This window comes from Ceratotherium simum, chromosome 21 (genome assembly GCF_057802395.1).
Source record: "Ceratotherium simum simum isolate JZ-2026a chromosome 21, ASM5780239v1, whole genome shotgun sequence".
NCBI lineage: Eukaryota > Metazoa > Chordata > Mammalia > Perissodactyla > Rhinocerotidae > Ceratotherium > Ceratotherium simum.
Genome location: NC_141920.1, coordinates 43,514,226 through 44,060,594, shown reverse-complemented (window position 1 = coordinate 44,060,594; position 546,369 = coordinate 43,514,226). Strand labels below are relative to the sequence as shown.

General features: G+C 44.0%; 4 protein-coding genes and 1 long non-coding RNA gene across 18 annotated transcripts; 3 read left to right on the top strand and 2 right to left on the bottom strand.

Moving 5' to 3' along the window:
* Nucleotides 1-3,183: 3,183 nt before the first annotated feature.
* On the top strand, nt 3,184-70,560 carry RRBP1 (ribosome binding protein 1). Of its 8 annotated transcripts, none has more exons than XM_087445650.1 (24): nt 3,184-3,322; nt 26,814-28,752; nt 42,118-42,266; nt 43,588-43,710; nt 48,027-48,179; nt 49,114-49,232; nt 51,563-51,716; nt 53,630-53,768; nt 56,154-56,323; nt 56,490-56,524; nt 59,414-59,504; nt 60,306-60,398; nt 62,451-62,543; nt 62,624-62,707; nt 62,832-62,921; nt 63,638-63,730; nt 64,182-64,253; nt 64,853-64,948; nt 65,544-65,627; nt 67,452-67,559; nt 68,360-68,443; nt 68,730-68,828; nt 69,373-69,516; nt 70,017-70,560. In XM_087445650.1, the coding sequence occupies exons 2-24, from the start codon at nt 26,835-26,837 to the stop codon at nt 70,050-70,052; spliced, it is 4,227 nt and encodes a 1,408-aa protein (XP_087301776.1). In that variant the 5' UTR covers nt 3,184-3,322; nt 26,814-26,834; the 3' UTR covers nt 70,053-70,560. The 8 variants fall into 8 exon arrangements, with proteins under 8 accessions (XP_087301776.1, XP_087301775.1, XP_087301774.1 ...); XM_087445649.1 differs by having other exon boundaries at nt 67,452-67,568; XM_087445648.1 differs by having other exon boundaries at nt 62,421-62,543.
* A 4,824-nt stretch (nt 70,561-75,384) lies between these two features.
* Nucleotides 75,385-109,680, bottom strand: DSTN (destrin, actin depolymerizing factor). Its single transcript, XM_014790066.2, has 4 exons — nt 109,518-109,680; nt 81,736-82,043; nt 78,732-78,808; nt 75,385-76,597 (listed from the first exon to the last, which is right to left on the bottom strand). Exons 1-4 carry the CDS (start codon nt 109,518-109,520, stop codon nt 76,488-76,490), a joined length of 498 nt encoding a protein of 165 aa, XP_014645552.2. The 5' UTR covers nt 109,521-109,680; the 3' UTR covers nt 75,385-76,487.
* A 480-nt stretch (nt 109,681-110,160) lies between these two features.
* On the top strand, nt 110,161-136,814 carry LOC147914296 (uncharacterized). Of its 7 annotated transcripts, XR_015555658.1 has the most exons (5): nt 110,161-119,743; nt 120,865-124,353; nt 128,124-128,243; nt 134,206-135,856; nt 136,307-136,814. It is a non-coding gene; the product is annotated as an uncharacterized LOC147914296 (long non-coding RNA). The 7 variants fall into 7 exon arrangements; XR_015555659.1 differs by lacking the exon at nt 128,124-128,243 and having other exon boundaries at nt 110,162-119,743; XR_015555656.1 differs by lacking the exons at nt 128,124-128,243; nt 134,206-135,856; nt 136,307-136,814 and having other exon boundaries at nt 110,162-119,255; nt 119,347-119,743; nt 120,865-126,871.
* Nucleotides 136,815-140,531: 3,717 nt separating this feature from the next.
* On the top strand, nt 140,532-178,759 carry BFSP1 (beaded filament structural protein 1). The gene is made up of 8 exons (XM_087445645.1): nt 140,532-141,079; nt 146,138-146,198; nt 156,402-156,497; nt 158,537-158,629; nt 162,919-163,026; nt 172,087-172,307; nt 174,301-174,386; nt 176,254-178,759. Exons 1-8 carry the CDS (start codon nt 140,706-140,708, stop codon nt 177,252-177,254), a joined length of 2,040 nt encoding a protein of 679 aa, XP_087301771.1. The 5' UTR covers nt 140,532-140,705; the 3' UTR covers nt 177,255-178,759.
* An 8,651-nt stretch (nt 178,760-187,410) lies between these two features.
* Nucleotides 187,411-430,424, bottom strand: PCSK2 (proprotein convertase subtilisin/kexin type 2). The gene is made up of 12 exons (XM_004433731.3): nt 430,016-430,424; nt 397,721-397,825; nt 304,609-304,722; nt 302,528-302,636; nt 295,593-295,630; nt 252,611-252,687; nt 238,396-238,484; nt 229,920-230,095; nt 211,266-211,481; nt 209,044-209,144; nt 198,931-199,158; nt 187,411-188,111 (listed from the first exon to the last, which is right to left on the bottom strand). The coding sequence occupies exons 1-12, from the start codon at nt 430,190-430,192 to the stop codon at nt 187,625-187,627; spliced, it is 1,917 nt and encodes a 638-aa protein (XP_004433788.1). The 5' UTR covers nt 430,193-430,424; the 3' UTR covers nt 187,411-187,624.
* Nucleotides 430,425-546,369: the final 115,945 nt, after the last annotated feature.

Sequence of the window (546,369 nt, the reverse complement as noted above, 5' to 3'; positions counted from 1 at the left end):
CCTCGCCTTCACCCTTCAGGCTTTGGCAAACACAACCACTTGCAGCTGCCCCTCAGGCATCAAGCTACCTGAGATCACCAGGCCTCTGCCTAGGCTGCTCTCTTGCCAGGTGTGCCCTTCACCCACTTTCTGGCCTGGCTAACTCCCACTTCTCTTTCGAGCTTCTGCTGTCACCCCCTCTGCTCTCCCCAGTCTGGTTCATGCCCCTGCCCGTGGGCTCCCACACCACTTCAAGCTTCTCTCTCTGACCACACTGCCCATTTGTGTTGAAATGACCTGTTTACACGTGCCAGCCTCTCACTGGACTGTCACCCAGGGGGATGGCAGGGACCGGATTCCCAGGTTCTAGCCTGGTGCCTGGCCCTGAGCAGACAGTACCTGGAGGCTGGACTGTGCCAGGTGGGATCTCTCTCCTGCCGTGGAAGGCTGTGTGACTTGGCAGATACAGGCCTGGGGTAGATGTAGCAGGACCAGGGGCTCTGAGCCTGGGGGAAGCCCCTTGCTCCCCCCACAGGCACCCACTGTCCATCTAGTCCTGGGGTGGTTCTGGTTTTTCCTAGACACATCTTGGGAGAGCACAAGGCTGAAACGTGCTGATGAGGCTGAGCAGGGCCAAGGATGGGTTCCACAGGCACAGCTGTGGCTGTGAGAGTCAGGCCAGGACAGGGGGTGGGATGGGGGGATTGGAGGGGTGGGGGCTACCTCCTCATGGAGGTTGGACAAGGGGCAGGGAGGGAGGAAAGGCAAAGGCTCAGGCCGGGCCACTCTTCCATGCTGAAACGTATGTTGTGTTGAGGCCAAACCAAACATTAAACTATGGGAGGGAACAGACAGAGAGCCCCTTTTTTGTAAACACCCCTTACTCTTAAGGACTTTGTAATCCTGTAATTTATTTAACAATATTTATGCAACATCTATTTCCTGAGCCTCTACTCTGTGCAGGTGCTGTGTCAGGCACAGGGTCACAGTTACGTAGGCTACACTATCGTGGCCCCCAGACCCCCTAGACACTCACCCTCTGGCTTCTTACGGCAAGCAGCTGCTTCTCTCTGCTGGAAGGCTCTCCCTGCCTGGTGGGGTGTGGGGGGAGTGAAAGTCCTCCCAGAAGAAGCATCAACCAGCAAGGACCGGGAGGAGGTGGGTAAATAATCTCCCCTCCCCCCTCGGGTGGGCCATCTCCAGGGAGTGTTCCACACGGTCCCAGCATGCCCGGCGGCACTGAGCCCTGGCTGCCCACAGAAGTCACTTGCTTGACATTGTGCTCTCTGTCAGCTCCTTCCTGTCCCATTTCTCTACCAGGTTTCCTGTGATCGTACCCCAAGTGAGTCACTTGAACCCAAACCCTCCTATCAGGATCTGCTTCTGGGAAAACCTAAACAGTGAATAAGAAGAAGGAGGTCTCTGCCCACAGCAAGGCCCTCAAGGGCAGCGGAGTCTTTTCTGGGTCTGTATGTCGCTCTAGGCTGCTGGCCAAGCCTGGCAGTAAATACCAGGCACTCAACAAACACCAAAGAATGAATGAATGAATGAATGAATGAATGAATTTCCTCTCTAAAACCCAGAGGTGGCGGTGATCATCCCAGTGGAGTACACCCACATTCAGAGAGGTTCACTGCTTTACCCATGGTCAATTAGAACTAGTTGGTAGCATATGACAGCCGGAAACTGGGATTCTTGACTTTTATTTCAAGCCGGGGCTCACCACTGGAAAAAGACTGAGTGTCGAAAGCTAATCCAGGTTAATTCCCACTGATTAATCATTAATGTGCTAAGGAACGTCTGAGATTAAAAATAGGAATGAACAGTTTAATTTCAATTCAGCCCCTCTTTATTCCCTCAGGACGGCTTGTATTTTCCACATCTTTCTAACAACAAGTAGTGCAGTACCAGTGACAAAACGGAGGGTATGTGAAATTGTCCAAGAAATAAATATTAGGAACAGGATTCTGCAGCCACAGGGGCCAGGGAGGTGGTGTGGGGCGGATCAGGCTGCAGCAGCCCTTTTGGCCTCTCAGAAACCTCTATTTCAAAGAGGCTGGCTTTGGCTCAAGTTCAAAGAGTTAGCTTTAAGAGACACTGATATAACATAAAATATAAAAACCAGGCTTAAAATTATCTTAATTGAAAGACATTTGGTTATGAAGACAGAGTGTCAGCTTATACTGGGGTGGGGGAGTCATGTAATGAGGAAGTACCATTTGCTCACTTTTCTGGGAAATGGGTGAGTTTTCTTGGGTCAGATCTTCTCACGCTCCCCATTCCATGCAGTAAAATGCCATAAGGTGGACTTATGCTTAATTATTGCTCTGCCAGCTGTGGTTTGGCCGAGTGACCCTAACAGATTGTGTGTGCCTCAGTCGTACCCTCCCTAAAAATGGGTGCAATGACATGCACCTCGATTCCTTGTGCACCTTCTGGTCTTTCCACCCTCATCCCTCCATTTACTTAAGAAAATTCTTTCTGGTGATGATTGCAATCTCTCTGAAGATAGGGACTTGTCCTCCCTGGGCTGACCGGCAGCAGAACCTGTCCTCACACCCGAGGCCCAGAGGGGGCGCTGCTTCGGGGGAAACCAGTTGGGTTTAAATAAAGCATTTCTCCGGCTGTTCGCGGGTTGCGCAACCCTGCGCAGGGTGACACCCACCGCCACCTCAGCCCGGTGGGGTCCAGGGGCCCAGGGCTGGCGCCGCCGGGATTCGAACCTTCCGCCCCCCTCCGGGACAGAGCCGGCCTAAACTCAGCGACAGCTGGCAGCGCTGCAGGCCCGGAGTGGGCGGGGCCAGAGGCGCCCCCTCCCCCGTCTGGCGGGGCGTTCCGGCCCCGCCCAGCCCCCGCGCAGGGCTGAGCGCCGCGCCGCGCGGCCCCGCCCTCCCGGCCCCGCCCCCCGCGGCTCCCCGCGGCTCCGCCCCTCTCCCGCTGGCCGAGGCGGAGACCCTCGTCTCCCCCAATGGCCGCCGCCGCGGCTCGGCCGCGCGCGCTCTGACTGGCCAGCGACCGGCGGAGTGGCGGGGCGCGGGCCAATGGGGAGAGGCGGCTCGATGAATGGCTGCCCCGGGTGGGGAAGGCAGGAGGCGGCGATCCTGGCGGAGGGGGCCGTTCGCCAGCTCCGAGGCAGAAAGTGCCACGACTCCACACGCGCGCACGCAGCCAGCGAGCGGCCGGAGCGGACGGCGGACGGGGCGGGCGGCGTCGGGGTCGCGGTGCCTGCAGCTGCTCGGGGGCGGCTTCCTGGCGGAGGCTCGGCCGGCTCCTCTCTCCCGGTCTTGCGGCGGCGGCGGCGGCTCCTGCCCTCTCGCTCTCCCTCCCGCGTCTCCAGCTGCAGGTGAGAAACTTGAACGGGCCCTGCAGCGGCGGCCGCGGTGGCGGCGCGCGGGCCGGGCCGTCGGGGCGCCGGGGCCGGCCGCGCCGCAAGTGACACGTCTTCTTGGCGGCCCCTCCCCCGGCGGCGCCGCCCGCCGTCGCCGCGGCCGCGGCCCCTCGGGTCGGGTCGGACCCCGGGGGGCGTGTGCCGGGCCGAACCCGGCGCAGGGGCGTCGGCCGAGCGAGCCCCGCGGTGTGGACCCCACGCCCCTCGCCGTCAGGGGCCCCGCGGCGACCCCGCGGCGCGACGTGGCGCCCCCACCCTCCCCCCCGCCCGGCCGTCGGGCCGGCCCGCGCGCTCCGAAGTTGGGCGAAGAAAGTTGGCGGCGGGGCGGGGCGGCGCACAGCTGGCGGAGGAAAGGGTTAAGTTTCGGGAAGCGGCCGGATGACGTTGCCAGGCTGGAGTCCGGGCTGGAGTCGGGCTGGAGGGGTGGGGGGGCGGGCGGAAGGCGGCGGGGTGGCCGGGGGGAGGAGGGCGGGATGAATGGGGGGCCCGCGGGCCGAGTGCGCCCGCCTGCCGGCTGCGGCCCGGAGGCGCTTCGGGGGTCGGGCGGCCCCCGACGGGGCGGGCCCGGGACGCGGGGCTCCGGGGGACGCCGTGCGGGGACGGGGCTGTCCGGGGTCCGGACGCCCGGCGCCGCGATGGCAACTTCCCGGAGTGCGGGAGGCGGCTCCCTGCTCCCCCTGGCGGCGGGGCCGTGGGCACCGTTTTCTCGGCCAGGCTGCGTGGAGCCCGGCGCGAGGGCGCCCGGCGTGGGACGGGGCACCCCGTGCCCTGCCAGGCCCGGGCGGAAGCGGGCATCTCCGGCCCGGCCGGCCAAGCGCGCTGGCACCCGGCTTGCCGCCCGCCGGTCTCCCCGGCCGCGCGCCCTGGGGCAGGGGAGGACGGGCTGGGGTCCGCGCGTCCAGTGGGGCGTCCGGGAAGCTTGAGGACCTCTCCTCAAATTATAGATCATAAATGGTAGCTCGGTATGGTGTAATGGTTAAGGGAGTGGGCTACTCTTGGGGATGACCTCAGCCAAGCTGTTGAACTCCGGGTGTCGGCTTCCCTGTCTGAAAAACGGGGCTGCTGAGCGTTTCTACTTAAGAGAAAAGACGTGAAGACCCAGCACACGTAGGGAGCAGTCAACAGGTATTGGCTGTGACTGTTGGGACGAATTTTTAGGGACGTGCGGGGCAGGGGAGGGAGGTACAGTCTGGGTCTGGCTCCAGCCGGCCTGCTGCAGACACAGGGCTCTGGAAGTCCCAGGGTCTGGATTTCACCCCCCATGCCACGCTTACAGACTCTCTGCGCAGATCCCTTAACCTCTCTGAACCTGGGTTTCCTTATCTATAGCCTGGAGATAGCACCACCCTCTCACAGCAGGGTCCAGACAGCCTCGGGGGCAAATACCACCCACTCACGATAGGGTCCTCCCAGGCCAGTGCTGGGACTAACTGGGACCTTGTGCAAACACAAGGCAGTTTGGCAATAACTCCTGGAGGTCGGAGGTCAGCAGAGACTAGGAAGCACCAAGGAAATGAAACTTCAAAAGCTCTTGGGAGCCTCCCACGTTTGCCTAGTATGCTGGAACCTTGGGGGTGAGGGGTCTGGATGGCTGCTGCTGGAGTTTGGGGAAGTAGGTCCAGTAGGGCCTCACATCCCAGGCTAGAGATCTCTTCAGAACTCTGGCTGCTGCGTGTCCCCAAGCGCCAGGTCTTCTGTCCAGCACTCCCAGGAGGGACAGCTGCACGTCTTACACCAGCCTTACACAATGCGGGAGCATACATTCTACCCCTGCCTCCTGCCTTACACTTTCTCTCTGTGCCTGGTTGTCTTAACTTCCTGTTAATCTGACACCAGAGAAGTCTTGGTGATCCTGCAGCATGCTGCTTACTGTGGTGACGTCTCAGTTCCTTTATGAACTTTCCAAAGGTCAGCCCCACTATGGGCTGCCAACCTGTTTCCCTTCCAGAAAGAAGCTTCCGGTTCTGAGGTCCTGGAAATGCCACTTCTCTCTCTGTTTAAGCAAAGGAGGAAAGGTGGGGACAGACCTCCTGGTAGATTAAGTTTTCCCTTCACATGGAGCAGTGCAAACCTGGCGTGTGGGGCTCCTGGGCCCGTTGAGGCTGTCTTGGGGTTTGGATAGAAGATGTCCAGTGGGTAGAGCTACAGGCATCATGCTGTAACAGAACTCTTTTCTTTCATAGTTAGGAATCGGCCTCTGAACATCTAAAAAGAGATTAAAAAGTTAGAGTGGTACCTTGGTGCATGAATATTTTTCGGTGATGCGAGAGTTTTAAATCTCAAATCATTGAGTCACATTTGAGCAATTATGCTCTTTGCTGAAATGAGCCCTAAGTCAGCAGGCTGCAATAATTATACAGCACCAAATTCCGTTTAAGTGGTTGACTGCAAATGATTTAATGATTTAATGATAAAGTCTCAACTTTTGAGACGCCAGATTTTTTTTTTTTTGCTAAAATCTTGTTTCGAGAGAAAAAAATAATGGTCAGTCAGGATTATGAAAGCAGAGACTGTGCTATCCGTCTGTACATCCTGGACCTGCGACGGCCAAGGCCTGGCGTATAACACAATAATTGTTGACTAAATGAGGTTGATTGCCAGACCCGTTAAAATATTCTCATTAGTTATCCAGCTACTAACTCACTGGACAAATGAAGCTGAACCCAACTTGATTTTTAAGCCTTGCAGCCACCCCATTCTGTAAAGTAGGTATGGTTGTTCCCATGCTGTGGATGAGAACATGGAGGCCCAACCAGTCAGGCGGATGTCAGGCCAATTCCTGTTGCCCAGCTGCTGGGTGATGTGGGCATGGCCTTCTTAATGTTCGCCTACAGGGCTGTATAGTTCCATACTTGCTGGGACTGTAACTGTCCTGGTAGGACACGGAACTAGAAGATCAAAATTAAGAGCTTCAGTGGAAGGAAGGTGGGGGAGTCAGTTGAAAATGTGGTAATGGCGAGAAGATACGTTTAATTTCATTTCCTTTCTCAAGCATCTCCTGTGTGCTGGGCCTTCGAACACTATAAATATGAACGAGTGAGACCTAGTTCTTGTCTGAAGAAGCTACTGTCTAGAACTGTGTTGTCCAATATGGTAGCCAGATAGAGTTATTTAAACTTGAAACAATTATATTGAAATAAAATTTAAAATTCAATTCCTTAGTCACACTGGCCACATTTCAAGTGCTTGGTAGCCACGTGTTGGTCCGTGCAGATTTGGATCATTTCCATCATCACAGAAAGTTCTGTTGGACAGCGCTGGTCTAGAGGTGGCTAGTATTCTCTGTTCCTCTTGATCATTTAGAAATATTATCATGCTGAACCATATGAAATTGCCCATTCTATACATCAGAAACACTTGACTAGCGGCAGTTCATGCGCTTCAACCTAATGAGATCTCACCTTTAGAAATCTCATTGTAAATTGCATACCAAGGGAAAAAAGCGGGGAGTGTTTGGGGGGGCAGCACAGATAGTGGCCCTGCCCTGGAGAGATTCTTACTCATACCAGTAGCATCGAAATGGTCAAATGTACCAAAATCGGAAAATAGGTGTTCGGCAGAAAGCATATGGCGTGTAGGGAAAGTAAATATTTAATTCCAAGTGAGAGACCCTGGGCAAGAGAGCCACATAGCATTATGGAAAATTAACTCAGGGATGTCCTAAGAGACTGTTTTCTTAGCAGACAAATTCTGATGAGTCTTCTGAAACAGGCAATCTGACTCCCACATCTAAAAACCAGACACATCCAGTGCATTTCCTTTAAGTGCTACGAGTGGCGTGTATCTCCCACCTGTTTAGTAATGGAAGCAGCTTTAATTTGTAAAGAAAGTTTGGTAATTTCTAAATTTATTTGGGCAAGACTGGAACAGCTGCTGGTCCCTAAACCTTACACGTTCCAGTATACTGGTGTTTTCATACTTGGCTGGCATGAGTTGTTTCCTGGGTGACTGTTTGTAGGACTCTATTATGCTCCTCATAATTTTGAAAGGATCATTGGATAGTATCTGGGGGTAAAGGGCACATGTGTACAGTGACAGATGGCAATTAGACTTTGGAAGGTGAATATGATGTAGTCATCACAGAAATTGAAATATGATGTACACCTGAAATTTATATAATATTTAAACCAATGTTACCTCAATAAAAATTTTTTTTCATTAAAAACAAAGAATTTTTGAGTTCTTGGCTGTACGAGTGGGCTCACCTCAGTTCTCTATCTAGAATAACATAAAACCAAAGTTAATGAAGAACCTCAAATGATGGGGAGCTATTTACTCTCTTGGTGGTTAGAGAGGAGGTCCACTAAGATTGTGCTGGAAGTTATCAGCTATTTATAGTGATAATGAATATCACTGCTGGCTCAAAAGTTGGAATGAAAGACCATCTTAACCCCAAAGCTTTAATTGCATGCCCTCACCTGGTGGAGGTGCGAGTGAATGAGGTCTTTTGTAGGCTGTCTGGAGACTGGTTCTGAGCTGGTGGCCTGCGTGGACTGAACTTGGCCTGCCCATGAGATTTGTTTGGCCAGCCCTATATTACTAAACAATTGAGACAGTTTTTAAAAATGGAGATTTTTTTTGTTAAAATCTAGATTTTGGGGTTCTCCTGGGGAAAATTAGAATTTCTGGGCACACCAGGTCTGCTTTCTTGCATAACAACCATGGACTGTGGTCGCCCTCTCTGGGCAGGGCCTGAACTCCTGCTCACCAGCATGCCACCCTAATTTACATCACATGCTTGGGGATTGGCGGTCCCTGAGGGGGCACTGTCCAGTCCAGTATCTGAGCAGAGAGGACTGGAGGGCATTGGGTGCCGCCTGAGTGGTCACCAGTGTCTCCCGCTGGGCTGCAGCTCGGGGAGTGGGAGAAGCGCTGGTTGGGGGTTCTGATCCCAGAAGTAAGTGCTGTGACCTTGGGCATGACTTTCCTCCTCCCTGGGCTACAGTTTCCTCCTCTTGTAAAGTGAAACTAGGCCAGATGGCTCCGTCTTGCAGGCCACAAACCTGGGTTTATCCTTAACTCCTTGCTTTTTTGTCCTGGTGTCCTGCACAGAGCACATCCTGTCAGCTCCACCTTCAAAGTAGAGCTGGAATTCAGCCATTCTCACCACTGCCACCAGTACCCCGCTGGTCCAAGCCCCTCTTAGCTCTCTCCTCAGTTATTTCACTAGCTCTGAAGTGGTCTCCCTGCTTTTGCCCTCACCCCCTGCCTTCTAGTCTATTCCCAGAGCAGATCATGTCACTTCTCTGTTCAAGACCTTCCTTGGCCAGAGTCTTTACGGTGGCCTCCAAGGGCTCCGCTTTTGCTCTGGCTTCACTCCTACCATCCCCCTTGTGCTCTGCTCCAGTCACACTGGCCTCCTCCCTGTTTCTCAGGCTTTTTCTGCTTCAGGGCCTTTGCACGGGCTGTTGCTCCCCATGGGGCACTTTTTCCCAGATGGCCACGTGGCTTACTCCCCCACTTTCTTCAGGTCTGTGAAACGTTACCTCTCTGACCACCCTTTTTAAAGTGACAGGCCCTGACTGTCCTCCACTTCCACTCCTTGTGCCTCCTACTTCTCTGGATGGCTTTCTCTTCATTATCACCACCTGACATGCTGCATACGCGGCTGGCTTTGTCATCTCTGTCTCCGGAGCCTAAGCTCTACCAATGCAGGGATGTGTCTGTTTGTTTCCTGAGGTATCCCTAATGCCTGGCACAGTGACTGGCACACAGTGGATGCCCATCCTTGCTGAGTTGATGCAGAGAGGATTTTCTAGTTGCTCGAGTTCTACGAGTATATTATTATTTAGCCTGAAGTAGTCTGGATTCCTAGAGCATCAAATATAAACACGAAAACTGTATTCCACAGCCAGGTGACTTTTGGATTCCCTCCAGCCTGACTCCAGTTGGGAAGTTGACAGTTGTTGACACTTGTGGAGGGCACTGTCAAATGCGCACGATCCTGCTCTGCCAGCAGAGGCCAGGGGGTTGAGGTGACCCTTAGGGGAAGGTGTGGGCGTTTGCTCTCTCCCAAAGGCCATGAGCCTTCAGGCCAGTGATGTTTATCTCAGTGCTACCTGTTTCTCCACAGTCCATCCTCCATGCAGGGCCTCACCAGGACCGGCCGCCCCGGTGCTCGGCCCGCTCGGGGAGAGTGGCAGCGAGCATCCTGTAGCGCTACTGTGCCGCTGATGGGCGTTCGCGGGCCTCAGAGTAACTCAGCGGATCAGCAGCAACGCACTCACTGGGAGACAAAACGTTATTTTTGATTTGAACAATGTGCTGGCTCGCTCTGAAAAGTGGTGGATTTTGTGTTTAATGAGCAAGAGTGTTGCTTAGTGGTAGGAGGGAAAACTCTTCTTGTAGTTGGCGCTTCATTCTCTCTCCTTTGAGTAGACCTCCTCAGGCTGAGGCGTCAGAGGAGCCCATGAGACGACCCCCCGCCCCCCCACGTGGGCTTGCGCAGGAGCGGGGAGGTGGGGCAGGTGGCTGGTTGGAAGAGTCGTCCCAGGCCTAGCCCCAGGCTTCATTTTTCCTCCTCTCCTCCTGCTTTTGCTTTTAAGCAAAGAAATGACAAGTAGATTCTAGATTCCTAGCCCTTTCTGACGGCAGGATCTGGCCGACTCATTTTACGTGGAACACTGAAAGACTAGCTTCTGGCCCTAAGCCCAGGCGGTTGCTTTTCTGGAACTTCTCATTCAGTGGTTACATGTACAACTCAGCTACAGCAAAACTATTTCCTTTTCAATTAAGACTCATGCTGAATGGAATTAGATGTAGCTTTATTTCTGTTGAATACATTTTCATTTCTTTGTGAGTTCTAGATATTTATAGTAATAAGATAGAAAAATGTAATTTTTGGAATTTAGTAGTAATCACAGTGATTGAGGGAAGGAAAGAGTCAATGCTGAAGAGTAAATGAATTATCGACACCCTAAATGAAAGTCTTTTTAGTAATGTGTCGAGGGACATTTAAAAGGTCAACTTTAGCCACGACTCTGAAGCCCAGCCACTCTCTTCTGTGTTAAATCACTTCCCTCTTCGACGGGAAGCTCCTGAGCCGCCTTCTGAATTGTTTGATTTTTACCAGTCGGTGAGGAGGACAGCGCAGTGGGCATGGCCACGGACGGTGGGGGTCTGTGGGACAGTGAAGGCAGGAGTGACTGCCCACCTTGACCCTGGCCCAGCTGCCCCCCTGTCTTTGGTGTGGGCGACATCGCGTATGCACGTGAGAGGGCTGGGAGGTCGCAGGAGTGAAAGTGCTCTAACAGATTCTCCGGGCATTGAAGACGCTCCTCCTTCAAGAGCCGTGTGATATATTCTCCTACCAAAGTTGGCATATGTTTTTTTTTTTAACTCTTTCCTAGAGTAAAATACTCATACACAAAAATGCATTGTCATGAGTCTGCAGCTCAATAAACCTCCACAAACTAAACACCCTGTTTAACCAGCAGATCAAGAAGTACCATCTCCCACAAACTCCTCGTGTGCCCCCTCTAGTTGCTGCCCATCCCGGAGGGTGACTACTCTCCTGATTATTCCAGCGCACAGATTGTTCCACCTGTGTTTGAACTCGACGTAAACAAATCACATGGCATATGCTCTTTTGTGTCTTCCATTCACCATTATGTGTGCAATTCGGGCTAGTTCTCTCTCATTGCTATGTAGTACTCCAGCGTGTGACTACGTCAAGTTTATCCATTTCACTAGGGATGGGTTCTTGGATAGTTTCTAATTTAGGCCTTAAATGTAAAAAAAATTACATTATATTATAAAGTATAAAGTCTTGCCTCTGACTTTGGTGAGCACTTGTCCACTTTTCCATTGGGTCTGTTCCTAGGAGTGGGATTGCAGGGCCACAAGGAGGCATGTGCCCAGCTTTAGGAGAGAGTGCCAGATTTTTTCCCAAGGGCTGGTACTAATTTATACTCCCACCAGCAGTATATGAGAGCTTGGAGTATATTATACAATGGCTGACTTCTAACAGGAACCAGAATGAAGTTTGAGTTGCCATTGTTATTAATAAGAAGTAACTTGGGGCCGGCCCGTGGCTTAGCGGTTAAGTGCGCGCGCTCCGCTACTGGTGGCCCAGGTTCAGATCCCGGGCGCGCACTGACACACCGCTTCTCCGGCCATGCTGAGGCCACGTCCCACATACAGCAACTAGAAGGATGTGCAACTATGACATACAACTATCTACTGGGGCTTTGGGGGAAAAAAAAAGGAGGAGGATTGGCAATAGATGTTGGCTCGGGCCGGTCTTCGTCAGCAAAAAGAGGAGGATTAGCATGGATGTTAGCTCAGGGCTGATCTTCCTCTCACACACACAAAAAAGTAACTCACTCTTGCTGCAGTTCTCCTTTGTCATAGAGAAGCGGGGGTTTGGCTGTGAAATTCCTTAATAAAAGGTGGGCTTTCCAAAGGGCCTGTGAAAGAGGGTCAGATTTTATTGCCAAAGAACAAATGCTGTCTCTTAGCCAGCAGCTCTTCTGGTGGTAGTTAGGGAAGGGAGGAGTTCAGCAGAGTCTGGTATGGAGATTGAGTTCTTCATCAGGTCCCGCCCCCCCCCCCCCCCCCCCGGGTTAATATAATGAGTGCTGGAGTATTAAGTGGATTTCTTAAAAACACAGGAGCCAGCAGTTGCGGACCAGATGTCATTCAGCCCTGACCCACACATTTCTAATCTGAAAGGCCGCCCACCTCCTGCAATCCCTGTGCAGAGGCCGGGGTTGGTGGTGCAGGGACACTCCCCTCGTCCCGGGATTGATGGATATGCAGATAGGGATTTGGAAGTCTCCCGTGCACAGCCAGCCCTCCTGTCACGTAGCAGGGATGCTCTCCTTTCTCTTTTCAGAGTTTGGTTGGCTGGGATTTGGTTTGTCGAGGAGTGACAACAGTGCCAAAGGTCCAAAGCTGAAAGAAGGAATGGGCACTGTGTTTCTGGTGATAGGGTAGACTGGGTGGTCTGGACCAGTCTCTGGGGTGGGGTGGGGCAAGTGCTACATAACAGATAAAAACACCTTCTGAAAGCATTGAATGGCTTGGAATATAGTGAGGAAGATAGTTGGGAGGCCAGAAACTCAGTAAAAGGAGTGACTCTGGACGGTAATGCACAACCCTGAGGGCGTTTGGCAAATTGGGCAAACCCTGAGGTTTGATGGCACCTCTGGGCAGAGTGGGCAGAGATCTAGGTGGGCAGCTCTATATAGCTGGAGCCACAGAGGGCTGCTACACCTCCAGGGAGAAGGCGAGTCAGAAGTAAGCCCATTCCCCTCCTGAGAAGTTGTCCTCACAGCTTGTCCCTCATGCAGATCCCATGACCTAAGTGGTAGGAAATTCTCAAGCCGATTTTAAAATTCTTTATTTTACAGTCCACCCAGGCAGATAGTGCCCCTTGGTCAGTCTACAAGCAAGCAGATCTCTGAAGGACTGCACCTGTATCCTAGGCTCAGGGAAGCCCCAGGTGTAATTTTCACAGGAAAACGAGCAGTCCCTAGGTAAGGGTAACTAAGCACAAAGAATGCAGAGCACTGTGAATGAGGACCAGCAGAAACAGATCCGTGAAAACACAAGGCAGTGGAGGGGTTGACACCGATTGCAAACAACACTTCCTACTATTCTTAAAGTACTAGACGAGATCGACAGTGCCTCCAAGGAAAGGAAGCAGTAAAATGACCTAGCAAATTTGAAAAAGAAATCAGGTACAACTTCTAGACATGAGCAGCTCAATAATTGTAATTAAAAACCCAGATTGAAGAGAATAAATGAACTGGACGATCGAGCAGAAGGAAATATACAGATTTCATCCTACAACCAAACAGATGAATAATTTGTAAGACCAATTAAGAATCCAGGCAGGTAGACTGAGAAGTGCATTTAATTATGGTTCCAGGAGAGGAGAGATTATGGGACAAAGTCAGCATATGATGAGATAATGACTGAGAATTTTACAGAAGGATGAGACACCCATCCGAAAAAAGAAAAAAAAACCCATGTAGACAGTATAGTGATACAGCAGCCGAAGGAAGAAATCAAGAGTCAGGGTGAAGTGAAGGTCACTTTTTTTTTTTTAAAGATTTTATTTATTTATTTTTTCCCCCCAAAGCCCCAGTAGATAGTTGTGTGTCATAGCTGCACATCCTTCTAGTTGCTGTATGTGGGACGCGGCCTCAGCATGGCCGGAGAAGCAGCGCGTCGGTGCAGGCCCGGGATCCGAACCCGGGTCGCCAGCAGTGGAGCGCGCTCACTCAACCACCAAGCCACGGGGCCCGCCCCGTGAAGGTCACTTTTAAGACGAAAACCGGGACGGTTACTTACCGACAGATCTTCACCAAAGGAAATTCTCAAGGATGTTCTTCGAATGAAAGTAATGCCAAATGGGGAGAGTGAGATGTACAAGCAAGGAAGGATAGAGAAGGTGGTAATATTTGGGCAGCTCTAACTAATGTAAAAGAATAATAATAATGTTGGCAGTGGGGAGGGGGCTGAAAAGGGATAGGATTAAATACATGAAAACAATAACATGAAATTAAAGGGGTAATGGAATTAGTGGAGAAGAGTAAAGTTTTGTTTAACTTTGAACTTTGTGAATGCTGCATGTTATTAGTTTTTAAAGGTAATTACTAAAGAATAGAAAGTGTATTCTGTAATAGTAGAGGGGGAAAAAATAGTGTGATTAAAAAACAATCCTGGGCTGGCCCCGTGGCATAGCGGTTAAGCACACGCGCTCTGCTTCTGGGGCCCAGGGTTCGAAAGTTGGGATCCTGGGCACACACGATGCACCACTTATCAGGCCACGCTGTGGCGGCGTCTCATATAAGGTAGAGGAAGATGGGCACAGATGTTAGCCCAGGGCCGGTTTTCCGCAGCAATAAGAGGAGAATTGGCAACAGATGTTAGCTGAGGGCTAATCTTCCTCACAAAAAAAAAAAACAAAAACAAAAACCGGAAAGGAGATAAGAAAGGAGACACAAAGAACCCTAGGACTGGTGGGAAAATAGCTCAAAATAAGATTATAGATTTAAACTCAAATATATCAGCATTCATATTAAATGTAAATTTACTAAATACTCCAGTTAAAACATACAGATATATTGGATTTGAAAAATCCAGCTCTTGTGCTGTTTACAAGAAGTAGGATGAAAATAAAGAACAGAAGAAGATATACTATGGAAATATTATTTCAAAACACTAGTGTTATTATTGTTATATAAAATAGACTTCAACAAACAAAAAATATTATAGAGAGAAAAGGTCACTTCATAATGGTCACAAAATATATAAAACAAAAATTGATAGAATTACCAGTAATGGTCAAATCTTTAATCGTAGTAGAGAATTTTAGCACATGCTCTCATTAATTGACAGCTAAGCAGACAAAAATCAAAAAGGATTAGAACTTTGAACAAAATTAGGAATGTGGTCTATCTATGACTATATATAAATAAAACACTGCAGCCCGCTAATGCTACATATTTGGCTTCAAAATTTTCAAAGATTGGCTGTATACAGGGTCTTAAAGTAAAAGTAAACAAATATCAAAGGATTGAAATTATATAGAGAGAGTAGATAGTCTGACCACAGTTGAGTTAAACTAGAAATAAGAATAAAAAGATAAATAGAGGGGCCAGCCTGGTGGCTTAGCGGTTGAGTGCGCGTGCTCCGCTACTGGCGGCCTGGGTTCGGACCCCGGGCGCGTACCAATGCGCCGCTTCTCCAGCCATGCTGAGGCCGTGTCCCACATACAGCAACTAGAAGGATGTGCAACTATGACGTACAACTAGCTACTGGGGTTTTGGGGAAAAAAAGGAGGAGGATTGGCAATAGATGTTAGCTCAGAGCCGGTCTTCCTCAGCAAAAAGAGGAGAATTAGCATGGATGTTAGCTCAGGGCTGATCTCCCTCACAAAAAAGTAAATAAATAAATAAAACTATTTAAAAAAAAAAAGTGTAGGATGTAGCTAAAATATTATTTACAAGGAAATTTATAACTTTCCATACGTTAAAAAAGAAGAAAAGATGAAAATGAATGAGCTAAGTAAGCATCTGTCTTCAGAACTTACAAAAGGCGAAATAAACCAATCAGAAGGAAGTAACAATGAGAAGGAATTAATGAAACAGAAAGTAAATATGCAGTAGAGAAGTTCAACAAAGCCAAAACTTCATTCTTACAAAATATGAATGATGTTGACAAATATCAAGCAAAATTGATCAAGAAAAAGTGAAAAAGATCAGATAATCAGTATCAAGAATGTAAAATGGGACTTCACTGCAGATATGGTTGACATTAAAAAGATACATGATTATTATGAACAACTTGTGCAGCATAAAAATAAATTAAATCAGTGTCATAGGTATTTATTAAAAATATCTGAAGGATCCAGAGGAGGGGGCTGTACCATATATCATACATAGAAGACCTTCTGTACATTTGAACATGGTAATAATTTTGCAAGTTCTGATAACATGTTATATTTTCCTAGAAATTTATTTATCAAGACTGAACCAAGAACCTGATAAAAAGGATATCTATAAAAAGCCCGTAGCAAACATCACACTCAGTAGCAAGACACCTAAATCTTCACCTTTGACGTCAGGAAAGACAGGCTGCTGTTTCTTCTCTGGAGCGTCGTGTTGCAGGTCCTATACCCTGTGCAAAAATTTAAGAAAAGTGAAGCAGAAGATATGAAGATTGGGAAGAGAGGAGCAAAACTGTGATTCAAAGGCAGTGCGCTTAAATATGTAGTAAAGTTGTTTAAAAATCTACAAATATGTTACTAGAATTAGGCAAGGTTGTTGGGGGAAAAAATCACCCTACAGAAATCAATTACTTTTCTATATACCAGCAACAAAAAGAAAATGGAACTTAAAAGAGACACCATTTGCAATAGTGTAAAAACTATGAAAAACTAAGAAATAACTGTTGCCAAAATGTGTAAGACCCCACAGTGCGTTATTTTCCTCTACCAGGACACCTGTGTTTTTCTGTTTAGCTGTGGTCTATGTAAGCATATAACCCTATAAATGAGTGACCCCTATCCTGATGTCATGTTTAGTAGTGCCTTCATTCAGCAAACACTCGATAAGTGTTGGTGTGCTGAGGTTTGCTTGGATACGGTGCTGAAGTTTGATGCGGGCTTTCTGGGAACGTGGTGTCTTCTGCACTAAGAGTTGTGTCGTGGGCCAGCATATCTTGACTGTGCGTGTCCATTTTGAGAAGTCAGCGTTCCCGATTCCTACCTTGGAGGCGTGCTGTCTTCATTAATGAGGTGAAGCCTGTAGGCTTCTTGTAAGCTCTCAGAAGATTTAGATCTGTTTAAGTACCTACTTTTCCCAAGACTGTCATTTTGGAGAAACACAAAAACATGTCAATTCTTTATTTTTTCCCTTAGGCATAGAAATTGAATCTGAAATGGCCGATAAATAAGCAAAAGCTTAAAATAGAATACATTTCTATTTTTAGCGTTTCAATCTTTCTTTAAAATAAGTAGCATTGTTTCTTTAAAGTAGGAAGTCAGTTATTTTCATCCTCTGAAAACATGATATAAATGATTTCAGAATACGTCTTTTAAATTACTGTATTTTCTCTTAGTTTTCTCTGGGTTAAAAAAAAAAATCGGAGATTACACTTAACATTTTAGATCAGATGATCTGAAAACTTTCTTCTCCAAACATTTAGAAATGTCAGATAAAGTAAACGAGCATTCTTTAAAAAGCATAGCTGAGCTTGTAAAGTAGTAGAAGAGATTACCAGAGGCCATAAACCAAGGGTGAGGGGAGTGACTGGGACCAGGAGTAAACTGACCCTGAGGTGTGGGTGGGGCATTGTCTTTGGCCTTCCGCTTTAATGTCCAGGTGGGGACAGGGCTTTGTCTAAGGTGGGGAGTGAGACCTGAGCCTCCCCTCATACACCCATGTAAAACCTGTGCCCTTGAAGGGGCACAGGCTCAAGGAAAGGACAGACCGGTGTCTTCGGTGGCAAGGTGGCAAGGGAAGACAACACATGGAGCTTATCTGTTTGTCCTGAGGCAGGGGAGGCAAAGTCTCTGAAGAGTTGGTAACCGGAGGTCCATGCCTCCTGTAAAAATTAGTGCTTGGCTGCTGATTTCTCTGAGCACCTGATTGAAGCAAAGATAAAATAGTTCTTTAGAGACAGTCCCACAACTCAGCCCAGACAGATTGCCACTGATAAAATACCATCAGAGACATGCTACAAAATCACTACTAAAGATATAAAAGTGGGTAATGAAAAACATTAATGGAAAACAATAATACTAGGAAAAAAGCCAGGCTGACTTGAAAAAAACAAATAAAATACCTCAAAAGACTGATTATAGAGCTGGTTAAATTCAGCTGAAGAGACAATTGGTGAAGTGGAACATACGTCTGAGGAGTTTCCCAGATGGTAACACAGGAGACTGAGGTCTAGTGAGGAATTATACCACAAGGAAACAGGGGCAGGAAAGTTTTCAAGGAACTAAGTGGCCAAGGGTTTTCCAGAACTGATGAAAACATGACTCTTCAAGCTCAGCATAATGAGCCTGAATAAAGTAAATAAAAATAAATACACACCTAAAAATACTTTGTTGAATCTATAGAACCCCAAAGATGGATCTAAAAGTATGAGAGATTTTTTTTTTAAATGGTATTATAAAGGAATGACAGATTGAGTGACAGGGTATTTCTCAGTAGTACCTACCTCCTACCCCCCAAAAAGCCAGAAGACAAAATAATATCTTCAAAGCAGTGAGAGAAAATTAACTGTGAGCATGGAGTTCTATACTCAGTTAATCCATTCCTGAAGAATGATGAGGGTGAAGTAAAGGACTTTTTTCAGGGCTCTAAGGATTGAGAAAGTTTATCAAGTAGAGATCCAATGGGGGCCGGCCCCGTGGCTTAGCAGTTAAGTGCGTGCGCTCCACTACTGGCGGCCGGGGTTCGAATCCCGGGTGCACACCGACGCACCGCTTCTCTGGCCATGCTGAGGCTGCGTCCCACCGTACAGCAACTAGAAGGATGTGCAGCTATGACATACAACTATCTCCTGGGGCTTTGGGGGAAAAAAAACAAAAAGGAGGAGGATTGGCAATAGATGTTAGCTCAGAGTGGGTCTTCCTCAGCAAAAAGAGGAGGATTAGCATGGGTGTTAGCTCAGGGCTGATCTTCCTCACGATAGATAGATAAGATAGATAGATAGATAGATAGATAGATAGATAGATAGATAGAAGAGATCCTTGCTGAAAGAACTAGTTGAGGATGTACTTTGGGAAGACACAGAAAGAAGGGAGTGGATCCAGGAAGCAGTGATGAGCAAATAAAGGGGTAAACATTTGGGTAATTTAAACATCAGCTGTCTGGAAAAAGTGACTAGTTTTGGTGTGTGTGATGGAGAAGGAGCTCATGGCAGATGGAAGGGCACCAGACTCAGGCCTTTTACGGGTCTTCCACTGGTGGGGAAGTGGCATTGGTGAAGTCAGGTCAGGGATGCATGTTAGGAAGATATAAGGATAAAAAACATTTTAATCATAATTTTAGTACTCACTAAAAAAATAGAAATAGAATGTATAACTTCCGAACACCATGGAGGAACAGGGGATAAAACTTAAGTAGATTAGTAGAATGCAAAAAAGAAGGGAAGAATGAGCTAAGAAAAAGTATTATAAATAGGAATCACAAGATAAGGGTATAAATGAGTCCAGTTGTATAGGAAATCACAGTAGATGCTGATGAAGTAAACCTACCAGTTAAAAAGACAATTTGCTACACTGTTCCTAAAATAAATCTGGCTATATGCTATTTTTAAGAGCTCCACTTACAACATAGGAACACAGAAAGGTTGCAAGTAAAGAATAGAAAATGATTCTAGGCCAATATTAACCCCCAAAAGTTGGTATAACTTTTAAAATAATCAGACAAACTAGACTTCAATGAAAAAAATCATTATTATGGACAAAGAGGGTCACTATATAGGCGGGAAAAATAGTGGGTACTTTATCAGGAAGATGTAACACTTCTGATCTTACGTTCACCTAATGAGATGGCCTCCAAATAAAGCGCAAGTTGACAGATTTCCCAGGAGAAATTGGTAAATCCATTGATCTTGGTGGGAGATTGTTAAAGCTCTCAATAGCTATTAGATTAAGCAGGCAAAAAACAAGTATGCTTCTGTAGAAGATTATTAAGCCAGAACTAAGAATACACGTAGAAACTTTCACTCCATAGGGTACATGTGTATTTATAAAAATGGACCACAGTCTAACAAAACTCACCAAATACAATCTAAATCAGTGTTTTTCAAACTGTAGGCCCAGTCTACTGTGGGCTTCAAAGTCAATTTAGTTGGTTGTGAAAAACTTTTTAAAATTTTTTGGTGGCGTAGAAGATACCAGTGCATCACACATACTAATATTGAGTTGTTTCATGAAAGTTTTATTATTTATATGTATATACATACATATACCTGTCATATTAGTGTGCATTTATGTGTGTGTGTGTCCTGTGTCATGTAAAAAATTATTTTTCTGGATCATGGTTAAAGGTCTGAAAGCTTTGACCTATATCACACAGAACGGATTCTCTGATGACAGTGTGATTAAATTAGGAATTATCAATGATAATTCAAAGCCCCAATGTGTTAAGGACACAGCCACCTCGCAAGTCAAAGAGATCATATAGGGATTAGAAAATACTGACAACAGAACACTAATGAAAATACTGTGTGTTGTGGCTTGTAGAGTGAAGCTATGGCAGTACTTCGAGGGAAATTTATTGCCTTAAATGTTTGCTACAAGAAAAGAGAAAGCCCTGAAAATTAGTAAGTGTCCATGTCAAGAAGGTAGAACAGAATAAACCAATGGAAGTTGGAGGAAGGAATAATGAAAATTAATTACACAGGCATACCTCAGAGATAATGCAGGTTGTGTTCAGACCACTGCAGTAAAGCAAGTCACACACATTTTTTGGTTTCCCAGTGCATATAAAAGTTATGTTTACGCTATACTGTGGTCTATTACGTATGCAATAGCATTACAGCTAAAAAAAAATGTACTTACCTTAATTAAAAGATACTTTATTGCTAAAAAATAGTGGCCATCATCTGAGCCTTCACTAAGTTATCATCTTTTTGCTCGTTGAGGGTCTTGTAAAAGTAATATCTGCAAAGTGCAACAAAATGAGGTATGCCTGTATGGATTGGATCGCACACCCAAAAGCTAGTTATGGAGTCATCCTTGAAATTGAAACAGCAGTTAAAAATCAGCTCTCTACCTGCCCTCCACCCTCTACAAACAGGTCTGTAAACACCAGATCCTGACAGTTTCATAGGCAAGTTCTTCCAAACCTACAAAGAACAGGGGAAAGGGGTGATCCTTAATTAGCTCATTTTATGAGACTTGAGTGACCTTGCAGCCAAGACCACTAAGAACCGTCTGTGTGACCTCTGACTTTCCTCGCTTAAATGCACACACACAAGGCCCACATAAAAATGTGAATCACGTCTAGTGATATGTTAAAAAAGACCCACCATCAAGAAGTGTTTATAGTATAAGAACCATCTGTGAGTTAACATTACAATATATATTATTGTAATTCAACCCATTTCAGATTAGAGAAGATGTCAAGTGATAAAAAGCATTTGCTAAAATACAGTACTCAGTTGTCAAAAGAAAAGAAAAGGTAACTAGGAGTGTAAGATAGCTTAACCTGATAAAAAGTTTCTACTAAAAACCCACGGTCAACACCACATCTAATAGTGAAACTTAGAAGTGGAGACTCGGGTGAGACCAGGAAGTCCCCCCTCTGACCCTGACCAGCACTGCTGCAGAGGTCTTAGCCAGTTCTGTGAGACAAGGAAAAGAAAGGAGAGCTAGTGCAGCTTAAAAAGCAAGAAACAATACTGTCTTTTTTCTTAGGTGATTTTCTTTTTTTTATGAGGAATATCCAAGAGAATCTACAAACTTCTAGATTTGACAAGTTTAGTGTACCTGGGTAAATGGCTCATATGCAAAAGTGAATAGCTTTGCTGGTTGTCTACAGCTAGAAACAGAAAAAGTAATTTACAAAAGATGTCTTTTCCCAGTACATTTAAAAATAGCGATAACCTAAATTTAACAACAAACAAGATGGGTAAGACTTTTATAGAGAAGATCATAGAAGCTCTTTGCAAGTAAGGAGGAACATTTTAATCAATGTAGTGCTCTAGCATACTATATTCATTGATGGCAAGCTCCCACAGTTGTACAGTGTCAGTTCTCTCTAAGTTCTTCTGTAAATTCAGCACGATACCAGTAGAATCCCAGTAGAATTTTTGGAGGGGATGTATAGGCCAAAAATGTGGTGTTGATGCAGGGCATAGATAAATATAGCAGTGGAACAGTGTGGAGTCCAGTAGGAGATCCACACATATTTCAGACTTGTGGGACAGAGGGTGGCTGTGTAAGTTGGGAGGGGCTTGGGGGTAGACCAGTCAGGAAATGGTGCTGGGTCATTAAACTGATGGGGAAAAGTTATGACACTATTTCTTATCATTTGCCAAAGCAAATTCCAGGTGATTAAAAAACCATGAAAAGCATTACTGAGGTTTTTAGAAGAAAATAATTTCTAAACAATAAGATGACTCTGTTCATAATGGTTGGAACCTGGGTGGCAGGGGGTCACGGGTGTAAGGGAGATTTTTCACTCTATATGAACCATCTCGTTCTTTTTGAGTCTTGACCTGGAGGGATGTATTGCCTCTATCCAACATAAATGAGTGATTATTTAAGTTTAAAGGATAGTAACACTTTTTCCATAAAAAAAAGAGAAAGGAAACTGATTCTCCCTATGGCAGTAGGGTAGTAGCTGTGAAACAAGAATGACAAACCATAAAGGCAAATGTTAGTAAATTGGACTCCATTAATAGGTAATTTGAAAACCACTATATTGGTTGAAAGAGAAACCATAGACTTCAACATGTCTAAAACAATAAATGATTAATATCCAAAATATGTAAAGGACACCTATAAATCAGAAAAAAAAAAGACAACCCACTAGAAAAATGGGCAAAAGATATGAGCAGGTAGCAGACAGTAAAAGAAATCGGAAGGGCTAGTAGCCGTGGGAGATACGATGTCACCTCCATTCAACTGGGCCGTGTCTCAGGTTTGACCACAGTAGGAAACATTGACAGAGAGGTGGAGGGAGGAGGCCTTTGCGGAACTACGCCTTTGTGGAGCAGTTGGGCAGCGACTGGTGGCGTAACCATGCCCCCCCCGTGACCCAGCAGGTCCAGTTCTAGGTACATCCTTGAGGAATCTGTACAGGGGACAGGGAAGCTGGGACACATGTCACATTACAGTTCTGTGTGAATAGCATACGTTTTTAAAACCTAAATGCCTGGTAGGAATATGGACCCATTTCCATTTGTGATCTGGTTACATAACATAGGAGTTAAAATGAACTAAAACTGTGTATTTATACAAATAAATATCAAAAACAAAGTTTAATTCAAAAAGTGTTGCCCAATGATAACCTACAGTAGTGTCATTTCTATAGCATTAACCAACACTGAAGCAATACTGGGTTTTGTTTGTGGAGATACATTTGTAATGTAAGCGTAAACATGAGTGGAGGTGCTTAGTGACACATTCTGGGTGCTGGTTTTCTCTGGAAGGAGAGATGATAGACATATTTGATAAACCTGGGTGGTGGGTAAACGGATATTCACAATATTATTCTTACTCTTTTGTCTATTTGAAATATTTTATAATATTCAAAAAATCAGGAGGTGGTGATCCTGGTGCAGCTGTATCTGTCAGGGTCTCTGGTCATTGTCATTCTGTTTTGGTTTCCTAAACTTTTCCTGATGGGTCACCTTGTGCCCAGGAAATGGATCTGGAGCCCCCCCACACGTGGCCCACGGCAGAGCAGCTGGCTAGTGATGAGACCTAGCCCCAGGCTTCTTTCATAAAACCTACCCAAATCCCAATTACCAAACTGGACTGGACTGGCCAGGCCACAGGCCTATATTCCATGTCTAAAAGATTTGGGGCTTCCACTTATTTTTGTTCCCTCAACTCTTACCCCTAGGAACAGAAGAAAAGCTATTCTCTCAAGACCCTCAAGGTGGGCCAGTGAGTTTCCACCAGCCAAGCCTGGGAGTGGTCCCCGAGCCCACTGGTGGCCTCCTGCTTTCTTCACCTTTCTGCTTTACACTCTAACCGTGCTAGCAATAGTAAGTCAAAGTACATATTTCGTAGAAGTTTCTGGAATTGACAGAATGTGGGTTCTTTGTGGTCAGCCCATACAGGATATGGGCGGGCACACATGTGGCCTAATTCTTTGCCTACCTGGGTGTGGCCGTGGGGGAGATTCCTGCTGGGGGTCCTTCTGTCACAGTGATGAGTGGTGATGAGTTCAGAAGCAAGGCCCCTCGAGTGCTGATCTTAGAGCACATTTGGAAGCATTGCTGGCTCTGTCGTGCCCGTGAGTCAGGGGTCTCCCATGGTGTGTCTACCCCAGCTGAGCTGACGCTGCAGAGTGGCAGGAAGGCTGGCTTTCGTTTAGATTCTGAGGTGACATGGCCTTAGCCTTAAATGTTTCAGCATATTGCTACTTAACACTAGGGCTTTTCATTTTCCTGTGAAAGATTTCTTTTAAAGAAATTCTAACTCAGAAATTAGTGGTGAGGATGTAATTCCTTTTTGGAGCAGCCCATTCTGCAGAAATTGGGAAGACACATTTGTGCTGCTATCAAACATACAGTTATGTGGGGGTCCGGCCCTGTGGCGTAGCAGTTAAGTGTGCGCACTGTGCTGCTGGTGGCCCGAGTTCGGATCCCTGGCACGCACTGACGCACCGCTTGTCAGGCCATGCTGTGGCGGCGTCCCACATAAAGTGGAGGAAGGTGGGCACAGATGTTAGCTCAGAGCCGGTCTTCCTCAGCAAAAAGAGGAGGATTGGCGTGGACGTTAGCTCAGGGCTGATCTTCCTCACAAACAAACAAAAAAAACAAAAAAAAAACCGTACAGTTAGGTGCGCCACAGAGGAAAAATGTTCTCCCAGGCTTGCTTTTCTCAATTCTGTTCTCTCAAAAGAGAATATGTTTTTGTACCCATGTTTGCCTAACCTAGTAAGATTAAAGGCTGATTTTTCAACCCTGGCTTTTCTGCCTAAACCATGTGTCTGCACAGAGCCTGCAGTGCTAGGCAGGGAGCAGGCCCCACTGTAGGAGGCCCGTGACCTCATCGGCCTGGTGACCCTGCGGCTCCACGGGAAACCGCCCCTCGAGCGCATAGTTGTTGGTTGGGAAGCCACTCAGGGCTATGGAGCCAGGGGGACCCAGGTCCCTGACGTTATGCTGCCTCTGGAGACGGGGAATGTTTCAGAGGATTTTTGTCATCTGAATAGACTGAATATAGTGATTATAATGTAGTTTTTGCACGTGAATGTGTCCACATTGGCAAAGTTCTGAGAGGTCCTTGTGAGGACCCAGAGTTTTGGTTGGTGGATGCCCACCAAGAAATGGAGGTTGCACATAGAACGTTTGAAGCCTTTTGTCCCTGTCTTCCCACCCACAAGATCCCTCCAGGGCTGAGTGGGGCATAGTTTCCTTTTCAGCAGTTAGCTTGTGAGTGTATTCCTGGAAGGGCCAATTGGGGACAGCTTCTCTTGACTGTCACATATGAGGGCACTGTGGCTGTGGATCATGCTGTTGTAACCCATGGCCAGGGGTCAGAATCCACTTGCCTAGAATTCAAAGGCTCCATGAGCCCGCCTGGGACTTCTTTGCAGAGGTTACTACTGGAATGAAGAGTTTGACTGGGTCCTGCAGACCCAGAGTGATATTCTGGAAGAAGTAGGTGTCACAGCTGCAGCTGGTGGAGTTACCACTGTGGAAAGCACATGCTGTGAAGTTTTGTCAGGAGTGCATTTTAAACCCTCTTGCAAGGGTTTTATTTGAAAGGCACAGTGAAATCGTGTGTTGTTCGGTGATGAAAGTGATTTTTCTTAAAACATAATGCTGAGACATTTAAAACAATCTCTTAGTCCCTTTACAATGCCCTAATGTCAAAATTTGGATTTCATGATTGTTATTTAGAAATTCCCACTCTGTTTCCCCCCCACTCCCAACGGGAGAGAGCCCTGGACCTGGCCTACCACAGAGGCTAGAGATTTTGGGGGTTCATGCAAGTGGGGTACCGATCATGCCGTTCACTTCTCCCCTCCACTCCCTTTTCTCTTTCCACCTTCCCTTAGCCCTTCTCACTCTCGCATTCTGTTCACTGATTCCATCGCTGATCTTCTTTAAGGGGCGTATGCTCTGTTTCTCACTCTCCAGCTCAGGGGACTGGGAATTTGGTAATAGCATCAAAATTAGTTGGTAAAAGTTGAGTGTATCCAGGTAAATAAGACCTCTTGGAGTTCCTCACTGAAGTTGAACTTTGCCTGGGCTGTCAGTCAGGAAGGTGTGGACCTGGCTGCCTCTGACCCTTTGGACTTTGGTCCATGGGCAGTGAGAAGGGGTGGTTTGTCCTCTTGGTTTGGAGGGTGTCGCCAGGCAAAGGGCCGCCTCCCCAGGGCGAGGATTGGGACTGTTGGCACTGTCCTCCCTCCCTCTTCGAAGCCTCTAGATATGAAATTCCAAACCTGGAGTCTTTTGTGTGGTGGGCTTCTGAAGACTGATACTTCCTGTTTCCTAATGTGTGAATTGCAGGTTCCGTAACTCTTCACTGGCAAAAGGCCATTTTTCCTCCCTAAATTCTTGATCATCTTTCAGGATTGTAGTGCAGAGTTTCTCATCTCTGACCGTGGGTGGTTGTGTTTATTAGCACTGGGGAAAGGAAGGCAACAGAGTAGTGATGGCATGCTAGGGGCCTGCTGGCCAGAATGCATGCAACTGAGAGCCTGCAGACGGGTTTGGTTTGCTTGATTTGGGATTTCTTAAATCAGTCAATTTCACATTGAGAAAAAAAGATTTCTGGCCTAATGTGAAAAAGCAAAAGATCTCTCAACACAGTGCTTACATTTCTACAACAATTAGCTAGGGCTTGGTGACACTTGCTCCCTAATTTGAGTGGGGCATTTTTGCCAGAGTCCTCACTGCTCCCCATTTTATCACACCTGGACTGTGCTTCTGCTCATGTGCATCTTTGACCCCTGCAGTAGGGAATATCCTGAATTGTGATCATGGCTTCTAAGTCTTTTGGGCGCTATGTGCCCCAGTTATAGACCTGCACTCTACCATCTCTCTATGCTTTGTAGCTCCCAACACTAATAGGGCCTGCTCATATCTTGCATAAAAATCTCTCACTTCTAAAGAGGGGCAGGTAAGAATGTGTGACATCAAAGATTGCCTGGGTTTTTTTCTTCTTTGACTTTGTCAGTCTAAAGAATTAGTGAAACGTTACCTTTGGGGGTGGAGGTGGGGATGGAAACTGTCAAATGCCTCAGTTTCTACAAAAAGTAATCTACGTGTATGTATCTGGCAGGTGAAAGGAAAGCAAGCCAGGATGGATTTTTACGACACTCAAACCTTGGGGGTTGTGGTCTTTGGTGGATTTATGGTTGTTTCCGCCATCGGCATCTTCCTGGTGTCAACCTTCTCCATGAAGGAGACGTCATATGAAGAAGCCCTAGCCAATCAGCGCAAGGAGATGGCGAAAACTCACTACCAGAAAGTAGAGAAGAAAAAGAAGGAGAAAACAGTAGAGAAGAAAGGAAAGACCAAGAAAAAGGAAGAGAAACCCAATGGGAAGATACCTGACCATGAGCCATCCCCCAACCTGACCATCCTCCTCAAAGACCCAGTGCGGGCACCTGCAGTGGCTGTGGCACCAACCCCAGTCCAGCTGCCTGTGGTCTCTGCTCCTGTAGCCGCGGTACCAGCCATGCCCCAAGACAAGGCGGCCTCCTCCCCTAAGGACAAAAAGAAGAAGGAGAAAAAAGTGGCAAAGGTGGAACCAGCAGTCAGTTCTGTAGTGAATTCCATCCAGGTTCTCACCTCCAAGGCTGCTGTCTTAGAAGCTGCTCCCAAGGAGGTGCCTATGGTGGCTGTGCCCCCAGTGGGTGCCAAGGCCAGTACTCCAGCCACTGGCACTGCACCGGGCAGAAAGGCAGAGGGGGCCCAGAACCAGAGCAAAAAGTCAGAGGGAACCCCAAACCAGGGTAAAAAGTCAGAGGGAACCCCAAACCAGGGCAAAAAGTCAGAGGGAACCCTGAACCAGAGCAAAAAGGGAGAGGGAACCCCAAACCAGGGCAGAAAGTCAGAAGGAACCCCAAACCAGGGCAAAAAGTCAGAGGGCACCCCGAACCAGGGCAAAAAGTCAGAGGGTACCCCAAACCAAGGCAAAAAGTCAGAGGGAACCCCAAACCAGAACACAAAGTTAGAGAGCAACCCAAACCAGGGCAAAAAGTCAGAGGGAACCCCTAACCAGAGCAAAAAGGCAGAGGGTACCCCAAACCAGAGCAAAAAGGCAGAGGGTACCCCAAACCAGAGCAAAAAGGCAGAGGGTACCCCAAACCAGAGCAAAAAGACAGATGGGGCCCAGAATCAGGGCAAAAAAGTGGAAGGGGCCCAGAACCAGGGCAAAAAGGCAGAGGGAACCCCGAACCAGAGCAAAAAGGGGGAGGGAACCCAGAATCAGGGCAAAAAAGTGGAGGGAGCTCAGAATCAGGGCAAAAAGGCAGAGGGGGCCCCCAACCAGGGCAAACCAGTGGAAGGGGCCCAGAACCAGGGCAAAAAGGCAGAGGGAACCCCGAACCAGAACAAAAAGGGGGAGGGAACCCCGAACCAGAGCAAAAAGGGGGAGGGAACCCCAAACCAGAGCAAAAAGGCGGAGGGCACCCCAAACCAGAGCAAAAAGGCGGAGGGCACCCCGAACCAGAGCAAAAAGGCGGAGGGAACCCCGAACCAGAGCAAAAAGGGGGAGGGAACCCCAAACCAGAGCAAAAAGGGGGAGGGAACCCAGAATCAGGGCAAAAAGGCAGAAGGGGCCCAGAATCAGGGCAAAAAGTCTGAGGGGGCCCCTAACCAGGGCAAAAAGGCAGAGGGGCCCCAGAACCAGGGCAAAAAGGCAGAGGGGCCCCAGAACCAGGGCAAAAAGGCAGAGGGGGCCCAGAACCAGGGCAAAAAGGTGGATTCGGTTGCTAATCAGGGCACAAAGTTGGAGGGTGTTGCGAACCAGGGGAAAAAAGGAGAGGGGGCCCCTAATCAAGGCAAAAAGGCAGAGGGGACCCCGAACCAGGGCAAAAAGGCAGAAGGGTCCCCCAACCAGAGCAAAAAGGTGGATGCATCTGCCAATCAGGGTAAAAAGGCAGAGTCAGCTCCTAGCCAGGGCAAAAATGCAGATATGGTCCAAAGCCAGGAGGCACCAAAGCAAGAGGCTCCTGCAAAGAAGAAGTCTGGTTCAAAGAAGAAAAGTGAGCCTGGTAAGTAGCTTTGATTTCATTGTGAACTTGGAGGGACAAGCTGTCTTTAAATGGCTTACGGATTCCCTTTGGGAAAGCCATCTGTATTGGTCATCTATACCACAAGGCTGTGTAACAAACATCCCAGAATTCAGTGGCTTACAGCAACAGTCGTTTATTCTTGATGATATTTCTGTTAAATTGGCTGGAGATTGACTGATCTGGGTTGTCTCAACTGGGTGGCTCTGCTTCATGCTCCAGTTTAACTGGGTTTGGCTCCCTGCTGCCAGTCGAGCATAAATCTGTTCCACATGTGTTCATTCAGTGACTCTCGAGGGCAGAGGTCCTTCTCATCATTATGGTGGAGCTATAAAAGGCACATTTCAAATCAGCATCCTATTGGCCAGAGCAAGTCATGTGACTGAACCTAAGTCAAGGGGCAGAAAGTCCACTGCCCCTAGTGGGAGGGATTGCAGAGTGGCGTGGGAAAAGGTGTGACTAGAAGGAGAGGTGAGGTATTGGGAACAGTAACCCCATCCACCACACAATCTAGAACAGTTCCATGTCTTGGCAAGTCTTGTTTAAACATCTGGCTGCGTTCTGTCAGCCTGTTCTGTGTTTTCACCTCACCTGGTACCTTAGCACAGATTAATGCCTTTCCTTTTTTTGTGAGGAAGATCAGCCCTGAGCTAACATCTGTTACCAATCCTCCTCTTTTTGCTGAAGAAGATTGGCCCTGGGCTAACATCCATGCCCATCTTCCTCTACTTTATATGGGACGCCGCCACAGCATGGCTTGACAAGTGGTACATCGGTGCGCGCCCGGGATCCGAACCTGTGAACCTCGGGCCACCGCAGTGGAGCACAGGCACTTAACTGCTACACCACCGGGCCAGCCCCAGATTAATTCCTTTCTATATGTTTGTTGAGTGAATAATGGTAGGATAATGTTTTTAAAGAGCAATGGCATCCACCTCCCCCTAGCCTCCCCTCTTCGCTACCCTCACCCCTCTTATTTAATGGAGCATTAGTATAGATATTATATATAAGATAGATATATTAGATAATGTAAAACATTAATTTTCTGTTATCTTTTTAGTGCATATTACTATAGAAGTTAGGCTAGTGAGTTCCTATTTCATGTTCATCATTTATTTGATACACTGGTCTTATGTTTTCTTTCTATTCTCTTTTTTTAAGCCTTTCACTAGCATTAGTCAATGTGGAAAATTAATTGCATTTGTCTTGATGAGGCATCTTAGGGAGTCGGGAGTGTCTGGACCTGTGCTGGGTAGCACAGGGCCCTGTATTTTTAGCTGGATTTCCCTCTCTTGCCCCTTTGTGAAGCTACATTACCTTTTCTTGGGTGTTTCCTCCCCCAGTCTTTGGGAGGAGCATTGCTATAGCAGCACCGTGCTCCGTGCGAGAGCACCTGTCCTCTGTGAGTGGGTGCAGGCTCCTACTGAGGGCGAAGGACCAGCCCATCTGACCCCACAGGTCAGGTCGACCTCTCAAGCCCTTTGAAAACCCAAACAGTCCGCCTCAGCCCTGCGTCCGCAGGCTGGAGGGAGGCACACTGCCCTGTCTTGAAGGTGACGTTCCACCTGACCTAGGCACAGGGGCATTTGAGACACAAAGACAGGGATGGAACTGAGAACCGGCCTGTTTTCTGGCTCTCTCACAGCAGGTGTGTTCAGAATGGAGCTTCCTGTGTCCTAGGCTATTATTACCATGTATGGCTTTGGACATTTGAAATAAGGCATGAAACAGAAATGTGATGACAATATTAGAAAGAAAGGCAAAATGGTCCTAATTGGAAGGTAATGAAGAACCTTGTTAGGAGGAAGACCTAACTGATGATCTGTGTGAACCCACACAGCCACTTGAGTGAGGTGGTATAAGAGAAAATTTAAACAGAGAAAAGAAATTCCATGGTCCAGGATAAGAAAGATTAAATATTGTAGATAAAATGAGTTATTCCCAAGTTAACTTAGTGGTTTATTATTCTTCCAGCCAAAATTTCAAATGGGATTTCCCCTCTTAACTTGTTTTTTTTTTTTTAATTTTATTTATTTATTTATTTTTTCCCCCAAAGCCCCAGTAGATAGTTGTATGTCATAGCTGCACATCCTTCTAGTTGCTGTATGTGGGACACGGCCTCAGCATGGCCGGAGAAGCAGTGCATCGGTGCGCACCCGGGATCTGAACCTGGGCTGCCAGCAGCGGAGCGTGTGCACCCAACCGCTAAGCCATGGGGCCGGCCCTCCCCCCTTAACCTGATAAAACTATTCTAAAAGTCCCATCTGGAGGGAAAAATAGGTAAGAATATTGGATAGATTTTTAAGTGGCTTTGGGATGGCCAGTTCTGTCTGATGTCTGAACATATTCCCAAACTGTTGTCATTGCAAGTAGGGTGCTGGCCCAGGGCCAGCCAGGTCAGGGACTAGAAGGGTCCTGAAGTAGACCACGTCATCCCTAAGAGCTTCAGTGAGGGAGGGAGCATCATTTCATTGGGGAGGAGAAATGTCCCGGCAGTGGTCTTGGGCAGCATGGTCAAGATTTGGACGAGTCTGCTTAGACCAGACCCCTCTAAAAATGTAGGTTTGGATGAATTAGATTTAATTTAAAAAGAAATCAAACCCTAAAAAATATAAAAGACAGCTGAAATTAACAGCGATCAGCCCAGATGTTGGGAGACCTGGTGTCACTTTGAGGTTGCAGTGAGAATATCACAAAGGCCTTTCTGTCAGAAAGGACCAGAATGAAAACACATTCACACAGGGTAATAGGGGCAGCTGATATGACACCTGAAAGGTGAATTTCTTTATTCTTCAGAGGGTCTGGAGCCTGGAGACATGGAGAAAATACTTTCTATACTTGATTTTTCGTTTTCCTGAATTTGCACCATGTGATCTCAGCCCTTGTCCTCTGGTTGGTGTGTAAAGCCGTCCTCGGGGCCCTCGCAGGTGATGCAGGCCACTCCGCACCCCAGCTCTGTGAAGATTGTGAAATGGTCGTGTGTCTTCAGAGACAGTGGAGGTTTCCCCTCGTGCAGTGCTTCTCAAGCTCTACCATGCAGATGAACCACTGGGGGTCTTGTTAAGCTAAAGATTCTGACCCAGTTGTTCTGAGTGGAGCCTGAGATCCTGCATTTCTAACCACCTCCCAGGAGATGCTGATGCTGTTAGTCCAAGGCCCACACCTGAGTGTAGTAAGGACGCTTGACTCACTGCCAGGGTGACAAGAATGCAAGGCAGGCTGTCTATAACGCCTGGCTTCATGCAGGTTTGCAGCTCTTGTCTGTGAAGGACCACGGCCCTGTGGGTGGAGGAAGTGAAGTGTGTGCGTTTCACCTCGTAATCAGTTTGGGTGTTCCCAAATACAAATATGCAGCTCAGGGCTTGCTCTGAACACCCGCTCCGAAGTCATGTCAGTGATGGGCTTCAGGTTATTGGCCGTTTTGTGTCCTCGAGGAGCCTTGGGTCATTTGCAGCGATATTCCCACCTCTCTGGTGCTCCCTCTGGCTTCTTTCTACATTTTCAGCAGTGCTGCGTTAGTCACAAGCCATGATGATTGAGGGTATGAGGAACGAATCTTTCGACGGCGTGGATTTTCCCAGTGGCTTATGGAATGGGGCTCACACTTCCCTTGTAGTTAATCTTGTTCGTGAAGTTTAGCGTTCCAGAATTAACCGGACTCGTGTTTAGTATTTGCGGCTGTGGCCGTGTTACGAGTGAGAAGCCAACCACGTTCTTTTCATGCTGTTACACCTCATGTCCCATGTTCCTCTGTTTGCTCAAAAGGCTGCCGTCAGCCCAGCCTCCTGCCCTTGACCTCCTTGCCCGCCAGCTGGAACTGAGCTTCTGTGTCCATCCAGGGACTGTCCACCCCCAGTTTCTCCAGGGCCACGTGCACCCAACTCGGGGGAAGTGTGGGCAGAACTTCGCCTGGGCTGGCTGGCCCTGGGCATCCAGAAACTTGGGGGCCTGGAGGTATGAGTAGCTTTGTGGGGGTGAGGTGTCCTGATGACCACACGACAGAGATCAGGGAGATGGTTGGGGAGTGAGTTCTGGATCACTGGTGTGGAGCAGGCCAGGACGAGAGCTCTGTCTCTGAATCACAGAGACCTTGACTTAGACGAGGGAGGGCTCCAGAGCCATGAGGTTTTACCCATGAGCACCAGAGGTCTAGGGTCTAGGGCTGTGCTGTCTAGTACAGGAGCTGCTGGTCACATGGGGCCATTTAAGTTAACATTCAAATCAGTCAAAAGTCAATAAAATGAAAGATTCAGTCATACTAGCCACATTCCAAGTGCTTGGTAGTCACATGTGGCCAGTGGCTACCCTTTTGTACAGTGCAGATGAAGACCGTCTCCATCAGCACAGAACGTTCTGTTGGACTGCACTACTCTCAACAGGAGCCACTGGGAGGGAGGTGGCCCTGTGAAAACGAACACATATTTGCAGCCCTGTGTTGGCGCCACACAGCTCTCCCCCTGCTTTCTTCTGTCTGCCTGCGTCCTGAGTGTGGTGGGGGTGAACCCCCCAGCCCATTGTCCTCCGTGCCACAGTGAGAAGCAGTGAGTGAGATCACAGAGGCTGTGGCTGGCCTATGACACATGACATCAGCAGCAAAACCAGCCCCAGAGCTGGGGTCCACCAGAGACGGGGTTTCCTCAGTCGTCTGAGCCTTACCCACCACCCAGTCATCCCACAGGGCCCTCACTGACAGGAGCCCCAGAGGGAGCACTGGCAGGTGTGGAGGCAGGCACAGGACACGCTTCTGCAGGCCCGAGTTGGAACTATTCCAGAACTTCTGATCTGATTTTCCTAAAGAGCAAATCGGGGTCGTGTGACAGGTTTTTACCACTTGTCTAAGGCCGGATTTGACAGCGAACACCTGCCTTCCTAATCCCTTGCTTTTTAAAATGTATTATTGTAAATAAGTATGTGCTTCCAGCAAACAAAATTCAAGCAATATAAGAAGCATGGAAGGTGAAAATTGAAAGTCTTCCTTTCCACTCCATCCCAGTTACCACCCACACTTCCCAGAGGAGCCCTGGAGGTGCTCTGCTTGTCACACTGGCACACACAGATGGGGACCTGCAGTGCACACAGAGTTGAAACTTGCTTTCTTTGCTTACCAGTGTCCTGGTGACGTCTTTTCCATATTGCACCTACAAGGCTGCGGCTTTCAGCTGCATCGTAGTCCATGGCATGAGTGTATCAGAATTTATTTAAATGACATTAAGTAGTATGCAGTTTTTTCTGCTGCTAAAATTAATGCTACAGTCACATACGTATATCATTGTGTGAGTATCTCTATAAAGTAAATTCCTAGGTACGTAATTGCTAAGTCAAAAGGTAGGCACGTTTTTAATTTAGGAAGACAGTGCTGCATTGCTCTCCAAAGACATTTCACCATTTACCTCTATTCTCGAAGAAAGATGCGAGGCCCACACAAGTGTTTTCCAGCACCCTCCATCTGACTTTACTGCTCACATGGAGCTGTGGAAATGTGATAATTTCAGGGGGCCATTATAAACCCAAGTGTGGAATAAGGAGAAAACAATTGCTATTGAAACGAAAGGCACAGATTCTTTTCTAAATGTTTGGAGAAGAGGGAGTTCACAGAATCATAGAGAAGTGGAAAGTTCCCAGAACTAAAGCTTCCACGTGTTTGCAGCACCGTCCAGGCCTCTGCTGGTTCCTTCTCCAGTAGTTCCCTCAGCAAGCGTTCACGGTGTTTATTAGGAAAGCCATGCTTCTTGCACAGAGGTGTGTGAATGTGGTGGCGGTTTTCTAAAATCTATTTTTGTCCTCGGATTTAGTCTTTGCCTGGATAATCATGCCAGCCTGCGTCCCTGCACCATGGGGTGCAGATGGATGCACTAGTGTTACACTCTTAGGAGAGCCGTTCGTTCCCGAACCTGGAAGTGAACCCAGTGTGGACGTGGGTCCCAGAGAAACCAAAGACAGACTGGGGAAATACAGGATGCACATTCTGGAGACTCCTCATTCGGCTCAAGTCTGGAATGGCGGGCTTCTGCTGGAGCTTGCTTCACGCAGTGTTGCTGCTGAGCAAGGCGGAGACCAGGTGGGCGCTGGGCCTAGCCCTTCCTTCTTGGACTGGCTTTATGCCAGACCCCCGTTCCCCTTCTGTGGATGCAGGCCATTTACTCTGGGGCCAGAAGGCCATCATGTCAGGCCCAGGAGAGCCCAGCCATCCAGGAGGTAGAAAATGCCCTTAGCACAGGCGTTTACAACCCCCCAGTGACTGAGTTGTCAGACTCATGCACAAGTCCATGTTGGAGAAAGAGGCCATCTTTGGGGCTAGGACTATGGGTAAAGTTTAATATCTTCCCTTCACCCTTCTGCATTTTCCAGTTTTTCTGTGACGTTTTATTTTTTTAATGGAAAAGAAACAAAAACTTTATTATTTGTCTATGAGTCGACTAAACAGGCCGTCATTGTACCAAAGCGCAACTCCTATCCTTCTGGGTGCTGTGAGGCAGCCCAGCCCTGACCACAGGTTCCTGAGCGTTCTCTGAGCAGGAGAGAGAAGGCTTTGCTCCTTCTCGGGGGAGGGTACCAGATTGAGGAAAGAAAGTGGCCAGTTCTTCTCATGCCTATCCCAGCCCCTGGGTGCCCAGTAAAGGGTCATAAGTGAGATCAGATGGAGAATTAAAGGTGGTTCCCGCATCTGTGACCCTGGCGGCATCCTGGGGGGCCTGTTGGCTCCATGTGCGAGGCCTCACAGGGCTGCTTCTACCTCTGCCAGAGCAGGTGGAAATGCAGAATCCTACAAATGCACAAGTAGGATCATGTTCTGTAACCTAATGGAGCAGGAGTTTCCAGAGGTTGGGATATAGGGAAGGATTTTCAGACCTACCAGGAAAACCTTACTCAAGGTAGCTTAGCAGGGGCACTCATCTTAAACCGTGCAACTTGGTGGTAACAACACCCCTTCCTCCCTGCTAGCCCGTCTCCCCCGCCCACTTGTCCTTTGTGCACTGTGGGCTCGCTGTGTCTGGGGCCTGGTGCTGGGTCACCACCGGGAGTGTGGCACCATTGTACTCCTCAAGCAGATGTTTGGTTAGGTGCCTGGTTTATGAAGCTCCTTTCCATGCATTTACTTATCCCGCTAGCATTCTGTGAGATGGATTTGTCTTTTTACCTGTTTTACAAAAGCAGAAACCAAAGCTCAGCTCTGTTTTGTGACTTCCCAGAAGCCACACTGCCATCAGGCGGCAGGGCAGGGGCCAGAGCCCCGAGCCTCAGTCTCTCCATCTGCGGCCCCTCGGCCCGCCTGCCTCAGCAGCCTCTCTGCAGCCCCTCAGGGCCGAGGCACAGACAGGTATGTGTGGAGATGAAGTGTGACGCTCTTCCTTTTGAACTTCACTCTGTTTCTCAGGGTCTGAAGCTCTCAAGAAAACTCTCTGGGGCTTTTGAGCCTTCATTCACTTTCTGTATAAGTTCTTCAAACCCAACTTTGTCTTTTCTTCTTTTTTAAAAGAACAAAAGCATCCCCTAGGAAAGCAAACCAGGTATCAGTGTGGCACTGCCGTGTCTTAGGGAGGCTGCCAGCTGGCATTCTTCCGGAACTCTCCCTTCAGTCGTCTTAAAGCACGGCGGCTCCGGGCCCCAGTCACTGCCCCGGGCTGTGTGGTCAGGGAGCCCCCGTGGTACACCTGCTGTCTTCTGCAGGCACTCCATAACCTCTCGATTGTCATTTACCTCTTCTCTTTGGACCTCCCTGCATGCCTGTGGAAGCCCAAGGAAGGATCTTGTCCAGAGGTCCTCCAGGGGTGGCCTTTCTTCAGGGAATATTCTGATGTGTTATTTATTTTTCAGATAGAAAATTGATTTTGTTGAAATTTGGGGGGAAAAATACAAAAGTATAATGAGAAAAGTAAAATCATTCAACCTATAGGATTTTTAAATTCCATTAGACATTGTTAAATGCACAACTACCAATTAGTTAACAGATTACTTTTTCCTCCACCCAAGGAAAGGGCCTGATTCAAAGGCCCCAGGTAGGGTTGCTCTTGACATTACCGTCATGCATCACTTAACAACGGGGATACGTTCTGAGAAATGTGTCGTTAGGTGATTTCGTTGTTGTGCAAACATCATAGAGTGTACTTACACAAACCCGGATGGTATAGCCTGTTACACACTTTGGCTGGATATACTAATCTTATGGGACCACTGTCATATACGCAGTCCGGCGTTGATGGAAAAGTCATTATGTGGCGCAGGACTGTCTTTGTACTTGGCTCTAGCACTTAAAACACCAGATGGTCGTGTCTGTGGCAGTCGGGTCGAGTACAGCTGCTCCTCTGAGGCCTGCGCCTGATCAGGAGGACAGACCAGCCTGTCCTTGCCGCTCCCCTCCCCAAAGCCCCAGCCCTCGCCTTCTCCTTACCCAGTAGTGCTTGCCTCAAGCATCCTCTGCTTTAAAAGCCTTTCCTGGCGTAGCTACCGTGGCTGCTTCCTCGGCAGTGCGCACTCCCTGGGTTCCCTTTGTGTCGCTCAGATGCGTGATTGCCACGTGTCCTGTGTCTCCTCCGCCTCTCCTAGCTGGCAGTTCCACCTCTAACTTACCTTCCCAGGCCCGGCATTTTGCAGACTGCCAGGTACACAGTCGGTGCATACTTTGTGTCTGGAGACCACTTGGACCTGCCTGCCCTGGGAAGGGCTGCTGGGCACCCGCAGCAACAGGTGGAGTTGAGCCAGAGCCCCTTGATGGCCCCTCCAGGGCTGTGGCAGTAATACCTGCATTGGTGACCAGCTGTCTGCGCCCTCAGGAGGCAGCTCCTGGAGCAGCTCTGACACCCCCCCTGTTGGTTGAGTAAGCCAGGCATGAGCCGTGCAGGAGCGTTCCAGTAACTGCACACTGGAAGGGCTGCTGCCGAAACAATGCTGGGCTGTGGAGCCCCATGAGTCTCCTTTGGCTGAGGCCCGGCCATTGGGATCCTGGTAATTATGCAGGCAGAGAAAATTCTCCCTGAAGGACCCATAGTTGACAGTGAGAGAAAAGACTCCTAAGTGCCTTTTTGCAAGACAAGTTTGATTTTAGGTGGTTAAGCCTCCCAGCATGGTCGCAAAGGGGAGCGTAGTTTTGGAACTTGAGGCATTTCGCACATTATCCCGGTGTTGCATGCTTCTTGGCCGAGAGCCCAGGGAGGCAGGGGGCTCCTGGCTTACCTAAACCCGCGGCCCCTTTGGCCTCGTAAGTGAGGATGATGGTGTGAGGCAGGAGCCAGAGGGTCCGAGGGCTATGGTGCTCTGTCCGTGGAAGGCTGGCTCCCGGGCGCCTCCTTTGCATGACTTTTCCATTCCGTTGGTGGGAGAAGGAGCAAGGGCAGAGTGGCTTCAGCTACCTTGAGCTCTTGCCTAGGTGCGCTGTCTGTTCAGGGAGGGGTCAGGGTCTGGGATTCTCCTGTGCCGGGGCCTCTTGATTGATTCTGCAGGGCATTACCCTGGGCCGGGTATGGTTTCACGCACATTGCAATTGAATCTTTACAGTGAAGCTGTGAGGGAGGAACAGTTATTACCCCCATTTCACAGATGAGGAAACAAAGGCAAAGGGAGGTGAAGCCACTTGCCCAAGGACACACAGGCAGGAAGGAGCTGAGCTGGAATTCAAGCCCAGGCCACCTGGCGCCGGGGGCCTTGTTCTGACCACAGTGCCCCATTGCCCAGGGGCAGAGGCGACCTGCAAGCCGGGCCTGGCCCACTGATGTGTTTGTTCAGGCCCACAGTGGTTTTCTGTCTTTATTTTTCACTGAGCTAGCTGTCAGCACTAAAGGTCAGGAGATGGCACGTAACAGTCTCGTTTCAGCTCTCCTTGACAAGTCCACAGCTCTGAGGGTTCCAGCCCAGACCCTGTGGGAGCCATCACCTGGAGGGGAAGGAGAATGTCCAAGGCCACCCTGCTCAGGAGAAGCTGCCCCCTGAGTCCAGGCCTGTCCTGTCCCTGCAGGGCCTGGCCCCTGGAGCTGTTTGCTGTGTCCCCTGCCAAACAGGGGTCTGGATTACTCCCTAGCAGTGAGACCCAGCCCTGCCTCTCCGCTCTGTGCTCTCCTGCCGCCTCATTCCTCCTCCAGGCCTCCCTGGCCTGTCCGTTCCTACTATTTCAGACTCAGCAAAGTCGGCAAGCTTTGGCTGCTGGAACAGGCCCTCCGTGAGCTGGTCTCGCTGGAATTCCCTGCCTCCTGGTCTTTACGACGTCTATGGGTTAACAGAGTAGGTGTTGAGTCTTTGATGAATTTATTTTAGTGCCTTAAGAGTTCACAATACCCAGGATTATTTCTAGTCTTCCAGTATTTGCAGGAGACATGCGTGATGTACCGGCACATATCAGCCTCTGTTAGTACGTTATTTGTTGGTGGCATCAGTGTGCCTGTGTCCTGGAGATGGGTGCCCTGTCATGGTGAGCTTGGTGCCGCTGCTCGGTGAGAGGATCCTGAAACCCGGATGTAAATGCAACTCCCACAGAAGTCCAGAAGTTCTGGTTCCTACTTCCAAGTACTTTATTTTTGCTTTCAGTTTTACTTCCCCTGAAGCTTTCTTGAAAATGGTGAGGAGTAATAATGTAATGCACAAACCAAGTAATAGGGCTACAGAACAGGCTGTGGCTGCGTTCCAGTCTCCTCTGGCTGTGGCAGAAGCTTTACCAACCAGAACGCTGTGGAGAATGAAATCTCCTCATCCAAGTTTTGCTCCCCTTTGCCCCGGGTCCTGACTGGCTAGGGTACTGCTGGAAAGTTCCTGTACAGGGACTTGAGGAGAATAGAGATGGCACCATTCTTACCCAAAGACTTAATAAAAAAATGTAAAATTATGGCTCTCTAAAAATAATTTAAAAGATAGTGTTTATATGAGGTTGGAGAAGGCCATGGAAGTTTCTGTGGGGGAGTGGGGGATGGGCAGCAAAAGTTAAATTTTGCTATATATAGCTTTGGATTGTTTCACCTGTTACAAATTTTTATTACTTTGATCACTAAAATATGTAATGAAATTTAGTGTAATTACCTTAGGAAGTTTTAGTGAAGCTGTGTTAGAATGACACTCCCACAGAATACTCTCAGAAATGTTTTATGGACAGGGCATCTCAGGGTTCATCTCCCCTGGCCCTCCAGGAGGGAATGCACGTTTGTCAAGACCACTGGTGACGCAGAAGGAGTCTCTGGGTCCACCGCAGACACCACTGGGTGTCTCTGAAGAAGACGGTGGTCCATCAAGAAATGTGGCTTTGTTCTCCCCGGCAGTGCTGTAGGGCCACGCGGGCCTAGGAGGATGGTCTTCAAGGAGAATGTTCAAGAGAAGCCCAAGCCCTCAGTCACTTTGAGACCTCTGCAGGCACAGGGGCTGCCAGGACTTCAGCAGGGAGTGCTTTGGGGTTCCCAGGGCTCGAGAGGAGTAGACTAGCCTGTCCAGTAGAAATACAACGTGAGCCACTCGTGTGAGCCACGTATGTAATTTTAAACTTTCCTAGTAGCCATGTTAAAAAAGGCAAACAAAAAACAAATGGAATTAATTTGAATAGTACATTTTATTTAACCCAGTTTATCCAAAATAGTCCTTTCAACATGCAATCAATATAAAAAATTATTACAGATATTTTACATTCTTTTTTGTTCATACTAAGTCTTCAGAATCTGGTGTGTACCTGCACTTGTGGCACACCTCAGTTCACACTAGCCACGTTTCAGGTGCCCAGTAGCCACACGTGGCTGGCGGCCAGCATATTGGACAGCATAGGAGTAGACCTTTCAGAGTCAGGAGAGGAAAATGTCTGTGCCGCAACCGGCTCAGAGAGGCTGGCCTGCCCTGTCCAGCTCCAACCGTGTCTTTGAAACGAGTAGACCTCTCTCTTCCAGAAAACACTGGCAGTAAACATCTGTCTTACAGGCTGAGGGGGAAAAGCAGAAAGCAAATAAACCAAAATGCTGACAGTGGGGTTTTCTCCCAGTAGTGAGCTCGAGAGTGGTTTTTATTTTATTTTGGCTTAACTGTACTGAGAATTTTTCCTACTGTGTATAAATTTACCATTAAAATTATTTTATATTATATACATATTTCAGTGAAAAGAAAGAAGGCTGAAGGGGACACCCCCTGTACCCATTTTCATGACACCCTTGCGCTCTTCAGCCTTTAGTGTCAGTGAGGTTATTTGTAATCTCCCAAGCTTCACTGAGGTAAGAGGTTCTAAAATGAATGTGCTCATAGCAACCAGCTCGCCCACATCCCACGTTCCCCCTATTAAGGTATCATGCTAAATGCTTTGACTTGTGATGAAAATACTGTGACTAGGAAGTGAAAATATTGTGACAGGCCAGAGAATTTAGGGTTGCCATGGAAACCTTCCCATTCACTGTCCCCGGAGAGGGACGGACAGCTGGAGGTGCTGCTGCAGGCCGGCCTGCCTCTTTGTTTCGGCTCATTTTTGACCCCGTCATTCAGCTGTGGGGCGGATTTGGGCTTCAACGTAAGGCGTTGCCGGGACATTTCAGGCGGGGCTTCTGTCCGCCGGACGGGGCACCTCAGTTCACCCTTCCATGCCTTCAGGGCTGAAGGACAGCCTGCGATGAGAGGGAAACTTTGGAGGGGGCATCAGGAGTGTTTCAGAAGTGGCAGTTGGTTGTTGGCAAATGGCTCTTTGTCCTTCAGGAGGTCACTAGTGGACGGACAAGTGGGCAGGCCCATCCTGGAAGAACCCAGCCCAGCCTTCCCTCTCACAAAACCTGCCTCAAGCTTCATCCAGGGAGAGCTGGAAATAGAGTGTTTGAACCTGGATATGTGGGAAGCAGCCTTCTTTTCCCTGGACCACAGAGAAGCAGGCGTGAAGACACAGGCCTTTTGCTTCCATCCCTCTCGCCTGACTGCGGGGATGCAGCTGAGGGGTTCTGTGTTGTTGGCGAGTGATGGGCTCGCCAGTCAGTCAGGACCCTCAGGGCCAAAGGGCTTAGTCACAGCAGTGGGATGGGGGTGAACCCTGCTGGGCCATGCAGGGCAAGAACTGGACCAAACGGTTTGCTGGAAAAAGAAGGAAGAACAAAAGCACCTTTGGGAAGAGTATGCTTTGCTTAATTCTGCTCATTTTGATGATAAAAAGCAGGGAGGCATCTCCCCCAACCCAGGAAAGCTCAGCCTTTCTTTACTCGGGGACCTTCCCCGTTGGCTGTCTCTGGGCAGTTGGGAGGGTTGTGCAGGAACCTGTACCTCAGTCCATTTCTCAGTGCTCTGAGAGAGTTCCAGAGCCGCCGGGCAGCTGGACAGAGTCCTCGGCTCTGACCGGCCCCTGCTGCTTCCGGGTGCGATGGGCTTGGTTGCTGGTGTCGGGGTGTAAATCCCTGCTCCCGCCCTCTCGCTGCACAGGGCCCCCGGACTCCGACAGCCCTCTCTACCTGCCCTACAAGACCCTGGTCTCCACGGTCGGAAGCATGGTGTTCAATGAGGGCGAGGCCCAGCGGCTCATCGAGATCCTGTCCGAGAAGGCTGGCGTCATTCAGGACACCTGGCATAAGGTGGGCCCACCCTCCCCTTGGCCACATTTAGTGGCCACTGCAGTTGGCCAGGGTGGTTTTGCCCCTCCCTCCTTTCCCTCTCAGGGGCTGGCGAGTTGCAGTGGTTACCTGGTCCTGGGTCCCCAGCCTCCACTGGGCGATACCCCTCGGGCTGACCACACCCGGCTTGCCAAGCTGCACAGTGTTCATGACGCAGCCTCCACTTACCTCTCTTGGCAGAACCCTGCACCCCGTCCCAGGCACAGGCTACACGAATCACTCTGCAAATGCTGTGGTTTCTGCCACAGCCCAACTATGGCCCAGCCACTGAAACAGGAGGCTGTTAAAAGCCAAGGCACAGCTCTGTGTTACAGGGGGTTTGGGGTGGGACAGAGGAGCTGGGGCCCAGCTGGTTTGTGGCCAGGACTTGGGGTGCAGGAAGTGGGGTGTACAGACACACCGTGTGAGGGAATCCTGTGACAGGCCCAGAAGTGTCTTTCTCCAAGTTCCCTCCTGCGGTTGGGGGCCAGTTCAGAGGCTGGCACCCACCCTCTGGTGCTTGTGGTGAATGAGCTGTCCCCAGGAGATGCTGCATGGACATGTTTGTTTGTTCCTTAATCAGAGTTGGAATTGTAGGTAATTTTGCTGGAGAATTTTGTGGCACCTTAGTGGTTAGAGATGTTGAGGTATCCTGAGAGCCAGGCCGGTGGCCCCTGCCCTGAGGCCAGTGGAGGTTACTCCCCTCCTGGCCCTCGCTGAGGTGTGGTGTGTGTCACACAGTCGCAGGAGATTGTCGCTCAGTGAGTATTTGGGGGTGATCTCCTGGGCGTGAATGGCTGGTGGAGGTCAGGAAGATGACACTTCCTCCCAGAGAAGCCCAGACTCAGCTTGGGCCACAGTCCCCAGAACACACCTCCCCTCCCACAGCCTCTACACCTCAGCTGGCAGCCTGCAGGCTGCACACAGTGGCTAAGGGGTGGGCACCAAGCCAGAAACAATGGCCAACTGCCCCTCAGCGGGGCAGGAAGAGGCCCTGGCCACCATCGACCCGAGTTAGTGGGAAACACCACAGTCCTGAAAACTATACCAGAGATCAAAGCCTGTGTCCCAAACAGCTCCTGTGCACACCTGCCTGGAGGCCCTGGCAGACTGGGTGGCTGAGGCAAGGGTGCCTTTCCCCCGGAAGGGTCTGGAGTCAGGATGGAACCCACTCCTCCTGAAGCCCCTGCTCCCACTTCAGCAGGCCGCTGCTCTTGTTGTGGGTCAGGGTCTGATTGCTGGGGTGGGGGACAAACCAAGTGTCTGTCTGTCCCCTCTAAGATGGCTCTGTGGACATTTCTAGGCCACTCAGAAGGGTGACCCTGTGGCAATTCTGAAACGCCAGCTGGAAGAGAAGGAAAAGCTGCTGGCCACAGAGCAGGAAGATGCAGCTGTCGCCAAGAGCAAACTGAGGGAACTCAATAAGGTACGCCGAGCACTCACCCTGTCCTGAGAACCCCCTGTCCTGAGAGCCCCGGGAGCGGCCAGCACTGCTCCTGCATCGTGGGCTTGCTTTCCCACCACGGCTGCTTGGGTCTGCCGGCAGGTAACTACCTCTCAGACCAGCGAGCGTGCGATGGCGTGAGGGCCGTCGCTGTCGGAGAGCCTAACGGCCAGCGGCTCGCCTGGAGCAGAACCTGTGTAGCTCGGAGGGGTGGGGTCCCCTCTCAGACCGTCAGAATGCATGGATGTTGGGGAGGGGGTGGGGCCCTCAGTTGTGAGGGAGATGGACCAAAACTTTACTGGCTGCTCCCACAGTGGTGGGCCATCTTTTTAGGGTATGTGCTCTGAAAGGAGGATGCGCACAGTGCATCCAAGGTTGTTTTCTTGAGAACTGGAGCAAAAACTCATGGGGAGGGGGTGGAGGGGCTGCTCTTCGCCCTTTTCTGATGTCAGTGGAGCGGTCCTGCAGGGAAACGCCTCTCGCGCCATGTACCATTTGTACTCGGTGAATGACAGTTGGCAATGGATCCGTGCTGCGGTGACGGGCTGGGGGCCTCATTCAGGATGAGTCAGGACACGTGGCAGGAGGGGCCACTGTACCTCTGCCGGAACTCACTGGGGTTTCTCCCTTCCGCAGAGTAAGTCTGGTTCCCCAGCCCCATGGGACTGTTCACACCCAGTGTGAAAGCTGTCTTTTCCCAGCAAAATGCTGTAGGTTGCTCTCACCCTCTCCCTGCTTACCTGCCTCCTCCATCAAGGCAGCGGGTACAGGGAGATGACCTGGGCCTTGGAATGTCCCACACCATCTGGGCTGCGGCCCTTCTTCTGGGCATCTCCATTTGTTCATTCTGGAAGATTGGCAATGCGGCACCCTGAGTTTCTGTCCTAAATTCGAGGGACGTGGCTCTGAGCCAGACAGGAAAGTTCATTTGGTGGGGGCCAGCGGGAGCAGGTGACAAGCCTTTGAGTGGCTGTGCTTGGTTAATGCTCTGTCCAGGAGAAGAAAAGAAAAAGGCAGGTCTCTGTGGCTTTCCCTAGAGCTTGGTAGCCTTCTGACTGCAGGCCTCCTCATCTCTCTCTAGGCTGTCCACACGTGGCCTTCATGTGAGCCTGTCTTGGGTTGTTGGTTAGATGCAGGGTGGCTGGAGCCCCTGGCCCTGCCCCCAAGAGCTGATTGTGCACATGTCTTCCTGCCCTGGCTGGGCCTGTGCCATCGGCTGGGAGCATTTACACCACAGAAATGGGCCAGCAGTATAAGTCAGAGTCCTCGCACCCCCAAGAGCCAGCCAACCAGCACGCCACTGGTTAAGAGTCTGTGGTTTCAGGGAGCCATTCTTCCGTACCTTCTTTCTGGACAAACTGAAAAATCCCTGTGAAAATGTGTTGACCCCCAAAATAAAGCTCAAGTGAGAGGAAACGGGAGTGAGTGTTCCCGTGGCTGGTTGGCTGTGGGGTTGCCCGGCTAGCTCCTTGTGCCTGCCCCCTTGAAGTCCCCTTAGAATGGGCTGGCGGTGTGGGAGTGAGTAGGAGCACCCTCTGACAGTGACAGTGGCCTGTCCCTTCCCCATCGCTGGGGTCTCTGGCCACTGTGGGCAGGCCAGCAGGTGCAAGGTGGGGTGAACCCTGTGGAAGGAGGCCCTTTAGATGCTGCCCCTCTTGGCGGACGCTTACTGCTCTCCCTCAGTGGTGGCTGCCTGACAAGATTTCCAAAACCACAATGGCAGCTAGCCCGCAGACACCCTCCTCAGTCCAGATGCAATTCCAGCCTCCCCTGGTGGACTGTCCCCCGGCTGTGAGCTGCAGGGGCCTGTGAGACACGCAGGGCTGCAGCCCTGGGTTTTTATTACCCAGCTTGCCCTCCAGGGCTCCAGGCCTTGGCTCTGAGGCGAGGAGAAGGCTGACGCGTCCAGCCAGGGCCCTCCCTCCCCTGACCACATCCTCTTCCCTGCAGCCCGAGGAGGTCCTCCTGGGCTCTCAAGTGCTCGTCTGGTCCTGGGAGGGCCTTCTTTAAGCTCTGCTAGTGGCTCCTAAACTTTAGACCCGAGTCTGCACCCCTGAGCACACCTCTGGCCCCCACCCCGTCTGCTCCCCAACGTGCTGCACCCATCATTCCTCCTCTGGGCCTCTCCTCCTACTCTTCCGTTAGTGTCAAATGCTCTTCCCTACTTGCTGGCTGGAAATTTTCTCCTTAACCTTAAAGACTCAATTCGATCTCTCTCCTTCGAGAAGCCTTCTGGAGCCCCCATTTTCCTGTCCCAGCACAGAGGTCATCGTTGCAATTGTACGTCATTGTATCTGTCCCCTGTGACTCTGGCCACCTTGCTTGGCTTGGCTAGAGGAATCCTAGGATTCTGAGCTCATAGGAAAAAAGAAGCCATGGAGGGCTAAACAAATGCCCCGAGGAAAGCTAGCCTTTCTCTGCCTTTGAAAGAAGCCCAGAGGCAAAAGGAAAGGAAGTCCCATTGAATTCTGGTGCCCTTGACCCTGTCCCCAGGGATCAGGACCTTTGCGCCCTGAGCCCCAGTGGATGCCCAGAACCGTAGGAGGCCTGCCTGGGTGGGGGAAGGCTGTCCCCAGACATATGCTCAGCGCCAGCCTCTGGGTTTCAGGCGTGGCGAGCAGAGGCAGGCAGGGGAGCCCCACACATGGCAGCAGCACCCACTGCTGGTGTGGCTGTGCGCACGCAGGACCTCTCTGAGCTTTGGTCTCTTCTCCTGAGGCTGGACCGTGTACTTCAAGGGGCCGTTGTCTGGGAAACCCAGCAAAGAGAGTGGCCTCCCCACATTGCTGGTGTGTGGAGGCTCTAGCCATCCCCACCACGCTCGTTCTGCTGGTGGGGCATCCGTGTTAGGGGAAGTGCGGGGAGCCCCGAGTCTCTGCTAAGTTGCCCTCTCCTGCTTCCTTAGAGGTGCCCAGGCCAGTCAGAGGGGCAGGACCCTTGTGGGCTCCCACAGTCCCAGGTTCTAGCCCCACTTCTGCCACTTACAGCTGCTCCTCAGCCTTGGACAACATATCCTCCCGAAGGCTCAGTGAGCTCAGCTTTAAACTGGGGATCATGATCTTCATGTTACTGAGAGAATCAAGCGAGACACTTGCTTGTCCCAGAGTGGGCACACGATGTTAGCCACCCCTCCCGTTTCTGTAGATAATCAATGAAGCTTCCTTAGCGTGGACTTCATGCTCCTGTGGGCTCTCACCCTGGGCAGAGCCAGGAAGATGATTGTCTTTGAAAAGTGGAGCCAGTTCCGCCAGGCACATGGAGCAGCCCTGGTACCCAGTGGCCACCCTGATTCACCCAGCCCCTCCCCAGCCTCCAGTTCTCTCCCATCTCAGGAAGGAGGGACACTTGCCCTTCAGGATGGGCCTCGCTGGCAGCCCTGGCCTGGAGAGGAAGAGAATTTCCCACTTCTCTGGTCCACTGCCCAGGACAGGGAAGGGACAGGGCCGTGAATCTCATGGGACACTTGCACCCCGGTCACCCAGGCCAGCTGTGCCCAAGTAGCTGCCAGTCTGGCTGGAGGCCCACTGGACAGGGAGCACCCCCACCTCAGGGGCCCGTTGCACCAACCCTTCCTCGCACTGTCACCCCCTGCTTCCCCGTGGCTGCCATCCACTGCCTTTCCTTCTGGGACGACACGGACCCCAGCCAGCTCCTCTCCCTTGGCCAGCCCTCCCCACGCTGGGCTCTGCCCTGCTGGAGGCTCTGGGTCCCAGGCCCAGCATCTCATGTTCATCGTGGGCTTCTGACACTGACAGGACCAGACGTTCCCTGGGCTGGGGTGGAGGACCGAGCAGCTTCCCACAGAGACCCAGGGCCTCCAGGAGTGCGGCTGATCCCCCAGCCATGGTGGGATGGGCAGCTCTCCGTGTCCCTACCCCAGCCATCAAGGCTTGCTGCCCTCTCGGTCCTGACAGAGGCGCTCAAGTAGAGTGGGTATTCCAGGGCCTGGATGTTGGAGACTGAGCCAAGCTGGGGTGTTGTAATCCCTGCAGGCTGAGCCGGTGTCTCTAGAGAGCCCGAGGACAGCGCGCTGTGTTTACACAGCTCCTGCCTGTGTCCACCCCGTCCTCTGTGGCCAGGTCTGACAGCCAGCCCTCCACCTGTCAGGCCAGCAGGATTTTGAGGGATCCCTCGTCTACTGCTTGTTCTCTGCTGTGGCTGGTTCGGGTCTGAGAACTCAGGAGGAGGGCTCTCGGGGCTCTGCAGGTGACACTCTGAGTTGTGATGGTCTTGGTCCCATCTGATAAGCTCCTGCCCTGCCTGCCTAACCGCCCCCTCTGCCCTCTGCTTCCTCCCAGGAGCTGGCAGCAGAAAAGGCCAAGGCAGCAGCCGGGGAGGCCAAGGTGAAAAAGCAGCTCGTGGCCCGGGAGCAGGAGATCACGGCCGTGCAGGCGCGCATGCAGGCCAGCTACCGGGAGCACGTGAAGGAGGTGCAGCAGCTGCAGGGCAAGGTGGGCCGTGGCTGCGGGGGCATGGGGCGGGGCAGGGAGGGCTGGAGCAGTCCCCACAGGGCGGGGGAGGATCTGGGGGGGGGGGGGTCTTGAGGATCTGGTTTGTTTTTGGAAGGTTTGTTTTTGTTTGTTTCATCTGGCCAGATGGTGACAGCAGCCTACCATGTGTGTGTTCAATGTTAATAACCAGGAAGACGTAAAATACATTTTAAAGAACACTTTTTGAAAACAGCCTGGTCCCCAGTGGCCAGCCCTGTGTCCCATCTCGCATCAAGTTCTCAGCCTCCACATGACCCTGGAGTAATGCTGGGTCTGCCTTCTCCACTCAAGGTTGGGAGGATCCCATAAAACAAGAGGGTTTTATATACAGCTGAAAACTGTGCAGCTGTGGCCTGGGGCTCGAGGCCGGTGAGTGCCTGTCCAGCCTGGCCTGTGCAGTCAGAGTCCTGACCTTACCTCCGCCAACCTGCGCTCTGCTCCTGGTGGGCCACGGCGTCCTCCCCACTGCACATCTTGGGATGTGCCACTGGAGGTCAGAGGACGGGAACAAGGCTTCCTCAGGGTAATTACAGGTTGTGGCTTGTGGCCGTATGCTTTGTCTCAGGACAGTAACCCAGGGTGGCCTCAGAGACACAGTGCATGGAGCACACCTGGGGCTTTGGCCTGAGCCTTTGGCCACCCGGAGAGCATAAGCCATGAGGCAGAGGAGAGAGAAGGGGCGTTGTGGCTGGTGGTCACTCTCGGCCCCAAGCCCCTGACGCTGGAGCTGTCAGTTTCTGGCCCCTTGTTCTCAGGGGTCCTCCAATGTCATGTGGAGAAGATGGAGCTGTCAGGGCTTTTGTCTGTGGGCTGTGTCCTCGCTGACCTTGCCCCAGAAGTTGGCTCTTTTTGTAAGGCCCAGTGGCACTCTGATGCCCCATCAACGACTTTTCAGATCCGGACTCTTCAGGAGCAGCTGGAGAACGGCCCCAACACGCAGCTGGCCCGTCTGCAGCAGGAGAACTCCATCCTGAGGGACGCCTTGAACCAGGCCACGAGCCAGGTGGAGAGCAAGTAAGCTCAGCGCTCCGGGTCAGACACTGACGGTGCATCCCGGGGGTCTCCAGAGTGGGGAGGGTCCCCAAACCTCGCGAGGCTGCAGCGGGTACCCTCCAGTTTCACACGGAGTCTAGGGCTGGCTGTGCTTCTGCACGCCCCCATTCAGGGCTCCGTCCTGATCCTCCATCTCTTGTCTGGGTCTGAGCGGCTGAGCCTTCTGACGTGGGGCCCACGTGCTCTCAGGCGGTCAGGCCCCAGGGAGAGCGAGTGAGCTCCAGCTTGCCCGTGTCCCATGGCCATGTGATCAGTGCCCCTCAGTCCTGGCTGGTGCCGGCGTCTTGCTTTCCTGGAAGAGCAGATTCTTTTTCCATGTCTGTCTTCACAACATGCCGACGTGAGGCTTTTAAAAACTCCTGATTGTGGCCCAGAGTATCAAGGCCGAGCAGATTGTTCAAGACAAGAGTCACATGTAGAGCGGGGCTGCTGTGGGCCTGAGTGCCTGGATTCTGCACTGGGGATGGGTTCTCCTGTGCTGGAGGAGACAGTGGCTTCTGCTGCACTGGTAGTGAGTGTCGTCTCAGCACACAGGCTGGCAGCCTGTGGAGTTCTTGTTGTCAGTATTGCCTCTCGGGTGCTAAGTGCTGGGACGTCACAGTGAGTGGGCCGAGCCCAGAGGCAGCACTTCACATCACCGTGTTAAGGACACCTTGGCTCTCTTCTCAGTCCCTGGGTTGACCATCACCGTCTCCACAGGCTGGCCCAGAGGAAGCCTCACTGTGTTGTGTTTTGATTCATATTTCTTTGTCTTCCCTTGGCCTGAAGTGTCCTGAAGGGACTTCCTGGGGTTCTGCATTATGCCTGGAGCGCCCTTTCTTGCCAGGAGGAGAACTGACTAAAGCAGAGAGTGCAGGCACCCTCAGTCCTTGAGCTGGAAGTCGGATGGGAACATCGGCCCGGGAGCTGGACCGGGAGGGAAGTCTGTGCCCACGTGTCTGTTCTTGCTGGTGGCCCCACTGGTGCGGAGTGAGGTCTGAAGGCCACCTTCCCCAGGCCAGTCCTTTGGTCTGGAGGTCTCCTCTGGGTGTGTGTGTGCGCACGTCTTCATATCCATCCTGGCCCAGTGACGGGTTGGAGGTTTGGGGCTGTGGTTTCCTCAGCAGCCACAAGCAGAAGGTGAACGTGGGGACAGAGGAACACTGTGGTTCCCTCTCATGTAGAATCTGCTGCGGCCTCCATCCTGGGGGCTTGTCACCCTGAAGTGGTGGCCGCTGACTCAGTTTGTGGAAGCTGTGCCCCTGTGGGATGGGTGTCCCCTGGCCTCTCCCGGAGCTCGAAATCTGTCCCAAGGGGCCACCCACCCAGCCTCCCGCCTCCATCCCAAGCCGCTGGAGTCCAGCTCTCACGTAAGCTCTCCAGTGTTGAATCTTGGTGGTGTAAAGCACAAGCTGACTGCCTCACAGAGGGCTTTAGGGTGGCCTCCCCTGGTGCAGATGAGGAAACCCAAGTCCAGAGAGGTGGGACCCGCCCACCTCCCCAGCCAGCAGAGCAGAGCTGGTCTTGGCCAGGTTTCCTGCCTCCTGGAGTTGTGGACAGTCTTGTCTGTCTCCTTCATCTTGTCTGGTACTGTCCCTTGGCTGGACAGTCGGTCCTCCCTTAAAGAGGCGTCTTTTGTGCTAGTGAAGGAGGCTAGCGTCTAATTATGCTCCTCACGCTGGAAAAGGCGGGTCGTGGAGTGCCCCTCTTTTCCTGTCAATCAAGTCTCCTTCCCCAACTCGTGAACTCCCTCCCCCGTCCCGAGACCCAGCTTTTGTGCAGCGTTGGAGGGTGTTTTGTACAGTACCTCCGCCTCCCACTTCGGGTGGCCTCCCAGCCTGGCCGTTTTCCAGCCAGCCAGCAAAGCAGAGCACATGAACTACAGCGGGCGCTGCCTCCGCCCTGCAGGGGGTGTGGAGGCGAGTCAGCCTGCTTCCTATGGCTTGTTTGGACCCAGATCAGCAAAGAGAAGGGTGTCTTGCCTTTCTTCTGTCTGAATCTCCAGCCGTTTCCGGGAGAGGCTCCGTGGGATGCTTTAGTGCACACCCTGCTCTTTGCTCTCACTGGTCCGTACACCGTGCTGGTAAAATGACATCTTCAACAAAATACACATCAAACCCCACATGGCTGATAAGGCAGGAGGGGCTAGGTAATGGCTCTGAGACTTGGGCAACTACTTAGAAAAGAGCAGGTGCCCTGGAGGGAAGGCTCAGACCACCAGTCCCGTCACCCAGGGGCAGCTCTCAGGGCTGGCAAGGGCTGACTTGAGCCCTCTTCTCTCAGTCAGTCGGGGGCTGGTGACTGTCTTGCAGGCAGAATGCGGAGCTAGCCAAGCTCCGGCAGGAGCTCAGCAAGGTCAGCAAGGAGCTGGTGGAGAAGTCGGAGGCTGCCCGGCAGGAGGAGCAACAGCGGAAGACTCTGGAGGCCAAGGCAGCCACCTTTGAGAAGCAGGTCTTGCAGCTGCAGGTGAGTCGGGGTGGCAGCCACCTCAGAGCCCCATTCACCCCTCTCACCCAGCCTATCCTCAAAGCAGGGATGGGCCAGGGCTTGCCCGGCCACGCCAGGTCATCTCTTCCCAGCCATGACTGTGACAGCTGGCAGCTCCTGCAGGGCTGGGGCTGGCACCCTCGACCCTGACCTCGTTAATAATAGTGATAGCTAGCTACCATCAAATGGGTGCCTTCCATGTGCTAAGCATTATTCTAAGCGCCTTACAAGCCTTAAGTCAGCTGATTCTTATTGGAACCTGTGAGGTCAGTACTCATATTATCTGTAATTCATCCATAAGGAAACTTGCACAGAAAAGTTAAGCAACTACCCCATGTTCACACAGAGACAGGATGTGAACCCTGGGCCTAGCCCCGGAGCTGTTTGTCCTCCCATACTTGCCGCCACCTGTGGTACCACAGCTCCGCGGCCATAGCCAGCCAAGCTGACGCAGCCTCTGGCTTCAAGGCCGGGTCGGTGTTCTTCCTTTTAGCCTCTGGATGTGGCCTGGAAGCTCTTATTTTTCCGGGAGGATGCCCGTTCTCCAGAGGGTGAAGATTGTCCCCCTGTCCCCAAAGTGCACTGGGCAACATCCAGGGTGGTGTTACCCTAGGGGCTTTGCCGCCCATTGGCCTGATGACTCCTGGATCCCCCAGCTGGCCCGTTTGGGGGCAGGATGACTGGGCGTGGGGCAGTTATCACGGGTGTGGGGAGCCTTGATGTCACACCTGCTGTGCATTTAACTTTTCTGGATAACGAGGAAATCCTGGTGACCTGAAGGGCTTTGGGGCCTTTATCGGCTCAGTCATTGGAGCTAGGCTGGAGCACATGGGGCTGTGGGGCTGTCTTGTTGAAGGGACTAGAATGACAAGCACAAAATTAAGACTGATGTTTGAGTGTGTACAAGGGACTACAAGAGAATAGGGACAAATAAGCATGGTGTGGATTGTTTGGGTAGAATTGAGATGGATAATTTGGTGTTTGCTGATTTGCATATAAAGCAGACCCACCCAGACCAATGAGATCAGAACCACTGGGATGGGCCTGGCTATGACTATTTTAAAGGTTCATGGACAGTTCTCTGGCTTCTGGGGTGGAAACCTCCACTCGGGTGCCTGGGTTGTCACCATCACGTGTGCCATTTCTAAGGACCCAGCCTGGGGCCAAAGCCTGGCCTGGCTCTCACCAGTAAGCTGCAAACTCTGAGCATCTCCTACCCCCTCAGGACTTAGGGTCTTTGTCCTCAGCCTGGGGCCACACGAGAGTCCGTTCTTTCCCCTCTGACATGAAAGATTCTGGGAACAACTGACCACGGGTGGTGAGGGAGGCCAGGGTGTGTAGTTGCCTCGTTGGCCCTCATGGCATTGACAATGAGGCCCCTGGTGGCTGCTGCTGGATTTTAGAGCCTCAGTTCCCCCATTTGTAACGTGGGCTTGAGTGTAATATCTGTCTCATGGGATGGGTGGGGATTAACCATGATGACACGCACACAGAATGCTTAGAACAGTGCCTTGCACAGAAAAAGAGCTCAATAAATGTGAACTTCATAAGGTTCCACTCAGGAAATCGCCAGGTGAGCCTGGAAGTTTAGGTTACAGGAAGCATCTCTGTGTGTCATACTGAAGTGAAAATGGAGCTTTTTCTTTATTGTGACTGCCCTTCACCTGAGGCCCCTTCACTGTGAGCCCACTCTTCAGGGGCCAGGGTGGGTGTGGCCCCCTGGCCTTTTCCAGTGGATCAACTGACTTTAGAAATGCAGAAGGTTTTGTAAAGCTGGCTGGGGTAGGATGGCAGGGTGTGAAGAGCTCTCTGCTCTCCTTGACCTCAGAGCTAGGTGAGAGTCCAGTCTCCCTCCAGCAGCCTCATGGCCCTCTTCCCTTCGCGGTCCCCAGGCATCTCACAAGGAGAGTGAGGAGGCCCTGCAGAAGCGCCTGGACGAGGTCAGCCGGGAGCTCTGCCGCTCGCAGACCAGCCACGCCAGCCTGCGGGCAGATGCTGAGAAGGCCCAGGAGCAGCAGCAGCAGATGGCCGGTGAGGGCGGCGTCTCAGCTCAGAGGCTCCAGCGGTGTCTGTGCGGGGTGCGGGTCCGTGTACCATCCCTGCCCCACTGCCAGGTCGGAACCGTAAAATGGGCCAGCCCTGTTGGCAGTGAGGACAGCACTGGAGCCTAGCCCCTGCCCCTTGGGAAGTCCCAAGTCAGGGATTGCGTCCTATCAGGGGAGGGAATGGGGGCAGGGGACGGAGCCTGTGAGGGCTGGAGGTGGGGGTGGAGCCTGTGGGGGCTGGGTGTGGGGCGGAGCCTTGGGGACTGGGCTTGGGGGCGGAGGCTGTGGGGGGCGGAGGCTGCGGGGGTAGAGCCTGTGGGGACTGCATGCGGGGGCAGAGTCTGTGAGGGCAGGGGCGGAGCCTGTGAGGACTGGAGGTGGGGGTGGAGCCTGTGAGGGCTAGGGAGGAGGGAGAGCCTGTGAGAGGTGGGGGTGGAGCCTGTAAGGAATGGGTGAAGGGGCAGAGCCTGTGAGGGCTGGGCTCGGGGACCGAGCCTGTGGGGACTGGGTGTGGGGGCAGAGCCTTGGAGACTGGGCTTGGGGGCGGGGGCGGGGGGGGGGGGAGGCTGTGGGGTCTGCAGGCGGGGGCAGAGCCTGTGGGGGCAGGGGCGGAGCCTGTGAGCACTGGAGGTGGGGGTGGAGCCTGTGAGGGCTAGGGAGGAGGGAGAGCCTGTGAGAGGTGGGGGTGGAGCCTGTGGGGAGTGGGGGCGGAGCCTGTGGGGAGTTGGGGCGGAGCCTTGAGGAATGGGTGAAGGGGCAGAGCCTGTGAGGGCTGGATGGGGGGGGCGGAGCCGGCGGGGGTGGGGCAGGGGTGGTGTACCTGGAGCTGTGGTTGTGGGTGAGCTAAGGGACTGCTGAGGTTGTCACTGACCTTCTCACCTGACTTCTGGATCTTTCTGGTGCTCCCAGCTCGCTCAGCCGGAGAGGCAATGTTTGGAAGGTGGGCCTATGGTCCCCATGGGCACACAGGTCGCTTTCCCAATCAGGAGAGGGTGGTGAAGTCGGGGGTACTGAGGGCCCCTGGAGAAGTTGGGCAGACAGTGACAGCTCAACAGTCGCTTGCTCACAAGAGTATTTCTTGAGGGACTGCTATGGGCTTTGCACTGTTGTGGGCACCTAGGGCTTGGCCAGGAATGAAGCAGCAGTGGCAGGGCCACGTTTTAGTAGGGGTGACAGACATAGGTAGACAGACAAACTCCAGCAGGTTTCACAGCCCTATGCTCTACAGATTTCAAATAGCCAGCATGAGCTAGAGCAGGGTTGGCAAGCTGTTTCTGTGAAGGGCCAGATAGTAAATGATTTTGGCCTTGTGGGCCAGACGGTGTCTCACAACTGCTCAGCTCTGCTACCATACAGCAGACAATATAGAAACAGACTGTTTGTGTTCCCGTAAAGCCTTGTTTACAAGTCAGGTGGTGGGCTGGGGTGGCCTGTGGGCCTAGTTTGCAGACCTCTGCTCTGAATGGTCCAGGTGTGGCTTTAGATTGGGTGGTCAGCGAGGCTGCTATGAGGCAGAGGAGATGTTTAAGCCAAGGACTGAATGACAGGAAGGGGCCGGCCTCACAGACACCAGGAAGGGGCAGAAATGGCCATCACAGGGCCCCTGAGAATGGGAATGAACTTGAACTTGACCTGTATAAGAAACAGACACACAAGGTCAGCAAGCATGACTGGAGCAAGAAGGCAGGTGCCCGGTGTGGGGCGAGGTGGGCAGAGCCCAGTGACCCTCCCTGTGAAGAGTTTGGGTGCTGTGTCATGTGATGGGAGCATTTGGAGCATTTGAGACAAGGGAATGGCATGATCCTATTTGCACTTCTGGATGCTCCAGCGCTGTGACGAGGGGAACGGGAGCTCGGGAGTGCTGGCTTCAAGTTGCCTAAGCACTTCATTTGGAAGTGGCAGGCGGCTAAGCCTGGGTTTGGGGATGAGACCAGGGCTGGGAGACTTTGCAGAGTCATAGATACATGGATCATGTTTAGAGCCATGGGATGACTTGTCTGAGGTCACTCAGGGAAAAGGACACCCCAAGAAGACTCGTGCAGTTGGTCTCAGCTAATATGAGCCAGTCTCCTAGAGAACGAATTTTTAGAAACTGCAACTGAAATCCATTTTAGATTTCTATCATTTTCCCATGAGTGATCTGAGGCATTTCATTTTGCCCTAATGTGTACTGGAGAACAGAACCAGAGTGTGACTTGGTCTCCAACAGCCAGTAAGATGCCCCATGATCAGAAGTATGTCTACAGCCCAGACACACAGAGGAGGCAGGGGAGGGAGCCCCGGTGCCGTGTGCTGAGGGGCAGCAGGGGGTGGTGGTGTCCCGCCCAGGCATTTCCTGCCCCTCACCTGCTCTTGGTCCCCTTCTCCTCAGAGCTGCACAGCAAGTTGCAGTCCTCCGAGGCGGAGGTGAAGAGCAAGTGCGAGGAGCTGAGCGGTCTCCACGGGCAGCTCCAGGAGGCCAGGGCAGAGAACTCAGAGCTCACAGAGAGAATCCGGTCCATCGAGGCCCTGCTGGAGGCGGGCCAGGCCCAGGATGCCCAGGTCAGCTGGCACCTCCCTGGGGCCGACGGGAGGGGAGGGAGAATGCCATGGAGTCCTGACCTGCTGACGTGTGGAGAGAGCAGAAAGTGAATGAGCCCCGCCCTGACTAGTTGCCGTACCAGTCAAGTCTCGTGGTGACCAAAGAACTTTCTGTCTCTTATTCCAGGCCAGCCAAGCAGAGGCCGACCAGCATCAGGCCCGGTAAGCAGAGACAGAGGGCTGCGGCCTCAGCACGGGCCAGCCCAGGACCCCGGGCCCCCGGGCTTTCAGCGGGGCACCCAGTTCCCCTGGGGAAGAGGCCCTTTCAGAGGCCCCTGCCTTTCCCCCATTCCTCCAGTGACTCTGAGGACGGGGGATAGGCCTGGGCAGAAAGCAAGGCAGCCTTGCAAATAGGTCCTTGCGTACACTCGAGGAGCAAGACTCATCTGTGTGGAGAAAGGCAGGCGCCTCAGCAGTGGGTCGGACCTTTTGCTTCCTGCTCTTGATTGGAAAGGACTAGCTGGTCGGAGGTTCTCTCCGTTTCTACAAGGCGAGGGATTTTAGGGACTGAGATCATAAATGGAATAGGAAAAATGGTTACACACCTAGAATGGAGAGCCTGGGAGGTCGCCCCAGCTTTTTGCACAGATTTGGGACATCAGTGCAGTTCAGAGCTGACTAGGTCGCAGGGTTGTCCGCGAGGTAACTTCACTGCTGGCAGACATTGTTTTCCCCCACTGTCGCCAGCCCCAGCACCAGGCCGCCCTCTGGGACTGTTTGCTGTTACTAAGGCCGGAGCCAACCCCTGGGTGGGGCAGCTCAAGTCTGGGAGCTGGAGTCCTTGGGACCCTCATCGCTGGTGTGTGCGTCCCTAAGCAGATACCCTTGGGCTTGGGAGGTGGGTCCTGGCTGCCGTGCCTAGGGCTCCACAGGGCAACCACCAGGGGGCGAGGCACGGAGGGTGTCTTCCATCCCCATGCAGATGGTCAGATGAGTCCTGGGCCATCAGCCGACAAAGTTCCCTTGTTCTGGCTGCTGCCACCACTGAGTCACCTCCCCTCTGCCTTCCCAGGCCACAGCTCATGTTCCCTGGCCTCAGGCTCCTTGGTTTGGGGGCTGGGGCAGGAAGCCAGCCACCCAGAGGGCCCAAAACACCTTGTAGAAGACCCAGAACCAAACCTTCTCTACCTTTCCCATTACACTTTTTTCCAGAAGGTTGGGCAAATTTTGTTTCTTGTGATATTTGTTGGAGTAGAGAGGTTGTGTTTGGGTTTTTGCTCTTGTATTTTAAGATCAGATTCTTAGATCACACAGCAAATTACTTACTAGGGCACTTAAGTCATGTTGCAAATAGTGTTGATTCTAATTTTTTATGTTATGCAGATGTTTGCCAGAAATTGGCTTTTTTATTACCTTCTTAGACAATTTATCTGAAAGTTGTGTCTAGGCCAGGCCATCCTGTTCTGGGGTGGAGATGAGTGATCCAGCCCCAGATGTTCTGGAACTCGGGCAGTCACCACCAAGGGGGTGTGTCTATGTGTCCTTGCCCCTGGCCTGCTGACTTCCTCCTCGGGGCCTCGTTCTTTTGGGGCCGTTTGCTGGAGGCAGGCTGTTGCATAATGCAGAGGGCTTGAGGGAAAAGCTGTGAGGGGTCCCAGTGGAGCTTTGAGGGTGGGGTCAAGGTCTTGTGGGCTTGAAACCAACATCCAAGAAGTCAACAACTGTCTTCAAGGCGGCATGCAAACTGTATTTAGAATAAAATATGAGGTAGTGCCACGGCAGGAGTCCGTTCCCAGATAGGGTGTGGGGACAGCCAGCACGCTCAGCCCACACTGAAAATGAAACGTGCAGTCCTAACGTGCATGAGAATGGTGTTTTTCAGAAAGTTTCTGAACCTGGCGCACGATAAGAAGTGCAAACATACATGTCCCTATCTGGTTGGCAGTGGCCAGCGCCCGCCTCCCCAAGGCTGATGGCAGCCCCTGTGGCAGGGACGTCCTCCAGCGGGGCTTCTTTCTTGTTTTCTGAGCTGGTCTAGTCGTGCTCATCACTTCTGGACTTTAGATTTCACATGGCTCTGGGGCCTTCCCTTTCCTCAGTCTTAATGCAGAAGATGACATAGTAAAGTGTCCTTTTGAAGGCTGTTCCTCAAGAACCTGCCCTGAACTCATCAGGAGGGAGCTTAGCCACCTCTTTAGCTCCCATCGTGCTACTCACAACTGAAAGCCCGCCTTCCTCGGGGGAGTGGGGGGCCTCCCTCCTCCTCAGGTCCCTCTAGTACTGTCAGCCTCTCACTTTCTGGGTGATGAGAGTGGGTGAGGCCCACTAGGCCCTTGAATCTGGAGAGAACCGTGACAGCATGGGACCGACATCTCACCAACCCCGTGAAATGGGTCATTTCAGGCAGATTCCTCAGAGCCCGGGTGCAGAACTGAGGGAAGCCGTTGGGTCTCAGCAGTTAGGTTTTGGACAAAGGATGGTCCCACCCTACCTAGTGGGGAGCCAGTAGTGGCCTTTTTTGAACTGATGAGGGCCATAGCGTCCAGAGGCTCAATGGGTGTGCAGGTGACAGCACCATGTGAGTCTCTAGCTCAGGTATCCTCTGAGCAGGGCTAGCCCGTGTCTTTTGAGGCCAGGTGTGACCACAGGGAAGAGCCAGCCAACATGTTCTGTGGGGACAGAGCAGGACCAGGTTGAGCAGGACCAGGTGCCACATACCAGGCAGCAGGACTCAGTTCACTAGAAGAAAAAGCATCCTGAAAATCCAACTGTCTGGGGCCCATCCCTGCACTGGCCACTGTGGCTGCCCTGACCTCTGCAGTCCCAGCAGCCAGCATCACCAAGTGGGACTCTAGTGGCCTCTGAAGTCTGCACCCTGGCCCCTGGGCTCTCTGTATGAGTGGGAGGAGGGGCTGGGGCAGCTGCTCAGGCTTCCCTGGAAGATTGTGCCCTGCGAGGTGGTTGAAAGGAACGGGAAGGGCCTGACCCCAGCCTGGCAGGTACTCCTGGCTGGGCCGGGCGCGTGGGTGGAGGATGGTACCCTCCCGACACAGGACGTGTGGGCGCTGCGGCTCCCTGGAGCCCAGCAGTGAGCCTGCTGTCTCCCTTCAGCCTCAAGGAGCTAGAGTCCCAGGTGTGGTGTCTGGAGAAGGAGGCCACGGAGCTCAAGGAAGCAGTCGAGCAGCAGAAAACGAAGAACAACGTGAGTGTTGAGGGGTGTGTGTGGGAGCTGAGTTTGAGATGGTGGGCCTGGTGTGTAAAAGCTGCCCCGAACTAGTCAGGAAGGGGCTTAGCGACCTCTTTCCATCCTATCGGCTACTCACGGCTGAAAACCCTCCTTCCTTTGAGGAACTGGGGGCCCCCCTCCCCCTCAGGTCCATCAGAAGTTCCAGGGCTGACTCCCACTGGGTCAGCTTGGGTCAAGTGCCCAAGCGTTGCATCCCCTCCACGGGGACAGAATGTGCCAACTGGCCTGGGTCATGTGATTCCCTCGGAGTGGGAGAAGAGGGTGGGGAAGCTCTTATTCTCTGTGAGGGGTGCAGAAGAGCCTCAGCTGCGTCCTCCCCACTGGTCTGCCTGCCCCCGCCCCTCACAGAGCCCGGGCTTGCCGGCTGCCTGTCTGCTGTTCCCCAAGGAACCCTCGCCTGTGCCTGGGTTGGCCAGAGCCGGCCGAGAGGTCAGGGCTTGCTGTTTGGTGGTGGGAGCCTCTCCTCTCTGAGGAGCCCGGCAGACTCTCCTCGCTGCTCCTTCAGACCAGAGTCTCCCTGAGAGGCCACCAGCATCCTTATGCCCTATGCCACGGCGCCCCGTAGCAGGCTGTGGCACCTTGGCCTGTGTTAGTGCTGCCCGAGAGAGGCCCAGTGGACATGGCCAAGAGAAAGAGCATTTTGTCCCTTTGGAAGCCCCCTGTGCAGTCTCTGCTGAGACCGACAGGCAGCTCACGGGCGCTGTGTAAGCGGCTGATCCGCCTGGATGCTGACCTTTGTCATGTCTCCCCTCCCAGGAGCTCCGAGAAAAGAACTGGAAGGCGATGGAGGCACTGGCCTCGGTGGAGAGAGGCTGTGAGGAGAAGCTGCGCTCCCTGACCCGGGCCAAGGTCAGAGTCCTGTTAGCAGCACCCGTGTGGTTTAGCAGACCACGCACACTGTGTGCAGAGCAGCCCCAGCCTGGGAGTGTCTCGGAAATCCACGCCAGGGGCTACGAGGCCGGCACACAGGCCGCTCCTGCGTCCTCCTCCTTGCCCTCCTCTCTCTCCGTCCCTTCCTTTCATTTCTCTTTAAAATTAAGGGGGAAAATGTACCTCAATTGCTTTTTTTCTGCTTGGCGCTTTGCCGTCAGGGGGCACAGGCTGAGAGGCCGGGGGAGCCGCGAGCCCGCCTGGCTGCCTGCCTCTGAGTGGGCCAAGAGGGGGCCGTCTTCGTGGACTTTTTTCCTGTTGTTTTTCTCCCCTGATGTTCTGAATGATCCTGCTGCTTTCTCAGGCCCTCTGAAATCATGGCCCAGGGGCCTCTGTGATGGATCTTGACAGTAAGTCAGAGGGGAAGGACGTCTTTAGCCCCAAGCATTTAGGCCCTGAAATCCATGTTGGTCCTGTACTCAGTGCCACCAGGTGGGGGAGTGCAGGCATCCCAGTGCCTGGGGCCCCCACATCACCCCTGGAGCCTGCACTGAGGCTCTGGCTGGGGATGTGTCCTGCAGCCGCAGCAATTGGAGGCCTCGCCCACCCACTTTCACCACACACTTCCGTCCCTGGTGACAGGCCCTGGGCAGCCAGCCCTCCTTCCCCTCCCAGCCTTGTTCATGCAGAAGGAATGTCTGTCCTGTTATCCACAGCTTTGCCATGATTTTTCTGAGCCTCCCAGGAAGCCTGAGGGTTGTACCAATTGAGGCCCCTAGACAGGCGGGAGGTGGAGGGCTGGCCCTGAGTCTTGCTGTGGCAGCTGCACTTAGACTCCCCAGAGGTGATCCTGGAGCCTGTCTGGCCTTCTCCGGAGAATGCAGAAGCTGTGACCAGAGGTGTCGCCTGACTTGTGGTCATGCAGCCAGATGAAGACAGAAGCCAGGTCCTCTGGCTCTCGCCTCAGGCTCCCATGACTGGGGAGCCTGAATGGTAGTCGGGGTCCATGGCAGGCCATGGCCATTGTCTGTGGATCACTGGGCTAGCCAAGAAGGATCCACTTCTGAGACTTGAGTCCAGACCATGTGGGTGCTGTGGTCAGGCTGGGCGTCCATTTGGCAGCCATCCTCCATATGCACGGTCCACTCGACAGCTCTAATCCAGTCGGAGTTCCTAATGCCATCCTGGGGCTCAGGCCGTGCCAAGATCATGGTAGGGCTGGCGGCAGCTCTCCTAGCTGGGGACAGGTTATTAGATAAGACTCCATTTTAGCCAGAAATCTTCTGCAGCCACCCCGCAGGGTGTGGGGAGGGGTGTTATCTGTCCCCAGGGGACACTGCTGACTAGGCTTTACTTTATAGCTCCTTCAGTCCTCCTCCGGTTCCTTTTCCATGCTTTGAGTGGGAGCCTGAACGAGGTCGGATGGGGGCTCTGGCCCAGCATGGCCATGGCGTGTGTCAGGCTTTGGGAGAGATGTGACCCCGACCGGCCCTTATCCCCACTGAGCTGGTTTCTCGCCCTGCAGAGTGGATGCTGCTCCTCCCTCCCTCCGGGGGGCCGGGCTGGCCGCTCCTAGTGGCCGGTAGCTCCCAGCTCTGGTGGCTGTTGGGAGATGTGCCTCTCCTCTGCGTCTTCCCTGGCTCCCACAGTAACTTGGGTGCCCATGCGTGCACACGTGTGCACACGCACACACGCACGTGGAGACCTGGGAAATCGAGGGCTGATGGAGCCAGAGTGCCTGCTGGGTGGTGTGGGAGAAACCTGCACCCGCCACGTGGGCCGCCCCTAGCCCCCTTCACTCAAACTGAGTTGGTTTAAAATTGACCTGGCACAGGCCCGGCTGGCCAGACCCTGCCCTGAGGTTAAACACCCCTGCCGCTGCCCACGGAGCCACCTGTCTTCTTTGATCCTTGTCCCTGAAGAGCTGAGGACGAGCCTTCTGGGGAGTGGAGACGCAGATGTCTCCATGAACACTCCCTGGGGCTTGCCTTACACCTCCAGGCTGAACAGCGCCCTCCCCCTGCCCCTCAGGAGGAGTCAGAAAGGCAGCTCAGCCTGACTGAGGCACAGACCAAGGAGGCCCTGCTGGCTCTGCTCCCTGCGCTCTCTGACTTGACACACCAGGTAGGAGGGCAGGTGGCTCCTGCAGGACCCGCTGCTAATAGGGAATGTCGCTGGGCCCACCTTGCACGTTTTTCCTGCAGAATTATGCCGAGTGGTTGCAAGAACTCAAAGAGAAAGGCCCTGAGCTTCTGCAGCAGCCGTCAGCTAACACTGAGCCTGTCTCGGTAAGCGTGGGTTGCCAGGGCTGCCCCGTCCCTGGGAAGGGAGGGTGCCCAGAGTTGCATTGGGCAGCTGGGAGAAACCTTAGTGTTCAGCTAATCAGATCCCTCTTCTGCCCTCTGCCCTCAGGACCTGGCCTCTAAGCTGAGGGAGGCTGAGGAGACCCAGAGCACCCTGCAGGCCGAGTGTGAGCAGTACCGCACCATCCTGGGGGAGACGGTAAGGCGTGAGAGGCGGGGCCTGTGGCGAGGCTCTTGGCTAGGCATCCAGCAGGGGGCTTCTGGGAAAGAGAACTTTCGGGGCCTGCAGGTGGTGGTGTGGAAAAGCCCACTGGCCCCCTGGGATTGAATGGTGGCTCTGTGACCTTGGGCAAATCACTGCCCCTCTCTGGGGCCCATTTTGGGTGGTAAAGGGGATGGATAAGGTGCTCAGATCTTCATTGCTTCTAGGCTGAGGAGAGGGCCGAATTGAAGGTTTGGGGCTGGCTCTTGGGATGGAGACGCTTGGTCATAACAAGGAACAGTCTGGGAAAGGAAGAGGGGAGCGTTTGGCTGATGGTGGGTTTAAAGCCTCTGTCTCTGTGACTCCAGAAGCAGTGCTAGGTCCAGCCCTCCCACTCTGACCGACCTTGTTCTGTGTTCCTCATCCTGGGCCACTGAGGTCGGCGCTGGTGGCAAACTCTTTCTGGTCACAGACCTCATTCCCCTGTGTGGTCCACAGCCAGTGTTCACACATTGGCCAGAAGGCCCTACACCAGGGCCATGGCCCACCCTCCTCCCTACATGACACTGCCCATGAAGAAATCAGAGCAGGGCCATGCTGGTGTCTGGGCGGCCATCATGGAGGAGCTGAGGGGACAGGAGGCGGCAGTTGTGTGTTTATGTGGGGTGGGGCCTCAGCGGAGAGGGCCCTGCCTCAGTGCCCCGTCCCCGCAGGAGGGCATGCTCAGAGACCTGCAGAAGAGTGTGGAAGAGGAGGAGCAAGTGTGGAAGGCCAAAGTGAGCGCCACGGAGGAGGAGCTCCAGAAGGTACGGGCGGCCCTCTGACTCCCTCTAGGGTCCAGCAACATGAGCATCGCTCCTGGGAGGGCCACCTTCCCTAGGAATTCAAACCGAACGTACTCGAGACAGACAGCTGGGTCAGAATTCCGTAAAATCCCGGGGGAGAGCTGATGGGATCGTGGGGGTCTCTTGGGAGACGGGAGTTCAGTCTGCTGGGTTCTGGTGACAGCATATGAAGTGTGATTGCAGAATGACAGCTAACTTCTCAGTCTTAGAGAGACACCCCCCCACCCGGCCCACCCCCGGGAAGAGGCTGCTGGGTCACGCTCAGAGTGGGCGGGCACCACTGGGCCTCCTGAGAGGTGGGGCCCGTCCTGCTCGGGGCCCAGGACAGTCTGTGAGGAGACGTGGTGCTGTGTCCCCAGACAGATCCCCCCACAGGGGCTCATGTTTGACGGGCCTTCCCCTTACCTTGTAGTCACGGGTCACAGTGAAACATCTCGAAGAGATTGTAGAGAAGCTAAAAGGAGAACTTGAAAGTTCAGATCAGGTATGTGTGGGGGGCTCTGCTCAGAGAGCTGCTTTCCTTAACGTTATTACAGAGGCTGCTGTAGTTCTTTTCCCTCGTAGACCACATGTCTTAAGAGAGGCTAAGGGATCTCATCAGGCCTGCTTTTCCTTAACGAGAGCCGCTTACAAGCTCAGAGGGGCCTGGGATGCTGTGGGCCCTGCAGAATGCCTAGCCCTGGGAAACGGCTTCTGCAGTGGCCTTCTGGATCATGGGATGTGTGCGGGGTGGCCCCCCTGCTCTCTCCAGGCATATAGTCAGCCCAGGCCTTTGAGAAGGTACCCCTGGTATCCACCTAGCAAGTCAGTCTAAAAGCTCTCCTCTCCCCGACTGCTGAGGTCTGGGAACACGTCAGGACCCGGGAGTGCTGAGGTTCGGGGTACCGTTTCCAGTGAGGTATTATGTTGCCCTGGGCTCACTTCTGCTGGCCTTAGTTTGTCCGATAGCTGATGGGCCATGGAGGTGTCCTTCGGCCCTTATCCCAGGGCCGGCCAGACTTGTCGCCCCATTGCCCTATTGCCTGAGGTTGGTGCCCTCTGCTGGCCGACTCGAGCCTCTGACACGTGCACGTGCCTGTCCAGGTTAGGGAGCACACCTCGCAACTGGAGGCAGAGCTGGAGAAGCACATGGCAGCGGCCAGCGCTGAGTGCCAGAGCTATGCCAAGGAGGTGGCAGGGGTAAGTCTGCCCAGCGGAGTTTCGGGCCTGCCCAGAGCTGCTCTTCCTCACAGCTCTCGTCAGCAGGGGTTCAAAGTCTGAGTTCTCAGGCTTCTGGCCCAGGCCTTGCACCGGCCAGCCTAAGGAGGCGTGTCACGGGGCAGATTTCCAAAAGGCAACCCTGCCGACAGGGCAGGGGTGAAGCCAGGTCAGCCTTGCAGCAAGAGAATTCTCTGTCTGCTTGGTGACACCCTTTCTGGGCAGAATGGATTTAAATCTGATACTGGTTTCTGACTGTCCGGGAGCAGAAAGCACAAACCTGGCGTCCCTGATTCTGGTTTGATCTCAGATTGTCGGCCTTATTTTGCAAGAGACAATCGGAAACATTTGCAAAGGCCCAGGACCAGGTGTGTAGTGATAAGGTCCTTCCGCAGCCTCAGCAAGCAAGGGCAGCTGTGGGCAGCCCTGCGCCTGCGTGCCACCCTGCCCTATGACGCCCTCATTGGTGGGCTCCGCGGGTGTGCAGGGCTTTGCAGGGGTGTGCAGGTGCCGACTCACAGGAGCTCGTTTTCTGCTCTCTCCTTTTTCCCTTCCCCTGGGTCTGTGTCTCTCCAAGTTGAGGCAGCTTTTACTAGAATCGCAGTCTCAGCTGGATGCAGCCAAGAGTGAAGCCCAGAAACAAAGCGATGAGCTCGCCCTGGTGAGTGAACCGGGTGTGGGGCAGGGGTGAGCGCCAGTGGTTATGCGCGTGGGAGACCAACGTCCAATCGGGCTTGTAAGTCCCATCAAACGTAAGCGGCGTGGTGGGGGATGTGCACCGAGCTACTGTGCGGGCAGCCTTTCTCGGGCCTGCTGGGGCCTCCTTGCCTGTTTGCCCAAACCCCCGAGCTGGGCCTGTGGCTGCTGGGACCACCGTGCTCACGCTCTGCTTCCCGCCTGCCTGGGTGCAGTCTGGCCCCCAGTCAAGGCATGGGAGCTCAGGGCTGGGACCTCTGGGTGTTTGACGCCCTGTGAGCCCAGTGTCACCTGAGGCCCCTCTGGGCTTGAGCACCTGTCCGCCCTCTGGCTCTCAGCACATGCCTCGCCCTTGGTGGAACTCAGGTTTCTTCTCCCCTTAGCGGTGGCTCACACCAATCCAGCGAAATCCCCAGGCTTGCCGGGGGGCCTGCTCCACGCCCGGCGGTACCCGGTGCCCGTTCACAGATGTGCAGAGCTCCCTGGCCGTGCGGGTGGCCTCTGGGTCCGCCGGGTTTTCAGCCTTGGCGTCTGAGCCGGTCCTCGCTCCTCGGCAGGGTCAGCGCAGCCTTACAGAGGCAGGCGCCACCGTCCCAGCGCCAGCTTCGGGGCTGGGGCTGCAAGCAGGAGCCCGTAAGGTCACAGCCGTGTTCTGTTTGATCTGCACGTTTTTTTTTTTTTTTACATCTTGAATTCATTGTCAACATTTAGAAATTGGGAGCTTTTGAGTACAAATGTACACGTCTGGTTTTCTGCGAGGAGACCCGAGGTCTGGTCCACGGGGATGACATTCCCACAGCAGCCGCACACCGTCTCCGTGGGGGACCCCCCTACTGGTCATTCGGGCCTTACCTAGGACTGTCGCAGTGGAGGGTGGGGACTGCCCAGGCCAAGTCACCACCTGAGCCCAAGGGCCACTCACGGAAGCCGTTGCCGAAGCCGGGTCTAGGGGACAGGCAGAGGCAGCGGGCCCAGGCCAGGGGCACGTGCGGAGGAAACACCCCTGCGTTTCTCATCGTCGCTGGACTGCACAGTTTGGCCTCCACCTTGGGGGGCTCTTGGGAAGGAGGAAGTGTGGGGGTAGGGTCCTCGGAGCAGGACCTTTTGCGTGGGGGCTGAGACCACGTGCGTTCCCTGGGGAGCTCATGCCAAGGGTCCCTCCAGACTCCCTGACTGGAAGCTTTCCCTGAACTTCATGGGGACGTTGCTGCCTCCAGATTTGAGGCTCCGTGGTCTGCAGAATCGAGGGAGACCAGTTGTGTCACTTGCCCCCAGCAGTGGAGCTCAGGGGTGGGTGTACCTTATTAGGCAAGAGGGACATCTCGTAATCTTTTTTAAACCCTGGAAAGGGCTCTGAACTGCATCTTGAAGGAGGAAGCCGGGGCAGAGGTGTGTTGTCTGTGCCGAGCCCGTCGGTGCCCCCACTTCCTCTTGGCTCCCTTAATGCGGTGTGCGCTGCGTCCGTCAGGGCCGCCCGCTCCTGGGAGGGCTCTGTGCCGGCTGGCCTGGGAGCAGCACATGGGTCTCCATGTGGGGCCAGCCTGGGCCCCTCGTTGGCCCCTAGGCCTCAGTTTGGCTCAGGGGAGGGGTCGTGGCGCTGGCCCCCTGCCCCAGTGAACCTGCACAGGAACTCTGACACAGGTCACAGCTACCAAACCAGGTGCCCCTTAGAGGCTCCGGGTGCTGAGAGTCTCAGCGGTCCTCCCGAGGGGTCTGTGTGTGTGCATGCGTGCGAGGCGGGCGTGCACCTGGCAGTGTATGTGCACAAACCCACCCCTCCCTGTTTCAGGTCAGGCAGCAGTTGAGTGAGATGAAGAGCCACGTAGAGGATGGTGACGTGGCTGGGTCCCGGGCTGCCCCCTCAGAGGCCCCCCCAGCAGAGCAGGACCCCGTCGAGGTTAGGGCGGTGAGCTGGGCCCCAGATGTCTGTCACTAACCGCCCCATGGGTCCCCTGCACCCCCGTCAGAGCGCAGGGACGGCAGGACTGTACTGAATGGACACCAGTACTTGCAGCCTCCACGGCCCACCCTCCCCACCTCGCTCTGCTCACGTGCCCAGGCAGCAGTCACCCAGGTTCTGAGGAAGCCACAGAGCAGAGGAATGGGCAGGGAAGGTGGCCAGGCAGGGAGGTGCCGGGCTTGATGCTGATAACGTGTGCGAGGGGCTGGAAGAGGGATGCAGGGCAGCCAGGCCTGCGATTAGGGCTCTGATCCCCCGCTGTGGCCCTTGCTGGGACGTCACTAGCAGGGCGCCTGCCCTCTAGATGTTTAACCCAGTAACTGCTGCCGAGAGCCCTCTCCAGGAGGCAGGGGCCTGTTGCCAGAGGAGCAGTGGTGTGGCTGCTGGGTGGGGAAGCCGCTGTGGGGCCAGGCGGGGCTTGCACGGTGGCTCTGAGGCACCTTGTCCTGTGGGTCTCGCTAACAGTGCCCGAGGTTAGCAGAGGTCCCGTCAGCATCTCTCTTCAGCCACCCGGGGGCTGAGGCACCGTCTCCCCGAAATGGGGCTCTGGAAACGACTCATTTGGCTGGCCGGTGGGCAGACAGAGGCCAACCCTGCTAGCAGAGGCAGGGAAGGGCTGGGGGAGCACTAGAAGCAACTAGAAGGTCGAGCCCCCAGGTCTCAGCCTGCCCAGAAGCCCCGGCTCCCAAGAGGGTCCTTCACCAGGTTCTCACAGTGTTTGCGGTGTTTCCACACAGCTGAAAACACAGTTGGAGCGGACAGAAGCCATCCTGGAGGACGAGCAGACACAGCGGCAGAGGCTCATGGCCGAGTTCGAGGAGGTCAGGCCCTGCCATGCGGCCCTAAGGCATCAGCTTTTGGGCCACAAGTGTCAGGCCTTCTGTGTGTCAGGAACGGTGGGAGGTGGGCGCAGGTCTGTGGGTGGGCCGAGCCTCATCCCTCCCCATGGGGTGTGGCTGCGTGGTCGGTCCCCTGCCACCTGTCCACAGGCTTGAACTGTTGTCCTGTCATGCTGGGTGCCCTCCCGTCCCCAAGCAGGCTTGTCGGGTTTGAGAGACGTCTGGCGCAGCCCCCCTCCTCTGACCCCGCTGCCCCCTTTCTGCCAAGGCCCAGAGCTCGGCGTCTCGGCTACAGGAAGAGCTGGAGAAGCTCCGCAGCGCCGGCCCCCTCGAGGCTTCAGAAGCAGAGGAGGCCACAGAGCTGAAGGTAGTGGGTGGGGCTGCTGCAGCGTCCAGAGCAGGGCTGGGAGGGGAGAGCCAACGCCACTGATTGTCAGCTCCTGGGGTGGGGGTGGGAGTGGGAGAGGAGTCATCCAGAGGCCCCTCGAGCAGGGTCCAGCCTGATTTGGTGGGGGGAGGTCCCTAAACGTCTAGTGTCACTTACAGCAGCCACTAGTCAATGTAGCTATTTAAATTTAAATATTAAAATTGAAGTTCAGTTCCTTAGTCACTCTAGCCACGGCAGGTGCTCAGCAGTCCATGCGTGTGTCCAGTGCTGTGTTGAACAGTGTGCATGAGAATGGCCCCAGTGTCACAGGAAGCTCGCCGGGCAGCGCTGGTAGACGGGACACAGACAACTGTAATGCAGGCTGTTGGCTCCCCGCCGTCTCTGCCTGTCTCTGGATGACGAGGATACAGCATCCTCACACCCTCAGGGCCTCCCAGGGCGTCAGGTCCCATGGGCATAGCCAGGTGGCCTTCCTGCTGCGTGTCATGTGAACGCTGATCCCCTTCGACCCTCTGACCCACAGGAGAGACTAGAAAAAGAGAAGAAGTTAACAAGTGACCTGGGCCGCGCTGCCACCAAGCTACAGGAGCTTTTAAAGACAACCCAAGAGCAGCTAGCAAAGGAGAAAGACACAGTGAAGAAGCTGCAGGAGCAGCTGGATGAAACAGTGAGTGTCTGGCCAGGCCAGCACCACTGGCCTTAGCTCAGCCCCACTGGGGGTGGGCCCTGCCCCACAGCAGGGTGGGCTGGGAGTCAGGGCTGGGCGTGATTCTAGGAGCCCCAGGACTCCTGGGGGAGGGAGGGGGTGGGGACAGAGACTTCTGAAAGCAGGCATGGGCACGCAGCCTGCCAGGCCCAGCCCCCACCCTCCTGCCACTCCCCTCGGTGGGCAGCATGTCTCTGACCCCCACTGCCAGCCCAGGTCCTCACTCTGTAGCCTGCGGGTCCAGGCCCCTCGCTCTCCTCTGCATCCTGCCTGAGGGTCTCCTCCAGCCCCAGGAGTCAGCTCTGGGTCTCCAGACGTGCTGGGCTGGCTGTGCTCTGAAGGGAGTGGAGTGGTGTGGGGGTGTTATCCAGGGGACTGGAGGTCCCTGGGAGTTTGGGGTAACTGCTCCCCTTGGCTCCTTGACCCCAGCCTCTTCCTCCCCCTGCCCACTTTGTTCGCAGGACAGTAGCAGCTCAAAAGAGGGCACCTCTGTCTGAGTCGTCTCTGTGGAAAAGAAGTTACCGTTCAACTTACCAAAATGCCTTACACATTCCTTACGAATAAATAAACCAACCGACACAGCGTTATCCAGGCCCAACTTCCAGTAGGTCGGAGAAGCCATTAGAGACGAGAGTCTCTTAGAACCACAGAAATAGATCTTCCAGACCCCCAGTTTGTAAAAGAACCTTTGTCACATTCGATAAACACTATTCCCCAGGACCAGCCCTGGCCCACCGCCGAGCAGACGCCAAAGCCCTTATGGGCTCTGTGACAGACCCCAGGGTGTGTGCTGGGGAGGCCGGACCCTCGAGGTATCTGTATGGCAATCAGTGCAGTTGTTTTGTTGTTCAGGGGTGGGGTCGGGAGGCGGGCAGACGGGGGGTGAGTGTAAGGCTGTGGAGCAGACTGGAGGGTCCCAGCCCAGCCAGGCGGCAGCCCCTCAGCCAGAGCCGATGTGTGACCTCCTGGATGTTAATGCCATTAAAACCAACACTGTCGCCCGGCGCTGCCGTCTCATCTGGTCTTCTGCTGGGACGCCCCACCTGGCGGCCGGGCCAGGATGAGGAACGAAGAGGGGCTGGCTCCCTGGGGAGAGAACAAGTGTGCTTCTTGGTTTCTTTGAAGTCAGGGGAACAGCAGCTCTGTCTAGAGTGGGGGTGAAACTCATTGCTTCCTGGTTCCCCCCATGCATTTCTCACCATGCCAGCGCAGCCCCACTGCCCACCTAACAGGATGAGGGAGCAGGGCCTCTGATCCCTGGTGGCTAGATGCACTGGCCACAGTCCCCATCCTTGAGGATCTGAGGTGACCTGAGCAGAGCTGTGGGTGGCCTAGGCTGTTGTGTGAAGTGAGCTCTGTGAATGAACAAGGGGGTCTCTGTCTTTCTGGCTGGAGCTTGGACAAACATCCACGCTTCAAGACGGGTGGGCCAGGGCCCAGGCAGCCCACTGCCTGCCCTCTGGAAGCAGGGTCACTGGTGGAAGCCAGCTGAGGCTTTCCGTGATTCTCAGACCCACCGTGCCCTCGGTGACCCAAGACCATGGTTCAGGAGAATCTGGGGCCAGGAGGTGTATCAGGGGCACTGTAAGCAATAGGAACCTGGACCTTAAGCAAAAATGGATTCAGAGGCTGAGTCACAGGAGTTGAGCCCACCCAGGAATGGAAGGTGAGTCTGAGCAGCCCCTGGGTCTTGGTGGCAGGCATTAACCAATCCTGTCAAGGGGCTGCCTCAACCCAGCACTCATCCACTTCCATCTCCCTCCCAAGCCTCAGAATCCTGGGAGAGGGGGTCTGATTGGCTGAACTTGGCTTGAGGAAGGCTGAGCACTTTGATAGCAGGTCCAGCCAGCCAGAGGGGAGGATGATGCTTCCAAAGAAAGGCCGCCCAAGAACGGGAGTCTCTGTCACCTGCTTTGGGACCTTTGCATCTCATGCACCGTTTTAGGTGGTGGGTTTGACTCCTCTCGGGGGTAGTTGTCGTGGGAACGTCAAGATCTAGGGAACCAGCATTGTGCGTGTGTGTCCTCTAGCCTCCTTCCGCCCCCACACAGGCACCTGCTAGGGGTCGGGCAGTGCTGACCTCAGTGTGCACCACCCAGAACTGGTCCCGGCTTTCAGGGAGCGCCTGGTGTGCGGGCCACCTAAGCATGCTATGTGGCACTTGTGTGTTGCCACTGTCTGTCTTGGGATCAGGGTGCTGGAAATTCTGAGAAGACTCCCCATAGATGTGAGCTTAAGCTGGACTTCACCAGAGCAGGAGAGGGGAGGGTCAAGACTGAGGGGACGGGGGTGCAGAGGTGCAGACGTGGGGACTGGAGGAGGGCAAGCAGGCATTGTGAAGCGGGTTGCCAAGAACAAGGGATCTGGACGTGGAAGGCAGGAAGCACTGAGGTTTTAAGCAAGGGGAGATTATTGTACCTGTTCTAGAACTCTGGAGGGGGCTGAAGTGGAGCGGGAGCCATGGGACTTGGGACGTGGATGCCATGGTTTCTTGCCGGGAGACTGAGGAGGAAGTAACCAGTAACACCTGACACCTGCCACGTGACCAGTCCCGTGCTTGGTTCTCACGGGAAGTCTCAGTCCCCCGGTGAGGTGAACCGCGCCCACATTTTGCAAAGAATCCCCAGGGAAGTGAAGGGTAGGTCACCTGGTGGAAGGCAGGGCAAGTTTCTAACACTTGGCAGTGCTTCAGGCAGCCTGGGGGGGGCCAGTTGGAGGGAAAGAGTTCAGTTTTGGAGTGTATGTCCCCATAAACAGCGGCCCCCGAGCCTTGTGAACCTGTGGCCCGTGACTGTACCTCCTGGGTGCCCTGTGCATCAGGAGCAGGGGCTCAACGCTGGAGGGCTGGCCCTGTGGGAGGGGAGTTACAGCTCATCCTCCCACACACACGGGCTTCATGCATGGTCAGTGGTTTGGGGCCCTAGTGAGTTTCCTGGTGGGAAAGAGGCCAGACATGTGCCCTGCACTGGGACTCCTGCATCAGCATCACCACCTGGGGCCTGGGAGCCTGCGTTTCCAATAACCTCCCCTCCCCCTGCCACACTGCAGAATTGTGAACCCCTGTGCTGGGCAGGTACCCTCTGAGGGCCCAGGAATGGGGGCACCTGGAGGAAAGGCACGAGACCCTGGGGGTACCAAGCGGCTGCCTTTGGGCTCTACAGGACCATGGCTGCTCCATCCTTAGACCAGCTGGTGGGGCCGCTGTCTACCTGTGGGGAGGAGGTGAGACAAGGGCAGGCACAGGGCAGGGTGTGCGGCCCCATGGGGATGAGCTGGGGCTCGGGAAGATGCCACTTGGGAGGCCTCGCTCCTGCAGCTCAAGCTCTAAGGGCCCATCAGTCCTCACCACCATCCCCAGCAAGAGCTGAGCAGCCGAGGCCCAGCAGTGGCATCTCCCAGGCCGGCAGAGGGAGCCCAAGTCTACCAGGCAGCATGCCGGGCCTTACGTCAGCCTGGCCTTGTCACCACCGCTGCTCCTGGGCAAGGTTCCATCATCAGACTAGGGAAGACCCTTCAGGAAGATACCAGAGGCAACCGCCCTGGGCAGATTCTAGGACAAGAGGCTGACAAGCCCCCCCTGGGTTCCTCCACATGGTACAGACAACCTGGGGCCCTGGCTCACTGGCTTGGCCGATCACAGTCCCTGTCCTGCAAATGTCACGATGCCCCTGCGCCACTGGAGAGCTTGTGGTTGCCTGGAATGACGTTCACTGAGGAGGCAGGAATCAATCACCCAGGCTGGGCTAGAGCCCTTACTAGAAGGCCCTGGTCAGCCTGCCAACAGGAACCACTGCTCCCCTAGGCCTGGCTTCAGAGGCGGGAGCCTGGGCTTGGTGCCACTGCTGCATCTCACACCACCAAGAGCGGGGAGGGTGAGTTCTGAGAACACCTAATCTAAACTACTCCCTTTAGAGACTCCTGGAATTGACCTGAAGCTCCAGGGTCACACGGCCCATAAACGGTACCTCCAGGCCTGGAAGCCCCAGGGTGCCACTGGCAGCTTTTCTGACAAGCTTCCCCTGGTTATCTCTGCTGCGTGATATTTAATAAAATGCACAAACACCAAGATGTCTGGCCTGTAGGCAGAGATTTTTAGAAACCTCTAGACACGCTCCATAAACCCCTTCTCTCTGAGCTTCCTTCAGGTTTGGGTCTCATAGGACTCAAAGACGAAAAGAACTGTATTGTTTTCCTTCCTGCCTGCCCCAGTTCAAGCCTCAGCCCTGGCACTGAACAAGATCTAACCTTAGAATTCCAGATGTTAGAAATGAAGAACTCTTCAAGGGTGCAATGGGAATAGAATACAACCAACCAGAAAACAAGAGACCCCAGGCGTTGTCCCAGTTTTGCTGCCTATGAGCTGTGTCACCATAGGCAAGTTGCTCCACCTCTCTGGGCTGGCTACTGAGGGCACTGGCTACAGGCTTGGTAACTCCTTTCCCCACTGCCCTTCTGAAACTGGGCAGAGCCCAACGAGTCATGGCCAGCCAAACACGGCTCAAAGTACCTAGCTCCTTCCCAAAAATCCTGACTCCTGGAACTTCCCCCTCTCCCAGCCACAACAAAATTAATGACCCTTTTTCCAGCTGCAGCCCAGCTGGAACTCAGTCTGGAGACTGTTAGCATATTTCAGAAATGCCCCAAATCATAAGGAAGTGATGTGTCCTTGGGCATATCCAGTCTCTGACAGTCCAAAGGGCAATGAACCAGTCAAGAAACAGAAGCTGCACTTCCTGTGTGTGGACCAGCCAGCACTCTGGGCAGTTCTGCAAAAAGAAAACCACTCATCTAAGCCTGATTCTATTATTCAAGGCACGGTGTTCACTGTTTTCTCAGAGGTTAACATTCTCTGAAATAAACTTCACAGTCAAGCTCTGAATGCCTGTTAGCAGTGGCTCTGCTTCTTTCTAGATGAACCCTACAACAGCTTCCCACAAACACACTTCTGTAACGTATTAACACTGGTAGAAATGTCAGCGTGCTGGAGGCAGAGCAGACCTGCAGTTTTCTGCCTCATCACTGTCAGCAGAGATCTCAAACTCTCATTTTGCATCAGAATTACCTGGAGTGCTCCTAAGCAGGATTCTTGGGCCCCAACCTCAGGAATCCAATAGGACTTTCTCTCAAAGTTCCCCTAGGTAGAGACACAACTATTAGCATCTTCCCAATTTCTGGAGTGAAAGTGGAGTGGGAGGAGATGTTTACATTCTGTTACATCCCTGTACACTGTCTGAAATCCCCCCATAGGCACCTCCCCCCGACACACGCGTGCAAATGCACACACACTTGCGTGGACTGGTGGTTATACAAGTCCTGCCACACGTCACGAGCTGAGACCACGGAAAAGACTTTCTCCTAAAACCCCTTGACCCAATACCTGGCTCTGTCTACATGGCTGATTCTTGAGTAGGTCAACCTTGGGCCCGCGACGCTTCTCAGGTGGCCTGTGAACGTACACAGTTATGAAATACACTGCTTTGCAGTAGAGAAAACAAATTCAAGGTGAAAGAATGACAAGCAGCTTATCAGTAAACCAGAAGCCAGCACTATTTTCTAGACAATTTTGAAAGAAGTATTTTGATTAAAGCATAAGCTTTTTTGCCTCCCAAATAAATCACAGAGCAGATAAAAGCCTGGCATTTAGATCAACATTTGGAATAGGAAAAAGATTCCCAACTTTTACACTGACTTCTTCATTCAATCAGAGGAGGAGGGAGCTGTGACCTTAACTCTAAGTGTCCAAAATACCCAAACCTCCTCCACGACTTAGCCCAGATGGAAGGCAAAATCCTTTATCCCCAATTCACACGTGAATAATTACACGAGAGATAAGTTAAAAACGCTTCCTTTATTACATAAAGCCAATACCGCTGCTTCTAAGTTCAACTGTTCGTGCATCTCTACAAAGTGTGATGCCTGTGATGTGAAAGACGATCACTTCCAAGTGTCGTCAGGTGGTGGCTTCCTGTGGGTGTCATCCGTCATACCTGCTCCCAATTTCACACACAGTCGACAAACCGCTCTAGGAAATTACGCTCTCCCAGGCCCCAGAGTAAACATAATGTTCTTCCGCACCTCATATTGCACCAGAAGCAACAAAGTTCTGAAGGAGACACAATTAAAGATATCACAGGTGTCCCAGCTTGTCAATACACTGATTTATCATTTTCATTAAAGTGTATCACAATGGAGCCCTAATTTGCATTATAATTAGTTGTTACAAGATACTGCACATTCTCCTGAGGACACACCACGATTTCCAAGATGCAGGGTCACTCTCAGAACAGTCTCCCACTAGCGAGTGGAGAGCTTGCTGCAGGAGCAGGGAGCTGCTCCCTGCTCCCACACTGCGTGCTGGAAACTGCTCTGCAAGGTCGGCGCGGACGAGAGGCGTACACCACAGCGCGGCAGTCTCCACGACACATCTGGTGAGTCAGGAGACTGCCTGACTTCAGCTTACCGTAGTTAGTATATTAGTGCTGTTCTGTGTTGTGAGCAGAAGTATTTTCCATTATTCAGTTTAGCTCAAGAGAGTATAAAGGATTTGGGCTAAAATTATAACCAGATTGTTACCAATTCTCTAAGCAAAAGAAACAAAGTAACTGCTGAGGTTAACAAGATGCAATAATTCTCTTCATGTGGCCTTGTACTGCTCTGTGAACTGCATTATTAAAAATCATTAGCTTAATCTTTACAAGCCAACTCATCAAAACAGGCATTTGGCCAATAAAAATTTAATTTCACATCAATAAAACTTTAGATTTTAGATTTATTTAGGGCCTTTTGCACATGTTTACAGAATGTTTACTCTAACAGGTGACAAGACAGTTCCCCCTCAGTGAGACCCTGGCCTAAACATATCTGCTTTACTTATATAGCAAGAGGATAACATTAAACATGGAAGCTTTCAATTTGTGGCACTGAATGACGATCTACACAGGGCATCCCTCAAAAGCTACAATTAAGGATCCACCTAGCTTTTCAGCAATACAAGCCCGGTTGAGGTCTTCTGGCCCATTTGCTTGACATTCGTGTTTTATGCCTAGGAAGGAAAAACAACAATCTTATTTAGAATTATGGCAGTAGCTTACCTATTTCCCCAAGATAAACTGCTTTAAAAGACTAGCTCTAATATGGATAGATAAGCTTGGTATACACAAACAACAGACTACTACATAGTAATGAGAATAAATAATCTGTAACTACATGCATCAAAATGAATGGCTTTCACGAACATAAGAAGCCAGACATAAAAGCATACATTCCAGATGATTCCATTTGTATAACACAAAATCAGCCAAAGACAGTTTATTAGAAGCCAGGGTATTGGTTACCCTGTGGGGGAAGGAGTAAGAGGAAGCGGTGTGACTGAAGGGGGCACGACTGAGACTTCTGGGGTGCTGGTCACAAACGCAAGAAACAACCATTATGTTCGGTTTGTGAAAATTCATTGAGTTCTACAATAACTTATGATTTATGCTTTTCTCTAGATACCTTGTACTTCAATAAAAAGTTACAAAGCAGGTCTAGTAGTCATTTTTCTTGGTTTTTAAAGTAGAAGTAAAAATATGAATTCAATGTTTTGATTGCACAGCTGATTTATTCAACTGTATTGAAGAGTAAGAATATTTACAAATGGTATTGCTTTTGCTCTAGAAAACAGTTAGCTCTCCACTGATACTATACTATACACTTAAGAAATCTATCACAATGAAAACTACATAAAATGTTTTACTGACTGCTTTCTCAGAATTACATCACCACACTGCAGAATAAGCTCAATTACAGAATTATATACAGTGGCTTCTCTGTAAACAGCTGTTACCTTTTAAACAGCTGCACTGTTTCTGATTTTCCATAATTTTAAGACCATTTCTTGAGCTGCTGAAAGCACAGCAGGTCAGCTTTTAGGCCACTGAGGACTGATTAGAGAAAGCCAGTGCAAGTTTCACTAGGAAAAAAGGCAACAAGGTGACGGTCTTGAATATCACCAGATCAAGTCTACGTAGCAATTCCCTTTACTGAAAGCCAACGCAGAATAAGGATGATAAGAAATCCACTCTGAATCTTCTTCAATTGCATTGGGGAAGTGTGAAGCTAAGGAGTCATGTTAAAACATGTTAACCAACTGGTGAACACAATTCTGGGGAACGGCCCAACATGACATCAAACACATGTAGAACCTGACAAGGCCTGAACTATGCAGCAGCAGGTTTCAGGAAAGGAAGCAAGAATTTTGTTTTCTTGTAAAACAAGCTAGGGCAAACCTGTTCAACTACAAGAATATAAAAATCAGTCACAGTAAAACAAACAGAAAATGAAAGCCACACTGGGCCAAGCCCTTGTGACCTTGGCTCGCCCAGCTGTTTGGAGCTAGCCATGGCAGGAAGGTAGTGGGGCAACCTCTGAGACTGAGCTCCCACGATCCAGACCAAGCCTCCCCCTCTACAGCTGAGAGAATCAAGGCCCAAGGAGGTTAAGCAGTTGGGCCAAAGACACACAGCAGTTAGACGAGAAGCTTAGCCCTCCGTGCAGGCCTTTGGGCACGTGCCCCATGCTCTTTCCATCATACCAACATTGCCTCCTTGCTGGAGACAGTAAGTATGGTCAGGCCATCTCAGCAGGATCCCAATCACCTAGTGGCAAGTCAAACATAACTGGCCAGCTCAAGGAGTGAGGGTACTTTCCTTTCGACACATATGACTCAATTACCTAAAATCATACCATTCCAAAGTAAAGCTAGAGATAAGAGTATCCCTTCTCATTTATGAACATTTCCTTTTTGCAATTCTGTTATATCAACTACATTCAAAGGCAACAGCAAATTTATTATTTAATATGACCAGTGTAAACCAATTCGTCTCCACCTGCTATGTGAGAAACTTGGCAGCATCTCAAACTATTTAAAATGAGCCTGAATGAGTGATATGCTCACAATGTGGGGAAAACAGGGTTATTAAACATGGGCAATTCAGACCCAGAGTGACCAGCACAAGGCGGAAGACACGCTGAAAGCCAGGTTCAACCTTCCGGGTTTTTTCTCGAAACACACAGTGCTTCCCTTCTTTATGGCCAAGGCTCTCCGAAGAAAATAAGGTGCTTCTCAGAAAAGATGTGGCCTCCATTCCAGGGGCTCATCACACCTCTAAATGTTTGGGAGTAAATCTAGACCATACCTTGAAATTTCTTTTTGATTGCATCCTTGGAGCTCGCATAGATCATTTTACTTTTCAGAGGTGCTAATTCTGGTGCCCTGGATAGAGATGGCAAAAACAAAAAAAACTGATTCACAGAAAGCACAATTTACATTGTGTTAAACATTTGCATCAGTGATGGGGGAGGGCCCTCAGAATCTCCTGAGTTTTTCTAACTACAGAATTTTTTTTATTGCCCACTCCTCCTTGGAGAGAAACTATTATGGATGGGCAAACACAGAATCGCTCAGCCTGACCAAGGTGAAAAAAAAGTAGAACCACTCATTAAAGATCAGATTATCCAACAATGAATAATTCACTGTATTATCCAATTCATTTTCTTTAAAATTTTTTTTCCATTTTTATCAATAAAAGGCTTGAGTTCAGGCTAATAAGTTTTTTTTTTTTTTTTTTTGGTGAGGAAGATCAGCCCTGAGCTAATATCTGTTGCCAATTCTCCTCTTTTTGCTGAGAAAGACTGGCCCTTGACTAACATCTGTACCCATCTTCCTCTACTTTATATGGGACGCCGCCACAGCATGGCTTGACAAGTGGTGCATGGGTCTGTGCCTGAGATCCGAACCTGTGAACCCCGGGCCACCCAAGTGGAGCATGTGAACTTAACCACTACACCACTGGGCCAGCCCAATAACCATTTTTATACAAGGCTTTTTTTAACACTTTCTAGTTGGAAAAAAGTTTCAACATACAGAAAAATATAGAGAATAATCTGTAAATCAAGTATTTGCCACCTGGAATTAAGAAACGTTAGCAATTTTAGCATTTTTGCTTCAGATTATTTTCTAAAAAAGAATATATTACAAAATAAAAGTCCCCTTTTTACCCACCCCCAGTCCCTTCATTTACATCTATCCAATAGCAAATTCTGAGCACATGAGTACTTGTTTTCCATCTTAGTCTAACATTATAAAACACGTCACAAGCTTTTCTTTTTTTTTAAGCTTAATGGCATTTCAGCAATAATTATGTCTCAATTTACAATATTACTATTATCTTGTATTTACAAAATTTTTAGTGGCTCCCTCCTCTTGAATGAATACTGGAAGCATAGCATATGCTTCACCACTTTCTTCATCAGCAATATTGAAAAATAACAGAAATATTAACAATAAACAGACAAATCTCTTCCTTCTCAAACTGCTCATCTATGAATGCATTATTTACCACTATACTGCCAAACCCAGGCCCGCCTCCCCACTCCACACTACCCAGGTACCAAAGGGTAAATGGAGTGTAGTTAAACCCTTTTAAGCACTTAATGATTCCTTTTAGCTGCCATACATCCAGGACATGCAATAGTCATCAACACCACGGGGTGGCATGAACCTCACCTAGCCCACTCCTCCCACAAGGGGCATGGATTCTGTTCTTGGGAACCAGGAAAAAGACAGTCCCTATGTCTCTCAGATGTTTATTCCTCCCAATTCTAAGGTCTAGGAGGGGAGACAAAGCCGCGACAATAACCTGAGGTGTGCAGATGCCTGCCCTGCAGAGTGAAGTGGGTACTTTTGCAAAATAGGCCAGGGACAGGCAGCGCAGTAGCTGCTCTGACTTGACTCTAACCAGATATTTAAAACACTTTAAGTAAGAGCCCTTCCCTGTGCCCTAAACAGAGCCTGTTAAGGACAACTCCTATAACAAGGTTTTACCTTTTCTTAAAAAAAATAATAGTGCAAAATAAAACACTGCACTAACACTGCATTTCCTTTCCTTCTTTCTACTTTTACTTTCCAAACGTTCTTTAATAAGGATGTATCATTTGCACAGTAAGCTGCCCCAATACATGCCCTCCTGACCTCGTATTTGCATTCCTCACAGCATCGTGGTTTAATCAAGTGCAACAAAAGCTTGCAGAAATGGAACTGAGGTGTGGTCTAGAGTTACATTCCTTTGAACCAGAATTCTTTTGACTTCCTAGCCCCACATCTCAAAGCTGTTGGTGGCACACAGCTAAAAGCTAAGCCCCTCCTTACCTTGCCCTGGCTCAGGTCAAAGTATCAAGAGGACTCTCACTCCCCCAAAATCAGAGGCTGTTACCAATTCCCCCTCCCCTTAGAAGCTAGAGAATATTCTCACTACGTAAGAATTCCATATCAAGGAATATAGTATAATACAATCAAATGAGGGAATGAGGTGTGACTTTTAACTCAAGCTTAATCTCAAATATTAACTTACTTGAAAAGACCAGAATAACTAATTTATACAGCCTTTCAAGAAAAAGGCCATCTAAATCACTTTACGGCACTTTTCACCATTTAGAGCAATGCTGTCCAATAGAGCTTTCTGCCACGATGGAAAGAAATGTTCTACATCTGTATTACATGATAAGCTAGCCACTAATCAGGTAGCCACTAATCACATGTGGTTACTGAGCATTTAAAATGTAGTAATTCAACTAAGAAACTAAATTTTAAATTTTATTTAATTGTTTTAGTAGCCACAAGTGGCCAGTGGCTACCCTACTGGACAGTGTGAACGTAGAACATATTACAGTTGAGGGAATGATAGTACCAACTTCAAAAGTAGCAAACCACAGAGGCACAAGTAAAGGACGGGTGTTTAAAAGGAGGCGGGGTTCCTGGCGTGGCATGTAGGAGAACTTTGGTAAGGTAAACTTTCTTCTCAGTATTGTAGGAAGAATTTTTAGAGAAATTTTGGCTTCTAAGGAGTGAGTTCAGAGGATACACAGAAATCTACCTCCTGCCTCTTCTCCCATCAAAAATTAACTACTGAAAGTGATGTTCTTCCAAGCAGACAAAGAGTGGTTAAAATTTCGTTTTGGTCCCACAAACATGAGTCCAGCTAAGATCTTATTAAACTCTGTAAATAAAAATTAAATGACAATGATTGCAGATAGTTTGATTGAAAATTACTTTGGTCCCAGGAACTGGTTCTCCCAGTGCTAAGCTAACAAGAGATTAACTCTTGAGTTTTACAGAGGCTCAACACTTCTAATGATGCTTACCACAAGAAAAACATCAACTCCTCTTTTCTGGATTCCTTGGTTTCAAAGCTTGCATCATACAAAGCATAGCGACAATCTTTTTCAGGAAGCATTCCCACAAAATGCTTGAAAGGATCAGTTATGGTTACACCAACATCTCCAACCAAGATCTCTTTGCCTTCTTCTACAATGATGCACTTTTTGTCTGCACTGAGACAAAAAATAACAGCCTTCTTTCTTTTCTTGATTTCTTCTGGTGTGGAGCACTTCCGAACTTTCATGTCATAAAATATGCGACATACTTCATCAGCAACTTGCACTCCTGAGGCCTATAATGAGGAAAAAAATCAGAAAGAGGCTTACAACTTTTATTGTCCAAATATAAAATACTATGTTGTAACTTTTGGCTATAGACTAGCATACACTTAAAATTTTTAAGGCATACTTATCCAGTAGGAAAACTAGAAAATCTGAGCTGCGATCACTAATTTCAGTCACTGAACTTTTTAAAAGATTACATACATAAGCCATTCATCACTATTATGTGGGAGTAAGGAAAGCTATACAGCCCCTCCTACCCTAAAACCTGGAAAAGAAGTGCTTCCTGAGGTGCTGGATTATCTTCTTCTTATAGAAAGGTTCTTCAGAGCCCTAAGTGGGGGGTACAGTCATCTCCCCAGTTAACGGGGTATTAATAATACCCAATATTCTTTTCATAATGCATTACAGATGGTCAGAGTGGCAGAGTTGGGAAAATTCCATTCCTACAGCATCTCTTTCTCTAATAAAAGAAGAATTAAAAGTTCTTTGTAGGCCGGCCCCGTTGCTTAGCAGTTAAGTGCGCTCGCTCCGCTACTGGTGGCCCGGGTTCAGATCCCGGGCGCGCACTGACACACGGCTTCTCCAGCCATGCTGAGGCCGCGTCCCACATACAGCAACTAGAAGGATGTGCAACTACGACATACAACTATCTACTGGGGCTTTGGGGGAAAAAAAGGAGGAGGATTGGCAATAGATGTTAGCTCAGGGCCCGTCTTCCTCAGCAAAAAGAGGAGGATTAGCATGGATGTTAGCTCAGGGCTGATCTTCCTCACAAAAAAATTAAAATAAAATAAATAAAATAATAAAAAAATAAAATTAAAATATTAAAATAAAATTTAAAAAAATAAAATAAGATAAATAAAAAAAAAAAGTTTTTTGTTTTGGGAGCCGGCCCCATGGCGTAGCAGTTAAGTGCACACGCTCCGCTTTGGCAGCCCAGGGTTCACAGGTTCAGATCCTGGGCGCGCACTGATGCATCGCTTGTCAGGCCATGCTGTGGCGGCCTTCCATATAAAGTAGAGGAAGATGGGCACAGATGTCAGCCCAGGGCCAGTCTTCCTCAGCAAAAAGAGGAGGATTGGCAGATGTTAGCTCAGGGCTGATCTTCCTCACACACACATAAAAAAGTACTCTTCTTAAACCTTCTTTTACTGCTTTAGGAGTAGTATTGTTCTTATCTTCACAGTTCATCTATGTTAAGCAAGTTAAGAACCTTCATTTTGCTTTTTTTGAACAGAGATGAATAAAATTTTCAAAGTAACAAAAATTAATGAAGAACTAGAAACAGACTCCAATTCGCCCAACTCCCTAGTCCATAATGTTGATCTCTAAGTCACATTTGAATAACCCATGTTTAAAAACACGAAGCCAACATCTGAAGCCTTATATCCAACCCATCAGTATTTGAATGTATCTGTCAATATCTAAGTGAAGCATCTCACACGACACTTTAAAATCTGACTTGGAAATTAATCAAATTAATCATGTATCAGTAATTGAAAATAGAAAGTAAATGTGTATTCTGCAATTATAATGCAACTAATCTCAGCCAAATCTAGCTGTAACTTACAGGCACCTTAAAAGCCTCAGTAAGGAGGGGTTTGGGCTATTACCAGAAATGAGGTCTGTGGAGGTTTCTGATGAGAGGAAAACTAAAGACACTCTGCTTGAGGAAATAAATACTGAAAACTGTGAAGGAGAAACTGGCAAAGACACTGGAAGCAGGAAGACCACTTTTGAGGCAATTACAAATATTCAGAGGAGAATAAAGCTCCGATCTACAGCAGTGGGGTTGAAAACAAAAAACAAATCCAAGGACATTTCAAAGTCAAACCAATATAGCTGAACGACACATGAACGGGTAGCAGCAAAGAAGACCTAGGATTCTCTAGACTGGCGACTAGCAAGACTGTGACGTATAACAGAGGCGGGAGGATGGGTACAGCTGACATGTTAATTTCGCAGGATGTGCACAACATCCAGGTAGAGATGATCAGTCAGCAACTGGAAATATGAGCACGGATCTAACAGGAAGGCTGCACCTGTAAGATATTTTGGACTACAGTCGATACCATGGAGCTATCAACATTAAGTAGCAAAAGAGAAGTCAAGTGGACTAAGAAGAAATGATCAGAAAGCTAAGAAGAAAAAGCAAGAAGGGAGAAAAAAGCATCCTAGAAGCCAAGGGAGAGTATTTTGAGGGGGAGGTCATCAATACTAAAAACGTCAAAGTTTCAGAATGACTGAAAACAGATCAGTGGGCTTGGCAACCGGGCCTCTGAGCATTTCAGAAGACTGAGGAAGGCGGCAAACGTCCAGGACAATGGGCTGAGGATCCACAGGGAATTGAGGAGGTGAAGACAGAAAACACAGACGGTTAATGGCGAAGGGAAAACGGAAGATTGAGTGCTAACTTCAGGGACACTGTCCTATGACTGGAGAAATTTGACCACGCTAAAAGGTTAGGAGCTTGAAGGAACAAGAGAAGGAAATCCAAAACACTAAAGAAAAACAAAACTAATATTGAGTACTCACTATCGTCAGACACTTTTAAATCACAAAAATTCTATGAGATAGCTACTATTATTATTTGCATTTTACAGATGGGGAAATTGAGGCATAAAAAGATTAAGTAGCTTGGCCAGGGTCACTCAGAAACTGGTGGTAGAACTGAGATTTGAACCCAGGAGATCTGGCTCCAGAGGATACTCTAAACACTCATAATTAAGAGTCAGAACGCTAAAGAGACCAGACACGATGGGGCAGTTAGTTTTAGAAAAGGATATACATTTTTTCCTCTAAAATAGGAAGAGGACGGGTAACAGTTTAGAGGAGAAAGTAAGAAACTGCTAAAAACTGTGCTTGAAAGGCTCCATTTTCTCTATGAAACATAAGCCAGGAGTAGGGCAGGGGTTTGAGGGCATATGAGATAAAGATTCAGAATCACCTAAAGACAAGCAAAAGGGCTCTGAGGACCACTAAAGATTCAGCTGCGGTCAGAGAGGTAGAGCAATTTGGCAGAAAGCAGATGCTGATGGCAGTGCAGGTGCAAAGGAAGGACTCTGCATTCTCCCTAGCAGACTTTATCCAAGCTCGAGGTTTCAGTCATCTAATCCAAATGACTCATACATTGTTCAGACTTCTGCTTTTCTGAGTTCCCAGCCTTTAGACCCAATTTCCTATCTAACATCTCCAGCTGGATGTGGCAAAGGGATCTGACACTCAGCATGTCCAAAGTCCCCTTCTAGTCAGCCTTCCTTTCTCAGTACACATCACCATCCTAGTTACACAAGCCCCAAACCTAAGAGACATCCTCAATAATTCCTTCTCCCTCACCTCACTTAGCTCTTTGGATTTTCATATTTTGTTCTTCCAAGATATTCATTTCTCTCCATCTCTGCTGCCATTCTCCCAGCCCAAGCTACCACTGCCTCTTATCTGAACTGTTACGATAACCTCCCAAGTTGTTGTAGGGGAGGGAGATCAGGATATGTGTGCACCACACCGTTTCCTCTTCCTGGGCACACAGGAAGACTACATTCTCCAGCCTTCCTTGCAAGTTCAGTTGGGACCATATGACAGTTCTGCTCAGCAAGAGTTGGGCACAGTGATATAAACCATTTCCAGGTCCAGCTCTTTAAAAGTGATCTTCAAACCCTGTCTTCCCCTGCCAAGACGACCCTGGTGGACACACTTCAAGATAGAGGAGGGCTGCCCAACCCCGCTGGACTCTGCATGATAAAGATAAATCTTTACTATGTTAGGCCACTGAGATTTGGGGTTTAATTTGTTACCGCAGTTGTTCAAATACAACAGACAGGCCATGCCCGGTGCTGATCCCCTCCACTCTCCAAGTCATTCTCCACATTGCAGCCAGGGATCTGAAACACAAATCTGACCTCCGTGCTTGAAACACTTCAACGGCTTTCCACTGATCTGAGGGTAAAAACAGTAACAATGCTTTAACATGTGTGATCTGGCCCTGTCTACCACTCCAGCCTTATCTTACCCTGCACACGCTCTGCAGTCTCACTATTCTCGCCTTCTTTCAGTCATTTGTATTTGCCATGCTCCCTCTCACCTCAGGGCCTTTGCTCATACTGTACACCCTGCCTAGCCAGCATTTCTCTACCCTTCTTTGCCTAATTCACTCTTCAGGTCTCAGATCAATTCTCACTTTGCAAAAAAGTTGTCTGGGTCAAAACCACTATCACATGCTTGCAAGAGATCATGTATCTACCCTAAAGCACTTACCAAGTTTTAATGTTCTGTCTTTAAGATTATTTAATGACTGTCTCCCCAAGTAGGATGTAAGTTCCTTAAGACTGTAAGCTCCTTAAGACTGTGTCCATCTTGTTCACTATTGTGTTCCTCTGAGGAAATCACAGATGAGTCAGAGCCCCCAAGGAAGTTTACGTGACTAATGGAGAAGATAAAGACAGCATATACAAAGCTTCAACACTCCGTAAAACTGTCATTATTCCTTGATAAACTCCAATGGAAGGGAGTTTACAGAAGGCAGGGTTTAAACTGGGAGGGAGGAGGGACGCAGGCAGGTATGGAATGTTTCACACGTGAAGTAAGCTGACTTTAAAGCACTCCAAAATAAGGGGACTGAAAGAAGGATGAAAAGACAGTTCCTGACAGAGAACTCAGCACATACATTATGAGAAGAGGATAAGGGAGAAGGAAATTGAGACACGGATTGGGTACAAGTGGAAGAGGCCACAAACGGCAGGTTCAGGAGTTTGGAGACACTAGATATTTTTAAAAAGAAAAGTAAGGTGACCAGCTAAAGGCTAATTCAGTAAGCAAGTTAAGATGTTCACTAGGGGTGAGAGCAGTAGGAAGAGGCGGGCTGGGGCCGATGCTGTATAGGCACAAACAGTTGTACGTGACAACCACTGCTGGGAGAAGGAAGGTGGAAAGGAAGGAGTCAGGAAACAGTGTCTAGAGGTTGGTTAACGTTGCCAAGTGCTCCTATTCTCTCGTCTTTCCACTGTGGTGGCTTTAGAGGCTTTGATGTTAGAGAAGTATGATTCTTTATGACTGGTAACATTATAATACTAAATTTTGCCTGTGAAAATAATCAAAATATCTACCAGGTAAAGTGTGTATTAGATTCAAATGTAATGAATAAATACACTTAAATTTGTCAGACCCTGATTTACTTACTATATCCTTGAAATAGCACTGATAGGGAAGATTAAACAACAGGTTGCTCGAGGCCAGCTGGGTGGCATAGCAGTTAAGTTCACACGCTCCACTTCGGTGGCCCAGGGTTCATGGGTTCAGATCCCGGGTGCAGACCTACACACCACTCATCAAGCCATGCAGTCGTGGTGTCCCATACACAAAGTAGAGGAAGATTGGCACAGATGTTAGCTCAGTGACAACCTTCCTCAAGCAAAAAGAGGAAGACTGGCAACAGATATTAGCTCAGGGCCAATCTTCCTCACCAAAAAAAAAAAAAAAAAAAAACCAACTGGTCCCTAGATTCTTGATAATGATTTTTATAAACTAAAACTAAACCCATGAGGGCAGACTGAGAAAGCAAGGAATACTGCTCCTACAGCCTGGCCCGACACTGGTAGCTCTTTTACCTTAGATATTTCTGGGGGGTGAACTGGAAAGCTGGGGTAAAAGTTAGTGGGATGGAAAGAAGACAAAGCAACCCTTGAGTAACTGTAGTTTATTAACCTCCTAGAAGCTGAAAGAAGACAACTCGAAGTTAAAGCACCAGAACTATGAGAGCAACCGCTCCAGCCAAGCTTCTCCACTAACCAGCCGTGTCAAACTTGGGCATGTCAGTGAACAGCCCTGAAGCAAATCAGTTCCTTCAACTATTTATTCAGGGGAGTGCACTGGATCAGTGATTACCAAACTTTAAAGTACACAGGAATCACCTGGAGATCTTGCTAAAATGCAGATTTTGCAGATTCTGATTCAGACTATCTGGGTAGAGTCTGAGATTCTGCATTTCCAATAAGCTCCAGGGGAAGACCAATAAAATGCAGTTCTAAAATTTCAAAAAATATAATAAAATCTTAGCTCACTGCTATTTTATTTCCTGGCCTAGAGGTTTAGTTTTTATAGTGAAGCAGTAGTGATAAGAGCACTTTACAAAAATAGGCCCAAAGTCAAAGCATTATCTGTGCCATGGACCCCTGGTCAAGCCTATGGGTCCTTTCTCAAAATGATGTTTCAGATAAAACAAAATATATAGCATTACAAAGCCAATTATATTGAAATATAGTTCATCTGCAATCATGGTTAAGAATTCTTGTATGGGGCCGGCCCTGTGGCTTGGTGGTTAAGTGCGCGCGCTGCGATGCTGGTGGCCCGGGTTCGGATCCCGGGTGCGCATCGAGGCACCACTTCTCCGTTCATCCTGAGGCCGAGTCCCGCATACAGCAACTAGAAGGATGTGCAGCTACGACATACAACTATCCACTGGGGCTTTGGGGGGAAAAAAATAAAATAAATAAAATCTTTAAAAAAAATAAAAAATAAATTAAAAAAAAAGAATTCTTGTATTAATTTCGGTGGATTTATCACAAAGAGACATTACGGTGAATCTCAAAACAAAAACGGCTGTAACAGTGATGTACAGAATCATTTGTTCTTTACACTGTGCCTTTACCTAACAGAAAAGGTCCTCTCCCATCAGCCTCATTTTCCAGTATTTCTCTAAAATGTTACATTTTTAAGATATTAACTGCTCAGCTGTCAAGAAACCTAAGGTTTATTTTAAAAAGCAAAGTCATATTTAGTTTTGATTTTAAATTTATTTTTACAAAGTTGTTTATATTCAATTGCAAAGTTGTTAACAAAGGCCATTAAAGGATACTCTGAACATAGCACCAGAATTTGCTGCACAGTTGGGAAGGAAAATCTTGAGAGCAAAAATAGATTGCTATTACAAGAGCTTTGTGATTACCTTAAAAAGCTATGTTACCCACAACTTCAGTTTCTCTGTGTTCTGTACCAGCGACCACTGGAGAATAACAGTTGCTCTTAGAACTCCACCCCCATGTCAAAACAGTTGCTTTTAAACAATCACTGCACTGTATTTTATCTCACTTGACTACCAGTTTTTAACTTGTTCCTGCAGCATAATGGGTCTCAAACCTGTCTGAGCCTCCTCTGGCAGAGCTTGTGTAAAACAGTGACTCAGAGAGTAAAGGAATACATCTGAGGCACTGCCTTTGTACTCAAGATTCACTCAGCGTATGCTTCTTTAAATAAAGCTACTACTCACAGACAGAGGGGGAAGCGAATGCTACAGAGAATACATAACACTGGGTATGTTCAAGTTGCCATGACAGAACACACTTACAACATCAATTTTCTCAATTCTAGCATAAGAGTGGTAATCTTTGAAAGGAACGTTAAGTTTTTTTATTCAATTTTTGTAAACAACGGAACCAGTCCAAAAACTAAATGTAAGGACTTACAGCAGTCCATCCCTAATCCAAAATATCAGAAACAATGGTCTATTTCTATACTACTAGCTCAAGTAGGATACCTGACTTGGGCTCCATAATTAACACCAACTACACTTTACCTAATCCTCACTAGAGAAAACAGGAATGAAAGCTATTTTCCTACCTCAAAAAATTTTTTAATTCTTGAAAATTATTTGTCTGAGAGTCTGAAATATTTCTAAGAAGCATATTGCATAGCAGACAAATACAATTTCATATTCACAAACACCTGGCAGAAAACAGGCATTAGTTCCTTTCTCAACCTACCAACTCACACAGCATAACTGTTAATCAAAGGACTTGGGGAGTTTAAAAACAGGTTCACAATTCTCCTTTATTTACACCAAGACTTGCACAAGGGCCAAAAGGACAGAAAAATGACTTGACTACAAAATATTTGGGCTTTTGGCCACTACAACTGATGCCTCTGAGCAATAATGTTGAGACAACAAATGGAATGCCAGTGCCACACGCTTCAGGCACATTTCTACATAGAAGTGTTAAGTTCCCCACAGGTCCTGTGTTACCATGAGGGGCTGAATATGTACATCTAATTTATCTCCCTACCAAAACGCCACTGAAAGTACAAAAAGGAGATTGAAAAAAAAAGAAAAAGAACATAAACCCACAAGGACAAGGAGAACAGAAGAAATATGGAAATTCAAATAAGGAAGAATGAGTGAAATTAGTTTGAGACGCACTTAGGTCCCTAGATACCCCCTGAACTCCACCCTGCCACCACCCCCATATTCCTGGAATTCTGGAGTTTATTCTCTGGAAAGGGTAAACAGCAGATCTTTCTGGCTTAGTCATCATACTGCAAACAGGAAAATAGGTGACCATATGTAACTGAACACTAAGACACTCCCCACCACCACCACCTTGAAGTCTGACTGTGAATTACTAAATCCTTAGTCCCACTGTTCCTGAGAGCCATGCTGTCAAATAGAATCTTCTGTAATGATGCAAATGTTCTATGTCTGCACTGTCCAATATGGGAGCCACTGCCACCGTGGCTACTGAGTACATGCAATGTGGCTAATGCAATTGAGGAACTAAATTTTTAATTTTATCTTATTTTAAATAATTTAACATAAAATTAACTCTCAAAACTAAAATAGTACATTTAGGGTAAACAAATTTATAAAATAAATTGCATAGCTTTCTGCCTTGGACTCATGTCATCAGGAACCTCAGTGACTATAATATGCAGTGACAAAATAATGCCTCCAAAGGCAAGGATTTCAATTCTAGTTTACCACAATAATTATGGTCAACTACTTCTGGGGGCAAGGAAGCAATCTTGGGGGGAAATTCAGATAGACTGTTTGTTTGAAATATCCTGAATATTAATTTAGAAGAGTCAAAACAACCAAAATGAAAACCGGTGCTAGAGCTTCAGACAAGAAGGCTTGACTTTAAGAGCAGATTTTAAGTCTTTCAGATGGCATAACAAACAGTTCTTTTACTCCTTGAGGAAAAAAAACCCCTGGATATTGGGAGAGAATTGAAATAATGAATTTTTGTTGTTGTTGTTTTGTTTTGTTTTTGTGAGGAAGATCCATGCCAATCCTCCTCTTTTTGCTGAGGAAGACTGGCCCTGGGCTAACATCTGTGCCCATCTTCCTCCACTTTATATAGGACACCCCCACAGCATGGCCTGACAAGCAGTGCATCAGTGCGTGCCCAGGATCCGAACCTGGGCCGCCAGCAGCGGAGCACACGCACTTAACCGCTACGCCACGGGGCCCGCCCTGAAATAATGAATTTGATATACAAGGTTTATATAATAGCAATAAAGATTATTTTATGTAATATTACACAGGGCTATTCCAGATGAATTTTATAATTAATTGGGAATACGTTTTTAAAATAAATTGACCAAGTCAGATACTGAATTTTTTAATTTGCTGTGTTCTCCTTCTCATGGATAGAATTTGGAACATTTAACATTTAACCTAACTACAGTACCTGGCAATGGTATCATTCAGTAAACGAAGACTTACATTATTATTTACCACAAAACCTGATTAGAGCTTCTTCAACTCCTTTTAGTTACCAATGTGGTCAATTTTAAATGAAGCCTTTGGGTAACAGAAGGCTATAGATAAAAAAAATCCAGACAGCTTAAAACTTATATTTGAAACAGTAATTTCTATCTGTTCTCTAAGGACCAGAACTACAAATTAAAAAACCATATTGACATTTGACGTCTATCTTTCTTTCTTCCCATGACTATTAAATGGTAGAGTAGCAGAGACATGCAAAAGCAAAAAGGATGACAGGATGGTAACAGTGGTCTAACAGTTAAGATTCAGTTACACTACCTTTTACCATTCTCCTAAGCATACCTATCACCTACAGCCATAAGTCAAAATCCACAAGGATGAAAACTGGGGCCTATGGGGTGAGCTAATAGGTTTTGTCCTAAAAATTTGTCCCTGCTCCGTGTATCAGTCAAGCAAGCATACAGCAAATCACCAATCCCTTAATAAGTTCAAAATGTCCAGAGCTGCTGAGTACAGTTTGATGGATTGTGCCTTGCTTAAGGGTGCCTGGCCAGTGGGGCAAGACAGAGCCAAAATCAAGTTCATGTTCCACCAGCCAAGGGATGTGGCTGCAGGGCTTCAACCGTTTGATGGAGTGTCATCTGCTTGTCTCCTGAGGTCACCCAGAAGGAGCACTATTCTGTAATTTGCACAAAGTCACTACATAGGCTATCAGTGATCCAGAAAATGTTCCAAGTTAACTCTGCCTCAACACAATGGTTCATTCCCCAAAAGCAGGGTGACTAAACAGGGTTGAATTTACAACCAATCTCCAATTATAAAGTCCTCCCTCCATTCACCTCATAGCAAAGTACAGAGAACGTCCTTGAGATAGCCTATGGAGACCAAATACAACTCTACTACCTATATATTTTATGGTTACACTTTATTTAGTGGGGAAAAAATTCACTTAATAACCTAAACTCTAAGAAACACTACCTACACTCCTATCAAAAGAAAAAAAAAACCTTACAGAAAAATGATCTCAACAGCCAAAGTGGATTAGATATAACAAAGCCCAGCTCCCAAAAATAATCTACTATATTCAGATTGTATGCAAGCTTATATTATAGACAATCCTAACCGGTTTGTTAACAGATTTCCCACCCCACTGGGAGGCAGGAAGTCAGAAAGGGAGGATAGGAATAGTGGTATAATAAGGGGTTTTATAAAAGCCTAATAGAGAAAATAATACTCCCCCCTACTTCTCCTCCTCCCAAAAAAAACTAGACAGAAAAATGGGAAGGAAAAAAACCCTAGCAACTAGGGATAGTAAGCACACTGGCAAATACTCCTACGCCTTTACTGTTTTCTTTCGAGTTTCCAATTTCCTTCAGGATAAAATCCATGCCATATCAAGCTCCTTACGCCCTCTCTCTCCAGCCTCCCTTCCCACTTCTCCCTATCACGCACTGCTTAACTCCTGTCATGGAATTCAGTCATGTACAACTCTCTGTGATTCCCTGAATATACCATGTTCTCTTGCGGTGCTTTACCTTCCTCCTCTGCACCTCGTTAAGTCCTTCAGGGCTCAGCTCAGACATCACCTCCTCTGGGAGGGCAACTCTTACTTGGCCCCTCTATCCCCACCTCTGATATAAGTTATGAGATCCTTCTATGTGCTAACACAGAATACAATTATTTCTATCTATTACTGTAATTAACTGTCTATTGGCTGTCTGATTCTCTCATTAGACTGTGCTCCTTAAGTGCAAGAACTTTTTTTTTCAACCCTAGTCTACCTAGGAACTATCATCTACTTTTTAATCAGGCTTTGAAAATGATTATCCCTTAAAATTTGTAAGAAATGTACTGCTGCCTTTAAGATATTTTTTTCCCATTCTTTATGGTACAATTCTTCAGTTTACACCAAGGAAAATCTTCCATCTCAAAACTTTAGGGTTTTCAGAAAAAAACAAAGCAAAAAAGCTTCTACGCAATTTTTATTGATCTCCTTTGGAATATTTTGGTCCTGATGAGATCTTCTATTATTCTCTTTTCCTAAAGGTATAGAACTTCACTCCTCTGAAATACTGTTTGCATAAATTTATAATGTTTCTACTTTGTTTTTTAGACTCCTCATAACTGACTGACAAGAAAAAACTTGTAAAGATGGAAAAATTTTACACTATTTGATTTTCAGTGACAACTCACTGCATATCACATCACACAAACATGAACATCCTCCTCATGATGATAAAACTGAAAGACTTTTTTTTTAAGCTATAATTGACATACAACATTATATTAGTTTCAGGTGTACAACATAATGATTCAGTATTTGTATATATTCTGAAATGATCACCACAATAAGTCTAGTTAACAACCATCACCACACAATTTTTTTTGATGAGAACTTTTTAGATTTACTCTCCTAGCAACTTTCAAATATACAGTATTCTTAACTATAGTCACCATTTTGTACATTACATCTCCATGATTTATTTATTTTATAACTGGAGTTTGTACCTTTTGACCCCCTTCATCCATTTCACCCATCCTCCACTCCCCGCCTCTGGCAACCACTAATCTGTTCTCTGTATCTATGAGTTGGGGGTGATTTTTTGGTTTGGTTTTTTAGATTCCACATATGAGTGAGATCATACAGTATTTGTCTTTCTCTGTCTGACTTATTTCACTTAGCATAATGCCCTCAGGGTCCATGTTGTCACAAATGGCAAATTTTCCTTCCTTTTTACGAATGAATAACATTCCATTAGTGTATATATATATGCCACATTTTCTTTATCCATTCATCCATCCATGGACACTTACATTGCTTCCATGTCCTAGCTATTATAAATATTGCAAGGAACATGGGGGTACATATATCTTCTCGAGTGTTTTTGTTTCCTTCAGATAAATACCCAGAAGTGGAGCTGCTGGATCATATGGTAGTTCTATTTTTAATTTTTTGAGGAACCTCCTTACTGTTTTCCACAGCGGCTGCACCATTTTCCCACCAACAGTGCACAGGGTTCCCTTTTCTCCACATCCTCACCAACATTTATTTCTTGTCTTTTTCATAATAGCCATTCTAATGCAAAAATGGTCAATTAATTTACAATAAAGAAGCCAAGAACGTACAATGTGGAAAGGACAGTCTGTTCAACAAATGGTGTTGGGAAAACTGGACAGCCACATGCCAAAGAATGAAAACGGACCGCTATCTTACACTATACACAGAAATTAACTTAAAATGGATTAAAGACTTGAACGTTAAGACCTGAAACCATAAAACTCCTAGAAGAAAACACAGGCAGTAAGCTCCTTGACATAAATCTTAGTGATGATTTTTTGAGTTTGACACCAAAAGCAAAAACAAGTGGCAATACATCAAACTAAAACACCTCTGCACCACAAAGGAAACCATCAACAAAATGAAAAGGCAACCTACCAAATGGGAGAAAATGTTTGCAAATGACATCTGATAAGGGATTAATATCTAAAATATATAAAGAACTCATACAACTAAATAGTAAAAAAAAAATCCAATTAAAAAACGAGCAGATGATCTGAATAGACATTTTTCCAAAGAAGATATACAGGCAGCTAACAGGAACATGAAAAGGCACTCAACATCAGTAAGCACCAAGGAAATGCAAATCAAAACCTCAATGAGATATCACCTTAACTCTTAGTATCTTTATCAATCCCTTCTGTCCAACACATACACACAATTCCTCATTTACCCAGAAGTGTGAATCTGCTTAATAAATGCTGACTTGATCAATATAACTTCTTTACTTAGTATTCTGTTTTAAAAGTCATGAATATATACTTTTTAAGTGTCTGATATGTAAGCATCACTTAATTTCAAGATAAATGCTAGATAAGAGACATTAACATATACAGTAATTCATATGCAAAGAGCATGACCTTTAAGAAATCAATATCCCATAAAACATACTGACACATTTCAAAATTTCCACAACGTTATAATCTGTTACGACCTCGATAAAATAATTTTTTAAAAAATTTCTGCAATCTACACCTTTGGTTTTTTTTTTTTTTTTTTTTAAAGGTTTTATTTATTTATTTTTCCCCCAAAGCCCCAGTACATAGTTGTCTGTCATAGCTGCACATCCTTCTAGTTGCTGTATGTGGGACGCGGCCTCAGCATGGCTGGAGGAGTGGTGCCTCAGTGCGCACCCGGGATCCGAACCCGGGCCGCCGGCAGCGGAGCGCACGCACCCAACCGCTAAGCCACGGGGCCGGCCCTACACCTTTGTTAAATAACCATTTGACTCTGCAGTCGAAAAAATTAAAAGCACACTATTTAATAAAAAGATGTATCTATTAGTAGTTTTATCTAAAATGGAGAGAATGACTATTTCAAGTATTTAACAATATTAGAAAAAGATCTTTACAATATTCTGCTTCATCCTTCACTAAGACAGGAAATAAATAAAAAAGAATCTATTCCTCAACTGGGCAATGGAACACTACTCAAAATAAAAAAGGAACAGACTGCTGACGCACCAGTGCCTTATGCTAAATGAAAAGCAGCCAGGCTCAAAGCATATGATTAGACAATTCCACTCACGACACACCGGCAAGGGTGAAACTACAGGGACAAGAAGCAGACCTGTGGCTGCTGGAGATGGGAGAAGAGATCAACATGCAGACATTTTTTGGAGTGAAGGAACTATTCTACACTTTGATTGTGGTGTTAGTTACGCAACTGCATACATTTGCCAAAACTTGAAGAACTTACACTAAAAATGGTGAATATTACTTTACGTAAATTATCCTGAATGAAAAAAATTTATACATTATTTCTAGTCTTTATTTCAAGAGAGTAACAATATAAAAAATATTCTACTGTCATTTTGAATACACAATAAGCTAAAGGTAAAAGATTTCTCATTGGCTTCTCTGATTAATCTCATGATCAGCATGTCAGGTTAACTGACCTACCTCTGTTCCTTGGTCACACTCAGTTTCTAAGCCCTACCAATTCCTTGCTAAATGTGTATTTCAAATCTATTCCTTCTCGTCTACTCTTAAAATCTCACATCACTCCCAAGATTAAAAATCTTCACCAATTCCCAAGCATCTACAAAATAAAGTCCATATTCATTAACAGAGCATAAAAGACCCTTTATTATCTGAACCAACCTACCTTCCCAGATTCATCTTCCACCATAGGCAATCATATTACTCACTCATACCTTTCAGAAAGCAATTTGGTTATTTATAACAAGATCCTTAAAATAATTCAAACCCTTCAATCCTTTAAACCAGTAACCCCACTTCCAGGAATTTATTCCGGGGAAATAATCTGCGTTGGGGAAGAGGGAGAATCCCCCTTCACCTTTTCCCTTAAGGTTCTTATGGCTGGCCAAATAATTAAAAGACAAGTTAGCAGGAGAAAATAATACCAAGTTTAATAACACGTATACATGGGAGAAACCAGAGAAACTGAGTTTCTCAACGAAATGGCAGAGATTCTCATCTTAAATACTATCTTCAGCTAAAGACAAAGGAGGATGTTGGTGGTGGGGGGAGTCCATTATGGGAGATTACCAGAAAAGCACAGTAAACAAGAGTAGGTTATTATGCAGATTTAAGGTCTCACCTTCCACATTGATAAGTTTCTAGAAATGAGGTCATCCCCCCTCTTCCTAGTACAGAGAGGGAAATACCTTTACAAATGGAGACTTCCCTTATAAATGTAAATGTTTGTCTGGCAACTCTTTTCAGGGTCACCTAGAGAATGTGGCCGGGAAGAGACAGAATTTTTGATAAGAGGGGCTTGGTGTCTTTCCTATTGTAACATCTATTTTACATTATGTTACAGCCATCATATGGTATTGGCTCCTTCCTGAAACAGGTCTTCTATGTTAAATTCTTTAGGCAGTTTGGGGGAGGTCAAATGTCCATCAGAGAAAATAATCAAGGTAAAGAGACATATTTCGGGATGGTCAATTTTGATCTCCCCATCTGCATAACACTAAAAACCAGACAGCCCAAATAAATAAAAACAGAGGAACTGCAAAGGAAATTAGAGAATATCCACAGGACAGTTTCTGATGCAGATGTTAAAATCACGTTTATGGAAAGTTTTAAATGACATGGGGGAAATATTTATGATTTGCTTTAAGTGAAAAAAGAAGCTGGATATAAAGTTAAGTACAGTGTAATCTCAACTATGTAAAATAGACAAAAGAAATTCTCTAACAGTGGGAATGTAAGTGATTTTTAACTTCTCTCTAATTATCTGTATTTTCCAAGTTTTCTATGATGAGCGTATTTTTAAAATTAGAAATATATACACACAAACTTTTTGACTCAGTGACTGCAAACCTAGTACTCTATTTTGAAGAATAATGCAAAAGCAGACAAAAATTAATATGCAAAGATGACAGAAAATTACTAATAATAATGGATTTAAGTTTAACAGGGGGATGATTTAATATCATCACTGTATACGCCACTAAATAATTTAGTTTTTACAGATATATTTAATATGCCATAAAATCACCCACTTAAAAGTGTAAGTTCAGTGGGTTTTAGTACATTCACCAAGTTGTACCTTTATCACCACAATCTAATTTTAGAACATTCTGAACAACCCAAAAAGAAACACTGTACTCACGAGCAATCACTCTTTCCCACTCTCATGTACCCCAGACCTAGCCGACCACTAATTTACTTCCTGTCTCTATGCATCTGCCTATTCTGGATATTCTGTAGAAATGGAATCATAAAATATGTAGTCTTTTTTTTGACTGGCTTCTTGCACTTAGCATGTTTTCAAGGTTCATTCATGTTGTAGCATGAATCAGTACTTCATCTCTCTTTACTACCAAATCACATTCCATTGTATGGAATATTGTGAACTTGGGTTAGGCAGTATTTTTTTGGCAAATTTCTGTCTGTTTTATCTATCCAATCAGTTGGATACTGATAGACAGTTGAGGCACACTTGGGGTGTTTCCACTTTGGGGCTATTGTGAATAATGCTGCTATGAACATTTGTGTACAAGTTTTTATATGGACATATGTCTTCATTTCCTTTGGGTATATAACTAGGAGTGAAATCGCTGGGTTATATGGTAACTCCTGAGTTTAACTTCTTAAGGACTGCCAAACAGTTTCCCCAAGTGGCTGCACTATTTCACATTTCCACCAGCAATATATGAGGATTTCAACTTCTCTACACCCTTGCCAACATTTGCTACTGTTGTCTTTTTTTATTATAGCCATCCTAGTGGGTACAAAGTAGTATTTCATTGTGGTTTTTTTTTAAATAATTTATTTATTTATTTATTTTTGTGAGGAACATCAGCCCTGAGCTAACATCCATGCTAATCCTCCTCTTTTTGCTGAGGAAGACCGGCTCTGAGCTAACATCTATTGCCAATCCTCCTCCTTCCCCCCCACCCCAAGCCCCAGTAGATAGTTGTACGTCATAGTTGCACATCCTTCTAGTTGCTGTATGTGGGACATGGCCTCAGCATGGCCAGATAAGCGGTGCCTTGGTGCGCGCCCGGGATCCGAACCTGGGCTGCCAGCAGCGGAGCACGCGCACTTAACTGCTATGCCACGGGGTCGGCCCTCATTGTGGTTTTGATTTGCATTTCCCTAATAGCTAAGGATTTTGAGTATCTTTTCATGTGCTTATTGACCATTTGTATATCTTCTTTAGACAAACGTCTATTCAAAGCCGTTGTCTATATGATTGGGTTGTCTTTTTATTTTTGAGTTATAAAAGTCCTTTATGTATTCTGGATACATGGTCCTCGTCAGACACGATTTGCAAGTATTTTCTCTTATTCTGTGGGTTGTCTTTTTACTTTCTGGATGGTGTCTGATGCAAAAAAGGTCTTTCATTCTAATAAAGTCCAATTTATGTATTTTTCTTTTGTCATTTGTGCTTTTGGTGTCATTGCCTAGAAACGCCAAGAAAACTGCCAAAAAAACAGTGCCTATCCCAAGTTCACAAAGATTTATGCTGATGTTTTCTTCTAGGAGTTTTATAGCTTTAGCTCTTACATTTAGGTCTATGACCCAATTTGAGTTAAATTTTGTACACAGTGTGAAGCAGGGCTCCACTTCATTCTTTTGCATGGGGATACGCAGTTGTCCCAGCACCATTTGTTGAAGACACTATTCTTTCCCCAACTGAATTAGTTTGGTACCTTTTTCACATTGGGATATGGGAAATAAAGGATATAAAACTGTTACAGATTAACTCAACTGTATGAGAAAAATCTATATCAGTAGTCTCCAGATATCTACTTTCTCCCTTATTTCCATTATAGTACTTATTACAATCTGCAATTATCTCATTCGTTTGTTTCTTACCTGTCTCCCCCATTAGAATGTATACTGCATAGGGACATGGACTTTGTCTTGTATACCGTTGAATCGCCAGAGCCTACAACAGTACCTAGTTCCTAGAAGCCACCTAACAATTATTTATTGAAAGAATGGGCATACATTTAAAATGGCCTGGAAGGAAATGCGCCAAATGCTAATACTTTGGCTGGGACTGCCATTACAACTAAATTTTTCTTAACGTTCTACAATGAACATACATTATTATTATAATATGACATGCAATTAAGGTATTTTAAAGATTAGTAATACTTCTGGATCAATGTTAGTCCTCAAGTTCTAAGAACCTCAATTTTTGCCAAACTATTTTATTTTAACCTCTTTTCTAGGTCTCCAGCACAATGACACCAACTACCTAGTATCTCAAGCCTAAATCATACAGGTTATCCTTGATGTCTGTCTTTCCCTTATGCCATACATCCAAATTATTACTAAGTCCTATAAACTCCATCCCCAAAATATATAACCAATCTAATTACTTCTCACTATCCCACTACTAACAATCCTAATCTAAGCTCTCACCATTGACTGTCTGAATAACAGCAATAGTCTCCTAATCGGTCTTTGTCCCCATTTGTATATCTCCACACAGGAGCCGCCGGGGTAAGTCATATCTTATTCCACTACGTAACACCTTAACACTTCCCTACCACCACACACCCAATGGCTTCCTGGTGCCGTCAGAAAAACCTTCAAATTCCTCACCTTGGCCTAAAGGCTCTTCCTGTTCTAGCTCCTGCCTATAATCCATTTCCTCTTTCTCTCCCCCCTCTTCACTGAATTCCACCTACACAAACCTTTTTTCACCTGGCATGTCAAGCTCTTTCTCTTCTCAAGGCCTTTTTACTTACAGAGCTCCTTCTGCCTGAAATGCTCTTCGCGTGGCTAGCTCTTTCTTGCCATGCAAGTCTTAGCTCAAACGTCACCTCCTAAGAGTCCTTCCCTAACAATCGAGCTACAAGTAGCCAACTCTTCTAGTACCCCCTATTGCTCACCCTATTTCCTTCTTACCACGTACCACTATCTGACACGATCGTGTCACCTTCTTTTTGTTTTCTCTCTCTCCCTCCCTCTCCCCCATTAGAATGTAACTTCCATGAGGAAAGGACTTTGTTTTTCAGTACTGTATCCCCAGTATCTGGATCGTTCTTGGCATATAATAATTTCTCAACTACTTATTGAATAAATGATTGCCATTCTAAACCTTGAGGGCAATGAAAAACTGTGTTTGAGTCTCCATTAATTACTTCAGGAAAAATATAACTAAGAGTAGAAGGCAACATATTTTACATCAAGAATCAAGTCACAGTCCCGCCCCGTGGCGTAGTGGTTAAGTGCGCACGTGCTCCGCTGCTGGCGGCCCGGGGTTCGGATCCCGGGCGCACACTGACGCACCGCTTGTCAGGCCATGCTGTGGCAGCATAAAGTGGAGGAGGATGGGCACAGATGTTGGCCCAGGGCCAGTCTTTCTCAGCAAAAAGAGGAGGACTGGTATGGATGTTAGCTCAGAGCTGATATTCCTCACACACACACACACACACACACACACAAAATCAAGTCACCTAAAAAATCAAATTAAAAAGTTGTCATAAAAAAAAAGTTAATCATATATGATTCCAAGTAAAATAATAGTTTAAAGAAATAATAAAACAATTGGAAACATGTTCTAATGTACTCCTCTCACGCTTTTCATTTTATCTATAATTACTGAAGCATGCACTGGTGCAATTAGAATATAAAGAAAAAAGACTGTTTAACTAGGATCTAAGGTTTTTAATATTATTTTAGCGAACACTGATAAGCACTTTACTATGTACCAGACATTGGTTTAAGTTAGTTATACGCATCACCCAAATTGTTGTGCCGGTAGATATTATTATCATTCCCATTTAAAGGAATGATGAAATTGAGGCCCAGAACAGTAGTAACTCACCTAAGGTCATAAGGAGTAGAGCCAAGATTCAAAAAACCTAGGCAGCCTGACTCTTAAGCCCATGCTCTTAACCACTTCTCAGTACAGTTTAATAGGAATAACAATATCTAGCTCATTGGGTTGCTGTAAGGGTTGAATGAGATAAACTAACACAATGTCTGACACATAGTAAATACTTATAAGTTATCTAAGATGCCTAAGTTATCCAAGGCATTCTTGAGCCTTCATTTGTAAGTGCTTTTCTATGGTTCAGGATATCTCAATGAGCATCAAACACCATTCAGTTTCACATTTAAGGAAAGAAAGAGAACTGGCATTTACTGAGGGGTTTCTGTATGCCAGAATTATTTTAAAGGTACTATTCTAATAAGACTTGCCTTATCTATTTCAGAGGATTTTCACTGTAAGACTCAAATTATATTGCAATGCAGTATACAAAGGGGAGGTACTATTTAATTAGTTTAGTACTTAAAACTCAATTTCCATCGTATTAAAAAAAGGTATGTGGGAATAGAAGGTATAAAAATTAAAGTAACCCATCTCCATGGGAACCTGTCCCTGCCATAATTAAGAATGCCGTCTCATTCACTCATTCATGTTCATACAATAACATCTGTTGTGGGCCTACCATGAGAGAGGCATCTTGTTACTGAAATATACAAACCCTATCTTAAGGAGCTCCACAGTCTAGTTCCACAAAACATCTTAAGAAGTGCCATAAAAGGAATTCATATGCGATCTTAGCATTGTTTCTTACAAATGTGCAGAAATGCAGACAATTAACACAGTGTTGGTACCTACACTAACTTCCCTTACAAATTACATAGGCCAATCCACAAAGTCTGAGGCTGGTCCATTAAGGTGGCCACTAACCACATGTGGCTTAGTGAGTCCATTAATTGTGGCTGGTGTGACTGAGGAACTGCATTTTCAATTCTATTCCATTTTAATTAACAATTTTAAAACTGATGATCAATTCCATTATAAGCATGTATTGCTTAATGACAGAGATACATTCTGAGAAATGCATCATTAGGCAATTCTGTGGTTGTGTGAACATCACAGAGCGTACTTCACAAACCTAGATGGTATAGGCTACTACACACCTAGGCTATATGGCACTAATCTTACAGGACCACCATCATATACGCAGTCAGTCACTGACTGAGACATTGTTTTACGGCACATGACTGTACTGGAAAACTTTTAAGTAGACTTGGAGCAACTTAGGTATGTGAATCTACTTTTTCAACTGTAAATTTTATATCTAAATATATTACCAAATATTTCCAATGAAAATTAAGCATTTGACATATGCTGTGAGTGTAAAATATACACTGGATTTCAAACAATCTGTATGAAAAAGGAATGCAAAATGTCTCCTTAATTTTTTTTTTTTTTTTTGTGAGGAGATCAGCCCTGTGCTAACATCCGCCAATCCTCCTCTTTTTTTGCTGAGGAAGACGGCCCTGGGCTAACATCTGTGCCCATCTTCCTCCACTTTATATGGGACGCCACCACAGCATGGCTTGCCAAGCAGTGCGTCGGTGCGCGCCCGGGATCCGAACCAGCGAACCCTGGGCCGCCGCAGCGGAGCGCGCGCACTTAACCGCTTGCGCCACCGGGCCGGCCCCTCTCCTTAATTTTTATACTGATTAAATGTTGATATAATATTTCAGATATATTGGGTTAAACAAATTTCACCTTTTCTTTTTATTTTTTTAATGAGTTACTAGAAAATTTCAAAGTAACTCGTATTTTATTTCTATCCGACAACACGGGTCTAAAGATTACTTACAACATTCTTAAAACAAGGTTTCAATGACTTGAGAACTCCTCAGAGCTCCAGAGCTTCAACAACTGACTTAAGAGACTGCTCTCCAGCAAGTTGGAGGAGTCTTACCTGCATTGGTCTGCGCTTTAGTTTTAGCTCTATTACTACATGAAAATACCACCACCAACAAAAAATGTGAAAGCATTTTAAAATAGACACTAATTACATTTACAAGTTGGTGATTTTCTGAAAGCAAGCCGAGATAGGAATATGTGTAGGAAATGCATCTTTCTTTTCTGTGATAAGGCAAACAGGAGTAAACAACCTATAAAGTTATACAAAAATGTTGAAAGGAGTAAGTTTTCCTTAGATGTGATCCAAACCCAAAAACAAAATGATAAATTAGTTTTAAATGTAGATTTCCTGTTATAGTATGCACTGAAGTTTCTAGCTTTCAAGTGTTCATCCTATGCTTGATGCAACAGAACACGAGTTGACGCTCCCCTCTCATGTTAAAAAAAAGTCAAACATCAGCTTTTGCTCACCTTCAATTACCGATTAAAATTTGAATTTTAATTGCATTTTTACTTAAATCAATTGCTTTTTAAAGATCTACATAAAAATTGATTCTTCAATTTTAACATACCAAAGCAAATCACAAATAGGGTAAACAGCACATAAGCATTACAATGTCAGCTACTGGAAGACTTATCCTAAAGAGCTAAGAATCACTGTAGACTAAAACTACTCAACTCTAGGGGGTCCGTGTACAGAAGATTCCATGATGAATCTAAGTAACGAGTTTGTCAAAGTTTACTGAGATGAACCATTCTGATGTTTATTTTTCTCTACTTCTCCCAATGTAAAATTTCAAGAAAAATGAACAGGATATAGCTTTTAGAAGCACAATTCCAAGTGAAAACACACTTTTAACATAAAGGCAGGGAGGCAGAGACAGAAGAAAAACTATGATTAAAATATTTCTGAAGTGTTAGGTGTAAATCTTTGGGTATGTCTTTCACATGAACAATCTAGAGAGGAAGATTATGCTACAAGAAAAGGAAGCTCAAGATACTTAAATAACAACCTTCTACTTATTTCTTTATTATACTCTGTGGTTTATGTATGCAAATAGCCAACACTGCAAAAAAGAGACTAGGCCTAGTTACTTAGAGACTAGAGCAATAGATAAAAACAATGCATATATATATGTTAAATCCACAGTTTTTCATATTTCAAATGTGGTGTTCATCTCAAAGTATCTTAATTATTACTGAAAGAAAATATAAAGTTACATTAACCAAAACATGTTTGGAGTCTTCCCATATACTAATTTGAACACTACTTTGATTTAAACCAATTATATTTGCGAAAAAGTCCTAGTTGTTTTGCTTGTTCCTTTTTTTAAATAAATTTTATTTTTTAGAGACATTTTAGGTTCACAGCAAAACTGAACAGAAAGCACAGAGTTTTCCCATATATCTCGTTTGTTTTTAACCTTCTGGCTAGACAGAACTGCCCAGGAAAAACAGAGAAAGGGATAAGTATAAAGCAGAGGATGTTAATCTCCATGGCCCTTGGCAAATAGGGAACTCTATCCTAGATCACCCTGCATTCTAACACTACCAGGGCCTGGCAAGGGCAGGTGGCTAGAATTAAGAGTGAACACTGAACTTCTGCTACTTAGCAGCTCCAGGCACGCAAAGGAACAGAGGTGTCAGATAGGGATATTAGTCCTCAGTATGTGGTTCCGGCATTGACAAACAACGTTCTTGCTAATTTTCTTATAACACTGGACTGACTTATGGCTCCACAGATAAGTTTAGATGAAGACATGATGAGTATTTACACAATGTCAGGTTCACTGGATGCGCGTGCATGTAAAAACATAAGCTGTAATAAACAAATGAAAAATACTCTACTACTAATCAGAGAAATGCAAATTAAAAGAATACGAAATCATTTCACAATCATCCAATTGGTAAAGATTTTAAGTCTCATAATACCAAGTGGTGAAAAGAAATGGAGAAACAGGCTCATAAATGTAGCTGATGGGATGCAAACCAGAACCACCACTAGTAGAGTAAAAAGATATACATACATGCCCTCCAATCCAGGGCTTCCATTTCTAGATATATACCAAGAAGACCTTCACTGGGGCTAGAGAAGTAACATAAAACGTGGAAACCATCCATTGCAGATAAACAGTTTAAGTTCAGCAGAAAAAAAAAAAGATAAAAGAGCAAAAAATGGGGAAATGTCCGAATGGCCATCAGCAGGGGTATGGATAAACTTAAACAGTCATAAAACAGAAACTATAACGTTAAAAAAGAAAAAGAACCAGAGCTACAACTAAAACCAAAAATCATGCACCTCCACAAAAAAACCTCACCCAGTTTAATCTTTTTTTAAAGTTGCAAAAGGATACATGAAGCATAACATTTATATAAATTTAAAAATACATCAAGGCAATACATATTATTACAGATGCATACATATATAGCTAAAAAGTATGGAAATATTAATGAGCATGAAATATGTTAATTTCAGGTGACTATAAAAGAAATGCAGTCACCTGGAAAGCAGTGATGGTCAAGAAATCCACCCCCATTGTTCTGTGTTCTGGGAAACATGTAACAAAAGGATCCTGCCCTTGCTTACTGCAAGCTAAGACCTTCCCCATGCTTCCTCCAGACTCCCTGGTTTACACGCCCCAGGTCCCCGTCCTTTTTTTTTTTGAGACATTCCTCATTAATTAATGTTCTCCCAATTGCAACAGCCTGAAAAAATCACCTCCTTAATTGGCTAGTACATTATGTCTTTGACACAAGAGTGGTTATCTCTGGGGAAGGAGGATGAGGAAGAAGATGCATATTTAGCTGTAATGGTAACTCAAGAACCTGAAATATGGCAAAAAGTTAACCTTTTTTCTTTCTTTCTGTGAGGAAGATCAGCCCTGAGCTAACATCCGTGCTAATCCTCCTCTTTTGGCTAAGGAAGACCGGCTCTGAGCTAACATCTATTGCCAATCCTCCTTTTTTTTCCCCCAAAGCCCCAGTCGATAGCTGTATGTCATAGCTGCACATCTTTCTAGTTGCTGTATGTGGGACGCGGCCTCAGCGTGGCCGGAGAAGCGGTGCCTCGGTGCGCACCCGGGATCCGAACACCGGCTGCCAGTAGCAGAGCGCGCACCCAACCGCTAAGCCACCGGGCTGGCCCTAACCTTTTCTTTTGAACAAAGGGATCTGTTATTCTGTGTACTTGATTCTAAAACTTGATGTGGAGTCAGAAAAGGTCGCAAGTCAATCCTTTATAGTCTGGTTTTCTGATGTTCAACAGGCACAAGAACACACGCCCAACCTATTCCACTGGGTTGTTATAAGTAAAAGTGTTTTTGCTAATCATCAAGTAAGTGGTAGACTACATATGTAATTCAGTCTGAGCCAGTCAGCTCAGTCTGTTAGAGCAGAGTTCTGATTACGGTAAGGTTAAGGGTTAGATTATCATGTAGACCTTTTGCACTCTGTTTCAGGAGCAAGACTACACTCCTGCTTCACAGAGAGCCATACAGCTATGCTGCAAATGTGTATGCCACTGATTACCAGAGGAGCAGGCACGTCTATGTGTGATGTCTCAATCCATACCCAACAGAAAGAACTACTGACCAGATGACCCTAGGAACTTGATGGTGGGCTGGTAAATAATCTTTGTACGAGGAAGCTGGCACACCCAGTACACACACACCAAAGTTTTGTTTGGAGTGTGTAGATGTGGTTCCTGTGGAGGATAGGCTTTTTTTTGGCACTGTAAAGTGAGACTTTGAAAACATGAAATCTCATCTTAAAGTGCCCAGGGTGATCTTTTGAGTTGGTTTCAAATTTCTTCATTCCTAATGCTTCTAGAAGACTTGGTGAGTATCAGGAAGTGATTTTGTTACTGTAGAACAAACCCATCAGCAGTTAAAATTTAATCTTAAAAAAAAAAAAAACAAAAAAAAACTTAGAAACCTGGAACCAAGCATCCAGCCAACAGATCTAAAGTTTCGAACACAGACGTATAATGCTAAAATCTGGGATAATAAAGGAACTTTCCATCTTCACAATATTCTCTAACGGCTGGACTGAAGGGAGATGCTCTGTGCTCACAAGGCTAAATATAAGAGTAACCTTTAAAAATGGTCAGTCTATATTCTGGACTCTCTCTTTGCAAGCATCCAAACAAGAGCAGCCTATAAGGTCTACTTGACTCCCCTAAGGCCAACAAGTTAGAAATGAATTTGGAATCCACCCATCTTGATTAATGTTTATTTCTGCTCCTTCTCCAAGAACCAATAAATAAAACACTCTTCTTTCACTTTATTTGAATGTATACAAACATGGAAGCTACACTTTAAAGTTTAAGCATTTAACTAAAGTGGAAATGCTTGATCCTATTTTCAAAAAGAAAATAAAGTTTGTATTATAGCAACTCAAAAAAATAAAACGTCAAACCAGAAAACCCTAAAGCAGACTCCAGCCTGGTTCAAAGCACTTTCATCACAGTGGATGGTCTTAAATTTATGAGAACTCAAAACCCTTAGATTAAAACTCTATTAGTATAAAGTAGTATATAGAGCTATAATCTTAAAAAGGTTAAAAACTCTTAGGATGCTGATCCTCTTTGTAACTTACAGAATTAAACCAAAGAACCAAAAACTGAAGAATATCAAATTCCTACTATGTATCTTCAGTCACCAAGAAACTACTGGTTAATCTCTTTTTTTCCCACTAATGAGCCAGTCTGCAGTCATGAAAGTTGAAATATCTTAAGAAAACCAAAACTGTTATTCAATGAAAACATTTCGTACGCAGATAAGCTGGTACCAACTGCTTCCAGGCAGACAGATGCAGTAACAGTGTACTAAGTCTAGCAAAGTCTAGTAAGCCTTTGCCTGCAAATCATTGACCAAAAATGGTAATAGCGTGTGCAAACTAAAGAAAATGACAAAACGTTCTACTTGATCGTCCGGTTAAGAATACTATTTTACAGCAAACTAGAACTGCAGTGCACAGAAAAAAAATAAGTAAATTAAGCAAGGTGTCCATCACCTAGAATCTACTGAGCATGTTTACTTTCTAATGAGTTGGATAATTTAATAGACTTTTTAAACAGCTTTTTCATTTGCTTTTATTAGCATCCCAGCATCATGCCCACACCTTGCACGCTAAATTCTAGCAGAGCCAAACCATTTACAGATAAAAGAAAATTTCTAACCATACATGGTGAGATCGGGCATGCGAGGGTTAAGAGAGACACTGCCAAGCTTGACAAGCACGAGAATGCTGCTGGAAGCTGATTGCCAGATACGACAAACAAAGCGGCTGCAAGGCCACCGCGTTCTTAACCATGCCTGGGTCACTCTCCTAGTGATGATTCCGCCCTCTAGGGTTGTTCAATAAAGGCCTTATTTTCCTTATCGAGACGGAGAGACCTCACAGGCCGAAACTCGAACGAGTCCCTGACCGCCTCCGTGCCCGGGTTTGAGCTAACAACGCCGGCGCGGATTCCGACTTCCCCACCCCGGGCCGGCGGACCCCGGTCGGTCTCACCCAGGGGTAGGGTGCCCGACCCCGGCTGTCGAACCAAGACTCGGCGGGAACAAGAGTGAGACGGCGCTCCGGGGCGGCGGCCTCGCAGCAGCTGCGGGCGACGCAGCGGCCGGGGAGCCGCCCCGGGTCGCGGGGCCCGGCGCGTGCGCGGGCGGCGGAAGCCGGGAGACCCTCGCCCGCCGGAGACCGACTGCAGCAGGCCCGGGGCCAACCCCGGGCGGGGGCGCGGCGCTCGCCCTCAGCCCCGACCCCCGCGGCGCCCCGGAGCCCCGCCGCCACGGCCGCCTCGGGCTCCCTCCCACTCACCATCTTCTCCGCGGCGGTCGCAGGGGTAGGAAGCCGGCCGGAGCCGAGTCTGCGGGGTGTCCTGCTCAAGGCAGCGGGACCGAGGCACCGAGCGAGCAGGCGACGCGGCGCGCGAGCCTATCAGGGGGCGGGCGCGCGGGCGCGCGACTCGGGACCAAACACGGCTGCGCACGTCACGCGCTGCGCGCCGTTGCTACGCAACCGGCCGGCCTGGCAACGCCCCGCCCTGGACTGGAGGGCGGGGGTCCTCCTCACCGTCTGGAGAGTGGGGGACCCGGTCCCGCCTCACCAGCTCGGGTCTATGGAGGTGGGCGTGGGTCCTCCCTCATCTGCTAGGGATGAGGAGGCGGAGCGCCGGCGAGGGGCCGGCAAAGGATGATGCTGGGCGGGTGGGCCTTCTCCTCCCCCCAGCCGGGGCGGGGCCACGTGGCTCCCCGCCCACTGCGCCGGCGTTGCCCCTACATGGAAGTAGCCACCTGGGCAGGTGTGAGCCGCCACTGGGGGCGGGGCCTGAGGGGGGAGGGGGAGGAGGGGAGGGGAGGGGGAGGAGGGGGAGGGGGGGAGGGGGAGGGGGGCGGAGTCGCAGAGGAGGGGGACGGGAGGGAGGACCCTCGGGAGCCGAGGCGCGGGCCGCCGCGGAGGGGACGCATCCCGCATTTTTTACCTACTTTGGTCCGATTCCCGCCATCCTCCCCTGATTGGCTCAGCCCTGCACGTCGGGCTCTCGGGTGAGGGGAAAAATCTGCACATTTTTCCTCCTTCCCGAGGCGACTGTGGCCGTTCACTGTGCTCTGTGAGTCACCGCTAATTTCAGGTCTGGAAAAAACAAGGAGTGATTTATTTATCTTTGGGAACAGCCTGGGGAAGGAGGCCCGGCAGTCCGCAGGGGTGTGGCTGGGAAACGGGATGTGTCTTGGGATGATGGCGCCAGCCCCGCTGCTCCGTCTTTTGGGTTTTTAATTTGGGATTGTGTTTTTTTTAATGGGCGGTTGCATCAGAAACACAATTTTCAGAGAGCCAGAAGTAATGCCAGCGTTTTTCCTGAAGGTGTTTTTGTGGGGAATAAAGGGAACACAAAGAATTTGCAACTGGGATGATTAAATTTTACTTAATTTAGATTACTGAGAACATCACGGCCTCTACCAAAACTATTTTAATTCTCCAAATATGAGGTCTTTGGACAAGATGGTCAGTAAGTTTTTTGTTTTCTCTGGCACTATATAAAATCTAGGTTGTATGTGGCTTTTTTCTGCCCACTCAACGTAGAAACTCTTCTCATTATTCTCGTTCTGTTTCTTTGTTTTATTTTTAAGAAAGGAAGCAAGTTGTGGCAATGCTAAGCCTTTACCACCTGCTACAAGATTTTGGGGAGCTAGAGCAGTGGTTCTCAACATTAAGGAGAACTTGTTCAAAGTCAGATTTGTGTGCCCCACCCCCAGGGTTTTGGACACAGTATATCTGGCGTAGGAGCTGATAATTTGCATTTCTAACAATTCCCAGGTGATGTTACTGCAGCTGGTTGGGTACCGCACTTTGAGAAGAAAGAACCCACCTGTACTCAACTGCAGCTGCAACCCTTTATTTCTCTTTGCCTGGGACTTAATGCTCCCCCATCCCCCACCTCTAAGTCCTCAAGACTTCCTTTCTAGTCCAAAATTGAATCGTGCTCATTTAAGGACACAAGTCCGCCTGCTCCAGACTCTCTTCTGCATTTCATTCTCCACTGTGCCACCAGAGTTATATCCAAACATAAGAATCTGGTCCTGTCACTTTCCTGCTTAAAATTTTCTATGGCTTCCTCCAAAATGCTCAGCCGGTCAGTCTGGCTTTTTGCCTCTGGCCTCAGCCTACCTTTTCTGCCCTGTCTCCCACATCTCCCCAAGTGCTCAGTTTCCTTCCAGACTAAACTTCTCCTTCCAGAATTCTTGCTCTTTCTAACTGCCATAATCGTGGGCCTGCCCCTTTCTCAGCCTAGAATGTGCCTATCATCCCTCCAGTTTGAAGGCCTCTGGCCAATTCCCAACAGATCAATAGTGTTCTTTCTATAATCCCACTGTTCATCACTTCTCAAATTTTGATAAACATCCAGATCACTGAGGAGCTTGTTAAAATGCAGATTCACAGTTTTAGGGATTGTGGGGGTGGGTCTCAGGTGCCTCCAGGTAATTTGGATGCTGCCAATCCTCAACTTTGAGTAGGGAGACCTTCTGGGTTTTTCGCTTCTGTTAGTATAGCTCTGTAATTTTTTTGTTCTATATAGACAGATATTACCACCACCACCAGATTAGACTGAGTTCCTTGAGGATGAGGGGTATTTAGGATGTATCTTATATATGGACTAGCATAGTCCAGGATCTGTAGTAGGTGTTTAATACATGTTCAGTAAGTAAACCAATATCTGAAGATGTTTTACAATTCATCAGGCAAACTTCTGTATCAGTTCATTGTAACCTAAGATGAGCACCCATTTTTCTTGAGGTCCCATTGAACTTTAACCTTTGCATTTACACACAAGTTTCCTAGATATTTTCATTCTTCCTCTGTCCCACAGAGGGATAAGTCTTTAACACAAGGTCTCTCCTTAAATATGAGATGGGTGTATTCAGTTTCTCCTTTAGAAAACATATTTAACAATATGTTCTTGCATACTTAATCTGTGATCATATAGGCACTTTCATTTAAAACCATTAACGTGAGTAGCAGGGAAGAATAAATTATACATTAATGAGGAGCTTGAAGAGAGATGTGTGTTAAATCAATAGCCTGGAAAAAGCTTTTTTGCAAGACAATATAACCCTGTCAGTATATAGTGTAGAATAAACTATTTTTAGTTTCTCCTCTGCCTGCCCACAAAATCACCTGTCCTCCATCCCCCACCCTTGTTTATGTCTGTAGTCTTTTTAAAAAATAATTTTAATCATATAAGTAAGACATGAATATATTCTCTTTATAAAAGATTGGAACAATACGATAAAGGAGAGCCCCTTGAGTACCCCTACTCTCCATTCCCGTAGTCTCAGTCCCCTCCTCAGAGGTGACCAGGGCTATCACTTTGGTCTATGGCCTTACAGAGGAGTAAACCTTGTGAGTGTGTGTTGTGTAATGGTTGTATGCTGGGTGTGTGGTGTCTTGTAGCTTGCTTTATGTTGTTCTTGATTTTCTGCCTGCCAGATCTGTCCTTTTCTGATAGAGGAGTGTGAAAGTCTTCCACCATGACAGTGGATTCATCTCTTTCTTCTTGCATTTCTATCAGTTTTTGCCTCACTTGGTTTGACACTCTGTTGTGAGGTGCATGCACGTTGCACCTAAGAGTTATTATGTCTTCTTGGAGAATTGACCCCTTCATCATTATATAATGCTTTCTTTATCCCTGATAACTTTCCTTGCTCTGAAGTCTACTCTGTCTAAAGTTAATATAGCTACTCCCACTTTCTTTTGATTAGTGTTAGCATGGTATATCTTTCTCCATCCCTTTACTTTTCATCTATATGTGTCTTTATATTTAAAGTGGGTTTCTTGTAGACAACATATAGTTGGGCCATGTTTTTTGATTCACTCCGAAAATGTCTCTTTTAATTGGTGCATTTAAGCCATTGACATTCAAAATTATTATTGGTATAGTTGGATTAATAACTACAATATGAGTTACTATTTTCTATTTGTTGCCCTTGTTCTTTGGTCCTGTTTTTGTCTTCCACTCTTTTTCTGCCTTTTGTGTTTTTAATTGACCATTTTTTATGATTCCATTTTCTCTCCTTTCTTAACATATGTTATACTTCTTACTTTTTTTTTTAGTGGTTGCCCTGTAGTTTGCAATACATCTTTACAACTAATCCAAGTCCACTTTCAAATAACACTATCCTACTTCACAGTGGTGTATCTTATAATAACAAAATAATCCTAGTTCCTTCCTCCTGTCCCTTGTATTATTACTATCATTCATTTCACTTATATATAAGCATACGTTAGCATATATACATACACACAAGACATATACATAAGCATGTGTGATCAAATAGATTGTTGCTATTATTATTTTGAATAAACTATCCATTAGATCAATTAAAAATAAGAAAAATAAAATTTTGTATTTTATCTTCACCTTTTTTCCTTCAATATTCTTCCTTTCATTACATAGATCCGAGTTCTAACCTGTATTATTTTCCTTCTCTCTAAAGAACTTCTTGTAACATTTCTTGCAAGACAAATCTACTGGCAACAAATTCTCGCAACTTTTGTTTGTCTGAGAAAGTCCTTATTTCTCCTTCACTTTTGAAGGGTGATTTTGCAGGGTACAGAAGTAGAGGTTGGTGCGGTTTTTTTCTCTCAACACTTTAAATATTTCACTCCACTCTCTTCTTGCTTGCATGGTTCTGAGGAAAAGTCAGATGTAATTCTAATCTTTGTTCCTCTGTAGGTAAGGTGTTGTTTTGTGGCCAGCCTTGTGGCGTAGCGGTTAAGTGCTCGCACTCCACTGCTGGCAGCTCAGGTTTGGACCCCGGGCACATACCGACGCACCACTTGTCAGGCCATGCTGTAGCTGCATCCCACATAAAGTGGAGGAAGATGGGCATGGATGTTAGCTCAGGGCCAGTCTTCCTCAGCAAAAAAACAGGACGATTGGCATGGATGTTAGCTCAGGGCTGATCTTCCTTGCAAAAAAAAAAAAAAAGATGTTTTTTTCCTCTTGCTTCTTTCAGGATTTTTTTTACCTTTGATTTTTCTGTAATTTGAAAATGATATGCCTAGGTGTAATTTTGTGGGGTTTTTTGGCATTCATCCTGCTTGGTGTTCTCTGAGCTCCCTGGATCTGTGGTTTGGTGTCTGACATTAATTTGGGGAAAGTCTCAGTCACTCTTGTTTCAAATATTTTTTCTGTTCCTTTCTCTTTTTCTTCTTCTGGTATTCCCATTACACATATGTTACACCTTTTGTAGTTGTCCTACAGTCCTTGGATATTCTGTTCTGTTTCTTTTCAGTCTTTGTTCTTTTTGCTTTTTGGTTTCGAGGATTCTATTGATATATCCTTTAACTTAAAGATTCTTTCCTCAGCTGTGTCCAATTTATTACTAAGCCCATTAAAGGCATTCTTCATTTCTGTGATTTTTGCCTTTTAGGCTGCCATGTAAGTTTTTCTTGACAGCTGGACATGATGTACTGGGTAATAGGAACTGTGGTAAATAGGCCTTGGTGATGTGGTGGTGAGGTGTGGGAGGGGAAGCATTCTATACAGGCATACCTCATTTTATTGCGCTTCACTTTATTGTGCTTCACAGATAATTGCATTTTTTACAAGACCTTGAACTGGCCCAAAGATTACAACTTGGTGAAGCCTCAGATGATAGCATTTTTTAGCAATAAAGTATTTTTTAATTAAGATAGGTACATTGTTTTTTTAGGCATAATGCTTGCACACATAATAGACTACAGTATAGGGTAAGCATAACTTTTATATGCACTGGGAAACCAAAAAATTCATGTGACTTGCTTTCCTGTGATATTCAGTTTATTGCAGTGGTCTGAATTAAACCCACAGTTTTGCTGAGACGTGCCTGTAGTCCTATGATTAGGTCTCAGTCTTTTAGTGATCCTGTGCCTCTAAGAAACACTTACACAAGTGTTTCTCGGTTCTCGTCCGCTCCCCGCCGTAGGTGGGGCAAGATGGCCCGAGTGGGCTGCAGTTCAGTATTTTCCTTTCCCAGGTCAGTTAGGCCCTGATGATACCCCAGCAGGTTAGGCTCTAGTAACTAGTTTCCCCTGAGGGCAGGCCTTGTTAAGAACAGAGTGCTCTGGCATATTTCAAAATGGTTCTTTTTCCCCCTCCCACTGCCAGAAGCCGGAGCGAATTTTTCTCTGATATTTACTGTGGGAAAGTGGTAGAGCTTCTGGAGGTAAAACTCACAAAAGTGTGGGAGTCCCCCTATGAGTGAGTCTCCCTAGAGTTTTTAATTCGCAGACTTGTCCACACTGACCCTTCAGCAGTTTGTCAGTTACAGTTCAGGTTTTCCTACCCCAGCGCTGGTTCCCACTGCACTTTCTACTCGTGAGTCTCTGCTCCAGTAAGCCGCAACTCCCTGTGTTTGCCTGTCTGTCTTCAGTTATGGGGGCATTGGTTTGCCCTGTGTCCTCCCCTCTTTTATGGATCCAAGAAGAGTTGCCTGTTCAGCAAAAGGCAAAAGTTCTACTTGTTGTTAGGACTGAGTGGCAACTTCTAAGCTCCTCACATGAGGAACTGGAAACCAGAAGTCTACCCTTTGCCTTTCAAAGAAACTTCCCAGAAGTATCCGACAGGGCTTCTACTCTGATCTCCTTGACCAGAACTTAGTCGTATGGCTGCAAGAGAGGCTGGAAATGTGGTCTGTTCTCTGAGCGGCAGTGTGGTCAGCTAAGAAATTGGGGTTCCTTTACTAAGGAAGAAGGGAAAAATGGGATATTGGGAGATAACTAGTGGTGACTGCCATAGGTAGATATTATTATCAGTCCCATTTTTTTTTTTTTTTTTTTTTGGTGAGGAAGATCAGCCCTGAGCTAACATCCGTGCTAATCCTCTTCTTTTTGCTGAGGAAGACCGGCTCTGAGCTAACATCTATTGCCAATCCTCCTCCTTCCCCCCCCCCAAAGCTCCAGTAGATAGTTGTATGTCGTAGTTGCACATCCTTCTAGTTGCTGTATGTGGGACGCGGCCTCAGCATGGCCAGAGAAGCGGTGCGTCGGTGCACGCCCGGGATCCAAACCCGGGCCACCAGCAGCGCAGCGTGCACACTTAACCACTAAGCCACGGGGCCGGCCCTATCAGTCCCATTCTAAAGATGAAGTAAGGTGAAGACACATTACTTAGTAGCCCAGAGGAATGAGCAATCTGCTCCCAAGCTCATGACCTTTACCATCAGGCCACATGACACATTGCTCATGGATGATGCTGAACAAGAGAACTGAGATACCTTTTGTTGAACACCACAGAGGGAGTTTATACAAACAAAGCAAATGGAAGCTGTAGAAAATACATTCCAGACATTCAGGCAGCCCCAAGAGCCCAGGCATCTATTTTAGGAAAGGGCTAAATATATTTAAGTATATTCATGGGAAGGATACAGTACCACATGGTAACACTATTGATTTCACTGTTAGTCCTTGTGGTAGAGAAAAAGTCATACCACTATTTTATAACATTAAAAATTGAACAACTATGATACATGTTTTTCAGGTAATGTACTTCTTGAGTTAAACCCTAAGAAAATGGAGTAGAAAGTGGCACAACAATCTTGACTAATGGTTATTAGCCCTACTTGGGCCCTGTGCTGCTTTTGAGATTCTGATGAAAAGTATAGACCCTCTCTCTAGAAAAGTAGACATTTGCTCCTCCTCACAAAGCTTGGCCTACGATTTCAGGGAGCCCATGGACTGCCCTGAAGCCCATCCATTAAACTGGAAATTTCAGGAAAGGTTTTGGGAAGTGCTCTAAAAAGGAAATTCAAGATAGGAATAAATGACCAGTCCCACCATTCCTCCCCCACAACCCACAGGCCAAGATCGGAGTTGGTATCACACTGGTTGTCAGTTTAGCATGAAACCTTCCAGGTCCTTACAACGTATAACATTTTTTTGAATGGCTCAACAATGCATATAGGAATAAAAACAATGCAGCTTGTTTTCATTCACTCATTCAACAGTATATCTTGGGGATCTCTCCATGTTATCTCCCCGTTTTTCAGAAGCACAGTACATTCTCTCCACAGTTCTGGTTGGGTTGCTCTACTTCTGGAGAAGGAAAAAGGAGCCACCAAAGATTCAGAAAGGGACAAATAAAGGAATCAAGTATTTGATTTAAGGATAGACTGAATGACTTTAAACTCTTCAGAATATAAAGAAGCCTGAGTTGAGTGTAATCATAAGTTATAAAATTGTGAAGGGTAGGAAAGAAGTGAATAGAAATTTTGCAGCAATACAATAAAAATAGGACTTAAATCTCAAAAGATGTAATTTATTGGGAAAATAAGAGGACTATTTTACATGGTGGGTAAGGACAGGAGGAAGATGGCAGATGGAGGAGAAGGAAGGTATGTCACAGACAGTAACCAGCTGGTAATGGTGAGCTCTCTGGTTGAGGTTCCTTTTTCCCCACCCCCATTCCATTATTCTCTGCAGACCTCTGCCTTTCCCACAGTTACTGTAGGGCAGGAAAACCTTAGAACCAGCCAAGTGTCCACCCCAGAGGCTGCCAGGTAATGTCTAGGCATAATGGCAAGGCTGGAGCCCTGCTGGGGTGTGGGGAGATGATACGAACACATGCAAGTGGGCTGCCCCAGCTCAGAACTTTCCCTCACCCTGCTCCCACCTCCCCTCCACTGAGAACTAAATAATTATGTCCTGGAACAGAGAGGGAAAGGAGTGTTGTGAAGTCATCTAGAAGGGATAGGGCCTCCTGGTTGATGTGGGCAAGAGGGTGTCGAGTGCAGGTTGCAGCATCAGAGGTTCCCCAACTTGGCACATCCCCACCTGTCTCCCCCCAGACTCTCCAGGAGTGGCACCAGTTCTCACTCCCTCCCCCAGGTATTCTGTACAAGCCCCGCTAGAGGAAAATCCTGAGGATGTATGTATGAGTCCATAGGTAAAGATAATGAAACACGGAAGGGATTCAAGCATTATAAGACAGCAAGTTGAATAAACTCAAGCAGCAGAAGAAGCAGGGCAAGAGATTAAAATGAGCATAGTAAATATTCTCAGATAAGGAGAGAAATTGGGAAACCAGAAACAAGAACAAGCAGTTAGGAAAAAATTGGAGACGTTAGGAAAGTATAATATTATTCTTGATCTAAAAGATTCAGTGGATGGGCTGGAAAACAGACTGGATATATCTAAAAAATGAGGATGTGAGTCACAAGATGAGGTCAAGGAATTAGTTAACTCTTTCAGAAGGTATCAAGAAAGGATAAAGAGATGCAAAAAATAAGAGAAAAATTTAAGAGGCATGGATGATAGAGGGAAAAGGGCCAGTATCTATAAAGGAAATTCAGGATAGTGAAATTAGTAAACCAAAGGGAGAAAATATTTGAAGAAATAATAACCAGCTTTAGTTCTGCTGTATTTTAAAAATTAATTGCTGAATTCATTATTTCAACATTTATGTTGTGCCTACAGCGTGCCGACTCTGTTCAGAGCATGAATAAGGCAGACAAGTTTCCTGCTGTCCTGGGGCTTAAATTCTAGTCAGCTGCAGGCCGACAATAAACAACAAAACAAAAAAGTACTGCATAGTGATGGGTGCTTTGCTGACGATAAGACTGGGTGATGTGACAGAGGGTATATGGGTACAGGGAGGACACATTCAAATCGGTGCTCCGAGAAGTCTTCTCCCAAGAGGTGGAATTTAAGTTGAGACTTAAATACCAAGAAGGACCCAGCTGTGTGAAAATAGGAGCAAGGAGCATCCCAGGTGGAGGGAAGGAGTTTGGCGTGTGCAGAGGACAGAAGGAAGACAGCGGGGCTGGAGCCGGGCCGGGTGTACCCAGATGAAGCTGAAAGTAATCACATCATGTAGGACTGTGTAGAGTGTAGTAAAGAGATCCTAGGAAATGGACAATGTTCAATTATCTTTGACCTATAAAAACAGGAATTTCTTACGGTTCAATCTAATACACGCTAAACTAGTAGGAGTCCTAGCATTCTGGCTTTTTTAAAGAATGTTTCATCATCCCATCATCTACTATTACCACCTGACTTTCTCATGAAAATGATGAGGTAAGTGTTGAAAAATAAAAGTTTGGGTTTGGAGGCAAAACAGGTATCTTGTTTACATTCACAATGGGATGCCACTTTGAAATATTTTCAGTTAGACTTGACAGATGTTTACGGGGATCCTACTGTGTGCCAGCTGTGGCAGTGTGAGCTACCAGGAAGACGAAGATGAGTAAGTCATGGGCCCTGCCACAAGGAGATCAGAGTGAAAACAGATCAGCACCAAGCTAAACATGGCCCAGGTTCCCCTGGGAATTCTCAGCATCCTAACTGGTGGGGCAGATCATAGCAGGGAGATGTGACTGGATCTTAATGAGCGTGGCATCCAGAGAGGAAGGAAGGAGCACTTGTTACCAACATGCTTTCTCACTTAGGTTGGTGAATATGGGTACAGAAGAGATGGCTAGAGGCCTCACTCAGAGGTTGATGTTTGGAGGAAAGAACACCAAATCTTCCTACCAAAAAGTTCGAGTCCATGGACCAAGATACAGGTAGAAGATTTTTTCTTTTTTCAGGGGGGCTGCTCTGGCTTGCTTTCTACTTTTCCCTTCTGGGGGTGGGAGGAGGAATGTTAACTGGTAGTTCAGCCAAAGCAACCCAGCTCTGCCGGATGAGGGAACTCGGAGCAAGTTCAAGGACGGCTCCACCAGAAACAGCCGGGAAACAAGGGGTGAGATGTGAAATTCCAGTGCCTTTTAATATAACTGTTTTGCTTGTATCACTAAGACTCCAATATTTCTATCACTAGTCTTTCAAGGACGTATTTGATACCAATGTCACAGTGCTAGTTTTGGCTGGCTCTGACCCCCTGCGGGGTTCACCTCTTTGGGGCTCCTTATCCTCACTTGCAAACTGAAGGTGTTGATGAGGGTCACCCCTTTGGCTCTATAGTGTAATGCCTGTGCTATTCTTAAGATTTATTGAGTACCTAGCACAATTTTAGCAATTTGTGGGGTATCCTATTCTAGTAATACTAAGGCAGACCCCTAAATTTTGATCTATAAACTCTAGGCCTTGGGTTTTGACACCGGGCCTGTTTTTACAGCAAAGTCAATAAGTTGCTATCATTGTCCAGTTTGTGGACTAACAGGGTTCTCTCAGCTTCCACATCTGGGGAAAGGGAACTGACTGGCACAAAGGGAGCAAAGAGCATTAAAGGTGTCACACACTCTTACATGTAAACAAGAAGCAAACATGTCACATCTTGCAGTCATTTCTTTTTTTTTTTTTTTTTGGTCAATACATTCAGGCCCAGTCGTTAAGAGGTGGTCCTCTCAAAATTTTCCATGCTGGAGGTGGAAGGAATCACTTGCTTATTTATATTCTCACTCCTGTGGAAAACCTTCCCTCCCACTCCTTGAGCCAGTGAGTCACTTCCTCCCTTCAGACCTCTATGGCTTCCTCTCTTTCCCAGCCCAGCCTGGCCCTCTGGAGAGGGGTTGGGGCTTTTGGGTAAAAAGCCTGCTTCAGGCAACAGCTAACACACCTTGAATGGCCTTGAAATATCAGAGAAGGATCCTCCCTGCAGGAGAAAGTATGTGTGTAGTCTTATAAATGCCGAGTGTTGGATTCCAGATTCATCATTTTTCCCTTTTATTTTAAACAACTCTAGGAAAGAAACGCCCATAGAAGGTACAGCAGATTTCGGGTTTATTTTATGACTCATGGAAATTTCTAAAATGATAAATGTTGGCTGAGCAGTAGCCTGACATAAGAAACACTCAACTAAACCAGACTCTATGGTTACAAGAAACAAGAAGAGTGTATTCAACAAATAAACTGTGACTCCACTTCCCTTCCAAGCTTTCAGAGAAAAAAGAGCAGAGAGCGTTGCCTGGATTCTGTGAGGTGGCCTTCCTGGCTGGCCACGAGTTCATTTGTTTTTCCTGAGGCCAGAAACTTTCCTGAGATGACTGCAGTATCTTCCTGGCCAAGAAGCCATTTCAAATGTCTTTGGGTTTATACTTTATTTAGTCCAGACTCTTTTTGGCTAATATAATGAAAACACTTTAGCAACCATAAAAATTAATGAGGGTGAAGTTGGAAATATTTCCCCTCAGAAAGAAAAAAAAAAGGAAAATAAATATTGTCCCTCCTGAGTAAAAATCCCTCCTCTCTGTGTAGAAGAAAATAGGCATTCGGGAGAAATGTTTGGAATCCAGAATATCAACTTGTTTCAGAGAAAATTTAGAAAGTATGAGCCATAAATAATGGTTGGGATCCTCCTGAGTAGAATTTTTATTTCTCGTGAAACAAAGTCAGATTACCTTAACTTCCCATCGGCTGATTTTATTTCCTAAAGGAAATATAATGTACTAATATTCATACCCAATGAAAAGGCTAGTGTAACAACTTACCAAAACCTAGTAATGAGCAGCTCGAATCTGCCTTTCAGCTGGTTTATCCTGTATCACTGTTGTAGGTTTATTAACAGAGCAGCGTTACTTACTAGTAGCGTTCTTTAGAATCGGCTATCCCCATAAACACACACACACACATACTTTACAGTCTGCAGTTGTGGTAAATATGTGGTGAGGAGGATTAATAAATAAAGTGAGAAAAGAATCAGGCCACAATTCCATACTTCAAGTAAAATGGCTAAAGGGACGTTAAGCCTGTGAGGGTCCCAAGGCAGGGACCCGAGAGGAGGAACCAAATCTGAAAAGGTGTTTTGGTAAGTCTGCTAGGTTATGTTGATGATCCTCCTACTTCCCTTGAGAAAGAGGAGGCCGTGTTGGGATAGATGTAGATACCCAGGACCAAGACTCTAGAACACGTTGTAGGAGAGGTTGGAGGGCAGAGAAACTGCTAAAGCCATTCCATTAGCTCTTGTAGAGAATCTACCTTGAGGTAGGAGGGAAACAAGGTGCCCGGCGTGGTCTGGAACATGGTATGGAACAGTCAAGTGGGAAGGGATGTGCAATAAGACACTGCATCTGACTGCCCTTTGACAGAGCTGCTGGGAAACTTATCTCAAGTTTCTCCAGAGAGAAACTTCGAGAGCCAGATTAATCAGAGAGATGTGTCGATACTGAGGAGATGGGACTTCTCCTTTGGAAGGCCTGGACCTCTGTATTTCTCCTCCCTTTGCTTCTCCACTCATCTTATATTAATAAGCGTTGCAACCCGATGGGGAGGGAGCTCTCCCCAGCTGAGAGGCCGTGGCAGGAGTGTCTCTGCAGGTAGCCAAGGTAATGCTGGCACCCACAGGCAGCCTGTTGTGGGGGTGGCTCCAGCAAAACACCTCTCTGGCTGCCAAGAGAGAGGGAGCCCCCTGGGCCCTGGATCATTCTGCTGGTTGAGCCAAGGAGCAGTAAAAATAATTACAGAATGGAAATCACTTTGTTGCATTTTTTCCTGGTTATTAAAAAATGCAGGTTTATTGGGGGAAAAAAAAAACTCTGAAAATATATAAGAACAAAGCCAAGTGTTCCCAGTTCATTTTCCCATCACGTTTTTATCCAATAATAAAAAAGGTGATTTAAAAAATTTTTAATTACACAAATTATCTGGGAATACCTTCTCCTTATTAAAAAAAATAAAAATAAAAAAGGCCATATAGAAAACTTCACCATCACTCCCCTGCAATTCTTTGCCCCTCACCAAAATTAAACCCTATCATTGGTTTGGAACATGTCCTTCCAGAGTTTGTTCTGCACATTTACACATCACACCACACACTGATCAATTGATAGACAGTTTCGTATTCCTGTGATTTTTTTTAAACATTAATAGTATCGTATTCCATCATCAACAGCTTCCCTGTGTTTGGAAGGCACGTGAATGGCTTACCCCATCACTTCTCTCAGTTCTCTGCTCAGATATCACCTCCTCAGTGAGGCCTTCCCTGACCACCCTGTCCAAAATCAAAATGATCACACACATACCTATCCTTCCAGTTTCCTTCTCTGCTTTATTTTTCTCCATAACACTCATCGCCATCTAACTGTATATTTTCCCCTGGTTTATATTATTTACTTTCTATTTTCCCCATTTAAATAGAAGCTCCACAGAACAGGAATTTTTATATATTTTTTCACTCCTGTATTCCCAGTACCTAGAAGAGTGTTGGCACATAATAGATTGTGAATAAATATTTGTTGAGTAAATAAATGAATCAGATTCCAAAGAATTGGTGGAAGACCCTGCAGGTGTAGACACGATGCCTAGAGGGCAGCAGCCATCTTGTGAGCATTGGCACCAAAGCCACCAACATTAGGACAGCAGAATGAAGAATGGGAAGGAATCTGGGTTCCATGCGTCCACCATACCAGCCCTGAACTGCCTACCTCTAGACTCCATGTTATAAGACAAAAAAAAAATCTTACTTGGTTAAGCTATTGTTAGGTGCCTGAAATGTGCATCTGACTGCCATCCTAGGTGACACCAGTCAATGGCCCAGAAAGGTTGAGAACTATTCTGAGGGTGAAAAGAGAAGAGGGCTTGGGACAGAACCCACAGCAACTCCAGTAATTCAAATATGTGAAGTTGAAGAGGATCACTTCAAGAGGCTAAGAAGGAGTAAGAAATGGAAAACCCAGAATCAAATGGAATTATGGAGCTAAGAAATATAGCTTCAAGAAGGGGGATGTGGTCAACAGACTCAAATGTTGATGAGAAGTCCTGGGAAAGGAGATGTGCTGTTGGACTGAGAACTTAGCGGGCAGAAGTTGAGAGAGTGTCTTTTTGATGACTCCTGTTTTCTCCATGAAGTGGCAGGCAGGACCATCTGTGGTGGTTAATTTTATGTGTCAACTTGGCTAGAATATTGCACCCGGTTACTTGGTCAAACACTGGTCAAGATGTTGATATGAAGGTATTTTGTAGATGTGATTAACATTTATAATCAGTTGACTTAAGTAAAGCAGATTACCCTCCATAATGTGATGGGCCTCATCCAATGACTGAAGGCCTTAACAGCAAACACTGAGGTTTCCTGGAGAAGAAGGAATTTGCTTCAAAACTGTAACATTAGAAATCCTGCCTGAATTGCCAACTTGCTAATCTGCCCTATGGATTTCAAACTAGACTGCAACATCAACTCTTACTGGAATTGCCAGCCTGCCAGCTCGTCCTACAGATTTCAGACTCGCCAGCCCCTGTAAGTGCATAAGCCAATTCCATAAAATAAATCTCTTTATATGTATATACATATATATAGTATTGGTTCTGTTTCTCTGGAAAACCCTGACTGATACGGCATCCATTGAGAATATAGAAGGTTCAGACTCTTGTCCAATTATTTCCTTAGGCTAAATTCCTGTAAGTGTTACCGCACAAGGGTCACGATCTGCTGGCCAGGAGACAAAAGCCAATCGTCAAGAGGCAAGATGGTGGAAAAGAAAGGGCACTTTATTACAGCTTGCTAGCAAGGGGGAAGATGGCTGACTAATGTCTGAAAGAACCATCTTAAGGGGGCATAAAATCTTACAGCAGTTATATACGCCATTGGGTTATAGGGGAGGGGTTAGGAATGTTGACCTTCTGGTGTTACATACTGGGAGTGCCGCACCAGATCTTTCAGTTTTCATTGATGATGGCTATCAGCATAGACTCTCTGTTCAGGGGTCATCACATTCCTAAGGAACTCAAAAGAACCAAGTTATCATCTTATCGCAGCTGGGAGGTACATGCACAAGCAGGGATCATAAAATGTACAGAGCAGTTAGATCTCCTGGAGGATGCATATCCAGTTGGGTTAGTTTGTCAGAGGTCATTCAAAGTTATGATTGAGTTTCTTTTCTACAATATGGCTTCCCTTATGTCAACCTTGTCTTGAGCCGGTATCATATGTACAATTGCTAGGTCAAAGTTCATGAGCTGTTTAAAGAGATATGAAGTGGGGCTGGCCCGGTGGCGCAAGCGGTTAAGTGCACGCGCTCCGCTGCGGCGGCCTGGGGTTCGCTGGTTCGGATCCCGGGCGCGCACCGACGCACTGCTTGGCAAGCCATGCTGTGGCGGCGTCCCATATAAAGTGGAGGAAGATGGGCACAGATGTTAGCCCAGGGCCGTCTTCCTCAGCAAAAAAAGAGGAGGATTGGCGGATGTTAGCACAGGGCTGATCTCCTCACAAAAAAAAAAAAAAAAGAGATATGAAGCATGTTGTCAGTTTGCTTTCTAGAAATGTTACATCAGTGTATATTCCTAGGACTAGTGTATGGATGTCTAGGTCCCTAGACCCATATCCACATCAGGTAGATATTTACGATCTTTTTCATCTTCACCAATTTGTTGGGAGGTACCACTTTCTCATTTTATAGTTGCAGTATTCTGATAAATAGAGAGGTTGAACATCTTTTCATGTTTTTTGACCATGTGCCTTTTTCTTTAAACTTTAACATTTCATGTCAAACTGTAAAGTAATTATTTGCTTTAGAAATGGGGGCCACTTATATATGGCTCTTTTTCGTTTCATTTGAAAAGATCGCAAATGGTCAGACTCGGTAACAGATAAAATTTTCAACTGCTTTTGTCCTTTGTCCACTTTTCTACTGGATGTGTTACCGAACCAAGTGGGTTCACCTCCTGGTGAGTTAAATAAGGATCTACACCAGTGGAAGTTGTCTCACCAAGTAAAGTGTATTTGCAGCAAATAGAAGGCCATGAGGAATCATTTCCAAAGTCATGGCATCCCCGAACAAAGGGGAAGAGGGACGTTTATTTCAGATGGCGAATGAATATTCAAAAGGGAGAGGTGGGTATTTGCTTGTGCAGGCTTAATTGGAAAACATGCTTCCACATACACTGCAGGTTATGGTGATAAGGTCTAAGCTCCTCCTGGAGAGACCTTAGCATTAAAAATAAGGCAAAGGTCATCGGCCTAGCTCTTGTGGTGACGCTTGGTCAGTTTAAGAGTGGTTGGTGGTTACATCTCCTTAACATAACAAAAGGGAAAAAAACAACTTGGAAAAACAGTTAAATGCTTCCAAACCCACCCTTGAATTTCTCAGGACACCTAGTCGTGACAGATGTTTGTCTTTTTCTTATCCATCTGTAATCTTTAGACAGTACTTTGTCTTTCATCTAATATGCAAACTTTTTCCTCATTTTTTGATTAGCCTTCAGCATTGTTTAGGATTTGGTTTTTTGTTGCTGGTTTTTTTTTTTTTTTTGTAGCACAGAAACATTTATATTTTGTGTAGGCAAAGCTACCAATCTTTTCCTCTGAGGCAATTATTTATTTTAGAAGCGTTGGCCACATGTACGGACTTTCCTCTTTTCACATGAAAAAGACACAGACGATCAGATGATGTAACAGATACATTTCTCAATTTAGGAATGGAGTTGATAGATGTTAATTATCGTTTTAATATTTGAATCTCTGTCTGGATGCATGGGAAAGCCTTAACATGTTATTTTTCCTAAAAACTTGAGTGGTTTCAGTTACTACGGAAGCCTGTTAATCTAGCTGCTAAAAGCTTGGTGATTTTTGGAAATCACCAGCAAGATGTTTTCCTTTTTCATGAAGGCTTGGCTATTCCACAGTACTGTGACAAATATTAGTTGCATCCTCAGCTTCAGGCGACGGATATTGAAGAAGAGGTAAGCAATTCAAAGCAGAATTAGGGTTTAAACTCCATATGTTATTCCCAGTGCTGTGTGTTGATTTGATGGGAACTTACACACAATTTTTTTTTTTTTTTTTTTTTTTTTTTTGCTGAGGAAGATTGCCCTAAGCTAACATCTGTTGCCAATCTTCCTCTTTTTTTTGCTTGAGGAAGATTGGCCTTGAGCTAACATCTGTGCCAATCTTCCTCTGTTTTGTATGTGGGTCAACGCCACAGCATGGCTTGACAAGTGGTGTAGGTTTGCACCCAGGATCCGAACCTGCGAACCCAGGCCACCAAAGTGGAGCATGCCAGATTTAACCACTACACCACAGGGCCAGCCCCCATACACATTTTTTGAAGTTGCATAATTTATTTCTTGTCTTAGTCCCTCCATTAAAACCAGCATAGAATGAACACAGGTTTTTGTTTTATTTTGTTGCATTATTGTCACTAGAGGGTTGACGCATTAAAACAAATATATAGAGGAACTTCAGCCCATTTGATGATCTGAACACAATGATGCAGGGCTCCAGCAGCCACTGCCAGTGTCCCTCTTGTGTCCCTTTAGCATGTACCTCTGACGCTGAAGGCTGCTTACTCTGCAAGACCTGCTATTTTCTGTCCCATGTCCTAGAGTGTTAATGCCCTTGGGAGCAGCCCTCAACCAAAGATGGACAGGAAGCTGGTGGATAAGTACCCAGCTGCCTCCTCCTTGGGTGGGACATCTCTGTGGAGTGTGCCCCTCTTTCTCCTAGGGTCCCCAGATGCAGTGAGCTCCAGCCGCCCACAGTGGTAATTGTGGTGACACCCCCCATGACTGGCTGCCTTCCTTTCCCTGCCTCACTTCCCCATTCATCTACTGATGTCCCAGATCCCCTCCCAATACACTACTTGTACTTGGATCCTTGCCTCAAGGTCTGCTTCTAGGAGACTCCAAACTAAGACAAATGTTTAAAGTAAGTCAGGATACATGCAAAAAATAATGGCTAATATTTATTAAGCACTTACTATGTACTACACACCATTCTAAGCACATCATTTAACCATCACAGCATCTTCTGGGAACTAGTATCACCTCTAGTTTACAGATGAGGCATGTAAGCCTCAGCAAGATTAAGTCTTTTTTCTGAGATTGCATAGCTGATGGGTCATGAAGGATTTAAACCTAGACTATTTGACTCAAGTGTCCATGGTTTTAATCCATGTGTCCTATGACACAGTATATCAGGTTGTTTGAAATAACTTCATGGTACACATTTAATAGGCTTTGGGAAGGCATTTTGCTGGTAGTTGAGCTGATAGATTTTTTGCACTATATCAGCAATAAGCATGTTGCCCAGCTTGGATTGTCTGCACTCATCCAACTGAAATAGGAGGCACTGCAAGAAGCTTTCGTTTTCTCCAATCACGTCAAGAAGTTGTCTCCTGGCTCTTCTAAAATGTAAGTCTGTTTTTGCAGCTAACCACTCTTCCTGCTATTTTGGTCCAAACTAGCTGCCCAGCTTACAATTCATTGTATGATAAAGGTCGCCATTTATGCCCTAATAACTGGCTGAGCAGGTCTAGGATTTGAGCTGGTTGTGATGTTGTGTGAGGCATGCTCATTACTGGTTTGAAAGGCAACATTTCACGGGCTCTGGATGACCCTTATTTGAACTGAAATACTCTTCCAGCCACTGACCTTCTCAAGTTTTTTCTTTGTTATAAGGCAAAATATTATGCTCTCCTCCTAGTCCCACTGCTGGTCTTCAGAAAGAGTAAAACAAATGTTTTGTGGTTCCTAGAAAATGTTGTAAAATTGTTTCCCAAGTTAGGTCATTGCAGTTGCAAAATTCTTGTTTTGATAGAAAACTTGGCCAAAAACAACAGAGCCAACACTCAGCCATTATTTCAGGAAAAAAAAAAAATCTCAAGGTTAGCCAGGGATTGCTCTCTCCCTCTCCGCTGAGATAGAAACCAATTCCTCCAGCGGGGCCTGAACTATTTTTGAAATAAATCTCTTTCTCTCCTTATAGAAATAACACTTTAATTTATTGGCTGACTCCCTCAGTTTTTGAAATGGCCCCATAAAATTTTGGAAGGCATTTTAACTTTATAAGGCAATTTATCATAAATGAATTTTCAGAAACTTTTTGAGCCAACTTGAAGTCAAAACAAACCATTTTCTCAGGCTGTGTACTCTAATTCTAGTCTAAATTTTTTTTAACTGAGCATTTAAATTTAGGGTACAATTTTAAATAATGTACTTCAGAAGACTGATTCTCTTCTTTGAGCTTGTAGAGATTGAAGAAATGACATTGAAAGTTTCTCTCCATTAATTTCAACCACTGGAGAGATGGATCTATGTTATTTCATAGGTAATGTGATGCTAGTAAATGTTGAAAACTGACTTTCAAGGGGAGAAATGTTCTGAAGTGTCTTCATAGTGTTTGTCAATTCCTGTGGTGTAAATAGTCCCACTATGGCTGATTTCAAGCTACGAATGAGATGTCAACAGCTCCCAAAATTCCTGAAAATTTAACAGTTCGGTCTTATGAACTCCTAAGAGGCAGCTCGAGAACAATTCTCAAGCGACTCAGCCAAATAGTGCCCCGAATGTACCCAGGTGGTTTGTTGGCTCTGCGATGCCCTGGAATTGATGTCAGAGGTCACTAGGACATCATGTAGCAAATCCTGGCAAAGTGACACTTTCAGATCCAGTGTGTGTATTACCCAAAAACTCAGGTTACCTTGAAAAAATAACATAGCCTGGGAGAATTGGGTCCCAAGTATCCTGTTTAATTGTTGTCCTTGCAGATTCTAAGTCATACAATTAGGGTCGATGAGGACAGTCCACAGGCATTTTAGAGACAGGGGCCGCTCACAGCTTTGTGGCTTGAGTTTAAACTGCTAGGTTCAGCAACGGCTGACCACAGAACAAAATAAGGCATCCAGAATTGGACTTGAATGCTACCCTTTGTAATGGATTTTGTTTTAGGTTTACATCTGAAAAGCCACAGCCTTTGAGGTCGCCTGAGAAGTATCTTCATTATCTATCACTTGAAGACATCTCTTTTTTTTTTTTTTTTTTTTTCCTCACCTTCTTAAAATAGAAAGCTCTTTCCAAGGAATTAATTTTTCCTTTTAGTGTGACTTGTAACTACAGTCATTCTGCTGACTGGTGCACTGTTTTCTTTCTTAATGAATGTATTTTGTTCTGCCCCTCTATATTTCCTCTAATGAGGAAAGATGACGTAAACCCAGCCATCACAGTGGGGAGCAAAGTAAATTTCAACTTCGGCTGTTACTAAATTTGACCATGCCCTTTGTAACAGCCCAGGCAACAAATGTGGGGTGAGAGGGCTAGACCTTCCGTACAGCTGTTGATAAGAGCTTCATGCTTCATCTCTGGCCAAGCAATATCCAGCTTCCACATTTAGAAGTTTCAAGATGAACCTCCCAACATTCAAAAACTTTGTCTTTCATTTCAAGTTTCAACCTAAGATTCATTCATTCTTTAATTCATTTTATCAGGCATCTACTCTGTGTCAGAAGCTTTACTAGTTGACATATTGTATCTGTCAGGGTTCTTCCATATCTCGAAGGAAATAAATGGCATAAACAAAAGATTTAACTGGATAGAATTTAGTGAAGGGACAATTTCCAGAGTTGTGAGCACGGTTAAGGTGTTGCCAGCACCCTGGATTCTTGTAGTCTCCCAGGAGAGAAATCAAGAGAGACAACGAGCAAGAGTGAGATGCGAGAGCCAGCCCTGAGGGCCTAGTGGTTCAAGTTTGGCGCTCTCACCGCTTTGCGGCCCAGGTTTGTTTCCCAGTCGCAGAACCACACCACCCATCTGTCAGTAGCCATGCTGTGGCGGCGGCTCACATAGAAGAACTAGAAGGACTTGCAACTAGGATATACAACCACGCACTGGGGATTTGGGAGAAAAAAAAAAAGAGTGAGATGATAGAAAATTTATTAGCTTGTGCACAAGGGAGCCAATCATGAAAAGGGAAGAAGGGACAGAGAGAAGTGAATGGCTCCCCACACAGCCACACTGCAAGGTTTTTATCAAGCTGGGATAGGGGATGTGCCTTCCGTCATACCATGTAGAGGTGGGGTTGTGCTTGTGCCTGCGCTGTTGAGTAGCTACTACATTCGATGCGTGTATTGTTAGCATGCTAGCTCTCCACCCTTGGGTGTGATTTCTACTATGGTAATGGGGCTGAGGTCACTTTTAGTCCACTCCTGGGTGTGACAGCACATGCTACGGCGCATGTGTAAGACCAGGAAAGTCCCAAGGCTGCCGAATGTGGATCTTGGTTGTCTCTATCTGATTCTCTTAGTTTGCTGATTGGTTAGGGGCCTTATGTTGTTAGGCCAGGGCCTTGAGGACAACCCTATCTGATTAGGCTGGTTCCTGTCTCAAAGGGATTCAACAAAGCGTGGTGAAGCACGAGGATCTAGCAATAACAGGAAGCTCTTACTAACCCGACACTGAAAGGAACAAGAGAAGAGAACCATGAAGGGGTGATTATGCTTAGAGGGAGAGGGAAGCAGGAAGGGAGTCTCTATGATCTCCTGCCAGTGACCCCCATTTGCCAAACTCTGCAGGAAGTCAGAGGACACGGGAAGCAGGTGATGCAATCTGGGAGGGCCAGCCTTTTAGGGTTTTGAGGAGCCTAGGGAAGGATGGAAGACGGATCTCTGGGATGTTCCTCTGGTGGAGGATGGCCACTGGGGAATGAACAGCACTGATATCAGCCCTGCTCTCAAAGAGCTGCAATCTAGATGGAATAATCATGTGGCCAGGTCTACCAGGATAGTGGATAGGTGGAGCCTTAGCCATAAGGGTATCTTGGCTCAGCCTATGGGGGGCTTGGGTGTGTGAACTGAATGCCTCTCTAGACAGCCATTTTCATACATTAATATGCATGAGCTGATGAGTGGGAGGTGCAAAGGAGTGAGGGAGATGTTGGTATCCAAACCGAGGGACACAGGCAAATGAAGAAAAGGATCACATCCGCTGGGTGAGAAGAAAAGCCAGTTGACAAAAACTCCTTCAACAATGAAATCCTGGTTTCTGAGACCAAATACTGTCTGGTGAAACAAAGGAGCATTTTTGCATTGTCTTGCTATCATTGAGAAACACCTATTCTCAGCATAATTTTCCCAGGGGTGTTTGAGATTTTGGGGGGTAACTTTTTCTTTCCTTATAATTTCAAACTTACAGAAAAGTTGCAGGCAGAGTACAGGGTACTCCCATATAAACTTTACCCAATCTACCAATTATTTACATTTTGTTCCATTTGCTTTATCATTCTATTTATATGTGTGCATGTTATATATATGCAAATATATTATTTATTTTCTGAATCATTGAGAGTACATTGTGCCTCATTATTCCTTAAACCAGTTTGTATTTCCTAAGAATAAGGTCTTTTGCTTACATGCCATAGTACAATTATCAAAATCAGACGTTTTAATGCTTACAATATTATTATTTAATCCATATTCCATATTCAGATTTCATCAGTCATCACAATAAGGTCTCTTTATAGCTTTTTTTGTCTTTTCTGGTCTAGAATACAATCCAGGATCCTGCATTACATTTAGTTGTCGTGTCTTCTGTTGGGGCCTGTCAGTCAAAGACCACCAGGAACACCTCTGTCGTCACGCAAATGTGAGCTTGTTGAGACTCACTTCAGCTTCTGTGTTAGATCCCAAGAAAAGCAGTTGGGATGCTTAGTGTGCTCCTTCCTTTGATGATGTTTGAATCTACGGCTTCACTTTCCAGAAAGACTTCAGAGTCAACTATGTGTGTGCAGATGGAGAGAGCCTTGTTTCTGAGTGTGTTTCCCCATCTGTTGTCCCCCTTCATGCTGACTCATCACTTACGGGGCAGCTAAGCCTACTTTACAGCCTGTCTTTAGAGACTGAGGCTTGATGGGGAGACAAGCCTAAGGGAGCAGGGGTCAGGGAGGCAGGGGTCTGCCCTTTCACTCTGGGGTTGCTGGCCACCTTCCTCGAAATGAACCTTTCCAGGCTGACTTGCCTTTTCAGTTAATCTAGTTTAGTGGAAAGACTTCACGCTGTGCGTCTGTCTGCCGGTTCTGCAATCTGTGATCACCCCCTGGGGCCAGGAGGCAGGTGCTCGCTCTTACAGCCGCATGGCCCTCTTGTGGCAGACTTGTGTATGTCCTGGGAAAAGGAGGGACTATAAAAGGACATCATGCAGAATCAGAATGTTAGAGCAGTGTATTAGTTTGCAAGGGCTGCCATAACAAAGCACCACAGACGGGGTGGCTTAAAAAACAGAAATTTATTTTCTCACACTTCTGGAGGCTAGAAGTCAGATCAAGGTGTCGGCAGGGTTGGTTTCTTCTGAGGCCTGTGTCCTTGGCTTGTGATGGCCATCTTCTCCCTGTGTCTTCACATGATCTTGTCTCTACACCTGCCTATGTCCTAATCTCCTCTTCTTATATGGACACGGGTTATATCAGATCAGTGCCCAGCCATATGACTTCATTTTACCTTAAATACCTCTTTAAAGGCCCTATCTCCAAATATGTCACAGTGTGAAATACAGGGGATTAGAACTTCAACATATGAGCTCTGGAGGACAATTCAGCCCATAACCAACAGGAAGGAGACCTTAGAGATTCTTTAGCTCAAATCTATCATTTTAGAAAACAGGTTAACTGAATTGTTCAAGGCCACACAACTAGTAGACAGCAGAGACCCAATGTCTACAGAATTCTTTCCACTACCCTTTGTGTCTGTAAAAAGCCCAAAGCAAACTTAGACTATATCTTAACTGAAAGGGAGGCTCAGAAGTCTAGAGTATGAAATTGATTAAAAGGTAAATCATCTATGTCTATTTTACTCAGGCTTTTAAAAATATTTGTTCAGTGGATAAAAATGTTAAACTTTTTAAAGAGAGTCATATATTTAAACAACTTTAAATGGAAAAAATGTGATGAACATAAAACCTGGTATATTATACTAATTTCTGATTTTATATATATGTTTTTATATGGCTGTAATCACCATGCATCTGGTATTTTATTCTTCAGATCTCCTTCACGTTTGTTATAAACATTTGTATCGTCACATATTCCACATGATTAAAATTATTCAGTGGTCATAGACCATTTTCTCCTATTGTTACTGCACAGTTGGCTAAACCATTCTCCTCTTCATCCTTCTCCCTCTCTTTGCCATTATACTCATATACAGCTATAAAGTAAAGCAAGTAGTATTTATTAAATGCCTACACTGCAAAGTGCTTAACATATAAGGTGGTCATTCAGCAACACTTTCTTCCTCACGCATGTGGTCTCTATTCCTACTGAATAACTTCCAATAGCAGTGTAGTCATGAGGGTTGTTGACAAATATGCTCACTCTTGCTCCTTCCAGGCACATGGCAAGATTGCACTTCCCATCGTACTTGAAAATAGCTGAGGCAGTGTGACTTTCTTTGGCCAATTTGATGTGATTGGGTGGAAACTTTAGAAGCCAGAACATGCTCCCACTTTTTCTCTCTGATGACCAGCAATGTTCAAGACGATGGCTGCCCCAATAGCCTGTGTGCTGGAGCGAGGATGACATGAAGCAGAGGCCCCGGTGGACCTTACATGGGCATGTACCACAAGTGATAAAGAAACCTTTGTTGCTTTAAGCCCCTGAGATTGGGGGATTGTTTGTTATTGCTGTATAAACTAACCTATATGTGCTGATTCACCAGCCTGCCTTGTTTTTGTTTTCAATTTCAATATTTTTTATCAAAGTAATGTATTAAATATTTTTAAAGTCAAATAGTGCTACAAAGTTTAATTTTATAATGGAAAAAGAGCTGCCTTCTGTCCTGTTCCTCCCCTCTCTGCTCTTCTCTATCCCTCTGCACTTCCCAGAGCTAATCACTTTTAACCTCTGGTATTTAACTCTATATTAAATATTAAATTCTCTATAACTCTATATAATAAGCAAATACTGTTATTTCTTGTTTTATCTATTGTAGGCATTATGTATTATCTTTCTACTATGAAAGATGAAGAATGAATCCCTTTACACATATACACCTCTCATCACCACCCTGTTCTCCTAATTATTTATATCAGAATTTTTGAATAAATCAATAATTAGTGTTTCATCAATAGGACGATGTATATATGGTTTTTCCACTGAGTCAAGAGGGATACTTTGCTTATACTGCATTTCCTCCTCAATTTTTTGTTTTTCCTGAAGTTACTAATTGCCTTGTTTTTTGTTTGCTTATTTGTCTAGGCACTTATTATTAATCTCCTCAAACTTTCTTTCTTTCTTTTTTTTTTTTTTTTTTGAGGAAGATTAGCCCTGAGCTAACATCTGTTGCCAATCCTCCTCTTTTTGCTGAGGAAGATTGGCCCTGGGCTAACATCCGTGCCCATTTTCCTCTACTTTACATGGGACACCGTCACAGCATGGCTTGACAAGCAGTGCGTCGGTGTGCACCCGGGATCTGAACCTGCGAACCACTGGCTGCCCAAGCAGAGCACGCGCACTTAACTGCTATGCCACTGGGCCGGCCCCTCCTCAAACTTTCTAAGAGAAATATATAACCTACCTTAATACTCATTTCTACATGTTAAAATGCATCAGTTAACTTATTTTCATTTTTTTCCTTAAAAACTTAGAAGAAAGCATTAATTGCCAATGAAGCTACATACTATAAGAAAGTAGAGTATCATAAATTAATAAATTTCAATAACTGGTGTGAATTCATGTATATCCCAGCTCCATCCCTTTGACAAGTGGCTAAGGCTGCAGCAATAGCAGCAGGGCTCTCACCTACCACCAACTTGTATGTGCATCCAGAGTGCCCAGAAGTCAGTTCTTTACCTAAAGAAAACAGAACTCCTTTGATAGAAATTGATTCCATGTGTTGGGGAACGAAGATGTGTTTAGGATACCTTGTTTTTAGAAAGCAGGGATGCGTTCAAGAGCGTTAGGGACATCACTAAAAGGACAAAGGAGCCAGCCAGTGGGACTCCTGCTGACCACCTTGGAATAATGTGCACATGAAATAAAGGTAATGCCTAATTAAAACACATTAAGCCTATAAAAATCTGTATTTATGATATTGATCAAAAGGGAAGTTAATATAAAGCGTTCTAAAAATATTTATAAAACAAATGCAGAATGAATATAATAGAAGATATTTAATTTTTATTGATCTTAACACGTAGGAAAATGTATGCATAGTTTGCTTCTTCCGTGAAGCTTGTAGAAGTGTATAATATATAGATCCTTGGGGCCGGCCCCGTGGCTTGGCGGTTGGGTGCGCGCGCTCGCTGCTGGCGGCCCCGGGTTCGGATCCCGGGCGCGCACCGACACACCGCTTCTCCGGCCGCGTCCCACATACAGCAACTGGAAGGATGTGCAGCTGTGACATACAACTATCTACTGGGGCTTTGGGGGAAAAAAAAAAATTAAAAATTATAATATATAGATCCATACCTGTTTCTATCTGTTTAAACAGGAAAAAGCGAGTCCAGGAAATGCAGGAACCATACAGGGACTGGGAGCAGCTGTGAGCACTGCCGTTCTCCTTTAACTGTTGCCACAGCTGCTGTGGACGCCCTGACTACACCCCTGAGCACCAACCATCTCTCTGCTTCTGCTCCATCTCCCCACTGCCAGCAGCTGCGGATCTTTCCCGCAGGGCTTCTTCTGGCCATCCGAGTCCATGAGGAGCTGACTCGGCCCACATCTGTGGCAGGCCAAAGTGCCCCTGTGATCAGCCCTCAACCTGTGGGAGTTGGTGGGTGAATCTCCAGCTCCCTCACCCTTGGGTGGGGCGGCTCTGAGGTGCCTGTTCTGTCTCCAGCGTCTCCAGCAGGGTTAAACTGTTTCCCCACCACAGTGACTTGGTTCTTATCACAAACCCTGCTTTGCCTTTCCTGTCTCCCTCCCACCTCCCTACAGGGCTTCCCGGGATCACCTCCCAAATAAACTACTTGCACTTGAACTCTTGCCTCCAGGTCTGCTTTATGGGAACCGAAACTAAGATAACCAAACTGAAGGGAAATCCAGCTGTGGATCTGCACTGGTTGTCATGTTTTACAGCCAGTTAAGAAACAACAGAATTCAATAGCAGGTTCCAAAGTCACAAACGAGCCAAATGTCCCACAGAGAAGAGCTAACTACACCAACTTAGTCTCTTTTCTCATGAGATGAAAACCCTACTAATCATAGCCAAATTCTAATAGGAAATATTTACACTTTTCATAGCATCAACAAATGGGGCAGGATATCATGATAGTACCATTGTCCACTGATAGAGGACAATATAAGTTATACAAATCTTAGAGAATCTATATTTTTGGGGAAAAACCACTAAGTTTCAAAACCAAAAATCTGAGTGAAAAAGAGAGATTTAAAAATCCTATATGCTGTAACAAGTAAACTTTATAATAAAATGGGTCTTAGATGATCAATGGCTTGGGTTTGAATTACCTTGGACCACACAACCATGTCCATGTTCAAACCAAAAGCCAGTCAGTCAACATTCCAAATTCAGTATCTGGAGATCTTTTTCTCAGAAGTCATTCACTTTCTCTAGAGAATAATCCCAAATCTCCTGCCTGGGGAAATATATGCCAGACGACCAGCATCCTGAGAGTGGGATGGGAGTGGCTTTCCCGAATGGGAAATAGAGGAGAGTACAGCTCATCCTTCTCTATATATCTGCTGCCTTAACCCCCTTGTTTTCAGTATGACCTCATCCCGCCCTTGGCTGTGCCCGGAGACCTTGAACTCAAGACATCTCTTGTTCAATTTCACTGGAGAATAACCTCCAGGTCTCCTGTCATGATGGGGGTTGGGTAGTTGCCTGGCTGTGCAGGAATGGGGTAGGAGATCTGCAAGTTTAACTGCTCCTCATGCAGACTCTTAGCCAACCCTCTGGTTTTCAGCTCTACCCTTCACCCCCACCTTCTGCCATCTTTGGTACATCCAGTTCCCAAGATTTTCTGAGATTATCCGGTGCGAACCAACTTGTTTTCCTTTCTCATTCACCTCTGCAGGCACTGGTTTGAGCTTTCTCCTCTCTGCTAAGTCAGTCTCCGTTAATCTTTCTCTGTTAAGCCTTCTGAAAATTTGTTGACATCTCTTATCCACTGTGATCTGTTCCTCCTTATTTTGTGGTGTTTTAATCTAAAAAATTCCTTGCTGCCATTTTTGGTGGGGCTTGGGGGAAGGAGTAGAGGTAATGTCCATCTTCAATCCACTATAACTAATGGGAAGCCCAGCCCGCTTCCTTTTGGGGATGCTTCTTGCCAGGCCCGGCTCAATTCAGCCTCACCACGTTCGGAGAGCTCATGGCTCACTCTGCTGCACCTCACACCAGTTACTCTCACACCTTGTTTATGCTGTTCTGTCTGGAATTCTAACTTCTCTACCTACTCACACACTCTACTGCTGCTGCCCTGACACAACCACAACATTTTGTTAAGATCTCTGTTTTAGAACTTATCCTAGATTTCCTTGTGTCTTAATTAGTTGAGTAGGAATTTGTCTCCTGCACCTTAAGTAGACAAATTCTTAAGGTGCAGGAGACCTTGTTCAATATTTAACTCCCTGAGACTACACTTTGTGAGTAGATATTTTCTAAGTGTTCATTCCACTGGATTAAATTGAAATAATATTTTTTCCTTCATTATGTTTCTGCGAGATATTTTTCTCAAATGGGATTACTATGTGTGGTAGACTGACCTGCTGGTCCCAATTCTTCCCTCCAGCGTGACAGTTACACACCCACACCCTTGTGATGGCCTCGGGGTGGGCCTTGCCTCTTCCCTGCTTCTTTTTTTCTTTTTTTAATCCCCCCTCCCCCACCCCCCACAGCTTTTCATCCTTCTCCTCCTCCTTTTTATTATTTATTTATTTATTTTTTTTGTGAGGAAGATCAGCCCTGAGCTAACATCCATGCCAATCCTCCTCCTTTTTGCTGAGGAAGACTGACCCTGGGCTAACATCCATGCCCATCTTCCTCCACTTTATATGGGATGCCGCCACACCACAGCCTGACAAGCGGTGCATCGGTGCGCGTCCAGATCTGAACCCGGGCCGCCAGCAGTGGAGCACATGCACTTAACCACTACGCCAGGGGGCCGGCCCTTCCCTGCTTCTTGACTTTGGCTGTGGCTGTGTGATTTGCTTTGACCTATGGAATGTTAGCGGACATGATGCAAACAAAGGCTTGGAATGAGCTTGTGTATCTGGGCTTGCTCTCGTCCTTCTGTCATTGCTAGTTCTAGGAGGATGAGAGACATTTGGAGCAGAGCTGCCCCAGCTTATCAGAAGACCTAAGCTTGAAGGAGAGCTACCCAACTGACCTGCAGACCTGGGAGTGTAGTGATAAATACTTCTTCTTGTGTGCCGCTTAGTTTTGGGGTCAGTTTGTTCTGTAGCAATATCTGACTGATATATGATGTCACAGGGAATGAACAATTCTGTAACTCTGTTCTACCGTTGGTTTTGCTCTCTAGGAAGCCCAAAACCAATTTACCATGCTGTCTGCATGGTATATGAGTACCTACGAAAAACCCTCATGTGGCTCTCCTTGATTTGATCATAACGTCTATTTTTAAATGGCTTATGAAAAGAAAATAGAACAATAACTATACCCCCAGCACAACTTCGAACCTTAGGTAGCTTCATTCCAGACTGAATTCATTGTCTTACAGTCTTTTTGGAATAATAATAAAACCTAATAAACCCAACAGAGATTCTGTGTAGTTTTCTTGATCTTTGATAACTATGACTTTAATTTGTAGTATAATTATGTACAATCTATATAGTCGTTAATTATATAGTACTGCTAATCCTTATTTTTATGAAAACAGATTTTTGATAATGATTTTTAAAATTGGAGATATGACAAAATATTTATATTTAGGAAAATTCTCATAAAATGCTATTAATTTCCTTCAACACCCACAATTTACTTTTAAATTTATCAAAGCCTAGCTTTGTTATTTCCATAACAAATTTGTTTCCAAAATGAAACACAGTGGCAAAAAAATTCTTTTATACTCTCTGCGAGTTGGCCAATTTATTAAATCTTCAGGCTGTAAGGATTTTTCCTTAGTTCAAAGAATCAGTTACGCCAATGTCCTGATGGAGCGCTACTTGTTTCTTCCACTCCAAAAAGGATGCTAGAATCCATGAGAGCACGGGTGACATTATAATAATGACAACCACGCATCTGCTTCCTAAGTTATCCTACAAACAGTAGATTCTTCACGAGTATGCGCAAGCGTTAGTAAGAACTTACTTGCAACACACCTTACAATTTATGGAGACGTGCCATGTAATTTTGCATCCACGGTTAAGAACCCCTGACCTAAGGAGGGTTCCTAAGTGTCATGTTGTAATTACGAAAAAGAATTGCTTAAGTAATCAGAAAAATGGTATTGTTAGAAAGTTCTATAATTGAGAGCTGACTGAAAGAGAAGGAAGAGACAAAGCGAGGGGTCCTTGGACTCTTGAGCTCGTCCAAGTTTAACAAGCTCTCTTGGGCTCCCTTCACAAATCCCAGTGAAGCCAATGAAAAGCAAGTTCATGCCTCTCTTGTCCTCCTGACCCTCCATTCAATCACAAAGCAACACGCTTTAACAATCACGGAACAAAAACCTTATTGCCCAATTTAACATTCCACTTCCAGAGCTGTATGGTCCTCTCTAATCTAGCTCACAAAAGCGGCCTGCTGCTCTTTTATTCTTCCGAGGCTGGGCACGGCGTTGAGCTCAACAGCTGATCAGCTCTGGAACGTCCCAGCAGCGTGCCGGGGGCCCCCGATGTTTATTTAGCGGGCTGCTGGCTGGGCGAGGGGCCTCCTGGAGCGGGCTTTGCGCGCGCTCGCCCGCAGACGAGCCATGTACCGGCGCAGCTACGTCTTCCAGACGCGCAAGGAGCAGTACCAGCGCGCCGAGGCGGCGTCGCGCGCCGCCGAGCCGGACAGCCTGGCCGAGGGCCGGGCCGCCGCGCCGAGCCTGCTGGCGCTGCAGGGGCTCGGCGAGCGCGTGGCCGCCCACGTCCAGCGGGCCCGCGTGCTCGAGCAGCGCCACGCCGTCCTCCGGCGGCAGCTGGATGCCTTCCAGCGGCTGGACGAGCTGGCCGGCCCGGAGGACGCCCTCGCCCGCCACGTCGAGAGCAACCGCCAGCGCGCCCGGGACCTGGCGGCCGAGCGCGCCCGGCTGGAGCGCCAGGGTGCAGAGGCGCAGCGCGCGCTCGACGAGTTCCGGAGCAAGTAAGCGTCGGCCGTGGGGGGAAACTGAGGCAGGGTGTGGGCGGCTCCCGCGGCGCGGTTCCGGGAACACTCTGCCACCTAGGGCTGGAAGGCCATCTCAGGTCCCCTGGCGACCGATGACTTCATCCCTGCGGAGGGCAAGCACGTGGTGTATTTCCTTAAGATAAGACTTTTCCATTTTGATAGCACTTCACAGTTTACATGAAATGGTGTCATTTACTTTTAATGTATTTTATATTTAGGTATAATGTACATACAATAAAATGCACAGATTTTAAGGGCATAGTTTAATGTTTTCACATTGTATATACCCGTGTAACTAACAAAACAAGCAAGATATTTCCTCTACCCCAGAAAGTTCTTTCCTGCCCTTTCCCAGTCAATCTGCACCCTGCCCCCCCCCCCCCCAAAAAAACGCAGAGGCAGCTAGGGTTCTGATTTCTATCACCATGGGTTAACTTTGCCTATTCTAGAATTTCATAAAAATGGAATCTTACAGATGTACTCTTGTGTGTCTGGCTCCTTTTACTCAGCACAGTATTTTTGAGATGTATTAATGTTATTTAATGCTCACAGCCTCATCCTGTTATGGAGGGTACTACCTGCCCCTATTTTACAGAGGAGGAGACTGAGGCTCAGAAAATGTTGGGATTTGGGGCAGGCTCATTAAGCTAGTGAATTGCTGTCCTGGACTGGAACTCAAGTGCTGGACATGCTAAGTCTAACAGTCTTCACCGCATCATAGCCGACACCTGGAAATTGTTTCCGTGTGTGTCCTCCAGGGGCTTGCTATTCAAAATGCCGTCCGTGGACCCCAGCAGCATCCGCATCACCCAGGAGCTTGTTAGAAATGGAGACTCGGGCCCACCCCAGAGCTCCTGAGTCAGAATTTGCATTTTAACAAGACCTCCAGGTGATTGGTCGTTTAAGAAGTTAAACATTGAAGTTTCAGAAGCCCTGGTCCAGGGCATGGGACTTCCTTTCAACAGACTGAATAGTGTGTTAAAATAGCCTAAAGAGCTATTAAAAAGAAAAAAGATGCTCAGCAATTTGTCAGCGTCTTTCCAAGTTATAAATCATGTGCTCTTTGACTCAGCAGGGCCACGGTAAGGAATTTATGATCCTCCAGCAGGTGTTAAATGGTGTGCCTACAAGCAGGTTCATTGCATCGTGATCTGCGATAGCAAAACTTGGAACCAACCTAAATGCTTCTTAACAGGAGACAGGTTATAAAATTCTGCTTCATTCATGCACTGGAATACTATGCAATTGTTAAAAAAGAATAATGTGTTATTTATTTAAAAAAGAAAGGGGGAAGAGTAGAAATTTTTTGCTTGCATAAGGAAAAAGAGGGCATAAGCACACACCAAAAATACCAGTGACTGGTTGCGTGTTGGGGAGAAGGGAGTGGGAACTGGGCAATGGGAGACAGAGGTGGGAGGGAGACTTTTAGGTGAGCATGTTTTTATGTAATTTAAAAAAATTGTCTAACCATGTAAGAGATTTATCCATTTAAAAATTATATAAATTAATTTAAAAAATACAGATGTCCAGGCCCCACTCTGGACTTCAACTGGAGCCAGGAATTTTAATTTACGAACTCCACTGGTAATTCCAGTGAACAGCCAGATTTGGGAACCCCTGGTCGAGGGTAGCCAGAGGGTTTTCTCCAAATGTGCTCTGTGTTTGAGTTCCACCTTCTCAATCCCAGTCTTGGTCAGGTATTCACCGTTGTGTGCTGAGCGTGTTTATGAGATCATAATCATTGATTGCATTCGGTCCTTCAGTTTCTGGTTTTGATCCATAGAAAACAGATTTGGAGCTGGAAGAAGGGACCTGAAAATCCTGTTATGGCCCTTCGTGGGAAAACTGAGGCTTGGATTGGGCCTAGGGGTGGCAGGACTTGAACTCTGGTTTCTCACTTTGGGCCCATACTCTTTCCAGAACACTGTGTCTTGGAGAGAAGCCATTCTTGGACTCCTGTGGAGTGAGGCCCAGAGATAGGACCTCATTCAAATGAAGCTCATTTTCTCTAAAGTAAAGGGAAGTGTGCCCTGGTTCAGACACCCAGGGTAGCTCCATGGGCCAGCAGGATACCCTGGATCCCCAAATGGCCTCTACCTGGTCATTAGGCCACAGTCTACTGTGATTTGGTTGGACAAGCATGACTCTCATCAGCCCTCTTTGAAGGAATGGCCAAGTTGAGTTTTCCTGGTCTTTTCCTAATTTCACTTGGTTCTGAGTCATTTCTCCATCATGGAGCAGTCCCTTCAGGCTCTATGATTTATTTAATAATTCCCATTAATTTATTCCCTCCCATTGTCCCCTTGGAGAAGTTTTGAAATTTTGACTGGGGTGATGGATTTGAAAGTTATTATAAAAATCATTCTCATCCACATGCATGGGAACAGACACACCAGGTTTGTTTTTACATTCCAGAGGTGAGTTGATGACTAGCCAAAGCCGAGTGAGAATAATGCAGACGTGGGAAGGTGTATGCAGCCTTGTTAGGCATATTCTCTACTTGAATAGTTGAATAATTTCAAAATCAGGTCTTCAGCACATCAAACAAAGACTAAATAAAACAAGAATGGAATAAAAACAAATACAACTATCAAAATACATTGATGAATACAGCCAATTATTCAAATTGCTGAAAACCAAAAATAATTATGTAAAAACAATCAGATAATTGAAGCCAAAAGATTTTTTTTCACTTTATGAATTCACATATATATTCACTTATGACTACATATTAATAGATCATGAATTCTTTTTTTTTTTTTTTTTAAAGATTTTATTTATTTTTTTCCCCCCAAAGCCCCAGTAGATAGCTGTATGTCATAGCTGCACATCCTTCTAGTTGCTGTACGTGGGACGTGGCCTCAGCATGGCCGGAGAAGCGGTGCGTCAGTGCGTGCCCGGGATCCGAACCCGGGCCGCCAGCAGCAGAGCGTGCGCACTTAACCACTAAGCCACGGGGCCGGCCCCGATGAATTCTTATTATGGATTTTTTATAATGAAATCACTTGTCTTTAATATATTATCTAGATTTGTCTTTATAGCATGAAAATTAGCCATGTTGCCACACTAATGTGTTTCTCATCAAACATGTTTTTAAGCTACAGAAATTCTTAGATGTTTCTAGCATGAAAGAGCAATGAGAAAATGAGATTTTGTTAACAGTTTTCTTCTCAAAGGTAATTAACCATTAAAAAAAATAATTTCTGGCTCCATTAGAGCCACACACAAAAGAAACTGCTAAATGTGACATCTTGGTGTGAAATGTAAACCTTGTGCAAGTATGCTTTGTTGACTGGTTATAGCTGAGCTTTAGTTGGCTTTAGAACTGGGAATGTGTGCACAGTGCACATAATCCTAATTGTTCCTCCCTGAGGTCAGGACTCTTTAGTTCTGAGGACACAGCAGCGTGGTTTTCTGGCACCTCTAGCAGTGTCAAGTACTTGACTTGGGCCTATGGCATGAGTGTGCACAGAAAGCTATGCTTTGTGGGTTGGGCTGAGTGCTAATGAGGATTAGTTTCAACCACAAATGACGTAAACTCAAAAGTGACATTGGCTTATCCTGGATGGAAGTTTGTTTCTTTTTTGCATAAGGTCTGGGTGACTGGTTTAATATGGTGCTCTACAGTATTCGAGGCCCAGAAGGCTCTGCATGGCTTCCAAGAAGGCAGCACCCATGTTTTAGGTGTAGGATGGAGGAAGGGATGCAGAAGGGCACACCTACAGCATCTCTTATCAAAGACATCTGGAAGCCACCACAGACTTATGCTTATATCCCATTGGTCAGGACGTAGTCACATGGCCAAACCTAGCTGCAAGGAAGGCTGGGAAATGTAGTGTCTCCTCCAGGCAGCCCTGTGCCCACCAAACATTAAGGGCTATAACTCCTGGAGGAAGGCCAGAATGGATATTGGGGCAGCTTACAGGGCACAAGGGGGTTATTTGGGAAGGGGCCTTCTCTCTTAAGGGGGTGAAACTTCTCCTAGAGTGAAACTCTCCCACTGACTAGAATGATTTCTAGGGTCTCTGCTTCCTTGATCTCTATCATTTTCCAGAATTCCAGGGGAGAAATTGACTAGGAGAAAAAAATACAACTGCTCCTAGTATTCATTACTTGATTAATCTTGTGTATGTTTAAATTTGGGGAGTTCCCTGCTCTACGCAGGCAGTGTGGTGTGGCTATCAGAGCATAGTTTTGTTGTTAGACTCAAATCTAAGTCCTGACTCCACCCTTCACTTAGTTTGCTGTCCTCCAGAAGCCAAGCCTGAGACAGGAGTTTGAGGGCAAGTGATTTATTTGGGAGGTGACCTGATGGAGCATCCTGTGGGATGGAGAACACACCTCAGTTGTCCTAGCTGAGGGCAAGGGAGTTGGGGTATTTATGCACCCACTCACCTCTGTCAGAGGTTGAGGGCTGCCCCCTGGAGCACTGACTCTGCCCTGTCCAGCTGCCCGGCCCACTGGCCCAGAGGGGGCCTTTGGTGCGCAGGGGCGATGCCCCAGAGATGAGGGTGATGTGGCCGGAGCATCTGTTTCAGGTCTTGGGCCAGTTTCTCAGCCTGTTTCCTCATCGTTCACATGGGGGTAACAATAACTGCTCTCTTCTAGGTTTTCTGAGGATTGATGGCATAATCCAAAAAAACTGACACATGTGGATCAATACAGTAGTATAGGAACCCCAAACAAAGTCGGGTTAATAGTGTTCTAGACCAGGTAGGGCAGCCTCCCAGTCTCCGTGCTGCTGCTGCATCGGGTTTCAGATACGCTGAGAGGGGGATTCCTGTTCCACTTACTGTTCCCAATTCCCCCGGGTACCGTGCCCGTGTCAGCACTTTCCTTGTGCACCATGATGTGAAAAAGGTTGGGAAGCAGTGAGCTCAGAAATGCAGTGTTAGCTCCTGCTTTAAAATGACAAATCTCTCCTTAAAGAGAGGGCGTAGTACTCATCTTGGATTAAATTGAATGCTGATTGTGTGATCAACACGTATGGAATCACAGAAGCTGCCTGACTCTCACTTATGTGTCAATTTGCAGGTATGAAAATGAATGTGAATGTCAACTGCTGCTGAAAGAAATGCTCGAACGGCTTAACAAGGTGAGCCGAGTGCATCCTTGGGCTTGAGTAGAGTAATGACAGGATTGACCTGAATGACCGGAATGGTTGTTTGGCACACCTCCTCTTTGTGTTATGTCAGGACCCACCCATTTCTTTTGCTGTCAATCTCTTCCTTTTTTTTTTTGTGAGGAAGATTGGCCCTGAGCTAACATCTGCCAATCCTCCTCTTTCTCTCTCTCTCTCTCCCTTTTTTTTTTATTTGCTGAGGAAGACTGGCCCTGGGCTAACATCTGTGTCCATCTTCCTCGTCAATCTCTTTCTTGACTTCGACTTTCAACTAAATCTTTGTGAGTGAAATCACACCCCAGACATACACTCCTCTATCACAAGATGCAGGGTCTCATGAGCAAACTGTAGACTGTTCAATTTATTGGTTGCGCTAGACTATTAAGATGTGCCAGCGTTGCAGTGACCAGCTGTTGCTTTGTCATTCTAACGTATTGATCCCACACATCAAACATCAAACTTTGAGCAGTGGTTGTCTGGATGCAATGATACCTCCATCCTGTTGGCTAAGAGTCTTGAGATTAGTGTTCCACAGGAAAACTCTCAAGAGAACAGAGGAAGACATTTCCTTTTCCCTCAAGCTCCTCACTCTCCGAGCATGAAAAGTAATCAGGTGGGGGGCACCAGGGCTTCTTAGCTTCTTGCTGGAGAGCCTCCTGCAGAGGTCATGTGGAGTTGTTCTCTGCAGGGGTAGTTTCCTTCTTCAGATCCTCCATCATCATTCTAACAGACTGGATTTTCTGCTTTGGCCAGGCAGTCTCGACTACCAAATAGCAGAATAATCCTGGACCACAGAGGTTGGACAAAACCAGGGATGGCAAATAGCTGATCATTTCAGAGCTCAAATGTCTGAGTGGAAGGACCCATGGAGACTGTTTAATTGAAGAGTTGCTTCCTCGGGGCACGTGGCTGCCTTCCCCCTCTCCCTCCCTTTCACAGACAGAACCTCATCAGAATTGCTGATAAAACATAGCCCCCCCCTTCTCTGCTGTGCCCAGATGTGGTCTTAGGATTTTCTCCACATGGAACTCCAGGGAGGCACTTCGGACAGTCAGGGTTGGCTCAGGATGTTGCCTTTCCCTGTCCAACCTCAGTTATCTAGGATTATTCTGCTGGTTGGTGGGAAAGTCAGAACTACAATCTTGGGAAACTGAATTTTGCTTTGTCTATGTTACCTGCCACTTGATACTTCTGTGCCCTTCTCTCTGTGAGCATATAATGTGTTGTCCAAACCAGGACACCGTGAAAGGAGGTGCTGTCAATAATATGCAGGTTGATTGATAGAAACTGGGACTTTCTCAGGCCAGCTGGAACATATGAGCACCCCAATGAGCGTGTGCTTCACGAGAGCCCCAAGCACACGGGCTCAATGATTGGCCTGTATTGGATTGGGTTGCAATGACCACAAGCCTGTTGGAGGTCTCAGCTGTGATTTGAGTCTTATTAGCATCCAGCATCACCCAGGTATTCTACTGACTCTTGTAGTTCATCCCCATTCTTGTTTTTGGTGGTGATCCCAGGCTGCCAGATGGGGCCGCCTGGGATCTTGCCCACAGAGCACTGCCTTCAGGGACATAGGTACCTGACACTCTTCACTTAGATGCCAGTTCAGCCCCTCCCCAACACCACCACGTTTTGCTTGGTGAGTATTTTTCTTCACAGCAAGCAGGGCTCTCTCTGGACTTAACCTCTAAGGTTGTCACTCGTGCAGTGCCATCTTGGGCACTCCTCAAAGAAGAAGAAGAAAGAATGTAGTCCATCTTTTTACCGTTGGTAGAAAACAAGCTGAAACCTTCTGTTGTGTTTCTCTTACAAAGCAATAGTATTCTCAGTAAAAAAATAAGAAAGTAGAGATAATGAAAAATAAGGAAAGGCATCCCACCATTTCACCCCTCTAAAGAACACAGCTGTAACACCTTCATGTGTATGATGACATAGAGTGCGCAGGACTGAAATATCAGCCCTGCGAGAACGTTACGAAGATTCTAGGGAAAGATGCTACCAAGAAAATGGGCCAGCACAGGGCATAGGCATGGCTGTTCCCTGGGTCCAGGGAAGGACACTTCCGCCCACAGTAAGCTGTGCAGTCCAAAAAAGGAGTATAGCCTGTTAATGGGACCCTTCACGCTACTGCTGAGTATCTGTGAGGCTTTGGGTGAATTGCCTCATCTCGCTGAGGCTCAGCTGCTTCATCTGTGAAATGGGGTACAGTGACACTTCCCACCACCATAGGCGCAGATGTCTGTCTACGTGCATCATGAGAATTAAATGACATAATGACGTATGTGACTTGCCTGTCACGGTTATTATTGGAGGGCACTTGATGTAACCAGTGCCAGCTTTGTTTTTTCCAGAGTGTGGGATGCATAGCCCTGGTGGAGTGGAAGATGATTTAGCTGGTGCTGGGAGGAGCAACTATTTTTTTTTTTGGTGAGGAAGATTAGCCCTGACCTAACATCCATTGCCAATCCTCCTCTTTTTGCTGAGGAAGAGTGGCCCTGCGCTAACATCTGTGCCCATCTTCCTCTACTTTATATGTGGGACGGCTGCCACAGCATGGCTTGACAAGCAGTGCGTAGGTCTGCGCCTGGGATCCGAACCCGCGAACCCTGGGCCACTGGAGCGGAGTGCGCCAACTTAACCACTACGCCACTGGGCCAGCCCCAGGAACAACTTTTTAATAGTTGTGAATTTATTTTTATGATTACCTTTTCTCTATAGAAGGTGACATGAAAAGTTCCTTTTTAAATACATGTAAGTAAAAATAATCAATTTGAAGAAAAATACAGGATGAATAATAGTACAAGCGAAACTTGGGATATAGCAGAAATCACGAACAAAGCTCACAAATGCAGGGAGTTGGGGAAATCCGTGCACTAGCTAGGGGGAGCCTCGGAACAGCTTTGTGGTTATTTATTTTCCCCCCAGAAATGACCCACTCCAACCCCCTCTCTTTGCTGGTGAGGAAACTCACCCTTGGGGAGGTTAAATGACTTCAGAGCCCCACAGCCCGTCTGTGGCAGATCTAGACAGGAGTCGGGGTCTTTTGTGTTCATGCCTCATTCTCCACCTCCCAGGGATAGTCAGGGAATCTCTGTCTCTCAGGAGACAGACACAAAGCCAGGCCTGGGGAAAGATGGCCCCTTAGCACTTGATGTTGGTGCCCTGTCCATATCCCCGGGGCCACCCACAAGGGCATCAGACACGCTGAGCACGCTGGCGGTTTCCTGCATGTCTCTGGCTGTGGGGACATGTGTGATCCAGAGGAGGCACAGTCCAGAGGTGTGGGCGTTAGCACCTCAGGAGCAACCCTTGGCCACTGAGGAACAGGAGGATGAGGATGAGTGGATGAGTCCCTCAGCTGGCGCATCCCTCGTAGCAACAATTCAGAGGTGAGTTCCACAGTCTCTCAGAGGGTCCCCAGCAGGACTGAGCCCCGGTTGTCCACGGTGAGAACCTGCTCATTACACACCTATATTAGCTTTTTTCCCTTCCATGTATCACCTCCCCCTCCCCTTCCAGTGCTTCTCGGAATCACCTCTCAAATAAAGGACGTGTACCCAATCTTTGCCTTGGGGGAACTCAAACTAAGACCGCCCTTCAAGGGGTCAGCCAGGTGGAGGCTGGACCTTCTTGTTCTCTGTCATTGAGATGATCATGTGAGAAGAAAGAGTGAAAATGGAAGAGTAGAATTCATGTCTTGTTGGCTGGTCATGATTTTGGTTAATAAATCTTTGAATGTCTACGTATATCAGATCAATAACATTTTGACTGTCAACGCATTCTCAGTGTCCATTTCCTTTGGTGTCATGGAAAGAATCATCCCTGAGTGTGGCCATGGGAATGGGATACAGTGGAAATCATTGACCCAGTCTTTGAATCTTGCTTGGAAAATATCACAGTGTATGTGACAGGACTGATTACTATTAATACTGCCCGTGTAAATCTCCAGAACAGACCTCCTGTATTTTTAACAACCAAATAAGCTAAAGCAAGCCACTCTGTGCTGTGCGCTTTGAAACGAAATAAATTCCTCAACATACTACAGTTGATCCTCCATATCCATGGATTCTGCATCCCCAGATTCAACCAACCGTGGGTGGAAAGGCCTACGATGGTTGCATCTGTACTGAACGTGTACAGACTTTTTTCCTGGTCATTATTCCCTAAACAGGACAGTATAACAACTATTTACTTCGCATTTACATTGTATTAGGTATTTTAAGTAATCTAGAGATGATTTAAAGTATATGGGAGGATGTGCATAGGTTATATACAAATACTACACCATTGTATATAAGAGACTTGAGCATCCTCGGATTTTGGTATCTGAGGGGGTCCTGGAACCAACCCCCCCCTGGATACCAAGGACGACTGTACTTAGATACTATGGCCAAAGTTGTTCAGATTTTAAGACTTTTGATATAGCAAGAATTCCTGATGACTTTTAAATATTTGGGTTTGGCTAACCTCTAGGACTCATGATAGATAGATAGATAGACAGACAGACAGACAGACAGATAGATAGATAGAGATGGTTATTGGTCCCAATAATTCCTGAGGTTGCTTATCCTAAGAAAACTGTAAGGAGCAGACTTTTGTTTCTCTTTTTGCCTTTAAAATCCCCACAATTTTAAAATGATATAGGTTCTACTCAAATGCTTTCACTTAAAAACAATTTTAAGAAATACTTAAAGCTGCCGCAGGTGCTTTTGCATGTGATTTGTGTATCTTAAACACATCTGGAAAAGAGCAAGAGGCAAGGGAGTTTAGGATGACAGCGTGGGCGTGAAGCTTCGCCTTTGGGCTACAAGCCTTCATATGCCCGAGAATTCCTCTGAGACTGGAAATAAACTTCTGGAGAAGACGAGGGAACTGGGAAGGAGGAGTGTAGGATGAGGCTGAAGATGGGGAGGCCCAAAGAACAGAAGGGCAGAGGAGGAGTGAGGAAGAGTGCAGAGGGAGAGAGCAGAGGCAGGAAAATGCAGCTGTGGGCAGGGAGAGGGTGTGGGGTGGTAGAACACCCCCAGCACCTTCCTCCAGGCCAGCCTTAGCACCTGGAAGGAAAGCGACCCTAAAATTTTGGAAAGGTTTTTGACATCCAAGATTCAAGTGTTTTTAAATTAAACCCTAATTAACTGGAAATCTTCATGAACTTTGAATACTAATCTTTAGCAGTTGGTTTTTTTGGTTGGGTTATTTTTTGAGTTGGGCTGCTAGGAGGTTGGATTTGGGGTGGAGTGTAGATAAAACAGTTGAGTTTTTTAATGGATTTCTAGTATCTCTGTGAATGGGTTGGCAAGGCTGATTTTTCAAGGGTACATTGGACTCTAGTTATTTCTCTGGTTCCTTTCTCAGTGGTTTGGACCAGGGGTTCTGAACCTTCAGTGTGCATCAGCATCACCTGGAGGGCGTTTTAAAACACGGATTCCTAGACCCTGACCCCAGAAATTTTGATCCAGTGGGTCTGGAATCTACCAGATAGTTTACATTTCTAATTATTTCCCAGGTGGTGTGGTCCAGGGACCACACTTTTTGAGAACAACCAGCCTAGATCTAAAACATAGACAATATCACGGTTTGAATGTTTTCTAAAGTTACACTATTGACCTAGAGTCTCGATTTGGAAAAATCTAGATGCTTCTGCTGGTGAGCTTTTGAAAATGCAGCTGACAGCATCCAAAGCATAATAAAAACACATGCGTCTACACATTTCTGAGTTCTGCTACAAACAAAAGAAAACACTTTCAAATGAATTCTTCTCAACGTATCAGCAACTGCACATTCCAGTGGCACCTACTCACCTTTGGGAGTTTTCCCGGGCAGTTTATCACATGATTGTCTTCAAAACAAGAAAATGCGCTTGCGGAAGCATCTGGTTAATCTCTCTTTTAAGAACAAATATTGGCTGGCCTTTTATTATCACCATGAGCGTTTTTAAAGGCTTGGCTGATGTGACCTAAGAGTGGTTATTTTGGCACGATCCTGAGAGGGAGGTGGGGGAAGAATGGCAGGCAGCTTTTGGGATGAGATCAGGACTCAGCACTCAACTCTTGACTAGTAGAAGCCCGAGACAGATGCCAGTCCCATTGTCTTCCATTAACCTCCATTAACTAGCTGAACGACCCACTGGATCCGTCTGACCTCAGCCTCCCATCTGTAAGGGGAGGCTCTAGTTTCTGAGCTGCATTTGGCAGAGCCTCAGGTTCCATAGAGTTCCTTGAAGGATCTCTGAGGGAGGAGGGTTGCTGGGTGGATGGGGGTGCCTGTCCGCCCATCATGTCTTTCAAGAAGAGCATCTCTGCTTTGCCTCTATACATTGGCTTCCCTGGGATATTTCATTTGAAGGATAACATGTGTGGCTTAAAAAGGTTGAGGACCAATGGCCTTTAGGGTCCCTTCTATTTCTAAATTTCTAAAATTCTCAGTGTTTGGTCGCTTTATAAATAATAACACAAAAGGTCCTTGAAACCCTATTTCCATTTCTTCAGCTCCAGTAATTGTGTGTCAATTGTGGATGAATTTTTGGTAAAAATTAAGATGTTTGGGAATTCTCCACCCCACCCCATTTTCAGCAGTCTTAAGAGGGGTGTGAGGGGGTGGGGAAGGTGGAAAATATCCAGAGGGCCTGGCTCAGGTCCTCACCTGGTACTCCCTCACCTTGCCCCAGATTTAGCCATGCCCTTCTAAGGGGTGTTTCATCCCCAGGGTTGAGAATCACTTCCACAGGAACCACTGTGCCTGAAGGGAGGGAGGCTGTGTCCCTGAACACTTGGATTTTCCTTCCCGTCAGTGTTGTCCTGGTAGGACTGTCAAGCAAGATGACAGTCATGTGACTCATGTTGGCCAATCACAGCTCTCTCCCAGAAATGTGACTCCTGAGGCCCAGAGATGAATTCGTTTGGAGCTAGGTCATTCTGAGGGCAGCACCCTTAACTCCTGCTGCTTAGATTCCTGGGACTGCCCTGGTTTCTGTCATTCCTGAGGCCTGGCTGTTTTTCCTTTGGGTTCTATGAATTACCCTGGATCTTTCTGGTTCCTCAGCCATTTCTCGTTGCTTGAAAGACACCCAGGCTTTCTTTTCACCACCATTTCTCTCCTGAAGGGGCTTAACCAGGCTTATGTGATAATTCTGGGTAATTCAGAAAGCCAGACACCAGGACCTCCAAGGGATCTGCCCACCTTCCCTGGGGAATTAATGCCTTATTCGCACAAGTGCATCAATAAGATTCCATCTCCCAGGGATGGGCAGCGTCTGTCTTCTGAAAGAAGAAACAGTGCTCTTGAGTTTTCATTGAACTCGCGTAACTGTCCCTGTGCACAGGATCTGAGGACCCTTCATTAAGCCCCCAGAATGGTAAACTGAAGGCAGAGCTCATCAAAAGTCAGCAACTGATTAATTCATTAATCAAAAGAATAAGCCCAGAAGCTAAACACCCATGGTTAGATTTCACGTTTAGTTCAGTTTGGAGCCCTGTACCTGGAAAGATGCATTCCTTTGTGTAATTTGGTTCATTCTTTTACTTCTGATTAAAAAAAAAACAATGGGGCAGGCCCGGTGATGTAGCGGTTAAGTTCATGTGCTCTGCTTCGGTGGCCCAGGGTTCGCAGGTTCAGATCCCGGGTGTGGACCTATGCACTGCTCATCAAGCCGTGCTGTGGTGGTGTCCCATATAAAGTAGAGGAAAATGGGCACTGGTGTTAGCTCAGGGCCAGTGTTCCTCAGCAAAAAGAGGAGAGTTGACAATAGATGTTAGCTCAGGGCTAATATTCCTCAAGAAAACCAGAAAAAACAAACTTCACACCATGTGTGGGTCTCTTGAAGGGAGAGATTTTCCCACACTCTCTTGCTTCTCCCAATGGGTGGTGGTGCTGGAGGCAGCAGAGACCCAGCTCCAGGGCTGGGAAGTCAGCAGAGCCTCTGAGAGAGCAGGCAGGAGAGTCCAGGGGCCATGGGCAAGGAACTAGCTCTGGGCCTTGGCGTCCTTCCCTCCTTCTGTCTCAGGTTTCACTCCTGGTCACCCCATGTTGGCATCCCTAGTACCCAGGAAGAGATTTCAGAGTCTTCAGAGGAAAGGATTTGTTAACCAGAAACTAGAGGATAGGGAGACTGGTGGGATTCACCCTGGAGCAGAACCCTGGAGGAGACGTGGAGGAAGGATGAGATGCTCCATTGTGCCTAAAATCAATCCTCTGGAGTTGTACTGGCCAGCTGGGGAACCACTAGCCACATGTGGCTGTGGAGCGACTGAAACGCAGAGCGTTCAAATTGTGATGTGTTATAAGTGTAAAAGACACACGAGGTTTCAAAGACCTAGCCAGAAAAAAAAAATGTAAAATATCTTATTAGTAACTTTTAAAATATTGATTACATGATGAAATGATAAGATTTTGGGTATATTGGGTGAAATAAAATATATTATTAAAATTACTTCCACCCATTTCTTTTAATTTTATTTAATGTCGCTACTAGAAAATTTAAAATTATGCCTGAGACTTGGACAATGCTATATTAGAATAACTTATTTAATTTTTACTTGCATAAACCTATGCAGAAGGAATGCTTTAAGATACATTCCCAACGGTTGCAAAGTGACCAATTTGATCTTGTGTAACTCTTAAATTCTTTAAGATAAAGTCTAAGTTCTTTTTGGTAGATAAGATAGCTTCAGAAGTTTGAGTTGAGTGAGTGTTAGCTGCTCCTCAACAATCCTGCTGAAGTTTCAGACCAAATTCACACTGTCATATAATTCTTAAATAAGCATTTATTCTGATGCAGGCCCCAAAGTTTGTACAGCCTGTCCTCTGGGCTCCACGAAGTCCTAACTCTCTGACGTTTAGGTGCTAAGGCAGCACTTTGCATGAACAGCTCATTCAAGGCGGGTGATAGAATAGAGTCAGAATTCTGATGTCCTGACTGTCAGTGTCAGATGATCATGTATCTTCCTACACCAGTGGTCTGTTACAGGAACGATTAAGGAATCGAGTGCCTTTCCTAAGAGTGCAGGCCAAGGGCCTCCCTGGAACCTTGGGAATGTCTCAAAGTATCTTGGCCAGTCCACATACCTGTCTTAACTCTGTACACACAGTGGGGGGAAAGTGTCTTCAATATTGTAGCAAACCACGTATCCACCTTTATTAATGAGAGACCATTGCTAACATTCATCATGCTTTTTAACATGTTATTAGTAAATCAGTAACAATTCACTTCGCAAGGCCTCAGGTATTGGCACGTGTGGGTGGCAGAGGTGTCTCAGGAGGGTGACAAGCCCCCTGAACCCCAGTAACGCGCACCTGTAATCGCACACTGGGCCGCTGGAGTATTTAAGTCAAATCCAGTCATCACAGCACTGTCTTATTAAGAGCACAAACAGTTCTTCAATCTATTTGGTTTATCCAAACAAGATCCATGAGATAAAAGTCGTGAATTATCAAAAGATTTGGTGAGAACATTCAACCTTCTGTCATAAATGTCGTTTCCAACTTTAAAGGAACAAACGCTCTTCACAACAATCATTCTAAAACATGCATTTTGTATTAAAGATACATGGTCTCAAGGTAAGTGTCAACAGTCTTGGGGAGAAAATTATTAAAATGAAGTGTTCACTGTTAAGGGAAAACTATTCTTAGTCTTAGAAACTCAAGTCACTGATGAGGAGATATAGAACAAATATAGATGTAATTTAAATTTTAAGATTATTGGTATGTAAATATGCCCTGACTTTCTCCTTGATCTTTCTAGATCAAGGTTTCTCAACCATGGCTCTATTGACATTTTGGACTGGAGAGTTCTTTGGTGTGTGGGGCTGTCCTGTGTATTGTAGGATGTTGAGCAGCATACCTGGCCTCCACCCACTAGATGCCAGTACTGGCACCCCACCCCTCAAGTGGTGACAATTAAAAATGTCTCCAGACATCGCCAAATGTCCCCTTGAGGGCAAACTCACCCCCCGGTTGAAAACCACCATTCTAGACCAGGTCCAATGGGCTAACCCAGTGCCTTGCTAGAAATGCAGAATCTCAGACTGCCTCCCAGACCTACTGAGCAAGAATCTGCGTTTTAATAAGACCCCAGGCGGTCCGTGTGTTCAGACACCTGGCGAACTTCACACCCATGCGCGATGCCTCCACTGTGCGGCCCAGCAGAGTGGGATGTGTGACTCTTTCTCGTTGCAGGAAGCCGATGAAGCCTTACTGCATAACCTGCACCTTCAGATCGAAGCCCAGTTTCTGCAGGATGATATCAGTGCAGCGAAGGACAGGTACAAAAAGGTAACCATGACCTTCTGAAGCCCTTGTCCTGGAAAACCCAGTTTGGGTTTGGTCAGACAAGTCCAGGGCACTGGTGGCTGAAAAATGAGATGGTTGGAGTGGTATACTTTTGTGTGCATTGCCCTTGAACCACGTGGGCAATGGGTCGGTTGCTGGACAGCAGTTGGTGGGCCACACGTGTTTAGAGGAGGAGGCAATGGTGGGTCTTGGGGGTGTTGGGAGCTGATATCTGTGTGGTACTGAGGCGGATCAGAATTTGCCACCCAAAATGTGTGTCTTTGGCTTGATTATTTTTAAGAACAAAGTCTCAGAAGGAAACTTTGACCCTCCCCATAACTGCCTAAAAGAATTTCAGATAGAAGGCCTGTCCCAGGAAGGAGTTATTACCACAGAGAACTCGAGTATACTATGAACTAGGTGTGGTAGACAGGGAGGAACCTAGCACAACCCATTTGATCAGAGTTCTCATTGTCTATAGATGGCTCAGCAAACATTTGTTTACCAAACATTTGCTTTTTCATCTTGTAAATTATCTTCCTCCCCTCTGAAGTCCCAAACCAGTACCCCTAACATCTTCCTTTGTTCTTAGCTGAAGATGGTATTTAAGGTAGTGCCTTCCACCATTTTGGTGAGTTACTCAGTTTTCCTGGATTTCTCCCATGTGTACATGTTATTAAATTTGTTTGATTTTCTCCTGTTATTCTATCTCATGTCAATTTAATTCTTAGACCAGCCAGAAGGACCTAGAGGGTAGGGGAATAGTTCTTCCTCCCCTACAGTACATTGCAGTTCACAAAGGGATTTTACATAGATCTGTCTTGATTAAGTTACAGCCTGTCAACTGTTTCAGCTCTGAAAATGCAGAAGATGCAAAAAATGTAATTTTTTAGCACTGCCTCTGAGCCGGTTAATTGTGAGAACACGGCATTCAGGAGCCTCCTCTCATGTGGGCCTGTTTCCTCCTCCCCACCTGCCTTCTGGCCTCTGCTGTGCTTTGCGGGAGTCCTGGGAGCAGTGCCCGAGGGGCAGTTTCTAAGCAGCTCAAAGCATTCTTCAAGGCCATTTAGAAGAAGAAGAAGAAGGAGAGCTCACACTATGAAGCTTCCACGCATGATCTCATTGGATCCCAACAGCAGCCTCATGAGATATTGTCTCAGGCCAGGTTCCCCATCAGCAGAGCTCAGGTGGTGATTTTTGTGGGATTGCTGTTAGTGGAGAGCTCTCAGGAGAAGCGGAGGTTGGGAGAGGGGAAGCAGGATGCATGGGGAGGCACTGAGCAAGGGTGTGGGCTCAGGTGGAGTCCAGCCTCAGCCTGATCCCAGGGGGCTCTGGAGCATGGATCAAGGTCCCACCTTGAGGTAAGAGGGTTGGTCTTTGGTGTTCCTGTGCCAGGGTGTCACTGGCTTGGGTTGGGCATGAGGTGGGATTGGGGGCAGTTGCGTGGCTTCCTGGACAAGGTGGCCATTGGCTGGCTGAGGGCAGTGCTCTGGAGAGAGGGCAGCTGTTCTGTGTTATCAGTCCTCATGCTCAGAGCTGGGCGCAGGTGCTCTGCTGGTAAGGGGGATCGGGCACCCCCTCTAGATTGTTATCCCTCTTTTATAGAAGAGCCTGAGTTTTAGGAGGTTTAAATAGCTTGCCGGAGGCCATGTACAGCTAGTAAGTGATTTAGTCCAGGCCCATCCTTGAAGCACTGCGCTGTTCTGGTGTCAGTAACGGTCCTTTGTACCCCCCCGGGCCTCTTTTGTCCCCATCTCCGCTTTTCTCTCATACTTCTGCCATCCAGGGCTCTATGAAGACAGCAGCAAAGTATCCATGTAACTGACGGGGCATGGTGAAATAAACCAAGCCTCAGTTTATTCATCTGCCCCGTTGTTCTTGTAAAGATTAGGAGACATAAAGTGCCCCTTGCACAGATCACGGTCTGTCCTATTTGTGGCGGTGAAACATGTGAAAGCATTTATCCCTGGGGTCCCCTAGTACTGGAGGGAAAAACTCGGGCAGCTCAGGTGTTAACAAGAATGCTTTCCTTGCTCCAACAGAATCTTCTGGAAATTCAGACCTATGTCAGCATCCTGCAGCAGATTGTCCAGACCACTCCCCACGTATCCGCCATTACGAGTGGGATGAGGGAGGTAAGAACTGGGTCCCAGGCCTGCAGGGCAACCACATCCGGAGATTCTTCGTGCAGCCCCGTGGGCCTAGTTACCAGAGACCCCGGGGAAGGCGTCAGGTCAGACTGCAGGGAGCGCGGTGGGTAACTCTTCCCTCTCCCACGTGAAGGGTGCTCTTCTGTTCTTTCCCTCGGACTGTGAACGCTGGTACTGAGACACCTGCAGATGTAAACTGTGTTCGTGACCATTTTCTTAGGTATTTCCTCTTGAGAATTTCCGGCTCTTCTTCCTTGCATAGTTTATAGGAAACTGCCCGACTGTTTCCCAGAGCCGTGTGGCGTCGCTGCATGCCCACCGGCAATGCGTGCGAGGTCCTGTCGCCTTTGTGCCAGCACTGGGCCTGTCGGGTTTTTATTTTGTTTTTGCTTTTTGCTGTTCTGATAGATATGTTGTGTGTCTCACTGTGGTTTTAACTCGCATCGCCTCATGACTAGTGATGTTGAGCATCTTTTCATGTGCTTATTTGCCGCCCACATGTATCTTCTTTGTTGAAGTATCTGCTCAAGTCTTTTGCCCGTTTTTTAGTTGGGTTGTTTGTTTTCTTATTCTCCTTATCAATTTGACCATAACTTTTGAATACAGAGAGCGTCAGACAATTAGTGACTATATTTTCAAGGTTGGGCTCTGCTAATGATTATGTGAGTTTGTGGCGTGAAAACTATTGGGAAAAGATAGAGATTATTGAAACTGATTTTTTTAAAATGGGAATTTAGATGTAAAACATTATTCCTAATATAATGTTTCACGTTCCTTCTTCACTTAGCTCTCTAGCTGTTCAACAGGATATTGTCATAGGTTTTTCCTAATGTGTTTTATGGGATTTTGTGATGTATAGTACGATACGTGTAAAAATAAACTGAAAGGGAAGCAGATTGAAACAAAATGTCATTGTGTCCCTTCTCCAGAGGCTGTGGTAAGCTGCTCCAGGGTTTGGTGGACTGGGCAACTGAAAAGAATCTGGGTTTTTCTGCAGGATGACTTAGGACAGTGGTTCTCAACCCTGGGGACACTTGGAATTGCCTTAGAGGTCAGCCCAGGCCGTGCCCCAGGTCAACTAATCAGCCACCTGCAGAAACAGTGGGCTAGCGTGGCTGCTGCTGGAGGTTTTCGTTTTGTTTTAACCTAATTTTTTTTCCTCCCCAAAGCCCCAGTGCATAGTTGTATATGCTAGTTGTAAGTCCTTCTAGTTCTTCTATGTGAGCTGCTACCACATGGTTCCATGCCCGGGAACCCAACCCAGGCCACGGAAGGGGTGAGAGCGCTGAACTTGAACCACTAGGCCATCAGGGCTGGCCCTAACTTAATTTTTTTATATCAAAGCTAAAGAAATCCCCAAATTTGCTTTTGAAGACACTTCTGAACACTGCCAAGTAACATCTAAGCAGTAGGAAAGTTGCCTTTTTTGGCCTTCATGAAGATATTTTCCTCTAAATTGCCCACCAGTGACCATTTCACGTGCCGGCTCTCCTTAACTGGTGCACCTGAGGCTGCTGCAAAGGCCTAAAATAACTGTTTTTAAAGCCTTAATTTTCTTTGTCAGGGATTTCTCTCCAGATGCCTTATTTTTATTTTGAAAACTCATTTTTTCCTCCAATTCAAAGGTGTTTTACATCAGAGCACACTTTTTAAATCATATCATCTGTTCCCTTGTAACAAAATTCTTCAGAGTTGTGAGAATATAGAGACTGTCTGGATTTGTTTTGATAGCAGCAAGGGTCGTCAGTGATCCTGAGCATCGCTAGGAGCTGGTTAGAAATGCAGACCCTCTCGCCAACCTCCAGCAGACCCACAGAGTCAGAATCTGCATTTCAGCCAGAACCCCTGGGATTCGTGTGCATCTTAAAGATGGAGAAGCACAGTTGAGAAAGCATCACATTCTTTATTAACCTTAGCTTAAAAATTCTGTGTACTGGTTAGACGGTCACTTTCAGGTTTGTTTCCTGTGCTAAAAATTGTGTCAGTCACCTTTGCACAAATGAGGATATAATTAGCATTGCTCCCTAGGAACACAGGTCAACTGGTAGTGTGTCAGTAAAGTATACTGTCAGTGCCCTCTAGCCGGAGGCCACTGGGGACACACCTGTGGTCAAATAAAGCTAGGTTTATTATTCACTGCAGCAGGGGAGGGTGCGCGCTGTGGAGACTCGCAGGGCGTCTCAGGGAGGAGGGACGAGTGATGGGATTGGAGCCTATGTTAGGTAATCTTGGAGGAGCGGTCAGGTAGGCGGGGCCCTGCGCTGGGTTGAGTGCGCTCAGGAGGGGGCTGGTCCTGTGACTGAGCATCCTGATTTGTTTCTGGGAGGCAGAGGGATGGAGTGCGGCTAACGCTGTTACTTGATAATTAAGCAGCATCATTTGTGTTAGTCTGGGGAGTGGACGTTTGGCCATTTTTGTGGTTGCACAGTGGTCTTTTGGTCTGAGCTCAGACACTATTATAGAGCGGTCTTGTTTCTGTCTCATTCCCCCATGGCCCCAGAGTGACATCTTCGGATGTTGGGCATGGCATCGTTTATAGGTTTATAGGTAGGGAGCGTCATGGCCTGGCGGTTACTGCCAGCTACCAGCTGACAGCTGCAGGGCTGTCTTCCCTCCTCTTCAATAAGTATCTGTGTGAGGCTTTGCCAGAGACACCCCGTGGGCAGGCGTGAGGAGGGACATAAGATGAAGAGGAGCTGGGCAGTGAGGAGAGAGGGGACTAGACAAGCAGGCAGGGCCCTAGTGGGGAGAGGGTATAATGTGTTTGCACTGTGTCTGCCTCCATCCTGAGGCTGCAGGTCTAGAATTTGCGAAGTGTGGCATATTTGCACATCCTCCATAGACTGGTACCCCTTCTGCTCCCAGCCACCCCCTTGTCTGTGTCTTTGGAGCAAGGAGATGGGGACTGAGACACAGAGAAACAAAGAAGATGGAAACAGAGAGAAACAGACACTGAGAGACACAGAGAGAGACCGAGAGAATGCACGTCTCCATGCACCAGGAAACAAGAATAAACACACACAGTCGAGGGGGACCTTCTGCAGTTACACCTCTCTCAAGTCCCGCCTTCTCCATGGTCAGACCATGGGACCTGGACCCACGCTTCCTCCCTTTCTGCACGTCTGTCCTGCTCTAGCTGTCTCTGTGTCTGTGTTGTCGCTCCAGCCACTTTGCAGGTGTTGGAGAGCCTTGCACGTGTGGCCTTGAGCATGGGCGCCGGGGGCACATGCTGTGCTTTGACTTTGCCCGGCCGGGAGGCAGCGTGCTCCACGTCAGAGGCGTTACTCTGAGCAGTCAGGCTTCTCTGCAGTGATGTGGATGTTTTTGGATAGACAGGGAAGAGGACGGTTGGAGAAGGGCACCCGCTCAGCAGAGTGTGGAGAGGTGGAGGGGGATCTCCTTCCAGGAGTTTCCGTGGAGTGTTGATAGGGTGATGCAGCTCCCTCACCAGGGCCCCTGCCTCCCTTTCACTCTTTGGAGCCCAGTGCTCCTCTCTGAGCAGCAGCGATGTCTTAGCGTGGTTGATGCCTTGGGCTCAGACTGAGTGTGCCATGCGCATGGACACAGAATAGAACCCAGTGAGAGTCTGCATTCTGAGTTTTCCTTTTGACAGAAGGGAAGGTGCCTTGTCCAGGGTCTCTGCCAGTCCGTGGCACAACCAGCTCTAAACACGGGTCTCCTGACGCTCGGTCTCCGTGCTTCACACTCATGGCATTTATGGTTCAGACTTTGAAGGCAGAGTGAAGAGGCATTTGGAGTGGCCCCTGTGGGCCTCTCTCAGTCACCTCGGGCTGCTGTAACAAACATCACAGACTGGGAAGCTCAAACAGCACACATTTATTTCTCACAGTTCTGGAGGCTGGAAGTGCCAGATCTGCTGGCAAATTTGGTTCCTGGTGAGGGCCCACTTCTTGGCTTGTGGACAGCCACCTTCTCACTGTGTGCTCACATGGCCTCTCCTTGGTGCATGCTTAGAGAGAGAGAGAGAGAGAGAGAGAGAGAGAGTGCACTCTGGTGTCTCTTCCTCTTCTTATAAGGACACTAATCCCACCACGGGGCCCCCACCCTCATGACCTTATCTAAACTTAATCACCTTCCAAGGGCCCTACCTCCTCTTACCGTCCCATTGGGGGTTAGGGCTTCAGCATATGAATTAGAGGAGGATACAAACATGGAGAACGTAACAGGCCCCACACCTTCTCTGACGCTTTCCTCTTTGGGTTTCCTCGAATGTCAAGCATGTGTGAGTGCTGAGTCTGGCCTTCTTTGTGCAGGAGAAGCTCTTGACAGAACGGGAGGCCGCCGCCCTGCAGAGTCAGCTGGAGGAGGGCCGGGAGATGGTCTCCTTCCTCCAGGCACAGAGAGCCGAGCTGCAGGCCCAGGTACGCCCCGCACCCTCCTGTCCACTACTCGCTGTGGGGAACTCACACCACACATGTGCATCAGGTGGTCAACACATTTTATTCAGGTGTCACGTGCATGCAGAGAAGCGCACAGGTATCCAACTCGGTGAATTCACACAAACTCAAGACACCTGTGTGCCCAGTGCTCCAAGCCAGAAATAAGATGCACTGAGTAGGGTGACCAGCTGTCCTGCTCTGAGGGTTTCCCAGGACACAGGACTCTCATGCCCAGACTGGAAAAGTCCTGGGAAAACAGGGACAGTGGGTCACGCTAATTCCTGGCCCCTTGGAGGTTGCCCTTGTGCCCTCCTCCAAGCGTAAGACTGTCCCGCCTTCTCTTAATTGATCTGTGTTGCCCAGTTTAAACTTGTTTTTAAAAATAAGAAGAGGCGGACACATGTGGGATTTTTATCCTATGCTTGCTCAAATCTGTGCTTCCTGTTTCTCTTCTCATGACCTAATATCTCTCCTTTGGAATCTGATTACAGACCTGGGAAGGAGGGGTTGTGGCAGTGTTAGCCTCTGCTCAGAATTTGTTAGCATAAAGCTCACATTTCCATCCTCCCCAGCCCCTCTTTTTTTGGTGAGTCTTCTTTGAAGACTAAACTCAGCAGAAAAGCTCAATCCTGTTTCCGTGGCTTCCTTCTTGGTTAATGAGCTTCGAGGTTCACTCCCTTGATTCCTTTCAGTTTTCTTTTTCTCGTCACCATACACCTGACCCTGCTGATGGGGACGTTGGGCTAAATACTTTACCTTCATACTCTGTGTAGCTGCATTTCCCAAATCCAAAAGTAAATTGATATTTGGTTTTACAAGTACACATAAGGGACAAGAGAACAAAAATTAAAAATATTTGACTCTCTAGAGTCTGATATATAAAACCCAATTTATATATTATGTGTCTCTATCCCACCAATGCCTACAAAATCAAAAACATTTTACAGCCACAACGAGATGTGGTGCCTTTTATAGGTATTCAGTGTCCTCCAGACCTTGGATCTCATTTTGGGACCTTAGAGTCCAGACATCCTAGTTCCCACCCCACCATGCACCGCACAAACCTGTCACTGCAGAGCAACCGGCAGCAGCCGCTGGAAAGCAAACCAGGGTCTGGTGATTGTCTCCTGAGGTAAAGATCACAGCTCGAGAAATGGAGTACTGCCCTTCAAGCTCCTCCTTCTTGTGTGCGGAACCATGGCTCAGGGGCCAGGTGCACCATTTTGGTGACTTGGTAGCGTGGGGTTCACTCTGAGGCCCTGAAAGGACAGAGGAGGGTGTGTGTGTGTGTGTGTGTGTGTGTGTGTGTGTATATGTGTGTATGTTTGTGTGTGTATATATGTGTATTGTGTATATGTGCACGTGTGTATGGTATGTGTGTGTATGTGCGTATGTGTATATATGTATATGCGTGTGTGTGTGTGTGTGTGAGATTGGGGAAGTGGATGCAAGATCAGTCATGGTCCTAAAAACAGTGTTTTCCAAACCACCAGTTACAACTCATTACTGGGTTGTAAAATGAATTCACCAGTATCGACTGGTATTAAAAAAGAAGAAATCAATAACACAAGACAGAGTGCGTGGCAAGTAAAAAGGTAGGATTTGTTTTGTGAAACCTGTATTTTAAATATGTATGTGTGTATGTTAAATATGTATGTATATATGTATGTATATTTAAGTATGTATGTATATTTAAATATATATTTATTCAAATATGTGTGCACACACACATACATAGTTGTATGATGTGTATGGTTTACAGTGTAAAATGTGGCTTTTCCTGTGGCCCTGGTGTTAAGGTTGAAAAACACTGCCCCAGGTACTGAGAAAAGAGGAAAGAGCCCCTTCCGATGTGGTAAATTGCAGTTCCAGGGCAAAAAGGATGTTTGCCCCTCTGTGTACATATGTGTATTTGTTGAATATAAAAATAAGGCATTTCATAAAGGATGAACCCAGTTTCTGAGAATGTAGAATAAAACTGTGTGGTTGGCCACCTGTCCCTACCCATAGTTGCTGCAGAAAGACTTCCTAGGCTCCCTCTGCTGTCGCTGTCTCTCTAAATCAGGGGCCTTGACCTTCTCTTCTCTGCTGTGTCCCCCCCTCCTCTTGGCACTCTGGACCCTCTCTCAGAAAAATGTTGTTAAAGGCATAAAATAAAGTACATACAATTAAAAGGAAACCAATTATATTGAAACAGTTTTCAAAATAGTACCAAATCATTTCCTATATTATAATATATGGGCTTATATTAAATAAAATCTGGCAGTGGGTCTAATGAAACATAAGTTGTCTTAGTTTTCTCCTGTTGCCATAATGAATTACCACAAATGTGGGGGCTTAAAACAGCACGGTTATCTCGTGGTCCCATAGGTTAGCAGTCTGGGCGGGCGCGGTTGGTTTCTCTGCTTGGGGTCTCTCAGGGCTGAAGAAAAGGTGTCGGCCAGCGTGGGTCCCCCTTACCTGGAGGCTCTTGGGGGAGAGTGCTTCCATTCTCATTCAGGTTGTTGGCAGGATTCACCTGTGTGCAGGTAGGACCGAGGACCCCATTTCTTTGCTGGCTGTTGGCCCGGAGCTGTTCTAGAGGCTGCCCACGTTCCTTGGCGTATGGCCCCCTCCATCTTGAAAGCCAGAGGTGCATCAGATCCTTCTGTGCCTCTAACCTCTCTGACTTCTTTTGCTTTTAAGCCTCATGTGATTAGGAATAATCTAGAAAAATCCCCCTGATTCAGAACCTTAATTACATCTGCAGAATTCCTTTGCTGTGTAATGAATGTAACATATTCGTGCATGCAATGTTAGGAGGCAAAGGTCATGAGGACCAAAATTCTACCTCATTAGCTTTAATTAAAACACAGATATGGCTGGGCCCACCCATGAGTTTGTGACTCTGTAGGTCTGGAGTGTGGCCCAAGAATTTGCATTTCTAAACTTCCAGATACTGCTGCTGGTCCAGGAACTATACTTTGAGAACCCTGTTATAGGGTGGATCCCAGGTTGGGTCAGAATGTTCTATTTCTGGTTCACCTAAGTTGCTGGCTTGGGCCCTCCCCAGCCTTATTCGTGAGATATTCATGGCTGGCCTTTTGCTGATTTTTAAAGGGTTTTAATGGCTTTCCAATGGAGTAGCTAAGCTGAGTGCTCCAAGGGAGATTGGGCAGCCTAGTCCCTCAGCAGGGCCAGTGCTATGATTGGGGTCCGGGGGAGGGGGGGGACGAGGGAGGAAGAGCTCTTTGTAGTCTGAGGGCTCCTGCCTGGCAGGGCTGTGGCAGCTGGTTCTGCTTATGGTTAGGGCATTTGATGCTTCCAGAACCCTCCATAGCAGGGTCCTCAGGGTGGGGCCCCTGAACGGGCAGCATCAGCATCACCTGGGAACTTGTCAGAAATGCGCATTCACGGACCCATCCCAGATCTACTGCATCAGGAACTCTGGGGTGGGGCCCAACCGTCTCTTTTAACAAGCCCTCCAGGAGGGTCCACGGGCTCAAGTTTGAGAACACTAGTGCACAGGATGGAAGGAATAACACCCGAGATTGGAGCTGGTGGCCCCTGCTTTGAAGCCAGACATAGACCACGCCTGAGGCCCCTGGGGATGGCCCTTCTTAAAGGTGGAAGAGAAAGTACAGGCACTTCTGTCTTCCTAAATTGCATTGACAGAGTTTCTGTGACGGGAACGTGGAAAAAGTCGTATTAATTGCAGTGTGACCCTCCCAGGTATCATTTCTCATTAAAGTCACTTAGCACCATCTAGTGGTAGATTTTGGAGAGACAGTCTGTAATTAGTGAAGGACGTGTGATTTCTTCTGTTTCCTTTTTAAAAAAAGACTTTCCACCCAAAGGAGTCTGGGGGCCTGAGAGACTGAGGCAGGAGGCCCCCCTCCAGTGGGCTCACTGTGAGGTGCTGGGTCCCCGTGGACCCGTGCTGTGCAAAGGCAAGGCTGTGGCTGTGCTTGAACACTTTCATTCACTCCTTCCTGCCGAGCCCCACGTGAGGCTCCGGGAGTGCTGAGCAGAGCATGTGTGGCTCCTGCCCTCAGTGCTCCCAGCAGTGGGGACGCAACTATAAACCAGACAGTGTAAAAGGCCCAAGAAGAAACAGAACAGTTGCCCTGGCTCAGGATGAAGTTCAAGTTGCCACACGGCCCACGCCTTCCACCTGCCTCTCGCTCCAGTATCCACTCAGGTGCTCTCCTCCAGCACCCTGGGGCTGTCTGTGGGCTGCTCTCTCTTCTCCTCTTCCTCTCCTGACCCCCTCTGCAGTTCCCAGCACCTGCCCCTTTGCTTATCTCTTCTCCCTTTTCTAGAAATCCGTTTCCTTCTTCAATACCCAGGGCCGGCCCACCTCTTCCTGGAAGCCTTCTCTGCCATCCCCCAGCACCCCAGGGCCTCTCCGTGTGCTCCATGATGCCCTGGGCATGTCTCTGTGACAGAGCCACCACCCCTGCTGGACCGTGGGCTCCTAGAGGGTCCGTGTCTCATTTTCCAACAGCAAGGCTGGTGCCGGGGTCGCTCACATCAGAGACATCTCGTTAGCCCCTGTTAAGCTGGTGAAAGTGGGGCTCATTCTTTTTCCTGAACACCCCTCCTTCTGATGAGTAGTTTACATTACTGAGCTATAAACCCCACATTGATGCAGACATCAGTCCAGTTTTGTAAACCTGGTCAGCACTTCACTGGCTGCTATGGAATCTTGGCTGACTCAGGCAGAATCACGCAGAGCACCACGCCAGTCAGAGGTTGGAAGGCGCCTAAAGTCATCCATGGAGCCTCCTCCCAGGGCAGGCGATCCCCCCACAGGGTCCCTCAGAGGACAGCCACTGACCAGCCAGCCACCAACTCCTGAGATGTAAGAAAGATCATCCTTGCCCCATAGGGCCCAAAGATTATAGATGACTTTTTCCTAGTTTCTGATTTCCCAATTTGTGACAACCCTTTGCTATCCTATTCATGGTTTAAACATTTGCTAAGTGAAAATGCTCAGGGAGGGGTCTGTGTGGGGGCCACACTGAGTCCCCTGTGTCTTCAGTGAGAACAGGCCAGTGGTGCTTGCCTGTTGATATATGGGGATGGGGGCCCTGGAGTGCGTGCGTGTGTGTACGTGTGCGCACGCACACGCACTGCTTGCCTGCAGCTGGGAGGAGGCTGAGGCAGGAGGGTCTGTGGTTTCAGGAAGCATCTCAAACCCTGTACAGGTGGGTTTGAATCCTGCTGTGGTGTTTATGGGCAAGTCACTTGGCCTGTGTGCCTCAGTTTCCTCATCTGTAAAGTGAGAATAATAACAGCCCCTCCTCCAAAGGTTGTTGTGAGGCTGGTGGGTTGATCCACATTAGAACTCGCCAGCACAAACCGTTACTCCTGCTCTGACTGGGGAGCCCATAACTAAAGGGGCAATAGATTCTTTTCATACATAATCTTTTCTTTTGCTCTTTATTCTGGAACATTTCAACCATACATAGATGTGAGAGAATAGTCTCATGAGCCCTCCTGTCCCCATCCTCCCACACGTGGCCCCTCTTACATCACCTATACCCCCACCCACTCCCGCCCTGTAAGTCTGAAGTAATCCTGGACACCATATCATCTTATCCAGCAATATTTCAACCTGTCTCTCTAAAAGATGAGGGCTCTCTTTACAGAATGCAAGACCATTAACCCAGCTTTAAAAATTAATGGTAATTCTTTAATATCATCACATGTCCAGTCAGTTATCCAATTCCCAATTGTCTCATAATTTTTTTAACTGAGGTGATACTTGCATGCAGTAAATTTCACCCTTTTCAGTGCACAGTACGTCCGTGTTACAAATGCATGCAGTGCCCTGACCACCCCACAGTCAGACACAGGACAGCCCCGTCTCCCCAGATTCCCCCTGTGCTGCCCCTTTGTGGCCAGCGGCACCCCCCCCCACCTCACCCCAGCCCCTGGCCACCACCATCTGTTTTCTGTCCCTCTGGTTTTGTCTTTTCCGATTGTCACGTAAATGGAATCAGTGTGTAGCTGTTTGCACAATTTCTTTCGTTGAAGTTTGTTTGAATTGGGATCCAAATAAGCTCTGTATATTGTCATTGGTCTCTGTCTCCTAAGTCTCTTAACCTGTGGGTTCCCCTCGATCTCTTTTTTTTCCTTGACCTTTGTTTGTGGAACAGACACACTTTTAAGTCTGGGTGCTTCGGGCACCAGGTCTTTCCTACACATGGAGAAAGCGAAGCTTTGATCAAAGGCGGTTGTGTTTACCTTGCATGCCTTCCCTGCTGCCCCTCGGACACCAGGCTGAGCTGGCCTCTGCGCGGGGCCCCAAACCCGCCAGCCAGCGTCCGCAGGCTCAGTTCTCATGACCGCTCGTGGAAACGGAGGGTCTGACTTCAGGATTCATCCATTCCTGGATGTCTCTTGTCTCTGAGATGGGAGCCTCAAGGGAGTTTGTTAAATTCCTTCTTTCTTAGAATTCTTTCCTGGGGTGTGTGAATACGTGTGGGTAAGAACACGTGGCTGCACCAGGAGCTGGAGGGTGTGCCTCGGCATCTGACACTACAGCTGACTGTTGGATGAGGAACAGAAACCCGACCAAACTAACTTACACAGAAAGGGCAGTTTTTGGGTTTATTGTGAAATAATTTTAGACTTCTAAAAAGTTGCAGAAATAGCACAGAGGTTTCCCGTGTGCTCTTCAGCCAGCTTCCCAAGTGTTAACATCTTAATGACACAGTACAATGATTAAAACCAAGACCTTAGCAGCGACACCATCCTAGTAATAGACTTGACTGAAATTTCACCAGTTACCCCACTAACGTTTTTTTCTGGTCCTGGATCCTATTTGCATTTAGTGTTGTGTCTCCCCAGTCTTCTCCAATCTGGGACAGTTCCTGCCTGTCTGTCTTGCATGATCTTGATGGCCAGTTCTCTTGCGGAATGTCCATGCAGTTGGGTTTTCTGGGGATTAGGTTGAGGCTATGCATTTGTGGCAAGAACACCACAGAAGTGACGGTGTGTCCTGCACAGTGCATCTTATCAGGGAGCATCGTGTAGGTATGTCTTCGTATTGGTGATATGACTGTGATCACTTGGTTAAGGTGGCATCTGCCAGGTTCCTCTGCTGTAAAGGTACCACAGTCATGCATCGTTTAACGACGGGGATACGTTCTGAGAAACGCATTGTTAGGTGGTTTCGTCATTGTGCAAACATCATAGAGTGTACTTACACAAACCTAGATGGCATAGCCTACTACACACCTAGGCTGTATGTACTAATCTTATGGGACCATCATCGTGCATGCAGTCTGTCGTTGACCAAAATGTTGTTATGTGGTGCATGACTGTATTTTTTTCCCAAAGGAGTAGGATATAAAAGGTAGTTTATGAAATTTGAGAGCTGGGTGTGCAGCAGGAACCAGGAACCAGGATCTGAGGCAGCAGCTCACTCTCCCATTGTCTCCCTTCTTTCCTCTTCTCTCCCCACGGGCTCTCTCATCTCTGTCTTTGCCCTTCCCCTTCATTTCTGTGCTTCTCTCAGCTTCTCCATGCCTGTGAAGAAAGATTGCCACTAAAAATGGTGGCCTCGGACCCCAAGTGTATGTGTCCCAGTGAATCTAGAACCTGTCACCAACTCGCTGCTATTTCTGAGCTCCCTTTCCACAGTCCCTGGAGAGGAAGCATGTGAGAGGCCAGCCTGAGTCGGGCCCGGCCCTGCTCTGTATCTCTGGTCAGGAGAGTGAGGTCACACTGCTGCCGGACCCTTCCTATGAGTGACATGGGACAGACATTGGGCAAGGGGATGGCATGGGCTGGCAGACGCCTTCTCGAAGTGTCTAGTGCATGTACCTCTTCTTTCCTTCCTCCCCCCCCGCCTTCCTCCCTTCATGATGCAACAGATATATTCTTGGAAACCTTTGTGAGCTGTTTTCTAATGTCATCACTTTGGGAACTTCACTATTCCAAGGCCACATCTGTATGTAAAGTGAAGAATCGCACTGTCATAGGAATAATCATCCTCTAGACCGTCCCATGTGCACATTCAGCTGCATGTATGAAATGCTGTAGCAGACATACATACAGACATACATGAAGTGGACTTTGGATACCTGTCTAGTCCCCCGTGACTCAAGGTGTGGTCTGGAGACCAGCGTCGTCGGCTTCTGCTCCGTGGGAGCTGGTTAGAGATGCAGCACCTCTGGCCCCACCAGACCTGCTGAGTCAGAACCTGCAGCTGAACGACACCCTCAGGTGCCTCAAATGTGCATTGAAATGTGAGAAGTGCTTCTCTAGGTAGAAGTGGTTTTTTGGCTTGTTTGTTTTTGAGGACCGATAATGCATGTTAGATCCCTTTCTACTTGGGAAAATGAGACTGTAAGAGTCACGACCGTCAACACTAAGCTTGTAAACAGGCATACTCATGGCTCTTTGTGCCTTGTCAGAAGCTCGTAAAGTAGATAAAAGGCCACCTCTTTCTATTTTTCTACCTTAATTTTGACTTGCCCTGCACTGATGTGTAGTGTTTCCCTGAAGTTATTTTGTGTATCCACACATGCACACACACACATTTTAGCTACCAAAACATATATGTAGCTCTACTGATCAGAAATCAGGAGAAAATTCAAGCACCATAGTGATTCAATAAGAACAAGGAAACTTTCTCCCCTTAATTATTTCAGTAAGAATACCATCTCATCTATTTAGTATGTGTTCTTCTTTTTGCTTATTTTTTGGCTATCGGATTTATGCTAACTCATTAAAGTATGAAGAATATACTTTATTCGAATTGTACGTTTTATTCCACGGGCAGCAGTTTTTTTTTGTTTTCCGGGTTCGTCACCTTCAGGCTGCCCTTAGGGAGGCTCTGTGAAGGGCTAACTTCAGAGTGTGCTGAGGCAGGTGTGAGGAGAGGGAGCTCCGTTTGCACATTCCTCTTAGGCGTAAGGATTCCAAAGTGACTCACTGTGGACAGAGAAACATAAAACTGGCTACGCTGAGTCTGGGTTCTCCTGTCAAGTCTGTGTCTTCAGGGAGAGGGTGGGATGGGTCTCCTCACAGCTGTGTCTTTGCTCACAGACGGTGACCCTGGAACAAGCTATTAAAGACGCCCACGAGTGTTATGATGGTGAGATTCAGCTCTATAATGAGCAGATCGAAACCCTGCGGAATGAGATTGAAGAGACCGAGAGGAGCCTGGAGAAGTCTTCCTATGACTGCCGGCAGCTGGTGGTCGCCCAGCAGACCCTGAAGAACGAGCTGGACCGGTATCATCGGATCATTGAGAATGAAGGCAGCAGGTATGCGCACAGCCGAGCGTTGCCTCTCTCTGTCCTGACCACTTCCTTGTACCACAGATCTTTGTTGAGTGTCTCCTGTGTGCCAGTTCTAGGGGGGATGTGGCAGGGAATGAAACACAACAATCCATGACCTCATGGGGCTCGAATCCTGGTGGGGGAGACAGATGATGGATGAATTTGTGACAGAGGGCGTGTGACCTATGACAGGTGCTCTGGAGTAGATTATGGCAGGGAAGAGGGGAGTGGTGAGGGGGTGACGGTGGGAATGTGTGAAATGTTAAGTAGGGTGGCCAGAAAAGGCCTCACGGAGAAGGCTGCTTTCTGCTCCACAGGCCTCTGGGAATATACCTGTCTGCGCAGAGTGGGTGATCAGGAGTATTTAATGAGATGCTGCAGGTCAGGAGCCTAGCACAGTGCCTGGTACTTGACACGGGCTCAAGTTATTACCGCCGCTGCCATCATGATTTTGACCAGCTGGTTGGGTCAGTAATGTGGCTGTCAATAAGTTGTCTGATCTCCTCCACGTAATGGAACTGTGACTTGAACTCCATGCACTTCAGGATAGCTGGGAAATATGTCTATCTCATCTAGATCCACATCTGCATCATCTCCGTCTACACCTCCACTTACGTCTGCATCCATATCTGGATCATCTACATGGACATCTACACCATCTACATCTACCTCTGTATCATTTACACCTACTCCTACGGCATCTACATCTGCACCTACACCGACATCTGCATTATCTATAGCCACATCTACGTCTTCATCACCTAACCCTGCACGTGTGCCTCATCTACACCCATATCATCTCCATCATCTTCATGTGCATGTGCATCTACACCTACGTCTACATTATTTCTGTCTACACCTACATCTACGTCTATGGCTGTGTCGATGTCCATATCCATATCCACGTCTATAGATCTTCAAACAGCAGATTGGGTTCAGCCACCTCATATAAGGACTCGACTCTGGTTCTCTGTTGAGATTCTTCAATTCAGTCTGGCAGATTTTTTGGGTTTAGATTGAATTAAAAGGGTGCTGTGTCTTGGCTGCGAGTGCTCTAATGTTTAGCAGGAAAAACAAGATTTTCTCTTTTTTTCTTTAGTTACTGTCTATGTATCATGCACAATTCCAAATTATATTTATGTCACAGTGAATGCTTTATGCACACATTTATGAAAATAGGTCTTGAACTGGCATTTAAACCTCATTGTGAAAATTTTTGTTTTGAGGCTTCACACAAAGGTAATTGGATACCCTTTTGTTGGTTTGTACATCTAATTTTGATATAATTTCAAATTGATAGAAATGCTGCAAGCAGGGAATAAGTAATTCCTGAATACTCTGTACTCAGATTCACCAGTTGTTTGCATTGTGTCTCAGTTGCTTTATCTTTTCTCTCTCTCTATTTACATATAATACATTTTCTTTGTGTGTGTGTGAGGAAGATCAGCCCTGAGCTAACATCTGCCAATCCTCCTCTTTTTGCTGAGGAAGACTGGCCCTGGGCTAACATCCATGCCCATCTTCCTCCACTTTATATGGGACGCCACCACAGCATGGCCTGACAAGTGGTGGGTCGGTGTGCACCCGGGATCTGAACTGGCGAACCCCGGGCCGCCACAGCGGAGCAGGCGCACTTAACCGCTTGTGCCACCAGGCCAGCTCCTGGCCACTCTTTTATTAAAACAAAAACAAAAACCCTCTTCAACAGAGAAGTGGCATTTTTCAATTATAGGCAATCCCCACTTTATAATTTTTCTATAAGTGTGTTTCACAGTTTATGACTTGAGCTCAGAGAAATGATTATTTCCTTTACATCTTCATCCAGTGTGTATGTGTGTTTGTGGTTCTCGAGCAGTTTGATCCAGAGGAAGCTTTTTTCGTTTTTGCTAACATTAGAGAGTGGCTCCTGCCCCCAACCATCTGTCTGGCTTGGTGATTTAAAGATGGCAGCCACCCTCTTTCTGGTTCTTTCTGCCAGGCTGAGCTCCGCCTTCATTGAAACTCCCATCACTCTGTTCACCCTGAGTCATGGAGTCTCTGTCAGCCCTCGACCCAGCGGGAAAGGTACTGTCCCCAACCCTGAATTCTGCTATCTTTTGTTGTGGGAGAAATGGAAAAAATCATGTGGCTTTCTTCCTGAACTTAACGTTCATACTCCCTTTCAGTTCATCTGGAGATTAAATGCTTTTATGTGAGGTCTCCTTCTCTCCCTCTCTGATGTGCGCCCACAGGTCCTAAGGGACTGAACCAAAAAGTTTTTGGATGAAAAATCAGACAGGGGGATAGGCCGCTTGGGGAGGCCATCCATGAATGTCAAGGTTAGATTGAGGGATGGAGGAGAAAGTACAATTCGGTGTTGACTCCAGTGAGAGGTGAATGCTGACTTGTGTCCCCCAGATTAAAGGAACTGTTGTCTGCAGAGGTGCTCATTGACCCCGTGTCTGGGGCAGAGTGGGTGCACAAGTGTCGTTTGTTTTCTCTTTCATTCAAAATTGAGCAGAAATAGCTAGGTTGGCAGGGGTGGCTTCTGCCTCCAGCATTTGGTCCTTTGGGGACGGCTTCCTGCACCTGTGAGATGTCACCTCACAGCTCAGTCTCCTCAGGCCTCAGCAAGCACAGTGTTTTGGGAGAAGAGAAGGTGGTAATGTCAGATGCCTTCAAATCCAGGTGTCTCGGAAAGCTCAGAGGGCTTTGTGGACAGGGCGTTCCAGAGTCAGAACGTTGTTGAGAGGGCGGCGGTCCCCCGTCCCTACACCCTCGGCCTGCTCCAGGGGTGTGCGGCCGTGCACAGGGCCCTGCGCTCACAGGGTCCTCACACTTGGCTTAATGCTCTGCTGTCGCTGTCCTGAAGCTCCTAATAATTTTGAACAGGGGGCCCTACGTTTTCCTTTTGCGCTGGGCCCTGAAATTCCACAGCAGGTCCTGGAAGCACCCCTTCTGTACCTGCCCCACGTGGCTTCCTCTGACTTGTCCCTCTCTGCACTCCTCCTCCCTTGCGGCCTCATCGCCCATTTCTGCTGTTTCCTGCTCACCCAGCTCTCTCTCGGTGAGTCAGCCCACGCCAGATGCCCTTGCTTTGTCTCTTCGTCCTCTGGTTAATGGAGGGAGGAGATGGAAAAGACCTTTGGGATGAAAAAGTTAAAAAATCGCTATGTGAGTGAAGCTGAAAAGCCTCATGGGTGAGGCAGGGTGAGATTTTATGTGTTTTCTTAAATTTTTAGTTTTTCCTTTTAGCTAGTCTGAAGAAATGAATATGGCCTTGGGAACAGGGGATTCCTGTTAGTTCTGAATTTAGTAGCATCTCGACCTCTCTCAGCCCAGGAGGACGGGGATGCTGATCAAGGGGTGGTCGTGTTTACTTAGCCTGGGTTGCTGTGGAACAAGGGAGCCACCGTGGATTGGTTCAACTCCTGTGCCGGAAGCCGTTCCCAACATGTCAGAGGCCCAGGCAGCTCTGCGTCTCTCCTTGGGGGAAGTCTGAGGCGAGAATGACTTTGTGGAATGGGTTTCCATTGTCTGGTCTGTGGCTCCAAGTATCCACCACGAGCTCGGCAGGGGCCTGGGGGAGGACAGGAGCCGTTGCCCCACTGAGCATTATTGTAGCAGAATCACGTGTCTCAGTAAGTTGTACCCAGTGTGATGGGAACTGGGAGCGTTCAAACAAGGAGGACCTTCCCTTCCCTCTGCAAGCTGAGAGGGGTCAAGCAACTTGTCCATAGTTGCACAGCTGGTTGGCAGAGCTGGGACCTCAGCGTGGGCCGTAGATGCTACAGATCTAGGCATCTTTCTCCATTGCCCCATATATAGTAAACCCCACCCCGGCTTTAGGCATTGGTCTCCCAGGTAATAAATATATTTTTCAATGAATACATTTTCTTCTTTTTTCATTGACAATTTTACTTGATTTATTGCCCCCCCCCCCTTTTTTTAGATCTCACCAGGGCTGTGCAGGACATAACAACAGCAAAACCAAGACAAAAAGGCCTCCCCAGGAACATTCCAAGGAAAAAGGAGATTGTAGTGAAAGACAAAGCAGATGAAAGTCTGGAAGATGCTCCACCGAGAGGTCCGGAAGACACAAAGCTGGTGCAGGTGGTACTTAAAGAAGAAGGTGGGTCTAAGCTTGAATCAGGGGGTGAAGAAGCAAGTCCCCCAATCCCAGAAGGGGCAAGTCCCCTGACCCCAGAAGGGGCAAGTCCCCCGACCCCAGAAGGGGCTTCAGAGGACGTGCCAGATGGAGGGCAGATAAGCAAAGCCTTTGGGAAACTATGCAAGATGGTCAAGGAGAGAGTGAGAAGCCCCCAGGAACCGGAGCCCCCCGCTGACCTCTGCACCAAAGAGCAGCACGTGCTGGTCTCTGGGGACGCCAGTTACATGAACCCTGAGTTCTCTTCCCTCTCCACTCCGGCCAGAGGGAGCGTGGTTGTTTCCACCGAGGATGACTCTGTGTGTGGTGACAGCCACGTGGAGCCCTCTCCTGAGCAGCCCAAGCCCCCTCTGGAGAATGGGCAGGGGGACTCCCAGGGGGGAGAAGATGGACAGCCACCCAACCAGCATACTGCAGACAAGGAGGGTGAGGTAAATGCTGAAGAACGGAAAGAGCCTGGGGAGAAGCAGGATGGCCAGGAGGAGGATGAGGGATCCAGGAGGCCCTGCCCCGTGGTCACGCCTGGTCCAGAGGCACCGTCCACACCCCCATCCCAAAGGCCTGGGGTCAGTGAGGGTGGACCAGAGGGGCGTGGAGCTAGGAGCAGCAGCCTGCCGGAGAGAGGCCCCCCCAGGACTCTGGCGTATGAGAAGGTGGAAGTGGTGGAATCCATCGAGCAGTTTTCAACTGAGAGCATTCAGACGTATGAAGAAACTGCTATCATTGTGGAGACTGTGACTGGAAAGACAAAAGCAAAGAAGAAATTGGGAGAGACGGGCTCTTAAATGCCTGGGCTCAATGGGAGGAAATGTCCCTGGGGCCACCTTATGGAAGTGCTTTGACATTGTAGAACAAATGATAAAGAGTGACGGTTCGGTTTGGATTAGACCTAGGTGGCCCGTCTGCATTGCCAATGAAGCCTTAATTAAAGAGTTTTCTTTGCTTGCAAATCCTTTGTCTAATTAACAGGGGCCTTGGGAATGTAAGTGGGTCAGCCACATTCAGGACGGGGTTTGCTGTTAAGCAGCAGCCAAACCATGGTCCTTTAGGAAGGAGACATGCCCTTCATCATGGTTCATTGAGAGACTCCTTAGAGACTCCGAGAGTCTGGATTTCACACAGAATGCTAGTTGATGGCCTTGGCTCGTTTTCATCCATTTCAAGCCCAAGCGCACGTTCATGCGGAGGAGCGTTTTGTTAGAGGCCAAGTGACTAAAGCTAGCTGACTTAGTTTGGGTTCACCCAGAGGCTGATCCTGACGCAAGGATTTGAACGTAGTTTCCTGGGCGTGTGATCCCAGGAAGCGCCAGTAGGGGGGTGGAGAGGGCGTTGAGGACGGCAAGGCAGCCAGTAGGAGGTGTGCTACCGGACCCCTTAGCACTGTGGGCAGCTGGGGCTCAGTCGACCCGGGGACTCTGGGAGACAGAGTAGAACACTGCCTAAGACATGCCTCCGAGTTGTCCCCACCGAGGGGTGAGGAGGCTGGGGTCTTCATCCACCGACTCCTGTAGCCAGTGGGGAGGGCTGTGCAGGGCGTTAACTTCGGGGGCTGAGAGAGCCCTCAGGGAAGTACAGGTGCTGGTATTTGGACATCGGGCATGGAAAGACCTGGAAATGGTGAGGGTCATGGGGATACAAGCAGGGCACCAGTGCCGTATGCCACAGCGTGTGTACCGAATTTCCTTTCATCACGTTCACACTCCAAGACTGCAATCCTAGTCAGGTTTGAGAGAGCAAAGTCAGATCTCACCGCATGCGTTCCTCATTTAGAAGACAGCTGCTTAATTAGTCCAGCAAGAATTTATGGAGCATATACTACGTGGCAGACAATGTGCTATGCTGATTCGGGGAGATTTTTCAGGTTTATTAATGATCAATTACTGTAATGTAGTACGCTGTAGTATACGTGTGTGCTTGCTCTCCTGTGCTCACGTGCACACACACGGACGCGTGCACACATGTACTTTCTGTGTCACATTCTAGGTAATAGAAATTCAAACCACTTTACAAAATTTTTTATGTTGCTTCTAGGCATCTATTTTTCTAAAATAATTTTCCCAAAATAATTTTTTACTTATGCCGATTAAGAAATCACTCCTTTGCCATGCAGATGCTCCAGAGTACATTAAGGGCAGTGAGTAAATGTGCCCGAGTGGATTACTGCATCTACCCAAACAAAAGCGTCTGGCAAGACAGCCACACGTTATTAGAGAAAATGGACAGAGGCATAAATTACGTTCTGTTTATTTCTTTGTGAGGAATAAAAGAATACTAAATGGAGTCACCTTGCCTTTCTATTTAGAGCTTTAAAAAATCTTGTTCTGAATTCGAGGTTTTGATTTCAAGAAAGAAAGAAATATGCTTTTGTTGTTCTTTATAAAAGATGAATGGAGAACTCACCCCATTGCACGGTTCTGAAATATTTATAATTTAAAAGCCTGGGAGAGAATGATGGAAACCATTAGCTGGAGCCCAGAATGTACTAGGAATTTGGGCCAGTGTGTATATTGTATTCAACATAACAGGCACCGCAGACCTTTTCCCCATGAAGTATTTTTTATTTGTTGGACTGTGTTCACTTAATATTCTTTTTTTTTTTTTTTTGTGAGGAAGATCAGCCCTGAGCTAACATCCGTGCTCATCCTCCTCTTTTTGCTGAGGAAGACCGGCTCTGAGCTGACATCTATTGCCAATCCTCCTCCTTTTTTTCCTCTCCCCAAAGCCCCAGTAGATAGTTGTGTGTCATAGTTGCACATCCTTCTAGTTGCTGTATGTGGGACGTGGCCTCAGCATGGCCGGAGAAGCGGTGCATCGGTGCGCGCCCAGGATCCAAACCCGGGCCGCCAGTAGCGGAGTGCGCGCACTTAACCGCTAAGCCACGGGGCCGGCCCTCAGTTAATATTCTTATTTAAAAAGGCAAGGGGTATGCTTTTAGAAAGAAAGGTCATTTTTATGTTATATTCAATCGATTATCAAAAATGGACTGGGGGCCTGTTCTGTGCCAGGCATAGTTCTGGGCACTGGGAGACAGCAGAGAACAGTGAGACGTGGCTCTGCCCTCACAGACGTGACACACTGGTGGGAAGGAGGGAAGTGCACAAGCAAGCAGATAACTGAGTCAGAAAATTAGAGACAGTGCTATGAAGGTGACATGCTAGGGTAACTGGGTCTGCTTTGGATTGGTGGTCAAGCAAAGCCTCCATGGATGAGGTGACATGATCCAAATGACAAGATGGCCAGTTCTGTGCAGATCTGGGGAGCATTTCAGGCATAGGGAACAGCAAGTGTAAAGGCCCTGGGACGGGAATGGACTTAGCCTGTTCAAGGAAGACAAATAAAGGGCATTGTAGGGGGACGTGGAAGGAGGTGAGGTCAAGGAGGGAGGCACGAACCAGGTAAACACCATTTCCTGGCAGGCTCAGCTCTGCCTGAAAGCTGGGCTCACAGTGTGAGATGTGGGGCTGCCTACTATGGACATGGGGTCTAGTCAGGCTCTTTGTCCCACCCTCCCCCTGAGCCCCACTGGCTCATTTTCTTGGCTGCTACTCTCCACTTTGCCTGCTTGGTCCTATTTTCCCCTGGGGAGCTGCAGAATGGGTTCATTTCCTGGCTTTTCCTTTCCCTGGAGTCTCTGAAAACAACCACTTTAGTTTTCTAAAAAGTATTTCCTGGGATGTGCAGCTATGACATACAACTATCTACTGGGGCTTTGGGGGAAAAAAAGGAGGAGTATTGGCAATAGATGTTAGCTCAGAGCTGGTCTTCCTCAGCAAAAAGAGGAGGATTATCATGGATGTTAGCTCACGGCTGATCTTCCTCTCACACACACGCACGCACGCACGCACGCACGCACGCACAAAAAGTATTTCCTGTTAGTAAACATGGGGGCTCGGAGCAGGCCTCCCACCAGCATCGATGACATGAGAACGATGGAGCTTTGATGAGTCCTGAAACATGTAAGGTGCCAGTGTTGCCGTGGCTAGTCCTAACTGTTGTACCAGAGGGTCCCAGCCTCCTCTTCCCTGACTCGGCCTCAGTCCAGGACTGAGACTCCCGGAACTGCCTCCCTGCAAAGAGGCTGTATCCCAGCTCCCCAGCCCTCCCATTGTCCAAGCATCTGAGTCAATGACCAGTAACAGCTGCCCTGGGTGCTGATCCTCCAGATCCCCAGCCCTTGCTCTTCTGGTTCATGCCTCCACTCCCAGGCTTCTTGGCAAGCACATGCGACTCTCTGTCTGAGGGGTGCCTGTGGCCATCGGAGTGGTCCACTCACCAGGCAGGTTGGGGGTGCCGGGGCCTTTGTGCTCCTGGAAGCAGCCCTCCAGTAGGATGGACAGGACCTGGTGCATAAACACCGAAGCTCTCTCTCCCCTCCGCTGGGGTAACTCAGGCGTGTTCCACACAGTCCCCAGTGGGTCTGAGCCCCAGATGCCCACAAAGAAACCCACTTGTCAGTGTGCCCTGAACTGGCCTCCTTCCTTCCCTGTCTCACTTTCCTGCTCTCCTATATGAAGATGCTTCCTTTCCAATAAACGACCTCAGCTCCTTGTCTCCGAGTCGGTTTCTGGGAGGACCCAGCCTAAGACTGCTGGTTAGCGTCTGCCCAGTAACACCTCCCGTTCCTCAGGTGGCAGCCCTGATTTTGTGTTGAGGAGCTGCTCCCCCCACACTGGCTACAGCCCTGATCACACTGTCAAGACATCCTGCCTTGCTCTGGCTGTGGGGTGGGCAAGTGTCCCAAACTAGACCCATTGCTGGAGTTGGAAATCGGAGTCCAGTGAAACCAAGACCGAAGACGCTGGAGCTGGGCCTGTGATGGGGGAGTCCTGATGTGATCACCCTGGTTCCTGCTGTGTAGCCCCGTCCCCAGGCTCGCTCTAACCTCCGTCCCTTTTCTAGGCTGGTTTAGGCTGGCTCTTCAGGCTTCCCTCAGTTCTGAGAGCTCCTCCATGTGCTTTGGACATGCTACTTATTTGTTTTCCGTAGAATTGGATTCTGTTGCTTGCAACCCCAGAGATCCCAAAGATAACTGCTAACGAATGAGATTGGGTATCAGTGGAGAACTTAAGGAAGTTTGAATTAAGTAGGGTTGCCCCCAAAGCAGACCCTAAACAAGGTCTTGGGTGCAGGGGGTTTATTAGAGTGGTGACCACAGGAAGCTCGGTGTCTCGTAGCTCCAAGCCCGCCCGTCTACACTCCAGTGCGGGGCTGGAACCTGCGACCTCGTTCCTGCTTTGCCAGCGTCTCCTTGGCAGGGAAAGAGCGAAAGGCTGGAGGAAGGGGAGGGACCTGCTCCTTCCCGTTTGTCCTCCTTGACCTCTGGGCAGGCCGTGGAGATAGACGGTTGGCAAACGTTTTCTATAAAGGGCCAGATTATAGGCTGTACAGCCTCTGTTATAACTACTCAACTCTGCCGTTTTAGCATGAGAACAGCCACAGACAATACAAAAGCAAATAGGCGTGATTGTTTCCAATAGAAATGTATTTACAGAAACAGGCAGTGGGGAGGATTGGGTTCCTGGGCTGTAGTTTGCTGATCCGGGAGGCAGTGCATGCACCACCAGGGTCTAATGCAAAATTCAGTTCACATATCAGAAGACACTTCTAACCTGGCATCTCTATTGTTTCTTCCTTCCCCTTTCATGTTGGAAAATTCCATTTTGGTCTCTCCCTGACTTGAAGCTTACATTATAAGAAAGGATCTTCAAGCAACCATTAGAATCTAGTTTAGCCTAACATTTTTGTGTCAGGTTTGTAGCGGGGATGTTGCTGGTGAATGAAGTCACCCCAACATTGGCATCTGGCGTTTGGCACATTGATGATGAAGGACATCATTCAGGTACCTTGATTACTACAAATGCTTGACTCCAGTTTCATGTGCTTGGAGAAAAGCAAATAAATGCCACAGAAGAGCCACACCGACTTGTTTTTTATTCAAAGAAACAGGGTTTTTGAGTTGAGATGGATATTGTATCAGGAGACACACCCCTGGTCAATAACTCCGCTGTGCTCGTGCCCTCACCAGTCGCACCTGCCCCTTCACCTGCATGCTTGCGTCCTTGTGACCAGCAGCTTACCAGGTGGCTTATCTGTCACCTGTGGCCAGTCAGTGGCTCCAGGACATGGGGCCCAAAGAGAAAAAGGTTGCAGCCTCTGCCTTCCATCCAGCTTGGAGTAGTCCATGCGGTGTCCTCTTGGGTGTAGAGGGACATCTTTGAGGGCACTATGAGGTAGGACACCCCACCCTGGGGTGGTGAGAGTGGACTGGCCTGAAGCCTCCATGGTGGAAATGGGTGACGGTTAACGTTAGACCTAAGGAATTCCCAGCCTCATTTGGCTGTTCTGGCATCTAAGACTCTGTGGGCTGGGATCCCAAACCATACAGGGCTGAACAGTGGGAATTTATCAACACAGAGTCTTCCTCTCTTTGGGACGAGTGCATTTCTCATGGTCAGTTCATTCTATCCTCAGGTTCACAAACAGTGAGTCTCTTCTAAGTTCTAGGAGAAAAATAAAGCTGGCAGGCTGGCTTGGAGAATTTGCCTCAGGTCAGACTTTGATTCCTGCTCCCTTATAAATCCAAAACCAAATTCAACTAGAGTTTATTGAACCCAAGGAAAGGGACTCTTTTCAACTAGATGCACAGGAGACTAGTGGAGGAGCTCAAGTACCAGCTGATTAATTTGCAATGCAAAGAGGGGAGTCTTCTTTGCCAGAGACCCAGGTGCCCGTATCCCTCATGCTGGTTACCCCACCTCCTGGTGCTAATGTCCTTGGGAAGCAGGATAAGGCGTCAAGAGGCTGTGGGTGGGCATGGAGTCAGACCCTTGGCAGGGGGATGGTGTTTCAAGGCACTCGCCTGGGGATGGCTTCCCCAGTGCATTGGGCTCTGTCCTCGACAGACCTCAGCGCTTCAGGGACCGGAATTCCCCTTCATACCAGCCTGTGTTTCCCTACACTGAACACCGCCAGATGCCGTCCGCCAACTGTCGTCCCCCAACTCTCCATCTTCCTAAGCTCCCACACGCCGAGTGCCAGCCCCTCCTCCCCACCCTTTCTGTGGGCTCCTTCCTTCTTTGGAGACAGGGACCACCCTGCTGGCTACGACCAAATCATCTTCGTTGGTGCAGGACACATTCTGTGCTGATGTTATTTCAGACTCCCAGAGTTTTTAGAACCGCTTATTCTCTCTCACTACCACTGTCTCTAATCTTGGCATTCTGATTTTTAGAAATTTCTATCAAATGAGACTCTTTGTATCCAAGAACTTACTCTGGCTATGAGGGCACCAGTTCCTTTAATTCAACATTTCTCTCTCTAAATATAAAATGCTTGACTATGTTTCCTAAAGGTTTTGTAGTGTGTGGTTTTTGTGTAATTACTCCAACCAGTGAAGGCACTGATCACATGAAAACCACTCGTCAATTTATAAGTGATAATAACAATGACCTAGAGTATAACTATAAGAATTATCAGTTTTTTAACTTTACCTTTTAGAAATCACTCTTTGAATGTAAGTGTTAAAAAGCAGGGTCTCAGTTTGTCACGAGATCAGACTTCGGATCATAACTTTGAATTTCTGTTGTAGTCATAGGCTCTCAAGATTTTACTAATTGGGTTTGATAAGTATCATCAGAGGACAAAATTGAAAATTGTTTCTACAATGAACTGTGATAAATATATTAATATTTTGTTAATAACTATTAAGATTTGTTAGACTAGCTTGCGGTCACCTGGGGTACAGCTAGTTTATAATACTTGTTCACGGTACCATCCATGAAGAGAGGTTGCCATGTAAGTCAGCCTTTGAGAATATGTTTTAAGGGAACATCAAATTCTCTCTGTGGTAGAGACTCTATGCTCACCAAGTATTCCATTAGTTGTCCTACATTCCCCAGTTGCTTGGTATGTAGGCAGGGTCATTGACCAGTACTGGCCAATGGGCAGTAAGTCAAGTGACATGTGTGTCTCCTTCAGGCTGAACATAGGAGAGTGGATGAGAGTCCTCCATGGGTTCTCTTCTCCCATCTTGTATTATGATTACAAACTGTAACACTGAAGATTGAAGCAGCCTGAATCCCTGAGTCACTGCATGGAGGTCTGTGGCCCTGGGGAGTCACCTGACCCCTCAGTGGAATTTGTGTGAATGATAAATAAACCTTTGTTGTGTTAAAATACTGAGATTTTGGGGCTATTTGTTACTACAGTATAACTTAGTCTAGCCTGACTAATATATTCTAGAATAGTGTTTCTAAAAGATTTTTGACCATGACCCACAATAAGAAATGTATTTTTCATCGTGAGCCACACACTCAAGACACAGACACACACACACATCCCTGAAACAAATATTTCAGGAAACAGTACTTATTATTAATATGCATGATCTGATCTTTTCTATTCTATTCTATTCTGTTCTACCCAAAATGCTGGTCTTGACTCTTTAAATTTATTTTACAATCTGCTAATGGGATGTAACCTGACTTTGAAAAATGCTGCTGTAGATCATAATTTGTGTATGATTTATTTGCTAATTATAAGTCTTGCATGTATATTTATTAAAGCAGGCTTTTTATATTTCTCTGGCAACTTTTTATTATCTGCTCCTAGAATGGATGGAAGTGTTTTTATGTAATACATATCACATCCCACATAATTTCTGGAAGGTAATGTTTTATTGTTGAGTCTCCTAATTTACAACATGTCTTTTTTAATTTACTTATAAAATTTTGTCACAGGGAGTAACAATGTTAACTTGCTTAATCATTATTCACTTATTTTCATTTTTTAAAATAAATGACTATAAATAACTGTCTCTTGCATTAGGATCAGGGATATCATAAAAACCTCACTAGCTAGACATATTTTCTTGTTAATACTGGTGCAAAAAATGAAATAGAGACCAAATATTTTTATATAGCACTATATATATATTTTATATACTGTATACTCATATCAAAACTTGTCATTTCTATTAAGAAGCTGATAAGTTACTCTCTAATTTCATAAATTATACCACAACTGTGAAAATATGGACAACTATTTTATATTTTTGCTGCTATATAAGACATTTAATATTTATACAGAGAGCTGCAAAATTACAGAGGTGACATAATGGGAATCAATGAACATTTTCACCTGAATTTCCACCGGCCTTTTTCTTCAGCCAGAATCATCTTGATATTCTCTGAATATTCTTTTAGAGATGAATGTGATGTCTGTTTCTTCAATAAATACACATACACACATTCTAGGTATATGTGTGTATATACATTTATACAAGTGTATATATATATACACATACACACATGTATATAGTCTACATATGTATATATATTTCTGTGTGCACTTATACACACATGCACACATAATGTCCTTTGGTTTATTTTCAGACTTAATGTGAAATGAATTTTTGATGATTTCCATTTATTTTTTCTTTAAACTAGTTTAAAAAGACCTTCACAACAAGTAATAAATTTCTTTTAAAAATCATAAATATTATTACATTTTAAAGCATTATATAGAGAAGGTCATGTGGTGTTAGAGAAGACAGAAATTCATGCCAACGTGGAGGAAAAAAAGAAAGGAAATGGGTTTTCCAGACTTCTCTTGTTAAGTTGCCACCTTCAGGCAATAACACCTAGTGTTCTTGTGTTCTGGCTTTAAGGAGAGGAACCCCAGGCTTAGCTACAAGCTCCCATGGGAAGGGAGAAATGTAGCCAGAAGTGGTTGATCAGTTCTTGGGAATCAAATCAAACAAATCATTTCTTGGGTGGGCATTGGGATTGGGGATGAGGAGCCAATCCTTTGGTAGGAAAACAAAGCAACAGCAGGTCAGAAAGCATTTCTTTTTGGTAATGAAATGGTGCGGTGTCTTTTGGGGTTGACAGAGGAAAGGAACATGCAATCATTGGGCTGCATGTTAAACATTCTCCTGAATAGCTTAGTTGCCAAGATGTAACTGTGTGCTTTCTCTACAGAGATCTTCTCTTACTTCCTTCAGGCCTCAAGTTGCTGGGGGTGGAGTTGGCATTCCCCCCCTTTGGCAGAAGAGGCTCCATACAACTGGAGGTCCAAGTGAAGATGGCCGCTCACATCTTCACACACCTCTTTTCCTAACACATCAAAGAAATCACAACATGAAGGGGTAAGACATTTCCCTCAGTCATATATTTTGGAAATCAGAGCCCAAGTATATGTGTGAAAAGCTGTCAAAAATACTCACCTCGCCTCTCACTTACATTCGATTAAGAAGCCCCAAAGTGACTTAAGAAGACGAACGTTCCTGTGTTAAAAACCACTCAGCTATTCTTTACCAGACGTGTTGCCAGACCTGCCTCGCCTCTGATTCTTTTGGATAGCTATGGGAGGAACCCCAGAAAATTGGGGCTGGGATGAACTCTGTACAAACTGAGAGTAATTCGGGCTTCTCTGGCAGATTCCCCATGACTCAGAGCAGCAGCTGGCGAAAGGACGGCCAAGCTACCTGGGTTATGCTGATCACGTGGCTGAGCAGGACGTGCTAGGACGTTGGTGTTGGTGATAAGACGTCCAGTGCTCACACTGTGTGACTGTCTTCCCCATCCAGGAGTCAGGGCTCTCATGGGTGGCATCTTACGAATCATGCCACCTTCATCTACATCACTGACAAATCTTGCTACGTTCAAAACATCTTTCCCCAAAGGGTTCACCACATCTCCTGTGCTTTACAGGACTCAGAGCTCACTCTCTGTTATCATCTCTGATTTTCTCTTTATGTAACAGGTCCTCAGTTGAGACCACAAATAAACGTTCTTGGAGTCACTGTGTGTGACTTTTTAAATGCATTCTCTTCTCAGATATGAAAAAAATTGACGGGAAAGCTGTCCTAGTTTTGTTTGCAGGATATCACCTATTTGAATGACACAAATAAAGAACTTAGAGTCACAAATAGGACATAGGTGTTGGTGGGAACACTGTATTTGGGGCATAGAATAAAAAAGATTGCTTCCATTGTAATGAAAATAATCATTGACAGTGAGTGAAGCTTCGGATCAAGAAGGTGGAACGCTTGTGTGGGGGTGACAGTGTTTGCTAGGTGCCCGACAGAGAGTGGAGCGAGGACAGAGAGGCGGGGGCCGGGGAGGGACGGAGGCAGTGGAGGCCGGGTGCAGCGCTAGTTCTCGCGCAGGATGCTTTTCAGGCTTCTCTCCACAGCTTCGTCCAGCTCTTCCTCCAGCTCCTCCTTCTTGGACATGGCCAGCTTGGACTGGTAATCCCTCACCACCTGGTCGATGTAAGGGGCGCTCTGTGTGCCATGCAGCATCAGTGTCCACTCCTTCAGCACCCCCTTCTGGGGTGCGCTCCCGACAAACCCCAGCTCCAGAGTCCAGGTTCCTCGGGCATCTTCCCCCCAAGTGTGGGTGGTCATGAAAGGCCACTTGTCAAAGCCCACCTTGGAGTCGTCATCCCTTGGACGCCGGCTCAGCAGAATGGACTTGGTGCCCATAGGGGAGGTCATGTTGATGTTCAGGTCTCCTCTCCTGGTTGCGTTGACCGTGATGACAGCTTGGACGTGCTCGAGGTAGCGGACAAAATTCTCCTTCCCCTCACACGCATCGGTGGTGAGGGTCAGCACCAGCTTGCCTGTGGACGGTATTTTCCTGAGGGAAAGCGACGAGACATGGTTAGGGATGGGCACGCTATTTGAGGGGTTTTGAAGGCAGCTTCAGATAGCGTAAAAAGCAGGGACTTTGGGGTTAATCACACAGACCTGGTTTAGTTCCTACACCAGCTGTGCGAGCCTGAGCATGTTACCTATCCTCCCCGAACCTTCGGTGTGGAAGGGGAGTGTAGCAGATGCTGTTGATGCCCTTCCTAGTCCTAAGTCACCTCTGAGTTTGCCTGCAGCTGTGGCTCCCTTGTCCCCTGACTGCTTCCCACCTCAGGTATCCGCTTCTCTCCTGGAGCTTTTCCCTGCACCATGGGAGCCTGCTCAGCCTGTGTGCAGGGGAGCCCCAAAGTGTCAGGGATTTAACCCCTCAGGGGCAACCCTCTACCAATGATTGACAGAAGATGGTGGATAAATACACCCTGGCTTCCATGTTCCTCAGTGGGACAACCCAATGTCCGCAATGGGATTGAGCCTAGCTGCCCACAGTGGCAACTTGCTCATCAGTGCACTCTTAAATGATTTTCTCCTCTTCCTGTCTCACATCTCCACTTCCTCACTTGTACTTCCTGGGATCATCTCTCAGAAAATTGTCGGCACCCAACTCCCATCTCAGGGTCTACTTTTGGGACAACCCAGACCGAGACAGGAGCTCATAAAGCCTTTCTTTTAAAGTGCTAAGTACCTTGATAAGCAGAAGTTATTGCTAATGTGATTGTTATTAACAATCATAGAAAAAGCTGAAACTGGGTTAATTAATCCTAGTGAAAGACAGTCCTTTGAAAGATCAGGGGAATTTGGGAGTGTCTTTGGTCATAGAGCTGGAGCCCCATGGAGGGTCAATCTAAGCATTCCTCAGTTGTCTTTTCTTTCTACACAACCAGTCTCCATTCTGGAGATGGCCTCCTTCGAATGTGAGATGCACCTGAAACATAACTAAGGAAACTACATGTGAGGATTGCACAGTGTAATGGAAAGACTCTAGACTTTGGGAAACCTGTTTGGGTTAGAATTCTGCTTCTACACTTACTGGTCAGGAAAGCTTGGGAACATTATTTAAATACCTGAAGTCTCACTGTCATTGTGGGTGGCTTTTATGAGGTTGAATAAGACCATGGATGAAAACATTGAGCACAGCGCCAGGAGCATACAATGCTGGGTATTTTTAAACACACATCTTGTAGAGCACATCTACAGAAAGATGCTGTTCATACACCCAGCTCAGAGCCAAGTCTTGGTTCTGCATTGTCCTGAGAACCAAGGCCATGAACCTGGAGGGGCTTGCTGAAGCTTACCCTGCAGCTTATTGATAAAGGCAATACTCTTCCGAGAAATCTTAAAAAAATCTACTTCATCAGTTTTATGGAATGCTGCTGTGTGCACTCTGCATGGAGGCTGATGCTCAACGATGCAGGAAGCGTCCACTGGCCATGGAGATCATGGAGTGATGGTGGTGCAGGTGGGGTCCCAAGCACTGGGCTCGGGGGAAATTGGTGGAGCACAGGCATCAGGCCAGCTTTGGAGGTGAGAGTATGAAGACCCACCTGGATCTCTCAAACAAGATGCTATTTACTCAGAACAGAGTCAGAAACATAACAGGTGAGCTGATAAATGACTCACGATCATTTGGGCTTCGGCTCACAGGCAGAAAGCTGTGTGGGGTGGACTAAAGGTCCAGTTGTGGGCAAGGGATTTGAACCATCTGAGCTCATTTTCCTTACCTGTACAATGGGGATATTACTTCCTACCTTGAAGAGTTGCTGTGAAGATAAAATATATACACATACTCATGTATATCGTATATGTACAAATGTCTAGACCAGCGCTGGCCAACAGAACTTTCTGCAATGCTGGAAATGTTCTATATCTGTGCTGTCCAGTACAGAAGCCACTGGCCACATGTGGCCATCGAGCACTTGAAATGCGACGAGTGTGAGCGAGGAACTGAATTTTTAATCAATTTAATTTAGTGATTAAATTTATTTAATTTTATTAAATAGCCACATGTGGCTAGTTGCTTCTGTACTGGATAGCACAGAGCGAAACTGCCTTGTATGTTCAATTTGAACCTGATAACACCACCACCACCCAGAAAATCTCTCGGGCTTCTGTTTTAAGCACATTCCGTTTTTGCCATGGTTCACAGGCTCTAGGAAAAGAAGTTGGGGAAACTGTCGATCTTCTTATTCAGGTTTTCTGGCCACCTTGCTGGAGGCTTCTGGAATGTCCAGAACCTTAGGTGTGAATGAAATGCCACATTCTACCACTGAGTTTCTACACAGACAAGCAGGCAGGTCCAGAGTGCAGGCTTTCCTTCTAGAGCTGAGCCTCAGGGGCTCTGGAACTCTCTGAGAAGCTCAGCTGGAGGTAACAGAGGATGGTGGCGGAGCCCACAGCCAGAAGACAGACCCCGCTCTGGGTCCTGTGCTGAGTTTGAGCCCCTTCCTTTCCCATCCTGCAGGCCAGGCTACCTTGAAAAATTCAAGACGAAAATTCACAAGCCAACAACACAGACTGTCACCCTGAGTAATAGCCATTCTAGGTACTGTAAAGCATCACCAATCATTTGTCAAATCCAATAGTCATTATTACCATAAGGATTCAAAACACGGGCTGAATTCTAAAAAAATTCATTTTTTGTCCCCATTTACACCCAGGGCAATTATGGATTGGAGTTCACACAGTGACAGTTCTTTTACAAGTCAATTTGTGGAAACTCTGGCAGAAAAGTGACATTGCCTCTCCGGGGGAAAACTGAAAATATTTCTTTGATTGGCTAGGAATCAGAGATGGGACAGCCACTTTAGCTGGAAGCGAGATCCACAGCCCACCATGCAATGGAGTTTCTGTAAATGAACAAGGTCCTTCACGCAAGAAGGAAGTTATTCCAGGGCTGAGATGATCTCTCACGACAGAAGGAGAGAAATTTGGATTGGACCAAACCTGAGACAACCTTCAAGCACCCCATGACTACAGGGCTTTCGCTAGATGACAGTGCCTCAGCGGATCCCCTCCACAGCTGCTTTGAGCGCTGCCTGCTAATGGCTCTCAGCTGCCCCTTTTCTGCAGAACCACCTTCAGGCAATGGGAGATGCCTTGCCCGGAAGGTCATATGCTCTGCCAGGCGCGGTTGATGCCTGGCTGATGTGGGGATATATAAGGCCAGTGCCCTTGCCTCAACGTGGGGACAGCTGTGCAGTGCTGTTGATGCTCCTGCCCCGTGGAGCAGGCCACAGGTGCATGTTACCTGATGCCACATCCATGCTCGGCCGCTTCCTGCCCATCCTGAACCCCTCACTCTCTTATGGTTCTCTCTGGAAAGCCATCCCTCAATAAATCTCACGCATGTGAACCCATTCTCAGGCTCTGTCCAGGCAACTCAACTTAAGACACAGATATCTGTCCCTAGAGAGCAGCACTGGGAAGGCAATAGCGAGATCCCTCTGTACCACAGTGGAGACCTGTTCACATCACTGTAGGCTGTACGGAGCATGGTTCTCATTCTATCACATGAGCTCAGTCATTCTCACTGACTTCTTTTGCTTTCTTTAGAAAGTTCTGAGTTAAAAAGCCCCTTGAGAAGTTGCTGTAGTGACAGAGCTAGGCTGGGGACTGCCCTCACATGCAGGGCACGGCAGAGGTGCCCGAGATTTGAGGCCTGAGAAGCAGCCCCAACGGCAGAACAACAGCGGCTGCTGCATCCCTGGGCCGGCTGGGCTGCGTGTTCATCTTCCTCGGCAGCTGTCTTACCTGCTTCTCCCAGGAACCCATGGGAAATAGGACAGCTGTTAGAGACCAAGACCAAGGGAGAAATGATGGCAATGGTGACCCGGGAAACTGGAACACAGGCTCCTGTTGCCTGGCCTAAGGGTCTTACTTGAGAACGAACAAGGGGGAGATGGGGGAGGTTGAAGAAAGGACTGGAATTCTGCCAGGCACCTTGGAAAGCGGAAAGACAGGTGGGTGTGGGAACACACGCACAAACTTGTGTTAGGATTCACAAATGTCCTAGAAGCCTTGGAGTTGGGGTGTGTGCAGGGGTCCGAGGCCATGTCCAGGACCCTGGGGAGTCTGGCTTGTTTAGCACCATGGAGGAACTGCCTGCCTGCAAACCTGCCATCCCTGCCCGCTGTGTGAGCTGCCCACTGAATGTCCCCCCGCGGCCTAGGTCCCTGAGAGAGGGGATGTTCGATTGGATTCTTCTTGGAATAAGTCATTTTGAAATAAAATTAAAAGCCCGGTGTGGATTCCAGAGGCAGCAAGCCTGGTAGAGAAAGGGGAGCACCATTCCCTCCTCTCTCAGGGAAGCTTCTTGGCAGGCAGCACGGCATTGGGAGAGCCGAGCAACAGGACCTGTCAGGCGTTTCTTATCACTTCTTGTTCACTGGTATTTTCTGATTTTCCTCCAGTGACCATATATTACTTTTATAAGAAGAAAAGGAATATGGTCCATCCTTATTTTAAAGGAAAAGGAGACCCATGCTCAGAAAAAGCCAACTTATAAGAAGGTTAAAATAGGAGATGGTTGTTTGTGGAACCAAAGGAGGCTCTGCAGAGGTCCTTAAATAAAAAACACAAGCCAGGATCCAGACTCATTCACGTAGACAGGGAGGCACACTCCAAGAGGTTCGAGCTACTCTCTGAACTTTTAGAATAAGTACAAAAGCATCGCGTTCAAGTGCCGCAAAAGACAAACTTGGGGACTTGAGGATGGCTTCTGTCTTTATTTTATTGCAGATTGTTGCAAATGAGTGGTCAATTGCCTTCTGCCTAGAAATGGGTGTTGATTCCCAGGGGGCCCTGTGGAATGCTATTTGTGTTCTGCATCCTCAGCTGTATGATAAAAATAAATAGTTATGAAGCTGTAGTTGTTCTGTTAGAATAATAATAGTAATAATAACACCCACCCTTTCTTGAGAGCCTAAAATGTCTGCTGTGTGGCTGTCACTTCCAAACATTCAATGGGCGGTCACTGCGATGTTTTCTCTTTCCCATGTAACAGCGTCAGGGGGCATTAACTCGCACAGGGGGGCATTAACTCGCACAGGGGGGCATTAACTCGCACAGGGGGCATTAACTCGCACAGGGGGGCATTAACTCGCACAGAAGTGACCCTCCATCGTCACACAGCTGGTACATGGTCGAACACACCCTTTTCTCTCTCTACCATGCTGCTTCTGGCATTCATATCAGGTTTTAACATTTATTTCCACATTCACTTACAATTCAGAGTTTGCCGCAGCCTTAAAGGCGCTGAGTGAGCAGTTCTCTCACGTGCGGGGAGGGTGGGGGCGGCCCGTGCTGAACAGTTCCCTCTGTGCTTCAGCGCCCTGGGGACACACGGCCACTGCGGGCTGACGGGGCAGGCCTGGGTGTGCTCTGCTCTCTGCACATGGCTGGTCCAGTGCAGACGCTCACAGCCAGCTGTATTTTTCCCTTTCATTTTAGTCGAGCACCCTTCACCAACTCTCCTGATAAAGTCTCTAGAAAATTGCTTTTGAAATTGACTGCTTCTCTGGGAAGACTGATGCTGAGAAAACCCATAAACCTGATAGCCGCCACTCACCCCACCCAGAGGCTGTTTCCTCGCAGCCCCGCACGTCACAGAAAGTGGCAGGTGGCAAGGCTGTTGATCCCTCCATCCCAGACTCTCAGAAGCGTGATTCCCTTGATAAGGGCCTCCTCTGGCAGAGGCGCAGCCAGCCTGGGCTTTGCCCTTAGAACCTCCCTGGCCAGCCTCTGAGTCCTCCAATCAGCACATCTGCCCTAGGCCTCACTCACCTGCCTCTGAGAACAAGTTCAGGTGTGGGTGGATGAGGGAGCAAAGGACACCAAAGGGATGCAGAGCCCTTCCAACGAGGCTGGGCCTCCTTCCCAAGTTTCTCTGGCTGGTCTGCTGGTCCTAAGGCCACCATTTAGACATTTTCCTTGTGCCCAGGTGATGCTGGCTGAACATTCATTCATTCATTCAAAAAATATTTATCATGCATCTACTAAGTGCCAGACGCTGTTCTGGGCACTAAGGATACACCAGTAAACAAGACAGACCAGGTCCCTGTCCTTGTGGGAGGCCCAACTGAGTTAGTGCCGAAATAGCTCTCCAGCTTCCTTTCATTAGAAATAAAGCTGCTGATATTGGATCAAGTTCCTAGCTAGTTGTGAGCTACTGGGACCGTCACATCTCTGGGCCTCAGATTCCTTAACTGTAAAATGATGGAGTTGGACAACTTATTTCCAGTTTTGCCTCTGGCTCCAAATTCAATATTTATGTGGATTATGACAGAATGTTAGGTGGACTCAGAAGCTGGGAGATAAGTTGTCATTCATCTCAGCACATGTTCTCTATCTCTCCTCCCTCCCTCCCTCCCTCCCTCCCTCTCTCATAAATGCACAGAGCTTGAGGATCATTAGAGATCCAGCCTTCTCATCCAGTGCAATCTCAGTAAATAAGGTCTGATATCAACATATACTTTGACCAAGAGGGACCTGGTACATTTTAAGCTGACCGGTCCCCAAATACTACAGCCATCCAACTTTCTGTTAATTGTGAATGAAGCCGATGTGCAACTAACTGTAGATCCTGCTCCAGCTGCAGGGCCTGTGAGAGACATTTTGGTCCCCACCTGCTGCTGGCCGAGCGCCTGTAAAGGCACAAACACTGTAAGCCTCTCTCTCGGCAAGTCCCTCTTTGCAATAAGAGAAGAGCTTCCAGGCCCCTGGGCTTTATAGAATGGGTAGGACGTTGGAGTTGCTGGTTCTGGGAACTAGGGCCATTCACTTTATCTTTCCGAGCCTCTGTTTTCTCATCTGTAAAATGAGACTAGTGATGCCAACCTCCTGTGATTAAATGAGGTGGTGGAAGAAGAGTGCTAGCCCAGTGACTGTCGGAGAGCTGCTGGAGTGTCCTGCTGTCTGTGTGTGGGGAGTGAGCAGTGGACTGAGCGAGGGGGCTCTGGGGGAGGCATGGGCTATGAAATGGACTGGCCCGGCTTTCTTGCAGGCTCGACTTCTGCACACGCCTTCATGCAGCGGATGTTTTTAAATTTGCACTTTCCATTCTGTTTGCGCCATTTAGCATCCCGCCTCCTATGGTGTAACTACCAGATGTGCCTTAGAGCTGAGCCGTCCAAGAGGGTGGCCCCTAGCCACATGTGGCTATCGAAAGTTAAATTAACTACAATGAAACCAAATGGAAACTTTAGTTCCCCGGTCACACTAGTCACATTTCTAGTGCTCCATAGCCACAAGGTATTGTATTGGACACTCAGATATAGAACATTTCCACCCCTGCAGCGAGTCTCCCAGTCCTCCCAAATCACTCAGTTATTCTGAACTCTAACAAAGGAAACACAGCTGTCAATGCTCGTTTCATGTTTACTTTGGGTGAAGTTAGTTGTGGTGAGTAGGATTTACTCTTCAATTCCCCATCTGCATGGTGTTCCCTATCTTGTCTCTGTTCAGTCACTCTGTTCATAGACCCTAGCAGTGACAGGGTCTCCAGAATAGCAGTTATGGAGTTTGGGGAGGGGAGACCCCCGTAGGTGGATGTTTTAGAGTCCCCAGAGGGCGTTTTTATTGGGAAGAGCCCCCCCAGGCCCCTCTGGTGTTTGCTGAGCCTCACCTCCTCCAGTGGAGAAACACTGAGATACACTGAGAGGCCCCTCCCGGGGTGGAGGTCTGGAGTGGAGTGCTGGGTTCAAATCCCAGCCGGGCCACTCAGCGGCTGGGTGACCTTTGGCATGCCCTGAACCTTTCTGAGCCTCTTCTCATCTGTAGTGACACTCCCGAGCTCACAGCAGGGCTTCTCTAACATAGGGCCCAATGCAGGGCCTGAACACACAGTAGGAGCTCACTAAGGTCAATGTCATATGATGAAAAAGGCCCGCGGGTGGAATTCAGATGGGCCTTGTTTCAAGTCCTGGTCTGCCCTCTGAGACCTGGAGCACATTTCTTGTGCTTTCTGCATCTCAGGTTCCTTTCCTGGAAGAAGTAACAATGAAAGCACATACCTCCTGGGCTTATGAGGATTAAACACAAACAGTGTATGCAAAAGGCCTCATGCCAGGCACACAGTAGGTGCTTCTCCCTGAGACACAACACGGGACCAGTTTGTTGTTAATACTGTGAAATATTCAAACCCTGACTGTGTGAGGTGAGGCACACCCTCAACAACAGGGTGGCTACGATGCTTATGCATATGCAGAGCACATGACACACAGTAGGTGCCCAATCAAAGCTAGTTCCTTCCTTCACTTGCACTTACAGCCTCTGTGACCTTGACCGAGTCAACCAACTTGTCTGGGCACAGTGAAGCCTGTCTTCCCAAGAAGAGGGATGCAAGGACGAACAGAAATGATGAATGTACATACCAGCATCAGGAAAACCAGTAGGAACTCTGCAGAGCAGCTATTTTTATTACAGGACATCATGTGGGACTCGTGCAGCTCTGTTTTAAAAAAATTATTACAGGGCTTGGGCTAAAGCTTGACTTTCCCGCATAGTCCTGATGGGAGCTACGCTTTACGAGATCACGGACTGGTCCACGGAAAAATACACACGTCTCTGCAATATCCACTCGGTGCCACTCTCCAGGAGCTCAGCGAGTGAACAATGAGGATGCTCACTCATGGGAGGATGTAGTAGGTCACAAAGATACATAATTTTGAATTCATATAAGAATCAAGTAATTATTGTATCCAAAATTCTAGGAGATTATTATCTTTCTTTTTCCCACGGGTGCAAGCTAGGAGTGTCTAAAGTCATGGATGAGGGGCAGAGGCAAAGTTACACATGTTGAGGGCCCACTATGTGCCAGCTTAAAGCTCCTTGTCTCACTCAAGTCTCCCAGGGCGCTGGTGAGGAAAGAGATAATAGCTCCATTTCACTGGTGAGGAAAGAGGGAGGAGGCCCTTGTTTTGGGCCCTACAAGGACAGAATTCAGGGGGTATAAGAATTTAGGTGGAAAAAACCCTACATATTAATTTTGACTAACTTATAAGGGAAATGTAACTTCTCCTTTGATTACGAATGCAGGCCACATGCCAGAGTGGTATTAGCACGTCCTCAGAGTCTGTCATCAAAGACCCCAGGATTTCCACATCCCATGACAGTCATGGAAGGCATCTTGAAGCAGCATTTTGGTCATTATCACTGCTCTGAAATTATCGTGGCCATTAGACTTGCCACTAGGGGCTTTTTATTTAATGTGTTGATAAAAGAAAGGACATTACTTCATCACATATTAAACTGGCTTTCAATATAATTGGCTTCCTTTGTAATCCTGTGTATTTCATCTAATACATTTAAAACATTATGCTGAGATGGGGTCCACAGACTTCACTATACTGCCAAAGGGGCCAGAGTACAAAGGTTAAGAATTGCTAAAGTAGAGGTGCAGGGAGGTCAAAAGTGTTGTCCAGTTTGATGAAATCAAGATTTGAGTCCAGGTCTGGGTAACTGACTACAAAAACTGCCGAGAATCCAGGACCGAAGGGGAATGGAGTGGGGGATGTACTGTGAGAAGGGTCTGGCCCTGGCCAAGCTCAGACGACCAAGAGAAATAAGGCTGGGGTGAGGGTGGTTAAAGATATGGGTTTTACCACCATTTACATGACATAAGTCCCAGAGGCGTATTCTCACAATGGAACACTACACAGCAATGAGAATGAATGAGCTATTATTACACGCGATACTTTGGATTGATCTCACAAACCTGAGGTTGAGTAAAAGAAACTGGACACAAAAGCATCCATACCATGTGATTCTAGTCAGATAAAATCCAAGAAGTGGTAAAGCTAATCCGTGGGGACAGGAATGAAAACATTGTCTACAGGACGTGGGGATTAACTGGAAGAGGCTCGAGGAATCTTTCTGCTGTCCTGGAATGTTCCATCACTTGATCGGGGGGAGGGGTGGTTACCCAGGTGTATACATTTATCAAAACTCAAATAATACACTTAAGTTCTCTGCATTTCATTGTATGTAAACAATACCTCAATTAAAAACAATAATGATAAGAATTGCTATTTCCATCTCACCGATGGACCAATGAGGAGAGAAATTAAATAAAGAGGGATCCTTATTGTCCAATCCTCTTGCCATGATGGGAAGTTGGAAGGGAAGTAGGTACACGTGACCAGCCCAGTGGTTTCTGTGTGGGGAACTCCTCAATCAGATCCCTTCAAGTGGCTATCCGCCTTACTCAGAATCAAATCAAGTCCTTACTTTGCCCCACAAGTAGAACAAATAAATAAATTGTGTTATAGTCACACAACGGAACACTATTCAGCAATGAGAATAAACCAACTACAAGTACACACTAAACATAGTTGAATCATTCTGAGCAAAAGAATCTAGATACAAAGGAGAACACAGCGTATGGTTCCATTTGTATTAAGTATAAAACAGGGAAAATAATCTATGGAGTCAGAATAATAGTGGTTACTCTTGGGGAAATGCTGATGGAAGGGGACATAGGGGGCCTTCTGGGATATTGGTCCTGGTCTGTTTAATGATCTAGGAGCTGGTTACACTGGTTGATTTGTGCACTTAAAAATAATGGCGTAAACCACCAAAACAATAAAGGCTCACACCCAAAAGCAGGGGTTCTAAGTTAGGCAATTGTGTTCTATGTAAATGGCGCCCCCTGGTGTTGTGCAACACTACAGTTCTGCCTGGAAGCTGGTTGTCCCTGAATCAAATCCAGCGCATCTCAGGACGACACAGCGGGAATCTGATATTGTCACCAATGCCATGGCACCATCTCTGGGGTATTTTCCACATGCAGCAGAAGAACTGCTGCCCCCACTTACTCAGGGTCCTGCACGGAGCCTCCCACACAGTGGAATCTCTCGGGCACAGTTTTCCAGTCTTTAGCCATTTTCACCATGGCGCCTGCGTCAAGGACCCCGTAGCCAAAGAGGTGATTAAACTCCAGGCCGACCCCGTTCCTCCGCCACTGATGGACCTCATCATGAAGCTGGTTCCGTTTGGAGGTGAGCACAGTCAGATGCTGCATGTCTCTCCAGGTCAGACCCAGGCTGGATACCGGAGGCAGAGAACGTGCAAGAACAAGGGCAAAGGGGAGGCGGAGCAGGGAGAGAGAAGGAGAGACACAATGACTAAGATAGGACAAAGACCTCTGGTAAGATTTTGGAACATCTATGAACCCCCAAGTCAAGGCAGAACTTCCATGCACTATTTAGATCCTATATATACACACACACACACACACACACACCTATATATACATATACATACATATATATGTACACACACATATATGTCAATTAAAAAAATCTTTCTTACTTAAATAAATTTATTTTAGATGTGCATTCTAACACAATGGAATGGCTAAATGAAAAAGACTGACAGTACCAAGTGCTGACAAAGATGTAGAGCAACCGGAAGTCACATACTTTGCTGATAGGAGTATAAACTATTGCAAACACTTTAGAAAGCTGTTTGGCTATATCTTCTAATGTTGTCCATGTGCTAAGCTATGGCCCATAAGTTCCATTCCTAGGTATATATCCCACAAAAATATGTGTATCTATTCACCAGACATATGTACTGGAATGTGCATAGGCCCAAATTATGAAGTCTTCAAATACCCATCCACAGTAAAATGAATAAACTAATTGAGGTGTATTTATAGGATGTGGAATACTGTAGTGCAGTGAGAATGAATGAACTCTAACTACTCTGAATAATATGGATGAATCTCACAAATAGAACGTTGACCTGAAGAAGCCATACACGGAAGAGAACATACTGTATGATTCCGTTTGTTTAAGTATAAAAACAGGCAAAACTAATCTGTGCCATTAGAAGTCAGGTTAGTGGTTAGTCTTGGGGTGGGGGTGACTGGAAAGGGACAAAAGGGTGCTTCTTAGTGCTGACAGTGCTGTTTCTTGATCTGCGTGTTGGCTACATGGGTGTGTTCCATTTGTGAAAATGAGGCTATCAGCTCTTCAAGGGCAGAGACAATATCTTCAGCATATTTGTATCCCCAGTGTCCAGGACAGCCCTTGGCACACTGTTTGTTCAGTGAATAAACAAGTCTGATTGCAAATGCTATTGTCTTTGGAAATTAGTGTCTAATATTACTCAATGCTTGTGTTTTTCAAACTTCAAAAACCCATTTATGGGCTAGGAAATCACTTTATTGCACAGGTTATCTACCTGGGCTGCACATTAAAATCTTTTGATGGGGACATTTAAAATCCCACAGCTCAGGCCACATCTCAGGCCAATTAAATCAGAATCTCTGGGAGTGGGACCCAGGCTTTGGTAATTGTCAACACTTCCCACGTCATTCCAATAGACAGCTAAGGTCGAAAACCAGTGATTTAATGGATGGGACCATCATTAAAAAATGAATGGAAGAGGACAGAAAGGAATAACAATGCGCATTGCATGTAATATGGGAAGCTATTTTTCATGGAACTTTTGAGGGGGTGGTATGTCTGTGTGTGTGTGTGTGTGTGTGTGTGTGCTGAGTTGCAATGCAAAATTCATTTCTCACTGAGAGTCACGGTCAAAAAAGTTGCAAAAACCATGCACTATGGTTCTCTTCAGAAGTCAAATAATTCAAACACACATACTCATTTGATAAAATTTCAACTTATGCAACGTTCAGTGGTTTGAAGCTTTGAATCAGAGCTGAAAGATGCTAATGATTCATATGCTCTTGACATGCAGACCTTCAACTTTTAAGGATAAAGTCTCAAGGAAGGTCAAAGCTTATTTGAGAAAATTAAGAACATATCTTGGACATACGGCCCCCAGGGCCCAGGTGAGTGGTGTGAAACCTCCTGAAGTTGATTATGGCTAAAGCTCAGTGTTCTCACGGAATGGGATTCTGAATTCATTAAACACAGAAGTGTCGACAAATGAGGATTAGGTGACCCTCAAGGTGATCCAAGGGCTGGCTGGCAGGTGGAGTAGCTCTCATCTTTGCTAGGAGTTCTGCCATAAAAATGTGCTAGGCTTCCTGACACTTGGAGAAAGACTCCCCCAGATGTTTCTCCACGATTTACTCTCATGGGTTCCATGAGAGAGAGAAAGAGAGAATGTGTCAGACCAAGGATCTTCTCACTTCTGAAATAAATCAGAGCACAGTCCACACCCCAATGTAATTGAGTTTGTGACACCGTTCAGCACTTTGCATATGTCTGAAAAGTAAAACTGCGTCCCTCCTAGTTCCCTCTTCTGAGTGATTTCTGAGCAATTGACAGAATATACTATTGTGTAAAACAGGTATTTCATGAACCTGCTTTTATACTTTAATGCTACCATAGCAGCTCAAGAATTGTAGGTGATACCTATTAAATAATAAAAAATTAATTTACCGAGTATCTACAATATAAAGGTTACCATGTTCAGTGTTATAGGACAAGTAAAGTGACATGTTCTTCCTTGTTCTCAAATATTTTACATAATAGTTGGGAAAATAAGACACGGAGATGTGGCAAGGTGCTACACAATGAACTGATTCCATGAACATCTGTTGAGTGTCTACCATGCCCAGGCACAGTGCCAGTTCTGGGCATGGGAGGTCCCTGTCCTCTCAGGGCCTACAGTCTTGGTGGACAGACAGACAACTCAATATTTAAAAAGGAAGGGCTCTCATGATGGAGGAGCTCACATGCTGTGGGAGCCAACAGCAGACCACTATGCTATCTCATCTGGGGATCTCAGACTGTGGTCCTCAAGCCCCCTGCACTAGAATCACGTGGGGACTAGTAACAAATGTCGATTCCTGGTCTCAATGCCAGTTCTCCTGAATCAGCATCTTGGAGGTTGTGGGCCTGAGAATTTGCACTTAAGACAACTCCCCAGATGATTCTTCTGCACCTGGATGTTTGAGAATATTGGTTTAAGATAGCAGTTCACAACCTTGGCTGCACATGTGAAATAAACATTAACAAAATGATGATGTCAGACAGGACCCAGTGATGTTGATGCCAGGGGCTTGTCCAAGCACCTGGTATTTCCAGTATGCAGCCAAGAGCTTGAGCAAACCTGATCCAGAGAAGTATTTCCTAACTACCTGGGCAGCACTGGGAATACTTGTTAAAATTGCAGCTTTCCAGGCACTCTCCTGGAGATTCTGAGTCTGTGCATCTAGGGTGGGCTTGGGTATCTGTTTTTAACAACCATCAGATTCAGGGATTCTGATTATCAGGAAATTTGAGAAATTTTGGTCCAGGGGGTCAGCAAGGATCTCTTAGGAAGTGATATTTCAAGCCAAGGTAAAAGGGACGAAGAGGAGTGACTGAGTGAAAACAAGGAAGGTGGGTGGTGGGGGTCCTAGGGGAGAGAAGGTTCTGGAAGGAAGGATCTAGAGGCAGGAGAGACAAGTATCATGTGGGTGATAAACTTAAAAATGTGCAGGAGGGCAGCAGAGTGTGACAGGGAGGGAGAGCCAGGAACCATGTGCAGGAGAGGATGACAGGGTGTTCCCCCACATTAGAACATTGGGACTTGATCTCAGCGGCAGCCAGTAAGAGCAGAGAGACACGTAATCTGATCTCTATAAACATCACCAGGGAGAATGGAATGGAGAAGTGTGGGACTGGAAGGTGGGACCACACTAGTGAGGGGCTGCAGCAGGAATCTGGCCCAGGTATGACCGTAAGGAACAAAGCTGGGAGCTGTCACAAGGCCGTGCATGAGCGAGTCCCGGGTGAATTATTAATAAAAACAGTGACATTTGTGCAGCTGGCAGGGAACTTATTGGCTGAGTCCAATTGCTCGTAGGACCCTGTGATGTTCCAGGGGTAAACGTTCAATTGTTAGTAGACTGCTCTGAGGCCACTCAGGGTCGACCAGTTGGCTCTTGGTTCAGAGAGAGCACCCACAGAGATCACAGCTGAACCCCGGGCTTCTAGAGGAGATGTGAGGGTGGTCACAATTTCATCTGGAGAGGCCAGGGCTCCAAAGACAGAGGCCACTCAGCACAATGTGGAGAAAATCCTGGCCTGATGTGGCAGCAGTCTTAAGCAAGGAGAGTGTGGGTTCTTGGAAAAGCCAGTCTGAAGCCCAGGAAGAGACTGGCCATATGTGGCTGAAAGAGGAAGCATGAACCAGGGAGACTCAGGAAGGACTGTGTCCTAAGCCACGTAAAGCTGGTCCCGGCAAGTGAATTATGTGTTTACAATTGTTTGCCTATGTAGAATTGGCAGAACCTTACCTCCCACAGAGCCCGGCACTTGCGAAAGCCTACAGTTGGCTTACCGACTTCCCATTAGTTCAAAATATTGACCTTTTTTTTTTTTGAGTTCCTATTTGTGGAGATTATCCCTCACCATTGTCTTTCAGAGTTCTTCTATTTATGGTATCAAATTCTCTTGGGCCCAATTAACATTTTCCTCCTAATCACCAAGACAGCAAAGGGAATTTAAGGACAGAACATGTATCTTCAGAGGAATTGAAAACCGAAATGTTTTAAAGAGGTCACAGTTTTAATGTTGGAGGAATGACTTCTACTAACATCTGGTAAATTCTAGAAGCCAACAGAATTTGTTGGCTCTGCTTATTGGATCTGATCTTTAACTGAACAGAGTAAGGTGTGTGAACCTGAGCAAGTAGCTTCCCTCCTCTGGGCCTGGTTCTCTGCGTTCATAAGAAGAGATATTTGGAGTAGTGAAAGATCCATTTGTTTTCTTTCAGCTTTAAAATTCAGAGTTTATTTTCTAAACTCTGACAGAATTAAAAAACAATTTCAAAGGTCTCGATTATTTCCAGTCTGAGAAAAATAATGCATTTGTAAATCAAGCTGGCATTTTCTCCACAGTCCCCGTTTGCCTAACTTCTAGGAACTGTGAGAGAAAATCCAGTTTACATGACACTTTGTGTAGTGTGGTGTGTAAAACCTTGTCTTGAAGAAATGGAAACCTGATTTCGTGCATAGCTTTTGAGGAAGAGCCAATTCATTCATTGGGGCTCATCATTATGGGCAAAATGAGTGGTCAGACCCTCAGCCCAGATGGCAGGTCTTCCATATCCCATAGTTAGGCTGAGGAAAGACCCTGGAGTTGGAGCCCAGGCCTCCTAGGGTTTAAATCCCAGCTCTGCCATTTTCTAACCGTGTGAACTTGGACAAGTTATTTTAACAATCCAAGCTTTAGCCTGCATATCTACAAAATGGGGATAAGGCCTTAGAGATTTGCTGTGGGTTGTAAATGCAGAACACTTTGTGAAAATTAACTAGCATGGTACTGGACATTTAATAAAGAGTTTATTATTATTAATAATAAAATCTATCTCATATATTGAGCACTGATATAAGTTAGAAGACAACAGATACTATTTCCCAAGTAAAGTCTTGGTCACAATATTTTAAAGTAAATGAGCATTTTTCAGTTTTAAGGCATATTGAATCCTAAATTCAACACATATCCAATTAAAAAATGCCCTTTCCTAAAGGCATGATTTTTTTTTTATCACTCTGAGCTCAACAGCTTTATTTATTTTTTATCTTTTTTTTTTTTTTGAAGATTGGCCCTGAGCTAACATCTGTTGCCAATCTTCCTCTTTTTGTTTTTTTCTCCCCAAAGCCCCAGTACAGAGTTGTATATCCTAGTTGTAGGTCCTTTTCTAGTTATTCTACGTGGGACACGGCCTCAGCATGGCTGGTGAGTGGTGAGTAGCTCCACACCCAGAATCTGAACCAGAGAACCCCGGGCCGCTGAAGCGGAACGTGGGAACTTAACTGCTAGGCCACCAGGTCGCCCCAAGACATGATATTTTTGAAGCAGAGCTACAACATTCCAGGAAGTCATAGGAGACTTATTGATGATCTAAGATTCTATATTTTTCAGATAAGACAATAGAGATCCAGACAATATTTTAGTTGCTGGAAGACACTAGCAGTTATCTCCCTCATATCTATCCTTCCTCCTTCTTTATTAAGAAAACCTCAGTTTTATTCAGGACAGCAATGTTACCAGCTACAAAACTACATTTCCCAGCCTCCCTTGAAGTCTGGGGTGCTCATGTGACAGTTCTGGCCAATGAGAAATGAGCAGAAGCCACTGGGTGGCTTTTTGGAAAAATTTTAAGCAAAGCTGACTCAGCTGGTGGATTTCTTTTTTTCCTTTGCTCTTCCCCTTTTCCTGCTGGAAATGTAAACATGATGGCTGGAGCTCCAGCAGCATCTAGAGACAATGAAAGTAGAAGAGCAGAAATCTAGAAAGAGATGGATTCCCTGATTTACAGTGGGAGCCCCATACTAGCCCTGGGTTCCTTACCTCTATATTATCTTTCACATGACAGAAGAATAAACCCCTGTCTCTACATAGCTAGTGTTATTTGGATTTCCTATTTTCAGTCCTGATCTAATAGCAGCACTTAATTGGAGGCAGATTCCAGATGGTCACTTTCTGCACAACAGCACCCTGATTCATAGGTTTGTAGAGCCATTGCCTTACTGGATGCCACACACCCCAGTCCACAGACCAGCAGCAGGCTTATGTAGTCCCTGGAAGCCGGTTAAAAAGCCAGATTCTTGGGCCATTCATCCCTGAAGTTTTATATTCAGTGACTCTTCACTGAGACTTGGGGATCTATCATTTTCAAAACTCCCCCAGTGCTCAACTTCACTAGTTATCAGGAAAATGCAAATTAAAACTATAATGCAATTCCACTGAACACACATAAGAATGGCTAAAGCGTAGAAGACTGATAAGACCAAATGTTGACAAGGATGTGGAACAACTGTAACTCTCACATGCAGCTGGAGGGAGTGTCAGTGGGTATACCCACTTTGGAAAACTATTTGGCGGTATCTACTAGAGCTCACACATGTATACCCTTTGGCTCAGCACTTTGACTCCTTAGCATACACCCCACAGAAATGTGTCCATATCGTCATCCAAAATATGTACAAGAATGTTCATAGCAATATTGCTCACAAGAGCCCCAAGGTGGAAACAACCCAAATATCCATTTATACAATGGAGTAATATTCAACAATGAACATGAATGACCTATAACCACACACAACAGCGTGGAGGAATCTCTCAGACCTAATGTTGAGCAAAAGAGCACATACTGGTACTTAGGTAATGGTCTGTTTCTTGATTTGGGTGCTGGTTACATGGATCTGTTAACTTTGTAATAAGTCATTGAGCCCTACCTAATATTTGTGCACTTTTCTCTGTGTCTATCATACTTCGATAAAGAGTTTACAAGAAAAAATCCACCCGTTGGAAGGTCAGTTTTGTTCCAGTCCAATATGTGGGCCACTACACTATCGATGGTTCTCTTGAGACAAAAATTTACCTCTTTATGAGCTCTACCCCTCAAACCTAGCTCAACCCTCTAGAACCACACAGAAAGCCCCGGCTCATGGAGAGAACCCAAAATATTTGAAGATGCAGTCACCCCTCACTAAAAAATATCATTTGAAATTTCTCTAATATTGGTCAGACTGGGAAATGTGAGCAATACTCTCTGTGACTCAAGAAGCCATTTTCAAGCATGTGGCAGAAGAGCACTTTATGAGACTGAACAATAAAGTAGTGATCTGGCAGGACAGAGGAATGGTTTCCTTTTTCTTCCCTGGAGTCACGGGCGGGGGGGGGGGGGGTTGGTACTTTCTCTTTCACAGTCCTGATGGGCATACATTTACACAGGATAATTTGTTTATTGCATTCAAATTGCTTTGGAAAAGTTTCCTTATTGGACCTCTGGGTGGCCAACAGCCCTCAAGTGCTGTCACACACACAGGTCACTGAGGACTCTCAGTTGCCTTGTCTCAAGATAAAGAGACACGAGCTGAAGGAACAGTTCATGGAGAGCCTTTCCCTCCTCCTCCCTCTGGACTCCCTGTCAGGGCTATTTCGTGCTGACCAGTGGTTTTAACTTCTGGCTACTGGAGCCGCTTAGCCCGCAGATGCAGAAAGCCGGGGTGCCTTGGCGTTCACTTCCCCAGGTGCGCTCTCAGCCAGTGAGCGACCAGCACAAGAACATGGCAGCCCAGCTCCCTTGCCCTGAGGTAGAACAAACTCTGAGGCATAATTTACATTCCAGAGCTCCCTAGGCTGAGGCCGGAATTTCTGAAATTGCATCCTTACTTGGATTCTTCCCCATCCCTAACCTGCTCCCTCTACTTCCTACTGGTCTCTCCTGAGAACCCTTTCTCAATAAATCACTTACACCAACCTCCCGTCTCAAGCAGTTGTTCTGAGGAATTTTAGGACTTGCTCCCATGATGGGCTTGAACCACCTACTGCCAGGCATCATTTTTTCCCTCTTTATGGCAATAGAGAGCATTAAGTTCATGACCACTGCTCCAGAACAAAGCACGCCGACGTGTTGACAGCATCCTCTTCTGTAGGGAGGTCTGCAGCGTGTGCTAAGAATGGTGAGTAACTGGTGCAGAGCCCAGGAATCCATTCAGAGATCCCGCAGCCATGCTCCATCACTGTGATTTATTTAGGCTGTCCCTTCGTATGCATAAGGGCCTGGGCACGTGACTTCTTACTTGCCAAAATCCAAGGAGACTTTGAGTCAAGTTCTGCCCTCTTAGATTTAAAGGGAGACCCGAAATGTCTTCTTGGTTTTGGAGCACTCTTGCTCCCTGTTCTCTGCAAGGCTCAGTGGCAGGCAGCAGGCACCCCCATTTGTCTGCTCCCAGCTGGAGTGGGCAAAGAGTGGGCTCAGACTCCAGGGCCTGACAGGCCCTGAGATGAACAGTTTCATCTTTCGTCTTACTCAACATATGTGAGTAAGTTTTGGTTTCTGTGCTCAAAAGGGCAGCTTTGACCAGGGTCGGTCTCTTGGGGTCCTAAATTTTCCGCCTGACTTTCGTAAGAAGAATCAAAGTTTGGCCTGGTCCAAAGAGACGAGCCATCCCCCATTTGGGGCCTTATCTGTAAAGGAGGATAATTCTGCCTTTGCTGCTTGAAGGCAGAGGGTTAGACCCGATCATCTTTTCAAGTCCCTTCTCATTCTAGGAATCAACTCTTACATCGTTTGCAAATCAGAAAATGTACTGCTCATGTGGAGAAAGACAAGCAGGGCTGCCTGGAGATTGGTGCTAGAAGCTCGGGTTGCCTAGCAACGGCTGACAGGGGTGGGGACTCAACACCCCTTCCCCAGGAGCCTGAATCCAACTTCTCACAAGTTGCTGGTGCTGCATTCTCGGAGAACTCCCTACATAGCAGGCATCTGAACTCACACCACGTGTGTGGTGCCCGAAGCCTGCATGTTCATTCCTCAAACACAAGGGCAGCCTCTGGCTTGCACTAAGAGAAGACAGAGTATCAGGTGGGCAGGGACCTTCACTGATGCTCACATCCTAGGGGTGTCCAGCAGGACTGATATGTGGCTTCTCCGTGGGATGGTGAGGACAGAAAGGATGGTCTCCTCCTACCTGTAGCTTGGAAGGTTTCCCAGTAAAGCCCATTTCTTGGTCTACACTGTGTGACTTTGCCTACCTTGTCTCAGTGTTAAAAAGTGAAGTCACCTTACAAATTAGCAAATCTTGAGTGGGAACACCCTGTTTGCCACATGTTCTAAAATACATTGCTAGATAGCCAGCTTGGCAATGGTTTTCCTTCATTTAGCTGGTTGTGAGTGTTACTGGAGTGAAATAGCCAACGATCCAAAGAGGACAGAGGGAAGTTTCAGGAAGAAGAATATATATATACCCCTATTTGGTATCTGAGTAAACCACTGATGGGTGCAGTTGGGTGCTGGGGCATTGTCCTCTCCTAGGGATGTAGTTTTATGGGTGTGTGTGTGTCAGTTAGGGCCCATGGCTCATTTAGAAGCGTCCCCCAGAGTTCATTGGCCCTGACTATTCACAGGCTCTCACAGCTGCTTTTGCCTCCATGGACACCTGATGTTGGGTGGAGAGACAGGTATTAGTCCACCCTGCAGAGCTGGCCCTCGGCCCTGAGCTGGAAACATACTTAGCCTCTAAAGCCAGTGCAAACACTCCAGCTGCCTCGGGAGCAGCCGCAGATGTCCCAGAATGCCTCAGAGTGCAGTTGCCATACAAATCTGTGGTTGCCTGGAAGGAAAGATATTGAGTAATGAGTGAATAAGTCGCGCTATTTTGAACCCCAAAACAATATGGAGCGAGAATTATCTATTTATTTTATTTAAACTCTGCCTTGTTCTGAAGAAGATTAAGATGAAAGTAAGGATAAGCTTAGCACCCATCTATCTATCTATTTTGGCATCCATTTTATCTGAGCTTCCCAGTAGCCCATGCAAAAATGGACACATAATCAGTTATAGTTACAGTGTCCACAAGATAAAAATAAATCAAATTTTCAGAAAAGCATATCTGCAGTTATTCCAGAGACTAGAGAGACACTTATTTCCTGGATCCTAAAAGGAAATACTACAGCTAGAAAGTGACAAGTCAATACTACCACCATAGTCAATGCAATGGTGAGTTCTGTTGCATCGGGAGCAGCTTGGAAAGCCCAAGGGCCACTGTGTCATCATTTCTTTTCTCTTCACAAAGGAAAGGGGGCATTCCCAAAGAGGGAGGAATAAACATGCTCAGCTAAAGTTTGCCTAGAAGTACAGGCTATAAAAAGAGAATGTTTTCTACATCTAAAATTCATGGAGAAATTGACACATGTTGAGTCAAGATAATCGATGGGTGAGTCATCACCTCCACAACTCTTCTTAAATGTAGGGACCGATCAATTGGGTTTGAAAGGACTTTCACAAAGAGAAAAACCTCATTCTCACTGTTGGTGAGAGCCAGGGTTTTCATTCAGCTCACGGATAAACCATAGGAATTCTCCTTTCTCCTCTGTTTGTTTGTAGGATCCTCAAGTGGCCCTATTATTTTGAGGAACAAAGTATCAGGGGATTTAAAGGCATTTATTGGGGAAAATTACAATATTCAGAGAGAACTCAAGGCCCTTCCCCAGCCCAAGTAGAAAGAGAGTCATAGACAAGGTTGAAAACAAAGTGACGCCATTGGGAGCCCCTTGAGGTAAGGAGTGGAGCTTCCAGGGGGAGGAGTGAAGATTACAAGGGAACAGGATTGGAGCCTCCCTCGTTTGTGCCTTTCTGCTGTGCTTTCTCCCTTGCTGCCCATACAGCTCTTGGGACAGGAGAGCGGAAGCCTCTTTCTGCTTGGGAGGAGCCAGCACACTCTGTATCCTCTCCAAGACCCAGGCAGAGCTAAAGAGGGCTCACGGAGGGAGCCAGGCCCAGGTCTGCGTCTCCTCTAGCTCAGGCGATCTCCCGGCTCTCAGGAGAGGCGGGCCAGCCGGCTGAGGTGGAGCCCAGGCGGGGCTGGAGACTGAAGCACTGGGTGTATAATGATTGTGTTCCGAGTTCCCGTCCTTGGGAAGCCCCAGTGGAGGTGGGTGGCCAGTCAGGATGTGACTCAGCAGGACTTTTGAGCCACATACTAAATTCCTGGCTCCGATGTCTGAGGAAAGGCTGATATGTGACTGAAATAACCAGAGAGGAAAAGACTCAAAAAGGTTCACTATGCTCTATAGACCTATACTTCTAAGGGACTTGGAAAATTCACCCTTTTACCTAGTTGCCCAGGAAGGGAGAGCTGCTCAGAAAAGTGCAATAATCTAAGTGTGATTCTTAACCTTTGTGTTTTTTTAATCATGGACCCATTTTAAAATATGATAAAACCACTACTCTTCCCTTGAGAAAATACACGTGTGCCCAATTTTGGGGGGTTTATGGGCCCAGAAAAGTCCATCCATGGACTTTATTTTTTAATTACTGTAATAAATGGATGGGTTCTTGGCTCAGACGGTGTGGTGTTGTGATGCCCCAATTCTTAATATTAATTCTCCTTATAAGCGATGTGCTGGGGTGCCTTTTTGATAAACCAGAGTTGTCATTATTTGTAAGCCAAAACGATAAATAAGACAGACAGTCTACGGAAAATGAGCCGCAAGGGGGTCATCACGTTCTCGCTCCCAGCTTGCTCCTCGTATATCTCTACCTTGGTAACAAAGCATTATCAGGCCTGGAAGAAAGTCGATGTCCCCTCAGAACTCGCGCTAAGTCTTTGAGGGAAGGGGGAGAGCCCCTGCCTTCCATGACGTCACACAGTGTGCGCGCATGACGTCACACAGCGTCCACGCGTTCCCCCGCCCCGCAGAGGGCGGGGGGCCCTCAGAGTGGCCGCACTCACCACGCCCGCCTCGGGGTTCCGCTTCCTGCCGTTGCTGAAGGTGGAGGCCAAGGTGGAGGAGCAGCTCTCGTCGTACAGCGCGGTCCTGCCGTCGTTGATGGCCGAGTTGATGGAGATGGTCCACATGCTCGAGGCGTAGCCGTCGCAGTTGCAGTCGTCGTAGCTGCCGCCGTCCCCCGAGGCCCACACGTAGATGCTGCCTTTGCCGCCTCGGCCCTGCGGGGACAGGGAGAGAGGCCGCCAACTCCCGCGCCTGCAGGCGCCCGGGCTGGGAGGGGCCGGCCCCGAGGGGCAGGACTCGGGCTTCCCCAGCAGCGGAAGGACAGGGCTGGACTTGTTTCCATCTGCCCTTGAAAACCACTCCTGCCGGCAGGGCGCTGTGAGGGCTGCTGTTTCAGGAAGGATTCTCTATAAACATCCGAATTTACAATTTAAGTTGAGGATAACGAGGTAGAGAAACTGGAAGAATCTCCTTAAAATTCACAAATGAACTGCTTCTTGAAAAAACTCTAAAGATAGTACATGCTCAGGGTAAAAAAAGTCTAGGTGTACGGAAAGGAAAATGGGAAAAAAAAATCCCCCTAGAGGTAATCATTATTATCCAATTCGTATGTGTTCTTTCAGACATTTTTGTTCAGCAAAAATGTAAGTATATGTATATACACACACATTTATACTTAGCTATATAAGAAATAAAGGATATATATATTTCATTTGATATATAGTTGTATATCTGTTATATATATAAATTTACATATATGTAGATACTGTAAGTATAAAATACAGATTATATTCTAAAATATGTAAATCTTACAGATTATATATATGTGCATATATATGTGTATATATATGTATATCCTATTTATACATATATAAGATTCTAGTATAATATTTTATATATATTTTACTCATTTGGATCATACTAGAATCCTTTTAAACACAATATTATGTGATATTTTACCTGTGCTAGGGAACACCAAATATAGGAAGAAAGTCTAATATGATCAAGTGAAACATACAGCAAAAAGAAAAAAAAAAACATAATGATATGCACAATGGTTATTACCATATGTTAATTAGTTATAGTTGGCAAGCTTTGTCATAAATACCTACAGTTAGCATTGCTCTTCTGTTCAAACCGTGTTCCTAGTGCTTATCTTTTTCTTTTCCCATTCCCTGTCTTCTAGGAGTATTCTCTGTACCTCCACAACCCAGGAGTGGCCATTCCTTCTGGCTTCCTACGTGGGAGCCTGGGGCAGTAGGGCTTCGAGGGCAGAGAGGAGAGCAGGGTGCATGTGAGAGGTGAGCGGCAGGTATGCAGCCTCCATCCTCTCCACAGCCTGGCCCAGGGCGGCTCAGTAACCCTCTAGGGCAAGAAGACAAAGAGAAAGTCTGTCCCTGCGTTGCCACCAGGGCTCCACGGTCCTGACTTAGTGGTTTAAGGGCGGAGATGCCAGAAGGAAGGGAGACGACTTCTGATTACCTCTGAGGTCTCCCTGCCTCCTGACAATGAGAAATGACTTTTCGATTGCTTCTAACAGGACTTGCAGTTAATTAGCCTGTGATTACCGAGTCGATACGTCAACAAAGATATATTCAGCCACTAGCTGGGAACCATCCTCCGTGTCTCAGTAAATCTATACTGGAACACTCCACCAAAACAAGCAGCTGCTCTCAGAAACCAGACAGAGGGAACGTTATCATCCTTACAATAGGCGCAGAGGATCACACTCTCAAACAGACTCAGCCTTGGGCTCACTGTCAAGAAATGGCACCTTCTGAAAGGTGAACCGGATGTGAATCAGGGTAAGTGAGGAGGCCCACCATCTGTGGAAATTTCCCCTGAACCAGTCCACAGGTGGGCTGCTGTGAGATGAAGCAACATTTGCAAAAGGAAATCAACGCTACAAGGTTGCTCACCTTGGTGTAGGGAGTGTGGTTGATTGACTGTGACCCTAATTTTTCAGGCTTCTCTGTATTCGTGCCCTTTACAATTTGACTTTGCAGCCATGCGCATCAAGAGGAGGGGTCTATTTCCCACCCTTTGAATCTGAGCTGGCCTCCTGCCTTGCTTTGGCCAACAGAATGTGGTGGAAAGTGGTGCCATGTCAGTTCCAAGCATAGGTCTTAAGTAGCCGTATACACTTCTGCTCTGTCTCATAGAACTCTGTTGCACCACGGGAACCAACATGAGTTAGCCTGCAGGTTGATGACAGACGTAGCCCAGTCAAATTCATGGCCCTGGCTGACAGCCAAAACTGCCAGACATGTGAGCGAGGCCATCCCAGACCAGCCAGTCTGTAGCTCACCCTCCACCTGACCAGAGGTGCATGAGTGAGGCCAGCTGAGATTAGCCAAGGCTGGCCCAGATCAGCAGAACAACTCCACTGACATGTAGGCTCATGAGCAAAATTAAATGGTTGTTATCTCAAGCTACTGCGGGGGCAGTTTGTTATGTGGCCTAGCTCACTGATACACAGAGAGCAACTGTCAGCCTGTTTCTGAACAGTAAGCAGCAAACAGTTTTGTATTGGACTGTAAGACTTGCCCACAAGAATACTTTGATTCCTAGGAATGTTAAACTTCGTTTTCCTAATCAAGATGGAACACATGAGGCAATCGTACTTATACGCTTGCTTCTAATGATAGGGTTAGATATTAGCACCAAATAGTCCCTGGTTTCTGGGGAAGGTGGGCTAGTGAGGAGAAAACTCTAGTTCTGGGGGCAGATGAGTGGGGAAGGGGCATCTGTAAGAGGACTGAGAGCTGGTTACGGGGTGGGTCGTTAACCCATCAGGACAGCACCGTTTCCTGTTAAAACGATGCCCCAAGATCCAATTCTGCCTCCCCACCTTCACCTCAACAGGAGCTGGGCAGAAACCGAGACAGAACAACTATGACCCACATTCAAACATAATCAGTTGGAGGATACAACAGGAAAAACTAGGATAATAATCATAGCAAGCACTTCTATGGCACCTACCACATGCCAGGGACTGCTCTAAGTACTTCACATGTTAACTATTGAATCTTCACAGCAATCCTATGTGACAGCACCATTTATGCTAGCCATACAAGGATAAAATATTTAGGAAGAAAGTCAACAAACTAAAAAAAAAAAAAAAAAAAGCTAAGTACTAAATAAGACTTTGAAACTCTGTGGAGGGACACAGATGAAGATTTGACCCAATGGAAAGACACATCAACACATCATGTTCTTGGATAAGAGATGTCAGTTTCCCCAAGTTAATTCATAAATTTAACATCATCCCAATAAACAGAATGTATCAACTGAGATTCAGTCACACAGATATTAGCACAGTGGGCAATTCAACAGAGGGACTTTTATTCATGGAACAAATGGTAAAGAAGAACCAAAAACCCAAATGGAGCATGGGAGGTCACCCAGAGATTTGGAACTCTCTAAGATCCCAGAGCGGAGGGATGAAGGGAGGAGAGGCCCAGGAGCCTGCACTGCAGGAGGCAGTGGGGCCTGCAGAGGGGGGCTGTCTGCTGAGGGTCTCTCGCCCTGATTCTGCAGCGTAGGCTCAGAGCATAGAATGGCAGTCAGATTTCTCCACACTGTTTACATTGGAATTGCCTTCCCTCCCTTCCACTTTTTTTTTTTTTTTAGGAAGGCAAGTGCATTTAGATGAAATTAAATATGTGGTGCAACTCCACTTTGAATTCTGTCTTTGAATCAGTCAGTCTTTGAAGTCTAGGGGGATTAGTGCCTCTCAAAAGTGTTCATCAAATGAGAATTTTTCACCTAGGCACTACTGATGGTATTTAACTACTATGGTTCTCAACCAGGGGCAATTTGGCACCCTGGGGGGCATTTGGCACTGTAGGAGACGTTTTTGGTGATCACAACTGGTATGTGTGCGTGTGCGTGTGTCTTACTAGCATCTAGTGGGTAGAGGACAGGGATGCTATTAAACTTTTACACGGATAGGACTGCCCCCTGCCCCCCACTACAACAAAGAATGATCTGGCCCAAAGTGTCAATAGTGCCGAGGCTGAGAAAATCTAACCTACTGGCAAAGGGCAGTGAGTTGGAACTTGCTGGTTCTAGGGGCGTAGCCTCAAGTGGCCTCTCACAAGCCCAAAATTTCTTAAAAGTTCATGCAGATTTTATATTTTGCTCATAACATAAAAATAATGTCACAAATTGCTTCCATCATCTTGGGTAAAGTTCCAGCTAGAGACTGGTGTTGGCTCCTTGTGCCCCCAGCCCATTTCACCACCTGTTCCAGGAGGTGAAAATCCCACTGTGAGAAGCCTGGGGCTAAAGTGACTCAGTCCCTCCACCTAACCACTGTGAAGTGACTTGGGCTATGACCAGACCCGGCCCGGGCCCACTGGTGGTATCCTCCTACAGATACTGGTGAAGACAGCCTGGGATAGCTCGCCTTTCCCTAAACACTCAGTTATACTAACTTTTATTTTCCAGTTACCTTGACATCTTAATACAACATTGACATACTTTAAAAAAAGTTATTATATTTTTTTATTATGAAAATCATATTCATTATAGAATAATTGGAATCTAGACTATGAAGCAGAAAATAAAAATTCTTTATAATCTTCCATGAATAGAAAATCACTGGTGATATTGTGTGGATTCCTGCCAGTTTTATATATAAATGCAAAGTATAAGAACAGGTTTAAGAACGAAAGTGGGATCATAAAATAGATCCACTTTTGTGGCCCTGCTTAAAATGTATTTCTCACTTACTGTTATGTCATTAACATTTCCTCATGTAATTAAAGATTGTTCTACACTGTAATTTTTTATTAGTCTTATTAAATAGCCATTCCATAATTTATTTACTCCTTTTCTTAGACATCCATGGGAGGCTGTTTCCAAGTTTCAAAGTGTTGCAACGGACATCATTTCATGTATGTCTTTGCATTTCTGTTTATTAGGCAGACTTTCTAAAAGAGGGACTTTTTGGTGAAAAGGAATGAATATTTGAAGATTCTTGATCCATACTGCCATATTATTGCTTTTTATAAAGCTTGTTAACAATTTATATTTTTACCAGCAGTGTATAAGAACTCAACATTCAGCCCATGTGGGTCAAGAGTTAGAATCATAATTTTTTAAAAATAGTTTTGCCAATTTGATGGACCAAAATGGTACCTCATTGTTTTGAGTTATATTTTTTTCCACTTACCAGCTGAGTTTATCTTTTTGTATCTTTACTACTCATTTGTATTCTTGCTTTATGAATAGCTTAGCAAAGCAGCAAGTCCTCAAAGATAATATCCTTTGCCTAATTTTTTCTTTCTATTGATTTGTTAGAGCTCTTCCTCTATTAAGGACCTTAACCAAATTTCTGTTATCTATATTGCATATATATTTATCCAGTTTTTTTTTCTTTTGTATATGGCATTTTGACTTGCAGAAATTTTTCCACTATGTTCCTTAAATCTATTATTTTTTACAAATACATATTCTAAAAACCATATTGTATTGTGTAAACAATTTATTGATTTACAAATATTGCCTTTCTGCACTCACAGTTCATGAAACGATTTTACTCTATTCATGAACATCTGTGACATTTGTGTCTTTGTCCTCACTACATCACTGGTTACCTTTTGAGGCACCTAGCAGTTTTTCTGGACTCATTGTGTAATCAGTGGTGCTATTCACCAGTTATTTCTAGCTGTCCACTGTCTGGGCCCATGATAATGTCTCCTTGTGGTTGGGTGGGATCTTGTAAACCATTTTAATCAATGAGTTGCGATTGGGAGTGACAGATACATAGTATCATTTCTAGGCTGAACCATCTACTGGTCAGTGCTGGATGCTGCCAAGCTCTCTCTCCCTCTGCACGGTGACTAGCAATGTTCCAGATGTCAGCCCTGGTCCCCGAGAGACCGTGATGAGCACAGCCCTCTACTGACTGCGATGGATGTATGGCTGAATGAGAAAGAAGCCTTTGTGGTTTGAAGCCTCTGAGCTTTTGGGGCTGCTTGTTACCATAGCATAAAGTAGCCTCTCTTGACTGATACAGTTCATGGTGTTCACTTCCATTTAGGTTACATCAGGTACAGCATTTAGAAAAAAATCTCTGTAATGCAATCCCTGGAATTTTTGTCCCAAACCATAAGTAGCCATTTATATAATATTAGAGCGGCTGTTGTTTCCACTTTTCCTGAATGTATACTCTTTCTCTTGACAACTTAACCACCTACTAAATTGCTTTTTATTTTTTAGTGCGAATAAAAAGCTTTTGAAAGTGAAAAATGTTAAGCACTACCAAAGTAGAGTGAATAGTATAATGAATCTGCATGTATCCATTGTTCAGCTCTAACAATGACCAGACTTGCAGAAATTTGGAAAGATTTTGTGTAGTAATATTTATATATTTTTTTGGTAAATATTTTCTCTTTGTTTAGAAAGTGCCTCTCTGCCACAGTATCAGTGATTGAATTATATTTTCATGTTGCTGTTTTGTGTTTTCATTCTTTATCCACTTCTATTCTTTTCTGTACATGGAGTGTTGGAGGTGGTGGCGAAGTCACACAGGGCCTTAAGCAGGGGCAATGGGTGAATGGACCCTCCCGCAATGAGCTGGGTTTACTCTCAGAGAACAGCTGGCCAAACCTACAGGGAGAAGGGGTTGGATTCCCAATTGGCATCCCTTCAAAAACAGATGATGAGACCAGGACTTGGGAGCCGGTAGTTAATTTGGGGGGAGGTGATCTCAGGAAGCACATGAGCTATGGGGGAGCATGAGGGGGAGCTCACACTAAGTGTGAGCTGATGAGCAGGGTCCCCCTGTGGGCAAGCAGGGTCAGTCCCTCTGGAGACCCCTGTGAACCTGCCACTAGGAAGTGCAGCTGGCGGTTGCTCCTGGGGTGTTAACTCCCCAAGGTCTGGGCTGTGTGAGCACTGGGCAGCACACTCTGGTGGTGCCCAGAAGACCCTCAGGCAGAGGAGCAGAGAGAGGCCGGCTGGCTGGCTCGGCCACCGGATCCCAGCGTCTGCCTCGCGCCTCCATCGGGTCCTCGGGAGTTCAGCAGGAGTGGGGTGGGGGTGTCAGATCCAAACGAAGCCAAATGAAGGGATGGTGCTGTTGCCCTTAGCCTCTCACTAAATCCTTCACTCAAACCGTGTTTAATGGCCCCTGTAGTCACCTCTAATTATTTCCTTCTTGCCATATATCCACCTTGGAGGTAAGACCCCTGTGCAATCCTATCTGCTTTCTAGCAGGATCCAAACACACCATGACTAACCTTCCTGATGTCATGGGGGTTGGTGAAGGATTTCCATTCACGTCAATCTCTTCACCTGGTTGGGTTTCTCCCTGGGCCCAGATGGGTCATCACCACCAAGAAGGCCAAAGGGTGAATGCCTGGGACTGGGGAGTTCCCGAGAAGCCGGACTTGCAGTGCCAAAGCTGGAAAAGTCCCCGGCAAAACACCAGAATGGTTGGCCACCCCACCTAAGGCTGACCAGCACTCAGGAAGGGTTGCCTGAAATCCACCAGCCTTTTCTTCCATTTCTCCTTATCAGAAGTGAAAGGAGGGACTGTAACTGCTACAACCATTTCAGAGGCCCAATTGCAGACTCCACGCTGCGGCAGCCCCTGCTCAGTTGCGAGCCTTTGCCTGGTTTCAGAGCACAAATCACTGCAGGCCCACTGCTCTGATTAAATTTCAGCAGGTGGCACCAGGGCCTCGCCTTGCCCAGGCCTGATTAATCCGTCTCCTCCGGCAGCACCCCCCCCCCCCCTTCTGGACGGTGGCTTTCAAGCCACCCTCTTGCAAGTGACTCCTCTCCAGTACATTCCAGTCGAAGATCTGGGCTCTGTGCCTGTGCCCTTTGCAACCCCCCAGGGAATAAACGATCAGGGCTCTGTGTCCTCTGTGCCTCAGAGGATGTTCTGTAGAATTGTCTTTAAACATTCCTAAGACGGCCCCTCCGGCAGCAACCCTGAAGTGTGATTAACAAGAGGTTGTAAGGCGGGTAGTCATCAGAGCCAGTCCCAGTCGCGCCAGGGTTGCGCTGGGCGGCTGCGCTTCCTCAAGATGTGGAAAGAAGTTCGAGAGTCAGCCGTCACTGTCAAGGCCCTCTAGTGCTGTCTGAATTCACCTGTGGTTGTCAGAGCAGTGTAAGATGCTGTGTCCCCAAATGGCTGGGTTTGTTGTTCCTTCAGTCTCTTTGCAAGGGCTGCATCCTTTGCTGACCAGCAAGCACGTTGCCTTACTGGTCCCCTATTACCCAGCGTGCGATGACTCTAAGTCTCAGATTAGGTTTTGCTCAAACTGCGCTCTGGACAGTGTGACGGATGCCAGTGGGCGTCAGCCCATATCCCTTAGACCTTATACCTTCTGTGCACTGGAGATGTCTAAATGCCGACATAGGCATCTCTCCGTGTAAGGGCTTTCTCCTGAGAGGCTGAGGGCTGCTCTGCACACCTGCCGCACGGTCGGATGTGCTGGGGCTTTTACTTAAAAAACAGTGACCTTTACCCCAGCTCCCACGCCATGGGATGGGATAGTGTCAGTGTGTGTCCTATAGGGTTTTCCAGTTACCTGGTGGGATTAAGCTCTGGTTGCTCACAGTGGTAGCTGGTTCGATAACACACCCTTTCTTGTCCCTTTCTTCCCTCTCATACCTCCCCATTCAGTACTGGTGTTCCCTTGACCTCCCAAAACCACTACTTGAACTCCCTCCTTGTCACAGGGTCTGCTTCTGGGGGATCCCAGACTAAGACAGAAGTCAATTACTGCATGTCTCCTAATTCAGCTACTTCCCATAGTTAATGTGAAGACTGCTTTAACTGGAGATTCAACATGTAGCCTATAAAGTTGAAGAGGAAAAGACTGAGGTAAACAAAGGGAAAAAAGTTTCCTTCTTCCCTTCCTTCTTGCCTGCTCCTCGCTGCCTCCCTCAAGTATTTATTGAGCAAACTCAGGAGACCCAAACTCAAATCCCTCAGGAGCCAGACAGGCGATGTTTTTGTGTGAAGCAGATGTCATACGATTGGGAGTGGTGGGGTCTGTGGCAAACAATACCTTCCCAATAAAAGTCTCTTATCCTTCTTTTCCTCTTCCTTTCCCTTTGTATCATTATTCTGTTGGCCAAACAAAACCTATCTGCAGGATGCTAAAATTCAAGGACAAGCATAAGAACGGCCTTCGTGTGATAGGTAATTATCTGACCCCTTTGTTAGGTGATCACCTTTTAGAGGTGGATTTTCCTTTAGAGGAGACCAGACAACTAAAATAACTGAGAGGAAATCTTCGCTAATATATTATACATCATGAAATTCACAAAATTCTACAATACTGTCCAAAAAAAGGTCACCTTGAAACAAAGAAAGAATCATTGCCACAGCCTGGGGGAAAGTCAAATGAGGAATCATGTATTTTTCATGCTTCACTTTCTAAAATATTTACACGCTGTCATCTGAAGATAAGTTATAAGTTATAACAATTTTTCTCTTAAGTTTTGGCGTGCTTGGTATGCTCTGCAGAACAATCACACTTGAAAGGGCCTTTTTAGTTGCAGTAGGAGAGAGAATACTCAGACTGGAGATGTGGGGGAGCTGTTCAGAAGTCCGTGGAGAACTACAGGAGCACGGGGGGTGCACTGCGTGGAGCACCATCTGCATTGCAAATTTGGACTGAGGGCAGAAGTCTCCTGACTCTCTTTTGGCCTCGGGCGTCAGAAAATGCTTGTCAGTGAAAATGCATGTCTTCTGCCAAGTGTTCCCCTGGGTACCTGCTGTCACTGGGTCCTGGGCTTGGACGGGCAACCATTTCTCTCCAGCCACACAGTGAATAATGCAATAAGGAAACAACGTTTCATTCTAAAAACTCCTAGGTTCTGGACATTGTAACAGGGCTGCACCACCACCTCCCCCAACCCCGATCCTGTTGATAGACGCCCTCTGTAAACTGCACTGTGCCACCCGAATGTCAGGGATCCTTGCTGCATCTCAGATGGGCTGAACGTCAACGGCCAATTGGCATAACCTTGCAATACAACACAACTCCGTTATTTCCTAAATGGGTCTTGTCCAGGGGCAGCAATGGTGGTTAGCCACCGTCATGGATGCTGTCCGCTTTCCAGGACTCGGTTTCCCATTTCATAACTTTTTGTTAAATGCACGGGTGCTGAAGGGCCTGAAGTAAGAATTCTGCACTTGAATTTCTCAGAAGAGCTGCCCTCCACAGTCCTGGGTAACTGGAGACTATGGCTGGGAAACTCGTCATTTTTGGGATACACAAAACCTTAGTGTTTCAGGTGATCTCCTCTTCCCAAAGGCAATTTCCAGACTCAGTAAGGCAAGGCTGGCCTTCTGCACAGGGAGAATAAGTGGGTGACTAGATGCTGTAACTGAAGGGAAGCCAGTGGAGTCCTCTAACTAGGGTGGACTGGTAAATGTTTAACAACCGGCTCTCTGAAGGGGGCATGCAAGATCTTTATTTGCCAATTTCCATGTCTAATTTCAAGTTACCAGTATGATGTCATAGAGAGCCAACTCCAGCCTGGCACTGCCCTTAACGCAGAAACATTTTTCTCTCCAAGTATTATTACATCATGAGAATTTTTTTTTTTTTTGTGAGGAGGACTAGCCCTGAGCTAACAGCCGATGCCAATCCTCCCCTTTTCTCTTGAGGAAGATTGGCCCTGAGCTAACATCCGTGCCCATCTTCCTCTACTTTATATGGGACGCCGCCACAGCATGGCGTGACAAGCAGTGCGTCGGTGCGCGCCCGGGATCTGAACCTGTGAACCCCTGGCCACCACAGCGGAGTGCATGCACTTAACTGCTTGCGCCACCCGGCCGGCCCCCAAATTACTCTTTTTTTATACAGACACCATCATATTGGATTAGGGACCCACCCTGCTCCAGTATGACCTCATCTTAACTGCAGGCATACCTCCTTTTATTGAGCTTTGCTTTATTGAGCTTTGCAGATTTAGCGTATTTTACAAACTGAAGGTTTGTGGCAGCCCTGTATTAAGCAAGTCTATCAGTGCTATTGTTCCAACAGCATTTGCTCATTTCGTGTCTCTGTGTCACATTTTGGTAATTCTCACAATATTTCAAACTTTTTCATAATTGTCATATTTGTTATGGTGGTCGGTGATCTTTGATGTTACTATTGTAATTGCTTTGGGGCACCATGAACTGCGCCTGTGTAAGACGGTGAACTTAATAAATATTGTGTATGTTCTGACCGCTCCACCAACCAGTGGCTCCCCCGTCTCTCTCCCTCTCCTCGGGCCTCCCTATTCCCTGAGACACAACAATGTTGAAATTAGGCCAATTAATAACCCTACAGTGGCTTTTAAGTGTTCAACTGAAAGGAAGAGTTGCACTTCTCTCACTTTAAATCAAAAGCTAGAAATGATTAAGCTTAGGGAGGAAGGCAAGTTGAAAGCTGAGACAGGCTGAAAGCTAGGCCTCTTGCACCAAACAGTTAGCCAAGTTGTGAATGCAAAGGAGGAGTTCTTGAAAAAATTAAAAGTGCTACTCCAGTGAACACATGAATGATAACAAAGCGAAACAGCCTTATTGTTGATATGGAGAAAGTTTTAGTGGTCTGGATAGAAAAGCTCAAACCAGCTACAACAGTCCCTTAAGCCAAAGCCTAATTCAGAGCAAGGCCCTCACTCTCTTCAATTCTGTGACGGCTGAGAGAGGTGAGGAAGCTGCAGAGGAAAAGCTTTAAGCCAGCAGAGGTGGGTTCATGAGGTTTAAGGCAAGAAGCCGTCTCTGTAACATAAAAGTGCAGGGTGCAGCAGCACGTGCTGATGTAGAAGCTGCAGCAGTTTATCCAGAAGATCTCGATAAGATGACTGATGAAGGTGGCTACACTAAACAACAGATTTTCAGTGTAGACGAAACAGCCTCATGTTGGAAGAAGATGCCATCCAGGACTCTCACAGCTACAGAGGAGAAGTCAGTGCCTGGCTTCAAAGCTTCAAAGGACAGGCTGACTCCCGTGTTAGGGGCTAATGCAGCTGGTGACTTTAAGTTGAAGCCAGTGCTCATTTACCATTCTGAAAATCCTAGGGCCCTTAAGAATTATGCTAAAGCTACTCTGCCTGTGCTCCATGAATGGAACAACAAAGCCTGGATGACAGCACGTCTGTTTACAACATGGTTTACTGAATATTTTAAGCCCACTGTTGAGACCTACTGCTCAGAAAAAAAGATTCCTCTCAAAAGATTACTACTCATTGACAGTACACCTGGTCACCCAAGAGCTCTGATGAAATGTGCAATGAGATTAATGTTGTTTTCATGTCTGCTAACACAACATCCATTCTGCAGCCCACGAATCAAGGAGTACTCTGGATTTTCAAATCTTATTATTTAAGAAATACATTTTGTAAGGTTATAGCTGCCATAGGATTCCTCTGATGGATCTTGGAAAAATAAATTGAAAACCTTCTGGAAAGGATTCACCATCCTAGATGCCATTAGGAACATTCATGATTCATGGGAAGAGGTCAAAATATCAACATTAGCAGGAGTTTGAAAGAAGTTGATTCCAACCCTCACAGATGACTTTGAGGGGTTCAAGACTTCAGTGGAGGAAGTGACTGTAGATGTGGTGGGAACAGCAAGAGAACTAGAATCAGAAGCGGAGCCTGAAGACGTGACTGAATTGCTGCATCTCATGACAAAACTTTAATGGATGAGGAGGTGCTTCTTGTGGATGAGCAAAGAAAGTGGTTTCCTGGGATGGAATCTACTCTTGGTGAAGATGCTGTGAAGATTGTTGAAATGACAACAAAGGATTTAGAATATTACATCAACTTAGCTGATAAAGCAGCAGCAGGACTTGAGAGGACTGACTCCAATTTTGAAAGAAGTTCCACTGTGGGTAAAATGCTGTCAAACAGCATCGCATGCTACAGAGAAATTGTTTGTAAAAGGAAGAGTCAATCGATGCAGCAAATTTCATTGTTGTCTTATTTTGAGAAATTGCCACAGCCACCCCAACCTTCAGCAACCACTACCCTGACCAGTCAGCAGCCACCAACATCGAGGCAAGACCCTCCACCAGCAAAAAGATTACAACTTGCTGAAGGCTCAGATGATGGTTAGCATTTTTTAGCAATAAAGTTTTGTTTTGTTTGTTTTGGTGAGGAAGATGGGCCCTGAGCTAACATCTGTTGCCAATCTTCCTCTTTTTGCTGAGGAAGATTGTCCCTGAGCTACCACTGTGCCCATCTTCCTCTATTTTTGTATGTGGGACGCCGCCACAGCATGGCTTGACAAGTGGTGTTTAGGTCTGTGCCTGGGATCTGAACCCTTGAACCCCAGGCTACCAAAGCAGAGTGTGTGAACTTAACTACTATAGCACCGGGCCAGCGCTGGCAATAAAGTATTTTTTAATTAAGGTATGTACCTTGTTTTTTTAGACATAATGCTATTGCACTCTTAATAGACTACAGTATAGTGTAAACATAACTTTTATATGCACTGGGAAACCAAAAAATTTGAGTGACTCACTTTACTGCAATATTGCTTTATTGCGATGTTTGCTTTATTGTGGTGGTTTGGAACCTAACCCACAACAACTCCAAGGTCTGCCTGTAATTACGTCCGCAAGGGTTAGGATTTCAACATATGAATTTTTGGAGGACACAATTCAACCTACAACAGGGGGGGGCATATGGTGCTATATTTCTGTTTAGACCTTTGAAAGAATTCAACAGCTCAGAAGAAACTTCTCCATCAGAGGGCTGAGGAGCCAGTGTGAGTATGGACTGCCACTTGATGTTATTGGAATAGAGAAGACGGGCTCTGTTAGCAACCTTCTGACTGACCTCTGACCCTTCAAGTTCTGAAGGTTTCCAACAGGCCACATTTCTTATTTTTGAAACCTACCAGGGGGAGGGGTGTCTCCCCTAATTTTGGACCAAAACTCCCCCTAAAGCACGGCAGAGGGGGCAGATGGCAATTGGAGCAGCGATTGTGACAAACAGGGTGCTGATGCAGCCACGTTTAAGCAGAAGTTCCATGTGATCATGAGCCTCTGGAACAGGAAACGTGGATGAAGAGAGGGCCACACAAACCCAGTGAGAAACAGTGGAGGCGAGAGTGGCTGAGCCCCACGGCCTCGGGGCCCTAAGGTGGATCTCTACACACTCTCGTGGCTGGCATCCTGCAGCCACCTTGGATCCAGAACGTCTGTCTGAGGTCCCGCCTGAGTCCATCCCATTGTGCTCATCACTCCTCGTGCATCCTCACAAGAAACCCCCTTAGTTGAGCTCCCCGGGCCTCTGTTCCTGCAACTCTGAGACAAACTAGAGCATACGGCTCAGTCATCAATCCACCCAACGCACCACCCTGATGAGGACATGCAGTGCTGTTCGTTACTTCCATAAAATGAGTCACCTCGACTGCCCTTTTCTATTCACTGTGGGTTTTTAAAAACCATGTATTATGGTCTTAGTATCTTAGGGTTTCATAATACGTATTCTAGAGATCATTTATAGCAGCACCTCTCAAACTTTAATGAGATCTTGTTAAAATGTAGATTCTGTTAACGTCAGCTGGGTGGGTGGGGCTGCAATTCTGCATTTCTCACAAACTCCCAGGTGGTCCAGTGGCTGCACTTTGAGAACCACTGATGTAGACTATTTTACAGAAGAGGAAAGTGAGGAATAGAGAAGCTAGGTGACTAGTCTGAAGTCCCACGGCCAATGAGGGACAGGATCGAGGTTAGAACTTAGGTCTCCCAACTCTCAAGCTGGGTTCTCCACTTGTTCACGCCAATACTTTAAAAACCAATCCCTGCAAGAGAAGAAGCAGATCTCCCTTTGTGTAACATTGGCTGTCTAGTGAAGATGGAGATGTGGCCAGACCAGCAGAAAAGCCTGTGATTCTGAGTCACGATCCCATTCATTTAAAGCCCCACGTGCTTCCTTCTGTGTGGAGTCTGTGACAGCTGTGACTGGAAAAGAAATTGTGGCTGGAAAGACACAAAGGCCTTGGTGGGCCTGGCTGTGTTCCAATAACACTCTATTTGCAGAGACAGCTGATGGGCTGGATTTGGCCTGTGGGCCAGGGTTGCCTGGTCTCTGCTCTGAGGGGTGCACTTTGTTTGACTTACTGTTTACTGCTGTTTAGAGCCCAGCCGCTGTAGATTTTTGTCCAATGAGATGCCTTTTAGTCCATTAAGACTAGGAATGTGTGTAGCAAGCAATAATTTGAGGATCCAAAGTTAGATTTTTCACATCTAAATTGAATCTAATCAAATTAAGCTTGTTTCATCAATTCTTTCACAAATTTTACACTGCTTAGTATTCAGAGGCTTAGGTTCAATAAAAATACAAAAAAAGATGTGAGAACAAAAGCTAAGGAATGATTTGGAGGCCGTGGTTGGTAAAGAGAGGGGAGCAAAGGGGGCAGCAGAAAATCTAGCCTAAAAAATCTATATGTTAGGCACAAACTTAGTTCTGAACTTCCTGGCAGCCAAAGGAAAAAGGGAACCCTAATGAGCTAATGTCACAGGGTGGGTTTCTAGAAGCAGAGCCCGAAGCAGGGTTTCAGGTGCATCAGACTTATTGGAGGAGAGCTCTCAGGAGAAATCTGAGTGAGGGAGTGAAACAGGATAAGCAGGGGAAGGAACCCGAAAACAATGTGGTCAGTAAAGTCTAGCCTTGGCCTGATTCACCAGGGGCTCTGGAGCACAAACTACACCCCAGGGTGGCCTCTGCTGGAAGCAAGCAGGCTGGCCTTTCCTACCCTGAATCAGTCAGTCACTGGCTGTAGGCTGCCCCTGGGTATGTGTCAGGGCATAACCATTTAGATGAGAAGACTTCCATCAGCCAGGGCAATTCTCCAGGGAAGGGGCAGCTGTGAGTCATCAGTAGCAAACACTCATAGCAGCTAGGGTAGCCCCCCAGCCTGATAACAGGCACCAATGGTGTCCACTACAGTTGTAGATATCTATATGACTTTTAATCTTTCAACCATCAAATTTCATTTATGTATTAATTCCATATCTATTTATTGAATAGCTGATCTACCATGTTTTCAAATCCTAGGCTAGTTTCTGAGGATAGCTGGAGAGGAAAACATGTTCTCTGACCTCAGGAAATGTATAGGAAAAGTATCCTTCACTATTATCAAAAAGACAAGAGATAACAAGTGTTGGTGAGGGGCTGGAGAAAAGGGAACCCTTGTGCACCGCTGGTGGGAATGTAAATTGGTGCAGCCACTATGGAAAATAATACGGAGGTTCCTGAAAAAATTACAAATAGAACTACAAATAGAAGTGGGATTCAGCAATCCCACTTCTGAGTATACATCTGAAGGAAATGAAATTACTATCTTGAAGAGATATCTGCACCCCCATGTTCACTGCAGCATTATTTACAATAGCCAAGACATGGAAACAACCTAAGCGTCCATCGACATATGAATGGATAAAGAAAATATAGTGTGTGTATATATATATATATATACATACACACACGATGGAATATTATTCAGCCATAAAAAAGAAGGAAACCCTGCTATTTGTGACAACATGAATGGAGCTTGAAGGCATTATGCTAAGTCAAATAAGTCAGACAGAGAAAGACAAATACAGTCATGTACCGCATAACTCCATTTTGGTCAATGATGGACCACATATACTATGGTGGTCCCATAAGATTAGTACCATAGGGCCTAGGTGTGCAGTAGGCTATATGCCACCTAGCTTTGTGTAAGTATACTCTATAGTGTTTGTACAATCATAAAATCACCTAATGACATATTTTGTAGAACATATCCCCGTCGTTAAGTGACACATGACTGTACAGTGGTATCACTTATATGTGGAATCTAAAAAAACTAACTCATAGAAGCAGAGAGTGGAATGGTGGTTACCAGGAGCTGGAGGGGGGAAAGAATGGGGAGATGCTGGTCAAAGGGTGCAAACTTCCAGTTATAAGATGAATAAATTCTGGGGATCTAATGTACAGCATGGTGATTATAGTTACAAAAAAACCCCACAATGCTTAGCATATTGTAACTCTTCAAAAAAAAAAAAATAGCCTTCAGTACTCCTCTCTAATTTTCTTCAATATTTTTACTTTTTTAGGCTACTGTTAAATATACAGTGTTTTGTACATATATCTATTTTAGCGTTATAAATGCTTAGGTAATGAGTTTATGTATTTTCCATACAGACTGTAAATAATTTAAAAATATAACAGATGCATTTTACAATTTGTTTATAATTATGCTAGTTTATATACCCAAATATGGCTATAGCCATTTCATCTGTTTGAAAGTTGTCAAAATCCAGGGTGTAAAACTTAAAAAATTTTTAAATGGGCTTCCAAAAGTCCACCTACTACACCTCAGACACTCGTGTCTCCCTGGGCAAGGAGCTGACCACTCTTACTCCACACACCACTGTCGTCTTTGGGGTCTGATTCCCACGGCCGGGGCTGTTCAGACAGGCAAACTGAAAGCACGGAGAGGGCATCACTGTCATCCTGCCACCGAGTCCAGTCCGAGAAAAGACTGGGAGGGCAAAATGGCTAAGTACGCCGAGTGGTGGGTGTTGCGGCACCAACGGCGAGTACTTCAGCACACGGCGAGGGCGTGCCAAGACACCGCAGGTCGGTAACTCAAGTCAGCGTCTTCCAGCCGAGGACCAGGGGTTGTGGAGCGGAGACAAGCCGTCCCCACCGCGCCCAGGTGAGTTCTAGACCCACAGAGTCCACAAGCCTAGTCAAACACTGTGCTTTATGCCACAAAGTTTTGGGGCCGTTGGTTAAGTGTCCATAATGACCAAGACAAGCACCAACCCTTTGTGGGCACTTCCAGTGCCAAGCACTTGGGTATTTGTCTCATTTACACTCACAAGGTCCCAGGAGGAATGTATGGTTATCACCATTTTACAGGCAAGAAAACAGGCACAGCGAGGTCAAGCCGCTTGTGGATAAACACTCAGACACTGAGCGGCAGCACTGGGACCTGAACCCGGGAGCTTCTGATCCCGGAGCTGCGCACCTCTTGTCTGGGGCAGCCCCTGTCCGGAGATCTCGGAGAGGCAACCTCCTTCCGCTCCCACGGGCGGCTGGTGGCGCAGGGACCCGCGTCTCCCGGCTGCCCTCCCTTTGGAGGCTCGGCCTGGTCTCTTCCCCTTGGTTCTGTCCATTCCCGGGGTAACCTCAGGGATGGGCGGCCGCGAAAACGCGCGGCTCAGACTCCTGCCGTGGGAGCATCGTGGATTCACAGCCCCCGCTGCTGCCCCCTGGGTCCCCCACGTCGTCTGCGGCGAGACCCCGCTGCCTGGGGACCGCTCCCAGCCGGTGACCGGCACGGTGGGGGTGCTATCGCAGGCCCCCAGAGGGACCGTGCTTCCTCCCCGCCGGCCAGGCCCGCATCACCGTCTGAAGGCGTCCCCGGCCTCCTCCTGCGCGCTCCCCTTTGTCCTTCCCAGGTGTGCCCTCCAGTAAATCTGCACGGCTAACCGCGTTTTGGGGTTCATTTCTCATAGGACCTGAGCTAATGCACAGGGTAACAGCCCCACCTTCCGCCCCCTGCCCTACCCCTCGCTCTGCTCTACCTCACCTCCTCCCCCCTTCCCTGTGTCCCCCCCACCACGCCGGCCCCCCATGAGTGGACCAGGGTCTCGTGGCGGCAGGAACGACTTTACCTTGTTCACGCCGTCGGCCATGGCCTGCAGCGTGAGCTCTCGGGGCCCATCCACCGTTTTCCCGTTATCTGTGGGGCCCCAGCTGGCGCTGTAGATGTCGATTAGCTGAGGCATGTGGCTGATGGAGGAGGCCTCGATGATGTCCGTCATAAACGGCTGGTCCAGCATCCGGATACCTGCGGATGCGGTGGGCAGGGAAATACCATGTTTTGGTGCCGCAGTTCACAGGAGACCAGCGGGGAAGAGGACTCGGGTTCTGGGTGTGGTTGGAGGGTCTGCCATCCCGGTGCCCTGGGGGATGTTGCAGAATCCTGAGTCCAACCTCACGCGGTGTGGGTTACACCTTCAGGGGATCAAGAAGCATGCACAGACCATCCCACTCCATCCCTTTTGGACACTATCCATGCCTTTCCTCATGCAACTATTGGAAGAAAACTTAATTCCCCTATCAAAAGTAGTCCATGCAGAAATAGAAGTACAATGATGTACACCTGAAATTTTTGCAATGTTATAAACCAATGTTACTGCAATAAAAAAAAAAAAAAAAAAAGTCACTAGAATTCCTAATGGCGAGAGACCACCTTTGTTGAGGACATTCCTTGATGAGCCTGCTACCAAGTGGAAGCTCAGCTTCCAGGGCCAAGTTTCAGAGGAGAAGTCAAGCTAACGTGCATGACAGTGGGGGGAAGCAATTGATATCAGATATTTAAGGAGAAATCCTAGAGGGCAGGGGGCAGGGGGGCGGGGGCGGGGACAGTGCAAGGAGGGCGAGTCAGGAAAAGAGGAACTCCCACTTGCATTGTAGCTGAGAAGGGGCTTCAGGGAGGACAGAAATGTTGACTGGGTCATTCTAAAATATATTAGCAATGGGGTACATGATACAACCCCTTCCTTTCTCTCTCCTGTGTCACCTTTGTACACTTTGTGCTACTCTCTGATGCCTAGTAGGAGTGACTTCTTGCTGGGAAGTTGGGAAGGAGTAGAGTCCTTTTCTCTGATTGTGTGACTTTGTGTACAGGGACACAGGGAGAGGCGCACTCTGCGTCCACTCCTGTGGGCACCTGTGGCTCACATCACTCTCTGCTGTCTAGAAAAAGCCTCTTTGGGATTAACTCAGCAGCAGCCAATGGGATTGTCACTGACTAGGTGCCTTGAGAAACTCAAAGGTGGATTTGGAAGCAATTAACTGTTTTTCCAAGTTGTTTCTTTTCCTTTTGTGTGTTAAGGAGATGTAACCAGCAGCCATCCTGAAACTGACCAAGCCTCACCACAAGAGGTATGCCCATGACCTTTGCCTTATTTTTAATGCAAAGATCTCTCCAGAAGGAGCTTAGGCCTCATTCTGTGGAAGCATGTTCTCCAACTGAGCCTGTGCAAGCGAATCCCCACCTCTCTCTTTTGAATATTCATTCCCCAATGAAATAAAAGTTCCTGCTTTCCTTTGTTCGGGGACACCATGACTTTGGAAATGATTCCTTATGGCCATCTATTTGCTGCAAGTACACTTTACTTTGTGAGACAACTTCCACTGATGTAGAGTCTTTTTTAACTCACCGGGAGGCGAGCCCACTTGGTTCAGTATCAGGATGGGCATTTGTCCCTCCATCACTACCTTCAAAACATCGCTGGTTGGGGCCATATTGTTCTCTGCTTGATACACTATTTCGTGGCAAGGAGCCTAGAGTGTTTGTGAAACTGACCTAAGTCTTTCTGTCCACAAGAATTTTGAAATGAAGGGGCTGGGCTTTGCACAGTCAAAGCCTGAATGCTGAGACTCCTTACATGTCCCCAGTGGTCAAAGGACATTGTTACACAAGCATCACTCTCTAACATGGTATGCAAGTGGACTTCAACAAGGACAACTCAGGTTCTTGCAGAGCATGTGAAATTGACATGAAATTGTCTTTTCTCTGAAGGGTCTCTCTTTCTTCCTCCACCTCTCATAGCCCACTCCTTGGGCTGGCATTGCAATCTCCCCCAATGCTCACCCTTCTCCTGACCAACCTATGTGTTCAGTAGGCATTTCCCCGGAACCGTTTCTGGATGCAGCTCTCCAGGTCTTCTGTCAGCACCACACTTTTTAGCCTTCTATTACAACTCTTTGTGTTTCATTCACCACCAGACAGCTAGGTCTTTGCATACACGGCATGTGTCTATTTTGTTCACTTCTGTGTCCCCAGCACCAGCATGGTGCTTGGAGTTTATCTTAAGCTTGATAAATATTTGGTGAATAAATGCATAGTAATATTACTTTATTTAGTTGATTTTCTCCCTAACAGAAATGACTGGTCCAGAAGAACAAATAATAGCAAGTCCAGATTTTCCATCCTCTATCATTAACCTATAAGTCGAGGCACCATTTTTGCCCAGAAACACCCAATTATCAGTTAACATCCTTTCTTCTGGAGGAAGCTCATCCAGAATAAGCATAGTCTTTGGTTTGAACTTTCTGGAAGCTAAGTTTTATGGTTCATTTTATAAGGGATAGGAAATCTAAAACTCTACATTTTGCTTTTGGTCCAACTATATTTTATTTATTTAAAAAATTTGTTCAACAAAGGAAGGTGGCCAGCAGATCACAGAATCAACCAAATAGCACAGCTGCTTTTCACAAGAAGTCCTGCCCACTTTGTGGGTGGGGAAACGTCACAGAGAGGCTGGTATTCACTTTCCTGCAAGGAGGAAACTCAGATGGTCTCGAGCTCATCTAATGCCCAGATGACCAGGACTGAACACCCCACCCCAGCTGGAAGGTGAGAGAAATGCAGCTCTGGCCAAAGAAGGCCTGCACTGTCCCACGTGCCGCCCAGTGGCAACACTGGATTTTGTCTTACAGCTGGTGCGTGGTGCTGCCAGCCGTGCCCTGCACCCTCTCCCTTTGCAGCTGTTGTCCCTCTGCCTCTTTCCCTCCTCATCCCCTCCCTGGCTCCCTTTGTGCTGCACAGAACATCAGAGCTGGGCTGTACTAATCCCCTGACTGTTTCAGCATTGAGGGAGCCAGGGGCAGCCACAGACTGGGAGCAAGGCTCTCATTCATATTCAGGGGCCAGGCGCCCGGACATCCTTTTAATCTCATTAAACTCGGGAGGAATGAGGCATGCATTAATTGAATGCAATACAGTATTAATTTTTGCAAGCGACTGCACCATTAGTAGCCAAGACAGAGGCTCAGGGTGACCCAAGGGTTTCTAGGGAGGGCCTCTTCTCTGTCCCTAAATGTTCTAGGAGCTATAGGGGGGCACTGAGAGAGAGAAAGAGAATGAGGGTAAGGCAAGAGAGTGAGAGCGAGAGGCAGAGGGAGAAAGGGAGGCCAGGGGAGCTGGGACTCAGTGTCTTCACATCTGTAAGGTGCTCTACTGGCTGAAGTGACGCGATGGTGAGGAGAGACCCAGTGCTCACCAGGCATTTCTATCCCCCCCGCCCCCAGGCCTGATCACAGCACTAATGACCAGTGGTGACTCTGTGACTCCCTCTTCCCTTCTTTTAGGGTCTGAGCCTCACCACCTGCCTGCACAGCTCACACTGCTGCCAGCCCTGGGCTCTAGGGGCTACACAGCCCAGGGATTTAAGCTAAATTTTTTCTGCCTCTGCTCCTGTTACAAAAGGTGAGTTTGTACCCCACACAAAGAAATGCTACACCTGCCCACAAACCTCAGTGTCGCCAATCGCCACATTTTGTGCTCATGAATCTTAATACGCAGGCTAAGGAGTGAATTCATGCTGATCTAGGTCTTAAGGATCTAAAGACATGTTAATCCTTGTGATAATAGGAGATTTTTATTGGTTTATTTACAAACTTAGATAAAATATGTGTAAACTCACTGAAATATTATGAGTTTTATTGGCCAAATATGTGGAAGCAATTCATTGCTGCTAGAGAAACTTCAGAGTGTTTTGATAATGGTCAACAGTGTGGTTCTCAAACTGTTTTCAGAATCTTTGATCAAAGGAGATCTTATCCCAAAACCTGATGTGTAAATCTATATGCTCTGGCTTGAAAAGGAAGACGGGGGGCGGGGGGGTGGCCCGGCCGGGGGCTTAGCAGTGAAGTCCGCGCTCCGCTGCAGCAGCCCGGGGTTCAGATCCCGGGCGTGCACTGACGCACCGGTTGTCAAGCCATGCTGTGGTGGCATCCCATATGAAGTAGAGGAAGATGGCGTGGATGTTAGCCCAGGGCCAATCTTCCTCAGCAAAAAGAGGAGGATGGGCAACAGATGTTAGCTCAGGGCTGAGTCTTCCTCACAAAAAAAAAAAAAAAGTAAGGCAGGTAAGACCAATCCCACCTGGCCTGGCCCATCCTGGGGTTGCTCTGAGGAGCTGTGCAGAGGCCCAGGAGTGGTGCTGTAGGGCCCGCTCTCAAGTCACTTGCTGTGCCCCCACCCTGGTTATTCTGTGCCACCTTGCTTTGTTTTGTTCACACCAGCAATCATTATCTGATATTATCTTGCTTATTTTCTCCTTGTCTGTATCTCCTCTTAGACTGTAAACTGTGTGAGGGCAGATCACCTGTCTGCCGACTCACTGCTGTATCCACCACCCACAGCAGGACCGGGCATAAGGGAAGGCACCAACAGTAATTGTTGAGTCCTCGAAGCAACTGAAGGCGAGAGACAGCATCTCCCAAAAGGCTTGGAGCAGTTTTGAGCTTTACTAATCTCAGAAGTATAAATTTGACAAACTTGCAAGAAACATTATTTGAAGGGTTCATCATTTATATTTATTGGGCATTTATTTGGTTTTGTGAATTTTGAATAATACATTTTCAATTTTTTGGCTCAATCTCTTTGAAGACATCAAATATTGATTTAAAAATTAATATTAAGAGAAGAATTAGGTTATCTTCTTAACTCCATTCACCGACCCATTCTTTCATTCAGTGATTAATCTCTACTGCTCATCATGGGTTATTCACTGATGCTCCCTTCTCTTTATTCCTTCCTTGCTTTCTGTCCTTCAGCAGATAGGGTTTGAGCATCCACTGTGTGCTAGGCCCTGTTCTAGGTGCTAAGGTGAGAGGAAAGAGACACGGCCCCTGTCCTCATGGAGACTGTTGTCTGCCTAGGGAGAAAGATATTGGTCAAATAAGCACGTGCAAGAATATGTAATAACTGACAGTAGTGAGTGCTGAAAAGGAAAAATTCAGCGTGCTTTATCAAGTGTAGATGAGGAACTGGTCTGTGAGGTGATGCTGGAGGATGGAATGGGAGCCCTGAGTGCTGAAGTGTGAAGAGGAGGTGGCCTCTTCTTAAAGCGTGGTGGGGAGCTATTCTGGGCAGAGTGAAGAGTACATGCAAAGGCCCAGTAGTAGAGGAGTGTGGTTACACTTTTCAATTTATACTTGCTAGGAGGTTTTATCTAAACTATATTTACCCAGAGACTAACCATGTATGTATGGGAACTTAATATACAATGAAGGTAGCACCACAAATCAAAGGGACAGGATGAATTATTGATCAGATGGTATTGGGAACATTGGCTCACTATTTGGAGGAAAGTAAAACTGGATCCCCACCTAGCATGACACACAAAGGTGGAATCCACAGGGATAACGACCTCACATGAAAGTCTGGAGACTATATTTGCACTGGCTAAAACTGGCCAAGGGCTAATGTCTAGGACGTACCAAGAATGCCTGAAAATCAACAAGAAAAAGACAGGAACCCCAATGGGGAATGAGCAAAGTTCATAAAAAGAAGAGAATCCCAACAGGCTAACAGGCAGAAGAAACGATGCTCAATGATTTTTTCCTTTTTTCCCTTCAGAGGACTCATTTTATAATCTCATCTTCACTTTCCTTTCTCTTTCCGGACTAAGATTCTACAGCACCTTAACTTTAGCCTTTTTTTGAAGACAGGGTAAAGAGAGACCGGGGACACAGGAGAGATTTGGGACATTGGTGCCAGCTCATCCCTAACCTGTTAACTGAACACCTTGAAAACTGCCAGGGACTAGCAGTGATATTAATCGGCCATTAGGTGGCGCTCTAGACCTCCCTGGCTCGGAGAGCTCCTGAGAGGAAAGATTCTGTGGAAGGGTATGGCTCGTTTAGAATTGTAAAAACCAGCCAACTTTTGGAATTTTCATCCAGAATTAACAAAATGTTCCCCCTAAATTTGTAAGGTCAAGGAGGCTGAAATTGTTAAGTAACTCTCCAGGGCTTCCTCATGAAGAATTTCCTTTGGTTGTCTGCAGGAGCCTAGAGGACACTGGATGTCCTAAGGGGCACAGGATGGGGACTAGAGCTTCCTGGCCCTTGTGCCGTTAGAACCAGCATGAGTGGTGACAGAGGAGCAAAGCTGGGGGGAAGGGAGTGCAGAAAGGAGGCTTCTTTGCTCAAAATCTTTGTGTGGCTGAGCATACCTCCCGCTGGCTCTGGTCTCAGTTTCTGGAACCTCACAGTGTTGCTGTGAGACCTGAGCTACCTGGGGTTTCACAAAGCACGGGTCAGGTCGTGTCTTTGAGGTATTAGGCTGCATTCACTCGCCTTTGGGACTGGGGGTCAGGCGAGGCAGAGGCTGTCGCCCCTGCCTGGATCCTCTGGCTCCGTCCAAGTGTCTTTGCCTGGGGTGCGTTCTCTGCCTCGGGAGTTCTGCTCAGCCCACGTGAGCTGGGCAGGCTGGCCAGGCCAGGGTGCTCATGGCCCAGGAGCCTCCGCCATCAATGAGGGATGAGAGTTGGTGGATAAACTCCTCAGCCTCCTCATCTTGGGGCGGGGCAATTCTGAGGGGTCCCCATGGTCCCTCAGAGCCCCAGTTGTCCGTGAGAGCAGCCAGCTCATTTATACACCCTTTGTTGGCTTGCCCCCCTTCGCTGTCTTTCTTCCTCCTTCCCTCACTCCGGCTTCCTGAGATGATCTCCCAAATCAACTTCTGGCATGTAAATCCTTGTCTCAGGTTTTGCTTTTAGGAAATTCAAATGAAGGAAGGAGGAGAATTAAGTACATTTGATGAGCAGCTCAGATGTTTTCAGAGTGCAAAAAGTAAGAAAGAAAAAGATAAAAGAAAGAGATGGAGAAAGAGACCCCAATGAACCCCCCGAACGCCTTGAGCTGCTCCTAACTCTTAATTTTTGCAGGCAGTGGTTCTAAGAATCCCTTGTTCAAAAAACCAGTTACTTTGGGCATGCAGAGACTTCAAAAATATTTTGAAGACAATCGTTGTGAATGAGAAATCCAGGTTTGGATTTTTCAGTTGCGTCCAGCTCTGTCCTGTGACTAGGGAACCCACCTGGCCTCAGATACCACCTGAGGTAGGAGCCTGGCTTATAAAATATTAACTGGGTGATTTTCTTTGCCCTGAGCTCATAATGGCTTCTGACATTTTAATGTCAGCATTTTGGATGCACACAAATTGAAGAGAGCTGAAACCTGAGTGGTAAAGCCTCCTCTATTTACATTTCAGAACCCTCCAGATGTATTCTTTTGTGAAATTCAGTACCCAGCTCAGGCAAGCCTCTCAGCAAACAGCGTTGAGAGAGGTTAATGGCGGGTTTGTATAGGTTGCTCTTGCTTTATTTAGGTCCCTGGAAATGCAAGTGTCAGCACAAAGTATGTTTATGGTTCCATTAAATTGCCAGGAAAAAAATATCAAGACAGTTGTAAAAAAAAGAAAAACAAGGTTGGATGACTCAGCCTGAATAAATGAAGAACCAATTTGATGCAAAACTTGGAATGAGCTGGGATCTACTCCATTCTCTAGCATCTTCTTGAAAGCTTGAACCCCCTCTCTCATTCTTTCTCTCTCCCTCTCTCTTCTTTGGAGGGGAAGTGTTGATTTCTAGATTTCTAGTGACCCGCCACCCTCATTTCTAAAGCCCCCTGTAAAGATGAAATTGTTAAATATCTTCCTGTGGAACTTAATAAAAAGGTTCTAGGTAGAATATATTTCCTTAAAGATGAGATGCATTGTACAAAAAAACCCCCAAAACATTTTGAGGAGTATGAGTATGTTTACAATAATATGTACACATCTCCTTATATTCTACAGTCTTTGAGTCTCATTAAAATGTTATTGATATTGACAAGAAAGAGTACAAATTATACAATTCCATTTACATAAAGTTTAAAAACTAGCAATAACCAATGTTGCTGTTACGAATCAGGATCAGGTTATTCTTGTGTTTTTTAGTTACTGGGAGGGGTCAGGAGGAGGGCTTTTGGGGGCTGGTCAGGTTTTGTTTCCTGATGGTTACGTGGGTATGGCCAGTTTGTGCAGATTCATTGAGCTGGGTGCGTACAATCTGCGCACTTTTCTGTATTTATATTACACTTAAATAAAAAATGTAAAAGCTGATTAATATTGCCATACAGGTTAAAATAAAAAAATCTTTTTCACTCTTGCTAAATTTATGAGTCTCAGATCTCCTGCCCCAGTGGGAAATTTGCTGGGCCCTGGCCAGCCCGGAGACCGGAGAGTTGAGGCCTTCTGGGGCCCAGGCTGCCCGGCATGGTGCCTGCTGTTTGGCAGGGACAGCTTACCTGCGACCTTGGAATTGTACGCCACTCCGACCCCACAGATATTGTTGTTGGCTGCAGCAGACACTTCCCCTGCACAGCGGGTCCCGTGGCTGCGGAGAAAATTAGACAAGTTAGATACAGTGTCAAAAGATTTTGGAGGAGGTTCCTTAAATTCTATCAATTGGAAGCAATTTGGTTCTTGTCAGTGGTTCAGTTGGCCCGGAGCCAGCACGTGGCCCACCCGGCTTTCCATCTGTGTATCTTCTTTTACCCCCCACCCCCTCCCAGCTGCCTTCCTGACCTTGGCTTCTTTCTACCGTGAAGAGGCTTCTGAGAACATTTTCAACTTTGCAATTTGATCTTTACTTTAAAATTTGAAGTATCTTCTTGCAGAAACACACTTACAGGTTTCTGGTGAAAAAGAAACACATATAAGACAGATTTGTGCTGGTTGGAACAGCTCTGATTTTTCTGGAGCACTAGAATTGTGGGCTGGTACTTAATTTCAAGGCTGGTTTGGTCCACAGGAGTGTAATGCTGCCTGCCAGTCATAGGATAATAGTTACTTACCTTTTTTGGATCATAGCCTCCTTTGAGGACATATTGAATGCTATAGATTCCCACTTTCCTCCAGGAATAAAAAAACGTACATTGGCAACATCTTATATACAATTTCAAGGGGTCCACAGAACCTTTGAGCATGACGAGATTAAGAGCATTGGGCATTCATTAGACAGTCTTTCCAAGGTTTGCCCTGCCTTATAATTCTGAGTAAGGGTCTTCTCCAGGCTCATATTCTAGAATGTTCTCTGCAACAGACACCATAATTCCATTAATTTTCTCCATTTTGCTTGCTCTCTCTTCCTTTATACCAAGGGATTCCAAACAGTTCTTCCCCTCCTGTGTGCGTTTCCTCTTCCTTGAATTGGGCTGGGCTGGTGACTTGCTTTGACCTATAGAAGGCAGTGGAAGGATGACGTGCCACTTCTTAAGAGGACTGCCAGCTTCTGCTTCCCTCCCCTGATGGCAGGTGCCATGTAAAGGAGCTTGAGCTGGCCTGCAAGTGGACCAGACCATGTGGAGAGAGAGAGACTGAGCGATCTCTCTTGTTCCAATGCCTCAGATGAGATGTCTGCTGTGTGAGGGGAGCCACCTTCATCCTCTAGACCCCGCCAGATCAACCCAATCAGCAGCTAGTGGAGAGAGACAGGCTGTTCCTGCCCAGGTTACAGGATTGTGAGCAAATAAGTGTTTGTTCTTTTTTAAACCACTAAGTTTTGGGGTTGTTAATCAGCAATAGAGAACTGAAACAAGCATAAACCGTAAGTCAATCAGAATGCCGTGTTTTAACCCCAAACAGCATTGAAGATGTGGAAGATTCCAGTGGTACAAATTATCTGAATCTACCAGCCCCAACCCTGAAAAGTGCATTTTAATGGTCCGTGGAGCAGCTAAGGGATTAAATGGGTCATATTACCAAGTCTGCTGGAACAGTGTGAGCACAGCCCGCTGAAGGGCTAGGTGGTGGTGGCTGGCTTTTCCACTCGCTATTCAGTGAGGAAATGTCGGGGAAGGGGCTCACTGGCTGCGTGGCCATAGGAAGTCTTGATCTCTGCAGTGTTGACTAGTGCACTGTTTGTGACACTCTCTTAGGGCGAGCAAAGCTGCTGTACCAGCCCTTAAAAATCACACCCAAGGGGGGCCAGCCTGGTAGCGTAGTGGTTAAGTTCATGCGCTCTGCTTCAGTGGCCTGGGATTCGCAGGTTTGGATCCCGGGCATGGACCTAGGCACTGCTCATCAAGCCATGCTGAGGTGGTGTCCCACATATAAAGTAGAGGAAGATTGGCAACAGATGTTAGCTCAGGGACAATCTTCCTCACACACACACACAAAAAAAATCACATCCAAGGATTGAAAAATACATATATATACATACACACACACACGCCTATTTTTTTCCTCTATATGAGCAAAAGTAAATCCTGCCTCCTTAAAGGCTACATATCTTATGGGCTCCAAATTTCCTTTGGAACAAGAATGAAATCTGTATATTGTGTGCAAGTAAACCTCGTAGTTACTGCAGAGGTTGGCCCTGGTGGTAAAAGATCTGTGAAAACTTAAGAGTGCTGAGCCAACCACCACCTAATTGTCTTTAAGTTTTCTGTAAATTGCATTTGAGATTTTTGAGAAGATGCTTAGTTATGGTTTAACTTGATGGGAGAGTCTGTCATGGATGTGGCTTTCATGGCTACCTTCTTATTCCAAATGCTGAAAAAAATGATAAGTAAAATTCTGAAAAACAGCATGGAAGCAGATACATATGTGTGTGTGTGTATATATATATGTATGTAGAAAATGAAATATAGACATCCTTTATATTGATTCGTATATATACTTTGTATATTTTAAAGTATGTAATTATATACTTATTGTTCATATGTAATATATACTTATACATTATATACACACCCATATATTATATATTTAAATACATACTTATGTAAAATACATACCATATACGAAGTACATATATACTTTGTATATATGCACATATATATTTTAAAATGGAAAGTTAATGGATACTGATTAAATTTGGCTGGCTGGCTTGCTCTTTATTTCATGCTGAACAAATAAATATTTAAATAAAAGTTTAAAAATCAATGCCATGTCTAATTTGACTGAGCACTAATTTACTTATTATTTAATAATGAGCCTGTCGAGAGCTCCTCTCTGAGACCTGAAGAGTGCGATTAGCGCTCGGCTGCGATAGTGGTTGTGTTCACCAACACCTGTGCTGGCGAAGGCCGTTCACGCGTGGGCCCTGCTCTGGCGACCGAGGAGCTGGGAGGAGGAACAGCCACCTGCCATTTCCTGGGCACTTTCTCACTACCAGGTGCTGTGCTCAGTGCTTTTCTTGCCCCCCACCCTTTAATCCTCTCAGGAGGTCCTGCTCCATTTCACAGATGTCGGAGTGAGTCTCAGAGGTGCTGGCCCAAAAGCGCACAGTGAGAAGGTGGCTGGGCCCGGTCTGAGACCGACAGTCCATTACTGAGCCGTCTACTGCCCTCTACACCGTGATAAACCCCTCTCTGCCCTAAAACTGCTCACTCAAGGCCAGAGGACAGATGCACTCGAACCGGCTTGAGCAAATTAAAGACACCGAGTGCTTCCATATCCTTAATTTTGGCCTTTAAGTGGGGAGATCAATGTCGTGGGCTCTCTGGAGGAACATATGGGAAGAAACATTTCATTGCTAAATTAGGCGACACTAATTAATTATAAGCAATGAGTGGAGACTCCCTATAATTGTTCATGCCACTGTGTCTTTTCACACCCGGGGGTCTTTGTAGGCCCTGTTCCCACGGCCTTGAATGCCGTCCCCCCTCTCCTGCCTCCCTGATTGTCTCAGGCAAATGTGCTTGCTCCCCTGAATGTCAGGAAAATCTTTTTCCAAATCTGTTTTTATTTGGTCACTTTACTTTCTTAAGAACGTTCAGGAGCTCCCTCTTGCCTCTAGAATAAAACATGAGTCTGTCAGGAGAAAATGGCTGTAGGGGGTAAGGGAAAAATGCTGGCTGCTTGATCAGCTCCCTTATAATGAGGGTCAATGGGAGGCAAGTGCAGGAGTCATGGAAGTGTGGCATTGCCAAAGTGGCCCCAATCCACCACTCTCCTGGGTCCATGCCCTTGGCAGTGTGATTTTCCTGTTCCTCCCATGAAGAGGTGCAGCATGTTTCCCCGTCCCTTGAATCTGGCTGGCCTTGTGACTTTGCTTTGGCCAAAAGAATGGTGCAAATGATAAGTCTCACCCTCAAGAGGACTTGCAACTTCTCCTCTTTCTCTTGAAACTCAGCCTAGATGCCGTGTGGACAAGCCCGATCTCGCTTATTTGATGACGAAAGACATGCAACCCATCTTGCCTGTCACCCCGTTCTACAGCCATCCATCCTCCAGACGTGTGAGTGAGGCCATCCTAAACCAGAGAGCCCCCAGCCAACCTGCCAGTTGACCGCAGATGCATTGGTGAGCCCAGCCACAAAAGCCGGGCCTGGTCCATATGAACAGAACTGTTCAGCTACCTATAGACTTGTGAGCAATAATCAATACTGATTGCTGTCAGCTACTAAGTTTTGGGATGATTTGTTATGTGGCATTATTATGGCAATAGATAACTGATACAATGGATAAGCAAGGCTAGAGGGACAACCCATAGCTATCCTGTGGGGGACTAGGGTTCAGATCTGGATGGTCATGATGACTGCATTGGGGCTTCCCTGCAGTGGCTGCTGAGGTGTCTGAGTGAAAACCCGAGGCCCCATCCTGACCCTGGGGATCTTCAGAGACACAGTGCAGGCACACGCCTTCCTTCCACATTGCCGGCCTTCACTAGAGTGATTTGGTCATCCCTCCTGCCCTTTCCAGCCAAAAGCATAAATGTGCTCCATTCAAGGCATGGAATAAGATATATCAGACAATAGGAACGAAACGACTCTCATTGACTGGCACCTACAACAGCCGGGTGCTGTGCTGAGTGCTGCATGCATTGGCTTATTTAACCCTCACAACAAACCATTATTATCTCCGTTTCAAAGAAGAGGAAGCTGAGACATAGAGATATGAAGTCTCAATTAGGAGGTAGAATCAGAATTCAAGCTCAGGTCTACTGCTTCCAAACTTGAAATTATGAAATATTTTTAAAATACAGACAATTTCAGTGAATAACACAATGAATCACACCACTCAAGTCTATCAAAACCTAATGTTTTCCAGACTTTAGATTGTTTTAAAGAAATAAATTTTTATAGATACAATTGAAGCCCTCCCAGAGGCCATTCTCCTCTTTGCTGCCTCAGAGGTGACCACTATACAAGCTTGATTTTTGGAACATCCTTGCATGTTTTTATGTGATTATTTTATAATCAGATATGCATATTTGCCACTGCTTGCTTGTTTTCAAACTCTATATAAATGCTTTACAATATATGATCTATTTAAAATTTGCTTTATTCACTTGGATTTCTGAGGTTCATTCATGAATTTTGGTTCATTCATTTTTAGTGCTGTGTAGTACTCCATTTATAAATATGCTGTAATTTATTTATTCACACTCCTAATGATAGGTATTTAGGTTGTTTGCAACTTGCTTGCTATTACAAATAATTTGAAAAGAAACATTCTTGTATATTATTTCCTTGTGCACATGTGAGAGAGTTTCTCTGGGGTATGTATGTAGGGCTGAAAACAGGTTGTATGGATGTATACCACCTCCTGCAGAGTGGGAGAGTTCCTCTTGCCCAGCATCCTTGCCAGTGTTTAGTATCACAGAACTTTACCATTTTTGCTAGCCCAATTGATGTGAAATGGCACTTTATTGTTTCATTTTGCATTTTCCTCATTACTAGGAAGGTTGAACATCTTTTCTTATGTGAATTGACTCAGATTTTCTCTTCTGTTAATTACCTGTACATAACCTTGACTCATTTTTTCCATTGAGTTATCTTTTTTCATTTATTCATAGCTGTTCTTTATGTATTTTGGATACTAATCCATTTTTTCATAAAACTTGTTGCACTTAGCTTCTCCTAGTCTGTGGCTTGTCTTTCAACTTTGTTTATTGTGACTTTTGTTGAACAAAAGTGTTTAATTTTAACATACTCAAGTTTATCAATCTTTCATTTTCCTTATGGTATAATGTCTTCTTTGAGAAATCCATTCCTTCCCCAGGGGTCATAAAGATATTTTCCTACATTTTAATTCTAAAATATTTATATACGTTTAGGTCTTAATTCTCCTGGAATTTATTTAAGCTTGAGATGTGAGGTGGATGCCTATTTTCCCATATGAACAACTAGTACCATTATCGAATATCATCACGCTGTCCTTTCCTCATTGTTTTTATTGCTATCTTGGTCATATGTTAAGCTTCTTTTTATGTGGGGGTCTGTTTCTGGGCTCCCTGTTTTGTTTCTTTGATCTTTTTTTCCTCTCCCTGTGCTAACACTGCTCTCATAATTATTTTGGTTTTATAATGTTTTTTTTCTTTCTTTCTTTTTTTTGAGGAAGATCAGCCCTGAGGTAACATCCGTGCCCATCTTCCTCCACTTTATATGGGGCGCCGCCACAGCATGGCTTGACAAGCAGTGCGTTGGTGTGCACCCGGGATCTGAACCTGCAAACCCTGGGCCACTGCAGTGGAGTGCGAGCACTTAACCACTATGCCACAGGGCTGGCCCCCCTGGTTTTATAGTGTTTTGATGTCTGGTAGGCAAAGTTCCCTACTTAGCTGTGTTGTCGATCTTCCCTTTCTCTTGTGTTTTTCTTCTTCATCTTCACCTTCCTCCTCTTCTCTTATTGTATTCTTGGCCTTTTGCTTTTCTGCATCAATTTTAGGATCATTTTGTGTAGTTTCACAGAAAAATGCTATTCAGACATTAGTTGAAATTGTGTTGAATTAATAGATTAATTTGACATCTTTATATTGGTCCATCTTTCTATCCATGAACTTAGTATGTCACTCCATTCATCCAGGACTTCTTTTATTGCTTTTTTTTATGATTTTCTCCTCAATGTTCTCATATACCTTTTCTTAGATTCATAATTATTTCATTGGCTATAAGATGTGGCATAGTGTCAAATAAAAGAGGTGATTGGTAGCATACTTAATTGTCCCAGCATTAAAGAGAATATCATCAAAGATTCAGCATTAAGAATAATGTTTGCTGCAGTTTTTTGATAAGCAGACAGTGTTATCTTCCATTCAATAATTGTCTCTTCAACTGCACCCAGGCTAGATTTTATACCATTTATTGATATTTTGTTCCAGAGGAATTCCTCTGGACTATTTTTCAGTTGCAATTAGTTCTTTTCCATATTCATGTTAATTTTTGCTTATGTTCCCCACATCATTTATTTTTTACTTATTTATTTTTTTTGCTGAGGATGATTTGCTCTGAGCTAACATCTGTTGCCAATCTTCCTCTCTTTGTATGGGAGCCACCACCACAGCATGGCCACTGACCGATGAGTGGCATAGGTCTGCACCCAGGAACTGAACCCAGGCAGCTGAGGAGGAGCAGGCCGAACTTAACCACTAGACCACTGGGGCTGGCCCTATTTTTCTTTTAAATGATGTTATCCATGCATCTGTCACTCTGACCAAACTATCGTAATTTATTTTCAAGTCTTTTTCAAGGCTGTCCATAAAATTAATTTCACCTGGTATAAATTTATGTCTTGATTTTTTTATTTTGTGGATGCATTCTTTTCAGATATTTTGGAATTTTGGCTTTCAGGGTAATTTTGAGTTGGAGATGTTTTTCCCCTCTTCTTTTTCTCTCTTCCTTTGGATTCCCTTCCTGGCTATTGGTCCTATGGTTGTTTTAATTGACTCTTTAGTTCTATATCCCACAGCCACATCATATAGTGGTGTTTTAGGATTCACAGAGATATTTGGGATAAAGCAGATTTACTCAGCAAGTCAGGGGGCAACTTGGCCAAGTTCATGGACATGAGGCCGTCTTTGTCCTCTTGTCTCTGGTCTCCCTAGTCCTACAGATTCTTAGACAACTGAAGTTCCACAGTGGCCAGCTATGGTCTTTTCAGTAATATCTCTGGAGAAAGATGCTTCAGTGTTAGATACATTAGAGCTGACATGCAGAGATTACCTAGCTACTTTGGCATCAATCATGTTTGCTGGTTAATGTCCAATGAGCTCTACACAGTAAGACTTTGGGGTCTGAAGAGCCCCAAGGTTTAGATAGGTAAGAATGTACAGCTGCTTATGGGGAAAACCCAGGGTCTGCTGGCAAGCAACCAGTGCTTTCTGGAGAAGTGAAGAAGTTCTTTGTCTTTTTGAGGCTATATGCTAGGTTTTCGATTTTCCCAAAAGATCAACCTTGTCTCAAGCATACAAGCTATCTTTGGATATAACTCCTCTTTCAATCAGCAATGCAGAAACACAGGCACCAGACTCTTGACAGAAAGGTTAACCTTGAGTTGACTGTTATCTAGTTTCTGTAAAGTTCAGATGGGAGAATGAATGTCTGAGAAAGAAGGGTGAATGGCTGGGCCATCCATTTCCATCTTTGGCATAAATTCTCATTTTCTATTTAGTTGGAAAATCTTTGACTTAGCTCCTGTAGAAATCCCTTCACTGAATTTCACAATTACATTTGCTGCCATTAAGGGCGTGCCTACTATTTGCCATGATCTGTACTGAGTGCTCTGTATACATGTCTCTAGTCCCTCATACAAAATTTCAAGGAGGAGTTTTAGTTCCATCTTGCAGCTGGAGGAAACTGATTCAGGGATCACTTATTCCATACCAAGCAATTAACATCACCCTACATTTGTCCATCATAATCTGCTGTATTTTTCTCTCTTAAGAAAAGAATTATTGCCACCTGAGTACCATAAAATCCCCCTACATGACATGCACAACATTGGTTTCCAAAGGAGACATGATTATACAAACGTAAAGATATTTCTTTTCCAATCTATGTAATTCTCTCCACAACCCCCAGATCTGTGTTATATCTATTTCTTTTAGCTGAAGGGGAAACTTTAAATAATAAATACTTGTGTAATCCAGGTAGGGCACTAGAAATAAAAAAGAAAACTTTGTGATATTTCTCCAGTGGCTCAGAATGGCTCACAAAATTAAACTGTGTTGGATTTCTCTGTGCTCTGGTTTGGATGGAAAGAGGGTTGATTGCAAGCAGCAACCTTTGAGCTAATATCAGCTTATGAGGCAGTCTCAAAGCTCACATGAAAGAAAAAGTTAGATTAAGTCTTTGAAAGCACTTGGAATTTTATTATCCAGGAGGTGATTTCAGAATTAGTCCATAAAGACAGAAGGGAAAGATGTTCATCTATTTCTAAGCCATTAAGTGTCACCAGGGTAAAGTATCTGTTTCCATCAGTGTGCCAATAGCCAACCAGAGAGGGCCATTCTTCTCACATGCTCTTCTTTGGCCTGTCTCACAGGGTCCTTCAAGATGAAATATGACTTTTAATAAGAAAAAAAAGTTAATCACTGAAAATCTTTCTCATTTGATGGTTTAACTAATGCTGTCAATTAAATGAGCTCACAGAGAAAAATGTTCCTCAGCATCCATTTACCCTTCTTCCTTCCCCCCATTTTGGTTGCTTGAATATTAAATGTCTTCTCTCTTCCTGAATTTATAGTAAACTTTTTGCGGCCAGGAATTACATCTAATCCAGAATCTCTTACTCTTTAGGGCTTAATAGATAGAGTGTGCTGCACCCTGTGATGCTCCATAAATATTGCCAGTGGCAGGGATGACATTTCAGCGGTGAACGCCTGTCAAAGAAATGCTATGCAAGAGGGATTTTTATGGACAGCAGCACGGTAATGGAATACAGATCTGCAATGCATCACCAAACATTGACCCAAAACCGAGCAAGGCTGGAAGATTATTGACAAAGCGTGGGCTGCAAACCGTGGGAGAAGCAGGCAGCTCTAAAATGGACAGATATCAAGGCCACTCAGTATCTTGGCACGGATGAGAGGGTGTGCCACTCACCCATCAACCAGCCAATCAATATTTTTTTTCCAGTTTTATTGAGAAATAATTGACATACATCACTGTGTAAGTTTAAGGGGTACAGCATGATGGTTTGACTTACATATATTGTAAAATGATTACCACAATACATTCATCTAGCATCCATCTTCTCATATAGATACAATAAAACGAAGAGAAAGAATAAAAAAATAAAGGAAAAAATTGAATGCCAGCAAGGAAAAAAATGTGATGCCAGATCCTGATACCAGCAAATCAGTTATATCTGTTTTGCACATTATTGATGCTGTTAAATGTGTATTATTTTCTACCTTTTTGCAATTTGGGTTATTATTACTACTATCCTTCTTCTTCTTCTTCTTATTTTGCTTGGCCATCTGTATTTCTCTGATTGTAAGCTAGCCCATCTGTATATCTCTGATGGTAAGAAATTTCCTTTTCCAAACTTCTCAATTGTGTTTCAAATATATCCCTGGAGCTCAGATATTGCATGTAATTATAAAATGGTTCACAGTAGAATAAACACACTTGCTCTGCTTAAAAAGGAATAATCCTACAAAATCAAATTAAGCACAGGGCAAGATATTCTAATATTATGCACAGCCCTCAAAAGCAGTTCTGCATATGTATGACGTTAGCTTTCATAAAGAGTCCTTGGCTCCCAGTTTTAAATGTATTCTTAAAGAACTGTACACTTGAAGGGAAACAAGGTAACAAATGAGTACAGAGGGTATGATAAGATGGTTCAGTGTCAGGAAAGCCCAGGAGACATGCTGCTATTGAACTCAGTTTCCCAACTGAAGGGAACACTCTCTTGCTTGCTTGAGAGTGCCCCTTGCCGTGCATTTTATTGTTTGCTTTCCACAGCGATGAGAACCCTGTGATGGAGAGCTGCTGCCTTGTCCGGGGCAGCACTTGCTTCTGAGTTCTAACTGGCTTTTGTGGCAGGCAGTGTGGCTAGAAGAGCAATTGCAGCAAGCCCACTGCTCAGTCAGCCCTTTATTGGAGTTTTGGTGTGTTGAAACGAGTGTTTTTTGAGAGCCCCAATTCTGCTGAACAGGCACGGGGCACTGGACTTGGTGCCCATGTGCAGAAGAGAATGCCTGAAGGCAGAATGCCTCGGTGGCTGCACAGCTAGCCAGAGATTCATGCTGGATTGGCAGGAAACCCTGGCCAGTGCTGGGCTTAAGGCTCCCGGATCCTCTGGGTAGCACATTCCTTGAGTGCAACGGGAGACTGGTCCTTGTCTACGCCCCCGGTCCAGTTTCCTACCCAAACGCAAAATCTCTCTTTCTCCTTTCTCCTAGCAGCCTGTCCAAACCTTTCATGCCCACCTCTTCTGTGAAGCCTTCTTAGAATGCTGTCCTGTGCACCAGTCTCTAACTCCCAGACCAGTTATCCAGACCATCTTCTGAACATGTCTGCACTTCCTGCCTCCCCTTCTTCACCTAAACTGTACCCTCACTCCGGAATACACTTGCCCCCCGCAACTCTCCCTATTACCTTCATTTAAATCCTAGACCAAATGTCACCTCTTCATGGAAGCCTGACCCAGCTTCCCCAGCCAGAGATAATTTTGCATTTCTCCATGCTCTCCAAGGTGTCTTTATCATGAGGCAGTGCATGTAATGGCCCCTTCGCTGGTGTCAAATCCTGTCTCCACCACTTATTAGCTGTGTCACCTTGCACAAGTTACTTAACTTTTCTGTGCCTCAGTTTCCAAAATGGGGATAATAATGATAATACCTATTTCAGAGAGTTATTATGAGACTTAATTAAATTAATACATGCAAAGCACTTAAAACAGTGCCTTAAACATAGTAACTGCTTAATAGGTGTTAGTTTTCCTTGTGTTATTTTAGCCCTGGCTACACTCAGCACTGTAGTGATGCGGGCATCTGCCGCCTCCTCATAGGACATTGCAAGCTCCTCAGAAGCTTGCACACCAAAACTGATATTTTCACAAGTACCGAACTAAAGTCCTAGTTCTGTTTATTGCCTCTTTTTATGCCCTATGCTTTTAAATTTACTTCTTATGATGGAAAATATCAGAATACACGAAAGTAGAGTGAAATCTCATGTACTCATTGCCCGGCTTTAACAATGATTAATTCACGCTGATTTTATTTCCTCTATACCCCTAGTCATTCTCCTCCTTCCTGCTCCAAACCCTAAGTTGTATTGAAGAAAATACCAGGCATATTTCATCCAAGGGGGAATTTTTAAAAAATGTATCCTACACTCATGGGAAGGATGCTCTCTTCTAATTCTCCTTGTGCCAAGCAGGAAACATCGTCAGGACAGAGCTAATCTTTCAGACCACGGATCTTCGCAGTGCTGCGGCCTTGAACTTTGACCTTCCTTCCTCCCATAATCATTTACAATGGTACTTATGTGTTGAGAGGCCATGATCTGAACTACGGCACCATCCAATCTAACAAGCCATGGTGGATGAGGATCTTTGAAAATGACTTAATTGAAAAAAGCCCCATTTATTGGTCAAAGTGGACACTGTGTCTTGAGTCATTGGCTCCCTAAGAGGCAAGGATCATGCTTGCCTGACTCACGATGACTGTGTCTCAGGCAATTGGACACTTGGGAATTTGTACCACTGACAATGAAGAATTTTATTGCACTAAGCACCAATTAGTCCTAGTTAGAGGATTTTAGCAAGTTTAAAATTAAACTTTCAAGAACAAGTTTGCAAATGAAAATATTTCAGATGGAAGACATTTCCTCCTTTTTTGAAAAGAATATTCTTCCAGCATATCACACAGGAAGAGTTGCTTGGAGGAGGCTGTGTTTGGGTTCAGAAAATGGGGTAGGTGGTGAAACCATTCTGTTGGTTAAATTTTTATGACTGGATCAATCCATCAAAGATGAATTTAGTACTTACTAGCTGCAGAGTGATGGCACACAGCTGGCACACATGTGGGCTACTGCCCTTTCTGATATCGTGTGGACGGTTGGTAATCAATCACGCTGAAGCCAGGCACCTCTTCATGCCTTCTCGACACAATGTTCCAGACTACCATTACCAATTATGTCTCTCCCTTGGTTTAGTGACACCTATTTGGTAACTTCACATCCCTGTGTCTGAAAATGGTTTATTCACTAAGCATATACTAGGATCCAGGGTTGCAAGTCATGGAGGTAAGAGACACTTCATGTCAAATTTCTCAGACCTTTTTTATACATTCTCAACCCCTAAACACACACTTCCAAACACTGTATGATAATTTTAAAGCTGAAGATGAAGTTGATAGAGAGTGAATTGTGCTATTGGACATCAGCCATGATCTTTTTAAAATGTTACAAATTTGAATTGTATTTCCTTCTTTATTATTTTATGCATTTTCTGTAATTGTCAAGCCCCCCAATCCACATGCCCTGTGTGTACCCTAGACATTCTTAGGTCAACTTGCTAACTGGAGAGACAGAGTTTATGCTCCCCAGTCCACTGGGAAGCTGTCCCTGGCTGCTCTCTGGCCATCATGCTTATTGTCTGTTAGAATAAAAGTAATGCTTATAACAGAATGGTGCAATTTGGATTTAGAAACATTCATGAAGCTTGGGTTCAAGTGTTGGCTTTGATATATACTAATTGTTTGAACAGGGAAGTTACTCAACCTTTCTGAGCTTGTTTCCTTATCACTAAACTAAGAATAACACTTATTTTATCTACCATGAGTTTGCCATGAGAAGTAAAAGAAATGAGTAAAGTGCTGTACACATACTACAATTTTATACTATTAATTGAAGTTTGTATATTCACATCAACTTCACCCAATAACATCAATAACATGAAAGCACTAGGTTTACAAAGTATAATTTTCTTTTTTTTTGCTTGAGGAAGATTAGCCCTGAGCCAACATCTGTGCTAATCTTCCTACATTTTATACGTGAGTCTCTGCCACAGCATGGCTGATGAGTGGTGTAGGTCCACACCTGGGATCTGAACCTGAGAACTCAGGTCACCAAAGCAGAGCACACTGAATTTAACCACCACACCATGGGGCTGGCCCCAAAAGTATAATATTCTTTGATTGAGCAAACCATACATCTTTATTTCTTGATATTTTTTAAATGCAATCAACCATTTAGGCAAGAATTTTACTTGGGGAAAAAATAGACTGCAGTTATATGTTTAGTTGCAAGAGAGGCTGAGGAGAAGTCACATCTTTGGATGGACCATTGGGTAGTTTTGCATGGTAAGCAATACTTCAAACCTCTGCCACTTACTGTTCTGTTGAAAGGGACTACACGAGCTGTGACAAGTTTACGGCAGAAACACTTTCCAACAACACACAGGTGCAGACCCGTGAGGCAAAAATTCCTCTGTAGTAGTTTCAACAGATCAAGTGAAATCAGCATGTGTTAAATCACCTTGTGGTGGATTGAGGAAGGATTTCATATTATTTCTATTTCCTTTTACCTTTAATAGATGAAAGTGGCAAATAATTCCTGGTTCAACACAATGAAATAGTCAAAAGATAATTCTGGAGGAACATTGCAATATTAAAAAAATCCAAGAATTTAGAAAATGTAGCCACAAAGAAGAAAAATCACAATATAATCTAGTGAAACACTGAGATTATTTTGCTGGCGATAGTCAAGCCTTAAAAACAAAACAGAGCAAAATGAAACCCCCGAACCTAAAGTCAAAGACATGTCGTGAGGCCCAGTTTACCTGTTAAACCAGTCGTCTGTGTATCGGGGGTAAGGATAAGGGTCATTGCTGCTGAAGTCGTAACTCGCTTCGGCATTCTGAAAGACACAAGGTGTCTCATTAGGTCAATTAGGCCAGAGGCACAGGCAAGAGAAAACGTTGCGAGACGCTGCTGTTTCATGTCGATGGTCCCTCCCTGGGCGCTGTGTCAATGTCCTGCTCTGGACTGGCCCTTACAAAATGGTCACAGAGCTGAAGTGTGGCCTTGGAGTTTTCTATCCTCCCTTTGCCAGGCTTCCTTCTCCTACCGTATTTCAGACCTTCAAGGGGCTAGCAAATTTGAGTCTTGCGCTCTCCAGGACTCCATTTTAAGTTGAGTTACCCATCGTGGGTAAATGGAGTAAATGGAGTTCACCCAGAAACCAGGGCTTTTGTTAAACTTCCTTGGGCTGATGGCCAGAATGTCCTAGTTCTTATGGCACAAGTGAGGCGGCTTCTAGAGTTTTCTTGCTTTATGCAGAAGGCTCCCTTCCAGATCCCTGCTCCAGACTGACGTAAGTCTTGTCTCCTTGACACTTATGGGTGTTAAACCCCTGCCCAAGCCCCTAACGTTGTCCACAATATCAATCTCACTTGTTCACTCAGCGTTTTATCATTAAGAGTCTAATGTACGCAGAGACTTTTCCAAGTACGGGAATACAATGGCGACATCCCTGCACTTGTGTAACTTACAGCCTAGTTGGGGGACAGACATCAATCAAATAAAAATATACGATTGCAAACTGGGAGAACTCTTACACTCTACAGTATATGGTTAGAAGTTTAGATTCTGTGAAATCCAACACTTCCATTTTTTTCCATTGAAAAAATGAAAATTGTGAGTCTTTCCCCACAGAAATCAATTACATATTCACTTGAATTGTCTTGATGTGATTTCATGTTTTAATTTTTTCCACTTAGATCTTTAGTTGGTTGGCCTTTTATTTTGGTCTATGATGGGAGATGATCCACCACCATTTGGTGACTAATCCATTCTTTCTCCACTGCCTTTTCTGCTTGCCCAGGGCTGCTGGGCTCAGTGAAGTTCCTCTCTCCTCACCCTATTCTTCTCTCCTTTGTTTTTGAGGTCTGCAGTAGAGACCCTGGATGGTTTCCTGGTCCACAGTATACACTGGGCTAGGAAACACTGGGTTAGATGCCTAAAGGCTTGGGCATTTCTCAATTCCAGGGGTCCTGAGACATTTTCAGGAATTGTGCTCCTTTATGGGGTAAAATACTTTAGTTTGTGACACACTTTAGTTTGTAAACCTAGTGTATTAGTGATATAACGTTTTCCAGAGCAAATTGACTAATTCCACTAGTTTGTGTTTCCATTTGCTGGATAACAAAGAGCTACCAGTCACCAGTAGTTGTAATTATAACAACTGTAACCCTAATTTATTTAAATGTTGTGCTTCGGGCAGAAGTCATCCTGAAATTTGTTTTTAAAAATTTTTTAATTTAAATTTTTTAACGTTATTAAGGTATAACTGATATTTAAAATATTCCACACATTGAATGTACACATCTTGATGATTTTGGGCATATGGATACACGTGATACCAACACCACAACCAAGGTTCTAAACATATCCATCACCTCCCCAAATTCCCTTGTGTTCTTTTGTATCTGTTTTTTTTTTTTTTTGGTAGAATATTTAATGTAAGGTCTATCCTCTTAACATATTTTAAAGTGCACAGTACTGTATTATTGACTGTGTTACACAGCAAAGCTCTAGAACTTATTCATTTGCATAATAAAAAATTTATACCTATTGAAAAACAATTCCTCATTCTCCCACCCCCCACTAGTCTATTCAAAATTTGGACCAGACATTGTATCTTGCGTCTTGACTACATCTATCCTTTGTTCCAGAATCGAGGTCTTCCCTCAGCACCTGGTCTTTAGCGATGACCTCTTTCCGCCTCCACTAGCCGTAACTAGCCGTAATTATCGGCAAGTCTCCAGCTCTGCTCCGCCTTCTCCACTCAGATCCCGCACTGCTTTCATTCACCTTTCACAGTTTAATTCTCTGTCTGGTCTATAATCCTTGTCTCTGGGAGACTCTCGCAGTTTCGGCATATTTTCCCTTGACTTTTCTTGAGATATTTGGATCTCAGTTCTTTTGAGGGATTCTATTTTGAAATAGTAACTTATTTGTCTTTCCTAAGTATGTTCTGTTACCCCTAGCCTTCCCTGAATTTTTCAGACAAGAGCATTCTTAGGTAGAGTTGATGAGGTAGAAATATCAAGAGAAACACAGGTTAATACTTTTTGCTTTGGGTTTCAAAGCTGAGGTTCAAATTTAAGCAATAGATTCAGAAGACTATTTGCTAAGCCTGGTTTGTTTCTCCATAGAAGAGACTAAAATTCCCTGGTCTAAGGCAAGTTGGATAGAAAATTCATCGAGTAGCCACTGTGGGCCCTGAGAGCTCCCTCTTTCTTCTGAGCTGTGTTCTTGGAGTGGGAGGGGGTATGTCGGAATGTCCAACCGCAGAGAGCTCTGAGACTCATCTTAGGACAGGGGCATGGAGCCGCAGATCAGAAGTGGTTCTGAGAGGCATGTTAGCTGAGAGGCTTGGGCGACCCCACTCTGCATTCCCATGACCCCCAGCGCAGAGCAGAGAGCAGCAGAATATTCTGCGGGAGGCTGAGATTGGTGAGAACATGACAGGGAGAACCAGCTGGCCTTGAAAGTTCAGGGGTCAGGACAAGGAGAATCCAGGGTTTAGGCAGAATCTGCGTGAGCTGATGACCCAGGTGGGTGGGAATGGGGATGCAGCAGTAGACCCAGGGTGGACAGAGGATGAGACTCCAGCACCAGGACCCCTGCTCCCCTCTCCTTAAGGCTGTGTTAGTCCTTTGAAGCTGGAGGGCAAATCTAGAGACAGGAAGAGAGGGGCAAAACCTGAGTTGACCAAGGTCAAGTTTTCACCATTAGTGCAATTAGGCTGGCAAATAGAAATTAAATTCAATTAGAGAAAAGTAAAATCAGAATTTTCTGCTCCTTTGTATTTGCTGCCTGAGCGATTGACCAGTTTCATAAATTTTCCACCCTGGCTCACCTTTCTGGCTCGTTATTTTCACCTGTGGGCTGAGCTGAGGCCTTTTGGCTCCTATTTCCAACAAGAGAAGATGGCTCGCCCTGAGGTGGGTGGGGGCCAGAGGGAGGAATCAGAGAATTCTGACAGCAGAACTTGTAGCCCAGAATCCACGGAGCTACGAGACCCCTTTTATAACAAGAAGAAAGACCATGTGTTGTCTAGGGTCAAATTCACCTCTGAACGTTGGAATGGATGATGACTTAGGAACTCTAATTATTTTGTTGTCTTTACAATTAATTTGATGACTAATGCTTAATTCCTTGACTAACAGTCTATATTGAGTATCAAGGAAGGCAAACAGTTGTTCTTGCTTGGCTGTATGTTTTCTGGCTAAAAATCAAATGGTTGATAGCAAGAAAGAACGATGACCAATTTTTTGCAAGGGTTCTGTTTACACCTTTATAGCCAAAACCTAATCATTTATTGATTTGAATTACAGTGTTGTCTTCCATAAAATTATTTGTGTACAGGAATAAATTAAACTGGGCTTGAATTATGTGAACATTTGGGAGAAGTGACGTCTCCATAAATTTAATGCTCTGGTCATCCTAGGCTAAGTTGGACGCTTGTTTTGGTTTGGACTTTTCTAACTTCTTCCTAAAATGCATTAGTCTATTTTCTTGCTTTAAAAAGTACTAACTGTTTAGTGAACATAATTTAATCATTGATGATTCAGGATCAGGATGATTCAGAGTCATCATTAAGAACTTGAATTATCATTGTACCATCACGCAGAAAAGGAGATTGGGCTGAATCCAAAGTGACCTCAGGGCTTCCCTGGAAGTTATTTCTGGAAGAAAGTTCTGATGATGGCTCATTTTTTCTTATAAAAGTTGAGTGCAGGGGGAAAACACCTCTGGTATTTAATAATTCCAAGGCTTAATTTCGGAATATTTGAATGCATAGTCAGAAAGCAAGATTAGATTAGCTTTTAGCAAGGAAGTTGAATAACTACAGATTTGGCTGCTGTTTGCACTGTGCACTTTTCCCTCAGACTGCCTGCCTGCACACTAAGCTAAGAAAGGACAAGGGACTTACTTATTTTCACGAAATCTTCTGACTTGTTATATCTGAGGCACTGCATTTGTGCGGCCATCAAAGGCACAGGCTGACAAATGGCACACGCCAACTCTGGGCTGGTCTCACTGTGCAAGTCGGTGGTAAACCCAGCGGTAACCATGCCCATCACTTTAACATTCTCAGAGAAGCTTGAGACCCTTGAGACTGAACCCTTCAGACTGCTTGGCCTTGGCAATTTTCTTGTTTTCTGGAAACCATAGTTCCCTCATCTTTAAAATGCAGATGATAAAACTGCAACTACTTGGTTGCTGTGAGGATAAAAGAAAGGAATGGATGTAAGCTGACGAGCACATTGCCCAACACAGTGTGGGCGTTCTCTCATCTTTTCCTTCTCCTTCTGTGTCATTCTCTGTCTTTGATCCCCTACAGCAAGGGTCACAAAATATGTCCCACAGACCCAATCTGGCCCACCACCTGTTTTTGTAAATAAAGTTTTATTGGAACAGAGCCATGTCCATTTGTTTACGGATTGCCTATGGCTGCTTTTGCGCTACGACAGCAGACTTTAGTTGTGACAGAAACCCACAAATCTTAAAATATTGACTATCTCTTATAGAAAGAGTTTGCAAATCCTTGACTGGCATCCTAGGCCTCTTGGGCTCCCAGGCTGCCCTCTCATAGCCTGAGGCCTGCACTACAGCATATCATCCCATCCTGATCATCCTGAGGAGACTCCTTTGCTCTGAGACATGCCTGTCCTGTGTCCCCTTCTCTGCAGGGGAGCTGTAGCTGCTGAAAAGGAATCTGATATAAACTAGCCTCATTACAATGCTAGGAGTTTGAAGTTTACTTCTTCAGGGGTCATGTCAATCAAATGTGGGTTATCTGGCGTTACAGTGGTCAGAAACTGGGGCTCAGCCCACTGGGGTGCTCATGGAGGCAGTAGAACCATCTCATCCCACTGGGATGGTGAGGGAGCCCCACCATTGTTTCCACTAACGTCCTGCCCAGCATTGGTTGAAGGCTGCTCCTAGGGGCACCAATCCTCTAGTTCTTCTTTCTATCCATCAACAAGTGTCTGTCTGTTCCCGTGGTCAGACATCACCCTGGACAGAGAGTGGTAGATGTCTACAGTAAGTGGCCCTCTGGCATGCAGAGGTTAATTGCCCAGGTGATATGGGTACCTGTGCTGTCTGCCATATAAGGCCTCATGCATCTTTCAATTTTACAAGTGATGCTGCATCAGCATTCTGACAAGATGGGACTCTCATAGTAGGCCAACACATGTAATATGGGGGTCTGCTGGTGTGATTGAATGGATATTTTTGGACCACAGAAGAGCAAACTGAGTTTGACTATAAAATTAGGAAAGTGGTATCTGTAATCAGGGCTGCCACATACAGTCACGCAGGTCGTGCCTTGCATAAGGGTGCATGCCCCACGGGAGCAACTGCGAGCTGCCCTGGCCTCCCCAAGCCATGTGCCCTGGGGCAGGGCTTTGAAAAATAATTGGTCAGCCCAGAGGAGCCACCTTTTTCTCATTTGTCTGCCCAGAGGGGGCACATTTTCTAATTTATTTGCCCAGAGGGACGGTGTTTTTTTGCAACTCATCCATCGGTAGGGAGCTCTTTTTCAATTTCACACAAACGCACTACATAAGTGCTAGCATGTCTATGAGCCACGGTAAGAAATAGGTCTCTCTAGTTATAATCATATATACTCTCAGACCTCAAAGAAATTGTACCAGGGAGACAAGGTGTCCCCTGTGAAATGTTAAGTAATACCAGACTTAAGTAATACATCAAACAGTAGGAGTTTATGATCATGGGTACAGCATGGCATATGATTAATCGCCAATGTAATTCCACAGCTATAAGAACTCAGAACAAGAAACTACATCGAATTTGTCCCTTTATTCTGGCTTGCTGCTTTCCCTGAAGGCATTTAACCCAATAACCCAGCCAGGAGCTATGTAACCGTATTAGCTAAAATTGCACTGTGCTCATGGACTAACGAAAGGGAAATGAGCTTCCCCAGATAGACTCTCAAACTGCAACCATATTGCCCCAGAACAAAGCTCATCTGTATGGAAACTGAGCAGCAAAATAGCCCAGTCCGTTAGAGCCTAAAGAATTTTGCTATCGCGCCTACTTTCATCTAATATGGTCATGGCTGAATGTTCCCAACTGTGCCTATTTTGATTTTCCTCAAATAATTCTCCCACTTGCATTGGTTTAACGATAATGTTCAGCTCACTTTTGACTGAAACCAACATTAAAGGGATTTATGTCTATATTAAGTCTGGTTGTAAAACTTAATGAAATTTAACATTTCTCCAGCACTCAAAAAATTTAAAAAAAATGCAAAGTCAGAAAATTGTTTGCAGTCTTGCTTCTATACTCCTAAGATTTCTAGAGTCGCGTATTTTTCCAGTGACAGAGTGTTCTGTGATTGTGGATTTGACACCTCCTACCATTGCTTCCTTCTTGCTCCTGGAAATTCCAGCAACTTCTCTACTCCGGGAGTACTCTCCAGCTAAGAGGATCGAGGCAACATAAGGGCCAGGCTGGGCAAGTGTCACCATGCCCCAAGCCATGTCCTGGACTACTGGGCATTGTGTATTTTCCAAACCTGAGCAGCTCCATCCTTTAGCCCTCAATGTCACTCTTATCAGCAGATTTCAGAGAAGATTCTAAGCACTAAACATAAGAGGAGATAATATTAATTCCTAATGGTTAACACAGGTGGTGTCCTAAATTAATAGAGTGCCTTCAAGTTTTTCAAAGGAGTTTAAATTCTCTTATTTTATTTAATATTCTCCAAAACCCTGTGGGGTAGGAGAACAGACGTATTGAAGGAAGAAGTGGGCTGTTACTCTCTCTGAGATAAGTCCAGGCAGCACCTCTGCATGGCTTCTTTAGAGTTGTCTCTGCCTGCCCACACCTTCTTGGCTCGTCTTTTAGACAAGCTATTTTAGAAGGCCAGTGAAGCCTGTATTAGGCTGGATTGAGGCTGATTCCCATGCATGAATTTTAAGAGCTGCCCTAAAAGTGTGAATTCCTGGGGCTGACCTGACACATTGAGGAGAAGCTCCCACTCATTGTAATTAATCTCCAAGAGCTGGCTCTAAGACAGGGGCCAAAACTCGTTCAGAAAAATCTACATCCTTATTTTCACTAGGTACCAACTCAAATTCAGCATTTCCTTCAACTATGGATGGAGACTATAAGCCACCATATTATTAGCAGCTCCTTGAGCTTGTTATTGACATGTACTTTCATATCACATTTTAATTGTTGCAAAGATGCTGAAATATCTTTTTTACTCACTCTTACCTGCCACTAGATTTTGGTATTTAATGCATTTATAAAGACACATATTACCATTTCATAAATGTGTGTTTTTAATCTTTTGTGTTTCCATATAATTGCTTTCCTTGGTTATCCTACAAATTTTGTTTTATGTATTTAATATATTATTCTGAGAATGAGGAGAAAGAGACACTTGTGTGCACAGGTGTTTGGTGTGCAAATTGGTGCAATCTCTTTGATAAGAAAAGATGCACAGGCTCTTTTACCCAGTGATCCCACTTCTAAGACTCTATCCTAAAGACACACTCACACACATATGAAATATTTGCTTTTCAATGTATTCACAGCAGCATGATGGTAAAAGTGAAAGACTAGAAAGAGCTTAAGTGTCCAGCATGGGGATGACTTAAACAAATGATGGTGCACCTGTACGATGCAAAACTCTGCTGTCTCAACAAAGAATGAGGTACAGGGCCTACAATGAACTCACTCCCAAGAAATATTGTTAAGTGAAAAAGGCAATGTATAGAATAGAGTGCATAGTGGCTCCCATTTGCATAGAAGAGAAGATATACTTGATGGTAAATACATGGAGTATTTCTGAAAAGATACACGAGAGCCTTTTTATAGTGCTTTGCCTCTAGAGAGGGGATGGGATCTTGGGTGGAAGAAAGACATAACCTTTTATTTTGTATAAGTTTCTTTTGCCATAATAGTAACAGGTAACACATACTGACTGCTTATTGTGTGCAAGGGACTCTTTTAGATGCTTTGTATGTGTTAGCTCCTCCTTATGATGTCCTTATGTGGAAGTACTCTTACTATAACTCTCATCCTATGAGCAAGAAGACTGAGGCACAGAGAGGTTGAATATTTCGCCCAAGGTCACACAGATGAAAGGGGGCAGAGTGGGGATTTAGAGCAGGCAGTCTGGCTCAAGGTCTCTCCCCGAACTATGCCTTCTTGCCTCTCTGCATTAGAATCACAACCATCACCTTCTACTGCATGTGTTGTTTAAAAGAGAAAAGCAAATATCTAGCAAATAAAAAAAAAAAGCATAATTTAGTGGATTTACTCCCTAAAACATCAAGGGGTCATTCCATCCAAATTCAAGTATATAAAGTGAGCTAATAATTTAACCCCCACACTGGGACATACTTCATAAAGAGCCAGGAAACACATCTCTTACTTTGTATAATCCATTCATTTTTTCACAGCATGGTTCTATTCAGTGAATTCTCTCATCCAAGGCAGATATAATGCCTTTGAGGCCTAAAGCAGCAAACATGCCTCCACAAAGAAAGCCAATTCCCCTGCTTTCAACAGCCAACTTCAACCTATTCCTTTTTCCTCTGTTGATTATATTTTCCTCTTAGAAGTAGGACTTTTTTAAAAAAACAAACATCACACTGTACATGAGGCAAATAGCATTGATGACTGGATTCCTTAGAAACCGAAATCTTGGAGATACTTCCTTTTTTCAGAGCCTCTTCAGCGTTACTTGGTGGCCCTTGGGTTTCTGAGTGCAATTTGAAAACTGCCGGCCGAGAGTGGTGTTCCACGAAATGCTTGCACCTGGTGCCTTCAATGACCCGGCACTGCAGGGCCCGACTGTGACTCCTTTCAAAACATTCCTCCAATCCTTCTCATGCCAATGACAAGTCTCCATTAAGTACGCCATGTCTTTGATACCTCCCTATTCCTTGCTAATCCACCTTCTCATCTGACAGTCAACTCTGGCAGGCAACAACATCCAGCTTGAGTAGCTTTCATTGCATTTATTTTAACAGCTCCTTCTTTTCATGTCAAGGGATATTGGTTGTTTTTCTATTTGAAATAGTGATTTATAGTTTCCCTTTAAAACACATTCATTTATGTTAAAAAAGTGAATCAATTTAAGGAAATATACTAGGTAAATAATAGCACCCATGGCAAAAATCGTGAAGATGTGTTGTGATTGGTGGATGTTTGGGAAACCCCGGAATAAAGCAATGATAATATTTATGGCTTCAAATTCTCCAGTTTCAGCAGAGTCAGCCTTAAGAGTGGCCCAAGTATTGAACACCTATACAAGAGATCTGAAGGAGTAACAGAAAAGGCTTTCTGTCCTCAAATCTCAATCCTATCGCTTGTCATTTCAACAATATAGCTTCAATCCTCTAGACTGTTGGTCTTCAAAGCTCTCCATTCATTCATGCATTCAGCCAATCACTTATTTGTTTTTTCATCAAACAAAAATTTCTTGAGTATCAACTATTTCCAGGCATTGTGTGATAACAAGTCACCATTGGAGAGGGAGATGCCCTTAGATGGGGTACCTTGTTTTTAGCCCTCATGAGCTAACACATTAGTTATGCACTGACACCTGAGTTTTCAACGAAGTCTTTAGTTATCAGCTAACACTGCTTCTCAACTCAGGCTGCTCAATAGCATTGCCTGGGGAGCTTTTAGAAATGTGAATACTTGAGTGACCTCTAGATTCTGGCTTCAATGATCTGGGGTGAGGCTCGGGCATCAGTAGTTTAAAAACAACAACAACAATGACTCTTCAGGTGATTTTGGTGTATACCCAAGGTCAAGACCCACTGAGCTAACACCTTTGCTCATGGCTCATATTCTGGCCCCCTTGCTGCTTAACGTGTGGCCTGTGGACCAGGAGCGCTGACATCACCTGAGAGCTTGCTAGAAATGCAGAGCCTCAGGCTGTACCCCAGACTGGCTGAATCTGAACCTGCATTTTAACAGGATTTGTGTCTGCACATTGATTCTTCTATTTGTAAAACGGTGCATGGGGCCAGGTCTGCCCTTGTCCTTCACTTCTCTCCGCACACCCATAATCTCCCTGTTATAATCTTCTTCTCCCACTTTCCCTCCTCCCCTCTCTCCCCAAACTCTTCCGCAGAAAGAAATTGAATTTGACAAGCCATTCGTATTTTAGCATGAATAAGTTCAGTACATTGCCCTTCCCAATATTATTTGATTTAACAGAAGAGAATGGACATTGAAAAAAGCTGAAGAACTCAATCTCTAATAGTAGAGATGGAAGGGTGGTATTTTGGGAGAGTCAGGAGCTTCTTGGCATTTCTCAGACTGAAGTTCTCTCCATGGAGAAGGTCAGCTCTGAAAACAGCTGTCACAATGGATTCCTTTGGCTCTGAAGGAGAGGCCTGATGAACCAAAGAAAACAAAAGAAAGCAAGATAAAGAGTGTGATGATTATGCACAATATTATTGAATTCTCCGTGCTTCTGGCAGGCAAGGGCTGTTGGGGGATTGATTCTGCACGAAAGAAGAGTAAAAGTTCAGAGCGAAGGGTTTCCTGCTGTGAAGTAAATTTTGATGAAGATTAAGGTTTGAATTATTTTTGCCTCCTGCTGCTTAAAATAAAGTTTCCGTAAAAACTTTAAAAATACAAACTAGATGCCAAGCTGCTTTGACAGCAATAGGAGTTAAAATATTTCTTTAAAAATGTGTTTATACTGCAATGCATGCTTATTTTTACACCCTGACTCTTTCCTGAAAAGAAACGATATGTTTCCTGGATTCTAACAAATTATGTAGACAAACTAAAGTTAACAATATAGTAAGGTATAATTTGGATTTAGTAAAAATGAGGGTGCACAGAGGGAACCTCAGTGTGCTGTGATTCTGTGCTCAGTCGTTGCTTGGCCTCATAGCCCAAATTTGACCACTTTGAGTATATATACTTCTCGGAGCCCATCAAGCTCGTGAGCCACCCCACTAAGGTGAGGGCCCCAGAACTGGTCATGTCTCCCAGCCCTGTGCTAGCCCTGCTGGATCCTCCCTCTCCCAGTGGGCTTCCCTGCTGACGTCTCTGTCTATGGTGACAAAGTGACCTTGATCGAGTTGTGTAAACGCAGCTCGCGGCAGCGCTGTGAGCCTTCATCACTTCACTCCCCATCACTTCAGGAGAGGGTGATGCAGAAGCAACGGTTAATTTCAGGTTGAAGGTAAAGAAAAGATGTGAGTTTAAGAAAGGCAGTCAGATTTAGCCTTGATACCATAATAAAAGGGTGAGGAGAGCGACCACACAGGGTGACCACAGGGATACACTCCGGGACCTGGGACAGAAGGCGGGCAGCCAATAGATGGGCTTATATAGCTGCTGTTACAGAACTTGTGAGGGTGGAAGATTGAAGGCGCCGGGAGTAGCTGGCTCGAAATGCAATTCAAGCCTGATTCCTGCAGTTTCACAAAGACTGAGTGTGCTGTCAAGGTCCTGCAGTGACAGCAGTGTAAATCAGCACGAGGAGAGCAAGACACAGTTCTGGAAAAGAAATCAGAAGATAATGTAGCAGCCAGTGTCTAAATTTGTGTTGTCAAAGTGATGAGGTACAAGTCAATTTGTGTTCTCCTCTCTTTTGCCTGGGTGTTCTACAGAGTGGTAGAGATAGATGCTCAAGGCTCCTCCTTTGCGTCCTCTGTGAGTGTTCTGTTTGCCTTTGAATGGCTGCTGAGGTCAAGGCCACTACTTTGAGTCCAGATGTCCTGGGAGACAAGGGGACACGAGTTTACAGCCCTCCCTCTGTGACCAATTACACAACTTCAGTATCACCTGGTTCTCCTTTTTCAGCCCTAAAAATAGCAAAGATGAGTTCACTGATAGCTGAGTCAGCTCATTGAAGGGGTTGTTCTGACCAAATATCACTTATTGGAGGCTGGCTTAGACACACCTTGCACAATATTTTTCCTTCTGTCAAAAGCATAGCTATATGAATAATAAATGTATCACACAGGGGTCTGCTATTATACACACACATATTTTGTATGTGTAAATTACATATGTGTATAATTCAACACAAATTAATTTCAGTTGGACCTCCCAACAGTTTTGAGTAACCGCCATTCTTGTAACCCCCATTTTACAGATAAGAAAACTGAGGCTTAATGAGATTATCTGATTTGCTAAGGTTTTTCAGCTAGAAGTGTTGAGTTTGTACTAGAAATTAGATCTTCTGACTCAGACTCATTCTCTTCTCTCTCTACTTCATGGCATCTACAGCTCTTTCCTATGATAAAAAGTAAAGAAAAAAATGATGAGACTGAGCACCATGCTCATCCCAGCACCCTCGGAACTGAGGGCGAGCATTAAGACCTAAGATACATTAAACAGCAGTGAGATGTGTGGGGAGGGAGTTAGGGCTCTGGGTTGCTACCTACTTTCACATCCGTAATAAATCAAACTCAAAAACTTGTCAGCAATCTTCTTGCTTGTCTCTTTTTGCTTTGAACAGTTAATCTCTGCTTTGGTGATTCTTTTTAGGATAACCTAGCTAAGAGGAGTAGATGGAAATAGAGTGTTACGGCCTTGGGAGATAAGCAAAAAGGAAGACCAGGCACCTGGTAAATATCTGTTTATAGCTGAAAAAAAGCTAAGTGGATCAGGTCCCTTTCATGAAGAAGTTGTTTGCGTCTTACCTTTGAACAAGACCAATTTTACGTCCCCAGCTAATGTGAAATGTGACACAAAGAAGGACTGATCCCCAACTGTTCTGGAGAAAGATTAAATGCACTTCTGGTTCCTTTCACAGCTATTCATCATTTTAATTGGTTTTGAAGCCAAAAAACTTTGACAGCATTTGTGATGGGAATCCAACTTCATAATTCATAAACTATGGAAAAGTGATTACAGCCTTCATTTGGAGGCTGTGCACATACCTTATTAAGTTGCTACAAGGATGGAACACCAGAACCCACATTAATCACACAATCACTTTGTGTACGGGGGTTGCAGCAATAGCATTACGGACACTGGTCCTTTGGGAAGGAAATATTCTGCTCTGGATCTTTTGGGGATGACATGTCCTCGACTCATGGTGTTCCTTGCCACCTCTGCTACCATCATCATTCTCGGCATTTCTGAGAACCATGAAGAATGCTCCTCTGGCCTCTTTGCCCTCCCATTCCATGGCCTTCTCCCCCTAACTCCAACGACTCCCCTTCAATCTCAGCATCTTCCTTGATCTTCTCATAAACCAGAACAGTGACTCTGTTGAAATCCCAAAGCCCGCATTTCATTCTCCACTCTCCACTGCAGGTTCTCTTATCTCTCTCCTCTCTAGTCACCAAAAGGTCTCATTGAGGCCTGCAAATCCCTTGCTCACTCAACTTTCTTTTTGTGACTTCTCCATCCCATTTGCATTTGCATACTTCCTATCAACACCAGACTACATTCCCCAGAGTTTTCAGGGTCAAATTCTCACTCCTTAGCTTCACCCCCAAGATCGTTGGTGACTGGCCTACTACCAATTTCTCTCTACCTCAGGGGTCACCAAACTTTTTCTGGAAAGGGCCAGATGGTAAACGTTTTAGGTTTTGTGGGCCATATGGTCTCTGTCACAATGACTCATCTCTGCTTTTGCAGTGGGAAAGCAGCCATCATTGATAGGTAAACAAATAGGTGTGGTTGTGTTTCCATAAAACCTTATTCTCAAACAACAACAACAAAAAGGCAAGGGGAGGGGGCTGTAGTTTGCAGAATGCTGCTTGTTGTGAGTTGAAGTGTGTCTCCCAAAAAGATATGTTGAAGTCATAACTCTGGTGTAGAAGACCCAACCCCCTGTGAATGTGACCTTATTTGCAAATAGCATCTTTGCAGACGTAAACAAGTTAAATGACGTCATACTAGATTAGGGCAGGCCCTAAATCCAATTACTGGTGTCCTTATAAGAAGGCCGTGTGAAGGGACAGAGACAGAGATACACAGGAAGGAGCATGCCAGGTGTAGATGGAGACAGTGATTGGAGTGATGGGTCTACAAGCCAAGGAATGCCAAGGGTTGTCAACAACCACCAGAAACGAGGAGAGAGACATGGAACAGAGTCTCCAGAAGGACCAGCCCTGCTGACACCTTGATTTCAGACTTCTAGCCTCCAGAACTGTGAGAGAATAAATTTCTGTTTTTTTAAGCCACCTAGTTTGTGGTACTTTGTTACAGCAGCCCTGGGAACTAATCCAGGGCCCAGTGTCCTCATTTTCCACTCCCCTGCACGCAGCTCCGTTCGTGCCTTTCCTCCAAGCTAGTTCATCTGTCTAGAATCTCCTCCCTAAGTCTCCTCCCTAAATCCAGCTCTTGAGTCAGCTCAGATATCACCTCATTTAAGAAGAGCCCTCCCTGCATGACACTGCTGGGGATAGATGTCCCTCCATAATACTTGCCTCGCTTTTCCGTCCCCTCCAGTTCACTGCTAGTGGTTCAAGAATGCAGACTGTGTCTTTTACTTGATGCCACTGTGCACAGAGTGGATTTCAACGCAGGTTAAATGAATGAATGAAATAATTACAAGAATTGTCTAAATCATTTTGTTGACTCCAGTATCATTTGATGTTATGGGACTTATCAGGTAGAGACTATGCATTTTCTGTGCATTAACAAAATTATGAAAATGAGATCATTTGTTTTTAGAATTGGGCAGCACAGCATAAGTATGCTTCCAAGGTTTGCCAAACCTTTAAACATTCACCTTTTCATTACTTGTATTTTTGTGCATTAAATGTTGATATCCCCAACCTCCTTTTTTATGTGCCAGTGTCGTACCACTTCATTTATGCCACGTTTAGCTCTGGCGGTGTTGTAAGCAGCATCATTTGCATATTCTAATTGGATTTTGCCCTTATTATTTTAGAAAAACAAATGGAAAATGGAAAAATGAAATAAGCTGACACTAGAGCTAAACCCAGAGGTCTCACATGCTTAATTCTATTGAAACAAGATAGAAATCATCAGCTGTGCTGCAAACAGCCAAACTTCAGCCTTAATCAGATAGGCATTGAATTTAACTCAGCTGTGTCCAATTGTGATAGAAAAGAGGAAAAATTTAAAAATATTTATCTTTTTGAAGGCAAACCTTCAAAAATTATGTCTAAGAGTTGAGATATAATAGGGATTGTATAATTATGATAACTTTTATTTTTTTAGCTTTCTGGGACTATTATCCCATTATAAACTCCCATTTAATATTCAAATTTTGGAACTGTATATATTTTCAAAAAATTTAAAATGGAAAAATAATCAGAATTCCATTTAAATTTATTTCACTCAGTTAAAAATCACAATATTTTGTCTATAAATCTTTATGAAACTTTTAAGATACAAAATTGATGGGAAAAGGAAAGGAACTGAAGTATCTTGATTTAGCTTGACTTAGGGCCTAAAATAAAAACGGGCAAGTGGGGGCTGGCCCTGTGGCGTAGGAGTTAAGTGCATGCACTCTGCTGTTGGCGGGCCCGGGTTCAGATCCTGGGCGTGCACCGAGGCAGCGCTTGTCGGGCCATGCTGTGGTGGCGTCCCATATAAAAAGTGGAGGAAGATAGGCACAGATGTTAGCCCAGGGCCAGTCTTCCTCAGCAAAAAGAGGAGGATTGTCAGGGATGTTAGCTCAGGGCTGATCTTCCTCACCAAAAAAAAAAAAAAAGGGCAAGTGATTTTCTGGAGTCATTGGACTGAAGGCATCAGAGTCCACACCTTGAGTTCTTTATCCCATGCTGGGCATGCAGTTGGCATGGACATTCAATCTCAGACCCAGCTACGTTAAGTGAGAACAGCATTCACAGAGAAGAGCATTCTCGACTCCAGACACAACTGAACTGTTTCTAGGCTCCTTGCACTCTGAAGACAGTTATATTTTCTAGAAATTAAATAGCAATTGGATTACCATATGGCCTAGCAATCCCAAGATAAAGGAAATCTTAATTTCATACAAAAATCTGTATGTGAATGTATATGGTGACTTATAATTGCCTAAACTGAAAGTCATCCAAATGTCCCACAACTGGAGAATAGATAAACAAACTGTGGTACATCCACACAATGGAATACTATGTAGCAATAAAAAGGAGCAAGAGTTGATCTGCACAACTACACGGATGAACCACAAATGCATGAAAAGTCAGATTCAAAAGGCCATACGCTGTAGGATTCCATGCATCTGACTAGCCTCTAGAGAAGGCTGAACTATAGGGGTAGAAAATAGATCTGTGGTTGCCACGGACTGAGGGTGGGGGCTGCGGAGGAGTTGACCACAAAGGGACAGCATGAGAGAGTTTTGGGGGGTGATGGGGATGTTCTGTCTCTTGACTGTGGCGGTGGTTACACAATTTTATGCATTTGTCAAAACTCATAGAATGGTGCCCCAAAAGAATAAATTTTACTTTCTGTAAATAAAAAATGAATTAAAAAATAGCAATTGGCTCCCTGACTAGAGTGATTTTGTGTGATAAGAAGTAAAGTGCTCTTATCCTGGTGGAGTATTATAATTTCTAGTCAGAGCTTTGGAACGTACTGTCTTTTTTCTCAAATCTTATTTTTTCTCTTCTAAAGAACTATTTCCAACTAAACTGACTCCTGGGTAGGTCATGAATGCTCTCCGACTTGGTCAGCAAGTCGCTGAAGAGCTGCCTCTGGTGTTTTTCCTGTTTGTGCATTTCATCACGGGGACAGGCTGAGTTTCCTTCCGGGTCATGTTCTTTCAGGTTCAGAAAGAGTTTAACTCCATTTAAGGAAAAAAAAAAAAAAAATACCTTGGGGGAATATAGCTAAAATGTGTTTGTTAGAAAGTGTCCTATTTCCTGAAGGGCGAGCTGTGTGAGGCCTGGTTCTTTGGGATGCCGAGGCAGGATGGAACTCTGTTTCTGAGGATCCAGCACACTTTGGAGAGCTGTATCCTTTTCTCAGTCCTAGCCCAGTTTTTGCCTTCCCATCCCCACCAGCAGCTGATGACTCAGCACTTAAGTTGGGGCTTGGCTGGCAAGGGAGGCTCCCTTCATTCATCTTCATCTCTGGTTAATTACAGTAATTGATGCAACACTGTTTCTATCCCTAAATCTATTAACCAGCAAATGTTCAAGTCATAGGCTCTCAACTCTCATTAATCTCATTGCTTAAGAGTTTTTAAAAATTTTAATCATGTTTTATTTTCTCATTATGGAAATTTCAAGTCAGTAGTGAAAATAGGGGCGTGTTGGCCTCAGCATCACTTTTGTTTTCTCAAGGGCCTTGGAGAGTCTTTAAACACTGCAACATTCTCTCCATTTTATTTTCCCTCTCTTTGAGATGAAAATGAGAAGTTATTTTGATTCTTCTCATTTTGAAAATCACTTCCAAGAGCATTGGAAGGACTGTAAATTGATACAATCTTTTCAGAGAATAATTTGACACGCTTTATGAAAATTAAAATTGTATATATAGTCATGTGCCACATAACGACGTTTCTGTCAACGACAGACCACATATATGACCGTGATCCCATAATATTAGTACCACGTAGCCTAGGTGTGTAGTAGGCTATACTATCTAGGTTTGTGTAAGTGTACTCTATGATATTCACACAATGACGAAATTGTGTAAAGACACATTTCTTAGAACACATCCCCATCGTTAAGCAATGCATGATTGTATTACTTGATGTAGAAATTTCACTTCTAGGAATTTATTCTAAAGGGATATTCACACAAGAATTCAAAGATCTATGTTCAAGGAAATATATTCATTCCATAGTTTATAGTAGCAAAACATTGGGGGAGATTCAAAAAGTCAATTTTTAGGGGCTTGGTTAAATAAATGATAGTGTAGCCATAGTATGGGAGAGGATGTGTTGTTATACAACAGAGCAGATTGCACAATATGATCTACTGTATGAGTCCGGTTCTGGACAAAAAAATATGAAAGGATCCATACAGAACAGCTACCAAAATGGCAAGTGAGTGGAATTCGTAGAGGAGGGGTAGGAGAGGGGAGAGGAGGAAAATTGCAGTTTTATTTTGTCTATACTTCTGTAATGTCTGAATTTTTTTTTATGATGAGCAAGCCTCCTTCTATATTAAAAATGCAAATATGGAGAAAAGCAAGAGAGATGCAGTTCTAAGAATTTAGTAATCATGATTAAACAATATCCCTCTCAGCCTGTACAGTCATTGGAGAGTTTCCAGGTGTCTTGACATCTATTATCCTCCTTTATGCTTGAAACCACCTAGGGAGGTGGGTGGGCATCTATCACCCCCCCCCCCGGTGGGCAGTGAAGAAGCTGATCTCCCAGGCAGGGGCGGGTTCCCTCTCACTCTCCCCACATTCATGGAGCGTTTTCCGTATTAACTGATTTTTAAATTGGCTCTTCGGCCAATTTAAAAAGATTATTTTTAAAATTGTATTTTTTCAAACTGAGGTATAATTTATCTATAGCAAAATATGTGATGTTATGTGTGCAGCCTGATGAGCTTTGGCCAGGTATACACGATGTAACCATCACGGCAATCAAGATCTGGAACATTTTCATCTCCTTGGAAAGTTGTCTCACGTCCTTTTCAGTTCATGTCTACCTACCTCCATCAACCACTCTTCTGCTTTCTATCACTATAACTTAATTCTGCCTGTTCTAGAACTTCATGTAAATGGAACCAGAGAGTGTGTACTCTTTTGTGTTTGCCGTCTTTAGCTAATACTTTTGAGATTTATCTATTTTGTTGTATGCCACAGTAGTCTGTTCCTCTGGTTGTGAAATAGTATTGCATTGTATGAACACATCACATTTTATTTATCCATTCACTTGTTTATGGGCATTTGAATTATTTCCAGTTTTTCCTAATAGGAATATAGCTGCTATAAACATTCTTGTGTATGTCTTTTAATGAACATAAGTTTTCATTTTCTCTTGGGTAAATACTAAAGGGGTGGGATGGCTGATTGTATGGTAAGTGTGTGTTTAACTTTGTAAGAGACTGCCAAACATTTTTTCCAAAGGAATTGTACCATTTGACATTCCCACTAGCAATGTATGAGGTTGCCCATAGGTTTTGCCCCTTGCAAATACCTACCTTTAGGTATATCTGTAAGTATTTTCCTATGGAGCAAAGGCTAAAGGGATCTCTCAGCAGCAGCTGCAAACACAGTACTGAGCTGTCATCCATTTTAGTACCTGCCCCTCCCCAGATTATAATAGAGACAGATGATGAATGAGACCTGGTCCCTGCTCCAGGAAGTGAGTCCAGAGGATTAGCCTCTCTCTGTCTTTTAGCTGGTGGTCCCTGGAGCTGCAAAGTCTAAGAGGTCTCCAGGCCTGAGCATATTTTCACATCCTTTCTATGTCCTGAAGAGCCTTTGCTTCATGAGGTTCATGCAGTAGATATTCATTGTTGTTCTTTTGAGAAATCACCCTTTCTTTCTCCTCCATTCTTTCCCTGTATCAATCGCTGTGTTGCAGACATACACAGCTGTGGGAACCCATGACTCCAGCTATTCCTTCCTGAAATCCTTTGCTACAAGCGCATCCCGGTCCAGCATTTCTCAGAGCGTGCCGCACCCACCGTGGGTCACACATGGAGGTTTTAGGGGTGGACTGTATCTATTTTTAATGATTGTCCTATTTGTATGGCAAGTGAGGTTTTCTATTATGATGGTAGCATACAGTTACCTTTAAACGTAATCTAGGATAAAATAGTGAGTCAATGAAGTAAAAATGATTAAATAAATAATAGCACAGTGGGTCATATTTAGAAAACCCCAGCTCTGGTCCAATTCCTCACTAGCTATTAAAGACACTCTGAGCAATGTGGTTAATCATCATAATCAAAAGAGATTTACTAAGCACCCGTTGTCACTCAGAATATAATGAGCCCCAAAGTAGATACGGGTCCCTGCTTGGAACTGAACATCAGTGATACTGCTACTAAATATATTCCTGTCAAAATCTTTTTATCATCCAACTCTCCATGATGTGCGAAAAACCCGAGCATCCAATTAATTTCCAGATCAACGCTGCATGCTTTCTGATTAAGCATCATAAATGCTATTCAGAGCTTTCTCTGTGCTGGTCCAGGTTCCTGCTGATGGTGCAGCGAGGCATCAAGATCGCTGCTGACCCCTCTTTTGTGTTTTCCATGGATGAGGCCCCTCTGGACCCTGGTGCCTGAGCTCATGAGGTGCCTAATGAGGCCTGCCCTATTTGACAATATTTTTGTCTACTCTTTTTATTTTTTATTTTTTTTTTCCCCAAAGCCCCAGTAGATAGTTGTATGTCATAGCTGCACATCCTCCTGGTTGCTGCATGTGGGATGCGGCCTCAGCATGGCCGGAGAAGCGGTGCGTCGGTGCGCGCTCGGGATCCGAACCCGGGTTGCCAGTAGCGGAGCGCGTGCACTTAACTGCTAAGCCACGGGGCCGGCCCTTGTCTACTCTTTTTAGAATCTCTGTTTTGCAGATATCATCTTATTTTAAATGTTCCTGAGCTGTTTTTGTTTTTCTTTTTAAGAGGAAGAGGGAAGTAATATTAGTGTTATCTTCTAAGTTCAGGGTACTTTACATTTTTTCTTTCTCTTTTTTTTCAAACACAACAGCTCTCTTGCTTTCTCCTGGAAAAGTCCCCCTGGGTGGTCTCCCTGCTTCCACTCTTGTCCACCCCCAATCCCTCTCCATAGCAGACAGATCTTTGAAAAATACCAAATCCAGGCATGCCCTCCCTCCCCTGCCTGAAAGAAAAAGTTTCCTTTTGCTTCTAGGATGAAGTTGCAAATCTTTATGGCTAGCAAAGTCCACACAAGCAGGTCTCTTTCTACTTGTCCAGTGTCATCTCAGGCCATTTTCTCCCTGGATTGACATGATCCTCCCTTTCCCCCAACACACACGCATCAGCTTTCTTCAGATCCTTGAAAGGGCTGAGCATATTCCTGCCTCAGGGCCTTTGCATAAGCTGTTTTCTCTGCTGCCAGGTACCTAACTCCTCCTCATCCTTAAAGCATCAGTGTAAATGACTCTTCTCCAGGGAAGCCTTCCCTCATCTAGCAGACAAGATCAAATTCTCCATTTTAAATACATTTATAGGAACCAGTACTCTTCCATCCTAGCAAAGCACCACAGTCGTAAATAAACAATTATTTCTGTAATTATTTATTTGGAGTCTATTTTCTCCTATAGACAATAAGGTCGTCGAAGGTAGGGACTATGTCTTCTTTATTCATCAACGTATCTCTGCCTCCAAGCTGGCCCCCACTGATTCTTGCCTCCTGGTATTCATGATCTTGCATAGAGTCTCCCACAAAGAACAAGGTCGACTCATATAACCAACAGGATATTGCAAAATGGTGCTAGGTGACTTCCAAGGCTAGATCACGAGAGACATTGTGGCTTCTGTCTTGCTCCCTGTCTTGGATCACTTGCTCTGGGGGAAGTCAGCTGTCATGTCATGAGGATCCTCAAGCAGTTCACGAAGACCCACCCAGGGGAGGAACTGAGGCCTCCTGCCAACAGCCACCCCCTGTGAATCATCTGGAAGCAGATCCTCCAGCCCCAGTTGAGCCTTCAGATGACTGTAGCCCTGGCCAAGCCTTGCTGCAACCTCACGAGAGACCCTGAACCACAACCATCCAGCCAAGCTGCTGCGGAATTCCTGACCCACGGATACTGTGCAAGATAAAGAAACTTTGTTGTTGTATGCATCCAGGTTTTGGGGTAATTTGTTATGCATCAATAGGTAATTAATATACCATAGTTCCTGGTGTAGTATAGCACTCAAGAAATAGCTGTTGAATGAATAAATGAAAACATATTACACTCTTCCTTTTACATTTGAGGAATGTCCAACCCAGAGAGGTTGATTAACTTGCCTCAAATCACGGTGACTAAATAGTAGAGGCAGGATTGGACCCAGATCCACCTGTTTGCATGGTCCTCACTAGTGCCATTTCTATTATACTGCTTTATCTTCCTTGAAGAGAGAGATCTTAACATCCAACCGGCCAAAGGGTTTTTTATTCAGAACCTGTTGCTGATCACACTCTGGGCAGGGTTACACACTATGGGCAGGGTTACACACTATGGGCAGGGTTACACACTATGGGCAGGGTTACCCACTGGCTATTTTCTACAAAGGCCCCCAAAATGGGGCGTGCCCACCCCAGGGGATGTGCAAGATAATCCATTGGTACATGGGGAGAAAATATTATAACTTCTTTTTTTTTTTTTAGATTGACTTTTAAAATAATTTCTGTATTTATTTTTAATTGTGGTAAAAAAAAGGCATAACATAAAATTTACCATCTTAACCATTTTTAAATGTACAGTTCAGTAGTGTTTAGTATATTTCCATTGCTGTGCGACCAATCTCCAGAACTTCTTCATCTTGCCAAACTGAAATGCTATACCCGTCAAACAGTAACTGCCCATTCCCCAATCCCTCCAGCTTTTGGCAACCACCATTCTACTTTCTGCCTCTATGAATTTGACTGCTCTAGATTCCTCATTTAAGTAGAATTATACAGTATTTGTCTATTTGTGACTGGCTTATTTCACTTAGCATAATGTCCTCAAGTTTCATCTATGTTGTCACATGTATCAGAATTTCCTTCCTTTTCAAGGCTGAATAATATTCCATTGTATGTATATACCACATTTTGCTTGTCAACAGACATTTGGGTTGCTTCTACCTTTTAACTATTGTGTCTAATGCTGCTATGAGATAAGTGTGGATCATAATTTTAAAAAATATTTTTATTTTATCCTTTACATTTTTTTCTTGAATATACTTTATAATGTACATAGTCCATTATTACAGTAGTGCCTACATACACTGTGTGAATAAATAACTATGAATATATTTGGGGAGCCTGCTCAAAATCTTTTACAGATATGCATGTGTGATTAAAAAGTTTAGAGACTTCTGGGTCTGGCCCAGTGGCATAGCGGTTAAGTTTGCGTGCTCCGCTTTGGCAGCCCGGGGTTCGCGGGTTTGGATCCCGGGCGCGGACCAACGCACCGCTTATCAAGCCATGTTGTGGCAGGCGTCCCACATATAAAGTAGAGGAAGATGGGCACAGATGTTAGCCCAGGGCCAATCTTCCTCAGCAAAAAGAGGAGGATTGGCATCGGATGTTAGCTCAGGGCTCATCTTCCTCACACACACACACACACAAAAGTTTAGAGACTTCTGATTTCGTAAGTGCAGCAGATGCTGTTGGATGCCCCATTCATAACGCCTTGCTTTTAGCATTTCAGTGTGTATTGACTCAACCTTTCTCTGTCAGATTTCCATCTCTTTATCTCTGGAGCCCAACCTGCCTGTGATTTTGGCAGCTCAGAAGGACAGGGAATTGCCCTCCTTTCCATCCTGGTTTTAGCCCTCCATCCATGACTGAGGGGAGCCGGTGTGGTAATACCCCAGCTCTTTCTCCTGCATGTGTTCTAACCTGTGCCCAGGGTTGCCCTGCAGCACCGAGCTCCAGCTGCTCACAGAGGTAACTCGCAACACACGCCCTGTCTTGACTCCCTCCCCTACCCCTGCTTCCTGGGACCATCTCCCAAATAAACTACGATTCTACGAATTCATGCCTCAGGATTGGCTTCTAGGGGAATCCAAACTAAGACAGTAAATGAATGCAAAACTCTTTGAAATCACTCAGCCACAGTGATTAACGTAGAGAGCATCACGTGTGGAAAAGGAGCATAACTTTGACTTTATGTCTGTCATTCTCAAAAGCAAGCTAAGTAGATTCAAACTACTTGACAATTTCATTTCCTTATAAAAACCAATTCAGCTTTTGTTTCTCACTCAGTGATTTTATTGGAAGGGAGGAGAGTTTCATAAGATTTTAGAGTTACAACAGACAAGAGTCCAATTTTATCAGTTTACAAATGAGGATGCTATGCCCCCGAGGCATTTAGCATCTTGCCAGGTGCCCTACAGCTAGCAAGTTGTACAGCTGTGCCTCTGGACTTGTGTTTCTAACAAAGCCATTTTCTTACGCTTTGATAAGCAGCTGGTTAGATGAGGGGATTTCAGCAGACTTTTTCTTAAAGGGTCAAATAATAAAAATTTTAGGCTTTGCAGATCTGATGGTCTCTGTCCCAAATACTCCGCTTGGCCATTGTGCAGTGACAGCAGCCATAGACAATAAGTTAACAAAGGAGCATGGCTAGGTTCTGATAAACCTTTATTTGCAAAACAGGTGGCCAGTCTGAGAATCATAGTTTGCCAACCCCTAGGGTAGATTATAGAGGAGACAAAGGCCCTCTTTGTTTTTATGTTTAAGAGAAAAATTTTAATTTTCCAGGTTCTCCTTATAGCTTTTAGGATTCGTGGAGTAATTTATTTTTTAACTAACATGTAGTCACTTAAATACATGTTGAAGTATGCTTTCCTTAGAGCCAAAGAATAGCTCACTCAGTCCTAAGATGTATCATTGCCATTAGTCTTCCTGCCATATTTCTGTCATGTTAATCCTGCACGTTGGCACTGCCAGGCGCTGGAGATATTGCGTTCTAATTATTACTTATAGTACACACAGCACACACACAGACAAGAGTTCTCCCCAAAATATCGAAATGAGAGTGTATTTTTTTCATTCTGTCAATATTAATCACTCATAATTTAGTGCTTAGTATTATTTTCTATATTAATTTCAATACAATGGAACAAGTCTAATTTGGAATGATAAGATTCATTTGCATTTAAATTGATATTTTAAGCATTCCCTGTGAGGAACAAATAGCATCTGTGATTATAATTATAAGCATTGTTTCCAGGGCAGGTTTGTTTTCCTTAGGAGGATTTGTAAATATGGTGCAAGTTTAGTATTAATAATGATGACATAATAGTACCACCTGTTTCTAGAGAGAGCTCTGTGAATAGAATTCCTACATGTTGGGAATTCCCTTCTCCTAGTGGAATAGTGGATAAGCAAAGCTTCTTAGCTAAGAACATGTCCATGTACATTTGTCCTCACAAAATTGTTTTTTCAAAATCTTTCAGATATTTAATAGAGTATAAGAAACCCAGGTTAATTGTTAGCTTGAAAATGCATGCTTTGAGAAATTGAAAGGCTATTGTTAATTGCATGTAATACAAATGAATGTGTTAAAAGCATCAAGACAACCCTTTTCTATCATCAAAAAGACAAGAAATAACAAGTGTTGGTGAGGGGGTGGAGGAAAAGGAGCCCTTGTGCTCTGCTGGTGGGAATGCAAGTTGGAGCAGCTACTATGGAAAACAGCATGGAGGTTCCTCAAAAAATTAAAAATAGAACTACCATATGATCCAGCAATCCCACTTCTGGGTATATACCCAAAGGAAATGAAAATAGGATCTCAAAAAGACATCTGCGCCCCCATGTTTATTGCAGTATTATTCACAACAGCCAAGATATAGAAACAACCTGTGCCTGTGAATGGATGAATGGATAAAGAAGATGTGGTATATGTGGTATATATATATACACACACACACACACATACATACAATGGAATATTATTCAGCCACGAGAAAGGAGATCCTGACATTTGCAACAACTTGGATAAAACTTGAGGGTGTTATGCTAGGTAAAATAAGTCAGACAGAGAAAGACAAATACTGTATGATATCACTTATACTTAGGATCTAAAAAGAACAAACTCAAAGAAACAGATAATAGACTGGTGGTTACCAGAGCTTGTGGGGTGGGGGAAATGGGGTGATATTACTCAAAGGGTACAAACTCCCAGTTATAAGATTAACAAGTTTGGGGATCTAGTGTACAGCATGGTGATTGTAGCTAACTACAGCGTATCATATACTCAAGTGTTGCTAAGAGAGTAGATCCTAAACGTTCTCACCACAAAAAAGAAATGCTAAGAATGTGAAGGGGTGGAGGTGCTATTATAATACTATGGTGGTAATCATTTTGCAACTTATAAATGTATCAAATCAACGTGTTGTACATCTTAAACTTACCCAGTGTTATGTGTCCATTACATCTCAATAAAACTGGGACAAAAAAAGACCTGTATTCTTGTTGCTTTCTCTAGTTTCTGCTGTTCTGTTGGGGGACACAAGTCAGCCTGGATAGATGAGTCTTCTGTTCTTGGTTTGTGGCTATGAAGAAATATACCAGTTCTTCCCAGAAGCCAAGAAGTACTAAAAAGTGTTCGTGTTCTGTGTGGACTATGTTTCTGGTGGCACTGACCAGAAGCTCTTCTTTCATAGCGAAATGCTGGTGTTTACTAGTAGTTTCTACAGAAGGAGGAGCATGACAATGCCAGAGAGAAGGGTTTTGTGAGGAGAAAGCATGGCCAGAAGAAATTAGGGGGTGAAGGCTAAAGAAAAAGCAAAGCAAAGCACTCCTCCGTCAGTCAGTAGTCATCCAACACACATTTGTTGATCGTTTCCTCTGTTCCAGCCACTGTGCTTTGCCGAGGATGAAGAGGCGAGCAAGACAGGTAAGATCCCCACCCACCTGGAGCTGACATTCCAGTGGGGAGGCACAGAAAACAAGAGCCAAAAATATAATTACGGACTATCTTAAGAGCTGAAGGGACTAAACAAGGAGTGATCCTTAAATGGAGATGGACTTCACTGTGGGAAGAACCAGTGTCTGAGCCTTCCAAGTCTTGAATTAGGAGCAAATCCTGGAGTTGTAGAGTCCGACACACAGTGAGTGGAAAGGTGGTCAGAGCCAGGACACGTGGACCCTCACCGGGAGGGAGAAGGGGTGTGATTCCAGCGGCAAGGGGGCCACCAGATGGGTGTAACGAGGGGAGTGACGCGCCACTCCTACTTTTTTCATTGTAACAACCTCTCTGGTTGTTGTGGGGAGAGTGCGTTGGAGAGGGCAAGAGTGGAAGCAGGCAGCTGAAGCTTTTGGGGGTCCAGGAGGGATGCGATGCTGGCTTGGTCCAGGACGGCAATGGTGGAAACAAAGAGAAGCAGAAGTGTTGCAGAGCGGAGCTAGGACTAGCGGATTGGGCGGCTGACGGGACACAGGAAGGGGGAGAAGTCAAGGATGACTCTCCTGTTTGGGTCATTAGTCATTGCATCCAGGGCAGTGCCATTTGCTGAGCTGTGGGAGACTGCAGTGGGGTCAAGTTGAATGAAGTCAGCATGACAGATTTCATGCTCACTGGCTGTGTGAGCTACGGCAGATCACTAACCTCTCTGATCTTCCGTTTTCTGTCTCTGAGAGGTGGATTAAAAAAAGTGCCTACTTCATTGGTTTAATATACAGATTAAATGCAATAATGAGTGTAAAACACAAGGTCCATAGTAAATATTCAGCAAATACTGGTACTAGTACTGCTGTGGTTCAGAAGAAGCCGATGGAGACAAATGGACCAAACAGCAGCGCCAAAATATCAGACCAAGGCAGGGAGAAGAGGCCGGAGAGAAAAGATGGATCTTATAGTCTGTGGACCAACAATCAACTCTCCATGTGAGGGGAGAGTGATTTGTGAACTAAGACCAAACGAACAACACATGAAAACTCACAAAGAAAACCGTCATGTAGAACAGGATAACCGTGATTGCTCGCGAGTGATCAGCTGGTGTTTACGCGCCTCGGCTGTGGTCTTGTTCACAGAGATCATATTCTTCATTTGTGAGATGCCTGGCAAGAATCCCAGCAAGGTACTGACTATATCAAATGACTCAGTGCCTGTCTGGTCAACACGCTGGCACTCACACAGGGACTGGCTCCTTCCCACTGAGTCTTCTGGAACATTCTCTACAAGTTCAAGAGAGGACATGTGTGTGTATGTTTGTGAGGTATGGTGTACAAGAGAAGGGAGGGTGGTCCAGAGTCAGTATCAGGAGGGCATCAATACCTTTAGTATTCTGGGGAGTTTTATATATATATATATATATATATATATATATATATTTGTGTGTGTGTGTGAGGAAGATTAGCCCTGAGCTAACATCTGTTGCCAATCTTCTTCTTTTTGCTGAGGAAGATGGGCCCGGGGCTAACATCCGCGCCCACCTTCCTCTACTTTACATGTGGGACGCCTGCCACAGCACGGCTTGATAAGCTGTGCTTAAGTCCACGCCAGGATCCAAACCCGCGAACCCCGGGCTGCCGAAGCAGAGCACGCAAACCTAACCACTACGTCACTGGGCCAGCCCCAATTTATATTTTTTGATGGATCAACAGAGACTCATTGTTCATATCAGTAATATGGACAATCATCATACTGCTTTGATTCTGAAGCAGGGAAGATGATCACCCCTGTTTTACAGATGGGGAAACTGAGGACCATAAGGATCAAACAATGCATTTTTGCTCAGGGTGACTCAATGGGAGTCCTGGAACTAGTGCTCCCTGAATAGCTTAGATTTACACTAAACCCATTATTTAAAAAATTGGCAACGTTTGAGCTATAAAACATAAGCCTTCTATTTCCATAGCTTAATGAAAACATCTCCCACACACTGTAATACATCTTATTCTTCCGCCTAGCTAGGTTGTGCGACATTAAAAGTACAGACCTCACAATCATATTGGGGATGACGATGAGGAACGTTGCTCAGAGCCAAGCCCTGGTTTCCTGTCCTTGGCTTCAGGTTTTAATTATCGGTTAGTAATTAAGGGTTCTTTTTTGTGAAAAATAATTTCCCGTAGGTCGGGAGCCAGCAGGGTTACCATGGTTGAGAAGCTAATCTTATTTCTATCTCAGAGATTCTCTCCACCTTGGCCACGTAGGATGGAAAATTCTGCTTTGCCCGAAGCTCCAGGTCGCTCACATGTAAGGAGATCTGGATTCCCAGAGCAGACTCTGAGAGGAAGATTTGTGGGCAAGTCATCGATTAGAGACGTGCTCCTAGGGGAAACAGTGAAGGAGGGAGAGAAGCAGGGTAGGACAGGGGAGAAAGCCAAGCCAAGATGTGATTCCAGGCAAGTCCTGCAGGGGGCCCTGGGGGGTTAGTTACACCTACAGGTTTTCTCAGCCTGAGACAAGGTTTTTCTGCTCCCACAGGCAGTCACAGATCAACGGGTGCCAAGATGGGCTGTAAATTCCCAGACACATCAGGTCTCCATGCATGTGGGGCAAAGCAGGTTCCAGCAGCCCTAGGGCAAGTCTCCGAAAGGAGCAGCAGGCGCTGGCAGCTGGAGACAAAAACACCAAAGCTGGCATGGTTGCTGACAAAACATGGTAAAAGAGGTGACAGAGCAGGCATAACCTGCTCCAAAGGGCTCCCTTCGGTGGCTGCATGCAGGGGTGTAGGTGGCAGAGGGTGGGTTGGGAGGACTTGGCAGGGGGAACGTTGTGTCGAGAGGGGCCAAGAGGCTTGAAGCTGCCGCAGAGGTTCTCTGCCTGGGCCAGGTTTTGTCTGAGCGCTGAATCATCCAGATAGGTGCCTCCACACTGTGGTGTGAACTGGCATTGTGAAGGGAGCAGGTGCAGCCATGCCTCAGGATTGGGGGACGTTGGGGACCTGAGTTCCAGGATTAGCTGTGCTCTAACCTGCTGTGTGATCTCTGGCAATTCACTTTTCTCCTGGGCCTCAGTTTCCCGCTTACAGTGAGTGAGGGATTGGACAGAACACCTCTCAAATCCCTTGAGTTGTGACAGAAAAGCTGACCTTTTGTGTACCCAGGGCAGACTACCCTTCCCCCATTGGTTTCAACTGTGTTAACTTGGAGTCATCGAAAAGAGATTAAAACATTGGTAAATGCCCTCAAATCAACCTAAAGTGAGAGCAGTTTCAGCTTTGAGAAAGCACGTGATGGAGACGTGGGGATGGTGTGGGCCCTGTGTCTGTCTGAAGAAGGACTGAGAAGCCCCAGGGCATGGATTTTGGCTGCATGGATCCACCTCACGGTCCACACATGAGCTGCCCGAGGGGCTTTGATTTCCTGGACGTCCATGTGGAGCATTTTCGGGCTCATCTGGGCCATTGTGGCCTCAGAACTGGTTAACCTGGGTCCTCACTGTGTGGGGACGGTGGCTGAGGAGTAATGCCCCACCCTAACCACTTTTGAGGTTTGTCTGTTTGGTTCTCCTCCAGGTGGAGGAAAAACACCATTTTCAATGAAGATAGCCTGAAATTGTTTTCTATTGCTGCTGTAACAAGTTACTACCAACTTAATCAGGGTTAAACAACACAAATGGATTATAGTTTATTATAGTTCTGTGGTCAGAAGTTGATGCCTGTATCACTGGGCTAAAATCAAGGTGCTGCTGACACCTTGCTAAGGCTTCTTTGGGGAGGCTTTAGGGAAGAATCCGTTTCCTTGCTAACTCAGGTTGTCAGCAGAATTGAGTTTTGAGGTCCCTGTTTCCTTGCTGGCTGTGAGCTGAGGACCATTCCCAGCTCCCAGGCCGCCGTATGCCTCTGCTTGTGTCTCCTTCCTCCGTCTTCAAATCCAGCAATAATGGGGTGAGTCCTTCCCATGCTTTGAATCTCTCCTGCCCCTCCTTCCATGATCACATCTCTTTCTGACTGACTCTTCTGCTTTCCTCTCGCTTTTAAGGACATGTGATTACATTTGTCCCACCTGGAGAATCTCCCTGTTCTAAGTTAACCTTAAGTCCATCTGCAAAGTCCCTTTAGCCATGTAACCTAACATATTCATAGCTTTCAGGGATTAGAGCATGGATAATTTGGGGGGCCATTATTCTGCTGACCACATGGCTGTTCTGTCAGTACACTTTCCGTTCTGTCCTTGGTTTAGATTCATTCATTCATTCAGCAAACAAATAGTCATTGACCACTTGTTTCATTGGAAGTCATGCGCTAAGCAGTGTTGAGGATGTAGAGAGTAATAAAGCATGGACCCTGCCCTCACTCAAAGCATGGACCCTGTCCTCACTCAGGAGGACCACAGAGCTGCAGTCCTGGGTGGTGATGTTGTTGGTGCCTGCCCAAATTCCCTTCTCTGGGCCAGGACACCCAGACCCGGCTCTGGGAGTGTTGGCTGCTAAAAGGTCACAGCTGTCTCCTCTGGATAATTGCCCTTGGACAAATAGGAGACACCAAGCCCAGGAAGTTGCACAGACCCCAGAAACCTCCGGAAGTCAGTGACTGACTGACACAGGGTACAAAGTGCTGGTTCTCTTCCTTGGGGAGGGACCTACTTTGTGATGTGATTCATGCTCCAGAGCTCCCCGAGGGGTCAGCTGAGGCTAGACTCCTTCCTCTGCCCGGTCCTGCTTCCCTCCCTCTCGTCCTAGAACACTCACCCAGTAAAATTACTTTCTCAGGAATCCCCATCTCGGTTGCTTTCAGGGGATCCAACCTAAGGTAGTTAGTAATAGTAATAACCAATCTAATCTCTTTCACCAAAATTCTCCACCTATTTCTGATATATGTGTGTGTATATACATACATACATACATACATACATATTTTACGTTTCTAACAGTGAGGAAACACAATGTCATGCTTTCCATAGGTCTATGCAGCTATGTCTAACCAGAATATATGTATAAAGTGACCTTGAAAGCTAAAGTATAATTCTCAAACAGGCAATAGGTTAGACACTTTGCATTCTGCAATATCTGGCACCTGGCTTAAAGTTGGATTGAAAAGCAAAACAAAGCAAGGCTATCCCTCATGAACTCTTGGCATACTTTGTAATAACAGAAAAGTGGAGGGAAACATGAAAAATCAGAACAACACACTAACTGACTTTGTAATTTCATTTTCAAAATGCTCTGTGTTTTTTATTATGTGTTCTTGAGGCAGCAAGGGAAGGAGGAGGTGAAGAGCCTGGGCTTTGAGGTCTGACCGTCTTAGGTTTATGGTCATCCTCTGCTAAATTCTAGCTACGAGATCAGGCAAGTTGCTTAACTCGCAACTTGCATCCTTTAACATAGTTGTCAAATGTGCCAGGAGCAGTTCTAAGGGCCTTGTGTACAGTGCTTAATTGACTTATCACAACCAGCATTAAGTCAGTATTATTATTAACCCATTTCACAGATGAGGCACAGAGAGATTCACTTGCCTAGGGTCACATAGCTAGCAAGTAGCTGGGGTGGAATTTGAACTCAGGGAGTCTGGTCCTAAAGCTCTCAATTCTCACACTAAATTTCCTTGGTTCTCAGTTGTAACAGAATTATTATTTATGAAAGAGTTGTTTTTGAGATAAAAGTAACCATATTAACGAATGTAAAACCTGAATAAGGGTCTACTTTTATTAACTCAGAGAACAAGCAAGTCATTCAGTTCATGCTCAGATCTCAACTATAACAATAAGGCTGTATTAGCTTTCTATCGCTCTATAGCAAATTACCACAAACTTAGTGGCTTAAAACAATACCTGTTTATTATCTCAGGGTGTGTGGTCATGGGTTAACTGGGTCCTTCGCTCAGAGTCTCACCCTGCTTAAATCAAGGTGTTAGCTGGGCCTGTGATCTCATCTACGGCTTGGGGGCCTCTTTCAAGTTCACTGGGTGTTGGCAGAACTCAGTCTTGTGTTGTTGTGAGACTGAGGCCCTGAGCTTCGAGGGCGGCCTGCCATTCTGGACATGTGCATTCTCTACAACATGGCAATTTGCTTCTTCAAAACCAACAGGTAAAAGTCTCTATAGCAGTCCCCCCTTATCCTTGATTTCACTTTCTGTGGTTTCAGTTACCCGCAGTCCGAAAATATTAAATGGAAAATTCCAGAAATAAACAATTCACAAGTTTTAAATTGTGTGCCGTTCTGAGTAGCATGATGAAATCTCCTGCTGACCCTCTTCGTCTTGCCTGGGATGTGAATCATCCCTTTGTTCAGTGTATCCACACTGTGTGTGGATACACTTCCCCTTAGTCACTTAGTAGCCATCTTGGTTATCAGATCAACTGTCCTGGTGTCGCAGGGATTATGTTCAAGTAACCCTTGTTTTACTTCATAATGGCCCCAAAGTGCAAGAGTAGTGATGCTGGCAATTCAGATATACCAAAGAAAAGCTGAAAAGGGCTTCCTTTAAGTGAAAAGGAAGGGATGTATAAGAAAAAACATAGTATATATAGGGTTCACTACTATCCCGTTTCAGGCATCCACTGGGGATCTTAGAACATAATCCCGGCAGATAAGGGGGGACTATTGTTTTGCTTAAAATCCCTCTAAATTCTTCCTTCTCTGATCGTACAGCCTCTTTTTAAGAGGCTCACCTGATTAGGTCAGGCCCACCCACGCCATTCTCCTCTTTGTTTAACTTAAAGTCAACTATTTAGGAACCTTAATTACTCACGAACAATCCCTTTAACTTTGCCATATAATGCAACCTAGTTATGGGAATTTAGAATTCTGCCTACCAAAAACACTTTGGCTTTAAGGAAAAATGATTGAAAGATTTTAAAAGGAAGAATGGGATCTCACTGAAATCAAAGTTGTGGTCTTCATGATTCTTCAACACAACTGCGAAAGTGTATCATGCATTAGAAAAATCCATGGCTCAGGGTCCAATCCTCTTTAATTGAGGCCTGGGTATTGTTTCTTGGTCTTTCTTGCCACTTCAAAAAACTGGGACTGGATAATGGGTCAGACCTTCAGTCTCCATCAGATCCACAGGTGCCCTGGCCATGACTACAGGACACATACATGGGTGCTCTGTGGCATGGAGACAAGACTTGGGGAAGCACTGTAGATGGCCACCCACTCTGCTGTGGCTTCCTCACATTCTCTCCTGGATGGGGCACACGGGTTCAGGAATCCGAGCAGGCTCACTCAGCCAGCCAGAATGGTGGTAGATTTAAGGATGTACAGTTTGGAAATAGGCACATGAAGAAAGGGAGAGAGTAAAAAAGGATGTCACCTCAGTAGGTGCAGCATTTTTCACCACAGCTGCAGCAAGGAGTTATTGACAAATTAATTATTTGTAGGGTCTGCTTTAAGCAAGGCTTGGTCACCTAAGAGTGTTTGATTCTCTGAGATAAAAACCCAAAGTAGGAAACCTAGTGAAATGTTTCACATCTTGGGAATTCAATGAGTGTATACTGATAATGAGGAAGAGGGTAAGAAAGAAACAAAGGGGCCGGCCCCGTGGCTTAGTGGTTAAGTGCACGCGCTCCGCTGCTGGCGGCCCGGGTTCGGATCCCGGGTGCGCAGGACACACCGCTTCTCCGGCCATGCTGAGGCCGCATCCCACATACAGCAACTAGAAGAATGTGCAACTATGACATACAACTATCTACTGGGGCTTTTGGGGGAAAAAAAAATAAAATTAAAAAAAAAAAAAGAAAGAAACAAAGGCAGGGAGAAAATGTTTTTTATATTTGCATAAGTGACTCTCTTGAGGCTTATCATTTAGTCTAAATATTGCTATACTTTCTCTGAATAGGTATGTTTGTCGATAAGCAGAATAAAATCCTAATAGTTTCATTGGCATCCATCCATCCACCCATCCATCCATCCATCCATCCATCCATCCATCCATCCATCCATCCATCCACAATTCAGTCATGTATTTATAGAAGAATCTCTATCAATGATCTTCTTGGGGAATGAGGCCTCCAGTTGATTCTGTCATGAACAAAAGAATTGGAAGGCATTATCTTGGTCTTTAAGTCGTTTAAATTTGGTTGAAGAGATGAGACTCTGTCACAGGCCTTTAGGGAATTCGGGGTAAGGAAATGATTTTTGTGGGCTACTTTTAGTCTGGGCTTCTTGGTGGAAACAAATTTCCAGATGAAAAACCAATTATAATCCAATCACCCTTTGTTTAGTATCGCATAGATCAAGCTTCTAGATGAATTCCTATGCTGTTTCGACCCAAGAAAACATTCTTTAAATGCATTTAAGTATCTTTCTGTCTCTAACTATTAGGGCTGACTTGCTTGTTCTTCCTGCCACATTCCCATATTGCGCAGTGTTTTTATTTCCAGGACAGCACTGAGCACATTATGATGTAATTATATATTTACATGTGTGCCCCTCTCCATCGAACTCTGAAATCCCCCAGGGCAGGGAACAGATTTTTCACATTTTATAATCCAGACCCCTAGTAAAGCATCTTGTATACAATAGGAACTCAATACAACTGTCTTATATGTTGCTTAGGTTCAACGGAACAAAAACTAAACAACTGAGCAATGTGGAAAAATCGATTGACTAGATTTTTTTTCTTTGCTTTCACCTGTAACTGTAAGTCTAGGTCCAAACAAGTAGTTTCATTTCAGTTAAACAAGATTCCTTTTTCTCCCATTTTTATATCAAAATATGTTTCTGTAAAAATGGACCGATTCCTCTAGCACATGGGTTAAGTCAGATGATAGTCATTTGACTGATGGTCTGTCCAAATGATTAAAAAGAAGTTCTTATCCCCAATATTCAGTGTGGCCTCCTGGTGATAAAGTGCTCACTATGATCTGGTCAACATTATGAGTTCAGGGGCCAGCCCATGGCTTAGCTCGCTCTGCTGCTGGTGGCCTGGGTTCGGATCCTGGGCGCGCACTGATGCACCGCTTCTCTGGCCATGCTGAGGCGGTGTCCCACGTACAGCAACTAGAAGGATGTGCAACTATGACATACAACTATCTACTGGGGCTTTGGGGAAAAAAAAGGAGGAGGATTGGCAATAGATGTTAGCTCAGAGCCGGTCTTCCTCAGCAAAAAGAGGAGGATTGGCATGGATGTTAGCTCAGGGCTGATCTTCCTCACAAAAAAGAAAACAACAAAACAAAACAAAAAAAATTATGAGTTCAACCAAAAAAGCCAGTCCCTCCTAAGACACAAAGGTTGTTTAAACCTCAATTTCCTATGCAATATTAATGTGCCTATTTAAATATTAATCAGTCTAAAAGCCTGGAGTGGTGCATGTGATCAATACTTCATAGCATCTGAGTCATTCGGGGCTGAGGAGCGGGCTCATCTCCAGCAGGCGCCCTTTCATCATGGCGGCCACCTGCCAACTGGAGCCCTGGTGCGCCCATGGCTACTGGGCTCAAAGGCACTTCCTTCAGGCTCTGCTCCAAAGACCCCTCTTCAGAGACAGGCACCTGTCAGTAATCCATCAAAAGAAGGGAAAAGTGCCGGTACTTAGGGGTAGGCTTTTTTTCTTTTACAAGAACTTCTGTTGGCGAAATAGCAACCCTGGAGCATAAATAACATTCTAAATTTTGAACTGTACCAAAGAGCATGATGCATCCTCTCTCATCTGGGAACTTGATTGCATTTCCACCAACTTGAGAAATTCTAGACATTCCAGAAAAGAAATAGCTCTTGGTTATCTGCATGTGGATTATCCACGTTGAAAATCACATTTTCTCCAGGTCTTTGGCCATGGGGACCTCAGTTAGTTGTGTGGTCCTCTATTCCCCTCACAGTGACACGTATTAATGGGGAATGGAGTGGGGACATCCACCGATGAGGTGGTTGAGAGCTGGGAATTAGAGGGCTCTGCATGCTAGAGTTCCCCATCATCATTGATAGAGGCTCATCAGATGATTTAGCTCCTGATTTTATTTGAAAAGTATGAATGATGAATGAATATTCAATGCAATTTAGCAAATATTTATTAAATGACTGCTCAGCACTGTGCTAAATGTTAAGGGGGACACAAAATTTAAAAGGTACCCAGTTTCCTACAAAGAGCTTGTGATCTGGTTCTGATGTTGTTATACATTATAGGGGAATAGCATTGTTGAATGAATGAATGAATGAATGAATGAATGAGTCAAATGCCAAAATGAATGATGAGGTTAATCATTAGAATCTGGGGATGTTTTCAAAGAAATACGTGTGATGAAGCCTGTCCCTAAAGATTTTGGTTCAGTAGGTCTGGGGTAGGGCCAGAGAAACCTATATTCTCCTTAGGCTGGGGTGGGCATCAATTACAGTGGGTGGACCGAGGAGGGGGTCTAGCACGGGTAGCTGTAACAGTTGCTGCATAAAACAACCATAAAATGTCAGCAGCAAATAACAGTAAGCACTTAACATCACTTACAAGTCTGCAGTTCAGCTGGGAGGTAGATGATCTAGGCTGAGCTCAGCTGGGCAGCTCTGCTGATTTTGGCTGGGCTTGCTTGTTCCTGGGGGTTGCCTGGGGTTCAGCCGATGTTGGTGGGGCTCAGCTAGGTGGCTCTGCTTCTTACTGCAGTTTTGTAGGTCGACTTGGGTGGCTGTGCTTTTGGCTTTGGCAGCTGGAGGTAGCTCTTCATGTGTCTCTCATCCTCCTCCTGGGTGCAGTGGGCTAGCCTGGGCATGCTCTAGTGGTGATGGTAGAGGCATAGGAGGGCATGTGGGAACACACAAGGCCTCTTAAGTCCTCTGAACTGGCACACTGACACTTCTATATTATTCCATTGCTTTGAACAAGTCATAAGGCTCAACCTGAAGTCCAGTGGTGGGAAATATACTTCACCCTTTTAGAGGGAGGTTCTGCAAAGCCCCACGGCAGAAGCTGTAGGGCTGTGGAAGGATGAGGAGTTGGAGTCAATGCAATCTTCCACGTTTGCTGCACTTAAGAATTTGTGGAAAAACTCAAGGAAGAGCTCATGAATCTGCACAGATTCTCAGTACAGGATCTTGGAGCTGCTCAGAGGGAGATCCACAGTCTCCAAGCTGAAAGATGGAGGCCCTAGTGCAAGAAGTGGCCCAACCTTCCTGCCGTCAGGGCGGAAGCCGTACCCCACTCTGTGATCACTACATCAGGAGATGTAATTTCCCTGGCCTGGAGAAAACCTCATTTGGAAAAATTGCTATCTTAACCATCCCTTTACCCATCTTGAGGATGAGGTCTTCCTTATGATATTCCATGAATATCCTTTTAGAAGATCTGTGATGGAGAAGAATAGACCAGAAATTCTGCTTTCTCTGGGGCATCCTTCTTCATTACATCCCTGGCCATGAGCGACGGGTCTTCCCTCTCTCTTTATCTTCTGTTTACTTGGATGCTCTTTTTTGAATAAATCTTTTACTTTTTGAATAAAATCAAATTTTATTTTTCAAATAAATCTTTGAGATTTATTTTGGTGACCTCTGCTTTCTGGCCTCTGCTTTCCTAGCCTCCCAGTCTTACACTTAGTCTGGACGAGGTGCCCTTCTTTCTCTTTTGGTCACCCTGAGCCTCCTGGGGAGGGCACTGAGCAATTGTGCCGGTTTCTTGAGTCATGCCCCTGCTTCTCATCCATCAGGACAATGTGCCATTGTGCAGAGTTGTAGGCTCAGCTCTTTTGAGAAGGAAGTTAATGTTGACTGAGCATCTATCATCTGGTAGACTCTATGCACCTGGTATCTCAATGAAACCTCACAGCAAACCTGATATTCATTTTGCCCATTTCACAAATGAGGAAATTACAGTTTAAAAAGGTTTAATAGGTTAGTCTAAGGTTGCACAACTATGAGTTAGGAGGCCAGGAGTCACGCTCAGGTTTGACTCAGTTTCCACTGTTGTCACACTGTTAGAACCTTACCCCTGTGTGCTGGCTGATTTCCAACTCTCTCTGTCCGCTGACCCTATTCTGCTTGTATGGCAGGCAGGCCAGAAGAGCCTGGGAGCTAAGCCCTCCACATCCCCACCTTGGCCCCTGCTCCTTGGGCACAGCCTTCAACCAGTGATTGATAGGAGTTGGTGGGTATCTCTGAGGTTGACTCTGTCTACACAGCTTCCTAGAGTTCCATGGTGAGAGGAAGTTCCCGTGGCCCTCGGTGGTAACTGGCTTCATAACAATGCTTTCTTGACTGCTCTTTCTTCTGGTATCACTTCCTTTCTTCCTGGCTGCTGCTTCCTGGGATCTCCTCCTAAATAAGCTACTTGCCTTTAAGTCCTTGTCTCAGATCTGCCTCTGAGAAAACCCCAACCCAGAGTGAGAAGACTCTCCTTGGACTTTATAGAACCACCCCCAATGTCTTCATCTTTGTAGCTTCAGCAGAGCAAGCTTTTGGAGCGAAGCAGAAGATGCTCTGCTGCACCCACCCCTACACTCTGAAAGCCCCCACCTCAGTCACACTGCATGTTCTTAGAGGAATCTCCCTCCGTTCCATAGACCTGGAAGAACCCCTGAGCTTGGACCAGAATGTGCACACAGGCCCACGATCATGTCTGGACGGAGGCCGCACGGTACAGACATAAACAACCTCCCTGCTGCCTGAACTCCCCTGTGAGACAAGTCCCAAACCTGTGTCCTTAATGACCTCAGGCTCCTCTGGAGAACGCCTGTGTCTGGTTTCTCTCTTCCTCTGGGGCAGGTCCCAAACACAGCGATCGGATTGAGACAGAGCATATATCCAGACCGTTTGCACACAGAGGATGGGGTAAAGGAACTCTGATTTTGACTTGGTCTAAAATGGTATCTTGTCATTACTATTTCATGTTATTACTATTGGGATGGAAAAAGGAGCATTTTAATTATTCAGAATAGTGAGTATTTACCAGTGGGACTGGATCCCCCAGATTAAATTCAGTCATAGAACAACAGAGTAATAATAAAAGTGGCTATTATTATCCTTTGCTCCTAACACTCAACAGATTCAACGTAGATTTGTTGAATTAACACTAACGACTTACATTTATATATTGATTTGCAGTTTTCAAAGGATTTTAATTCTCAGTTTAAATAGAACACCGACTACCAGCATACTCTGATTCTTTTGTAATATATAGAATAAGCAAGCTTTGAAAATAATTCTGCTCTGGGAAATGTTTTGCCTGGTTTGATTATGAAGAGATTTTTGTCCTATTTGTCTAAGGACCTCTGATAGAGTTTTTGCTTCTCACTGAAATTAATCAGTAGCAAGAAGGAATTTCCTCACTACTGCACATTTCTGTGTATTTTAACCTTTAATAAATCTCCAGGTCGTTCTCTGTGTGGCAGATGTTGCCAGTGTCCGGCCCTGACGCCTTTGGCCTGTCACTCTCATGTCCCTGGAAAGCTGCAGCTGCCGGTACCCACATGTCTTTGCCAAGGGCTTTCTCCGAGACTGTGGGAAGGTAGGAGGTGCTGGGACGTCAGCCTGCCCTGGGACCAGCCCCCACCCAGTGACTGACAGAAGTTGCTTTATCTCGGGTGCCGTGTTCCGGGTGGGATGACTCTAGAGCTCATGTTCTACACCGTCTCCAAGATTCCCCAGTGGGATTAAGTTCCAGCTGCCCACCATGGTAACTTGTTTGTAATGCACCATTTATTGGCTGCCTTCCCTTCCGTGTCTCATTCCCCCCTCCTCTACCTCTGCTGTCTGGGATCACCTCCCAAATAAACTACTTGCACTCAAACCCTTGCCTCAGGGTCTGGTTCTGGGGGAAACTCAAACCCAGACCTCCCCAAAGTACGTTTCCCTGGAAGGGCACTGGGCTAGCTCATCCCATCCAAGACATTAAGTCACCTAACAAGGTGTGAAGCTGCCTGTTAGTCTTTTGCTCAAACAATTTTTGAGTTTATCACCGTCCACTGATTTCATTGCTCTCCTGGGCAGGACTCCTCCACGTCCCATCCTCATTCTGTTAATTATAGTGTAAAATTTTTAATTAAAAATAAAGAAGATAAATTTGGTTAGTAGCTTCAAAGTTGTCACTTTCAATTCTACAGGGGGTGAGAGAGACACCGTGACTGGTGAGGACCAGTCAGTTTAGGTTCTCGCTGAGGAATTAAGGGTGAGATATTTGGATGTTCGGTTTTCTTACCTATACCAAAGATATGGAAAATTTTCACAGCCACATGTAATGAGATACAATTTCTTTGTAAGGTTCCAAGTGTTTTATAAATGGTAAAGACTTGGACCTTCCTCTGGATGGAAGTTGTCAATATAGGCAGTTTTGTAGAGAACTCACATTTTCTGCTCAATTCTTAGATGTCACCTAGTTTAAGTTTAGTGTAGACGTTGTCATCTTCTCAACAGCATCCTTGCCAAATGGCTGTCAACCCTCTTCTTGAACATTTTCAGATATGGAGAACTCATTACTTACTGGGAGAGCTAATTCCTTTTTTTTAAATTAACTTTCATCATTAGCTCTTCCTTTAGCTGAACTAACATATTCCTCCCACAGTTGTCACCCATTGGTGGGAATTTTCTTGGGAGAAATTACCAAACAAGTTGAATGCCTCATCCCACATAGAGAACTTGAAATATTTGAAAACATATTTAATGTGCCTCTGAAGTTGTTTTTTTTTCCCAGTTCTTTCAGCTCTGCTTAGCAAGTTATGGTTTGGAGTCCCTCTACCACCCCTGTTGCTGTCCATCATTCTCTCTTAGAGTGAGACACTCATTGGAAGCAACCTGGTTGTCCAACATTTGGGGATTTGGCAAGTTTAAATAAATTACAGCATGAGGCATATAGTCCTTTTAATCATGTTCTGAAGAATATTTAATAATTTAGAAGTGTTCATGACATATCAAGTGGAAGCGGGGATACCCTGCAGCCTGTTATCCCTGCCATTTCTTTGTAAGGAAAGGCCTCTGGGTATCAGAGTCTTGGAGAAAATGCAATACTCACGTTTCTCACTCTGCCCTTTGGAGAACTCTCCAGGGCCCTGAGTTCTCAGGGAGGCAGAGAAAGGGAGGGTATTAGAGGAGGCAGACGAGGCCCTTTGTGGCGCAGTCTCTTTAAAGGAGCAAAAGGAACAGTGGGCACACAATGTGCTTGGAAGGGAAGGAGGTCACTGTTTCCTTAGGCTCTGCAGATGGATGCTGAGGTGGAATCTACAGCTCATAGGCAGTTCTTTGCTGTCTTATCTACAAGAGTGGGTTCTCATCTCTGGGAATAGAGCTTTGGATTAATTTCCGTCATTTCTCTTTGGGGGCACATTGGCTGGACTGTGCCGATGATTCATTTAATTTATTTTATTATTATTAAAAAAGATGCTCAGCCCAATGTATACTATTCTAGATTTATAAGACCCATGCAGTAAGTAGACACCCAGCACATTGGTGCTTTGTTTCCTGATGGCTGATGTACTAAACACATGGAAAATCTCCATTCTTTCTTTGCAATGTAAACACACACCTTCCAGGATGAATGACCCAGAATGTTGACCCCGAAATGCTTTTGCTAACCATCTTTTCTCTATTTAGGTCCATATTTCTTCTAAATATGAGTCTCTTCAGCTATTAAAATCACATTAAAAACAAAAATACTATCTAGAGGTTACAGGAGAAATGTAGCTTAGTAACAGTTTAGAGAATTTTAAGTGAACACACCAATGCTTGAATAGCGTACTCTCTGGGGTTAAAATAAAGAGATCCCTCATGTTTAAAGAGTTTGTAGATTTTATCAGGAAAGCGGTGGGACTTGCTCTGTCAAAAGTCAGAGCACGTGGTTCTAGCCCGACAGTGTCACCGTGATGCTCTGCTAATATTTCTTATTGGTCAAGGGATCCTAAATGCTGAACCCAATGTTGTGGGGGAAGGTCGGAGTGGAGTGCTCATAAACACAAAAATAATAAAAAAAATTGACGTTCCTGCTTTCATAAAGCTATGGTTGCAGTGTGAGTTGCTGCACTTTTTGGCTTTTTGCCATCAGTTTCATCCAGCAAGAGCCCAAAGGGCTCATTTCCACCCTTCCATTCAATATCCTCAGCTAGAGTTGATTTTAAATCTTGCCAAGCCTCTCTCTTCTCCTCTCCCTGTTCCTTTCTTCTGGGCACTCTGTTCTTTCAGACCTCAACTTTCCTTCTTGTCTTCTCACAAAGCCACTGCCTTTGCCTGCTGCCAGCCCCGTGTCTTGTTAGTCTGCCCTTGGCCTGAGCTGTGGCTCCAACAGGATAGGCAGTTCTAGTGTGCATGTGTGTGCATGCACGCACGTGTTCCCGTGTGCATGTCCTATGTGCATGATGCATGTGTGTGTTCCTAATAATGATGGACACACGAACACAAGATGCACACATTTCCCCACACAGATCGGCTTGTACTTACGTAGTTCGAGGCCAGGTCCGGGTGGAGATAGTCAATCCCTGTGAAAAGACAACAGCACAGGAACGAAAGGTTAATACCTGCCACTGTGTCCTCGGGAAAGCTGCTCAAAAACCACCCTCCTTACGGGGCTGGGCCGGGAGACGTGGGCGGGGGTGAGCGCCTGTGCCCGAGGCCCCAGCCTTGCACTTCCATTCCCGAGTGAGGGTGGGCTGTACCGCCCGCGAGGAGAGACAGCTGTCACCAGACGCATCAGAGAAGTGAAGCCAGTTAGAGCTTGGGGCCCTGGGATGACTCCTCTGACATAAATGTCAGCGCTAAGGGGCTTAGTGGCCGCCAGACGGATGGCTCATCAGGGCAGTGATCTATGAGAGATTCGTGGAAATCCTGACATTTTTAAAGCGCCAACTGGCATTTCTTCTGAAATGAAACTGGCCCTGGGGAGGAAAAGCGATTATTATTTAACAGAGCACGGACAGCAATGGATTAGGAGAGCATTCTCTGGCATGGAAATAATAAGAGGAACACGGCTCGGCGAGAAAAGCAATTAGGCAAAGGGCGGGTAGTTTCCCGCGAGGTGTCCAGGTGGGAGTCAACGCTGTCTCTCCAGGAAGCCTGAGACCCAAGCCTCCTGGCAGGAGTCCTGTGCTTTCTCCTGGATGTGGCCTGTGTTGTTGCCCAGTAGTCACTGCAATAAGAGAGTTATGGTCTGTGAGCACTGCTGGGTTCCATCAGCCACGCGGGCCTCAGAAGGCACCGTGGAACTTCAAGGGCAAGCTGAAAAGCTCTCATTCAGGCCTGCAGAGCCGTGTAATGTTTGCAGCAGTCACACCTGAGCATCCAGCCCTCCGAGACACCACCAGGTTCCTGTACCTCCTGGCATAATGGCTACCAGTGTATGTGTTGAAGTCAAAGACCCGAGTCTGAATCCCGACCACGCCGCCATCTGGCGGCAGGATGTCAGGCAAAGCGCTTGGCCTCTCTGTGCTTGCTTTCTTCTCAGCCAAGCGGGGGTGAGAACTGTGAGGTGTGCTTAGCCCAGTGGCATTTGATAACTCTATTGGGTTGCAATATTTAAAAGCTAGAAGTATCGTTAAGTCCCCTTCCTAGCTGGCGTCTTCACTGCCTGCCTACTAAGGCCAGGGCACAGTTAGAGCTTTGCCCTGCAAAAAGGAACTAGTATTGGGATGTATATTTCGAAAAGGAAATGTTCCTTTGTTTTTTCTGGTTAAATAAGTAATTTCCAGACCAGGAGTCACTGTTCTACAGAGCATGCGTTACATTTTGCTGGTGATATTTTGACATGTGAAGCAATTGCTGTCCTCATGGCTGCTTTCCAGAGCTTGGGAGAGTATGGCCAGTCACTTCCCACCCACCAACATCCTCCTCCTTCCCTCCCAGTGACTGCAGAAGGGCGAGGTCAGAAGATTTAAAGACTAATAGTTTTAAAGGCTGCAGGCCCTTGTTCTGGACCCTAATTCGGAGATGGTCCACGTTGGCTGTGGAGTGGAGTTGAGGATGAGCGCAGGCTATGAGACCAACAGATCCAGTTCCATTCCAGATGCTATAATATTTGTGTGGCTTTGGCCAAGTGATATAATCTCTCTGAGCCTCGGTTTCCTCATCTTTGAAATGGGGATATTATTTACCTTGCAAAGCAATTTTCAAGATTAGAGCCAATTCATTAAAAGTGGTTAGCTAACATCTGTTGCCAATCCTCCTCTTTTTGCTGAGGAAGACTGGCCTTGAGCTGACATCCACGCCCATCTTCCTCTGCTTCCAAGGGACGCCACCACAGCATGGCGTGATGAGCGGTGCATAGGTCTGCCCCCAGGATCCGAACCTGTGAACCCCGGACTGCAGAAGTGGAGCGTGCGAACTTAACCACTACACCAGCGGGCCGGTCCCAAGGAGTTAACTTTTAAAACATGACTCCTTGTTCTGAGAATGCAAGATGTATTTAGGAGAGAAATTTTCTGAGAAATAATAGTCTCTTCTCTGTGAAGGGAAAATATTGAAGCAAAGAGATAATTTGAGGCCAGAAGGAAATTAGAATTAAAACAAGATAAATTCAGCCCAATTAAAATAAAGGATCTTTAATTAGGTTAAGGGGAAGACTAAGTGTTAGGTTAGAACACACACGGACTTTGGTCGGAGAAATGAAAGATTATTGATGGAATTGTGAAGGATGACAGACGTGACTCATAAAAAATAATAATGAACTAAAGCATGAAAATAATAACCTGGTAATTAAACAGTATTTTAATGTTTTTGAATATTTGATTGTTTTTTGAGGTGGAATGGACTGAATACAGCTTCTGAATCAGCTTATTTATTTTTCAGTTTTTGTATTAGCAATCTGTTCATCCTTATTTTTCATGCATTCATGTATTTTCAGCAATGAATGCCAGGCACTTTGTAGGTCCTGGAAAAACACAGATGATTCAGACACAGAACCCGAGCCACACAACAATCTATGGCTCACAGTCTACAGAGCAGACTATCACCAGCCAATCATAATGCATGTGGTACACAAATGACAAATATCTGCTTATATCTTTGTTCATACACCATTAGTATCCCATCATTAATTTGAAAGTCTAATCCACAATAGTCCAAATTCTCAGGAAGCCCAGATAGTTCTGGAGACCTCAGGGAATTAGCAAGGGGCTCCATGTACAAAGCTCCTAGTAGAATGTTAATAGTTCGGTTGAGATGTATAACATCTCAAGATTCCAGTCCTAAGCCCGGTTCCTTCCATTGTCCCAAGGGAGTTATCCCTTTGCCCCACCCCCACTGACTTATCTGTTGCTGAGGAATAGGCCTCAATGGACGTGGTTCAATATCTCCCATCCCATGTGGTCTTCCGCAATGTGACAATGCCATATCCCTTCATTGGAGGTGGGTCTAATCTCTCCTCTTCAGTCTGAGTGGGCTATGACTGCTCCCTCCAATAGGAAGTAGTGGAATGCCTTTGCATGACTTCTCAGGTTAGGTCAAAAAAGGCCAGGCATCTTCAACCTGTTCCTTTCGGACGCTTGCTCCAGAGGAAGCCAGCTGTCATGTAAGAAGCCCATGTGTAGGTAATCTTTGGCCACCTCAGCTGAGCTCCAGCAGCAGCCAGTATCAACCACCAGCCATGAGCATCCAGCCCAGTCAAGCCTTCAGAAGACCGCAGCCCAGCCAACATCTAACCTCAAATGCACGAGAGACCTCAAGAGAGAACTACCCAGACAGGCTCTTCTTGAATTCATGTGTTGCAAAATCATAAGTAAAATGAATAGTTACTCTAAGCTGCTAAGTGTTGGAGTCATTTGTTACACAGCGATAATAACTGAACAGGTGTCCTGCTGGACCTTCTGGGGCCTGTGAAGCCCAGGGTAGGAGAGAAAACATTGCTTTTATATGTGATGCAGAGTTCTAAATCTCTTGGGAGGGTGGGGGTGACTGTCTGGTCCTTAAGCTTGGACCTCCACTTAAAAGGATGAGGCCCCATTCACAAAGTCTCACCAGGGAGGCAGAGCCAAGGGGCGGGTTTCAGGTGCTGAAGATGGTGGTTAGGATTAATTGTGAGACTTTGGGCAGTTTCTTGCCTCCCTAGACCTCAGTTTCTTCATCTGCAAAATATGGGTAATAATAACACTAACCTTAGAGAATAATTGTGAATGTTTCCAAAATGCTAAGTAGTGCCTAGCACACAGCAAATGCTCAATAAATGTTAGTTTTTACAGTTACCTTACCTTGAGGCTCTCTCTGACCCCGCCTCACTGGCCTTCAACCCTGCTTCCTTGGCTCCATCTGAGAGTGGCTAAAGGTCTTGTCCGCGCCTTCCCTGACCATCTTTACCTTGAGAGCCAGCCACCTGCCCTGAATCGTGCCCAGGCTGGGTGAGTCCTGTCCATCCCCGTGTCTTGTTATGGTCATATCTCATTTCCCAGGTCAAGTTCCCAACACCAAACAATTCCATTGCAACAAAAGGGACAAACTGTCACCATTAAGTGGGGTTCTTGGTGACACCTGCCGGAGATGTCATAGCAGACCCCTAAGAAATGCTTTCTGCCCCTTTGGGCAACAGCTAACCGTGGAGGTACTCTCTTAGTGATGTGTGGTAAATGGAAATGACATGAAGTTGCCCCTACATGAAGGCAGCAGATAATTATTGAACAGGTATCACGTCATTGGATCTAGCAGAGATGACGACGGCCGAGTGTTGAGTTGGGCAACCAGAGAGGGGTGCACGGCTATTAAACTGTGCTGTCCACAAATTAAACCTTTCTCATGCAGATAATCAAATATTCGCCATACAGGCCAAAATATTGGGAGCCAATGTTTATAAAATATTAGACTATTCTTGCTCCTAGGTATCAGGGTCAGCATCTGTGTCTGTCTTTAACCTTGTTTTGCAATGATACCTTGCTGAGAGATATCTGGGAAACAATACCATGCCATTCACATGTCCAGGCAGTTAAGAGAGAAAATGCAACATGGATGCTCCCAGCCTCACCATCACTGCTTCCCCTTTCTAGGTGTTGGGGTGGAGATGCCCAATTACGCTGTGAGAGGGTGCTGAACATCTAGTCTTGTCCTTGTTGCATGGGAGGCCGCTCTTGTCCCAAATATGCTCATCTTACTATTGAACAGCAGATTTGGAGTATGGCTTGGCATTCTTTCCTTCAGTTATCATACTAAATAAGCACATGGTGAATTAAGGATAGCCGCAATCTTTTGTTTCTCTCTGCACCAGGAGGCAGAATCTGTTTCCCCTCCCCTGGAGTCTGGACTGGCCCTGAGACTGTATCCAACAGCAGTGGCAGAGTGACAATTGCCCATTCCAGGTCCAGCCTTTACGAGGACTGGCAGCTTTTGCTTCTTGTCTCTTAGAACTCCCGTTCCTGGGAGCCCCCAGCCGTCTGTGAGAAATCCAGCCACCTTGCTGGGGAGACACATGGAGAGGAGAGGCCCTGGGACCACATGGAGCAGGAGGGAGGCCAAGCCATTTCAGCACCCATTCGGGCCTCCAGTTGACGCCAGTCCCAGCTGCCTTCTGACTCCAACAGCATGAGAGACCCCGGAGAGACCAGCAGCAGAACTGTCCAGCTGAGCCTGGTCAACCACAGAACTGTGAGAGACAATAACATGGTGGTTGTTTTAAGCCACTTAATTTTGGGCTGGTTCATTCTGTAGCAGTAGATGACCAAAACAGTGGAGAAGTTAGGAGTTTTAGAGGGCAGAGAGTTCACTTTTTTGGGATCCCAAAGGCCACCAAATCAGCAGAAGAAATAACATCAAACAAGAAATTCCTCTGAGACTTTATAAGGGCCTTAGCTTCTCAAGCTAGGAAAAGTGGACAGAGTCAGGAGTGGTCTTCTCCTTTGCTGTCTTGGAAGGGATGATGAGCACTCAGTCAAGGCGGCTACAGTTGAAGAATCCTGAAGCGGACGTCAGAGGGCTGTTGGAGGTTTCATAAGAGCACTGTGCTTGTCTGGCCACTGCACTTTGAGGGCACTTCTCTGATCCCCCAGATGCTGTGTGAATCCTCCCGATGCTGTGTGAAATGGTGATTACAATATAGCCTAGGCAGGTTTCCCCCAAACCTAGATGCTTCTGTCTCCTGGGTGAGCCGGCCTCAGCCACTTTGGTTTCTAAATCAAAGCATTAGGAAGGAAGAAGTGGTTATAAGCTCCCCACATCTGTGCGCACACACGCTCTTATGCACAGCTCCTTTCTTCTTGTGAAAGCCCTCAGCCACTGGAGAAAGCTTTTACCTCCACTTCAAAACGTCTCACACATCAGAAAACATGGAGGCGTTGTTTTCCTGTTGGCATTTAATGAGCCCACACAAAGACAGGGCCAATTTTCCGCACGCTGGCTTCCCTTCTTTTCCCATCACTGTTGCTTCAAAGGCTTGCGTTAGAGAACAGTGTTCTTTGAAGATCTTCAGAAGGAAAAGTCTCCATTGTTTCCTCTCTGTATAGACTGTAGACGTCATTGTACCAATACTGCTCAGTGAGCTTTCCCTGGAGGACCAGACGGCTGAGGAAGGGCAACAGTGCATCCCCAATGAGATGACAACAGGGCAGAGAGTCTCCAGAATCTTGGCAGAGCCAAGGACATGTGTAGTTAGAAAAACACCAATTCTTCAAACACATTGATTTTCATGTCACGAACTACAGAAAATAAAGCTCTGCTAAATCTTTATCTGGCAGGCATATGGGATAGCATAACATATTATATGGGATGTGTATGATAAAATGTTATCAAAGTCTGCTTTACAAGGGTTCATTCTGAAAGAAGCAATAAAGTAAAAAAAATTCTCCAAATCCCAGTTCTGCTGCTAAAAAGCTATTTCATGGATCTAGAGCCACACTTCTAATAGAACATTCTGCGATGATAGAAATGGAGCTGAATTGAATTTCGTCAACCATTAGCCCCACGTGGCCCTTGAGAACTTGAAATGAAGCTAGTGTGATTGAGGAATTGAATCTTTAATTTTATTTAGCTTTAAATAATTAAAACTTAAATGTAAACAGCCACATATGGCTAGTGGCTACTCCATTGGATAGTGTGAATCTAGAGAAATAGAGAAATCTAGAGAAATAGATGGTAAATATAAACAGGTTTAGAAGATGTTTTAAGGTGAAGTATAAGCATCAGCCCAATGAGAATTTATGGTTCAGTGATGGTAAGATTTCATTTGTTCATTTTTTTAGTTTTTTAATTCATTAATTTAATAAATATTTGTTAAGGGAATCCTCAAGTTTGAGGACCTCTGATCTGGAGGAAGGTAAGGATTTTGCCACAGTATAGATGGTGATCAGGCCCAGCATCTGGCTATTCTGCCTCTGAATAGCATCTCCAAAACAATGAATCTTTTATATTCCAAAGGCATGCAAAGACATACTTGCTTCCAAATGACGTAAAGGCTTTGAAATACTCACCATCATCCATAATTCCAATGGTAACACCTTTCCCTGTGTAGCCCAGTTCCCAGGCTTCTGCCACATTCAAGTCAAGGCCAGGAGTGCCATCAGCTTGCCCAGTATTGATCTGGTTCAGGGATTCCAAAGCAGAGAATCTTATCAGTTTGGTGTAGTAAAGCATCTGTGTAAATGTTTGTCTGACAAACTCTGCTGCCACCCACTATTCCAGGGCCAACTCAAAGCCCACATCGTCCATGAAACGGTACTTTTGGGGTTTCCCCACTGACCTCTTCTAGCCTCCTCCCTCCATTTTTTGATATACCCAATTGATGTTTCCTTTTTCCTAAATATGCAAACACAATTTCAATCCCCTCATCTCTTCTGACTAGAGAAACCCTTAGAGCTGCCATTGCAAGAAACCCTCCCAGATTTAGAATTAAATGCTCACTCTTACAACTCTTTATTTAGACCTCATGTTTGGAATTTAGCACATATTGTCTTGGATTATTCTTATTTGAATGTGATTTCCTCACTAAATAACAATATCCTTTGCAAGATGGAGCATGTCCTATTTACCTGTGTAATTTCAGTACTACCGCACCAAGTCTTGCGTAAAAATATTTGTTGAACTGAATTAAAGATTAGTGCATGTTCTAATGCAAAAAATAATTTTAAAAAGCCTCTTCCCTAAAAGAAATTCAAAAAAGAAAGAAAAACAGAGAAAAATTCCATATAAATATGTTCACTACTCTCTTTTATGCATCTTTGTCCTATGCAGATTTTCTCAAAAAGGAATTGTAATAAATTAGTGCAATCAGAGCTTGTCCTGGCAGAAGCCCACAGGGATCACTTGGCTGTTATGGTGTTGCTAAAACATTGTGCAAACGCCTTAGTGCTCTCTATAAAAATGACTGCATCCCTTTGGAAGTTAGAATGCACACGTGACTGGTTTTGGCCAGTGAAATGTGAGCTCATGTGCCATTTATCACAGCTAAGCAGAAGCTTTAAGAGCCAGTGTGCGATTTGCCCCTTCCCCTCCCCGAGGGGCTCATGAAAGCAGGGGTTGGGATGGAGCTAAGATGGAGCCGGGGTCCCTGAGGGATTAGGAAGTGTTGGACATATAGCATGAGTGGAAACAAGCTTTGATTTGTGAAGCTACTGTGATTTGGGGGTTGTTTGTTATTGTAAGAAACCTAGCCTATCCTGACTGACACACATTGGCTCATTCAGTTACCCAGATTGGATTTGTAGAATTCCATGCCGAAAAGCGTAAGGCATAGTCAACTCTGAAGCTCCAAGAGGGAAGCTGTGATGCATTCCTGTAAAGGAGCAGTCCACAGGGCTGTAATTTAGTTTTCTCTCTTGCTCATCACATTTTAATCTTAAATAAAATAAAGCTTTGCTCACATCTATAAATTAGTCACTCCTTTCCCTTCAATAAGCCCTGCAGTTCTGGTTGGTTTGGAGGCACTGAGCCCCTTCTAAACATAAGCCAACCCATCCAAATAGATCGTGAAGGACTGTTGGTAAGCCAGAAAATACTTCACGACACAGACTGGGTTTCTGTGCCTTGAATCCTGCATCAATTAAGCCCTGTGGAATTGATTTCCTGCCCTTATTTTAGGAAGCACTAATAGATGCTACTTTTGTTACTGCAGTCTTCGAGCTCACTTGCTTGTCCCTTGTGAAGTCACCTGATTCTCTCTCCCATGCCTGTGGTTTCACCATTTCCTCCGGTTACTCTGCCAGTTGAGACCCCTAGATTACTCTTCCCAGAACTTTGACTTGGCTTTTACGTGTTTTTTGCAAGTCTTCACTCACACATACCTGGGCCTTTTCAGAGTCTAGAGGAACCTGACCAGCTCTTGGTAGTTGCTTTGACCCCAGGAGATTATGGCTATTTAGCAGTTCCAGAAGAAAGCAGATCAGAGAATGAGATGCATGGGTGGTGATAGAAAATCAATACATATCAGAGGGGACAGATAGGTTCACTGAGTTGGATGCTGGCTGACATCCCACAGAATGGTGAGGAAATAGAACTGCTCTTTTATCTGAAGTCCCAAGGTGAGAAACATTAGAAATAATACAGAGACGCTTACCAGATACCATTGCTTTGTAAAAAGAGGATCATTCATGTTGATGTCAATCTCATTGATGTCTCGATACCCTCGCTTTTTTCGGTTGAATCCTTCCTGTTGCAAGGCCATTTTTACCTGGAAAGACAATATTGGCATATTACCAGAAGATCAACCTGAACACCCTTCTTCTGGAATTCGTTTCTGGGAATTCAAATTTCATTTGTACATAAGGTGTTTTTTCCTCAGCAGAAAACAAGTTCATCTCATGTACACTCTCACTTTATGATTATTTTCCAAGAGTATTTACTTCTGCTTGCGCTGAACTAATAGGCCTTGGTGATGGCTCCAAGTGAGTTTCCTTAAAATAAGAATTAGATGGAGAAAAGTACTCTCAAGGAAGAAAAGGTGGTGGGGTCGTTAAGTGAAATAGAAGAGAGCAATGGAACAATTACTTCTATTAAGGAAAGGAGATTGATGTGGATTCAGGAAGGGAGAGAGAGAAAACTGCACAGGTCATTTTTCTGTAGGGCTTCCCAGCCTGTACATTTGTTGACAGTATTGTGCTATCATATTTGGGAATCAGCCAAAAACGAACAAACAAACAAAAACCTGCTTGGAGAGCCAGCAAGCCCATAGCAAAACTCTAGAAGGTAGCTGAGGGACATTTGAAGAGAAATTGATGGATGGTGCCACTGTCCTCGCAATGATGACACGTCATTTTTGGACAGTAAGACAGAACCCCACGTCCTCCAATGGAAATGAAACTTGGGAGCTGAATTAGTTCAAGCAGGATTCTGGCAACAGCTAGACATTGTCCCAGTCACGAAACTTTCTTTCACTTGGGTTAAATTGCAGTAATTTATCATCCCATAGCGGCGGCCAGTCTCTGAACATCTACAAAATCAAGGACTATGCAAATATATAAAAGGGTGTGTGCTGGATACTTATTATTTTTTTTATTATATTTTGCTGCCCAACATTAACTTCTCCTTTTCCCAAATCTTCCCAGTGTATTTGGGGGTTTACCTCAAGTCCAGTGGGTGCTGTGCTGGTGGGAGTGAAATTCGAGGCACCCGTCTGCTTTAAAGAAACTGAAGGCTCTCTTTGCCTCAGAGGTGCCTCAATGGGTATCTGTCTCCCAGGATTTGAATCTTGGGAAAGCGATGTGAGGGTAGAAGGAACCCTTGGAGACTATTTGTGTCAAAGGTTCACTCACCAGGCTCTCCCTGTGAAGATCCTCACTACAGTTCCCACAGCACAGCCCTGGGGCTCCCCCAAGACTAATCCTTCAGCCTCTCATAGATTGTGAGCTCCCTATGTGTTTCCAACAAATTCTCTTTTGCGTAAGTGATCCAGAATCGATTTCTGTTGCTTGCACTCAAGAACTCTGACACGGGATGAGAGGAAGACAAGAGGATCAAATCCAGAGTGATGGCAGGAAGGGAAGAATGAAGAGACCACAGGTATGGCCGAAACCCCTCCTCTTGCTGCTGCCCTGGAATGTGGAGGAGCACTGTGAGAGAGGAGCTCTCACTTCCTCACTCTACACACCCATACAAGAAGGCCTGGAGCTCATTTGCCAGAGAAATGCTAACTCTACTAGACTCAATACATGTAGAAAAGAGGTGGTAGGTGTGGCATTTGCTCTGTGAGTTCTTTGGAGGTATTCCAACAAGAGTCAGTCACTGTGCTACAGTTAAAAAAAAAATCATCCCCCCATAGAAAAATAATTGGAAAAATGGGATGGCTAGGTATTTTTATAATGGCAAAAATCTGGACACAACTAGTGTCCATCAAATAGAGATAAATTATGATTCAAATATACATACACATATACGTATGTATACGTGTGTGTGTGTGTATTATATATATATATATCTTCTAAGAAGCAGATGCCAAGATGAGACTAAATGTTCAAGGATTGTATTAGGAGAAAAATGCAAGAAATTGTGATGCAAGTCTGACTGTGTAAAGGAGAGAGTGAACAGGGTCGGACAAAAGTGTCCTCAACTGCCCCATAGTCTAAGGAAGGTTTGGCAAGGCTGTTAGGGATCCAGGGCGGGCTGTCAGAGAAACCCTGAGTCTCCCAGGGCGGGCATGCCTCAGTACCCTGCCATGCTCAGTCAGTGGCTGGAGCAGCGTGGGAAGAGTGGCCTGTTACCAACACAGTGATAGACGTCAGGGTGCAGCAGCTGGGGTCCTTGGTCAATTCTTCTCCCTGAAGTCAGAGGTGTGTGTGGCATATTCTCACAGCTGCCACAGAATATATATATACATTTATATATGTGTCTCTGTGTGTGGGTGTATTCATTAATGTAGAACGTTTAAAATGTTGAAGTAAATGTAGTTCTCAACCTGTAAAGACCTGAGACACACCCCTCTTAAAACTTTCTTTTACTGTGGAAGCAAGTATTCAAATAAGAGCATCACTTTACTTTGGGAAAGGAGCCTGAATTTGGCCATCGCGTCTTCCTATTCTGATCCCATGGCAAGGCCTTTATCTGCTCTGCTCACTAATGGGAGCCCTTGACTGGCCTCCACTGAGGGACTCCCGTTATAGTGGATTCATTGTCATGAATGACCTTGTTGAAACGGCACCTTTCCTTTGCTAAGCAAGGGCAACTCCCACGTGTAAGGTTGAAAACTATCATCCGTAGGTTGTTTCCCAGCAACATAAGAACAAGAAGACTCACATCGGATTTTATCTTTTTAAATAACAGTGCAGGAATGCCTATGACAATATCGCTCCAAACTCGATTAGACCAAGTGCTTTCTAATGAAAAGACTGTTTAAATTCATTTCCATAAAATTAATTTTTAATTTCATAAATTAGGTTTTAATGGAGACCAGCAATGCTTTGGAATGCTGCATTCTCTAGACCCCTTCTTGCAACTCAGAAGTGCCAAAGCATGACTTAGGTGTCTGCAATTTTGCATCTTGTGTTGTTAAAAATTAGGAATCCTAAGACAGCAGAGGGCTTTCTGAGTCAATTAGTTTATCTTCATGTCCTCAGTGCAGATCACAGTTACAATTCCAAGAGAGATGAACGCCTTTTAGACATATATTTTTACTTGTTACACACAAATAACTGGAGAAGAGTTTTTTTCCCTACAATGATACCATGTAATACCATCAATTGCTTTTATTTTTCTGGGTTCTTGTCCTGTCCTAATTTGCATTTAAACCTAATTTTTACATAATAGTAATCACACTATAGATAGAATTGTGCATTCTTTCTTCACTAAGTATCCTACCATAGAAATTTTAATATGTGGCTACGTAGCTCTCATACTTTCATTTTTAATGGCTACCTAAATGAATGTTTAAATTTAAATTTAAATAAATTTAAATAAACAAATTACATAGAGTAATGTACCATAATTTACCCAATGATTTCCTTCTTATTGGTCATTTAGATTGTTTTCTATCATAAATGAAATTGCCATGAGCAGAGAGTTGAGGTTATAAACTATTTTTAAGGATCTCTGGAGAAGATTCAGCACTACAGTTCTATGTATGATAAAGCTCTTAATGTCAGAGAAGTGTTTCCTAGTGTCTATATTCCTTCCTCATATTATAACTAAAAGGCCACTTCTATTGTTTCTTCCTCCTCTGAATTGTAACCTTTCACACACGATGCCTTTCATTACCACTTAGATATGGCACCAATGACATGTGTACAGCTTAACCATAGCTTCTTGGCTTCTCAAAAAATACAGTACAGTTAGCTTCGGTATTTAGTTTTAGAACACTCCCCAAGTTGGTTCATTGACCTAAACATTTATACAAATGAAAAATATAAGAAAGCAGGAGTGTTTGTGACTGGGTATTATTTTCTAAAAATGAACAGATGGATATTCTACAGTTCTGGTTCAACTTTTAAACCTTAATTTGACACATGTGTACAGCACAAATTGTACCCAAGAACTCCACCCACTTCTTCCTTCTTCCAGGCTTTCTCTTCAATTAAGGATTTTTCGGTCAACAAATGTTTTTGTGCATCTACAGTGTACACACTAGGATGGAGCGGATACTGTCTCGGCATGTTTGTGTACTATTTTATGTTATGTTAATGAGGTACTTTCACTGCATTTCATCTTCTCAACAAAACTGTGGGTGGGTGTGGTTACAGTTGAGGAAACGGAGGTTCAGAGGCCATTGTCCAACAGTTGAAAACATGGCAGAGTCACCCAGGTTGACCAATTCTAAATGCTGTGAACTTTCTACTAAGCCACATTGCCTCTTCCTAAGTCACAGAACACAGTCAACCTTGCAGTATCTGGGACAGCTGAACCGTGGATGTAACTCTCTAAGGATCAGGGCCTGGGTCACTTCCCCCTAAGGCTGATAATTAAACAGCTGCTAATTAGCATTTACTATGCTGGGCAGGGAGGGGCCAAGAGAAAGGGCAGCAACATGGGAAACCTGCCTCCAAAGGGCGTGAGGAACATCTTGGTGTGAAGTGAGCACGAGCAAAGAAACATAAAACACAAAACTGACGTCTTCCTGAAAATACTGAAGTTTATGAATCTACGCCGTTGATTGTGTCGCACTATTATTTTCTGTACTACCAAGAGTTATTTTATTTACCACTGTTATGGGGTGAACGGTGTCTCCCTAAAAGATTTATTGAAGTCCTAACCCCCAGTACCTCAGAATGTGACCCTATTTGGGAATAGGCTTGATATAAGACATTTTATATTTTCAAGTATATGAAGAAGTCATTCTGGTTTGAACCTGATTTGGCCTGAATTTTATTTTAACCAGAGCACCTGACTTACGGCATGACAAACATATATTGTACATCTGCTTTAATCGTTACCTTAAAGTAAAGAATGGACTCTTTGAGGATAAAAAAATGCACGCCTCTCTTCCTTTGACACCAGCACTCTTTAAAGACAAGACTGAATGGCTCCTTTCCCACAGCACCAAGGCCATGTTGACTCACTGTGTACGTGCCGATCTGTAACAAAATATCTCCTTGAACCTGTGAAAGAAGTACTCCTGTTATGCTTCGGGTATGTCTCTCTGGAAATGGTATATAACTGTGCTGGAAACCACTCTTCTTCAGAACGCTTTGTACTTCTGGGCTATAGTCTTCAGTTTGGCTTGAATAAAAATCTCTGCTATGGAATGATTATTGATTACTTGTGTCAACAGAGTCATTGCAGATGTAATTAGCTAAGATGAGGGCATCCTAGAGTAGAGTGGGCCCCTAATCCAATATGGCTGGTGTCCTCATAAGAAGAGGACAGAGAGACACACAAGGAGAACACCACAGAAAGACACACAGACACACAGAGAGAAGCCGCATGAAGAGAGTGGAGGCAGAGGTCGGAGTTGTGCTAATACAAGCCAACGAGTGCCTGGGTCTACCATAAGCTGGAAGAGGCAAGGAAAGGCCTACTCCCAGAGACTTCAGAGGGAGCATGGCCCTGCCAACACCTTGATTTCAGACTTCTGGCCTCCAGAACTTCGAGAGAATAAATTTCTGTTGTGTTAGGCCTCCCAGTTTGTGGTACTTTGTCACGGAAACTAATACAACCACTACAAATTAAGCTATGTCACAATACTTCCTTCTCATTTGTAAATTTTGTTTTGTTTTGTTTTTTAGTTATTTTATTGAGGTCATATTGGTTTATAACATTGTATAATTTCAGGTTTGCAGTATTATATATCAGTTTCTGTATAAACTGCATCTTGCTCACCCCCAATAGTCTAGTTTTTATCTGTCACCCTACACATGTGCCCCTTTATCCCTTTCACCCTTCCCTCTACCCCCTTCCCCTCCGGTAACCACTAATCTGTTCTCTTTATCCGTGTATTTGTTTATTTTCCACATACGGTGAAATCATAGGGTGTTTGCCTGTCTCTGTCTGGCCTATTTCAATTAACATAATACCCTCAAAGTCCATCCATGTTGTTGCAAATAGGACAATTTTGTCTTTTTTATGGCTGAGTAGTATTCCATTGTATATATGTACCACATGTTCTTTACCCATTCATTAGTTGATGGTCACTTGGGTTTCTTCCACATCTTGGCTATTGTGAATAACGCTGCAATAAACATAGGGATGCATAAATCTCCTTGTATTGTTGATATCATGTTCTTTGGGTAAGTACCCAGTAGTGGGATAGCTAGATCGTATGGTATTTCTATTTTTAATTTGTAAACTTTATTTTGTATGTAAAGTGCTTTTATAATTTCATTTGACAAAGATGTCCTCTACCATATATAACTTTTGCAAACAAATAAAAGAAGGGAACATGTTAGTAAAATAAATTGGTTGGGATGTTCCTAAACTCCTTCACGTATGGAGTCTAAATCAGAGTGGTCTGTGTCTGTGTTTCCCACACGATGTTGTTCTCTGTGCCATCAAACGTGTTGGTGATCAGCATTTCTTGAAAGAGTGCTCCACTATTGTCTCCAGCATTTTCTTCCAGCCTGCCAATAAGTATTCTGCACGTTTTGATGCACCAGCCTGGGCAATAAAAATTTTGTCATTCTTGTCATTTGCTGAGAGCGGTTGAAAGAGGCATGCAAAAAACATGCATTTTAGAATTGATAATGTATGATAGTTTTTGCTTTTCCAGATTATCTGATGGCAAACTTTTGAGCAGTTAATCAAAGCAGAACTTCTCTCAGTTTGCCCCACCCCAGGACTGGAGCCCCTAATAAGTCAACTGGGAGACAGTCATCTGTGGAGGTGATGAGGTTTCTTAGAAAAAGCCCTGGATGGGGGTCAGGAGCTCTGTGGTGCCATAGATGTGGGGTTGAAACCTGCCTCTGCCCCTGCTGCTCTGTGTCTTTGAGCATAATAGGGACCTTTCTGAGACTCAGTTTCCTCATCCCTAAAATGGGAATGATAACTGCTTCTGAGGGTTGTCTTGAGGAATGGATAATGTCGGTTGCTGTGAGACCTGTCACAGTGCCTGGCACAGAGCAGGTGTTCACGAATGTCGGTTGCCTCTGTCAGTCCTCTGTCAGCTGTCCTCCACCTGGATGCACATCAAATCCCCTGGGAGCTTTAATGGTGCCACTTCCAGGCCACGCCTGGACCCAATTAGACTCTTGGGGGTGGGGCCATTTTCTCAAACCCTCCAGCTGATTCCAGTCTGCCCTAAGGCTGACACTGTCTTGGCGGCCCGTTTTCTTCCTGTGTAAAAGGCCTGCTCCACCTCTCCAGCTGTGGGGAGGCTCCGGCGGGAGCCAGGCTGCGGAATCCTCATGTGGTAAAGAGACCTGCAGATGTGAGGACTCTGGCCATCACCGTGCTGAAGGCGTCACCCAAGGTGAGGGGCAGGGAGAAGCCCACTACCCCTCGGGCCGCACCCTCCCGGGCCTGCCCTGCCTTCGGCCTCGGTTCTCTCTCTGTGGACGGACACGGCCAGATCAGATCACCTGTTCTCTAATTGCACTGGACATCAGAATCACCTGGGTGAGCTGCTGCTTTAATTAATTAAAAATTGTTATTTTAAAACAGAGAAGTAGGAAAGAAGAAAAAACATAATTCCTTCCCCACCTCCCGATAATCCCTGTTGACATTAAAAAGAGAAAAAATAAGGTAACACATGTGCATGGTTAGAAAATTAAAGCAGTATGGAAAGTTATATAATGGAAAGGGAACATTCTATTCTCCTCTCCCCATCCTGCTCCCAAGTAGCTCTCTCCTCAAAGGAAACCACTGTGAAGAACTTCTTGTGAGTTTTTCTAGAAAAATGTTTATAAGTATGCACAAATACATATATATAGAAAGAGGGAGATTTTTTTAGAAACAGTATATTTAGCATGATTTTTTTACAGTGTAGTGGGTTGAATGTTCCCCCCAAAATATATGTCCCCCCAAATTATATGTCCACATCCTCATCCCTGGAACCTGTGAATGGGACTTTATTTGGAAAATGGTCTTTGCAGATGTGATTGAGTCAAGGATCTGGAGATGAGATCATTCTGGATTATCTGAGCCCTAAATTGTGTGTCATTGGACACATGTCCTTATAAGAGACACACCGAGGAGAGACGCACACAGAGAAGAGGAGACGGCCAGGTGAAGATGGAAGCAGACATTGGAGTGATGCAGCCGCAAGCCCAGGAATGCCAGCAGCCAGCAGGATCTGGAGGAGGCAAGGGAGCCTTCTCCCTCAGAGCCTCCGGAGGGGCGCAGCCCTGCTGACATGTTGCTTTTGGACTTCTGCCCTCCAGAACTGTGAGGGAATAAATAGAAGTTGTTTTAAGTCACCAAGTTTGTGCTAATTTGTTACGGTACCCACAGGAAACTAGTATAATGTAGTAAATTTAAAAGAGAGATTTATATATATATACATATATATAAAATATTGACATATAATATCCGTATGTTTAATATCTACCTATAGATATATAAATATATAACTAGTAGATTTACATATATTGCATATATCATATATACATATATACATAACACACGTATTATCTATTGTAATACAGATATAATGTCTGATAGTATTTCTTTTAAATTTACTACAAAAGGATCATGCTTACATATACTGTTAATGAAAACTCTCTCATTCTCTTTAACAGATGCATATTATTTCATCACGTGGTTAAAGCAAATTTAATTCTCTTGTCACCTATTGAAGAATACTGGTTGGCTGCGTATTTTGTTGTAGCTATTTTGCAGTTCCATTCAATGCCGCCACGGATATCTTCACACACACACACTGGTGACGTTTTTCGAATCTGTCATTAGGATAAACTATAAGCACTGGGATTGCTGGGTCGATGACTCTGATTTCAAATTTGCATAGGGCAATTATTGCCAAATGCCCTCCAGAAAGTTTTTACCAATTGCATGCTCACTAGCAACGTGTGTGAGTGTGGGCAACTTTAAAAACATACAGATCTGACACTCTAATGAGGCTGTGCTGCTCCTGTGGGGCTGGGGTGCCGCCCAGGAGCGTGTACTCTTAAGAGCCCACTGGTGATTGTGCTTCACATCCTGGGCTGAGACCTCCTGGAGGAGCTGAGCTCCAAGACCCATCCCCTTTGGTTCTGTGACATATCCACGAGGCCTCTGTGTTTGAAGCAGAGGTTCCCAAGCCTGGCCCACAGCACAGTCGCCTGGGGAGCTTGTAAAATGAGTCGCTGGGGGTGGGCCCTGGCCTCAGTGTTTCTTTTTTTTTTTAATTTTATTATTTTATTGAGGTCACACTGGTTTATAACATTGTGTAAATTTCAGGCGTACATCATTGTATTTCAGCTTCTGTAGAGACTGCATCACGTTTACCACCAAAAGCCTAGTTTCCATCAGTCACCATACACATGTGCCCCCTTTCACCCTCCCCCCGCCCCCTTCTCCTCTGGTAACCACCAGTCTGTTCTCCATATCTATGTGTTTGTCTTCCACATAAGAAGCTTCAGCGTTTCTTAAAGCTTTCCAGGTGATTGAGAAACAGTGTGTGGGGACTTCTCTGCTCTTCCCTCTTCTCTCTTGTCCCCGTCCTGACACAACACGGGGAAAGAACTGAAATCAAATCAAACTATAGATGAGAGCGAGGGACAAAGAGCATCCACCTCAAACAACATCAAGAGTGCTCTCTCTGGAAGAGAACAAACTCGAATCCATAAGAAAATACATTCCATTTACTCACTAGAAATCATCTCTCCACGTTCACCTAGTGCTAGCTGGTCTCAATGGGGGGATGGCTGGGGGTGGGCAGTATCAAGAATATAGCAAAGTTTCCAAAGAACATGGATCTTCTATTTATTAAAAACCTCTTAATTTGCACAGTGAATCACCCAGCCTTTATTATGGGCTGAGGACTTTTTTTTTCCCTGATAGGTTAAAACAAAACAAAAATAGCTATTCCAGAAGCATAGTGCCCAGCGTGTTAGCTAGAACCCCTGTGGGCGGGCTTGAAGATGCGTCCACATGGGATGCAGGATTAAGGCTGAAGTCAGAAGGCCCCTCTGTCACCCCCTCCCCCTGCTGCCTGATCATCCTCCCCATTGCTGCTCTCCTGGGGAGGGGAGAAGACCTGAGTCATTTCGGGCGTGTGCTCCCAGAGGTGGGCAACCAATAGGGAGAGGATCTGTTCTTCCCCTCATGAGATGCCAGAGGCACACTGGGGGGATTTCCTTTCAAGCTTTGAGCCGCTGGAGAGAACTGAAATGGATTGGGCTGGGTTTATCTTGTGGAAAGGATGATATAGCTTTACTTCTATCTAGGCACAATATTGACTTCTATTTAGTATAAAACGTTGTGGCAAAGGAGGCAGTGTGGCATTAGGGATGAGAGTTTGGTCTTTGGGACAGGCAGTCCCAAGGCCCTGATGTACCTACTGTTCACCGGTTGTGAGATCTCGAGTAACCTATTTAAGGCTCAGTTTGCTCACCTGTAAAATGGGGATGAGACCTAATACAGACTAATGTTTACTGAGGGCTGGTTGTGTGCCAGGTGGTGCTTTATGTACTTCTGGTACATCATCTCAGTTATATTTTTTACATTAGTCTCTGGGGGTTAGGAATGAAGGCATGAAGAAGTAACTGGCTGGATAAGAGTCACACAGGTAGGCCAGAGTACAGGCATGGTTCATACCTATTATGAGCTGAATTATGTTCTCCTAAATATTCATATGTGGGTGTTCCAACCCTCCGGTACCTCAGAATGTGACCATATTTGGGGGTAGTGTCTTTAAAGAGATCAAGTTAAAAAGATGTCCTTAGGGTGAGCCCTAATCCAATATGACTGGTGTCTGAATACGAAGAGGAAATTTGGACACAGGCACTCAGAGGGAATGCTGTGAAGATACAAGATGAAGACAGCTATCTCCAAGCCAAGGAGAAAGGCCCGGAACAGGTCCTTCCCTCATGGCCCTCAGAAGAAACCAACTCTGCCGACACCTTGATCTTGGATGTCTAGCCTCCAGAACTGTGAGACAAATTTCTGTTGTTTAAGCTGCCTAGTCTATGGCACTTGATTACAGCAGCCCTAGGAAACATACAATACCCCTTCTATCTGGTTGCACAGTCTGCATATTCCCTATTGCACCCTGATACCTCTCTGCTCCCACTACCTATTTAGGTTGTGGCAAGGATCAGATGAGATGATGCACATAGACACCTGGCCCATAGTAAATTCTCAGTAGCTGCCTGTAATTGCTACTATAATTCTTGCCAATATTGTTGTAACATTTCAGGCCCTCTGGAAAGACAGTGGGATGGTCCTTGTTTCATCCCACCTCAACCCAGGCTTGTCTTATTCCAAAGCAGCCCAGGGTGCCTTTGATTCATTCTTCTTGTTCTTAGCTAGTTGAAGACAAATCAAATTAAGCATGGCAAGAGAAACCAGCTAGATTATATTCTCATGTGTGTCCTGAAGACCCACCTGCAGGGAGAGCACATCTCCACCTCTTTTTGACTTCGCCTTGCCAAGCCAGAGTGTTATCTTAGAGTTTGAACTGATGACCTGAACACAGCTCATCAGACAAGAAACCCAGAAAAGCCATTGCTGAGGGTGATGTGGGAGATTATGGAGGAAGGAGGCCACTCCTCAGCTCAGATGTTCTAGTTTATCTGCTTTGCCATGACTGCTGGCCTTAGATGTCAAGATCCAAACAGGGATCTAGACATGAGAGAGGTTTGGGGAGGGAAGACTTGACTCAGGGAGGTCAGTCACTGGGAGGGAGGGAGCAGGCAGCCAACAGTCAGGGAGTCTGGCTGCTTAATTTCCCCCTTGAGCAGGCAGGGATGACTTTTTGGAAAGCCCAATTATAGGCAAATCACGGGGCTTAACTTTTCATAGAACAGGGAGTTAAGCCACAATTACGGCTGAATGCACCGTATTGATTGCCCTCGTTTAGAGAGGTTTGCCCATCTTGCAAGAATAAAGACAATCAATCGAGAGGAGAGGATATGGCTGCGTGCCACTGGCCACAGTTCCAGTCACTGCATCTCAGTGACAAGATATTAACAAATTGCTATCTATCATCTAAAGCCCTGTATACAAGATATGCCAGGAAATAAGTCAATGTAATTAGGGAAGGGTGGAAAAATGTTTGGAGTGAAGAGCAAAGGCAACCAGTGGGGATGCCTTTAGAAGCTAAAATTCCAGCTCTCACATTTGTTGGAACGTGTGTGCTGTGTTCGTGGTTGCGCTTTAGCGTGGTCTCAATCTTCCTCTTGCTCCTATTTCCAGGATGGTGAGGGAATGTCATGAGTTGGCTTTAGAGAATTCTTTTAAGGAAAAGGATATTAAAAGATGGTAGGTACTATGCCAGATGTTGAGGAAGGGATGGTTAGATTGGGGTATGCATGAGAGGACAATTTTCCAGAGATGCCAAGAACTCCTAAATGTTGTCCTTGGCCAGAATGACATGGTCTTCTCAACAAGGTTCTCCTGACAGGTGAATGTAGAAGGCTGTGGCTATTATATATTAATAGCTTTGCATACAAAGTAGCCAAAGAGAGCCTGGCTGTGCCACATTACAGCTCTGCTTCTTATGGCAGGTGGGCAGGAGGACCTCAGTCTAACGGAGAGGGTTCCCGGGAGGAAAAAACGGAGGAGGGGAGGAGTGAGGCAAAGGCTCTGCCCCTGTCCACTCCAGCTGTGGCCCAACTAACATCCTCACACCTGCCTAGCCCTCAGTGCTCCACCTTCCTGGGAAGGCACTCGGGGGTGAGAGGCGAAGAGAGGCCAGTGGGGCCCACAGAGAAGGCGCTCATGGCGCCCAGCTGGGAATGAATGGCTCCAGCTTCCAAAAGCTTCGTCCCCTGCAAAACCTCCACCATGATGCTGGTGCGCAGTCTGGTTCTGCTGGTGAACCAGGAGGATGCTGGGTGAGGGTGTGTCTGGGATGCCTAGTCTCCATTCTGTGCTGGAGGGAGGGCTCAATAATGTGCTTCTGGAAGGAACGGATGAATCTTACTGAATACACAATGCAAGTTTCACTAATTATGCTGTCTGTGGCTGGCAGGCCTCTTTAGAGAGAGCTAATAGCATCAAGGTTGCCCCGCTCAGGCCTGTGGGTCAGTTACCTTCACGGTGTTTCCATGACTGCAGGGTAACGATAGTACCCCAGCCCCAGCTGCTGCCTCACAAACGTGTGTGGGAATAAGAGGGGATGGGTGGAGAGTGTGGGTGATTTGATCCAAAGTCCTGACTCTACCAAGCGCTAAAGACCTTGCTCCAAACACAACATAATGCAGTGAGTGAGGACTAGATTTGGAGCCACAAAGAACCAAGTTCAGGTCCTGGGTTGGTTTGCTTCTTTATTTGTGTGTGTTCTAAGGTAGGTCCTGCAAGTTCTCTGAAGCATGTTTTCTTCATTTAGAGCAGGGATTGGCAAATCCAGCCCACTGCCTGTTTTTATAAATACAGTTTGTTGAACACAGCTTTGCCCATTTGTTTACATCCTGCTTCTGGCTGCTTTCACACTGCAAGGGCAGAGTTGAGTAGTTGCAACAGAGACCATACAGCTCACAAAGTATTCGCTCTCTGGCCCTTTACAGAAAAAGTTTGTTGACCCCTGATATAGAGCATGGAGATGACGGAATTCTTGACTCTACAGATTTAATGGTGAGGATCACAAGAAGTAATCTTTCCTTGTTGGGAACTATGAGACATACTACAAATGTTACTTCTATAACTATGATGAATAATATGTCTATGGAACCTGTCTCATCTATGAGGGTGGAAGTAGGGGCAGAATTTTGAATAGTGGTGCAAATGGTGTGATTTGAGGGGCACAAAGAAAGCTTCCAGTGACCCAAATCACCTCCCCTGAGGACATGCACACTGACTGAATTCCAGCCATGAAGAGTTAAGCTTTAATTTTAAGCCTTCATTATCCAGGTTGATTATGTCTCTATTTGAAAAGATTTGGAAAACAAGTCCTCTGGGACAGGCAACACATCCAGGTGTTATCACTTACCAACACTCGTGCGTGAACTCTCTAATGAGACGGCTATTCTCAATGATGCCAGTTGAGAGTGGGGCAAGGAAGGAATGGGAGTTTATGGAGAAGGTAATTTTGAAACTCTTGGGCAGTTTCCTGTAAGTCAGGGAGAAGAGCTACCGGAAGCAACAACAGAGGATCCAGGGCTTAGACTTGGGGGCCAATAGAAGAGGAAGGATTAAGACAAAGGAAGTGAGAGGGTGTGGTGAAACACCCTCCTGAAGTTGTTTACTTCTAGACGCATTATTTACACCTGGCATGTCTTCAGTGTGGAAGGATACACTTACCATTTATTTGGTAGACAAAGGTTGCAGTATTCTTTCTTCATAGGTTTTCAGGAGGGGATCAAAGCAAAAAGCCGTCTGCTACAGAATACAAATGGATCCTTGAAAATTCATAATCACCTTCCCTTTAACAAACCCTGAAGAAGGTTTGATTTTTGGATTAGGACAATAGACTAATGAGATAAAGAAGAGAGAAGATTCACTTCCTCAGATCTTTCTTCCTAAAGGGCATCTCTTTTTTATCTGCCTCAAAGGTTAGCCCCTTTGTCAACAGCAATGCCTTGTCTCTTTTTCCCTATTGGTATTTCATTAGTTGCCAATGGAACAATTCCAGGTTGACAGGGTGGAAAAGAAAATGTGTGTTGAAACCACAATTGGCATATGTCTGAAATACTTGGGGTCTGGTAACCATCCCCCGCACCAGACAGCTGGAGAGTAATTCATATGTCAAGCCAAGCAGCCCACAAATGACAAAACACCAACAAGGAATAAAGGTCAGAGCGATTGATTCTTAACACACTTCTGCTTATGCACAGAGCACCCAGTGATGAGGCATTAATGAGCTTCAGCACGGTGATGCAGAACAAATGAAGAAAGTAACGAATCGACTTTGCAATAGTGCTCCTGGAGGGTACAGGACCAGCCGTGCACATAGATCTGCCCTCTGAGAAACGCCAGGAGAAAACAGCTTTTCATTCTGCAGTGTCTCAGTTTCTTATGGCTGCTGTAACAAATTACCAAAATTTAGTGGCTTAAAACAACACAAATTTATTCTCTTACAGCTCTGGAGGTGAGAAGACTAAAATCAAGGTGTCAGCAGGGATGTCTTCCTTCTAGAGGCTCTAGGAAAGGGTCCATTTCCTTGCCTTTTCTGCCTTCTACAGGCTGCCTGCATTCCTTGGCTCCTGGCTGCCTTCCTCCAGCTTCAAAGGCAGCAAACGCAGGTCAAATGCTTCTTATAAGGTATCACTCTGACCTCCTCTTCTGCCTCCCTCTTATACACCTGTGTGATGACACTGGGCCCACCCAGATAATCCAGGATAATCTTCCTTTCTTAAAGTCAGCTAGTTAGCAACTTTATGCTTTGTCATGTACCATAACATATTCACAGGTTCTAGGGATTAGGATGTGGACATCTTTGGGGCCATTATTCACCCTACCACAGGCAAGAAGGGGGCTAACATTCGTGGTGGAATATGAGGCTGATTATTGACTAGTTCTATGGAAGACATCTGTGCAGGGATGAAGGAGTTTGATGGAGATACAGAGCACCCAAAAACTCCCATCACCATGAAAAGTAGGACTGACAGTCTAGTGTTAGAGTTAGAAGGAACTGCTCCTAAGTACTAGGTCATACCAGATGTGTATAGAAAAACACATCTGGTGGCCCGCCTATGTAATGTCGTGAAAACAAGACAAGTTTTCAGCAAAAAATCTGATATAATAATCCTCAGGCTCTGCCCAACTGTCCACATTTTAGTTCAGAAACACAAGGTCTCTTTTACCACTGAAAGCTGTTGTACACGTCTCTTCCCACTCTCCACATCAGCTGCCCCCAGCCAGTTTTTCCACTTCTATTAAGAAATTTTCATTTCCAAAATACACGACTGGAGAAAAGGAGGTGCAGACGGGTAGTGGCTCATTTCACTTCAGGAGCTATGAATCACAAAAGCTGAGTGCCATTTGTGTGAGTAGAAACAGGAAGAATCCTGGAGGCAGTATATATGGTGGATTGCAATTTTTAACCACTTTGTTTGTTCAGAGCGTCAGAAAAATATGCAGTAAGGGTAGGAGGAGATTCCCTCCAATACTGCAAGTCCTTGAGACACTGAGAATTTGGCAAAGAACTGTGCACTTCCAACACTGTATCTGAGAAAGTGATGAGAAAGTGATTTCCTAATGGACAGAACCAAGGGCAACCCAACGGTGAGTCTGGCAGCAAAGGCCTGGTTTAGATAGAGCTTATCCCCTTCAAAAATATGTAAATCAGAAAAAAGAGCCCCACAGGAGAACTGGAAAGAAAGACACTAGGAACAAGGGAAGGTGAAGTCATGGTGAACATTCAGGGAAAAGCATTGCGCTAAAAAGTGACTACACATCGGAGCCAGAAGGAAATTGTCTGGTAAGTGATTAGGATACAAATCAAGATTTTAATGAAATAGGAGCCCAAATCCATAATACTGAGAGGGCAAAACACATCAAGACAAGAACAAAAAATAAATTGAAACATAGAACAACTAAGAGGACTGCCAAGCACAAAAGCAAAATGAAAATCTGCTTTGAAAGCAGCAAAGAGCAGAATTGATAATGCAGAAATGGATCAGTAGTGATAAAGGTAAATTTTAACAGTTTTACCAGAAAGAGATAAAAATATTGAAAGAGAAAATTATAGAAGTGTAGGACATAGAACAGAGAAACAGAGATTCAACATGAAAGTTATATTTAACTTGGGGGATGAGAACCTTCCTGAATGCTTTCTCAGTAGTAAATATTACTGATACCTAATAGGAATAGTCTAAAGTCAGATAACAGTTCATGGGGTCCTGAGCATCTCCACCTCCAAGCTGCCTGTGTGTTTTTTTTGTTTTTTGTTTTTGTGAGGAAGATCAGCCCTGAGCTAACATCCATGCCAATCCTCCTCCTTTTGCTGAGGAAGACTGGTCCTGAGCTAACATCTATTGCCAATCCTCCTCCTTTTTTTTTTTTTCCCTTTTTCTCCCCAAAGCCCCAGCAGATAGTTGTATGTCATAGTTGCACATCCTTCTAGTTGCTGTATGTGGGATGCCGCCTCAGCACGGCAGGACAAGCGGTGCCTTGGTGCGCGCCCAGGATCTGAACCCGGGCCGCCAGTAGCGGAGCACGCACACTTAACCACTAAGCCACGAGCCAGCCCCCTGTGTGTTTTTTAATGTCAGAAGCTTCAACACCTCCTTACTGATAAGCATTAGAGAGGAGGAGATAAAGGGTGGGTTTTTTGGTTTCATTTGTGTTTATTGGTGCCCGAATTTGGGGTAGACACCTTGCTTAGGAATTTACAGCCAGAGAGCCGTGAGTTTCTGAGGTCTGAGCTAAGGGACGTGTCATGCAACAGGCAGCATCATGTACGGGTGGGTTGCATAGATGTTATAAAGGACAAATGTTGAGCTTCAATTCCTAAGAGGTCCAGAGTATCAACTCGAGACTTTTTCACTGACAGTATTCACTGTTACCAAGAGCAAACTGAGTCCATAGTTAGAAGGCTACTAGACTCTTTTCTATTGCTGGTCCTTAGACCTGGAGCAGTGACAACAGAGGAGCTGGGCAGCAGAGGGCAGCAGCTGGAATCAAGGTCCCAAATTTACCAGGGGGCCAGCTCCTCAGCTTGGGCGTGTTGCTAACAATACTCCTGGAAAAAAGAAACCAAGAACCACTGGGTTCTAGACACAAAGCCAAATGCTTGAGTATATAGATGGAAAGGCTCACCACTTTCTAGGCAAGATTAATAACATGAGATATTCAGGGAATATTTGAATTGCAGTGATAGACAATAGCTAAGACATGGAACCAACCCAAGTGCCCACCAACGGATGAGTGGATAAAGAAGATGTGAAATATATATATATATATATATATATAAAATACATACACACAATGGAATCCTACTCAGCCACAAAAAAAAGACAAAATTGTGCCACTTGCTAGAACATAGATGGACCTTGAGGGCATTATACTAAGCAAAATAAGTCAGACAGAGAAAGACAAACACCATATGATTTCACTCATATGTGGAAGATAAACAAACACATGATCAAGAGAACAGATTAGTGGTTACCAGAGGGGAAGAGGATAGGGGGAGGATGAAAGGGGTAAAGGGGCACACATATGTATGGTGATGGATAAAAACTAGACTATTGGGGGTAAACAAGATTCAGTTTATACAGAAACTGATGTATAATAATGTACACCTGACATTACACAATATTATAAACCAAAAAAAAAAGAAATTGCAGTGATAGAGACAAAATCTCAGAAGCATCCAAACAGAAAAAAAAAAAATACATGTTAACCACAAAGGAACAAAAAAATCAAACTGGGCTTAGCCTTGACTGCACACTAAATACCAGAAGCCAAGGAGGAAATGTAGATAGGTCAAGAGGTCACATCGTGTTCCAGCTACTGCTGCTGTATAACAAATTACCCCAAGGCGTGGTGGCTGAAAGCAACCATTTCATTATGCTCACGGATTCTGTGGCTCAGGAATTTGGAGATGGTGCAGAGGGATGGCTTGTCTCTGCAGCATTACTTCTGGAGACTCAGCTGGAAAGACTCAAAGGCTGGGTGTGACTCAAGGGCTGGGGGCTCCATAAGATGCAAAGATAATCGTTACTGAGTTAGGAGCTCAGGATAGATCCGGCCAAAAGAACAATGCCATTACCTTGGCCCTACACATTGCTGCCCTGCTTGTTTCCTCTCTATAACCAGAGATACGTAGGTGGGACAGAGGGTCAACTACGGAAATTGTTTTCACTCTCCCAAACGTCAAGTTCCAGTCTTCTCTGTAGCCACAAGCACCTTTTCTTTCTGTAGAATGCAACAAAACTTTAGCCTAGACTTCCAGGTGCCAGAGTATCCTCACCTACATCTGCCCAGCCTCCCCAGTCCCTCCACCATGGTCCAGCCAGGCTAGTCTCCCTACAAATTCTCACGTGTCCCTGTGTGCCTCCTGCCCAGGACACATTCACTCCATCTCAATGTTTTTGTGTCAAAATATCAATGCACAACTCTTGGGATTATAAACTGGTACAGCCACTTATGGAAAACAGTATGGAAGATCTTCAAAAAATTAAAAATAGAAATACCATATGACCCAGCAAACCCATTTCTGAGGATATGTCCAAAGGAAACAATAACACTAAGTCAAAAAGATACCTGCACCCCTTGTTCATAGCAGCATTATTCACAATAGCCAAGACATGGAAACAACCTAAGTGTCTATCGAAGGATGAACAGATAAAGAAGTCATGGCATATATATACGGTGGAATATTATTCAGCCATAAAAAACAAGGAAATCCTGCCATTTGTGACAACATGGATGGACCTTGAGGGCGCTATACGAAGTGAAATAAGTCAGATAGAGAGAGACAAATACTGTATTTGTGTCACTTACATGTAGAATCTAAAAAACAAAAACAAACTCATAGAAAAAGAGATCAGATTTGTGGTTACCAGAGGCAGGGGGTGGGGGAGGGGGAACTAGATGAAGGGGGTCAAAAGGCACAAACTTCCAGTTGTAAGATAAATAAGTACCAGGGATGTAATGTACAGCATGATGCCTGTAGTTAACACTACTGTAAAATATACAGAAAGTTGTTGAGAGTAAATCCTGAGTTCTCATCACAAGGAAAAAACTATTTTTGCTTTGTATTGTATCTATATGAGATGATGGATGCTGACTAACTTACTGTGTTAATCATTTCATAATAGATGTAAGTCTAACCATTATGCTGTACACCTTAAACTTATACAGTGATGTAAGTCAACTATTTCTCAATAAAATTGGAAAAAAAAATCAACGCACAAACCATTGCCCATACCCTCCCCGTTCTTTAATATCTGCTACATTTCCCAATAATAGGCATCATAATTTTTGGTAACTCCCTTGCAAAGGAATTGTTTAAACCACACAGTTAGGACTGGAATAGTCATTTAGCACCAGACCATTGGATGTTTCCTGCGCTCTGATATTGTACCTGCCGTGAAACTGCAATTTCCTTGGGGAAAACAAAACCAAGTGTAAAAATATATTGTGTCCCACTTTCCGAGAACAAAACTGCCATTTCCATGTTACGGTTTTGCGTTTGCGGAACAGTGAGCATGTGAGGGTACCATTACCACCCCCACCACGATCTCTTCTACATGGGACAGTGACCATTATTCCCTGATGGGGTGTTCACTACTTTTTCCACATCCAAACATGAACTGGATCATTCTACAGTTAAACAAGCAAAGGAAAGTCACCAGGTTGCCCATGCCTAGTCAGCATTTTAAAAAGCCACATCATGCTTTATTTCACACTGTGAAATTCGGGCACTTTTATGCAGCCGATTTATGAAATCTGAAAAGTGCTGTGTAGTCCAAACAAGCTTTCTAGAGGAGAGTCTTGTTATTTTAATTGTTGAATAGATGTCCCTAAAAATGTGTGGTATTCTTGACAAAAAGTACACGGTATGTCTTGATGTGTCCAGTGAAATCACTTCAAAAGCAAAATGCTATGTGAATATTCTTATAGTCTTTATGGGAGTGCTGTCTTGAATTTTTTTTCCTCCCCAAAGCCCCAGTACAGAGTTGTATATCCTAGCTGTAGGTCCTTCTAGTTCTTCTATGTGGGACGCCACCTCTGCATGGCTTGATGAGCAGTGAGTATGCCCGCGCCCAGGATCTGAACTGGTGAACCCTAGGCCTCCAAAGTGCAAACTTAACCGCTATGCCACTGGGCTGGCCCTGTCTTGAATTTTAAGGAGAGGCAGTTTGCTGGAAGTTCTGTTATCAACTTGGACTAACCCAGCCTCCCAAGAGTTTTGAGACTGTTTTACTTTGAATCGCAACACCATCTCTTGATCTTTCCGTGAATGAGGTACATTCGTTTCGCCCTCCCAACAGCAATTGAAGCTCCTTGAAGGTTTGAGCCCTGTCCCGCTTTGTTTCCCAGTTCCCAGAACTCGATAGGTATTTATTTGATTTTTTAAAAATGACAGACATATTGAAGAGAAAAGGAATCTTCTTCAGGGTTGCTGCTCTCCTGAAATGATCTCGGTGGAATAGGCAAAATGGTCACTTTAAAAAAAAACAGCAGCAGCAACAAAAACAACAAAATCGAGCTTCTTCTCAGAGGACAGAGCCTGAGTCCAGGGTGACCTCAGGTGCGGAGGTGCCTGAGTCCAGGGCCAGGTAGAAGCCACTGCCTGCCCAACCTGCAGATTCCTGCCTCTGAAGCCAGGGACAACATACACGCAATGGAGACATTTAGACCTTTTCCTCTTCCAATGCTTTAAAACAGCTTTATTATTCACTTCAGGGGAAACAAAGAAATTCCATCTTTGTAAGGTAAGATGAGGTGGCTTTCTCTTTGTGTCCCTTCTAGAAATTGGATAGAAAAGCAAACTATGTTTTCTCGTTTGAAATGAAATCAATGCATCCTGTTCTCATCCACAGTTGAGGATGAAATGGATGTTCTTCAAACTAAGTGCTGAAAATGTGCTCCAAAGACAGAGCTTGGCAAATTTGCCCTATTACGGTCTTTTCCTTAAGAACATCACAAAAACCTAAAACTATGCCTAAGAGTGGCCACATTATGGTTTTCACCAGATTCTGTTGAAAGCAATAATCTATTTAAATTCAGAGAATCTGGCAAAAATTAAAAGGTATTGCTCTTTGGAGATTCTCCTTTGTGGTTCCTTGAGGCAAGTTCTCTAGCAATGCACATTGGGAAGAGAGCCAACCCAAATCCCCAGCGGCCCCCTCCGCCCGTAGCCATTGGTTTCCTCCCAGTGCTGTGAGTTGCAGGTGATTTCCAATCTGCCTCCCTTTGGCTGTCTGAGGGAATCCTTGGCTTTTTTTTTTCCTTAGCGGAAATAACCACACCTCAGTTTCCCTGGGTGTCAATGGGAATATAGTGTTATGGGTGGATTCTTTTTTTTTTTTTTATTTCTCCCCCAAAGCCCCAGTAGATAGTTGTATGTCAGAGCTGCACATCCTTCTAGTTGCTGTATGTGGGACGCAGCCTCAGCATGGCCAGAGAAGCAGTGCGTCGGTGCGCGCCCGGGATCCGAACCCTGGCCGCCAGCAGCGGAGCGCGCGCACTTAACTGCTAAGCCACGGAGCCGGCCCATGGGTGGATTCTTGAATGTCCTCTACATTAGAGAAATCCTGTGTTTATCGGTCACCACTGAGGCAGGCTGAGATGGGCCTTCCTTACCATTTCCAAGGGTATAAGCAATTGTGCACTTCCACACATATGATGCATACCCATCCTCTGAACTGCACAGCCCTACCTGCTGTTGACACTGTGTTCACCTCAGCCTTCAGTCAACTCTCTTCAGACAGGGTTAGACTTAATTTCCATGGATTGGTTGGAAAGATTTTCCATGATGGTACTTGGTACCATCCGGGTGAGCAGTATTATCAATTGGCAAATAAGAAAGTGTGAACAATGGTGTGCACGTTCCAATCCAAATCCAGAGTTGGGGGCACCTGAAGCTTAACCAGCTTCATGTTCAGAAAGCCATGACTGCCTTCGTTGCTCGTCACTTGATCTATTTCTATGTGGTCTGCCATTTGCCTGATGTTTGCTCAGCACCTGGTAAGCAGAGCTTTCAAAAAGTAGAAAAGAAAATCAATATTTCTGCCCATTAAGACAGCCTCTCACCATTCAGTGACATTCACACAGTGCTGGGGAGGAAAGCAGATCAATGCATCTTAGGGACTGGGAGAAGGTATTTGGTCAATTCATCTAAGCAATCGATGGCATTCAACTAGTTGCTAGCCTGGATTCAAGTGACCAGGTTTTTATAAAACTGTGGCTTGAAGAAATGACACCATCTACCTGTGTTTCTCTCTTATAACATGCAATCTCTCCAACTCATGAGAAGGAGCATCCTATTATCCTGCCATAAGCCAATAATTATGAAAATCTCAACAATACTACTATATGCAAAATACTGTACAATTATTATATATCTAGTCCTTTCAACAATCTTATAACATAGTATTACTATTGTGGCAGCTTTAAAACATGTCTGTAAATTCTATGATCGTCCTTCCATCAAGAGACAGGGCCTGTGTCCCTCCCCCTGCTCTGAGTGGGCTTGTAACTGATTCAACCAGTAAAGCCTGGTAGAAGTGACACTGACTTTCAATGTAGGTCAGAAAAGGCCACCTGGTTCTTTTGATCTAGGGACGCCAGTCATCATGTACAGAAGTTCAACTACCCTGAGAGCACTATGCTGGATAGACTGTGTGCGGGTGCTCTGGTTAATGTCCTCAGCTGGGCTCCCAGCCCGTAGCCATGTGAGTGGCCCATCTGACTGCAATCAGGTGAGTCCAAGTGGGAATTGCTGAGCCCTTTCCAAATTCTTGACCCACAAAACGGCAAACGAGCCCAGTAATATTGTTGTTTTACATGTCTAGGTTTGGAGGTAATTTGTTATGCAGCAATATTAACCAGAACGTTTATCCACCATTTTAGGGGTGAGGAAATTGAGCCTCACAAAGCTTGAGTAATTTGCCCAAAGTCACACAATTTCAAAGTTGCTAGTTTTATGCCAGATTTGTCCCAGTCTGAAGCCAAGGCTCTTGAGTCTATACCATAGTGCCTTTCTAATTAGCTGGTTAATTGCAGGGGAAACCCAACATGACTGGGAATACACGAATAAAAAATGAAATATTGCTATTTTATATGCTTCCTTGAAGATCCCCAGTTGGTGACCAAGATCTCCATCCCAGGCCCATGAGTGAGCGAATGAAAAAGCACTGGTCACGCCATTCTAGGTTCCCCCGACTTCTCTCAGGGCAGAACCCTTGGAAGCTGTTCTCCCAGGTGGTATGCTCCACCCCTCACCGGCCCCTTCCTATTGGCCCTTACCAGCTCCTTACCCTCAGCTTCTCTGCCAAAAAGTCAGCCATCCACCTTTTTGGAACAAAGAACCAACAGTCATTGACCACCCATGGCCCCAGACACCTTTCCCCATGGGTCACCACGTGGATCTTTGTCACCACACTGAGAGAGAAGTGCTGCTATGCACATCTTGTGGATGCAGAAATCGGGGCTCAGAGAGGTTAAGTGACTTACCTAAGTTAATCGGTAAACCTAAACCCACAGTTTTCTGACTCTCAGTGTGCTGTGCTCCTTCCCATTGTCCACAAAATACCAAACACTTCAAAATGAATTACAGTTCAGTGCTCCTGGGGTACATGGCACTTTCTCATTCTGATGACTCTGGTGAGAATATTGTCGGGGCCCAGGGCAGGCCACCCCAAAATATCCCACAATGGCATATTGATTATTTTGAATTAAAGTTACTGGAGAAGCAAAGGGCATTCTGACCCTCCTGTCTCTGTTCCCCTGAAAGCAGGAAGTCAGTCTCCCGTGTGAAAGGTGCTCTCCCTGCATCCTCATCACCAGAGCGAGGGCCTTCCCGGTGAGACGCCTGCATCAACAAACCTTGCTGATTTACTACCTCAGGCCTAAACTCCGCTTAAATTCCTCACTATTTACATACCCCAAACTTAAGTTTTTGTTCCATCAATTCTTCACAACTTTATTGTTTCTTTGTGTAAGAGATATATATACTGCCTGCTTCGTTCACTCTGAGCATCATCACTCTATGATCTCCAATACCTACGCATTAAACTGGGTTTTTCTCCTGTTAATCGGGTCTTGTGTCAATTTTACTATTAGTCCAGCCATAAGAACACAACAAGGGAAGAAAGGGGATTTTTCTCTGCCCCAAAATATTATTCTCACTTCAGGAGGTACCTGGTCCCCAAAGGCAAAGCTGTTTCCCACCTAGAAACCTCCTCTGGAAAACCAAAGAGTGTCCGTACTACTGCTTTCCCAAACCCCTAACCTTGAGAGTGTGCTGACGGAAATGATTTCAGGCACAAATGACTTGAATTAACAAGTAATATGACAAGCTGTGTTACCTCTTGCAACTTATTTAACCTCAGAGTTTCCGTTTCATCAGGTGTAAAGTGAGGATGAACCAGAGGACCTTGAACATCTGTACTCTTGGATACACAACTATCTGGACTTGAAGCCATACATCTATGAAGTGACTTATAATGAAGACGGTATGGAAATTATAACAACAGTAAATGTTTACTGAATAACTTACCATGTGCTCTGCACGGTTCTTAGCACTTCATACTTATTCAATCCCCATTACTATTATCATCCTCATTTTACAGATGAGGCAGGGGCTTGCCTGAGCTCACACAGGTAGAAAATGGACGAGGTGAGATTGAACCCTGGCTGTATGGCGCCAGAGACTGTGCTCTTAAACCACTTCTAAATATTGTCAAGCAAGCATTACAGACAGTAAATATCATAGGAATTCGGGGGGGAGAGGGACGTTTCCAGCTGTGATGATCATTGTACTCCTGTTTCCCCCATGCCTGGTGCCCACCTTCTCTCCATAGGCATCTCTGCATCCTGACATCCTAGAGGGACGAAAGGGATGCTCCAAAACATGACAGAATGTGAAACATGAGATTTTGTGAAATCAGTTGCATACATACGGAGCGTAAGTCATGGTGGCTCTATTTGCTCTTTCTTTTTAAGCTTTTAATTTGAAAATAACACAAAACATTGGGAAAATAGTGTGTAAAATTCCCACATATTCTTCACTCAGATTTTCCAAATACTAACATTTTACCACATTTGCTTTATCATTCTTTCTTTCTACACGTACACAAACACACATACTATTTTTTTCTGAACCGTTTGAAAGTTACAAATTGTATGCTCCCTTAAGTTTAAACATGTCAGTGTGTTTCCTAAAAACAATCACATTCTCCTATATAACCACATTTCAATTGTGAAAATTAGGAAATTTACACTGATACTGTTATCTAATCTCCACACCTTATTCAAATTTCATCAATTGTTCCACTAACATTCTTCATGGAAAAAGAAAAACATGATCCAGGATCCAATCCCAGACAATTTATATACTTTTCAAAAGGGAAAATACTGCAAACTTTCCAACTCTAGAGGACCCAAAGCCAAAGATAATATAGGGTGGGGTCCTCTTTGTAGGACAGCAGCGAAGGAGACTATAAGCAAACCCAACCAATGTACCTATAGTGAAATAAAGGCATGGGTCACAGAACCAAGAATATGAGAGCTACAGGAGAAAACCATTAACCTGTTAGCAGGTCAGCCATAGTGAATGCTGTACACAGCTGTGTTTCTTTGTGTTCTCAGAATCTCTGAGAGCACTGGTTCTTAAATTTAGAAGCAGCATCAGAAGCCTCTGGAAAGCTTGTTAAAACACAAATTGCTGGTTCCCACCCCCAATGTTTCTGATTCTGTATGTCTGGGGTAGAGCCTGAGAATTTGTATTTCTATCAAGCTTCCAAGTAATGCTGGTGTTGCTGGTGCAGGGGACAACAATTTGAGAACCACTGCTCTAAAGAAACCTATGTCAGATGAAATTCCACCCAGGAATTTCATACGATGACTTGATCAATGACCTCCTACTTATCAAATCCAATGCCCTATTCTCAATTCCATTTGATCTCGTGATAGAGGTGGATCTGAGGAAATTTCTCCACTTTTTGGAGGCCTCTCATTTCTACCAAGACACTGGAATGGCTCCAATTCCCATTCAGAAGTACTGAGAAAATACTATTTACGCGTGAGGTACATTGAGTGTGAAATTTTCAAACAAGATGTTATTTGTGTTAATCAGAAGCACACGCATACACACGCACACACAGTGTAGGCCGATCTCTGTAAATTCTCTGAAATGATGATAGTGATGGTTGTGATCTGAAAAGGTTAAGCAAAGTTGGAAATTGAGATAGCATCCAAAAAAATAAAATTTGTTATGCCATCTGAATTCAAGTTTTAAAGCAGAGAGCCGTGTCCCAGACAGAACTGAGTCTTATTCATCTTTTAATCACTACATCTCAACTCTAGCATTTTATAGCTGTGTGATTTTGGGCAAGTTTCGTAACCTCTCTATATCAGTTTTCTCATTTATAAAAGAGGGCTTGGTCATGTGACTTGCTTTGGCCAATAGAGTTTGAGTGTAAGTATGGGGGCTATAAAAAGCCTACGCCTTAAGGCATCGCATGTTTCTGTTTTTCCTTTGGGAATGTCTGACGTCTGTCAGATAACCCATTGGTAACAAAATAATAAGATACTTGGAACAAACTTGAACTGAGCCCTTGGCTGAGAGCTGTGACTGGCTGAGCCTACCCTAGATCAACTGAACCATAGAAAAACCATACACACATTAATGAGAGCTGAGTATCTAAGAAAACCCCTGCAAGTTTGTTTGTTATGCAGAAAGAGCTGATTTATCCACAACCTTATAGGACTGCTGTGAAGATTAGATAAGGTAACGAACGCAAAGCGTTCAGAACAGTGCTTAGCATGCAATAAACGCTCTATAGGTGTGAGGTGTGATTGTTACTATACCCAACGCCTAGAACACTGGGAAGGTTTTGTTATCGGAGAGAAGGAACCCTTCCCTGACCTCTAGTATGCCTTTCTATGTCCTAAAATCCAAGAACTGAATCCTAGCTCACCTATTTGATCTTGACCCAATTACTTCTCTGAGTCTCAGTGACCATTTATCCAATAGATTTGGCCACTTCTACCAACCTCATTGTTTCTTTTCTTTTTTTCAAATCACATCACATGATGGGCATAAAAGCACTTTGAGATTTTAATCTTCTCTCCACGTATAAAAGCTATGCTGAGCAGATCACAGTAGACAGATCATTCAGTGTCCCAAGACCTGTTGGTCTGATGCTCAGACAAGGACTATGTACACAGGGTTTTTCACAAATACTAGAGGCTATGCTGGGAAGGGACTGAATCTTACACTGGGGTTTCAAACTGGTCACAAAATTCAGTTTGAGATTCTTTAATTATGCATTCGGTTTTCATAAACTATTCTTTACTTGTCAGGCCGATCACAGCTGGGAATGGAAGAAGCAGTGAGTTTGTCAACAGAAGACCTGGATTTAAGAGATGATTCATGGGTCAGCCTCTTCTTGGCTGTGACCTGGGGAAGTCATTTAACTTCTGGGTAAAATGAAGGTGATGCTCATAAAAGTATAACATACATGGTTATTTGAGAATCCAATAATGCCAATGCTGCTGGAATTGAATGGGGTGGAACATATTTCTTACACATTTTTGGAGGAAGTGTAAATCGGCATAGCCCACGTGGAGTGTGTGTTTGAAGAGTTTATCTGACTCTAAAGTGAGCATACTGTTTGAGCCAGGAACTCCACTTCTAGATCTATATACGATCTTTGGGTGCCTACCCATTACCCGTTCTTGACCCCATTCTCCATTTCCTGCTTCTCACTATAGAGACTAAAATAGCCAGACACCTTTGTATCCAGCTTCCCTGTGACTAGGGAAGGATATGTGAACTGTTCTGACCAACGAACTATAAAGGGGGCATCTGGGGAAGAATTTTTCCCTTCCATGAATAAAGGAAGAGCTCTGTCTCATTTTCCCAGCCATCCTTCTGCTTCCTGTCTTTGGAGGCTGGCGTACAAAGATGCACTCTCTGGACCTACAGCAGCCGTCTTGCAACATAGGGGAAGGTTGAGAGAATTGCAGAAACACCAGCCTGGAGCCTGGAGGGTTAGCTGCTGGTCCAGCCTTGGACTTGGCAGCCTTGGAAATCCAGGCTTTCTGTTACGTGGGCTAATTAGAGCCTTTATTATTCAAGCTATTGTTAGTTCTGGTACTGGCAGCAAAAGAACTTAACTGATATGCCATCCTGCAGTCTCTCTCTCTCTCACACACACACAAACACACACACCTCATACACTCAATGTATATAAAAAGAAACATCTAGAGCTGCATTGTTCAGTAAGTAGCCACTGCCCCATGTGGCTATTGAGCACCTGAAATGTGGTCAGTCTGAACTGAGATGTGCTGTAACTGTAAAATACACACTAGATTTTGTAGATTTAGTACAGGAAAAGAATGCAGAATATCTCACTATAATTTTATATTGATTGCATGTTGAAATGATAATATTTTGGATATATTGGGTTACATAAAATATATTATTAAAATTAATTTCACTTTTTAAAAATGTGGCTATTTAATGATGTACCCATTTGTGGCTCACGATATATTCTGTTGGACAGCACTGTTCTAGAAGGATAGAGACCAAACTAATGATAATGGTTACCTCTGGGATGGGGAAGTGAAAGAGGGGCTTGATATAGAGGGAGATTTTTTTCTTTATATACTTGTTGAATTTTCTACAATTAGCATATATTTGTAGATTACTTCTGTGAGTTTTAGGAATATAGGACAAGATAAAAACAAATGAATTAACACTTGCTATCATGTATGCATTACATGATATTCACTTGAATGTAGGTGCCTGGCATTTTAAATCTCTACAACCTTAAATATTAGACAAAGCGTACAGAGAAACACACAGGCAGTGTTCGTGGTAATGTAACAGAGTGTATCTGTTTTTTATCAGCAGAACCCTGTATATAAAATGAGCTTGATTTTGAATAATTAGGGGAATATTTATGAGATCAACATCAAAAAATTAAAAAGCTGACATAAAGAAGTTAAGGTGTTTTGGGATTAGCTCACATATAACTAGCAATATTTATGATAACTCTCTTTTCACTGGTAGAACATGGCGACTTGTAAAACATCCCAAACTTATCCCAGCTCTTGCCTTTCTGTGATCCCTTGGGAGGTTTATTTTCCTCCAAAAACCTCCGAGTCATTGAATTTCAGATTTAACATTGATTTATTCCTTTTGAGAGTTTGCCAAACACAAAGATAAATTGCTCAGCCTAAGTGATTAAGGAAGAATAATGGTTTGTTTCTAGTCAACACTGCCTTTGGTCCTTTCATTATTATTATTTTTAATTAAAAAGCCAGCACACAATTCTGAACCTGCTAATAGAGCTGGAGAACAAAATAGCAAGCAGGGTCCTGGAAACCAATGGATTATAATTCACCAGCTCGGCTGTAGGGGGGAGCGGGGAGAGCCCACAGGATGTCTTAGCTCTGCTGCTAGCTGGGTTCCAGCAAAGTTTTGATAATTCAAAAAAAAAAAAATACATTAGGTGCATACACTGGAGTCTTTGAGTGCTATTATCCGATTTTCGACAATTAAAGCAGAAATCCAAGTGGTTTTGCTTCAGTTTCATCATTTTACTCACAGCTCAGCCACAGGTTGGCTGTGTGATGTTGGGCAAGTCAATTTTCCCTTTAGACCTCATCTTCCAGGCCAGTAAAACAGAGTGTTGGTCTGGATGATAATCTCCAATATCGTTTCCAGCTCTGAACTCACCTTCACTCTCCTTCCTTCCCCCTTCTGCATCATCCTCCCTCTCCAAATGTTCAGTGTAACCAGTAAACCACGTGCGTTGTCTGACATGTAAAGCCACAGTTAATTATCTGCATTACAGAGGTCCCTACTACTGAAATATATATAGTATATATTAAATTATATATACTATATATTTAAATTATATATTATACATAAATTATATATATTACATATATTAAATTATATACCTATATATTTAAATTATATATGATATAAAATATTATATATTGTATATAACTATATTATATATAATACATATTATATATAAAACTATATACAATTATATATGTAAATATTTGTATGTATACACGTGTGTATTTGTATATGTAAATATATGTGTGTGTATATATATGTGTATATATATGTATATATGTGTGCGTACGTGTATAAATATACGTATGTGCCTATATATAAATACACATACATGGGAAAGAAACTTGACTGTGGAAAACATACACATAAATTCCCAGACTCTAAAAACTTCTCTGGGAGAAGTCAGAGAAAAAAACAATGTAATTATATTTCCAAATCTGTAATAAACCCTAAATTTAAAAATGCTTTATAACTGCTGTTTGGAAATTTAATTTTAGAGAATGGATGGTGAGCTTGAGTTCCCTTTTACCCTCTTGTTTTCCTATTTTTCTGCCATCCCTAAACCAGAACTCCTTAAAGGATGAAGGAAAATTCTCTGCTGGCATTCCTTCCGTTATGGACTAGAATTTCAGTACAATTCCTCTAGGTGTATAGTCAGACCCAGGACTCAACAAACACAGCCTGTTAACAAATCTCTTCTCAACATGGGCATAGTGTGTGTGTATAAAAGCATGATTTACTTGGATTTATTGAGGCGGCAGTAAATCAATTTGGAAGCACTGAATTGTATTAGAAAAACATGACTGAGCATTTAAAGCTTTTTCTCAGTGAAATAAATGGTATGTTTGCTGACAATCTCTTTCTCATGCATTAATATGGAAAAAGTGATTTACCAAAAAATGGTAATAGAAACCAGCAAAGACCTTAATTTGTGTTATTATCCCAGCCAATATAAGATTCAGGGAAGCAGAAATGGCACTGGTGGAGACCAGCGGGAGCAGCTGCTCTGAGACTCCAGGGAGCGTGGTCTACTTGAGGGATGCCACGTTGCCATAGCAGCGAGCTACGCCAGCAGGCTGCCTGCAACCTCAGACAGCCGGCTCTGCCCCAGGGAAGGGGCACAGAGCATCAGTCCTTCCTTGGGTAGTTGGCAGAATGGAAGAGGGGGACAAGACCTAGCATTTCGTGAAATCTTTGGAGGGTACAGGATGTATTCAGGTTGGTCCCTGCCTTCAAGGAAATTACAGTTAGTTAGGCTGATGTGCTCTTAGAAAAGGTATATGGTTATATGCTATAAGGGCCTCATGTGTCCAGAGAAGGGGCAATTGATAAAGGCTATAGCAATCAAGGAAGCTTTTTCGAAGGAGGTGGAATTTAAATTAGATTTTGAAGAATAAATGAAGTTTAAATGGGCTACCCTTATCCCATTGTAGCTGTGGATTTTTAAGTTAGCCTGTTTACATTGTGTTACTCCAAAATCATAGAAGTTTGGTGTTGGGTCTAGAACTTATCCAAACTGACTACATACAGATGAGGAAACAGAAGGAGAGGAATGAGTAGAGGGCAGAGGTGCTGAGAGGAGTAAGATCGCAGTGGAACCTGAAGGAGCCCAAGGGGAGGCACTCAGGAGCTGGGCAGACAGCTCCACATCCTGGGGCAACGGGCAGTGGTTCTCCTCGCTGACAGGTGACTCGGACAGGAGCTGTCTCCATGCACGTCCCAGCTCTCTCCGAGTGGACGTCTCAGGGATAATCTCTGGTCCCAGAGTCTCAGAAAAGGGGCTTTTCCCCCCTAGGGAGCGAATCTGACATTTGTAAGACAGTGATAAGGTTAAGTACTTGATGAATCTAGACAAGAACTGATTCTTGCTATCATAAACCATATTCCACCTCTGACTGCTTTTTTGTTTAAATTTTTTATTTTAGGATAGTTTTAGCTTTACAAACAAGTTGAAAGCACAGAGAGTTCCAACGTTCCCCACACTCGGTTTCCCTATTATTAACATCTAACATTAGTATGGTACATTTCTCGCAACTAAACAGTATTATTAACTAAAGCCTCTACTTTATTCTGATTTTCTTAGATTTTCCCTAATGTCCTTTTCCTGTCCCATGATCCCATCTAGGATTCCATGTTATATTTTTTTGTCGTGTTTCCTTATTCTTCTTGGCTGTGATAATTTTCAGACTTTTCTTGCTTTTGATATCTTGACAGTTTTGAGGGAATTTATACCTCCGTGCTGAGGATGTGACTGTCATTTTGCCATTTGCTCTTCTAAAGGCGTCTCATCATTTACTTGACCTCTAATCTTGTGACAGATTGCATTGTTGCCCTTGATTTTTCAGCCCTTCTTGCATCCCTACCCTCACTGTGGCCTCACTGTGGTAGAGTATATTTCCCTACCTTTTGACTTTGGGATTGATCATCTGAGTTGTGTTGGCCAACAGCCTGTGGGCAGAAGTGACAGTGGGCCACAACTGAGCCTAGGCTTTAAGAAGAGCCCTGGGATTTCATTTGACCTCTTCTGCTTTTGTCATTGCCACGAGAAGAATGTGCTCAGGCTAGCCCACTGGCAGGAGAAGGATGAGAGTCACATGGAGCAGAGCCACCCTCAGCTGAGCCTGGCTTAGGTCGGCTCACCCCCAGCCAACTCACAGATGAATGACCAATATTCAATGGTCGTTGTTTTTAGCCTCTGAGCTTTGGAGAGATTTGTTATGCAGCAGTAGGTAACTGATACACACCCTAAGGGTGAATACACTTAAGACTTTTAAAAAACTTAAAACAAAGTTAGTTTTTTAAAAAAAATTTATTCAGGAACATATAATCAAGGGGACCACATTCCTCATTGGGTTATTTTAATGTCTGTCATGAGAGGACTGGTTTCTCACTGAAAATCTGAGCTGCCTCACCTCTGTGCCAAAAAACAATGTCTTTAGCTATTGACAAACTATGCAGTGATTTGGGTAAAATCTAAATTGAGCTACTTAAGAATGTGCTCATTCCTTCCTTCAACAGCTTTTTAGTTGGTGCCTAATATGTGCTAGGCCTTCTGCTTGGAGCTGAGCAGACAGCTGTGAGCAAAAGTGGACATGGTCTCAGCCCTCAGGGAACTGACTACAGGGGAGGGATGTGAATAAGAATTACAAGGGGTATGTGTTTCTCAAAGGAAAGCTGTTGTGCATGCATTCATGGGGGATCTGACCTGTTTGTGGTCTCAGGAAAAGCTTCCCTGAGGAAGGCTGACCTGAATACTGAAGCAACGGGGACTTGACTGGGCAGACAAGGGGAACATTCTGTGCAAAGAGAACAGTACACTCTGCAGCAGCAGGAAGCACGGCAGCTTCACGTTGCTGCACAAAGCCTGGTAGGGCTGGATTTCAGAACAAGGAGGGGCCTGGGGGGCAGGAGGGAGCTGGCTTCTGACTGCCCAGAATTTGAGCACACTGATTATTTGGGATGTACCCACTTCCCACTGCCCATGCTGAAGTGGGGAAGAGCCCCTCTCCTCACACCCTGGTAGCATGCTTTTTAAGCATGTCAGGCCTAACGCTCTTTCTCGAGCTATAACTTGAGGTTGGGCCAGGGAGGCACATGCTGGTTAGGGGCTTTTCCATGGGGGCTGCTGGTAGCTGAGCATTTGGTGGTGGGGAGTGTCTGGGCAGTTGAATTTGGCAGCAGAAGAGTGATCAGGACCAAGGAGTGATGGGGTCTGCAGGAGTGTTCTATACACATGGTTCTTATGGGAGGGCCTTGGCTGCTCTGAATCAGCCTGGTTCCTAGCCTTCTAGGTTCCCCGATTCTGTAAGAGAGGCCCTTCTAGTAGATTCCTTTTCTGCTTTAGTTCCCCAGATTCTATTTCTGTTGCTAAAGCCAAGGGCCCTGACAAGAACAGACAGGTAGGTGCCAGATCATGCCAGGTCTTCCAGGTCATATTAAAGAACATGATCTTTAGCCTAAGAGTAGAGGTCATAGAGATGCTTGAGGCTAGGAAGAGACTGTCAGATTGGAGCCAATAGTTACAGCCTCGTGTCTCCAACTGAATTCCTCCAGAAGAAGACCCTAAGACAAGGAGTTGAGTGGAAACAGCTTATTTGGGAGGTGATCCCATTAAGCACCAGTGGGAGAGGGAAGGCAGCCATAAAGGGTGTGTTATCAAGCCAGTTACCACAGTGGGCAGCTGAGGGTCAATCCTCCTGGGGAGCTGTAGGAACAGCATAGGATATGCCTCAGAGTTATCTCACTTGAGGGAGGAGGGAGCTGGGGTGTTTATTCACCAACTCTCTTCAGTCATTAGCTGAGGGCTGCTCCTCCTGGGAGGGGAGTATCCTCTGCCCAGAACTTACTGTCTGCCCTGAACAGGGGCCAAGTGGGCTCCAGTGGCAGGGAACCTGCCCAGGTGAAGAGTTGCAGGTATTGGCAGTTGGAAGTCTCAGGATCTCTGCACCCAAAAAAGGTCAGTGCCGAGGGGATGCTGGAGGGGAGGGGGAGACGCAAGAGCGTCTGCTCACCCGGAAAAAACGCCGTCTGGTCCTGACATCTCGTAAACTGCAAAATGCTATCCTAGGCTGGAGGCTTTAGGAAACTGCAGTGGGTGTCTTGTGCTGTCCCCTGCCCCATGGAAAACCGACCAACTGATAAAAGGTATAACAAAGCCTGTTACTTTTTATTTGGTCCGTATTTATAATTTGGTACTGCTTCAGAGGAAAGTTCAACACGAGGAGAGCTTGGTTTTTCACTCCAATTGACTGAAGTTAGAATCTTGGCTCACCTTCATAGCTTTGTAATCTTGTGCATGTTGCTTAACCTCCTGCTTCTAGAAGAGAAGACTGAACCAGCTGTATTAGTCTGCTCGGGCTGCCACAATAAAGTTCCACAGACCGGATGGCTTAAAAATAGAAATGTATTTTCTCACAGTTCTGGAGGCTTGAAGTCTAAGATTAAGGTGTGGGCAGGTTTGGTTTCTTCTGAAACCTCTCTCCTTGGCTTGTAGATGGCTGTCTTCTCCCTCTGGCTTCCCATGGTCTTCCCACTGTGGTGTCTGTGTCCTAATATCCTCTTCTTATGACGACACCAGTCATATTGGATTAAGGCCCATCCATATGACCTCGTTTAAACTTAACTACCTCTTTAAAGACCCTGTCTCCAAATGCAGTCTCATTCTGAGGTTCTGGGGGTTAGAGCTTCAATATAGGAATATTGAGGGCACACAATTCCTCCCACAGCACCAACTGAACAACTTACTCAAGACTCTTCAAAATCCTTACCTTGGTGTGCTCACTAACCCCAAAGTAAATAATAATAAAGTTATAAATTTTTCCCAGTCCCAACAAGTTCTCTGCCTTGCAAGATCCACCTCAAAATCACCATAAAACCACTAGCTCAGTCCTAAAACCCTTCTCTGTCGGTAGCACTCTTCCTTACTGCAGTAAGTCTAATAAACGTAGCTTCGCTTCATCAGCAGGTTTCTCTGGTGGTCCTCGGGGAGTGGACAGGATCAAATAAAATGATAAATGAAGACTCTGTCATAATACCTGGCCTTTAGAGGTGCTCAATAAATGTTAGTTTTCGCTCCTAGTCCAATCTTATCACAAGAGAAAGGATTTTCAAAGCTTGAACAATAATTTTTATTTTCTTCCTTTTGTCATGCCCAATTGACAAAATCATCTCCCTTCAAAAACCTTCTATCTCTCTGTTATGTCTAAATAAATCTATGCCTAATACGAGTTAGCAGTTTTGAGATTATTTTCAACTTTCTTGTAGTCCTTGGAATGTCGGAATCAATTAGAGGTTAGTTAAAGGTTCTTTCCGGTGTAATACAATTCCTTTGGACTTGGCAGTTGCTGAGAATTTTGCAGAATCTAGCATTTGAGTGTGAATTATGAAACCAATGATTGTTATGTAAATTATAGGAAAATAGAGAATAATTTCTCTCTCCCTCTAAGATCTGAGCATTGCTCTCTTTATATTGAAAGTAGTACTTATCACTGCTGATCTTATTAGAGCTGCTTGTTTTTTGTTTTTTTTAAAATTTTTTGTTTATTGCAGTAACATTGGTTTACAACATTGTATAAGTTTCAGGTGTACATCATTATACTTTTATTTCTGCATAGATCACATCATGTTCACCACCCAAATACTAATTACAACCCATCACCACACACATGTGCCGAATTATCCCTTTCGCCCTCCTCCCTCCCCCCTTCCCCTCTGGTAACCACCAATCCAATCTCTGTCTCTATGTGTCTGTTTATTGTTGTTATTAGAGCTGCTTGTTTATGTGTCTGCCTTTCTCCAAAGCAAAAAGTGAGTAGAAGGAAGGGGTTATGTTTCATTAGCTCTATACTTCCTAAGATAGATTTTTTTGCACACAATAAGACTTCAACATGAGTTGACGGAATAGAATCGAATTTAGTGTTCAGCAATGAGGAGTGTATTGGAGTGAGGGAGGGGGAGGACAACATTTGTATGTCTTTCATGGGTGAGCTGCTTAACAACCTTTCATTCAATCCTTACCACAATCCTGTGCAGTCAGAATTGCCATTCCCTTTTAACAGGTGAGGAAACTGAAGCTTAGAGAGGAAAACCTGGTCAAGGTCACAGTTTAAGTAAATGACAGGGACGGAATGAGGGCCAGATCTACTATTGCTTCCTAATGGAAAGCAATGAAAAAAAAATCTTTGTTTTCCTGTTGAGTGACTTAAGTAGATAACATTGAAAGTCAACCGTGTATTTAAGGTTGAGGCATTATTAGTTTGCATAAAAATGATGATAACAACAACAAAATCAACCAACCAACCAGTCAACTCAAGAGGGAAAAAAATAAAAATAATCAAAAGAGTTGTTTGATGCCACAACATTTTGCTCATTTTAATACTGTTTTGCATTTCACGTGCTTGTCTTGGTTTTAGTCACATTCTTTATATATTTAAGTTATTCCCCACTTTCTGGTTAGTTCTCCAAGGATGGGTAAGGCAGAAGGATTCTAGGCTCACCCACATTCCTTCTGCATTTTCCTCTGCAACTGAAAACTGCCACTGTACACTCCAGTGACTCTACTTGAAGGCCCTTCTCGAATGCTGGTCCCATGCCTAGGGAAGCCAAATGTGCTGGAGAATTGATTCTACTGGGAGCACCCTCTACCAGTACCTGTCAGGGAGTTGGTGTATAAACATCCCAATTCCCTTCCTGTTGGGTGGGGTAACTCTGGGGCATATTCTACATGGTCTCCCAAAGGTCCTCAGTAGGCTTGAGCCCCAGTTGTCTGCGGCATAATTTGCTTGATAACACACACTTTATTGGCTTTTGTCGCTTTTCTGTCTCACTTCCCTACCCCCTCCTGGTGCTTCCTGAGGAACTTCTCCTGGGTACAAAACCCTTTTAAACAAAGTGGCCTGGACAGGGAGTGGGGACATGAGAATTCAGCTCTCCTCTGCCTCAGTGGGTGATAACTGCAGTTATAAAAAGAAGATGCTGATTCCAGGAGGAAGAGATGTAGGGACAGAGGGAAGGTGTCCCCCTGAGGTGCATGATGGGGAGAGGAATCTAGGTTTTCAGAATACATCTTGTGCATTCTTTGTTATTTTGGGGAACAATATGGAGGAGAACTAAGTGTCTCCTGGGCATACACCTCTCTCACTAGGAGAGCTCTCCCTGTAAGAACATTGCAGTCCGATTTCTGACCTGTTAATGTGGGGAGTGGTGATGTCCACGAGGAGAGATGCATTTAGAGGCTCATAAAGATGAGAGATGAGAAATTGGATAGAGGAGACCAACTCCTAGAGCTTTGCCACTGTGGTCCCTAGACCAGCAGCATCAGCCTCACCTGGGAGCTTGTTAGAAATACAGTCTCAGGCCCCACCTCCTGAATCAGAATGTGCATTTTAAAAAGATCCTAGGTGATTCATATGCACATTAAATTTGAGAAGCACTACCTTATGAATCTAAAAAAATACAAGGAAAACATGACACCTTGAGCTTTCAATTGATTTTGCCTCATTATATCTACATATTTACCTGCCTATCTGATCTTGGTCTTTTCTTTCCTAAAATATTTTCCAGACTCTCTAGTCCTGATAGGGTTTTTCTTCTTTTTTTTTGCCTAGTATAAATAACTTTACCTATCCTAAACACTAAATCAAACTACTATATCAATGACTCCAGATGCTTCCCAATGCCTTTGTAATTAATGTATTATCAAGTTAGTCATGATATCTTGGGCAAAAAAGTGCCCTGTCTGAATTTCAGTTGCCTCATCTATCAGAGGAAGGATTTGGACGTGAAGACATCTAAGATGCATTCTGTCACATGATTGCACAATTCTGAGTCCCCACAGTTCAGTCTGATAGATACAGATAAAAATGTTTCCAAGAATACTTCTGTGGTAGACTGTTGAAATAATGGCCCCAATTTATTCATCCCCTTCTATACCCATGCCCTTGAGTATTTCCGGCCCACACTGGCCCTGGGCCTAGCTACGTGACTTGCTTTGGCCAATGGGATACAGCAAACATGCCACAAACCGAGGCTTGAAGAGTGTTTGTGCACTGGGGCTCGCCCTCCCTTGCTGGGAATACTGTGACCACCAACATGCGAATAAACCCGGGCTAGCCTGTTGGAGATGCAGGACCCAGTCACCCCTGCCTCCTCAGCCCACAGGTGCACTAAAGACCAGACATGTGAGTGAGGCCATCCGAGACGCATCAGCTCCCAGTCACGCCACCAGCTGACTGCACCCGCATGAATGACCCCAGACAAGGCAAGCAGAAGATCTGCCCGGCTGAACCCATCCTAAATGCCCACGCAGCGAATCAAGAGCTAATAAATGCTTCTTGTAAGCTACTACCCCTCAATGGCTTGTTACATAGCAAAAGCAAGTTTCATACAACTTCTTTGTCTTTGATTCTCCATTCTGACTTCTTCCAGGGGTGTAGCTTGGTAGTTATTTACAATGCAGCGTTATAGGAGTCCATGAATAGAAATGTCATTTTTATCATCAAAAATTAGCTTCCCCCCTTACTGTGACTCTTTAACGGCCCAGTAATGATTGATTCTTGGTTGACTATACCCTATTTGATGAAAAAGAATAGATGTTTTTCTTGCAAAGTTAGCAGCATGCTCTTTCCTCAAACACTGGCTCAGAAATGAGCACTGCACATAATGAAATGGGGGCTTTTTTTCTCTCTTTTTTCTCCCTCTTTCTGATTGCTGAATTGAATGATCCTGCACCAGGCCGCTCTGATTGTGTGTGTACTCTTCCCATGGGCTTCTCGTCTAAAGTAGCAGATGTATTTCTCTCTGTCTTTCTGAAGAAATGACAATAGAAGCAAATTGTGGCCCTGTAGCTTATTCAAAGCTGCTGAAAGCAGAGGCGGGTTTCAGAGAAACCCCGCAGAACTTGGACGTTCATCGGCGTCCCCGGCAGACGCTGGTTGTTGGGTGGAATGTCCCGGGGAGATGAGAGACCATCAGCCACAAGTGGTTTGGGGCCATAATGTTTAGAAAATGACAAACATGCCCGTGTTTCGTGACTTAAATCAAAACAAAACAAACCAAAACAACTCCCACGCTGCAATCATTGCCACTTGACATTACCCAGCTCATATACAATGCAGAACATATTTTAACTGTGAAACGGGGCTGGTGATATTGTTTTCCGTCTATATGGGAGCTGGGCCAATAAAAAACGTGATGACAAATGAGTCAAGTTCAGTACATTTTGGATCTCAAACGCCTGTTCATCAGGAGCCAGTCACAGCCCTCATCTCTCAGAGAGGGCAGGCATGAAGCAAGGTCCCGCAGAACCTCTGAGCAGCAGATCACAGACTGGGCGCGATTCGAGGACTGTTCCTTTCTTTTGCCACATTATGGAGGGAAGTGGAACTGGCAGCGTTCCGTCCTCAGTTTTCTTTGGCATTTGGAACTGTGCTCCTGCCGGGAGCTCATTGCAGGCAAGTAAATCAGCGTGTAACCGGGATGGCAGGTCTTCAAACGCGTCCAGACAACTATCTAACTAAGTTGCATCCAAGCCCAGGATGGACACCGGAGATGTCTGGCACATCAAAACAAATTCGAATGACACATCACGTTTTAAAAGACTGACTGTAAAAGAGAATCAGGCAAACATTTTTTCTCTTCTGATTTATACCTGTCATCTCTGCTGCTGGCTGTCCTCTAGCTATTTGATTATTATTCATCTTTCCAGGCATACCCTAGTTGTCCTTCCTGCATCTAGCTCTTTTTAAAAAAATTCTGTTTCTTTTTGATTTTCCAAGCTTTCATGAGTTGCTTATATGTTCTTTTTCTTTTTGTAAAATTCTTCCCATGTCTCTTTTATTTTGGGGTAATGATTTATTATTATTTCTATTTTGAGTTACTTATTTCTCTTCTTTCAAAAAAATGTCTGACAGTCGAGTGCATAAATGAATAAAGAGCAACGAACGAAAACATCTCGAGAAACTGTTGGAGGGATAGAGGGGGGGATATCTAGGTGGAGAGGAACAGATGGCAGCTGCTGGTGAAAGAAAAACACCTCTAATAAATGAATATTTAGTTACCCATTTTCCAAATCCAAGTTTGCCAGGAGGAGCGCTAATGGACACAGCCAGAATCAGCCAGGCAACACAACAGGAAATTGCGAGAAACTATGCAACTCCAGTGAGAAAAGCAAAAGAGAGACGGGTTAACTGGAACGGAAGGAGCTTCTGGATAACCCAAATGAATACTCCATATACCTCTATTTGCAGAGTCCACAAAGATGTTCCAGGAGGGAGAGTTTAACAGGGGCAAAAATTACTAATGTATAAACATTCACATTTCTCCCTTCTCACGCTCACCACCTTCTACTGGGCAAGAATTGAGTCAGCTCCCAAGCTCTTCTCTATTACGGAGACTTTGGAAGCTGAGAGAAAATTAGTGCCTGTGGAGATGCTAAGTCGATTCACCTAAGAGATAGCTCGGGAAAGAGTTTGTTGAGAGAGAAAACAAGCCTCTTGGGCAGGGTGTTCAGCAAGCTGGGAGATGTCCAGGCAGGAAGAGAGGATGTGACACCCTGGAACAGCTGGAGGAGAGGGGGAGAGAAAAATGGACTCTAAGAAACGCTTTCATTAGCATTCTTTGAGGGAGGTCAGGAAATACCAGAATTCATTTTAATTACGTGTGGCTGTTGGGCTGGGAATGCAGCGTTGGCTAGGACTGGACTACGTGGAGCTCGAGAATTACTTATGTAACGGAAAATCTCCTCCTGCATTCAACTCTTAGAACCTCACTGTCACATCATAGTATCACACATCACAACCACAACATCACACATCACAATATCAGAAATATGGAGGCAGTGGAGAAATGGGGCCAATGTTCCTTTAATCATCAGCAAAAGTTGAGGCTATTTTATGATTCTAACTCTCTTGTGAGGATGCAGGTTTTCTATATTTAAGATATATCCTGAGTCCTGGGAAAGGATGCTAAGTTGCCAGCACTCTAGGTTCCCTTAGAATCAGACCCTGACTGGGATTTGAGAGCAAGTAGTTTATTTGGAGGTGGTCCCAGAAAGCTCTGGTAGGGTAGTCAGGGGTGAGACAGGGAAGGGAAGGAAACCCGTAGAGGGTGTTTTCAAGCCTTGTATCTGAAGAAAATTGTACAGGGCCTTGCTGAAATGGTATTTCTCCTATATATGCACTTGTAAGGAGACTGAAACACACAGAGGCTGATACATATACACAAGCAAACATACAAACATACATGTGTATGTGTGTGAATACACATACACACACATATACCCATATGTTTTTAAAACACCATATAATTTTAAAACACTTGAATGACTTGGGTAAATTACTCTGCACTCATGGTGTTTTTCTCTTACATCAGCCTAACTTTGGGTTAGTAACAATCCAGATGGATGCAAGAATGGAAACGTGTGATGGCAGCAAAAAGAGGACAGGGATTGTGGGGATAGTAGCTAATATTTATTGAGTGGGAACAGCTTGTCCACACATGGTGCGGGGTGTTCTTGGTGCATTAGCAGCCCTATGAGTTCAGGGCTGTTGTGATTCCCATCTGACTGCCGAGGAACCAGCCATAAAAAGGATGAGGTTTCCGAGTGGAGCCCAGGCAGCCTGACTCCAGAGCTGAGTTCTTAACCTCTGGCTGCACTTGCTCCCAGGCGGCGAGGCTAAGAGGTGGAGCCGTGTGGTCAGCAGTAATGATGGGGTTGTTGATGGAGACGCCAGTGGAGCCCTGGCGGTTAATCTTTAACGCTGGGAAATGGACATGGCTTTTGTGTTCAGGGAACCCCTAGTTACCTTGGCCCCGTGCACGCTTCACAGGTGTGTCTGGCTGGCCGTGGACACACACTGGGGTGGTAGATTGGCTGTGGGGTGACCCCAGGGAGAGTGAGGCAGCCAGAGGGGTGGGAGGCCTCGTACTCCACAAGAAGACTTGAAGTCAATTTATGTTCAACCATCTCTAGCTTTACCTCAACATTTGGTGTTTTTTTTCCCTCATTTATTCACCAAATAGATACATCTGTGTGTGAGGAAGGATGGGCACGTTCACGACTAGAAGCACCGCCCTGATGCTCTAGCCTGTTGGGGGCCCACAGAGCCGTCTGCTCCTTCACTGGCTGTGCCCTCTCTTTAGAGTGTGGGAGGGGTGGGGAAGGTTGGAGACCAGGACAAGGTAGGAAAAAAGGCCGCAGACGTTGCCTAGGGTCTTGCAGGGCCTCTGCTTCAGCCTCAGGGATGTGTGAGAAGTGCACCCTGCAGCATTTCTGCTGAGGAGCGCCCCCCTCTGGAGGGCAGGATCTCGCTTCCCCAAGGGGATCTGCCCAGCGGGGATTCCCTCAGCTCAGAAAAGGGTCAACTATCAACCAAGTTCACAGCTCAACAAATCGCTTCGCTAAGACCAACATTTGTTGTGCTTTTCTGAATTCTGTAAAAGCTAATTTCCAATTTTCTTTTTCTTCCTCCTCTTCTCCATGCATCCCCATCCCCTCCTACCGCATCCCAACCAACACACTCACAGCACACACCATCACCACCACCACCAGGCCACATTTTGAGAGTCAAATTCATGTCAGGAATTACTTCTTGGAGCGCCTCCCGAATTCACAGGCCCTGGCACCTGGGGTATCAGACTGGCATTCCTAAGTTGGGGGCATACACAGAGAAGGCCACGCTGACTTTTCATGGCAACTCCAATAGAGTGGTCCCATTGCTTATTTCTCTGGCTTATTTTAGGAAGGCTTTGAGAAGCTTTTTTAGCATTTAATATCTCTTATTGCAAGGAAGTCTTTCCTTCTGTCTATTCTAATCACTATTGCTGCAATTTAATAATCAGCATATCCCCAGAGAATAAATTTGCTGACACAAAAGAACACTGGACACAACAAGCGTGAAAGGAGTAACGTTTAGATTAGTAAACATTTAAGAAGCGTCTGATAACGTTAGTGGCAAAGGCAACACATGTAAAAATTTAACTTTTGAGACGAGTGACTAGTGGAGGCTGGAGAATTAGAAGGGATATTAAAAAAAAATCTATAGAATAAATCAATATCCCCTACTGGACGCAACAACCAGCATCTTTGGGTTCATCTGGTTTAGTGTTCAATAAGAGTAGAGGAACAAACCCACCGGTGCAGACAAGCCAGAGACCATCCCGTGCCTCACTTTGGGTCATGCACATAACTCTGTTCCTTCCCCAACCTGGGCACACCTGAGGCAGTAACTGTACGTTACGCAGAGCACAGCCAGGGAACACCCTTTCAGTCCACAACTGCCAAACCAACACGGTTTCTTCGCGGATGGTAAACATCGTCTGAGCTGAAGCATCTCACTGCCTGTGGATCTGGACAGCTCTGCCCACTTGTGCCCTGAGTTTGAATCTCGATGGCCCGGCATTGTTTTCAAGCCTGGATCTGGTTTTCTCTTGATATTGCAAAGCAGGTGCCGGATGAAATACAAAATAAAAAGCTACATAGGAAGGAGATCAAAGCAGATTTGAAATCCTGGAGATTGCTAAATGGGAGGTCCATTTATCCAGTGAGGTGCTATTTTAAGACAGAGTTTAAATGGCTAAAATTACTTGGTTTTTGGTCGTCTGCATATTTGTTTGGCAACATATGTGAACACTCCGAGTAAGTCAGCCCCGTTGGGGTGGAGGTGGAGGTTCAGGTCTTTTCCCACTGGAAAGAAGCACTTAGTCTTTGGTAGAAACAAAAGCGAGTCATTAGTCACTGCTATCTTGGCTGAAAGATGGAGTTTTCAGAGTTTACCTTGTACATGTGAGCTATTCATTTACAGTCAGTACACATGATTTGTGTCTCATTTATCTATTAGGAAATGTTCTGTAAATGGGTTTGGGCCCGGATTTCTCAATGCACTGACAGAACAAACATCCACCCTTTTATCTTCCAGTCTGGCAGCATCAACATTAATGTCAGCCTGCCATTAGCAGTAGTTGACTTGCAGAGAGAAACCTTAAAAATTATGGTCCATTGTTGGGTGATCCACCAGCAGTGACCCAGAAAGCAACTCTGGAGGCCTCTCCCTCCTCCAGGATGCAAACAGGCTGGGAACGAGGTTGGTGAGGAGGAGGCACAGGGGCTCCTGTTTGCCTTGCCTGCCAGCCTCTCTCCGCTTTCCCCATGAAGAAGCCACCGTAAGGTCTCGTGTCCACTGCTCCCTGCTGGGCATTAGTGTTGCCAGTGGCCTCCTTGGAAATGACAGTATGAGGTGCTTTTGGGGTCCCCTCTGGTGATGGAGGGCAGGAGTGGCAGGGGCGGGGGGGAAAGGTGGGCACATCCCTGAAGAGATAGTTTCATAAAATCTGAGGAACAGCTCATGAGAGCTCTTGGAGCTGTGCTGTCAGCCACTGACCACGTCACACATGGCTTTGGGGCGCTTGAAATGCGGTGACCCAAACTGAGGCATGCTGTGAGTGTAAGAGACACACTGGATTATGAAGACAACAATGAAAATAAGAATGTAAATATCTCATGAACGTATTGTAGCATATTGAGCACATGTTGAAATAATAGCACTTGGGATGTAGTGGGTTAAATAAAATCTATTACTAAGATTGCATCTTAATTGTTTTGTCTTCCTTTTAAAAATACGCCTCCTAGAAAGTTTAAGATCACCCACGTGGTCACTTTATCTTTCTAGAGGACAGCATTTATCTTGATGGTGAATTCAGAGAGGAAGACACTTCGACTAGAGTAAGTGACTCAAATCCTCCTTTTGGGAAATAAATTTAGTACTTGTGGGAAGTCTGAAAGGAGGAGGAAAAAGACTCGAGTTTGGGACATAAAACTCTAACAGTTTTAAAGTTCCAGACATAGAGTTGTGCCTGCTCCATTCCCTAGTTTAATGGCAATTCTTTGGGGGCATATTTGGTGGCTGTAGCTAAGATATTACTGGAAACTCTCCACACTAGCCCATCGCTCTGTTACGATTGCCCCTCTCCTCTCACAGTCGTGAAGAGAAACTGCGTAGAAGGGTGGAAAATTTCTCAACCAGTGGTCCGGTTGGCTGATTTTTTGTTGTCTTGGTAATGTCCAGGCATTCTGTTCATCTTGGGTTAAGCACTTGAACACTGTGCCTCACTTTCTCATTTGCTAAAAATGTTAATATTTGTCTTGCTGATCATAAGATTGACACCTGGATCAAACGAGTTTCTGGGTTTGGAAGTATTTGGGGAAGTATTAAGTGGTTCTTAACGAGTGGGTCATTGCTCGCTCTCGAAAGAAAAGAGTTATGGTCAAGGAAGAGAGAGGGTTTACTTCCTGAGAAATTACAAGAAACCCGGAGTCCCCTGTGTCCCTGCCTCTGAGCTTGTTGTCACTCTGGTTGCTCCCACACTGATTTCAGAATCTGGGCCTGGCGGGAGGACTGGGCCAGATTGGAGAGCTGACTTCTGAGTTTTGAAGTCCATAAAATCTAGTCTCTAAATCTGAAAAAGGAGAGATTGCATTTCAGTGTCATTTGCTTTGTAAAGCACCTTGGACGAAATGACGTATTTGCAGCCAAAATAGATAATTCTCAATAACAGAAGCTGCAGAGTAAAGCAGTCAGGTTATACAACCTGAATGGAATATCTTTTATTTAGTCAGGCCTGCTGTGGACACATACTGAATGAAGAACAGGGAGAAATTCTACCCCTACAGATCTTTTGAGCAAGCTGGTTCTAATGGCATTTGGAGTATATGCCAATTACAGAAGCGGGAAAGAGAAAGAAAATTATTCTCTAGAGATATTGCTAAACCCATAAAATCAGATTTGGAGCCATTGTGTAATGTCTTATAAAACTCACAACCTCCTATTTCACTCCAATCTAGATGCCTTGCAGGGCCATCTTTGGGGGTCATGCTTCCTGAAAAGAGACTCTTCCAGGGTCAGAAGATGCCGGTTCTTGCCCCAGCCCTGATCTATCTATTATAAACCACGTAATGAAGGTACATCCATCATTGTCAACGTACACTTTGGTGGCTCAAGGTGCATCCTAAAAGCTGAGAACATCTCCACATTCCCCCAGAATGAAATGATGAATCACCCACTTTCAGATTCAGTCAGCTACTTTCTGGGTCACCTTGGAAGACCAGCAGTTGACAATGCCAGTTAAATGGTGATGACACCACTGGCCTGTCATTGCTCCTGTTGGGAAACAACTAGGTTATCTATGCTTAAGCTCTTTAAAAAATATATACACACAAGATATTCGTGTCATATCTATCAAGAATTATCAGAAAATAAATTATTCCATGTCATTGAGTATTCCAGGAACTGAAACTTACCTATTTAGCACTAAATGGGTTAAAAAAGTAGGTGTTTTCAGTGGAAATCTTTCCAAAATCTATTAGAATGCAGAATAGAAATTAACCCTTTTTCTTAAAGGGTGTTTTCATTAAGGTGCTTATATACATGCTCAACACTCAGTGATGAAATCAGAGTTTCTTGGAGGATATTTGCCCTGCACTTAATGGCCTCAAACTACTCTAGTTGTTGAATCATTCTGATGGTTTTTTATATTTATCTCCTCTATCTCCAAGGAAGATTTCATTCATTCATTCATTCATTCCACAAATATTTGCTGATGGTCTACTTGGTGCAGGATGCTATGTGACCAACTAGGTACATTAAAATGAATGAGATCTAGTCCCTGATCTCAAGGAAATTGCTATGCAGTGAGTGAACAAACCAATTTTGAGAATTATGTTTCAAAAAAGAAAATATAGGGCCAGCCCCGTGGCTTAGTGCTTAAAGGTTCACGTGCTCTGCTTTGGCGGCCTGGGTTTGTGGGTTCGGATACCGGGCACGGACCTACTCCACTTGTCAGTCATGCTGTGGCGGTGACCCACATACCAAATACAGGAAGATTGGCAGAGATGTTAGCTCAGGGCGAATCTTCCTCAGCAAAAAAAGAAGAAAAAAAAGAAGAAAAAAATATAGTTTGAATAATCACATGTGCATGGTGATCGGCAACATTTATTTTTAGCATTTCAGAGGTCAACATAAGATGAACAAAGCAAGTTCTCAACCCGTGTTAACGATTATCATATTATTATTTTCATTAGCTCTTTTAAATGGTTGGGGATATCAGATGATAAAATTTCCACATAAAGGAAATATTATCACGCTCCTTTATCATCATCAGTTTTTGCCTTATGATGGCAACCAAACTTCTAGACATAGTGTCCAGGGAAAATGGCCAAATTTTAGACATCTGCTTTTGCATTTCTCAGCCTATTCGGGGGCAGCCAATGCTGCCGAGCATCTTTAATCAAGCAGACAGCATGGTGGATGGAATGACTCCTGGATGGAAATTAGGAGAGACCTGCTTTTAAACCTCAGCTCTTTTATTAATTCTCTGGAACTCAGCAAGGATGAGGAGATTGCATTTGGATAAACACTCTCTTCCAGCTTGACAATTTTATAATAATCATCATTAAAGCTTTTATTTCCTCCTTGCTACCATAGTCCTAACTGTTCATTTTGGGTCATATGAAAGGAGATCCTCCTCATTGACTCACTTCTCTTCTAGTCATGAGTTAAGCAGCAGAGGTTGCCAAGCCCTTCACAATCTGTCTGTGTCCAATCTCTTCAATTTTATGGTAGACTGTGCAAAAATGGCCACAATACTTCACTTCTTCCTATATACTTCATTTACTCCCTTTGCAATGTGATTTTTTTGGCTCTTTTCACCAAGAGATGAAGTCCATTTCCCCTCTTCTTGAATCTGGGCTGGACTTTTGACTTGCTTTGGTGTTTATTCTGCAGCAGAATTTGGCAGAGGTGATAGTGTGCCTGTTCTGAGGCCTCAAGAGGTATGGCAGCCTCTGTACTCCCTGGACACTATGTGGTCACCAAGCTGGGCTAGCCTACTGAAGGATGAGAGACCACAAGGAGCAGAGTCGAGTCAGCTCCAATGTCCCCAGACATGTTAGGGGTCCTGGCTAAGATCAGCAAAGTTGCCGACATAACCCACAGCTATCCACAGATGTAGGAGGGAGTCACCTAGCTGAGCTCAGCCTGAATTATTGATATGCAGAATAGTTAGCTCAATAAATTGTTGTTGTTTTAAGTCATTAAGTTTTGGGTTGGTTTGTTATATATGCAATAGCTACCTGATACACATATAAAACTCCCTACATTCCAGTCACCCTGGCTTTCTTTCTATTCCTCAAACACATTGAATTTGTTTTTTCCTCAGGATGTTTGCACTTCTGCCTAGGAGACTCTTCGCGCAGATGAGCATGTTTTGCTCTCTTTTTGAGAGATCTGATCCAGGTCTCAGCTTACATGTAACCTCTCTGGAGAGGCCTTCCCTGACCATCCTTCCTAACTGTACCACCTTGTGATCTTCTATCATATTACTCTCCTTTAGTACCTATATAGTAGTTACTATTTCTTGACATTTTCTTTTTTCTTTTTCTTTGTGAGGAAGATCAGCCCTGAGCTAATATCTGCCAATCCTCCTCTTTTTGCTGAGGAAGATTGGCCCTGGGCTAACATCCGTGTCCATCTGCCTCCACTTTATATGGGACGCCGCCACAGCATGGCGTGACAAGTGGTGCGTTGGTGCCCACCTGGGATCCGAACCTGCGAACCCCGGGCCGCCGCAGCGGAGCGCGCGCGCACTTAACTGCTGCGCCACCGGGCCAGCCCCGACATTTTCTTTCTTATTTATTGCTCTTTTGGTTATTATCTATCTTACCTAATTAGAATGTAAACTGCATGAAATCAGGGAGTCTGCTGTATCCCCATGGCCTAGAGTCCTGCTGGTACATGGTAGGTACCCCCTGCTGGTATTCCTTCACAATAAAGCATTGATGAGGGTGCAGAAGGCATTCTTTAGCTTGCTACAATTTGGCAGAAGCAACGTATAAAAAATAGGGGTAGTTGGTACCCACCTGTACTAAGACAGTTCTTATGGCTCCTCTTCTGGCCTAGCCCTCACTCAGGCTGCTCCTGACACTGACAACATCACCCTTTGGCCACACTGGGCTGTGTGTCCTATTCCTTAATGGCTCATTATCTCTGACCGTGCTGTTCACTTCAGAATGGCCTTTGACACACTCCCATTCGTCCTTCAAGGCTCAGCCCAACTTTCAGTTCCTCCCTCTATTCATCTCTGGTCACCAAGGAGAATTAATTATTCCTTTATCTATGTTTTTAGAGCTCATAACAAATGTTTCTACCATAGTTTTCTCCATTAGCCTGAAAATTCATTGAAGTTAGAGACTATTACTTATTCAACTTTGTATTCTCAGTGCTTGACAAAAGGGCTTTCTGAAAATATTTGTCCAATTAAATAAAATACAGTCTGCCTGGTAGAGGGAATTATAACCTTACAATTTAATGCAGTTGACACTCTTGTTTCTAGGGTTGACTTAGCTAGGTAAAAATATTTAAAAAATTAACATCTTATACCAGCCTTAGTGGAATGAATAAGCCAACTGCATTTGAAATATTTTTCCTCCCAGATTAGCTATCTAAGTGAGTGATACACAACACTTGGATTTCAAAGTTTTTTCTAAGTATCAAGCGAATTTCAAGAGAAACTTTCCTCTAAGACTTAAGACCGAGTTATAATCAGATCTGACAGCAATTTCTTCAAGAAAGGTAGCAAGACTAAAAGAGTTTGTATGCAGCTTGTCACATATTGCTCTGAACTCTTTACATAGGACATAAGAAGGATTCTGAAGTCCTGAAAGTATTTCTGTTAACGAACCCGATGGTCTAACCAGGCCTTGCACAGGTGGAGTGCTAAAGAGAAACAGTGGAGGGGTTGGAGGGCCCTGTTCCCATGCAACACACATCTACACTTAGAGAAAAGCAGTTTCACTTTCAAAACCCAATGCCCCATAGATGCACTAAGTCATCCCCTGCCTGGAGCCATCTGTTTGAGGATTCAAATGTTTCTCTTTGGGAAGCTTCAGCCTTTTATATCAGCCACTATGCAGGCTTACTCACCAGAGGGCTTATTTTAATTAATTTATTTATTTTGGCATACTTCACTCATTCAGTGTCAATGGCAAGTTAAAAACAAATCATCTACTTCACGTGAATAATTTATGTGCAAACCAAGAAACAACCAAGGAACTAAAGAAGTTCACATAAACTTTTCCCAAATGGCATTGCCAATACTCTTTAGCTAAAGGGAGATAAGATTGTATTGTCCATCTTTATGTCGATATAATCGTGTTTTAGAAAGCTCTATAAAAATAGTTCATCCTAATAAACCCAGTGTTTCATACCAAGATGCCATTCATGCAAATTCTGCCCTAATTTCAGAAGTATCACTTTCGCAGAAAAATGTCGGGCTAAGTAAATACTGTGGCATTCACAATGGGAATGCCTCACAGTGATGAAATGCATTATGTTCAACTTAATGACAATAATAATATTCTTTTTCATATTTGTGTATATGACACTGCTAAACTTGCAAAGTTTCAATTAATTACCCATGTAGTAAATTAATAAACCATTTTTGTTCACTTATTTATTTAACAAAGATTTAATGGGTGCCTACTGTTATAGATGCCACATCAAATGCTAGGAATCCAAGGAAAAAATAAGGTAAATAGGTCAGTTTTCTGTGTTTACTTTATGGTTAAGCTTCTTGTCCTGAAAGCACATTTAATAGGCCGTATGCTTCATATTTTTCTAATAGGTCCTCAAAATGCGCTTTTGAGGGATGTAGTACTATACCCATTTTAAAGATGAGAAAACAGATCCTAAAAAATTAAATTATGTGGCTGGGAAGTGGCAGAGCTGGGATTTGAAGCAAGAAGAAAAATGATGCCCAGAGAGAAAGAATGGTACATAAGAAGCAAGAGTAAACAACAGCAAGAAAACAATCTGGAAGAAATTTTGGTGAGTTTACCCATGCTCAGGGTGAACGATAAAAAACAACTGATAGAAACTGACACAGGTGGGAGGGGAGTTGTAGAGTGGATATTAGGTCATGGAATTCCAGGACTAAAGAAAATTTAGTATCATATAGGTATTTTGACATAAGCAGGGAGCTTCTCCTGGAACCCAACAAGAAAATTCTTCTTTTCCTCAAGGCCTGGGGCTGCCTGAACTTCTTGATTAAGCAGCGACAGCCTATGGAGAGAAGTCAGACAAGTGTGTGCTTTTTTGCTTGTCTACATTCTAAACCTGGAAATTTCTAGATTCACCACTTTGACTTAATGTGAAGGTCAAGGCTGCAGTACCAAGTATGTGAATTAAGAGGAGAAATCTATATAAATTTTTACTTTTTAACCTCTTGGATCCTAATTGTTTGTAAATATAAGGGATCTTTCAAATTTGGGGATTCCTAACAACTTCACCATAAGCTTTTTTTCTTTTTTTCCAGCACCAAAAAGTGTACCAAATAACCATCATCTTTCAAACTCCTTAACTGAAATTAAATTATCAAGACACTCCACTGGGAGCAATTTGCATCTTGCTAATAAGCAAAGGAGGATAGCACATAGACAAATATATATTGTTTATAACCTTGGTATTTTAAAAGGTCATAAACAGAATTGGGCTATAAAATGAAATGAAAGGGCCACTTTTCCCTTACAATATTTTAGGTTTTATGGCAGCATTTATATTGAATCTGTCCAAATAAAAGATGACCTCAAATATGAAGTGAAGCCTCATTTTCCGGGTGCCTTGGACATCAGGGCCCCTCCTGCAAGTTGCTCTTTGAGTCACACAGTCGTCAGAGCAGAACTTCTAACATCTTTAGTTCCATTGTGATTATCTGAGTTATAACACTTTTTGAATCCACATGTGATGCCTTTGCTGGAATTTTTATCCTAAGTCCTAAATTCCTATTCCTCTAACATCACACAGCTTTCCTCTTTTCATTTATCTTGTAGGTCAGTCTCCACTCTTAGTGTCTTGCTTTTCAAATTTTGAAAAGCTTGTTTACAGCGACACCCCACTCTTGAAGAGCAAGGCCATATCCCGGGGAATAGTGACCACGTCTTTGTCTAGTTTCTTTGCATCCATTTTTCCTTTGCTTCATTGAGTCACTTCTACAAGCATCCAAAATTAGCATTGCTCACGGTTGTTTAAGGCAAATTATGCCTCTCCCAAATAGAAATTTATTTTTCAAGTAAAACGAGCGTGAGAGCACCTCCTATTCCAAGAGGCTTTGTGAAGATGTCACCTTAAGGCAACTTGCTCCTTCCTGAGGGTCATTCTGGTAAAGCCTCAACTCACATTAGGACAAATTCAATACTTTATGAATTATTCTAAATATTATTATTGAAAATACTTCTGTTCATTGTTAATCAAAAAAGTATGAAAATGAGAAAAGGAGAAATGAAAATATTTTCATTGAAAGAATCGAAACACAAATAAAGCTGGACTTTCCCTTGACCGCCTCTGTGCTTCTTAAGTGTCCGGATAGTGGGCTGGACACAGACATCAAAATCTCAGCCTCCCGATTCCTGTGGAAGTGACCAAAAGAGAGGCAAAAAGAGAAACCTACACACGGCTGTAAGCTCGGGAGTGGGCCAGGAGCTGCCTGGCAGTTCTGGCAGATTCACTGCGGGTGGGCTGGGCAGGGATCTGCGGAGAGGACTCAGCCGGCCAGGCCCTGAGAGGCGCATTTTAATCCCATCAGTGCCACTTGGTAGCAGGCGCCCACAGCAGTGCAGACTCCAGGCTACGATGGGCACAGATGGCTCTGCCAGGAGGACAGGGATGCGGACTTGTAAAGGGGGCAGCTGTCACCAGTGAGCCGTGGAGACTCTGCTGGGGCTAATTCATGGCTGCTCAGCGAAGGGAGCAGGAGGCGGGTTGAATGACCATCCCTAGGACGCAGGCGCTTTCCCCTGGGTCACTGAACAGGTGGGATCAAACCAGTGAATGTCAGCTTTTACTCCTTCTTTCCCGGGGCCTGAAGGATGTGCATGGCGGTCTCTCAAGCAGCCAGCTCGTGTGAGCAAGTGAGGCTAAACACACACCCAGAGACACCTCCAGACCTTAAGAAGGCTGGGTCGTTCATTCCAAAGAGTTAGAACCGAAGCTTTTCACCTAGAATAGATCCACAGCAGGGGACAGGAGAAAGAATGAGTGTATTTCCAATTCCCAGCCAGATTCATGAAAGCAGAGCTGAGAGTCCCCAAAAGGAAATGCTCTGATATCAGTAAAGGTTGCATGAAGAGCAGAAACAGGATTATTAAATTCAAAACTGCCATGCCAGAAGAATGGCAGATAATGCAGAAAATCAGATTACTGAAGGAGAAGGTAAATTTGAGAAATTCTTCCTGAACTCGGAGGAAATGATGAAGATATAAAAATGATAGAAAAAAAGAGAAATGGGAGATGTCTCAGGGATACACAGTATTAACTGGAAATGTAATATAATTCCAATCAAAGGTCCCAAGAAATATTTTTTGAAACTGGATCAAATTCCTCCAGAGTTCTTCTGAAAGATTAAATGGGCAAGGAAAGTTAAAAAGATGGGTGCTAAAAGTAATTGTAATGAAGGAAGACCAGCAGGTATGAAAACACATTATACAGCCAAAATAATTAACACAGAGAGGTTAGCGCAAGAAAAGACAGATTTGATAAAACAAAGCATAAAGTCCAGAGCCTGGCCCTTGTGTTTAGCTCATGATAAAGGAGGCTTTTCAAACTAGAGGAGAAAGGAAGGGTTGTTTACTAAACCATGTTGTGAGAGTTGTTGACTATTTGAGGGTATTTTATAACAAACACCAAAGTAAATCCTGTTGGGTTAAAATCATAGCATGTAAAAACATAATTCAAGACAACTAGGAAAATAGCTGATCTTAGGACAAAGTAGGCCTTCCTGGCAAAAAAAGTGAAGGAAGTGATCATAAAGTTAATTTAAAAAAAATGAAAATTTAAACTTTCTGTACATAAAAAATCTGAAATATGATTAAGATATCAATGATATCAGAAATATCACAGATTAAACATTTGTAGTACATATATTAGACATAGGGCTACTACCCATGAAGAATATAATTGCTAAGGGACGATAGAGATAGAAAAATGGGCAAGATGAGGACAGGCAATCAATAAATGTGCCAATGTATGGGGAAAAACATCAACTAGAAAAATACCCCTTCCCAGAGCAGGGAGAATGGCTGACTACATAGCCTCACCTCCTTCCTGCGAGTTTGTCTGGAGGGTGCTGAGAAGGCATGTGCCAACCCTGGGGGCTTAGGCAGTATAGTTCTTCTCTAGAGAGTCTACTTGAAAAAAAAAAATGATTTAAAAACATTTTCTAACCAGTCAAGGGATAAATAGTAATCAAAAAATTTAAGAATGAGGATATGAAAATATTGGCACTAAAAATAATTTAAATATGATCAGTAATATTAACTTAACTGCAATAGCAACAAAACCTCTAGAGCATGGTTTCTCAAGCTCATCACTACTGGCATTTGGGGGCTGGATAATTCTTTGTTGTGGGCTCTGTTCTGCGCACAGAATATTGAGCAACACCCTTGGCCTCTACCCGTTGGATGCCAGGACCAACTGCCACAATCTTAACTCTCTCCAGACATTGCCAATTGTCTCCCTTTTCTCCCTGCTGAGAATCATTGCTCTAAAGCTAAATTACAAAATGTGACCTATGTGGTGGGGGGAAGCTAAGTCTAAAACTCCCACTTACAGCAACTGAAACTAGAAAGTAGCCAAGTGGAGAGGAGGGAACAGCAGGCTGAAGTTTAGTGTCTCCCTCAGGGATGATTTAATAAGCATTGCTTAATAGTTGACATTTTATAATTAGAGAAAAATGGGTTCATATATGTTTAAATTTTTATGGTAACCATGAGAGGAATAAAGGTGGATTATAGCTTTGAAGCATGAGAGGAAGGAAAAGAACAATAAAAATATAATCCATAAAAGACAGAAAACAAGGAACTAGTATAGAAGTCATAAGAAAAAATATATTAGTTTTGATAATAAATAAAAATATCTTAAAGTATCTCACTAAAAGAAAAATAATTTTGGGGCTGGCCTGGTGGCACAAGCAGTTAAGTGCGTGCGCTCCGCTGCAGCGGCCCGGGGTTCGCTGGTTCGGATCCCAGGCGTGCACTGACGCACTGCTTGGCAAGCCATGCTGTGACGGCGTCCCATATAAAGTGGAGGAAGATGGGCACGGATGTTAGCCCAGGGCCAGTCTTCCTCAGCAAAAAAAATAAAAAAATAAAAAGGAGGATTGGCAGATGTTAGCACAGGGCTGATCTCCTCACAAAAAAAAAAAAAAAAAAAATGAAAAGAAAAGAAAAAAAGAAAAATAATTTTACTTGAGATCAAAACCCCAAATCCAACTACATGCTATTTTTTAAAATTAACTAAAAAAGTAATTGACCCAGAATTGACCCAGAAAGGCAAAGAAAGGAAGGGATTAGCAAAAATAAATCAGGCTCATGTATGAACAGGAGAGCAAGGGTGGTGCTACTGATATTGGAGAGGGCAGACTTGAAGGCAAAACCATTGAATGATAGGACTTTATATGGATAAGAAACTACATTCACAATGAGGATGTAACAACGATGATTCTGAACCAAACAATATCATGTCAAAACACAACCCACTTTTGCCATTTGCCACGTGCAATGCACTGAATGTTTGTGACCCTCTCAAATTCATATGCTGCAATCCTAACCCTCAATGTGATGGGATTTGGCAGTGGGCGTTTGGGAGGTGCTTACGTCATAAGGATGGAGCCCTCAGGAATGGGATTAGTGCCCTTAGGAAGACCCCACAGAGCTTCCTCACCCCTTCTGCCTGTGGGGACACAGCGAAAAGATGGCCGTCTATGAATGAGGAAGTGGGCCCTCAATAGACTCCAAATCTGCTGGCACCTTGGTCTTGGACTTCCTAGCCTCTAGAACTGTGAGAAATAAAGGTCTCTTTTTTAAACCACCCAGTCTACGCTATTTTTGTTATAGCAGCCCAAGTTGACTAAGACACCATGAAAAAGACAGGCTCCAGGGAGCCGCTAGTCCTGGAAACAGAGACATATGGAAAAGACCCAACTGCAGCCTGGAGCACACAGGCCAGCCACCCTCAGGCCTTCCGGCAGCCAGTGCTGCTTCAGACGATGGCAGCACTGAACCTGGCTCCCCCTGCCTTAAATCCATTCTCAACTCACCAGACAATGCTCCAACGTTGAATAGTCTTTCTCTGCTCTCTCTGCCCAAGCGACTCAATCACAGCACCCAGCCACTCACTAATGTCACCCTGACACTCAGTCCCCCGTCACCCTCTGCTTTCTCCATTCTTGCCACATAGGCGTCTTCCTAGTCCTTTTTTGACTTTGAAGTTGGCTATCCCTCTTGCGTCCAACACCCAGCATGTACTTTGCAACATACCATTCACTAAATTCTCTGCTCAAATGCCAACTCTTTTAATTAATGTAGTTTATGCAATTGCAATGAAATTCAAATGTCATGAAAACATTAATCCCCTAAAATACTCTTAAAAATAAATATATAAATACAAAGGGGCCACTTTGAATATCACTTAAGCTTAGCTTGCTCTCTAGATATGTTGCTCCCTGATCTGTATTAAATATATTTTACTCTCATGAAGCATCTTTGGGCCAATGGACGGAGCGTTTTTAAACGTGCATTAACTTATTGTTAGGAGCTGTCACCAACGGGCCTGCTGCTTACCTTTTAAAGTAGAAATGAATGCACCAAAACTTTTAGGGTTGAGGTGACTTTACCATAAAGAAATCCTTCCCACACTTTCTCCTTCTGATTAAAAAAATTATGATAATTAATTTAAAAATATGCAACACAAAATCTGCCAGAAATACAAGACTCATTTTCAAAGCAGTGATTTGAGCTCAGGAGTATTCTTTCTCTCCCTACAAAAATTCTATTGAAACAACCAAAGGAATGTAAATTTAAGGTAAAATATGCAACAGAGCTGAAAAACCCAGGAGGACAGACTTGACAGGCCAGGTTGGAAGAATTTCTGGAAGACAGGAGACAGATGGCGTCAAGGTGAGTACAGGTGAAGGGTGATGGGTGGCACATACACTTTGGCTGCCTCAGAGGTAGGGATGTCTACAAAATGTCATGTGTAGGTTCTTTGAATATATTCTTTATCTTAAAAAAATTGGTAATTTTTTATAGTTTTAGGTAAATAAAGAACCTATGATTTATGTTTCACAATTTATGTAGCTGATTAGCTCTCTCCTGTTCTGGGAAGTTGGGAGGTTTTGAAGCGAGGTGTGGAGAAGACTGTCCACATCCTGCTCACACGCCCCTGGCGCTTACCCTTGCCACACTGTGTCTCTGGCCCCGAGGGAGTCACCTGCTTTGCTCAGGCAGACTTGCTGCTTTGTACAGGCAGTTATGTCTCTGCCCACCAGCAATCAGGCGCTGGAGCAGTGAATCGAACAGACACCAAATCCCGGGGCTCTGGAACTCCTCTGAGCCCTACACCCTGAGACGCTGGCACAGCTCTTGCCCCGGGGCTATGCCACCCCAGGCAAAAGCATTTTTGCAGATCCCCTGTTATCATTTTACCTTGCTTGGGGAGGGGAGGGGTGGAGGCCACACAGGTTATTGATATGGATACATTTTTATTTTTATGTGTGAAAATGAGTCAGGTAACAGAAAGACCGCGAACATGTATCTATAGAAGCAGCAGCTTGAAAGAGGAAACGCACCTGAGCATAACAAGCAAATGCTGGCATTGCACAGAGGGAGAGCTCTCAGGGCTCTGGAGCCAGACGGCCCGGGCTGGCTCCAGCTCTGCCCCGGTCCCCTTGTGTGTGTGAAATGCTGGTAATAATAATCATACATGCTGTAACTGAATAACCCGCACGGGGTTGTTTGGGATTCAATGAGTTAACATAAAGCATTTAAAACAATGTCTGGAACATATTAAACTCTCGTTCCATGGAAGCTGAAAGCAAGTGTGGAAAAAGCAGGGGGGTTATCCCGCTTTTGGCTTCATAATCTCAGTGAACTCCGAGGGACGCTTCTATCAATATGATATGAACAATTTGCTATGAGAAAAGAATAAACAGGAAAAAGAGAACCTTTTAAGAAATTCAAAACAGTTACTGTCCCAAATTTAATTTAGGAATAAAGTGAATATTGCTAAAAACTAAGTTAGTGAATAAGATGAATTCAAGTAATTATCTCAGAGAACAGAGTAAAGAAAGGGAAAGAAATAAAGAAAGCAAGAGGAAGAAGCATAGAGGAGAGACCACAATGTCTTTATATCTACATAGTAACTGTTGGAGAGGGAGAAAATCGAGGAGATGGAGGAGAATAAGCAAAAATATTTTAATCTGCAGAAAATTTTATTCTTCGGATTGGTAACCCTCACAGAATGACAGGCAAGATTATTGACAATAAATCATGTCTTGAGAAATTTCTGAATTTCCAGGATAAAAGAAAAGTCCTATATAGTTTAGCAAGGAAAAAAAAAAAACATCCCGAAGGAGGGAGAATCAAACTGGACTTCTTAGGTATTGGATTTTTTATTTGAAATATTAAATGCTAGGAGGAAATAGAATAAGGTTTACAGAGTTCAGAGGAAAACGGATTGTGGCTCTGAAATTCAATTCGAAGCTATCTAACCTTCACGTGTGAGGGCAGAAGAAACAAAGTAAAGTTGGTTACTCCAGCAGAAGACAGGAAAGGGGAAAAAGGAAACATTGACAAAGTATACTATAAAGAAGACTTAAAATGGGGGGAACGTAGTCCGTGGTCATAATGAATGTGAATGACTTAGATGCCTGAGAGAAGTCAGAGGTTGTCAAACTGAATAAAGCAAAGCCAAGGCCAGTTACATTCTATCACCAAGAGACAAACAATGAGAGGAGGGCTGATGACAAAGGGATGGTGAAAGATTTGCTAAACACATGCAAAAGAACCGTCTTTCAAAAACAGGGCAGGCAATGTTAATATCAGGAGAAACAGAAGCTATAGGAATAGTAGTAAAAGGGACAGAGGGGGATACTTCACATTCTTCAAAGGAACACCCACCCAGGGACGCAGCAATCACACACCTTGAAGCATTTGATACAGCCTTGCCATACATAAATCAACAACTCCTAGAAATAAAAGGAGAAATCAATTGGGCATCAATTACAGTGGAGATGACACACTTCTTTCAAAAATTGGCACAAGAGGAAGAGCAAAAAATCCTCAAGATACAGAGGACTATGGAGCGCAATGAACACATTGGATTCAACAGTTAAGTAGAAAACTGCCCCTGTCAAGCAGATTCTGCACATTTTCCTCAAATATTCATTTAAAAAATAATTATAGGCTACTTAGAAAGGAATAATAATGGAAGATCCCATTTCAAAGCCTGTGAGATGAATCCAAATCTTGATTCAAAGGAAACATTTTAATAAAGTATATTTATTAATAAAAATATATAGCATTTATTGGAAATAAAACAACAGCATTAACTCAAGAAACAGAAACAATAATTACAAAGGAAATAGGGAAATGGTATTATTAAGATAAAAATAGAAACAAAATTCCTCTCTCAGAGTAATATTGATAAATAAATTCAAATTTTGGTTCTTTGAAAAGGCCAACATAATAGACAAATCTTTTAAAAGTATAATAAAAAAAAAGAGAGAAAATAGAAATACACTACATTGGAATAAGAGCATATAATTATAGATGCCGAAAGGATTTTTAAATTATCAGAAAATACTGTACCCAAATTTATGACAACAAATTGGATAATTAGATGAATAAGTACTCTTTAAGGAATATATAAATTAACAAAATGGACTCAGGAAACGATAGAAAACCTGAATAGATAAATATGCATTTTAAAAGAAGTTGAAAAGTTGTCAAAGATACGCTTCTAAAGAAAGACCAGAACAGCTCAGTTTTAAAATGAGTTACATTGACCTTCAAGGAGCACGTTGTGCCTTTGCTATCTAAATTGTTAAGAAGCTCTGGAAAACAGAAAGTTTCCAGTTCATTTAATAGGCTTAACAATTCCTGAGAAAAAGACTGCCAAAAAACAAAAGCACAAATATCTCTTGGGAATATAAATTTTTAAAATTCTAAACAAAATTCAACAAATTGAATCTACAGTATAATAAAGGATAATATCTCATGACAGTAAAATTTGATCTAGTAATTTGAGGGTGCTTTAATATTAGGAAATCTATCAATATAATATACTTTATTAAATTAATTGTTTAAAAAAACCAACAATTATGATCATGTAGATACATGTTTCAAGTACATTTGATAAAGTTCTATTTCTGATAAACACTCTTTATAAATTAGAAACACCAAAAATGTTTTGAAACATGATAAAGCATATTTGTTAGAAACCAAAAGACATAAAAACAAAACTGAGGCATTCTCATTAAAATCACAAACAATACAAGGATGCCCACACTGCCAGCTAGTCATTTCTCTAGAGGTTTTAACCAAAACAATGTCAAGAAAAATATGTGAGATATAAATATTATAAAAGACATGTCAAATGACCATTATCTATACTTTGAGTTTCTTCCTAAAAAATTCAAAAGAATCATTTTACAGGCTGTCATAATTAATAAGATTCTGCAAGCTGGAGAAAACCAACGTTTAAGAATTTCAAAGCTTTCATGCACTGGCAATAGTCTTTTAGAAAAAGTAATAAGAAAAAAAGTTTTCGTAATGACAACCTAGACTATAAAATCCCTGGGAGTAAATCTATAGGAAATATGCAAGACCTAAATAAAGAAAACTATGAAATTTTACTGAAGGAACCACAGGAAGATGTGAATAAATTGGGAGACACTATGATCTTGAAGGGGAAGACCCAGTATGCTAAAGGTGTCAATTTCACCCCTTCCCAGTAATCTATAAACTTAGTGGAAACTCAACCCAAATACATGATTTTAAAACTTTTGTATATAAAGTCAGTTATTAGGGCTAGATAAATTAAACAAGTGATACTGAGTCAATTAGCTCACTGAAGAAGAAATCCCTATGTCACATCACACACAGAAATAATTTCCAGGAGCTGGCCAGGTGGCATAGCGGTTAAATTCATGCGTTCCGCTTTGGCGGCCCCGGGTTTGCTGGTTTGGATCCTGGGCCTGGACCTACGCCCCGCTCATCAAGCCATGCTGAGGCGGCGTCCCACATAGAAGAACTAGAACGACCTACAACTAGGACATACAACTATGTACTGGGCCTTCGGGGAGAGAAAAAAAAGAAAAAAAAGAAAAAAGAGGAAGCTTGGAACAGATGTTAGCTCAGTGCCAATCTTCCTCAAAAAAAAAAAAAAAAGAAAGAATTTCCAAATAGATCAACCATGTAAAAGCATACTTTTAATTAATTTGTCAAATACTTTTATGATTTTATCTTGTATAGATATAGGAAAATATGGAAGTATTTTTTCTTATTCTTTTTTTGAAGGACTAAGTGGGGATGATCTTTCTAAAATCTTTCTTTCTTTCTAAAAAAGAAAAAATATTTTAAAAAGTACTGTGTACTAAAATAAATTCAAGATTAATTAGCATTAAAAGTGAGGTGGTAAAAGGAAATGAGGTAAATATTTATTGGATTTTGGAGTGGGGAGTCTACTAAGAAAAGACCTAGGTAAGCGACACGGTGGTAGAGATTGTTGCTTGGCTGCTCCGCATCCATACTCCCATTCTACCTTCACAATAGAACCCCTGTGTTACTGAGGACAGCCATATGCCACATGCTCAGCCAAAAAACTTCTACTTTCCAAGGATTCTCGCCAATAAGTTTAGACAATGATATTTTTTGGACTACTATGGACTTCACTTTTTACTCTTAAACTTTTCTTGATATTCTTGTTTGGAATGCTCATGTGACAGTGAAGTTTCAGCAGCCATTTTGTGATCTTGAGATTGGAAGTCACATATTCAGAATGATAGAGCCAGAAAAATGAAGGAGCCTGGGTTTCTTATGACTTTGTGGAGCTGCCATAACTGCCCTGTATTTCTTGCCTCCAGATTCCATTTATGTGTGGAAATAAACACTTATACGTTTATCCTGCTGTGATTGGGTCTCTATTACTAGCAGCCAAATACAATTTCAAACTGATAAAATAAAAACATTTTATACCTTAAAAAGTACCATAAATACAAGTGATACAACTGCTATGAAGACAATATGGTAACATCTATCTGAATTACAAATGTACATACCCTTTGACCTAACCATTCCATTTCTGGGCATTTATCCTACAGATATACTTGCAGATGTGGAAAGCAACACATATAACAATGTGTGTTGTAGCAAAAGATTAATAGCAACCCAAACGTCCACTAATAGAGAACTGGTTAGGGAAAATATGATTCATTCGTAGAAGGGAATACTGTCATCTGTATAAAAGAACAAGAAAGCTCTTCATGTACTAATATGGAAAGTACCAAAAGGAAGATGTATATGGTGTTTATAGTACACTACCATTTGTGTAAAAAGGGGGGGATAAGAATATCTATTCATATTTTGTATATGCATAAAGAAACTCAGGGAGGTTATACAAGAAATTAATAATAGTTATTTAGAGTAGGTAGGGGTGGAAATGGGCAAATGGGGTAAAGAGTGGAAAGGAGACTTTTTAAAAATTTTACACCCATCGTATACCTTTATACCTATGATATAAACAAAAAATGTTAAATGATGTTTAGCTTTGGCTATGGGTAGTTTTTATTTTTTAAAGTTGTTATAGACTGAATATTTGTGTACTTTGAAATTCATGTGTTGAAGCCCTAACCCCCAAAGTGATGGCATTTGGAAGTGAGGCCTTCGGGAGGTGATGAGGTTTAGATGAGGTCGTGAGGGTAGAGCCCCCAGGATGGGGTTAGTGCCAGGAAGAGGGCTTTCACCAAGAACCAAATCTGCTGGCACCTTGATCTTGGACTTCCAGCCCCTGGAACTGTCGCCAGAAATGAACGTCTGTCATGTAAGCCACTCAGTCTATGGCATTTAGTTATAGCAGCCTGAGCTAATTAAGACAAAAGTTGTACTGTTTAAGAATATATATCGAGGGGGCTGGCCCCGTGGCTTAGCGGTTAAGTGCGCGCACTCCGCTACTGGTGGCCCGGGTTCAGATCCCGGGCGCGCACCGACGCACTGCTTGTCCCGGCCATGCTGGGGCGGCGTCCCACATACAGCAACTAGAAGGATGTGTAACTATGACATACAACTATCTACTGGGGCTTTGGGGAGAAAAAGGGAAAACAAAGGAGGAGGATTGGCAATAGATGTTAGCTCAGGGCCGGTCTTCCTCAGCAAAAAGAGGAGGGTTGGCCTGGATGTTAGCTCAGAGCTGATCTTCCTCACCAAAAAAAAAAAAAAAAGAATATATATTGATTTATAGATATTGATATAGACAATTTGATGTATTAGCTTTTTTGATAGTAAAAGTGTTTTTTAATTGTTACTATTTTCAGTCCTTTTTTTTTTTAACCTAATAAACTTTATTTTTTAGATCAGCTTTAGGTTCACAGCAAAACTGAGTGGAAAATACAGAGGGTTCCCGGGTACCGCCCCCCCAACTCCACCCCCTGGCACCACAGTGGAACATTTGTTGCAGTCGATGTGTTTGTTTTTAAGAGAGGAGCTTCACACCGGCCCTGCAGTGTGCGTCTGTTACATCCTGTGTGGTTTTGTATGCACAGCTGATCAGGCTGTTCTAGGTATGTAAACCTAGGCCTCACAAAGACCAACTCCAACACCCATTTTGCTCTTCAACCTAGATATTGATTAATTAATCACACAGCCTACAAGACTAAGCAAAGCAGAGAGGTAATAGCACTGCATGAATTTATAGTCAAAATGACAAGGGATTTTATCCCTTATTTATTCTGTACTCTCTGGGACTGCTGCTGTTCCTCTGTTGAGTGAGATGAAATGTCTTCTTCCAGGCACAAGGTGGTTTATATAGCATCTGTCATCCTTTTTCCCTTCTATGATCCAACAGCACAGCCCAAGAACCCAGCTTTCCTTTTACTGTTGCTTTTGGGATTGCTTCATGCAGTCTTTCAGAATTGCTAGCTGCAATTTGATTGAGAATGAAGCCAGGTGTATTAGTTTGCTAGGGCTGCTGTAACCAAGTACCACAGACTGGGCGGCTTAAGTAACAGAAATGTATTTTCTCACAGTTCTGGAGGCCAGAAGTCCAAGATCAAGGTGGTGCAGGGCTGGTTCCTTCTGATGCGCCTCCCTTGGCTTGTAGGCAGCCTTCTTCTCCCCATGTCTCCACATGGTCTGTCCTCTCTTTGTGTGTCTGAGTCCTAATCTCCTCTTCTTATAAGGACCCCAGTCATATTGGATTAGGGCCCACCCATATGACCTCAATTTAACTTGATTACCTCTTTAAAGATCTTATCTCTACATATAGTTACATTCTAAGGTACCGGGGGCTTAGGACTTCAACAAATGAATTTTGGCGGGAATCAATTCAGCTCACACCACCAGGCATCGTGTTGTTGCAGCCATGGATGGTGGAGCAGGTGAGGGGAGACCCACTGCTGCTGCCTCTCTCGGGCTCCCACATTTCTCTTCTTGTGCCCTTGGAATCACATCTTGTCACTCTTGGTGTTGCTCCCTGACAAGGCCACCCTCCATTGGGCCAGACCACCTTGCACAGCTGTTTTCATTCCTATTCTTGAAATGCTTTCCTGGATTTCTGCTGCTTTTGAGAGCATTCTCATAAGCCTTAGGATAATGGGTACCTACTAAGGCAGAGGTTAGATGGAGACCCCATTAAAGGATACCCTTGAAATGGTGCTGATGTCATCTTCCACAAGAAGAGCTCTCCTAAGAGCAGAGCTGTCTGTTCCTGGAAGGGCCTTGTGAAGTGTTCTTGTTTGGCCAGGTAGATTTAGGGTGGGAGGGGAGGCATGTACAACTGCATGATCCAGACACAGGGCTGGCCCGAGGGTGGAGTGAGATCACTTTGCATAAGGAAGGCAGGACATTCTGGGACAGAAGGAAAAACCATTCAAACTCCAGATTCTTGGTCTGGTTGCTCTTCCAGAGTGGGCTAGGGTGGGCACACCAAGGGCAGCTGTAAGGCATGGGCAACAAGGCCCCCAGAGTAAAGCCACCTTGAGGATAAAGGCAGGCAAGCCTTAAGGCCAGGTCCTACTCAAGGTCCATGGGGCTTAGGGAGGCTCCCAGGCATCCGCTAAACCTCCCCAGTCCTCCCAATAGGGCGGGTTGGGGGCACATTGGGTGGCTAAGGGTGGGGAACTTGAACTAAAAGGAGCTGTGGGCTTGTGCCTGGTTTAGATGGGACAGCGCCACCTATGGCTACTACTGGCACTGCTGCCTCTAAAGCTCCAGACTTCTTGGAGAATTGAGGACTCCTCCCAGTAAAGTATGTGGATGCTCAGCCATCAGTTAAAAAACAAAAATTATACAACCACTCCTATACCTGAGGAGTCAATCACACTGCACACGAGAGAACAAACTCTCTCATTGCCCGCTTTATTTCTTCAGGTTCATTTGTATCACCCTCCTGTCTTGTCCCCACTTCAACACACACACACACTCCCTCTACATTAAAAACATTCTGAATGTGAAGATCCTTGAAATGCCTCCATGTCCTCATGGAGAAGAATTTAGAAGTATTTTTTGCTGTGGTTTACTCTCCCTCTCCCTTGGAAACTCATCACCTTCTCTCAGCAGCCCTCCCCAACACCCCTGTATCTCAATTGCTATTTGATTTTTTTTTGGCCTTGCTCACTAGACTTTGTGATGGTTAATTTTATGTGCCAACTTGGCTAGGCTATGGTGCCCATATGTTTGGTCAAACACCCGTCTAGATGTTGCCATGATGGTATTTTTCAGATATGATTAACATTTAAATCAGTAGCCTTTGAGTAAAGCAGATTACCCTCCATAATGTGGGCGGGCTTCATCCAATAAGTTGAAGGCTTTAAGAGCAAAGACTGAGGTCCCCCGAGAAGAGGGAATTCTGCCTCTAGACTGCCTTCACACTCAAGACTGTACCAGTAACTCTTGCTGGAATTTCCAGCCTGCTGGCCTGGCCTGCAGATTTAGGACTTTTGAGTCTCCACAATCACATGAGCCAATTCCTTAAAATAAATCTCTCTCTCTTTATGTATACATCCTGTTGGTTCTGTTTCACTAGAGAACTCCAGTGGATACAGACTGTGAACATGACTCCTTCCTTCAGGGTAGGGACAAAGGCTGGGGAGACAGGCCTGGATTATTCTGCAATCCATGAAGCAGGGCAGGTGGGCTTGAAAACACTGCAAACTCTTACCGACTTCCTGACAAAACCAGGATTTATATATAAATGTCTACCAAAACATGGCTGAAAGGTAATATTCAAAGCATTGCAGGAATTGCTACATTTTTCTCCCTCCGAACGTGTCTTAGTAGTTTTGCTTTTTTTTTGAAGCTTAAGCTCCTGGAACAGTATTTAGTACTTTTCTTAAAAAGCATCTGACACATTCTAGGTGTTAAAGAAAAGGTTAATTTCCTTTAAAAAACCATTCTGTGCAGAGAGTTTCCTCTTCCAGTTATGTGGAGGCTGCACCTAATTTCCCCATTTATCTTCAACAGTCTTCCTCCTGGCTTTGAAACTCTTTCATTTAACATTAGCATTTGATTAACCTTTTATTCCAGAGACATCTGGGTTTTGTTATACACTATTATGCTGATTCTGCCTTGTTTTTATTTCAGATAATTTTCAAGTAGCCACATGTGCCAGGTAGTAGGGCCTTCTTTTATTGCTCATTTTTGGCAATGGGCTCCAGGAAGAAGAGTTCTCTCATTATGCAAAGCTTGTTCACTATGCAGAAAACAGGAACAACGGGGTTGTGAGAGCAAGATCATATTTACTGCCCAGAATTATCTGGAGGAAAGTCTTGGCCATCTTTGCCTTATATGTATGCATTTTCTGTAGGCTTTGAAAATTATATTTTCCATCAATTGAAATTCCTACAAAATACAATTTAACTGAAAGCACTAAAGATACATCTGCAGTTACTATCATATGAGAATGTTCTCAGCAGTTCCTGTGGATTCTGGTAGTAAGGCTTGTTTTCAAGTGTCCTCTGAGGCCACAGTGCTGATCCACAGGTGGGTCTGTGATGTGCTAGAGCCTGGATGATGTGGACTGGGGCCTAACTTCTAGATCTGGAGGAAGGGAAATCCCACTCCTAATTCTTTAACAGTAACGATGGGTCCTGGTTGTCAGGGACAGAACCCATCCAGGATTTATAGCATGCTTTTCCTTCCTCAAAGCTTTGGTCTGAAGGTTACTACTCCCCTGGGGCCATTCTGTCCACTGTTGTCTGAAGGAGAAGCTCAAAATAGTCTCCTCAAGAATTCAGGGCTATTGAGAGATTCACGCTTGCACATACCTGCTCTCTCACACAAGGAAACGACTGGGGAAATGCAGCAGATATACTTCCTGGAAGGTAGAGCCAAATGGTCATGGTGGTGATTAGGGTATGGCTTAGGGAAAATCAAGAAATGCTTTCATGGATAGGATGAAAGGCATTGTTAGTAATAGCAGGCAATACCTTACAGTTAGCCGAACACAAGGGGCAGTTCCAGGAGATTAGGTGAGCCCTGTTAGTTAAGAGGTAGTCAGGCCAAGATTGATGCCAAAGAAGACTTGGATGTTATTCTCACTCTTTGACCTGTTAGCTCCACAAACCTCTCTATCTAGTGGGAATAATGTTCCCCCAAATGAGAACAATGATACTCTTCTGGCTCATCTTACACAGTGATCAGGAGGATGAAAGAACTTTGTAAACTCCCAAGCGAATTGAGATGGTGATGATGGGGGTGGAGCTGATACTATAGGATGCTCAAGATTACCGGGGCTACATGGATACCGGTCAAAGATCTAAATATCAACGGAGAATGAGGATGGGGCCACGTACATTGGAGATGGGAGATGTGGATTCCAGCTCTGGCTCCAGCAGTGATAAACTGGGTCATCTCAGGAACGTCAGAAAACTTCTATGAGGCTCATTTTGTTCATTTGTGCCCATAAAGAGAGGCTTGAGTAGAAGTGAAGTAGATAAGTAATTTCTGCTCTAGCTGATCCTGGTTTAGGAGCAGCTGCTAATTCGATTTAGGTGGGGTAAGCAACTTTAAGGGCCTACACCTGAAATCTAATTGTCCCCTGCTCTTAGCATGACAAAATAGCTAGTGACTTAGTTCTTGAGTACAAGAAACTGAAGGCTTAAGCACCTCTCGAAAAACGCTTGCTCTTGAAATCACACAACGGTCATACTGGCTTGATAGAGAAATGGTTAGAAATTAGGCCTGTTCTAATACAGAGATACTTAAGATGAGGAAGCCTAGCCTCAGCAGCCCTTCCTCTTGGTCCAGCTGCATTTGTGCTCATTGAATTGGCCAGTTTCTTCTGGAGATTCTGAGGCTGTTTCTGTGTGTAACCATCACGATAGGGGGCGGGGTGTTGCAAAATGAGCTCCAAATAAAATCTCAATTTATCATGCAAATCTTAGACATCACTCCAGGCCTCCATGAAAACTCCTTAAGAATTCACACTCATCCTGATCTCCTTCATCTGTGAATATCTTTTTTCATTGTCTTTCTAGAGTTTAGCTCTCAATTATTCTCTAGTCTACTTACATATTTATGTATCTATCTCTATATTTGCCTATCTATCTATCTCTCCATCCATCCATCCATCCATCCATCCATCCATCCATCCATCCATCTATTGTAGTATATTTTCCTATCCTGTTTGAGTGTAGCATCTTGAGGAAAGGGATCAAGTTTCCGTCCAGCTGCTCAATGGGGCAGGATCCATAGAAGGTGCTCTTAGCAAACGGTTAATCAGTTAACTGGGCTAATGGGGTCTAAGCCACCATACTTAGGTCTAACTTCCTAAAGAAGTCCCCAATTCTAACCATCCTTCAGGCAAGGCAATGAGCAATGAAGAAAACTCTTCGCCAAGAACAGGGAGAAATAAGTAACCTGAGATCTGAATAATCTTCAAGTTGTGGTAGCTTACCTACGAGACCCACTTGGATTCATTCTCTCCAGCCTGCGTGATAAATAGGAAAAAGACAAAAGGTCTTACTTCATTAAAAAAAAAGGCCTGGCATAACACTTTTTTCACAGCATGTATGGCCTTTCAAAGGAAATATTTCCACTAATGAGTCTCCTTTACTCGTCCATTAGTTATTAGGCACATCTTAGAAAAAAATAAACAAAACTTTTCTTTAATTAATGTGGCTGTTCTTTAGGCCTCCTTTGGAGAATTTCTTTTTATCCTGAGCCACAGAAATAAGATAAGGAGGAGATGTTATGTTGGCAAGAGTTTATCTGTATTTGATACAACAACAGGGCGCTTCCCTCTTTCTTTCCTTGAGTAAGCTCGCCTTAGAAAAGAACAGTTAATGGGCTAAAGGTAATATTTGGGTCAAAAGCAAGCACAGACAATGAAAGAAATGAATGTTCCATACTTAAAGTTACATAGGAATCAGCACAAATTACACACTGAAAGCCACTCCCCACCTCCTTTCTCTCCTTCATATCCTTAGATATTATACGATGATAGATAGATATATTTTTTTGACCCTTAACTGCATTGGAAAATAAGACAGGATCCCCTTGGCAGAGCATATACCATGAGAAATTCCCAAGAGATGGAATCAGAGTAATAAAGAATATTTCAGGGCAGGAGAGAACTGCTATGGATTGTGTGCCTGGCACTGGGACGTTCAAAGTTTGAGAATGGATATAAGGATAGGAGAGTATCCAAGGGCAATAGTCAAGTGGTTTGTTGGGGCATCATAGTAGGAATAGCCAAGTAGGATAATAGAGAATTCCTCTGCAATTCCCAGAGAAAGGCTTTGTCCACAGGCAGGAGCAGTGAGCATGGGAGTCAGGTGAGAGTGGCAGGGCAATGTCCAGAGGGTTCAGAGACATCCTCATTCCTATAAGAAAAGGTACTTGAATTCCTGCTTGCTGTATAAGATGGCCATGGCCTATAATTGCTTGGCTAACAGATACAGCATGTACAGAGATTCACAGCAACCAACAGGAAGCAGTCAATATAAAGATGAATATACGATAAAAGGCTGTGCAGGGATGAGAAGTCATCCCAGCCACGCTAAGTGGGCAGATTAATTGAAAAGAGAAACATTACATAAAGCCACTTACATGCCCACACCAACCACTCTGAACTGGTACAATCTCTGGGTGAGAGGTCCTTGAGACATTCTCAGCATCACTATGGGAACACAGGTATCATAGCAAGCGTCAGAACTAGTTCTATAAAGCACCCAAGTTCGGGATCCTGTCCTTACTGAGGTTTGCCCCCAAGGAGCACCTGACTTCAAAGTTTATTGGCTTTCCTTTTGGACTCCACTCTTCATCACAGTCAGAGGGCAGTGTCCAGATAAGAAGGGAGTTCTAGGAAGGCTGAAGCTTGGTGAGGGGCTATTGCAGGTATAGGAGAAGTCTAATCCCACTGCACAGTTAGGAGGATAAAGAGGTTGCCTCCAAAATCTGCCTAGGGGTGGGTAGCCAACATGGGCGGTAAGTCAGCTGAGAAGGAGCATCACATGCCCAGTTTGACCCCAGAGAGCCTTGATGATGAACTTCACCAGGGCCACTTCACATGCAAGTAAAAATGTTTTTAAAAAGGATATAAAGTAAGTCTCCGGGGAAAAGAGGGAGAAGGCAAACACAGCAGGATGTCAGGTTTGGCTACAAGTTGTATTTATATCACTTGCTAGGCCTACTCGGCAAGTTAAAGTGTGGTGGGTAGAGAGGAATAATCCAGTGAGATTGCTGAAAAGCAAATCATAATAATCGATTTTTGTAGCAGACAGAGAGTCCCCCAGCTGTTGATTTGTGAGTTTATCATTTGCTACGCTCGCTTGCAAATATACCTATTTGGCCAGCTAGAAAGCCTAATGGGACATGGAGAATGGCAATTAATTTATTCAGGCATCCTTTTGATCTTGAACACTTGGCACTAGGTATACCTCATTATCACCTCCTGACAGGAGGAATAAGTGGAGAATCTTCCATTTATCTTAGATAGATCTAATAGATTTTGGAGTATTTCCCTAACCAAAGAGTTCTGGAACAAAACCACCTTCTTATTATATATGTCCCACTATATTCAGGCATAAGTCCCCTGTGGCTTTCAGAACTCATTACTCTGTTCCACCACATGCGATGCCAGGAGGTACTGGACGCAGCATCCAGTCTGCTGGTCTACAGCATACGGGTGACCTCTGATCTCGGAATATCAGAGATCAAATATCTCCACAGTTGTCCATCCCAAAGTGGGATAAAATTAAATGAGGATGAGGCGTAATTAGTAAGGGCCCCAGTGAACTTCCTCTGGGTGACTCTGAGGATGAGAGGAGGGCTCTGCCACATTTTCTGAAACACGAAGGGCCATGTCCAATCTCTAAGTGGCATTATTTTGGGATGAGGCCCCAACCATCAGTCCAGGAGCAAAACACAACTTTGATCCATCAATTCCATTTCTGGTGGCTATCCTAAGGAAACAATCGAGCATGTGCACAAAGAAGCATGCAATGTTGTTTATGTAGAAAAAAGTTTGAAACAACTTAAATTTCCATCAATAGGTTAGTAGTTAAATAAACAGTATACATACATTTTGGAATACTGTGCAATATTTAATAAGAAAAATGTCAATACATATGTACTTACAAATTGAGTTCTCTAAGATATACCACTAAATGGAAAAAAAGAATTTGCAAAATAATATATACAATATGATACATTTGGGTTAAAAAAACTCTTGACACAAAAAATAAAACTACTTCCATATATACACATACATCCATGTAAACATATAAAAAATATCTGAAAGCTGCACACTAAGCTGATGATAGTATTCTTTTCTGGGGAGTAGAGTGAGATTGGTGGGTTCAAAGGGCATTTTTTTCCTTTATCTTTTATAGTTGTTTGGGTTTTTAGCAATAAAAATGCATTCATGTATTACTTGTGTAATTAAAAATAACTAAATAAAAAAGTATTTCTTAAAGCAATTTGAATCAACACTTCAAGAGTAGAACCAGCAATTTTATCAGGGCAGAAAGAATATTTACATACGGATGGGCCACACAGATGCACTCCGAGACACCCTGTTTTTTTAACATTTTAAGCTTTGCAGTGAATACTCAAACATAATGCCAATAATAAAACACCCAACTGTCATGGAAAAAATGAAAGTAAAACAAAAGAAAAAAATAAAAAAGAAATGAATTCCACTACAAAATGCAGAGAACTAAGAGCAGAAACAAATTCTAGAAGAATATAGCTTGTCTCACCTCATCCTCTACCCTTGGCGAAGTGGGAAAAAAACCTCATTCATTATATGCCAAAGGCATGCCATTCGTCTGTCCCAACAAACCAGACGTTGTGCATGATGCATATGTCTTCTCTACTAATTCTTTAACGTTAGAAAAAGTGCATTATGCTGTTTAAATCCCATAGTAGCACCTAAAGTTGGGAGATACTCCAACTTGTCACCACCTTCTCATCTTGGTTTTCAGCAATACTCAAGGATGCCTGTGAGCCAATACACTATTGGAGCCTTCTAAAAGACAGTGCAAATTTCATTTACTGGACAGTGGATATTTCCATGTGAAAGAGGAAAAATAAATACAGTAATTAAGAGATTATGCATCATATATTCTGTTCAGGGAAAGACCAGTTTTTCTTATGTATATCTTTTTAAGTTAAATCAAGTAAAAGAATGCTATACAGTACTTAAGAGAGAAAGGAAGAAAGAAGGAAAGCAGGCAGGCAGGAAAGAAAGAGAAAGGAAGGAAGAAAGAACGAAGACAAATCTAAAGGAGAAAGGTGGATATATTTTTGGATTATACTCCCAAAATTGGCCTTTATAAGTTTTGATTAGTTTTGACTCAGAGGATTAGTATTCTAGTATTTAATGAGAGTTCATCACGTATATTTTCACTATGTTGGGTATCCTAGAGATGAAAAGTGCTGAAATACAATTTTCCTCTTCATAGAGTTTGTAATCTGGTTGAGAACCAATCATTCTTTTATCCATTTATTCAGACACAGGATGTTGATCTGAATACTCACAATTCCCTATTATTCCATTCCACAAATATTTATTGAGCACTTGTTGTGTGTCAGGTACTGTGTTAGGCATTGAAGGTAATGAAATAATCACAGAACCTGCCTTTATGAGGCTCATAGTCAAGTGTAGCAGAGGTGTAACTGATAATTTCATGCATATATTTTTGACACCTGGTTAAATACGGTAGATTGTGCATATGTGTTATCTCTGCTTCCTCCATAAACTCCACTAAATTGAATGAGAGAATAAAAAAGACGCAAACCCACAAGGACAAATAAAATGGGATTAGATATACAGCAGACAAGTGATGTGGACAGAAAATAGAAGAGGGAAAGGGAATGGACGAGATATCAAGCATACAAAGTATTGGGAATAGGTGTCATATTAAAAGCGGGGATTAATTGAACCTCTAACTGATATGTCTCCAGAAAAGAGAGAACAGAGAAAGAAGTTATCAAAATAATAATACAAAAGAATGTCCCAGAAGTGAAGGGCACATGTCTCCAGATTGAAGGGGCTCACCAAGTATCAAACACAATGAGTGGAAAAATTCTCCACCAAGGATTATAACTGTGAAATTTTAGAATATAGGTATAAGAAGATCATCAAAGTTGAAAGAGAGAGAGAGGAAGAGAGAGAGAGAGAGAAATACAAGGACAGGAATCAGAGTGATCATCAGACCTCTCGATGGCACTGTTGTAAGCAAAGATAATACAGTAATACTTCCAAAATTTGGATAGATGTTTATTTCCAACCTAATAATCTATAACCAGCCAAACTATCAATTAAGTTAAATAGAGTGAAAGTCTTAAAAAAGATCATGTCCCATGAAAGACATTCTCCATCAGAATAAGGGAGTAAATTGGGGAAAAGAAATGTATGAGATCCAGGAAAGAGGGATCCAATACTGGACAGCAAAAAGGGAATCCCTGGAATGATGGTGAAGGAAGTCCTAGAGCAGGAAGTGTGAGCTGGTCCAGAGAGCAACAGCTAGGTAGTGAAGTCAAGAGATAGCGACTCCACGATGGATGACTCAACGATGTAAAGGAACTGATCATTTATCAGATCTGTTTGACTACACTGAGAGGAGATAGAAAACTATTAGATGATTTAGGGGGAGAAACTAAACATAGGCACAAAGGAAACTAAGCAAATGAAAAACAAGACAACCATAAACTCCAGGGGACAAAAAAAGCTGTTTGAGAAAGATGCTACTGGTATAATAAGTGGCGCAACTGTGAATAATATCAGACTCATAATAATATAAACACTGCCTATTAATTTAGCCCCATATTGTGATATAACTATATCTAAAAGCTGGAAGAAATATAAACATAGTGTGTATGTGTGTTGCATTTGAGAAAGTTAAATTCTCATCTTCCATAGAAGAACACCAATAGACTACATCTGAAATGAAAAAAAAAAAAGGCAACACATTTCAGCATGCACATATTATTTTAAATGTGGAGTTAACACAAAGAACTGTTAAAGAATTGATGGATAATGCCTCTGAGGGACTGAGAGGTAGGGTACAAGATTGCTGTCTCAATGTTAAGCCTTGCATTTAATTTTTTTTTGTGAGGAAGATCAGCCCTGAGCTAACATCCCTGCTAATCCTCCTCTTTTTGCTGAGGAAGACCAGCTCTGAGCTAACATCTATTGCCAATCCTCCTCCTTCCCCCCTCCCCCCAAAGCCCCAGTAGATAGTTGTACATCATAGTTGCACATCCTTCTAGTTGCTGGGAGTGGGACACGGCCTCAGCATGGCCGGAGAAGCAGTGCCTCGGCGCGCGCCCGGGATCTGAACTCGGGCCGCCAGTAGCAGAGCGCGAGCACTTAACCGCTAAGCCACGGGGCCGGCCCTGCATTTAATTTTTAAAACTGTATTATTTTGGCAAAATTATGGTGAAAATAAAATCATCTACTCATAACTAAATGTGATGTGTTCATGACATATGTGTAAAATTATTAAAGGACAACAGTGAATAAAAGTGCTAACAGGTAAATTTCAGAAATCAATATCAGTCACTCTAATTATACTCTAGAGAATAAAATACTACTAATTATGGCTATCATCTTTTGATCACTCATCTTAGTATCATCTCCTTTAATACATCCACCCTTGAGATAGGTGCTATTATTATTAACCGCATTTTATAGATGAGGTTAGGTGAAGCTAAATAACTGATGTAAACTTATGCAGTTGGAAAGTGGAGTGGTGGACCTGAGACTAAAATCTGAATCTATCCAAAGCTCATAAACTTGGCCACAGGTCTATACTCCAGACAGACTAGGAGGTTATGGAAATGCAGAGAGGGGCAAGAGCTCTGGATTCATCCTCTTTTGCCAGACCAAGCCATCCCAGCAGACTGCAAGTTTCTGTGTACTTCAAAGAAAATTTAAATCCAATGTAATTTGCTATTTGAAAAGACTGGTTTGAGTTTTAAAAAATAATTTTACTTGAGATTCTTTTAAACTCACTTCCTACACATTTTTAGTCAGGTTATTTTTAGATTTTTCAGCATGAAGCTTAAAATCCTGCCCTGAATCTCTATGAACAATAATAACACCTCACAGTGTTCAGAGAACCTTTCCTTCTATCATCTTATTTGATGGCCACAGTACCTCCGTGAAATGAGCAGGGCTGATGTCATTTACCATTTCATAGATGAGGGCGTTGAGGACCATAAGAGCAAAGTGGTGTTCTGTAACCCACACAGACAATGAACGACAGAGTTGTGATTGGACCTCACAACTCCTGATTCTTTCTTTGACTTTCTTTCTACCACACACATAGCGCCTCACGTGGCTCCTCACGTGACACCCACTGATGTCACTTCCCTGAAAGGGGCATTTTGTTTTTGTCTCACCCCAAAGTTGACACTTTGGAAAAGCCCACTTCTTTTAGATCTTTTACAAATTCATTAATTTCTTTAACTTGAATAAACCTGAACAAGGAATGGACTCTTTTATAAGGAAAATCATTTTTCATTGGTCTCCCAATATTGATGTTATTTAAAATATGCACAAAATAAAATTTGGTAGCAACTCCTAATGCTTATAGTTCCTATACAGCTGTAAAACTAAAACAAGTTTACAAGTTAAATATAAACAACATCACAAAAACAATAATATCCAAAGAAAAAACATTGACTAAAAGACCCTGCGAATATGCTATAGACGACCAGGGTGTAGTGTCTTCAGGGTTCAGCCTGCCTGTCCATTTTAACATGCTCCATGCCATGACTCAGTTCTTCATCACTCATCCCCATCTGAACTAGTGGGAAAATTCATTTGCCTTCTGGTTATCTATTGCTGCACAATAAACTATCCCAAAGGTTAGTGCTTTAAAACAATATTTTATTTGGCTCAAGATTCTGTGGGTCAGAAATTCAGAAGCGACGGGGCTGAGTGGTGTGTCTCCAGGAAGTGGCAGTTGGAGTGGCTGGGCTGAAAGAGCCACTTCCAAAGTGGCTTCTTCACTCACGTGTCTGGTATCTTGGTCCTCTTTGGCTTCTCTCTCTCCTCATGGCACGTCAGCCTCTCCACCTGGCTTGGCCTTCTGATGGCATGGTGTTCTCAGGGTTGTCACACTTCCTACATGGCAGTTGGGTTCCAAGAGGCAGGGGTGGAAGCTACCAGGTCAGGGAAGGGCTATGCCCAGAATTGGCACACATCACTCCTACCACATTGTACTGGACAAAAAGTCGCAGAGCCTGCTCAGATTCAAGGGGGTGGAGAAATAGACTCTACCAATTGACAGAGGAGAGGACAGGTCACATTGCAGAAGAGCACATGTGATGGGAGATGTTCTAAGCATCTTAGCACAATACAAGTGCCCCAGTTTGGCACAAATGCCTCATCCTTTCTCATTAGCCAGAGACTGCATGGTAGTAATTGCTGCTAGTATAATTACAAACACGAGTGCTGAGCTTATGGGAAAGACTGAGTCCCAAGGAATCACCCACAAGAATAAAACATGCTTTTATTCATATTTTTATTATTGTTTTGAATAAAAAATACACTATGCAAGGGATGTCTACTATTGCCCATATGCAGTTTGTCTCTCCTTCCTGAGCACATGGGAGCACTACACTTCTCAGCTTCTTCACACTTAGACATGCATTGTGTCTCTTTCTGGCCAAAGAGGAGAAGGGATATGTGTCATTTCCAAGATAAGGCGTTTAAGAGAGGGTTGAACTCGTCGTGCTTCCTCCTCCCCTTTCTCTTCCAGTGTCCTGGAAGCCATATGTTACAATGCGCCATCTCAAGATGGTAGAATCTTCAACAGCATCCGTTACTGAAAGATTATGTTAATCAGAGCCCCCACCAACCCGTGCTGGGCATGTAGCACGAGTGAACAGTAGACATTTTTCTATATTAAACCATTAGGACTCAGGGGTTAATTTGTTACTGCAATATAATCTAGTTGATCTTAACTAATATTTTTATTACTCACAACATTTTGGTGGGAAATGCAAGGACCCCAACATAATATAGTTTGAGGAACACTGTTTTAATTCATACTAAAATTTTTCATGGAGTAGAGGCAGACAAGGAAAATAAGTAGAAAATTAAGTGGAAGAAAGTGCAAAAGAAGTGACACCATCACCTTTTCTGCTCTGGCAAAAGTTATAATGTATTTGTGAAACTAATATGTACTTTCAAAGATGAAGTCATCCTTCTAGCTTTGAAGTCTTAACGCATTTATTTGCAGACATTTGCACTTTCATTGTGATTCCATGATAGAGATTAAAAATTAAGGCAATTTATTTCTAGAATTTGGACTTTCATTGTTATTTAATGATAGAGATGGTAAAATAGAGGCAATTAGTGAAGGTTAAGTGACTTGCTCATGTCACATGGATAAGTGGTAGAGAAATTTTTTTGAGTGCTCTGATACAAGTCAAATGACAGGTTATATTTTAGCCATGGACAATATGATCCTTAGCTGAATTAGTCTATTTCTGAGATGTCTTGACTTGCTCATTTAAAAGGAATCACTTCATTAAGTTTTAGAAAAATTTAATTTGGTCCACACTTGAGTGCCACCTGGTCCTCTCATGATTAGCATTGATGATTACTCATTGATTTTGGTTCTTTGATGAAAATTTTTCATGATTAAGCATCAACCAGTTGCAGATGTGTGGACAAATTATCAACTGAATTCAAATTACCTCAAAATCCCAGATTGAAAACTAGTTGGTCTGGTGATTTTGGTCATGTGAATGGCTGAATTAGATATCTCCATGGCAAACAGACTGATTGCTCAGAGAGCAGTGTACACAAACAAATCAGCTAGATTCAGAGTGATGCAGTTAAGCCATATAAACCCAGTCTCTTCAAATAGCCTCCCTGGTGAGACACTGTTTTCATTTAACCTGAATGATGTTTTGGGGATTTCGGGTGCTTTATAATTTCCTTTCAATATGGGGTCAGTGTAAGATACTTCTTAGAGTCTATATTAATAGATTTCTATCATCCTGGATAAAGGGTTCTGAGCTTTGCCATTTTTCTGTCGTATTGAACCTTTTTATTAAGAACAGGATGAGGTTATTAATGCTGATCAAAATCATAGATGACAGGAAGCTGGGAAGGAGACCTAATCAGGATCCAATAAAATCTTGACAGGTCACAATGAACTCTAACAGGATGAAAAATTCAAATATTAAGCCTAAGTCCTTGCTTTAGGATCATTACCCCATCCTCCAAGGATAGATTGATTTGTAGCATATTTAAGAATAACTTAGAAGTTTTGGCTAGTTATAAGGTCAGTATTAGTCAATAATAAGATATATGACTTCTAAAAAGGGCCAAAGTGATCCTATGGTGTGTTAATAGAAGAATGGTTCTCAAAATATGGGAAGTGAAGTCCATCGCTACTCTGACGTCATCAGACTGTAGCTGGATTGGGTGTTTAGTTCTCAGACATGGTCAGAGAACACTTAAAATGCAATGTTCAATTAAAACATCTGAAAGAACCAGGAATGTTTACTCTGAAGAAGGTCCAAGAGGCATGTTAACTATCTTCAAATGATTGAAGGGTTCTCACATGGAGGATGAAATAATTTGGCCCCAGAAAGCAGAACCTGGATTGTGGACCAACATTTAAGGAGGTAGATTTGGAATTGTCTGAAGGAAGAACTTTTACGAGGACTACCTTGGTAAACAGTGAAGTCAGGGGCTAGTGGTAGAGGTCTCTTGCCAGATGCTGGGTCATCCTGTCTTGGGAAGTTGTAGTGCTGGGACTGCAAAATGGCGTCCATGGACAAATTGGTTCTGTTGACATAGTTTCTTTAGTTTCTAGAGTGTTAAGAATTTTTGGCTTAGTCACTAATATTTTTTAAAAGTACAACGATCTTGCACAAAGGTTGATATTTTCTGATTTTCTTGAAAAATTGGGAAATCTGTCAACCATGGGCCTTCATTTCTGTGAGGCAACAATTAGCTGAGGAAAAGAATCTGCTTCCTCCTTTTGACAGGGTGTGTACTCTCTGGTTCTCCATGGTTCCCACCACTCCCAGCTGTGTTCCCCACCTACAGGCAGAAGATAACGTTGTCATTTGTCGTCTTGCTTGAGTTACCGCTTTGCTTACACCCAACTGACCTTCCTTTGTACCTTAGTTGGTCGGCCTCTCTGGCGTTCAGTTTGTGATCCTGGTGGGACACATCAATTTACTAATTAAAGAATAGAACTTATTTAGAAATCAGTGGTTTTCAAACTTCTTTTTTTTAGCTGAAATACCTCCACTCCTCCACACCCACCTTGCCAAATGAAATCTTAACAGCAAATCCCAATTTATAAAACATGACAGAGGAGCTATTATCTTTGAAGTGGATGAATAACCTCTACCTCATCATCTAACATTTCCTTTAAGGCAAGAAATGGAATTCTAGGGCTTTGATGCATTGGTTTGAACAACCCAGGATTTGAAATTCTCTTCTAAAAGATGAGGATACTAACATAAATTGTTGTTCTTCCAAACACTTCTGAGTATCGGTTTAAAGAAAAACCCCATTTTTCAGATAAAAATAAAGGTCTGCAAAGAAAGGGTCACAAACTAGTGGAAACATCTGGATTTTAGTTTTGGCTTGATATTAACCAGTTGGAGGGACTTTGGGCTTGCCCCTGGAATCTCAGATATCAAGACCTGAAGGGGCATTTTGGAGACTGACTAGTCTACGTTCCTCATTGTATTGATAAGAAAACTGAAGACTGGGAGATAAAACGGTTTGTTCAAGAAAACATTGCTAATTGGTGTCAGAGCTAGTACTAAAACCCAAGAGTGACCTCAAGTTGCATTCTCTCCATCATGCTCCTTTTCTCCCTGGTAGATAATTATTTGAGTCTCTTTCCACACAATAGGTTGGAATTGCTTTGCTTTCCTTCTGTTCTCTGGGAGGGCTTTCTCCCGTCATTTCTCTGAGGTGTCCTTACAAACTAACATCCATTAAGCAATTCTTTATGTGGGGTGGGCTGCTCTTCCTTTACAAGGGGAATGGAAAATGGAAAATTGTTTTGTCTTACCTGTTTTCTCTCAAGCAATAAGTTCTTTATTGCTAAATGGGACATATTTGCTGTAGAGAAGATGGAAAACACATTTTTGGTACCGATAATGGGAAACCAATTAGATCAACTCCAGCAATTTGGTTGTTATTCAGACATGAATCTCTTTGTCTAACTGCTGTTTACTCATTTCTAGACCTGGCTTCACTCGTATCCTTTCCTCAACCCACAAAGCTTTGAAACTACTGGAAATGGTAGGAATTCAATGCCACTCATTTTCAAAATTCCCTTGGCTAGGATTTAAGAGCATGACGCCTGTTTATAGACAGAGATGTGATCACAAACACGTCAATGGGCATCATAAATGGAAATTAGCCAAACCAATTAAAAAATACCTAAAGAGAGTTTTAAAAAGTAGGTTAAAAAAAAAAAACTTTCTGAGGTATATCCAACTCCAAACCTAACCTTTGTCTCACAAAACATTATCTTAGGAAAATTCAGTAGCTAGATAGACATACTACCTATTTTAACTATTTGTTTATGTCATCATTAAGGAACATTGATAGTCTCCTTTAGCTAAGCATTGAATAAAATTCATTTTGGAGCAGTGGTTTAAGGAGCGAGAAACTACTTTCTAGATAGATTTTGAATCTTAACAGGAAATTATTTTAAGCACTCTTTCTGAAATCCTTGAAAATGTGACAAGGATTGAATCAATACAGCTTGGATTTTTATTTTTCTTAGTTGGAGATTAAGGTTATTTCCTTTGGGTTTACAGTAAAACTTGATCTTTCCCATGGCTTTTATAGTTCCTTAAAATTAAAAAGAAGTGCCCAACACAGAGTCTCCTCTCGCCGTGCCAAACAGAGGCTGTTTCCCGGTAACTTCGCCCAGCAGCTCCCAGAACCAGATCTTGGCTCTGAGATAATGCCTAGTTGGGCTTGAGGTCTTAAGAGCTTGATTCTCAACCATTCTGAGTCAAATGTGACTCCCTGCTTTAAAGTACACTGCCAGCTCAGACACAGCAGTGTCCAGTTGAGATAAAATTCATGCCGCCATTTTTATTTCATAAGCTCATGTGTGCACCATGAATTTCAATACTCTTTGAGAAAAAATAGAGTAGAGGGAAAAACTTGAAGAAACATGTTTTTTTTATATTTCTAAGTGGTTCTAGTAAGAAATAATTATAGGGACAGCCAAGTTACTCTGGTAAAATGTGAACGAGGAGGCCCCATTGACTAGATTAGGATTTGCTTGGCCTCTGATCCTCTTCCTACATTGTCACTTTTCTGTCTCCTTTGCTGCTCCCCAGTCATCTTCTAGACTTCTAAATTTTAGAGTACCCTATGGCTCAGTCCCGCACAGCTTGTCATCTCTGTTTACACTCATTTCTTAGATAATCTCAACTAGTCTCATGGCATTGAATGCTATCAATATGTGGGTGACTCCCAATTTATGTCTCCAACTCTGACCTCTATCCTAGATTTTTAAATCCACTTACGTATTTTACCTCTCCACTTGGATACTCAATGCAAATCTCAAATGTTAACAGCTTAAAACTAACCTCTTGATTTCTTACCCACTCCCCATCAACCTGCTTCTCCCCTCATTTTGCCCATTTACATATACGTTATCTCCACACTGTAGTAACTCAGGCCAACAACTTTAGAGTCACTTTTGCCTCCTCTCTTCCTCTTTCATCCCTTATCTAATTCATAAGCAAATGAATCAGCAAATTTGAAGACTCTACCTTCAAAATATATCCCCAAATCTGACTTGTTTCTCACTTCCTCCACTAACTTCTGGCCTAAGCCACCAACCTTTCTCTTCTGGAATGTTTTAATCACCTTGCACTGATCTCCCTGGTTTCCATCTGTGCCCCCCATGCCCACTGCATAGTCTATTATTCACCCCAAGGCAGAGGAATCCTCTCTCATTCAGAGTCAATCCAAAGTCCATACCCTGACCTACAATGTCTTCCGTGGCCTTGCTCCCTTGCTCCTCTCTGACCTCATTTCTTTCCCTCTTCTCCTTGGCTCACATCTTCCCAGACTTGCTGGCATTCTTGCTGTTCCTAGAATACATCAAGCGTGCCCTGGACGCCATGCCTTTACTCTTGCTGGTAATGCTCTTTCTCCATTTAGCCACATGGATAATTTCCTTACCTCCTTCAAGTCTATATTTAAATGTCACCTTACCAGAGTAGCCAACCCTGGATGCTTTTTATAAAAGGAAAACACCCCTCCCCTTTCACTCCCTCTTCCTCACTCTTCATTCTATGCATCCTCATAATACTTTCACCATCAGTCACGTAATTGCTGTATTCATCTGGTTTTCATCTCTCTCCTTCAGCCTCACTAGTATAGAAGCTTCATGGGAGGAAGACTTTGTCTGCTTTGTTCCCTGTTGTGTCCCAGGACCTAGAACAGTGCTCAGCATGTAGTTGAGCTCAGTAAATCCTTGTTGAGTGAATAAATGGTTTGCTAGCAAGCAACTAGATAATGCAGTTATATTGGGAGTTTAATAAGCATATACAAAACGCTAATTTTTAGAAGATTTAATGGAGGCATTTTAGATATTTAAAGACATTTCATTTTGCATCTTGGGAAAGGTTGGGGAAGAAACCAGGTGAGGCAGATCAGAAGAAATTTGCCCTACAAACATCTAAGATTTTGCCAGGAAGTCCTAAAAGTTTGTCAGCTCACCATGTGAGAGTCTTCACCTTGTGAGTTGTAAAGATGACACAGAACCACTTTCTTCTCTCTATGTTGCTTTTCTCTGCACTAGAGCTTGTTAGAATTCTCCAAGAGTAAGTTAAAACTCCCCAGAGATCTCTGGGCTTGCTGGAATGGTGTCTCCCAGAGTGTTCCTCCTTTTCTTTTAGTGAGTATGGCAGCATGAACAGTAGTAATCATTTAAAATGTGCTCATAACATCTAGAAAAAACCAGGCTTACTCATTATCAGATTTCCCTGTGCCTTTCTGAGTCTACAGTAGATAATTCTCCCCTGTTTCCACAAATAGTTAATTATAGCACTAGCAGCAGCTTTTGGAGGCAGGAAGCCAGGCACATCTGCAAAGCCCAGAGGAGGTGCTGAAAGTCGCTCCCTGCTGCGTAATAACACCAGCAGGTTAGGACAGATGAGTTTCCCCACAGGTTGGGGTATTACTGAAGACACCTCTCCCCTGCTTCCGCCCTCAACACATTTCTCCTTCTCTTGAGGCTGTCAAGTCACTCTCAAAACATATACCCCACAGAGGGTTTGCACCTGAGGAGCCCACCGCTTAATGAGGTGTCTAGAAAATGAATTTGGTCACCAGCTGGCAAACTGTCAGAATTTGTTCCACATGGGTCTGTTGGCTTCACCATTTGGACTTAAAGTGTGGTCAAGGGTGTGTGCCTACAGATTTGTTTTTCCCTCTGAGCCAAATGCAGTCCCTGGAGGAAGGCAGTGAGGGGAAGCTGGGCTGCCTAGAGCAAGCTGCTGACCCTAGAAGGCATGCCGTCCCTTCCAGAAAGGTCAAGGCTCAGGGCAGGATTTTGACCCCTATGGTCTCCAGCCCCTGGTATTACTTTCATGGTTATGTTACATCACACAGTAAAACGGACTTTGCAGATGTAATTCAGGTTACTAATCTGCTGACCTTAAGAGAGGCAGATGGGGGCCGGCCTGGTGGTGCAGTGGTTAAGTGCGCGTGCTCTGCTTCGGCAGGCGGCCCGGGGTTCGCAGGCCTGGATCCTGGGAGTGCACCAACGCACCGCTTGTCAAGCCATGCTGTGGTGGCGTCCCATATAAAGTAGAGGAAGATGGAACGGACGTTAGCCCAGTGCCAGTCTTCCTCAGCAAAAAGAGGAGGATTGGCATCGATTGTTAGCTCAGGGCTGATCTTCCTCACCCAAAAAAAAAAAAAATAAATAAACAACGAAAGAGAGGGAGATTATGCTGGGCTGAGTGGGCCCAAGGATGTCACATGAGCTCTTAAGCAGAAGAGAAGGCAGAGGGATGTGAGGCACAGGAAGGATTGATGTGTGTTGCTGGCTTGACAATGGACGGAGCCCCATGAGAGAACACTGGTCTCAATCACGTGCATGGCTAAAATTCTTAGAAACGTCTTTTATATATGCAACTCCCCATCTCAGAGTTTGTTTCCAGGAACTCCAGGCTAAGACACCATCTTTGTTTACTTTTTTGTAGAGGAATCATACTGTAGGGCTCGAGTTCTGAAGCGGGTAAAGTGGAAATTATGCATAGCCAAAATTAACTTCAAAAATTTTTTAGGAAAGTTAGAAATCGATACATTTTCTCTCAATACATCAAGTGTGGAATTTTCCTTCCACGGGGAATCTGGTCCTGTTGCATTGTTCACACAGCAGATGAAGAAGTTGGCTTGTTCTTAGGAAATACTTTGTATCAAAAGCATCATCTTTCAATGCTGGAGTCTCTTACCCAGAAAGGTGAAATGCTCCCACCATGAAAGCCACGAGGGAAATGAGGAGACTGCCTACTCAGCTGACTCTAGTTGTCCGCAACCACTCAGGGCATAAGCTAGGTGAGCAGAAGTGCCTTGTTAGTATTTCCCCCTCCTTTTTTACTTATCTGTTTCTAGCTGAGTTCATTGAATTCACGTAAGTGACATAAACTAATGATGTCACTTCATTTTTTTCACTGTTATTTTTGATTTAGGGAATCCAATGATTAATTAGTGAGAAAAATTTTTTAAAGAATCACAAATTCATAAGCACTATGCATCCTCTTTTAGCTTTTTCTTTAAACCAGATCTGGTATTGCGAGGAGTCACAAGTTGTATTATTTCCTCCCCATCAGTTATGCTGTGTGACCCCAGAGAAGTCGCTTACCCTCTCTGGGTCTATTCTGTCTCAGTGGTAAATATTTTAAAGCTTCAATGCAAAGGGCTGAATCAATATTTCCTTTGAACTCTTCCTGCTCTATAATTCTCTTTGTGCAGAGGAGCAGGGAAAATTAATTTATGCACAGTGACAGAGCAGCACTGTGAAGTGGTGAAGGCCCCTTACAAACCACAGGCCTTTTGGTAAGTCACGAGCCTCTCTAAGCTCCTGTTTCCTCACCTGTAAACCAGAAATATGATAGTACTGAATTCACAGGAGACATTTGAGGTTTAATAGATGATGATGCTAAACCCTCAGCACAGCACTCGATGGTAGGACTGTAGCAGTAGCTGTTGTTGTCACCACCACATTCTCTCAGTCCTCCTCCCAGTTCACTTGCTACTGCTGACAGCTTCTCGAGTCAAGCATCTCCGTCTCTGCCTCTCTGTTTGAGGGCTTCCTCCAGCATCCTGAGGCTTGCTCAGCCTGTGCACAGGGCAGCTCAGAAGTACAGGGATTTAATATTCCGGCTCAGCTCAAAAATGAGAGACAGAGCCAGTGGATTAATGATCCAGCAACCTGGTTCCCCGTGGGGCGACTCCGAAGCACATTCTACAAACACCAGCAGAGAGGCCCCAGTGGGGCTGATGCCTACAACGGGCGCCTACTAAAACCCCACCCTTTCTTTGCTTTCCTCGTCTCTCTTTCACATTTTACTCTTTTTCTTGTGCTCTTAGGATCAACCACCCAAAGAAATGACCCTCTTCCAAGTCTTTGTCTCAGGGTTTGCTTTGTGTAGGAACCCAAACGAAAACAGCAGCATTCAACACACATTTACTCTTCTTACAACCGTTATCAAATTCAAGCAAGAGAAAGCCTTAGAGCAATCATCTCTGGTCTCTTCTGACTTGGTGGTCTGGTTCCTGCAGAAATGTCATGAGCGCTCTCGGTGAGGGGCTGTGTCTTTGCTTTCTCCTCACTAGAGTGTGGAGGGCCCCTAGCTGGCTGGCCCAGCAGGGAGGGGTATGAGCCCAATGCCTCCCTAATGGCTTTCACTGCCCGTGGATTCATCTACATTTGTAATTCACTTTTTGTAAAGCAGCTTTCCTCTTGGAGCCTGAGACACGCAGCACATGTAAAAGAGTGTGCTTGCTGCTTATGGATTCTTGAGGAGGGGAAATAAGGTGGAGAGGGGCAGAGTGGGAAAACCAGAGGAAAGGAGAAAGAAATGATATCTGCTTAACACTGCTATGCACTCCTTTTGGAGTTATTCGCCCCTTCACAGTGGGCAATATGGTTCCTTTTTTTATGCTAGAAAATCGAGTTATTTACAGAATAGGAAAGGTCCAGGTTATTGAAGGGGTCCCATGGCCCAGGTGATATTGAGACAATTGTTGGGAGGTAGGTGGGTGGTGCAGTGTCGGGTGTGGGGCTGGGTCTCACCTTCATTCTACCAATCAAATTTTTTTTTATTTTAAAATTTTTCCTGTGCCTCTGTCTCTCCTCTATCTTCTCCTTCACTCTCAAGCTTCAATATCAGTTTACTTCATTTCTCTGTTTGGAGTAGACACGTCGGAGGCACCCATGAACGCTCATTAGCCGAAGGAAGAGTCTCGCTTAGGAATTCCAGCTAATCTGTACCATGAACGTCCCAAGAGTTAAAGGAATTTCATTCTATTTTCAAACCCCACAATGACCAGCTCTATACTTGCCCAGCTTTATTCCTGGACAACTGAGCTATTATGATTATGCATCATGGACAGTTCTTTCCCTGTGAGAATCCCAATTCCAAATAGATTATTCCCTTGTCTGACCAGGAGACCTAAATTCAGGTTGGAAAATTTAGGTCACCATTACTGGGGACATGAGTTGCTTTTTGGGCTTTCAGAAATTTATGTGTGACTCAAGCACACCTCAACCTCTTTGCTTGAGGATAGAATGGATAGAATGACACCTGTTGGTCCAACTCATGCTACAAGGAAATGAGAAGGTGAAGAAAAGGCCGCCATGAATGGCTTCTGGAATACAAGTTCTACAGAAATACAAATACTATTGTATTTGCTATAATATTTATAACAAACTTACCATGGCTATTTTTTTTTCTGAGTAAAACACAATTAAATCTATCTGCTTCCTTATATTCCCTCAGGGAGACATTTGAAAGATTTATTGGAGAATTCCTATACATTTCTTAGAGCAATATCTCCAAACCTCAAACCTCACCATTTTAGAGTTATCAAGTATGAAGATAAAAAACAACCTATTCTTTGGGTATAAATTCTTTTAAAAGGCACTAAAACTATCTAATTTCTATTTTTACCCAGCCCCCAGGCCTAGAGGCTCTCCTATGTTCCCTGTGCTGCTAAGGAGAGGACACGCCAATTCCATTAATTATCCACCAGAAAAAAAGTGGAGGAAGAGATTTTTCTCCATGACCTTTTCTATTTGAAAGTAGATTTTCCAAAAGATAATAATGCTTTTTCTCCTCTTCCCCAACTTTTAATCTAAGTAATCAAATAGTTACCTAATATAATAAAAGGGAAGGCATAATACATGTGAGTGGCCTGTCATTATCATAAAAATTTACTATGACTGATGCTGGGTATTTGAAAATGATTGGACGCTAAAGAGCTTAGCAACTGTGACAAGATTTTATGTAATTTGTGGAGGAAGAGGGTAAATGAATTTCTTTGTTTGCTTTGAACTGCTGAAGTTCCAGTATTCTTCTCAGAAAGCTGTGTGTGCATTGTGAATAAATTGCTATATTATTGCTGTCATAGTCTCATCTTCAGATCATACTTTCCATGTTATCTGTGCTTAATCTTTCTGATCTGAGTCTATGTACAGATATACAAGGCGTTCACCAATCACAGCTAAATTATCCTCTCTCAGATAGACCTAAAAGCATTATTTTGTCATGTCCAAAAAGGACCCAAAGCAATTATAAGCCATTCCCAGCTTTTATCAACCACCTGAGTTTCAACCATGATAATAAATCCAATTTTAAAAACAATATCAGTTCTTGTGTTGTTAAGTCCCATGGACAAAGAAAGCCTGGTTCACTCATTATTCGGATTTTTACAAACAAATCACACTAGTCACATTCAGTTAAGGAGTAGACAAAATTCTCTTTTGTTCTGTTCATGTTGTTCTGTGAGATTTTTGAAGGACTATGCAGTTAAACTAACTTTTGAGGGTTTTTAGAGTACCTTAAACATTCCACAAATATGCTCAGAATAGACCCTTAAAGAACGAAAATAGATCATTACTGGATTGTGTGGCTGCCATCTATGGTCATTAGACATGTGTATGCACTTGGATGAGGAAGAAGCTAGAAAGATACGGCTCCCATCTACAGAACACAAAGGAAATATCATCCCTTCTTTGAGACTGGGAATGGAGAAAAATCTTCAGTGGACTGATAGAAATTTCCGACTTATAACTGAAACGGGTTTAAAAATGACTTCAAGGGATAATTGTATGGTCTAGTAAAATTGATTAGAAAAGGAAATAAATGTTTGTAATTCTTGAATCAAATATACCTTCTTTCAACAAACTAAGTTCAGGTTATTTTTTTGTTGAATTATTCAGCTTCCATTTGACTAGTGTGTGTTGCTCAATGAACGATGTGATTCTTTCTGTTTTTTTTTTCTCTTTTCTTTTTTTTTTTGGTGAGGAAGATCAGCTCTGAGCTAACATCTATTGCCAATCCTCCTCCTTTTTCTTTTTGTCCCCCAAAGCCCCAGTAGATAGTTGTATGTCATAGCTGCACATGCTTCTAGTTGCTGTATGTGGGACGCGGCCTCAGCATGGCCAGAGAAGCGGTGCGTCGGTGCGCGCCCGGGATCCGAACCCGGGCCGCCAGCAGCGGAGCGCGTGCACTTAACCGCTAAGCCACGGGGCGGCCCAGAGTCTTTCTGTTTTTGAATGTATTTCATTTCAACACTCTCTATGTCAGATGTGAAATGTGACTCGACAGGACTGTGAGGCAAATGTCTTGAATAAATCTGTTCTTCAGCAGCTTTTCAAGTACTTGAATTTACGGGGCTTCATGTGTCGACGGTGGACCACACTTAGGTTTGGCTTCAAGATTTGTTGATGCTGCTTTTACCTAAAATTTAACAAATCTCAGAGGTTTTAGACAAGGAATATTTGTTCTTGGCCCTGATGCTGAGAAGGAATTTTTGGTTTTATTATTTCATTCCAGTTTTGGATTTATTTATTACATCTTCAAATTATTTTAGCTGCCCACACTTTCCAAATACATTGTCTTTGCTTCATTTGTTGTACTGTGACTGTGAATACGATCAGGAGCACAGTGTGACTTTGGAAAGTAAAAACTGGGTCTTTGTGGGACTCTCAGTGACAAGACTCAGAAGTAATGAAATAAAGTGTTCTTCTACCACAGTTAAGAATATATCTAAGAAAGGAACTAGACAGAAGGCTGTACTTTTGTTTCCTAATGGATGCATATTTTAGAATAGTGATAAAAAATATAAGATGAGAAGAACAATACTATTTCATGGATTAAAACCCTGAGGAAAAATGATTAATTATCCATTAATTTGACAGGCATTTATTGAGAATTTACTATGTACTCGGAACTGCGATGTGCAAAGATATCCAGAAATAAACGAGACACAATTTTTGCTTTTTAGCATTTAAATGATGCTACTCAACATTCTGTTAATCTTTTTAGCAGAAGGAAATGGAAAGGCAAGAGAACACCTTTAAAACAGTCTGCATCAGAATCTATTTTCTTAGCTATTGCCTGCACATCAGTGAATAAATATAAACATGTTGAAAGTAGCAATTTATTGTCCTGGGCAAAAAGCACATATGGTCCCTTTCTTGTCTTTTTCTTGTTTTCCTTAACATAAAAATTAGTTGTGAAATGATGGACAAACATCCTTGAAATTTCTTTTCTGAAGCCAGAACAAAACCAACCAAAAGCAAACTTGGTCCTTTATCTTTTTTTTTGGCTGAGGAAGATTTGCCCTGAGCTAACATCCATTGCCACAATCTTCCTCTTTTTGCTTGAGGAAGATTCGCCCTGAGCTGACATCTGGGCCAATCTTCCTCTATTTTGTATGTGGGACGCTGCCACAGCATGGCTTAATGAGTGGTGTGTAGGTCCATGCCTGGGAACTGACCTTGGGCTGCCAAAGCAGAGCACGCCAAACTTAACCACTAGGCCAGAGGGCCAGCCCCTGGTCCTCTATCTTTTTCATGATCTCCTTCCTTATTACCCAACCCATCTTATTTTCTTCTCTTTGGAAACATCACTCTACATTTCAAGAATCAGCATTTCAAAGATCATTTCAAGTAAGTGCAAGAATAAGAAAATCTTAGCCTAATGACCCAAGGAGTCTCTCTGAACCAAACAATGGCTTTTTAGTTCACTGTTCCCCAGTTTTCTTTCTCAGCCCAAGCCTTTTAAGCATCCCTTTCTTCTGCCCCAGTTTATTTTATGTATTTCTCTCTAAGTGATCTTGAGGCAACATCTTTAATCATAGAAGAGGAGAACTCAATGGGACTTTTAAGCAAATATATAAATAAAAGGAAAACAATTGTCCATAAAGAGAAATATTATGGGCCAAGGATGAAGTGTAGGGAAAACCAGTGTCATTAGTGCACCAGAGTGGTGTTTGTCTACTGGCGCCCACCCTGGATCCACAGATGAGACAGGCAGGATCCCTGTCCATAGGCTTCTCAAGGGCATCCCCAGACACTGACTTGGTACAGCCGGGGTCAAGACTGTTATGGTGCAGAAACAGAGTTTCTCCCTTTGGTAGTGGTGCCAGCTTCTACAGCACACCCTTTAAGAATCCTTATCTTGGGCTGGCTTGGATCTTACTGTGAAAGCAAAGAGAAAGTGGCTTCTCAGAGCAGAATTTCCACCCCAGGGAATGGAAGATCCCCTGGGTTGAGAACTTAAAGGAAAATAGCCTGTGGCCTGTCAGTTGGTGATCTGCTGAGGAGTCTGTTTCATCTGCATTCCTAATTAAAACCCAAAGTAAACCCAGTCAGATGTTCGCCTGAAGAGCCCCTCAAGGATAGGTCTCCAGATTCCATCAGCTCAAAAGGAGTCTCATATATAAGTCCCTAACTCAAATGTCTGACACTCTTCACTTCCACTTTTCCCCAAGAGTCCTGGAGAAGAGGTTACACAGCCTTCAATGTACAGAAAGCAACTTGCCTGGATTATTAATTTTTTTCTTAGAGAATTGCATAAGAGAAATGAGAGTCTAATTAGATCAGTGTGAGAAAATACAAGGTGAGAAGAGGGGCTGAGACGGTCCCATGGCTGCAACCATGCATGGATACTGAGAAGCCCACTGCCTGTTGTGAGCTGATCACTTGCTAGCCCACTCATTTCCCATGCACAATATGGGGCATGGCAACCTCCTCAGACCATGTAGATTCACCTGTAGAAACCTTCTGTAAAATGACTCATTAAACGGCTTGGTGTCTTCCCATCCATCACAGGCCAAAACACGTTCACAGGCAACCAGAAGTCTTCACACAATAATGCAGAAGACAGCCAGTAAAGGGGTGGTATCCCTGTTTATTCCTCCCCTGCCCCTCCAGCCTATAAAGGGTTTATTTATTATGCACAAGATAGGGGAGTGGGGAGCCCCCAGTGCCACTCTATCAAGGATCCATTTTGCCTACTGTAATACATTGAGTGTCTTTACTTCAAAATTCCCCGTCCACTCCCTTCTACACTCCCTCAGTGGGCTCAGTTGTGGCAACATAGGTTGGAAGGCAGATTTCTAGGAAAACTCACCCTGGGGTCTCTCTCCAGCTGCTGCTTGTGGTGCAGGCTGCGTCTTCTCTTGGCCTTTGCAAGGCCATTGTGATAAAAGTGGTACAGGCCTTCAGTGAAGGGGAGCTGCAGAGAGTCAAACAGACATAAGGCACGGTTAGTTTCTGGAGGTGGCCCCAGGACAGGACACCAAAGCTGGGGCTGCATGCAGGGGCTCCACGGGATGGGATGTATGTGGAAAAGCACTGGCAACTTCCTATCCGACTCGGCCCTCTGTTTCCCTGTCACTGTGCTCCTTCCCTTTTCTCTGCTTTTTCCTATGTAGTGCTCGTTCACCTGCCCTCCCCAAATGTCTTCTATTCTTTCCTCCATTTATTAAGTTTCTTCCCATCTTTCAATCTCCTCTTCTCCATGAAGCCTTCCCTTTATATTCATACCCACACCAAGTTCTCCATTCTCTTCTCTTGAACTAACGTTTACATTCCATGTCTAGTTGCTCCAGAATTGTGTTGTGACCTAGTCCTGTCTCCACAGCTGGATTGTCTGTCCTATATCTTAGACTTTCTCTGTGACCCCTTGGTGCCTCTCATCATGTTGGGCACAGTGCAACCATCTAAATCTAATACACAGCGGTTGGGTGATGGGCCATGTTCCCTACTATCTCCCTATCCTAAGGATCTTTGGAATTCGGTATCTGTCAGAGCTAGTTGGAGAAGTCACAATAATGAGAGTTTGTCTGGGGCTCAGGGCCTATAAGAATCTCTGAGAACCTAAAGAGGACTGTCACTTGTCTTATGATTCAAGAAAACTTGATGGGAAGAGCCTTGACCTGGGAGTCGAGACACTTGAATGTGGCGCATATCTGTTACCATCTAAACTTGGACAAGTCACTTCCCCTCTGGGACTTTTTTCTCTTCTTATGTAGAAAAACAGAAACTCAAAGTTCCCAGATCTCTGTCTTTTCTTCACATCTTCGTATTTACAAAGGTAAGTTGTTTGCAGTTCTTAATCTGATCAATGAATTTAATTGAATCCTTGAAAATTATAAGCAAAATCATGTACATATGTGCATTTCTCTGGAGAGACGAGACATGATTTTCATCAGATTCTTAAAAACCTCCCGGAACCAAATAATCTTTCACTAATCAAAGTATTTCCTATTAAAGCTTTTAGGCATGTGTGTTTACATCCAGGGTTTGGAAGAAAAGGGAAGGGGATGTGAATGCTGGGAAAGTAAGGCTTTACCAATGTAAGTGGAGCCAATTTGAGATTTGTAGGTCAAATATTTGGCCCAAATATAGGCCCAAATATTTCTTAAATAACATTTATTATTATTATTATTAATATAAAAGGAATATATAGAAAATTTGGAAAACAGAGAAAAACAGAAACAGTAAAATAAAAAGTTATCCACATTTTTGGGGGGGCAGTATTGGATTTAGAAGGTTATCTTTTTTTGCTCCCGGCCCACTCACTCCCATGGGAAAACTACCATTTCCTTAATAGTAACATGAATTAATTTTAGATCTTCCTCTTTGCTTTCACACACACACACACACACACACACACACACACATACACACACGAGTATGTATTATTATGCAAAATGATTCTTCACTTACCACTCATATGTTACCACAAACTTCTACTCTCTACCTCCTTCTTTTAAACAGTTGTATATTATTCCATTACATGAGATATATCATGATTTATTTAACCTTTATATATTTTTTTACATTTATAATTTTATTTATTTATTTATTTTTTCCCCCAAAGCCCCAGTAGATAGTTGTATGTCATAGCTGCACATCCTTCTAGCTGCTGTATGTGGGACGTGGCCTCAGCATGGCCGGAGAAGTGGTGCGTCGGTGCGTGCCCGGGATCTGAACCTGGGCTGCCAGCAGTGGAGTGCGCGCACTTAACCGCTAAGCCATGGGGCTGGCTCTATTTTTTTACATTTAAAAATAACGCTGTGTGTTGGGAGGGAGGGAGTTCAGTAATGATGGAATAAGAACCTCCAAATATCCACTCTTATGTAGAAGCAACTAGAGCACTAAAAAAAATGTCAGATAAACTTTTTCAGAACTCTGGAAATTAACAAAAGGCCTGCAGCAACCTGAGAATTTATTCAAGAACAACAGCTGAATTTCAGTAAAAACAGAAAGTTTTGTGGGTGTTAACTTGCCCTATTCCCATCCACTTCTCCTCAGCTCTGCACCTTCTTTAAAAACCAATAGGTCAGTTGAGGACTGACTATATATATCATAGATAAAATTGATTTTAAGATAAAAATTGTTCCTACAGACAAAGAATGATATTTTATGGTGATAAAAGTGTTAATCCATCAAAAAGACAAAGAATTATACATATATATATGCACCTAACAACAAAGCCCCCAAATACATGAAATAAAAACTGACAGAATCAAAGGAGGGAATAGACAATTCAACAATAATAGTTAGAGACTTTAATAGCTCATTTTCAATAATGGATAGAACAAGTAAGCAGACTAAAAAGTAAATTGAAGACTTGAGCAAAACTATAAACCAACTAACAGCTATCTATGGAGTATTTCAGCCAACTGGAGCAGAATACACATTCTTCTCAAGTACACATGGAGCATTCTCCAAGACAGACCATATGTGAGGCCATTACACTAGAAATTAATAAAAGATGAAAAATTGTGAAATTCAGAAATATGTAGAAATAAATAACATACCCCTAAATAATCAATGGGTCAAAGAAGAAATCACAATGAATATTAGAAAATCTTTGAGATGAATGGAAACAAAAACACAGAATTTAAAAACTTATAGGATGGGCCGGCCCCGTGGCTTAGTGGTTAAGTGTGCGTGCTCCGCTGCTGGCGGCCTGGGTTCGGATCCCGGGCGCGCACTGATGCACTGCTTCTCCGGCCATGCTGAGGCCGCGTCCCACATACAGCAACTAGAAGGATGTACAACTATGACATACAACTATCTACTGGGGCTTTGGGGAAGAAAAAAAAAGGCGGAGGATTGGCAATAGATGTTAGCTCAGAGCCGGCCTTCCTCAGCAAAAAGAGGAGGATTAGCATGGATATTAGCTCAGGGCTGATCTCCCTCACAAAAATAAATAAATAAATAAATAAATAAATAAATAAAATAAATAAAACAATTCTGTTCACAAAGTCATCAGATAAATAAAATATTAGAGAATAAATTTGACAAAAGGAGCATAAGACTTGTACACTGAAAAGTACAAAACATCATTGAAAGAAATTAAAGAAGATCTAAATAAAATGGAAAGATATCCCATGATCATGGATTTCTAAGATGGTAATGCTCCTCGTTTTTGCTGATCCTAAAATTCATATGGAAATACAAAGGACCCAGAATAGCCAAAACCATCTTAAAAAAGAAGAACAAAGTTGGAGAACACACACTTTCTAATTTCAAAACTTATTACACAGCTACAGTAATTAAGACAGTCTGGTACGGGCATAAGGAGAAACATAGAGTTCAGTGAAATAAAATTGAGAGTCGGGAAGTTATTTATAATAATTAATTTACTGTTAATTTATTTTGACATGGGTACTGTGAAAATTCAATGGGAAAGATACTCTTTTCAACAAATCATGCTTGGAAAACTGGATATATATATGAAAAGAATGAATTTGGATCCCTTTCTCACACCACATGCCAAATTTAACTCAAAATGATTTATAGTCCTAAATGTAAGAGGCAAAACTATACAAATGTTAGAATAAAACATAGAGGTAAATATTCATAACTTTTAATTAGGCAATGATTTTTTAGATAGGACACCAAAAGGCCAAAAGACAAAAGAAGAAAAATACAAAAATTGAACTTCATTAAAATTAAGAGTGTTAGTACTTTAAGTCAAATCATCAGGAAAATGAAAAGACAACACACAGAATGGGATAAAATACTTTCAAAGCATATCTCTGACAAGGGACTCATACCAGAATATATAAAGAACAATTCAACAATAAAGTCAAATAACCCAATTAAAAAATGGGCAAAAGATATGAATAGCTATTTCTCCAAAGAAGATATGCAAGTGGCCAATAAGCACATGAAAAGATGTTCAACATCATTAGTCATCAGGGAAATACAAATGAAAACCACAATGAGATACCATTTCACATCCACTAGTGAAAACAAAAACAAAAACAAAAAAACCAGCAAGTGTTGGCAAGGAAGTGTGGAAGAATTTGAACACTTGTACATGGCTTATGGGATAGTAAAATGGCATAGCTACTTTGGAAAATTCTTTGGCAGTTACTCAAAATGTTAAACACAGATTTTGTATATGACCCAGCAATTCCAATCATAGGTATATATCCAAGAGAAATGAAAATATACGTCTATACAAAAACTTGTACACAACTGTTCTTAGCATTATTTATGACAGGCAAATCTAGAAACAACCCAAATGTCCATCAACTGATGAACAGATTAAAAAAATGTGGTATGTACATACAATGGAAAATTACTTAGAAATAAAAAGGAATAAAGTATTGATACATAATAGAACACGGATGAACCTTGAAAACTTAATGATAAATGAAAGAAACCAGACAAACAAGGCCACATATCGTATCACTTCCTTTATATGAAATGTCCAGAACAGAAAAATCCAGAAAGTAGATTAGTGGTTGCCAGGGTCGGGAGGAGGCAGAAATGGGGAGTGATTGGTAATGGTACAGAGTTTCTTTTTGGGGTGATGGAAATGTTCTAAAATTAGACTATGGTAATGATTGCACGACTTTTTGGAAATATTAAAAATCACTGAATTGTACATTTTGAAAGGGCAAATTTTACGGTTTGTGAATTATATCTCAATAAAACTGTTATTTAATAAATTCTATGATGAACAGCCTTGTAAATGTCACTATTTGCATAGATGAGAGTTTTTCTGAAGGAATTCAATCACTCAGTTATATATTATGACCATTAGCATTTTGATAAGTAGTCCCAAAAAATCTTCCTATAAAGTTGTATAAGAACAACCAAGAAGTAAGAATAAAAATATCCATTTTCTCCTACTTTCAGCAACGCTGGATTGACATTTATTGATTGATATTTTAATTTTTGCCTATTTAATAGAAAAATATACCATCTTATTTGGATTTCTTTACTTATTTTCCAAGTTTGAGCATCTTTTTGTATGTTTATTGGACATTTTAATTTCTTCTCTTTGAATTGCTTGTTTGTGTCTTTTGTGCATTTTTCTATTGCTTGTCATAAGCCAGGCACTGTGTTGGGTGCTGGAGAGACAAAGTTAAATATGACATGGTCTCAGCCTGAAAATAGCTCACAATCCACCAGGGAAGGCGGATTTGTACACAGCAGCATTGATGGTACTCTGTGAAGGAGTGGCTTAAGAGCATGAGTTCTGGGACAATTTTGCCTTTTTTATGGCCGAGTAGTATTCCATTGTATATATATATATCACATCTTCTTTATCCGTTCATCAGTTGAAGGGCACTTGGGTGGCTTCCACATCTTGGCTATTGTGAATAGTGCTGCAAAGAACATAAGGGTGCATAAATCTCTTTGAATTGTTGATTTCAAATTCTTTGGATAAATACCCAGATGAAGCAGTCTATACAGAAACTGATAAGTAATAATGTACACCTGAAATTACACAATGTTATAAACCATTATGACCTCAATAAAATAACGGAAGAAAAAAAAAGCATGAGTTCTGGAGTCAGACTGGCTTGGTTTAAATTCTGGCTCTTCCACTGAATAGCTGTATGACCTTTGGCAAGTTATTTAACCCTTCTGGGCCTTAGTTTACTCACTTATCAAATGGGAGTGTCCCCTTTTCACGTTGTTGTCATGGGAATTAAGTGAGATAATGCATGGAAAGTGCTTGGAATAATGCCTGGCACATAGTGAGCACTCAATAAGTGTTAGCTACTATTTTTATGGTTAGAGTACAGTGTGCTATTAACAGAATATGGTCAAGGTGCCAGTGGATCCCAAAGGAGAGATTATTTCTGTCAGAGGGATACCTGGGGAATGTTTCATGAAATTTCCAGAGGAAGGGAGGGTATTCAGGCAAAGGGAATATTTTTCATTTTTGTGCAAGTGTACATTTTCCTAGAGTTTCAATTTTGAAGGGTGTGGTTATTTTTAAAACATAGGCACAAGTTGGTTTTTTTTTTTTTTTTTTTTGTGAGGGAGATCTGCCCTGAGCTAACATCCATGCCAATCCTCCTCTTTTTGCTGAGGAAGACTGGCCCTGGGCTAACATCTGTGCCTATCTTCCTCCACTTTATATGAGACGCCGCCACAGCCTGGCCTGACAAGTGGTGCCTCGGTGCGCGCCCGGGATCCGAACCTGGCCCACCAGCAGCGGAGTGCAAGCACCCAACCGCTACGTCAGGGTCCGGCCCAGGCACAAGTTCTTCAACACTCTTCCCATTCAGAGATGAGGTCCATGATCCCAACTCTTGAATCTGGAGAATGTGACTACTTTGATTAAAAGACATATGGAAATGATGCCATGTGACTGCTGAGGCTAGGTGTAAGAGGCCATGTGACTTCTGCTTTGTTCACCAGAACACTTGCTCTTTAGGTCCTGACCTGCCATTTATGAAGTTCAACCACTCCCAGGCTGCCATGCTATGAGGAAGCCCAGGCAACATTGGGAGCCATGTGTGGTTCTTTGGTTGACAATTGTGGCTGGGCCAAGTCTTCAAGACATCCCATTTCAGGTGCTACATATATAAATGAAGAAGCTTTGGATGATTCCAGACTCCAGCCATTCTAGTCATCCTTCAGCTACTGAGTCTTCCCAACTGAGTTCCCACGTGGACCATAGACAAGCCATCCTTACTGTCCCTTGTCTGAATTTCTGATCCCAAGTCCATGAGCATAATTAAATGGTTGTTTTATACCAGTAAGTTTTAGGTAGGCTTGTTACTCAGCAATGGATAATAGGAACAAATAGCTAACTGAAAAACAAGTGTATTCCCTCAGCTTTCAGGACTGTGCATGCTTGAAATTCTATAATAATATTAGTTCTGTCTGTCAATTGACCCAAGCCTGGAGCAGCTCAGATAGGGGGCCCTCAAAGGACCTTTGGCACAGAGGGAGGGGGCCTGGGGCCAGGGCAGCAGATACTGGATGAACTTCAAGGCCACAGCAAACTTGGCTAGGAGTCTAGTGTGCAAATGAAAATCTTTTAGAAGACTGCTTTTGTGATTTAGTTCCTGTCTATCAAAAAGTACATTCTCTGGGGAAAATTAAACATAAATATTTCATGTGCATTTTCCAGGCTCAGTGGTTCTTGAATGTTTTTTCTCCTTAACCCTGCTGATATACTCAGGGTAATGTTAAGATCTGATTAAAAAAAAAAAAAAAAAGGTGGGGGGAGGATGGGGAAGGAAAGAAAACATCAGCGTGCTGACCTTTTGTGCTCTGAAGTCTTCTGCCTCTGACCACCGTCAGGTGGTATACACTTGGAGTTTTACTTCCTATTGTGGAGGGCACAATAAATTTGAGAACTTTTAACACTAGAAGGGAACTTTTGAGTTATCAAGCAACGGTGAGCATTGGAAGGACATTATTCTGGCTTTGTTTTACTGATTTTTAAAAATTAAATTTTAATGGAGGCAAAGGAAAAATTCTTCCTTATAGTGGAATTCCAATTAATAAATGTAGAAGTGAAGATGGAAATTGAATATCACCATTTAGGAAACACTATAGAATAATTGTGGCTGGCAAACATTGCCAAAAGATGCTAAAATTAGTGGGTGAAATACAATGATAGAGAGAAATACTGTCTTTATAGTGGAGAAACCTGGCAGAGACCACCTTAACCAAAGGATCTAAGTTAATCTCACCTGGGATAAAACGTATCAAAGTCATGTGCCTCATGATATGATGCACTGAGAAGGAAACAACATCACTTACATGATTTTCTTCCAAAAATACATAACCTGAATTCAATCAGGAGGAAACATCAGACAAACCCATAACTGGCTAGTATGCCTCATAAAAGACAAAGAAAGACTGCAGAACTTTTCCAAATTAGAGGAGACTAAGGGGACATGACAATTAAATGCAACGTATCTCCTGGATTAGATCCTGGATCAGCATAAAGCACATTAGTGGACAATTGGAAAAATTTGAATGATGTCTGTAGATTAACTAGTAGTATTATATCAATGTTCTTTTCCTGGCTTTGGTAATCGTATTATGGTTATGTAAGATGTTAACTTGGGGGAGGCTGGATAAAGGGTACATGGTAACTCTGTGAGCCATTTGTTTTTTCCTTTTTTCTTTTCTTTGCAAGGAAGATCAGCCCTGTGCTAACATCTGCCAATCCTCCTCTTTTTTTGCTGAGGAAGACTGGCCCTGGGCTAACATCCGTGCCCATCTTCCTCCACTTTATATGGGACGCTGCCACAGCATGGCTTGACAAGTGGTGTGTTGGTGCGTGCCCGGGATCTGAACTGGTGAACCCCGGGCTGCCGCAGCGAAGTGTGTGCACTTAACTGCCTGCGCCACCGGGCCGGCCCCTGTGACCCACTTTTTTTAAAGGAATCTTTCTTTTCATTGTGGTAACGTACATAATATAAAAATATTCCATTTTAACTATTTTTTTTTATAATTTTATTTATTTATTTTTCCCCCAAAGCCCCAGTAGATAGTTGTATGTCATAGCTGCACATCCTTCTAGCTGCTGTACGTGGGACGCGGCCTCAGCATGGCCGGAGAAGCGGTGCGTCAGTGCACTCCCGGGATCCGAACCTGGGCCGCCAGTAGTGGACTGCGCGCACTTAACCGCTAAGCCACAGGGCCGGCCCTCATTTTAACTATTTTTAAGTGTACAGTTTAGTGGTATTAAGTACTTTCACATTGTCATGCAACCATCACCACCACTCATCTCCAGAACATTTTTCATGTTATAAAACAAAAACTCTATACTCACTGAACAATATCTCCCCACTCTTCCCTCCCCCAGCCCCTGGCAACACCATTCTACTTTCTGTCTCTATGAATTTGACTACTCCAAGGACCTAATATAAGTGAAATCATATAATATTTGTCCTTTTGTGTCTGGCTTATTTCACTCAGCATATCTTCAAGGTTCATCCTAGTAGCATATGTCAGAATTTTCTTCCTTTTTAAGGCTGAATAATATTGCATTTATGTATATGTATGTACATTTATGTAAATGTGGTATGTGTATACCATATTTTGTTTATCCATTCATCTATTGACGGACACTTGAGTTGCTTCCACTTTTTGGCTATCGTGAATAATGCTGCTCTGAACATGGGTGTACCTGTATGCTATTTTTGCAATGCTGTTAAAATCTGTAGTTATTTTCAAATTGAAAGTTAAAAAATGTAAAAACATTTTAAAAATTAAATTTGAATGTCCTTAGGAGGATAATATATTTACTAATGTCAAGTCAGAGGCCCCACCACTTCCTGTTGTCACATACCAAGGTCACTTCACATGGTTGTGTTACCAGAAGGCAACTGGGCTGCACCCTTGACTTGGTCTAACTGCCTCTTTTTATAAAATGAGAAAGACATCGTGGCTCAGGGAGGGGCAGGGCTTGCCCAGTTGAGAGGGAGCTCTTGGCAGAAATTCCAGGCCTCCTGACTGTGCATCCAGCACCCTTCCCTCCACATTGCTTCCACTGAAGTCTCAGCCTATGTCCCACCCGCCTTCATAACTGTGGCTATGAGTCCAAGGGATTGTAGGCTGGAATTCCTAATGAAGACAAGTGTGACTCAAGGACAACCAGGTTGGTGAGTGACATCCCCTCTCTGTGTCCTTGGGACCCACAATCTGGGATTTTCTGATTAGAGGCGCTGTCTTGGCTGTGGAAGAAATGGAGCTAATTAGTCTCATGGAGCTGAAATTGGAAACTCTGGCAATAAACAGGTAAATTGACTGATCACAGCTCTAACAGAAGATTAACTCACAGGCAGTCGTTATTTTTCTGAGCTCTTTTTTCTCTTGTCTTGGGGAAGAGGAGACCCCCAAATCCACCATCCTCTCGCAATCTGAGAAGCGACTGTCTGAGGAGGTCATTGTGCAAGCATGAGGCCCACCACAGGCAGGGAAAGACAGACGCCGCGTGACTTACAGTAGTGTAAGGTACTTGCTGCCTACACAGACCTCAGGGATGTAATGCTCATGCATTTCTCAGTGTCTTAAGTAGAATGCTAATCTTACAAATAGAAAAGACATATTAAAAACAACCTTAGGTCCCCAAACACTCACTAGAGTGTCCCAGTAAGAAACCTCTCAAATATGTCAGCATTTAGTATATTTTCAAATATTTTTCTCATTTAAACAAACAAGCACACATCCTTCTTTTCTCCTTTTATACCATCACCTTTTTCTCTTAAGGCAAAATATGCATGGTTCCAGAAGGAAGGAGAAAGAAGGAGTGAAAGAAGAATTCACAGCAAATCGTCAGCTTGAAGGTTCAGGCTGGGTGGCAGTATAAAAACGTCGCTAACGCAGACTGGCAGAGTTTTTAGAAACTGTCACGATGCCACAAAATTTTATGGATCTCAGCAATGCTTCTGCCTCTCTTTCTTCCCTCTTGCTTCCTTTTCCCACTAATAAGCATGGCTCCAAGCTAAAGCTCCTCTCTGAACCCACACATTCCCTTTCCTCAACAGCAGGGAACCCAGGGAACCGGCAACGAACTGTGAACAGATAAAAGGCATGTTAAATCCTCACGACACTACTGCCCCTTTCCTTTAGACCAGAGCTCTTTCCCCTTAGGCAATCCCCAGATGCTCCAGAAGGTCTGTGAACATGGCCTCCATCCCAAATTTTGTGCTTCTATGCATTTACTTGTTTCAGGAGAGCCCACTGCTTCTTACAGATTCTCAATGGGTCCAGAACCCCAAACAGTTAAGACTCTCTAGTTTGGACCCATCACTTTTCCTTTGGCAGCTTTCTTTGCGTTTGTCCATTGTGCTGGTCTTCACGATGCTCAGTCAGTCTTAGTTGGGAGTCTGGTTTGATAGAACATTGGATACCATTCCACATATAAAGATTTTTATAATTGTAGTTTGAAGAGGAGCTGCTGTCAAGAGATTTAAGGAATAAAAACTGGGAAACAAAACAATACATCAAGGATTGAAAACTGGCTCAGCTGATAATTGCTTGTCGATTTCGTTTTGGGTCCCCCATTTCACAGACAGGGCTGGGCTCTGCATTGTACTGACTTTTCCCGAGACCACTCTTGATTTCCCTGGATTGCATGTAATCTCTTATGGGTGGGGGTTGCACTCTGCAATAAGGAGCGGGGAGAAAGGGAACTGGGGGGGGCACGTCCCAGGTTCTGCCCTACAGGAACTTACAGACCAATGTGGAAACACACGAACAGGATAATTATATTGTGCAATTGACAGAAACATATGACATTACAGAAATAAAGATGGAAAGAAACAGAGATTGTGGCTGTGAATTAGGCAGGGAAAGGGGGGTAAAGAGTGGAGAGAAGAAGGGGTGGGCTGAGAACTATGGAAGAGGCAGGGTCAGCTGGTGGGGTTTACATAGCAGTAAAAGGCCTCTCCCCGCCTCAAAAGCTTCTTGCTCACCCCTGTCCTAAACTTCATTTTTTTGTGTATTGAATGCTTAGTCTCATGAAAGTGCAATTATCTCTGGGAGAGGTAACTCCCTAAGCCATGGTCAGCTAAATGCCTTGATTGAGAGTTGCTGACAGGATGGAGGTTTCTGGGGCCAGAAAGGAAGAAAGAATTGAGAGGCAGAAAAGGGGGTACCAAAGGCATAGACCTTTGAATCATGCCTCAGTCTGGACAATCTCTTATTTACAGGTTCTAAATGCTCACCTGTACTGACTTGCATCTTTCCCCCAACCAACGTCTTTGAAGTCTGGACCTAGGGACACACATCTCAGCTATTTGAATCCTCTCACTTCTTTCTGTCTTGCTTTAGAAAGAGAGATGGATAAAGGCGTGTGGAGAGTAATAGGTAAACACCACCCCCTCTCCTGCACAAAACTCTTCATTCGTCTTATGCCTCCCCAGGACCAATATTAACTGCCTCTGCTGTCAGGCTTTCAGATGATTCACAAAGAAGCTCAGAGAATGTGATCAGTGGCTGAACATTGGAGAGGTAGGCAAACCCGTGGAGGGAAGCTGCTGCTCTGATGGCCGAGGAGCCCCAGGGGTCCTCGTTAAGGTTCTCTAGCATTGGAGCAAGCTCTCAGGCACTCAGGTTTCAGTCATGTATCACCATGATAACGTGTGTTGCAAACAACCAAAAATCTTAGTGGCTTCAAACAGCAACCATTTATCTAGCTCACAATTGCCTGGGTCAACAATTTAGGCTCATTAAGTGGTTGTTCAGGTCTTGACCGGGTTACCTCATGCATTTGTAGTCAGCTGCAGGAAGGCCAATTATTGCGCCATCAATAAAATCAACCTACCACATTCAGTCAGAGCGTACCACGAGGCCCACCCTGAAGATGCCTCACGGCCAGCTCCAAACAAGGAGCTGGCTGATGCTCTGGGACATTCTGATTGCCGTCTCCCCACCAGAAGGCAGGACATGAATGCCAACATTTTCAGATCTGCTAGATGGGATAATTGATACATGAAGGAAGCCATCCTCAGTGTGAGGCCAAAAACCAGGGTGTTAGCGGTTTCCAGCAGAAAACAGCTCAAAGAAGAGATCCATTTGTAAGTTCACCTTGCCATCATACGTCAGGATCTTCAAAAACTTTATCCCATTTACTGATTATAGCAGTCCTGCAAGGTGGGTATTATCACTTCCATTTTAAGTTTGAGAAGACAGAGGTTCAGAGAAGTTCATTTGAAGCCAGGTCTGGCTGACTTGGCAGGCCAGACTCTTTCTCCTATTTTTCACTCTCTCTAAAATCTCTCTGCTACACAGGACTTTTCTTTCTCTGGATCAGTCAGGGGATGGGCCCTGCACGTTACTGACACCTGCCCAGAGGCCGTTACTGGTTTCCCTGGATGGTGTGCAAGGCAAGCAGATGTCAGCAAGAATTCTGAAGCTTACAGACAGACAGGTCTAATGTCAACTTTGGAGCAAAGGAAGAGAGAAGCACATTTTCCAGCAGGATTTTTATTTCTTAATTAACAGCAACAAAAAAGTGAATGTGTTTAGCCTAAAATACAGATTAAATATCTATTTCCATCATGAAATGGAGAACTTTTTTTTTCAAGCAGACCTGTATATCAGCTATGAAGCCACAGCTGCCATCCAGGGCAAGGGTGGGGATACTCTGACTGACAGCTCAAGATGATGAGGGACACTCCTCAGGTCCACTTGGGGCCACACCCCCTCCATGTGATGGGCAGGAAGCAACAAGCTTCCATAGTACAAAGAGGAGGTGCCTTTCATCCAGGCGTTTTCTGGAGAACACCCTGCATTTACTAGCCCGCTCTTAAACCAGGAACCCCGAACCTCACTTGGTCCATACTTTTCAGATTAGTCCTTTACATTTTCCTTTTTACACTTGTGATTTACTATCAAAGGCTTGTAGTGAGTAATTACTCTAAGTGCTCTGATTATCTGCCTTGTCTTGTTCTCATTGTCAGCCAGACGACTGAATATCCCCAGTCAGTCCCAGCAGAGCCACTCCAACATGTAACCAAGCAGACCGTGCACACTTTATAGTAAGGAAATGCTTCTTCCTTATGGGAAGAGTCATACACAAGGCTGGTTTTGTATGTAATATTAGTTATTAGAAGAATCTTAAGCTTAAAAAAATTGAGCTACTGACATGTTGCTTAAATCTTCATCTTTCAAAATTATCCTGGTATGCTGAAAAGAATTCTCTCTGGAGATGGACTTGGGAACAACTGGACGAGCTCCATGAAGACAATGCCTGTTTTGCTCACAAGTGTTTGGTACAGAGTATGTGCTTTGTAAATGTTTGTTGAATGAATAAAATATCAGGAGGTTCTAGATTTTGGAAAGAGTTGCTAAGTAGCACATAGCTACTTAGCACACATCAACGTAGATGACTAAATCTCTCTGGGTGTTGCATTCTTTGGGCATTAGTAAAGCATTTAATGCTTTGGGGGTCAAGCAGGAAATATAAGTATGTGAGTCAGGTATAGAACAATAGGGAGTGGTGGGGCTTGTGGTAAACTAGAGAGTACATGCCCCTCCTTAAGACAAAAAGATTGAAGCACTGTGCTGGCCACACAAAACTCAATTTGTGAGCCAAAGAGCGATGCATATTGTACCTTCTAGCTCTGAACAGTCTAGAACTCTAATAAGTGCTTGGCAGAAGGTACATCTTAAGAGGGTTTGAACTCATAAAAACTCATGAGATTGAACTGGGAGTAGAAATAGCCTCGGGAATTCCAGGAAAAAAAAGTCCAGTTGATTACAGACATGGCTGAGACTATCTGCTATTTTTGTCTATAGTTTGGGCCCAAGCTCTCTGGAGCAGCTGTGGAAGACAAGAGAGATTAGTTACTAGCAAACATCAGCTCTGGGGCTGAGGTTATCTCTAAATGATACAGGAGAAGAAGGGGTGGAAAGTGGATGCCTAAGCTGTGAGATTACTTGCTGGCTTCTTCACAAGCAAGCTGTTTCTTCCAAACCTGGAATAACCCAAAAGAAGGCTGCACTTGGCCAAGTCAATATCAAATAAGATTTGTTAATTGGGCTTTACTGATGGCATATTAAATTCCACAGGGATAACAAAGTTGGAGGAAAGGAATTCATATTTGACATACATTTATTTATTTTTCCAACTTTGCATATCTGAGAGCAGTGATATCAAGGATGAGTTAAGTATTGAAATATTAGGCTCAGTTTCACTGGGATGAAGTTAGAGAGAGCAAAGAAAAAATTGTGAAGTAAGAAAGAAGGTTTACAGGAAAGAAAGCTTATTACACTTTCAAAGAGTGAATGGCTGTAAAAATTATGCTGCATTTCTCTTCATTGCCACAGAAAGATCTTCACAATGTATTGTTTTTGAAAAAACAAAACGGCATGTGCAAGTAAGATTCTCACTTGGAAGGATGTTTGGCTAAGGTTCACCTAAATGTTAATAACAGGTGGTGAAATTTAGGATGATCTGATGTTCTTCTGTTCACCTCTCTATATTATTTTCTACAATGAGCTTTGAAGACTCTCAAAAATTGAAGTATACAATAAAGGTAATTTCATTTTGTAAAATAAAAGTGAGTTCATAGCATCTCAGCATTTTCATACTGGAAATGGCCTGAAAGAGTATTTAGAACTATGTCTCACATTACAGAGGTTGTGACACCTTAGCTGGCACCCGAGTTCCTCTCAGGGAGGGAGCTGTCTTTATCCGGGAGAATCCTGTGATGGTTGGTAGGACTCTAAGGCCATGACTGCCCAGAGAGCAAAAAGATCTACTCTGCCTGGAAGAATTTGTCTTTCCCCATGAGAAGAGGGATTGCTAAAGAAACCAAGGGACAGAAAAAAGGAAGGAGAGAAGAGCCGGTAAGAGGTGTGAGGCCTGGCATGACATGGGGCAAAGGGGACACTGCTCATGCCCCCGTGGTGAGGTGACCAAAGGATTTCTCAAAGCACGTCTGGTGCTTCCTTTGAAGTTGTTTGTGTTTTGCAACGTAATCCCTGACATCTCTACACCCCTGACATCTGCAGTAAAATACATTACAGTTACAAATGCCTTGGTAAGTTAGGGTTGTTAGGGTTTGGTTGGTGTGAGGAAATCCAGGTGGTGGCTGAATTTCACACCTGAGTTACCATCGTGAAGAACAGAGATTGCATCTGTAGGATGAAGACATGATTTGTTGCCTGGAAAGTTTTACTGGAAGCAGAAAACTGGATCCAGAAGCGAAATGAGGATCCAGCTTCCACCCTCAGAATTTACAGGAATGTTAGGAAGGGCTTGGGACTTCTACAGGGCACATAATGGGGGATTTGAGTGGATCTCATTCGGATCCCAAGGGTCCAGGCATTTCTAGTTGACACCTGGATTATACAGATAAGAAAAGTGAGGTTCAGAATAATTTGGTCAAGGTCACACTGCTCTGTAGTGACAGGGGTGGGACAAAACCTCATGGTTGTTGAGGAAGTTGAACCTCTCTCAGTTTCGGTGAGAGAGAGAGAGTTGAATGTTAGTTTTGAGTCAATGTACCCTTTTTTGTGGTAATTTCTTATTTTTGAAATAATCTCAGACTCACCGAAAAGTTTCAAGAATAGAGCAAAGAACTCTCATAGAACCTTCACCCAGAGTCTCCAATCATTAACATTTTACTGCATTTTCTTTATCATTTTTTCTATATATATATATGTATATATGTTAATTTTGCTGAAATTTTTGAGTGTAAGTTGTAGACAGTGTTTGTGTTTTCTAAGAACAAGGCAGTACAACTATTATGATCAGAAAGCTAACATTGGTATAATATTATTTTCTAATTTATAGACATCATATCAATTGTCTTAATAATATCCTTTATAGAAAAAAAAAAACTCTGACCCAAAGTTCAATCCAGGATCACATGTTGCATGTAGTCGCCATTTCTCTTTTAATCTGGAAGAGTTTCTTAGTTTGTCTGTCTTTGTCTTTCATGACCTTAATACTTTTGAAGAGTACAGGCCAGTTATTTTCTAGACTGCCCTTCAGTTGGGACTTGTCTGATGATTTCTCATCATTAGATTGAAGTTATGCATTTTGGCAGGGACATAACACACATCATGGTGTATGCTTCTTGATGCAATGTACACAGTCTTTTAAATGCAACCAGTTTAAGTCCAAATAAACCATTCTGGTCTCACTCACCTAATAGTGAACTTACAAACTGAGCGCAAGACACAGTTGTGGGCACATTCAGTGCTACTTGCTCACATGTTTCTGGTCATCCAAGTGTGAGGATACTGAATAACTTAAAAATATAGCTTATACCAACAATGAGCAAGTAGACTTTGAAATGAAAAACACAATACCATTTACATTAACACTTCCCACAATGAAATACTTAAGTATAAATCTAACAAAATATGTACAAGCTCTATACAAGGAAAAGTACAAATTCTGATGAATGAGATCAAAGACGTAAACAAATGGAGAGATATTCCATGTTCATGAATAGGAAGACTCCATATTGTCAAGATGTGAGTTCTTCCCAACTTGATTAATAGATTCAATGCAATCTCAATAAAAATCCCAGTAAGTTGTTTTGTGGATATTAACAAACTGATCCCAAAGTTTATATGTAGAGGTAAAAGACCCAGAATTGGCAACACGATATTGAAGGAAAAGAACAAAGTTGGAGGACTGACACTACCCAACTTCTAGACATACTGTAAAGCTACAGTAATCAAGGCAGTGTGGTATTGGTGAAAGAATAGACTAATATATCAGTAAAACACAATAAAGAGCCCAGAAATAGACCTGCTTAAAAACACAGTCAACTGATATTTGACAGAAGAGCAAAGGTAATACAATGGACCAAAGATGGTTTCTTCAACAAACAGTGCTGAAACAACTGGACATCCACCTGCAGATAAATGAATCTAGACACAGATCTCACACCCTTCACAAAAATTAACTCAGAATGGATCTGAGTTGGTGGTTTCTTATAAAACTAAATATACTCTTACCATACAATCCTGCAATTGCACTCCTTGGTATTTACCCAAAGGAGTTGAAAACTCACGTCCACACAAAAAGCTGGATATTTATAGCAGCTTTATTCATAATTGCCAATACTTGGAAGCAACCAAGATGTCCTTCAGTAGGTGAATGGATAAATAAACTATAGTACATCCATACAATGGAATATTATTCAGCACTAAAAATAAATGAGCTATCAAACCATGAAAAGACATGGAGGAACCCTAAATACATATAACTAAGTGAAAGAAGTCAATCTGAAAAGGCTACATACTATATGAATCCAACTATCTGACATTCTTGAAAAGGCAAAACTATGCAGACAATAAAAAAATCAGTGCTTGCCAAGGGTAGAGGGAAGGAGAGATGAATGGGCAGAGCACAGAGGATTTTGGGGGCAGTCAAAATACTTTGTATGATATTATAATGACAGATATATGTCATTATACTTCTGTTCAAACCTGTAGAATTTAGAACACAAAGAGTGAATCCTAAAGTAAACCATGAATTTTGCGTGATTATGATGTGTTAATATAGGTTCATCCTTGATCAAAACTGTACCATTCTGGTGAGTGATGTTGATAATGGAGGAGGCTACATATGTGTGGGGGCAGAGGTATATGAGAAATCTCTGTGCATTCCTCTCAATTTTGTGTAAACTTAAAACTGCTTCGAAAAATAGTCTTTAAAAAAATATGTGTAGCCTATTTCAGCGGATTCTGATTGCTATAATTACCCAAATATGGAGCAACATGTTGGGAATGGAATATAGAGTATGTGGCTTTTATGTTTTTATTTTTAATGATGACTTTTATTTATTTTCATCATTCTTTTCCTTTTAATTTGGGAGGGCATGGTTGGGGAGTGAAAAAAAATGGGGATGAAGAGCTGGACATTTTGAATAAACTCAATGATTCCAAAACTATAAAAGGATACAATAATTGAAACTACTCAATAATAAGCCATTCCATTCTTAGCAGAGTGGCTTATGGATGCATAGAAAATGATATGGTATCTCATAAAAATCAGTCAACAAGAAACAATGCAAGAGAATTTCATACAGAAGGCAAACAAGCCACATTATTTAGATGAATAAAGTATATATGATTTCACTATAGGAGTGGACGATGTGACAGCTCTTTTGAACAGATGCCACTCATGCAGCAGAGGAGCCTAACTGTTTATATGTGCCTTCAGCTCCTCTGTCAACAGGAGGAGGCCTGTGGAGTGAGGATGTCATTTCTTTGAGTAACCAGATGTGACAGAGGATATTATTCAGCCTCAACTTATCAGGGCATGTTATAAGCTTAGCCTGGCTGAGAAGGTCCTCTGTAGAACCAGAGACCAATTGCAAAACAGAGTTTTCCACACCCCAACTCATAAAATAGGTATTTGTAAAAGCTGGATGGAGATATCATATCAGCTCAAGTCTTATAAACTGGCCTAGAGAACTATAACATGTTTTCTTTTGCACATAAATCTAAACATGTCATCTTCCTGTCTGTAGAACCCATCCCTTTCAATGTGCTTTATCTCTGTGGGGCTCAATAAAAACTTGTTAATAAAATATAAATGCATGGATGGATGTTCCTCTGGAATTAGCTAGTTGTAAGAGGGGAATTAGCTATTTGAAGGGAGGCTAGAGAGGAGAGTGGAAACTCATTGACCTAGCACTAAGGACACCTGGCTCTAGGCCACTTTGCCCAGTCCTCAGCTTCTCCTAAGCATTTGTTCTCCATGGACAAAACTCACTCTCTTCTGTGATTCCAGGAGCCACTCTTCCCTACAACTAGGAGCACAACAACGTGAAACAGCTTGGGTTGTCCATGGTTGTTTGCTATTGTAGGACTGAGCTAACAGTCCACAGTGAGATTCAAACTGATTTGCTCCCAAGAACTAAACAACTGATTTATATCAAGTCTAAAATGACAGCCAGGTAATGAGATAGGTAGAGGGTACCTGACTCTCAGCCTCACTCACAAACAGTTCCTTTCTAGCCTCAGGCAAAATTTCCACATATTATCTCAGAAATGAAAATTTAAGAACACGCATTACTCCTATGGAGATCAGAGAATAATCTACCTGTCAGGTGCACTGGGCTGACAGTAATACACTACTGCCCTAGCTTTGCTATTTGGCTTCTAAGTTAGGAGGTCTGTGTAGATTCATGTATGCGTATGTCGGGGGAGGACGTAGGATGCATTCAATCATTTTGTTCTGAGCTGGAATAAATTTCATGGATAGAACTGGCTGCACCTACCAGCCATTTATTGTAGCTTCAAAGACAATAATTAAGCCATTAGTATCCCTGATGTCATCTCCTAGTGGCAATGGGATCAAAGACAAGTAACCTGGCTCCCTAGTAGCGTCATCTGTTAAAAGAGCTGGTGCTACTTACTTCCAGGACAGGAATGATTCTGCAGGACAAAGGAACCAGGCTGGAAGATCTAGGCCCCTCCAACTCACTATTAGTGCAAGTTGTTATCCTAGGGTTTCCTGTATATGACCTCTTTGTTATACTTTCCAAGTATCCTTCACTTCCTCCTTCTACCTACCCACAAAATCCCCAATCCTCCACATGGTGTGGGTGACCCCTCATGAACTGACCCCAGTCCACTTCTTTGGCTTCATCTCCCACTCTCTCTCAGCATCTAGTCAGATAAAACTACTTGCAATCCTTCTAAAATCCTGGTGTGCTTTGTTGCCTGTGCTGTGCCATCCTCTATAAACCCCCTTTCCTTTTAACCTGTTGAAATTATGAGCCCCAACGCAAATTCACGTCAACTTGACATTGCCTGCCTTGTGAAGACTTCCCTCCTGCTGACAGGCATTACCTCACGTGTGCTATATCATAGACCTATCACAAAACTTATTGCCAGCACTCTAGCTGTTTGCAAAGAGCACTCCCACTCCTCTGTGATTTCTTGAAGTCAAGACCTGTATTTTATCTAACTTACACACAGCAGACGATGTTGATGCCCTGCCCGCATTCCCTTGGCCTACCCTGGACTTCACCTGTAGACAGTACCCGTACATACCAAAGTCTTCATGCATCTCTCTGCCTGAGGGTGCTCTCTGACTGTGGAAGCATGCTGGGTCTACTTGGAGCAGGCAAAAGTGCCAGAGATTTGATGCCCCTCTGGTTCAACTGTCAACCAAGAAAGAATGGGAGCTGGTGGTTGAATTTCCCAGCTTCCTCACCATTTGATGAAACAACTGTGAGATGTTGTAACTCATAGAGGGTCTAGTAGTAGAATGTTGCAGGAACGGTTCACATTTTGTTTATGTCTCTATATCAATCCCCTTGGTTAGTTTCCCTCCACACTAACTCTGAGCTTGGCCATGTGGCTTGTTTTGGCCAATGGGACTTAGTAAATGTGATACAAGCACAGACTTAAAAAGTGTTTGCATACTGGGGCTTGATCTCTTTTCAATATCTTGAAACCTTTCTTAGACCAATGGGATAGAATCCTAGTTGCCTACTTGTTCCCAAATCCATGTCTCGGTATCTGACATCATACTTGCTTATTGAATGTACTAAGTACATGTTTGTTGAATGAACTGAATATTCTTCTGCTTCTATACCTTCCCCAGTATGATTGTAGTTCCTGTTACTTTTTTTGTCCATTGGTTTCAAACTTCCATTACTTTTCTTTGGTCCTTTCCTCCTTTTTCGTTAATGGCCAGGATAGTTTTTTTCTGGCTTCAGCTGCTGGGTCCAAATTTGGGTTCATGCAAAGCCTTATTGAAGACACGACTCTCCAAGGTTCCCTTTGGCCTGATTCTGCTCCCTGCCTCCAACATGCTGCTACTCCCAGACTTAAAGAGGTCAACAGTGGCTTGTTTCCCATCCTTCTCCCCACATCTTAGGCTATGCAAGGTCTCTCTTGGTCTCCCATTCTTGGCTGACAGTCCCTAAAAACACAGTCAGCAGGAACTGACTAGAATTGACTCTTGGATGCCAACTACCTTCTTGTGTTTGAACTTCCATTGTCTTTGAAGAGAATTGATAGCCTCCTGATGAAATTTATTTTTTCCCCCTTCACAGAAGTGGAGAACAAGCCAAAGGCAAGGAAAGATAGAATTTGTGCATCACCTAATTTTCTCTGTCACTGGCTTCTTAATTTCCTATTAAGTCACAAAATTTTAAGCTATTAATAGTAATTAATTAATTAAAGCCATTTAACACAGGCACAAATTAGGATATTCATATAACCTTTCCTAACATGCTTGGTCTTCCTGATTGCAGCATCTCATAACACATCTGTTTGTCATTTAGTGAGCATCTGATGATAATGCTAAGCCTTTAGATTTTTAAATAATCATTTATTTTGATATTTATTGAGTGCTTACTGAATGTACGTTAGTTATTCACTAAGGGGGTGGTCAAAGATATATAAATTCGTATTCTATCTTTCACCATAAATCCAATAGGTTGTTGTTGGTGTGGAATCCTTGAATCTATGAGCAGCTTTTTTTGGAAAACTGGGTCATAAAAATTGTAGGGGTAAGATGGTGAAAAGCAGAGCAGGAGGACCTGAAATGAACTGGTATGGTCAGACCAAGCTGGATTATGTAGGTAATCACTCATGGAAATCTCACTCAGGCCTGTTCTCTGTCTCATCCAGTGTGAAAGGCTGGGGCAATGGTTCTGGTGATGCATTGTCTGAACTACAGTCAATAAGCAACAGGGTTCAAATGTTCATTGCAAATAATTCAGAACATAAACATTATGTTTGATCTCCTTTTCCTCGTGTGTAAAATGAAGGGTTAAACTCATGTCTTTCTAAAATCCCTTCCTGCTCTGACAGGCTGTAATTCCATAATTGCAGATATTATTTGGTAAAAATTTAAATGACTCTGGATGAACCAATTAGAATAATTAGCTGGCTGTGTCGCAATATTTTGGTGGGTTAGCAATCTCCAAGTAGACTGACAAGTGTTTAGAAACCATAATTCATATAAATCATTAAAGCCACATAAATTCAAGTCACCATGTTAAACTTTTCGTCTTGCCCTCCTTTAACCATTACAATTCTTGAAGGAATTGTCTACACTTGATATATCCATTTCGTCACACTTACTGCTACTCTTCACAATTTGGCTTCCTTCCTGTAGCAGACACTATCACTTTCCTGCTCAGATCCCTTTGGGCCTTGCCGTTTAGTGAATGGCAGCCTCTACATCTCTTTGTCTGCGAGTTTTCTCTGGTTGGCCAAATGCTACTCTGTTTGAGCATGTGCCAGGTCAAAATGCTGGAGAGTCAATGCCACCCAGGAGTAACTATCAATCATGAATCAATGTCTGATTGCAATTGGCATGTAAATACCCCAGCTCCCTCACCCTTCAGGTAGGATAACTCTGGGGCACGTGTCTATGCCAGCTCTCAGAGTTTCCTAGTGGGATTGAGCCCCAGTTATCCGCAGTGATAACTTGCTCTATAATGCACCCTTAATTCCTGCCTTCCCTTCCTGTCTCAATTTCCCACTGCCTTACCAGTGTTTTCTAGATTCATTCTTAAATAAACAACATGCATTTAAATCCTTGTCCCAGGACTACACCAGGGAACACAAACTACCATACTTCTCCTCTTCCAATGTGCTAAGGCAGCTCCTCCGATTTGAACAATTACTTCATCCCCAAAATCAGCAGCCAGGGTGGCCCCAATCCTTCTTATTAACCCTCATCTCCCTTCCTTTCATAGCCCTGCATTCTCTTGAGTCTCCTTCCGTGTCTCTAATAGCCCAAGTTCTGTCTCCTTTCCTGGCTCCCTTTCTCCCTCGACATCCAAAGTTCTCCAAGGTTTTGTCCTAAGACCTCTTGTCCTTTTTTTCTCAACGCTCTTGTTGGCGATGCTGTCGACTGCGTGGTGTGACTGAGCTGGATGTGCATGGATGCTTGTGCATTTCATTTTCAGTTCCTTGACCACCATCACTTCTTTTTGACTTTGGTAACTCACCTCCATGGATTTTATCATTATCTGGAAGTGCTCAGTTTTCAGAGTCTTGAGCTTCAACACCCTACTCACTAACCATAGCTTTCTTCCTTTCAGCTCTCTCACTATTAATCCCAGTTTACCTTCTCTTCTATTTTATTGACATTGCATTTTTTGAAAACTCCATTTCTCTCTCCCGACCTCCACACCCCCCATTTGAGTGCTGTTTAAGAAAATGATTCAGTTGATGCTACTATAAATCCATTCTCTCCCACTTGGTCCCTCAGTGCTGCCCAGAAGTCATTGTTTGTCCTTGGTCAGCGTCCTTTCCCATTCCTGCTAGCAGTGTACAAAATTTTATCTCCCTTGAATCCTCTATTCCATCACCGCTTCCCTCACTCTAAGAATTGACCTTACCTCCTACACCTTTGGAATAATCGTAACTCCGTCGTGGATATTCTCCCCATATCCTCCTCTGTGACCTACAAACTGAACTGCATTTACCCATTCCTCTCTCTTTTATCCCAGAGAAAGGAGAGTTCTCTTTTCATGCATAGGCTAATCCCTTCACTCTTCAATAAAACCCAGCTAAACAAGAGATAATGAAAAAGAAGAATTTGGGATTGAAGAAATTCTGGGTAAAGGACTTGTGATGAAATTAGAAGCACTTTTAATATAGAACTAATATAAGCAATACGATGAATTATGGTTATAAGCAGAAGGTTAATATTTATATGTAACATGATGCAAAAATAATGATATACTTAAACATTCGAAAGTGGAAATAGGAGAGCTGAGAGGAAGTGTTAGAATGCTAATTTCCCCATTTTGCAAAGCACGAAGTCTATAATTCAATAAAGTTGAAATATATAATTAATTAAACATGTAATTAAATATATATTACCTGTCTATCTATCATTTATATATAAACTAATCACAAATTCCTAAATATTGTGCACAATAATGTTTTTCTTAATTTTAAGGAGATCTATTAGGAAATAGTATCTCTTATGTGACCAATTTATCTGAACTTTAACAATTTTCTCAGTTTTCTTTCAAATTCCTTTCCTTCTGTTAAATTCTATGATAATTAAATCAAATAATTTAAATTTAAAATTGTGTATAATATGATCCCAGTTCTGTAAAACAATTTATCTAACCATCTCTTTTCTCTCTCTATATATTCTTACAGAAATGTCTGCCATAAAGTTTATCTAAGGCTGGTAATGGTTATTTCTGAGTAATGAGATTTGGAATAATACAAGAAAACTTTCTTCCAGTGCTCTTTTGTACTACTTGATATTTTTAAAAAATAATGAGAATGTGTAATTTTGACACAAATGACAAAGTTTTTCACAAATATTATAGTTTTTCATGTGGTTAGGGATTCTTAACTTATCTCAAGTTATTTAACTTGATTATTCCCACTCACAGCATTCATGAGCACTGCAATGTGTAAGAATATTGTTCTTACATTGAGAAGTTTGCTATTCCCCAAATTGAAGAATTCCCATATTTTGTTTGCTTGTTTATTTGTTTAAATCTCAAGAGGAAAGATGCTCAGTTGTCTAAGAAATCTGATACGAACATAAGTTAGATTATTCATTCAACAAGTATTCATTGTAGGCTTAGTTTTGCCAGGCATTGTGTTTACATAGAAAGCAAGACAACGTCATTACCCTCAGCTTATGTTAAGACCTTGGAACAACGAAACCCAAGTATCCCAGGTCAAAACTATTTTCCCTAATGCCATTACAGCACTTTGCAAATGTTTTAAACCTAAGTTATTGTCTTCATGTTCTTGATGTCCCCAAATAAATGGTTCTATATGTCTCTCACCTTTCTTTCAACTCTTTCTACCTTGATACAAAGTGAGCATTAAATGAATCTATCTAGACAAACCTGGAGAATTGGATGTTTATGGGAGTCAGTGCTAGATTTAAAGTTTTAAATAAAGAGCAATCCTAGGATCCTGCAGTTTTCTGCATGTTTTTGTCAACTTTCTAATGGAGAAACTATCAACATCCTGTTACATTCTTAAGTCTATTTCATTCTATGTCAGAAAATGAAGGGTTTGTGTCAATGTTTCACTTTCAACCTAAGAGTTTGTTATATTCAATTATTCTCATCAGAGGATCTCAGCATATCACAACATTACCCAAAAAAGTCATAGTCAAGTTAGCTTTAGGGACAAAAACAATTTGTCAACAGAGTTGTTTGCTTTTTATATATACCTCACATAGAAGCCATCCATTATTATGCAACTATTACATTTAGTTTTGTTAGGCATTGTGTTTACATAGAAAGCGAGACAACAATGTCATTACCCTCAGCTTATGTTGGTTAGGGAATGGTTCGGGAATCAAGAAATCACGTTTAGGATAGAAGTGTTAACTCTCAGATGTAATTTCTTGATTCCCTAACCGTTAGTGGATTTTAGCCAGTTAATGGACTTTAGCAAATACATTTTAGCAGAGAAAGTTAACTTGTAACTCCTGTTTTTGAACTGTTCTGTGATTAACTGAATCTCATACAATAATCCACAAATCAATACAAAGTTTCTTTTTGAAGTGATGAATCTGAGCTCAAATGTAAAAAGAAACCACTGCTTTAGTGCAGGGAAAAAGTTTGAACTTCAGGTTTCATATTTTATTTTTAAAGCCTGACTTCTTTGAGCAGTTACAGCCAAATATGTAACTATTGCAAACTTAACTATAGCATCACTCCCTGTTGTGCTATAACATTATGATCTACAGCTAATAAGACCTTTTGAAATAGAAATTGATTTCTAGATATTCATTCATTTGAGAAAAAGAGGAGTAATTTTTCCCCTTCCTCTGGATTTTGATCAAGTTTTAACTGCAGGCTTTATTTTTTCTACTCAAAGAGCTCAACTGTTCTAATACTGATAATTTCTAAGTTGAGAATTTTAGGGCAAAACAAGAGTTTTCCAGTCATTGATATGCTGGTTGCTACTTACTTCTACTTCCTAGCTAAATTGCTGCCTATAAATAAATGGATGCTCCTGTGGTAGTTTCTTGAAGACTAGTTCTTCAAGCGCATTCTCTCTGAGCTGATGGCCAAATCATCATCTTGTGATCCAAGTGTGTTTATCAGTCAAGAAGCACATAATGAGTACCTATCATGAGTAAGGCATATTGATTGCCAGTTGGGGAAATAAAGTATTGAATGGATTTTACATTTTTGCTGGAGAAGACAGATCACAAAGACCTGAAAAGTTGGTTGACATTATGAGATGAAAATATAAGAGCTCTCATAAGTCTTTAAATGATTATTGTTATTGTGATTTGGCTTGGTTTTGTTGCAAGGTTTGGAGAGTCACTCCAGCAACTTAAGAAAAGGGATATTTTTTGACAGTATATTGGTTTGGGTAAGGCTGGTTGTTCTAAAGATAAACTCCCAAATCTCAGTGCCTTAATATAATAGCAGTTTAATTACTCATTCATGTAAGTTCTTCTAAGTCAGGAATCAGGGACTTGGGCTCCTTTCATCTTGTGACTCTGCCATCTTTGGCATTTGGCTTCCAAATTTGCTGTTCTCAATCACATCAAGCCTCAGAAGAGAAAAGAGTGTGGAGAATCAACCTACAGGGAGTTTTTATGCATCAAGCATGTAAGAAGTACACATCACTTCTGCTTACATTACGTTGGTTAGAGTTGTCATGTGGTCACACTTATCTGCAAGATAGGCTTGGAAATGTGGTCTTGCTGTGGCCCATGTAGAAGAGGAAATTAGTTTGGTGACTGGCTTTCAGCCTCTGTCACAGAGTCTTTTGCTGGGAAGTGGAGCTGGAAAGTTATTAGGAACTCGGATGAAATACCTGCATCTCCCATGGCCTGGATGGGGTCTCTCATGGCAACTAGACTCCATTCTCCTCTATATAGCAACTAGTGAGTCAAGTGTCCTAAGGAAGCCAGTATGATTGGTTGAAATAATTACCATGGTCTATAATGAATTAAATCCACTGAATTATTTGGGCCAGGCCATCTCAAGGACCATGGCTAACTCATGGATGGGTTGCCATTGGGTTGAATGTCTATTTCTCACTCAATCAGTTGCCACTCTGAGAAAATACAACCCACAACTGCCTTCTTGAGTTAAAAAAATGTGGGTAGGCCATCACCTTATTATTATTACTACTACCAATAATAGGTTTTTTATTCTATGCACTCAGCACTGTGTTCAGAACCTTACATGCACTATATTATTTATTTTTTACAATCACCACATTTTACTAACCATTTCAAATAAAAATGAGCCTCTGAGGGATTTCATAACCTAGCCAAGCTTCCAGTGCTGTCTAACTCCAAATCCCACCATCTTTATCTTTCAACATTACTGTTCCTGGTTTCCTTCAGCCACAAGAGGAGCATTGGGTATAGTGAGCGCTGTGACAGATGTGACTGGTGACAAGGAAAAGGAACAGATTATATGTAATGGAAGTTCCAAAGAGATAGAGAATATTCTGGTCTAGGTCAACCAGAGAAGGCTTGAAGGATGAGCTTGAACTTGACCTAAGGTATAACGTATTAAGTTGGGGTCCAAAAGAAATTCATGGTAGCCATGTTGGGGAAGTAAGGTTCTGGGTTATTTTCCTTTGGCTTCTGTGGTAGTAGATCTTACAGCTCCAGAAAAACTGTCCCTGAGGTGCTTCTTAGATAGGAATCCTTTGGGAAATACTTAGGATCAAATCTATATCCTATTTTGTTTTTTCCCCCCTCCAAACCATGTTAATCTTGATCTAGAGCAGGGTGGTGCAGAGAATGGGGGAAAACAGCTAGAGAACTCTTCTTTTGACTGACAGTTGATTGCACAACAAAGTAAAATAAAATTATATAATCTGGATTCAATATTGTTGAGGCATTAAGACACCATTAAAAGAGCGAGAATAAATATTCAAAATACATATATCTGACAAAAGATTCTTACCCATAAAAGGTAAAGAACTCCTACAAACCAAAAATTAAGATAGACAACCCAAAAGAAAAACTTTCCGGGGCAAAAGACCTGAATAAATACTGTATAAAGAAGGATATCCAAAGTACCAATAAGCAGATGAAGAGGCATTCAACTTGAATTGATCATCAGGGAAATGCAAATTAAAATCACAATGAGACACCACTACACACACACACCAAAGGAGCTAAAAGGAAAAAGTTTTAAAATATCAAATGTTGGTGAGAATGTGGAGTAATCAGAACCCTGGAGTGTAAATTGGCATAACTACTTCGGAAAACTGTCAGTTTGTCTGTGGTAGGCAAAATTCTGAGATGGCTCCCAAGATTTCCACTCCCTGGTGTACGTGCCCTGTAGAATCCCTCCTCTCACTTGAGTGCAGGTGGGAATGTGAATATGATGGGTTTCACTTCCACGATTAGATTACATTTTATGACAGAGGTGAAGAGATTTATCAAATGTGGTTAAGGCCCCAAGTCAGTTTACTTGAGTTAATCAAAAGAATCAAAAGAGAAATCATCCTGGGTGGGCCTGACCTAGTCAGGTTAATCCAAGCAGGCCCTTCCTGAAGGAACAGATTTGAAGGGTGAGAATTTGAGAAGGCCTATGCAGGGGGCCATGCAGCAAGGACATGGGGGTAGCCTCCAGGAGCTGAGGGTGGTTCTGGTCCAGCAGCCAGTAAGTAAATGAAGACTCCAGGTGTACAAGTAGAGGAGCTCAGTTATTCTAATCATCTGGATTGGAAGTGGATTTTCCCTTAGTTGTGCCTCTAGATGAGACTACAGCTGGTCAATATCTTGATTTCAGCCTTGAGCAGAAGACCCAACTAAAATGTGCCAGACTCTTTATCCACGAAAACTATGAAATAACAAATTTGTGTGACTTTAGACCACTAAGTTTGTAGTAATTTGCTATACAGCTAAGGAAATTGCCTTACAGGCCGGCAAACCCAGTAATATGTTGGCTATGGTGAAGAAACCAGAAATATAGAAGATAACATCCCTGAATATTTACTTTTTAAGCGGAAAGACAACACTTACACCCAAATTTACTTACATATATGAAACGACTAGAGACAAGTGATGGAATGTACTAGCTTACGTCATGTAGGTTTTGCTTTTTCCTCCCACAGGAATTTGGAGAAGGGAAAGCTCATTGTGGTCCATAGAATCAAGGAAGATTTGGAGCTCAGGCTTGAAGGATGGGTGGAACGTGGATCCAAGGGAGGAAAAGAGGGTTTATTCTAGACAGGTGTAGCACCATGTAAAGATTCATCAGACAGAAACATCTTACCATAAACTGATTTTTACCTAAATATGTATTAGAGAAAAATTCATTTGGATAAGAGATATTACTTCTGAGAGGTTCTGGAGAGGTAAGGAGACAGCAGACAAGGTCAGAGCCCATTTCTCCTAGACGGGAATTGCAGGTTTGAGGCTGTGATGCAAAACCGGTGGGCTCTTCTTCAAGAAAGAATGGAGGAGAAAGATGCTTAAGTATCTGAGTTCACCCCAAAGTATGAGTTCCCTGAGATTTTAAGGTGAGTGTATCGAGATGATTCAGTTTCATTTATGATGAGATTGTCTCTACACCTCCCTGCTCGAATTCCATCATCAAAACTGTAAATCTTGCGTTAAGCTGTTTACACAAAAAAAGTAACCCTGTTGGAGAATTAATAAGTTAAGCCATTATCAGTCTCAGCTACACCTCGATTTGATTAAGTTTCCAAGATCAGATCCTAAGGGCATATTTTCAAAAAACGAAGTAAAGAGGAGATAGCAATGTCTGCCTACACATGATAGCGGTGTCTGCCTACATGATGAAAAGGTGCACGGCAAGGGGAGAGTAACAGGTATTTCTGCATCAGCTGCAGCCCTTTTACACTCGAGAACTAAAAAGCCTACCACCTCCCTTTTCAGCAGACCCCAAAGCCCAACATACCCTGCAGAGCACTTAGCTTGGTTTGGTGCATACTAAGGGGTAAAGAGCTTGATTTCACCTCTGCAAGATCTGGATTTAAATCCTTGGCTGTTTTTGTTTTGGACCCTTACCTAAGCCAATTTCCCTATCAGTACCATAGGCTTAATAATAATAGTAGCTTTCTCAGAGTTGTTGAGAGTATTAAATAAGAATGTATGTAAGGACTCCAGCACATAAAGGTGACCTACAGCTGTCAGTTAATAATAATCACTGTTATATTTATGGCGCCTGGGTCCTAGATCTTGCCAAGTTGGGCGGGAAGGAAGGAGCGTCTGCTTGTTTATTGTGTTGGCAGCACTCTTGAAACAGCCCCCAGGTCCCGCGCTAGAGGACAGCGGGCTGCTCCCTCAGCTGACGTCTTCTCTCCCCTGCTCCACCCACGCTTCCCGGGAGCAACAAGTTCCCTTCTGCAGGACCCGCCCGCGCGCCACTGTCAGACCTGGCGCCTCCTCCCAGACCCAGATCAAACTCGCTGTCAAACGCACCTGGGGCAGAAATCTAGGCTGCCAACGCCCTACCCAGGCGGGAGAGCCCGCAGCATGTGAAGGAGCCCTCTCGGCGGCTGGGAGGGTGGCGGGAGGCGTGGGAAGTCGGGACAGAGGGGATTCACAGGACTCCCAGTTCGCGCTGCCCTTGAGAGGCAAAAGCAACCACCGAAAACACCCACCGCTCATCTGAAGCCTCTCTCCTGGGATCAGGAGGGAAGAGGTGGGGCCCGGAATCCCACAGACCTCCACTCGGCCCTCTGATTGCCAAATTGCGTCTCTACGTACCCCAGGTTCCCCTCGCCCGCGTTTCTCCTTGTACCTTCGCTCCACCCCTCGCCGGGTCCCCTCAGGACACTTGAGATCCCTGACAGGATATTTTGCAGGAAAAGCAAGTAGGTCAGCTGTGGCCCCCACCCAGTGCTCTCTTCTCCCTTGCCCTCCCAGATTGGGTGCCCTGGAGTCTCCAAAGAAGTCCCGAGGCGTCCTAGGCTGGGAACCTCATCCAGCTGCCCAAACGGTTGAACTCTGACAGCTTATTGGAATGGGGATCCCCGCGTCCTCGTAGGAAAGCCACGCTGGCCGCCCACGTACCAGGAGAGACACCCCGACTTTTCCATAGGGAACTCTCCTCGAAATCTACCTCTCCAGCTGCTACAGCTGTGAGTTGAGAACTAGGGAGCTAACTAGGAGTTCGCTTCGGGGATGGGCGGTTGTGGGCGGGGGCGAGGGCGAGAAGTTCTTCCTGATTTTGGAAAGAAAAACCAGTTCATGTCTCCAAGTCTCCCTGAGCTAGGGAGCTGTTGTCCCTGGAAAAGAGCAGAGACCGGAGTCACTGGGAGGGGAAGTCCTTCTGGCGCGGGTCTGAAAAGCACAGAGGTGAATTGCAATGTCCAAGCTTATAGCCGTGTCCCTCGAAAACTACACTTTCTCCGGGAGATGGGGGCGGGGGATACATCCTTGGCAAGAGAGTCAACGCCAAGCCCAGCTGTTCATCACTTCTTCCCTCCATTCCCCGGCAGCCTTGAGAACTTGGTACCTCGGACAGCATCCCGGGCGCACGACATTGTTTGAAAGATGTTACCCTGTTTTCGCCACCAAGTCAAAGAGCAATAAATTATTTTTATGACCTTACTAGTACAATTTGAAGGACATTTTAATTACATAACCCGTGAAAGATCACCGGAGGCAATGTCGTGTTAAAGAGCCGATGGCAGAATATCTGCATCGCATGAGAAAGAGAGAAAACTTGCAAGTCTGCAATGAGATTGCGCAGGGCTGTCCCCGTTTTGAAACAACATGCGAAATGCAAGATCTTACCTTTCGGACTCCAAAGCCGTGTGCTGCTGCAACTTGGCGAGCTTCTTCCTCTCCCCCTTTATGCAACTCCACAAGAAAATGATTCGTGAAGACCGGTCTCTCGGCAGATGCAAAAACCATGACACAGAAGAGGAGCCCGGAGGCCGCCTTCCACTGGGAGACACAGCCACCTTTCATCTTTCTTTGGAAGTGAAAAGTGGTGCTAGGAGGCGCGCAGGCTGGCGGAGCAGGAGACTCGGAGGGAAGGTGCAAATAAAAAATATATAGTTTTTGTTTGTTTGTTTTAAAAAAAATATTTGTGTAGAGAAAGAGACTGATTAGGGGCTTGGAAAGCAGCAAATCAATGTGTGTTCTCCTCCAGCATCTGGCTGTCGGGGAAGCCGTGCAGTCAGGCAGCCCGGCTCGCTGAGAGAAGTGCGAATATGGGGAGCTGTGTGTATCTGAGAGAAAGAGCGAGTGTATGTCGGTGCTTGATGCTAAATCTGCATTTTCAGCTCCTCCTCAGCTCCAATTCCACGGGGGCCGGAGGAGAGCGCCAGCCTGGGTGACGTGCGCCCGCCATCAACCAATGAGGGAGAGAGAAGCGGCGGGCCCCTCCCTGGGCCGTCCCAGACCCGCCCCGACCCACCCCCGGCCGGGTCGGTCCGCCTCTGCCGGCTGGGGGCGCCGCGCGGCCAGCCCGCGCCCCCGCCCCTTTCAGCACCCTGGAGAGCTCCTGCATCTCTCCACCCGGGCCCGCCGTGCTCCCAGGAAAATCCCCCCAGCTGTAATCTGGCTGGCGCCGCCGGAGTGATGTCATTGTTTGTGGAAATCTGTAAGGCTCTGGAAAGGGAATTACGATGTGTGCCACTCTCTGAGGCCCCGAGGGGAGCTAGGGCACGGGCCTCTCCCTATTCCTCTTCCCTGCTTATTTTCCGCTGCAAAACAACTCTCCCTCTCTTTCTCTCTCTCTCTCTCACACACACACAGGCGCGCGCGCGCGCGCACACACACACACACACACTCAAGACACACTTACCTCCCTTGCTCTCAATAACAAAGCAAGTATTAACCCCCTCCTGTCACTTTGGGCAAATCCCAGGCGGAGGTTGCTCCCCTTCCTTGCACGCAGGGGCTTGGGGAAGGCAGCCCTCTTGGGGTGACTCTTGGGGGCGAGAGTGCATGAACGAGCTGTTTTTGTTTGTTTGTTTTGGTAAGCTCCGGGCAGGTCTGGAACTAAGCGGCTGGAAGCCTCGCAGATCAGGCTCGCCCCCACCAGCAATGTGATCAGATGAGGCTCCTCCAGGAGCCTGGACTGCTCCGCGAAGACTACCTTCAAGAGAGCCGCGGCCGGAATCGACATGGCTGGAGGTGCATTCTCGGACTTAGGGAGGTTCAGCTGCCCAAGGACAGCGAGGGTGCACGTTTGGGAAGATGTGGTCACCAATTCCAGGCTCTTGGCCAAGACTCCAGTTAGGCATCCTCAACTGGAGCAAATTCAAGCCAACTGGCAGAGGGTCAACTGAGCTATCCAGTCAAGAAATGTAAACTCACACTCTAACTGCTTACGACTGATTTCTTCCTTCCCAAGTGAGAGGAAGCCGGGACTGGATGTCTGCAGCGAAATGAGGGCAACTGTTTTAAAGCAACACTTTTGTTGTAACTCATTATTGTTGTAACTCAACAGAGAGAGAGAGAAATATGTCACACTCACACATACCCCTATACACACACACACACACACACACACATATTACAGACTTCCCCCTCTTCATTTTAGCATGAAGTCAGAACCTACACAAGAAAAACACTATTAGTTGAAATGAATACACACTTAATGCCATGGGACATATTGTATTCAGAGCAGATCTTGTTGCTGACGTAGCTGACTCCCACAGAGCTTTCTTTCAAGCATTGCCAAACAAAAATGTAGGCATTACTGAAGATTTTAATTAAAGCATAAGAAATCTGTATGCAATTATCATTATCATTATTATTATTAGTAGTAGTAGTAGTACTTGAATTTCTTTGAGAAAAGCTAAATGAGGTGCTGAGAAGGTACTAGGACATAGGCTGAAAATGAAAGGATCCAGAGTTTCCAGAAAGTTTTAATAAAAGGGAGTAAGACTTCTCTGGGTTCTTCAGTTCTTTACTGATCAGAGGCTCATTTCTGTTGAGATTATTTTTCTTATTCTCTTACTCCACAGCTTACCCCTCATAGTCCATCCGTTTGATTTTAACGGAACGTTTTCTCACTCAGAGACCTTCAACTTTTCCTGTCTCTTTTCCTTACATTTCATCCATATTTGAATCAAATTACTAGGCAGGTATGAAGAAATACCAAATGGTTCTTCCTGCCCTGTATTGTCATTTGAGAAAAATGGCACCAAATGTGAAAATTACATTAGATCAAGTCACAATCATGGAAAGCATTTCAAAAGCAGCAACAGAGATAAAAATCTGTCTTTAGAAAAATAGATCTGAAGAGCATCAAATAAGTCAATTTAGAAGATTATGGGTGTTGGGAAATAGCGTTGCTAATGTAGCTAAATCTCTCTGAAAATGAACATGAAATTACCATCTATTCAGAGATATTTATTAATTTTCTTTCTGAAACCACAGAGCAATACTTCATTTCCTAAATAAATTCCAAAGATGAAATGCTAGTAAATGTTGAATCTTATGTATCTGCATTTTAACAATTAAAACCATGTAAAGTTGGGTACAAGCTCAATAAAGCCTGGATGGCTGATTAAAATAAGCCATTTTTAGTAGTTTACATAGAATACACTTCATCATAATATTGTCAGAACAGCATAGCAAATGAAAATAGAAATTTTTTTGTGATGCAAATGCTAAATTTCTTATGCATAAAATGTAGTAAGCAAGTGGAAGAAATGTGTTGATATATGGAATTGTTATTTGAAATACAAATACACATCCATGTGCATACACACATTGCTTCTTTCAGATAACTATTTCTAAGCTCCTGTTTTTGAATACCAACAGTAACTTTGGAGGAAGAAAATGAACAGGAAAGAAAATGGCAGCAGAATGTTTCAAGAACTAAAATGGAATTCAGTTGACAGGGACTCTATTGCAGGCTCTGCTGTCACTGGCTATGCCACTTGGGCCAAACCACTGCATCTCTCAATGTCTCTATCTCTTTATCTGTAAAAGGAGACAGTTGGATTAGATACTTTCCAGGTTCAAAAGCCCACAATTTCAAAGAGATGCCAAAGTACAGACTATGATGTAGAAAGCATCATCAATAGCTTGAGAAATTTTGAGGACAGTCATAGTTTTTCATAACATTATGGTGGCCAACAGACATTTATTTATTTATTTCATTTTATTATTATTTTTTTAGTGAGGAAGATTGTCCCTGAGCTAACATCTGTGCCAATCTCCTTCTATTTTTTGTATGTGGGACGCTGCCACGGCATGCTTGATGAAAGGTGTGTAGGTCTGTGCCTGGGAACCGAACCAGAGAACCTTGGGCCGAGGAAGCAGAGAGCACGAACATAACCACTACACCACTGAGCCGGCACCCAAACTTGTTTATTTTTATATAATCTCCCCCAAAGAGTCTCATATTTACTATATTTGTGGATTTGAAGAAAGAATACCTGACAAAACTAGTACTAGACACTAAAACCATCAGCATATTGAGGTTCTTACTATTTAAGATACTGCTGGGCCGGCCCCTTGGCTTAGCGGTTGAGTGCGCGTGCTCCGCTGCTGGCAGCCTGGGTTCGGATCCCGGGCGCGCACCGACGCACCGCTTCTCCGGCCATGCTGAGGCAGCGTCCCGCATACAGCAACTAGAAGGATGTGCAACTACGACATACAACCATCTACTGGGGCTTTGGGGGAAAAATAAAAATAAATAAATAAAATTATTAAAAAAAAAGATACTGTTGTATCTGTAGAGAAAACCTGGGTGTACATTCCAGTTCAGATATGCCACATACCTCCTAGAGTCTCTTTGAAGACATTGTCCTACAAAAACCAGAATATTCCCATTTTATGGCTTTATAACTATAAATCAATAGACTTATGTGTGATTAAAAGAACCCAAACCACAGAGGTATGATTGGGATCCTCCCATTCAGATGTATTCCCAGGGAGAACTTGGGCCAGGGAGCTTCAGGTCAAGGGAAACCCACCACTGGGGAGGAAAGAGAAAGCTAAAAGCAGTCCTAGCAGTGGCTGCTGGTTCTTTGAATATTCTTTGGATCATTAAGAGAAAGATCTTGTGTTTCTATTGATTTCTCTTCAATTGGGTGGGGTGTAATCTGAAGGGGAATAAGGCGTGTACAACAGAAAATGCAATTTAAAATACAGCCTTGTTAAAAATCAGCTTGGGCTTTGCCATTTCTGTTGCTTTCATTCTGAGCACTTTAAGTGCAGTAATAATAATTTCGTTGAGCACCACAATTGTCTACTATCATATTGTATTACCAAGCCTTTCAAGTAGATTCCTCCTAATGACTCTGCCCTTCCCGTCTCCTTCGCCCCAGCCATACCCAGGCTTTTTGAAGTACTGTTACCACTTTATAGGTTTCTGCCAAATTTTGAACTCAACATTGATCAAGTTTTTTTTTTTTTCTCTAGATAATTCTTATTTTCCAAGATCGCACCTCATTTCCCTGTGGTATTTATCTACATTCTCATATTTGCTGTAACTTAAAATTCAGGTGCTTGGAAAATTTTAATTAGTTCCTTGGTATACACCCACTCCTTCTAAATCATTGGGATTCACTTGGTCCTACCTCCAATTGCTATAGCTTTTACCAACTTATACCTTTTCCTTGAATGACCTATCTCTGGTTTTCTTTCGGTTGCAAAGTCTTAGCTGACTTTTGTTATCTAAGCCATCTTAAATTAACATAGTGGGGAGGACTCATGGGGCTTTATCAAGTGTTTTATTATCATCAAGGCATTGAATTTAGAGTGCTTTGGGTTGTATTCATTTTATAACATCATCAACAAGCCATCAAATTTACTCGGACTAATGGACTTTTTTCATAAATAAAAGCTACTCATTGCTTCCTTATTTTCCAGAACAGTAAAAATTTATTTTTTGTGCTAATTTATCTTCTATTATTTTGATAGGATTTGAAGTAGCTAAACAAGGAGGACCAAGAGCCCTTTTAATCTTCTTTTGAAAATTAGGAACACATTGCTATTCACTATCTTTAGATTCCTCTTTAGGTGTACAAGACTGCAAAATAATGTTTGCTCACTTGGAAAATTAATTAGTTATTTCTCAGGGCTTGTTGGAACATTGCATATTGTCTGTAGAAAGTGATTACCTATTCATGAATTCTCTACCTTGTGTTATTTCCCTTTTCTTTTATGGTCTTTTAAAAAATTCAATAAATCTTCCTCAATTCACTTTTTGAATGACTATGGAAATTATCTTTAACAGGAAGAGTTTTTTTTGTGTTCCTCAAATTACCTATAATTATAATGTAGAAATAATTCAGGGAAAACAAAATACACGACTTGTTAGAAAATATAAATTGGAATTTAAGAAGATAAAAATTTTACGTGTAAAATAAAAGTTCAAACATTAAAATGTATATACTAGTTTTATAAGGCTAATTCTGCCATTGCAATGAAACACTTGATTCTAGGAAAGTCTTTATTTAGACCTAAATTCTTTGGGTAATTATACACTATTTAGTGTAGGTTTGGATGAGCTCACCCAAGTAGAGAAATTGATGTATAATGTTGTTTAATATGCAGGAAGAACAGCTATAAACTCATAGATGTGCTCTCAGGTATCCCATTTTCTATTTCTTGTGAAAATATTCTATTCTTTCATAGTTTTAGAAACATAGCATAGTCTATTTTTAGGAAACTTCGTCATGCAATATCCATTTTATCTTCTTATGATAGATACTAGAAAGAGTGAACCAAAAAGTACACCTTAGAAACATATTTTTAGAACTAGCCACTCAAAACAATACCCAGTGGCTTTTGTAGATTTATGTTCTCTTTTAAAATTCAGGAGATTATAATTCCTATAGGATCTAGTGGCAGTATTCTTAATTTCTAATAGCACGCTCCGTGATGCATTAGTTTATGCCGGTGGCATCCATTTCACAAGCATGATTTATATGGATTGCAGTGTTAAAAAAAAATAGTCACTATCCTTTAAAAATGGATAACTTCCCATAAAAAAATTCCATGATGTAGCTTCTTTTGGAATAATCTAAGATTTGGCAAGGTGGTCACAATTAGCTACTTAGTAGCTACCACTCTCCCCCAACAAAATTAATAGGGGTTGAGTTGCCCAGTCTGCTGGAATCCTCACCCAACCTCCTGATTCATGTGTTAGACATTCCTGACCTGGCCCATAAAGCGATCTGTGTTTGTGACTTCTGGTTTAAATAATTTAAACAATCCATTTTTCTTTAGAGACTTTTATAATGCCTTTAATAAAACACATTCAAACAACTTGGAAATTAGAATGTATTCTCTAAAACAGTTACCAGCATAGATGTAAAAAAAACTTAACTAATTAGACTCAGACTTCCAGAATACAGACTTTCAGGGAAGTGGAAATATTCTTGGCCAGATGCACTCTTTATCCACACTGGATAACACAGAGTAGACAAATTGGCATTTCCTCCCTTCTCTGGCAGTGAAAACCTCTGCAAATGTCCAATATGGCTAGTTTTTCTTATGTTCTGTATTGTGCTATAGGGTAGTCCCTAGAGGAATGCCAGAAGAAGACAGAATCAGGATTACCAAAATGAGAAGAATCAGATATTGAAATGGAGTATGAATTAGACTATAAATACTGAAGAGAGAGTAGAATGGCATTGTGGGAAAATTGTGAGGCTGGAAGTAAAGATTCCTTTGTTCAATGCTGGCTCTGTGTCATTTTAGCCATGTGACCTGAAATAACTCACTTCATTCTGTGGGCCTCAATGTAAATTGGAGGTAGGAATTATTTTCTTAGACTGATTATGTCTAAGATTCTGTTTAGGGCTAATTTTCAGTGATAATATTCTAGACCAAGCACTTATTTCTCTCATGCATCTCATATCTCTAAAAGTCAACCAGCTGCATGAGCTATGCAAAGGTACACCAAGTATAGCAGTGTGGTTATACAAAGTGTAGCAGTCAACTATTGCCACTATAATGTTATGTAACAAATCACCCTAAACTTAAAGGCTTACAAGAAGTGTTTTATTCTAATGTTACAGTCGCCTGTGGTTTGGCTGATCTAGGCTGGGCTTGGCTGAGCGGCTTTACTTCAAGCTGCAGGCTGGCTCAGCTTGGCTCCAGCCTGTGAATTTGGTTTAGATCTTCTCCACATGTATTTTTTCTGCAGCCCAGGCTGAAGTGGCAGTGGTTACCAGAGGCATGTTCTTCTCATGACTTGTCACTGGAGCACAAACTCAAGCCAAGCCATGGAACAACACTCAAGGCCTCTGTTCCATCATATCCGCTAGTATTCTATTGGCCAAAGCAAGTCACATGGTTAAGTGTAACTCTGTCCACAGTGGGAGAGTGAGGGGAAAGAATATTTGTTGTATAGTAACCCAAAATATAAGACCAAGCAAAGTCCAGCATCTATAGACATTTTTATTGAAAAGCATATTTTCACAAGACAATTTGAATGATTTAAAGCCAATTTAAATGATTGGCTGGAATCATTTTAAAGGGTTAATTCTAAAATTAATATCTATAATGCATCTGGGGTATGTTCTTCTAAAATGTTGAGAAAGAATATTTCAGCAATTTCATTTCCGTGTGGAAGAATGAATCACTTTCTTCTTAGAAGACTCAAGAATTAGAGTGAGTGTCCTTTTGGACATTTTATTCAGAATATCCAAGCAAGCATTTCTGGGGTCTGAATCTGATTTGAATGGCAGTGTTCAGTTTGAGGATGACAGAAGTAAGGCTGAGCTCGTCTCAAAATGGATCAGCTCAGGTTAGACCATAATAAAATATATGAAGCCCAGAGTTGAGAAAAGGTAAAGGAATCTAGTTATGTTACCTTAGACTTTTGTACACATTCAGGATTATAGTTTCCCACTTGTATTAATCAGAAATCTTCTTCTTTTTCTTCTTCTTTTTTGGTTACAAGTGATAGAACTACACCTCTAGGTGGCTTAAACAATGAAGAAAATTTCTTGTTTTGCATCCTTGTAGAGTCCTCAGGTAGATACAGATTCAGATACAGCTGGATCCAGAGCTTTCTCCATCTTCATTTTTAGGGTCTGTTATCCTCTTTGCTGGCGTAACCTGAGAGGAAAGGGATCTTTTCACCCCACTACTTTTTGTAAAATCTTGAAGTAGTGGTTCATTAACTTGGCTAGGGCATGTGACCAATTTTTCCCCAATTACAGGGTCCAGAGGATTGGGATCAGCCACTGGCCAGGTCTGTGTGTTGTGCTTTCTCCTGAAGCTGACATGTGACCTGAACTGCATAGACTGAGAATAGAGAAGTTTTTATTAGACAAAGGAAAACAAGGAGGCTTTTCCCCAGAGAATGGGCAAGGATGTTAGATGGATAAAAACAACATATGGCTATTACAACTCCTGTTCAGCAAAGATGGACAATGCATTAGGGTGAGGGACAATTTATGAAGCAGAACTATATTGAAAGGTGTTGAGTAAAATAAAGCTAAGGTATAAATGGTCTGGTGCTATACTAACACGTCCTCTAAATGCTGGACAGAGAGAGTGATATTTGATGCATTAGTTATTTATTTGTGGATGTGAAGAAGGACCATTTCATTTGTATGGGCCCAATGGGCAATGATAGCTCTTAGCCAGTGATATAAACACATCACAAACTCATGTCTGGTGACTTGTCCATGATGGGTTAACTCAGCTGGTTAGAGTACAGGGGCAGCAGTCGAATCATGGGTTCAGTCTTCATGAGGCGAAGTCAGATAGTCATTTTACTATGTAGCAGCATGTAAATGCTAGGATTCAAATGATGATAAAAATGAATCTTTGAAAAGATATGCATCTATGCTAGAATGAGTCTTCATATTTCTTTCACTGGCAGGGAAAGTAGGGCTCTTGTTCTCAGTTCCACATGAGATGGCAAAATTATTGCAACTTTGAGCGTGGCCCACAGTACTTTATGTTTAATTACATTGTTTCTTCAAGGTGACCTTGTTATTTCTCTTCTCATCTTTCCCAGGAGCCGTGCACAGGGAGGAACTGGCAAGTTCGCTTGGCAAGAACAGATGCATAAATAAGGAGCATGAGCTTGCGTCTTTTAGCTGAGGTGATTTGTCAAAAACCACAACACTGTGGCTGTTTTCAGATTTTACAGGTTATGTTCAACCTTAATCAAGCGAAATTTTAAAAGCTAAATCATTGAATTAGGAAACGAGGAAAAGATTTTGGTAGAATATTAAGTCAATTGTTCACATTTGGCTGAATATATTGGCCCAAAGGCATTTAAAACATATGCTGAAGTATTAGACAATGGCGAGTTACCTACTCCTTTGTCTAATTTATTGAGTGGTGAGTGGTATTGAATGAGGAATCCCATGAAGAATAATTGGCTTTGATATTCAAGAGAGAATGAAATATCTGAGCAAGAGACCCCTGAGGGTCGGCTACTTGTTATAAGTACTAGGTGGTGAATATGGATAAATTGGGTTCCATAATACAACCCAAGCTTACAATATCTTTGTAATTTTCAACATTGTTATGTTTTATTATGTGGATCTCAACATGCATATTATATCTGTCTGGTTATTTCTGTTTTCCCCTTCAGATCTCCTCTCCACCCTTCTTCAATGTGTGCTGTGCCCTGAGAGGTTGAGTTTTATGGACCATATCAACGAGATTCATTGCTTTGTGGCTTCCCACTGGATTCAGCCAACGGGAAGAACTGTTTGAAAAAATCGGAGAGTGGGGTAGGAGAATCAACTCAGGGTTTTTATTTTCCAGGCTTGCTTCCCATTGGGTCACCACATGTTGACTTTATCCCTTTCCTAAATGCCACAGTTTCTGTCAGGGAGCCCTCTCCATACAATCTCCTCTCCAGATTCCACTAACCATTCCCATCGCTTGTCTCTTCAGGCCGAAGGGAATAATGGCTCCAGTATGTTGCTAGTCCTGCGGACTTGACTATGCTTCATTGGATTTGTTTGATCCTCCCATACATTTGTAAACAGTCTCTTAATAAACTCTTCTCACTTACTCCATCTGCATATACAAACTCTTTCCTGCTGGCATGCTGACCAGCATATTACCTATGTAAAATATGACACATGCTATGTATTTTCAGGACATAGAATACATTTCCATTCAACTTATTTCATATTTACATGCAGCACTTGTGATGAATATAACCAAAACAAATCTCAGCCTCCTGGGAGGCTAGCTGGATGAAAACAGTAGCCCAAAGTAAAAACAAACAAACAAGAATAAAAATGTGACATATATTGGGGCAAGTGGAATACTATTAAGAAAATCTATGTTAGGTGGCATGGGTAAAATGGGAAATCATGATTTGGGGGAAAAGTGCCCAGGACCAAACAACAGAATTCAAATTGCAAACAACCAGGAAATCCTAACATCTGAGGGCTAGGAAATGAGAGAGAGAGAGAGAAAGAGAGACACAGAGAGAGAGGGGGAAAGAGAGGGGGGAGAAAGAGAGAGAGCTACCTAAAAAAGATATGTTGGGGGTGGGGGACCTTAGGAGGTAGGATAAGTGGCAGCACTCAGAACCACCTACAGCAGCCACATGGTGGCTCTGTCCATGGTACTGGCCAAATCCATACTGCTGCATATTTCCCCTTTCCCTCTGAGGACCAGGTGAGCTGAAAGAATTCTTAATGCTTAACTGATGTGCCTTCAGACTTCCCTGGAAATTATTTTGTACTAAAGGCATCCTTCAGAAGAGCAAACTTTACCAGGCTAAAAGAAGAAGAGGGGTAATATCATTTGTCTCCCAGTTATTACAAGTTTGTACATGATTGATACTAGCATTACTGCTGCTGGCAATTGATCCGAGCATATTACCATGCTAAAACAATTTACCATGAAGATAGGCACAAATATGAGAACTCTGAGAAGCAGTTTCAAAATAAGAGGCCAGGGTGGAAATAACTCTTAAGACCCCAGAATGGAAATACTCTAAATGTCAGTACATAAATCTAGAACTGAGTTTTTTCTATTTCTTCCATTATTTGTCCTGGGCTGAAAAATGATTACTCTATGTAATGACATGTCCAAAAATAATTAAAATTTTTTTTAAAGGATAGGATGGGAATAAATTACCTTATATGACAAAGAATATTTTTGCGTTTTTGGAAGAAATCACAATTTAAGTCTAAGGTTTTACTTTATTATATCATTGTTACTTTTAACAACACTAACGAAGGGAAAGAAATAGGTGTTTTCTTTAAAGTCTCTTCAATCTGATCATTCTTAAAGAAACAAGAAACTAGTTTCTCAGGAAAATATCAAATGTATAATCAATGAGAAAGGTTTATCCGTCTGGCAGTTTTGAGAAGTTTTGCAGCTCTGGTATTAAAGATCTTAAGTTTAAAATGTATCATGTAATATTAATGGGAGCATTGTAGTGACTTCTGAAAACTTCTCTTTGGATTAGAATGAACTGGGGTGAAGATGGGAAAAAGAACCTGGAACAAACTGCAACAGTGAGGAGATAGGCGCCAGCCCCGTGGCGTAGCGATTAAGTGCGTGCGCTCTGCTGCTGGTGGCCCGGGTTCGGATCCCGGGCGCGCACCGTCACACCGCTTGTCAGGCCATGCTGTGGCAGCGTCCCACATAAAGTGGAGGAAGATGGGCATGGATGTTAGCCCAGGGCCAGTCTTCCTCAGCAAAAAAGAGGAGGATTGGCATGGGTGTTAGCTCAGGGCTGATCTTCCTCAAAAACAAAACAAAACAATGAGGAGAAAATTACTCTGATGAGACCACCAAACAGAAGCAGGAAGTGTCTTCCCAGCTTTGTGATCGAGTTCTCAAAAAGCACAATATACACTTAGGATCACAACTCCAAGCATCACCACTGGGAGATGCAAGAACTTCAAAGCGACCTTGTGTTCAACCTCTTGCCTTTCATCCTCTAGTTTTGGAAAAGTCTCTGGCTCTGGTGACAAGAACGTTAAGGGACCTCAGGACACAGATTCCCAGTCTTATCAGAATGATGCTGGACACGTTGTATAACTTTTTGGAACTCATTTTTTTCCAAAAAATAATACATGAGCTATCATGTTCACAGGTTTTCTGGGTTTTAAATAAGTACAAATGGGTGTAAAAAATACATACACAAAAACAAAGTAACCCAGAAATCATTAAAGACTTCTGCAGCCGTTGGGACCTGAACAGAATTGTCCCAAACGCCAATTGGGTGGCCTGGGGGAATCCTAATCCTCCTCAAGTTATCTGAAAGTTCCTGGAGACTACTTCCTCATACTTGCCTTCACTGCTGGGCTCCTGGTACCCACTGGCAGCTCATTACAGCATTGAATTAACCCGGCTAGGAACTCAAGACCCCCTGAATTTCCTCTTCCAAATGTGCATATCCAAACGCATGTATGTTCTCAAGAGTACCTTTGCTTGTGAAGTTAGCAGGAGGCACCCTCTGTAGAAAGCAGGTCTGTGGTAGAAAGTAAAAACATTTTTCCTGTTACATTGATTTTAATGACTACTAATAGATTGATCATACAACGACGCAAACATGGAAGCTTCCTTAAAATGGCACAAAAATAAATAACTAGAATACATAGACTGTACTCAAATAAAGCTGCGTAAACACTAAGTGGTGCAGTCCAGCGAAATGTTATAGGGAGAAAACACTGAGAACTCGAGACAGAATTATTCCATCTCTGTCACGGCTTGTTCATGTCAGTAGAGGAGAAATGGAACAAACCTGTGGTGTGGCCATCCTTGGACACTCAGCAGATGTTTTAAAGCAAAAATAGGTTCAGGGCACACGGCACGGGATTTGGATATAATATGCAAGTTGCTTTTAGCTAATAGCTCCTCCTCCTCTTAGAAATTTGGCTCATTAGAAGCTTTTCTACTAGTGAATAAAATAAAGTAAAATGCATTTAATGAATTTCTTTGTGAAACTGGTGGTCTGTCTTGAGGAGTTCCTGGGGTCTTTGTGGAGGGTCTCTTTTGAAGATTTTTGTCCTAAGTTTTGGATAACGGTATTATGGAGGATGCAAAACAAGGACTACCACCGTTCTTTCCCATCCTGCTTCAGATCAGATCATTGGTACTTTGACCCCAGCAGCAAAATAAGAGGCTATGCTTTCAAAATCAGGACAAAATTCCACCTGCTCATCCTGATATATGGACAACAAAACAAAGACCTTAATTACACAACAGCATTAGGAACAATATATTAACAAGGGTGTCTTCAAGTGGATATTTGAGTGGGCATATAACGTCCTGGCCCAACTCATTGGGTCTGTGTGATTTTGAAGGAGGAGGACTTCAAATATTTAACTTCCCAGGCGTACTGAGGTGAATCCTGAGAGCCACAATGTCAACGGTACCGTGCTTGGAGGCTTGCAGCAGGCGTGTGGAGCTACTCATCTCACTGTCACACAGCCCTGGCGGGGTGAGGACGGGGGAGGGTGAGAGCACCTGCATTAGCTGAGAGCCATCACATGTGCAGCTGTGATGGTTGGGGCCAGAGCAGCAATCTCGGACCATGAGACAACCTGGGAAATGGAGTTAACACCGCTTGCGTTTTAGAGGTCCACCCCAGGCGAGACCCAGTCTTGACTGATATAGTTGGTCAAATTGCTCACAGAGCCCTGACACCTTAAAAGTCGCCTCTCCTTCATGCTAAGCACTTTACAGTGCTGGATGTTTTACTCAACAGTACGGGGGGAGGCAAGGAGGGAGGAGGAGGGTGGGTGGGTGCAAAGGAGTCAGGTAGGTCAGAGTTCAAGACCTGGATTGGTACTTGTTAGCTGTGTGACTTGGGGCAAGATTTTAAACTTACTGAGCTTTGGTGAAATCTTCTAGGATTGTGAGAATTAAAAAACGACAAAACACATACAGTGTTTTGTGTACGGTAAAACCTTAGTAAAATCATTATATTATTGTAAGTATAATATAAGTATAGTTATTGTATCATTAAATAGATCAGTCCTTCAGCCCCACCCGATGCTTTTGTTTTAGTCATTCTTACCCTAGTGTGTTCTTAGACTCGGCTAGATCCAGTCTGGTAGTGGAAGGTGATTAGGTTTCAATGTCGCCCAGAGGTTTGGGTTAGGACAAGCATTAAAGCAAGCAGTTATTTGTGGTTTCTTCCTACATCCTGGAATTTTATCTGAAAACTGGAATGAAATAACTTGATTAGAGAATGAGCTAGCTGCTGACTGTTGTAATATAAGAAAAATGCCATGAGCACCTTACAAAAAAATTCCTTATTAGGAAGAAGGAATGCACTCTTAGCTCATTTTCCCTTTTTTTGGTCTCTTTCTTCCTTTTTGCTAGCTGGAATGCAGATGTGATGGCTGGAGCTGCAGCAGTTATCTTGGAACATGAGGTAATGTTGGGAATGTAGCTAATGTACAGCAGAGCATAAAGACAGAAGGAGACTATGTTGCTGATATTATAGAGCAACACATCAGCATTGAACCTGAACTTCTTAAACCACTGTTATATTGAATTTTCTCTTATAGCCAAACAATCTTAATTGATGCACTGAACGTTTTGTTGCAGCAAGGAGCAAAAAAGTTTTATTTTATATTGTGCTAACCACCTTACATTGGAACAAGGAGGTCACATGATATACATATTTAACTTACCTAAATTCAAGTATATGCATGCAATAAAAAGGAACACAATTTAAAACTGTAGACTGTTCCACTCTCTATACCACTTAGTGCACTTGTGCCCCAGGGTGAATGTGAGCTAAGGAAATTCAATCTGCTGTTTTCTCTGTCTGTGTCAGCTCCTGTATGTGTGTCAGGCAGTGCTGGGTGTAATCCCAGAGTGTAAAAATATCTATGATTTGTACATCATGCATTCTAAAGTTCAGCCAACATTTTCTTCTTAGTGTTGAAGCAAATAAATAGCAACTAGGGGTGATTTCAACTTCGTGTTACTTTCTCCTTACGTTCTGGCATGAGCACTTTACCCCTGCCTAGGATGTGCCTTCACTGTGTTTGAAGCCGGGAATGGTCTCAGGAAGTAATAGTCTCTGGCATCTGAGAAATGGACAGGGAGCTGAGCTGGATTGGGAAGACACGGGATTTTGAATCATAAGCCCTGGGTCTGTCATCTGGTATCTGTAGCCTTGAGCCAGGTGTTGGAAGGAGCCGACGTTTTGGAGGACTTACTCCATGTCAGGCCCTGTACTAGGCACTTCACACAGCCCATGCGTTTCCTCTTCAGAACCGTCCTGTGTACTCTTTGTTCAGGGTCCGCTGGCTAACCTGGTACAGCATTTCCCAGAATCCCCTTCCCGTGTCCCCAGGTTACAGTTGGCCAAAAGAGAGCTTTGTGAGGGGTTGGAGGGGTGAGAAGAAGCCACAGCCAGCACGCTCTGAAGGTCACGGTGGTCAGATGCAGAGAGAAAGATGCAGCAGTGGGGTCTGGTTTGTGTCAGGCCATCCCCCTCCCCGACTCCAAGTTCTGCTCTCCTTTCTGACTCCCAGCCCTGCTGACCGACAGCAAGCCCGGGCTCCCTGCCGGACTCTTGGCTGCAAACTCGCAGAGGCACCAGCACGAAGAGGCAGCAGCCGGCCCCAGACTGCCACTGGTCCCACTCCACTGCAGCATGTGCTTGGCTTCCAAACTCCCCTGAAAGCTCCGACACACGCACCTGTGGCCGTGCTTCAAAGGCCTGGTTGGTGATTTTCCTCTGATCTCCAACTCCCCTTTAAGGACACTTTCTTCGCCAGCACCTCCCACAATTGTGTGAAGTCGAACTCCTATAATAAATTCCACATTCCACTGCACTCAGCGTGGTTGTGCCTTCCTGATTCCACCCCGCATTGTGCTTGAGTGCTGTCGGGCATCCGTCTTAGAACATATCAGCTTAGTCCCCTTCAGAATCATTTGAACTGAAAGGAATTTTGATGTTAACCTCTCAACTTGTTATGCAAGTTCCTTATTGAAACACGAGTATAAAAACCTTGTTAGCATTTTTTAAATGAAATCGATGTCGGGAGACCTATCACATTACTTAATGTCACATTTATAATGTTTCACATGAGAAATCTGTCATTATTTGTTGCCAATTTAGACTTCATTTCTTTTGAAGCATTGGTGTACTTCTTCCTTTTGGGAACATCCGTTGGTTTCAATTTTTGCCCTGGCTTCCAGGAGGCTCAGAGACTTATACGATGCGTAATTACAGGAACTATCTTAGCTTCCAAGGCATTTGGTTATTCCACTCTTTCATGCATTTAATTAATTCTGTTTTACTAATCTTAGAGCTTACTTGTCCTTTATTTTAACTTGTGTCAAATAGGAAATGGTTGAGACAGGACGAGGGACTGAAAGGATCTGCCTACCTAGTGTCATCTGTCATTCTATCTTATTTGTCTTCCATTTCACATATGAGGAAACTGAGATTGAGCTAGATTAAGGGATGCTTCAGTGAGAGAACTGGGACCTGAGTGCAGAGTGTGTTTGACCTATTCTTTCTCCACTGTGTCAAACTGTCTTACTGCTGAAAGAGTCAGGTATAAACACATGAGACACGACGAAATGAGAAATAAGCATCTCTGTCCCTCTTAACCTGACTTAAGAATGAAGACCTTGATATGGGTCCTTTCTTTTCCAGAAGAGAAGGTTGTGAGTATAAGTGAAACATGAAGCAAACCTGTTATGAAATGGAAGCTGGTGATGAAGATAATGAAATTGATTGTGGTAACGAAAACGATGGTGGTGATGAAGCTGTTGAAGATGATGGTGGTAACGAAAATGATGGTGGTGATGAAGCTGAGGAAGATGCTGGTGGTGATGAAGCTGAGGAAGATGCTGGTGGTGATGAAGATGATGGTGGTGATGAATCTGAGGAAGATGCTGGTGGTGATGAAGATGATGGTGGTGATGAAGCTGAGGAAGATGCTGGTGGTGATGAAGCTGAGGAAGATGATGGAGGTGATGAAGCTGAGGAAGATGCTGGTGGTGATGAAGCTGACGAAGATGCTGGTGGTGATGAAGATGATGCAGGTGATGAAGCTGAGGAAGATGCTGGTGGTGATGAAGCTGAGGAAGATGCTGGTGGTGATGAAGATGATGCAGGTGATGAAGCTGAGGAAGATGCTGGTGGTGATGAAGCTGAGGAAGATGATGGAGGTGATGAAGCTGAGGAATATGATGGTGGTGATGAAGCTGAGGAAGATGCTGGTGGTGATGAAGCTGAGGAAGATGCTGGTGGTGATGAAGCTGAGGAAGATGCTGGTGGTGATGAAGCTGAGGAAGATGCTGGTGGTGATGAAGCTGAGGAATATGCTGGTGGTGATGAAGCTGAGGAAGATGATGGTGGTGATGAAGATGGTAATGATGTATCATTCGAGTGCAAAGGAAAGTTGTGATTATTGTCAATCACTTTACTCCCTCATTTTGTATGTTTTCAAGAGAGGCAGGATATGGGAACTTACATCTTAATTCACAAATTTTATTACTGGATAGGATATGTTCCCTGACTCCAGTAATCATACAAAATAGCTAGAATGATTAACTGAGTTGCTCACTATATGTTAGGCACTGTTCTAGGCACTTTACACATGTTAACCTTTCTCATACTTAAAATAGATATTTTTCTTATCCCTAATTGACATATGCTAAAACCCAGGCATAAAGAAGTTGGGGCCGGTCTGGTGGTCTAGTGGTTGAGTTCGAGTGCTCCACCTCGGCAGCCTGGGGTTTGCAGGTTCACATTCCGGGCGTGGACCTACACATCGCTCATCAAGCCATGCTCTGGTGGTGTCCTACATACAAAATAGAGAAAGATTGGTACAGCTGTTAGCTCAGGGCCAGTCTTCTTCAAGCAAAAAGAAGAAGATTGGCAACAAATGTTAGCTCAGGGCCAATCTCCCCCACCAAAAAAAAAAAAAGAGGTTAAGTTACTCCACTGACCAAGATCACAGAGCTCCTAAGTGGTGAAGCCAGAACTTAAACCCAGGGAGTCTGGCCCCCAACTCCATGCTCTTAAGCATGATTTTGTGCCTTTTTCTCTCTTGGGTGGCCAGGGAAAAGAGCACGCACTTTTTAGTTAAATAGATTTGGATTCAGATTTGGATTCCAAACTTCTTAGTGACAAGAGATTCTCACATATTGAGGTATATGGGGTAACTATTCGGGTTCAAAACTGATTTGGCTTGAACTAAAAGGCCTGATTTATGACCTATCAAACATACATTGTACATCTGCTTAACCATTAAAGTAAAGAATGCGCTCTCTTAAGATAAGAATGCATACTTCCCCTCCTACGCCCTATTGGTAACGCCCTAGTGGTGACGCCTGGATTAGTCCCTTTCCTCACATCAAGGTCACATTGACCTGCTAATCTGCAACTGAACACCTCTTTGAAATTTTGATGAAAATGTATCCTGGGTGTGTTTAATGTATATTCTTTGTTCTAAAAAGATATAAGACTGGCCTGTAAACCATGCTTCTCCGGAACGCTTTCTAAGGCCTTCCGGATCATAATCCTCCCTCTGGCTCAAGAAAACTGACCTTATTCCTCTCATCTATAGAACGGTTATTGGTTATTTTGCATCGACACTAGCTATGTGACCTTGAGCTAGTTACTTAATCTCTTTAAGTCTCAGTTTCTGCGATAGGATTCTTTTGAATCAACCATTCACTTACTTGTTGAGCTCCTGAGTTTAGAACTAAGCTAGGTGCAATGGGCAGAAAATTAAACTGCCATTCGAGAGTTTTGCTCACAGATACAAGCATAAAGATTCTCAAAATACTTGCTTAATTGGAATAAATTTTCCTGCAGCTGGTCCTCAAACATTCCAGCTTCCCGTGTAAGAAAACAAGAAAGGATGTTATGGAAGAAACCCTTCTCTTTTGCTTTTCACTTTCTCCCTGCCACTCACTGCATCCATTCTTAGAGAATTTTCTTTATTGTGTTCCTTTGGCAATGTTAAGCCCTGTGAAAATCTCCCATATATATTCACGTCTACAAATCACTAACGCAACCCAGGACCCTCTCTGAGACAGGGAGACTATGGATTTTCAGAGGCCTAGTGGGTGACTGATGTGTGACAGGGCAGGAAGGATGTCATTCCGCCTCCCTATGTTAATACCACTGGGAAAAGAGCATCTTGACTGTGACTCGACTGCAAGTGCTAGCACGGACGACCGGTTCCTGGGAGTCATGGGAGGCTATGTGTTGGCTCTGGGCAAGCGAACCAGCAGTTCCAAGAGACAGATTGTGGCTGTTCTTTTTTCCCCTCTTCCTTGAGTCTGGTGGCAATAAGGCACATGACATGGATCGCGCAGCTTGATCACAGTCTCAGGTTGCTAAATAGTCTCCAGGATTTCTGAAGGCAACACACACATGTCTAATGAAGAGAAGCCACGGAACAAAGAAGGTAGTTATTTCCAGTGACTCAATTCTGCCCCAATCCGTGTAATCCCCAAGGCTCTTCCCACCAGGCGAGGGCAAACGAAAGAGGAAGGTGTAAATGAACCTGTGACCTGAGGCCTCTGGGTTCCCGCTCAGTCGCCAAGAACTGAGCAGCAACCAGGAGCCCCGGTTGCTTCCAAGCTGAGCATCTTTCGGGCGTGGCTTATCGCAAGGCCAGGGGCTTTTTCTTTAAACAAGGAATCAATTTTTTTAACACTGCTATGTTTTCCAACCATCTATTTTTCCAACTGTGGAACACTGTCCCCATGCGGGGAGGAGTTCTCAGAACGGAGTCTGAAAATCTAGGAAAGCCTGCTCTAACTCTCCTCTTCCTCCCAAGGTTTCTCCTTGCCCACCCACTTCCACCGCCTCTGCAGTTTGGTATGGGGGCGTGCTCCGGGCTGGAATGGCACATCCGTTAGATGCCGCTGGAGGAAAAAGGGAGGACCTGGCCACACCGCAGAGGAGGCCACGCCCAAGGACTGGGGTTGATTGGCAGGTGGGAAAGCGAAGCATGTACTCTTTTCTGAGTAGGAAGTTGGAATTTGGGGAGAAACTGGGGAGACAGTGCTGGTTGCCTGGTGTGTGTGTGTGTGTGTGTGTGTGTGTATGTTGGGGGGGCAAAACCAATGCTTTTCACACTTTGTAGTTGCTCAACAAATGATTGTAGAATTGAATGGAGCCCCTAAACGTTTCTCGCTGGAATGTAACAGGAGATAAGAGACTGATGGCTTACGTTTCATAGTGACAGAGGGACCCTTTGTCTAGAACCATTTGTCTGTTGAACATCTGCCAATTAGAATTGTTCTCCGTCCTCTAGGAAATTGGGAACATGCAAACCACTCTTCTCTTGATTTTTCGTTAAAGATTGCTAGCAGAGGCTCTTTGGACATCAACATAGAGTGACAACAAAGACCTATTAAGGATCATTATTACATTATTTTCCTTATTTAATCTTCACAACTGTATGTGTGGGTCATTATTGTCATACTTTCTAGATGAGAAAACTGAGGCCAAGAGGACTTTTATAGCAGGAGAATGTAACTCAAAACAAGGTCTCCAAACTCGTAGATCCATGCTTTACCTTAAAGTCTCAATTTCTGTAGGGTGTAGTCAGCAATACTGAAGTGGGAAAAGTGAGGAATGAGGTTCATTACATCCTCAGGGCGAATAAACTGACCACCACAATTACTTGTTTGAGATTCTGTAGTGTGTATACCTTTCCCCATGGGGGAGGCACCCAGAAAAAACCTTAGCCATAGTCTGTCCATATGCTTAGGAGCCTACTATCTAGTTGGGAGGACAAAGTTTGCACATATGACAAGATAACCATTGACAGAAAGCTGAGAGTGCTGTATATCAAATCAGCGTAGAGAGGGATTGAAATAGCGAGGGAGGGCTTCCTGTAGGAGGCAAAACTTGATGTGAGTCAGAAAGGCAAGAAAAGGTCCAGTGTAAGAAGGTTGTTCCAGGGGATGCTATCAATACAGGGGTAAGGACAAGATGAGTAAAGGAAACAACCCAGTTAGAGTTGAGGTTTTAATGGGAGAGAGAGAGAGTGATGAAATGGAGATCGGACTAGGCTATGGGCAGGCACTGAATGCCAAGGAAAGAAAGTTGGCTTTCGTCCTGTAGAACAAACTTACTTGTTCAAGTATCCTATCAGCAAAATATTTTGAGTTGCACCTAATGCTAATATGCTAATCCATCATGTATATGATGAAATGTACCCCAAAATAGTAAAGTAATGAATTAAGATGAAATAATTTTAAATGTCTTGATAATTGAGGTGGCCAAAATAGATTTAAGCTGATGTTCCTTGTTATAAAAAAAATTGGTTTACATCCATATTTCAAGTAGTCTTCTATTTGGAATTATTTCTGGTTTTTTTCTTCTTTTACAATTTTAATTTTATATTATTGGTTTGAAAGTTAAACATTCTATTTTTATTCTTCAGGAGTTTACTCCTAACATGTTAAGACCAACTGCTAAGTTGATGTGAAGCTGATCAATAACTGTGTCATTTTTCTGGGGGGAAGAAGAATCATAAATTCTTGTTTTCTCGCTCATTCCACCTCCAGCCACATTGGGATAATCTGGAAATTGGGTTGAATATTCTTATAGATACACTTATTTATTAATTATGTCATCAACAGTAAACATTACACACCCTTATTTCCCATAGGCGTTGCTTTATCCTGGAATAATTTCTCTCTGTTCTACAGAAGATCTCAGCAAAGTAGGTTTTTTTTTTTGCTGTGTGTTGTTTTCCCTGAGACCTCATGTGTCTGAGAATACTGATATTTTGCCTTTGCAATTAAATTGTAGTTTTGCTAAATATAAGTTTTACTTCTAGATTCTAAGTTTAAAGATGTTATTCCATCTTCTTAGTAAGATTTTAGGCAAGATTTTTTTGACACAAAAACTTGTGCTTCTGTTTACTGAATTATTTTTGAAACAGCCTTAGAAAAATCAGTTGGTTATATAATTGAGGGAAGATACCAATAATATGGCTTAGCAAACTGTTTCAGCACCTTAAAATATTCTTCAGCAGCTTAAGACATCATTTACCTTTTAATATCCTTCCCATTTGTATTCTCTTAAAAATAAAAAAAATCATTTGACATTATACTATCTATGAGGATACTGTTTTTCTAATCCGATATCCCTACAACTGAACAGATCATTAAAATAAAACAAATAGCACCTGCCTCTTAAGTGCGGAGGAAACTCTCAGGAAACTCCTGAGAGTTAATCTACCTACTGATTTTTGCAAAACCAAATACATCTGAACTAAAGTATTCAACTAAGCTATTTTGAAAAATGCATTATGATTTCAGCACTGTTTCTGTTACAATTAGCTGCACAAATACCTGTTAGTCCAATTATGTATCTGTGCGTTTGAAAATTACTGTGGAATTGGTTAATTGATGTAGCTTGTGTTGTTGAAGAAATATTTTCTTGATTTTGGGATATGGGAAAATGATGTAATTGTAAATGCCTCATTATTTATCTCTTTGTAAGAAGTAACATATTTGATCCTCAAATCCAAGAAATGGTAGAATCATGGTTTACATCATAATATCTCATCTCTAAGGAATCAGTTAAAATGGCTCTGTTCTGCTTTGTTTCTTGGCCATTATATCCTGTCTAATGCCTAGATGTCTCTACTTGCACTGTGAGATTTGTTATCACTCACTGCTCCTCAGTTGGATATGGTGTCATGAAGGATATAACCATTTCTTATGTAACTTTTAAGGTGTAACTGTTACACACACACACACACACACACACACACACAGCCCCCCCACAACCTTCCCAGAGCTGAAACAAAAATTGCTTCATTTGTAAAAGTATATAAAAATTTTTAATTGAAATATAGCTCCAGTTTCAACAAATTTGTGGATGTTTTAGGACAGACTCTTAGAAGCAGACCTAGAGGAAGGATTCACATGAAAGTGGTTTGTTAAGGATGTGCTCCCCGTGCACCCTGGTGAGGGAGCACAGGAGGTAGGACAAGGAAGAGAGAAGTAGGTGAAGCAGTTGCCTGATTTCAGGCAAAATCTCCGCCTGGTCCTGCAGGGGAGCTCTGGAGTGTAGATTACATCTCAGAGCTTGTCTCAACTGGAGGCAAAGGAGCTGTCATTGGCTAAGGACCAACTCAGGGCGGTACCAGCTCCCAGGCACTTCCAGCTCTCTGTATAAGCAGAGCAGGTCTAATGGCCCAAGCGCAGTCACTGTAACAGAATCACTGTGCAGCCTTCAGAATTAAAAGCACGAGAGAGGCACCAGAAATGGTAAAGTTGCTCCCAGGAGCTCTGGGCAGGGAACATTGACACCATCCCCGAGATCTTATTTTCATCCTTCTGTGCCTATGGGCCTCTTCTCAAAATGTCCACAAAGTTCCAATTCTTTCTGAATTTCGGACCTCAGTCCCAGAGAGGGGCAGCATATGGATTATCTTGTGTACTTTCTAAATTGAAACTTTTATTTCCTGTTCCTTCTCGATCATGATAAAGCTGTGGTTCAAGTAAATCATGTATTTTTATTCCAAATTCCCAAATGAGAAGGACTCTCCACAAGAAGCTGAGTGATTTCCTTATGTTTACATAGCTTTCCTAGAGGCAAACCCAGTCTGATGCCCACATCGCTGATCACTGCGGTGACTACAGCATCCTTCTGGAACTTCTCTGTTTCTGATATAAATTCATTCTTCCATATGACGCATACCCGTGAATACAGTGAGCATTTTAATGCTCACTGGTAAATGCAAACTGTCAATAGAAACTACAATTGTCCCTGAAAGTGGTAACTTTTCATGGTTCACTACTTCTTGCTGATTAAACCCTAGATTGACTTCTCACTCTTGTGTGTGTGTGTGTGTGTGTGTGTGTGTGTGTGTGTGAGGAAGATCAGCCCTGTGCTAACATCTGCCAATCCTCCTCGTTTTTTTGCTGAGGAAGACTGGCCCTGAGCTAACATCCGTGCCCATCTTCCTCCACTTTATATGGGACGCCACCACAGCATGGCTTGACAAGCGGCGCGATGGTGCGCGCCCGGGATCCAAACCGGCGAATCCCGGGCTGCCGCAGTGGAGCGCACGCACTTAACCACTTGTGCCACCAGGCCGGCCCCAATTTCTCACTCTTAAATTAGAGGTCTCACACTGGTGGCCCACAGACGTGTTTAAATTATTTTGAATCAATTGTCAAATTTATAAATTGAGAAATTTCACAAACAACTTTTGAATTTCTGACATCTTTGCACAAGTTAGACTAGCTAGTGATTGCATATCTGCATTTTTTCTGTGCCAACAATCTGTTAGAGCTAAGCATGGGCTGTTTCCTGTGGATGTCTCTTCAACTTGCCGGTCTCTCCCCAGGTGGCATTGCTGATTCCTGTTATCTGCTTGGTCCCCACAGCCACCTGCACTTGCTGCCCTTGCAACACGTAAGCCAATGAGAGGAGAGAGAAGTAATTTTGAGGGCCTTGCATTTTGGTGTCTGCTGTTAATGAACTTAAAATGATGAATAACTTAATAAACTAAACAGATTGGAGAAATCTTTGGCGTCAATTCATGGAAGTTTCCCTAATCCTCCACTATTCAAAGGCTGGGTCCTTTATGAACTACTTTGTCTACCAAATGTTGTTTTCCTGCCACTCCTTTCGGCTACGTATTTCTTAAGCATCTGAGTGCTAATTAGCATCCTCTATGAGAGACAGAAGGGAATCATAGAAAAATCATAAAAAATATTTGGTGTGGAAGTAAATCTGAAACTGACTAGTTAAATTAAGGCTTCACCTTATCTGTAGCATTAGTTTTTTCCTGCCATTCCTCTGTTTCATTAACCTGTAGGAAGACTTTATTCTCTGTCTATTAACTATTTTTATGAACACACACACACACACACCAGATTTTTGCATGTCCTTTGCTCAGTGTGGGTATAGCACTTATATGTTCTCTGTATGCAATGAGAAGAGACATAGATTAAATACCTAGGATCTGCTGCTTTGCCTTTAAATTTGTGACCATTGATTTGTCACTAAATCTCCCAAGCTTTCAGTTTCATATTTGATCAAATGAGTTGGATGCAAAGTTGGGCAAGATGCTTAGTTAAGTTCCTCCTGGATTTAAAAATCATATGATTGCCCAATTTTTCCAGGATCACTTGAAAACTTAACATGAGTGATACATTTTCCTGTATCTTGACTGTGAGATGCCCAGATTCTAGGCAGCCAACCCCTAGAGGAGGTGTTGTCTAGTACAGCTTGTGGTAGCTTTGGTAATATCTTCAAGGATGAAGGACAAAGGTCTAGAAATTCTTTTCCATGGTTGTACCATTTGGGGGTAAGTTCTTGTGGTATAGCTTTTTCAACCAAGATTCTACTTTACTGAGGTGTTATCACATGAAGAATGATTAAAATGTAACTTAAACATATGCATCATACTCTAAAATATCAATTTTATCATAAGGATCTTCCTAGTACAGGCTTGGGTCCCATATATTTTGCTATGACACATCAATGCATTTGCCATGCCAAATTCAGTTCATCAATCTCATCCAGCTAGAATATAAGTGAAAAGAAAAAGAATAGCTCAACGGAAAAATAATGAATCTGAAAGTGATTTTTTTTAAAAGAAGGAAAATAAAATCAATTTGGTGTTGCTTTAATTTTTGGTGATTTACAGTGGGAGTTCTCACACCCAGCAGGTACCATTTGACATTTTCATCTCCAGTGCTGCGAAGAGATTAGCACTTACTGGTATTGATTTAAACCAGGATTTATACCAGGGCTGTCATTTTTATGGAAAGCACAATAAAAGAGATTAGAAAGAAATTGCCAAGTGGCCTGGGTCTAATCAATTGTAGAATGCTTTCATTGGGAATTTGCAATTTTACCAAGCAGAAAGTTAACACGTAGGATAAGCAACAGGAAATGTATTCACATCCAGACTTAAGAATTGTGGCCAGGCCAGAACCAAACCACATCACACAGTAAGACACAGGGTATAGTTCAGCATCACTCTACTAATTTTCCATGGAGTTTGAGAAAAATCTGTGAAAAACAGCCTTTTAAATCCTCCTGAAGTGGAGCAGACCCCCACTGAAGAACTGAAGGGAAACATATATATTTCAAGACAGAATATTTAAGGTTGCATTTGGGGAAAATTTCTTAGAGCTGAAGTCAAGATGAATCAACAAGGGGACACGACTTTTATTTGTTTTTGATTGAGAAGGAGGCGTTAGTCTAGGATTGGCTGGAGGTCAGGAAGTCTGGCCCCAGTGAACTTAAAGTTCAGTAGTGAAACTCAACTCAAAGCCCAGGAAAGGTAGAGAGAAAAGTCATCTAGGGGAAGCATTTATTGCTAGATTCTGAATCAGAGCTGGCCCAGCAATTGGCAGTGTGACATGTGAACACTGAGACAAAAGTACCAAAAAGATGTCAGTGGAGATTCTTGACATTCCAGCAAAGAGATACCCAAACAAGCTCAGGCAATCTGCTTTCAATCAGGTAATTGAAAAATTACCCCGAAAGAAAATTCTATTCACTATTGCATTAAATTAATCACAAATTAGACACATACTCAATGGCAGTGATTGTGCAAAGGGCTCAAGATAAAAAATTGAAATATGATATTGCTGCACGTAGTGGCTCACACTGTACAGGACGAAGCACTGGAAGGTGAAAAATTACAGGACAGAATGACAAATATGGTCATAGTTTTATGGTTTAGAAGAGGAAAGAGTTAAGTCGTTGGGGAGGGGGGAAGTGAGGGGATCAGGTTGGCTTCTAAAGGGAGTCCATAAAGCAGAGCTTTGAAGTATAAAAAGACAAGGGAGAGAAGAGGACTCCAGATGGAGGGAACAGCAGGTACAGAGGTGCGGGATTATGGCGTAGCATGTAGGACAGGAGTTGGGATTGGGGTCCAGAGTTTGGCTTTATTCCACGGGCAACAGAGAAAACTGGCTGGTTTTAGGTGTGTGTATGTGTGGTGTGTGCACGGACCAGGTAGGGAGAGTGACCTGATCAGAACTGTTTTAGAAAGACTCCCTGCTGCCATCCTAGTCTTTACACCTGGACCCATGCAGTGGTCTTCTACCTGGTCCCTCTACGTCCCCCTTGCCTTCAGAGAGTGATTCTCTAAAAATGGCACTCCTCTGCTCAGACTTGTCAGTGGTTCCTCATGGCAGTCAGAGAGGGCTTCTAATATGGTTCAGCCTGTGACTGCTGCTCAAACCACATCTTCTAGCACTCAACAGATTCTCTGCTTTCTTACTGGCCCTCAAACACGTCTGTCTCAGAGACTTTGCACATATCATTTTCCCTTCCTGGAATGCTTTTCCCCTGGAAATTGCCATGCTCACTCCCTCAGTTGATCCAGCTGCTCAGATGTTGCCTTTTCAGAGAGATCTTCTCCAGCCACTCTGCGTCCTCAATATAATTTGAGTGAATGAATGGATGGATGGGTGAGTAAATGGAGGTGGCAACAATGGAGGTAAATTGTTCCTGAAGAGGTTTGGAAGAGATAACACAAGCATGTGGGAATTAAGGATAATGGATGGTGTGTGGTGATTCCCTGGGTATTGCAGAGATGGGTGTGGGGAGACTAAGGGATCAGAAGGTACAGAGGATCCTTCCCAGGTTCTAGACTGGAGGACTGGATGGATACACGAAGAAGGGCACATTTTTGGAGGGAAGAAGGGATGGTCAGAGAATAAATAATAAGAGTATTATCTAATAACTAGAGGGCACATACTGTGTTCCAGGCACTGTGCATTATGTGTATTATCTCACTTAATTCTCTATGGTGGATAGATACTCTTTATCATCATCATCTCCCTTTTTTTAGCTGAAGAATCTGAGACTCAGAAAGATTAAGCATCTCGCCCAAGCTCATACAGCTAGTAAAAGGTAGAGCGCAGACTTACACGCAGGTTTGTCTGATGCAGTTCACGTAAACTTAAAGTACTTTGGCTACTGCCGGTAGTTTTAATTGTGAGAATCAACTGCAACGATCTATGTGAACGTTTAGAAGGTACACAAATTGAATACAGCTCTGTATTCTGAAGAGCATTACAAATGCACTGCTCTTTCTACTGTTTTGGAATTTTTAAAGGAAGAAGTTCATTTATTGTTTAACTTGAATCCTTTATGATACACATTTAACCCATTCCCTCTTACCTGAAACCCACAGAAATATTAGCGCTGACTCCTCCACACAGCGCTAGCCAGGCTGTTGCCTAAGGTAAGTGATCTGGGCACTGCACAGCCACAGGGGGCTGCCACAATGCGGACACTCCCCTGGAGTTGTGCAATATGGTGGCTTCAAAATTCTTAGGACACGTGTCCTAAAACTGTCATTTACTTTACTTAATACTCCTTAGTGAAGTAAAGGTAAGTGGAATATTTTCAGAGAGGAAGAGGAAATGAACAAAAGAATGAGGACCTTGCCAATCATGGAAAAACGGCTCAGCTCCTTTAGAGAGGATGTGGTGAAAATATCTCTGAAAGGCAGGGAGAGCAGGGCAGGTCATTAACACGTCACAAGGTTGGGTGGTGGGACACAGGTGGAGAAACAGAAAAGAAAAGCCAAGGCTATTTTCATAAATGTTTTATTCACAGCAAGAACACTGACCTTTTCTCCAAGCTAAGCCCTTTATAAACATACAAATGGGCAGTGATTTCCTATGAAATTACCTATCAAATCAAGAGGTAGTTGACAATATTGCTTGGGATATTTTTTTCATTTAGGCAAAAGAACACCAGTCTTGCCTGGTGGGTTAAATTTTGCAGAGTTTCTTTCCTCTCTCGCTCCCTCCCATCCTTCTGTCCTTTTCACTTAATTTGTATAAGATTCACCTTTGAAACCTCTTTTATTATAAAACAGATATACATACAGGAAAATGCATAAAACATAAATGCACATTTTAACAAATTACTGTAAACAGTCAAATAACTGCCACACAGAAGAAAAAGAATATTACCACTTCTCCGAGGCTCGTTCCACCTCGTGCCCCTTCCCAGTTACATCCCCTCTTTCTCCCGCTAGAAGTAGCCATTCTCCTGACATTTATGGTAATCACTTCCTCGCTTTCCTTTTACCACCTAAGAATGCATCCCAAAACTATAGTTTTATTGGGTTTTTGAACTTTGTGTCAATGGAATCATATTGGAGTTTTAAGATCCAACCATGTTGTTATACGTAGCTTCAGTTCACTCATTTTCTTTTCTCTACAGCCAGGGTCAGCAAACTTTCTCTGCAAAGGAAAAGAAAGTAAATATCTTAGTCTTTGTGTGCCACATACAGTCCGTCATGTATTTGCTGTGGAGAAAGTAGGCCACCGGCTGGAATTGGCTCATGGGCCATTGTTGGCTGACTGCTGCTCTATAGTAGTCCATCGTATGATTAAATACTCAATTCTGACTACGAAGCCCATTTTGGTTGCTCTTATTTTTTTGCACATTACAAATAATAATACTATTGTCATTATTACTGTCTTATACAGTCAACTGTCACTTAGATTTACCCACATATTTATCTCTCTCTTTGATTTTCATATATTCCAGCTTATTGTTTCTGCCTACTCACATTTATAGCATCTTGTCTTTTTGTGCGTCTGTTTATCTTTGACTATGTGCTGGACATGGGGTTTGAAAAATTATTTGTAGAACTAATTTGCAGTATAGGATGACTTACATTTTTCCTCCAAAGAAGATCTTTCCGTTGACTTTTTCAGGTACCTAGAGGTACTAGCAATCTGGGATTATCTTAATCCAATTTTAGGACTTAGAATTTTCTGGACTACCCGGAAGAGCTGAAATGAGGCTGCAGTCTGTTGTCAAGGCTGCTTTGCCTTCAGTTCACCCTGACTCTTGGAATCTTAGACTAAAATGGGGGGTGGTTTACTGCAGCAGGCCCAGAACTCTGGCACGTGCAGCCTGATGAGATTTTCAAAAGTGTGACTCAGATTGCCAGCCCTGTTTTTAGGACTGAAAATTGTTCACAAGATGAAAGTGGCCTGGAGTGCTGGCCTCACCTTTCCACCTTTCTCTACCGGATCTTGGCTCAGTACTTTCTTCTTTGTTGGTTTAACATTTGTTAGCTTTTGATATTTTTAAGAATAAGTATTTTTTAATGTACTTTTTTCTACTTTTCTAGTTTAGGTAATAAATTACCTAGTCATTCATTGCCAGAAGCAGAAATCCTTCTAACTTACATTTTTCATTTAAAAAGGACAAATTTTAAATCAGTTTTCCCAAGGGAGAAGAATATTGTAAGAAAATTGGAAAGTCATTTTGATAGAATTAAGCCCACAAAACAAAATACAGTATTCCATAATCTTTAACCATTTTCTGTTCCCACCGTCTGTCCTAAGAAATTTCCAACCTATAAATTCTTTTATTAATTTTTCTATCAAATCTAAGTCAATTTTGTTAAAACTTTTTAAAATTAATTTTTTAGCATAAACACAAAAGAGATTATGCTAAATCCCCATATTCTGATTTTTCCATTTGTGGATTTTTTCTCTTGCATGCTTTATGAATTCAAGGAAAGAATATGGTCCAATACATGATTCATCTCACAACTAATGAATACAAACATCACTGCATCTAGTTCTGATTTATTTCCCAACAGAATTAAACTGCAAAATAAACTCAAGACCTCAGGTGAAAAAACACTGAGAATCCTAAACATGTATTGTTACTGCTTTTAACAGTATTAGGATATTTAGTGAAAAGCTCAAAAAACTTCTCAAGATTTGAAAAGAAAACTGATGTGACAAATCAAGCAAACGATTTCCAATGGAACTGTAAGATGGGTGTGGGTTACAGATTTCCCGCTCTTGTCCTTGTGGCCAGATGAAGACAACAGGGCATGTCAGATATTGGCATTGAGTATGATGTTCAGATAGACATTGTGACAAACGTATCTATTAATTTGTATCAGGTAAAAGAAATACAAACAAAATAATGAGCAAAACCACACTGCTGAAAGCTACAAAATTACATGGAGACTGGGATGAAAAGGACACAACAAGCCTGAGTTTTGCTCTCTCCCCTCGTCCCGTGCTCTAAATTCATCTTTCCCTCTACTTCACCCTGGGGACCCATGATCTTCGGTGTATAATGGGAAAAGCTGGGGAATGAAGGTTTCCACCTCGCATTGGGCCTTTAGTGCATCCAGACTGAACCAGTGTTGGGGCTTAAAGTGCCAATTTGCTGGTAATAGAGTCCTTATGGCTTTCACTATTTGTGTTATGCAGCCAAATGAGGAACCGAGTGACTGTGGAGCTTTAAGGTTTCAATCGTTAAGTAGAAATAAAAATGTGCAGTACTCTTCTTGGTCAGCCAACTAAGCAGCAACTGTGGCTAATAGAAAGAGACTGGATTGAAAGTCAGAAGATGTCCCCATTTCAGAAGGCTGCTCAGTATGACTTTGCACAAATCGTTTCACTGTTCAGCATCCTTGACAAATGCTCGGTGAGAGCTTACTAATACTCTGTGCCCAGGACTGTCCTGGATGCTAGAGATCATGGCCCAGGGCTGGCGTGTAGGAGCTTACCCTTTAGCTGTGGGGCATAAAGCAGACTTTGCAGCCTGCTGTCCTGCGCTCAATTCTGTATCCAGACCCTGCCTAGCCAGGAAGCCTTAGACAACTTCCTCTTCCTGAGCCTCAGCTTCCTCGTCTGTAAAGCGGGGATAGTAAGTACTACCTTAAGGACTGCCTTCGGAATTACAGACCCAAGGGAGCATGGGATAAACACAACTGCTGCTGCTGCTGTAGTAGCAGTAGTTGTTGTTGTTATTATTAGTAGTACTATTAGTATTTAGACATTTGCACTAGAGATATAATTATCAAAATGGACAATGAATGATAAATGCCCCATGACAAGTACAGAAGAAAGATGCTACTCGAGAACACAACCGTCGACACTCACACAGCTTAAATCATACATCAACACGACTTGACTGATCCACTTTCTTCATCAACATGCCATCACTCTTCCAGGAAACTCTTCCCAAGAAGTTGCAAATAACTTGATTGGTCATTCCAGAAACTTCCTGAAAGATCCATTAACTCTTAAAAGAAGGCACCAAGTGACACTGTATAACCTGAGTCTTTGAACCTCGCAAATTTGAACCCTCACCACAAATCCCTTAACCTGCTGCATCCACCAATCCTAAACTATTAGGTCATGTCACTACCCATTCCAAATCAAGCCCATGACCCCTCCCATTGAAAAATTCACAATAAACTAGACTTCAAAATCTTATAAGTACCCCTACTTGGACTTGCTCCCTCTGAAATGCTGCTAAGACCTCTAGGTAGTACTCCCACTTACTAAAGAAGAGCAAACTCAGCTCTGTCTTATCAATAGGTTGTTTTGGAGATATTTTCAGGAGCCAGCATTTGATATAGTGGAAGGAAAAATGGAGAGAGAGGAATTTATTTTCTTGTACTTATAACGACTAACACTGTGCCTTACTCCCAGGAATCGCTCAATAATGATTGAATGAACATCTGAAACGACTAAACACGTGAATGCTATCTTCAGAGTGCACCTTCCCAAATGAATTTCAAGTGTGACTCGAGTCATTTTAAATATTAATAAAATTAATATTATAAAAGCTAATATTTATTGAGTAATTATGATATGCCAGGCATTGTTCAAAGTTCCTATTAAAAGATTTTTTTAAAGAAATGTGAAATCATGACCCTTATACAGATAAAAATGAGCACCTGTCAAGATTTATTTAACTCACAGCTTATCCATCTGGGTTATCTCCACCTTTTGTTGTCTTTGAGCAATTTCACAATTTTGTAAGTTTGTAGAAAACTAATAGAAATACAAATGATTCTTGTTTATGAACTGCAAATTCAGTCCAGTGGAATGCAATTATTGCCCTGTTGTTATTGACCAGTTTTCCGTCTAGTTGTCAATTTATTTCAGCATTTCTTATCTATACCTATAAATGTATGGTGCCTTGGATTCTCCTCTGAACTGGCTGTAACATCTTGCCCAAGTTTTCCAAAGTGGTTGGACCATTTTACGTTCCCACCATCAGTGTATGAGTTCCAGTTCCTCCGCATCCTTGCCAACACTTGAAATGGTCGATCTTTTTGATTTTAGTAATTCTGATCAGTGTGTAGTAGTATCTTACTCTAGTTTTAATTTGCATCTTCATAACGACTAATGATATTGAACATCTTTTTATGTATTTATATGCTATTTGTATATCTTCTTTGGTGAAGTATCTGTTTAAATCTTTTGCCCAGTTTTATTGGGTTGGTTATTTTCTTATTCTTAAGTTTTGAAGGTTCTTTATATATTCTGGATACAAGTCCTTCATCAGTTATATGGTTTGCAAATATTTTCTCCTAGTTTGTCATTTCTCTTTTTATTCTCTTAATAGTGTTTTTCAAAGAGCAGACGTTTAATTTTGATTAAGTTCAATTTATCAATTTGTTCTTTTATGGATCATGCTTTTGTTGTCATATTTAAGAAATCCTTGCCTAACCCAAGCTGCAAATATTTTCTTCTATGTGTTCTTCTGTATAGTTTTGGGTTTTACATAGAAGATTATGTCCATTTTGAGTTAATTTTTGTATATTGTTCCAGGTATGAAGCAAAGATATAGATATCCAATTATTACAACCCATTTAGTGAAAAGACTATACTTTCTTCACTGAGTATCAGTTTTACAAGACCAAAAGAGTTCTGGAAATGGATGGTGGTGACAGTTGCACAACTTTATGAACGTATTTAATACCACTGAATTGTATACTTAAGATAGGTAAGATGTAAATTTTAAGTTAAATATATCTTGGGATATATTTATCAATAATATTGGATTACAATTAAAAAAATGGAAAAAATTCCCTCAGGGAAGAAAGGACAGACTTTTCACTAAACGGGGCTGTAATAATTGGGTATCTTTAATAGATATAGTGCTATTCAGCTTGTCTATTTCTCTTTGACTGAGATTTGGCAGTCTGTACCTTTCAAGGAATTTTTCCATTTCAACTGTTTTCTAACTTATTGGAATAACTTTTTTAATAATATTATTTTATCTTTTTTTTTGGTACCCCGTTCCTGTTAAGCACACTATCATTGTAATGTCTGCAGAATCTGTAGTGATATCAATTCACTCATTCCTTATGTTGGTAATTTGTGTCTTCTCTCTTTTTTAAAAATCAGTCTAGCTACATGTTAATCAGTTTTATTGATCTTTTCAATTAACCAACTTTTGGTGTCATTGATTTTCTGTATTGTTTTCCTGTTTTCTGTTGCATTTATATCTACTCTGATGGTTATTTCCTTTCTTCTGCTTACTTTGGGTTTCATTTGCCATTGTTTAAAATTAATTTCTTAAGGAAGAAGCTAAAATCATTGATTCAAGATATTCTTCTCCAACTTGGACATTTAGTGCTATAAATTTCCCCCTAAGAACTGCTTTAACAACCACCCAAATTTTGATATGTTGTGTTTTTATTTTCATTCAATTCAAATACTTTCTAATTTCCCTTTTGATTTCTTCTTTGACCCATTAGTTATTTAGAATTGTGATTTAGTTTCGAAATGTTTGGGTATTTTTCTCAGTATCTTTCTGTTCTTGATTTCTAACTTAATTCCATTGTGGACAGAGAATGTACTTTGTATGACTTGAATACTTTCTCTGTTTATTTGTTCTATCAAGTATTAAGAGAGAAGTATTGAAGTCTCATTATAATTGTGGATTTGTCTATTTCTGTTTGTAGTTCTCTAAGGTTTTGTTTCATGTGCTTTGATGCTCTCTTTTTAGGTACCTAAACTTATAGGATTGCTATGTCCTCTTGAAGAGCTGATCCCCTTATCATTATGAACTGATCATCTTTATCTCTGGTAACTTTCTTTGTTCTGAAATCTACTTTGTCTCATATTAATAATGTCGTTTTAGTTTTTGTTTTTGTTTTGTTTTTTTACTAATGTGATGGACACACTCAAGGTGACCCCCATTGTCATGCCCTTGTTTAATGCCCGCCCCATGAGTGCGGGTGGTACTCGGACTTGCTTATAACCAATAGAATATGAAAAAGACGATCAGATGTCACTCCCATCTTTTTCTTTGTTTTATTTTGGATAGTTTCTATTGGTATGTGTTCAAGTTTATTAATCTTTTCTTCTGCAAGGTCTACTCTGTCATTAATCCCATCCTGTATATTTTTCATCTAAACCTTGTAGTTTCAATCCCTAGAAGTTGGATTGGGATCCTTTTTTTCTTTTTTTCTGAGGAAGATTAGCCCTGAGCTAACATCCGTTGCCAATCCTCCTCTTTTTGCTGAGGAAGATTGGCCCTGGGCAAACATCCATGCTTATTTTCCTCTACTTTACATGGGACGCCACCACAACATGGCTTGACAAGTGGTGCCTTGGTCCATGTCCAGGATCTGAACCCATGAACCCAGGACCGCCAAAGTGGAGTATGCGAACTTAACTGCTATGCCACTGGGCCGGCCCCTGGGATCCTTTTTTTAAATCTTCCATGTCTCTACTTAACTTTTGAACATATGGAATACAGTTATAATAATAGTTTTGATGTCCTTGCATGCTAATTTCAATATCGGGATCCATTCTGGATAACTTTTAATTGAATGATTTTTCTCCTTATTATAGATAGTATTTTCCTGAATCTTTCCATGTCTGATAATCTTTGATTATGTAAATTTTGCCTTGGTGCTGAATATTTTTTATTTCTATAAATATTCATAAGCTTTTTTCTAGGAAGCAGTTCAGTTACTTGGAAACACTTTTATCTTTTCAGGTCTCACTTTAAAAAATTTTTAAGCAAGACCAGGGCAGTTAATTTTTTTCCGCTACTGAGGCAAAACCCTCCTAGAGACACTTCCCGATGTCCCTATGAATTATCATATTTTTCCAATCTGGCTGGTGGGAAAAGGCACTACTCCCGGCCCTGAGTATTTTTCCCTCTAATCCTTCTGGCTGCTTCTTTCTTTGGCCTCAGGAAATTTCATGCATGTGCTGATCAGCACTTTGCTGAATATTTAGGCGGGACCCTCTGCAGGCCTCTGGGGTTGTCTTTCTGTGCAGATCTCTCCTCTTGTTACTCTGTCCTGCAAACTCTAGTTGCCTTGGTCTTCCTGGGCTCTCAACCCCATTTTCTAAACTCAGGGGGTCTGCTGGCCTCCACCTTGGTTTGCCTTTAATATGCCATGGGTGGAAACTGTCTCAAGGCAGTAAGCTGAAGCAATTGTAGAGCTGATCTTGTTTGTTTCCCATCTCTCAGGGATCACTCTCCTTCATTGCCTGGTATCTAGTGTCCTCTGAAAGCATTGTTCCATAAATTTTACCTGTTTTTCTTTTGTTGTTTCAGGCAAGAAGAGAAATTCGGTCCCTCGTACTCCATCTTGACCTCTTGCGGTTTCGAAATGTGATACTTAAAAGAAAGATCAGTAAACAATCAAAAGCAAAATGTGTTGTGCTTACTGATACAGCAAAATAAGAAGGGAGCCTGTGTACATCTGAAACACTTTGTAGCCTGCTTGTTCTATGCTAACCTTGATCATTTTTTTAAATAATCAAAATCTACAAGATCAAATACATTGGCAGATATGTCAGTGCTTTGGACATTTTATGATGTTTTGATATCTCCAAATTTTTTTTATTCATCTTCCCAAGAAGGGTATTTCTCCTCTTGCTCCAATAAAAGAAAGGAAGACATGACAGCATCAGAGTTCTTAAGGGGAATGGACGGTAGCTGAAAAAAATATTCCCCAATTTAATCAGTCATTAATTATCCAAGATACTGAGTGGAGAAAAGGTGCTATAACACACACGCGTGTGAGAGTGCACATGCACACATCGTGTGTACAGAAAGATCACCAGGAATGAGTATCTTCAGATTCCAAGTTGCAATGTCCTAACTTACCTGCCACAGGTTTTATTGCAGATACCCAAAGACACTCCTTACATCTTTATCAAAATATATATAACCTCTTTAAGGAAGAGTTAGTAGCTCAATGTAAAAGGCTGTCAGGGATGAAAAATGATCCTGTGGGAAGTCGATATTGCTAGGTCTGATTTGACCAAATGTGTTTAAGTGGCTATATCTGTGGTTAAGTGGCTATATCTGTGGTCTATGTGTAGCCTTTGCCATCACTCTTTTCCTCCTTTCCCAGCAGACCCTGGGAGAACTTTCTCCCATGCAGTTCCCTGGGAACTGTACAATTCCCTGAGCCCAGTAGATAAGACATTCTGCTTTAAAGGTGAAGAAGGAGGAAAAGTTGATCTTTCTTTTTCTCCTTAGCTAATTTTGATTTTGATAGAGACTTCTGCTGCTGTGGCTGCCCCAGAGACGGGAGTTCATCTAGAGTAACTAGAAGGAGGGTGGACCCCTTCCTACTCACGAGTTCTGAAGGTATCTTTAAGCCTGTGCGGGTCCTGCAACACCTGGGTAGCTCTGTGTGGAGGCCCTAGTCTCTGAGGCAGTGTTGAAGACTGATGCTGTCACGGAGACAACTGACAGGAGCTTCTTCCACCGTTAATATGAGAAACAAGCTGGCTTCTCCTGCCTGTCTGCATTTGCCTGCGACTGGCATCTAGTTAGCCGACTTTATGTTTTTTTACTTTTTAGAACAAGAAAATCTGCATATATCAAGTTGTATTATGCAAGCCTGTGCATTCAAAAAAGCTTAAACAAATGAATTAACAAGCCACAAAAAATTTTAAAGGAGCTGCACACAGCATAGAAACATGACAAGATTTGTAAACAATCATGGGGAAGGGATACGTCACAGAAAATTCTTTATACCACCTGTCCCGCATTTGGATCTATGGGAAGCAGGGGTCAGTGTATTCTGCTGCTGTTTTTAACACAATTCCCGTCTTTGACGCGGCCTACTCAGTGACCCTTATGCGCCAGCTTATTTTTCACTCCCAGAACGGCTTTAGAGATTTCATGGTTCCTGTGGCGGGAAGCTTAGAGGATTCCCGAGACATCCTGTGGCTATGCTCGACTACGTCACCAGCCCGAATTGCGATTTTGCATCTATGTAACCACTTTGGCAAAAATAGTGATGGTTTTTATTCATTTCCCTCACAGGTGCCCCACAGTTGTCCTAGACCTGGCTTCTTACCAGTTTCTTCAAAGGGAAGCTTTCCTGATTCCAAGTGTGTGTGTGGGGGGTGTCCTGTAGTTGCCCCCACTAACAGGTCACTCACTTGCAGTCTAACCTCCCCAGGAGGATGGGCAGGAGCATGAAACAGCCATCAGAGCACAGTGTGGGGCTTGTCTGTGTGTGTGGGGGGTCCCAAAGGCTGCAGGTTCCCACAGTGTCCCTCACATCCAATCTGGGAGCCAAAGGAATGAGGGACCTGATATTGGCTGACGCCTCAGCCTTGCGGGGACTCAAATGACATTATAACCAGAATTCACTTTTTACAGCCTGCTTTATTTTATTTAAAAAAAAAATGTGCAGACAGAAAGATCCCTGTAGCAGAAGAGAAAGTCCAGAAATAGACCCAAATACATATGGGAATTTGTATACAAAAAGATAAAAAAGATAGATCATTTATAGTAGTATTAGGGCCCCAGGATAGATATGTGGAAAATAATCTTGATGTGGGGAAGATTTTCAAAGCATGACCCCAAAGCCAGCAGCTCTAAAATATACTAACTATATAAATTTTTTTAAAATCCTGTAGGACAAGCAAAGTCAAAAGACAAATGATAAATAAAAACAAAGTGCAACTCACATTCAAAGATTTAGTTACCCGAACCCATAAAGATTCATGCAAATTGATTAGGAAAAATATCACAATGACAACAGAAAAATGACGATGGATGTTAACGAATATTTCAGAAAAAAGAAATGCAAGTGACTCAAATCACAAGCCTGTCTAAATAATAATAATTCAAATTAATACTACAATTAGAATATCATTTTTATTTTATAATCAAAGCATTTAATACCTTTGTGACAGCAAGAGCGTCAGGATATAGAAAGCTTTTCACTTGCTGATGGGGATGTCAATTGCACCCCCGCCATGGGGGAGCAAGATTGCGAGAGCACATTTATTGGCCAGCATCTTCTAGGAATTTATTGTGGAGATATCCTCATATACATGTACAATTTTTAAATTTTCAATCATATTTGTTTCCTGTGACTGCCATAGCAAATTATCACAAACTTGGTGGCTTAAAACAACAGAAATTTATTTTCTCATAGTTCTGGAGACGGGAAGTCTGAAAACAGTATTACTCGGCTGAAACCAAGGTGTCTGCAGGGCCATGGTTCATATGGAGGCTCTAGGGGAGAATCTGTTCCTTGCGTTTTCCAGCTTCTGCTGGCTGCTGGCAGTCCGTGACTTGCTGCCACGTCACTTCAATCTTTAATTTCAGCGTCTTCACATGTCTCTCTGCTCTGTCTTCACGTTGCCTTCTCCCCTGTGTGTGCAGTGTAATCCCCTCTGCCTCCCTCTTATAAGGATACAATTGATTGCACTTAGGGCCAACTCAGGTAATACAGAATAATCTCCTCACCTCAAGAGCCTTAATTTAATCATACCTGCAAAATCTTTGCTATATCATTCACAGGATCCAAGGATTAGGACTGATGACTTTGGAGGGCCATTTTCCAGCCTACCATACAGAGGTAACACATTGCAACGTTGTTTGCCATAATTCAAGATAGAAACAACCCAAATGCCCATTAATGGAGAGCTGATTAAATATATGATGGCATATCCATAAAGTGGAATATTATGTATATTTCTGATATAGAAGAATTTCCAAGATATTGTGTTAAGTGAAAATGCAAGGTATTGGACATCTGTAATTATGCTACCATTGGTGTAAAATTACTGACACCCACCCACCCCATACATACATATTCACTTACATTATGCATATGTTTAAATATATTTTGAAGATCTCTGGAAGGATACATAAGAAATGAGTGATAGTACTTGCCTACTGGAAGGAGAATTGGAGAACTGAGTGGCTAGGGACAAAGGTGGAAGGCAGGACTTATTTTTCACTCTGTTCCCTTTAGAAACTCTTAAATTTTAAACTATATAGATTTATTGCTTATTTAAAAATAGTTATTTGAAAATCTTAATAAGAAATCAATGCATATTCATGGTAAAACTCTTCTGCTGCTACTAGCGGCTGGCTTCATTGTCCACCATGCAGCACACCTCTCCCCACTGTGTTGTCTTTCACATGAGGCTCTTTGCCTGGCTCAACCTCTCTATACCTTCTCAGATCTCACCCCTGGTAGCTGTACACGCTGTCAATCTCTCGTCTAGGAGGCAGCCTTCTGTTAGACCAGTTACTTCCTTCACCGTGCGCTTGACTGATGGGAAATCCACCTCTTATTGACACAACAACCAGTGGGATGGAGACTGTCCTTCTGCTGTCCTCTCATCCCTCTCCCATTCCGTTCTTCCCCTGCTGCAGTAAGTAAGGGGCAGGTCAGCAGGGCTGCTGCATAACCAGACTTGTACTTAACAATGGAATGTCATCTCCCTCAATCTCCAGAGGAGCTGAGCCCCACCTGCCTTGGGTCCATAAGTTTTCACGGCAGGGTCCAGGTATATGTCATGTTTTCTTTGAGATTAATATACCTTAAATAAATGCTCATTGTGTGAATCAATGATTGACTTCTTGAAAACCAAAGAGACTTGATTAGAACATGGGTTCGTTCTTGGACATTCCTTTTCCAAGTGAAAAACATGCATATCACATAATCTGAAATCGATGCTTGTAACACGTAGGAGGGATCAATAACATTGTTATGTGAACGCAAAGTTATGATTACAATGATGTAAATTGCCAAATACAAACAGGGAAGTGCGAGGCAGTGAAAAGAAGCCACGTTAGCTTCAGGCACACCCGTGATTTAATCTTGACATCATCATTTACTTGCTGTGTGACTGGGCAAATAATTTAAGCTTTCTGGGACTATTTTTTCATCTATATAGGGAGGAAATAACACATGCTATTCTGCTGAGAATATCAGAGATAATACGTGTGCAGTGTTGAGCAATGTACCTGGCACCTAGCAGATGCTTGATAAACGGTGACTGATCACTGTGACAATGAGTGCACGAGCAATGAACTATTGATCAACTGTGACTGTAATGGCAAATGTCAGAGTGAAATGAAAACCACATTTATATGAATAGACTAATCTGGAATCCACAAACGTAGAATTGTCAATCACCACATATGTATGTAAGAAGGGTTGGAGTATAAGGAGATTTAAACAGATTCTGATTGGATGAGGAAACTGACTAACAATGAGTAAGGATATCGAGGAATTAACTGACAAAGTGTACTTTGTGTCACATGGAATACTTATGAATTATCTCACCGGGAACAGTGTATCATGAAAGCTATCAAAGAGAGCAGTGAAATTCCTACATGTTGGGTCAAGGAGAGACACTAATGACAGTTATTACAGTAACTGGAGTAACTATGATGGGGAGGTGCAAAACCGACGGGTTAACCTCCAAGCGCGTTTTGGGGATTAACAGATCTCCTGAAAATCAGAATCTCACGTTTGTGGGTTATTTCACCTAAGCCTCTATGCCTTGCGATCTGGAATCACTAAAGATTTTGGTTGTTCCCTTTGAAAACGTTGAAGTCCTTTTCTCTAGACTTTTAAAGTGTGTAATATTCACCTAGGGATGCAAATCCTGTTAAAATGCAGATCCTGATGCAACAGGTCTGGGGTGGGGCCTGAGATGCTGTGTGTCTAACACACTCCTAGGTGATGCTGATGCTGTTGGTCCAAGGACCAAAACTTTGAGTAGCAAGACTCTGTGTGACAGAAAGTCATTGGTGGAAATAATTTTTAGCCATTCCTCTAGTTTTTCCACTTCCACAGCACAGTGTTTACATAAAAGGAGTAGAAAATGGAATAATCCCAGAACAACGTATTCCTCAAACTCACGTGCAAAACCCTGGGCATTGGAGAAGATCTTTGGGCTGGAAACCTCCAGGCATCAGTCTCAGTTTTCCACTTGACATCCCAACTGGCAGGCCATTGCCCACTCTCTGTCCCTCCACACCTGGGTGCTTCCTCCAATGCTGCCCTGCTCGTTAATGCCTGTGCCATAGGGAGGAAGTGCGGGGATATGATTTCTGGGGGAAGACACGAAGCAGCCTATGAAATCATGTCACACTAGGGTCTGTAATCCTTTCAACTGTGACAGTTCATTGTCACTTAGCAGAAATTGCTTGTTATGAATATTTAACAAATTTGCAATTAGCTCATCTACCAATATGATTACTGAAATGGGATAAGCCATTGAATAAAGCTGCTAGGATTATGTACATAATGCCTTTCTGATTATACATGCTTACACATCTGTTTTTGTTTTTCCCCCTCATCTGACACCGTTTTTACTAATTTTTATAAAACCACATGCCACACCTCACTGTCTCCTGTGGTCTCATACTGTGCTAAGTAGGGAGATTAAGGCATTTTTCAGATTCTGGATAGAAAATTTAGTCTTAAACTTCCGAAGTGATGCCATCTGGTGCAGGGTTATCCTGCAGCAAGAAGGCCTGGAATCTTCTCCAAGTTCTTCACTGATTTCTTCTGTGGTCCAATTGCCAAATTGCCCAAGTTTGTTTCTGTTTCCAAAATGGCATTGCTATTACCTGCTTGATTCATCCCAACTGGGTTGTAATGCAGATCAATTAAAAACAAATCCGCAGAGGATGGGAGAGATCACTTGATTTAAAGTCAAGAATTCTTAGAACTCACTGGCCACGTGACCTTGTGCCTAATCCCTTCACCTCTTCTGGGCTCCAGATTCTCCTCTAGGAACAGGATAATCATTACTTCCTGGTATTTAATTATTAAGATCAGAGGTTGTTCTCCTTATTCTGTAAGAAACAGCTTCCTGCTACTCCTTTGGAGAAATAAAAGAAAAGACAAAGAGAAGTAAACGATTTACTCTATGACAGGAAATGGTAGGATGGGGCAGAGAATCATCTTTCTGTCTCTAGCTAGGGAAGCTTTTTCCTGTCGGTAAAAACAACTCATAGCAGCAACACGAAAACCCTTGTGCTTGATCCTGGAAATAAAAAGAAACCATTGCACCACTCAAAACAGACACTGTGCTTTAACTATGAATTGGTTCCGCTGTTAAAGGGTTTTTATTTTTCCTAAGTGTATTTTGAACTGTCATTGAGGCAGGGCGGGTCATATTATCTTTGAGCTCTTTGCTAAATTGTGCTGTCTGCTTTGTTGATACATCCTGTACTGTTTTTCTTGTGTTTTTAGAAAATGATCTTGATTATGTCTTGCATGCAGCTTGGATGTCTAAAAATCCACTTTTTCAGAAGTAAACAGAAATCAGGATGGTGTAACAGTGACCAGAAGCTACTGACAATAATCGTCTTGCTACTTTGTGCAGCCTAGGGCTTTTGGTTTGAAAACGCTCTCACGTGCACTGGGTCACACATTCTGCTGATGTTCACAGAGGCCTTCTGCTTTTTAGGATCGGCTTTGCCTGGTCTTTCTGCTGATGGAGTCTGGATCTTAGCATTTGGAATCATCCCAGCACTAACTATACCCTAAGGGCCAAACATAGGAGTCAGCAACCTGCTTGTCTCCCCATTTCTTTCCTTTTCCTTATCATTAGTCCTAAAAGAATATTTGAACATTCATTCATTTACTCATTCATTCAGTTTGTCTTTCACCCAAAAATCAATATGTCACTCAATAATCATTAGTAACCTGGTATCTGCAATTCACTCGGTAATGGAAATAAACGTGACACCGTTCCCACTCTCGGAGCTCAGAGGAAAAGCAATGTCAGAGAGGAAAGTCAAGGCCCAGAGACATGAGGTGAGAGCCCTGGAGGTAGGCGTGGACCAAGGCCACCCAACCAGCTCGGCCTGAGGTGGTCAGCAAATGCTTCCAGTGGGTAAGTCTCTGGGGTGAGTGTCATCAGCCAGGAGCATGGCGGGTGGATGGGAAGAAGGGTGTTTCAAAGAGAAGGACAGAAAAGCAAAGATTTTGATGCCCCAAACAACATGGCCTAGACACAACTGCAACCAAGCAATGCATTCGGTATTCTACTAAGACACAGTTATTTAACTTTTCATTATGGAAATTAATAAATATACACAAAAGTAGAGGGAATGGTATAATGAGGTCCTGCAGGCCCATCACCGAGCTCTAGTGATTTTGTGTTATTAAGGGAAAACAAAATTCATATCTGCTGTTAGCTTTGTGGCTTCAGGAGACCACACAACAGAACAAAAGATGGGACCCAGAAACAGGTTCATGCTGGCAAGAAAACTTGACAAATGGTCGAGCTGGCATTGCAGATCTGTGGGGAAAGAATGGAATATTCAATTAATAGTGATGTGATAATTAGCTATACGGAAAAATAAATTTGGGTCCCTCCTCTATAATCTACGTAAATATAAATTCCAGGTTGGATTAAAGACCTGACTGTAAGAAGCAAATCATTAAACTTTCTTGAAGATGCTGTAGAAGAATATCTTTATGGACTCGGGGTGGGAAAGGATTTCTTAGAGCTAAAAATCACAAACCTTAAAGGAAAAGTGGTAAATTCAGTCATATTAGGACAAAACACATTCATTGTAGACCAAAATGAAAAATTAAAAAGACAAGCCACAGTCTGGGTAAAAATATCTGAAATGTACATAATCAGTGTAAATGATCAGGATTCAATTCCAGAATACATAAAGAACTCCTACAAAGATGAACAATCCAATAGAAAAATCGGTTAATTACACGAGCAGTCAACTTTTAGAAGAGAAAACATGAATGGTCAATGATCATATGAAAATATATTCAACCTCACTAGTAATCAGGAAATTCAAATTTAAACCATAATCCTCTAGGGTAGGTTACACAGGAGAATTCACTAGTATTTTTTATATCTTAAGCTGGATGGTGGGTACATGGTGTTTATTATATTATGCTATATGCCTTATTGTATATCTGAAGCTTCATCTATATATGCATATATATTTATGATATATGTATACATAATATATATACACATACATATACACATATATATTACGTATATGTTGCATTTCTTTAAATAAATTAGCATAAAACTCTTAACAGAGTTTAATTACCTACCATGAGCACTTTACTTAAGAATTGCATTATATGTGAACAATGCAAATAAATTCAGTTTTTCCCCAGAAACCAAAACTGACATAACTCAATAGGTGGCCTGATTTAGAGAAAAAGTTGGAGACCTATGGGGCGCACCATGCTGTAACTGGATGGGTGGTCCTGAGGCATGTCATTAAACCCCTCCAGACCTCCGTTCCCTCATTTGTAAATTGAAGATTTTCTACAAAAGGCCCACGGGCAGTGCCTCTTGCTTTACAATTCCACATGACAGCAGCATTTCTCCAAGTGTGTTGGAAAAGAATCCACGAGATGCTAATCAGGATTCCTGATTAGAGAAGAGAGCTCTGTTATCAAACAAGCTGGAAATCATTTTCCATTGTAATGTGCTGTCCTTTTGCTAGTGTGGATGTGCAGCACGGAGGTGGGGAGGAGCAGACACACTTGTGGGAGAGAGAAGCCAGGGATGAGGACTGAAGCACCTCAGCCATGTTCCCTTGTGCTGTCCCACTTCTGGCTCTGGGTATGTGGGAGTCATTTATTTGACAGACATTTATTCAGTCCCTTTGTGCAGCCAAAGATAATGAGAGACGGGAGAAGGGGCAGGGAGCCCTTCTCTTCTACGCTTCCCAAGTCCCTTCTTTGGAAGTGCGCTTAGGTCGAGGCCATAGATTGCTTTGGCCTGTGAGAAAACAAAGCCAGCTGGCTGCACCTGCTGCCTGCTCGGAGCTTACCAGATGTAACTGAAATCAGGAGAGGCTCACACACAGCATGGGTGCCTGCCTTTGTGAGGCTGGTAAACAGCTTCAGCCTGGGTTTTTATTTTCTGCCACAGCAACTGTGTGATGAATAGCTGTGTGTTCTTGGGCACTTCACTCAACCCACCCTGGGTTTCACATTCTCAGCTTTAAAAAGAGGAGCTTTTATAAGATTATTTCTGAAGGTTTTTCTTGTTCATTCGTTACCCAAGACATTTTATTAACGTGGACTTGCAAGGCTCTTCAGACTTGGTTGAAGACATCAGTGTAGAAGTATTCAACAAGAGAATGGGTTAGTGAGACGTTCACTTAACATAATAGCTATTGAGAATCTACTTATTGGAACACTGTTTTCAATGCTGGGGAGACAGCAGTGAACAAAAGCAGACCACGTCCCTTCTCTTGTAAAGGTTAAATCTTACTCGGAGGAGACAGACAATAAACAAACAAAAAACCCTACATGAATCAGGAAATGTTAAGTGCTAAGAAGAATAAGAAAACAGAGTATGTGGACAGAGTGGCAGTGAAGGGTTATTTTGTATAGGAAGTTCAGGGAAGACCTCTCTTTGAAGGTACCATTTGGGCAGAAACTTAAAGGAAGGGAAGGGTGAGCCACTCTTGGTGGGAAGAGTGTTATAGGCAGAGGAAATGACACATGCAAAGGCCCTGAGGTGGGAGCGCACCTGGTATATACAAAGAACAGCATGGCAGTAGGAGGAGAATGGCTGGAAATGAAATGAGGGAGCTAGTGGACGTGGTGTATATTCTGAATTTCATCCAGAACAGGATGGTGAGTCAAAAGAGAGAACTAAGAAGAGAATTGATACAATTTGAATAAAGCTTTAGAGAAAAGATTCCTCTGACTGCTGAGAGGAGAGTAGTCTGAGGGGGGCAGGTGGGGAGGGTGGGAAGCAGGGACCCAACTGGAGACTATACAGAACCCCATGAGAGACGACTTGCAGTAGGCTTTGCAGTGAGATTTTGAAAAATCCCAGGGAAGGACTCTGATTGGCTCAGCTACAGCAGAGGGACAGGATTATCTGATGGGCAGCTCCTTGAAACCAATGGCTGGGACAGGAGCAGTGCCCTAGAGGAAGGAATGGTTGAAAACAGTGGACGTGCATAATGCCATTGTAGAGCTAAAACCAAAAAGACACCATGGAAACAAAGAGAACACGTGAAAATTAAAAGCGTGCTCAAAATTATTTCCTCACATAATCATTGTAGTTTTTTTTAACAAAGAACATAGGGTTACGATACATCAATGCTTCTTGTGACATCATCAATAAATTGAGATGCATTGATTACTTCTTAAGTCCCGGACGCTGGGTGAGGGGGGAGGGGTCGCTGCAGGTGAAGACAGAGGGAATTGATAGTACCAAGCTGCCCTTCATTCCTCCTTGAATCTTGAAATGTTGCCATTTCTTACCTTCAAAACCTCCATCTGATTCATTGCTTCCTTTGTTTCTTTTCTCACAGGTACCACCCTCTGTTTGGAAAACCCTTCTCTTTTCAGAAAATGCAGATCCTACAAGACCTTGTCCACAAGGAGGCCCATTGACTTAGCAAAAGAGGGAAGTCACAAATTGGCATGATGGGCGTAGGCCTGACCCCCACATGGGGCATGCGTTGGGGCCCGGGGTGACAGACAGAGTTTGGATTAAGGAAGGTGTGGAAACCAGGCAGAGGCCTTAGGCTCGGTGTGGCAGGCAGGGCATACTGAGCTGGGCGTGGCGAGATGAAGGCAGCATTGGGCAGACAGGATCTGGAACAGCCTGCCTGGTGGGACGACCACAGGGGCCAGGAGAGCAGCGGAGATGTTACTCAGCTACCTTCGCCCGAGGAAAGGAAACTTCACTCTGGAAGTGAGAAAAGAGTAAAGGGGAAGAATTTCAGGCACATTTCAGAAAACAAAACTAAAATTTCTGTTGTCAAAATGGAAGAAACAGCCTCCTGGGCACAGCATAGCAAGAAAACCAAAGTAGCCTGGCCAGTGGTCAGCGCTGACGTATTTTATTTTCGAGCTTATATTGAGACAGTGCACCAGCTACTGTTCTCAGCCCCTTACAGGTATTAACTCATTGACTACCCCAAACAATCCCATTTTGCAGATGGGGACACTGAGGCAGAGAACTTACATAGTGGAGCTGGGATTTGAACTTTAGCAATCTGATTCCAGAAGCCAAGGTCTTTCTTAACCACCTGCCTCCTCAGAGGGAACTTTGATAGCTGATAATGTGCACCTTTGCTGTCCCTCATGCTTCATTTTTGAGAAATGTCAATTACCTATAGTCCCTTCCCTCCCTGTGGTTCACTGGATTGAAAATCACAGCCATTCGTCACAAACATGTCAGACACTTCAAAGTGTGTGCCCCCTCGCTCACCTCCTTCTGTGGTGAAATACTTTTATTTACATGCATAAGAACATACAAGGAATCTGCTGAGGCACATATGCATTCACACGAACACACACATAACACCAGCATCCATGGCAAGCAGGAAATTCTCTGGGTCCCAGGAGAGGGCTGGGTGCTGGGTTCTGGCTCTCTCTCACCTTCACTGCCAGGCTGAGACTTCAAGCAAACCACTAGACCTCCTCTTCATTGGCTTCCACCTCTTCAACACACCCTTAAATAGGTGAAATTCTTAGCCAGCCCCTCATGAGAACCGAGGGGCGCAACGTACACAATCATGAAGTTCACAGCTCTGGAGCAAAGACAGCAACGGCTGTGTTTAATTCGTGGCCCAGGTTAGACCCTTCCTGTAGATGTGTTGAGTTATTTAGGACTCTAAGAGCTGCAGAGCACAGCTTGTATGGAAGAAATGCCTGCCCACTCATATTTGGATTCAAAACACCTGTATTTGGGGAAGCATAAATAGTGGTGCTTTCCCGTTTCCTGAAAAGAAAGAGCCATTCTTGCCCTCCTTAGCCGTTTCTGCAGATTTTGGCTTCTATACCTGCTTAGACTGGAGGCCACGCTCCATCACCCAAATTTGCTTCAACTTCTTCTGGATGTCTCAGAAGGGTTTACCATTTCCTTCACACCTCCAGATCCTCCCCAATCCACAGTTTATACTATCAGGATTCAAAGAGATTTCAATCTGGTCTTAGAGGCAAAATTAAGAGAAGAAAAACAAGACTCGCTCCACTGCCATACATACCCCCAACAAACAAGCCTTTAGTGCAGGCAGCCTGTTGGAGGGGAAAATTCTGCAAGTCAAAAAAATTTTATAAGAGATCTAAATTTCACTTTCTCCTTACGTACCTACTATCACATCTGGCACTGTGTGGCTCAGCAAAGTGGCACTTGAAATGTTTTGTTTTTCCTATCTCCTGCAGCCCTTCTCGAAGGCAGCCAGGACTCCCTCTCCCTAAGAAGGTTGTCAGCCCTGTTTGTATATTAGCATCACCTGAGGAGCCTAGGGAGCCCTGCACTCGGGTCCCGCCTCAGCCCTGCTAAATCTGTGTGGCAGTGAGTGGGACCTGGGCAAGTAGTGTTCAGAATGGCCCAGGTGACTGCAGTGGACAGCGGGGCTCACCTTACTGTCTGTCTGATGACTTGTTGGAAGAGGGGACCCCCGGCTGGCAGCTGGAATTCCCCTTTATTTATATTTTGGCTTTGCTTTTTTATTTGATTAATTCTATTAAAGATGTCTTTTCTTTTGAGTCACATGAAATTGCTCTCTTTTTTTTAAAGAGGTAGAATTTTAATATATTTAATAATTTTAATGAAGAAAAAGGAATTATCTATAAATTTTAGGTTTGACTTTGGCAAAGTTCTAAGCACTTTACAGGCAAATCTGAAAAAAAACATGAGGTGCAGAAGCAAGGGGGAATTTCTTTCCCAGAAATGTAAATAAACAAAAAAATTTCTTTTGCTCCTGGGCTTTGAGAGCGTGAAGTGTGATAAAAGTGGCAGAAGGGACTGTGAACATTTGCATCTCCAGAAAGCTTCATATGCGTTTGTAAATTACATACCTGATTTAGAAGCAAGCTGCTGAAGGGATTGTTGCCCCTTACTAGTAATTGAAATTAGCAAACCATAAGAGGGAGTACAAAGAGGACTGCTCTTTTGAATTGGGATCCCTCAGAGCTATAGCTTTAAGAGGAGAGGTGAGGAAGGGAGAAACCGAGCATTCCAGTCCCAGTCCTCCCTCCTGAGCCCCTTTCCCCTCAGGGCCAGGCTCCTCCGCCCGTGAGAACAAAGGAGAGCTAAAGCAGCAGGTGGCAAAGCAGCTATCTTGCAACACAACAGTGATGTAATTGATTGGCCTGTTTCGTTACTGTATGTTTATTACATTTGTAAGCCTCCTTTAGATATGCAGTTTTCTGAAATTGGAGATGCTAGCGGCTCGTTAAGTTTTTGAAGGAGCTTAAATCCACACACAACACTAATATATATATTAGAAAAATTAATATGTATATAGAAACTAATATATGTGTATAATATGTATTAGAAAACCAATATATATAGAGAGAAATACATATGTATTCTCTAAAACAACTTTCTCAATTCCCTTTCATTTTTCTATTTCCCATATTAATGAGAAGAGAAAGTAGATAAATAGAATAACATTATATGCATGAACAAATAATATGAAAATGAAATCCATTTCTAATTAGTTTGCCTACCTGTCTTCATTTTGCTTAAATAAAATGTAATTAGGTATTTTCTCATCCGAAAATTAAGCTTTGGCTATAATTGTGCCTTTGATATCCTTAAGTAGATCATTTAAAAAAAATAACCAGGCATTTTTCCTATTTTCTATAATATACTGAGTTTAAATTATGGTTTATTCACGATTTCTTTGTCCATTATTATTTGCATGCCTATTCAATGATGTGTGGTTAGCAATTACATATTGTAATGTAGATTGGTTTAGATTTTAAAATCTAAGATTTTAGATTTGCTTCATCTTTTATTTCAAACACATCTCTCATTTTTATTTTACTACAGCGACTATAAACTATAAGTCTGGGTTTCTAATGTCCTTCAGTTACGTGTAACAGCCTCAGATTTAATGGTTCAATTACCCTGAAAGCTTGATATGATAGTCATAATGAATGCCAGAAAACTCAGCCATCCTGTATCAGTCACCTATCGCTGCGTAACAGACCACTCTCAAGTGCAGTGGCATAAAACAGCCATTTTACTATAACCGTGAGTTCTATGGCTCAGGAATTTGGACAGAGCATAGTGGGGACGGCTTGTATCTGTTCCAGGATGTCTGAGACCTTGAACAACTGGAAGGTGAGGTGTGTCTTGATGGCTGGGTCTGGAATCATCTGGAGGTGTCTCCACTCATGTCTGGTGAGACTGGCTGTTGGCTAGAACACCTACCCAGGGCCTCTCCACATGATTTCTCTGATGGGGCAAGGATGGGTTTCCTCACACCCAGCATGGGGGCTGGATTCCAGTAGGAGCATCCCAAGAGAACTGGTGGAAGCTCTGTCACCTCTTATGACCTCGCCTTGTAAGGAACATAGTGGCACTTCTGCTGAAGTCACAAAACCTACCTGGCATCAAGGAGAGGGATATAGACTCCATCTCTCCATGGGAGGAGTGTCAAATCGCTTTGTAAGAGGAGCCTATGGGATACTGATGTGGCCATTTTTGGAAAATGCAATCTGCCACACACCTATAGTTTATTGTGACATTTTTTTCACTAGTTCTTTGGAACTAGACTAATATTTTAAGCTTTTATACTTTTTGTTTGTTTCAAAGATAGTCTTCCTTGTAGGTAAATGGAGTGGACCACTAGGTTAGCTACAAAAATCAATGTTTCCACAGCCCACAGATGGTTGGAAACCAGGAAATTAGGACTGAACACTTACAGATTTTTTTTTTTTAAAGATAATGTTGTTTCTTTGTTGTGGCTTCCAAAGCAACTGGTTTCTTAGAAGCCCTGATCACATTTGTTGCAGGAAGATGCTGGTTGTCTTGTGAGAGAAGAAGAAATTGTGAATTTAGCCTTATAAATCAGCCTGAGTTAGCTACGCATTACAGTGTGAGAGTAAAGAGCACTCTGCCAAATCTGGATTCAAATCTGAACTCTGTCACCTCCCCCTGTGTGACCTGGGGCAAGTCTGAATCTTGGTTTCCTCATGCATAAAAGGAGGATAATTGCAGCCTACCCCATAGGTTATTATGAGGACCAAAGAATATAACGTGTGAGAATATATTTTGATGTTTATAGACTGTTATGCAAAATAACCTGGGAATAATGTCAGTATCTCTTATAGAGTTGTTGTGAGGTTTAAAAGATAAGATGAACATTATCTGTTATGCAAAGATGAGATGTTATCTTTCCGTAGGTCGTGTGCTGGCGGTGGGGCACCTCTGGCTCACCTCTGCATTTCTCCCGAGAGCAGCCCAGTGTCTTATATACAGTAAATGTTCAACAAATTCTTTTCAAATGTTCAACCTCTGAAAGATTTCTGCTCTTGATCTGCTACAATGAATCGTATATTTGTGTAAATCTTTGCTGGTTTGAAGCTTGATAATAAGCTCTAATGCAGTCATTCCAAGAGCTATATCAACGTCAACATTTCTAATTGTTCGTGGAATTTGGATATTCAGATTGCTCTTTGCTTTCCCGAAGATCCTCTCTAGAGAGGGTTAGTCTTCCTCCAGCTCTCCTCCACGCCAGGCCTCTCAGCTCATCGAGGCATGGAACATTCACACAGCTGAAACCTGTTACCAAACCAGCTCTCTGCAGAGCACGGCATCTGGCTCTCAGTCCGTGAGCTATTTCTGCAGCTCCAGGAGCTGAGTTCAGAGGATCTGATAAGAATAACACATGGTCTCTGTTCTCAAATGGATGAGAATTTCTCTGAAAAATGAATGAGTCTCCAGATTTGATTGAGTGTATAGAGCAAGTCCTGTGGGAATAATGGTGTCATGATATGAGCTATTTAAGGGACACAGTCAACAGACTAACTTTATAAGTGAAGGGAAGAGAATGGAGAAGGACTGGGGAACCATCCTGACGAGAGAAAACCAACAACATATTTTAGGAAAAATTCACAGACAGGGTGCCTCAACATAACTGTTCTTTGTCAAGTGCCCACTTTAACACATCATCTTCCAGAGAAGTGGCTCTCAGCCTCAGGTGCACAGTAGAATCACCTGTAAATCCAACAGAATCTCTGTGGGTGAGACCCAGGCTTCGGCATTTTTCAATCTGTTCAGGCAATTGCAAGTGCGCTGAAGGTTGAGAACCAATGCTAGAGGGGTCCTCAGTCCATCTTCTTTAGTACCTGGCTACTCAAAGTGTGCTTCCTGGACAAGCAGCATCAACATCACCTGGGAGCTTGCTAGAAATGCCCAACGTTGGGCCTCACCACTGCAGATCTACTGAATTAGAATCTGCACTGCTCAGTTCCTGCAGGCGATGGTGTGTATGGTGAAGTTTCAGAAGCACTGTTCTAACACGGTAGTTCTCAAACCTGGCCACGTATTAGAATTAGTTGGGGAAGTTTTTAAAATCCAGAGGCTCATATCTCACTGAGTCTAGACCAACTAAATCAGATCAGGACGTAGGATCCAAGTAGAATCCTGCAAACAGATCTGTTAACCATTGCCAGTGCTCAGGACTGCTTAGCATTTCTTGCATAAACAGTATCCTGACTTACCTATCAGTTCTGATTTTTGATCTCTTTACAGAGGAACAAGAATTAAATTAGATTGACAACAGCAGGAACAACAGCAGGAATGTAATCTGAGAATGGAATTTTTCTACTTTTGACATTTTCTCCCCAATCTTTTACAGTCATGCCACTTTCAATTAGTAGCAATTTTTAGTTATTTACTTTTATTGAGATTTTCCAAAGTATTCAACTTAGTTTTATAACAAAAAATCTCTTTGCACTCATATTTCATTGTTTTACATGACATAAATAGCTTGCAAAATTTCAGAAATTGGGAAATGAGGCATAGGCAAGTTTGGAACAAATGCCGTTGGCTCTTGGTAAGGACATGACTCAGCTATTGGAAGCAAAAGGGGAGGGGCTACTTAGAAAGTATTCTGTAATAACTCATGCTGACCCGTGAAGAGCAGATAGCAAAACAATTCTCCTGGTGAACCAGGCTTAGCATTTCCCACTCCATATGTGAACTGCCTCCAAACGAAGGCAGGAACAATCAGAAATGTCACCACCTATGATGTGAGGACAAAGCTGCCTGCTCGCATTTTATTTACAAACGTGTCAATGTTTTTGGTCCTTGGCTCCCAACAAACACAAGGCCTCCAACTTCCCAGCCCCGTCATGCTATTTGCAGGAAAATATACCTTTCAAGTCAGAAAAATTAACCTTGAGCCAGAATTGAGAGGACTAGGAAAAGGAGCTGGGAAGACTCATCAGGTGTTGGTGGACGCCAAGACTCCTCAGGAATCTGGTTTCAATGTGCACTTAGCTATTTTCAGATCTAATCTGTTCCCCAAGCAAAATCTAGGCAAAATCCTAAATTCCCCTCCAAGCCTCTTTGGAAATAAAACATTTGCCTGTGTCCTTTTGTCTGCAGTCCAAGCCGGCAACGATGCTTTTGCCAACTGCTACAGTTTAAGCTATTATAGTGAGCAAACGAAACAGTGACAGAAATAGAAACTCTAATTAAAAGATAATGCTATAGCAGATCATTCTTGTTCCACATTTACTCTCCATCCATAAGCTCTCTGTTACCCAAGGAAGACTAAGAATGCACTGCACATACTGAGCCCCGCTGCAGCTCTCTCCTCTCCCTTCAAATGCATTACATTAGCAGTTTAATGTCTTCCTTATGGGATCTAGGAAGAACTGATGTCAGTGGAGCATATAGTTACATTATAGCGACTATGAAATATGTGTTTAAATAAGCATGCAGACTAGAAATCTATATGTATTATTGGAAATAGCAGATACAATGCATATATTAAATATTGATAATCTATTTTAACAGGAACCTTGAAAGATAATGGGTATTAAGCCACCCAATTCTTAAGGATATTTTCATATTGTTTTATTGGGAAAATGCTCACAAATTTTGATTTTATAGCTAATTTTTTGCCTACAATCAGTTTATAACCACTGAATAAAAAGAATATATATTAAATTGTGAGACTATAAATAGATCCATTTGCAAATGGCCTGGCTCATCAATATCTTTAAAAAATTGTCACAGACATATTCAAATGCAAAAATTGCCTAATTCAGAATTGAAACCAAATTATAGTTAATATAAAAATACTCTCACTGAATTTCATAACGGTAAACTCAAGCACAATAATGTTGATTAAAAAGCCTCACATTTGTGAGAGAAGTATATTTCATTTCAATGAAACATTTTTCTTATTTTTCTTCTTATAAAAGGCCAGCCCTGGTGGTCTAGTGGTTAAGATTCATGCTCTCACCGTCATGGCCTGGGTTCGTTTCTGGTCAGGTAATGACATCACCCGTCTGTTGGTTGTCATGCTGTGGTGGCTGTGCGTTGCTATGATGTTGAAAGCTGTGCCACTGGGATTTCAAACACCAGCAGGGTCACATGGTGGACAGGTTTCAGCAGAGCTTCCAGACTAAGACAGACTAGGAAGAAGGACCTGGCCACCCACTTCTGAAAAAGTTGGCCAAGAAAACCCTGCGAAAAGCAGTGAGCCTTGTCTGATACAGCACAGGAAGGTGGAGGATGGCGCAAAAAGACAGGGCAGGGTTCCGCTCTGCTGGACACAGGGGCGCTAGGCGTCGGAATCAACTTGACGGCACTAACAACAAATAAAAGGTAAAAGTATTCAATATAAAAAAAAAATCAGAGAATGCAGAAAAATGTGAAGTAAAAATGAAAATTGCCCATAATCCTACCACTCAGAAATGACTCCTCTTAATATACATGTTTATCCTTTCACACCATTTTTTATAAACACTCACACATTTATGAAAGTATATCATATAATAAAAACTGTTTGGGTTAATTTTTAATTTTAACAGTATAGCATGAACAAAATTTCTTGTTAGTAAACTTAGATCTAGGTTATTATTTGTAACTACTACAAGGTTATCCAAAAGAGAAACTACATCTATTTGCTTCATAACTTATTTTTGGTCATCTAGACTGTTTCTCAAAGCTATTTTAAAAATTAATTATTTGTAAATGTTTTATCTCAAAAATTGTTTTGGAGCTTAGAATATACTGTTTAAAACTTCAAAGAAATACTCAAAATTTGCTTTTGTTACTCTTCTCTCTCTGAGTCATGATTTTTTTCACATTTGCGTAGGTCTTCTTTTCTTCGTACATTATATATACATAGAATCAGGTCCGCACAGCATCAAAGAAGAAGATCATATGGTGCTCGGCCTGTCCAACTTCTGGCTTTTTTCCCTTGAGAAGAGGTATACTAGCGTTTTTGCCCTCTGACATGTGTTATTCTAAAAGGATCTTAAAACTGAAGTTACCGATGAGAACCAAGGTACAATAGAAAGGAAATCCAAAGTGAGGAAATAGAAAGAAATCAGTTTAAAACCTTCTGGGCATCTTATCTAGGGACTCAAGAGAGTGCAGATGTAGAGGATTTTGTGATGAGTAGTTTTCAGAGAAAACTGTGCAGCCAGGAGCTGTAGAGAGGTTAGCTGTTCCCTCATCGAAAGCCTAGTTATTTCGGGGAAGAGCTCACTGAGACCACTCAGAGAACTTGAGATGCATCCCCTGAACTTTGGAAGCCCAGGAGACGGAAGTCTGTCTCCTCCCCCAGGAAATCAGATGTCAGGGAAAGGGCTGGTGGGAGCCTTTGGTGGTGGTCTGTGAGTGGCTGTTGCATATGGGAAGTGAGTGTGCTCCCTGTTCACCGTGAGACACAGCGTGTATGAGCGTCTCCCAAGGACCAGCTGTTGACCCTGGAGGGAAGAGAGCTCCCCTGGAGCCATTTCAGGTCCTGGGCAGGAGGACCGCTTCAAAGGGACGATGAGATCCCCAACAGTGAGCATGTGCCCCATGGGCTGGACATGGCGTGGCTGGTCTACGTTGTGCGACCTGCATCTGGAAGGACTTGCAAAGGCCCTCCAAAGAGAGAGGGTTGGCAGTTGTTCTCCTGGCTCAGAGAGTCCTGAAATAAGGTGAGAAATACACCCACTGTGTCAGAACATGGCCTTTCCACAAGCTCAGCCCTGACTGGGCCAGTCCCAAGAGGGGGCAGACTCTGCAGTCAGCACGTGCAGGAGAAGAGGACTGTGTGGGAAAAGAATGGAGAAGGGCCACCTGCCTCCACCCCCTGAAAACTGATGGGCATAGGAGGCCTAGCTGGGGCGTGAGAGAGTCCACGCTGAACCACGTGCAGATATTTCATTACTATCAAGGACTGGTCATTCTAACTTCTAAATTGAGGGTTTGTGAGTTGTTTCAAGTGGCCGTAAAACTATCTATTGCCTAATTCATTAGATTGACCCAAATTTTTACCCAGGGGCAGGGAATTTACTTTAAAGGGAAAATGGGAGAAAAAATTAAATTGTGTTTTGAGTATATCCTGAGAATGGTAAGTGTTCAATGGGCTGGTTGTCTAGTTTTTAGTGGTTTTCATCTGAAAACATTGTGGGTCTGCAACAGATCTAAGCTGATAACAACACTGTCAAATAGGGGGCCAGGGATCAGCATTTGAAGCCTCTCATGTATCATTTATTGAGGTCATATTGGCTTATAACATTGTATAAATTTCAGGTGTTCATTACTATATTTCAGCTTCTGTATAGACTGTATTGTGTTCAGCACCAATAGTCTAGTTTTTATCAATCACCATACATATGTGCAGCTTTACCCCTTCCACCCTCCCCCCACCCCTTTCCCACCTGGTAACCGCTAATCTGTTCTCCTTATTGATATGTTTGTTTATCTTCCACATATGAATGAAATCCTATGATATTTGTCTTTCTCTGTCTGACTATTTCACTTAGCATAATACCCTCAAGATACATCCATGTTGTTGAAAATGGCACGATTTTGTCTTTTTTATGACAGAGTAGTATTCCATTGTGTATATATTTCACCTCTTCCTTACTCATTCATCCATTGATGGGCACTTGGGTTGCTTCCACTTCTTGTCTATGGTTCATGTATCATTAAAAAGGCTCTAAAAGGCAAATGTAGAACTTCAGTAAAAGCTAGAATACATGGTATGCCCCACTTGGATATTCATAGTGAAGTATAATTTATGTGACCGGGATGAAAAGAAATGTTTTTGTCAAAGAAAAATTCAGAGACATTTGTTAGTTATTTTTGCATCCTGCTTATTAGTTTATTTTTCAGGCAGATTGTTTACTCATATGAGAAGGAGTCAGTTGGTAGACTGAGCCAAGGAATGAAGGCAAAAACAGGAGTCCTAAGACAGAAGGGAGAAAACGAGACTGTTGACAGTCTGGGAACAGTAAATCTTGTTTGCACAATTTTTGCGTAAACTGATTATCTGGAAGCTAGCAGAGAGAGGTCTGTCTGGGCAGGCTGTTTTTGAGTAGGCCAAGAGGGGCATCAAAGATAACAATTTCCATTGTTTAGAAGTTCTTCAGAAAGCCTTGGGGGTTGGGCTTGGAGCAAAGGGACAGACCATCTTTCTGGAGTGTCCACCATTTTCCTTCCTTCAGCCCCCTTCTTGGTTCAGCCACTCCTGCACCACGTAGCTCTATAGAATTCCTCATTATTCACAACCTTTCCCCACCCTACTTTTGTACATTCTAAGATGGTCTCAGTGTGTTTGCATTAGCAAGGAAGGAAAACCAGAGATGTTACTAAAGGCTGAATTTTTCTACATTAGAAAGAACAGTGAGTTTTCCATTTTTCTAAAAAAGTGAATTTGGGAAGTGGGAGGAGAGAAGGGGACAAAAGAGACAAGATCAGCTCAGATTTTATTTTGGGAGAAAGATTTGGGGAGGTTTATTTAAAGAGATGACTCTATAATTTGGGGGCAGCTGCTATGAAGTGATCAGTAGGCTTAGGGGAAATGGGTGAGGATTTGGGGGCATTTTTACTGTACGTAATGTAGTATATTTCCCCTGTGGTGTTTTTCAAGAGTTCTGCAATAAAGATTTAAATTGCTTTTCAGTTCTTTTGTAGCTCTTCTGAAAGCAATGCTGTGCTGAGAAAGGCAATGAAAAGAGCCAAGTTTATTCCAGTTATACATGCTAAAGATCTCATAAGGCTTCAATAAAGACACTGCTTTTTTTGTGTGTGTGTGAGGAAGATCAGCCCTGAGCTAACATCCATGCCAATCCTCCTCTTTTTGTTGAGGAAGATCGGCCCTGAGCTAACATCTATTGCCAATCCTGCTCCTTTTTTTCTCTTTTTCTCCCCAAAGCCCCAGTAGATAGTTGTATGTCATAGTTGCACATCCTTCTAGTTGCTGTATGTGGGACACGGCCTCAGCATGGCCAGAGAAGCGGTGTGTCGATGCGCGCCCAGGATCTGAACCTGGGCCGCCAGTAGCGGAGCACGCGCACTTAACCACTAAGCCACGGGGCTGGCCCCCAAGACACTGCTTTTTAACCTAGCATTCACCAAACTTTTTTGACCGCACTATCCTATTTTTAAAGAATATGATTTCATGGGCCGGCCCCGCGGCTTAGCGGTTAAGTGCGTGCGCTCCGCTGCTGGCAGCACGGATTCGGATCCGGGCGCACCGACTCGCCGCTTCTCCGGCCATGCTGAGGCCGCGTCCCATGTGCAGCGACTGGAAGGATGTGCAGCTACGGCATACAACTATCTACTGGGGCTTTGGGGGAAAAAATAAATAAATAAAATTATAAAAAAAATAAAAAAATAAAGAATGTGATTTCATGTGTCATTATTTGGAACACGCTTTGGGAAATGTGATTCTCAGCTCACATTATCTCAAGATAGGTCAACAATTAAAAAAAATTCACTCTCTCTTCCTAATTTAATTTAACAGAGCCATATAAAGTTTAATGGGGAGGGATGACTGTACTGGGTTAGATAGTGTTCCCCCAAATTCATGTCCTTCCTGGAGCCTCAGAATGTGAAGTCATTTGGAAATAGGGTCTTCGCAGATGTAATTAGCTAAGATGAGGTCATACTGGAATGGGTGAGCCCTTAATCCAATACAACTAGTGTCCTTGTAAGAAGAGGAGAAGAAACACAGAGACACACACAGAGGAGAATGCCATATGAACACGGAGGCAGAGATGGAAGTGATGTGTCTAAAAGACAGGGAACACCAAAGACTGCTGGCAACATCGGAAGCTAAGACAAAGGCATGGAACAGATTCTTCCCTAGAGCCTTCAGAAGGAACATGGCCCTGCTGATACCTTGATTTCAGATTCTAGCCTCCAGAACTGTGAGAGAATAAATTTCTGCTGTTTAAAGCGATCCAGTTTGTAGTAATTTGTTAAGGCAGCCCTAGGAAACTAATACAATGGACATGTCTCAAAATTAAAGAAATATCTGATTTTGCCAACTTGAAAACTTGAAGACCATTCAATAATAGAAAGTAATGAACTACTGATACGTAAAAAAATGCAGATGAATCTCAAGATAGTTATGGTGAGTGAAAGAAGCCAGATAAAAAAGTACATAGTGTATGGTTCCATCAATATAAAATTCTAACTGTAAACTCATCTATAGTGACAGAAGCAGGTGTTTCCCTGGGGCAGGGGCGCCAGTAGGGATAGGAGGGGACAGAGGGAGGGTTTACAAAATGAACAAAGATCCTTTTGGGGTGATGGCTATGTTCACTCTTGATGGTAGTAGTTGTTTCATCATGTATATATATGTCAAAACTGATCAAAATTGTACACCTTAAATACGTACAATTTATTGTATGTTAATTATACCTTAATAAAGCTGTTTAAAATAAAACAACTTAGGATTCATTGGTTTAAAATAACCAAGAACATGTTGCGCAAGTTTGCATGAAGGAACGGTGATGACATCAAGTCCTTCCACTGGTGTGCGCATGCGTGCTCTCTCTCTACATTCTTGTCCTTAATGGAAAGTGGTAAAACGAACACATTATTGAAACAGCTCTAATTATTTTCTATGGACTAGTCTTCAGCAAATTAATAACAGGGAGCTGAGAAAGCCATTTCAGCCCTGAAATAACACCGCAGGATCTTTTCTTCCGAGACAATCTCAGCATACAGCAACTCAAGCTCTTCAATAGCGTTCATCATGTGCCCAGGGGCCATCCCCACGGCCATGTTTAGAAGGAGCCTTGAGAGATGCCCCTTACCCCTCACGGTGTTGACACATTCATTTTCTCTCGCACTTTCCTCCTGACTTTAATTAAACGTCACAGCTGAAAGAGGTTTCCAAAGCAAGTTATGAGAGGAGTTCTGCTCATTCCTACCCATCCTTTAAGACATGGGTCACAGTCAGTTTTCCTTCATAAAGGCTTTGCTCACTTCTGCCTTGTTGATTCCCCACAGCACTTACTCTTGTTTATGCCACGTAAATGAGCTCTCCTTACACGCTGGTTTCTAATACTGACATTTTATGTATTAGTCTTGGCTGCCCAGTCACAGCGATACTCTTGGCCTCTTGAACCCTGTGTCTTTCTACCTTGAAACCTTCTTTTCTGCTTCTAGATTCATCCCTCTGCAGATTTTAGAACATATTCTATCTCTAAAGGACTTAGGGCTCAACAACAGCCTGCATGCTTTTCTCTTAAGCTTCCCTTTCCTTTCTCTCTGGGCCCCAAATGTGTCATATGTCTGGCTGGAACTTTACTATGTCATTGTGCAGCTGATGACTTCAGATGCCTGCTTCTGCATCTCCGTGACTGGGGACATTTCAACAAGGCTGCTCTGCTTGCACAGGCCAGAGCTGCCTGGGCATTAAACATCTCCCAGGAGGACACTCAACAGACGAGTGATGGGAGAGGGTGTACAAATACCCCAGCTCCCTCGCCTCCCAAGTGAGATAGCACTGAGGTGTGTTCCACACTATTTCCTCAGCCTCTCCCACAGGATGAAGTTTCAGTTGCCCATTATATGGCTGACTTAACAATACACCCTTTATAGGCTGCCTATCCTTCCTTATGTCATGCCTAGAGGCCAAGAGAGGAGTGCATTTGACCACCTGAGTAGGGATGTACCTTCTTTGCTCAAAAGAGCTGTAGGAGAAAGAGGCCCTGTAGAGAATCTCTAAAGAACCCATGAAAGGGTTCTTTAACCTTGGTCAGGCCAGTGAGTGCAAAGATCCACAGTCCAGTAAGGACTGCTCTACCTTCTTGACTTTCCTCACCCCAGGGCTTAGACCCTACAGCTAGAGAGTGGAGGAGGGGAAGGGAGAACAGGAAAAGAGTAAAGAACAGAACTCCAACCCCTCCCTGACCTCTGCACTGCAGGGCTCCCAGCTCAGTGAAGAACTTTTCTGCAGCTTGAAGTGCCAACTTGGTCCCCAAACTGTGAGACTTAAACTGTTCTACGACCACACCTTTATCCACTGTGGTTTGCAGAATAAAGGTACCCCAAAGAGCTCTCTGCTTTAATCCCTGAACTTATGAATATATTACCTTACATGGATGGCAGAAGGGCCTTTGCAAATGTGATTAAGGTTATGAATCTTGAGATAGGGAGAATAGCCTAGATTATCCAGGTGGGCCCAGTTTAATCCCATTACTCCTTAAAAGCAAAGAGCCTTTCCCAGCTGGTGAGAGAGAGAGAAGATGGAAGGAGTGAATTGAAGCATAAGAGGGACTAGACTCATCATTGCTGGCTGTGAAGATGGAGAAAGGAGGGCACGAACCGAGGAATGTGGGCATGGTCCTCAGTTGATAGGCAGCTAGGACACTTGGCCCTTCAATGGAAAGGAACTGAATTCTGTCAACAACCAAATGAGCAAGAAAATGAATGCTCTCTGGAGCCCCCAGAAATGAACACAGCCCTTGACACCTTGATTCTAGCCCAGTGAACCCATGTTGAACTTCTGACTTAAAGAACTTTAAGATAACAAATTTATGTTCTATAAGCCACTGTTTGTAGTTTATTTGTTATGGAAGCAATGGAAAACGAATACACTGATCATCTAAAGAGTTTCTCTCCATGCTTGGGAGTCCCCTGAAAAAAGAAAGCAAACCTTTGTAAGTGGCTCCCTGTCAGGTTGCAAAATGACTAGTACTATTGAGTTTCTGCTTATCAGGGAAGAGGAGAGAACCAGGGCGCATGATTTGAAACCAGTGGACCTGTTCTCACTGTTGCCTCTAAATGGACAACACCAGAACATATGGCCTACTCTCCATTTTAACTCATTTTTCTCTTTTGTTTAAACTTTTGACCCCTAAAAGCTGCATATGCATATAGACTGTTGTTCAGGGAGGGACTTTGGAAAGTTCCAATCAATAAAAACAGTGTTTGTTCAGTTTTTACCCCACTCTTGAATCCACCCTCTAATTGAACTGAGAAACCCATCTCTTTATTGGATCCTGTAACCTCAGCTAATACACTGACCTGATTTTTTTCCTCCACAATTTCAAGCCAGTGATTTTCCAGGAATCAAAGCGGAGTGGAGAGGCCTAATTAGTTGATAGGACTGTGGTCACCTGGACTGGGTTTGACAGTGTGTGTGACTCTTACAACACAGACTCATTAAAACCACTTCCTGCCTCACATTCGAGATTCAGGAGGTCTAAGGAAGACCAAATGCCTCACAGTATTATTAGACCTTGTAATTTTATTTGAGCATATTATAGTGGTTTTGGAATCAGAAAAAAAATCCATAGGGTTTTGTTTTAGTTTTTTTTAAAGAACATTCTAAACAAATTCATGCAAAGATATGTAGGAGTTTCTATTGTTATCTCAAGTACTGAAGTCATATTTTAAAATGGTTTTTGTTTCTCCTAAGGATGATATTTTTTAAGAGGAAGCTTTGGTGCCTGCTGTTATTCAAATCTTCTCTATGCTATGATTTTTTTCTCTTTTTGATGATTCAATTACAGAGAAGGGAGAGTTAAACATCTCCCACATGGCAGATTTGCCAATTTCTTCCAGTCTTCTGACAAATGTATTTATTTTACAGCTATGTTATTAGTATCATATGAATTTAGAATTCCTGTAATGTATTTGTGAATTGAAACTTTTACCAATTTTTAGTGACCCATTTTACCTCTAAATAATGCTTTGTCCAGAAAGTCTGCTTTGCATAATATTGATATATACACAGCAACTCTCCTTCAGTATTTGCATAAAATCGCATGTCATTTGTTTCAGGTGTATTTATAAATACCATTTGCTTCATGTTTTAAAAGATCATATGGTGGTCTGTAAATTTTTGTCTTTTAACAGACTGTGAATTATTGTCTTTTAACAAAATTTATGTTGATTGTGATTACAAATATATTTGAATTCTCTTTTATCTTATTTCATATTTTATTTTTCATTTTACCTTTCTCAAGTTTCTTTTCTTATTTTACTTTACTTTTTACCTGTTTGTCTTCTTTTGGATTGTGTGTTTCTCTAATTCACTTTTTTCCCCTCTTGGTTGGGAAATTATATATCCTATTTATAGATTCTATTTCTATTACTTCAGTGGTTACCCTAGATAGTTCCCTCCTTATATTTTAATTTTCACTGAAGTATCGTTTACATATAGGGAGATGTACATATCACAAGTGCACAGCTTACTGGATTTTCACAAAATGAATACACTCAGGTAACCAGCATCTAGATTAAGAAACAGAACCTCCCCACCTGTGCCCAGAAGGCCTCTTCATAGATCCTAGACAAGCTAATGTACTTATTTAATGTAAGTTTAACAAGATCTAAAATTCAAGATAATCTTTATGCTTCTCCCAAACAAAATAGGATTTCACTTGACAATAGTTTACTTCCATCATCGCCTCCTGATTTCTTACTATTATTGTCAGGGATTTTAGTTCAACTTGACTTTTTAACTCCATTAATTTACCATGATATGTTTGTCATTTTCTTTGCTTACCGTTCTTTCTTGCATCTTAGATTTTCCAGGCATAATTTTTTTCTTTTTGAAGTTTATCTTTTGAAATTTCTGTAATTAGAGTCTATTGGTAGAAAAGTCTCCATTTTGTCTGTCTGTAAATGTCTTTATTTAACCTTCTTTTTTTCAAATTTATCTTTACTGGCTGTACAATTCTATACTGACAGTTATTTTTCTCTTAGCACTTTGAAAAATTTTATTCCACAGTCCTGTGCTTTCTATTGTCATTGATGCAGCAGCTCTCTTTCTATTTGTCATATATTTATCTCCTTTTTTTGGCTATTTAGAAGATTTTTTAAAAAATTATAGGATTCTATAGTCTTACTAGGCTATACTTACATATGGGTTTCTTATTATTTATCTTGATGAGGATCAATGTGCTTTCTGAATCTGAGAATTAATGTAATTCTTTCAGCAGTTCTGGAAATTTCTCAGCCACTATTTCTTCAGATACTGCCTTTAATTTTCTTTGTGGAAACTTGATTAGGCATATTAGACCTTTTCACTCTATCCCCATCATACTGTCTGTGCTGCATCCTTCTGCACATTGCTGGTACTTTCCCCACCCACTGAATCTCTTGTTTTATTTATGACACTTCTTAGGAAGTTCCATTTGGTTCTTTTTCAAATATACCTGGTAAATTTTGATTGTCTTTTATCCCTTCATCATATTTCCAACTCTTTACATCTGTATATTTTTTAAACCTAATGATCTTATATTCTGTCTCTGTTAATTCTAATATCTGCAGTCATTACCAGTCTGATTATCTTCTTTATTGTTTTTCTTGATTGTCACTCATGGTACCTTGTTTCCCATGTGTTTGGTGATATTTGATTGTTAGCTCATTTCTTTTAAACTTCAGCTCTGGGAATGCTTTGGAATTTTGAATCAAGATGATGGTGCTCTGAAAAGGATGTGCCTTTGTTTCTGCCAGCTCTTGGGGTACTACCAACTCAGGAACACTTAAATTTACAGTCAGGGCTTGGATTATTTCCGAACACATGGGTTACAGAAATTCTGCCCCCAACTTGGTGATGGTGGCTTACGGTCACACATTTTTAAGCAAGTTTCTTTTAAAAATTATTATTATTATTATTAATGTTCCTCCTATTGTCAAGGCCAGACATGAATGGATCACCACCTCTCTCCCATCGACAAGGTGTTTTTTTCCTAGTCTACACCCCAGAGCATTGCCTTCTAAAGGTCCCAGCCTCATATGTGGATCTTTGATTGTGTCTCTAGCCCAGTTTGGGCCCAAGTTTTGTCTCTTGTTCCCTATCACCTGCCCCACTAAACTTCAAGGTTTAGGGCACCTGAGATCGGAGACAAACCAGAGAAAACGTTGGCACCAGCATCCCTCACTTCTTTGGATTTAGCTTTTTTGTCATTATTTCTACTCTTCAAAGAATTCCCTTATTTCTTCACCAGCTAGCTTATCTATGAATGAAAAAATGTCTTTTGCTTTATTTTTTTTTCAATCCAGTATTGGGTGATACATGTATTATTAACTAGGATTCCCCTGATACTTTATCATATCACATTGCTACAGTTGTAACTATGAGTATGATCAAGCAGATTACCGCTTTGGCCAACTGGAGTGTAATGCATCTGGACAACTCTGGGAGACTGTGTAGAACACGTCTAAAGTTATCACAAGGGAAGGAGAGAAAACTGAGATCTTTAGGGACCAGCTCCCTGTTCATCATCGGTCGAAGATGATTCCAGGGACATTGACACTGGCGCTTTGACTTGCCCTGCACACAGGCAAGAAGAGAGCTGTCTAGCAGGGAATCCCTGATATTTGCTTTCAGCATGTGGAGGTGAGTCCTGAAAGGTTATGGAAGGGATCCTGAGGGTACCTGCCACAGGATGTCAGGTGACACAAAGATTAAGTCATCCCTGAATCTTGAAGCTCTTGGGCTTTGGGTTTCTTGCCCTCAGCAATTCATGGACATATAGAAGGATTAAAAATAATTTAAAAAACCAAACAGAATAGACTTCAAGACCACTGAGGCTCTGGAAAGCTGGCTGAGGCATCTAACGGTCTGATCTGTTTCTCACTCTTCTAGCGGAAGGTAGGAAGGTGCGGAAGACGTCGAATTCTGTGCTATGAGAAGGATGACATAAAGGGAGGAGACAAACTCACAATAACTAGAGAAGGACAGTGATAGATCTAGGGCCATGACTCAAGGGCCATCTTTTTGCGGAACAGAGCTGATAGTAACTGGCTGCGGACGTAGGACTCTTTTGTGTAACAGGAGACTGATGGCTTTACCCTGTAAGGATCAGAGCCTGCTTGGAAAACATCTTTGTGTGACCACAAAAGGCGTCAGAGAAAATGCTTTGCTCACGCCCAGGATACAACTGGGTTGTAAGTCCACGCTTGCCTGCCTCAGGTGTTCAGTCTCTACTTGTAGGAGACATTTTCTGCCTGAATCTCTGATGTCCAATAATCAGCAGCAATTGAGAAGATTGTGACAGTGCTCTCCTCTCTATTTTCAACTCATTATTTGATTGGAGTCCCATGGGCTAATTTAGGACTTGTGTCAAAGGGTTTGTTTATAAAAGGCTAAACACAAGTGTTGGTCTAGATAATAAGCATCTTATCCTAACATAGAAGTTACCTTTTTCTAGCCTTAAACACTGTTGAATTTGCCCAATCTTGACAAGAAAAGCAGCCATCTGTAGGGGGAAAAAAAAAAAAGCAGAGTGGTGCATAAACAACATAAGTGACAAGAGAAGAACAACTTGTTTGCAGCTAATCAGTGTAGATTTGCCAAAACTTGAACCCAAGTTGCTATTTGTTCAAGGATATCAGTTTCCATGGTATCCAAGATTCTGAATAACAAAGGAATCTCTTGAGTATTCTTGAGATAATCAATTTATTTCTCATCTTACACAAATGGCAGCACACTGTATGTATTATTCTGTTTTTTGCTTTTCCCACTTAACATTAATTCTCGAGCTTGCCCCACCTCAGGACACAGAAGACCTCCTCACTCTTCTTTGTGGCTGGGTGGTTTTGTACTCTATGGAGAGGCCACCAATCCCCTACTTATGGTTATTTAAGATGTTTTCAGTCTTTCTTGATTAGAAACTGTGCTGCAATCATTGACTTCAAGTACATACAATTTTGCACTTGGAAAGATAAATATGAACGATATTTCCTAGAGTTAGAATGATATTGCTGAATCGAAAGATGTATGTACTTGGGATTTTAATCGATTTTACCAAATTTTTCTCCATGGAGGCTGTACCAATTCCTCTTCCCACCAGCAATACATTAGAGTGCCGATTTTCCCACAGTCTGCCTGCTCTCCAGTACAATGTGTTGTCAGACTTCTTGATCATTTCCAATTTAACCAGAGAAAGAGGGCAACCGCAATTTAAATATGCATTTCTCTTCTCATAAACAATGCTGAGCATCTTTCCTGACATGTAAGAGCTGTGGGCTCTGGCTTCTCTTCCTCAGGCTGTGACTGAGGGGTTTCCTGTTTTTGGATTCCAGAGAATCACAGGAATTGTGTCTGGAGCAAATTGAGGCTGACCTTTTAGGCAGAAGAAATTCAGGACAGACCTGATTTGAGAATCAAGCTTGTCAAGTCTGTGTATGTAAAAGCCACAGGGAGATCAACTAGGCCAATAAGATGGTGCTGTAGATGCATATTTAATAATAAGGAACACATATTTACAGTCAAGTATTAAAGGAAAAAAGCAGGTTAAAATATAGTACAGCGTAATCTCTCTTCTTTTTTAAAAACTACATTATGTGGCTGTAGAAAGGTGATTAGAAGGATATATATGAAAAATTAACCATGATTATTTCTGGATGAATATCTGTATGATATTTTAATCTAATTTGTGTGTGGCTGTATTTTTAAATTGTTGTCAATTATTAATTGCTACCCTAAAGAATTAAAAAATAATATTATATTTAAAAACTACATTCTGCCTCATTGACAGATAGCCGTAAAAATGCACAAATGGATGAGAAGAGCACTAGAGTAGGAATCAAGCAACTCCTTTTTTTTTGCTGAAGGAGATTCACCCTGAGCTAACACCTGTGCCAATCTTTCTCTTTTTGCTTAAGGAAGATTCGCCCTGAGCTAACACCTGTGCCAATCTTCCTCTATTTTATACGTGGGTCGCCACCACAGCATGGCCACCGACGAGTGGTGTAGGTCCGCTCTTGGGAGCTGAACCCAGGCTGCTGAAGCCAAGTGTGCCGAACTTAACCACTAGGCCATGGGGCCAGCCCCTAGGAAACTGCATTTTCAGTCCCAGTTCTGCCATGAATATACTCTGAGACATTGAGCTTATATTTAATTTTTCTGTGCCTCAGTCTCATCATTTGTAAAATGGGGAAATTGGACAGATTTATATTTTTAAATCTTTATACAGAAATCCTATCTTAATATTGAGATGAGAGACACTTTTAGGCTAATGCCGATTAAGTCCTTTTATAGATGTATGTTTACACTTTGAATAGTTGTGCTCCATAAATCAAGGTGATTCTACATGTGTCTATTATTTCTCATGTAAATGTATTGTCTGGGAGCTGCATTGGTGTGTGATGCAAAGCAAGTCTTCACACGGAGTAATTACCTTTTCAAAGCTTATTGAAAGAGGTTCCCTTGGTAACAAGAATTCAAACCCACCCGCTTCGTCTTAGGGGTCAGAACAAGGTTCTCCATGTAATCATCATTTCTGTTCTTCAGGTACAAACTGTGAAGAAACTTCTGTGAGAATATTCAGATATTAGTAACAAGTACTTTTTCACTCAAAGACACAGTGCTCTGAATTATTCTCTGATCATTTCACAGGAGCAGGTTCACACACGTAATCACAGTGTACGAAATTCCTTGAGGACACAGACACCTCTCTTATTCCTTAGTACTTTCCCATCCCCCAGGATCTTAAAAGCTACCATCTATTGAATATTTACTACATGTCAGGTAAAGTACTGAGTGCTGTATGTGTGGATCATCTCTCTAGTTCCTACAACAACACAAGGTGTATCAGTTAGCTTTTGCTGTGTAACAAACACTCCAAACTTGTTGTCCTAAAACAACAACCATTTATTTAGCTCATGGTTCTGCAGATTTGCAATTCAGGATAGGCTTAGCAAAAAGTGTATTCTGGTCTCAAATGGGCTCGCTTATGTGTCTACAATCAACACCTAAATTGTTTGAGGTCTGACTGGTCTAGGATGGCCTCATCTGGAATAGTGTTTTTCTGTTCTATGTGGTCTCTCATCATTTAGCAGGCTAACTTGAATTATTTGCATCGCAGTTGCAAAATTCTAAGTGACAAGAGCTGGTGCCCGAATGTGCAAGCGTTTTTCAATCTTCTGCCTGCAGTATGCTTGCCAACATTTCATGGGCCAAAGCAAGTCAAATGGCCAAGCCCAGAGTCAGTATGGGAGGGGATCATCTAAGGATATGGGTAAGGGAGCTCTTATTGCAACAATCTACCACACAGACAGTTTGATATGAGGTGCCTGATAAAGAGTAGTTTGATAGTAGATGCTTGATAAAGAGTGGACCAACAAGGGGCACAGGCCTGGTCCAGTACATGGAGGCAGAGTGGTAGGAAGCATGTAGTTATCCACAGAAGGAAAGGTGAAGGGTGAAGCCCACACAAGGCTGATCGTACCCAAGGGATGCTGCTCTCGCGAGATTGTCCCAGTTATGTCTGTTGTCCTGGTGGAAACATTAAGAGAACTCTCATTCATTTTCAGAAGTTTCCTAGTTTGCGGGAAAGATTATTCTGGTCCCTCTAACTTCTTAGCACCTTGGATAGCTCTTTTTCAAGCCTATAGGTGGAAGGATCTGAGATCACTGATGTTTCTCTCTTGGCTTCTTCCTGTTAACCTCACTGCTCAAGAACAACTAATATTAACTATTAGGGGTGCATTTCTCGGAACTTCAGACCTGTTAGAGGCAGTAGAGGTCAGATAACTCCCTGCTGTGATTTCATAGATGAGGAAGCTCTAGGATTAGAACCAAAGCTCCTGAGTCCAGGGGCCTTTTCCTGCCAGCACTTCCACCGAGGGAAATTCCAGCCCATGTAAGTGAATCACATAAATTCACTTATATGTGATCCCTGCCTCCCCTTCGCACAGGAATCCAGGGCTGGCTTTGAAATCGTTGCAGAACTGTACAGAACCTCTCCTTTCTTTCTTTTTTAAACAAGGAGCACATTGTTCACCATATAGCCTCCCACTCACTTCATGGAATTGACAAGGGAAAACAGAGTTCTGGTGGGCAGGAGTACCACACAGGAAAGCGACTTGAGCAGGGGTGAAGTCTGGGACACGACTGAACTGGGAACCTTCCTGCCCTCCCTCTAGGTTCTTTGCCCACGAGGTTCCGAAGGCTCAAGGCCAGAGCTGGTGACACCTGTCTGGGGAGACCCAGCGCTAGGCTCCCACCAGCATGGGGCAGCCCTGATGAATCAGTCAAGAGAATGTTATCAGTGAAACACTTGCAGGCTGTTGCTGAATAGCTTTTCATCAACAATCCAAGGATCCCCTCTCAGGGCCTGTGGAAAACAAAGCCACAAGAAGCAGGTTGTATTCAAAGCACTGAGTAGGTGTCAACGGCAGCAACAATTCAGCCAACTGGAAACTCACTTTAAATAAAAACACAATCTTATAGCACCAGTAAGCCTACCTTGGCAACACAAGACCACTCCCGGCCCAGGGCTCATTTTATTTCCTCCACTAAATGGAATTGCAGGCGACGACTGTCTCAGTGCCTGTGGATAACACAAATAAATCAATAATGCAGCAGTCTCTTATTTAGCCTTGGGTTTGGAGGGGCCTGGAAGATGCTCTTCTAGTCTGATCATCTCTCAAGAATTCTTCCAACATTCCCCCAGAAGGCGGCTGCCAGCTCACTTTCCTGAGAATTGGCTGACTTGGAGTATGAGAGCTGGAGATGATCAGCCGGGATCCTAATCCAGCCCACTCATTTTATAAATGCAGAAACAGACATCCAGAAAATTTATGAGACCCAATGAAGTTACATTGTTGGCTATTTCATCATTTTACTGCCTCTACCAGAGAATGGTTGAGATGAGAAATGAATATCAGATCAACTGAGTCAGCAAGTGATTACTGAGTGGCCGTGACATACTCAGTGCTCATTTCAGAGATGAGGAAAAGTCCCAAGGGGACTGGCTTTCTGGGCTCCCACCACAGCTCCATCTCCAGTCACGATGACGTGACCTCTAAAATCCTTTCTTCCCAATGGTTCTACCTAACAAATGTGTCTGCTCTCTGCCCTCTTCTCCCACCCTATATCTGGGCACTTACCCTCTGACCTGGACCCTCAAACGTCAGCAGCCTCTGTCCAGTCTTCCTGCCTCCATTACTGCTCATCAAGTCATCCACACTGCTGCCTGAGGGATCTTCCTGAAAACCTCACGGGATGTGTCTCTCCCCTGACCAAAGCACCTCACCAGCTATTTAAATCCAAACTCCTGCTGGACTATGAATTTCTCCTTGGGGTGGATTTTACGTACTCTTCCACCCTTATCTTTTAGAGCTGAGCCATAATGGACTGACTGAGTTACCGACATGTGGCTCCGCTCCCTGTTCCCACGCCTGTGGCTGGGAATCCCTCTCCTTCTTCTACCTGGTGGACTTCCACTTGGTGTCACAGAAGCATGTCTCAGCTCCTGTGAAGCCTTGGGCCAGAAGTGAAGGTCAGGGGAGGCCAAGAGGCCAAACCTGGGATGGGAAGCAAACAGGAGAAGAGGGTGAGGCATAGAGGGGAAGAAAGTGTGCAGTGGTCTCGCCTGTCTTTGGGTCACTTCCAGAGTGGAATTGTGAATACTGCCGGGCCAGCAAGAGGGCTTTGACTAGTGAAGTGCTCGTTTAGTCATCCGTGGGTCCTCTCTCATCCTCCTTTCTCTCAGTATGTCAGCATTCATCACAGGCCACTCCAGGCATTAGGCTTTAAAGAGGTGATGACTTGTGTGTGTGCATGCATGCACATGTGCAAGGCTTGACAACCTAGATTCATCAACAAGCAAAATATCCCTTGAAATGCCTTGGCTTCAAAGAACACCATGTAATTATTTTTTGTAAGGCTTTCTTTGACAGTGCTTATCATCAGGTTCTTTTAACGATTGCATTTTCCATCTCCTGGGTACCTCCTTGCACAGAGAAGAGCAGAAAGGTAATTAAAGTATGTTCCTATACATGAGCAAAGAAAAGGAGTATTCCACTCATTGAGATGGGTTTCTTTCTTGCATTTCTCTTCAGGGATACTCGGTGACACGCGGGGTTAAGTCATTTCAAGAAATGCGAGGTTTCCACATCGTGAGCAGAGCTGAGCCATTCCCGTAATTACCTTTGCAGTCACTGGGGGCTTGGGAAGGGAAAGACATACCTCTCCAGAAACCTGCTATTATAAAATAAATCAGCGTGTGTGTAAATTAAATGCTAACTGGATCTTATTATTAGTTCCAGAGCTGGCTTCTTCCCTGGTGCTCTCATTTCACAAGGAAGCATACAGTGTAGCAAATAGCAGGCTGCCCCCAATTCTCACTCGAGGAGATTCAGGGAGGAGAAGTTTCTCTCCCAGAGACATTGTGGGTGACTCTTTTTTTGTGCTCATAGACTAGCGTGAGAGGTACATGCTGACTCCAGAGCTCACACCTTCCTAACTCTGAGGTTTGCTTCTTAGTGATACCGACAGAAAGGATGCTTTTAATTGATCATTTGATGATGTTAGAGCCTTAGGGGATGTTAGATCATCTCCTAAAACTGAGTAGGGACCAGCTTCAGGAAGGAAGTGATAGTATTTATGAAAGCCAACAAGGTATAGCAAGAGGGCTGCTCTTAGGCTGGGGTTTCTAAGATGCAGACCCTGAGATCAAAGTTCCCGTGCGAGTGTTTTATGGAAGAACCGATCTCAGGAGAATCCAGGCAGGGAGTGAAGAAGTCTGAAATTGAGGCAGGGGCTTCATACTCCTGTACCATTAGTCAGTCATTGACCCAGGGCTACCCTGGGGAGGCAAGTTCCAAAGAACTCCCAGCTCTCTGTGCCTGCTGGCTCTCTGCTCAACATGGGCAGCGTGGCCCCATGGCCCCAGGGCGTCCTCTGAAGACAGACAGCACAGTGCAGGCCAAGAGAAGCCAAGGCAAGGGCTCCCACAACTGGTCAAAGGGGGCCCGAGGAAAACACTACACACCATCCGTGATGTTAATTTTATGTGTCAACTTGATTGGGCCCAGATAGTTGGTCAAACATTTTTCTGGGTGTTTCTGTGAGGGTGTTTTTGGATGAGATTAACATTGAAATCAGTAGACTGAGTGAAACAGATTGTCCTCCCTAATCTGGGTGGGCCTCAACTAATCAGTTGAAAGCCTGAATAGAACAAAAAGGCAGACTCTCTCCCGAGTATGAGGTAATTTTTCCTGCCTTCAAACTCGAACTGAAACATTGGCTTTTCCTGGGTGTCCAGCCTGCTGGCCTTTGGACTAGCCCTATGCCATCAGCTCTCCTGGGGCTCTGGCCTGCTGACTCACCCTGCAGATCTTGGGACTTGCCTGTCTTCGTAACCACATAAGCCAACTCCTTATAATAAATATCCTCCATATTTTTGTCATCTCTCTCTCTCTCTGACTTTTAATCTGAGGAAACTGGAAATATGGAATTGCCATTTACTGAGATGAGAAAGACAGAGTGGAACATTTTTGAGGTAGCAGGAAATCCAGAGGCCAGCTGTGAACGTTAGGTTTGAGATACCTATTATTCATCCAAGTGTAGAGATCAAATGAGCAGTATGGTTTAGAGTCGGGGTGAGGTCCAGGCCGGAGATAAAATGTTAACAATCTACAGCGTAAAAATGGTATTAAAGCTATGCACTGAAATGAAATCATCAAGGAAGTGAGGGTAGATAGAAAAGTTGTACCCATGATTGTACATAAAATAGTTCAAATGGAACATGAGAAAAGGACACAGACAAAGCTGTAGGGAATGCCAGCCTTTAAGACACGGGCAGGGGAGCCACAGGAATGAGTAGAGTCGTCCAAGACCCCCAACATATAAGACCGGCCTTGGGCAGGATGAATATGCCCATGTGATGGAAGTGGAGTCCAAGGAGCACAGGAACTGTGAACATGAACAATGAAGGATTAATGAAGAAATGAAAGGCTTCACGTGGTTGAATGGCAATAGCAGGGTGATAGCCATATTTAGGCAGGTTGCCTCTTGTCTGGTTATCTATTGTCATGTGACAAGCCGCTCCAAAACATAGTGACTTAAGAAAAACCCAGCATTGATTTTTCCTATGAATCTGCAATTTGGCTATGGCTAGATGAGGACAGCTCATCTCTGCACAGATTCAACGGGAGGGGGATGGACTCCCACTTCTTGATGGGGGAGTGAAGCTCTGGAAGACCATGTGGAACCAGAGCCTTTGCTGTGGCCATTTTTAGAAAATACAATCTGTCACACATCCTGGGGAATTTGCCACAGTCCAAGATCTGGCTCTCAGACATGCAGGCTGGGAGATCCATTACTTGGTGGCTTTTTATATTAATACCTGACTCGAAGTATAAGCAGGAATTAGTGAGGCTGTGAGTAGAAAAAAGAGCCTTCTAGGCAGAGGGAACAATAGGTGTGAAGTCTCTGGGTCATTTCTTATTGATGTCGGAGGCAAGAAAGTTCCTAAGTCACTGATTCCAGATGCATTGCTTAAGCTTTGTCAGAGTGGGTAAAATTGCTTTGAAGCTGATGAATTTAGGGGTGTTCATTGCTAAGTGACATTCTCGTCTCCTTTTCCTGTTGTTTTGCACACAGACTCGATCTTCGCTAGTAATCAAAATTCATTAGAAAGCCTTATACAAAAAAAAAAAAAATGCACGTCAAAGAGTTTGCTATTTTGTGCTAAAAGGTAACAGTGGAATATGTGGAGGCCACTATTCACAGGAAGCAAGGGGGATTCGGAGTCAGCAGCCAGCTATACAGATCCAGGGAGAAATAAATGGTAATTGTGATGACAAAGTAACTGTTAAAAGAAATTTAACAGTGAGAGAACTAAAAGGGAGTGAAAGTGAGCAAGAAAGGCAAATACTGCAATGAGGCAAACACCCCGAAAGGGAAGAGCGTTGATGCAGAAAACAAATATTGACTGAGTCAGGGAGAAGATTGGGTGCAGAGAGCAAGCATTCCCAGGATAAAATCTGGACAGAACCAGATCCATACACAGAAAGATTCCAAATGCAATAAACCGGGCTGCCCAGCCCTGAATTGGAGCCGAGGGACATGGACCCAATGGTGAGCCAGGGCGCATTGTGACAGAGGGACTGTCTGACTCTGACCCCAACCAAGGAACTGTTAGCATGGTCACAGGCTCACCACAGAGCCCAAGAGCTGATCTCGTCACAGAGGAAAGGGGGCTTGTTACTTAAGCAGAATGATTACACCTGGCCCATCACCAAGGGAGAAGCTGGCTCCCCACAAGAAGAAGAGCCTCCAGGGAGGAAGAGTCCTTGCAGAGCACAGGGCTGTGGCCTTTGCACGAAGGCCTGATGAAGAGATACATAATCAAGTGTTCTCGCTGCCAATACAAACGTTAAGAACCTGGGTTATTTTTATGTTCTGTGCAATGGCAATTAAAGGTCCAAAGGAAAAACAACACGTGACTCAAAGGACAGCTTCACTTAAGAGAACACACTGAAATGAAAAGTGACTCAAGCTTTCCTCAATCCCTCCGTTTGCCAATAAATTCTAACTAGAGAATCAGAGAAGTTCTTGCAGGAGTCACTCAATGTTCTGATCCGGTAGTGGGTTTGCTGTTATAAAAGAAAGATGGCAGCAAGGGGGAACTGGCAGTTGGCCTGGGTTTGCTTCAGTTGTGTGGGCTTGGGCACACCATTGAACTCTGACAGAGCTTTAGCCTTCTCTTTTGAGAAATGAGTAAGGAATATTTTATCTTGAGGGTCTTTTCTCGATCTAAAGTGGTTGGATTCCAGAAATCATTTCACTTGGGTAATGCCACACGCCTCCGAGTCTACCCAGGGAAATCAGGAGGTGTGTGATAGGTGAGGGTAAAGAAAGGACGCAGCAGACGACATCCACAGTGAGTTGAGGTAGGCTGTCTACAGAGCCTTCATGGAGCGTCTTTCTCAACAGCCACTCCCCACAGACTACACTTTGCTTTTTGATTTCTATTTCTGCTGAGACTGGGAGAGATTAAAAAAATTTCTCTACCTGTGAAAGTTTTTCATTTGTCAGTGGACAAAAACCAAGGCATAGAATAGAAAATAAAAGAGCAATATCAATACTTCATTCTCTCCTCGAAGTCATGGGGAGTTGAGTCGACGGGATGCTCACGGTTTGCTCACAGAGAGCATTCCCAGAGTGTCCTTTCATGTGCATAGACAGGATCATTCTAAAGTGCCTACCTCGTAAGTAGGTCTGAAGAAAAGGAAAATGTTTTCAGATGGAAGAGACTATTGTCTACCATCTTCTGTTATATGTTGTTTTTTTCCCTAGTATTCAGTGCAATGGCAATTCAATGAACAACAAACTTCAACAAAGCTAATTAAAGAAGTGGGGGCAACTTTTCTGTGAGATAACAGAAAATAGATGTATTGGTCTCTGCCCCTGGTCCCTGGCACAGGGGGCCTAAAACCCTTGCAATTTCCTGAGTGATAAGAGCACTAGGAGCATCTTTTGTTCTAATATTTGGTCTTTGTCCCTGGTTCTGGGCAAAGAGTTCCTAAATCCCTTGGGATTTCCTGGGTTGTAGCAGTGTCTTTGGTTCTAATGAGGCGACTCTGGATGGGCTCCTGGGTGGGGGCAGGTCACCAGAGAGACCAAGCCATGATTAGAAGCTTGGAATTTTCAGCCCTGCTCCCCATTCTCCAGAGAGGGCAGAGGGGCTGGAAATGGAGTTCATGATTGATCATGCCTATGTGATGAACCCTCCATAAACATCCCACAAGTATGGGGTTCAGAGAGCTTCCAGGTTGCTGAGCACATGGAGGTGCTAAGAGAGTGGAGAGGCAGAGAGGGCATCGAAGCTCCACACCCCTTCCCACAAAGCTTGCCCAACTTGTCTCTTCCATCTGGACGTTCATCTGTAGCCTGAATCATATCCTTTTGTAATAAACCGGGAAACAGTATTCCTGAGTTCTGTGAGCCACTAGCGAATAATCGAACCTGAGGATAGGGTCGTGGGAATCTCCAATTTATATCGATTGGTCAGAAGCACAAGTGACAACCTGAACTCGCTATTGGCGTCTGGGGTGGGGCTGTCTTGTGGAACTGAGCTCTTAACCTGTGGGGTCTGATGATATCTCCAAGTAGATAGTGTCAAAGTTGATTCAAATTGTAGGACACTCAAGTTGTGTCACAGACTCACTTGGTGTGAGGAAAAAAACCCCCCACATCTGCTGTCAAAAGTGTGTGAGTGTGATAGTAGTGTGAAAATAAAGGAGAAACACAGAAGTCATGTAGATTTTTCCTAACTCAACAAAGGGGGAGGACTGAGTTTTTTCTTTACATTTCCCTATGTACAAGTATACTGTTTCTTCTTTTACAGTTTGGCCTTAAAAATAATCAGGTAAGGGGCTGGCCCGCTAGTGTAGCAGTTAAGTTCGCACATTCCCTTCAGTGGCTTGGGGTTCGCTGGTTCAGATCCTGGGTGCCGACCTACTCACCCCTCGTCAAGCCATGCTGAGGCAGTGTCCCACATAGAAAAACTAGAAGGACCTACAACTAGAATATACAACTATGTACTGGGGCTTTGGGGAGAAAAAAGAGGAAGATTGGCAACAGATGTTAGCTCAGGGCCAATCTTCCTAAAAAAAAAAAAAATCAGGTAACTCCATTGGATGTCATATAATTTGTAGGATTCGTGTATTTTTTGTCAAGTGAAACTGTAACCGGGCTTTGATGAGTAACAAAACTTCCTCTTTAAAGAATGTTCCATCTGAGCACATTAAGGTTTTAATTGGGGACATATCCATACATTTTTATAAATATTATGATTTCCTTACTAAATTTCCAAAATTATATCTCAATATGAACAGAAAGAATTATTAGTACAGTTTGGTGATTAAGTTCACTGTATTTGACATTGTAGATTCATATATTCATACTGCATTTAAAGTTTTGTTTTTAAAAAACCGGCAGCACATTTTGACTTAACACAGCCTTTCCCAGAAAGCATAACCCTGCCCCTGCCTGAGAAGTGTCATCCCTGCGGAACCTAAACCCTCTGACATTGTAAAGCCTGGAAGTCCTTACGTCTGTTCTTGCAACAAGAAACATCTGGCCAAACTGCAATCAATGACTTTTCTTGAATCCGTAAGAGAATTGAGTTTGCAGGGAAAATTAGCCACCCCAGAATCTGGAAAGAATGGTGAATGCTGAGAGTCACAGCTGAGATCTACTTCCTGGAGCAGAAGCCAGAAGTCATAAACCGGTTAAGAAACACTTAAATCGTAATTGCAATGAATTTCTGGAGGCTGAGAGTAGACTAGCAGGAGAGAGAGAAACTCTTGGGGGCCGCTGTGTTTAGGGGGCCCTTACATTTTTTTAGGCTTTACTTACAGGAAACCCACCAGGTGTTCATGGTGAAGATATGAGAAAGATCCCTTTGTGGTGAAGATTTAAGAAAGATCCCCCTGTGGCTCTGGCAGGGGGAAGGAAAGATAAATCCTTGTGAGAGATGTCCAGAGTTTTCTTCACAACAAATGCCTACTCTCTGGGGGGAAAGAGTTAACCAGAGCCTTGGCCCAGAGCTGTGGGGAAGGGCATTCCTCTCATACCAGCCCCTCTAGCCTTCTTTTCTCGCTTAAGGTAGGGGAAATTCTACAAGAAGAGACATGCGTAAATGTCACAGGCCAGAGACACAGGCCCACTTTAATTGGAAGATTATAGAATTGTCCCCCTCCCCTTCACCTTATCACCACACCAACTGGGCTCCCGTATAGTAACAGTGAATTTCAGCTGGAAGAGTTGCAAGACACAGGCTTTCTCTGAGGAAGAGTAATTAAAGAAGCCCAAAGTCAAGAAGGATGACAAAAACAAACAAATAAGAAACTAGAGGAATTTGCAACTTCTGTCCCTATAGCTATAGGAAACATAAACGAAGCCCCGCTCCTAATTAGAGTAACATAAATCCTCACATTTCAGTTCCTGTTGCCCAACATGACATGTCTATCATTCAACAAAAGATTACAAGTCATGCCAAAATGCAAGGAAAGTACAGTCTGAAAAGACAAAACAAACATCAGAATTAGGCTTAGATATGGTGTAGAGTTTGGAATTATCAGACAGGAAATTTAAAACAACTATGATTAATATGTAAAGAAATCTAATGGAAAAAGTAGACAAGATCAGATGCAAGAATAGATTGGTAGTATAAGCAGAGAGATGGAAATTCTAAGAAATAATCAAAAAATGCTGGAAATAAAAATACTGTAACATAAATGAAGAATGTCTTTGAAGAGCTCATGAGTGGACTTGACAAGGCTGAAGAAAGAATCAATGAGCTTGAAGATAGGCCAATACAAACTTCCCAAACTGAAATGCAAAGAAAAAAAGAATGATAAAAACAGAACAGAACATCCAAGAACTGTGGGGCAATTTAAAAAGTTGTAACATATGTATAATTGAAATATTAGGAGAAGAAAGAAACAGTAGAGCAGAAGAAATATTCAGGTAATAATAGCTGAGAATTTATCAAAATTAGTGACATACACCAATCCACAGATCTAAGAAGCTCAGAGAACATCAAGCAGAATAAATACCAAAAAACAAAAACAAAAAACTCTGCACCTAGGAATAGAAAATAATTACCAACATGGTTGATGTTAAACCAAATATGTCAGTAATCCCTTTAAATGAGTGGTCTAAATACACCAACTAAAAGATAGAGATTATCAAATAAAAAACAAGATCCAAGTATATGTTGTCTATGCAAAACCCACTTTAAATATAAGGACTCTGACAGGTTAAAATTAAAGGGTTGGAAAAATATATGTCACTCTAACACTAATCAAAAGAAAACTGGAGTAGCTATATTAATTTCAAACAAAGCAGACTTTAGAACAAGGAAAACTGTCAGGGATAAAGAGCGGCACTACGATAAATGGGTCAATTCTCCAAGAAAACATAACAATCCTAAGTATGTATGTACCTAGCAGCAGAACATCAAAATACATGAAGTAAAAACTGATATAACTGAAGGAGAAATAGACAAATCCACTATTGTACTTGGAGACATGAACACCCCTGTCAGTAATTGATAGATTTGGCAGGCAGGAAATCAATGAAGATATAGTTGGCCTGAGCAGCACTATCAATCAACTTGATCTAATTGATGTTTGTAGAATGCTGCATCCACCAATAGCAGAATACATGTTCTTATCAAGTTCACGTGGAACATTCTCAAACAAGGATCACATTCTAAACCATAAAACATACCTTAACAGATTAAGAATTGGGTTAACAATTCTGAAACTACTATACATGTATTCTAAAATTGAATAATTAAGTAAATGGATGGCAGATGGTGGGATCCATGTTTCCTACTGTTGGTGTAGGAGATTATAGATAAGGAAGGGGGAAGAGGCTAGAATAATTCACATGGCAATGGATTAGTGTTGGACATCAGTATGAAATTATGTTTAACTTAATATATATATACAGATGGTTACAGACAGAAATATTTATGGATATGTGTATGTACATGGGTTAGTCTACACACATATATCCCTACCAACTGAAAGTGTCTAGAAGCAATGACATCCCAGTAGCAATGAGCAACCTTGTACCCAGATTTTGGTTTCTAATACCATTCTCCAATAAAAAGAACCAGGGTTCCTTGGATAAACAGCTGATTCTAGGACTGGGCAGGAAGTATACAAGATAAGCCTGGAGCATCTTGTAGTGCAGAAAGGAAGGAAGAGCTCAAAAAGCCAAACAAAATGAAATTCGAAACTTATAATGATGGCGGGTATGCCAAAACGACATAGTAGTTCAATTGAAAGAGCTCCCAATGGTCAAAGCTGGAAAAATTTGAGCAAAAAAGTTAACAAAGTAGTTTTGGATTGTAATCCAAAGTATAAACTAAATATCCATGAGTCTATGATGATATAAATAAATGAATAAATAAATACATAATGAGAATAAACAAATTTCCTGCACAGAAGAGTTCCAAATAATTTGTGTAGATATTTTGCCCTTAAGAAAGTAGAACATAGGGGCAGGCCCGGTGGCGTAAGTGGTTAGATGCGTGTGCCCCACTGCAGTGGCCCAGAGTTCGCTGGTTCAGATCCCAGGTGTGCACCGACACACTGCTTGTCAGGCCATGCTGTGGCGGCATCCCATGTAAAGTGGAGGAAGATGGGCATGGATGTTAGCCCAGGGCCAGTCTTCCTCAGCAAAAAAAGAGGAAGATTGGCAGATGTTAGCTCAGGGCCGATCTTCCTCACACACACACACAAAAAGTAAGTAGAGCATAGCCTTATTCACAATAACCAAGATATGAAAACAACCTAAGTGTCTGCCAACAGATGAATGGATAAAGAAGATGTGCGATCTCTCTCTCTCCCTGTATATATATATATGAATATTATTCAGCCATAAGAAAGAAGGAAATCCTGCCACTTGCAATATCATGAATGAACGTAGAGGACATTATGCTAAGTGGAATAAGCCAGACAGAGAAAGACAAATACTGTGTGATCTCATTTATACATGGAATCTAAAAGAAAAAAGTCAAACTTAGAGAAACAGACAGTAGAATGGTAGTTACCAGGGACTGGGGGACTGGGGGAAGATAGGGAGATGCTGGTTAAAGGGTATAAGCCTTCAGTTATAAGATGAGTAAGTTCTAGGGATATGTACAGCATAGCGACTATAGTTAATAATACTGTATTGTATACTTGAAATTTGCTAAGAGAGTAGATCTTAAGCATTCTTACCACACACACACACAAAAGTAGCTATGTGAGTTGATGGATGTGTTAATTAACCTGATTGTGGTAATCATTTCACAAAGTACAAGTGTGTCAAATCATCACATTGTATACCTTAAATATATACAATTTTCTTGTCAATTATGCCTCAATAAAGCTAGAGAAAAGAAGGGTAGGCTTACAGTGGAGAGTCTTGACAGAGGCACTCACGCCAGATGGTCAATGTTAACATCGACAGTGATAAATCATGTTGATGGCACATACCCCTGATATGATATGATGAGAATGGCACTTTACCTCTGTGGTTTTCCTCTCCAAAAACACATTACCCTAGTTTAATAATGAGAAAAACATCAGAAAAATCCCAGGAGAGGGACATTTGACAAAATGCCCAAAAACTTTAAAGGTTATCAAAAACAAGGAAAGTCTAAGAAACTCACAGCCAAGAGGATCCCAAGGAGACATGAAGACTAAATGTAATGTGGTGTCTGGAACAAGAAAAAAAGGACATTAAGTGAAAACTACGGAAGTCTGAATAAAGTATACATTTCAGTTAATAAGTATCAATATTGGTTCGTTAATCATGACAAATGTACCATAATAATGTTAGATATTTATAACAAGGAAAACTGAGTGTGAGGTTTACACAAACTCTACTATCTTTGCAATAATTCTGTAAATCTGAAACCGTGTGATACTGTAATGGGGGATACTTGTCGTTATACATTTGTCAAAACCCATAGAATGTACAACGCAGAGTGAACCCTAATGTAAAACGCTGGACTTTAGTTCATAATAACGTATTAATATTGGCTCATCAATTCTAACAAATGTGCCACACCAATGCAAGATGTTGATAATAGGGGAAATCGGTGGGAGGTGAGGGGTTCATGGGAACTCTCTGTACTTTTACTCAATTTTTTTTTTCTGTAAACCTAAAACTGTACTCAAAAAAGTCTATTATTTGAAAAAACGCACACAAAAAAGCAGAAAAAGCTAATAAATCTAAAATTTTAAAAGCCCCCAAAACTTGCAGCTAGAAGGATTTATTCCTGCAAATTGAGCAGAGAGGGAAAAGCAATCTAGAAAAGACTTAAAAAATAATTAGGGACTCCCACCAGCAGTGTATGAGAGTTCCCTTCTCTCCACAACCTCTCCAACACATGTTGTTTCCTGTCTTGTTAATTATAGCCATTCTGACGGGCGTGAGGTGATATCTCATTGTAGTTTTGATTTGCATTTCCCTGATAGTTAGTGATTTTGAACATCTTTTCATGTGTCTGTTGGCCATCTGTATATCTTCTTTGGAGAAATGTCTGTTCAGGTCTTTTGCCCATTTTTTAATTGGGTTGGTAGTTTTTTTGTTGTTGAGATGCATGAGTTCTTTATATATTTTGGAGATTAAGCCCTTATCAGATGTATGGTTTGCAAATATCTTCTCCCAATTGTTAGGTTGTCTTTTCGTTTTGTTGATGGTTTCCTTTGCTGTGCAGAAGCTTTTTAGGGTGAAAGGGATAATTGGGTACATGTGTGTGGTGATGGGTTGTAATTAGTATTTTGGTGGTGAACATGATGTAATCTATGCAGAAATAGAAGTACAATGATGTACACCTGAAATTTTTACAATGTTATAAACCAATGTTACTGCAATAAACAAAAAATTAAAAAAAAAAAAAATAATTAGGGAAAAGGCTCAAGGTGCCTGAAGTTTTTCTAGCCCAGGAACAAAGTTAAGCAACGAGGTTTGCATGGCAAAACAGAGTTCATCGCGGGGCAGCTCAGGATAGAAGTTTACCTACGGCCATCTGGGAGGCTGCATGGGTTATTTCTACTCCCCAAATCCCATTCTCAAGTGAAGTGGTGTTCTGCTGATTCATGATTTTGCAACACCAAGCAAAAGAGGTTTTCCACATTTCTGTCAAAACACACACCACCTGGGATTTTAGATCCATTATGCTTTTCCAAATGATTGATAATGGAGAGCCTCCACAGCTTCATTAGCAGAGACAAATATCTGACTTCGTGAAGCAGCAATGTCCTGTTGATTCCAACGAAAAGAGCTCTTGAATCACAGGGCCAGCTGACGATGCCCCACAGGAGAAGGTCACTTAACACTGCCCTGCCGTTTTTGGATGAAAAGGACAACTGTCCCCTTTCTCTTCTTCTCATCAAAAGTCCTAATGGCTCATTCCATGTATCTATTTCATTTTCCTCTTCTTCTTTTTTTTAACTGAGCCATAATTGACATATAACCTTATATTATTTTCAGGCATACAACATAATGATTCGATATTAGTATATAATGCAAAATGATCACCACAGTAAGTTGAGTTAACATCCATCACAACACATAGTTACAATTTTTTTCTTGTGATGAAAACTTTTAAGATCTACCCTTTAGAAACTTTCAAATATACAGTACAGTATCATTAACTATAGTCACCATGCAGTACATTACATCCCCATGACATTTATTTTATAACAGGAAGTTTGTACCTTTTGACCCCCTTCACCCATTTTTTCCACTCCTCACCCCTCACCTCTGGCAACCACCAATCTGTTCTCTGTATCTATGAGTCTGGTTTTGGTTTGTTTGTTTGTTTGCTTTTTATATTCCACATATAAATCAGATCGTATGGTATTTGTCTTTCTCTTTCTGATTTATTTCACTTAGCATAATATCCTCAAAGTCCATCCATGTTGTTGCAAATGGCAAGATTCCATTCTTTTTTATGGCTGGATAATATTCCACTGTGTGATTCCATTGTGTGTATATATATCCACTCTTCATCTATTCATTCGTTGATGGACACTTAAGTTGCTTTCATGTCTTGGCTATCGTAAATAATGCTGCAATGAACATGGGGGTGCATATATCTTTTCAAGTTAGTGTTTTCAGCTCCTTTGGAGAAATACCCAGAAGTAGAATTACTGGATCATATGGTAGTTCTATTTTTGATTTTTTGAGGAACCTCCATTCTGTTTTCCATAGTGGCTGCACCAATTTACATTCCCACCAACAGTACACAAGGGTTCCCTTTTCTCCACATCCCCCCCAACACTTGTTATTGTCTTTTTGATAACAGCCATTCCAACAGGTGTGAGGTGATATCTCACTGTGGTTTTGATTTGCATTTCCTGATGATTAGTGCCAGGTACCTATTTCTACATACCAAATTACCCCATAGCTGTGGTTAAAGCAAACATTTTGTTTTGCTCAAGATACTGAGTGTCAGGAATTTGGGAAGGCATTGGCTAGGTGGTTATTCTCTGATTCACGTGGCATCGGATGGGACAGCTGGGGCTGGAGGATCCACGCCCAAGAGGCCATCTTCACCTGCGTGTCCAGTGTCTTGGGGCTCCTTGGCCTCCTTCTCTTTCCATGTGGTGTCTCACCTTCCAGGGCCCCTTCGTGTGGCTTGGGCTCCTCACAGCATGGTGGTCTCGGGGGAGTCATTCTCCTACCTCTTCCATGGATTTTGCTTTCCTTGGGCAGGGTAGTCTTAGAGTGGGTGTGTCATGGACAGAAAGCGAAAGCTGCCAGTCTCTTATGGGTCAGGTCTGGAGACATCTTGTGTCACTGCTGCTACATTGTATTAGTCATAGCATTCCCAGAGCCTGCCCACATAGTAGGGGCATAGACCCCCCTCTTCATGGGAGGAATGTAAGAGAATGAGTGGTTATCGTTAATGTGAGCATAGCTTCCAATACCCAACATAGCTGTAAAGACAGCAGTGCCTGGTCTGAGCTGGCATGTATCCTCCAAACCAAAATAAATAACATCAGAAACCAAACTTCTAGGGAAATAGAATTTTCTTTTAGGAATGTCCTGTCAAGTATTCAACAAAGTTTGGACAAAAATGAGTAACATGAAAACTAACTCAAAGGATGATGGGAAAAAACTGTTGCTACTCCGTGATGAGACTCGTATCCTGTTTCTATTTTTGTTTTGTATTTTGCTGTATCTCTCCCTCACTTAGTGGCAAGCAAGTAGGATGCCTTCATAATAATAAATCTGCAGAGTAAGTTGCCTTGTTGTTGGCTTTGTTACTATCCCTATATCAAGGTATGGGAAACTTTTTTTTTTCTTTTTTTGTGAGGAAGATCAGCCCTAAGCTAACATCCATGCCAATTCTCCTCTTTTTGCTGAGGAAGACCGGCCCTGAGCTAACATCTATTGCCAATCCTCCTCCTTTTCCCCTTGTTCTCCCCAAAGCCCCAGTAGACAGTTGTATGTCATAGTTGCACATCCTTCTAGTTGCTGTATGTGGGACGCGGCCTCAGCATGGCCAGACAAGCAGTGCGTCAGTGTGCGCCCGGGATCTGAACCCGGGCCGCCAGTAGCGGAGCGTGCACACTTAACCGCTAAGCCATGGGGCTGGCCCCCTATGGGAAACTTTTCGAAACATTCTAGAAACTTTCATTTACTGCTATGCAGGAATTTTAGAGCTGTGAGCAATGTGTATACCATTTAACATACATTCCCTTCCTTTACACTTGAGAGAACCGCCAGAGTGGTAAGTCATCTTGCCCAGGGCCTCACAGCAATTTAGTGTGTCACCCAGAATCAATATCAGACAGCCAGTTCAGTGCTCTGTTGTCACATTGGGCACTGTGGGAAAAGGCAGGACCAGTTTTCTTTACAGGTATGTGGAAAAGCTTCTAATCCTTCATTCCTCAAAAACCACCATTAAAGCCTGAAATTCTTCCCATAGGGACTCATTTGATATTATTCCTGGTAACGAGTAATTACATCAAATGAATGCCATTGTGTATGAGGGGAATGGGAAGGAATTAAAACATAAAATTACTAAGGTTTGGTGTAGTCAAGGTTGTAGCCTAAGGTTTCTTAGTCAAGTCTTCCCTCTTGTCTGGAACAGCCTAGAACAATGTGAAGAACACGGGCAATTTTAAGATGGAGATATGACAGGGAATGTCAAAAGGAGGACATTTACAGAAGAACAGGGAATATTGGGAAGAATGGGCCCTCATGACCCTTTTTTGGCTTTTCCATGTGGCTGAGGGCCATATTTAAAAGGACACATCCCTTGAAGAAATGAGAAATAAGCTCTTTTCTGGTTTTTCCATGCAGCCTCAGCTCAGAGCCCTGGAAGTTCAGGTGGACACACATGTGTGAGAGTTAGAAAAACCAAGAGAAAGAAACAAGATGAGAAACTGTTGGTTGTCAAATAAAGCTGAAAAATAATTCCTGGCTAGATGCAGCATAACTGTTACTGTATATGTCAGACTGTATCATGTGATTAAAAAAAATTAGCAGTGTCTTGTCCGTCTTTTTGCCGGTACAGAAAAGCTGCATGCCACAGATGTTCCCCATAGAAAGATGTCAAACCTGAAATGACAGTGCTGGCAATCAAAGACATTGTACATTGGAGAATGCAAAATGCAAGAAATCGCCATCTACCAGCAGTAAATTCTCTCTGATTGCTTCGCCCAGCCTGCTCCCTCCCAAACTGTCGAATCTCAAAGATGTGACATCCTATCATAGGCGACCCAGTTTCTGGGAGCCGAGTGCTGGCCTGGGCCGTGTGAAGGGCACACAGCTGAGAAAGTCAGATATTCAGCTTACCACAGCCATAAAGTAAATGAGCATCCACAAAGGTAAACCTCCTTGTGTGAAGCATCAGCTTAGCCTCATTAAAAGGAACTCGAGTTTGAGCTTTGCCAAGTTACTGGGCTGTGGAGGTAACACATTCCTTGCCTCTTGGTGACTCACTTGATTGTGGGTACCATTTGGACACACCCATTTGCTTTACTTTACTGCACCGTAAAGACATCTGGGGACAAATATCCAACATGATGTCCAGAAATGCCCTGGGACAAAGAATTTGAGAACTGTGCAGCTAAAGAAGACTTTAGAAATATGTGGATCCAAATTCCATATTTAACACACTCAATTTGATTCAGTTTAACATAGATCTTCAGTGTCCCAGTAAAGCTCTGGATGCACATAAATAAAACAAATAAACAAAAAATAAATAAAAGCCAAATGCCCGTAAGACATTTCTAGTGTATTGGAAGAGAGAGACAAGTGACTAGAAGATTCAGATTCCACGTGATGATCTTTATACTAAAATACACCTGGGAGGGACGGGAGCTTGGTGAGTGCAGCTGATCAAGGAGACTTCCCGCAGAGGTGTCGTTGATTGGTCTTAAAGAAGAAGCGACAGTGAGCCAGGTGGATGGGATAACAGGCTGGCGAGGATATTCCTGGCAGAGAGATGCACCAGCCCCTGTATTGCGTGGCACACATATGGAATTGCCAATAAGTGAACAGGACTATTCCAGAAGATTGCATCTGTGAGTGGGGCTGGAGGGCAAACCAGAGAAGTAAGCATGCTGCAAAGTGCAAACCACTGCTAAGAAGTTGGACTTTATTCTAAAAGATAGGGAGAAGCGAATTCCACAGAGGTTAGTTGACTCAGGCAATGTCAGCCAATTGAGGAAAAGGTTATGGATCTGAGCCTTCAATGTGGGTAAAACTATTAAATGAAGAAGGGTACTCTAGGGGTTATCCCCTGCCCTCCCCCAAAAATACTTTCTTTTTTCTCTTTGGGGAAAATCTATGGAGCCTGTAGAAAGTGACTTTATGTTTGCGTGACCTTCTAATTCCTCTTCCCTCTCACAGGCTCCGCTCATGCAAATATCCTGTATTTGCTTGGATATTTGCTCTTTTTCTGCCTACTAATCAATTCCCCCACCTACTTTTTCCATTACACATTTCCACAGATAGAAATACCTATTTTACGCTTTTAAGCATGCAGCCTTAATTTTTATCTCAAGAACTTTTAAAATATGACATTTTAACACGTGCTTCTGCTCTGGGACATCTAAAAAGGCAGGCTTCTCTCTCTTTGATCATATTTTCCTATAATATTTTAAATGCATTTTTATTACAATATGAAACAAGAAATTCTGTTTTTCTAACAATCATCCAAGATATGTTTGCTCATCATATCCCACCGCTTAATTTCAACGCTTTTGGAAAAGTGATTTCAGTTATAACCACAGCATGACTGGGAAAAAGCTTGACCAATCACTTTTGTATTCTATGGCTTCTTGCTTACATGTGGATTTTTGTCAGTACTGTTGGGCAGCCTCCCAGGATGGAGACCGGTGGACAGAGCATCTGCAGGGGCAAAGGGAAGACACCCAGCACACCACATGAAGAATATTATGATAATAACTGCAGTTACCTTAATTGGGCAACTATTTATGCATAACTTACAAAGCAGCAACCAAACATACTTTGTTACCAATAAAACAGAAACTAGAAAATGTCCTGCAGAGATATAAAAACTTGAAAATCAGTTCAATAAGAAAGGACTGGCAAGTTCTCGATGCTTATATTCACAAAGCTAGATCTGTGTACCAGCTGCAGGGAAAATTAGCTCTTCAAATTGTACAAGGCAGCGTGGGAAGGTCAGGTGTCTATGGGACTGAATCAAGTTTTCCTATTTATTAGTGGTATGAGCTTGGGCTATTTACTTAATCACTCTAAGTCTTAGACTGCTCTGAAAACTGGGAATGAAAATGGCTTATCAAAAGTATGTGAAGAGTGTCTCATTTTTTTGTTCCTTCAGAAGCTAATCCTGAGACAAGGATTACCTGCAGGGTGATCCTAGGAAACTGGTTGGGGAGTGGGAGGTAAGATGGGGAAGGGAAGGAAGTCAGTGCGGAGTGCATCAGTGAGCAGGCTATACTGGGAACAACTGGGGCCTGAATCCTGCTGGGACTTCCAGGAGACAGCCTAGAACACGCTTCAGATTCATCCCACCTGCAGGGCAAAGAAACTAGGGTATTTGTTTACCCAGTCCTACCCATCGTGGTCTGAGGGCTGATCTCAGGGTGGAAACTCCCCAGCACATCTGGCCTGCCCAGTGCACAAGCTTGTCATGCTCTAGGCCCACAAATAAAAATTAAAAAAAAATAATAATAATAATCCCAATGGAGAGGTGCAGATGATTGTGGTAGGAAGCTGATGGTGTTCTAGAGACGAGGAGTGTTTATGGCACGTGAGCAAGGCACCAGAAGCACCCGCTATGAGAATTAGACGAGATAGCACAGCTAAAGCCATGAGGACAGTGCCTGGGGCCTGGAGGTGTTCAAAAACAGTGACATTAAAACAACGTGGACTGATTAGAAAAAAATAAACACTCAGGGACTGGTTCACTCGGGGGTCCATCCACACCCAGATGCCCCTGTCACATAACCCTCCAGTTCTTTGGGAATAATCTTCCTACAAATACTGACAAACACACTTTAGTCACCCACTTGGACTAATTCAAGGGATTGCAGTACTCAGAGACACATTGTAACCAATCGTGTCAAGCAGAGTTGTGTTTATAGCAGTCACACTGGCAGCTACCTTCTTGCCAAGGTCCTCTAACATATCCCGAGTGAACGTTGCAGCTGAAATGTGTCCAGGGACCGTGCCCACTGTTATAAAGTTCTAATTGGGAAGGATTAGAACTGGGAGATAAATAAATGAAGACACTAAAATTTTGGAAAATTTAATTTGTGGTATTTTATTTGATGTCATTTTGATGAAGACAAAAATCTACAAGAGGGCAAGAGAGGAATTTCTGTACATGAAAAAGAAACACATTTTTCTCAAACCCCTCAATTATCTGAACTGTCTGTATAATTATTTGGCTTTTGGGAAGCAAAAGGAAGTTCTGAGAACCAGTTCCAATTTCTGGGTATGTTTTGAGCTCAACTGACGATCACTGAATCGACAAGGCTGTACATCTTAACTTGCATAATAATTTTTTTCTACCAGAAATAAGGGTTCATGTCAATTATTTTGACACATAGGTTGTGGTCGGCAGATACTCTTGCATGTCCAGTCAGCCAAAACTCAACAGTTCACGAGGTCGAGAGCTGCTTTATTATTATCATTCATCATCATTATTATTTACTGTTATAACATATGGACCCACCTTGAATCTGGACATCAGTACATGAACCTCCTATCAAAGAATAAAACCGTGAACCTCCTGCTTGTCATCTTTTATTGAAAAGGCAGCTGAAGAAAGTGACATTTAGGGAGGAAAGCTTAAGGAAAAAAGTTCCAACCCCCTCCATGCTGTCTGAATTCTGCTCCTGTATTAGATTTGATCACTGTCAGGCCTCATTCTTGAACTACATCTGGTTAACTCTCTGAGGAATCACCTTGACTGTGCTGGATTTTAATTTTAGGCCCCCAGCAGATGCAAGGCTGTATAAGTAACAGTCATATGGAATCTCTTCTGCATTTTTTGGAAACTGGTTTCAAGAAATCTTATATAAAATTTCACAAGAAAAATATCTTATAGAATTTAATACCAAGGTAAACTCACTTCTATTGAAAAACCTATATCTTTCTTTCTTGGAAACCTTTCTGTGTTTTCATTGTTTTTCTGGCTTCCAAAGAACCCAGAGCCAAACATTAGCTCTTAGAACTAAATCAGCTCCCATGGTTGACATACTTGTTTCCTCTTCCCTTTCATGAGTCTTATTGTTTGTTTTATTATTTTACATATACATCTTTTATGTTAAAGATGTATTCTGTCCTTTGCAGGGGTCGAGTGGGGACAGAGACCTGACATTTGACAGGTTTAGTCAATGCCGTCTGTGTTGCAAGTACCGTGTGGCTCTTGATCCCCATTTTCTCACATCTCACATCATAGTGATGTAGGTCCTATTTTCCTCTTCTTTTACAGATGGAGATATTTCCCCCAAGTCACACTTATTGTTAGTGACAGAGCCTAGATTTGGCCTTTGGTCAGGGGGATCTGAATGCTGGTTCCTTTGACCCATGGAGTCTTCTTTGTGCCGTGCTGAAAGCAGCATGTTGTAAACAATAAACTTTGGTAAAATCAACCAGTCTGCGTCCCTCTTTATCTGACTCAAGAATGAGGACCTTAGCATGTGCTCCTTTTCAGAAAAGTTGGAGAATAAGTGAGAGCATGGAGCAGAAATGCCAACAAATGGATAATAATGAAGTAGAAGAGGATGGTGATGATGACTGGCGGTGCAAGTGACAATAATGATGTTGATGCCAATGCTGGTTTTGGTGGAGCTGACGGTGATGGCAGTCGTGACGTGGAGGGTGGTGATGACAAGGCTGATGAGGATGATGGCATGGATGTAGATGGTCATCTTGCAGCACCATTCCTAGTGCAAAAGGAACTTATGAGGGGTTCCAATCACTTCACTCCCCGCAGCGTGCCTAAGTTTCCAAAAGATGAAACATAAAGAAAACTATAGCTTGTTTCCAGGAGTGGATCTAGGCTTTGTAGGGCCAAAACTCAAAAAACTGGGGGGTTCTCTAAAGAAAAATAATAACACATTACTAATACAAATTAAGTGAGAGGCCCTGGAGTTTAGATTCATTAGTGTCACAGTAAGTACGCCTCTATATCACACCTTTGTTACCGGATGAAGTGCCTGTCCTGACTTTAATAATAAATAGCTGGGAAAGTTTAGCAAATGCTCACTATGGTCCAGCTCCTGTTGTAAATGCTTTCCACTTTTTCTTCAGCTAATTCCATGTATTAATTCATCTAATCCTCAAAATAATCCCCGAAGGCGGATGTAACTGTTATTCTCATTTAGACAGGAGGAAAGTGAGCTACAGAAAGGTTACATAGTTTGCCAAAAGTCTCGCTAGGGACTGGGCTTCAAACCCTGGCATACCGCCTACAGATCTTGAACTCCCAACCGCCACACTCTTCTACTTCTCAGATGGGGAGAGAACAGGGCCACTGCAAGCGGCTGGGTCCCTGAGAAGGAGCCACATGTCCGGCCACTTCCTCCCTGAGTTTGATAGGCTTGGAGAGCGTGGAAGGTAAAGGAAACCAAGCCTAGCTTTGTGGGCGGAACTCAGGGAAAGACAAGCTCATGCCATCCCCTATGCCAGCACAGCGCAGGGGGAGAGAAGGAATGACTCCGGGCTGCGTGCTCCGAGGGTGGGGGACCTCACAGAGAGCTAGAGGTAAGGCCCCTCAGTGGACACTGCTCCGCTCGGATCTCTTTGGATCTTTTTTACCGTTTGGGCGCCCCCTCCTGCAGCTTCAGCGTACTTTCACGCCTGGGGGAGGTTCTCCAGAGACCTGCCCCCGGAACTGGTGGAGCAGCTTTGCCTGCACAGTCAGAGTGCCTGAGAGTTTACGTCCCCCTGAGGGCGGGGGACAGTGACTGGCAGGCCAGCTCTCCTGGAAGGCTCTAAGGTGCACGTCACACAGCGGAGCTCCTGGGGGGTCCGCTGAAGACACCCTCTGCGGACTTGGCCTGGAGTCACCCTTCTGCCCAGCTTCCTCCCCTCCCTGTCCTGCTGCCCTCACCCCTTACCAGATCCTCCAGGAACTTTCCGTAATAAATCACTTGCACAGGAATCTTCCTCTCAGTGTCTTTTTCTAGGTAACTCAACCTAAGGAGGCCCCTATGCTTAACTGTTCAAAAATGCTTAAAATCTGCACAAGTTGTCTATCATACACATGTGGAAACAAGTCAGGAACTCTTAAAAAATAGCACATAAACAAACACTTGTGATGAATCAAATACAAACTCAATATGAACACATTGGCCCCAGGTAGATACAGTGACCTGTGTCACATGTAGCTGCAAGCAAGGGGTACTCCCTAGAGGAGGTGAGCTTATGGGCTTATAAAATGAATGCCATGAACAGATCGAGGGTATAAAACAGCTCATGCCAACTTGCCTTATTAGAGTCACGTTTGAATGCCTTCAAAGTAGAGTTCACACTTGGGGGATTTTTGTAATATTTACATGTGAAGATTCGAAATGTAAATAACTGTATTGTGACAGTCACCGACTGTCACATACTAGTCACAAACTAAATATGTGAAGTTAGTATGCATCAATTCAGCTTTAAATTTACAAGGTGCTCCTCATATAGGTACCATAGCCAACTGACCTATATCCTACCTATGCACAAAGCATGTTGTCAACTCTGGTGAATGTTCTCTGCTTATGTGCGAACAAAATATTCCAGTCTGTTAATAATATTTTAAGATTAAAAACACTTTAAAAAGTTTGGAAAAACGTTTTGACAGTTAACATACTTACAATAAGTGTACAAATCTTAAGTATACAATTGAACATGTTTTTGCAAAGTATCCCCCTTGTAATCACTACCCTGATCATGAAACAGAACACTTCCAACCCCTCAGTAGGCTCCCTTGTGCCCCTCTTCCTATCGATGGCCTTGCCAAAGTACCTCCAATTCTGACATCTCTCACATGATAACTTCTTTCCTGTGTTTGAACTTTATATTGATAGAATCGTGCCTTTTGCACTTTGCGTCTGGCGTCTTTGATTTAACATGATGTTGGAGAGCTCCATCCATGTTGTTCATCTTTTTTCATTGCTGTAAAGCATTCTGTTGTGTGATTACACCATGATTTCTGTGTTCATACTACTATTGGTGAACACGTGGATACAAGTTTGGGGCTTGTATTGTTTTCTGGGGCTTCTGTAACAAATTACCACAAACTTAGTTGCTTAAAACAACAGAAATACTTTCTCACACAGTTCTGGAGGCCAGAAGTCTGAAATCAAGGTGTCAGCAGGGCTGTGCTCCCTCTGAAGGCTCTAGGGGAGAATCTTTCTTTGCCTCTTTCCTCCTGGTGGTTCCAGGTGTTCCTTGGCTTTTGGCTGCATCACTCCAATCTCTGCCTCTATCTTCATGTCGTCTTCTCCTCTTCCTCGTATTCCTGTTCTCCTCTTCTGTCTCTTTTAAGGACACTTGTCATTGGATTTAGAGCCCACCAGGTAATCCAGGATATCTCATCTCAAGATCCTTACCATAATTATATTTTCAAAGACTCTTTTCCAAAACACATTCACATTCACAGTTTCTGGGGATTAAGATGTGAACACGTCTCATAAGTGGCCAACATTCAACCCACTATAAGGCTATTATGAATAGCGCTGCTGTGAACGTTCTCACCCATGTCTTTTGAGGGGCTTGTGTGTGCGTTTCTGTTGGGTTTATACCTCGGAGTAGAAGTGTAAGCCATAGGGTGTTGGTTTACCTTTAGTTTATCCCATCAAAGTGGTTGCAATGTACCTTAGAGATTACCAAGACTAATCACAGTATGTTGCAAATGAAAAATTGAAAAAAAAAATGAAGCTCAGATATGTTAACTAATTATCCAAAGTTTCACAGATGATTAGTGGCAGAGAAGGAATGAACGTATTTTTTAAAATGGCACAGACCCTGCTTAGCAACATTAATATCCCCTAGTGTTTTCCTTGAATTTCACGTTTCATGTAAAACACAATTAGCAGATCTATTTATTAGCCCAGAGGCCAATATGCTGACATTTCTTTTCCACATGCACAATGTTGGCTCCTGATGGGCTCAAGGAGAACGCCAAAGTGGGGGATCGCAATCTGACTCTGGCATCTTAAAGATGAGAAACTCAAGCACCAAGAAGGGAAGTGTCATCCCTAACACTACAGGAGGCAAAGTCTTGCGTCTTACCAGTTGCCATCGTGATTTCAGTTTGATACAGAACTTTCTTTAGGACCTTGTGTTTGCTGGAGTTTGACAACACAAGAAATTATTAAGATGCTCTGTGGGAGGTAATGGGGTGGGTGGTTCAGTTATTGCTCTTCAGAAGAAAAGAGAGAGAGAAGAGAGGGGTGAGTAGAAGGTCCAGCCCCATAGCTGAAGGTGGCAATGGAGGGCCAAGAAGACCATTGAGGTGGCAGTGTTATCAGAAAGACTTTACAGGGTAGGAATGCCTGACATATGTCTCTACACTGCTTGCTACATGATGCATGGTGTTTCTTCCTCTCCCAAAATGCTTGATGAGGGCAGGTATGTTGTGTAGATATTGAGGAAGAGACTGGGTTTTATCTCTGGGTTGAAAGGATTTGGAAGAGACAACATATGTTAAATGATGAACCCAGGTCACAGGTACCATGGGAACATTTATTTGCTCCATCCCAGAAATACACAGACACCTTGGGAGATTGTGGAATTCTATAGCATGTGGAAAAATGAGAGTGAGGCAAGTGTGTAGAGGTCTTTGGGGATCCCTAGTGGATATCCCCAGTGGATATCAAAGTTCCATTATACGGGCCCTTTCTAATGGAGCTGCTTTAATACCAGGCTTTTCTGACACCTAGTCCAGTGATCCTTTCTGTAAATTAAACACGGCTGAAAATGCCCAACTATGGCCCACAAAATGGTTGAAATCTTTGGGGAAATTATCTTTGCTGCTGTCCTAGACTGGGACATGCATAATATCAAGATACTTTTTGATCAACAACTTGGCCAAATTCAAACAGGATACCGGTAATCAATGACTAGCATAGCTAGTAATTTGGGATTTTACTGCTGCTTATAGTTTTTTCTCTCTGTGTCCTAAATTATTCCTTGGCCTTTGAATATTTCCTCTGCTTTCCCCAGGGGGACTTCAATCCATAATATAGGTGTCTCTTCTGCTGCCACTGAAATCCTACATATCATCAAATGTTTCCCTCCTGCCCCCGGGACAAGTTGATCCCAAGAGCGACCCTGTTTGGTGACCTGGCAGTCTGAGGGCTCATATCTACTTCCTGCTTTGATTGCTTTCTCTGACTCCCGGGGGATTTGAATCAAACTGTCATTCTCGGGAGCAAGTGTCTAGTTCCAAACAAGATGCTCTTTCACAATGGCCTGATGTAGGAGGAAATTACGAATCGTCTGTCCCCTTAGATAGATGAGTAAAGGAAATTGAAGAGGCCTTTGCCTCGTTTCAGTTGACAAGGGGCACTTGAACATGTTTACACCAAACTCCACAGACATGGGCTTTGGGACAAGTTGTACGAGGAGAAGCTGATCTGATCACCCGGATGTGGATGAAATACTATGCATGTCCCCTTGAGAGCCACTCAGGAGCCATCTGACTCCCACAACAGAAAAAAAAAAAGCCAAAAAAAGAGTCTAGGGGTATACGTCAGTACTTTACTCCTGTGAGATGGAGAAAGGAGGGAATCAGTGACTTTTTCTTTTTCTTTTTCAGCTATGTGTAGGGAGAAAGGTTCGTGTCAGTTACGCTCAGTCAAGAGGAGAGTACCAATGGCCCTGGGAGAGGGGCGGATGCTCTTCCTTGTAATTTAAGCAATAAAACTGTGGATGTTATGGCAGACCTCCAAGGCATTTGAAGCATTCAATTAGTCTAAAATCTGAGTAAATCATGTTCCGTGGGTCTAAAGGAGCGCTTAACTCTTCCGACAATGGCGGAAGCAGCATAGGTGGCAGGAGGTAGAGAAGACCCTTCAAATTTGTATAAAAAAGCAAGGCCGTGTCTCTCTTTTAAGGTTTTCCTCTGAGAGCATAAAATCCTTCAATGCACCAGGATTAAGAAATTGTTTTAAATAAGGATAAAATAGACTCTTGTTTACTTTAAAAAAATTTATACTTCAGAAGAGGGCCAAGTCTTTGTCTTGAGGTACTTTGAGCTTGTACATTTCATCCAGTTGGCTCCCACTGAAGCTTGCAACTTGTGGAAACTTGAAGGTTTTTATGAACCATGGAAAAACTCTGAGGATGGAATACAATTTTCTGTTTCGGGGCTTGTGAGCAAGCCAAGTCTAAGCTTTGACAGTGTTCCAGTTACTATTGCTGCATAACAAACTACCCTAAAGCTTCATGGCATAAAATAATCATTTTATTATGCTCACAGATTCTGTGGGTCAGGACTTTGGATTGGGTACAGTGGGAATTGCTTGTCTATTCTCTACAATGCCTGGTCCCAGCTGGGGAGATTCAAAGAGAATGACTAGGTAGGTGGAGCTGGGATCATCGAGAGGCATCATCATTCACATGTCTGGTGGTTTTTGCTGGCAGTTGGCTGGGATCTCAGCTGGGCTATTGGCTGGACCATCTAAACGTGGACTCTCCATGTGGTTTCTCTATGGGGGCCAGATTCTTTTTCTTTCCTGCATGGAGCTGGGTTCCAAGACCGAGTACCACCAAAGAACAAGGCAGAGTGCACAGCATTTCAATTGTCTATCCCTGGAAGTCACATAGTATTATTTCCGCCATACTTTATTGGTCATGGCAATGAGAAAGTTCCCTCCATGTTCAAGGTCAAGGGACATAGACTCCAACACTCAATGGGTTGCGAGTTGAAGTCATGTTGTAAGAAGACCATGTGGGATGGGAGATACCATTGCAGCTGTCTTTGAAAAATACAATCTGTCACAGCCACCAGTGATTTTTAGAACAATGTGGAAGATAGAGATGTTGGTAATGGGTTGAAAGATGGCTAGAACAGCCCAACTGTGCACCACAGAAATAGCAATGGTTGAGGAAGACCAAAGTCATGGGATTTATACCTGTAGGCTTAAGGCCTGTGGCCAGTCTCTACCATGAACACATATACAAATGTGTGTGGCTGGTCACAGTTGGGATGAGGGGGGAAAATTTGAGCAACTTAGTGAAAACTGATCTCCACTGATGGCCAACAAATCAACAACATGCTCTTCTGCCTGTGAGTTGGCAATAAACCCCATATTTATAATAGAAATGCAAAGGTGGTTCCAAAAGTCTCAAGGTCAAAAGGTCTCAAGTCTCCTTTTTCTGTTGGTCAGTCATCTAGAGTGGGTACTTGACTAACCACTGGGAAGCTGGATAAGGAGCACATAGTTTCCTTTGAAAGCACAATCCTGCATTGTATTCATTTGCCTAGATCATTGGTTGGATGCTATCATATTTTTAGGAGAACTAATTTGGAGTCTGGTTCTCTAGGAAATTTAACTCACAAGTTGCCTCCTGTGTGGGAATTACAAATGAGCATCATCACTTTTGTAAAATAAAAGAACATTTAATTGTCCTCATTTTTATTAACATTATATATTATTTCATATCTATATAGCCTCTTTAGAGAGGCTTGAAAGTCAGATAATTTATTTTGGGCACTAAAAAGGGGCCTGTTCAATTAGCTTAGTACTTAATAAAATCATTAGGAGGTGCAAAACATCTGCTTCTCTACAGTAATAAAAGTTTTCAGAGTGATAAAGGGCTCTTTCATGTCCTAGGGTCTCTCTCTTATAAGAACTGCATTCGTGGGTCTGGTATGGTAACTCCTTTGCTTCCCAGTGTGTTTGGGAACCTGCATTGCATGATCCCAAGGCTGGACACACTCTGCTTTACAAAGTACCACAAACTTGGCTCTGGCCAGTTGAGTCTAGATCCTATGTCACCTTCATGTATGAAAATATTGGCTCAGAATTCTAATTTCCTGTGAACAGTTAACTCCCAAACAAAACAGGTACACATGTACTGAAATGAATTGAGGCTTGTTGCCAGCCCACTTGGCAATTGCATTTGCATTCTGAGAACAATTGGGATGAGTTATCAACCAGGTGGCTCTTGAAGACTAATAAAATCTTAAACTTTTTTAGTATGCATAAAAAACACAGTAACAGTGATGCTGGGAAAGGAGAAGACGGGAGAGAGAGCTAGCAGATACACAATGCCACAAAACCCAACAGTCTCAATGCTCTTTTACAAGCCTCTAATTGGAGAACCTTAAGAATAAAAGGGGGGGGGCCGGCCCTGTGGTGTAGCAGTTAAGTGCACGTGCTCCGCTGCTGGTAGCTGGGTTCAGATCCCAGGCGCCCACCGACACACCACTTGTCAGGCCATGCTGTGGCGGCGTCCCACACAAAGTGGAGGAAGATGGGCACAGATGTTAGCCCAGGGCCAGTCTTCCTCAGCAAAAAGAGGAGGATTGGCACGGATGTTAGCTCAGGGCTGATCTTCCTCACACACACACTAAATAAATAAATAAATATTAAAAAAAAAGAAAAGAATAAAATGGATGACATAGCTGATCCTTCTGTAGCTAGGAAAGTAGCATGAATTATTGTGCCTACTGGCCCAATGTGAATCCACACTTTTCCCCAGATGCTTTTATAACAAGGGAAATGGAGACAGGAAGGAGAGGAAGGGTCTCACTGAGAGGGAAGAGTTTTAGAGACCCCAAAATTGAGCTGTTCAGATGACTGAAATATTTGGGTTCTTCTTGGAAAGTACTCTTTAAATTTTTTTCTTTGACTGTTCTTCAAGAAGGTGTTTCCAACCTGATTTATTATCTTCCCCTGGAGAAACGTGGATTTATGGAGCAAAACTAGTTTTACACAGACACATTTACACATACACACATGTTCACATGTATTCCTTAAACGTTTCCGGGACAATCAGCCTTTCAGTAGGAAGACAAAAGACAACACCAGAAAAAGAAAAGAAAGAGACTTCTAAAGGAAAACAAGCAGGATCAACTCACAATCTCAAGCTGTGCTGTTAGAGAAGCCGTGGGCTTCCCCATCTGCTTTCCAGTCCAGGAGTTAGCAGGGATGATGAATGACAGCACCGTCTTGCCTGCACGCACAATGCTTCATTAAGTTTTCCAGGTGCACAGCCAATGTGGCATTTTTCAGTAAACACAACTCAACTACTCAAGTAGTGTGAAAATCCAAAGAGATGCATTGCCTGCCACTGCGTGCACATCCAGTCTGCGGGCTACAAGGATCCTAAGGAGCCTGTGGCCAGGAGCTTGGATTCTGGACATTTGGATGTATGAGGTCAGCTCACTCATCCTTTTTACAAAATAAGTGCCTTTCAAAAATTAATCTTGCTTCAGATAAAACTAGTTCTCATGACAAGCTAAAGGAAACTATGTTCTTTTCCTTCAAATAGTTCCTAGGAGACCTTGCCATTACTCCTTTGTAAGATTCTGAAAAGTTGGATAGGTTGTTACTCTCTAAAACTGGATGGACCCTAATGACTTTCAAATCTAAATCTTCAGCTTCAAACCAGCCTCTAAACTCATTGGCAAGGTAGAGGTACTAATATTTCGTCATGTAGTTGAAAGAATTATATGAGGTTACATATGTAAAAGATCTTTATAGATTGATCATCATTGATCATCACTACTTAAATATGAGCCAGTTCCAATATTATGACTTTGTAGTCAATACTATAAGCTCGTGATCTATATTTGCAGAGAACATAGAAGCTGAGTCAATAATTTTTTGCTTCCAAAGTGGCAAGACAAAGCTTATAAATTTCCAGCATTATTTCACATGCTATTAGTCTGGAAGCGTCCTGGGTATTTTTCAGCCACGTGCATTTGTGTACTGTACCATCAATTCCATCATCTTCAAATGCACTGTTATAAACTAACTACTAAGAACTCTAGTTTATAAGTCACTATTTAAAGAATTTATCCATTTTGAAAATTACATTTTTAAACTATGGACATATAAGGAAGAGTACTTCATGTTTTCCTGAAAAAAGCATAATATGGGAAAATTTTTAAAATAAATTGGATTTGTGTGGATGATTGCTTCTCTAAAGCTCAAAGTGTTCATTATCCATCAACAGTGCAAGTAGTGCCTTAATTCCTATGCTGCCAAAATGTCAGTGATAAGTACAGGGACACTGATTGATTGAATTGAACTAGGATACAAAGCAATTGACTCAACCACCTCATGACAATCAATTGAGTTTTTCATACTATCTGGTGGCAGAATACCAAATATGGAAGCAAAGAACTACTAGACTCCATCAACCATAAAAGCAGTCCCATGACAACTCAACACTCACATAATTGACTCGACTCTACAGATATATTCCTAATTTAACCCTTAGTCAAAATGGAGTGAGCTAGGCTTCTCGCATCCTTCATGCGACCTCTGAGTATGAGGAACAGAAGGAAGAGAGAGAAGACTGGAGAAGAAAGAAGAGTTAGGAGGAGAAACTAGAAACTAGAAACATAAGCTCTACATTTCAGGGTATGTATTGATGCGGCCAGAACAAAGGCTTCCACAGTAGCTGTGACTCCTTTTTTGACCATCCACTGTCCACAGACATCATGGAAATAAGTGATGTGACATCCCAAGGCCTTTACAATCATCCTCCACACGAGCTTCACTCATCACCACAACAAGCCATACCACGCACTAAGCAGGTGCGGGTTGCTCACGAAAAATAGAGGAAGTGAATCTTACTTCTAAATTGCCTTTGTATCCAGTTGGATATTTGTCATGAGGAAGTTGTTTTTTTTTGTGTGTGTGTGAGGAAGATCAGCCCTGAGCTAACATCCATGCTAATCCTCCTCTTTTTGCTGAGGGGGACCGGCTCTGAGCTAACATCTATTGCCAATCCTCCTCCTTTCTGTCCCCCAAAGCCCCAGTAGATAGTGGTATGTCATAGCTGCACATCCTTCTAGTTGCTGTATGTGGGACGCGGCCTCAGCATGGCTGGAGAAGCGGTGTGTTGGTGCGCGCCTGGGATCCAAACCCGGGCCGCCAGTAGCGGAGCGCACGCACTTAACCGCTAAGCCACGGGGCCGGCCCAGGAAGTTGTTTTATTTGGTGACTTCATGAGCTCTGTATATACATGAGCCAAGAAATACTTTAGAGTCACCACATGAGTCCAGGTAATCAGGACTTCTTGGCACCAGTGGGGTTCCTAGCATCAATACGCAAATCTAGAGTGCCTATATTATTTAATGTCCAAAACAGGACCCTTTGCTAGGGAAAGAGGATGCTATTAGTAATTATTCCCAGGACAATAGGCATGAACCAAGACTATCCCGAGCCAACCAGACATGGGTGAGGTCCTAGGTAAGGCCTGTTTAGAAAATAAGGGGAAGGAGAAGAGTTCCCACTCTAACTCTTCTAATACTACTCTACTCATGAAGGAAGGTTGTAGAACATCCTAAGATTGACATACTATTAATTAGATAGTTAGAGAGCATTGTCATCTAGGGTAAATGGCAATAGGAACAGAGTCCAAAAGGTACAAATTGAGCTCCTTATGTGTCCACATGTATGGAAAATGATTTCATTTTCTTGCATAAGAAACATGACCTCCCGGAGAGCTCAACCTCATTCCATTTGAGAGTCTTCCTTACCAACTGCTTCTCTCCATTTCTTTTCAAACCCCAGTCATAATGAAAGAACTTATAATGCAACAATTATGGGCTCTTGCCTTGATCATAAATGATATTAACGAGTAGATGGCCCAGGGCAAGTGGATCAAATGTCCCTGCCCTGTGCTCCGGTGATTCCGCTGCAAGATTATTTCCACCCACCTAATCAAGAAGGCAAGTATCTCAAGGGTGTTGCCTATTTTAGAAGGTATTGCAGACTTGTGGCTGGACTGCACCACGTCACGAGTAAATCTAACCTTAGGCAGGAGCAAGAAGGATTCAAGACAAGAAACCGATTCCTTCCTGTGAACCTGATGTGGCATTCACCAGCCTGAGGCTGACAGTCTGCCAAGATAGCATTTCAGTTTGAAGTCTTAGATACAGGGGAATAAAAATAACAGAAGATGCAGTCAGACACTTCCCCTGCAGTGGTCAGCAGTCTCACGTTCTTCCATTTCTAAGAAAGATAACACTTTTGAGGAAGGCAAGAGGCATGCACCCAATTAGAAAGAACATTGAGCCAGGGACTGAAAGAGAGAGGTGGGGAGATGGGCTGAGAGTCTTAAAAATTAAAAGCTTTATCACTCAAGTTTATGACACTTGGAGGCACCTCCCCATGCTGTAGAGTTGACTATGGCATGATTTTACATAATCCGTGTGTTTTTTTGGGAAAATACAGAAATCTATACATATGTTGAGTTAGATATACTAGGGCCTTCAGGGCATGCTAAAGAGGCAAAGCAAAAATTTCCACAGAAGGCTACTGTAAAGGAAAAAACACTCCTGTGTGTTTCTCCTTTACTCCTCACACAGAACTCTTCAATTCTAACACTAATGGTCACTAGATGTGTGGGTTTTTTCCCCCACACCAAACGATTCTCTGAAACACCAAATGGGTGTCCTACAACTCAATTCCATTCTGACACTAACAGGAGTTAGCGTAGACCCCACAGGTTAAGGGCTCAGTCCCACAAGACTGCTCCCACCCTATTCAGACACCAGTCACAAGTAGTAAGTCCTCAGGTTACCCACAACTTCTGTCCAACTTGGCTACAAATTGGAGGTTCCCATGACCCCTCCTTGGATTCAAAGATTTGCTAGGACAGCACACAGAGCTCAGGGAAACACTTGTGTTTACCAGTTTATTATATAGTAAAGGATATGATAAATGATACAGATGAACAGCAGATGAAGAGACATATAGGGCAAAGTCTAGAAGGATCCCGAGCACAGGAGCTTCTGTCCTCAGGGAGTTGGGGTGTGTCACCCTCACAATATGGGTGTGTTCACTAACCCAGAAGCTCTCTGAACCTCATATTTTTGGGATTTTTAATGGAGGCTTCATCAAGTAGGCATAATTCATCATTAACTCAATTTCCAGCCCCTCTCCCCTTTCTGGAGCATAGGGGGTGGGGCTGAAATTCCAAGCTTTTGATCATGGCTTTGTCTTCCTGGTGACTAGCCCCCCTCCGGGAGCCCACCAAGTGTTGCCTCATTAGAACAAAAGACACTGTTATCACCCAGGAAATTCCAAGGGATTTAGGAGCTCTGTGTCAGAAACCAGGAGGCAGAGACCAATATTTATATATATATATATTCCATTTTTTTGCAGCTGCAAGGTGGATTCATAGAAATCATTAAAGCTTTGTCAACCATTAAAGAAATTAGTCTTATTAAAAACAAAACAAAAACAAACTTCATTCAACCATTAAAAAAGTCCATTTGGATACCTCAGAAGGTCCTCTCAGTCTTGAAATGCTTGCATCCAGAATCTCAGCCAATGGCCCACCATGGTGGTTATCTCTACAGTGCTCATGCTTGCCCAACTCTCTCTACCCTTGATTGCACAGGAGCGGTTCCACACCTTTACATACTCCAGCTCCCTGCACTCTCCCTCCACCCCAAAAGTAGGGCAACTAATCATACTGTAGAACCTGACCCTCCTCTGTCTATATGCTGAACATTTCTGAATCTGCATAACGCAAGGAGAGAAACTCAGACTCCGAATTCAGTCCTTCCATTTTACTGGCGAGCACCTTAGAATTATAGCATCACTTTAATTAAAACTAGAAAAGGAATTAGAGATCATTTTCTTCATTCAACCTCTCATTCTGCAAATGAAGAAGCCAAGCCATGGAAAGGTAATAAGTCAAAGGTCAAATGTCTAGGTTAGTGGTAAATCAGGGACTAGAATCCAGGCTTCCTGACTCCCATCCAGAGTTCTTTCCACTATGGCACACCATTCTTTGTATTACTATTTATATAACACTTCCCAAGTGTTTTATTAAAGAAGTAAGAAGATTGGTTGAAACCTTTTTAGTGTTTCTAGGCAGGTCCAAGAGGTAGCCATAATGCTTTCTTGCTGCTTTCTTTTGCTAGTGCACAGTCCACCTATTTAGGTCACCCAGTGATAAACTTCTCTAAAACCCATGGATTATTGTTTAAGCCCCTGATCAGGAGACAATTGCCTTATTTTGTAATTTGATATTTACAACATTTTCCCTACTAAAAAGCCTACTGCTATCACAAACACAAAATTTAGACATCTCAAGTCTAGTAAGGTTAAGATTCTATTCATCATTTAGAGCTTCCTGCTAGTAAGAAATGTATTCAGGAGACAGCAAGAACAGATGAAAAAGAATCTCAAAGGGAAAAGAAATGAATCGTGCTATTAATGTGATCTAAATCCAAAATATGAAAATCTACTTTGAATAAGCAGCATCACAAGATATAGGAAATATTGCTTTGGCTAAAGGGAGGATGTTTCGCATCTGATTTCTCTGACAATGAAGTTTTCAGGTTGAAAAATGCTAAAGGTTAAGAGATAAAGCTTGCTTCTCAGAATCTTATGTTTATGCATGTTTTGAGATATTTTTAGGAATCTGAAGGTAGACAAAGATTGGGAGGAACGAATTTAGATGTTTTGTTTCACACGAAGAATAAAGTGATTAGAACTGAAATTAATTAGTATGGAGGTGGAAGAGGGGGTGTTTATCAAGCCATAGAAGTTTCCTGATAGATTTTACTATAATCTTTATATTAGCTTTAGGAAAATGATGGACATGCTGGCAGTACAGAGATGAAAAACAAGACAAGGCCATAGTCGGAATGTACTGGGATAAGACTGGTTCAAAGAAACCTGCCCCAAGCATGTAGAACAGAAACCAAAATAGGCATCAGAATAGTTGCTGTGTTTTCCTTGCACTTGAGAAGGAAAATTCCTCTAAAAGCAATCACATGCACTATCTTTCTAAACCTGTATATTCTAAGGAAGCCCTATGTATACAAGCAAAGAGAACGCAAAATGTTGAATAATATACAGTGGATTTAACCAAACTATTCTGTTTTTCCCCCACCCCTTGGCAGCTTTCTTGGATGGTACCATTCAGATAAATGCCACTCTTTTCCCTGACGTATGCTTATGTGGAGAATATTCATGGTTCTAAAGAATCAGCTTGACTCAGGGCTGTGATCTCTCTCACAAGACTCGGCACCACACAGGTGCTCAGAGATGTGAATTTTTATTGTAAGTTCTGCCAAATGAACACAAATCTGTGGATGGGTTCAAGTTGTTATAGGTGGTTTAGTTTTCTAAGGAGGGACTTCTGTATACCTTTTGCTAGCTGCATATCACCAGTAGGGGTCAAGGAAGACCTGTTTTATTCTGTTTCATTTTGGAGCAGGTTGTTTTATCAAAAGGCCCTTGTATAACTAGGAGATCAAAGGATGGTTAAATCGCAAAGCAATAGAATATTCTAGTTACAGGATCCTCTATGGCTGTAAGGTTTACAAAATAGTTGAGGTGGAAAAACATTGCATAGCAGGTGCCTCGGAAGCTGAAACTGGTGGCCCAGCATTCTTAGAACGTTGACTTTCAATTTCCCTTTCTTATCTGATGTTACCCAGGCAGGTCTTTACATTTCATCATTGGTTGTTAACCTCATGAACAAATTTGAAATAGACAAGTTTTGCAAGAAATGCATAATCAACACAAATGCTGTGTCATCCATGGATGACTCTTGGAATAGTCTCAGTGCTCATTTCTGCCAATCGGATTGCTTCCCTTCAAGGATCAACTCCTTTCTTCTCAAGAACCCACCAGCCCCAATGGGAAACTCCCTCCCTGAACTCGCAGCGCCTCCAGCTTTACCCTTCACGAACAGATTCTTCAAAGGGCTGCCTTGTGGCTTTTTTTGCATTTTTGTCTTGCAGTTATTCAAGCTTCCCTATCTCCCTGCCTCATCTTCCCAGCTAAATACTAAATCAAATTCTCGTCCAAGAGGAGTAGTTATTTCCCCCCACCTCTCAGCCACTTTTTGACACATAATTAGTGAACTTACATATTTTAAAAATATACCAACAGAAAGTTAACATACAGAAAATTTGCAATACTTGCATAAGCTCCTTCCTACTGTCCTACTCACAGCTCAGTGAGTCCACAGGGAGAAAAACACCCTAAATCGACATGATTTGCTGGGTTCACACAGCAGGAAAACCTATTCATCCTCTATGATTGCTTCAAAAGAACTTGTTGAAGATAGGGGTTATATAAATCTAAGAGATTCCTGGTATTGCAAAGTGACCTAATGTAATCCTTAACTGTTAAGTACCTTTACTGATTCCAAAGAATTCATCAGAGAGAAATGGAATAATAAGGTACATTAACACTTGCCATGATGCATAAGCCTTTTCAGGAAGCTTTGATGTCCTAAAGGACCCAGAGCTAGAAAAATAATTTTCTCTCCAGTCTCCTGTGACTCTTCTCCAAGAAGGAAAGCAATTTCTCTCAGCAAGGTTTGCATTTCACTGACTGTTTTTCATATCCGAGATGTTATTATTGTATTAATCTTCTGCTTGCAAATGAATGTGCAATATTTACAAGGGTTTATTTTTGTTGTTGCTCTTTAAATAATGCATGTTGTTTCTTCACAAAGCCTGGGATTAAAAGAAACTGCTTAGTTCTGACAGCATTTGACAAAATAGGAAAATTGATAAGCCCTAAATTAGTAGAATCCACACCAGTTTTCCTAGCACTGAGTTTAACCAGTTGTTCTTTAGCTAGAAATTTGGGCCGTAGACATCGATGGGTAGAAGAGAGGTTGAGACGCTTGGAATTCCCTGGGGCATGATAGGGTTCTTGGAGTGCAGATCAAGGCAGGAGGCTATTTGTCCACTTATTCAGTCATGCAAATTGTATTTATTGGTTGTCTGCCATGTGCCAGGCACACTGCCATAGCTGTAGTTATAGGAGCCACTAACACAGACCTGGTCCTTGCCTTCATGGAGTTTACACCCTAGTTGGGAAGAAGTCATTAATTCAGAACCTTGTAGATAAACATACACTCATGGTGCACCAGGGGAGGCTGAGGCACAGGCTAAGAGGATGTGCTCTCGGCCCTGCGTTCTCTCTCCAGGCCCTCCAACTTAAGCCTTAGGCACTTTGGTCTTCTAAGATATTGTGGTGAAAATCGCAATGAAAGTTAGGCAGGAAGATCTTAGAAAGAACACTTTGATGTTAACATCTATGGGCTAGGGAAAAACTGAGTCCTGAATGCTAGATTTTGCACCCTAGCTCTGACATCTTGGATAATTTAGTCCCTGTCTTGGGGACTGGGATTTTGTCTTCTGTATAATCAGGAGGTTTGGATGGGTAGTTAGTGAGGTTCCTTCCAGAGCCAACATTCTCTGTCTCAAACTACAATTTTTATATTTTCTATTTCCTCCCTGCATCCACCCCCCAGGCATCATTGTGACCTCCAGTGACAAGTGCCAGTAGCCATGCCAAATGCTGGGGAAACAAACCACAGCTAAGACAGGGACATAGTCCTTGCTCTTAGCAAGCTTCAGCCTAGCTGGGAAGAGCAAGACACACAGAAAGGAACCACAGTACAAAGTGGCATGAAGTGCCATGATGGAGGAATGTTCAAGGTCCATGGAACACAGAAGAGGCACGCCTGCTGCCTATCCAACTGCCCCTCTGGGCTCCCACACCTTAATCAGGGGACCACCTGGACCTGGGGCGCCCACTAAGTCTTACCTTTATTTTGACATCGGAAGAGTAACAGAATGGCCAGGCCCGCAGTACAGGATGAGAACAGGATGGCCAGGATTGGATGCCTGGTCTGCTGTTCCCACTTCTCCCAGTCCCATGTTACTGCAACAGCCTACTCTGCCCCTCCAGTTTTCTCCTTTTCAGTCCATCATTTGTGAGGCGTGTGGCCTTCCTCTTGGATTGTGGTGACTGTGTGCTTGCCCTAGTGCATTATTAAAGGAATCTCTGGGGACATCTGTGTCTCTCCCTCAGTGCTGGGCCAGTGAGTGTCCGTGAAGTGTCTGGAAGAGGCCTCAGTGAGCCACCACACATCCCTCTCCTCAAAAATAAGACTTGGGTGATTTGTGCCAGAGCCTTGTGGCATCCCCTGGGTACTAAAATATAAGACTTACTGATTCTGTAGCCTTAGGTGAGTGTCTCAGCCTCACGAAGCTAAATCAGTAAACTGGAGATATTTCAATTAAATAAGATAATGTTTAGAAGTGCTTTATACGGAGCCTGATCTGAAGTCAGTACTCAATTAATATCAGCCAATCTACTTGGGTGGTCTGTCCTTCTTTCAGATCTTTCCATATTTTTCCTGCCTCTTTTTCACAGGCCATTTCTTCCACCTGGAATGATCTCCTCCACCTGGCTAACTCTAATTCATTATTCCAGTCTCCTCTTAAGGGTCATTCTTCTGACCTCTGATCTGACTTATGTCGTCCTATTGCACGTCATCATGGCTGCCCTCACACCCACTGCCTTCTCTTAATACAATAATTTGGTACTTATCTGTATGTATATTTGTCTAATGACTATCTCGCCAACAAGGCTGCAAGCTCTGTGAAGGCAGGGACCATGCTGTGGAGCTTATCACTGTCTTTCTAGAACTCAGTACATAGCCAGCCCTTAATAAATATCTGGCAACAGAATGGATGCATGAATTAACAGGACTCATCTTTTCATGCTAGCTCGTGGTTATATTATGTTCTAAACCTAACATTCAGTCTTCACCTATATTTCCACTCTAAGCTGAAATGCTCTGTTTCAGAAAACCTTTCCCATTCCTCTTTTTTTTTCCATTTGGTTTACAGTGTTCAGCTGTAGTTTGGAGCAGTATTTTCACTGCATCTCTCTCCCAACCTTGACAAATTAGCAGTCACTTAGGAAGCTCTTCTCTATGCTTTTGCCCAAGTATGTTATAAAGGTTAAAACAAACCGTATTAAAAGACGAGCTTTTATTGGCAATTTGTTTCTCTAGTTGATAGAATTAAAACAAGAGTAGCAAATTAGCCAAGTTTGATCTCAGGTACGGAGACCAACGTGAGTAATCCCTGTAATGAAGTCCTAATTGCCATCTGCGTGACTCTGTGATTAGGAAAGTTACATTATTTATTTAGCCTCTGATGCTAATCTCAGAACCAGAACCAACCAATCGCTCTTTAAATTTCCACTCTCAAATGCTGTCTGCCGCTTCTGTAAACTCAGACGATAGGCCCAGGAAGCTGCTCATGGTGTTTCCAAAGTCTAATAAGGGGGCACCGTTTCTGCCTCAGAGTAATCTGAGAAGGAGGAGAAATCCTGGGTTCTGAAACGTTGGGGAAAGTACAGATCATCAGAACAGCAAGAGTAACTGGGGGTCGATAGGACTTGCCAGAGCTGCTCTGCAAGGTCTTGGAAGAAGAACTAGGCCTGGCAAATCTGTGAGATTAACAAGCTCGACAGTAGGAACAACCATAGATCAAATTGTGAGGTAGGCTTGTTTTGCCCTTGGCATCCCCATCAGTCTGCAGATTCCTCCCAAGCCCACATGAGGGGCTCCCTATTTTGGTCTGTTCCTCACTACTCATCGAAATTGCTCTCCCAGGTGCTAATTTCAGGGACTGCCCTGTTCTTGATTACTCTGATAAGGGAGGCGTCAACCTTTGGTGGAAAGTACACGGAATTTGCTGTCACGGGGACCTGGATTTAAATCCCAGCTGATAAACATAGGACCTTTAGCAATATTTAATTACCTCTTTGCTGAATTACAGTTTCCTCAAATGATATGGGGGATAACAAGAGCTCCTTCACAGTTTTATGTAGTGCAGACTAGGGTCAATAAAATATTTCTTTCCTTTTATTTATAACTATTAAAGGCCTCATTTGTTAACTTCCAGGTAAGATATTTGCATTTTAGTAGGATTTTTATCAGAAATAATGTCTCAATCCAAACAAGTTACTATGTGTTGATAAAATTTCAGATACTGGAACTTGTGTGTGTGTGTGTGTGTGTATGTGTGTTGAGGAATAGGGTACTTTTGGCCCAGTGTGGTAGATTGAACTATTGGTCTCTGCTCTTCATTCCTCCGAAGTTGACTTTTTTATCTTGTCATGCCTCCTGGAGCCAGTACCTGGGCTCTTGCCTTTTTCTTAAAGCTGAGCGCCCTCAACCTCCACACCTACAACCCCATCAAATGATTCCTGCTCTTGGATGCCCCAGACCAGGGTCTATGTCTGGATTCCCGGGGCCCATGCTCACCTGCTTAGTCCACTTTGATTATTTGCATACACACACCCCACCAAGTGTGATATGCCTGATTTTTGAATTCCTGTCATTGATGATCTATTCCCCTCCAGGACTGACTTGAGGACAGGTAGTGACAAGTGGCCAGTCATCCTTTTTACAAACCTCTGATGGTGTGAGACCGTGTGATCAGCACAGACATTTGTTAGGTAGCCCACCATGGGTACTGTGTTCAGAATCGCTGTTCCCAGTAGACTTATCTGCACAGAGGACCTTTTCCTATTTTTCTGCTATGAAGCCTGGTGAAAGATGTGTAATTAATTCTTAAATCACTGAGAAGAGAACTAGAAATGGAAAAAGTATTAAAAAGTGGATTAATCCAAAGGCAACCTCTTGGTCAGTGCGATTGCGTCTACTTGTTTAGCACCAGTTGCAAAGCTTCCCAGCACCTGAGAGGCCAGCACTGTTCAGGTTGCTGATTATTTATTTTGGACTGAAGTCTTGTCCATAAGAAGAAACCTTGAGAGGTCTCAAGGCAAGGCCGTGCCAGGACTACAGTGAGAAAGCAACTAACCATTTCTAGGAAGTTTTCTCTGCTAATTTTCACCACAACTTGGAGCTTCACCTATTTTCCAACAGAACTGAAACAGTGCTCACTGCACACTGCCTGTGAGCTCAGCATCGCGCTAAGGGCTTTGGGAGAAGCTGGAGTGTATGATCAAGTTCCTGCCGTGTAGGTGATCACCATCTGTGAGGAGGTGAAGCTTCTACAATGAAACAAGCGGGGACTAAATAAATTGAGAACAATCCTTGACTATGAAAAGAAATGACAACACAACTAACACATCACTCAGATTTAAGAAATATCAACACAGTCTATTTCAGATTATCCTTTTTTTTAAGAAATAAAATACTACTGATACAGGCGAAACCTCGCCTGTTATATTTCCCTCTCACTCAGAGGTAAACACGAGTCTGAATTTGGTAGGCATCATTCTCGGCCATAATTTTATACTTTTATTATGTATATATGTATCCATTAAAAAGTACAGTCTGCTGAAGGCGAACTTAACCGCTCTGCCACTGGGCCAGCCCCTGCTTCACGGGTTTGGATCCCAGGCGCGGACTGACACACCAGTTGTCAAGCCATGCTGTGGCGGCGTCCCAGATAAAGTAGAGGAAGATGGGCACGGATGTTAGCCCAGGGCCAATCTTTTATGACTATGGTATATTTTCCTTTTATTTAGATTATCTTATATATGATTCACTCAAGTCTTACCTTTTTCTCCGTCAAGGTGTTGTATTTATTTTGATAGATAAATATTTCTTACCTCTTAGAATTTGTGTTTCTTTTGATGATGGATTTTTTTTATTGTTATTATATTTTCTAATTCATTTCTGATGTGTATTGATCTTGTATCCAGAAATCTTATTGGATTTGTAGTAATAAAGAGTATATATATTGGGCTTTTTTTTCCAATGTAGACAATCATTTCACCAGTAAATACTATTTTGTTTCCTCCTTTTCAATGCTTATATGTGATTTCATTTACTTACAGCATTGGCTATAAACAATATAGAAAGAAATGACTAAAGTAGTTATCTTTATTTAATTCCTGAAATAAAGGGAATGATTCCAATATTTCACCACTAAGAATAATTTTTGCTGGCGTCTGTTTTTAGGTAAAGTAGCTTCCCCTTTATTTCTAGTTGTTTTTATTTTCTTTGTTGTATTTTAATAATTTCGATCATGAGTGGGTATTGAATTTTATCAAAGCATTTTTGAATCTATTAAGATAACCATGCGGTTTTTCTCCTTTAATTAATGTGATACAATCATTGAAACATTTTCTAATTTTACACTATCTTTTCATTACTTGGGCCTATGTTATTATTTTTTATATCTTACTAGCTAAAAGTGTGTGCATATTTCCTGTTGGAGTCAAAAACAACAGCCTTCTGTGAAATTGAGACCAATACACACAGTAATATGTGTTCATCCACCTGATCCTCTGGGTTCCTGTTCTTTTCATTTGAAATAAAGCAGGTGTCCTACATCTCTATACAGCAACCATTCACATCTATGCAGTATACCCCTCCCCACTGTTTTCATATTTACCCTTGGAACTGTTGTCAGCCACTGTCTACACAACTAGGGAACCAAGGAAATGTACAACCCTATTCTCTTGGCTGCCTAGATGTCTTGGCTGTGTGTGGTCTGTACTGTCTTAGGAATTGAGACAATGATGTTGGATCTCAGTGACATCTTTCCCACCAGATCTAACCCCAACTGAGAAGACTAGTAAGACAGTATCTCTGTAGGCAATGCATCACACTCAGCCCAGAAGGCTGACTTAGGAACTCAGCTCACCCTAGAACTTAAGAGCTTTTTATATTTTGTATGATGCCCACTCCCAGCACCCTCTGTGCCCAGTGTTCCTTCTAACTCTAGTCTCTTAAGATTCTCTTTCAAAGATCCTCTTATCTTTAACCCTCTCTCTATTGCACACCGAACGTTAGGTACTTCCCAATTTTTCCAACCGTGTGTCCACTTACTGCTATATGTTTAGTCCATTGATACTCAAAACTTCATCTGAGGCTTAGTGCCAGTGTGTTATCAGTCTCATTGAAAGTAAGCCTGAAAGTGTTTGGAAGTCACAGTAGTGTCAAATTACCATGGAAGTTTCTAATTTTAATAACATATTTTTAACACAATATTATTATCATTTCAACATGTAACATTACCATATTTCAAGTTCTTAGTAGCACATGTAGCTTGAAGCTACCATATTGGACTACTGGATAGAACAGTTTTAGACCAAAATCCAAGTTCCTAAGTTCCCAGAATTTCTGCCCAAATGGCCCCAATCCCACTTCCATGGCCTGCATGTACCCCATTCTCCATGTACCCCATATCTCTAAGATAGGTCATGTTGAGTGTATATGTAGTCCTTGGCCCAAGGGGTGGCCCATGGACAGCTGTTTATGAGTGAGAAGGGGAGTATGAATACGTCTTGGACATGTGGGCAAGTAGCCCCTTGTGATATGGGACAGACCCTGGGGTGGGGAGAAAAGGGGGGACAGGCTGCTTGCAGGGAGCCACCGTTTATGCTTATGCCCAACACCAATGTTAGGGACAGACCTGGCTTGCCCAGCTAGCAGACTTTTCACCAACCTTCACCCAAGCTACAACTTGGAGGCAAAATTCATAGTTTAATTTCTTAATAATCTGAATTCATCCTATCTTTCTCCTCCCAAAATCTTGAATACACCTCTGTATTTTACTGCTCTGGATCCCATTCCTACCCCATGCCAAAGAGCAATATTTGTAGAAGACTGCATTTGGGACATGTATGCCATGGCTCCTCCAAATAAGTCATGGTGTTTTAGACCTTGGGAATGGTACTTGTTGCATTCCAGTTTTATGAACAGTGTCTTCTGTGTCTAATTGGGTCTCTGTGTAGCTGTCTGTCTCAGGACTTCTTGAGATTTGGCACATAAGGCATACTCACTGACATTCTCTCACCAGCACACAAGTGGACATCAAGTGAGAATAGTGCAAGCGACCTGAGGAAATTAGGATTCCTGAGGGTCTTAGCTTGGAATCCCTGTAAAGCAGATCCTGAGATAAGAAATGAGCACAACTAGTTAAGCAATTTATTCAGCAGGAAGCATTGTGAGGGAATGGAAGAGTGAGACAGAGAAAGGAGGCTAGAAGGTAAGAGGAACACGATAGAGTGGGCTCCTTCTGTGGTAAACCAGATGTCTATCCTGCTGGGGACCTGCCGAGAGATGGCAGAACACTGAAGAATTATCTCCCGCAGGCCAAGGAAGCTGGAGCATTTATCCATCAACTCTTGTCTCTCATTGATTAAGGGTCACTTTTGGGGCATAAACTCAAGGTACTTCTGGCCTCCTCCACCAGGCCAAGCCTGTTCCTGATCCAGGAGAACACTCTCAGGAAGAGAAACGTGAAAGCCATGGCATGTACAGGACTATGTGAGGTGATCTCTGGAGC

Coding starts and splice junctions, on each gene's coding strand:
- RRBP1 (XM_087445646.1), top strand. CDS start 26,835: ATGGATTTTTACGACACTCAAACCTTGGGGGTTGTGGTCTTTGGTGGA. Junction 63,731..64,181: donor CGGAGGAGGAGCTCCAGAAG/GTACGGGCGGCC, acceptor CTTACCTTGTAG/TCACGGGTCACAGTGAAACA. Junction 64,949..65,543: donor ATGCCAAGGAGGTGGCAGGG/GTAAGTCTGCCC, acceptor TGTCTCTCCAAG/TTGAGGCAGCTTTTACTAGA.
- DSTN (XM_014790066.2), bottom strand. Junction 78,809..81,735: donor GAGTTGATGTTTTTCTTGTG/GTAAGCATCATT, acceptor ATCTCTATCCAG/GGCACCAGAATTAGCACCTC. Junction 76,598..78,731: donor AATCAAAAAGAAATTTCAAG/GTATGGTCTAGA, acceptor TTTCCTTCCTAG/GCATAAAACACGAATGTCAA.
- BFSP1 (XM_087445645.1), top strand. CDS start 140,706: ATGTACCGGCGCAGCTACGTCTTCCAGACGCGCAAGGAGCAGTACCAG. Junction 146,199..156,401: donor TGCTCGAACGGCTTAACAAG/GTGAGCCGAGTG, acceptor TTCTCGTTGCAG/GAAGCCGATGAAGCCTTACT. Junction 158,630..162,918: donor TTACGAGTGGGATGAGGGAG/GTAAGAACTGGG, acceptor TTCTTTGTGCAG/GAGAAGCTCTTGACAGAACG.
- PCSK2 (XM_004433731.3), bottom strand. CDS start 430,192: ATGAAAGGTGGCTGTGTCTCCCAGTGGAAGGCGGCCTCCGGGCTCCTC. Junction 302,637..304,608: donor TTACAAAGCAATGGTATCTG/GTAAGCGTCTCT, acceptor TCCCTGAACCAG/ATCAATACTGGGCAAGCTGA. Junction 209,145..211,265: donor GGAACCCCGAGGCGGGCGTG/GTGAGTGCGGCC, acceptor CTTTCCTTCCAG/GCAACCACAGATTTGTATGG.